The sequence below is a fragment of the Notolabrus celidotus genome, chromosome 1 (assembly GCF_009762535.1).
Source record: "Notolabrus celidotus isolate fNotCel1 chromosome 1, fNotCel1.pri, whole genome shotgun sequence".
Lineage (NCBI taxonomy): Eukaryota > Metazoa > Chordata > Actinopteri > Labriformes > Labridae > Notolabrus > Notolabrus celidotus.
The window spans coordinates 11,766,221-12,342,936 of record NC_048272.1 but is presented as its reverse complement, the minus strand read 5'-3'; the positions used below and the strand labels follow the sequence as shown (position 1 = coordinate 12,342,936).

At 39.4% G+C, this 576,716-nt stretch overlaps 12 protein-coding genes and 2 long non-coding RNA genes across 24 annotated transcripts in view; 9 read left to right on the top strand and 5 right to left on the bottom strand.

Annotated features, from left to right (window-relative positions):
- Positions 1–44,175, bottom strand: part of itga7 (integrin, alpha 7) — a 47,950-nt gene extending 3,775 nt beyond the window's left edge. Inside the window, exons 1-23 of one of the 6 annotated variants that reach the window (XR_004632689.1) lie at positions 44,032–44,159; positions 18,958–19,085; positions 18,418–18,497; positions 18,026–18,281; positions 16,216–16,347; positions 11,473–11,680; positions 10,731–10,927; positions 10,002–10,090; positions 9,731–9,858; positions 9,403–9,498; positions 9,198–9,259; positions 8,780–8,949; positions 8,012–8,161; positions 6,228–6,343; positions 5,714–5,900; positions 5,530–5,604; positions 5,329–5,408; positions 5,123–5,200; positions 4,435–4,537; positions 4,071–4,289; positions 2,922–3,038; positions 2,575–2,688; positions 827–925 (exon numbers count right to left, since the gene is read on the bottom strand). Coding sequence is in view for 4 of the 6 variants with exons in the window: in XM_034693728.1 (XP_034549619.1) it covers positions 827–925; positions 2,575–2,688; positions 2,922–3,038; positions 4,071–4,289; positions 4,435–4,537; positions 5,123–5,200; positions 5,329–5,408; positions 5,530–5,604; positions 5,714–5,900; positions 6,228–6,343; positions 8,012–8,161; positions 8,780–8,949; positions 9,198–9,259; positions 9,403–9,498; positions 9,731–9,858; positions 10,002–10,090; positions 10,731–10,927; positions 11,473–11,680; positions 16,216–16,347; positions 18,026–18,281; positions 18,418–18,497; positions 18,958–19,085; positions 40,702–40,919 (3,102 nt within the window). In the remaining 2 variants the exon portion in view is untranslated. Of the gene's footprint in view, positions 1–826; positions 926–2,574; positions 2,689–2,921; positions 3,039–4,070; positions 4,290–4,434; positions 4,538–5,122; positions 5,201–5,328; positions 5,409–5,529; positions 5,605–5,713; positions 5,901–6,227; positions 6,344–8,011; positions 8,162–8,779; positions 8,950–9,197; positions 9,260–9,402; positions 9,499–9,730; positions 9,859–10,001; positions 10,091–10,730; positions 10,928–11,472; positions 11,681–16,215; positions 16,348–18,025; positions 18,282–18,417; positions 18,498–18,957; positions 19,086–40,701; positions 41,295–44,031 lie in introns of those variants that run through there. The other 5 variants (XR_004632686.1, XM_034693748.1, XM_034693728.1 and 2 more) reach the window with 5 other exon arrangements.
- Positions 44,176–47,594: 3,419 nt separating this feature from the next.
- On the bottom strand, positions 47,595–52,146 carry LOC117818243 (cuticle collagen 2C-like). The gene is made up of 4 exons (XM_034691012.1): positions 52,055–52,146; positions 51,783–51,934; positions 50,372–50,509; positions 47,595–48,802 (listed from the first exon to the last, which is right to left on the bottom strand). Exons 1-4 carry the CDS (start codon positions 52,144–52,146, stop codon positions 48,684–48,686), a joined length of 501 nt encoding a protein of 166 aa, XP_034546903.1. The 3' UTR covers positions 47,595–48,683.
- Positions 52,147–54,216: 2,070 nt separating this feature from the next.
- LOC117820256 (protein shisa-5-like) lies at positions 54,217–73,793 on the bottom strand. The gene is made up of 5 exons (XM_034693980.1): positions 73,525–73,793; positions 70,547–70,700; positions 69,884–70,023; positions 61,254–61,496; positions 54,217–56,583 (listed from the first exon to the last, which is right to left on the bottom strand). Exons 1-5 carry the CDS (start codon positions 73,589–73,591, stop codon positions 56,405–56,407), a joined length of 783 nt encoding a protein of 260 aa, XP_034549871.1. The 5' UTR covers positions 73,592–73,793; the 3' UTR covers positions 54,217–56,404.
- Positions 73,794–80,990: 7,197 nt separating this feature from the next.
- On the top strand, positions 80,991–86,974 carry alas1 (aminolevulinate, delta-, synthase 1). Its single transcript, XM_034693971.1, has 11 exons — positions 80,991–81,173; positions 82,729–82,967; positions 83,143–83,319; positions 83,412–83,558; positions 83,781–84,000; positions 84,486–84,670; positions 84,790–84,969; positions 85,142–85,306; positions 85,878–86,146; positions 86,275–86,437; positions 86,636–86,974. The coding sequence occupies exons 2-11, from the start codon at positions 82,754–82,756 to the stop codon at positions 86,794–86,796; spliced, it is 1,881 nt and encodes a 626-aa protein (XP_034549862.1). The 5' UTR covers positions 80,991–81,173; positions 82,729–82,753; the 3' UTR covers positions 86,797–86,974.
- Positions 86,975–103,766: 16,792 nt separating this feature from the next.
- poc1a (POC1 centriolar protein A) lies at positions 103,767–172,010 on the top strand. Of its 4 annotated transcripts, none has more exons than XR_004631558.1 (12): positions 103,767–104,240; positions 109,230–109,314; positions 109,448–109,619; positions 109,862–110,041; positions 110,159–110,266; positions 110,913–111,028; positions 112,959–113,092; positions 126,172–126,240; positions 127,343–127,492; positions 148,993–149,271; positions 157,472–157,580; positions 169,808–169,917. XR_004631558.1 is itself a non-coding variant. In XM_034685580.1 (12 exons), the coding sequence occupies exons 1-11, from the start codon at positions 104,226–104,228 to the stop codon at positions 169,916–169,918; spliced, it is 1,419 nt and encodes a 472-aa protein (XP_034541471.1). In that variant the 5' UTR covers positions 103,771–104,225; the 3' UTR covers positions 169,919–169,947; positions 171,695–172,010. The 4 variants fall into 4 exon arrangements, 3 of the variants coding, with proteins under 3 accessions (XP_034541471.1, XP_034541462.1, XP_034541478.1); XM_034685580.1 differs by lacking the exon at positions 157,472–157,580 and adding an exon at positions 171,695–172,010 and having other exon boundaries at positions 103,771–104,240; positions 169,808–169,947; XM_034685571.1 differs by lacking the exon at positions 157,472–157,580 and having other exon boundaries at positions 103,772–104,240; positions 169,808–171,995.
- On the bottom strand, positions 106,735–107,561 carry b9d2 (B9 domain containing 2). The gene has a single exon (XM_034685604.1). It carries the CDS (start codon positions 107,384–107,386, stop codon positions 106,859–106,861), a length of 528 nt encoding a protein of 175 aa, XP_034541495.1. The 5' UTR covers positions 107,387–107,561; the 3' UTR covers positions 106,735–106,858.
- A 19,456-nt stretch (positions 172,011–191,466) lies between the features above and the next one.
- Positions 191,467–203,392, top strand: dusp7 (dual specificity phosphatase 7). The gene is made up of 3 exons (XM_034679804.1): positions 191,467–192,487; positions 194,143–194,571; positions 197,956–203,392. Exons 1-3 carry the CDS (start codon positions 192,079–192,081, stop codon positions 198,270–198,272), a joined length of 1,155 nt encoding a protein of 384 aa, XP_034535695.1. The 5' UTR covers positions 191,467–192,078; the 3' UTR covers positions 198,273–203,392.
- Positions 203,393–275,729: 72,337 nt separating this feature from the next.
- Positions 275,730–278,360, top strand: rpl29 (ribosomal protein L29). Of its 2 annotated transcripts, none has more exons than XM_034694849.1 (4): positions 275,730–275,821; positions 276,280–276,332; positions 276,569–276,633; positions 278,189–278,360. In XM_034694849.1, exons 2-4 carry the CDS (start codon positions 276,296–276,298, stop codon positions 278,285–278,287), a joined length of 201 nt encoding a protein of 66 aa, XP_034550740.1. In that variant the 5' UTR covers positions 275,730–275,821; positions 276,280–276,295; the 3' UTR covers positions 278,288–278,360. The 2 variants fall into 2 exon arrangements, with proteins under 2 accessions (XP_034550740.1, XP_034550746.1); XM_034694855.1 differs by having other exon boundaries at positions 275,764–275,842.
- Positions 278,361–280,383: 2,023 nt separating this feature from the next.
- iars1 (isoleucyl-tRNA synthetase 1) lies at positions 280,384–350,912 on the top strand. Of its 2 annotated transcripts, none has more exons than XM_034680664.1 (34): positions 280,384–280,486; positions 281,214–281,339; positions 282,285–282,441; positions 282,547–282,666; positions 283,837–283,919; positions 285,679–285,796; positions 285,886–286,033; positions 291,757–291,844; positions 293,698–293,758; positions 293,995–294,090; positions 297,726–297,848; positions 305,158–305,249; positions 306,747–306,845; positions 313,016–313,142; positions 315,786–315,859; positions 317,123–317,317; positions 317,457–317,543; positions 318,146–318,229; positions 321,023–321,167; positions 322,226–322,346; positions 323,517–323,608; positions 323,984–324,061; positions 324,750–324,871; positions 328,220–328,322; positions 330,692–330,775; positions 334,300–334,474; positions 336,699–336,811; positions 342,056–342,151; positions 345,590–345,766; positions 345,978–346,098; positions 346,904–347,029; positions 347,723–347,869; positions 349,140–349,292; positions 349,822–350,912. In XM_034680664.1, exons 2-34 carry the CDS (start codon positions 281,221–281,223, stop codon positions 349,902–349,904), a joined length of 3,807 nt encoding a protein of 1,268 aa, XP_034536555.1. In that variant the 5' UTR covers positions 280,384–280,486; positions 281,214–281,220; the 3' UTR covers positions 349,905–350,912. The 2 variants fall into 2 exon arrangements, with proteins under 2 accessions (XP_034536555.1, XP_034536548.1); XM_034680657.1 differs by having other exon boundaries at positions 345,978–346,113.
- LOC117810735 (desmin-like) lies at positions 298,093–301,445 on the top strand. Its single transcript, XM_034680672.1, has one exon. It carries the CDS (start codon positions 299,407–299,409, stop codon positions 300,541–300,543), a length of 1,137 nt encoding a protein of 378 aa, XP_034536563.1. The 5' UTR covers positions 298,093–299,406; the 3' UTR covers positions 300,544–301,445.
- Positions 350,913–356,020: 5,108 nt separating the features above from the next.
- Positions 356,021–357,194, top strand: LOC117820643. The gene is made up of 3 exons (XR_004632808.1): positions 356,021–356,170; positions 356,682–356,822; positions 356,894–357,194. It is a non-coding gene; the product is annotated as an uncharacterized LOC117820643 (long non-coding RNA).
- A 3,409-nt stretch (positions 357,195–360,603) lies between these two features.
- atp2b2 (ATPase plasma membrane Ca2+ transporting 2) lies at positions 360,604–526,064 on the top strand. Its single transcript, XM_034694487.1, has 24 exons — positions 360,604–360,781; positions 447,354–448,099; positions 482,104–482,307; positions 486,180–486,437; positions 487,120–487,245; positions 489,511–489,636; positions 490,080–490,112; positions 492,044–492,136; positions 494,564–494,605; positions 497,121–497,285; positions 498,328–498,542; positions 499,012–499,254; positions 510,580–510,821; positions 512,046–512,280; positions 516,897–517,076; positions 517,312–517,399; positions 517,622–517,728; positions 518,739–518,930; positions 519,149–519,362; positions 519,456–519,667; positions 519,788–519,895; positions 520,041–520,223; positions 521,917–522,009; positions 525,105–526,064. Exons 2-24 carry the CDS (start codon positions 447,901–447,903, stop codon positions 525,414–525,416), a joined length of 3,870 nt encoding a protein of 1,289 aa, XP_034550378.1. The 5' UTR covers positions 360,604–360,781; positions 447,354–447,900; the 3' UTR covers positions 525,417–526,064.
- Positions 526,065–529,093: 3,029 nt separating this feature from the next.
- Positions 529,094–531,117, bottom strand: LOC117820647. Its single transcript, XR_004632811.1, has 3 exons — positions 531,035–531,117; positions 530,045–530,219; positions 529,094–529,663 (listed from the first exon to the last, which is right to left on the bottom strand). It is a non-coding gene; the product is annotated as an uncharacterized LOC117820647 (long non-coding RNA).
- A 14,199-nt stretch (positions 531,118–545,316) lies between these two features.
- On the top strand, positions 545,317–573,142 carry slc6a11b (solute carrier family 6 member 11b). Its single transcript, XM_034694128.1, has 15 exons — positions 545,317–545,620; positions 546,310–546,537; positions 546,999–547,133; positions 547,436–547,576; positions 547,735–547,816; positions 551,776–551,908; positions 556,488–556,622; positions 562,785–562,888; positions 563,089–563,213; positions 564,132–564,244; positions 564,507–564,644; positions 566,520–566,622; positions 567,290–567,390; positions 568,522–568,692; positions 570,708–573,142. The coding sequence occupies exons 2-15, from the start codon at positions 546,327–546,329 to the stop codon at positions 570,849–570,851; spliced, it is 1,836 nt and encodes a 611-aa protein (XP_034550019.1). The 5' UTR covers positions 545,317–545,620; positions 546,310–546,326; the 3' UTR covers positions 570,852–573,142.
- Positions 573,143–576,716: the final 3,574 nt, after the last annotated feature.

The following is a 576,716-nucleotide window of genomic DNA, read 5'->3' as shown; positions in this document are numbered from 1 at the left end:
TGCATCAACATTCGGTTTCTAGTGATTGGGACTTAATTGGGGTTTCAAATGGTTGTTACTGTTGATACTGGGAGAGTGGATGGTCCTTAATGTAGTCCAGAACATATGAGTGTACACACTACCAGACACTAGACTAGACAAATGCCTCCTAGACCACCTTCATATATGGACTGAGTGATCTGATCTCTGTGTGCACTGATGAGCCATCGCATCTGGAGTTAAAGCTCATCCTCTGCAATAAAAAATCATCCAGATCTGATGATAATGCTAGGTGTAAACAGGGTCTAGGACGAAGTCTGTTTTGGGGGACTTACCAGAGGGAATAAGGATTAAACTGTTCCTGCGTTTCATTCAACAATGTGTAGCTCTTTCTTGTTTCATCTGCTATTGCCACCATGTCAGCTACCTGAACAGCAGTTGAGCTCAGCCTACAGTGGCATTGATAGTTTCTATGTATGGACGAACCTACTGCCCAAGACCGATTTGCAGAGACTCACACCAGGTGGTCACTTATTGTCTTAAGAAATCTTTTCAATCAAACAAGCATCAAACAAAATCTATTTTATATTATACCATTGTTTTATTTTAATGCAAGATTGTTACCTAATGAGAGTTAAAGCGGTAAAAAGTGGCACTGCTGGACTAGACTACTTGCTATGTTTCCAGCATGCTTTGTGCAGCAAAGCAGATATTTGAGTCTTACTTTATGGGATAAAAATATAAGTATTAAAAAGACATTTGAGTAGCCACAAAAACAATCACCTAGTGGATAAAATTTCTCTGCAATACTTGTTTGCAATACATGTTGTATAAAGTGTGCACAAACCTGCGCAGAAGCATCCTTGAGGACCAGGTGTTTGATGCTGGACTTGACAGTGATGTTGGCTCTGACCAGCAGCTCCAGAGCACTGACTGTTGAAAACTCCTGATAGGCAGAGAGAGAAACAATGAAGAGCACTTGATATCTAATGGCTGACAAGTTACATTACAACTGCTTGAAGTACTACTGTGCCTTTTTATTTAGATAAAGATCTTAATTCATTTTGCAAAGACACTTTTCTCTTGAAATCATTCCTGCTACCAGAGCTAATGCAGACTGCACTCTGAGACCTGCTTTGTTCAAAACTTAGTCAATGAGCTATGATTATAAATTTTGGGTGAACCCATCACAGCTCATGACACTGCTGATTCTGGTCTCATTTGCATTGTCACCCTGATTTGGCTAAGATCTACCAATCATAACATGTAGTTTTATGGCAGTGATGACTAGATTATGATAATACAACTAATTTAAAATAACTAACTTAAGCATTTGATGGAAACGTGAATGGGTATACCAGAGGCATTAAAGAAAGGCACCAGTCATTGAAAACTTAGGTACCTTGAGTGTATAATTGCAAAGATTTGTAGATTTCATCTTTCAAAGTACATGATATCATTAAAAGATTCATAAAATCTGAAAACCAATACTGTAGGGTCGTATTCTCTGGGCACTCAGGCAGCACTGCGTTGAAAACAGACATGACTCTGAAGTGGAATGCACTGCATGGGCTCAAAATTGCTGCATCCATAAATGCAGCTTAAAACTGTAAATTGCAAAGAAGAAACATATATAAATTGCTTCATATATAAACATGATCCAGAAACTCTGGCACCTTCTCTGGGCCCCGCCCCATATAAGACTAACTGAGGCAAAGTACAAAACTGTCCTATGGTCTGACTTATTAAAATTTGACATTCTTTCTGGAGATCAGAGATCCCAGGTTTTGGAGCAACACATGCTGCCATCCAGATAACACCTTTTTCAGGACAGAGCATCCATATTTCAGCTAGACAATGCAACACAACATTCTGCATATATTACAATAACATGGCCCTATAGTAAAAAAAGGGTGCTAAACTGGCCTGTCTGCCGTCCTAACTTGTCATCCATTGAAAACATTTGGTGCATCATGAAATGAAAAATACGACATAGGAGACCCTGAGCTGTTGAGGAGCTGAGATCCTTTATCTGGCAAGGATGTAGGGATGTTTAACTTTCAAATCTCGTCTCATCAGTAATTTGCAAACCATCAAATTCTGCTTTTACTAACAGTTCACACAGCCACCCTACTTTTTGGAATTGAGGTGGTAAATATAAAGTAATACATGCTCTGCATAGACAATTTTATACATTCATATGTTAATCAGCAAAACCCCAAAAGAAAAAGACGGATCTCAAAAACACTTAATTGGATGTTCATGAGGGGAGCATACCCCGTGTTAGCTGTAATATTTCTTGTTCCTCTTGGACCTCCAGCTGAATATTAAACCTTTAGCTGCAGGCGATTCAGTGTCAGAGCTGACAGCTGTATTCAAGGTTTGCTGACTGTCTGAACTTCAAAGTCTTCAAACATCCCTCATTAATTATTCTGTTACCACACTTGCTGCAGTTATTATTCATTGAATTGCATTAGATTAGTGTGAGTGCCAGCAGCGGCTCTAACAGCTGGACTAAGGCTGAGATGATCTGAGTAATGATCTGATTGCTGCTGATGTAATGATTGCAGGGTGTTTTTCTTTCTTTATTTGTACCTCTATGAAGCTGCTGTTCCACAGGCGGGCGTGGATTTTGAGGACAGCCTGACCAGAAAAGCTGTGGAGCGGACACTGAAACACCACACAGCGTGCTGACCCCAAAAGACAATCCTAGGAAAAAGGGAAACCGAGTATTCAGTGAGTTGTTTTTTTCAGAATGATTTAGAGACAGGTATAGACGACTTAAAAGTATGTATAAACAAAATTGACAAAAAAAGGCTACGATATTTCACACGTGTTAAGTAGCCTGTGTTTGCAACAGAAGAAAATCTGTGCAGCACAGATTTGTATTATTTTCTTCTTCTTCTCTCTTCTCCTTATGTCTCAATCTTTCTCTCTCTTACCAATTTGAGCGACTTGCGTCTCTCTGAAGCTGCCACAGCTGGGGTGGTTCGTCCAGCGCTGCCTTTTGTCATCACTTGACCTTCCTCCTCTGGGTGGGAGCGCCGTCTTCGCCCACCCTGGTATTAGAGACACATTCATATATGCAGGATTAGATCCTCTTCTGAAAATGGCTGAATTCTGCTTCATTTCACTGTCAAGGGGGCATAATATTTTATTGCAAAAATGTATCCAGTACTGGTCCAGTACCATAAACTAAAAATATCCCATGAATAATGCACTCTCTTCTGCTGTTTATATCTACTTTATAGCTGTACCTTAACACATTAAATAACAGAAAGTTATCTCCCTGTTCATTCATTTGTTTTGTAGTTTTGCAATGTGAATTCTGTCTTGCTTCTAGATTTCCTTGTCCTGTTAAGTAATCTTTCCCTGTCTCTCTTGTGAATTCCCGTGGTCTTGAGTTGGTTCTTAGTGTTTCTTGTTTTATTTTGTAGTATATTCTCCCAGTGTATAAAGTCTAGTTTTACTTCCTGTGTTTTCTGCCTCTTTGATTGTGTGCCCTGCCTTGATTAGTTTCACCTGTGTCTCGTTTGTCACACCTGTGTCTTGATTAGGCTTAGTGTATTTAGTGTCTGTGTACCTTCCCTTCTTAGTCAGATTGCTGTCAACCTTTCTCCTCGTTTATAAGTATGTTTTCTTTATTTTGTCTTTGTTAATTAAATCTTCTATTGTCTACATGTGGGTCCTTCTTCTTTGTTTTATCATCACATGTGACAAAGGTAGATTAAATTAAGACTTTTGTTATAGGACAGCAATAACCCATATCAACTTAAAAAAGTAGATAAGGCTAAAATTTGATTTGAACTTAGTTGTTAAAAAAACATTATGAGCTATTAACAGCTTATGTGTGAAATTCACTAATGATCGACCCGCGATTCAAAGGCAGAACTAGAGGAAAATCTCAAGCTGCACGTCTTCACCTTAAAAGATTATGACATTCCCCTATTTTGGCTGCCAAGTTCAAGAACCTTCCTAGGGAAAAAAAATGACCAGACCATAAAAGTCCATGCAAACTGAGTGGATCTAAAACAAATGTTTAGTTTTACTGATGGTCCTCCACAGTCATACATCAACTTTCATCTGCTTACCACATTATTGACAGTCTGTGGGAGATCTGCAGCTGAGGAGCTCCACTCTAATGCCAAAGGATTCAGTGCTCCTGTTGGTGTGCAGTGCGTGTCTTGATGACCCTCAAACTTCAAACTAGCGGGATACAGCAGCCATTTCTCATTGACCAGCTCGTAAGGCCACATGATGTTGAGAAAGGCTGAGCCGAGTGTCTGCAGAGCTTGTCCTGGATTGGCAACCTGATGGACAAGATACACATGAGGGAATAAATGTGACAGGCTGACTTCTTTCTGTGGAGATGTTTGTTAAATAAGGATAAAGGAAATGGATAGTAGAAATATTTAACAACAGGCAAACACATGAATACACAAACAGCTTCCTCACCACAAACTCAAAATCCACAGGGCTGCCGACGTCGTCCAGACTCTTCATAGCACTCTCCCCCCTCACTGTCCCACTGAAGAACAGCTGATGAGGACGAGCCAGCCTGCAGGGGAAAAAAAGCAGGAACATTAGCGGGTCACACAGCTGCATACACACCGACACTTTCATTTATAGCTTTTTACTAGAACCAGGAGCAACCACAAGCAAATCAGGGGTTAAAGCAGGTGTTTCGTTATCTAATGAAATGTATTTTCACATCCAGTTGAAGAAATATCTGTTCCAGTAGAACAACAAAAACCCACATGCACCCCTAGTCTCTAGAAACTGCAGTTTCTCAGTGATAAAATTAAACTCATCTTCACAAACAACAGCCCAAAAATGATCTGACAACTTTTTTTGACTTGATTCATTTTAAATTCTTGATAAGATCCCACAGATTACAAAATACCACAGATGAGAGGCCAATTTTTCAGTAAGTTAATATTATTCTAGGTTTTTCAAATGCAATTTTTAAAATTGATGAGAAAACTGTGAAGTTAGTTAAAAGAATGTTTATCTCTAAAGCACTCCAGAAAAAAAATGTTTCTAAATCCAGCTCAAAAACAGGGATAGAGTAAATATATTCAGTGAGGAAAAAATACATGCAAAAGAAGTTATAGCACCAAATGAGGTATAAAGTGTAACTCACCCGCTGACAGACAGGGGGAGCTCTATCACAACTTTAGCAAAAGCTGTGACAGGTTCCAGGTCAGGCTGCTCACTTATACTGAGGACAAAGTTATGAACAGTTACTAAGAGTTATTGTGGTCTGAACATGTTGATAAAATGAAATGATAAAAACTGGATGTGAGTGAAATATCACGGTAGTGTTTGGCTTTGGTTTAAAGAGCTTACGTCGTCAACAAGAGATCTGCTGTCAGCTCAGTCGTCTCAATGGTGATGTTCGATGTGCTCAAATTGATGGAGAACTTCAGCTGAAAAGCAGCACAAACATTTATATCAAGGTAAAGTAAAAATGAGCAAACAGCTGCACCTTATTTTACTATAAAGCCACTCGCATCTTCTATTGATGGCAGTGCAGCATTGTTTTCTTACCTTAGTATCCCGTTTCACAGGGTTTCCCAGGTCGCACTCAACTTGGGAGCCGTTCTGGTTTGCTTGACACCTCATCTACAGTAAGTCAGGAAAACAAAAATATATACAACAACATTGTGTCAGGTAAATTACTCCACTTCAAAGTGACTTAGTAAAAAGAGATATCTCTCGTCAGAGTGGGTACCTGTGGTGGGACCCTGGAGCCGGAGTACGACAAAGTGTCAGGAAGAGTGATGAGCAGTTGAGCAGCGTGGGCGTCGTCTCCGTCTTCCTCAGGGTACAAGGGGTTGGAGGGCATGTTGGTGACGGTGATCTCCAGCACGACCAGTCGCTGGTCCGACAGAGAGAACACCTGCACATCATCCTCGTCTCTGCAATAAGGGGAAGGAGGTAGCAGGGAAATGATTAGAAAACACACATTGACAGTTTAAGAAAATACTCAAAGATATTAAAGTAATCACCGATAAAGCCGGTCAATTTATAAATCCTTTGAAATGGCAGCTTTTAATCAAGTGATACCAAATGAACATAAAAAGAACGTAACATAAGAAGCAGTTGTGTGTTGGAAATGGAAACTATGCAGAAGAGTAACAGCACTGCATACACATAACTGTGTTTGTAATAACTTTCACTGGAGTATAGCTTGCCAGGTAACAGCTTTTAAGATTGTCAAAGCCAACAGCTCTGCAGATACTAACTTTGGCAGAGGGGTGAAGAGGTCAGAGGTCATGGGTCGTGTTCCAAACTGGTAGCTCAGCTTCAGGTTGCTCTGGCAGATTTTATCGGTGCCACATCCTTCTCGCAGGAAGTTCACCTTCAGAGGGAAAATGAGACCCACAGGAAGTCTTCAATTAAATCTCAAAGCACATAGTATACTTGTCTCTGGGTTCAAAATATGATGCACCAACATCAATGCTGGAGTACAATCATTTTACATTTAGTGTTAAAAGAAGAAGCTGAGCCTACCTAGGGAATGCAGATGGAATCAAGCTAATCAGCTAAATCGGGTGTGATCTCCTGCTAAACAGGGTCCCTAATATAAATATAAATATAAATACAAATCTATCTATCTATCTATCTATCTATCTATCTATCTATCTATCTATCTATCTATCTATCTATCTATCTATCTATCTATCTATCTATCTATCTATCTATCTATCTATCTATCTATCTAACAAACTAAACAAAAAACTAAACAAAAAACTAAACTAAGTTAATCATCAAATATGTAAATTTAGTAGCAAATAGCCTGGTCCCAGGCAAACCAGTCACTAATCAAATCTTTAGAGAGCCTTTACACCTGGGCGTTAAAAATCCTGGACACAAAAAAATTAGACACCATTGTTGCGTTTTAAGTAAATAAAAGTTTGAAGTTTTAAGCATTTTAATGATTTCCATTATGTAAAGTTTGTGTTCAAATGCTTAAATGGACTTGCCCTTCTACCTTTCAGCAAACATAGAGACTACAGAGCTCCAGCAGATCCTGCAGAGCAGCTTTAAGGGGTGACTGTAAAGTCTCATTTTGCAAAACATATTTTGCTCAATCAGCTTTCTCTGTAAAAGGAGTAAAGTCCTGGAACTTTCTACCTGATCACTTGAACCTCATTACAAACTTGTTTACAGAGAGTCAAATCCTGGTTAATTCAGCAACAAACCTACACTCATGTCTGATCTTCTGCATGTTCCGCCAAATGTGTTTTATTGTATCTTACAGTGCTTATCATACCGTTTCCTTTTTATTTTAATGTATTGTTTTAATACTTGACTCTCTCAAAAGCCCTTCTTGGGACGGGTGTTGCAAATTAGCATTTGCTACAAACACAATGACACCTGCATGGGATGGCTTTTCTCTTGTTTGTCTATGTATACTGTATCTGTCCCTAACAAATAAATAAATGAATAAATAAATAAATGAGCCAAAAGTTACAGCTTTCCAAATTCCTCTTTTCTTTGTCTTGATAAAAAAGTAATAATTTCCTGCCAGAGCTAATTATTATTTAGCATAAATAATAAAACATCCAGTAAAATAAATGTAGTACACTTTTCAACAACAAAAAGTTTCAACATTTTTTAAGTAATATAAATTTCAGACACCAGGAGGACAAACTGCAGAGAATAATAAACTGTCAATGCAGCAGGTGGATGTGTATGTTAGACAGTAAGAGGATGAATCAGCAAAGGCTCAAAGAAAATATGCTAACTCAAAAACATCTCAGTTATTAGTGCTTTATATGTGAAGGATCTTTAGTGCAGTTGATCTGTATTTAGTTGAAGTGAGGGGTTCTAACTATCTGCTAATAACAGAATCAAACACTCATTGTGTCTCTTTATTAAGTTGATTTTTTCTCGCCTGAATTACTGCTGTCGATGTGAAGTGTCTCATAAAGCCTGACTTGTTAAACAGTAATCTGCAGGCAAGTGTAGTTCATTAAAATGAATCCCAACCATTAAACACTCATGCTTCCTTTTTGTTACAGACCTCAGAGTGCAGCGTGTTGGAGGGAGAAACACTCAGCACCGGCTCCAGCTTCTCCAGCCTTCTGACACCTGAGTGTCTGCGCGGTGGCACGGGTTTGATTGTGTGAGTTATCGCTAGCGAGATGGGGCGCAGTTTGTCACGGATGTTCTCCTGCAGGGACAGAAATTATGAAAATGGTTAGTGGACTACAGTGGTTCTAGTTAAAGAGTTAGTTTATGGAGACAAAGAGTAGGTTTTTGGCAGCCATTTAATGTGTACTAATCAAAATGTCGATCTTCTTACTGCTCTACAGCTTAGACCAAATGGCATATTGTCACACCCTAATGCTGTTTGTATTGTTTTTCATCATTTGGTGCTCTAAGAATAAAATGTCAATCAATCAATCAATCAATCTTTTTTTATATAGCGCCAAATTATAACAAATGTTATCTCAAGACTACAAACTTAGCAGGTCTAGACCGTGCTCTATATTAAATTATTAACAAAGACCCAACATCAAGACAGGATAAGATCCAGTCTCATCTTACAGACAGTCTGATCTCATCTTAATCCTCAATGAGCAGAGCACTTTGCAGCATTTAGCAAGTTACAGCGACAAGGACAAACTTCCTTTTAACAGGCAGAAACCTCCAGCAGGACCAGACTCATGTTAGACAGCCATCTGCCTAGACCGATATATATATAATACCAAGAACCATATACACAGTTTTAACACCTCAATAAATAACTACAGTTTATAATTCTCATACACAAATCTGTGTTACTGACATGCAGTTGGAAGACAGCAGTTGTGCACGCAGGGTGATGCTGCCGGTGCATCTCCAATTCCTCTGTCTGAGTGTACTCTGGCTCGAGAGAACTGCGGCCCAAGAAGTGAACGCGGTGCGGGAGCCCCAACTTCCTGCGCTTGGTGTCTGCTTCAAAGTGCACCACCAGAGCTTGAAAGGAGGAAAACAGGAGCGATACATGAAGAGAGGCAGAGGGATTGAAATGTCAGGACACACACAGAAAGCACTTAAACGGCCCACCAGGGGCTGAACATATATGAAATGTCCATCTGAGGGAGTGCAGTATTACACAGCTGTGATTTAATCAAAATAAAGTGTAATGTCACCACACGGATAAGGTTACTCTCCACTGTAAATAGAACTCCTCAAGACCCACGTGAGAGCCGGTTGTGACTTACTGATGTGTGGAGAGTAGTGCTCTGGGTGGGCCTTGAAGACGAAGCAGGCCTTGACCTCTATGCTAAAAAAGGCAGATGGTGGAGAGTGAAGAAATGATCTGTGTTAGCGTTATCACAACAAAAACAAAAAGACACACACAGTTAAACACTTTTGCAGCTGCTGGTTTCTGTTATTCTGTGTGTTTGTCACATTATTGGCACTCACCAGACTCCTTCTCTACCCTTGCAGTTGTGCTGCTCCAGATCAATGTTAAAAGGGCTAAGTGATATCTCTCTGATCACATGGATGACTGGACGGGACCTTTGGGACACAAAAATACACAGAGATGTAAAAGCAGAACCAACTCTGACTAAATCATTGTAAAAACAGATCCGTAACAGAGAAGTAGGATTAAAACTAATGAAGTATATTTTAACATTCTTGAAATGTATGAACAATAAACTCTGACTCATAGTTACACAGCAAAAAGTTTGATCTTTAAGTTTTATGTGGAAAGCGAATCATTGGTCGTAGTGAATCAACCGTTCCTCACCTGAAGAGAACCACAGAGTTGTTGAGAGAACCCACTGCAAGATCTGGGTAATGATTATTATCAATATCTAAACCGCCTGAGAAGGAGTATCCAAAACGTCTCACATCAAAGTCTCGGCCGTCCAACACCTGATCCAAAAAAAAGATCATTAGAGCGACACTCTTGTGTTTTTTATTCTTAATTTCTCTATTCGTTTTTATGTTTCTTTTCACTCTCTCTTCTTTCTATTTGCCAACTGCAAAACTGTTAAATGACACTTCTCGTGACTCACCTGAGCAGGCTTTGTTTCAATCCCAGCACCTGATCCTCTGTAGATAAAAACTTTGCCATCTCCATCAAATGGTGCCCCCACAGCAATATCTGAACACATACATATGAATATCATCAGAAACATACTTTCAGGAGTTCCGTTGTCGTGGGCTTGACTTGGGAACCAGGAGGTTTGAGCTAAGCCCAAAAAGCTTCGTTATTTACATAAACAACGGAAACAGCAGAATGATGCATTTCAGAAACATGCAGCTGCTCAATAAGTGTCCCTTTGAAATTCAGAGTTACATTGTTGCTGGTCTAAATCCATTGATGTCTTCAGGATGTTTTACAAAAGCAGCTGTAAAAAGGCAATGTAAGAGAGACTGCGTTCAAAGAGGGGGTATTAAGGATGATGGATATAAAATTACAATAGTGGATGTCCATACTAAACGTGTGCAAATTTTTAATAAGGGAGGTATATGTGTGCCATAGTAATCCCAGAATCTGTCTGTAAACCACTTAAAATACCACAATATCTTCACAGGATTGTCACAAGACTTGCTGAAATTTCGAGGTCATCGCATATCCACTGTATACTCATCTGGCTTCTACAGCATGTCTCTAAGGAAGTGTTGTGTGTGTCCACGGCACTTTAAGGAGGACTCCATAGGCCTGTGTTTAACAGCATTTGGCTAACGCGAAATGTGCATGGCAGTAATACAAAATGTAAAAAAAAGAACATGGTTCTAACCCCCGTATCCGTCCTGGTCCAGATCTCCTATGCTGCCGACTGTCATTCCAAACATGGAGTCGTAGGTCCCGTTGAGACGAATCGGCCGAGCCTGATCGTCCCAGTGACCAAAAGGGTTCAGGTACACGTACACAGCTCCGCCAATCTCTGCTTTACGGTCGAAGAAATTAGGAGCTCCGACAATCAGATCGGTCCAGCTAGAGACAGAAAAAGTCAAGTAAACTAATGCACCAGTCTCATCAAGGTCTGTCTTTCCTTTTTCAGTCTTTCAGTCAGTAGAAGAAACATGCAAAGCTCATTAACTCATGTACAGTTTTGCACTTAACAGCTTGAGATATCATAAAAATACAATTTCTGAACAAGATTTGAAAACTTGTAAAATATGATGAACTGTTGAAATTTACAATTTCAGAAAGTAAAAAGTTGTTTAGTGGCTCCATCCCAACCAGCTACAGCTACAAGTACTGTTTATGCTGGACTGCTCTGTTAATTCAACCATCAAATGTCTTTGGTAAAACAGAAATAAAGGGAGAACGTTAATGCTTATCCTCTAAATATGAGCACATTTTGCTGAAAATGCTAACTTTTTTCTTTACACACTCCTTAGTCGATGTGAGGATTTAACTCATAAATAAGCATCTCCATTGCAGTGTTAAAACTTCTACTGAAATATGTAAATTATTTGAATTCTTTCTTCCCCAATGGTCACCCCTTTGTATCCTGCCCTCCAGTATCTCCTCACCCGTCTCTGTTCAGATCCGCCGTAGCCACCGAGTACCCAAATGAAGACGCCAGCTCCTCCCCCCAGAGGATGTGCTGCGGCACCAGCCGATACACGTTATCCTTCCTCAGCAGCACCACCGCTCCTGTGTGATTGGCCCGAGGTGCACCCGCCACGAAGGTCAGCTCCCCCAGGCTCATGATCCCCATGGCGGAGTCCACAGAAAACCCTGCAAGGAAGAGAGAGAGGAAGAGAGAGAGAGAGAGGAGGTGGAAGACAGAACAGAGGAGAGGGTCAGGGGTTAGTATTGACAATGGGGCTCAGAGGCTCATCCTCCTCTCAGTGTAGCAAAGTCTGCTCATCTTCTTACTAATGAAATGTGTGCCTTAAGTGAGTATTGATTTAATGCCAAGCTCATGATGGGTGTAAATGTCCTGTGTGCTGTGTTTGCTGTCATGGAATGGTTGTGTTTCCAGTGGTAGGAGCAAAAAATGTTGGCTGTGACGTTAACAAGAGGAGATGCAGGGGGCTTCTCCTAACATCTCATGAGATTCATGATGCTGCTGCATTGTATCAGCTTCCTCAAGTGAGGGCAGTATGTAAACATGGTGGGTGGACGTTAATCAGATTTATATCCTGAAGCTATTCCTCTTCGATGTGTGTTTGTGTGTGTGTGTGTGTGTGTGTGTGTGTGAAGGAATGTGAGGATGCATATAAATCAGGTAAAGAGAATGAGTGGAAAGGGCAGGGTCTGTTTAGGTCTGTGTGTCTGTAAGTGTGTGTGTGTGTTTGCTTCATAACAAGATTATGCCAAAATGTTCAAATGTAGCTGTGAAAAATCTCACATCATATCAAACATTTCACCTGGACAGAAGCAACCGCATGCATTTGCTTCCCAAGTTTAGAATCATGCAGTGGGTGTGAAAAGGGAGGAGGATCTATCAGGACATGGAGTCCAGTCGGGGTTAGTGGGTTGGGGGTGTTTTGTAGCCCTGAGTAAACATGCAGGGGGTGTGTGTGTGAGTGGGGGGACATAACAGAGACAAACAGTGAGCAGCTCCAGGGTGGCAGGTGTGGAATGCAACAGTCCGCATGGCAGCTCCTGTAAAAGCTGATGGACGGAGACAAAGGTGCTACTTTTTCCAAGCAGGGTGGCTTTTAACACACAGGGTCGCTTCAAGGTCGTCTCTATAAAGTGAGATGGAATCTGAAAGCTCAAAGCAGATAAAGGTTTTCTAAAGAAGCCCTGCATCTGTCCTCATCCACATTATCTCAAGTTTTCACTGTGACTTCAGAGTACACCCACATGGCACATATTAGAGTTTTATATCCATTTATTATAAGATTTTATTTGTATTAATAAGGACATAATGTTTTAATGTGAAATTTAAAGGTTCAATAAAATATTTGTATTTTAGAATCTTTAATATTCTACATAAATGTTTGCTTTATTGTGATGCAACTTCTGCTTAAGAATTTCTCTTGGTCTCAACAAAAGTCTTAACCAACTTCATTACCTGTATTTCACAAGTACTCCTAATACAAGTTATATCGTAAATACAGGCATGGGTTTTTAACTGAAGATAATGGATTTAAATGAAGATTTGTTTTTCTTCTGTCAATTAAATTGTTTTTATTCTTTCATGCACTGCTCAGTTTGTTCAATGTTGTTTTATACTATATTTTAAAGCTCCTGTAAGGAACTTCCCTCTTTTCTGATCTTTTTCTAGACATTCTAACGCACTGTAAATCTTTGCTTCAGGATAAAGAAAGCTTGTTTCAGCAGCATGCTGTACTTGCTGTATCCAGATTGCCTACATAAAAATATGATGTTTTATTGCAGATGATCTTTTGGCTTTTGTAGGTCAATCAGAGGCACCACTATTAATTTCAGTCTGCTTCATAACCAGTTATTTTAAATGAGCTTTACAATATTTGACCTCTTAAATCATGTGTTGTGTGTGAAGTAAGGAGCAGTGATATTTTCTAAGACATCAATAAAGATAAATATTTAAACTGACTGTCTGGTTTCACCTCACTGATATGGCTCTGAAATGTGAATTTCCAATCTATGGATACATTTTATTTCATGTCAGGTACTTGGTTTAATATATTCATTTTACATAAGCCAAAATGCAACATAACTGTGTCCATTTTTTTTTGTTTTGTTGTTGTCTTCTCTTTGGTTTGTTTATGATCCCAAACAAAATATTCATTAATTGTTATTTCCCTAATTACAAGGAGCAATAAAAATAAAGAATGCTGTTTTGTTGTTTTGCAATTAATTCCTGAATTCAGCAGAATAAAAATGGAAAATGAGAGACAGATGCTACTATACAACTTTTGCTGTGGCTGTTGTATGTGGATGTGGCCTTCAAAAGCCTGGCATTCAGCCAAACACCCCTCAATAAAGACAGTCTTTTTTCTCTATGGTGGGATTTGATTTGGCCTTGATAGGGTAAAAGGCATGGCCCTGATTCTTGGAATATAATTGATGTATTTAACCATAAAAAAAAAAACACGAAAACAAGATAGATTCAATTTAGTGTTCACAAAAAAAAAGAGAAATAGCTGGAACACTGGTTTTAGTTAGCATGCAAAGGTGTGCCATATCAACTGGTTAGGATCAATGGAGGCATGTGAGTAATAAATGAAGGCTAAAAGGTCATGTGGGAATTAGTGTTGTCAAGGAGACAGCTCAATATGGAGAGCAGGAGGGTAAACAGGCTTGGAGGTATGTGAATAAAGAGATTTATGGCAGATCCACACACTCAGTGAAAAGTAATAACTGAAGCCCACAATGGATATACATTAATCGTGCTGAGCACACAAAGCATTGCAACACATTATACCATGGCATCTTGGGATAATTAGCTTTAGTCTCGACAGGAACGTCGCAACAGCTGTTCAATGGAAAACCAACACAATTGGTTCATTCGAAGTCCCCTGAGGCTGAATCCAAATCGACATTGAGATTCACAAACTTAATTCTAACTGCAGGTCAGGGTTTGCACTGATAAATGAAAATTTCTGCAAATCCACAAAATGGATTAAACCTTAATTTGTATTAGGCATTCATGGTTCCCAGAGGATGAATCCTTATGACAAAGTTACTCCTCTGATCTTAGGTTTACAATTGTGATTTTAGCTAAAAAGAGTAAACAACTTTTTCATTTACCCTGAAACTTTCTGCATTTATTCATGATCCCTTCAGGATAAACCAAAATATCTAATCTAGCACCATCATATGGTCAACTTTCAACTGTTGTAGCTCAGCTGTTGTCTGATTTTTTTTATTCATGACCTAATACCGGACGTAAAAAATGGCATTCACACCAACCTCAACAAAACACTGTGTTAAGTACTAATTACTAAGTGTTAGCATGCTAATATTAGCACGTAGCTAAAAGAAGACTCTTAGTTTTGCTTGTTAGACAAACCCTGTTGTCAGTGAAACTTCTTAGATAAACTACAACAACTGACCAGAAAACCGCCACCAACTGGAATGCTACGTACCAACACACACATGCAGACTGACCCGACACACTACAAGAAACAGATATCTACAGACAGAACAAACACCCTGCTGCTACTCAGAGACAACCATCTCCTTTAAATTTCCAAATCAGTATCAAGTGGAGGATATGAAAAAAAAGTAAATAAAATATTTGATAAAGTAAAATTAAATTAAATTAAATCAATGAGAAATCAAATAAAGATTTGATGGTTGTCTCTTTGCAACAGCAAAGGTGATAAATCCCAGGAAGTACATAGATGACGCACTCAATCTATAAACAAAGACACATGTTGGAGATAGCGGAAAGTTAGGAGAGTTAAGACGGAGAGAAGGGTGGGACTACTTCCACTACAAGCCCACTCCGGTCCAAACAAAAACACCTCACGCCTACAAACCTAAGTAGCTATTATGAGCTACATCCTCAAACGGGGTGGGCCGGCTGGAGGGCTCCAGAGTTTTGTACAGCAGTGCATCTTCAATGGGGCTAGCCATGAACAAGAGCCCTACGGCCCGAGACAAAGAAAAATAGATACAGAAAGAGGGAGAGAGACAGAGGGAGGTGTGTAGGAGGGGAGTGATTGGGTGGTGAAATGGTGAGGGGAGAAATAAAGAGTGAAAAGAGAGAGAAAAGAGGAGAGGGAAGTGCAGGTGAGACAGACTGTGATTGATTGTTTTTTTGTCTTTGTGGTGCTGCAGTGGTTTTCTCCTGCAAAACCACCTGGTACTTGGAGGAGGGATGACATTTCAGGCTCAGATTGTACCCTAATGCTGTTCACCATCCTGTTCTAACATGTTGGTCTTTTCGTACTCAGTGAAGGGCGGAGGTTAGAATCAGAATAGCGTCATTTTTTTCGGGTAGATTTCCCTTTTGGTAAATATTTCCCCTTGTTTTTGCCCAAGAAAGGGGGAGCGGCACACTTCTAACTAGTATGGCATCATGAGAATTCAAGTTGGGCCACATTAAGCTCTGTACATTTTTCACATGTCCACCCACATTCACTTGGGAAAATGATAAACAAAAAAAAGGCGGGGTCGGATTTAGGGCCGTGTGAGAGTGAGTCACACAGATTTGCTCATCCAGAAATACTCTTGACCAAACAGAGGCAGTCTGCTACTGCTACTCGCTCCTGTGGGTTTGCAGCTGCCTTGTTGGGGTACAGTCTGAGCCCTAGTGTCACCCCCTCCCCCCAGGCCCTCTCTTTCTCTTCTGTGCACAGGCAGCAGTGAGCAGGGAGGGCAGATCCTACCCAGGTAACTGTGGGAAGGCACAGGGATGAATGAGGCATTAAGCTGGCTCTGATCTGCCACCTCGTAGGGTCCGTCATCATAGAGACCGAGGTCAAGCAGAGTCTGGTTTAGGAGCTGGGCGCGCATCTCGCCTGGAATGGAAAAGGTGAGGGCCACAGCAAAGTAACAACAACACATTGGGACATCTTCACTTTTCAAAAATTTCACACACGGCACATCAAACAACAGGACTACAAAATTACTTGTACTTTTTAAAGCAGTTAGAATACAACAAAATCAACTTACTTTAACATTGAAGACAAACAGGAGTGTATACATGCAATGTCTGATGTCACTGAAGTATGATTTTTCTCTGAGGATGCACTATTAAAATTCACTGAGAGAAATATTTTTTAAGATTTTAAAATTTGGGGGGTGCCAAGATTTTCCGAGATTTCCAGTTTTTTTTTCCAGTGCTTTTCTCGTTGACAGCACCAACATCTTCAGTTTCAGTGCGCTTCTCACTGATGCTTACTTTTGCTAGGTTACAAAAAACACTGGAATCCAGTTTTGTCCATAAGAGGAGCATAAATATCTATCCGTCTCATCACTATCATCGCTCTCTCTCTCTCTTTTTCTCCTCTATCCCTCTTTCCAACCCGAACTTGGGCGAGGCAGATGGCTATCTAACATGAGTCTGGTTCTGCTTGAGGTTTCTGCCTGTTAAAAGGAAGTTTTACCTTGCCGCTGTAACTAGCTAAATACTGCAAGGTGCAATGCTCATTGTGGATTAAGATCAGATGAGGTCGAGTCCTGTCAGTAATAGGGGACTAGATCTTTGTTAATAATTTAACATAAAGTATGGTCTAGACCTGCTCTGTTTGTAAAAGCGCCTTGAGATAACGTTTCTTGTGATTTGGCGCTATACAAATAAAGATTGATTGATTGGTTGATTGATACATAAGCCCTTAGTGGACACAGGCCCTTACTTCTCTATTATAAAGGCTCTACAAACCCACAACCTTCTAAGAGCATGTGTGTTCTGAGTAGTAGCTGGGACAGAAAAAATCCCTTAAACAGTCTGACACCAGGCTCTATTCAAAAAAGTATTGGGTAAAACCAGAAACATGAACAGCATCTACAACAATGTGGCAGTGCAAGATAAATCCCTCCAGTAACTGACTCCTGCATCAGATAAATCTCAGAGCTCTCTGTGGTTAAGTGCACGCTGCTGCTCTGCATAATTTCTCTGTCCAATTACCAGATTGCTTTATAAATCAATTGGCTTTCTTTTAATCCCTGGCTGTATTGGCCTGTTAATGGTACTGTTTATATTTGACAGCTAACATGGGCCAGCTCTATTTTCCAGCTTGTAGCTATTATAACAGTATTTCTTCTTTTTTTAATTATTCTGTATCCATTGTAACATGCTCCATAAATCTACCATAATCCTTACATAATCCAACATTAAATGCATTTTGTTAAATGTAATAATGGCATTACACACATGAAGACAAATGAGCCGTAACAGACACAAAATGAGGCAACTCATTAAAAATCTGTCCTTTAAAGATGTATTTAATCTTCCGTTTGCTTAAGAGAAAAATATTTAGTAGAGTTTAGGTCTAGTCAGTCTTATTTATAGAATTAAAACTTGTTTGCCCTCAGTCAAAAAAAAAAAAAGCCTTGATTCAGACAATAAAACAATTGCATGTCTTCTTATCTCTGAAAACTAGTGCAGTGAAAAATAATGCTTCTAGTGAATCTCCAAAAACCTGCAAGGGTGAAAATCTCTTCATTGGCAAGCAACTGGATAATCAGACTCCTTACCTTTCCAGTTGTACGTTCCTGGAGCCCCAAACAGAATAAAGTTGTTGTCTGGGGTGAAACTGACAGACAGGCCCTGCTGACAGAAGCCAAACTGCTCGTGTCCCTGCGGCCGGCCCTCACAGAACTTCCACTCTCCTCCATCCAGGTCATCTCGCTCCGTCAGGTCCTCACTCAGGACGTAGCAGCGGCCAATCGGGTCGCGAGTTTCTGAGGGTTGTCTCACACGCTGTCTGAGCTCATAGAGGTGAGCGCAGGTCTAACAAGAGACAGGAAATGGCATTAAAGTTTTCATTTTAGGGCCTGTTAAGATGAGAAACATTTTTTTCCTGAGTGAATATCAGAAATAGAACCTTCTTTCCTGCACTGATGCTTTAACAGTTGTCTTTACTTACCACCACCTTCCCTCCAATCCCCTGACTCTTTACTGTGACTCCAAGCCACTGGTTGTCTTTGCTCTCTTTGTCCAAGTTCACTGAGGAAAAAAATACAGATAACAACCATTAAGGTTTCTATATTATGAGCCGATTAAAACAGCCAACAAAAGCTACTTTGTTATTTTGTGAATTAATTCAACTTAAAATGTATTTGTATTTTTCTCAAAATACTTGTGTTCATCCTGCCGTGCTTGCATGCACAATATCACAATGAAGAATTTCTTCAAGCAACAGTTCAATCAAGGTGCAACACAGGAAGACACTATCTTTTTGCCCTCAGTCAATAGGGTAGCTGATGGTCTCTCTTGCTTTTGTAGCTCAAACAGATGTATCAATATTAATATCAGTCTGTTTCATAACCAGCTGAAAACTCCTCACAGGAGCCTCAAGAAGTAACTGGTAGATCATCATCATCATCATCGTCATCATCATCATCATCATCATCAACTTTCTAATCAAATCTGTTAACTGGTGAATCTTTTGGGTCAACCCACTTACCATCTCCATCAATATCCACCCTCTCACAGTCGTATTCCTCAGGTGTGATTGGACACCTAAATAAAGCTCCTGGCCGTCTGCCCTGCAACAGGCCCTGCCCTGCTGCCTGTGGCGCACCAACAAGGATCCTGTAAGAACATCACAGACAGTTAATTGTTTCGCCTCGTGTGAAAGATTAATTTATGATTTCCCTGGGGGCATGTATCACAGGTTCATGACAGAACATAAACAACAATCTTAGTGATAATTTCACAGAATTTGAAGTGTCAGAAAACACTAGAAGAAGTTTTCATAATGACAACTACACATGGCCTGCTGTGGTGATGCGGTCCTTGTACATTTCACATGTGACTGGTGGCACGTTTCACACAATGCCTCTGCTGACCTGAGCTGCCATTACTGTTGAGCACTAACACCTGCAGCTAAATCAAGACTATTCAAATCCTGCTGAGACCACAGACAGTGGATCATACTGTCATGTAATCTCCACTCTAAATGGTTTCAGTACAGCTCTGTAGTCGGCATCTACTGTGTCTTATTTGTGCTAACATACTCTAGCTTTCACCTGTCATCGCTCACTATCAAGGATAGCAAAAGTTTTATTCTCAGTGAGATGGTTGCTGATATTTTGGGGCCAGTGTCACTTGCCTCTGCCTTATTAGGAGTGGCTGATTCAAGCTAGGATGCTATTTAAAAACTGAACGTTGAGCCACATTCCACCCAACACCGTCAGCCAGGGGATATGCATGGAAGCGAGACGTGGGGAAACAGAGGCCCGAGAGAATGAGTGCAGAACAGAGAGCAGGTTGTAGGATGGACAGAAGACGAAAATGTGAGAGGGATCAACCTTACACTCAGTGCTACAACAGTAGCAGCTACAAAGTGGCTGTTCTGCTTACATTGAACGATAGGAAAATGTTGGCAGAGAAAGTGTATAGCTTAAAGGTATGAGTAACAACTGGCTCTGATTCCTGTGTGAAAAGTTCCCATCACCTCCCCCCTTTATATCTACCTTGTTATGTCCACACTTAAATTAGAGTTATCTCTGAGGCTGGGAAGCATTTTGCCTATAAATATAGTGTGGCAAACTGATAGCACTGCATGAACCTTGCACAGACAAACAGAGAGGTAGACGTCTGAGTGGTTACAGACAACCAGCCATAACAATACTGTTTGAAGCATAGCATCTCATCAATTATAATAATTGAAATATTTAGTTCAAGCTAGCACACAGTATGACATTTTGGAGGATTTCTTCAAAAGCTGTTCCAGGTCATACATGCTTCATGTGTCTAAGTTTCTCTTTACCTGCATTTCCCTTTTTTTTTTTGTTAGAGGCACAAAGGGAAATGCTATGCTAGCTGGTCAGTCCGGTGAAAAATATCAAATTCAACTCATGCCCAAAAGCATTTGGTATAACCTGAATTTGCTTTATTGTAATGTATTCAATATTAATGTTAAAGCATCAAGTTAATGGTCCAAGATTTACTAGCTGCATGAACAAGAATATGCTAACAGTACTGTAGCCTGCCATTTACACGGTCACATTATAGCTTAAGCATTAGCATTGTTTTTAGCCAATAAACATGTGGCAACAACTTATGTGAGTTTTGCTTAAATGATTTTTGCTAACAGTACAACCACTAAATAGCCAGATAGTAGCCTAAACATTAGCATGTGATAATGTTGCTTCATCTAGTCAAGTGGTTTGATCAAGATCATAGTTCCCTTATCACTACCTGCCCAGGAGCTACAAACTAAAGGTGACAAGCTAACATTGTTTTACTATCTTTATGTTAATATTGTAGCATTAGCACTTAACATAGCTAACAAACATACCAACAAACTATAAGCTTACAAATGAATTTCTATATTGTTTAAATGCTAGCTGTCTGCAGTGCTAGCATAATAGCCATGCGCTAACATCCCTTGTTTTAACAGCCCACAAACTATACACTGAAATCAGCTACTAGCTTAATCGGGTATGTAGGGTTGCAAAGGGGTGGAACATTTCCGGTAAATTTCCATGGTAAGTTAAGCTGAGGAATTTTGAAATATTCTAAATTGGAAACTTTATGAATTATGGGAATTTATAGGAATCAACTGGGAATGTTGGGTAATTTAATGGAAAGGTATCATATCCAAGCATAAATATTTGTTTTGTTATAAGCAGACATCCATCCAAAATAATACAATTAAAACTGATTTATTTGTAAGTAGAACTTTATCAAGTGTTCAATATTTTATTGGACAATCAATTCTTTCATTGAAGAACAAAAACCTGAATGTTGAGTTAAATATTACTCATCCCCCGACCCAACCCATTCAAAAATTAAGAAAAATGCAATCCCAACAAAGTCCCATTCAACATGCAAATAAAAAAGCATCTTCCCTCATGCTTCTGAAGCCTAGCCTCTACAGGATTCTAGAAAGCATCTGTGCATGTGATGGAGGAATGCACAGTGCATGTAAGGGGCATGGTCTCAATAGTCCTGCAGTAAGCAGTGTGTTATGTGCATGTGATTGAGGAATAGTATCTTCAACTCTACTTGCATGAAATCTGGTTGTTTTAGTCAGGATTATGCTCAAATATATTTTCCCCAACTATATTTAAGTTCCCTATTAAGAGCCAACCTTCAATTTAGTAAATTCCGGGTTTATTCCCGTTTATTCCCATGGAAAGTTTCCAACTTTGAAAATTCCCGGAATTTTGCAACCCTACAGGTATGACACGTTTTTTTTTATGTGTGATATTACAGTCAACTACCTTTAAAATTAAACATTGACCAAGACTTAAATCATATTCTGATGGAGCAACAGATTCCATTTTCAACCACACGACTGGATCTAGATAAATGTCTAACAATTTTTTGGGGGCCACTGGTCACAGAAAACTAAATATGAAAGAAAGATTACTTTGAAGGCAATGGGAAAGTTGAACGTAATGGACCTCAGATATCTCAGCCCAACATTTTTACTAATTTTAGGACCAGACAAGATCGTTCACTCTGATTCAGCATTTTTTCTCTAAGTGTTATACTTTGGGGGCCCCATTATTCATTTTAGACATGAAAATACTCACAGAATGTTCTGTTATGCTACCTAGACTGCAGGAAAGCTCTATTCATGCTTTTCTCCTCCTGGCTTCTCTTTCCTGACAAGTGCTTCTGTTGAAGTGCAGCCATGCATGCTTCAGGAATAACTCTCTCCTCACCTTAATGACTAAGCACCCAGAACAGCCACCCAAAGTGAAATAATGAGTGCCACACATCACTGCTGGTCCACATAGGAAACCTGACTAACTCAAGTTAAGCAAATGGCAACACGTCAAACAAGAGGGATCTGAATGGAAAGAAACTCCTGAAACCTGATTATCTGATCCCTCATATAGCTCCACATTCCAGTGAGCCCTGGTTTATGTTTGGTAGTTAAGGTGATACCAACCCTCTCTCTCTCCCACATAATGTGCAGATACAGGTGTCAGGGCGCAAGGTAGGAGGTCTGTGAAGCTGTTGTACTGCCAGTATTTAGAAGAGAGAGTTGGAGGGCTCACAATCTGTCCATGTGCTAAATGTCCTAGACATAATATTCAGCTGGCTTTGGTAGATCCAAATAATTCAGGTGAGTAAGAACAACAGAAGACAGGAGGGTTATGTAGCAAAAGAACTGAGGCTTTAGCCATCCTTCATGAAAATAAATTACTCATACATGAATGTATTAAGATGAATGCACTATTGTTGCGTACTTATAAACAGTTTGGATTTCTTAGCATTGCTTGCATGTTTACATTTTACAGTCGTGACTTTAGTGTGTTCAAGAGAGGGGCTGCGTTAAAGTGATATCACATTATGTTTATTGTAGATGAGTCATGGAGAAACTGGTGACCACATGACATCTTTAAGGTCAAATGAAATTGTATGTCCTGCGACGTGGCTTTTGCACATGCATACAGTGCAACTGCAATGGTCAAACCATATCACTCTGCCCTTTTCCCCACCCCCCTAACCTTTCCCTTTCATATATAGCATCTTTGTATGATATGAGTAGTTGATTAAAAATAGATTTCCAAAACAAGTACACATTATCCATGTCTTCACAATCAACCCAGACCTAGGTGCTTTAAGTGTGACTCTTTAAGTACAAGTTGAGTGACAGAGGGGCACACATGTCTGAAACATAACACATGTTCTGTCATGACTAATGCTTTTTGTTATGTGCTCTTTGCCCACTTCATTGTTCATGCCTGAGTCAGACAGTGTGATCATGATCTCCACTGTTGAGCTCATCTTTCAGTAAACCCAGATTTGACATGGAGTGTGTGTGTGTAATATGAGTGGTTGTGGGTACGGGCCAGGTTGGGAGATATTAGGGTGTTGAGTGACAACGTGACGGTGTCTGGTGAAATACCCACATGAATCCAGACGCAACAGAGCCAGTCCAGCATGACAGAGGTGTGTGTTTGTGTGTTTTTACACTGCTGTGTTGTCTACTCAGATTAGATAATGGACCAGGGCATTAGTGATCCCCCAGACTAACAGATTACAACAAGACTCTACAGACATGCACGGGTCCATGGACAAGCCAGATTCTAACACTATGCTTACATGCTGACAATGAAAACAATCAGATACTGATGTTTAGCTGATTTAATGTTTATGAGTGCCATTTATGTTAAGCTGCTTTTGCTATAAATGAATGTCTTCTTAAAATTTAAAACAATGTTTTGATGTTGAACATTAAAGTATTGACTAAAGTTGCAGTTCTACTTTTAAAAAGACCCACTTACATTACTGCCCATAGAGCACCCTGACAATAATAATAATAATACAAATAATAATACAAATAATAATAATACTAATAATAATAATAATACTAATAATAATAATAATAATAATTATAATAATACATTTTATTTACAAAAGCGCTTTAAATGTTTCTCCAAGACACTTTACAAGAAAATAAATGATACAATTAAAAGTCAAAGGAAAACAGTGCAAAAAAGCAAAGGAAAGTAAAGCAGAAAAACAAAAAAAATAAATAAAACAAAATAAAACAAACAAAAATCAATTAATTAAAGATTTGGATTTGAAATTGGTGAGTGAGGGAGAGAATCTGAGGTGTTGGGGGAGAGAGTTCCAGAGGGTGGAGGCAGCGACAGAGAAGGCCCTGTCTCCCCAGGTTCAGTGCTTGGGTTTGGTGAGTGATAAATGATCTTTGTTTTTGCAGCATCCATCACTAAACACTACTGAACGGATATGGGACTGATCAGACTGGTAGTTCTTGTTCAATCGCATCATTCACTTAATTTATGTCTTGTAGACAACAATGAGATCTGTTTGAAAGCAAAATGAGACTATAGCTTATGTCTCCTGTTTCTCATTCTTGCCTCCAGAAAAAAAGTTGCAAAAAGTCTCAGCTCAGTCTCCCTTTCAGTTCAAAAGGAGATCTCGTCAAAATCTGAAATGATTCTCAGGTATTTCTGAAGTGTTGTGACTCCTTTTGAGCTCAGGTGGAGAAATCAGGGAGCTCTCTCAATTGTCTCAATCTAACCTCATCCATTTGTTTTTGTCAGACTCAGTTTTTGTGTCTCAAGCTGAGCTCAGATGGAGCAAAGAAAGAGCCTGAGCTCATCTTTTCATGAACATTTATAGTGCCCTGCAAAATTAAGATTTCAATGTAATTGTCCACAACCTTACAATTCTCATTAAAACATTTGAACCACTTGCAAGATCAGCTATTTAGATGTCAAATGATCTCTTCTTTGACTTCAAAATATGCTCATTCCTTCACAATTCTGTTTGGAACAAAACAACTTCACAAAGATTTAGTGTATTTGAGAGAAAAGATAGAGATTTCATACCAGGTATGACAGACGATTTATCAAAATATGCGCCGCAAAAGGGCTGACCAGATTTAGCCAGATTATTACAATTAAAGGGGTGGATTCTTTTGGGCGCTGGTGGCCTAGTGGTCTAAGCACCCCACATACAGAGGCTACATCGCAGGGGTCACCGGTTCGATTCCCGGCTGGTCGACCATTTCCTGCATGTCTTCCCACACTCACTATTTCCTTTCTCTCTTCAGCTGTCCTGTCAAATAAAGGCAAAAAGGCCAAAAATATATTTTTAAAAAAGAGAAGAAAATTAGCCATTCATGAGATCTCTCATTTAAGTCTCAAATAAGACTCATGTCATGGTCTCAACTATTTCTCCTAGTGAATTTTAGGAGAAACTAATGAGAAACGAATGGGAACAATTTGAAACTTGAATGAGGCTAAAGTGAGAATCTCAATTTTGTCTCCGGAGACTTAGAAGAGAAAGCCTTGAGCAGTAAAATTTTCCTCTGGGAAGTGCTAAACCAAAGTGGATACTCAGGTGTACACCAGGGTTCAGTTCTTGGGCCACTTTATTTTATCTTTACAATCAAAAAACACAAATTGTCTTTGATGTTTGTTCTATATGAAGCAGCTATCCATACAAAAACACTTAGTGAGTAGATTAGAGTAAAAAAATTAAAATAATTTCTGGTAAAATTAAGTTGTACAATCATGATGATTTTCATAATGTGACATTTTTGGCCAAATTATGTGAAAGAAATTTGTGGTAAGGTCTATTGTATTTTACATTGATGTTTGGTTGCATCTAGGAATAATACAATTTGGCAAACAAATTTTATGTTGTCCAAAACTAGGGATGTTCAGAAGCAAATCATTTAAAAGAAGTTTATACATTTTGATTAACTGCCCATTCTGAAAGTAAGAGAACACTCAGAAAGCAGCACAGATAAACACAGGTTCACAGAGTCTGGAGGGAAATGTTGTTGAATTGGTTTGCCAAGTGTGGTTAAGGTTAGCAGAGCTAGCACCACCAGCTTTCTGGCCTCCTTGCGGGTTAACGTCCATATTCCTGTGCTGGTTACACATTGCTATATCTGCGTGGTCATATACCAGATTGAACCCTAAGAGATGCCATCTGTCAGCTGTGCTTGTTTACATCTGGTAGTAGAGCATTAGAGTATCAGGAACATAATGGAAGTAGCATTTGGCCAGAGCTACAGCCCTGACTAGTGGCAGCATTACAATTCAGACACAACATATGAGCAACATTCTGGGCCTACAATTTAACAAATATTAATTACTTGTTTAACAGACTAGTAATCCTGATGACAACAAGCAAGAGTGATAATATTTGATTGTTCTGTTGGCCAAACACACACATACCGCATCAGACTACTACCAGAATCCCTGTAATCCCTGTAATTCATGTGTTACTGCTGATTAGACTATATTTATAACCCCACCCTCACTGTCACAAAAATCACCATTGTATTTCCAGCTAATCATCACAGACATAAAAGAGTCACACACCAGACCCTCATTACACTACACTTATACCCATGTGCTCATTGAGGGGAGCATGTGCAGTGACCCTAAAAGTCATTCTCTCCACGATCTCATCCACCCCTCCTCCATGTGCAGTCCATACACACACACATACACACACACACACACCAACACAATGTCATCCTCCTTTACTCCTCCCCCACTCCAGGGAGTGACATCTCAGCACGTAGCGACACATTCAGAGTAAGACTGAGTGAAAGACTGGACAATACATCAAACATGCTACCAATGCTCAAACCAGTATCAAGTCCAACATTAACATCCTATCCCTTTATATGTGCAGCTTGTACAATCCCTTTTAGTCGTTTTATGCTTTCTTTTGTAGGTCAACAAATCCTGTTACCAGGATTCTTTTCAAAATCAGTTTTTATATTCCAGTGGAAGCTCATTGACATTAAAACCAAAAACAAGGCTACATATTTTGTGAACTTAAAAAAACAAAGTGTTTACATGTAAACACAAGCATACACTGACAAATAAGGCAAACAAATAAAGCAAACATCTGTGGAGAAGAATTTAGTGATGTTACGAGAACTCCTGATTTCTTTGTTTATCAAAAAAGGGGGGAAGTCCGATATAAATATTTTCACTGAGAGAGAGAGAGAGTGGGGGGTGGGGGGGGACTGGGAAACGCACATTGATTTTTCACATCATCCAGAAAATTTGCTTTTGGGAAATTAAGCTGTTTTTTTTTCTTTCTTGTAACTTCAGAGAAAAGAGCTGATCAAACTCTAAACAGAGATTTTTCTAATACAGACGTTTTTTAGAAACCCAACCCTCCCCTGGAATTTTCCAGGCGTGTGCATTCCCAGGCTAATAGAAATCATGAATTGCTAAATCAAATTTCCCCTGTGAAGTTTCTGATTTTAATTTCTGGACCCTTTTCAGTTGTGCTTCTTAATCTGTGTGCTCACACCCTGTGACATCTGTCCCTCTGGGAGCAGTGTGAGGCTGTTGCTCTATACACAGAGGCTGTACAGGATCAGCATGGGGGACAGGGGCTTTTTAGGCCCTCTGTTACCCTGGGGCGAGACTGTGACCTTTGACCTGGACACACAAACACATGCACACATATATATATACACGCAAAGGACAACATGTGCAAGCATGCAGACATTAACAGAGGATTGAGTGTACAAACGGACCTGAGTATTTGTTCATAAACTCACACACACAGAGACAACAGAAGGCCGTGCAACAACTGTGTAAACTAAGGATCATCAAATCGACTGCAGCCTGTCCAACAACATCCACCGTGACAATCCGGCTCACACAACAGAGATTTAACTGTTTTCAGTTTTCTTGATGACAAAATGACAGCTGAGAATGACATGACCGAGCTGTGAATCATCATGTTTTTAACATCTCAACTCTCAGGGCAGAAGAGCAAGAAAGAGAGGGGGGTCGGCTGATGCACATTAAAGGGCAGAGAGAGACAGAAACAGCTGCCAGGCCATGCAAAAAGGCCCTTTGGGATACTGTGGTTCACTGCCCACGGATGTGACTCAACTTCCGGCTTTAGCAATTTGTTCCAGGTGATCATAAGAGCACTTTGACATCAATTAAAAAACGACAACCCGTTTGAAGTTGCATGAAAACACAGTGAGTGTGTTTCAGGAAGGAGAAGGGTATAAATAGTATGCATTTAGAGGGCCATTGTAACCCCATCCTCACTTCACATGCATCTTTAACAACCCCTCACTCGCTCACCACCTGGCACACTGCTGATCAATAAGTGGACGGCCACTTCCAGACATAGATGGGGTAATGATTGGCCCTCAGGTCCAAAGTGTAAAGAGGACATAACCCTGACACCATCCCTCCTGTTCCCTTTTTATCTCCTCCCTTTCTTCATCCCTCATTATCTACTCATCCATCTATTGATCCATCTATAGATACACTCGAATTCTGCTTCTATTTAAATTGCTCATATTTCCCTTGTCTTAAATTCTGTCTTTTAGTCCATGAGCTGTCCATTTATCATTATCTTTAAGGGTCGGGCCTAGCAGCATGCAAGAGGACGAAAGAGGTTAGGCCTATAGGGCTGCAGACTTCTGAAATGATCAGAGTAAATCAGTTCATTAACAAGAAGAGCAATCACTGTTCAAACAAACGTTGGAGTTGAGTTTGAAGAAATTCACTCATAGAAAGAGACTTGTACTGTAATTCCTTACAATTCTGGTCTAACTACCTTCATCCCCAAAAATGAAAGGCAATAACTCAGTGTCTCAGCATCAGAGAAACTTAATGACCACACATACTAAAGACTGGCAGCAATTCTTTGTTGGTAGGGATGCATCAATTGCAAAAATCTGGACCAGAACCAATGTTCAAAATAAATATTTATTATTCATTATATAATAAGAATTAATCAATTAATCAATCTAGACCAGACTCTATGTTAAATTATTAACAAAGACCCAACATCAAGACAGGATAAGATCCAGTCCCCTCTTACAGACGGATAGTAGTAGATGTAGTCGCCGGAGTCAAAACAGATTGAGGAGCTAATTAATACAATCCTATGGATGTTAAAGATAGGTTCAACTCTGGAATATATTTATGTGCACACGTGTTTCAGATATAGTCATTCATTTTATTTGAGTTGCGAATATGATCTGGTTCAGCTCGTCTATATAAAGTTCCCAAAGTATTGATTTGACTTTCTGAAGAAGCTATGTAACACGTGATGCAACCAAGAGTCAAGTTGAACATTATGTTTATTAGTAACAGTGTCATTGTGAATTGATTTAAAGTTATATTAAAATGCATGTTCTGATGGTGATAGTAATGATTTATTGAACTGTGCTCTAATACTGTACCATACCGCACCGTACCGTACTTTACTTTTCTGAAATCAAACCTTGCTCACGACAGTTGAGAAGTGCTAATATCCGTTGACCTTTTCAGTCTGAAGATTTTTGAGCAAATTAGGAAACATTATCGAGTGAGTCATAAAGCAAAGGGTTTCAAATGATTAAAACGTTCAAGTTATCAGACTTATCTGAAAAATCAATCAGTAAATCTCTTTTCATAAACACAAACAAAAAGCTTTCACACCCCTTGTAATTTCCTGATCTCTTTGCTTCTTTACAGCTCTCTCTGCATTCAGTCTTCTATCAGTTGATCTGCCATCATCTGATTGATTACACTGTATCTTAACCAGTGTCAACACAACTGCCTCTGCACACATACACACAAAACACACACATATTAAATCTAAGAGGAGGCCTGCCATGATTTATTCATCTATCCAGCTTACATCAACCCCTCCCCCATACAAAGATCATGTGAGATCCATAGTCAACTCAAGGTATACTTTAATCATTAAGTTTAACATAGGTTTAGAGTGAAATTAAATGTAAAAGAAGAGTCTTTGTTACAACAGACAACATTTGTTTCTACTGATGATGAAACAAATGTCAGGACTTTTTCTGCCAACTGCCTCTTAGATGCAGAATCAGTTCCTGCTCCTCCTTTTCTGCTAAACTGTGCATGTTTTCTGCACCTCCATCAGATCTAAGTTGTATTTTTCGCCCTGACTCTGCAGATTGTCCCTCGCAGAGCACATGGTCCGCAGAGTAATATTCCTGAAAGCCCTCTGCCGGGCTGCACTGCTTCCCACCGAGCTTTTGTCCAGCCTGGTGTGGAGGAATGGGGAATGCTAAATAGACAGAGAGTAAGTGGAAGCTAGTAAAGAGCATTAATCGTGTGTGTGTGTGTGTGTGTGTGTGTGTGTTTGCGAATGTGTGTGTGTGTGTGTGTGTGTGTGTGTGTGTGTGTGTGTGTGTGTGTGTGTGTGTGTGTGTGTGTGTGTGTGTGTGTGTGTTTGCGTATGTATGTGTGTGTGTGTGTTTGTGCTGTATTGTACAGCTAGTGCCATATACCCTTTGCTCTTTCTGATCTCCCATATAAATAAGCTTTGCAACAGGGTGGGTTCTTACATTTACGAGGCTTTCACATGAATGGTCTCCAAGAGATTTAGCAACAAGAAAGAGACAGAGGGAGGCAGGGAGAGAGAGAGGGAGAAGGAGGGAGCAGGAGAAAAAGATGAATTGAATTGGGGAGGGGAAAGGGGAACAGTTCATTCTCAACTGTGAAGTGAAGGCTAAAAAAGCAGCTTTAATATGGCTATTTGAATGCAAATTAGCCCACAGAAATTTTTCATTGTGTTATGAATGTGTGAAACAGTGATGCTGGGCCCCATTTACACACATTTTTGTATGTCTTACACGAACAAAATTACATTAGAAGATAAAGAAAGTTATTGTGATTGACTCAAAAGGCCAAAAATCCACATTTCATTTTTTTGTTGTTTTCATTTTCTAAAAATGTGCCAAAAAAACAAATGGCCAAACATTAAAAAAAATTGCCACAATGCAAAGTGTTACATTAGAAGACATATACAACCCTTGCGTGTATCTATGCTACTACTAGATGTTTGGGGCTTTTTTTCGCTTAGCAGTTAGACTGGAAACAGGGGAACGCAAACCTGAATTTTGTCCAGAAGATCCTGATGACATCAAATGTTTTTTATCTGTTCACCAAGGATGTTACCACAAGCAGTCAAAAAAATTGTTGGGCATCTAATTTTTTATAATTTTTCTATAACTTCAAAATAAGAAACAACTTGCTCACAGATGGAATTTAGAGACTTGAGCTTGTCTCTCCATAAGTAAAAATCAAGAAAAAGTTCCAATTAGTAAAATAAAATAAGTAAATATAGATAGAATACAATTTAGATATAAACAATGTTACACATTGAATTTAGATAAATACAAATGTTAAAAATTGATTAAATAGCAGTAATTACAAGCAGTATTAAAACTGTTGCAGTAGTGACAGGTTGACATGGTGTGATTATGGTTGGTAATGACAGATTAAGCAATATAATAAATAAATATGGGTATATAATATGACCGTGAGTTGTAGTAAACAATTATAATGTAATATAACATAATATAATATAGCAAGATAATTATATAATATAATGTAATATACATTATAATAAATTAATAATAACAAAATATAATTAAAAGGAAAGTAAAAAAATATTATCTATAAATTGAGTATATACTATATAGTTTCCAAAATATAGCCATCGCTTAACTACAATCAAAAGTCACCCACTGTTATCTAAGGATGTATACGAATAAGCAATCAAATGTTGTCACGTTAGCTAGCCAGTAGCAAAATTAAGGAAATTATGGATCTCATTGAAGGATCGTAATGCTGATCATATGTTGCGTTTAAAGGTGACATATCATGCAAAATCGACTTTTTAACAGTTCTCTGCCTGAAATATGTTTCCCTGGCATGTCTACAAACCCCCCGAGAATGAAAAAAATCCATTCTGCCCCTGTTTTGATTTCTCCACCTTTCTATAAATGTGTGTGAAACGAGCAGTTTCAGACTTCCGTGTTTTTGTTACGTCACAACAATATCCGGTCTGTTACGGAGTCAGAGCTCGGAGCTTGTTCAGCCCATAGACTGTATAAAATACAACTCAACTCCTCCTCTGTTTTTCAATGCCTGCACATGTGTGCTAACAAGGAGCTTAGGAGGGAGGCATGCTAGTTGTAGGCTGTCTTGATAAACACAAAGGTTGGTTTTACTCCCCACGTCTGCAGATTTGAAGATCTAGTGGATGATTTTTATTTGTCATAGAAAAGTGCTAGCGCTAGTTAGCATAGCCACATAGCTACATGTCGTAGCTGTGTACCAAGACACACATCAACATACTGACAAATAAAACAACAAGAAGCACAGAATCTGTGACCAATCCTTCAGAAAGGTCCTGCTGCCTTTCTGGTAGAGGTTGGTTTTACTCCCTACGACTGCAGATTTGAAGATCTAGTGGATGATTTTTATTTATCATGGATAAGTGCTAGCGCTAGTTAGCATAGCCACATAGCTACATGTTCGTCGCTGTGTACCAAGACACACGTTGACATACTGATAAATAAAACAAGAAACACTAAATCTGTGACCAATCCTTCAGAAAGGTCCTGCTACAGGCGCCTCTCCGTCAGGATCAGATTCTGGATCAGATTCAGAGGGTTGAAGTAGCGCAGGTCTGTGAGCAGCCGTGTATATTCAGCCAACATGTAAACATTAGATCAACATGCTGGAGAGCCGAGGGCACATCAACTTCCTGAGGGGGCGTGGTCAGAGAGAAAACAGACTGTTCTGAGGAGGGCTGAAGAAGAGGGCTTTTCAGGCAGGCCAAAATCTGATTTCAAAGTGGTTTTTTCAGCATAAACTTTATGTTTTGGGGACCTCTTAGACCAATATATATTGATGAAAAAAGCGTGATATGTCACCTTTAAGATGTAGTGCAGCCACCAGTCACTAGCTAGAGCTGTAGCTTTGGTTAACGGCTCCTGCCACAATGCTATAACGCTCTACAAGCACAGCACAGATGACTGATGGCGTCTTGTAGTGCAGAATGATTTGGACGTATTCTAATCTAGATAAATTGTATGTAGGCTGTGTCTGGTTCACCTAGCACACTGGCCTACTAATAACCAAAACCTGTACAGTGTTTCTGTTCTTATCTTTTGTACTATACCTCTCTTGAGATCTCTGTAACCCTTTAGAGGTCATCCAAAAAATCCTTGCATGCTCCACTCTTGTTTTTATAAGCTGAGTTATTCAAAGCTCCAGTCCACTGAGAGGATTTGTTCAGCTTCAGAAAGCTCTGTTTTAGATTCTTACTCAGCCAGTGAAACCAAACTCTAGACTAGATGTCTGGGATTATACCTGCTACCTGCGGTCCCACCGGCAGTGAGATGGAGTATCTCTCTTTAGAAAGGCACCAAAGCAGAGACCACAGTAAACATGAACCTCACTGCAACCTGAGACTCTTTACTTTCCCATGACGGCAATACAACACAACCAACTCTACATCTATTGATACCAACAGCCTGGCAGTTGGATAAATCCCAGTATAATGATGTTTTCTGTGATATAATAGAAAACTAATTGAAATGTTTTGAGGGAATAAAACTCATTGTTGAAATTATTAAGTGTCAATAAATTTGTAAATCCAGACAGAGACTGTCAAGATTGAAATAAATAAAGGTGAAGGATTAGGTGAAACTGGAGAAGAAGCACATTTCTTTCTCTTTTAAGGCTTTTGAGAGATCCCTCAGAAACAATAACAAAAGATTTATGGCCCCCATCAGAGCAGCAAAAGAGAACGACCATCCCCCACCTTTATCAGAGCTCTCTAAATCCTTTACATTTAATCATGAGGTTGAGATCAACATACAGAAACACCATAAAAATGAAAGATGAAATACTTTCCAGTGCACACGTTAAGTACAGTATTATTTACAAGCTTTTCTTCTGTGAGATGCTTCTGCTGCTGTGGGGTTGATCTATGGCTTATCTACTATACATCTTACCGTATCTAGAACCATCAAATCCTGACTGTACATTATCAGCACTACAACAGACTGCTTTATCAGCCATACTTGCAACACTGCACTTCAAAGGAAGGATCTGGCAGCCGGTCAACTACTCCCCCAAAGGAGAAATATTTCCAACACTACTGAATGGATTTCTGTAAAACTGTGTTGCTACATTCATGTCCACCAGAGGTTGACGCCTACTGACTTTGGTGATACTTTTTCTGCACCTCGAGCACCACCATGATGTGGACATACTGACATTTCAACTGGCTAAATATCAGCTTGTTAGGACTGTCATTGTAAGCACAATAGCCTGTTGATGCTAGCATTGAACCCACATAAATGCAGTGCTTCTGTATAGCCTTTCAGGGCAGATAGCATGGCCTTAGAGTCACAAGGCAACACCATGCAATTATTTGCCTGATTATAACAGCTATAAATTTATACTTACGCCAATGTAACAGTTCTAGACCATACTCTGTGTTAAATTATTAACAAAGACCCAACATCAAGACAGGATAAGATCCAGTCCCCTCTTACAGACAGAACTCAGTCTGATCTCAACTTAATCCGCCATGAGCAGAGCACTTTGCAGTACAGCGGCAAGAACAAACTTCCTTTTAACAGGCAGAAACCTTGTGCAGAACCAGACTCATGTTAGACAGCCATCTGCCTCGAAACTATGCTTTCTGGCAGTACACATACATTTTAGCTTACAATTCCTAGTACTAATGATAGACTTTATAACATGATGGAGAAGACAACAGCTACCCAGAGGGAAGCCAAAACCTTTACAGCTCCCCCTAGTGACTGGCTGCATTATTGTTCTCAAAGTCTGCCTCTTCCATTATAACAGATAGAACATGGGTCAAACTACAAAATTAAAGTACATGTCAAATAATTATTTTTCAAACATGCTTTCTGCAAAGCAGTTTTCCTATTATTCTGATTTATGTGCAAGTGTTGACAAGGGGGCTGTGGCATCATGATTGGCTCCTGCCAAGTTCTTTACCAGATAAGCAAAGGAAAGAGGAGACAGTGAGTGGAAACATAAACACTAACTCAAGAGTCATTGAACTTTCAATAGCCATGAGTGTCTGCTTCAAATTACAACAAGAATCTGTTCTGCTGTAGACCGTGTGTGAAAATGTGAGTTTCAGTGAGATAGGCTGACGTCAGCCTCACAGTTAAACCAGATTGCTTCTGCACAGCGCAATATGTCAGCTCTAATAGAGGTGATGTTTTGGCTTCACTTTTCACAATGGGAGGAGATGGTGGTACATGGTACATATTAATATAAAGTCAATGGTAGGGAGTCAAAGAGTCAAATTGCTGTTGATGGACAAAGCTGCGTTTAGTCATTATGCACCACATATCTGGAACACACTCCCTGAAAGCTGTAGGTCTGCTCCAACTCTCACCTCTTTTAAATCAAAGACTAAGACTTTTTTATTTGCCACTGCCTTCCTATCTTAGATTATTTTAACCCACTTTAAATTAAAATTTTGATGTAATTTTTAATATATTTCTAATTTTCCTTTTATTTTCTGTTTTATCATATGTCATTTTAATTGTGTTCTTTTATGCCTGTCTGAATGTCTCCAATGCTTTTAATGTTTTAATGTAAAGCACATTGAGTTGCCCTTGTGTATGAAATGCGCTATACAAATAAAGCTGCCTTGCCTTGCCTAGAAAGAAAGGAGATAGTGGCCTAACAAGGATGAATCTGGGGTCACATAAAAGCCTATTGCAAAGTACTACAAAGGTGTATGGGTGCCTGGTTGCAAAAACACTCTTACCTAATGTTACTTCAGAGATTAGCTTGCTTGTTGGATGATACAATTGCTGCAGGTACCACACATTTGTAAATTCATATTAAGGGGGCTTTACTGGATCATATTTTGATATTTTTTCATTAATTTGTCAGGCATGCTCTGTAGCTTGGTAACTAAGAATTTGAAATTATGTCAGTGTTAACGACTGCATATGTGACAGTCAAACTTGATAAGATTTTGTGTTACTACATTTACTGTAACAACATATTTTCCCATTAAAACCCAATAAGACACAGATGTTGCTGTATTTGACTGTTATCTGTTATCCGTACAGTAGCAGAGTTGAGGCAGGTTAGCAGTGGTGGGATTAAGCTCTGGGGGCTTCCTGTCTTCACTAGGCGGTGAACTATTAGCGGAAGCACTTCTCATAGCTGTATAAATAGCAAACGCACACATAACTCAAACTGAAATACCCTCCTGTCTCATCCTGTGTCTGGCATTAGCAGCAGCAGGAGAAGCCCCCTAAGTTCAGCTGCGCCCCTGTGTCGGGTCAAGAGCAACAAAGTCTGATAGTTTCATAGTAACAGAATGCTGAAAAAGCAGATCAAGGCCCCAGTTTCAATCTGAGTGTGGCATACTTCCAAACATGTCGCTGAAAAGGATCTGTTACAGCACATCAGTCAGTATGAGATCATTGTGTCACATGGGGTTGACCTTTGGTGCCATAGTGAAAAGGAGCAGTTTGGGGTAGCCACAAGCCTGGACTGAGGAGACACTGTAAAACTGAACAAAAAGATAATTATGTGGAGCTCAGTGTGCCCCAATATTGTGGAGCCTTCCATGACGAAATACATGAAACCTTTTTTTCCAGGGCCTCCAACAACAAAACCAGAGAAGAAGAAACCCCACAAGAAGCCAGTGTGACTAAGCTGATTTCTATTGGCACTTTAACATTATTGGTTGTATGATATAGCCATGAGTAAGCACAGGACAAAGCATCAAAGCACTGATATCATTTTCACTGTTGAATCTGGTGACAAACACACAATGAAGGCGACACAGAATGACCAGAGGGAACAGTAACCCAAACCTCCTTTATATGAAGAGAAAATGAGTCAACAGCTTCTGATTACAGTATGTTAGGAACATATTATTTGGAGCTGGTACATCAGACGAACAGGAAGGGTAATGGGAGCCCCTTTCGAAAAATAACCTCCCAAATCTGAGTTGCAGAGAGCATGAGCATAGAGCTTAATGGAAATGTATTATTCAGACAGGAGAGATAATTGCTGTGTTGCTATCTGAATAATATATTTCTCTCCGATCAGAGCAATATGAAAACTCCAAGAGTCCAAAGTGGAGATGAAACACCCATTGAGCTTTAATAGCTGTACCATTAAGGACTCTGAGGTCTTACTCCTGAGTTCAAGTTCTCCATTTCTAAAGGGACTTTGGGGGGCTGTAAGGAAGCAGAAAATGCACAATGTACAATCATGTAGGGTTGAAACAACAAATTCACTATTTTTTTCAATGGACTGGTAGCTTTCATCATTTGTCAGGTCAAAATGTCAAACAATTGGTGGTTTGAGATTCCCCCACTTTTGATGGATTCTGCTATTTTGTTGGCGTTTAAGACAGTAAACAAAGAGTGTTGGTGGTTTTTACGTTTAAAAAAAGAAGCAATTGAAAAACGATTACTGAATTAAAACTTATCCTGAACAAGACTATAGCTTGGATGGTGTTAGGAGTAATTTAGCATTTTCTAGATAAACTCAAAACAGCTATAATTGATCATTTGTTTTAAAAAAAAAAATAACAAATGACAATGTGGAAACAAACGGATGAGATCCAAGGTTTCAAAGCTATCTTAAAACCATTCAGCTGTCAGGTCAGTGAATTTGGTATTTTGGTTCTTTCTCAACTCTTCATAGGTTTTCTATGAAAGTCTTTAAAAAGCCTCAGTACACTGTACCAGCTCATCATCAAATGGTGGACAAGTGTAGTAAGCAACTAGCTAAAAGGAATTAGCATTTATTCACTCAATAGCCAAATATGTCCTCCTGCTGTTGGTAGAGACCAAAAACAGAGCTATAAGAGATGGCTGGTACTGGATGTGTAACGTTTTTGGAAACAAATTTGGATTTATATAAAGGTAAATGGAATTAAAGGCAAGAACAAGTCAATTTGCTATGTATTTATGAGTATGAGAAAAGGTGGCATCATCAGATAAATAATTCTCACAACACAATAACCTGTATGTTGGGAAATCAATTCGATAATTCAGGTAGAAAGTGAAATGACATAATGTGACTTATGACCTCATAATCCTTAAAATGCTGACTTTAAGAATAAAAGTGATGTGAAAATAGCTCTATGGTATGAACTCATCATAGAGTCATCTTTGCGTACAGAATAAGATATGATACGTAACAGCATACTGGCAACAGAGTTATTCATCACTCTCTTCCAGTAGATGCATCACATCAGCACATCAGCTTACTTTATTGACTGTCTTCTCCTGGCACTAACTCCACTGGTGCATTATGGGCATTTTCTCAGGAGTCTTTCAAAGTGCTCTGTTTGCACTTTGAAATGGGCCACATCAGTTGGCATACTTTCCACTCATACTTTAAGCTTCAAGTTAGTCATAAAAATAAGTTCCAGGAATGCTGCTGGACAGTGTCAATGTTTCAGAGGGGTGACATGAGTCCCCCTCTGACTGTCTATATGTCTGTGATGCTGATGTCACCGGTCTCACCAGGCGACAGGACGACTCCAGCCAGAGTAAACCGAGGAGCAGACGGATAAATGTGGAGCTCCAAAACGGGAACCTGTAGTAAACGTATTCCTGTATTTACATTTTATACAGCTTTATATTTCAGCTCACCATAATTCAGAAAGGAATACTTCACTTCATTTGTTTTTTTTGGCAAGTTAAATTTCTTCAAAAAAGCACTGGGATACTGCATGATGTTCTAAAATATAACGCATTGTGTAAAATATGATGTACTTAAAGCTCCTGTGAGGAGTTTTTAACTTGTTAGGAAACAGACTGAAATTAATACTGATACTTATTTATGCACTACAAAAAAAACACTCAATCAGAGTAAAAAAAAAACACAATTTCATAATTGTTATTTCTAATGTCTGAAATTGCTGCAAAACGGAAGGTGTCACACTTTAAAGTAGCTCCGCTTCCAACTGATGCAGAAAAAAGGGTGCTGTAATAACAGCACAGAGCATGTATGTGTGATTTCAAACTAATACCTAAAAAAATTACAGCATGACCTTTAAATGGGCCTTTATTTCTGCACAATACAGTTCTATAAGTATGGTTTGAGTATTTTTGTGAAGATTGTTTAAGTTGTACTTTTCATTTACATAGGATATCATTCATTCAACGAAGTGCTGTAAGGTGGGTACAAAATCTGAATATTTCTTTCACATGTGGTTGTATTTATGTTTAACTAACACGCCTATGCATTGCTTTAACACTTGGGATGTGTGCGTTTAGTCGACAACACGATTAAACGTCATCACTAGAATTACTAGTGCCAGTACATTGAGTACCGTTGGCCTAAAATTGGGGCATATGATGTGTCTGAGCTGTTGTGCCACTAGCCGGAGCTGTAGCCCCAGTTGATGATGACCACTACCGGTTGTGAACAATCACAGATGATGGGAGGCATCACGTAGCGTGGCACAGTTTGGCGTTTTTTTCGATTGTACGTAAGCTGTGTCTGGATAACTAGACCAGAGCGATGGGTAACTAACACCGGCATGTGGACGTTGACATGCAGGGAGGATGAAAGCTGGCACCGCTAGCTCTGCTAACATTAGCCACATTCATCAGACCCATTGACATCGTCCAAACGCAGACTCTGCGACCTGTGACTTGTCTTGCTGTGTTGAATAAACTAAGCTAAACTTTGACAACTTTGAGTTCTTTCTTGCTTTTAGATTTGTTGGATATTCAGAATTTTAATTTCCATTTAAACGACTACAAAATGAGTCACTTCAGAGCATCCCTAGCTAACACTGCTGACAATTTTCCTTAAAAAGTTTTAGCCAACACTTTCCAAGTTGTACACAAATGGCAATGTTCAGGAGCTAAATTTGTATGAGAAGACACAGTGTAACCGTCTGGTCTGAGGGCTAGAACACTCTGTAAAATCCAAAGCAACCCAATTGCAACACCGTTTTGACAACTCATGACACGAAAAAATTAACCGCAGAGCTTCGGGGGAGGTGGACTCTTTTCAAAGTCTTGATATTATAGTTACTGGCATAGATTTTCAATAGGACCCATTGTTATAATGTGTTCATGATTTCTGGGGAATCCAGAATTGGAACTTTTGAGTGTTAGATAAGAGGATCAAAGAACAAATGGTGCAATAGTCCAGTAGTTATTTAACTTTTTCATCTAGAGGAAACTGAGGCAAAACTCAGAATTCCCCATCTGATAGGATTATTAAGTCTAGATAGAAAGGGTTTGGAACATCTTAGTTGGTCTTCCATCCTGCTATCATGTTCACTATGAATTAAATGATAGTGAATGCTAGGGACTCCTGAATGTTCCCTGTGTCTCCAGACCCCACTTTAAGAAACACTCTCACAGACAACATGTGCAACTCATCTTTGCACACAACCACACACACATCTCTGCATCTCCATCCCACTAGTATCAAGGAAGAACCAGCTCCAGATCTTAAAATCAATCACTTCAAAACCCTTTTTCTCTTCTATTCAGAAATCACCATTTGCTGAATCAGCAAGCCTGATCTCATCCTCTCTCTCCACTTACTGTAAATCATCCTCTAATCACTCAGAGCTCTGCCCACTCTTTCTGCCCATAAACATGCTAAAACATCCTGCACCCACTTCTGATCAGAGTTATGAGAGAAGCAATGATTAAGCAAATGCAAGGACTGCTGGAGCACAGAAATGCTGACTAAAGTCTCTGCTTTTTACTGCTCTAAAAATGGAAATTCATGCTACACTGGATGTTTTTCACGAGGAGCAGGTGCGACACATTGACGTGTGTGAGCTGCAACAAAAAGTCAAACACACAGACACACACAGACACACACACACACACAAACACACACACAGGACACTGAGGGCAAGCTCAGTGCCGCATTCAGACACTCACCAGCTCTGAGGCTCAGGGGTTAGCTGTTGGTGAAGTGCTAAAGAGAAACCAAAAAAGGTGCCCCGGTCTCCCAACTTATGCAGAGTGTGAGTAGTATCCAGGTTAAACCCCTGCACAAGGCTTACGAGGGTCAATAGAGCCCAGAGGAGGGAAGTCCAAGGATGAGAGGAACCAGATGAGAGGGAGACAGTGTTCCCATGTCCCACCGAGGCTGCCATGGCAGGCTGCAGGTCCTGAAGCGGAGCAAGTTCAGGGGGAAGATTCCTTGTATGGCTCCCTTAGAGCTAAAAGAGGGTGAAAAAAAAGGAGAGAGAAAATCCTCTGTCCCGTCCTCTCCTCTGCCTTGTTCCCAGTCCTCTTTCTAGTCCTCTCGTTGCTCAATCGTGCTGGCTCTCAACTCCGTTTGCTGCTGTCAGTCTGGAGAGCAGGCTGTAGAAATGTGGTCGCCACTAGTATATGTGTGTGTGTGTGAGAGAGAGAGAGAGAGAGAGAGAGAGAGAGAGAGAGAGAGAGAGAGAGAGTGTGTGTGCGTTTCTCTCAATGCATGTGCGCCTCCCCCCTCCTCTAAGCTCAGAGGGAGACAGAGGACAAGTGCCTTGAATAGCCCGCTCACTCCTACCCCCCATCCCCTCTCTCTCTTTATCTTTCTCTCTCTCTCTCTCTCTCTCAGTCCCCCCATGCCCCCCCTCCCCTCTCTCAGCTGACATCAACACTCAAGGGACTGCTGCCAAAATACCAGGCAAGGTTGTCAAGATACTTGAAGGCGATTGAATAGAGAGCGAGGGAGAGGGTGAAAAGACAGCAGACTGTTTTATCTGTCGAGTTCACACGCTCCGAACTGCCTCTTTCTGTGGACGCTCTTTGCTGCAGGTGCTTGTAGATCAGAGGAATGTAAAAAGGAGTTACAATCTGAAAGTTAAAAAGCTACAGAAGTCTTAAAAGGTTTTTTTTTTTTGTACTCAGAGCTTGAAAGCCCTGACGTCTGAAGTCTGGTGGCAGCGATCTGGAATGAATCTGGGAGACAAAAGGAGCCAAAATGTGCACAGTGACCCAGGAAACTTTATTACAGACCTTTAGCTCTTCTCAAAAAGGGAGAGTGCTAGAAGCGGATGAGCTGTGACATAGCAATGTTCACAGAGACATAATCAAGAAAATTGCTCCATCTAAGTGAAGTAAGGGTGACTTTTTTTATTCTCCAAATTTCCACTTTTTTTCCCCCTCTACAAGTCACTGAAACAAAGTTCAGTCCTCTAGCTAACAGCTGTTCTTTAACCTGCTGATTTCCATTTCTGTGTCAATTTGTGTGCAGCTGTCAGTGTGACACCTCAACTGTTCAGCACAATAAACCTCACACACGCACACAGCAAATGCACACCAACAAGAGATTAAATACTTAATTTGAAGTAAAGATTCCCCCTTTTAGTCATTGAATGTAACCCAGACATTTAGGATTGGAAAAATGATAAAATGATAATATTTATGTTAACTTTTAGCTGTAAAACATTTCTTTGAAACTAAAAGTGCAAGGTCTGTGTGAGAAAGTATCCCAAAGGTCCAGGCGCGGAGCCAGGGGATAGTGACTGTGGGGAGGTATGGGGGCTGGGTTGTTTAAAACAGGTGCTTATTATGAGTATTTTGTATCAACAAACAATAAAAAGTGTTACTATCACATGCAAACACAGACAAACCACCATTATGAAACAATGAAAAAGCATACTGTTCAAGGACTATATAATATCACCCAAAAATATTAGGCCAATTCGAGCTCATCCAAACAGCAACCAGGGATTTAAAGAACAGAACATAACAGTTTTTTTTCGACTGAACAAACACTAAAATCAAAAGTATTACACAATTATCAAAACCTTACACTCAAGGAGCAAAACATCGACCCAGATCTGCACCACTTCAAATTTGCAGACGTGGGGAGTAAAACCGACCTTTGTGGTTATTAAGACAGCCTAAAACTAGCATGCCTCCCTCCTAAGCTCCTTGATAGCACACATTTGTGCAGGTAATGAAAAACGGAGGAGGGGTTGAGTTGTATTTTATACAGTCTATGGGCTGAACAAGCTCCGAGCTCTGACTTCCGTTACAGACCGGATGTCGTTGTGACGTATGAAAAACACTGAAAACTGAAACGGCTCGTTTCAGCACACATTTATAGAAAGGTTGAGAAATCAAAACAAGGGCAGAATGGATTTTTTTCATTTTCGGGGGGGTTTGTAGACATGCCAGGGAAACAAATTTCAGGTAGAGAACCATTAAAAAGTCAATTTTGCATGTTATGTCACCTGTAAGGAATAGAGATTGTCAAATCAATACCGGGATCGGATCTGCTAGTATCGATATCGGCAGATACCAAAACCCAGGTATCGATATCGATATCGATATCGATATCGGTATCGGGACCTAAAAAGTAGGATTGGTGCATCCCTAGTACTTCACTTACAGTGCTCTTATCACTGAGAAGTAGAACTGCTATAAGTGTTTTAGGTTAGCAACAGCAGTGTGTAACTGGTTCAAATGGAATGAAGTCATATAAAATATCTGTGTTTCATATGGTAACAAAATATGGTTTTGATAAATTAGTGTAAAGTTTTTACAAGAGTGTTTCATTTTGCAAAGGATCTGAGGTGTTCTACTACTTGTATGTGTGGTTGTGTGAATTGTGTGTAGTGTTTTGACAAAATGGGCCCTGTTTTCAAAATAGTGTTTAAGCAATCGAAAAAATCTGTAAACTGCAGTACAGGTCCATGTTGGGTCCTGGTTGGGTCGAATTCATTCAATGTAAACAAGCTATCAAGGTAGCTGGCATCACCTGTTAGCTGCAGCTGATGCCAGATGCAGAAAACCCGTGACAGAAGTCACTGACTCTGAATCCTAAATCCTCCTTATTTCTCATCACAGTACCACAGAGCAGCTAACAGTTAGCATCCTCATTATCCGCAATTCGAAGTTAAGCACACGTGTTTTTGCATTTGGTATATGATACCAGAAGCACAAAGCAAACAAAACAACAAGCAGTGCTGTACAATGGTCATCATGACTTCATCTTCATTCAGCTTTAATTGAAAATAGTTGATTGATTTTCCTGTTTTCAAAATTATAAACCAGGTGGATGTTGCATATGCTTCCATACTTTCAATCACTTACAGTTTTTATTCTAGGAGTATAAATAAGCTCATTTTTTGCTGGTTTTGTTCTCTTTCAAAGAGCGTCATGTTGACTACACCCATGTTGAGGATTTGGTGGTGGCGTTGATGTAAAGCTGGAGAAGCACTAGAGTTCCTTAACAAAACTTGGACATTAAAAAGGATTAAAACTGACCTGAGATTAATGTCTCCAAGCACTATCATCAGTGTCTCCACTCGTCAGGTTATTGCAAGGATGAGGCTGAAGCTGAATCCTCTCATGTGATTTTACTGGCATGAGGAGGTCGACCCTGGTGTCAATCACTCTCTGCCCCCTGCTGTTCTCATGTGGTATAAAGAAGTGATCATTCAAAAACCACCTCAAGACCTACCTGTTCAAAAAAGCATACAACACATGACCTCTACCCCCGCTCCATTTCTTTCCTTGTTTTGTTTTATTCACCTGTTTTATTCTTACTTTTATTTTATGTACAGTGACTTTGAGTATCAAGAAAAGCGCTATATAAATCCTATGAATTATTATTATTAATTAAGTGATAAGTCCTCACTATACATTCAACTGTTAGTTTATTAGATACATTAACCGCAGCTTAAATTGAATCCTACTTATAATACTTATACCTATTTACTATAACAGGTCTGTAGTATCTCCATGGGGTTTAAAATACTGTGTTTGTGACACCAGAGATGTGCTGATTTAGCTTTACAATATATTTTTGGAGGATGAATTTGAGTTTTGTTGTGTTATTCTGACAAGATTGTATATTATTTTATCCAACCTATGTATTTCTGTCAAAATGATTTGCCAATTCTTGGAAACATTGATTTGTATGGAATGGTATATTTTTACAGCAGCACAACTGATACTCCCATAATAAAAAATTGAATTACACTGTTTGGCTAACATAGCTGAAGTGTTAGCTTAGCTCAGGTCTAATCAATTAAATATTTGGTCAGGCCGGATTTTCAGACTAAGGACATGAGCTGGGCCGGGCATTTTTAGCAAACAGTGACCAAAGTTAAGTTAATATTTTTTTTCGGTCACATCTGAAAGTGCATAAATGATTTTTTGTAAGAACTTGTCAGTGTTAGTAAAAGATGTTTTTCTTGTTGGACCCAAGTCACAATCACTCGGCAGTTGCTTTCGGGCCACTCGAGGGTTGCTTTCGGGCCGCTAATGGAACAGGGCTGGCTTAGCCTATCTTCTAGTTGAGGATAAACTATTTTAGGATTTATGTTTTTTCCCTCTCTTCCTTATACTCAGGAGTGAAATTCAGCCTTGATAACAAAACTAAGAGCAGACAGTAATTCTAGCATCTGTGCTCAGAGCAGTGCTTTGAACTTAACACTAGGGTTAGCAAGTTAACATCATCTCAACAACAATGCTAAAATGCTTATGAAGCAGCCATATAGGCCATTAAAATTAAACAGTTTCATTGTCTTTCTCCAGCTTCTCAGCATGTTGTTTTTTAAAAAACACCTAGAAGAGCTGACACGATGGACATTTCATCAGTTTTGTGGGTATTTGGTCATAAAGAAAACTAAATGGATGACGATTAAAAAAAAAGCTGATTGATGATACAGTTAAGTTATACGTCAAAGATAAAAGTTTATCATCTTGATAAACTCAATTCAACTGTTTTTATGTAGCATCTTTCAGACATACAAGCATGCAGCCCAAAGTGCTTCACAAAAGGTGAAGGTTGGTTCAAAATACTAGTCAAACATTTCACTAAAATGAAAAAAGGGAATCTGCTGGTAATTAACAAAGTTTGTATTCACCACACAGGTACCTTGAATCCTTGTGAATTTTTAAAGCAATCTATCCAGCTAGCTAGTGACACTGTAAAAGCAACAACACAGAGTTCGATTTTAAGTATGTTTGTTGGAAATCCACAACACTCATGGAAAAGATGTAAAAATCCCAAACTTCTTTTTTTTAATCACATGTTCTTGATAATGGGGCTGATTCTACAATATCAAGACATAAATAAGGCTTCACAGTTTGTTGATGTTTCCAAGCATGTGGGAAAGTTCAGCTACTCTGTATCTCTGTGGAGCATCTTGGATAGAGTAAGACATCATTCATTGGGGAGTTGGTGCTTTTGTCAGCATTTGCACCCACACACACAAATGCACACACACACACAGGCTCTTTGCAGACCAGTGAATAATTATCTAAAACTTCATCAAAAAGTTGATTTCTGATATCAAGTATGCATGTGCTCCATGTTCAAGGCAGCTCCCATTTTATACACAAATACCAGAAGTGTTCCCACTGAGTATTAAAAAATGAGAAAGAAGACATTGTGTGCGTGGGATGTCCAGAAAATGCTGAAAACATCCTAATGGCAGCTCGGGCAGAAGGCCAAACAAGAATGCCTTCAGACAGAACAAAGCACAGTCAGATCGAAGGATGGAAGAAATGAGCAGAGAGAAGAAGCAAAGAGATGAGGAGAGCTGTAATGATGGCTGGCTGTAAAGATTATCTGCCACAGTGTTCATGACTCTGGAATCCCTGAACGAGTGCTCATTAGCAGTCTGAGCCACACTTCAAGGAGATATCTTATTTTAGATGGAGCGCAGGGAGCAATACGTACAGGCAGGGTCATCTTTCCTGTTATAGCCCTCCTTTACTTCTATGACTGAGATAGGCACAGTCAGCACTATTACTGTATTGATTGATGGAGAGAGTGGGATGCTTTAAGAGGGAGTGCTGGTTATTATGGGATTAAATGCAAGTCCACCCACTGTGGCTATTAAACTGCATGATCCCACAGGAAGAGGCTAAAGTGAGCACAGTGGTTTGCCTTGACTGTAACATTCAGTTATAACATGATAGATTTTAAAACCAACACTGATTTCCTTGTAAGAGGGTTATAAAAGGAAAGAGAGTCTCTGTTTTGTATCGATGCTGCATTCATGACCAAATCCTTGTTTTGAAACCACCAGAAAAATGGTTTCATGTGCAAAGCTGCAAAGCATCAAAATGTCTTTTGCTCCAAAACTTCCTCATTTGGTCATCATCACCACACATGTTGCTCATACTGCAGCTACAAAAATCTTAATTTTTGGCAGGAGTAGGAAACAGATATCTTTCCCAACATAGTGCACAAAACTGTTAGTTCAAACCAGCCAGCTGCAGAACATATTCAGATGTTTTACCTTGATAAAAGTACAGATACTATACTGTTAAATATTCAAATAACCCTTCTTGTACATGTGTAAGCAGTGTTTTAAACAACCAATGAGAAACTCACTGAGATTCTTAGCTGTGACACCTACCACATGGCAGTTGTTTAAGACATGAAAAATAGTTACATAGATATGATAGCTCTTTGTGCTGATGAACTAGTTTGCTTTTGTATAGCTTATAAAGGGGTATGTACGGTGGCCCCGAAGGGCAAACACAACATTTCAGGAAACAGGACGACATTACAGAAAACACAACAACCTTTCAAAAAACACAACACTTGTTTAACTTCAGTCTTTTTCACAACAAGCTAAAACTCCTCACTGGAGTTTAATAGTAAATGAATAAAATTTGCATTTAAAAGAAGCAAATTGTCACTTGAAGCTGCAACCTTGAAATGTTTTTGATAAATCGATTGAAAAATAAAATGTTTAACTTTGACATGTAGGGAGGTCAGGTTTAAAAAAGCACAAAATGATGATGGTCATGAAAATACTTTAAATGAATAACCTCCCATTAATATTGACTGACTTTGGACTGATTAGTCAAAATGTGTAACCTCTGTTTATTCTTTTCATGCAGAATAGCCAGCTCAGGAAAAAAAATATTTTCCTTTATTATACAAAGAAGACTGACAATATTTTAAACAGAATACATTCAACAATATAACTCTATTAAAGCCATAATATATCAAATGTGAAGAAACTTTAAACCATCCTACAATGTAAATGCTTTGAAATTAGCAAAGGTTACATGATTAGAATTGCAGAAGCACTAGATGTCTAACACAGCAGTTTTCCAAAATCAAGCTAAGTATTGAAACAAAAAGTCCTTCCCACTGCACCCTCTCAAACTATGAACACATACTAATCATAAGAACTTCGACTGAATACAATACTTTATCCCTGAACTCCACAATGTCTGGAGATGATGTGAGTTATTGTTTACTTTGGTGCCATTCATCAGTTACTTCTGACATTAAAACAAGAAAATCATTGCATCCAGTTTTTTCCCTGGATGTAAAAATACAATTTTAAGCCTCTCTAAATCATTATTACAAATAACACAAATAAAAAGATGCTTTGCAACAGCACACATCTTACACACACCCTTCTTTCTTTCCTAAACAAACACTGAGCAGAGGCGACCTCTAGTGGCAGATGAGGTTAATTATGGTAAAGTCATAATTTCTGGTTTTCTACTGTCACCACTGTGCAGGGTGCATTTTGAAGGAGGCTAAACCTACAGCATCCTTCATTGTTTAAGACTAAACCAAGACTGAGTTAACTTTTAGAACACATTTCTGTGTATATAATGTGTTTCATCTTAACTGTTTAAAATCTCGAAACTCTGGGTGCATTTGTTTAGTTTTTTTATTATATATATTTTATTATAATTTATTTATAATATAATTATAATTTTCTCACCACCCTCACCAGGGCTTCAGATGTGTGTTTTTCTACTTGCATGTGAACTATGAAAACATTAACCCAAAAATATCTGTTCCCCATAATATTTTTTTAAATCCCTGTAACTAGGCTTTCCTTTGTTACTATACATTGAGATTCCCAGATTTCATATTCTCTTGTGAATAGAGTGATATCCGGAGTTTTATATCATGCAGCATAATGGTCTCAGGTTAACAGGTTTGGGTAAGCGGGGTTGTAGGCGGGCTGTGACATCCCCCCTGGATTTGCGTACGGCTGGTTTGGGAGCGGGTACATGGGCTGACCCGGAGAGAATGCACCTGGATCTGTGAAAGAAAAGACACAACATAACATCATTTGGGTTTGTTCTTGCTGAGAAGGACATGTTGCTTTTCTTTTTCACTAAATAATCATGGAAGCCATGATGCAGGTGTTCAGTTTTTTTCAGCTGTTTGCAGATCTCAGACCAGAGGCTGTTGTTTCTACTAAAGAGTCTTAATAATTTATCACAAACAAACTTAAAATGTTACTTTTTTCATTTTTTAGCCATAATTATTTCCTGATCCTTATCTGATCTCAGACAAATATTTTAGAACACAAGTCGTAAAATCTGTTGTCACTTTGAGCTCTGTGATTCGATTTTTTTCACCACAATGCATTATGGGAGTTGTAGTTAAGTTTGTCCCTAAATGACTTTGTCCTTTACTTTTCCCTTTTTAACAAAGAGACGTTTATTTTCTGACACAGCAGCAGCTCTGTCGTATGTGAAGAGTTTCATTCTGATCCAAGACAGAGGAGAGCTCTAAGTGTGAGTCACATATTTGACATTGAAGCTCCATGGCACGGATGAAAATGATGTCAAGTAACATGTAAAAAGTTAAGTGAGATCAACTAATTGTTAATATAATTTATTAATTTTTTTGATGAAAAGACAATAAGCTGGAGTCACTCTTTAAAAATGAGCATTGGTGTTTCTAAAAGACATCTCATTTGTTTGTTTATATATCAGCTAGAACTTAATGTCCTCCTGCCTAATATTGTGCATGCCTGCAGCTACTCAGCCCCATGCAACAGATTATGATGCACTTTGTAATCTGATACCTTCTCATCTAAAGATCTAAACCAACATGAACTTTTTCAGCAATTTGCGCTTGAGTAGCTCTTTAGATCGGACCACACGGACCAGACTCTGCTCATCCCGTGCAGTAATGAGTATTAGCTGGTCACACTGCAAAACTGTTACATTTTTCACAGTGGATTTGTTTAATCTTGGTCAAAAAATGAAGTTACACTGAATATGATATCACTTTTTATCTACTATAAACATCAATGTATCATTAGTCAAAAATAAGGACTGTATTGCTTTAGTCAAAAACATCTGACAATGCTGAAAGCAAAATGTTTCTTAAAAGCATCTCCAAATAAATATCTCATATTTTCTCAAGAATCTTATCCTATATCTGGACTTTAAAAGTCAATCTGGCTTATTTTAGGTCTAATGAGAATTTTTTAATGTTTGCAGTGCATGGCCCTATTGCTGTTTCCCTGGTTTTCCTTCCTTGTAGCACTTTTGGTATCGACCACTGCAGACCAGGAACAAGAGCTGCAGTTTCAGAGATGCCTTTGCCTAGTTGTCTAGTCATCACAAATTGGCCCTTGTTAAGTCCACCCAGATACATTTTTTCTACTCCTAACACATGAACACCAAGGACAAGTTGTTACGATATTATCAATGCTGTGCACTTCACCTGTCAGTGCTCACAATGTTATGGCTTATCAATGCAGCATTGAATAATTAATCTGCAAGTCAATATAGGATAGATATAGTATATATCCTCATAAATCAGTGCTGTACAAGGGTTTAAAAAGTTGTTGAAATTTAAAAAATGACTCACTTCCTCCATGGTATGCAGGTGGGCCCGAGGGGCCTCCATACCCAGGCTGAACGGGTACAGGTTGGTAGCCCGGGTTGGTCGGCTGTGCAGGGTTGTGTGGCCTCTGTGGTAAGTTGATTACATTGGGGTGACCTGCATCTGAAAAATAGGTTACAGAGCTTGATGTCAGACAAAAAGAAGCAATAATCTCTCATTGTTTGCAGGAAATGGTGGGAATTTCAAGGAAAGATTTTTGGAAAACAAGCTAATTGATTTCCTCTTCCTTGCTGCTTTTGTAATCTTTTCAGTGAGTTACTGGGCAAATGGTTCTGACCATAGAGATTATATTCAAAGCAAACATAGCCTCTTGTTCCCAACAAAGAAGCTTTAGGGGGCGACTCCATTGGTTGCAAAAATAAATCGGATAGTGCAGATGGTCTAATTCTTTCCTGTTTTTGTTACCTCAGTAAGAATTTTCACAAAGAGTTTACTGTCTGAACCTTATTTTTAACATTGTCATTATCTTGACTTTGTAATTCATGGTCAAAGCCACATAAATAAAAGATAATGCAAGCTATGCTTTAGGGTGTGTTGTTTGTTGTTTTTTCAACAATAGCGTGCGCCACCCTGACCATAAAACCATGGACGAATCGCTGCCGTAGACGTCCTGCTGCAGTGGACGGTCCAGACTCCAGTAGATGTGCCGGACTCCAGCAGACTCCAGCAGCAACAGCTACTACTAATACTGCTACTACTAATAATAATACTAATACTAATACTACCCGTCTCATCACTATCATAGCTCTCTCTCTATGTCCTCTATCCCTCTTTCTAACTCCAACTCGGTTGAGGTAGATGTCTGTCTAACTTGAGTCTGGTTCTGTTCGAGGTTATTGCCTGTTAAAAGAAAGTTTTTCCTTGCTGCTGTAACTTGCTAAATACTGCGAGGTGCAATGCTCATGGTGGAATAAGATGAGATAAGACGAGTCCTGTCAGTAAGAGAGGACCGGATCATATCCTGTCTTGATGTTGAGTCTTTGTTAATAATTTAACATAGAGTACGGTCTTCCCCTGCTATGTTTGTAAAAGCATCTTAAGGCATCATTTGGTGTGATTTAGCGCTATACAAATAAAGATTGAAAATTGAAATTCAACACATAAGAGATGTGATAAGAGGCCCTCAAGTGTTCTTGTTTCTAATATCTACGCTATGCTACATTAACCAACTCCTAGCAAAAAATTGTACATTAATCTTGGTTTGACAGAAATTACATTAAGCTGGAAACCAGATGAATGTTCATTTGCTCTGACAGATATGTATGCCCCCACCTCATGTCAGGTTAGCTCATTCCAAAGCATGGTAAAGGTTGTATAAATACATATATACACAATATATATAACTTGTACAATGTAACAAAGAAATGTGCTTTACTTTGATTGCGTCCTTTTCTGCACTTCTTGTAGAACAAGCAGCAAGGAGCCACACAGCAGATGACAAGACCCACGCAGAGCAAGACAGGTAATACAGACCCTAAGATGCTTCCCAGAAGAGTAGAAAGTTTGTTTCTTTTGTCGCTGGTAGAGCTGGGGGAAAAAACAAACAAACAAATATTGATTATTTTCTTTAAGATATTTCATAATTGTATCAATATTTTTCCTCTTTTTTTCTATGAAGATAGAAACAAGGGGTTAAAACGGGCCCACCCTCCATAACAGGCTTCTTGGTCCTCTTTACTTATGCGATACCTCCTGTCACTGCAGCAGCCCATTTGGGTGCAGGTTCCACAGCAGTACATATTGCTACATTTCTGTGCCTCATGTTGGTATCCATTTTGGTCAACAAAGGTGCTGCAGTATTCAGATGCTGTAACATGTAAACATGATAAGGAGTTATGTTATGACATAAACTGATCAGATTAGCAGGTAAACTGATTGGTCTCACTGGAGTTAGATAAAAGGTGTAGCTGAAAGACTGTGGCACCTCACAACCAACCAGAATAAGGTATCAAAGCTTCACTTCTTAACTGTTTGCATAAGACTAAAGATAAATTGAGAAAAGAAAAAAAAAGAAACTCACCAAATGCAGCCGGTAAAAGGATCATACACAGAATACCCACAAAACATGACATGACATTTGAAATCATTGCTGCTGTGATCTGATTAAGTGAGGAAATGACTTTGACTTTTCAGTGCGACGACTGTTTCAACCTGTCTGACCCACCCTATAGCAAGTAACCCAACAGCATTCCTGACTTTAGGTGACTTTGTGCCACTTGATATTTTTATATCAAGCTAAGATGGTTGACTTTACCTACCAACAACAATAAACACATTTTCAAAAATCTAACTTTTGCAACATTTTTTTTTTAAATCTCTATAGCTGCAATCATCAAGTCAAAATACACACTTAATTTGCATGTTTTACATCAAATACTGGAACATAATACAATCTACATGTTGATAAAAAGTAAAGCCTTGTATCGAAAACAAATAAGGCCACACATTTGTTCAGTACATCTGTTCATTTAATTTTTGTTATGTGCAGTTACGTAGTACAGCGTGTGGATGCAATGAAGTCAACCCCACCCAGCTTTACTGTGAGCCTGTTTTGTTGTTTGCCTCCACCCACACTTTCAACTGTCTTTTGACACTTTAAAAAAAAATTATCCTCAGAACTCCACCACAGTCTGCAAGAAATGTGTAAAAATATAAAATGTGCTTAAAGATAACACTATGTTTGGGGTTATCTCTTTATGGACTTGCAGGCCTGGGAAGTTAACCCACCCCACTGAAATATAAACAGCACTCCTGCACTCCTCCTTCTCCACTTTAGAAGTTAATCTTAATGCAGATCAAATCAATATGGCTTTAATTGTATATAGTATGTGTATAGTCAGCAGAGGGCCAACAGCAACCATGTGCTTTGATCAACGGAGACAGACTTGATGTGTGGGAAAAGTTCAAGTATTTTGGTGTGGTTTTTGACTCCAATCTCACCTTTAAAGAACACATTAAAAAAATCTCAAATTTCATAAAGTTCAACCTCCCAAATTTCCGTCATATGAGACTTTTTCTCACTCCAAGGTCAGCAAAAGCCTATATGCACGCAATTATATTTTCTCATATCACCTATTGTTTTACAACTTGGTCACACACAACAGCCAGCACTTTACAACCCATCAAGTCTCTCTTTAAGAAGACCATCACAATTTTTGACAGGAAATCTCTCAACTTCCATTATTGCAATATAGTCAGGAAGTATAATATTTTAAACATTGAAAATGGTCAAACCTACACTGACATCTGTCTTGTTTTTAAAGTTTTAAATGGGCTTGCCCCTCCATCATTGCTCACATTTATATATAAATCAATATGATAAATACTAGAGCACAAACTAGAGGGGACTCTGATGTACCGAGACGAAAAACCAAATTCAGCCAAATGGTAGTGTCTGTCAGAGGCACACAGTCCTGGAATGAACTACCAGCGCACATTAGGGAGCATGAGAACTACTGTATGGTATCATCAGGACTCAGAGTGGAAGTGACTGAGTCTTGTAAGCGCTTCACTAAGGAACAATAATAATGTCAGCCATAATCAGGTGCCTTGTTGGAATATAACTTACCACAGCAGCAATGGTTCAAGTATTTTTGTTGTGAGCATATTAGCATGCTAATATTGAGATTAAAAGGAAAGTGCTGTTAACATGTCTGATTTCTTCAATAGATAGTATAAAGACAAAATGTATCAGATATTGGACAGGTTTTGAATAAATGCTCTTTAACAGTCTAAAAAATGTGCAATTTAAAAAAATCAAAACAGACTTTAATATCTTCTGTTCTGATAATTCAATAACCAAAGTTGGGGAACATAAAATATATTTTTATTGAACTCTGCAGAAGAAGTGTAGCATTTTTACAAAATAAAAAGCATGTTCAATACAGTATTTCCTTAAAGTAGCATCAACAACATTTATTCTTAGACAAAAAAAAGCACAGGTGGGCAAGAATAAATCTCTGCTGGTATGTTTTTCATAACACCGATGACTACAATCCACACATACACATTTCAGAACACTACAACTAAGGTTAACTTGAAGAATCAAAACTGGCCCAAGGACTGAAGTTACAGGCAAACACATTTATCAGGAAAGATTTCAGACAAAAGCCTAAGATGAGGCTTCATTTAACATTGGGTTGTTTGTTTTCAACGACTTCAAAACTTAAAAAAAAAAAAAAGAGTTTTAACAGTGCAGCTCAAAAGATTAATGTATATCTTGTCACATGAGCTGTGACTATACTTCTCCAAGTTCAGCTTGGGTCATGAAAAAGGTCACTTAAGTAAATTCTTGTCAAGTAATTTCAGTCAACAAAAGGCAGAAGTTGGAGCCTTGCTACAGGAGAACACAGGTGAAAAAAGAAGAGTTAGGAAGGCCTTGGAGTTTTTGGATTAAAAAACAGATAGAAAAAGGAAACAGATATATTAAACCTGACTGTAATGGTGGTACAGGCTACTGAGGGCAATGGTATAAATTCAAAAAAAGTTACAATTTGTAATAAGCATAATTTGGATTGTAACTTAATAAATTAAAGTTGAAAGGCAACAAGATTTAATGGCAGAAATGTTAACAGCACATTACAAAATAACTTGGCCAGTTATGTTGAGTTTAAGCCTTTACGATGAATATTAAGTACAAATAACACTATACATTCATGTGCAACTACAAAGGGTGAATGTGAACTGTTGTAGATGACATACACACGTTAGTTGGGTTAGAGACACAGAAGGCACGGTTGTTTCTTGCATTTTTTTAGAACTTCAGAGGAGAGTCTTTTACTAAGGGCTTTGTGACTGTTCAGATGAAAATAATCGCCTTTGGTTATTTCATTCAAAGCTGCCGATGCGTTTCTGTATAGCGCTCAAAATGAAAACAATGAATGAAAACAACCAGGAGCAGAAGAAAACTAAGAATACGACAAAAACTAAATCTCCCTTTTACATGAATTCTCAGATCCTGAATGTAAACTTTCCCTTTCTTTGCTTTTTTCCCCCCATGATAATAACCTCTCCCATTCCTTGGCTCACTTTTTTCACTGTTACACTTTGTATAGTAGTTAACTGACAATCAGAGGTGCTTACATGAAGGAGCATGGAAATATATCAACATTATTCAGCCAGAAGGATAAAAGTCATCGGTTTGCTGTGACGCTTTTTTAATTCTAAAACAAATTATAGTCCTGGCATGATAGACCCTGATTTAAAGAGCCTGCTCTTTCAGTGTAATATGGCTCATCATATTTTATTTTAACGCTGTTGAGAGCAAACACATCCAACCAACCTGGTTAATAAGGATGAAAGAAGCTAAATTACTATTTTGGATTTTAATTATTTCCCTTTTTACCTTCCCCACTTTTCAACAAAACCAGCAGTCCATGCTGAGAGGGAAACACTTTGAACTCAGTTGTTTGGATGTAACACACAAAGAGCATTATATTTGAAAAAATGGCAGAAAGTAATGATTTTATGGCTGTGCCTGCAACATCTAAGGCTCAAACAAAGACAGCTCAGTGGTTGAATCCTTGTAAATGGTGAATCAGGAGATCAGGCAGGCTCAGCTGAAGAAAAGAATAGACATGTTCTATAAAGGAAATGTTGAGGCATGTTCAGAAGTCCAGAATTGTCAAAAGAGCTTCATCTACTCTAAAACAGGCGCAGTGGTTTCATGTGTTAATATCCAGAATGACTATGATGGAGCCACTAAGCAGTATTAAAAAATAAAAATAAAACCAACTACAGCCTCAACACTATACCATAAGTCCATGCAATACAAGCTAAGAGGTATCAACATTTTCACTTGGCAACTTTTCAACAGAACCAATGCTCTCCAAAAACTGCAAATGAGTCACATTGTTTCCATATTTAATCACAAAAACTTAAATCAAGACAAAGAGTAACCACTCTCGTCTTGATTCATGTGACACATTTCCAGTTCTGCCAAGTTCAAAAATGTTGGAGCACATTTAAAGTGGCTGATAGTTTAAGCACTGTGGGCAGTTATCCATTCTTGGGTGGCGGTGCAACAAAGTCCGGGTTGTATGCTGGCTGGGCGAGGTAGTCTCTGCTTGCAGAAGGAGCGTTAGGCTGGACGGGAGGCTGCATGGGGTACGATGGCTGGTTGGGGCTAAACGCAGCCTGACTGTAAGGCATCGGGTTAGGAGGGTAAGCAGGTCCAGCTGTAACACACAGAGAGAAAACATGTGAAGAGGAGGAGAGGTTAAAAATACTCCACAACGTTATACGAGTCAAACAAAATGACCAAAAATGTACAACTTCCTGTTTCACAAACTTCAGACACAAGGTTATTCCACTCCCACTTCCAGTTTCAACGTCACTGAAGAACCAAAACTGCATTATGTGCTTTTAAAACTACAACTTACTGTGTTATTACCCCATAGCTAAGAGGTTTCATTTATAGCTGCTGAAATTTAAAAATGCACTCCTTCAAATCAGCAACTCTGAATAGTTCACTTTTAAAAAAACATACACATACACAAAAATCTGTCCACTCAAGAAATTCAAATCATCTAAACATTTGTGTGAGGTACACAGACAACATTCATAACATTATATATGTATTACAAATAGCTGTACTGTTATGTAAGGAGATGAATAACGCGTGTTTATCTTCATTCATTGTAGGCATTTCTAAAACTCTTAACTTATCTACAACATCTGAAAGTTTTCTAATCTTAATAAAGCTAAAAATAAATCTGCCCCTTCCTAAAAGCTCATTCCAAAGCCTCTCCTACAAAATTGTGAACCCACGCCTCCTAAAAGTCTTCAAGAGAGCATTAAAGCGCCTCTAAAAACTAACTCGATGTCCTTCTTGCTCACTTTGTGTTATTACGACCATTCCCATGTTGTTTGCACGGTAGTTTTTCATCACTGTTCACTGCTTGTGTGTAGCCATGCTGTGACTGTGTAACGCTTGTGCAGTAATATTCCTCTAGCTCACATTTAAAGGACGGTTTGGATAGTAGGGATGGGCATTATTTTTTGAATATTCTAATATTCTTTCGCTTAGAGAAAAAAGAAGAGTTACTATGAATATTTTTCCATTTAAAAAGTTCAGTTTTTCCTTGTTTTCCCCGCTGCCTGGTTGTAATACGGTATTCTCGCCAGACGGTGGCGGTGGCTTTAGAGAGTCTCAAAGCTGTTTGCCAACCGCAACAGAAGAAGAAGAATGCTGCATTCATTAAATAGCAAAGAACAAGAAAACATTAGCGACAGTCAACGTTCCTGAATGTCACACTACTACACATGTATTCCCAGAGACTGAGCATGGCTGTAAAATGTAAACATATACGCTACACTGCTGCGTCACAGAAAAAACGACGTAAAGAGGGGGGGGGAAGGGTTACGTGAATAATCGTTGAATAGATGGCAATGATTATCAAATAGCATTTTGGCTTGAAATGCCCATCCCTATTGGATAGTTAAACACTGATACTGTACTACTACTGTTCTCATTACATTTACATTTAATGTCTTTGGTAGAGTGCCTAGTTGCCAATGAGAGTGTAAGTGAGTTCATAAATCTGAACTGATTAATGCGCTTTTAAACTTATAGCTGTAAAAGTTAATATAATAATTCTATTACTATGTTGGTTTACATATTAGTTCTTTGTTCTCCAAATTATTTTAGCTTGTGTTCAATAATGACTTTTATTTGCTCTACTTATTATTTAAGTTCTGTAATCTCTCATCCCACACTCAGTGTGTGGGAGGAGAGATAACAGTCCAACCTTTGCTCAAAGCTTGTATACTAGCTCCAGTTCCTCTCAGCTAGATCAGTTTGTAGATGATACTACAGGTTCTCTGCAGGTTACCCTAGACCTAATCGCTCCTCTTAAACAGAAGACTATTAGACGACAGAGGCTAGCTCCGTGGTATAATGCTCAAACCCGTGAACTCAAACAAAACTCTAGAAAACTAGAAAGATTATGGCGCTCCAATAAAACAACTGAAACCTGCTCACTTTGGAAGGATAGTCTTAATAAATATAGGAAGGCCCTGCAGCATGCTCGACCTGCCTATTACTCCTCTCTAATAGAAGAGAATAAAAACAACCCTAGGTTCCTCTTCAGCACTGTAGCCAGGCTGACAGACAGTCATAGTTCCACTGAGCCATGTATTCCTTTAGCCCTCAGCAGCGATGACTTTATGAGCTTCTTTAATGATAAAATCTTAAAGATTAGAGATCACATTAGTAACCTCTTACCTTTAACTAGTGTAGGAACCTTTACCAACAGCGGGATCATTGAAACGGCGTTAAAGCCAGATGTATGCCTAGACTGTTTTTCACCCATTGACCTTCCTGAACTGGTTTCAACAGTTTCTTCAGCTAAACCATCGACCTGTCTTTTAGACCCAATCCCAACTAAGCTGCTAAAAGAAGTAATTCCACTAGTTAGCAGTTCTTTACTAAGTATGATTAATATGTCTTTACTGACAGGCTATGTACCTCAATCATTTTAAGTAGCTGTAATTAAACCTCTCCTTAAAAAGCCCACTCTTGATTCAGGCTCCTTATCTAACTATAGACTGATATCTAACCTCCTCTTTATCTCTAAAATCCTGGAGAAAGTGGTGTCGGTTCAGCTCTGGGACTTTCTTAAGAGCAACAGTTTGTTTGAGGACTTTCAGTCGGGGTTTAGAGCCCACCATAGCACAGAGACTGCACTGTTAAAAGTAACCAATGATCTACTAATGGCCTCAGACAGTGGTCTTCTTTCTGCACTTGTTTTATTAGATCTTAGCGCTGCATTCGATACGATTGACCATCAAATCCTGTTACAGAGATTAGAGCAACTAATTGGCATTACAGGAACTGCGTTAGCTTGGTTTAAATCGTACCTAACAGATCGATCTCAATTTGTTCACGTTAATGAAAAGTCCTCAGTGCAGACCAGGGTTAGTCAGGGAGTTCCACAAGGATCAGTGCTAGGACCAATTCTTTTCACCTTATATATGCTTCCTCTAGGTAACATCATGAGGAAGCACTCTATTAATTTTCATTGTTATGCTGATGACACTCAGCTCTATCTATCAGTGAAGCCAGAAGAAACCAATCAGTTATCTAAATTAGTTGCTTGTCTAAAAGACATAAAGACCTGGATGACCAGAAATTTCTTACTGCTAAACTCAGAAAAAACTGAAGTGATTGTTATTGGCCCCAAACACCTCAGAGAGACTTTTTCTAATAATATAAGTACCTTAGATGGCATTAGTCTGGCATCCAGCACCTCGGCTAGGAATCTAGGAGTCCTATTTGATCAAGATTTATCCTTCAACTCCCAAATTCAGTAAATCTCAAGGTCAGCCTATTTTCACTTGCACAATATTTCTAAAATTAGACACTTCCTATCTCAGAGCGACGCAGAAAAACTAGTCCATGCATTTGTTACCTCCAGGTTAGATTACTGTAACTCCCTCTTATCAGGCTGCCCCAATAAGTCTCTCAAGATTCTTCAGCTAGTTCAAAACGCCGCAGCTCGAGTATTGACTAGAACTAAGAAGAGGGAGCACATTTCTCCAGTGCTAGCTTCTCTACACTGGCTCCCAATAAAATGTAGAATAGAATTTAAAATCCTTCTTTTAACCTACAAAGCCCTTAAAAATCAGGCACCCTTGTATCTTAAAGAGCTCATAGTGCCCTATTACCCCTCTAGAACTCTACGCTCCCAACATGCAGGCTTGCTAGTTGTACCTAAAATCTCTAAAAGTAGTATGGGAGGTAGAACCTTCAGTTATCAGGCCCCTCTCCTTTGGAATCATCGACCAGTCAGGGTCCGGGAGGCAGACACCCTCTCCACTTTTAAGAGTAGACTTAAAACTTTCCTTTTTGACAAAGCTTATAGTTGAGCTGGATCAGGCTTGGACCAGCTTTTGTCATGCTGCTATAGGCCTAGACTGCCGGGGGAACTGGAACACTGACACACTGGGATCCTAGCTCACCCCCTTCCCCCCAACCCCTTAGTCACTTACTTTAACTCTGCCTGTCCCATTTAAGTTACTAACCATAGACCTTTCTGGAGTCCCTGAGCTCCATTGTCTCCTAGATTCCTCTGAGCTGCCGTAGACGTGCTCCTGCTGCGGACGATCAGGACTCTAGCTGATACAGACGTGCTGGACTCCAGCGGCAACAGCTTCTACGACTCGTCTCATCACTATCACTTCTCTCTCTTACTCCCCTCTATCTGTCTTTCCAGACCCAACTCGGTCGAGGCATGATAGCTGTCTAACATGAGTCTGGCTCTGCCTGAGGTTTCTGCCTGTTAAAAGGAAGTTTTTCCTCGCCACTGTAACTAGCTAAATACTGCGATGTGCAATGCTCATGATGGATTAAGGTGGGGTCAGACTGAGTCTTACCCTGTCTTGAAGTTGGGTGTCTGTTCATAATTTGACATAGAGTGGTCTAGACCTCCTATGTTTCTAAAAGCGTCTTGAGATAACGTTTGTTGTGATTTGGCGCTATACAAACAAAGATTGATTGATTGATTGATTGATTGATTGATTGATTGATAACAGAAGTTAAATAATAAGAAGAGCACATACAGGTTCCTTCCTTTTATACACACAGCAATGTATATTTCTTTTGTCTCTATGTGTCTGATCTTTTTGTAATATTCATCAGCTGCCTGCTTTTTAAAGATGCCATAATAACAACCTGCATTTTGAAATCTTTCAGTCAGTTACGTTATCACAACATGTGATCTGTGTATGAATGAGTCATGATGATGACATGAGTGAGTCATGGCTTTTAAAGGACAAATGCACACTTTAAAGCTGACCTCACATTAAAACCGGTTATTTCTAAAAATAGATAAAAATCTACACTCACTTGCTTCCTGATACGTTGGTGGTGGTCCTGCTACAAAAGGCTGTCCATAAGGCACGGGCTGAGCTCCGTAGCCCTGTGGCATGGGCTGGGCTCCGTAACCAGGCTGCACAGGTACGGGTTGGTATGGTGGATACTGGGCGCCCTGGTAGGACTGAGGATGTGTTGGTGCTGCAATTGGCTGCTGGGGGTACGGCTGGGGAGTGGTGGTGACCACTGTGGTGTGAGTGGTGGTGGCGATCACAGCTGTAGGGAAAAACACAAAAACAGGATCACATGAGAAACACAGACACAATGTGAAGGAGGTGGTTGAATTAGTGTTCTTGTTAAAGTGAAGGGGAACAGGACTGAGAGGTGAAACAAACGGAACTTCGATCGCAAAAATCTCATCTTAGCATTAAAAAGCAGCCCAAATTTCACCACCACTAACACAGAAACTATGAATTTAACTTAAACAATGATATTAACAAAGTTTTGCAAAAGTTTCAACAAAAGTGAAGTTCAGATTTCATACAGAGAAGTCTATTTGAATAGTGTGCAACACTTAACTCGGTCACTTCGGCATTTTGCAAACTGTACAAACTGTCGGGCAGTGATGCAAAAGAAAAAGCTGAACTGAGCCTTCAAAGTCAACAAGCCACAAATTGTCCTCATTCTATTTTGTAACACTGCAGGGGGAGACAGGAAATAAAATATGGTTTATGAAAACCAAAGCTTCAGGACGGACCGCTTTTATACTTTTCCTTCAGCTAGTGCACAATAAACTCAAAAGAATACTATTCTGGTTGATAAGCTGCACACAAAAAAACCAGGAGATAATAGAAATGTTAAATAAAGGTCATGCATAACCATGTGCAGTAGATTGATTTGCATGAAACCCCCTATGTGGAGGGCAGCAGTGATCTTTTGTATGGTTTAATAAGTTTTCTAATCCCCCAAATTTAGGATCTTTACCAACACTTTTGGCCAAAGGAGTAAAAAAAAATCTCCCCCAGATAATTAGCCAAGATTAGACAGTCTATATTTGGCAACGACAGACACCATGTAAAATCTGCATGTTAAAGCCAAGCATTTCATGTTGTTACAAATAAACTCCAGGCAGTGTTGTGGATATTTGATACTGTAAAAGTTTTCAGTCCGGCTAATCAGGGAGTTTATTATAGATATTATAAATAATGATATAGAGCATTACAGAGTTTTTGATTTCCCCAGACCTTCATTAAAACTATTCAAGCATTGTAATTATAGCCTAAGAGCAAGACGAAGACTAGCGCCAAACTCATTTGAGAAGAAGGGACCAGACAGAGCTGTCTGTTAAACCTTCTGCTGTTTGCTGTATTTATAGAGATGTCCGAGTCAGGCTTTCTTTGCCCTGAGTTTTGCCTTCCAGATTGCATACTAATACTTTGTGTTTCACATGCCATGAAGGACCTGGTGGTGTATAGAAAGCTGTAGTGTGATTACAAGATGTCTCTGCTTGCTCCAGCCACTATGTGAGACTTTTATGCTTGAAAGCTCCTGATCGAACATTTTCTTTTGGGACCTGGAGGTGCGTCATGGTGCTGGGAACTCCATGCCGTTGAATTAATGTTGGACTAATGTAGTGTTTAGGGACTGTTTTGTTGTTTGTTGTCTCATTTGTTGTACTTTATGGGATGTGTTTTACTCGAGTGGCAAACTCCGGTCTAAAAATATGAGTCCAATGCGGAAGTGCTAAAAACTGCAGTTCATCGAGGATCTGCTTAAGGCTTGCTCCAGAAGTACTAGAAACCACATTTACACCAATTAAAAAAAGACGATCTTTACAGCAGAAATAAACATGTTTACAGCCTGGTACAAAAGACGAGTGTACTCTGGATAGCTCATTTCTCGATCGGCTCACACTGTACGGGGGGTGAATTTTTTTCTAATGCGACAATTTTCGAAGATATTGAGATTACGAGTCTTCCAATGAGAGGCACAGCTGACTTGATTGACAGGCGGGAACACTGTAGCTGTTGGCTAGGAGGCTCAAAGCCCGCCTCTTTACGTCACAATCGCTCGACAGCAGCAAAATAGCTGCTGTCAAGCGATTGGCCTCAAAACAGCGCTTCAGAAACAGATGGGTGACGTCATGGATACTACGTCCATATTTTATACTGTCTATGGTTTTTGCTGGTTATTATTCGTGTTATGTTGGGCCGCCTCACTAAAGCCTTTGGAGGATTATCCAGGTTTCCTTTTCATGCGTCTTTATGTTTCTGCAGTTGATTTTGTGGATTGGTATGAGGGGTTTTTCTTTGACGTAAATCAAATCAAATACTGTCTGCCTAATCTTGGTGCATACTCAAGAACATATACAGCCTGAAAGGAAGACCTGCAGGCAAAACTCAGGATTGTATTAAGCTCAGCTCCTTGTTATGCACAGAAGTTGATCACTATTTCTATTATTAGTAAATATTCTCTTAAAAGGAGGTCGGACCTGAACATGAGATAAGAGAGCAGTGAAAGACAGCACTCTTTTTGGAGAAGACAAAACATCATTAATCTTTAAGTGTCAGGGTTTTATTAGGAAACATGATCCGATATATAGAAGAGACTTTCACAGCTCAGTGAGGATTTGTAACTTGATAGACTTATATATAATTTAAAGCCAGAGTCAGGAGGTTTTAATAGTTCCACTTTATGTATAGACCACCACGTGAAAGTAAAGTCAAACTGAAAGTGTGAGAGTGGAGTCTTTAAAAAAAAAGCACCCTGTGCTTAGAACAAACACATGGGTGTGTGTGAGTGTGTGTCTGTGCCAGTCACCACCCCACACCGTGTGTGTTTTTTTTCCCTAACAGAGTGGGAGTCATCATGACCACTTCCTGTAAATGATGTGGGATAGTCTTCAGTTTTTCCCCACTGTGGTCGTCGTGGAAACAGTGAGTCAGAAGGGGTGGAGCTCTGACATTCCGGGATGTGATCCCAACAAGCAACAGCCCGCGTCGTCGTGGAATCCACATTCTTGCTTGTGTGTTAGTCTTCTGCTCTCGGCCAGAGAAAAGCAGCTGTGAAAAGCTGTGCAAGCTAACAGGAAGTGTGCAAGTGTGCAGTGTTTGTTACAGAGTGTGTAACAGTCAGGTGTCAACACCAGTGAAGTCACAACTCAGGTGATTTCCTACATTGTGGGCACATTTTGAGGAATTGATTTAGAGAAGCAGGCTACAGATCATGTCTGAACACTAAGGGGCAAAACAGAGGAGGAAATCTGGCTGCACAATAATGTCCTGAAGGCACAGAGGAAGGCTGAAGACACAGAGTGGAATCAGACCCACCCTGTTGTTCTGGAGAGAGCAGAGGATGCACAGTTTGTTTTTTATGAGGTTTGTGCAATCAGAGACAAGAAGTAGAGTCATACATGCCAAGTCATTCACTGTGTATGGGCACAATCACTGTTTTTGAAAGCATTGCTACCAAACCGAAAAAAAAATAAAGCTGAAGTCATATTTCAACCTCTTAAAATAAAAAAGTAGGGGAAAAAATAAACGGACCTATAATGCAAGACTCAGACTTCAATTTGTTCTTCATGTTGAATTTGTTGAATGAAAAAAATGTCTCGTACTTTATCCATTAGGTGCAAATAAAACAAAGTCCAAACCAAGATTATTATCATTAGTGAAAACTGACAAAATACTGAGAAACTTAACCATCACAAAAAATTTATTAACCGAAATAAAATAAAAATGAGGCATTACCAAAAAAAACATATTGTATGATTACAAAAATGAAATAAAACGACAGAGAAAATGTCTTTGGTTTTCGTCTTTGACACAAGCACCCTGACCGACACATTTTCTTTATTCTCAGATGCAGTGCTAGGAGATCAACTTCTGCTGGCCCTCTCTACAGCAGAAGTTAAAACCCTTTCCCTCTATTATTTTATATTACAGAGGGTACTTTTAAAAAGCTTGCTTCAAAACTTTCTCTGAAACATTTACCATAACGAGACAGCTTTTTGTTCACTCACTGACTTTTAATATTGTGACTGACAGACACGATGTCCTAATCATCATTTGTTATAGACGGTGAAGAAATATAACTTTTTTTCAGAACACTGTCATTCTACGTCTGTTTAAGAAAATTCCCTTTTTTGATGATCTGGATGGATTACTATTATTTGTTATTGCTTTTTATTGGAGAGAAGCCGTATACTACATGGACTTCCATCCTTCAGAAGTTGGCTTTTATCTGGGTGAAAGTTGAGTCTCTGTCTTTCACTGAAGCCTCGTCTATTCCATTAACAGAACCTCCCACTCCACATGGATCCACTTGTTGCTGAACATGACGTACATGTGGCGAGATACGTGCTCACAAGCAGGGTCGTGTCTAGACTTTTTTGACTGGGTGCCCCAACAGGGGGGGGGCACACATCTAACCACATAAATTGTATTTATTGTTACATTTGTGTTGTAACACCTTTCATACAGTTCATTTAATACAAGTCATTCCAGTCAGAGGGGTGGTTGATAGGCCTACCCTTAACCCTGTGGCCTGTCTTCTGTGAAAAGTTGTGATTGTTCATCTTTTGTTGTTCTTTTTGGTATGATGTTTTGAGTTTTCCACACAGTATCTTTTTGTAGCCCTACCACAAATCATTAAAACCAATACTAGAACTAATACAACTAAACTAAATTTGGGACAAAAAGTCAAAACAAAATGAAAACTAATTAAAATGTCAGAACTGTTAATTTAACCTTGGTTTCAATGCTGTCCAGTGCCACCCTGTGTTCAACCTGATAAAGTAACATCACCTGCAGTAAGCTTTAACACTCTCTTATTAATGATTGACTGCTTAGCATGACTAGGGATCTACTGCTCTACTACAGCTGTCTTATTGTCTCTCTAACAAACTGATTTGGGTCCTTCAACACAACTGCTAACTCAGCTAAGCTTTTTACAACCTTGTCAAATTGTTTCTGCCAGAAGCACCTCATCAAAATCCTTTTTTTCTCAGGCTTTTATAACTTTATTTAAACAGGATAGGAAAGTGGATAGAGTAATGACAAGGGGCTCACAGGTTGGAATCATGTTGTGGCTATGGCCTCTGTACATGGGGGGCATGACTTAGCCACTAAGCTAATTCAGCACCCCTTAAATCTTTTTGGATTATTCAACAACATTTTTGGCAGTGAAACAGGGCCTCAAGCTGGAACCATGCAGCTGCCTCACATGGCTATTTTGAAGTGTTGGCTATGCTGATTAATCAATCAAATGCATGAGACCCTCCTCCTGAACTGGCAGTATTCATCAGGATGAAACCTGAAAAAGTTTGATTACCTTGACAAAGGTCATTATGTTTTGGATCTGGATTTTGAGATGGAGATGACTAGAAATGAAGTTGTTTCTGGAAAGTAGGATTGTAATGAAAATGAGGTCAATATTCAGTGTTATTTTGATGTTCCAGATTCTGTTATTTTCAATAACTCTGTCTGGTTTGCTCAGCTGTGAGAACATAAATTCCTAGTGGCTATTTAAAAAAAAAAACCTATTGAGTTTTTAAAAAAGGGCAACTATTTACTCAAACAGCCTGGCAGCTGTAGTTTCAGTAAACACTGGTGAAACTGGATTAAATAGTGTTTGATGAGGGCTATTATCAGCCCCTGGTTAGCTGTGCTGGAGTGTATTTATGATGACAGAACAAATATGTGTGTGGAGCTAACTAAAATTATCTTCAGAGCCCATATTTCATGTGATGCAAGCAAACTTTTCAGTTTTTTGACAACGAAGGGAGGTGTATTTCACAGAATGTAACCGTTTTTTATCCAACCCCCCAGAAAAATACCGTTACTTCATCCTTTGTTGACCATAACTATTTAACCCTTTACTTAAGACAATAATCAGATGAAAACTATGACTTCCATAAAGCGGTTTGCAGCGTTTCCGAGCAAACATTTCGATGGACCTAGTTTTTCGCAGAAACAGACCACAAAAAAACCCAGCAGCACAAATACAGCAAGCCATAGCTTTCTGTTGATGTTATAATTAGAGTATTCAAGACTGGCATGAACTCTAAACAGGAATAATCACTGATGATTGAACTGAGAACCTGACCTGCAGGATGCACTGCTCACCACAGACACACCACATAAAAAGCCAAATGAAACTCTGCACAGCATGTTGGAAACACAAACATACATCTGACAGAAGTCACTTCACAGCTCGGAGCAGAATAAAGTACCTGTGTTATCAGTAACTGCTAACAGTGTCACATAAACACTTACATCAGGGATTTGGGGAATGTTGAACCAGTTTTTTTTCTGACTGTGTCTCAACCTCTGTGCCGTTAGTAAGACCGAGCCACTGCAGTAATGAAAGTCATGTGGTGGGTGGGCCAACAGACCTAATATAAGTCCCCTGATGTTCTGTTTTAACAGCTCGACAGACAAAAACTCCAACACACTGGAAACCAAGAGTCTGACTTGCTCATTTAAGAACACAAGCTAACTGGTACGTAGGCTGTGAAGTTGTCACAAGCCACTGAGCAGAGTTTTGTTTGCTGGTTGTGTTAAGGAAATGTCACAACTGCAGCTACAGGATGCAGATGCAGCCACACATGGCTACACGCTGTTGTTTTATTAGAAGTGCTAACTGAGTCATATATATATCATCATTGGTATTTTGTACAGGGGTCACTACTTCAAACTCTTGATCAGTCTTAGAGACTAAAAAATAATACCCACATGTATTATATATTAGTTAAAAACACTTATCTACTTCTGTTAAGGGGATTTTCATAATAGTCTGAGAAGGCTTAAACTAATTTATGTTTTAAGCTGCTCAGCCCTGCTCTAAGCAAGGTTGAGTTCAGGCGTACAAATGTTTTATCTGAGCCTTAACCAAAGACACAGATCTGAAAATGTCACTATGATTACAGATAGACACACTTGGTCATTCTAATAGCTAATTGACGACTGGTATTAATTAATGGACAGCTGAATAAGGTGGTCAATATCTGATATTTTAAATACTTAAATTCCTCATTCTCCAAGCATCTTTAAGAATTGAATTCAATGTTCTTTTATTAGTTTTTAAATGTCTTAAAGGTCTTGCTCAAACATACTGATCACACTTTCTTTAATAATCATATCTTATATGACTTTATTTATTGAATTGTATTAAGTTTGAATTTTAAAGTGTTTTAAAGCCTCACAAACTGTCTTAGTTTTTTATATTTAATCACAGGACTTTTTATATACTTCTACTTTTATGTTGTTTTTTTTAAACAGTTTTTTAGGTTTTTTACAGCTTCACATCATTTCTAAATTACTTGCCAAACATATAGGGAAGAAAGAAAAAATAAACAAATAAATAAAGAACAAAAAAAAACATATATATATATAAATTGAATATATATATATAAATGTAAAAAATAATAAACATTATAATTATAATAATTATAATAATAAAATAGTAAAAATGAAAATAAAACATAACCTATTGACAGGCATTTGCAGAAGAGGTCAGGGCCAACCGTAAAACCACTATGCCGAGCTCAGCTACGTCTTACAGGGTTACATATCCAAATACCCAAATAAACTTGAACGCATTTCCTTCTTTTTTGATTTCAATATTGAATTATGTCTTTATTTAACTTTTATCTTATTCTAGTTGATTTTTATGGATTACCTCTTGTGTTTTAATATCTTATTTCTTTTATTTGTGTTACATTACTATTGTATGAAAACTGCTTCACAAATAAAGTCTGGCTGATTGATTGATCAATTATCACAAAAAAACAACAAAAATGTTCAAATGAAGGATGTTTTCAGATTTTTCTGTCAACTCAGTTTAGTCGTTCTTGGCAGACATCCACAGGATTGAACTAATGTTTGTGCATTGGTTCCCAATCACTGGATAAGGTTCTCTTTTAAAGTATTTGTATTCTTTTTTCCTTTTTGGGGGCTTATACACCTTTATTTGAGAGGTGGATAGAGGAGGAATCTAGGAGAGATTGACATGTAGGATGGGATGGGGGGGTGGGGGGGGCGCAGCCTGGAATATAACCCAGACTGCCCACTATATGGGCGAGCGACTAAACCATAAGGTCAAGCCCACACCCTTTATTTTACACTGCTGGAGATCAAGGTACAATGTGGAACTGATGCAGGTATGTTAACTTTCAGTTTCCCTCTGACGTTATTTAAGTATCCGTTTATCTTGAAACCCTACCCTTCTCTGTTCCAGGATGGAAACAGGATTTCACCAGGGACAATACAGTCAGATATTCCAAAAACTCTAAAGCTATAATGCCAACCATGAAACCAGTTATAAATGTTGATCCCCTCATTCTGAAAATAAATACATTTGCAGCCCAATAAATACGTAGAAGCAACCCTAAACTGTCCACACACTGTTAGGTAGCAGCAGAAAAACAGACTATTGAGAGAAGTTCCAAAATATTAATCAAAAGTGGATCACTGATCCGCAAATATTTGCACCCACATCACAGACTCCTTCAGTCAATAAATACAGCCTGTACAGCGCTCCTCACACACTGGCTATTGTAAATATCAAAGCAGTCATTCTCTTAGCCAAAGACTTATCGGCAGGTTTGGTATCTAAAAGTATCGGCTACATACAATAAGAGTTATTAGTGGAGGGCTACTCACGTCTCGGTTTACGACATATCTTGTACAGGCAGCAGCAGGGACAGACACAGCAGCAGATGAAGATGAGCACAGTGACCACTACGCCACAAATACCGATGACCATGGGCATAGGTGAGTCATAGGAATCGAAAAGATTATCACTGAAAAAGAGAGAAAAAGAAAACAGACAGACATTATTGATTTAGCCCTTACATCACAAGTACACAATAGTAGAGAGTAAAAGCTAAATGATAACCCGTACACAGATCTGTATTGAACAAAGAAGACAATATCACACACACTACTGACACATCCAGTTCTATAACCAGTAAGAAATCTCTGGTTCTAACAACCACTTACCTGTATGTATGAGTATACTTATAATTATAATTATAATTATAATAAGAGGAACCCATTTTGCGATCCTGCACCGTGAGAGACGTGTGCTGTCAGTTTCAGATACCAGCTACATGAGGGTGGTCGAGCACAGGAAAACACTGCTTCCTGTGTCTTCGTGTAATCACTATAAAAAAAAGACTTCTGCAAAAGAACTTTGCACTGATTGCACCAGAATGAAGAGAGACAAACACCTCTCATATCACGTGATCATTTATATCTCACACACCAGCCAACGGCAGTGACAGGAAATGTATTAACTATGAATGATTAACATAAATGATATACCATCGTTCTTGTTTCTCCTCAGAAAGCCTCCAGAAGGTGTCAGTACAGCAGTATCTGTTGTTGCAGGTACCACAGCAAAATCCTCTGCTGCACTTCTGGGATGATTGGTACGATTCGTCTATATTTCTGTAGGAGTCACAGTCCTGGCTCCCCGCTGGAACAGAGCAGAGACACAGCATAGAGGTGCATGACAGGTTAGCCACAGTAATGCTACAGGCAAGCTGTGGGGGGGACTTTAACTACAAGAGAAGAGATGGTGATAAAGGAGAGAATACATATGATTTAACCCACTTCAACACAAAAATCTGTGGCATTAAAAAATTGGTAAGTATTGTATTATCACATAGAATTTCACAACTGTTTACCTAATATAGAGAGGGGTATCAGACTTCCACTTCAATGTCAGTATTAATCTGTGTATTATTTTGCATTAGTAGCCATCAAGTGAAGTTGATGTTAGGATTTGCATCAAAGTTGTGTTGCTCTGATTGGTTGCAGAGTCCACAGTCATGCTGCTCTGTGCCTGTTGATTACATAAGGTGGCTACATCCATTTGTTTAATACAGTTTTTCGTAGTCTAAATCCTGGTTTATACTTCTGCGTTTGTCCCTACGCAGCCGTGACCGACACAGACGTGAGCTCAACATATTTTTGCGTCGATTTGTACGCATCACTCTGCGATACTCTGCTGAAACACTTCAGTGCAGTGTGGTCTGTATGAAGGTTGGATCGCCTGTTTCCGGTCCTGTGGCATTTTCTGCTTGCTTTGTCACAGCGATTCAAAGCGGATCATGTTAAATTAGAGTTGACACATGATGCTACATGATGCTGATCATATCAATCAATCAATCAATCAATCTTTATTTGTATAGCACCAAATCACAACAAACGTTATCTCAAGACGCTTTTACAAACATAGGAGGTCTAGACCACACTATGTCAAATATATATAATAATTAATGAAAGGAAGAATAGAGAGGAGACGTCGGAGGAGATGAAATGTACAGCCAATTTTTCGGCAATTCTGGAAGTGCTGTAAATGCATGAAATACGATGCCGCCCAGTGAACCAATCACAGGGTTTTCATTCTGCGTTGTTTTGACGTGTAGTTAAATACAAAACCTACACCATGACCTTATGGGATATGCAGCCTGTAATGTATTTTTTGTAGACAATTGAATCTGTATATTCTATACATTTAACCATTAAAAATGATAATTCACATATTAAATGAATGGTCCAGGTATCATGCAGTCCAATAAAGCTGAAACTGTTATTCTGTTCCGCCCCTGTGGTTAAATGTTCCTCTTTTTCATGAGAAATTTTTAGAGAGGAGCTGATTCAAATCTAATAATTAATAATAAGAGTTAAATAACATTTAACTGAGAGGTGAGTTTACCCATGTTTACATCACTAAAGGTATTTAACGTTGGTGATCATCATGTCATAAAGAAAAACATAGCAATAAAGATCATTAGGATGGGAAAAAAAACGTATTACTTTAAAAAGACAAAAGTGACATCAGCCTCGTGAGCACAGGCCTGAGTGGATGCCGACTATTTCAACATGGTCTGATTACTCATCTATCTCTATCACATGTACAAAATCAAGAAGTCCACCTCAACACATCAGTAAGTTTTTTTCCATTATTTTTAAATACCATCTTATACTAAATTACTGTCTTATACAATTAACACTTCATTTCTGCCTTTGCCTATTGTTTCTCTATATTGTTCAGTCATATATGAGTGTGTATTTCATTGTAGGGTTTCTTTGTTTATTCAAAGCATATTGTAAACGCATCTTGATGAATGCTGTACATTAAACATTTTAACATTTATTATGCACATCGTTATTACTGTTGTTGTTATTCGTGATGTTATCGTGTTTTTCAGGACAGGGGAATTCTTGCAACAACTTTTTTTTTTTAAACCCTCCTATTATCCTTAAGGTCAATTGGATGTTTAACATCTCTAAATTAATGACTAAAATCATTTTTTTGGCTTCATATTTCATGACTTTTCCTAATTTAATGGGTACAACAGGGAAAACATTAAATTAAAATGTTGATATGTTCCAATTTCCTGTAAATAATTACGCATTGGTGTTCCTTGGGGTCAATTTGACCCCAGGCTGTTTTAGCTGTATATAACATAAGAAATATCAACATTTTACACATATTTGTTTTGGTTGTTTTGGACCAAGGACACTTCTGCATGTGACAGCAGGAATCGCCAACTTTTATATTGAGATATAATATTTCCAGCCACCATGTCTCTAAAGACATTCAATGATGAGTCCTGTGTGATATGTTTTCACAACATAGAAACAAGGCAGGGCCGACGAGAGCGTGACAAACTTGCAGCAGTTTGATGTTCTGTTTTACAAATAAAGATCGTCTGAATGCTTTAAATTGTTTTTATACTTGAAATATGTTTTATTTAAAGGGCTATTTAGGTAGTCAACAAAGAAACCGAAAGTACCTGACACATAAACCTGGGTAACAATCAGTTTCTGGAGGTTTAAATTGCTGGGGTCAAATTGACCCCAAGAATAAAAGATGTTAGTACATTTGAGGGTAACAGGAGGGTTAAATAAAAGCTGTAGTAAAACGTGAAAAGTAACAATGACTGAAGTCATGCCCTCAAAGTGGTTATCTGTGTGAATACTGGTGTTGAACGTTACTTTGTTGTGTTGATATTCAATTGAACTGTGTCGAGTTTATGATCCATTGACTAGACTGGTGATTAACTTTAGTTAGTTGAGACATATCAACGTTAAAATACTAAATACAGCGTTCACAAAGCTTCTGTCAAAGACATCGCCCTTAATTTGGTCACTTCGGGCCCCCGTAAACGGCTAATGAAAGCTAACTGTTAACCGCAATCACGCGCAGCGACATGTATGCTACATTAAACAACATTACAAGAAATAAGAGAGAAAATGAAAGTTAGTTGGAGGTTAAAAATAACACTCACCAGATACACCCGCGGAGAGGAAAACACATACAGCCAGCACAACAATACAGGAGAGGCCTGACGCCATGGCTGCCTTTACTCCAGTCCAGATTCAGGCAGGAAACTAGAAGTCCTGTTCTCCAAGGGCTGGGTGGAGGAGGTCTGCTGCAGAGATCGTCTATTCAGTGATGGAAGCCCACTCAAATGAAGTTCCGCCCATCCTTCCACTGTGGTTATCCTCCCCTGACTGTTTTTAGACGTCTGGTCTGAAACATGAAACTACGGTGGCCCTGAAGGACAAAACAAATTTTCAAAAGATGAAACACTTTTACAAAGTTGTAGACAAATTTACAGTTTGGACAACATTTTTACATTTTGTAAAACAAATTTACATTTAAAGCTGCTGTTGGTTGGAATGGTTTAAAAACATTGTGTTTTTTTTTTCTTCTGCTGGGTTTGGAGAAAAGGTCATAATGCCCATCGGTACTCATCGGTAAGTGGAGCAAGTTGAGACTATTGTGAAGTCTCTGCATTTTCCAATGCCTTTGTATCAAGCAATGTTATTATTCCCCTCGTTCTCGTTATGACGGACCAATCAGAGCTAATCTCCAATCCTCCGTCCTGATTGGTTAAGGGGCGGCCCCTACTACGTCCTCCAATTGGTTATGAGTCCGGCACTATCGTGACTGCACCAAGCAGCAACCTCCGGTCTCAAACTATGAAGCCCATGCGGAAGTGTTATAAACTGCAATACATCGAGAATCCACTTGAGGCTGGCTGCAGAAACACCGGAAACCACATAGACATGAATGGGAAAAAGACGATCTTTGCAGCATTAATAAACATGTTAACAGCCTGGTTCAAAAAACGTCTTGGCTCTACGAAGCCAATCTCTCTATCGGCACACACTGTACGGGGGGTGAATTTTTTTCTAACGCGATGGTTCAGAAGATATTAAGATTACAAGTTTTTGCCCAAATAAGGACATGACTGACGTGACTCCCGGTCGGGAACACATAACTGTTGGCTAGGAGGCTCACACTACGTCACACTCTGCCTTGTTGAGTTCCGCATTTCCAATATGGCTGCCGCCGTCGATTGGCTTCAAAACAGCTCTCAGGAACAGATGGGTGACATCACGGATACTACGTCCATATTTTTTACAGTCTATGGACTGCACACACCGATCTGTGTGCAGAGAAAATCTGGTTGGGAGGGACAGTGTTGACATTCGAAGTCCCTCTCTCTGAACAGATGTTTACTCTGTGACGACCAACAGCAGCTTTAAGGAAACAAATTTACAAAAGATGAAACACTTTTACAAAGTTTGAGACAATTTTACAAACCATGGAACATTTTTACCATTTCTGCAACGAAGTAACATTTCATTTTTACGGAAAGGGAATGTACCAAATACCGGAAGTGATCCGGAAGTGATCAAGTGAGGGGTCAATTAGTTTGTTTTGATGGTGAGAAACCAAAGGGAGCGACATGCTGTACATATTAGGACATCCTCAGATCTCAGCGTGAGGTGTTAGACCTCAGATGAAAAAGCATCATGTCTCTGTAAACGCTCTGTCATATCTCCGCAAAACCTTCATCATGTGTCAGAATTCAGACGAAACCATTGTGTCCATGGATTAGATAATCTCAGTGAATTTTAATTATTCTTCGCTGGCTCAATCTGCATCCATACACTACACCAACTCTATGCCAAGTGTAGTAGCTAACAGGGGTGCTAAGTTACAAAGTGCATCCAGTCCAGCACTGTTCCTAATAGGGGAGGGTGAGGAACAATGTGACATACAGTATCTGTTCATCTCCCACATTGAAAAATTGGTGCTACAGTTATTGACAAATAAGGGAAAATTTGAAATATTTTTTACAAGCTGTGGGCATATTTTTCATCTTGTAGGCTGATTCTAAAGTTGTATAAAATACTCAAAGCATAATTTATTTGGTTCCTTTTTTGTGATATGGTTAGTAATGGTCGCTAGTGTTATGGTCTGAGCACAATTTTATCTTGTGGCTTAAAAAAATAATAATAATATATATATATATATATATATTATATTTATATTATATATATATAAATATTATGTATTTTATATAAAAGTTGTTTAAATTGCAATTTGCTCTATTCTTGCTGTCTCACACTAAATGTAGAGACATTCGACAGCCTCTCTTACATCTGTAAATAGACTTTGGGTAAGCCTAAATCCTTTGCATAAAAAATCAAAACTGAAAAAAGACTTTTGAAAACGTTTTCTAAATAAACTAACAATCCTACATAATTATGGCATATTATTCTCAAATTATATTTGAATATTTTGTAAAATAATTCATATTTTAGAGCATTATGAGAGAGACAAATAGGTTGAGGGAATAAGAATGACTGCACATGCTATTCTTAAAATGTTGCAATCATCTCTTGCCATGTTGTAAGTGCCTCAAGGGTTGAGGTCAGTTGCCAAACTGTGATTAATTTGTCACACAAAATCACCTATAAATATAATGGGTATAAACAGAAGTGAAAGTTAAATTTATTTTAAAAAATGCTTGAGTATATTCAAAAATAACGTCGCAACTATCCCCTGTCTCCCCTAATTCTGAGACACAAGCACTTTACTTTGAGTATTTATAACTAATGTTACTTTCTGCTGTACGAAAAGTCAACGACAAATTTTGTACCATTTAATATTATATATATTTTATTGCATAATATTAATAATGTCACTGTATGTGTCACAGAAGAAGTTGCCCAATATGCCCGGGGGTTAATCCATCCCTTCAAACTTCTGTTTTTTCACTAAGCACCACTCCTTTTTTAGAAATACTGTATTCAACCAATGGGTAACTATTTTATTTGGCTTTTGCTTGACTTTTTGTACGTTTTTTATGTTTGGTTACAGACAAATGTCGCCAAAAAATTTCAGACAATTGGCTTATGGTTTCAGTATGATAAGGGGGAAACATCAGAGTCAATCTGATTTTCTGGCAAGAGCAAGCCCCACTGTTCAATGAAACTTGTGCTGACAAGAACTAGTCAGAGTGATACATCCTAATTTTCTTTATCTCTTATAGACTGGCCCACCTTATCTCTTAGCTTGGGTACTTGATGTGAGTTGTACCCCATGATGTTTGTGGTCTGTAGATAGAGTACATACCATAAATAGACCAAAAGTGCATTTATACACTAAAAGGAACGTGAAGCCGTCTGATAGACTGTGGTAAAGAGATAAAAGCAACGCTCTCTTAACAGTACAGCCTAACATGCCTGATCGATTCAGTAGGACCAGTTGTTTCAATCCCACTTCACGCAGCAGGCAGCAGTATGTCTTTCAAGTGAGCAGTGGTTGACAAGTGGGTGTCCTCCTTCGTCAGTATTTAAAAAAAAAAGGCACAACATGACAAAAGCCATGACACAAAAGGTTCAGCAGTGAATTCTCACGTCTCAGTCTCACCCCCAGCTGGTCTAATCTTTACTTTTTCATAAGCCTCTTCCACTGCATCTTACCATGGTACTTAAAGATCAATGATGTAGACAAGCTGGAATGAGGCAGACCACAGCACAAGATCTGGTCTGAAGCTAGTTGCCACAATTTAAAAAGGGAAGCAGCCTAAATCAACCCTCTTCTTCAAGTCACTTTTTTTTTTTTTTTAAGCTATAATTTTGGCCTCTTTGCCTTTATTTTTGACAGCTGAAGAGAGACAGGAAATGTGGGGAGTAGAGAGCAGGGAAAGACATGCAGGAAATGGTCGACCGGCCGGGAATCGAACCGGCGACCCCTGCAACGAGGATTGTAGCCTCTGCATGTGGGGCACTTAGACTGCTAGGCCACCAGCACCCCCAAGTCACATTTTTAAAGTCTTCTTTTCCCAGAGATCTTTCCAGGAGATCTTTCTCTTTTGTACTCCCTACCAACTCATCCACTGCCCTTGCCTTGCCTGTGCCACAGCCTTTGCACACCTGGTTGCCTCCCCCTGCTGGTACCAAGGCTGAACTTGGCCAAAAATGCTTGGTGTTGAAGTGCTCCTTTTTGCCTGGTGTATAGCACCATTTTTGACAACTTGCCAAGGTGGGGGCAGCTTGAACTACGAGTGGGTCTCATGCCATCGTTACATCATCTCCAGTCTGACTTTTGTGCACTTGACCTCCTCTGTCAGACTAGATGGGTAGTTCTAGGATGCCTTTGCCACAGAGCCCAATACTGCTGAGACACCTGGGAAAGCCAAGCCTTTTCCTTATGTGTGAGCTGATCAGCCTCTGAAGCTTTTTCACCTTTGATATCAGGGCTTCATACAAAGTTAGTGGCCACATGACACATGAGCAGAGACTGAACTGCATATACCAAAGCTTCAATTCGTCAGGAAGCATGGTTTTGTTGTTACTCTCCAGGCCACCCACTGCATCCTCCCTAAGTTGTTCTACCTGCTCTGTGTCCTTGAGGGCAGCATTGTACCATCTGCCTTGATTCTTTGCTGGCATCAGAGACTGTTGGTATTTTCTCATTGCCTGGATGCATGTAGAAGAGTTGGTCAGACAGTTTCCCTTTGACAATGGAGATGCTGCTGGACTTACTTAATTTTCATCTTTCAATGCACTACAACAGGTGTATGGTACAGGCCTTGGTTATATGATTGTTGTGAGATCATCTATGTATGCTCTAAAAGGAGACAGCCTCAAGGCCAGGGGTTGTCTCCTGGCCTCCAACTACCTGACCTGATGATCACTCCCATGGCCATGGTAAAGATCTAGGGGTTTCCCACTTCTAGATGTTGCTACGCAGTGGTGTAATCTGCTGTTGTCACACATAGCTGCACACCCTGAAATTACAGGTGCATCTCAATGAATTTTTATATTGTTAAAAAAAAGTGTCATCTTATGCAGACCAGAGGAGAATGTGAGGGACTGTGAGCCGATGGCTTTGGTGAGAACCAGGAAAACCAGGAGGAGGTCTGTACTCTGCTTCTCATGTCTGGATCTGATGCCAGATGGTGCTGGCATATTTCAAATAAAAAAATGTGGAACATAATAGATTAGAATTTTGATATTTAATGCTGGGTGTTTTTATGTGAATACTCTACCTCAAAGAAATTTGTTTCTCTTCACAAGTACTCTTGTAACGTTTTTATGACTGATTGAGGAAATGATGGATAATAATGGTTTCACATTTGGAGCTGCATAATGTCAGACACACAAGTTCTCATTCATCGTGATCATTTGAATGCTCTGGTGGAGAAAATAATCGCTACCTTTGTTACATTTAGGGGAGTTAAAGTTTGCTCATCTATTTTCACATCTCAAATTGAAAATACATTAAAATAAGCCCTCTCAAATTACAAAAGTAAAGATTAATATAAGAATGTATTGATCATTAATTATTAGCTATTATTCAGGTGTCAACATCAATTTTATTCAGAAGCTGGTAAAGGAAAGGATCATTCTGTCTGTATTAAATACTGTGTTTGTTTGTTTCTTTTGTTAACCCTGCAATAATTGACCATAACTGAAAATACCCTTATTATCAATTCTGTATTACTGTCACCTACAATAAAACTTAAGCTGTTGTAAAAATAAGATTGAGTATAAAATATATTGTTTACCTCAGAAATTTAGTGAATTACAGTAATGCATTAAAAAAATCAAGTTAGGCACAAATAACAGAACATTGCTCTCAAGTACAGTACATGAGTAAATATACATTAACGTTGCACTACTGCTAACATGTGGGGTATTACACAAACTCCAATCATGCACTAAAACCCTATAAAAAAATGACAATTTTTTTTCAATTTAGTAATTTTGTAAGATAAGAAAAAAAGTTGTATTGAGCTAAAACTGAGATAGCTGCCAAACTTATGTGTAACAATGTTACTATAGTCTACAATGTTGTAATAAAATAAAATAAAACATTCTTAAATGGTCATTTACTGAACTTAACATCACGTGGTTTAAATATATGTTTAACACTTAGGGAAATAGTAGTGTCAAAAAAACTAGTACAAGACTACATCAACAAACAGTGCCGAAGCCAACAACGACCAGTAGAGGGCAGCAAAACATTAAGTTAGGTAATGATGTGAGGACATCTTGAGTTTCATGTTTTGAATATAGATATATTCTATTGATGACAGGTGCAGCTGTTGTTATTTCATCACTCACTTTAAATGTGTGAAACTGTGTTGTGTTGTGAAACTCTTTGAAGATGTTCAAACGTCTCTAAACTGTTCAGGCAGATGCAATTAAATCACATTTTAAAGAGTGTCAGACGGATACCTAAGATAGAGCTAATTGATGTATTTTTATTACATCTAAAAATAACAAGGCTTAATTAATTATTACATTTTATTTATAAAGGGACCATGTACAATATTGGACATAAATGTTGCCATTTGATGCATTCTACCAGAGTTAGCTTAGAGCTAATTTACATCTGCAGCTCCTTGGCAGGTCACAATTAAAAGGTTAGGTAAGGTAACCGATACTGAGGTACGAGATACTGAAAAAAGCCAATCTTTCTATATTATTCGTTCACAATAGCAATTTGATCAAGTATACACTGAAATAATCTAAGCAATTATAATTTTCTGTTTCTATTTCATGTTTATCCCCCTGCTACGACAATTAACATTCATGAGGGTAGATGTTAAGCCAGACCTTATGAAAATAAAAATATCTTTCAACTAGTTTAACAAAATGTCTGCATTGTGTATGATATTAGAATACCAGTACATCTCTAGGCTGTTGGTAGGGCTTTTCCTGATTAACTTGTAACTTAGGGTATACCATGTGTTACCTGAATTTAACCTCAGCTTTTAGGCTATTGTTAAAATATTCATGCAGACTGGAAAATTCCCAATTTTGAGTCTCATACAGCAAATGTTGTTGAATTTCTATAATACCTAATGCAGAAATAAGACATTCACAGATTAATAAACCTTAGTGGAATATAACAGCTTTTAGCGTATGCATGTTCGGGGACCAGTTTAGGTTTAATGTCTCCTTTTCAACACCAGGGGTCATATGAATACAGGAAATATACCTACTCCACCCATGAATTTCCGCCAACACATCAACAAATCTCAAATATCGTGAGGTGACATTAAAGAATGCATGTCAGCTATGCCAAGAATGAAATCCAAAACACTTGCTTGTGTCAAGGTTAGGTGTAGAGAGATGCCATTTGGGACATAAAGTTGGCAGACATAGCTCAGTGTCCTTGTGCTCACCCCAAACCCTTGAAAGTTACATTATTAATGATAAGCTGATATCAATTTGCATTATACTCATGCAAAATGGGTATTTTCTTCTTAAAATGCATCAGGTATACTTAGAAAACACCCTAATCGAGTTGAGGGTGTCATTACCATAGTCATTAATTGAAAGTCGAAGCCATAAGCTTATTACCTGGACTGACCCTCTGACGTCAATGAAGGAAATATCGCGAGACTTCCGTCCGGTGTAAGCTCTTATAACCAGAGGCACGTCCTCGTCCTTTTCGTTCGTCCTCAGTGCAGGATAACGAAGCAGTCATCTTTATCACCTTCTTCGAAAAAGAGTGTCTCTTATTCAGCGCTCAACATTAGAACATCAAAGCTGCTACTATCCTGACCACAACGAGACACCAGAAGAGCAATCTACCTTGAAGGTTAAAGTGTTTAAGGAGGTAAGTCACTTATTTCGTCATCATCTTCTTCACGCTGGTTGTAGCTTTTTAGCTAATGTTAGCAGCTTAGCTAACGTCGGTCAACCGGCAAATATCACGAGCGAGAAGGCGTACACCAAGTCTGACCTTTTATTACACTTAAGGTGTGTCTGTATCACTGATACCTGATATTTTAGTGTTAATATGAACCGGTTTAGGTTGGAGATATAAAGTCGTGACTTCTGCTCTCTTGTTTAATGACTGTGTTACTCTATGGGAGTCGTCACGTAAGACCACTCGGAGGTGTTTATAAAGGCGCTCCAGCAGGTTAAAGGGTCTTAAATTGACAGTATTTTTTAACTCCAATAGCTGTAAGCATCCGAGTTAATCATCGTTTTGACTTTCTAGTGAGCTCATAAGGTTCAAGCAAGGATACGGGACTCATTTGGTTACAATCCCGTTAGAACCCAGCTGTAAATGCCACTCTCGCTTGTTGACATGTTAAAGAAATCACATCACAAAGTTTAATCAGGGTTGATAAGACAGGAGGTATGAGTACCTTATAGACAGCTGTTGTATTATTACTAGCTCATGCCCCTTTCCTGGAACTGCGGTAGGTAGGGGCGGTGTATGGCAGTGATCTGTCTGTCGAGGAATGTGTAAACTTGGATCAGGAGGAGGAAGAGTAGATCATAGACCGAAACTGTGAGATCTGTATTTCCACCAAATGAGAAATACAGAAAATTACCTCTTGTGTGATTTTTTTTTTTTTTTTATGTCAGACACTATGGTCAGACACCTGTTGCAGTGTCTGCAGCATTTCACCCAACTCAAAAAATGTGAATGTTTCCTCTGAAGTTTAATTACAACACACACTTGAAAAAGTATTGGGTTTTTTTTAGTGAGTATTTATGTAGCTATGCGTTAACACAGTAACAATAACATAGTAATAGAAACAGCACATGTTTTGGACTGAAGGTGATTTATTGATTATCAAAATAGTAGTTTGACCTTTCAACAAAGTCCACTTGTCTGAAATGCTATGTACATTTCTGCCTTCCCTGATCTATATCACATTCACGGGGTAATACACTGAGCAAACTGTCTTAGGTTATAATAGAATTAAACTTATTTTGGTTTGGTAAAAGCACACATTAAACAAATGTTTTATTTTTAAACAATTGCAATTTCCTCCTTTTAAAACATATTTTAACAACAACAAGAGTGCAGTTACATTTTCTCTATGTCTAAAATATACAACCAAACATCTCCTCAGTTTTCAAATGACCATAGTGATATAATCTGCTGTTCTGTACATGAATACTGTACAGTGAAGTATTTAATACAAAGTTCCAGAACTTCCAGTCCTTCATGAGCAGAAATTGGATTGGAAATCTTCTTGGATTTTTCTGCTTTCGCATTTGACCCGAAAGCAATAAAAATGTCTCTTATGTAATGGAGGTGCCTCTAAGCCTTTGTGCTGCAAAACAGGTTTTGCGGCACAGTCAGAGGAGTCGGAATTTTCCGCTACACGAGTCCGTATTAAATCAAATTCTTTTCTCCTTCAAACTTTTAGACAATCATCATCACCGCTGCTGACTATGGATGTGATCGTTCGTCGCTGTCCGTTCCTGGCTCGCGTGCCTCAGGCTTTCTTCCAGCAGACCAAAAAGACTCTGACGGTGTACGCCCAGAAATGCCCCATCATGATGGAGCTTGCCTCAAAACCTATGGCTCCATCAATGGCTCGGGCCCTGTGCTCATCCTCCTCTTCCTCTCACCAGAGGACAGATGACACCGTGTCTGCCAGTGAAGGTGAGGGTGAAAAACAAAGAGCAGCTTTATTTATTTTTTTACCTAATTCAACTTAAGATATATTAAAACAAAATAAATATCTCAGTTGATGTAATAACACATTGAAGGATGCTGGGTGTTGTATGTTTTATATGTTTTTAGAATAAAAAGTCTAAAACCACTTGTCTACTTGCAGGGCCAAAGCAAGAAGGAGTGATGCCCACTGGCCACCCCATGCCACCTTCAGGCCAGGCTATGGCCTCCAAATGCCCCTTCCTGGCTGCCGAGATGGGCCAGAAGAACAGCAGCGTGGTGCGCCAGGTTGGCATGGAGTTCCAAGAGGATGTTCAGGAAGTCCGCACTGTCCAGAAAGGTAAGAGTTGTTGTCAAAAAGAAAGTCAGACTGCTCCGTTTAAACCAGCATTATGCCCTCAATGTGACTCCTCTGTCCTCTCTTGATTGCAGAAATGTCAGCTCCACAGCTGAAGAAGCCTTCTTTGGCCAGCAGCATGAAGGGAAGTGAAGGAGAGCAGAGTAATCTGATGAAGACACTCCTGAAACAACAACCTAAACGGGTGTCTCACTTGCTGCAGGACAACTTGACAGGAAGCAGTAAGTTTTATTTGGGTGTTCTTATAACAGATTTATTCTGAGAATCAAAGCACTGTGGGATGATACTCATTTTACGAGTTTTAGTGGTCATATATCACCTGAAAATACATGTTTTGGTGTGTTTGAGTAAGACAATCTGAGACTTTCATCATGCTAGCTATTGCTTCATCTGCTTCAATGCAACATGCACTTAGGAAACCTTGTTTCCCTCTTCTGTCACAGTGTCCCGCTTCCAATACGATAACTTTTTCGAGAAGAAGATCGTGGAGAAGAAGAGTGACCACACCTACCGTGTGTTCAAGACCGTGAACCGCCTGGCCAACGAGTTCCCCATGGCAGACAACTTCACTGGCTCTTTAGAGGAAAAGAGGGAGGTGTCTGTCTGGTGCAGCAACGACTACTTGGGCATGAGTCGACACCCACGGGTGGTGCAGTCCATAATGTGAGTAACGGAGAAGTTGTTTGTTTCAGGGAAATGTTCACTGATTCAGACCCGTGGGTTGAGGGGTGTTTACATGTAATGGGAGGACTATTTATCTTGGCTCTCCACGTCTCTTGTGTACTGAGTTTCGGGGAAAGAAAGAAACGGAAAAAGATTGAGACAAAGCGCATGATAACTGAAAAGAACCTGACACCCATAGGTGATCTGGTGCACTGTTCGTGTGAGTATAGAGTGTTAGTTGGTCATAGGTAACACCTAAACCTCTGAGGCCCCTTTGAGGTGGGATGTTTGTCTTATTATCTTCCTTCATACATGTTTGAACTTGCCCAGCTATCTTATTCCCTGTGCTGCAGAAAACCTTGAAGTGAAGTAAACCTGTTTTAATGATTCATGTATTTCCTTTTACTCAGTCCTATCTCTCTGTGACTTCATGTCTGCACGAAACGTATCTTTTATCATCTGTCCTTCCTGTCATCCTTTTTCAGGGACACTTTACGAAAGCATGGTTCAGGGGCAGGAGGCACAAGGAATATCTCTGGGACCAGCAAGTTCCATGTGGAACTGGAACAAGAACTGGCTGACCTTCATAATAAGGACGCTGCACTGCTCTTCACCTCCTGCTTTGTGGCAAATGACTCCACCCTCTTCACCCTCGCTAAGATGCTGCCTGGTATGCCATAAGAAAATCAACATGTGCAGTAAATCCAATATTTCTAAGTCTTTCCTGTTGCCCTTAATACCTTTTAACACCTATTATTCTCTCTCCTCTCTCTTTTTCTACTACTTTAGATTGTGAGATCTACTCTGATGCAGGGAACCATGCCTCAATGATTCAGGGTATCCGCAACAGTGGTGTTAAGAAATTCGTTTTCCGCCACAATGACGTCGCCCATCTCCGAGAGATGTTACAAAAGGGGGACCCAACAAAACCCAAGATTGTGGCCTTCGAGACTGTCCACTCCATGGATGGTAAGTGATGGACTGTCCATTCTATCTGTCAGGAAGCACATATCCAACACCCTTGTAACATAAAAAGTGTGACGATTGTAATGCATGTGTTAGGTCAAACCGAGTCCTTTTGTAGAATATTTTTCTTGGCTTATGACTAAACTGTTCTTCTGTCCATTTTTCTTTCACATAGGCGCCGTGTGTCCGCTGGAGGAAATGTGCGACGTTTCCCACGAGTTTGGTGCCATCACCTTTGTAGACGAGGTCCACGCTGTGGGTCTGTATGGCGCCAGAGGAGGTGGCATCGGGGACAGAGATGGTATCATGGACAAGATGGATATCATCTCAGGCACACTAGGTCAGCATGTAACCACTATCAAAAATGGTGACAGGATATGCCAAAGAGTATTGTGACTTTAGAGCCATATCAAAACATTTACAGGACTTATTCCACTCTGCATATGTTTAGCTGTCATTTGATACAGTTTTTATTAATCAAAACAAACACTAGCAGCTGATAGAAATCTCAAAGCGGCCTGTTCTGTTGTCAGGATCAGGATCAGGTCTCCTCTGTGTCAAACAATATGCCAAAGGGCTCTAAGAAGCTAGAGCAGCTCTGCTGTTGCTAGGAGACTGTAGGCTCTTGTTGCGCTCTTATTGAATTACCCTCTGTGTCTGTTTGTCGCTTTCAAGCTGAGGGGACAATTATATCTGACTGAGAGCTCCACATATCCTTTTCTTCTGCAGCTGCCGTTTCACTATGATTTAGATTCTGAGATTTCAGTGGGAGGATTTTGATAAAACCACTCAACATTATGTATGACAGGTTTTTAAACATTAATTTTAAAAGAGACAGAAGTTGTCTCCAGTGCTGAAGCAAAGATTTACATTAAAGAGTAACCATATCTTTTTATCCTGTTTTCTTCCAGGCAAAGCGTTCGGCTGTGTGGGCGGCTACATCGCAAGTACAGCTGGGCTGGTGGACACTGTGCGTAGCTACGCAGCTGGTTTCATCTTTACCACCTCTCTGCCGCCGATGCTCTTAGCCGGAGCCAGACAGTCCATCCAGGTTCTTAAAGGAGAAGAGGGGCGCGCTCTGAGACGTAAACACCAGCGAAATGTCAAGCTTCTCAGACAGATGCTAATGGACTCCGGGCTGCCTGTGGTGCACTGCCCAAGCCACATCATCCCAGTTCGGGTAATTTAAGATTTCAATTTTTACTTAATCACCACTTCTGCCTAATTTTTGAGAAAAATCATCTTCTTAAATCTGTCTCTTCAATGGCTCCATTCTGATCATATTATGTGCCTGATTTTTATTTGTAGGTATCAGACGCTGAGAAAAACACACTGGTGTGCGATCTCATGATGAGTCGCCACAACATCTATGTGCAGGCTATCAACTACCCAACTGTCGCCAGGGGGGAGGAGCTTCTGCGCATTGCACCAACACCTCACCACACTCCTGAGATGATGAAATACTTTGTTGGTAAGAAGATTGAGTCATAAAAACAAACAATTAGTTGTACAATTTAAACATTTCAAAACTTGTAATGGAACTGCTCGTATTAATCCTCATTTAATGAGATTTAATCATAGCAGTTATGCCGCACCATAAAAGTTGTAGCTGACTGTAACTATTCCCTAATGAGTAAAACTTAACCTGACCTCTGTTTCTCCTCCACAGAGAGGCTGGTGGACACCTGGAAGGAGGTGGGTCTGGATCTGAAGCCCCACTCTACAGGGGAGTGCACTTTCTGCCAGCAGCCGCTGCACTTTGAAGTGATGAGCGAGCGAGAAAAGTCATACTTCAGTGGCCTCAGCCACCCGATCTCAGCCTGCGCATAACACTACTCTCTTCAACTGCAGGCTGGAGACGGAACATACACACTCATTACCCATTCCTATGTCACTGTCATAGAATGTATTAATTATCTTTGATAAGTCCTCCCTACACATATTATTTAAAATATTCTATGTTCAGATGTTCTTTATGCTCCAAATAAAAATATAAGATGAAAATAAATGTTGTTTGTCGTTCTTTAGAAAGAAGAGATTGAATTTGCTGAGTTAAAACGGAAACATGACTGCCTTTTATTCAACACTTTCACATATACAATAGTAGTCCATACACTAACCTTACTTCTCTGATGAGTTTGAGCTAATTGAGGTTTCTGCTTCCATAATGGAGCATATTGATTAATTGAATGGCCGACTGCAGGTTAACATTGTATTGCCACAGAAAGCAGATAATGCAGGATGTACGTCACATGCTGCTGATTCGTGGATGTGACTTGCTCATTAAATGCTCTTGTAGGACTCCAAAAATGACAAGTATGTCACAAAATTGGTAGCCATCAGTGAATGTAAAGAAAACATCTTTGTGCTACCAGAGACAGTAACCCAGTTATTCTGATCCACTGACCTACTTGTGCTTGTGAGGAAAGGGGAACAATGAAGATGATTATCTGTTCAGTGCTAATAAACACCTGAAGAGAACAAAGTCAGTACAAAAGCTGACCAATGGTTATGATCTTCAACTCCAAAGATTTTATAAACGCTTCCGTTGTGTGTACAACAAAATAAGGAAGTCCTTTCTTTCTATCTTTTAAGATAGATTATTCATCCCGCAACGGGGAAATTCACGGAGTTACAGCAGCAAACAAAAGGAAACATGTAAGGAATGGACGATTTAATCCACTTATGACTATCTCTGATTATAATAGTGTTATTTAATGACAACAGATGACACACTGTTTCATGTTATCAGGTGAAATCTTTTACCATCTGTGTCTGTGGGGGGACCTACTAACCCACTGTCCTGTAAATACAGGTGGTCAGTGACATAAACTATAATGTGAGACTTCAGGTGACCCAGAATCGAAAATAAAAGAGGTCATGATGGTCAAAACATTGCATTCAGGAGATCCACATAATCCTCAGACCATATCAGACTCGCCCCAGATGTCTGTTTATGCTGTGGTTCTAGATTTGACACAACCCCCAGCCTTCTCCAGCCTTACACACACACAGGCTAGGCTGGCCTTGTTAAATGATTTGGGTCACTCTTTGATTGTGTTAATTTAGACTTAAAGGACAAATGAAGTGTTCATGGCTCTGTGCACAACCTTACATGGACAGTTTTGTTGATCAGTTCCTCAAGTGTTCGGACGTTGTAAAAGGCCACTGTTGCCCCACAGGAGAGACGGCGCCGGCTTCTCTCAAAATGGATGTGAGTAATATTTTAAGTTGTTGCAAAACAAACAGTTTTGCCACTACAGTATGTAAATTAAGATACTTCCACTTTCAAGTGAATAGTACACCAAAGTACAGACCATTAATACAATCACATAATAACATGTTTAAGATGATTTTTAATGTTTAAAAGATTCATTTGGGTTTCAACATCATCATCATTGGGTTTAATTGCCAAAAAGTAATTTATATCTCTGCTGCATTGGTGTCTTTTTATGTTGTATGCAGCCAAATTTTGATCATGACTGCATTTAAGTCTGGAATAATACTCTTTATGATCATTTCTTCTTCAGCTGTCAGAGAGAGTTAATAATGGCAGCAGAAACGGGCCCCTTCACTGCTGTGGCTGTGTCCCGACTGCTGCATGTTTTTGCACAATTTTCTGCCTATTGACATCTGAAAGTTTATAATCCAGCAATTTACAGTTTAAATGACTAAGTAACTATTGATCCTGAGAAAGGAGGAGAGAAATGGTATCATTAGTACCAAATAAGCTGCTTTGGAAACAAAATATTGTGGTGAGGTATTTTGTCTTTTAGATTATTTGTAGTGGTTTCATACACAAGAGTGTAGGTTTAAATACAGCTTGTCTAATACACTATACCTCCAAACTAATTGACCCCACAGTTATTTTTATACCCTCAAATATGTGAGTGTGTGACTCATATCACTCCACCCAACATGCACACACACACACACACACACACACACACACACACACACACTCCAAAATAAACCCATGTGTACACGTGCTCACATTTCAAGATCTGGCACGTGCTCCAATAGTCCGTGCAGTTAAGTGCAGGGTGATGTGCTGTTGAGGCTGTGCTTATAATGAACGTGCAATTATAAAACTAATGAGGGAAAATTATTAAAGAAAATTTACGATATGAGTAATGCTAACCACCACACTGACCTACTGCCTTAAAGTGCTTTCTTGTGCAGGTCTACTTACTTTCCAGTTAGTTATGCCTTAAAAGCATGGTCAAGACTTCAGTGGGACGAAGCCAGATCATTATGGCTCTGCACAGCAATTTAACCCGAGGAATTTAATCCCCAACCTGTGGCCAACACTTCAGTGGGAGAAAACCAGAACACTCCAGGACAGGATGTTGTGGTTATCCAAAAGTATGGCCCAAGACGGGAGCCAGGACATATGAGTTATACGCCAGTGGGCCCAGACTGGGATTTAAACCCTGAACCTTCTCACTGTCGTGCAGCCTTTTTAAGCACCACACTACATTCCACCTTAAGTGCTAAGTCATTCAGGTTTATGTGCAACCATTGTGTTATTATTCTTCAAAGTCATGGACCACACTCCAGTGGAAGGAAGGCCAGAACATTTAGGCATCACACAAAGAGGCCTCAGGTGGGTTTGAAATCCAGAACTGGGTGCCGTCTACCGTCTCAGGCTGGGACATCAGTGCTAACCATCACACTAGCGTGTTGGCTTGGGATGTTTACTTGTTTCATTTATCTATTTTTTCTCTGTAGGCTATGAGTCGTTGCCAGATTTCACACCTTATAACTAATTTAGTGTTCAGTTTACCTTGTCCCCTCAAGCAGGGGAGTTCATCCAAAGATGATTAAGGGCAAATTGGCAGTTGCTCTGGGAACCTTACCACAGTCTTGTTCAAACCCTTGAGTGAAAGTGTGTGTGTTCTTGTCTCTGTGTCTGTGTGTGTATGTGTGTCCATGACAACTGATTCCTGCATGACTGCCAAACTCTCAAAGTCCAGACCTCTATCCCCATCAGGCTTAAAAATGAGGTTAAATGTGTCAGCTACTTCTAACTTTGATGGTTCAGCTTCTCTGCATGGGAACACTTTGGAAACCCCACAACAGCACACCGGACAGCCTTTAACCCAAAGGAACATCCATTGGAAATAATAAAGGATTAGTCACCTAGCCAAAGGAATTCAGCCAACATTTCTAGTGAAACAATAACCTTCTCTGGAAGTTTCTGTCATTCTGTGAAGTTGCAATGACAGCAGGAATGAAATTGGGCTACACCAGTCGCAATTAAATTGAAGCATTTTCAGCACTATAGAGTAACAAATGATGCTTCACAAACCAGTCTGTACACGTAGATTATGTTGTGCTGTTTTCAACGACTACATTATAGGTACAGTGTGTAGAAATGGGAATATTTAGCTATAGCCTATCTAGCTGTCAGATTCTAGAATAAAACACTCCCTTAATCACCCCGCCCATTGATGAATCCACGGTGGCCTTTGAGGTCAAGAAGCTCCTGTGATGTGGGGGAAGTATCACCCTCCATTTGAGTACAAAATCCTGTATGTTTCTAGTTTTTCTGTTCTGTGCTATTGTAGAATCATGGCATTGCAAGATGGAAGCCTCTGTGGAAGGTTACCCACTGCTATGAAGATGTAAAAGGCTTTTTCTAAGTCAACTGTATGCTTATGTATATTATATTCAATTTGTACCAAGTCTGTTCTGCAAAATGTTGCTAACTACTACACACTGTGCCTTTAAATAACTGCAAAGGGCAACTCCTAGCTTAACTGCTAGCTTACCAAACAAAGCTAATGCTGGCATGTTTTATCGTTGGATTGAAATGTAAGACAGGAGGGGAACATCATACCAGACTGGAAACATGATCAAAATTATATTGAAATAGAGTTTAAGAGAGGGTTTGGACTTATTTGCCTCTTAATTATTCATTATCAGTAGTTTTTGTAAGTTATGTTAGCTTGTGATGCTACAGTGACTATCCAAACAAGGGCTGCTGAAAAGATGTACGAGCTAACATCATTCAGTCTTTGAAGCTTCAGTGGTACAGCAAGCTTTTTTTTATCCTCATTTTAAAACAAGCTAGCCACACGAAAGCTACTCTTATAAATAGCTGGTGGAAATTAACTAACTTTCCCAAAGTTTTCCCACGGGTTGGGAGGTGCTAAATTTGCGGTTTTTAATCCGAAATACATAAATCATGACACAAATGTTCTGTTCACACCCACAAAACAGCAGAAACAAGATATCAGGTCTGGTCTTGCAACAACTGACAAAAAAAGCAACTCTTTGTTATCCCAGTTCTTTCCAGATTTTAAAAGCAATGAGACCTTTAGCGACTAAGAGGTTTACCAGACAGCTTGACTGAAGATCAATGACTGTTAAAGCATTATCTCTTTTGTAAAAGGTCTCTCCCTCATTACAGAGTGTGGAGTCAGGTGAGTGCAGACAGCGAAGTGAGAATATACTACTTAAACAGCTGGAGCCTACAGTCTGTCACAAATATGCTTTACGCACTAAGAGACCACAACACATCATAGGCTTTTTTGTGCTTGTGAAATCTCTGTCTCTAACCTTGTCATCATGTGTCTCTGTGGTTGCCTGGTATGAAACTGATTAAAAAAGCATCACATTTCAAAGTTTTTAACATTCCAGGGGAGATGCCAATGTTGCAGCTGGGTTTTTGAAAACAATACAGCCCTTCTCAGGATTGCACTGTCATCATCCAAGATAAACTTTCTTTGAAGTTTCACGTGATCATTTCACACCTGTGTTGGAACAGATAGAGGCGTTACTGTACTGCGGTCACTCTTCTTTGCTCTGCAGAGTTTAAAGACAGCTGCTTCTGTTCTGTTTGCTGAGAGGCAGACAGTCAAAAATGTAATCAAAAAAGTGATGCAGAAGTTCAAACTTGGTATCATTTCTGCTTTCCACAGTTTAATGCCAAACTGAAACTATCAAATTTAATGTGACAGCTACAACACCCACTAAGGGCTCATTGAAATAAGTTAGGAAGTTGGCATGGTCACAAAATGAATACCCATGGTATTCTCTTTGACACTGACCTCATTATCTGCCCGGCTATTGCCATCAGAGTCCAGATAACTGCAGGTCATTGGGGCCTCCTGGAATGTAAGCATGTAACTGATGGTTTCAGTTCGCCAAAATATTACCACGGCATGTGTCTGCATGAAAGGAGTGCTATCACATGCGTGTAAAAAGATGCCTTAAGGACATGTGGCATGTGCTCAGTCACTGAAGGTAGTGGAATTCATGTGAATGCTGTGCAGATGTAATGAGATTATAATGCATCTCTGGAGACCTTTTCTGTCACTTTGTATTTATAGTAAACTTCATTTGTACTTCAAAATGCCTTGTTTCGCACACATAACAGTTCTGCTCTATAATGTAGTAAAGATAGTGGAGGCCCAGCCAGTCCCATGACAGTATTGGGATTGGACTGACAGTGTAAAGGACAACTACCTTTATTTAAATCATTTTAGACATTGTGAGGAGTTTTCATGGTGTGTTGATTCTGGTGACCCATTTGGACAACAGCTGTATTGTTTTTGTGGGATAATGAGATGTTATACCAGTTGTCCAGATATTGTGGAGTCTTGTGTTGTTGCCATATGCCCTAGCACCAGCGTCCCTTCAGCTGATTTTGAATTGAATGGAGGTGGTGAGTAATATTAGCTTGTTGTTATTTTTATGTTAACACTCAGTTCAAAATGGCCTTGTAGCTGTATTACTACATTTATTACTACTAGCCTACTACTTCTAGTGTGATGACCCATCAGCTATTTGTTACTGTTGTTGTGTTGATTGTGTTCTCCCTGCAAAAAGACCACTCTAGCGTTTGACTGGAAGCGAGCAGGCAATCTGGACTCGCTTATTTTGTTCAGCATCAGCGTGCAATTGCTTTGTTCGCCTATGCCCAAACAATCCAAGCCAAGGTGGGAAACACCCTGTTTCAGAAAAACTTCTCCAATTGGTCCAGTGTAAAAGTACCCTAAAATTCAGTATGAAGGTATAACAATCTTGTCAACAATAATGAACAGTCATCAGTATAGGAATGTGTACCTCCCTGTCCTTCCTGTTTCGTTGTTTCTCCCAGGATACTCCCTGCATTTTCACATTTTCACAGCCCAACTAACTATATGAAAAATCCATATCACCTGAACGGATACATATGGTCTGTATTTTTGTCCGCACAAACCAAAATTGCCAGGTAGTCTATGATCCCGATAAATATTCAGCATACACAACTACATAACATTCAACACCTCTCTCCCTGCGAAATGGCAACCCAAAACGTGATTCAACCCACATGTTGGTAGATATAGGAATGACCAAATTTCATAATCATTTAAAAACTTCAGACTGTGCCTTTAAATATTCCATGTTGCACTCTGATCATCTTTACATGAGATTATAATGTGATCAAACAGGTTTAAAGGTTATGAGGAGCATTTAGTCCCATTTATTACCTAACACTTGTAAATGGCACTCATCGTATCTGCAATTCAGAATTTTACGTTTCATACAATCAATCATCAATTGTGAACCATGATGATCTGAAAAATGTTACATTCAAATAATGAATTAAGTTCCACAGATACCCACCGTACCTCAAGTATAACAAAGAACATGTAAACACAGAGTCAATGCATTCCTTGAAAATACTTGGTCCAATATGCTGATCCACCGTGTATAAATTCTCTGACACAGTGACTCTGATGCAGGCATGTGTGCAGGACATACTTATGCCTCACGTGCCATTGACATGTGCTCTACACTTGATGAGTCAATTAAATTGTTTTTAAGCTCTATTAACTTTCATAGCATCAATAAATCAGTCCATTTATCAAGGTGAATTAGACATTACTAATATTATAATTGTTTTGTCTTACTTTTCTCACATGTTCACTACATGTGCTAAAAGGTAAATAGCAATTAAGAAGGTAGTAAAGCTTAGATTTATGAGTGCTTATTTAGGTCATTAAGTAGAACACATACAGGTCTGAGTCACCATGAGATACTCATTGATTCCTTCCTTTATAAACTGACCTTTACAAAGCCATACAGTTACTGAAACGCCTATTACCCAATTACCTTTGTGGTGGTGCAAAAGATAGTGACACATATGCTCTTACAACAACAAGCAAAGGATGACGAAATCAAACACCAGAAATCCCCGGAGAAGTTTACGTAAATATCTCTGTTAAAGTAACCAGACAGACAAGTGGGATGACTCTTTATGGCTTTTCCTCCAGAGTCTGACGCAGGCATGTGTGCAGGATATACTATTACCTTCAGTGTCATGTCCAGAAAGTGGAAAGTCGAAGCATGATGGGCCGTTTCACAAGCAAACAATCAACAAAACTTTGAATTTGAAAGACACTCTACTTAAAATTAATTGTGCAAATTATGCATTGTCTAGAAGGTATCTAAAAGGTTCCACTCATCAACCTATTCTGTTATGACCTCTCATAAAGAAAAATGACTTACTGCAGACTTTAATGGGTGTAATACAAAGGGGAGCATTGTATGCTCACGTGCTCTGTTCATTTACTGTCGCTCTTTTACAACAGAAGAAGTTTCCCCTTCGATTTACTGGAGCATGAGATCAGACAGGAATGTAACTCAGAGGGCTAACAGGCAGGGAAACAATCTCCACCCTGACCGGATTGTTGGAGGAATGAGTAACAATTATCTTTCCAGCAGACTCTCTCTCTCACACACACACACACACACACACACACACACACACACACACACACACACACACACACACACACACACACACACACACACATGCATTGTCTTTGTTTGTAGGGTTGGCTGCCAATTTATGTCAAATCTCCAAGCCTGCAAACAATAATGCTGGGATTGAAGTAAGATGCTTTGATTTAAAAATCATCTTCACTTAGCCTTTTTTGGGGAATCGATCAGGGTAGATGAATAGAGTTGTGTGATTTTAAAACAAAAAAACAAACAAAAATAACAATAATAATAATTTCAAGTACTATTCTGGAAGGAACTTTGTAATTTCAGACTTTTCTAAGTTATTTTTCTGACTGGAATAAATAATGTACACCAATATTAATATTTATTTATTTATGGGGCGCCGTTGGCCTAGCAGTCTTAGCTCGTGCCCCATGTACAGAGGCTATAGTCCTCGTCGTAGAGGTCGTAGGTTCAATTCCAGCCTCGACCATTTACTGCATGTCCTCCCCCACTCTCTGCCCCCCACATTACCTGTCACTCTTCAGCTGTCCTGTCCATTAAAGGCTAAAATGCCTCAAAATATATAACTTTAATATTTATTTATGAGGCATGTATATGTTTGATTTAATGCTTTTATGTTCACGAATGTAACATTTTATCATTATGCATTCTTCTGATTAGTGCTGACTAAGACCAAAATGACAACTAATATCAAGTTATTGGCACAAGCTGAAAATGTCACTATTGTCTCTATTACATTTTACATTACATATTATCAGAGTCAAATGTGATCTTTTTTATTTGACAGGGTGTTTTTTTCAGGAGAAAATATAAGGGACTTCTTTAAAAATCATGGACAGATGGGGTGCAAGTTGAGCTCAGCATGCCCTGTGTTCAGAAGCTGTAGTCCTTGGAGTGGGGGGCCTGGGTTTGACTCCACCCTGCGGCCCTTTTGCCTCATGTCCTTACCCGCTCTCTCTTCACAGTTTCCTTCCCTATCCACTCTCTCATCTCTCTCAGTTAGGGCACAACAGCTCAGAAGTAAGCTTTAAAAAAAGAAATCATGGACAGATAAAAGTATTTAACTTAAGTAACAAGTTATTCCAACAGTTTGCATGCGACTCAGTGGATCAGTGGAGGGTTGGAGTCCTTGGTCAAACTGGCCTTGGTGTTCCTGTTGAGACTGGATGGGGTCCAGGTTCACGAGCTGAGCATTCCTGTCCTCTTCGGCCTTTCACGTCCCCCTGCCCTACAGACACAGTCACGATGGAGTTACAGATAAGGACAAACATGTGACACCACTGACAGGAAATGTATTTTTCATATTGAGTATTAAAGGGAATTTTATCTCCAGTTGCTCAATAACTTTTTATACACTGTTTATGCATATGACTGGTCACTGCAGGTCCAGGAAATACCCGGACTTTCTCACAGACTGGCTGTGGATGTTTCCTGTTGAAGTCTTGATTGTTTTCCAAGAAGCAGCTGTATTAATCCTGTCAAATTATCATCACCATTGTCTCTTTTGTATTTAACATTTGTTTCCTGTTGTAACCTTCACTCAAATAACCAGAGAGTCAAGCTTTGTCCACGCCCTCCTGAGGCCTCACCAGGAACAAGTTTAAAGGTAACATACCACCAGTAAATTTCAGGCTTTCCGTCACAGAGTTCCCAAGATTGACGATAACTGCTTAGTGCTGCTCAAAACTTCCTGGTTCAGTTTTTTCAGTCTGATATTTTTTTAGAGATAGAGTTCCATCTATATCTGGAGTTTTACAGGGAAAGTGAGAAACTGCTTGAGCTTTTATTACAATATATAAACCCCACAGTTCAAAACAACAGCAACCCATGATCACCTGACCACTTGAGCTGTGTTTTAAAGATGTATGACATTACTTTTTAAGTGTATGTAAGAAAGAAAGAGAGGAAGCACTGCTGTGTTTACGATTTGCGTGTGCGTGACACATAACAGCATACAGCTGCAGGGTTGGATGAAGTCAGCTGTTCCTCTTTCTCGCCGCAGGCAAAGCAACATACCTGCATTTATCTCTGTTTTTTACATTAAGCCTGCTAATAAACAAAGTTTTTTAATGCATACAAAAACATCCTGGAAATGTAAGAGAGAGTCATGTCTATTAGTTTGATTTCATGCTTAATAAGAACTTGTTTGTTCATTGGGTGTCATAGGTGAAGAATTGAAACTCTATATGATTAAGTATAACTACTTCACTCTTTATCGTGGGTGTGCTCCAACATGCTGCCAATTTGTTTCTCCCTGTGCAGGTAAAAGGGCATCAAGCAAACAAATGAAAGAGGCACTGAACTCTTACCCTCATAATCCAGAGTAAAGGTGGCATTACACCAGTCTTTTTATTACTTTTCTTCCTTCATTTACAGCCTTAACTGATCATGTGAATTACAGCCTGGATTTCCTTTAAGAGTATACTCATACCTGTTCGAGCAGTTAAGTTTTTATCATTATATGTTGATAAGTAAATTGGAATTTCAAAAAGTGAACTTCCTCTATTCCTTGCTGGAAATCACCACAAAGAGACTAGAAAGCATTGCTCCTGGCTGCAGCAGGAAGAACTCAATAAAGCTGCACGTTTCAGACTTTGTCCTCAAGATTCATCAACGTTTACAGCCTTTCTGCTCTCAATCCTTTACCTGGAAGAGGAACTCATCGACTCCTAAACAGCATCACCACATCAATCGTATTTAATGTTTGTTTGGCACTGTCTTCGAGCATGTGAATCTGACAGTCACTTTGGCACCTTTGTTCCTGTGTCAGAACTCCATTAATCTCAACCAAAGTGTTTCATTAATTCAAGATTAAAGTTTGTGTTTACTGCCTGGAGGGTTTCACACAGTATATTGTATGTGAACTTAGTGAAAAGTTGCTGGGGCTGCTGACCTTTTCTTACTTTGTCCAAAATCCAATAAGATAATCTCCTGATCAAAAGAACAGTTTTAGTTTTCCTAAACTGGAGGCCTTTTTTGTTGTTGGGTTACTCTGCTGTGTTACCTTTGACATTTGGCATGAAACGTCACATTACATAAGATTTCAATGGTCATCTAACGGTACAAGTCCTCGCTGACATGACAAAGGTAAAACCAGAAGCAAACAGAACAGGGGATTCAGGCTGCATATTTTCAGGAAACAGGATGATCAGGCTTCTTCTCCCCTACTCCCCTATAACACTCTGGGCTTTCGCTTTAACCCTACACATTAGGAGCTGTTAAATTACCATTTTTATCTCACCATGTCACCATGACATCCTGTCAATCTTACTTTGTTTCCTCACCTAAGTACAAGCATGTTTCACATACAGTGCACATTAGCAGAGAAAGACCTCATTCTGACTCCTTTCATTTGAAATAAACTGTTCTATCAGCAAGTACAGAGACAGTGCACGAGTCTGTTTCAAGCCAAACATCACTAAAGATGTGTCCAAGCCTTTACTGTGAAAATACATCATAAACTGATATGGGGCTCGCGCCTAGACCGCTAGGCCAACGGTGCCCTGCACATTGTTTTTTAATCACATAACATTGTGTTGCTTTTGGCAAGGCTGCTGCATCTTTTTCCTGGTCTTGTTGCCCTCAAGATTGAAAATGACACCACTGTACTCTTTAAAAAACTCCCTGATGACTCAGTTGACAAGTAGGAAGTAACATGAAATTCAAGTCAAACAGAATTAAAATATCAATAGAGTGCTTCAAGTTTGAGCTAGGAGGCAACTAGGAGCTAGGAGCTCAGAAGGCAACCCCATCATGAAAGCACTATGTTGGAGTGTATAAATCACTGCAGACATGTGGATGAAACTAAATAGAAGAGGTTAAATATAGCACTTTCAAATGGGTGGCAATTGACTGCTGCCAGTCAACATGGTGAAAGATTTGGGTCTGGGGGGATGGCCTCGGGGTGGCATGTTGTGACCAAATTATCTCCAAAAGAATTGCTAATATGGACCCAAAAGCTGTTTTGAAATACAAAATAATTACATTTTAAACTTGGTTAATCAGGATAACCTATTGAAATTATGTGATTAATCAGGATTTCAAAAATTCATAATTTGCCACTTCTACTTTATTGACATCGGTATCATGCAATGAAGACAAAATATGTAAACATGTATGTCATTTAATGTCTTAAAGCAGGAACCCTGATTTCAATATTATCATGCATCATGAGGGTGGAACATGGGAGATAATGTTTTGACAGTCTAATAGTAGCCTTCCAATTTTGGGCGGCAACTACTTTTAGGACACAAGTTATAATGTTGGAAGGCGAGTAGGTCACTGGTGGCAACAAAGAAGGGACCAGCACACCAGTCTAGGATTCAGCACATACCACTTCCCCCCCGTAGTATACTACCAGCAATGTGCCAGTAATTTAGCGGCATTAAGTGTAGCATATCCCCGGCCACTTTTCGATCTCGCCATTGCTCTAAAAAGCTCAGTTGAAAATTTAAAAAAGCAGCATTGCCACCTAGTTCTAATGATATCTGTGTTTTGGCCTCTGCAGGCTCTTCAAAGGTCATGCATTGAGTAAACATTACATAATTCTTGTGTTTTTTCTTCTATGTGGTAATGGGGAACATGCACATGCTTTAAAAAGTTCCCTGTCTTTTGTATAGGCAAGCCTAATGGAAAAAAACAACAATGCAATGATGCAGAACTGCATTCATGCACAGCACAGACCAGTACACCTTCTCATTTCCTCATTCATAAGCTACATACTTGTTTCTCCTTTGTCACCTCAAATACTACGCAGTCAGTGCAGCACTGCTTTGTTAAAGGCTTACCTAACACTCAGGCCTTCTATTGCTGTTGAATAATGAAGCCAAACCCTCATTTGGGTTTATTGACTCTAAACACATTAGGCATGTCTTTGAACCTAACAGGATGTTGATGAATATTTCTCTCTCTGATCTAATCCACTATAAGAAAATCTACTATCAGTTTCAGAAAAGTAACATAAACAGAATTCCTCTTCCCAGACAAACCCAAGCGTTGTCTAAATATTTTGTTGAGTATTTTGTTGTTAAGTTGAAACCTCCATGTATGACCCTGATATTGTCAGGGTGTGTGCTGCATCAGTAGACACTCACATGACAAACATGGTTTCACGCTCATTATTTCACTGTGAGAGGAGTTGTTGTTGGAGAATCATTTTCATTTAGAAACATTAACTTTAAGATAGGGCAATAATAAAAGCAACATTTTTTGGAATAAAATTGTTACATAAAAGGGAAACATAAATCAAGATAAGTTATACACAATTATAAATACTTAACTGCAGTGATATTTTACTTCATGACTTTAGTTTTTCTAGTGAGCTATTATGTAGACTACTTCTTGTAGTAGTCTTTTCAATGTTCATGTGTCCCACACAAGCACTGAAACTTAAGACCTGTCAATCTGGCTTTGGTCTCAGAGTGATTAAAGGGTTTCGTCAACTCTTTTATTGAGGTCGCAATCATTTAATTTTTTGGTATTTAAATTGTTTTATTCAAATCTTATTTATTTTTCTGACTTTGATCTATATAACAGTTTTAATCCATTGGTTTTAACTTTAATTATTGTATTTAAATGCATTCTAATTCTTCTTATTTGTTATTATTTTAACTGTTGCTGTCCATGTATCCTTTTTTATGTGAAGCACTTTTGGATCCATGCTATTGTGTATGAAAGGTGCTATATAAACAAAGTTGAGTTGAGTTGAGTTGAGTTGAGTTGAGTTGAGTTGAGTTGAGTTGAGTTGAGTTGAGTTGAGTTGAGTTGAGTTTTAAATGAATATAGTAGAAGTTAACCCTAACCCTAAGGAAACAGTTGGAGAAGACAAGCGAGCTTGGTCATTCTGTGTTTCCAGTATTTGATTAAGATTAATACATCACATACTGTCGCCTTTGCAGCACTGAGGTGAACTGAATACATTTTAAGAAGCTTTGCAAACAGAACAATACCCTGCTATACAATGACCGTGTCAAGCTCCAGAAAATCGCATTGATCATTGTGAAAGCAGGTTGTAAGGGAGATAAGATAAGAACCCCTTATAGGTCTGTAAAGCAGTCATAAATGTCTCAAGAGCCAGATGATAAAGGAAATATCTTTGAAAACTTCCTCTTTTCCTTAAAAGGAAACACATAAATACAGTATATCCTTCTTCCCTTTAACAATAAGCACAATCTCTCTGGGCCCTTACTCTTTTAACGTGTCCATAAAGTAGTCAGATAAGCTTTGAGTGTTTGATATGAAGGTGTGTAACCTTGGATAAAACACGGCTGAAGGTTGCGAAGCATTCTTAGCACAAAGGACACTCACTCTCCGTGTATGTTTGGGGCATGCATTCATGTGTTAATTACAGTCCTTGTGCTTTTACAGCTTCTGAATGTGAATCATTTGTTGTTGTCCGGAGGATTTTAGGTCATTCACTTGTTTTTCTATCTCCTTCCTTCTCTTAGGCATCATCTGATGGGAACAACTGGTTTGACAGCTAATAAGACACATGAAATGTTCCCATCATTCGACATGGGCTGCATTGCTATAGGACTTACTTTATACTATAAAAAAATACAGGGTGTGTTTAATTAAGGGTCATGAGAATAAGTATGAACCTGCCAGAGGGTGTTATAAGTTCCTCTCTTTATTCTGTGAATCAAAACGTATGAGTGTTTAGAATTAAGAGTTTTAGAATAAGTAGAAAAAACTTGCCAGAAGGCATAATTTGGTTCTGGATTTATTATACTTGATTGGCATCTTAATAAATAATACTTAATCTAAACATTGTTCTTGGCTTGGAAACTTCAGGGTGCAACAAAAATAAAATATGACCCCATAAATAAAGTTTGAAGGAGTAAGCACCTCTAAAATTGAGACATGATACATCTTGACTGAACTCATGGCCAACAAATTGTATACATGCTTTTGAAGAACAGGCTTGAGACCTTACACGAACCCCAAAGAAAACACCTTTCCTGTTTTTCTCTTTCAAGCTATGTCCTATCTTTTTCGATAACCATCTACTTGGTTACAGAGTGAATCACAGCAGGTCTTGATGTGAAAACTATATCCTAAAACAGAGACATGACTTCATAGTGTGAAAATATCATGAAAACATCATAATTACAGTCAGTCATAATACTTTGGGTTAAGAACAGAATATTAAGTCAGTATTTGTGGCATAGATTTTCAGCTAAGCGACTCAGCAACCACCCAGCTTTATCAGCCCACAGAGGATTCTGGTTAAAGGCAGGGCGCATTAGCCATGATGAGTCCAACACAATAGAAACATCACCTCAGCCTCACAAGGCTGTAATAATGGCAGCCTTCTGGTTTGATGAAACATATTTCATCAATCTGTCATACAACAAACTAGAACATCTACGATGCAGTTGAACAGGGAGGATGGGAAATCTGTGCCATGTTTGGTTATATAATCGTCAATATCTTGTTATGAAATTTCTTTGCTACAATAAGCCTTTTACATGCTGATGTCTTTAGCTAGTTACCTGTAATTTATTAGCTTACAAGAAAAAGATTACCCTCCACCAGGTGAGGTTTGCAGCGTATAATGCATTGCTCCATGACTTTGCAGGTTTTTTCCTTCTCTTGATCAACTTCACTTATTGATAAGCGAGTATTTGTTTTAGTAGTGTTTGTTTTTTTTCTTTCTGCCTGTACAAACCCAAGCATACTGCATGCTTGTTCTGTTCCAAATCAATCTTTTCTTATTTGTTTTAACCTCTCATGCTGGCAGCATGCCAAGCCATATCTAAAACAAACAATACTACTCTTGTAGTAAAATAGCCTTATATGACCTTTCTGTAGAAGATGTATTAAGTTCAGTACAACGTTTCTGATGGATAATTGTTGTAGCTATATGGTGCATTCCCTAAATTAGTGTATTCAATGAAGTAGCAACCATGTAAATCCATGCACTTTCACAAATATTGAGAATCAAAGAATGACCACTTTCAGTGTTGTGTTATCAAATGATTGTATTTTCAATGATTAAAAGATAAGCAGCATGTTAATGATGATGATTGGTCACCATCTCAATTAGAAGTGCTTGCAAGGATTTTAAAACATCATTGTTACAAAGAAACAATGTGTTACAATCATCAGAAACATAAGGGAGTAAAGGGTGCAGTGTGTAGTTTTTAAGAAATGTACTGGGATAAGATTTGAAGTAGAAGGAAATGGAGCTTCCCAAGCAAAGCCACAGTTCTTTGAATCCCTTCTTAACATTTCTGTTCTGTCTTGTCACACATTGCTTATTTTTTTTGCTTTTTTAATGAGAATATGTCCCCTGCTAACATGCAGAGCAAGATATAAAACAGTAGTCTGTAACTGCAAATGGAAAGTTGAATGAATGTGATATTCTAGAGGAGGAAGTCCATCAATTTGATTAAAAAAGTGCCTCCGGTTATTCATCTACACCCACTGCAGCGTCCATAGCTGTTATGATTTCTGACAATGGTACACTGCTGACACTTAGTGGTGTAGCTATGACACTGCATTATAAAATAAAAGTCCATACAATTAAAAGTTGACTGTTCGTTAATTGCTGCACTGCTTCTACTTTCATCATACCAGCACATATTGTGATTGTGTTTGTCAATTTTATTTATAAAGTACATTTCATTACACGTAAGTTCAATGTGCTTTACATTGATAATTAAAAAAATAAAAAATATATTCCAAATAGAATAAATAAAAACAGAAAAACAATTGATACACCCAACATACATCAGATACAGCAATCAAACAAACAGCAAGTGTTGCTGCACAGACATCCAGTCACAACAGTCATTATATCATTCATACGCTTGAGAAAATAAATATATTTTTGGAGACCGTTGTTATGGGCCAGAGGTCAGCAGGCAGTTTGTTCCAAAAATATGGACTACAGTAACTAAAGCCCCCTTCACCAGACTTTGACTGAAATCTGGGTACATTTAAATGACTTCCACCTGCTGACCTAAGGATCCTGGTAGGGTTATACACGGTGGGCAAGTCAGAGATGTACTGGGGAGCTGAACCATTGAGTGCTTTATGGACTAATAAAATGATTTTGAAATGGATTATGTATTGAGCGGGGAGCCAGTGAAGTGTTTTGAGAACCGGGATGATATGGTCATGTTTTCATGTGTCAGGATTCTAGCTGCTGTGTTCTGGATGAGTTGGAGCCGTCCTATGGATTGTTTGGATAGACCTGTGTACAGTGCGTTGCAGTAATCTAACCAGGTTGATATGAATGAGTGGAATAATTTATCGGCATGGGTTTGGGACATGAATGATCGGAGTTTAAATTGCACTACTGTTCCTTTAAGAAACCGGTACTGACGCTCAGCGCCCAACGCGGCGCGTAAACTGAACTTTGTTGTTGTCAGCAACTAGCAGCTAAGCTAGTTGTAAGCTAGCAACCGGTGAGCGTTAAACATTTGTTCTATTACCGGTGATAGAAAACAACGACACAGTAACGACTGTAACGACCAGCAGGCTCTCTTCACTGAACACCGGCTTCAGGAAAGATGACTTCTACACAGGTGAGTGTATCAGATAGTTGTGTGGAAGTTGTAGGTTTTCTTAGACCTCACAGCTGAGGTCGGTTTCTGGTGGTCCTCTACTTTGCATCTCATAAGGGAAAGTAGGAACTTGTGTAACCCCTGTTGAGTGTGAGCAGGGTTAAATGTCTGGTTAACTCATTTTTGGCCAGGTGGGATGCTAACCTAGCTACTAAAACAAAGTCCCAGCTGTATTTGTTTAAGTGTCAGGAACAAAATGGTAAGATAAGTAAGATACAGTGGAGGAAATATCTTCTGTTTAAGTCAGGGGCGTCAACCTCATTTCAGTTCAGGGGCCACATACAGCCCAAGTTGATCTGAAGTGGGCCGGACCAGCAAAATCATAACATAATAACTATAAGATGATCCACTAACTACTAACACTAGCACTGCACCCCAGCATACAACACTGTCCAGCAAGCACACTGTTCATGCTGGAGCCGAGGGGTCCAAAATAATCAACTTTATCTTCTTCATTATTATAATCTCTGTTATTTTGCAGTAAACATTACACTCTGTGTCAGGTGAATGGGAAACCTGTGTGTTTGGTGTGTTCGCAGCAGGTTTCAGGGCTTATAGAGTAAAATATTCAGCCCCACTATGAGACTCATCATGGCAAAATATACAACAGCTGTTTTTGTAGAAAGATAGTTCATTAAATGTAAATGTAAACATTTTCAGAATGTACTTTTTTGCCCACAAAAAAATATTAGAGTTGTTTTTATTTATAGTGCTCTAAAAAGTATTTTTGAATCGCAACCGGATTATGCAAACAGCAAGTAATCTATTTTCTCATTTTGAGAAAAAAATCTCGAAAAAAACAGCACCGTTCAGGTGCGCTCTGTCAACACTATGATTTTATGCAACCCCAAGAGGACACATTTGAAATAGTAGTTACTTTTATTGAAAAATTGCAGTTAATGTCTTCTCTGTAATATTTTCACTTTGCAAAGTCGTACCGTTGGCCGGTTTTGACCCACGGGCCGCATCTTTGACACCCCTGGTTTAAGTAAAAAAAAACTAAAAGTGCATGACTAAAACAATCCTTGAAGGAAATCAGTGCACTGTAAGATGAAATGCAGAGTTATTATTCTGTCTACAATGCTATTACTGCAGATGACATTTTGACACTTATAATAAACACAGCTTATGTTTAAAAATTATATAATATTAGCATTCAAATCTGATTGTTGTCATACTTTTTGCCACAGACAAGCACCCACAACATGAATGTCTGTCTTGTTTGGGAGGCAGGATGGGGTGGAAGTCTGGCATGGTTGAAGCTGAATAAAGAAGTGAAGATGGAGTTTGACAATATGTAGGAACTTGTCAGTAAGGCATATTACTGCTGTTTCAATGACTGCTCATGAGAGTATCCCCCATTCCTGAATATACATACACATTTTCTAATTAGAGCAGTAACAATTGAATTGTTAATGCAATATGATAATTTGCAATAATTAAATCTGAATTAATTGTAATGAATCAGACAAATATTTAATGTTAACAAATAATTTCTCACTCAGCATGTGTATACCTAACAGTTACCTGTAAACCTAACGAGCGCCGCTGACTTGCGACCATATGATGGTGACTGATTCAAAACTGGTCCTCACCAAAACATTATCATAGTTAAAGTTAAAAACACAAATAAATATGGCTGCTGTTAGTACTCACAACTGTCATTCTAGCATTATCCAGTTGTCACGGTGACTAGATATCAGGAGAAAAGTTATAACACATATAATACTGTAACAACTCTACTGTTTGTTAAACGTGTTCAGTGTAGATGTTCTTAATTCCTACAGTGTTGACGGTTAGTGAAGGCATCAGGAGAGGTGTAGAGTGTGTGAGCTGGAGAGAGGAGAGACAAGAGAAGTTTTTCATTCATTCAAACATTGATTGTTGCTTTGTTGGTTGGTGTGATCAAGGCCGACAGTGACCAGTTATTAAAACTCAACGTGTTCACGAATCGGCTCTTCATCCCTACAGCGTCCGGACGGACGCTACGATACATATACATTTTCTGTAGGACTTACTAAATGTCATTCATTCTTCTGCTTGTCAGAGCCCCCGTGGTGAGAGCTTTTTAGACTCTGATCCGGACTACAGTCCTGAGCAAAGCACTTCATCGGGTCAGAGGGGACAGGCCCGAGGTCGAGCGAGAGGGGCAGTAAATAGAGTCAGGGGAAGCAGAGGCAAGGTTCGAGTTTAGATTACCACTGCAATGATGAGAATACTTCCCTCATATTTTTTTTTATAAATGTTGGTTGAATGTATGTTTTGCCCACAATTTAAGAACTCTCTAAATATACAGGATTAAGATAAACATGGAGCAGTCTTAAAATAGTTAATATGATTTCTAACCATGTATTAGTTTTAGCCGCTCATCCTGGAGTGGCAGCAAGCGCTAATCCCAGTTGACACCTGTTACAATGGTTTGCAATGTAAAAATGACATAAAAACAACAAGCCGCTTCGTTAAGACGATATTGTCTTTATTAAAAAATATATAAAAACGGGAACATGAAAAATAAAAAACTTTTCCAGGGGTTAGACTCCACCAACACGAAGAAAATGGTCTTTTTTTCTTTGTTTGTGTTAACTCTCGACGCCATATTTGTCAAAGTGTCTCATGATGATGCCCAGCTCCAGCTCCACGGTCCCCATGGCTTCGGTGTGCAGTCTGTATCTATCCGCCCCGCTGTACACAAGGTCCGGGCTGCGGAGCTGTGGACCTCCGCCCACAAACATCTGCGATAACTGCTCCTGCCATGAACCGAGCGGCCTCCAAGTCACACAGTTTACCCGGTGGTGTCCGGGACTGGACGGGACGTGGCAGTAACCGTACCCGTACAGTTGGCAGCGACCGAAAGAGTCCTGGTGCCACACTTGGAGGTGAAGTTTTGGCCAGCCCTGCAGTCCCTTGGTGGCGAAGTGTAGATCGATAGGGTGACTCCAGTACGCCATGTCCCCTACCTGGGGGATATCCACCTGGGTCTGACCCTCCTTAAGCCCAGAGAGAAGACGCCATGCTCCTCCTGTATGAACTCCCCATTTGCAGTAAAGGCTGCTCTGCGGAAAGCCTGTAGCCCCGACGATCTGGCCTATAATGTGCAGCTCCGCCATGTTGTTAATGATTTCTTACACACACTCATGCGCCGTTGCCTTCTCTCACTCTTTGCCCCTCTCACTCTTTGTGTTTCCACGGCTAATTCAACAGCTACGAGCTAGCACCATAGCTCACGTCTCCTTGGCAACACCAACACCCTGCAACGACAGCGGCCATTTTTTTTTACCCTGAGCGCCGCTTCTCAGGCAGCACTTTTCATCGTGGCAGCAACATATCTTGCATTTCTTGCATTGTGATTAGAAGGTATGAAATCTAAAATAATATATTTTTTTAAGCCAAGCTATCTGTCATCGTTTCTGGAGTTACTCCTTCAAAATAGCGAATTTGACTGGCACAAGTGTAATGCTGCCTGACAGGCAACACGCAGGGAACACATCATCTTGATCACTGCGTTGACGTGTTTCCTCCTATGCCATTTCAAAAATATATTTTTTTTATGGCAGATGGAAATGTTTGAGTACATGCCTGTATCGTTTGTAAATGTATTATAAAATGTAAAAAATAAATAATTAAATAACAATAATAAGTAAAGTTATGAAGATTTTTCATCAGTTGTCCCCGGTTGTCCCTACATGTAGCTCTTCTTGATAAACCTGTCATGCATACTAAATTCAGCGAATCTTTCAGCGTTAAAGCTGCAGTTGTAGTCCTGGAATATACATCAGTTCAGGGAAAGATTTTGAATGTCAACACTACCCCTCCACACCAGATTTCCCTCTCACTACACCCCTCTCTGCTCCTGTAAGCCCTGCTCACAAACAAGTTGTAGTGCACGCTTAATCAGGACGATGCAGGAGGACCAATCAGGAGATTGGCTCTGATTGGTCAGAGCTGACGGGAGCGATTGGAATTTATAGATTGCAGGATAGAGAGGCCTAGAAAAATACATAGATCTCGCCATAATCTCAAAATACCTAATTTATTGATGGCTGTTGATGAGTGTTATGCCTTTTTTTTTACCAAACACATCACAAAATAAGTACTGTTTTATACCCCAATCCTACCAACTGCAGCTTTAAGTCGAGAACTTTAATTTGTGTTTTTATTCTGGAATTCACTTTGTAGTCACCAGTGCAATGTGAAACAGCGCCACTCACTGGCGGTTGTGTTTTCAACGTAAATCATGGTCATGCAGAACAAGATGCTCTAATCTAGAAGCTCTGAATGTTTTCTGATCAATTTTCAATGAAATACTCAAGTTTAAAATCCTATGATACCCTCTCTCAAGGGACCAACGTTTACAAAGTTCACACATGGTGGCCCAGCTTTATTTTACATGCCATCAAAGGAAAAGTGCAGGTTTCACAAGGTTGAACAAACATGACCGCCTGTGTTTGAGGGAACAAACATATTTTCCAGGGTCATAAAACGTTTTGGCAATAGTCTCAGTAGCATTTAATTGTCAGTATTTAAAGTTGAAGTGGCTTGCCAGTTTTACATTAGCTGCACATACTTTCTTTTCCATGTGTGTGTTTTGAAGGTGTTTTATATGACGTTTTAAATGGTTCTAATTTCATAGTCTTAAATAATGAAAGTCACTTCACACTTGTACTGCTATTTCCTATCTAACTGACCTTATTTGGTAACTCATAACCATTACTGCATATTAGCACATAGTAACTTACCTTTATTACTTACTGTTAGCATTTATTTATAGGGTAGCCTGTTTTTCCCTCTGTGGAAGGAAAAGCAAGAACTTGACAATAACTTCATATGCTGTAGTGTTTCACTTTATGATAGTAAAGAACTTTAAATTGAAGTAGCTGAAATAGGACATACGTTTTAAGGGCTGTTTTATTTGTCTGCTCAACCTGACTCTCTTTCTCTTTCTCCATTCAGTCTGATCCCACTCTGGAGAGACATTTTAAGGGTCACAGGGAGACTGTGATGAGTGTGGACTTCAGCAGCAACATGAAACAGATCGGTAACTGATACATTAGTGTACTCTGTGTCTTTGTTGAGTATTTCTCTGCACCAGTTTATTGTTTTCTTTCTATATTTCCTACAGTCACACTCTGTGGTTTTAATTTAGTCACCTGTGCTTCCTCCTTTTCCAGCCACAGGCTCAATGGACTCCTGTGTGATGATCTGGAACATGAAACCTCAGATGCGAGCGTATCGTTTTGATGGGCACAAAGACGCTGTCATGTCTGTGCAGTTTTCTCCCTCAGGGCACCTGGTGGCTTCCGCCTCGAGAGACAAAACAGTACGTCTTTGGATTCCCAGCATGTAAGTTTTAAAGTACTCTGCCTTTGTTTTGCACTGTACCTCTATTATCTTATTATTACTATTGTTTTCATCTTGACAGCTCTTACCAAAGAAAAAGCCAGTGACTCATAAAAACAAAACCAGACAGTTGTTCTGAACTTCCTGCTCCTGCCAGCAAGGAAGAAGCCACACGTTTCTCAGCACCCACTGTTTTTTTGGTTATTTGTGTTTTAACTTGTTGTTGTCTTGGTGTCTGTGTGCAGGAAGGCTGAGTCAACATCTTTCAGAGCTCACACTGCCACCGTGCGCAGTGTTAACTTTTCTGGTGATGGACAGACTCTGGTCACGGCCTCTGACGACAAGACCATCAAAGTTTGGAACGTACACAGACAGAAGTTCATCTTCTCTCTCAACAAGCACATCAACTGGGTCCGCTGTGCAAAGTATGATGCAAGGACACACACATACTGACAAGTTTTCACACTTACACATCACTGGCTGCTGCACATTTTTTTATATATTTTGTTTTTTACCTGAGATGTCTGATTTCTTTCTTTCAGGTTTTCTCCCGACAATCGATTGATTTTGTCATCCAGCGATGATAAGACTATAAAGCTGTGGGACAAGAATAGCAGAGAGTGTATCCATTCATTCTATGAACATGCTGGGTGAGCACTCGACACAAAAGAGGGAGCACAGGAAAACTATTGATAATTGATGATCTGATTTGTGTTGGCTTGAGAAAAGAAACACAACACAGACTTGTTTTGACAGTTTATATAGTTTATTAACTTTCTCTTCATTTAGAGATCGCTATGTACCCTTTCACCCTATGGCCTTTGGGCTGTTTCCTTTTCTGTAAAAGCTGCAACTCAGCAGCCTCAAGCCATTCCACAGGTTAGGAGCAGCTGCTGAAAAGGCCTTATCATCCCTGGTTTTCAGCTAAGTTTTAGACTTGTCCAGGAGCAGTTGATTGGTTGACCTCAGTGCTTTAGGTGGAGTATGGACATAGAGAAGTTCAGCTCAGTAGGGCAGTGCCAATTCATCAATCAAGAGCCTTAAAGGTCAACTACAAAATCTTACAGGAAGTCAGTGGAGAGGGCAACAAGTGCTGCATGTCTGCCTAGTTTACTCTCTAAGAATAACAGACTTAAATCCACCCTGATGTTTCAGCAAGGCAAAAGATGACAAGTCAGATTCAAGCTGAACAATGAACACCTTTTGAATTAATTTGCTGGAACTGCACATTCAAAGTTCTGTAAAAGCTCCACCAGAGACCTGTCTCTTTAAACATCATCTTTTATGTCTTCCCAGTTATGCAAACCAGGTGGACTTCCATCCCAGTGGAACCTGCATCGCAGCAGCCAGCACTGACAACTCTGTGAAGGTGTGGGATATCAGATCACACAAGATACTGCAGCACTACCAAGGTAACTGCACCTCAAACATTATATAACAAAAATAGTCAGTTCATTTGAGGATCATGGTCAAGTGGTTCATCAAAACCAGAACGTGTATTCAGTCACAAAACATTCAAAGTTTTCAAACCAAGGATATCAACGACAGACGTGTCAGGTTTGGCAATCTTGAATTGTTATATTAATGCTTTAGCTGCTTTATGACTGTCTGTGTTAAAAATACATAGAAAGGAATCAAGTCACAGAAGATTGATTACTTCAATAGGAGCCTGGACACAGTAAATCGAACCCACCTTGAGGGAGGACATCTTGAGCTTGTACTAAGGTTTGGATCGGCTTCACTGACCAAATATGTGAAAGAATACACAAGATCTGAGTCAGATTTTTGTTAGCTGTAAATTTAATAACACCTCTCTTAATCCAAGAACAATTTGATAAGAGGCCGAACAAAGTCACCCACTCCCACCAGACTCTATAAAACAATGAAGCCTCATCCTTAAACACATTCAAAAATACTGCTTAGGCTTATTATAAGTTACTGAAATAAGATCAAATCAAGCTTTTGATCTAATGATTAAAGAGGAAATCAAGACTTACAAATTTGCATATAGTAAGTAAAATGCCTTCTATCAGCCTTCTCATTTCTACATGGCTTCGCCAAACAAATTATATCTGTTTGCCGATCCAGCCAGAAAAACGCTCCAAATTCTGGTTCAATATAGGGTAGATAGCCATAATAGTTTTCTTATCATGATTACTTGTCTTGAAGGTTTAATCATATAGTTTTCTGTTTATTTAGGTGAAAGCTTTCTCACTCTCATATTATGAATTAAACCCTACCAAAAAATATATGCCTTCTTCTTTTAGTTTAGCTGGATGCAGCATTTCATTATCTTCAACTCACTGAGTTAGAGGTGTAAGTATTTCTATTCTATAGAGGTGTAAGTAGTTCTATTTGTGTCATAGCATCTCTCTGCCAGCAGAGGGAGCATGCCACTCATCAAATGTATACTCTCTCATTCTTATTTCAGTGATGAACCCAGCCACCTCATAGAGGAAGAGTTTCAGATTTAGGTTAGTTAGTTTTTAGTTGATTAGTTACTATACACCTTATACTAAAGCAAGGATTTCTATATACAGGTATAAACCCAAGCCCCACTCAAGTTTCACAGAAACCAAGGCGTTGTGATTTACAGCAGCAGCGCTCTTCAGTGGGATCCAGGCAACCATGTTTGTAAACGTCTACCCAGCTGAAGTGTCCACAAGCAGAGGGTTGAACCTTTTATTGCTCTTCAGGTGCTGGTTTATGACTAAACTAGTCCTCTGACATCTAGAAAAAATGGAGAATGTTTTCCAAACATGAAGGATTGTCTCTTTTCATCAATCTGATATTTCTAGATCAACATAGTGTTTTACCTCTGCCTCAAAAAACAGCATCTCTTAAAAAAAATCTAATTCCACCATAGTTCTGATATTTAAGTGTTTATTTTTATATGTAAAGTGACCAGGTACAATATTAGAAAAACTGTAAGGTTGCTAGATGCTGCATTGCACCAAAGCTAGCTTAAAGTAATTGTTATCCAAGTTCATTGACAAGCATTCACTTTGTCTGATTGTAAGTAAGGGATGATGGATAGTGAACAGGTGGTTATGCATATTAGAATCTCAACAAGGTGAGCAAGAAAGACCGTGATTGTTAAGGGGTTCTGACCAATCAGAACCAAGTATTTAATACACCCAGGTCACAAGTCAGAAGGCCGAGTTATAGCAATGTTTTATGATTGCATGTCATCTAAGTTGCAAAAAACTGAGCATATAAATTGAATATTACAGGATGAATAACAATGTGGTTTCTACTTTTTAAGTTTTTTAAGGTCACACTTCATTTTACCTTTCAGGGTAAATACATTTTGGTTTTTTTGTGTGTGTGTGTGTTTTTCAGTCCACAGTGGTGTGGTGAACAGCTTGTCTTTCCACCCGGCTGGTAATTTCCTCATCACTGCGTCCAGCGATTCCACTATGAAAATATTGGACCTTGTAGAGGGCAAGCTACTGTACACATTGCACGGACACCAGGTAGACACACTCACGCACACTCACACACACACGTGTCATATAAATATCATTTCAATATCCAACAGGCCGAACTGTGCAGGTTGTCTTGTCGTGATCACAATAGGTCGTGTCTGTTTTAGTGTTTGTATTCCTGTGTGTGTGTGTGTGTGTGTGTGTGTGTGTGTGTGTGTGTGTGTGTGTGTGTGTGTGTGTGTGTGTGTGTGTGTGTGTGTGTGTGTGTGTGTGTGTGTGTGTGTGTGTGTGTGTGTGTGTTTGGAATGTTTGGTGTGAGTGTGTTTGACATCTCCTTTGTGCCTGTTTGATTGTCTGAAGTGTGTGTGTGTGTGTTTGTGTGTGCGCGTATGATGCCTTTTTTGTACATGGTGTATTTTAGTACTTGCCAGGCGAGCGGGCAGCCCACTCATAATGACTCATCTCAGGGTTGTTGGAAGGAAGCAGAACAGTGTTTCTGCCTCCATTCCTCTGGATCCTCTCCTCCTCTTCTTCTCTACCTACTCCTCTCTGTTTCCGTCCCGTCCTTTTTCTACAACTTTAACCCTCCTCTTTGCTGTGTTTTTTCAAGGGATGTTTCGGCATCACTACTGTAATTATCATCCTCATTTTCCTCCTCCTCCTCCGCCCTGTGTGTGTGTGTTTTTTTTTTTCCACCTCTCTTTTCATGCACTCACATTTTGGCTGGCTGGACGAGCTGGCTGGACCGCTCTCTGACTGTATCTGTTTGTTTGAACAGCTGATGGACTGGCTTGCTGGCTAGTTGTGGAAATCAGTGGCTTGCCAGTACCACATGTGGTCCGTCTGTTTATCTATCCCTCTGTACACGTAGCCCGTCTCTTCTTTTCTTCTTGTCCCTGGTACCTGTGCTTCTTTTGGAGTTATTGCCAAGACTCTTCCATTTGTCAAGATAAAAAAAATCTAATTCTCTTGTCTCTCTTCACACCTCCAAATTTGTCATCTCCCGCACCCGGTCTTTTTTTTGGTTGTTGTTCTTTTTGGCTCAGTGGTGACTCCACCAATCTGTCAGTGCTGAGAGCGTTCAGGGTGTTAATTGTCTCTCCAGTTGCATAGTTAGATGTGGGAGAGACCCCCATCTGTTCGTTGTGGGTGTGTAGGTGTCTGTGTGTTTACGTCTGCTTGTCTATGTTCACGTACAGTACGTGAAAACACATGAGGGCTCTGAGGGAGTTTTTCTTCTGTTGGATGTGACAAACGTGTTGTTTACCTCGCCTCGAGGGGAACCATACCTGGCTGGGTTGAATCAGTCTAATTCAGGTTAATTTGTCTCTCTGCTCCAATGTCTGACAACTGATTTACACATTGTGATTCAAAAGTTTTTATGCAGAAACTTTCCAGCTTAGTGGAAAAAAATAGCTTTGAAGACCCAAAATACATGCTGAGACAATCCTTTTTGAACCTTCATAATATGAAATTAGGCGAGGTTTCAGAAATCATAAAAGAGGATAAATATGGGCTTTGATAGCCTTTATTTATCTTAGAGATGCACCGAAAGGAAAATTCTTGACCGAAATGGAAAAACCAAAAATGAGGAAACCAAACCCGAAAACTGAAACACCAAAATAAATTATTATGCCAATTGTTAGTACCATTGCATTTCTGGCTATGACTGTGTAGTAACTTCACTAAAATCAAGGATCTCATTGATCATACCAGACAAAGAGGGTGCATGCCCCTCATCTGGTTCAGAGAGACGAGTCCTTTTTTCTGCACTCTGTTCTTCTCCTGCGCTGTGCGCTTCTCCGTCTCCAAGCAGGTTCTCCGCATCCATCGCGCCCTCGATCATTTCTCGTGCGCACTGCTTTATTCACACATCCAAGTAATGATCTTTATAACGCGGCTTACAGTCGCGATGAAGTGCAGAGGATCCGAACAGATCTCAGTGAAACGTGCTGACAGACTCTAAGAGTGTACTTTTCATTCAGGGTTCCCACGCATCCTGGAAAACCTGGAAAACCTGGAAAACCTGGAAAACAGTTGACCAGTTTTCTAGTACTGGAAAACACCTGGAAAATGGGAGAAAAAGTAAAATGTCCTGGAAAATCACATATAGTCCTGGAAAATTATTCCAACATGGCTGCGTGCGACCTGACCCGATTAACAAAACACATCCCCATTCATTGAAAGTTGAGTGCACTCTGTGCTAGAAAAGACAGCGACACTGCGCAACTTTTTTCACATCTTTTCTCTTTCACTTCATAATCATGCATTCACAGAAAACGGGGGTATATTGTCTAGTGTTATGGTACATTAACCTTGTAGAGTGCTCTTTTGATTCAAAGAGTCTTATATTTAAGTTATAGTGTGACCAGTGGAGTCGGGCAGAGAGCTTGGGGGTCTGTGCCTCACAACTTTCTCTGCAGGCTGAGACCTCAATTACCGTACTCTAGCTCAGTTGTTCTCAAAGTGGGGTCCTGGGACCCCTGGGGGTCCACGAACCATAGCATGGGGTCCGTGAATTTATTTGAATAAATTTCTAATAAATTATAAAATTGAAAACAGCAAAACAGCAAAAACACCATTGTTATGATACCATTTGGTGGCTTGAAGGGATATGTAAGTCTTGCTACTGTTCATTTTCTGAAAGCGTTTAAGATCAATTACTTGAAAAGTATAAATGCAGTCATGTTGAGTCCACAAGGAATGAAATGACCCTTTGTTTTAAAGTATACAAGTGGTATTTACTTGATTCAAATTGAAGTGTTATCAGTTTATCACTATGGTACAGGTCTGAAGTATTTACATTGATACGTTTTACAATACAAATAGTTCCAAGGGAAACTAAGAGTGCAAATGGTAGTAAGCATGTTCTTTAGTGATGGGAAGTTCGGCTCTTTTCAGAGAGCAGGCTCTTTTAACTCGGCTCCCAAAGAAGAGCCAGCTCTTTCGACTCCCAAACGGCTCTAAATTTAGGATCTTTTGTAGCCGTATAGTTTACCTTAACTTTGCAAAATATAATTGTTTGTGTTGAAAACCTTTTACGTACTGTGTTTTTATGAGAAGACTTATAATTGACAAATTTTGTGCATTTATTCTGTTACAAAACCATTCTCAACCTGATCCTAGGGTTAGGATATGATTAGGGTTAGGATTAGGATTAGGGTTGTGATTAGGATTAGGGTTAGGGTTAGGGTTATGATTAGGATTAGGGTTGTGAGTAGGATTAGGGTTAGGGTTGGGATTAGAGTTAGGGTTAGGGTTGTGATTAGGGTTAGGGTTAAAGTTAGGATTAGGGTTAGGGTTAGGGCTGTGATTAGGATTAGGGTTAGGGTTGGGATTAGAGTTAGGGTTAGGGTTAGGATTAGGTTTAGCGTTAGGATTAGGGTTAGGGTTGGGATTAGAGTTAGGGTTAGGGTTAGGATTAGGTTTAGCGTTAGGATTAGGGTTAGGATTAGGATAAGGGTTAGGATTAGGGTTAGCGTTAGGATTAGGGTTAGGATTAGGATAAGGGTTAGGGTTGTGATTAGGGTTAATGTTAGGATTAGGGTTGTGATTAGTGTTAGGATTAGGGTTAGGATTAGGGTTAGGGATAGGATTAGGGTTAGGATTAGAGTTAGGGTGAGGGTTGTGATTTGGGTTAGGGTTAGGATTGGGGTTAGGGTTAGGGTTATGATTAGGGTTAGGATTGGGGTTAGGGTTAGGGTTATGATTAGGCTTAGGGTTGGGATTAGGGTTGTGATTAGGGTTAGGGTTAGGATTGGGGTTAGGGTTAGGGTTATGATTAGGGTTAGGGTTAGGATTAGGGTTAGGGTTAGGATTAGGGTTGGGATTAGGGTTAGGGTTGTGATTAGGGTTAGGGTTAGGATTGGGGTTAGGGTTAGGGTAATGATTAGGGTTAGGGTTAGGATTAGGGTTAGGATTAGGGTTAGGATTAGGGTTAGGGTTGGGGTTAGGGTTGGGATTAGGGTTGTGATTAGGGTTAGGGTTAGGATTAGGGTTAGGATTAGGGTTAGGGTTAGGATTAGGGTTAGGATTAGGGTTAGGGTTAGGATTAGGGTTAGGGTTATGATTAGGGTTAGGATTACGTTTAGGGTAAGGATTAGGATTAGGGTTAGGGTTGTGATTAGGGTTAGGGTTAGGATTAGGGTTAGGGTTAGGATTAGGGTTAGGGTTAGGGTTGTGATTAGGGTTAGGGTTAGGATTGGGGTTAGGGTTAGGGTCAGGATTAGGGTTAGGGTTAGGATTAGGGTTAGGGTTAGGATTAGGGTTAGGATTAGGGTTAGGGTTAGGATTAGGGTTAGGGTTAGGATTAGGGTTAGGATTATGATTAGGGTTAGGGTTTGAGTTAGGGTTAGGGTTAGGATTGGGGTTAGGGTTGTGATTAGGGTAAGGGTTAGGATTGGGGTTAGGGTTAGAATTAGGGTTAGGATTAGGGCTAGGATTAGGATTAGGTTTAGGGTAAGGATTAGGATTAGGGTTAGGGTTGTGATTAGGGTTAGGGTTAGGATTAGGGTTAGGGTTAGGATTAGGGTTAGGGTTAGGGTTGTGATTAGGGTTAGGATTGGGGTTAGGGTTAGGGTTAGGATTAGGGTTAGGGTTAGGATTAGGGTTAGGATTAGGGTTAGGGTTAGGGTTAGGATTAGGGTTAGGATTAGGGTTAGGGTTAGGATTGGGGTTAGGGTTAGGGTAATGATTAGGGTTAGGGTTAGGATTAGGGTTAGGATTAGGGTTAGGATTAGGGTTAGGGTTGGGGTTAGGGTTGGGATTAGGGTTGTGATTAGGGTTAGGGTTAGGATTAGGGTTAGGATTAGGGTTAGGGTTAGGATTAGGGTTAGGATTAGGGTTAGGGTTAGGATTAGGGTTAGGGTTATGATTAGGGTTAGGATTACGTTTAGGGTAAGGATTAGGATTAGGGTTAGGGTTGTGATTAGGGTTAGGGTTAGGATTAGGGTTAGGGTTAGGATTAGGGTTAGGGTTAGGGTTGTGATTAGGGTTAGGGTTAGGATTGGGGTTAGGGTCAGGATTAGGGTTAGGGTTAGGATTAGGGTTAGGGTTAGGATTAGGGTTAGGATTAGGGTTAGGGTTAGGATTAGGGTTAGGGTTAGGATTAGGGTTAGGATTATGATTAGGGTTAGGGTTTGAGTTAGGGTTAGGGTTAGGATTGGGGTTAGGGTTGTGATTAGGGTAAGGGTTAGGATTGGGGTTAGGGTTAGAATTAGGGTTAGGATTAGGGCTAGGATTAGGATTAGGTTTAGGGTAAGGATTAGGATTAGGGTTAGGGTTGTGATTAGGGTTAGGGTTAGGATTAGGGTTAGGGTTAGGATTAGGGTTAGGGTTAGGGTTGTGATTAGGGTTAGGATTGGGGTTAGGGTTAGGGTTAGGATTAGGGTTAGGGTTAGGATTAGGGTTAGGATTAGGGTTAGGGTTAGGGTTAGGATTAGGGTTAGGATTAGGGTTAGGGTTAGGATTAGGGTTAGGGTTATGATTAGGGTTAGGATTAGGTTTAGGGTAAGGATTAGGATTAGGGTTAGGGTTGTGATTAGGGTTAGGGTTAGGATTAGGGTTAGGGTTAGGATTAGGGTTAGGGTTAGGGTTGTGATTAGGGTTAGGGTCAGGATTGGGGTTAGGGTTAGGGTTAGGATTAGGGTTAGGGTTAGGATTAGGGTTAGGGTTAGGATTAGGGTTAGGATTAGGGTTAGGGTTGTGATTAGGGTTAGGATTAGGGTCGGGATTAGGTTTAGGGTTTAGGGTTGTGATTAGGGTTAGGGTTAGGATTGGGGTTAGGATTATGATTAGGGTTAGGGTTTGAGTTAGGGTTAGGGTTAGGATTGGGGTTAGGGTTGTGATTAGGGTAAGGGTTAGGATTGGGGTTAGGGTTAGAATTAGGGTTAGGATTAGGGCTAGGATTAGGATTAGGTTTAGGGTAAGGATTAGGATTAGGGTTAGGGTTGTGATTAGGGTTAGGGTTAGGATTAGGGTTAGGGTTAGGATTAGGGTTAGGGTTAGGGTTGTGATTAGGGTTAGGATTGGGGTTAGGGTTAGGGTTAGGATTAGGGTTAGGGTTAGGATTAGGGTTAGGATTAGGGTTAGGGTTAGGGTTAGGATTAGGGTTAGGATTAGGGTTAGGGTTAGGATTAGGGTTAGGGTTATGATTAGGGTTAGGATTAGGTTTAGGGTAAGGATTAGGATTAGGGTTAGGGTTGTGATTAGGGTTAGGGTTAGGATTAGGGTTAGGGTTAGGATTAGGGTTAGGGTTAGGGTTGTGATTAGGGTTAGGGTCAGGATTGGGGTTAGGGTTAGGGTTAGGATTAGGGTTAGGGTTAGGATTAGGGTTAGGGTTAGGATTAGGGTTAGGATTAGGGTTAGGGTTGTGATTAGGGTTAGGATTAGGGTCGGGATTAGGTTTAGGGTTTAGGGTTGTGATTAGGGTTAGGGTTAGGATTGGGGTTAGGGTTAGGGTTAGGATTAGGGTTAGGGTTAGGATTAGGGTTAGGACTAGGGTTAGGGTTAGGATTAGGGTTAGTGTTATGATTAGGTCTAGGATTAGGGTTAGGGTTAGGGTTGTGATTAGGGTTAGGATTGGGGTTAGGGTTATGATTAGGGTTATGATTAGGGTTAGGATTAGGGTTAGGGTTGTGATTAGGGTTAGGGTTAGGATTGGGGTTAGGGTTAGGGTTAGGGTTAGGGTTAGGGTTAGGATTGGGGTTAGGGTTAGGGTTAGGGTTAGGGTTAGGGTTATGATTAGGGTTTGGGTTAGGATTAGGGTTAGGGTTAGGATTGGGGTTAGGGTTAGGATTAGGGTTAGGGTTAGGGTTGTGATTAGGGTTAGGATTTGGGTTAGGGTTATGATTAGGGTTAGGGTGAGAACCAGAACTAAACTTAAGCAAACAGAACCAGGACCAAACACAAGCAGACCCAACCCGAACCGTACCAGAACCGAACCAGAACCATACCAGAACCTTATCAGAACCGAATGAAACCTGAATCAGAACCGAACCAGAACCGTACCAGAACCGAACCAGAACCGAACCAGAACCGAACCAGAACCGAACCAGAACCGAACCAAAATTAGAATAGAACCGAACCACAACCGAACCAGAACCGAACCAGAACCGAACCAGAACCGAACTAGAACTGAACCAGAACCGAACCAGAACCGAACCAGAACCAAAATTAGAATAGAACCGGACCACAACCGAACCAGAACCGAACCAGAACCGAACCAGAACCGAACCAGAACTGAACCAGAACCGAACTACAATCAAACCAGAACCGATCCGAACCAGAATAGAACCGAACCAGAACAGAACCAGAACCGTACCAGAACTGAACCAGAACTGAACCAGAACCAAACCAGAACCGAACCAGAACCAGAATAGAACCGAACCAGAACCGTACCAGAACCAAACCAGAACTGAACTAAAGCAAACAGAACCACAACCAAACCAGAACCGATCCGAACCAGAACCAGAATATAACTGAACCAGAACCGAACCAGAACTGAACTAAAGCAAACAGAACCAGAACCAAACTCAAGCAAACCGAACCAGAACCGAACCAGACCTGAACCAGAACCGAACCAGAACTGAACCAGAACCGAACCGGAACCGAACCGGACCCAAACCGAACCGTACCAGAACCCAACTAGAACCGAACCAGAACCAGAACCAGAACCGAACCAGAACCGTACCAGAATCAAACCAGAGCCGAACCGAACCAGAACCAAACTCAAACAAACAGAACCAGAACCAAACTTAATCAAACAGAACCACAACCAAACTTAAGCAAACAGAACCAGAACCAACTGAAGCAAACAGAATCAGAACCAACTCAAACAATCAGAACCAGAACCAAACTGGAGCAAACATTATTAATGTCCTCAGTTTGGCATGTAGAAAAATCAGATGCCTCAGCTAGGATGGGCTGATCCGATTTCTCCTTTCAGTGAGTATTTGCCCTGTCTTCAAGAAGACTCTCTCTGAAGGAACAGATGTAGCCAGGATACACAGCCTCCCCCCCATCACCTGAATCCTATATCCTCACATGTGCTGTGGCCGCATGGCCGCCATGCTGACCACAGCACAGCGACACATCTGCACAGAAACTCCATGATGTAGACATCACTGATCATAATAGACATCGCCATGCAGGAAGACAGTTTACATTTTTTTAAATCTCTGAGAGATCTTCAAATACAGAGTGCATCTTTACACTGGTGCGATTTTTTAAGAGTTTACGGTGACTCAAATAAAAAAACGTAAAATTTGCTTTGTTTTATAGCGACCACTTAGCAGGATGAATATCACGATTAAGCAGGTATATTTGAGTTGTTTGAGTTGAGTTGAGAAACATTTGTGGCCATTTTTGTCATTCAGTTCTATTTAGGTCATTATTGCACTGATCCTCTGATCATTATTATTATTTAATTATTTCAGTAAGGCAGCTTCCTGATTCCTTTGCTGGTTCTTGATGATTTAATTGATAGCCATAGACTACATGTCTTTCAATGTAGACTTCCACTGAGAGGAACATATTAGACTATTTAGGAACTAAATTAGGAACTAAATTTAGACTGTCATACCAGCTTGATCATCAATGAAAATGTCCTGGAAATGTCCTGGAAAATGATCTCTGGAAAAGAGTGGGAACCCTGTTCATTTTTTTCCCGCTTTAGTGCTGCAATTAAAGGAATAACAGATGCAGACATGTTGGCCCTTATCCAAACAAGCGTGTACTGGCGGCGGTTTTTGCTTGCGTCATCACAACATTCTGTTTCGGCTGTGTTGTTTGGGTGGTATAGATCTTTTGGCTGAAAACCGAAAATGCACTTTTGGGCCATTTTCGAAATCTTCGGTGGCCGAATTTTCGGTGCATCGCTAATTTATTTATCTAAGGCATCAAATTGCTTGAAGCGCCTTTGCCGCTAATGCTCATTCCTAGTGTAATTTAAACAAATCCATTTGCAGTTCCATAACGCATGATAAAAAAACAAGATGAATCACCTCCATTCTAACATGCTAACAATAGTGTCACACATGGCGATGCTGGCCTGTCTGTTGCCTTCTATGGTGTCATCTTTGTTGTATGCCCTATAGGCGTTTTTCAACCAGAGGAACTTTACCCCGGAACTAGGTGCGTTTAATCGGTGGACCCAGGGTCTAAATTTAATTCAGGGGTTGATAATCTCCCCCTGATTTGCACCACCTACCCGGGGCTTCAGCCTGTGGTCCAAACACAGACAACAATGGGGGCACAGAACCTTTTAGTTCAGGGTAAAGTAGTTCTGGGGGCTAAAAGACCCTGGAACTTTTGGTCGAAATGCACCACTTTTTCTTATTTACTGCCTTGTACTGGACTAGCGGTGTAGAGAAGTTACTTTTATCGCCTCTCCATATGCCTGATTTGCCAAATCTTCACAGGACTTAAGGCAGCTGTGGAAATGTAGACAACAAATGAGCAGCAGGAACCATTTAGTTCCTCGAAGAGTAGTTCCTGGTACTTCAAAAAGTACCTTTCATGATGATAGCACCACAGGGAACATAGTAATGCACTATATAGTAATGCTAAACTTCTCCATAAAATGAACGCTTGCAATCACACAAGCATTTTAGAATGAACTGCTATGATAGGATGCATGTGTTGAAAAAAGACCTGTTTAAATAATCTAGTTTGACCCATGTCCTTTCTGTTATTATAGAGTTGCTCTAAAAGTTATTTGCCTAACCTTAGGGGAAGCGTTCTGCTGACCATGTTTTAACATTGTATTTTTGCAACATCTTAATAGGATATGCTTTGCAGGAAATATGCTTTTATTTGAAGTGTGCAAAGCATTTGGAAGCAATGTCACTTAAACACTTATACTAACATGTACTTATACACTTGAGTCTGATGCTGTTGTGTTACACAAAAGGATTTTTTGTTTCCAAAACTCTGGGATGTTATCAAAAATTACATTTTATTCAGTATAAAAACTATCTTTAACCTTGAAAGTTGGGTCTTTTCTACTGAAGTAATGCTTTTTCTCTAAATAAAAAGGACTCTAGTCAGAAAAACAACTTCTTTAGGCACCTGTGTTGTTTGGTCCACAGCACATGTTCCTTTAAAACACTAGGCATGGCCTCATCCATTCTCCCCTCAATACAGTGCAGTGGTCCTGTCCTCTTTGCTGAAAAGCACCCCCAAAGCATAATGTTTCCACCCCCATGCTTCATGGTTGGGATGGTGTTCTTGGGTCTCATCTGACCACATGACCTTCTCAGATGCCTCCTCTGGATCATCCAGATGGTCATTTGCAAACTTCAGACGGGCCTGGACATGTGCTGGCTTGAGCAGGGGGACCTTGTGTGCGCTGCAGGATTTTAATCCATGACAGCGTAGTGTGTTACTCATGGTAACCTTTGAGACTGTGCTCCCAGCTCTATTCAGGTCTATTGACCAGGTCCTCCCGTCTAGTTCTGGGCTGATCCCTCACCTTTCTCATGATCATTGATACTCCAAGAGGCGAGATCTTGCATGCAGCCCCAGACCGAGAGAGGTTGACAGTCATCTTAAGTTTCTTCCATTTTCTAATAATTGCGCCAACAGTTGTTGCCTTCTCACCAAGCTGCTTGCCTATTGTCCTGTAGCCCATCCCAACCTTGTGCAGGTCTACAATTTTGTCCCTGGTGTCATTAGACAGCTCTTTGGTCTTGCCCATGATGGAGAGGTTGGAGTCTGATTGATTGAGTGTGTGGCAGGTGTCTTTTATACAGGTAACAAGTTCAACCAGGTGCAATTAATACAGGTAATGAGGGGAGAATAGGAGGGCTTCTTAACCCTAGAACACTACCACCAGAGTGATTTTAACCCAATATAATATACCCAATAAAAAGTACTTGTCATCAAAATATGACAATACATGACAAATTAGAGTAGTGTTTTTTTACTGTGCCATGTCTAACAAAATGAAAAAATGTATCATGGGGGGACCCTATAAAAATGCTCAAAAATTACTGAAAATTTGGAATTCGGGACCAAAAATTTCTAAAACAAAAAGTGATGAAACTGGAAACTTGGTGTTTGGTCCACCCATTCCTAGGACATTTGAGACTTCCCTGGTGAAGGCACCGTCTCCTTGACACATTAATTATTTAAAAAACATACAATGTGATTTTCTGGATTTTCTTTTTAGATTCTGTCTCTCACAGTTGAAGTGTACCAACAATACAAATCACAGACCTCGCCATTCTTTGTAAGTTGGAAAACTTGCAAAATTGGCGGTGTATCAAATCCACATTTTCCCCACTGTATATTGGAATAAAATGTAATTGTTTCATTGTCATTGTAATATTAAAAACTATATAATTTTTTCTTATGTTGCCAAGGCCTAGTACAAGGCTATGAAAGTGTTTTTCTCAATGAAATGTTTACATACTTGTTTTTCCACTCACAACTGTCCATCTTAGGCTTTTAATGACTGTTTAAGTAGCATTACAAGAAACCATAATCACAGTTTTATATCATCACAGTGTAACATGTTTTTAAACGCTCTCGGAGGTGCATTTCAATGATTAACAGAGGACAAATTATGGCCAGAACAAGCATGTAATCATATTTTGTTAGTCATAACTCCACCATGTGGGGCCTGTCTGCCTTCTGTAACCCCACTTCATTTATCAGTGCATAAAATGTGCCAGTTAAGTTCATTGCCCTGTGTGTGTGTGTGTGTGTGTGTGTGTGTGTGTGTGTGTGTGTGTGTGTGTGTGTGTGTGTGTGTGTGTGTGTGTGTGTGTGTGTGTGTGTGTGTGTGTGTGTGTGTGTGTGTGTGTGCGCGCGTGTGTGTGCGTGTGTGTGCGTGTGTGCGTGTGTGTGTGTGTGTGTCTGGTCATGGCAAGTGCCAGCCTGGCAGCAGGCATTAGTCAGAGCCGAGACAGAACATGCTGTCTGTCAGGCCGTCGCGTTGCCATAGTGACACTGTCTGCTTCTCTCAGGTGCTTCTGGGAAACCATTCCTCACCCAAACCAGCCTGTCTGGGTGCCAGCCGCAGGACACAGCAGCTCCTTTCTTTCCTCTTCCAGCAGCCTCCCCGTGTGTTTCTTTTTCCTTTTGGTCTGTTTGTTCTCTCCTTCATCTTCTCTTTGAACACAGTCAGCGGGCTTAGGCTGTAAACGTTGACCCCATTCTACATTGTAAGGTAGAGAAAAGAGTAAACCCAGAGAGAGGGTGATTTCTACATTTTTTAAAAGCTAGGAGTCCGTCTTTGAAGGTTCATGAAAAAGAACAAACTAGCACGAACACACACAGAATACCAAAGCCCAGGCTTCCTCAGGTGATCGTTTTTGGCTCTGACCAGAGGTGACCTCACCCCACCTGCATCTCCGCTTTCTAGTATTGATTGCTCTGCTGGAGCCCCACATACCCACCTCCTCCTCCACAAACATATGAAGGAGATTCTGTGCAGAGTAAAGTTCCCTCAAATGGTTTGAAGAGTTTATTTAAATGTATGAGCTATATACACACGAAAAAACCCTCAGTGCTCTCCAGCTTTTGTCTTGTAGCTGTGATATTTACACTTCTCAAAGTGAGGATGTATTTTTATCCTGCATTCTGTATTTGTTAAACCCTGTAGTTTTTACTTCCTCCCATACTTTATATAACCACCCACATGCTCACTTCTGCTCCAAAAGAAAACAGCTGATTTTTCAGACTATTCAAACTCACCATGTGTAGGATATGGAAATGAAGGCTTATGCTTGAATAACACATAGACAGCACCATCACCACATACAACAGATTGTTTATCTTTACTTAAGGAATGCATCAGATGATTATGTTTTGTGTTAATACATCAGCACCTTTATCCTAACTTAAAAAAAGGTCATTACAGCTTTAAGTTTGTTTTTTTTAACAGTAGTGCTACATGCCCACAGATATATAGTTTAACACATGAAACGTAAGCAGCAAATGTTCAAAACTGAGTGGTGGAACCTTGGAGATGTTAGTCATCATTGTTGGAACTTTTCATCTTGACCTGACAGTTTGCATCTCAAACATGCAGGATGCAGTACTTTGCCAGAACATTTAGGGGAAACTGAAGCTAAGGCAGCCTCCACTCTTAATCTCTCTGTCTCTGTCTGCCCTCTCTCCAGGGTCCAGTGACCTGTGTGGCCTTCTCCAGAACAGGAGAGTACTTTGCCTCTGGCGGTTCAGATGAACAGGTGAGGACATCTCCTTCAAGATATACAGTATGCCATGCATTAGTTTGCTTGTGTTGTTGTAGCCAAAGGTCAGTCCTTACACTACAACCTGAGAACCCAAAAAGTTGGGAGGCTGTGTAAAATGAAAACAAAAACAGAATTTGATGGTTTGCAAATAATTTCAACCAAGTGTTTGAAAATATTACAAAGACAACATATCGGATGTTGAAACAGGAAAATGTTGTTTTATGAAAAAATATATGTTCAACTTAAATTTGATGCCAGCACTACTTTTCAAAAGAGAAGGTGTGTTTACAAATGTGTTGCATCACCTCTTCTTCTAACAACACTGTAAGAATTTGGGACCCAAAGAGACTAGTTTCTGGAGTCTCCCAAACAAAATATCCCCTCATTGTTGCCTGATATTTTAGCTGATTTCAGCTGCTCAGCAGTCCAAGGTCTTCTTTGTTATATTTTCTGTTTCATGATGCATCAAATAATTTAGATGGGTGGCAAGTCAGGACTGCAGGATGGCCAGTTTAGCACCCAGGCTCTTCTACTACAGAGCCATGCCCTAATACAACTTCAATGTGTTCCCTGAAAGAGGCACACTTTCTTTTTTTTGCTGACCTCTGAACTGTGTGCTGATAACAAGCTGACTGGTCTTTCTCCTCTTTAGAGCGGAGGACGTAGTGTCCATGGTTTCCTAAAAGAATGTCAAATTCTAAATTATCAGACCACTGGGATGTTTTCCACTCGCCACTCAGTCCATCTTAAATGGGCTTTGGCCCAAAGAAGTCACTGGCATTTCTGGATCATGTTTATAAATGGTTTCCTCTTTGCACAGTACAGTTTCATGCTGCATTTGTGGATACAGTAATGTACTGTTATAGACAATGGTTTTTTGAGCCCATGCAGTGATTACCACTACAGAGCAAACTTTGTAGGGGTAATCAGTCATCATTGTTCAGTTTTAGCATTTTATATGTTATCTTTGCTCTATTTTCTTTTTTTTCTTTTTTTTTAAACTGTGTTCATTCACATTTCATTCAGTGTTGTTAGTATTTTTATTGTTTTGAATCCATTGTATTGATTTTGAACGCCTCAAACTTTCTCCCTCCAGGTAATGGTGTGGAAGAGCAACTTTGACTGTGCTGAATACAGCAATGGTGTCACACTGCAGTGCAAAAGTACATCTAGCACTAAGACACCACCAACCAGCTCCATGGCTCACCCCAACTCTAACTCACACCTGTCAGTGCTCCACAGCCAGGTATGTTCAGAGTACTAGTCCTATTCAGACTCAATAATTTGATATGTTCCCAAATGGGTAACCTCATATTTCAGTTCATTTTTGTAATGTTCAGAATGAAACTTTGTAATATCCTTGAACCTTCTGATTTCAAAGATTTCTATAACTCAAGCAAAACCAGAACCTGTTTGGACAAAAGTTATGGAAAGCATGACAACAACTGAAGAACAGTTTGGAAGTATTAAACAGGATTTTTATTAAACCCCTAGCATGGCTGAGGAATACAATTTGACAGGTTGTCTCATAAATGAGAATGGGGTATGTATTATCTAATACAGAATAAACACAAACATCCTGCACTCCAGTGTTCACATTAGCACAACAAAGACTAATTGAATCTAATTTGCACACACAATAACATGCATGTGTGCTGCCTGTGCTGAGACATGAACCTAAAGAAACACATGCACTCATGCCCGTCAGTTATTCATGCTGACTTATTTCCTTCCTGCACATCCTTCCTTTGAAGTCTGCAGTGTGGCCCAGAGCTACATCCATATCTCACATGAAGGAGAGGAATACCTACTTACTCCTGCAAATACACTTTGATACGCAGGAAAGGTTTTTCTATCTCTTATCACTCAAAAACGATTAAATGTGAATCTGTTCTCAGCGTATGAAAACAATGCACAAGGATATTTTCACAATCTACAGGTGTGTTTGTTTTTGAGGATGGCATTTAGATATCTTCAGTCGTAACTTTTTGTATTTAATGTCATTGCAGCACACGTGACACTGCACTTCCCTGTTACAACTTGTTTTATTCACTTTGACAACAAAGATATTTCAGATAATGTTAAGACATAATAAATGCCAAAATCAGTTATACTGAAAAATATTCAGATAACAATCAACCCTCGCAGACTGGAGAAGCCCGATTTGTGGCCGCATCTTCTCCATTTTCATGACAGTAATTTAATAAAATATCATTCTCTGTTTCTGAGTAGTCTGAAGTGTCCTCATCCGGCCAGGGTTCGATGACTAACGATTACTGCAATGTCATAAAGTAACTGTTCTCTGAATACGTTAAAGAGACCATTCGGTTTTCTTTTTTTATCTACACAAAATGGAATGATATGAAAATATCTGTATCTGATTGAATTGTTGCTTAGTTGCAGAAATAGAGGGCTCCCATCCAGACAAAGCTGTCGCACACTCACTGCTGTCCCAGTCGATTACGAGGAGGATGCTGTTGGTACATCACAGTTTCCAGGAACCCAAGGTTGCTTTTTCAGAATTTGTAAAAATTCTAAATAAAATATTTAGTTCACACTTATCTTAGCAACAAGAACTTGCAAATCCACCAAGCTGTAACCCAAAAACATTTTGAATAATTGCTTGATAATGACTTAAACAATGACTTCGCGAGTGAGAGAGATCAGACCATCAGACTTGAAAAGATCCATGTTTAGAGACAAACTTAAAGTGAGAAAGTATGGCAGCCATTAGTGATGTTTAAATATTAAAAGGCCTTGTCAGATGTCACTCATTCTCACACACACACACACACACACACGCACACACGCACACGCACACGCACACACACACACACACACACACACACACACACACACACACACACACACACACACACGCAAAGGACAGGGTGTCACAGTCTGGCTCGACCTCAGGGAATGGTTTGGATTTCAACCTCTTTGGATGCTACAGTGTTACTTACACAAACAAGGGCACAGCCAAGGTCCTCTCTCTTTAATTAGCTCTCTCTTTTACTCTCTCCATCTCTGTCCCTTTTTTTCTGTCTCTCTCACACACACACACACACACACACACACACACACACACACACACACACACACACACACACACACACACACACACACACACACACTCACTCTTTGCTTTCTGTAACTGATTTCCCTGTTAGAAGTTAAGATCTACCTACAGTGATGCCTTCATCCCTTTACACTCTATGGAAATCAAGACTAGTGTCATACTTTAAATACTTTGTTTACTACCCGCTGTACTAAATACTTGATTCTGATTGGTCAAAATCCCATGATGAAAGTTAATAATTCTTGACAGGAAAATCAATGCAAGAGACAACCTGATCACACACATCAAATCAATTGATGGAAAGGAGTCCATTACATTTAACCTCTGCCTGTTGACACTGTGGCAAAAATGTTAGGATCCGTTAGTGTTCTGAATGGATGGGCTTCACACCATGGAAAACATTACATGGATATTTCTAATACAAGAGGCAACAAGATGTGACATTTGTCTCATTTATATTTTAATTAGGGATGGGCAATGATTTTTGAATATTAAAATATTTGTTCACTTATTAAAAATTGAAGAATTACTTCTAATATTTTCTCATTTTAAAAGTACAATTTTTCATAGTTTTTACCGGGGCCTGGTTGTAATACGTTATTCCCGCCAGATGGTGGCTATAGAGTTTCTTAAAGCTGTTTGCAAACCGCACTAGCAAACAGAAGAAGAAGAATGCTACCGGCGTTAAATAGCTAAATAGATTATTCGAATAATTGTCAAATAGCTGCCAATGATTATCTCATTGTATTTTGGCTTGAAATGCCCATTCCTAATTTTAATGTGTCACCTACAAAGCCTTTTGAAGGAGATGAGCTGAATGAGTACAGAAATGTCAACATAAGTGCCTTGTCTAACGTTACCTTCATTAGAAATTCAGTTTAATGTTGTTGATAACAAACAAGGAGACCATTGTTTTAAATTTACCATGGATTGAAATGTTCCGTGTGATGTTAACTCGAAAAAGAGGCAGATAGGCGTGTTGCCATTGAGCACCACTGACTATGGAATTTCAATCAGGAGAGACACAATTTGAATATTAAAGGTTATTTATTACAACTGAATGAATGATGAAACTTGACAGAAATCTTTGGCTTAAGAACTCTATGCGGGTAATGTTGTGAGCGTAGGATGCGTGAATTTGGCAGCTGAAGAAATCCCCCTAGAGTCCAGACACTGGTGGTGGTGGTTGATGATGATCCTAGGAATTGAAGACTTGCAGAGACCAGGTGGAGATGGGGAGGTGGAGGGGTGCGCACCATCAATGCAAGAAGGAACAAGCAGGAGAGAGAGACACATTTAAAAAGACAGCAGAGAGTTGATAGGCTGACGATAAGGGCATGCCACTGAGCTATTGGATGACAGCCGCCACTGATTAACCAATGACAGCTCTGGAGCATGCATCTGGAAGCGGGTGAGCTATTGATCGAGGGAGAGGAGAGTTAAACATCTGCTGTGATTGCTTTTATAGTCTTCCTATCTGAACTTTCGCTACATCGGAGGGACTATTTTTTTGTGTTGTATAACGGATCATTTCTAAATGAACAAAATCATCTTCAATTCAACATTTGGTGTCAACTTCTTGTCTTTGGTTGGTAGACAGGTAATAGCCTGGATATTTTATAGTGACCAGGTGCTTATGCAAATTAGAACCCCAACAGGGTGAGCAAGACCCTGATGCCAAGCACCTGTTACCTTTACGGTATCCTTTACAAGACAAGTGAAAACTAGCTGCTGTGTGTGATATCAAACCAGTACTGATAATACTAAGTTAAACAAACCTTATTAAATGTAGATTTTAGTAGAGCATAACATTAGTAGATGTAAGTGTTAGGAGAAGCAGTTTTAAGCAGAAACTGATATGTAGATGGGGTTGTTTTTAACATCTACTTTACATTTGCTTGAGTGGTGCAGCTATGAATCTTTTAACTTCTTTTAGACACCAGCTCCTTTGTGCCATCCATCGACCCCTTCAGGCTCTTTCTTCTCCTTCGTCTCTGTCTCACTGTGTCTGTCTCGCCCGCTGCTGTGATACAGGACTGTAAATGGATTTTAATAGCTCTTCCACTAGACAGCCGTTATTACAGATGTGCCCCAAAGGGTGATTAGAAAATGGGCAATTGGGCCGTGCGGAGGGGTGTGATTAGTGCGATGTATGAAATGCATTCTCCTCTTCTGAGAACTGCTCTTCTTGTAAAAACCCATTTCGCTTGGAATAATGGTTTTTCCAATACAGCACTATACTTCACATCTCCTTAGTTAAACAACAAGGCACTAGACTATTCTGATCAAGTGTTTGTGGTGGCTCTCTTTGGGCTCCAGAAAAACACGACGAGATGAAGTTTTAATCAAGAGTAGATGCATATGTGCTTTATTTGAATGTGTCTATTCTATTTGTTCTTATTCTATTCCATTCTACTCTATTTGTTCTTATTCTATTCTATTCTGTTCTGTTCTATTTGTTCTTAATCTATTCTACTCTGTTCTGTTCTATTCTATTCTATTCTATTTGTTCTTAATCTATTCTATTCTGTTCTATTCTATTCTATTGTATTCTATTCTATTCTTACTGTCTTTTATTGATCTTATTATATTTTGTTCTATTCAGTGCTACTCTATTCTATTCCAATCTATCTTATTGTTACGTTTGATTCCTCTTATTCTATTCTATATTTACATTTGCTGAGAATCACATCATGAGTTCAAGATGCATAGGATAATGACCTTCCTCTTCATTGTAATGTGGTTCATGCCGTACAGTAGATTCTCTTTGGTTTAGTTTTGGCTCCAAACTGAAAACATAACAATAGTCCCAAGAATATATGTATAAGAATGTAAGAAAAAAACATTTTTGTACAAGACACATATGAAATAATAGTATGTATTGTTTTTCTCACTATTGTTGCTTTTTGGGAAATTTTAAATTGTAGAACATATTGTATTATTTAAAGCAGCACTGGCATCCCAACACTTTCAAAATCTTTTTTTTTTTTTGCTAAATCATCTCTGACAGTTTGTCAATGAATCCAACCAACATTAGACCAGCAAAGTAAAAAAATATTTGGAATTATCAGAGTTTTAGTACATTTAACTTGCAGCCGGAAAGCCATATAAAAAAATATGAGAATAAGAGCCAAGCTTTTTTTTTGTTGTTTTAAAGTGTCATAGTCCTATCTATAGAAGATGCTTCTATCACAGGGTATTTATGTTGTTAGATATGAAAGTTAATCACTTGATAGTTTTCTTCAAAAAGGAAACCTGTACTGAAGGGTGAAACTATTTTCCATTTTTTAAGGATATGAATTTTAAAAAGAGAAAAAAGAGCATGTTAATATGGACTATTATTTTTTCTCTGAGTTTTAAATATGATAGTTAAATGCAGTATTCTGTGTATAATGTTAATTTTACCAGGAACTGTCTATAGTCACTGACACTGGCATGTATCAGAATGACATACTCATAAGAGACATTGTAAAGAGATGCCAGTCATGATAATAAGGCAGGCTTTTGATTTGCATGCAGAGCGGTCCATTGGCTGATTACATTCAAAACACAAAGCGATGAATGCATAATGTGGACAAACTGAATGTAGTGTTTAATTCAAAGATTTCTATTTAGTATATTTTCAAAATTTTACACAGGCTGAGTGCAGCTTGTTTTGATAATCGGGTTTTCAAAATGTTGGATTTGACTAAAAAGGGAAAAAGGGACATGAAAGAACAAACGCTGATTAAGTTTGACTTTTTTTAAATTTTCAAGCTTTTGTTCATCGCCTCATATTAAACATTTTACTGATGTTGCTGAAAGCTTCCTCGTCAGTGGCAGGCCTTAAATCCACAGGGATCACTCTGCTGTAAGAAAAATATGAAGTCATAAAACATGCAGGGAAAAATGACTAAAGCAATTATAACAGACATTGCTTAGCTTTTCGTTGTCACACGCTAATTAATTCTTCCTTCTACCTAATAAATATTTTGACTGGTACAAACCACATTCAGATAATATGTTCGTGTAATTCTTACTTATGATACCGTTTATCGCTTTAACATACAAACACTCACTGACCCCATTCACCTCTTCTAACTTTCCCTGAAATGAATTGTTCTCTCAGTTGTTACACTTTAAGTAATGGTAGTAACTGCACCTGGAAGCAGTAGCTTCCTAAATTTTTCTCTTTCATGTATAATTTAGTCATTCATAATTCATTATTAATACAGGCCCTTTCATCTCTCATAAACTGCCGAGAGTCTCGCACACGTGTTGCCAGAGGAGGCAGAGAGAAAAAATCTGCCACCAACTCACATAACTGTGTTCGTTTTCTTCTCCCCTGGAAAGATGATTCTCAAGCGTCGTGGGTTAGAAAGGAGAGTCTAAAACAGAGAGAGGGACAGATGGAAGACAGGATAAGTGGATCTGATATGCTGTTATAAATTGATTTATTTTAAGAGAGGCAGAATGTATCTAACAGGATGTTCTTTCTAAAAGCAGCCATGGAGGGAGTAGAGGGGCACTACTGTTGCTCTTATGTCTTAATACGAAACTTTAAAGAAAAACACAAAGTCTGACTATTATCCTTTAAAGATCTCCCAAAATTTAAAAGAAATGATGACGAGATGAATTGTGTTAGAGGAAGATAACCGTTGAAAAATAATTATACAGTCTAATAGAATTTGTTCATGGCTCTTAGGACAAACTTTTACTGCATAAAACTATGACTGGTCACTCTGACAAAAAGTGCTGTATATTGAACAGTACCTGTAACAGCTTATAAGATAGTAATGCCTGAGAGATATTCTGAATGAAAGGACCCACCTTCAACCACTTGGTGTTCACGTGTATAATACACTGAGCATAATTACTTTTTATACCAGGACTTACCAGTGGTGCTTGGGTCGGGATTGAGGACTATATAGCCTCTGTACATGGGGCTCTTGCGTTAACAATTAGGCCAAACTGGTGCTCTGAATACTGGTTTCTTTAATGCCATTATGGGGGTAGGTACTCGTAAAACGTTAAGTGCCATCAGAAAAAACTTAAATGAGCTTTTTATCGAGACAAATCTAAGAATCTCTATAAAATACTTTCTGGGCTTGAAGGTGAGAAAATAAAGGACTTCATTGGCATCACTATAGACAAATCTCCAAATAAGTCAACTCAGTTGAATTTTCATGAAAGGGTTAAAGCATTAATATCCTCGAGTGTAGGCCGAAATGAAGTTTCAAGCTTGCAAATATACATTCTTATGTTCATTTGTCTCTGTATCTTTTTTAAATGTTTCTTTTTTGGGCTTTGATGGAGTTTGAAGCAACTCTGCAGCTGGGGGGATGAGAGAGTGGGGCATGATATGCAGCGAAAGGCTGCAAGTCAGACTTGAGGCAGATCTTAGATTTAGCCTTCCAGGAGTATAGCCTCTGTACATTGGGCACATAGTTTTACCTCCAAGCTACACCTATGCTCTGTCGACGTATCTTTAATTCATGCAGGGGGGTCTTATGATTTAGTTTTTTTTTTTTTTTGAAGATGGATTAGAATGGACTGAAATCAATGCTTTAAGTGGAAACAGTGATTGTACTCTTATTAGCTTATTGTCATTTATAACGTGCAGCCAGTATTAAAATAAAGTAACTAAATCTTAAATATTACGTTCTAAATTTCGACATGTCTGTGTCTCATCCAGCTCTGCTTCAGTTTATATCCTATTTTTGCCCTTCTGAAGCTAGGCCAACATTGCTGTCTTCTTTGTCCTCATTTATCTAACACTGCAGAGACCTGCAAGTTCTTGTTAATTTGACTTGCTCTGCATCATGGGTAATGTATTTTAGGTGCTATCATGAATTGTCAGAAGAAACTGTAATATGAGGAGGACAGGAGAGGGTACTGGCAGCTGGCAAGACGAACCAGTACCCTGAAAAACTCTCAACGGTTAAATTTAAAAGTGGCGGTACTGCATACAGAAGCGCACCAGCCCCCTTAAAGATTTGACTGAAAAGGATGTTTAACATGAAATGATGTGTCCTATTTAGGATGCAGTGGATACATTTGCATCTAAGCAAAATGCATGATAAAGCTACTGCAGTATCTTTTGCCATTATAAGAGGTAGTTATTGATTTTCCAGGTATTCAATTTCTATATTGTAGTTATCTTGGTGAGTGATTGCGACACGGAATATTAATATGTTTTTAATCTAGGTGGTGAAGTTTGGTGAACAGAGGATGGCTTGAAAGCGACAGGTGTAGCCCTCTGGTCATCGCTTAGACCGTCTGACATGACCAAAGTGTTAAAACCATCCTTCCTAGCTGTGTCAAACATCCAGTATTACACACAGCTGCCCGTGGCTATACTTCATTCCAACAGGAAGAAATTTGCCTAATGAGACAGTAATGCTGTGTTTATTCATACAGAGGCAAAGGCCACCCATTGCCCCTGCCCTCTCAGAATCAAATCCACAGGGATTTCATAAGCAGCTAATTTGATATGCTGATCCTTTAATGGACTTGGATGTGAAGCTCTATGATAATTTGCCAGCGATAGGCGCTATACCAGGAACATGTGGGCCTATTTGTTAAACACAATAAGCCAGCTTCAGAACGAAGTCTCTGCAGCTAAAGACAGAGAGAGTGTGCGCAGTTCAGTCAGCCTGAGTCTGTGTCTGAGCTCAACACAGCTGAGCAAATCTATATGTGTGTAGGAATAGATGCAGCCATGTGTGTTTTTGTTTGTGTTTGTGTTTGTGTTTGCATGTGTGTGCGTGAGTGCCAACCATTGCTGACAAGCAGATCAGCTCTCTCTGATCACATCCGCTATAATCCCTACATCCATCCCCCCTCTTCTCTGCTCTCCCCCCCCTCCTTCCTGTCTCTAGCTTCACATCTGGGTCTCTCTCCCACTCACGTGTGCAGACAGACGAGCCGCACACTCACAGCAGGCTTCCCCTCACAGCTCGACTCACACACACACACACACACACGAACACACACACACACAGATCACTGCACCGCTCGGTTCAGCTTTAGGATGTGGATCGGAGAGCAAGGAGGGGGTTCTCTGACTGCAGTCGCTGTTTGAACTTTTATCTCCTTCACTGCTGTTACAGACAAAATAAGATGCTTTGACGGTGCGATAGCAGACCAAACTTTACAGGCTCTCCAGTTAGAAAAAAGGTGTGTTGCATCAGTGTTTGTGCATCTCTGAGGTGCGGGCACAGGAAGACAGGTGGTTTTGTTCTGACAGAAGGAGTTAAATTAATTTGACAGCAGGAGGATAGAGAGCGAGGGAGAAAGGGAAATGCAAAGGAGCGCAACGAGGGAGTGTTGAAGAAGACAAGATAGCAATGGAGTTAAAGAGAGCCTAATGGTCTACTGGAGCGAGAGAACATCCCCGAGAAACAGGGGAGGGAGGGAGGGAGGGAGGGAGAGAGAGAGAGGGAGGGAGAAAGGTAGCAATGTGAGAAAACAGGGTGAGCATGTGAGGGAGCGAGGCAACACGAGGACACAGGAGATGAGAAAAAAAACGAACATTTGAGAGGCATTAGCAGATACCTGTGCATGCTTGTTTCACAGGAGAAGACAGAGATTTAAAGATATGGGGATCAGGAGAAAAACAGAGGCAGACAAGAAGAAGAATGAATGAGAGAGCGGTGAGAGGGAAAATGAGAGTGAGGAGTTGACTAAGTAGCATTAATAAAAGGCTTTAGTGAGAAACACCCTCCCCTATAGCCGAGTCAAGAGGCATAACTCAGAGCTGACTCACATCAGAGGCTTCATTCATCAAGAGGCATCGCTCGCAGTTTGTCATTGAATGTTTGCTCCACTGTAATTAACTGATTTGTCAGCTGACAGCGGAAAGATTTATCTGTCATCTCATGTTTATACGATGACACACACACACAAACACACACGCACACACGCACAGACACACACGCACACACACTCCATCCTTACCTGTTTAATGAAAGAAAGAGATGTTTCATAATGTTTAAATTCATCATTCTTATCAAGCCTCAGTAGGCGAGGATGATGGATCGTCTTTCCTTACAAGTTCTCCGGTCTTCGGAGGATTTCTTTACATTGTATAAAAATGTAGGGCTGAATAATTATCACCAGCTTTGCCATCTGTGCTGAGAGTAATGTAAAGGAAAGGGCAAGCCTGTATCGTTGGCATAAATTAAGCTTAAACACAGACATTATTCTCAGACAGTTAATTAACACTCCAGAGCCTGTTGAATGGCAACAGCTGGTGTCAACACACATTGTACTCTCTGGGTCTATAATGCTGTTACTTATGTATTTTTCATACAGAAGAGGAGGCGGGCCACGAAATGTTTACAGGGATGCTGTGATGGAGTTTGATATTTGTGCCCCCTCCCTTCCCCTTTATCTGCTCAGACCGGTTATGACTTTTGACTGTCTTTTTAAGACTGATTTTCATCTGACCTTATTTTGGACAGGCTAGTCACAAACATTATTCAGTCTCGAGGCTGATTTATACTTCTGCGTCAAATCAACGGCGGAGCCCACACCGGGGGTCCGCGTAGCTCCCGTACCTACGCAGAGGCCTACGCACGTAGCTATATGTGCACCTCCTCCAAAATGTAACTACGTGTAGAATCGACGCGGACGGCAAGCCCTGTGATTGGTCAGCTCGGCGGCATTGTGTTTCCAGCATTTACAGCACTTCCGGGATCCCGGACATCAGCCGCACATCAGCCGTGTATTTCATCTCCTCCTCTCTATTCTTCATGTAATCATGTCTGTATGATAAACAGCAACATGTATCAGCTGTAGTTTAACATAACACGCTCTGAATCGATGTGGAAAAGTAAACAGAGATCGTAGCGCGGCCGGAAGGAGGCGACCGGCTATCAGAGAGACCACACTGCCCTCAAGCGTTTCGGCGGAGAATTGCTGCGTGACACGGACACATCGACGCACAAGTATGTGGGGCTCATGTCCACGTCAGCCCCTGCTGTGTAGGGGTGACGCAGAATTATAAATCAGCCTTATTACATGTTTAAAACAAGACTCGTTTTCACACCTGGATCGTATGGAAATGTTCCGAAACAACTCCTTGGCTTGGATTGTTCAGACATATATGACCCCAGCAATCGCACTGTGAAGCAGAACAAAACAAGCAAGCTGATATCGCCTAGAAGAGGTGGTTTAGGTTTGCCTCCAATCGAATTCCTTGAAGCTGGTGTTTTGGTGGAAATTGTGGCCCTGTTAACTGGCGACTATCAGCTGAATGGATCTCTCCCATTTCCTTTAGTTTTTCATTAAAGACATTCCCGGAGCGGTTCGTAAGCATCTTGAAGCCGTTGTTTTGGTAGAAATGGTGACCCTGTTAACCGGGGACTATCAGCCAAATGGGTCTCTCACAAATGCCATTAGATTTTCTTAAAGACATATCTGATGAGTAGATTTTGACATTACAATAAGAAGATAAACTATGATGCATCTGTGATTCAACAGCTGTTACAAAAACCATGACAACCACTGACACATTCAGATGAAAGTCGCCAGATTACAGGGTCACTCTTTCAACCGATACACTGGCTTCCAACTATGTAAAGTGTGGACATTTCACTGTTTTTTTTTTTTTTTCCCTACGCAGGGGAAAATAAGTCTATGAGGTTATGTCGTAAGGATGGCCCTGCTGGTGTTTGCTTTGGCCCGCTTTACAATATTGCAATGTGAACACAAAACAACCCAACAGAAAAATGCGACAATGTTTAATTTTTTTTCATCAGGTTCTGAACATAGCAAATGAGCCATAGGTGTGAAAAAAAATCCTTCAGACTGTATTTCACATTACAAACAAGTGTTAAGTGTTGGCTCGTGATTCATATCGTTGCCAATGTGCTGTGTTGAATTATGGGCCATAAAACTGGATGAATTACATAAATAGCCCACTGCTATGTTTCACATTTTGTTGCTTCATTCAGTTGTTGCCTTCAGAGGCAATGGAAAGGAGAGATAAAGAAAGAGGTTCTGGACTAGTTTCTATTCCCCAATCCATCCTTCTTTTTTTTTTTTTACTTCTCCAGTACAAGCAGCTAAGGCTAACCCAACCAACCCTCTCCCAACATTTTCCAGCTCCTCCTGGGGGATTCCAAGGCATGCCCAGGCCACATGGGATGAATAAATCCCTCCAGTGAGCTCTGAATCTAGCCAAAGATCTCCTCCCAGTTGGATGTGCCCGTAAAAAATTTCAAAGAGAGGCATCTGAATCAGATATCGGAACCACCTCACCTGGCTTCTTTCGATGTGCAGGATCGGCTTTACTCCGAGGTCTACATCTGAGTTCCTCACCTTATCTTTAAGGCTTAGCTCATTCATCCTGTGGAGGAAGCTCATGTCAGCCGCTTGTATCTGCAGTCTTTCAGTCACTGCCTAAAGCTCACTACGACAGTCTGATAAAATGCCCAGCTTATTGCTAGTGCTACATTCATGCAGAAATCCATCCAACCTTCTTTGGGCTGAGCCAATCACAAACATTTATTCAATATTAGGCATGTTTTAGTTGCATCGTTGAATCAGATGGCAGTGCAGCTTGACACTGGAACTGAATGCAGCATTGGGTGCTATGCCTAGCCAATCATGACACACGAAAGTTGTTTATTTATGTGAAATATTCATGAATCTTTCGGCTGTACAGATTAGTTTAACAGTCATATTATCTTGAGTGGTAAATTAAAGCCACTGTTGATGGATCACCGCTCTTAAACCTTGAGTTTAAGCTGACTCAGCTCCTGACTGACAGGTCTAACTACATCATAGAGTCTCAGAGGTCTCCATTTAGATGATAAGCTTTAAACTGTGGTGCTTAAGAGTTGGAGTGTCTGACAGCTGTCCATTTTTTACATTTGAAACCTGCCGAGCTACCTGTTTGTGGTACAGCAAATGATAGGACACTTAAATTGTTGTTGCAGTGTTAAACATTGTGCTGTTACATTTATTTAAACCAAAAAATCAATCAAATGTGCAGAAAATTGGTGGCAAACCATAGGCTACAACAAAAGCTTCATGCTGAAAGGCATTGGCATTTCAGTAAGGGTTTGTAACAATGCTGAAAACACAAGAGAGAAAAAATCCTTCCAATGTTCCAGTTCCTCAGTAAACTCCATCCTCAAAAGACCTGTTCAGTCTCTTGAGGGTGGAGACATTCAACAGACATTTTGACGGTTGTACTTGTCGGTGGGTGACAGGTAATGATGACCCCATCCATCATACCATTGTGCCAGGCTGTATCATTCCAGAGCTCTGGCACCAGTAGAGGTATATGGGATGTAGCCATGATTAGTGTTATTAGTCGCACCTGTGTTTGTCAGACAAATTGTAACTGGGAGGTCTGTTGTCCATCATCCAGCAGAGCAGGAGAAAAGGTATAGCAAAAACAGTGTGACTCCTGCTCTTTCTACTCTGTAAAATCTCACTGTCTTTGTTCATACATATAACTCTTAATGCAGTTAAAGTCATACAGGGTCAGACTGCGACAGCACCCCTGCAGTGATAATAGTTTCAATATTTGAGCACATAACTCACGAATGACAAGGTTTCATTGGTTATTCATTCATCAGTACAGCACTTTGTGTTTCCTATTTAATGATACTTTAGAATCAGAGATCCTTCTTGTGAGTAGTTTTTTAACTGCTTACTGGTTGGAGTTTTTTTGTATTCTTAATCAGTTTTTGAATATGTATTTATTCTTAATTTTTAGTAAATTTTCACCAGCATTGGCAAAGAATTGGACATACCAAATTTTAACTTTGTACAACTTAAACTTTTTTTTTAACGATACAGTTTAAGTCACTGAAAATTGAGGAGCACTAAAGCATGTTTAGTGAGTTAGAAAACAGACCTATTAACTTTAGTCTTAGGATTACCTCTGTGTATTAACATTATAATGACGGCTGATGAAACCTTTTCAAATATTCAAGCTGAATAGAGTTAAATTGCCTTTAAAATGCCTTTGTTTTATTTAATGGTTTGCTGTTGCTTCTTAGACACAGAAGACTTGATTAAATCCTGACATAAGAGCTTGTTTATAAGAAATAGGGAACTGATTATGAATCGAGAATTGAGTCTAAACTGAGAATCCATTTTTGATATACTTTTTGAGCCTATTATGACCCCAAGAATCACAATCAAATCGTACTTTTTCACTGTTGTCATTTAATAGTTATTATTTGACATAACCACAATTTGATAAATCACTGCATCTTGCAAACAGAGAATAAGGACCACATTATTGATAAAACAGTTGAGATTTTAAGAATAATTGTATGTGAATAAATTCATAAATCCACAAGAATAATATATTTAAAGTACATTTACAAGATTAAAGTTGATAATATACAAGAACAAATTTATTCATGTAAATTAATGAGAATACATTTGTAAGTTTATGAGAAAAAAGTTGGAAATTTACTAGAACATTTTCAAAAAGTTGGAAATTTACTAGAACAAAATAGCTCACATTAGATGGGGCGACAGTCACTTGCACTAAAATGAGAACCCTGAATCGTCTTGTACAGATGTACTAAACAGCTATTCTCTACAGCCGGAAAGACAGACGGAAAGGCAGCCATTGTAGATGCGTGGGCAGGTTACCTTTTCAAGGTTCAAGGTTCCTTCATTTGTACCCACTGATAGATTTGCTTTACAGCGAGCGAGTCAGCTTCCTTCAAGTTCCTCATTTTTGGGCCGGCGACTGCTGATCTTCTGACCTTCCCCTTTAAATATCAAACAGACTGACAGTAGACTATAATTATGACTTTTTCTCTCTCATGGATTTAAAACGTTATTCTTCCAATATTATGACTTTAGTCGCATAAATTTAGTACTTAATTCTCGTAAAATGATGTCCTTATTCTCCAAATCCCACACGGGTGAAATTTTTTTTATGTTTCTTTGGGTTTTATTTTGGCCCATCTAACCCATAAATCACCCCCTCAAGTTTAAAGGTTGTCCTGTCTTTTTAAACGCCCGTTTCCTGTATCTTGCTCTTGTCTTTGAAAGTTTCAGGTGGAGAACCTGCTGTGTATGAAATAAATGGTTCTTCATACAGGTTGCAGGCTGTATTGATGGCTCGCTGTGTCAGACTAAGAGTTTAATTTGGGCCTCAGGAAATTTTCCACTGTTGGTTTTTCCACTCCAGGTGATTCATTAGGAGGGTGGTTACTGTGTGTGCTGTACGTGTGTGTACACTGCTGCAGATCGGGGGTTTTCCCTTCGCCCCCCGTAAGGTTACGGCAGTACAAGACGTGTTGAGTTTCCAGACAATATCGTGTTTTAGCATCAACATCACTATGTACACATGTCACATTGCAAAGGACAGTATGTAATAAGGTAAATAAATCTCACAACGGTGCGCTGTAATACTATATAAACCTTTTTGCTGCTCGATTGCAAATGAAAACTCCAGATGTTTGCTTTTTTGACTAACTCAGAGCTCACACACCCTTCTTAATTTGAACAGCACCTTTTTTTCTATTTAAAGATGATTTTTTTCATCAAACTTTTTCTGGTCATTGAGAGAAACATGAGGCTTTCTGCATATCTGCATACACATCTAAGACTGCTTTTCTATGTGAGCATGTGTGTGTTTATGAAGGAAGCAGGGCTCTGTGTGTGTTTAAGCAGCTGTTTTAATACAAAGCTATAAGTCGTACATTCAACAAGAGTTAATCCAGACTTGGTGCAGATTGTAGGCTCAGCAGAACTGCTCTATTGTCTCCTCTCATACCCTCTCTCTCACTCTCTCTTTTCCTCCTATCTTTGTACGGCCATACCAGAAAAATCACAGCAGGGCATAAGTGCACAAGGGGGGAGTAAAAGACCAAACCTTGTTTTTTCATCAGAATGAAAATATATGATGGTTTAGGGCCTCTATGATGCTACAAATCAGGCTGGAATAGTTCACTCTTCAGTATATTTAACCTAACAAAGCTAACCATGACATAATTTTATTTCTTCATCATATTATTTCTGTAATGATATGTACATTTTTTACCCTATGTTTAGAAAGCATCAACACAAATATTTAAAATCATTCAGTTGAGCTCCCCAGTGGCAAAACACATCATGTTACTTTGCGTCCCCAATTCTCTGTTATGTCATCCTCTGCATAACCATGAACTCTGCAAAGAAGTCATCACTACAGCACAGACTTTCCTTGTCTGGTATACTTTACCTTTTCACCTTTTTGAGTAAAATTGTAACCAGTTTTTTTTATTGTTTATCCTGCTTTATTGAAGTACTCATGGAAGTAGATGACCATCTTTTCAGCTCTGAATTTGCGTCATCAGCACTAACAGAATAGCTGAAGTAAAATGTATCTATATAATCACTTAAAAGCACAGACAAAAGTATCAAAGTGCTTTATGTGCTTTACACAACTTATAGAAAATAAAATAAAAGAAATAGGCAACAGAAGAGCTGAGGGAGGAACATGAGCCACATAAGTTTGTGTAAATTTAAGAAACACAGTTGCCGGATACAATAAACAATCAATAAGTTGCACATAAAACCAACTTCTCTTGTTTAGGATGTCTATTAATTGCTTGTTGATCATCATATTTTTTTCTTTCAAAATGACTCTGCTTTATGGCCTTTATGACCTCCTATTATGTTGAGGGTCAAATTGACCCTTTTTAAAGCCTATTTTAGGCAATATTTGCCTTCCAAACTAGTTAAATGCAGCATGAAAATTTGGGCAGCATGTGGCAGAAGAGGGGTCATGTTAATTTATCAGCATCACTTCATAAAAAATTTAAAATTTAAAATATATATCCCCCCCACTCGGAGAAACTGGTTGGACATTGTTGAAAAACTACACGATATGGAGAACTTCACACACAATTTAAGACTTCAACAATCTGCCTGCCAAGAAAAATGGAAAAAATGGACAAACTTTATAACCCATCAAAAAGTTTGAAGAGAATCTTATCAAGAAAAGCAAATAAAATATAAGTTTAAAAAAAAAAAAATCTATGTCATGTAAAACTATTGTATTTATATGTAGGGCTTTCCAATGTACATTAAAAAAGTTTTAACATTAATTTTAATGAAAAACGAGTGAGTTATCCTCATTGAACCATGATCTGTGAGGATTAAAGAACACCAATGGACTAAATCTTGGTTAAGTGGTTAGTAATGGAGTTAAAAATTAGATTTAAAAAAATGTGTTTGTGGGTTTTTTGGGGTTCTGACACTTTTGGATAATTGAATATTCCCTAGGTCAAATTGACCCAGGAACATTATTGCTGATCCAGAAAAACGAACATAACCGGAGAGTTAAGCATGAAACATAATTTAAAGGAAGGCTAGAAAAGGCCTAAAGTTATACCAGTTTTATTCCCCAAACAATGATGATTGGCCTAGCTCATACTCCACACTCGCGTAATCACTGACATTTATGCCCCTTTATCGCTGAGTGAGAGTCTTTACTGCTGGCAATTATGTGAGGTCTCCGATGTGGCCTTTATGCCAAGTTACACACTTCCTGCAAATCTGCAATCCTACTGACTATACTGTTGGACTTACCTTCCTGCTAATGGCAAACACATGTTTGTATATTAAAGCAGTATCTAATACATTCTGAGAACAAAAAAAATAATTAAATCATGAAATATGTGATTTTTTAAGTAACCACATGAAGCTTATTCACGATTGTTGTTATTCATTTTGAACTTGTAGATTTTTAAAAATGTTTTAAGTTAAATCTTCATAAAAGATCGATGTCATGGAAGTGTGACCCAGTTTCCAATTTTTATACCATCTCTAGAGCCTTCACTCACCCGCACACTGCACCCTTGACATCATTAAAGTGTGTGAGGGTCCAGTGCTCAGACTTAAGGGTGGACACTGAGATTGGGCCAATTTCAGAGGACAGTTTTGGATTTAGTGTTAATATTTGAGAAGCCATCTTTCTTAGTGCTCATGCAATTTCCTGTAGTATATAATATTGGGCGTCTTGGTGACCAGCTGGGACTTCGTTGATAAGAAGTAATATAGCTCATGTGCAGATGTTTGCAATATCACTGGTAAATATTGATTGCAAGCAAAAACATGCTAATCAAGTTTCTTTCCTCTGTGTTGAATATAACTCGTCTGTGGCTCAGTCCAGACATGCTCAGTGTTATGTATTGAGTATACATTGAGTTCTGCACCAGCTGTAAGTTGGTGGGAAAATGATCCTTCAGGGCATTGAGTGCCTCTTTTGCCATATTCCTCCTCAGTGTGCTATTGATTCTGACTGTGGGATCTCATTTTCACATATCACACTGTCCTGCAGAGCTGGAAGAAAAGCCTTTCCTAAGATCATTGTGACTTTACGACATAATTAGAAGCCTACAACTTTACTTTTCATATTGTCATTTCTACAGTTTCAGCCAGGGATGTCACATGACGTGGAATGTCTTTCCACTAAGCTTGGGTTATATGTTTACTGTTTGCCAGAAGTGACACAGAAACAGATACAACATCATATTGAGGAACACCAGCAGAAGACTGCAGTGAGTCACTGCCCAAATGTGGTGTGTCACCATGTATTACCCTCGTCTGTGTTAAATACGCCGAGCCAGGTGACCGCTGACAGCTCTGCTCATCTGACTTCATTTAGGAACAACACACTCTGACACTGTGGTCCCAAACATGTTCAGCTGAGTGTAAATAGATTTACTATTGTGTGGTGATGAGTAAAACAGCTGTCGTCTCCATTCTGTGATGGAGAATAGATAGTTTTGGGTCTCACAAACACACACACACTCGTAGACACACTTTTTTCCTCACAAGCAGACAGAGGTCTGCAGAGACAGACAGGAATATGGAGACACCTATAGATGAGTGCACACACATTTTAGTCATATAGGCATGGTGAGGAAGAGATGTGGTCACTGACCTACATGTGTGTATGTCTCGTTGGGTTAATCACAACACAGGCAGACTGACTGGCAACTTGTGTGGGTATGAGTGTGTTTGTCTAAAAGATAAGGTCAGCAGTTTCCCTCTTCAACCCCAAACCCCTCTGAACTTCTTGTAACAATCTTCTTTACTCAGACAAAGTTAATGCAAGCAAACTTTCCTATATTTTCCTTTTTGTGCATTCAATTATTTTTTGCTGGAAAAAAATAGATTTAAAATTTGGTAAGGTAATTGATAAGTTGATGAATAAAAATAATTTAAAAAAGTTAATAATACTCAAATCTGTCCCTTTTCTAGAACGTCAGGTTTTAGGGTTAATGTTTAATTATCAAAGTTTGTTGAATGTTTTTTTTTGGCTCTGTTTAGAGCTGCACAATATATCACAGCTTTGTTGTAAACACAATACAAACTGGACTGGACGTTTTCAATGTGTTTGCAACAAACACACAAACACATTGAAAGTCCAGATGTATCACAACAAATTATAAAAATATAATAAAATATATATAATGAATAAATACATAATAACAAATATACTGTGTAATAAATATATAGGTAGCTCGTAAATAAAAATAAAAATATATAATGATAAAAACTATAATATTTTTCAATAAACAATTAATGCTTTCTGACTCAGAATGCTATAATGTTAATGTTGGATGGAGGCCTCGGCATAGTGTAAAAATGTTTATGTGCTGTCAGATGAAGCTCAAGCTAGCTATTAGCTAACATCAGACTAATTACTGCCAATTAAGGGATTGGGGAAAAAAACTTCTTTTTGATTTTTTTTTTTTTCAGGTGCAACTTGTGCAACAAGAGAGAGTTATGACTGATACTTTTATACTAGCCCACACTTGTGCATAGAGAAATGACTTCATTGGATTTATCTGATGTAAATTCTTGTTTTATTTCTTTCATATTACAATATACATCGATAAGGCAGTATAATATTTTCCCAGTATTGTGCAGCCTTACTCGCATATTTGCTTAGAATTACCTCTCAAGCTGAAAGAAGCCCTTTAATCTAATAGTTTAAATGTGTTTTTTTTGACCAACAGACTCTTGTGGACTTGGCACACAGAGGCTGTTTTTTTCCATTGCATTATTTGGACCCTTGCACTCTGAGTCCAATGCATTTATTTTTGTATTCAGGGCCAATCCCCCCCCGCCCCCCCCAGCCACACACCCCACCCGCCCCCCGCGACCATATTTCCAATATGGCTGCTGCTGTCGATTGGCTTCAAAACAGCGCTCAGTAACAGATGGGTGACGTCACGGATACTACGTCCATTATCTATACAGCCTATGCCTAGTGTACATCCTTTGATTTGCAATCAGTACCTAGCATCATCAATCCCAAGCTGGTGTGCGATAAAGTGCTGTAACTGATCCTTAAAACCAGCATTTCTGTTGTTTTATTTTTGCCATAAAGTGCTTTGTTTTGAGAGACAAAGTAAACAAGACTCTCAGCTGCCATTTTGGTTTTTGACGTCTGCATGTTTGCAGCTCCAAATAATAAAACAAGCCTCTAAAGGATTTCGACAGATGCGAAAAATGTAAGAAAATGAAAGATGTTCCGAAAAAATAATGATGGACAAAAGTTCCAGAATCAGCGTGCAAACGTAATTGACACAACATGAGATTCTATTTATTTTTAAAGGTGGAGCAATTTTGGACAAAAATCTGTCCTGTGTGTAAAGCCTTAAGCTCAGATTCATCAGGAAAAGAACATTTTTATTCAGGCACTCTCTCATAAAGCCAACTTCCTATATTGCATGAGTTTGACATTAAAGATAAAAATGTAAAAAGGTTGATTCACACCTTGTTATATATGCTCACTTCTGACATTTACATTTCTAAAGCTCTGTTCACTTCTATTAAAATTAAGAAAAAATGCGTTCATCAGACATTTTAAAGGAAAAATTAAAAACAATGACCCTCAAGGATTACTCGACTACTTGATCAAAGCCAGTAAGGTCACATTATGGCTACACATCAGTGTCAACATTTAATGACACTACATTCAAGATGATGAAAATGTTTGTCCCTGATGATAGATCAGGCAGAATTGAACCTTTGTGCCTATAAGAGAGTGTATGCATCTACTGTATGCAGTAGATGCATTGTCAAACTGAGCATGAAAATGGTGTGCCGAGGGTTGACAGTTCTGTCTGATGTGAGGCAACTATGGAGCAGGCGTAGGAGGAAACTGCTAGATGAACATCATTGTTGTCAGAAAAACATTTGAGTCACAAATATTTGTGGTATCGGCCACACACTCGGCTCATAAAGGGAGCCTGACAGATCTGAGCAAAACATGTTTCTCATAGCGAGCATCAAAAGGTTTGTCGGGGACATATGCATTTTATGAGCTGAGTAAGACTCAGGAGGTCACAAAAATTACTATTATTGTAACACGGTACAAATACTTTTACTACCCTTCAGAAAGTCAGGTTGTGATTCATGAGTGATGTAATTCAAGACTTTGTTCTGTCAGTATTTAAAAGACCACAGCGAGGATTTTAGTTTTAGGTTTAAATACTTAGAAGAAATACATTTTAAAAGAGTCAGAGTTAAGAGATTAAACAGAGACCCATCTCGTTGTTTCAGCCATTTCAGTATCTCTGCTTTGTGCACTCTGCGAGGATGTTCGTAGGCTTCACATCACTATCATATTGTACTTGAAGCACATCAGAGAGCATCTGATTTTCTAACATCTCCTCACCCTCCTTCCTCTCTGTTTCCAGGCCTCTGAACCATCTGAACATTTAAACGGACTGGACTCCCACACCGCCGCCCACGCTCCGAGCTGCAGTCGCAGCGGCAGCCACGGGAAAACCACTCATTCACACACCTACAGACACCCCAGCTCCACTTCCTCCTCCACCCAGCAGACACAGAGCAAGGCCTCACCTCAGCACCCGCAGCGGGTTCAAGCACAGTCCCAGGCCTCCGACGGCGGAGTCCCCACTGGTCTCGCCGGCACCCTGGAACACATCATAGGTCAACTGGATATTCTCACTCAGGTAAGCAGAGCATGTGTTAATCTTTCATGACAAGCAGCATGCATTGTGCTCTCACTGAGCCTCCCACTCACACTGTTCAGAACAAATGCTTCCTTTACTTTCTACCTGCTCGCCAGAGGTTATTTCAGCAGCACTGGCACGAAAATATTCTGAGAGAAAAACCTCTTCAATGCTGTTTAGTACTGCAGCAGACTGTTGCAGAGACTCAACATACAAGTGTACGTCTGTGGTGGATGGCATTCCTGGCATTCATTGTATCATTCTGATACTTAATTTGAAATGCTTCTCTTCAGGAAACACCCAGGACTTCTTCCTAGCTAAGGATACCTTGCTATTACAATTTTAAAATGTGATTATTATGCTTTATGTAACAGATACAAAATTCCAAACTCAGCTGTGAGCAAATAGTGGAACAAACAGAGGAAAAACTGTCCAAGAAGCAAAATAAGTCTACCTACACCTGCTCTCTTGCAATAGAGAGCATAAATGATCACAATAAACTATTTGTGATCAGTTACCATCTTTGGCATAATACCTTTACATTATGGGGATTGAGCTTCTGGCCCCTTTGCTTTTACAGTTGTTTTTTCAAACTCTAACCAGCAATGGTTGGTCTGCCAGAGAGAGCAGGCAGAAGCAGAGGAGTGTATTCTCAGACCTCTGCTGAGTTTTGAGTAAACAGTCATTATGAGCAAACAAACAAAGAAAAGATCAATGTCTACACGATGATGACAGATCCAAAGAAAATAAACATATTTGTCGTCAGGATGCAGACAAACAGCAAGAACCGTCAGTGGGGATGCTGTTTGGACCCTCTTTAGGGAGTCTAAATATACAGCTGCCGTTTTCTCTTGTTGCCACAGGTGAGGCCAAAGGATATAAAAATGAAATCTTCAACGTTGAGTTTCTAAAGTTTTGGCCAATCATTTTTCTTTACAAAGTTATATTTGCTGTCTGATAGTTCTTCTAAACTTTAAGACATAAAGAGATACTATATTTTTTAAGAGTCGACTGATATCAGTTTTTCAGGGCCGATGCTGATACTGATTATTGGAAGTTCATGTGTCCGGTAACTAATATTTGGAACCGCTATGAATTTTAAGTTTAACTCCAACACAAAACTTTTTTAAATGCCTTTAGAAAAGCTGAAACTATACATATAATATACAGTCATGGCCAAAAGTTTTGAGAATGACACAAACATTACATTTTCACAAAGTCTGCTGCTTCAGGGTTTTTAGCTGTTTTTGTCAGATGTTTCTATCGTATAATGAAATACAATTAGAAGCATTTCATAAGTATCAAAAGCTTTTATTGAGAATTACACAGAATTCATGCAATAAGTCAATATTTGCAGTGTTGACCCTTCTTTTTCGAGACCTCTGCAATTCTCCCTGGCATGCTGTCAATCAACTTCTGGACCAAATCCTGACTGATGGCAGTCCATTCTTGTATAATCAATGCTTGGAGTTTGTCAGAATTTGTGGGTTTTTGATTGTCCACCCGCCTCTTGAGGATTGACCACAAGTTCTCAATGGGATTAAGATCTGGGGAGTTTCCTGGCCAAGGGCCCAAAATCTTAATGTTTTGTTCCCCGAGCCATTTTGTTATGACTTTTGCTTTATGGCAAGGTGCTCCATCATGCTGGAAAAGGCATTCTTCATCACCAAACTGCCCTTGGATGGTTGGGAGAAGTTGCTCTCGGAGGACGTTCTGGTACCATTCTTTATTCATGGCTGTGTTTTTAGGCAAGATTGTGAGAGAGCCCACTCCCTTGACCGAAAAGCAACCCCACACATGAATGGTCTCAGGATGCTTCACTGTTGGCAAGAGACAGGACTGATGGTAGCACTCACCTCGTCTTCTCCGAACAAGCCTTCCTCCGGATGCCCCCAAACAATCACAAAGGGGATTCATCAGAGAAAATGACTTTACCCCAGTCCTCAGAAGTCCAGTCCCTGTACCTTCTGCAGAATATCAGTCTGTCCCTGATGTTTTTACTGGAGAGAAGTGGCTTCTTTGCTGCCCTCCTTGACACCAGGCCTTCCTCCAAAAGTCTTCGCCTCACTGTGCGTGCAGAAGCACTCACACCTGCCTGCTGCCATTCCTGAGCAAGCTCTGTACTGGTGGTGGCCCGATCCCGCAGCTGTAACACCTTCAGGAGACGGTCCTGGCGCTTGCTGGACTTTCTTGGGCGCCCTGGAGCCTGTTTGGCAACAATTGAACCTCTCTCCTTGAAGTTCTTGATAATTCGATAGACGGTTGACTGAGGTGCAATCTTACTCGAGGGACTTTGCAATTAATTGCAGTTGAGCTGATCACTCCTCATAACATTCTGGAGTATATGCAAATTGCCATTCTAAAAACTGAAACAGCAGACATTGGGAAAATTAATAGTTGTGTCATTCTCAAAACTTTTGGCCATGACTGTACAGGAGTTAACAATTAATCACTTGCACTTCCAGTACAGTCACGTCACATGCCTTGCCAATCAGATAGTGTTTTTTGCGGGACATTAGGTGAGACAGAGTGGTGAGTGAAAACAGATCCAGAAAGAAATACACATGCAGAGCCAAACGGTGCTTTTGGACCAGAAATTCAAGGAACTTTTAGATCCCTGAACTACTCTTCAAGGAACTAAATGGTTCCTGTGGTCCATTGTTATCTGCGTTTCAACCGAGACCTGAAGTCCTGTGGAGGTTATTCAAATAAAAAAATTACTGCTTTCAACCACAATGGCTTACACAGTACCCGTGGTTGCGGTACGAGGGGACAGCTATGTTGTGTGTTTATTGTCGACAGTGTGGCCCGTCTGTTTCAGACAACTCTAAACTTGTTACCGGGTCAACACAGTTTCATCTTGAAACAAAGTTACACAATGACAGTAGGAAACATAAAACCTGTCAGGACTCGGGACCAATGCATCACCCTAAATAGCTTAAAAAAAAGCTTTACTTTTATTTGAAAACATTTTTGTTATGTCTCCTTTTAAAATTATATAAAAGGAATTACCTTTTCTGTCAGCCACTGCTTGTTGCAGACAAACTTCATATTCCCAATAAAATATTTTGCAAATATCATAACTCCAGTCACTGTCAATCTTTGCTTCATACGAAACTACAGTATGCCAATTAAGACAACTATTCATCAGCATGCATGGTCATGCTGTACACCCCAAAAAAAGGGTGCGACCAAATTATGTGCTAGTGCGACCGACTGAGAAAGTTGGTAGCACCAGTGCTACCAGTGGAAAAGTTAGGGTAGAGCCCTGAGAAAGAATATTGCTCTACACTGCCAGACCAGTAGAGGGCAGTAAGACAAAGACAAAGGCCATTCGACAAAGATGAAACCATAGAAGGAGACAGACAGGCTGGCATCATTATGAGCAACACAACAATTAGCCTGTTAGCATGGAGGAGATTCAACTTGTGCAGTTTTGATTGTGCTTTAATGCATTGCAAATGGATTCACTGCATCAACACTAAGAAGGTTACAAGCATTTGCGATAGGCTCAGAGAAGACAACTGTTACAAGCAGTGGCTTTTCAGGGGGGAAATTAACTACCCCAGAACCAAATTTAGACCCTGATTCCTGCAGTCAAAGTGCACATAAGGCGTTTTTTGACCGCAGGAACTCTACCCCGGAACTAAGGACTTTACCCCTGAACTACGTGCGTTTCAACTGGAGGAACCAGGGTCTAAATTTAGTTCAGGGGTAGATAATCTCCCCCCTGAAAAGCCCCTGCTTGGGGGTAGTACTTTTCAAAGGTCCTGGGACTTTCGGTTGAATGTTACAGTGTTTGTGGAGTTTACACAGTTATTGAAACACAGAGGGAGTTCCTAGGAATGCATACTAGTTTAGTTTTTAATTAAGATTTCAAAATATTATTTAATATCATTTTTTTTTCTCCATATGTCACTGGCCTGATTTGCACAATCTACCTGGGACTTCGTTCTTCGTTGCCAAAAGCAACGAAGAACTGTTACAAAAGTTATATGATAAGTGGAATGAGGATCTCAACACTGTAGATGCAAAAACAAAATGGAAGGATTGCTTAAAACTAACATATAACATAAGCACTAATGAAAATCTGCGCCTAATCCAGTATAAGTTAATGACAAGAATGTATTATAGTAGAGATAAAATTCATAAATTTGACCCCAGCTGCTCAGATAGATGTTTAAAATGTAACTTCCACAGCGACTCCCTGATACATGCTTTTTGGTATTGTGCCAAAATTAGGAAAACTTGGAATGATATTGAAATATGGATGTCTAATATATATGATAACAAAGTTGAGTGCTCACCCGTTGTTTGTATTTTCCAAAACTGTGACAAAATGAGACACCCGTCTGGATGTCACATTCTGTTTTCATCATTAGTTTTTAAGAAACTTATTTTGAAAAATTGGAAAAATAAGGAAGCACCTACGCTTCAAATGTGGAAAACACTCATGAAATATCATTTGAGTATTGAAAGGACAATATCGGAGGACAGCAATAAAGGAAAACTATTTGACAGTATATGGAGCAAGATTTATGAAGCTCTGTAGACGAGAGAAGCCACAAAGTCACCTGAGTACCATAAACATTAAGGAACCCCCCTCAGACTTGTTGTATTAGCGCACGTGTGTGTGTGTGTGCGTGTGTGCGTGTGTGTGTGTGTGTGTGTGTGTGTGTGTGTGTGTGTGTGTGGGTGGGTGTGTGGGTGGGTGTGTGGGTGGGTGGGTGGGTGGATGTGGGTGTTGGTATTAGTGTTGGTGTGAGTCTATATGTCGGTGAAGGTGTATGGTGGACAAGTGTAAACATGTCAGAGTGGGTGTAAGGGATACCCACTACCTGTGAGATCAAATTAATATAACTGTAATGTGAATGAACAACACAGAATCTATGAAATGAAATTTGATTTCTTTGTTTTGTTTCTGTCTTTTGCTTGTTTGTTGTGTTTTTATTTGTATTTTATTTTTTATTATTTGGAATCAAGACGACTAATTATTTGAATCACAGGATGTACTGATGTATTTGGACCTGTACACTCAATAAAATAAAATAATATAAAAAAAAAAAACAATCTACCTGGGACTTCAGCCCGCGGTCGAAACGCAGACAACTCTAGGGGCACAGGAACCTTTTAGTTCCGGGGAAAGTAGTTCTGGGGGCTAAAAGATCCCAGAACTCTTGGTCAAAATGCACCTATAGTCCCCCAAAAGGTCCCTAGTTCCTGCGGTCAAAAAGCACCTAAAGTAGAGTTATTTTTAATTAACTAGCTTTATTAGCGATGGGTGAAAAAAGAGAGCTAATTCAGATAATCGGCCAAATGCTGAATATTGGCCCAATAATTGGCCATGGCAGATAATCAGTCCACCCTTGCTTCCTCTTTGTGGTTAGGCTCTAGCCTTGGTGTGAGCGCTCACTTAACTGTTCAAGGCCAGGCGCATTTTAAATCCAGACCTCCATACCGGAACCAAAAATAGACTCTTAAACTAAAACAGAGAAGAACAGTGATCCGTTTAAGACCCTCATATCTGCTTCTTATCAATTAATGTCAGATTTTTTACTGGTTTCTTTTTTATTAGATGTGGTCTGTAATGGATATGAAGAGACCTGTGAAAAAAGCTGTTCTTATTTGTACAGTAGCTTTAAGTGATGTAAAAATGAAGGAAATACAGTTAGAACTTAAAAACTGACCAAACTGATCTATAAATGAGACGACAGCAGCTTTTGATGCTGCATCTTGTGAGTGTGTGTTACTGTCTTGGTACATGTCTCATTTTAAGGCGCTCCTTCCTCCTCTTTGGATTTGTATTATATCTTATTTTCTTATTTTCCTCAGTGTTGAGGTGTTAATAAATACTTTCAATAAAAACGAAAAACATAAAAATCTCTTTGCTGCATAGAGGGCTTTAATCTTGAAACATTTGCAGCTGTTGGTGTCAGACGCTGGAAAGAATTTCCCATTACTTTGAAGCTCAGTGCTTTCCCTGGATAATTAATTTAAACCTTTATTTCTTCTGCCAATCCGAATGAGGCTACAGGATGAGGCACGCTCCGTTTTGATTGTTTATTTACATGCATTTTTTTGCTGCACATGCTCTTTGTAGTCTTAGAAGTTGCATCCAAACCATACTTTGTTTTTAGACATCTAAGCTCCCAATTGTCCTCCTTTTGAAATACCAACAAGTCATGTTGGACTATCTCAATTAAAAACAGACTGTCACACCTGAAGGCCAACAAAATATAAACATCACTCTACACTTTTAAAACAATGATGTGTTCATTTGATGCTTCCAAACGTATCATCCCTACTCAGCTTTATAATCTTAAAACGCCACTCTGATGTTCTTAGGGTTGCAAAGGGGTGGAAAATTTCCGGCAAATTTCTGGAAAGTTTCTGATACATTTCCATGGGAAGTTAGGCTGGGGAATTCTGGAAATATTCCAAATTGAAAATTATGGGAATTTATGAGAAAAGAGGGTAGTTTACTGGAAAGGTATCATATCCAAGCATAAATATTTGTTTTGTTATAAGCAGACATCCATCCAAAATAATACAATTAAAACAGATTTATTTGTAAGTAGAACTTACGTGTTAAATATTTTATTGAACAATACATTTTTTCATGGAAGACCAAAAACATGAATTTTGAGTTAAATATTACTCATCCCCCGACCCAACCCATTCAAAAATAAACAAAAATGCAATCCCAAAAAAGTCCCATTCAACATTCAAATAAAAAGTGCATGTAGGGGGCGTGGTCTCTATAGCCCTGCAGTAAGCAGTGTGCTATGTGCATGTGATTGAGGAATAGCATAGATATTCAACTGTACTTGCATGAAATCTGGTTGTTTTAGTCAGGATTGTGCTAAAATATATTTCCCCAACTATATTGAAGTTCCCTATTAAGAGCCAACCTTCAATTTAGTTATTTCTTGGTTTATTCCCATTTATTCCCATTAATTCCCATAAATTCCCATAAAGTCCCGTTAATTCCCTTTAAAGTCCCGTTAATTCCCATGGAAAGTTTCCAAGTTTGAAAATTCTGGGGATTTTCTTGTATTAGACTAAGCCATAATGGATAATGGTTCTGATGCAAAGAACAATGATGGTCTTCACCGGAACTACAGCCACAAAGAAGCAGAAAAGTAAAGACGGTGTTTTGGTTTAAGAGAAGAATTGATTTATACAATGTGATGACTAAACTCAGGAGAATTGCTTTAGATTGGAAAAGAAAGAGTTGAGAGAAACATGAGCACCCTGGGGAGATTGAGAGAAAGGGGAAGAGGAGCAGGGACAGGAGGACAGAGAGGTAGGGGGAGCTGAATGAGAAAGGAGAGCGGGCGAAGGGTTGGTGTGTGTGTTTGTGTGTGTGTGCAGGGTTTTCGCTGGAGGTTGTGAATGTGTCCTGAGGAGAATACATCATTCATATATGAGCGCAGGCAGCACTCTGCCTCACTCGCTGGTAGTAAGTGTAAATGCTTAATGGCTGCGTAGAGAGGCCGAAACACTTCTTGTATGTGTGTGTTCTATATGTGTGTGTGTGTGTTTTCCGAATGTGGCTTTTATCTCTCTTTCTTCCTGCGCTTCCTTTCAAGCTGCACTCCAGCATGTGGGAGAGTTTAGTATTCGCCCATGGCAGTCAGGCAGCTGGCTAACCCCTCCTTAAGGGGGCGTTGCCAACCTCCTCTGTGTTTACCTGAACCCTGATGCCAGATGGATGTGTGTGTAGTTTAGTCCTGAAACTCTTTTTTGTTTGGTTTTGAACTCACCAGATCTTGAAATATGACGGAATCCAAACTAGGTCAAGAAACTGTTGGAAGGTTTTGAGTTTTCTTTACCAGTCGCTATTTAAGACCACCTGCCTGTCCTTGAAAATGCATTGAAGAAGCATTTTTCTTTCCATGTGGCACTGTGACTTCCAGTAGCTTCAGTTTAGTAAGGAACATTGTCAGTTCACCTCATTTGACTTGCATCTTGTGTTTTTAATAAGCCTTTTTACAGAGCTGTTCTATCAAAGACAACTCGTTTGAGACTTGTGTTTACAGCTCCTTTAATGAACTAATAAAACTAAAAAGACATGTCAAATAAATAAGGGATGGATGAAATGAGAGTTCAATTCTAAAAGTTTGTGGAGAGCCTTGATCTTCTGGTGATGGAGCAGTTTTTTATTTATATCTGTGTCTATGTCTCCATTGATCTACAGGTGGTGGTAATGTGTTAAGAAAAGCAACAATGTTCAAGAAAGGCAAAGGAAACATTACAACCTTGACGGACAAATATAGGAGGAGGGACATTCATTTAACAAACCTGTTGTGAGTTATAGCTTGTTACAAAACACAATGAAATTAATCCTGATGTCTGTGACTGATTTACATCACCCAAGACACTGATTATTTCTATATTGATGTTAATGGTTGAATCTAGGGATGCACCAAAAATTCAGCCACCGAAAGACTTTTATCACCGAAACAACATGACCAAAACAGAATGTTGTGATGACGCAGGCCGACATGTCTGCATCCATTATTCCTTTAATAGCAGCACTAAAGCGTCTTCTGAGCAAAGAGGTTGAGACGGACCACGGAGTGAAAACAATGAAAAGGACACTCTTAGAGTCTGTCAGCACACGTTTCACTGAGATCTATTTGGATCCTCTGCACTTCATCGCGACTGTCCTTGATCCGCGTTATAAAGATCATTACTTGGATGTGGGAATAAATCAGCGTACACGAGAAATGATCCAGGCCGCGATGGATACGGAGAATCAAAGTGTTTACAGTGAATTACACAAACTGACCTGTGTAGATGCTTGCATTCAATTCTGTTCCAGTGCTCCAAATAGCAGCGCAGTGCAGGCTTCCACATGTTTTACCCACACAGATGTTTACACATGTTTTCTGTCGCTTTAAATTTTATATAAATAATAATCATGTAGCACTTACTCTCGCTCAGTAACGTCGCCGTTCACTCACAAAATGCATTTGTATTGATTTGAAATATTCAACAAAGTGTGAGCAGAAAAAGTCCAACACACTTGTTGTAATTTCTCTTTAAATCACTGTGACTCATTCACTGGAGATAAACCTGACAAAGCAGCATTATTTATTTCCTCACTATACGCCTGCTCCTTCATACATCTTTCCCTCTGTATTATTTTTCACTATTACAGCTCTTTGTAACTGTAATAGTCGAGGAGACTGAGAGAGAAGATGATGAATAATTCAACATCAGACTGAAGCTTCCAAAGCCACACTTTGCTGTGTTAGCTACTTTCACTTGTCTGCCCCCCCCCTCCTTCCTCCCTCCTCATCCTCAACCCACCCTCCCCCTTTTCTTCCCCTCTCCCTCGGTCCTCTAATTCATCGCTCTTACGTGTCCCCTAACACTTTGTGCCCGCAACACAAACACTCATCCCCTCCTTTCAAACCCCTGCTCTTAATTAGAGCAAATCTTAAAGAAGAATTTTAATTTGAAGTACAGTGCCACTCTTTCTTCCTCAATAGATCATCAGACAGAGACTTGAAACTTTCTCTAAGATGTTCCTCACTGGGGGAATGTTCTGTAACAAAAGTATTTATTCTTCTGAAACAAAACCTTCTATCCGCTGTAATTCCTCTGAACTATCAGTGTACAAGCAACAGTTGCGCCACTTCCTTTTTTGTTTCTTCAGAACTGAGATGCAAAGATACGAGCAGGTTCACTGAATTCAGGTTCCTGTTATAACATCTGCAAGTGGAGCTGCAAGGAACGCAATCAGAAAGTGAAAGAAAACTCCAACCTCACAGTTATTCCTCAGAAAAGATTAGGATTGTGATCAAAGTTGAGGCTCGTCTAAGAAACCACTTCTCTTCTTGCTTATCAATTGGTCTTTAAAAGCTTGTAAAGTTTTCCCTGCAGTGTTTGAGGTATTATGGTGCTTTCACACCAAACGCGAATAAAATCATTCACACGAATGAAGTACATGTATGCAAGTCAATGCATAGATGCAAGTAGACGCGAGTACTGGTCTGGTGGCGCGTATCGCGCAAATTGAGTGACGCGAATGGTGCTGTTCGCGCGAATGACGCGACCTATTCGCGTGAATAGCACGCATTCCCACGTACAGCGCAAATTCATTCACGAGAGTGATTCGCAAGAGTTGACCAGCGTAGATTCCCTCATCTGGAATATATGGGACACTTTGAGTCCTATCACTGTGCAGCTTCCCAAAACCCTGTGACACTACCTGTTTTTATTGGATCAGGAATAAACAGAAGCTCACTGTGAGGACAGAGAGTGAAGAGGATTATGTGGGGAGTTGTGAACATAGACTGTATAAAATATGGACGTAGTATCCGTGATGTCACCCATCTGTTCCTGAGAGCTGTTTTGAAGCAAATCGACGGCAGCAGCCATATTGGAAATGCTGACTCAACCAGGCAGAGTGTGACGTAGTGTGAGCCTCCTAGCTAATAGCTATGTGTTCCCGCCCGGGAGTCACGTCAGTCATGTCCTTATTTGGGCAAAACTGGTAATCTTAATATCTTCTGAACCGTCACGTTAGAAAAAAATTCACCCCCCGTACAGTGTGTGCCATTAGAGAGATTAGCTTCATAGGGCCAAGATGTTTTTTGAACCCGGCTGTAAACATGTTTATTAATGCTGCAAAGATCGTCTTTTTCCCATTCATGTCTATGTGGTTTCCGGTGTTTCTGCAGCCAGCCTCAAGCGGATTTTCGATGTATTGCTGTTTATAGCACTTCTGCATTGGCTTCATCGTTTGAGACCGGAGGTTGCCGCTTGGTTGTGAAAAACTTTGTCTGTCAGCTATTGGTTGTTGTAGTAGGAAGTAAGCTCTGCCCCTTTAGCATAACCGGCTTCCCCATTCAATGTCCCCGAGCTCAACCTTGTTACTGCGGTCAAGCCAGCCTCCACTTCTGAAACGAAAGTCAAGCCGGCCTCCACTGTATTCTGTTTGATGACAACAGACAGCTGTGGCGTGGGAACCCCCCTCCCTCTTGCACTCTGTACAAGCGATTTTGACGCGCGAATAGAGCGAGTAAACACAAAACATTCTCGCGTCTATATTCTCGCGAACAGCGCGATCGTTCGCGTTTGGTGTGAACGCACCATTAGAGAATTAGAAGCAGTCTCTGATTTGTATTCTTTGTCAGAAGAGTTCTGGGAGAATGAAACCATTTCTCTCAAAATGACACCGTTGACAGTCCATTTACTTCTTCTCTTAGTGGAAGTGAAGGCGAAATGAAAAAATCCCCAAGATTAGTAACAATCATTCTGAGAAACATGGCAGCCCAAAGTACAAAAAATCATTTCATTTGTCCTCATTCATTCTGATAAAAAAAGTAGAACAGAGCGTTAGATACACGCTTAAGAAGAAACAAAGACATTTGAAGAACAAATGTATGAGAATAAAGTCGTAAATGTAGTTTGTTTCAAATATGTTAATTTAGTTTTTACAATAGAAAAAAATTGAAAAAAAAATTGAAAAACATCAGGGTCGGGCAGAGACATCCCACATTGCCACAGAGGATACAATAATGTGCAGGACAAGTTGAGATAACCAAAACCCTGTTGCAGTAAAAGTGATACCTGTTAAAGTACAACAGCCCGTCCCACCCTCCCATCCCCACCCTCATTCTCACACCAGCAGCCGTCCTGAAAAAATGTTAAGCACAATATCTAAGAGTTCGTTTGCAGTGTAGCACACAGAGTCAAGGGTGATTTTTTTTGTATCAAGGGCCGGATCAAAGCACATTTCATAATAATAATAATAATTCAATAATGTGTTTGAGCATTATGGAAGTAAATTTAGTTTAAGTTTAGTTTAGACAAGTTAAGTTTATGTTGGTTATTAGATTTATAAAAAGATGTGATGTGATGTCATGATTGACAGCTCTGTTGAAAAAATGCAGGCTTCTGTAGTGTTCTGTACTAGATCAGCAAAGTAGAGGAAGAGCGATGAGAAAATATTAAATTTTCACTAACCTAGGAAGTGCCTTCACAGTTTTTCATCTCCACACCTGTGAACATGTTAACGTTCTTCTCACTGCTTCAATATCAAGGAAGGTATCTGCAATGAAAATTGAGTAACAGTCAGGTATTATTATAAAATGTGTCATGATGCAAAGAGACATGCCATGACTTAGCTTTCCTCTCACTGTACAAATTTAAAGTCCACTGTAGCTGTATTCATTTCACACATGCACAAAACTCCTGAAAACTTCCTCAAATCTTCAGGCTGATCTGCATTTCTGAACACAAACAGCTCTACTCGTACTTCTTGCTTGTAAAAAAGCCATGACTAGGTGTTGGCTACTTCCTGAACTGGAGTGATGTAGTTATTGATTTTTATGTTAAGGAGGGAATCCCCTTTTTGCACCTTCAGGAAGATGTGTGTGTTAAACACTTAACCAAGTTTTAGATATTCAGGGGTCCTACAGACAGATTTTGTAGCAGTGGGAAAGACTCTGTGATGCTTTCTTTTCTTAGCAAACCTCATTAACTGAGTCCTGCACGGATTTTTTTTTTATTACTCCCGGGTACACACTCTATCCTTCCCAAAATGAACTTAGTTCTGATAAACCTGAAAAAAGAAATCTGAGGACAGCAGAAGAAAGAAAGATGCTTTTCTGTGCACAATTTTAAGGAAAATAAACAACAAAGGCCTAAAATCCATCAGCTTTGTTTTTAAGCTTCATGCTATTGTATAGATGTTGTAATAGGAACCTGAATTCAACTTATCTTTATTTAAATAGCACCTTTCATACGTCCAAGCATGCAGCTAAAGTGCTTCACAAAAATAACAGAGCGACAGAAAACAACAGTAATAGGTAAAAGTGGAGAGGAAGGTGATATGAAATACTTAAAATATAATCATTACATCATTACGATCAAATCAATAAAAATCAATAAAATCAGAGAAATATTAGACAAATCAAATCATTACAATAAAATCAATAGAGTAAAATCATGTAAATATTAGAAAAATAAAATAATATATAAATAAAATATATTATAAGAAGATATAATAAAATGAATAAAAATGATGCAAAAACAATGGTAATGGTAATATTAGCATATTTGCACAAGGCTGGAGCTTTTAGCTGATGACTGGTTCATGATAATAAAATAAATGGAGGTTAACATTGTTAATCTGAAACAGCAGCAGTGTTGGCTTCCTTAATCTACTTATTAGCGCTATTGGTAAGTACTGACATTAACCTGAGACATGCCGTCTGTATTAAGTTTCACACAACTTCCCCATCCATTTATTGAATTTCTAACACCAGTCTATTTTTTCCAGCCATCCTTTCTATATGTTGGTTTGGAATTGACGTATTTGATAACACACTTCACCAGGCTACATCGTAAGAAAAGACCTGACTTTGTCTCGCTTTGACTTTCAGGCTACTGTAGCGCGGGTCATACCAGAGCTGTGAGACCAGTTTCGCTCGGGGCGATGCAGAGTATAATGTGTTCTGGAGAGAAAAGAAAAAAAATCAGCTCCCTCTATTTTTAGGAGTTTAAAGATTTGGTTTCTACTCCAGATGAAAACTATATGGCCGTATAATGTTGCTGCTGCCTGGGGACATGTGCAAGATCACACACACACAAACACCAGTGGCTGGTCTGGCTTAGGACCGGGTTGCCGTATCAGGTTGGTAAGATAAACAGACTAGTATTGATCCAGAAAATGGAGACAGGCAGAGAGAGGGAGAGTAGGAGAGAGGGAGAGGAAATACAAGCCTTTTTCTCTCCCATGATGCATGAAGAAGCAGGAGATGTTATCTAGTTTGATGACCCAAAAGAAAACACCACTCGCCCACTCACAGTTGAACTCCATGGCGTGTGTGTGTGTGTGTGTGTGTGTGTGTGTGTGTGTGTTTGTGTGTGTGTGTGTGTGTGTGTGTGTGTGTGTGTGTGTGCGCACATTTTGTGTGTTGGAGTGTGAGATTATCTAAGGGATTTTAACAATCTTTGTGAATTCCTCCATCATTACGTGTTTAATTATTCATGCCTGATTGTGTATGTGTGTGTGTGTGTGTGTGTGTGTGTGTGTGTGTGTGTGTGTGTGTGTGTGTGTGTGTGTGTGTGGCACTGTGGGGTCACACACAGCCAATTACCAAACACAGCTGGACTGCTGGATTGTGTGCGTGCTGCACATGGTGTCTTGGGTTTGAAAATGACTATGTTTACATGTGCAAAACATTGGAGTTGATCTAAAGCCATGTGATGCATTCATGGTGGAAGCTTCACACCATTGGTTTAACATGATAGGGCACCTACTGCTTCATGTTTCCTGCTCTGGGTGGTAGAGTTTGAAAGAAATATCAGTGTGTATGAGTGAAGTGGTATTTTGCTTTTAAATACTCTGTAGTTTGGATGCACAGATTCAGGGGAGGCATTCATTTTTGTCTTCTGTTTTAAACCCCCAAAGAAAGGGCTAACTTAATGCAGCTTCAGGCTTTTGACTCTGCTTCTCCTAACTAACAAAGAGAACTGAGAGAGGAAGAAATCAAAAGGTTTTTGCGAAAAAAAAAAAAAAAAAGTTATTAAAAAAAAGAAAAAATGTAATTCCAACAAGTCCTGAACCTTTTGGGATTTAATGTTATTGAGATAAAAAATGTGATTTTTTTTTAAGAGTCATTCACTTGTGGTTATTTTCAGCAATAAATCAGTTTAATGGAAAAAAAAAACAAAGAAAATAATTCAAATACCTAAAGTGCACTAGAAAAAATGCCTCTCCAAAAACAGGAAAAAAAAACTTCTTCCTTGAAATAAGCAAAAACAAATCTGCCAATAGAACAAGTGAAAATTAGCTTGGTAAGATTTCTTAAAATAAGACATAATATTTAGAAAACTGTGATCTTAAAATTAGCAGGAAAAACTTATTTTAAGCAATATTTTACCAGTATTTCAAAGCTTAGTGTCTCAGAATAAGCAAGGAATTAGTATTTTTTCACTCAAAAAAAGATTTTTGCACTAATACATTACATGTCAACTTCTTCATTTGAGATATATTTACCTTAATTTTAGTTGTATTATAGCGGCAGTTTATTTAGCGGCGTTTAATTTGAGCATATTGAGATATAATGTCTTCTCATAGTTAGCTTGTTATACTAATATTCAGTCATGTTGTTTTTTAGGATAAGCCAGCTATGCTCAAAAGTAGGTGTTTCATTGTGGTCATTTGAGGATGAATATTTTTATCTGATTTAGAGGAAACAGTGCCTGAAAACTGTAACCCACCCTTAAAAAAAAATTTTTTCTTTCTTTCTTTCTTTTATCAATGGAGCTGTTTTCTGATAGATTCTCCAATAAAGTGCATTTACTTAAATCAATTAAAGTGTTTGTCTTTAACCAAGATTATCCGTCTTCTACAAATAAGATCTCAGCTTGAAAAATGTATGAAATGTAAAATAAACCTTGTTTCTTCTAAAGAACAACTCAAAACAAGATCATTTCAAGATTGTTTGACTTAACAAGATAATTAAGATGCGTTGTCTTAAAACAAGTCCCTCTATCTTGCTCAAATGTTACTTGTTAAGTAAATTTATCTTAAATCAAGTGGGATAAGACATTTAGACTAAAAATGAGACAATTTCACTTGGTAACATTTTGAGTTTTTGCAGTGTGACAAAGTGTAAAAGTTTCTGTTTCTTGGGAGCCGTAGGAGCTTTGTCTTTGAGATACATTTCAGGAACATTGATAAAATGTTGGCTTTATTTTCAATAGCAAAGGCTGCAGTGAATGCTGGATGCTGGCTGAACAAAAATACGGCCATACATACCTGCTGAAATGTTCACATCTTTCACATTTCTAGTTTGACAAACGCAGTAGAAGCAAAGCTTTGACTCATAAAATGGCATCTTCTAATGTTAAAAAGAGGGAACACAGTCTGACTGTTTATGTGACTTTTCCTTTATATGTGACATCATACTCAACATACAAATACCAGATTTCTTCAGTTTAACTTTGTTCCTCTTCTCCATTTATTCTCAGTCTTATCTCATAGCTGGGACCCTACAGTCAGCTGGACACATGCATGAAGACATGTATGAAGCTTTAAAACAGCTGCAGTGTGGGGTTCATTTGTAGAGGGAGAATAATAGAGATATAATTACGCACATTTCTTCCATTCAGTCAACCCATCAAGCTTTGTCTCAGTTCTTTAGAGATCCAAAGACAAATTGTGCGTTTTAATGTCTTTTGTTAGTGACATTGTTAATCGTCTTATCCAGATTGTTTGGAGTGATCAGTGGATGAATAGAACTAAAAGATGAAGAGAAGACGTCATTATTCAGATCCAGCATTTGAGATGCACATCATAAAATATATATGATGTATACCTGCTGTCTGGTTTAAATGAGTTAACCCCGCATGATGGTTTTATTTTGATGGAATAATTCAGCCGACCACTTCAGAAGGTAAACCTAATTGTTTTGTTTTTCCGCCGTCTGTCTCTCACACAGCTGGTTATGTTTTGATAAATGATTCATCTCCACTCTGCTTTCTAGCAATTTCAAAATTACACTCACTGGCACAAGAAGAGCAGTCAAATTACAGGTCAAGACATGTTGACATATCTTTTCACTCTCTGCTCCAAATCTAGAGAGCTCTCTCTGTCAGGGGAACCAAACGCTTACCGACTGATTTCTGTTTCTGCACTGAGACGAATTTTTGTTGCCAAGTACTACTGTCCAAAGCTTGGATTGTGATTTTCACCCGGCAACAGTAGCTCAGTAAACAATAACATCAAATATCAAGAGGGAACTGAGGCCACTAAAGTATTTTTGAGGGAGAAATATTCAATAAATCCTGTCACCTTTTATCAAAACTTTTTTTTACCATCATTTTGTTTCCAGCAGATTTAATAGAGGAGCAAAATACCTAGATATCAATCAGCACTTGTTTGTTGTTTCATATGTTAAGCTTAATGTATGATGTACGCAAGCTCAGACAAGTTTGTCTGAAAGCGATGTTTAAACACAAAGGACAATCAAAGTGCTTTTTCATGTTGTTAAAAGAACAAACAAAGCAGAAAGGCAAATAATGTTTCAAAATTAAAGAAAATAGACAAGTTTGCGAAATCAAAGTGCAGTAGAAGAATAGAATAAGTCAAAGGCACGTTTAATTAAGATCTGAAAATACTTGTATTATCAAGAGATCGCTAACAACCTCAGGCAAAATAAAGTAAACAGTCATTTGTGGAACATAGTTTCCTCAGTGTGTCTTCCTTTAAATGTTTGAAAACCCTACACAGACATTTGAATCAACAGACATTTAAAGGCATTCATTTCTCCTGCTTCTACTCTTTAATGAAAAATAGCAACAGTGATGTGTAGCAAAGGAAAGTCGGTGCTTTATATATGAAAAGCTGATATTTTGATGCATTTTTGATTCAGATGGAATAGAAGAAGTCATTGTGAGGCTGTATTAAAAATACTGCAACAATATGACAAACATACACAACCATGTGAGCCGACACCACACAGAGGTTTTACAACCTGTGGCTAAAGTTAAACCTGCGCTTCACAACTTCTTTGTTTGCAAACTGCTGTTTTTTGTGTGCAACCAGCTCTGTGTGAGCACAGAAGATAGCTGAGTCAGTGGCGATCTTCAAGAACGAGGGCATGAAGGAGATGGTCCACACACTGGGAACATGCTACATCCATAAACTGTATAAATAATGGACGTAGTATTCGTGACATAACCCATCTGTTCCCAAACGCTGTTTTGAAGCCAATCGACGCCATATTGGAAATGCGGAACTCAACCAGGCATAGTGTGACGTAAAGAGTTTGGAGTTTGAGCCTCCTAGCCAACAGCTATGTGTTCCCGTCCGGGAGTCAAGTCAGTCATGTCCTTATTTGGGCAAAAACTCGTAATCTTATTATCTTCTGAACCGCCGCATTAGAAAAACAATTCACCCCCCCGTACAGTGTGTTCGGGTAGAGAAATTAGCTACATAGAGCCAAGCTGTTTTTTGAAAAAGGCTGTAAACATGTTTATTAATCCTGCAAAGATCGTCTTTTTTGAATTGGTGTCTATGTGGTTTCGGTGTTTCTGAAGCCAGCCTCAAGCGGATTCTCCATGAATTGCAGTTTATCACACTTCCGCTTGGGCTTCATATGTTGAGACCGGAGGTTGCAGCTAGGCTATGTCATATTAACATGAAAATTTATGTCAGAAGTTGCTGTTCCAAAGCTATACCCGGAGAGAGAGGAAGCAGTAGTGGAGTTGTTAAAGTCAGCGTTGTGCTGATCCAAATAACGCACACAGTATTACTCAACATATATTAGAAGGTACTTTAATGAATGATCTGTGTATTTCTGTCATCAAGTATACATATTATTTGATCAATATCGCAGCATAGTGATCAATATTGAATCAATATCAAATGGTGACCCAAAGAATCAAAATTGAATTGAACTGTGACATTTTTGGCGATACCCAGCCCTTGTGTGTGATCAGGTTGGACCTGGTGTCGCTTTTGCTGTTGATGATTAATCCCTGTTGTCATGGGGTTTTGACCAATCAGAATCAAGTACCTATTTTAAAGCTCCTGTGAGAAACTTTTGATGTGTCTTGATTTTGTTGTCCTCCTGTGGAGAATGCAGTTCATCTTCCTCGTCCTAATTTTGTCCTGTGTATGTGTAAGTAGTGTTTTCTGACTAGAGATATCTCTTCATATTCTTTTTTAATTCATATTTTTATTGAGAAATATGGCAAATGTGCAGTGACAGGTCAAGATTGAGAACCAAAGAAGCATAGAAATGTATAGCGGGTGAAAATATTAACAAACTACTGTACATCTCAAGTAGTCGAAAAAAATAGAATTAATAAAAAAACAAGCCTTAATTTCCTCTTTCACTTTATACAATAAAACATAAAAAAGAACAGGACATATCTCATTAAAAATATAAATATATAAAAAAAAAGTGCAATAAAATGATTTAAAGCTGCTGCTGGTAGGAATGGTGTAAAAAAAAGTTGCTTTTTTTCTGCTGGGTTTGGAGAAAAGGTCATAATACCCATCGGTACTCATCGGTAAATGGAGTCGTTTGAGACTATTGCGAAATCTCTGCGTTTTCGAATGCCTTTGTTATTATTCTCCTCGTTCCCTTTATGTCGGACCAATCATAGCTAATCTCCAATCCTCTGTCCTGATTGGTTAAGGGGCGGCCCTTACTACGTCCTCCGATTGGTTATGAGTTCGGCACTATCATGACTGCACACGCCGATCTGTGTTGGGGTGGTAAGAGGAACTCTGGTTGGGAGGGATAGTGTTGACATTCGAAGTCCCTCACCCTGAAAAGATGTTTACTCTGTGACTAACAACGGCAGCTTTAATAATAACAAAATAAATGTAAATAAATGAAAATATAAAAAAAGAAGACACCCAGACAGACATGGGGGGGTCATTAATTGGGGGGCAAAACTTCACAGTGTGGAAGAAGGGAAGAAAGGATTGCCACCTATGTTAACACTTTCGTGAGTTGTTTCTTACGGAGTATCTCATCTTCTCTTGTTTTAGAAAAGATCATCCTTGAGCGATTGAGTGCTGGAAGGTGCTTTTGATGGACTTCCAGTGAAAATTCCCGTGTCTTGCCAATGACTGTCTAAAACACCCAACAATGGTTTCAGAAATTAAAAATGACCACGTAGAAATAATTTATCATCTTGATTTTGGTCGTGTTTGCTTTTTAGAGGGATTAAAAGGGATTAACTCTAAAATAGTTTAAGAGTATTAACTCTGGTCCATTTCATAACCAGCCTAAAACTCCTTACAGTAGCTTTAAGTAGCAGTAGCACTCTTTTAGCTAGAGTATAAAAATGTGAAATACCAGTACTTTATACTCTCTTTAGAAGTTTTTCGTCCGGACATGTTCCCACTAACGCTCACTCTTTGCTTTATAAGATGAAAGGCAGATACATCTGTCTTGATGTGGCTGCTGAAGCTGAGATTGAATAAAGGACAGAAAATCCAGCTTCATCCTCAGTAATCTGTTGATTTAGAGGGTGACACCCCGGGAAGTTACACCTGGAGGCGCCTTTTATAAACAGGCTCAAAAAACACAGTGATCATTGTACAAGCACTAACAAGCAATACAAATACTGTCACTGTTGGAGGATGCTGGGAGGAAAAGTATGCCGTGCTGTGATCTCACTACCCACACATGGCCATCCTGTTTCGGATAGCAACTTTCTTGTCTTCTCCGTGTGCGTAAGAGTGTTTATGCAACTGTGTGAGAGAGTGCGTGCCAGACACAGAAACTAAGCGCGGGCTGCAGATCTCTCCACGATAATCAGCTGGATTGTCTTGCACGCACAACATCTGTCTCAAACACACAAACTGCCTCTTTCACACACACAAGCACGACCATTATACAGTCATTACTGTCAGGCTGATGCTGTACAGTCCTCTCTAACATGCTCCTTTTCACTTATCCATCTCCTTCCTTCCCCCTTTTCCTTCTTTTCTTTGTCTTATTCCCCTCCTCTTCCTCTCTTCCTCTCTCTCTATGCCTCCATCCAGACGGTTTCGATCTTGGAGCAGCGGCTGACGCTGACAGAGGACAAGCTCAAAGAGTGTTTGGAGAACCAGATGGAGATCGGCCTACATCTCCGGAGACGAGAGGAGGCCTGAAACGACGGCGGTGGCGGCGTCACAGAAAGGTCGATCTGAGTGGTGAAAGGGAAATGGGGTCACATAAACGCCATTAGCAGAAACACTGTCCTTGTAGTGAGATCACACTTTAAATGTGCGATTTTACACACTGTAACACATTCCCAAGTGTTGGCGTGAACTGTTTTCCTGACTGGACATTAAATGCAACCTGAGCCTCTGTGCCGACGCACGCTGTCGGGTTATTTTACAGAGAGATATCAGAAGTGAAGGAGATGAATATTAGAGAAGTTGTTCCTCTATAACAGTGCTGAGAGCACACTCCCTTTTCTGCTGACAAAGGACCTGCTGCTAGCCACTGTGTGTGTGGGTTTCTCTCTGTGTGTGTGTGTGTGTGTGTGTGTGTGTGTGTGTGTGTGTGTGTGTGTGTGTGTGTGTGTGTGTGTGTGTGTGTGTGTGTGTGTGTGTGTGTGTGTGTGTGTGTGTGTGTGTGTGTGTGTGTAGGCAAAAGCAAAGACACATGTGACACACTTTGGTACTTGCCTGTGCACTGCACATGTGGACGTTTTAACTGCATTTGTTCAGCAGACTTGTGCAGAACGGAGGACACATTGACTGTCTTGAACTCCAGCCAGTGAAGGAATTTTATGCTTTTTTAAATTGGATGCTTGTTGAAATGTCGATTAAACTAGAACCTTTGTTATCATCCCTAATGTTATATTAGTTACAACGTTTGTTTGATAGTGTGTAGTAATGTCAGACGGAGATGAAAAATGTTTTAAAACAGAGCAGTTTGGAGTCGTTACATCTCTTACAGCTAAAGCATCCCCACTGTTCCCCTTACAGAGGTGACACCTGGGTGAACATCCAAAGTTTGTTTCATTTCTATCCATAGAAGATTGCCATCTGCTATCTTTAAACTAGTGGACGATCTCTCTCTGTACTCGCCTTACACGTGTCATGAATAGTGCCTCCACACCTGCCCTGCAGGTAACAGAGAGAGAAAGAGAGACATAACAGAGCTTAGGTAATTTAGATTTAATGCTAGTGCATCAAACATCTCCTTTCTGAAGCTTAAACATTAGCTGGGGAGCTAACACCATTCAAAATGTTGGGAGTTGTATCGTATGACTTGAGTCTATTATAACGTCCCTCTATTCCACAGATGGTTACTCTTATTTATTAACCAGCTAGAAGGGCTGATGGTGGAGAGAGCTGAAAAAGCCTTTAAAGAGTCTTACATGAAGAAGGCTTTCTGTCCAGATCAGTACGTTTATGTCATCAAACAATGAGTCTGATTACACTCACACCTAAAAACACCTAAAACTAGCTTTAGCTTAATTTGGTCTTAATTGTCACGTTCAATTTTGTCCAAATACTGCTCTCTTTCTCTCTCTCTCTCTCTCTCTCTCTCTCTCTCTCTCTCTCTCTCTCTCTCTCTCTCTCTCTCTCTCCCCCCCCCCCCTTTAAGCATATTGCCAATACAGTTACATCTATCAGTTTAGATAAGTGCCTGTTGATGTCTGTTTCCGTAGTTCCATGCAATGATGTACGCAGAGTTTAAATTCAGGTCATCGTTGCTCAAACCCACAGGCTACCTTTTGAGCTTCAAAATTTCCAGTTATATTTATTCGTCTTGTTTTTAAAGCTTTGCACTGAATAGAAAACGATTTAACTTTTAAGAAAGTTTTGATAAAATAACTTATGTTTGGCGTATCTCACACGTGTGATCATCTGCTCTTGGACCTAACTATTTAACATGTTTGATACTAAATGAAGGGTTTCTTTTTATTTCAGATTGACTGTCAGACATGATGGGAACACTTTATTTAAGCTCTGGGAACTTTTGGTTATCGTTTGTCCCAGTGCTCTGACATTTGAAATAATAAAATGGATTGTTCTTTATGTAAACAAAAGCAGTTTGATTAATGAGGTTGGAATGATGGTGCTGTGTGTGCCGGTTTTCACATTGTATTTCCTCCTTTGAGAGTGCAGTATGCTGGTTGTAATTACTGCAGTTTGAAAGATCAACTCTGACTGAAACTTTTATACACTGTAAGTATCTCTGAACTTTTTAAATAAATGTTTTTCAGTCATATCTCAGATCTTTAATTCGCTGTTGAACTAATCTCAGTTGTTCTTTTACTACACTCTGTGATAAGTACTTTGTTTTTATAATAGTTGCCAAATGAATGATGTCACCGGGATCTTTTTAGAGAGCACTCTCTGATTGGTCCACAGAGCCCCAGCAGTTACCCGAGAAATCACGACTCTCCTGTCTTTATTGTCCTCAGCAGAGACATTAAGATCAGAAGCCGTGAGCCGTGTCATCCAACCCTGGAGGCCATAAATTTCCAACCCTGTCTTTGCCAGATTTTGAGTGATGATTTATTACAAAAGCATGAGGTTGGCAGCTCCATATGCCTGTTTTGCATGTGTTTAAAATCCTTACGTTTCACCCCCGCAGTAATTTACGTAACCTGACCACTGATGCTGGATCAGGACTTTTTATTTTTAGAAGCTTCAATGAAAATGAGCCTGAGGCAACGTTAAGACGCACTGTGTTTTCCTGGGGAACAGATTCATGAGAAACATAAAGAAGTATTCATTCATTTCATTATTTTATTCAACACACAGGTGATATGTTTACATAGTAGAGCAGTGAATCACACCGAGACTTAATGTGAAAGTCTCAGTGGCTCTCGGGGAACAGTGTGGCGTCATTAAGAGGGGAAAATATTAATGACTGTTTCTTTAAGACTCCGCTCGGGCTACGCACTGATGGAAAAAGAAGAAAAACAAAACCGGAATTCTGGAGCTGTGCTGCCGGGCCCACTCTCTTCCTTCCTGTCTGGGGCCCAGGAACACACACACACACTCACACACACAAACACACACATACACACACTTGAGCACTCATGGCAGAGAAAACGGCTCCCTTTACTATGGGCCTCAACCAGACGGCCTGCCAGGGCTCTAGTGGAGGAGAGGAGGGGGGCTGAAGAGTGGGTTCAATAACTACAAGTCTTGACTTTGCAAGTGTGTGTGTGTGCGTGTGTGTATGTATGTGTGTGTGTGTTTTTTGTGTGTGTGTGTGTTCTTTTGTCTTTGTGGGGACCAAGTTAAGTTTCAAACCTTGGGAGAGGAGGACATTCCTACAAAGTGAGGACATTCCAGGCTTCACATTCAAAGAGTTTGTTTTACCATTGAGATTTGTTTCAAAGTTTAAAGACAAGGAGCAGCAGATGGCTGTTCACCATGAGGCTGGTTCTGCCCGAGGTTTCAGCCCGTTCAAAGGAAGTTTTTCCTGCCACTGTTGCCAAACCTTGCCAAAGGCTTGCTGACTGGATCCCTCTAAATATTATAACAAAGAGTGCTGTCTGGACCTGGTCTGTTTGTAAAGCATGTAAAGATAACTTCAGTCCTGTTTTGGCACTAAACAAATAAAATTTGACTGATTAATGAAAAAAACTCTGAAACAATGCGTTAAATTATTCAATTACTAGATTGACGGAGAATTAAATTACAAGTTTTTTATTAATGTATCAATTGTTCAAGAATACATAAAAGAAGAAACACAGATGATTTATGTTTTATTTTTAATTTAACTCTGAACTAAAGATCTTTGGATTTTTGGTCTCATGACACAACTTGTTCTCAAAAAAATACCACAACAACAATAGACTAAAACGTGATGATACCTTCCAGTTCCAAGTATCAATGTCAATGTTTGTGTTGAGCTTGAACTTTTATAGTTTTTTAGATTGACATGAGCAACATTAGCTGTTTTTATGCACACACTTTAAAGTAGGGTATGATTATGTTAACCGCTTGCTAACATGATAGCAAACGATGCAGCATTAACATTGCTTGGTTTCCGAATGCCTTCGAAACGCATTCTGAAACCAGCTTTGATGTCTCTACGGTCCAGAATCTGGACCATGTATCCCAATTTTAAAAGTCAAAGTTATGTTAGTTAACTGTTATGATAGGACAGTCACTTTTTTCTGACGGCTTTTTTGTCCAATGCCAATCATATCCTTGTCGAATTTTTCCAAGTAGTCCCTCTTAGAATATTACTGGAACATGTCTTACAAACTACTTGGAACAGTGCATCCCTAATTTCAATGGGAAAACTGCTAATAGATTTATTTTAGCAGATTAGTCATCAAAGGAAATAATCCTTAGTTGCAATTTGGCTAATTTCAGGATCATACTCTTTCCAGCCCTTACTTTCGTGTTACTATGGCTGATTTTGCCAACATGTAAAGGTGGATTGACTCCTCTGCATCATACAGGCTGTATTTCTTCTCTTAACCTGTCATTCATTGTGATTGTTGTGCTAAAAGTTAAATTCATTGTCGTTCAGATGGCTTTTTAGCGTATTTAAAACCTCTGTGCTTGGCTTTAGCATCTAACTAGCCTTAAAACTAACAGATCTTTTGTCCACACTGGACTTCCTGGTTCACATTTCAGGTCTCACCGGTACCTGAGGCCGCCCACTTGAGGTTGGAAGTAGAGATTTATTTGTAATGGTTAAGGTTACGGTTTGGGGCTTCGGGGAATGCATTACGTCAAAGATAGTCCTCATAGGTATAGCTGTTCAAGTGTGTGTGTGTGTGTGTGTGTGTGTGTGTGTGTGTGTGTGTGTGTGTGTGTGTGTGTGTGTGTGTGTGTGTGTGTGTGTGTGTGTGTGTGTGTGTGTGTGTGCGTGTGTGTGTGTGTGTGTGCGTGTGTGTGTGTGCGTGTGTGTGTGCGTGTGTGTGTGCGTGTGTGAGTCCGCACATTAGAAGGAAAAAAGGGGAGAAAAAAGTTGGAGCGCAAACCTCTGTAATATGTAGCCCATGTGTGGCCCACAATTGTGTGTGTGTGTGTGTGTGTAAGTGTGTGTGTGTGTGTGTGTGTGTGTGTGGGAGGGGGTTGGTGATCCAATGAGGAGAACATCTGGATATGTTTTTCCTGGTGTGCTGTGGTTGTTGCCACTGCTTGCCTGAGTGTGTGTCAGTGTGTGTTTCAGTGTTTTACTAGTTCAGTGTGTCAGGTTTTTGTTCTCTGCTGCTCCTCTTGGCTCTTTGTTTCCTCACACATTGTGTCTTATTCAGAGAGAACTGTGAAACTGAATAGCACCCGTCCACTTGTTCTACTGTGCCCTGATGTTTCAGCAGGTGGAGGCCGCACTGTCACACATTTTCTACTTTGGCAGCATGATAAAAGAAAACCAAAAGAAAAACAGCCACTTTACCCGAAACATCTATTTCCAGCATGTATTCTTGGAACTACAAGCTGAGCCAGTGTGTGTTATAATTTGTATTTGGTGAAGCAGTGTGGTGGTCAGTGCTCACTGAGTTGTGGGGAAACTGAATGTTTTGTAGTTCTTGGAAAGAACTGAGAGGCGGTTTAAGGATTCAAATTATATCCGCAGAAGAAAAACAAAGACTAACCATGTTCAAGAGTTTCCACTGATTCACAGACGGACAGGTGCACTGTATGTCCACAAGCACAAAAATATGATCATAAATACAGTTAGCTTTAGTAGGTGCCAGCTGGAGTTAGTGTCTTGCTGAGGTTACATTTATGTCATGTTTGCTAAACTTAACTGCCCGGCGTATTAAAACACGGGAATATAAATTTGAACAGTGTATTTGTGTCGTGTTTTTAAAGATGTGCCCTCTAAGCTAGAGTAGAACAGAGTAGCAATAACCCAGCTAGTTTGGATAAATGGAGCGACGGCTGTGAGCTAGTTCAGGTGGGCAACTCAAGCCGCACTCATTTCACATTTTCCATGTGTCATCCTCACAAATGCACCCTCCCAATCAGACGGTCTATTAGCAGCATTTAACCCAACTCATGAATAAATACAGTACGGAAACCAAATACTTATTTTTAAAACTTGAACAATTATTTATACCTTTTACCAAATCCTGTCAGCAGTACAGCAAACGCATCTTTCTTATGAATGAACTCTGTAAGTGCAGTTTTTTGTTCTTGGAAATCATTTAGAATGACAATTGTTCCAGACCCACCTACCACCTGAGTTAGAGCTGGCTGATGGATCTAGTGATACCAGGCTAGTCTTCCTTGCTTTGGATCAATTGGCAACATCAGTCCACAAGAACTGAAGCCAAGGCATTAGTGTTAAAAACTGCAGTTTCTCGACGGTCTGCTTGAGGCTGGCTCCGGAAGTACTGGAAACCACATACACACAAATTCATAAATGCAGATCTTCACAGCAGAAATAAACATGTTGAGATATTACGATTTTGAGTTTTCCATTATGAGAGGCACAGCTGACTTGATTGACAGGCGGGAACACTGTAGCTGTTGGCTAGGAGGCTCAAAGTCTGCCTCTTTACCTCACACTAACTCGACAGCAGTAAGGTTGAGTTCGGTTGAGTTAAGCATTTCCAATATGGTTCCCACCGACAATTGGCTTGATGGGTCTCTGAGCTAAAAAAAAAAAAGTTCCAACTGATGATATGAAACAGTCGTTGTACAGCTTTGTAAGTTCACCAAAGTCCTTACACATAACCGGTGTCATGATTAAAAGAGGAGAAATTTGTTAGAGCCTCATTTCACCATCACTTCGACGACCACTGCTGGATTCGACTAAACTCCCCAGTGCCTCATTTCCTGCTTCACCCCTCCTCCTCCTCCTTCTCTCCTTGCTCCCCCTTTCTCTCTCCTCTCATCACCTCCCACTCCTTCCCCCTTTGAGACTGAGCCCAGCTTGTCGACAGCGGCTGAGGTTTGGCGCTGTGTTCATGCAACCCACGCTTTAGAATGTGCTCCAAAACCTCCGTCTTTTCCATTCAACCCCAATGAGAGTGTTTGGACACAAGCAGCAAGTTTCAGGTTTTTTTTTTTCCTTTTGTTGTTGGAGGACAAAAAAAGGAACACATTTCTGAATCCCATTGACAAACTCTCCAGTTATTGTTGTCTGTCGCCTTCTTATCATCAGTCTATATCTGGATTCACTTCAGTGGATTTGACTATTTTCACATGTGCTCCTATTCAACGATTTCCTTTCTGTAGACATCTATAATAATTCATGTAGACTAATCGTGTAGTTAGTACCACTTCCTCTCTGAGAAAAAAAAGGCCTTCAGTATCATTTGTGTCAGTAGTGTAACCTAAAGGCTCTGCTCTAAATCACACATGACCTGCAATGGCCCTGTTCAGGAAACAGAAATAAAACTAGCTCACACACGCCCACTTATAGGTGTGTAAATGTGAGTGTGTGTGTGTGTGTATGTGCTAAGAGTTTAAAATTGATGACCTACTTTAGGACAGGCCAACCCGTAAAACAAACCTACTGATAACTCAGAGAACACCCGCCCCCTTCACGGCTCACCTCACCTCACACTTACCTGCCTCTCCCGAGGTCAAAACCTCTGAAACACACCCACGATTCAAGGCAGTCGTACGATAGGCGGCTAAAACACACACCAGGTGACAGGATACTGTGTCGTTACAGCTTATGGCACTTTGTCAAAGTTTAGCGCTTTAGGCTTCAGAAGAGGAGCAGTTAATAATTATTTTCATTGTCAATCTGTTTTTCTTTACTTACTTTTAAATAATAAAATGGCTCGCTGATTCCCTGAGTGTCCAACTATTTGTCACAAAAAAAGATTGATTTATCCACAGTGACATGAAAAACAGCTGTCTTACATAGAACACCTGGAACAGCGTCTTAATAAAGAAATAGTTGACAGTTAATTTAATTTTAGCAATAAAAGGAATAATAAATTATTATTTTTTACCTCAAAAAGTATGAAACCACCATCCAACATGTCCATATGGGGATTGAACAAAACTATAACATACTGACATAAATGAAGATCAATGCCTCTGCTGCCAAATGTGTTTCTTGATGCGACAGTTGGCACACTCGTGCACAATCATGTTTTATTGCATCTGACCATATAACTCATTAAATGTGTCATGTTCATGTTGCCATAACAGACATCCGCTAATCAGTGAAAACTTTGCTTCAACATGACTAAAGAAACAATGAAAAGATTAATTCATCATTTGATTGGCGGTAAATAGAGGGTAGGCCTCCTCAGTCTGATCAAGAGGCAAAAAGCATCCTGCAACATAAGGTCTGATGCTTTCACTTAATGGAAAATACACAGACATGGGAATGCTTGGGACATTAGAATTCATGTTAAATTATTAATTATTGACAGATTCTTTTACAGTTGTGTCTTAGTTTTTTTTTTTTTTGCCTTTGTTGATGGGATAGCTTGAAGGTAGACAGGGAATATGGGCAGTGGAGAGTAGAGCAAGATATGCAGCAAAGTGTCGTGGCCGGGATTCAAACCTGGAACCACTGTGAGGAGGACTATAGCCTCTGTATATGGAGTGCATGCTTTAACTCTTTAACCGCTATAGGCCAATGGCACCTGGAGATTAATCATTTGTTATCATTCACAGCAAAACTAATAATCAAAAATAATGCATTTTATTTACATGCACCTCAGAACACTTAAAGTCACCGTACGGGTCAAAGTTTAAAAAAAATAATAATAACATAAAAAGAAGTCTGATAAAATCAACAAGACATGATACAGTGTAAATAATGAAATGAACAGGATAAGATTACAGTGCAGTGAAAAGGACGGTTTAAAAATATGTGATTTGAGACAGGATTTGAGAATGGAAAGAGAGTGGACTAGCCTTAAACAGACTTTGCCTGATATGGTGACTAATCTTAAAAACATAATCCTGTGTTCTTAGATGGTATGAACGTTCTTTTACTGTGCGGATGATCTGCTAACTGTCATGTGTTTGTGTCTTCCTTGTTTTGTGTCTATTGTTCTTCCTTTGTTATTTGTAGTTTTTTTACCTTGTTGGTCATGTCCTTGTTGGTCATGTCCTTGTTGGTGTGTTCTTGAATTCCTTTTCTGTCTATTTTCATTTGGTTAAGTCTTCAGTGTTTCCTGTTTTATTTTGTATTTCTTGCTCTCTATGGCTGGTTTCGAAACCACCCACTATACGCCAGCAGTACGTACTGATTTGGCCAAAATTCAGTATGTAGTAAGTGGTATGTGAACAAGAGCAAAATCTGCAGTATGCCAAAACTCCCCGGATGTCTACTGATTTGGGAAAATTTCACCGTATGCATCGGACCAGTCTGCCTCGCGTACTGTTTCAAACAATGCACAGCGCTCGTTCCGCTTTTTCTTTTCTCTTTTTTTTTGACGGAGGGTACTCAGTTTTTAGATGCTGTGAAAATTATTAAATTTCATGTAAACCACTTCCTAACTTTTAAAATCATAAGTGATTATAAAGAAGCCGTTTCTCTATCAGCTTGGCCGTTGTTTACTTCTGCATTCCGAAACCGGAAATCCAGTGACGTCTGACCCAGCCAAGCGGCAACCTCCGGTCTAAAAATATGAGTCCAATGCGGAAGTGTTAAAAGCTGCAGTTCATCGAGGATCCGCTTGAGGCTGGCTCCGGAAGTATCGGAAGTCACACACATGAATGGGAAAAAGACGATCTTTACAGCGGAAATAAACATATTTACAGCCTGGTACAAAAGACGAGTGTAGTCTGGATAGCTCATTTCTCGATGTGCTCTCACTGTGAGGGGGGTGAATTTGAGAGGCAATGAGAGGCACAGCTGCCTGTGGGAACATTGCAGCTGTTGGCTAGGAGGCTCAAAGCCCACCTCTTTACGTCACACTGGCTCGAAAGAAGTAATATGGCTCCCGCCGACGTTTTATCTCAAAACACGATTCAGAAACAGATGGGTGACGTCACGGATACTACGTCCATATTTTATACAGTCTATGGGCCCAGCGTACTGCAACACAGATCGAACAGAACACTCACACTACATACTAAATTCAAACGCAGTATGTAGTAGGCAGTACCTACCGCCTACTACATTAGTAGGTAGTATGTAGCAGGCCGTTTCGAAAACAGCCTTCATCTGGTTTAGTTTTACCTCCTGCACACGAGTGTACCCCTCCACTTTAATTACTCCTCATTAGTTTCACCTGTGTCTTGTGTCACACCTGTGTCTGATCACCTTGTGTGTATTTGGTCTCTGTTTTTTCTGTCTTCCTACGTCTTTCTTGTGTCAGTCCTTGGGGTCTCTCGTGTTCCTTTTGTGGATTCTGTTGGCTTTTGTTAATGAAACCCTTTTTTTAAGTCTGCATTTTGAGTCACCCTTCTTTATTTTCAGTTTCAGAATGGAAACTTGGACTCTGAAAAATGATGATGGGTATTTTAGGATATCATTGATGAGTTTGGAAAGTAATAAGTTGATTAACTGATAATTCATTTTATCAATTTTTCAAATTTAATTTTGAACATTTGAAAGTAAATGGATTCAGTTTTTAATAGACATAAACACACTTAGACTAAAGATAATTCAACCTCCAATAAAAAAACACTATAATGAAGTAAACATCTAAACAATTGTAAAATCATGACATAAAACCTGACGCACAAGATCTGTCACAACCCTAATAAAAATTGAAATAATTGTTACTTGCTGCTCTTACATCAGTGACCTCATAACATTTAATCACATCACCTGTCATTTGTGAAATTTCATGTATAAACAAACAATTTCCACACAATAGGACCAATACGTTCTACCCTTTATTTGAGTTAAAATATGAGTTAAAACATTTAACATTAGCAGCCTGTTGAGGTGCTGTGACTCCATTTTTCCACTTCATAATGTAGCTGTTATCATTCATGGACAGTGCTTCAGATTCCCATCCAAAGTGATTCACAAACTGATTCTTCACACCCACGTATGACAATTACATCCCTAAATCTTGGCTTTCCTATCTTTTATTTTATTTATGTAACAGCAGCAGTTATGAGGTCACTTGTGTAAGGCTGTAAAATTACCGGACTAATGTTGTGTTCATGCGCTGTGAGTCAGCTCCTCCTGGAACGAGCTGAAACACATAGCAGGGAAAGGGAAACTGAGATGCTAGATAGAACAGATTGTTCAAGTGTTATTTGGACACCTTTGACCATCTGTCTTTTTCAGCAAAGTCGCAGTCATACAATAGGTGAGGCTGAAGGTGTGTGAGTGTAACAGAGAGAGAGGTGAGGAGCGGGATAACACTCAGTGACTCACCTCAGTGTTTTTACAATCTCGCCTACTTAGGTACAGTGTGTTTACTCTGCAGGTAGATAAGATTCAGGAGTCAGGTAGGTGAGGATTAAAGGTGGTTTAAAAAATCTTTAAATGTGGAGTTGGACTGAGTCAATGTTGCTTTTGTTGTATTGGTGCAGTGATGTACTAAATACTCTCTCAAAATGGGAACAACACCAGCTGAACGTTTTTTTTTTAGTTTTTGGAGGGGCTCCAGGTTTGAAGAGGAGCAGAGGGATTTTGAGGACAGGTTGATGACTCAGTTTTAGGATTTCCACTGTTAACTCTTTGAGGAACACTGTGTCCTATTTCACAGAGGATGGTAGACTTATAGTTCACTACTTTGTCCCTACTTAGGTTGTGATTGGAATGACATTTTGCGGGAACTTGAGCACATGGTAAAGATTGGGGAGAACTTGTAGATTTGGTATAATACTGAAAAAACGTACAGTGACTAAAAGTTCTTACACTTCAACAGAACCAACATGGTCCTGGCAAATATAAGCCAAATAAAATGGGCTTTCGAACACCAGTGAAGGTGAAAATCTCAATTCTCAAGGAAGTATAATCAAAACTAATGAAAGCATGACCATTAATTCAGTATATAAAAAATGTTTTTATAACATTCCTGTCTAAAGTAAGTGTCATAAACATAACTATGCATGCTGTTCCCCTTCTTGTATTCTAATAATGCCCTATGACCCCTCCAGAACAGTGTGATCCCAGTATGCAGGCTCATACAGAATGCTGCTGCTCAAGTCCTAACAAGGACCAAAAAAGTAGATCGCATCACTCCAGTTCTTAGATCTCTACACTGGCTTCCTGTTTGTCAGAGAATAGGCTCTAAAATCCTGCTGATGGTTCATAAAGCACTGAATGACTTAGGCCCAAAATACATTGCTGACCTGCTGCTACTGTATGAACCATCTTGACCTCTGAGGTCATCAGGTACTAGTCTGCTTTCAGTCCCTAGAGTCAGAAGGAAACATGGTGAAGCAGCATTTAGTCATTATGCACCACATATCTGGAACACACTCCCTGAAAGCTGTAGTTCCGCTCCAACTCTCACCTCTTTTAAATCAAAGATTAAGACTTTTTTATTTGCCACTGCCTTCCAATTTTAGCTTATTTTAACTCACTTTAAATTGAAATTTTAGATTTACTTTTAATATGTTTCTAATTATTCTTTTATTTTCTGTTTTATTATATTTATCATTTTAACTGTGCTCTTGTATGCCTGTCTGAATGTTTCCAATGCTTTTAATGTTTTAATGTAAAGCACATTGAGTTGCCCTCGTGTATGAAATGCGCTGTCCAAATAAAGTTGCCTTGCCTTGCCTTTCCTTCTCATGGTACCAAATATATTTAAAAGTAATATGGGAGGTAGAGCCCTCAGGTATCCAGCCCCACTTCTTTGGAATCATCTACTAGTCAGGGTCTTGGAGGCAGACACCCTCTCTGCTTTTTTAAGAGTAGGATTCAAACTTTTTGATGAAGCCTATAGTTAGAGCTGGCTCAGGCTTGGACCAGCTCTTTGTTATACTGCTATAGGCTTGGACTGCTGGGGGTACTGGCACACTGAGCTCCTGTCTTTCCCTCTTTCTCCTCTATCAGTTTGATTAATACTAAGTTTAAATCTTCATGTGTGGTTGAAGTTACTTTTCATAGATCTCCTTGGGAATTGTTGAATCCCCTTGTCTCGTAGGCTCCCGACGATCACTGCTAAGATCAGTCTATTACCAAAACTCAGCTGTTTCTGAAAACAGTGCACATACTTTTACCATTTTTATTGCATTACTACCAGTGCTATTACACTGTACTTAAAGCACAGAAGTGAATTGATTTGAAGTTTAGCTGAGGCTGTTGGGTAATTAATTGCTATGCAGGTATGTAGTCTTAAAACAAAGTATAGGAGAAGCTCAAATCTTGACCTGTTCATGTCTGTATATTAGAGTTAATGGAGTACAAAATTTCTTCCAATTCATCCCCTGGGCCAGGGATGACCCAGGGGATGAATACCAATACTTTAACAAATGTAATGAAAATTCATGTTTCAGTCGTTGAGATGTTTCAGTCTCACACAACGTGGCTAAATCACAACTATCTCTAATGTCATCCAAGGCTTTACAGCAACAATACACAACAAAAAAATGGTGTGTGTTAATTTTGGCATCCCATGTGGACATAGAAGTACCTCTTACTTTTGCTGATTTTGCACTGTACATGTGTAAGAAGTGTCCTCTGACAAAAAAAAATCTCATCCCTCATTAGTAGAAGAGATTGGAGGTGAAGGATGGAGAGCAGATCACTCACAATCAAATGTTTTCTGTCAAGATAACTGGGAGTCAGAGATTCATTTCAGGGAACAATTTGTTTGAACTGATTTCCAGCATAGTAACTGAGACAGCTTTTCTTGAAATCCATTCTCTTTAATCTCAACATTTTTGTCTCCGTCGCCGTCTCTCTTTCTTCTCTTCTCTGTGTCATCCCAGCCTCTCCGCTTCTCTCTTTCTTTCTGGTTTGGTCTTTAATAATGAATTCAGCTGAGAGACTTCTCTGTGGCTCAGACTGCACAGCATCAGCACGTGTTCGCTACTCTTTAATACACACACACACACACACACACACACACACACACACACACACACACACACACACACACACACACTGCAGAAAACATACACTTAAACACACACACAGACATGCTTGGACCATCTCTTGGATTCCTGAAAAATTCATAACAGTCAGTGCTTACACAGTTCAGCTGAAGACACTGGAATGAACAACGTCCTTCTTTTTACTCCTGTGAACACAGAGAGCAGAATCAGTTTGCCAAACAATCTTGCCCCAGATGTTTATGGTAGATATGTTTTCAGGATTCAGACACTTCCAAGCCTTTCTTGAAGCATCATCCAGCACTTAAGCTTTTATCTGGATGTTGGGGCAGATGTTTACATGCTTAGTCATTTTCCACAGAAGTGTAACCTTTACAAACACGCTATACGTTGATAGTGTTGTCAACTCTACATTGATGCAGTGCACCATTGTAACATTTCAAAACTATTCAGCTGAAATAATTTTTTCATAGTGAATTTATGTTTAACAATACATTGGGTCCTTGAGGTCTGGGCTGTTCAACTTAGCAGCAACTTTCCACAGTAAATCAAGTAGTGCTCTTCTTCTACATGGACATTCTGAGCAGAAGCCCAGTACTAGACACATCCAAATTGATGCAAGACTACAGTCCTAATGCAAATAGTACCTTCAAAGTACAGAGGAAATTAAGACAGAGGATTAAGGTCACATCAAGGAAGAAAAAAAAAAGATTTTAAGAATAAGGTTGTAATTCTGCAAAAATTAAATCGTATCAGATAAGAAGAAGTACATTTATAAGACTGAAGTTGGAAAATTTTGAAAATAAAGTCATAAATTACCAGGAATAAATTAGTGTTTGTTATATTACAAGAAGTGTGATGTTATGAGAATATATAATTCTTGTCCATGGTTAACTTGTGTATTATTTTGAAGGGGAATATTGCGTTGTTTGGCTTTTACAAAAGATGGTACAGCTACTTAACCTTTGGCACATCAGCGCCACATTCTTGCAGGTATCATTCTTCTGAAAAGAGTGCAATTATATATATATATATATATATATATATATATATATATATATAATTATTGGTGTAACTTGTACTAAAGTTTGACTTCACAAGATGCTTCAGAGTACTCATTTTAGTGCAGGCAGACAGCTGCTCTTCCAAAAGTCCCCTTCAAAATAAAATAAAGCCTAACTTTAGACCAAACTTATGACTTTATTCTCATAAATCTACAATTTTATTTTTTGTTCCTCTTGATTTGCCTTTTTTGTTCTTTTCAAAACTCATATTTTTTGTTGTTTAATGTAGCCCTAATACTCCAACCTCGAAAAGTACCATTGAAGAATATTAAGTGTCAATCTAACAGACACACAAAAAATTAGGAATTGTAAATAAGCACAAAATTGCAAATTAAACCCATAAAATCAGTCACCTGCAAAAGTGTTGATTTTTTTACCCTTAGGGTTACATAAATCAGACTTTTTCCACTACTGTTTATCCAATAAGGTTGTTTCTTAACATGCAATTACACCACTATTGCTGTAGAGTGATAGCTAAGTTATATGGAGAAATAAAACCTTTTTGATAATGTTTTTTGTGGCTTACAGTGAACAACACATACATAAATAATACAAAATAGTGAAACATTGTTGACCTTGTTGTGTAACCCAGTTTAATATAATCCAGCTCAGTATGTGCACTACAATACAACAATTTGAACCTGTGTCATGCTTGTAGTTTGTTTTTTTCCAAAATAGTGCTTACACTTTCAAAGAATAGCTTTACCTTCATCATTTGTATTCTGTTAGCATTTATAGACACATTAACATTTCACTAGTAATCATTAAGACCAATCCATGTGTCTTCATGTATAAGTGAATGATAAACTATGACAGATAGAGAGAACAGAGACCAAATGCCTTGATGCGTTTTCCAGGCCTGTTTTTAATGTGTTGGTGACCTGTGTGTTTGGGGGCAGAGGAAACAGCAGAGGAAATGCCAGCGTTAGCGTGGGAGAGGGGAGGCTACCTCACTCCATCACTGAGGTGAGTGGGTTTAAACTATAGTCTGGCTTAAAGAGGCAAAAACAATACAAAACAGTTGAACATTCAGTAAAAAGGGATTAACATCATTATCACAATGTATCAGACAAATAATAAGATAAGATAAATGAGTTTGATTAATAAGAGAGAAATCAGTTTTGCAGGACAAACTTTTATCAGGACCGAAATAAAACATACCTACCTAATCAGGAAGTGGTTTAGCTAAGAATTTAGTCTAAATAAACAGGTGGAGTTGAGTTTTGTGAACTCAAAGTTAAAACCTCTGTGGTAGCTTGAATGAAAAACATTATAATGTGTAAAAAAATGGCTTTGGATCTGTTCCACTGACAATGAATGGGAGACTTTTCTGGATCCTGGATGCAACCCAGAGTGATTTTCCAGGGATATGGGCTGATTTTCTGGTTCAGAAATGATCAGTTTAATGCTATTCATGGGAAAGAAAGCCCTAACCAGTCCACAAAGATTAGATCAATCTCTCATTGACTGTCAGAAGTGCACTTAGCTTTTTGTAGATATCTATGGAAGCGGAACAAATGTTTCTTTATTGCAGCTCTTATACATATTTTATGTGTTTCTAAAGAAAATACTCTTTTCTCTAATTGTAATGCCCAGCTCAAAATACAAGTGCTCTCGCAAAACTTTTTTCCTTTTGAAACTATTCAACCTAGCATAGCTGCTTAAAATAGTCAGAGTGAAACCTGGCAGGCTAGGCTGTAAAGCGACTTTGGATGCAGTTTAGGAGGATATAGAGGTGAACTGCCCTTTCTTCTCAGGCACAAATACTACTCTCAATCAGATTGTTTGTTTGCTTGCTTTTCATATCACTAACCACTCTGACTTTATGCCTAATCCTAACCCTTGATATTTGTCAATGGACTATATCCCTAACCCTAACTGTAAGTGGACTTTATGCCTAACCCTAACCCTTAGTATTTGTCAGTGGACTATATCCCTAAAACTAACCTTTTGGCTTACTCGCATTATCCCCTCGCCCGAACGCTTGACAAAAGAAGCAAACCTTACAGACTGAAATGCACTTTTGTTTTTGCTTTTGGCCTACAGCATGGATTTGTGTAGCATTTATGCATGTGGCTTTTTCATTCAGAGAATCAACATTTCCTACAGGCAGGGGAGCACAGTTACATCTTTAGCTATACCTTTGGGACTATTATGCTGCGCCGATATTAACACAGTTCTGCAAAAAATTACATTACCATTCTGGACTGTAGATCCACAGTCAAATTAAAGGATCCTCCGACTGCCGCACATTTTTTCCATCAATGAAGGATGACTGTGTCCTCAAAGATTAATTTTCCATAAATTGCTTTTTCAGTTTGAATAGGCAATACTGTACCGTCTTTGCATGAGGGTTCTTCAAACTCCAATATCAGAGATATTTTCAATATGAGAATTAAAAAGCTGATTAGAAACCCCAAGAGCGGAGGTATATGCAGGGGGGTAGTTTTCTCTGGGTGTTGACACAGACATGCACCACCTGAGGTCTCCTGCACTTTCCATACTCGCAAATGAAAGTCTTTTTTTTAACCACAGTTTGAAAAGTACTTTAAGGTAAGGGATTGTTGTCTCAGTTTTGTATGCTTTCTTTGACTTGGCAAGAGATAGTTGGAAAAAAAAAAGGTGATGTCATTCACTCTTAGCACCAAAGCAGGATTGTACAATGAGCCAAAATAACGACTGTTGTGGGGATGTTTGCATATGAAAGTCATACAAATCTGGAAATTTGCCTTTGTTGAAGGAACCAGTTGCTACCTTCCATGTTCACCAATAAAATACTTGATCTCTTTAGCACTTGGCTAATCATATGGATATGGAGCTCTTGCTCTCCCTTGAAACACAATTACAAAGTGAGTTGGAACTTTGACAGGACAGCTCCATATGTCAAGAAGCTCAATTTACTACTTTTGTGTGTTGTTGATTTCTAATCTTTATTTTTCAAACTGTCCCAAAGCTGAAAAAGCCCCATTTATTTCATGCCTATATCCCAATGTAAAGTCAAGCAACATAAGTCAGGTCAGTTTGTTGGAGCTCAAGCAGCTCAACAATCTGCCTGTCAGTCGATTTTGAGATGTGTCATTGGCAAAGTGTCTCTTTAAATTCTCTTCCCTGAGTGAATTTGGGATGTCAGAAACAAAAGTTCACAATATTAAGAGAAAGTAGAAGAGATCTGTGGTTGTCAGTCAAAATCAGTGGTCTTCAAATGGACAGATATCTACTAAATATTGGTTGAAAGTATTTGCAAAAATGGGCAGCTTCAAATGTGATGATGTCATAATTTTAGCATCAACATCCCACAATGTGTTGATGTAATTTGTTTCTACACATTCAGCTAGCAAACTGCTGCTGCTAATAGTAAGTCTGATGATGTTTTGTTTACTACTGGATAGCTGTCGTAGCCAAACGCACACACAGAGCGACTACACACTCTCTAAGAGAGCCTGTTGTTGTTGTCCATGAAGGGAGTGGAGACACAAGAGCCCTAAAGTTTGTGAGTGTGTGTGTCTGTTTGTGTACTTGCGTATGCATGTATGTCTGTGTCTGTGTTTTTGTGAGTGAGTGTGTGTGTCTGTGTGTAAGTCACTGGGGGGATAAAGAGTCATTGTCTGCAGCTGGTGCATCCCCCACTCCTCCTCTGTGCAGCTGTGAGGAAATCAAACGCTCCTCTTTTCCCCCTCTCTGCCTCTGTCACAACCTGCTGATGCCTTATTAGGTCATTCATGGTGAGACGTAGTGATGACCCTCTGATGGGCTGTGTACTGCTGCAGGTTCACCAGCACTGATGAGCTCTTTCAACATAGTATCAGCAGCTTTACGGATAAACTGCATTCGAATATGAGCTTGATAAACACAATTACAAAGTGCAATTTACAATCTTATAAATGTTATCATAAGTTTTCTATAACTTACCCTGAGCTGATTACCTGGATGACACTGTCACAAAAATCTTCTATTCCACCTTGGATAATGGAAAGGCAACAATTGCTTAATCAAATCCATCTGCAGAGTGGGAATCATCACAATATACCAAAAGTGTCTACAGAGAGTTGGATGCTGCCTGAGGAAGAAACACATTTCATCTGCAAGTCTCATTACAGACAGTTATTTACTGCTATTTGTTTAATATGCACATTGTTGATATGTGCGCATCACAAGCCTCAAATTCATGCATGTCATGAAATCAAGGTACTAAAAACAAAATTGCATACACTTGTTGTTTCTACAGTAAATCGTATTTTCCCTTTTCTCAAATGTAAATCTCAAAATTTTTCATGACAGAGTTTGCAAAAAATCTCTACAAACATGTTTTAGGCTATGCACTGTGTGGAGCCACAGCTGTTGTGTCACCCTGAGACAAACATGAATGAACAATAGCAAAGGATGATGACAGAAGTAACACTCTGACGCTTTGGAAATGGGTCACTCGATTAGTGCTGTCGAGATAGTGGCCAAAAGCCAATTTTGAGTGAGCATGTCCAGAGATTGATTGGTGAGCCAATGTGCAGAGATGTGAATAGACTATGAAAGAGTGAATGAGTGAGTGAGAGTGTCAGACTAAGTATAAAAATGTGAGATCAACAAAAAGGAAAAATAAGATTATTTTTATTTTTGTGAGGCCTACATGTACAGTAACACAGAATTTGTTAAAACAGTACATTTCAATTAATCAATGAACAGGATCGTTAAGATTCTACCTGAGTCACAGTTTCATCATGGCTGAGTTAAACTGTTACTGTTGGCATTTCTTGATTATCTGTTTCATCCTATTTTTTGTTTACACATTGTAGATTTAGTTTGATAAGGAAAAAATGCTCAATACCATGTGGAAACTTTCAAGCCTTGATAAATACAACAACACCATTGTGACATTTCAGATTGATGCATTTATTATTACTTAAATTACACAGTTGTTGAACTTTTTCCCAATTAGAAGGAGTGAAAAAGAGAAAAACTAAAGATTTTTTATATATTCTTGGAAAAAAGAGTTGCAAAATTATTGTCTAAAGACAATTTTTGTAAAATGAAAAAAAAAATTGTATTTCATGTTTGCCTTTATTTGATAGGGCAGCTGGATAGAGGAAATGTTGGGAGTAAAGAGTGAGGGATGACATGCAGCAAATAGTAGTGACAAGTAGTCGAACCAGCGCTGCGACGACAACTATAACTTGGCTTTGCACATGAGGTGCTAGCATGAAACGCTAAGCCAACAGTGCCCCACAATGTTTATTGTTGAAAGTTTGAAATTGAAGTAGGAGAAATGAGGGCAGAGATATTAAGTTTGCTATCAGGGAATCTAAGTCTTAAAACCACCTTAACATTAGATTATATATGAAATTAATACTGACAATAACAATCATCCACAGGAATACCAAGCTGGAAAACTAGCCAGTATTCGATACAAATGAGCATGCTTTAAGCCAGTGATTCTCAAATGGGGGTACGCGTACCCCTAGGGGTACGTAGGAGTACTGCAAGGGGTATGTGACAAATGTAAAGAAAAAAAAAGAAAAAATTTGCATCGCAACGAATAGAAAGAAAATCGTATTGAAAACAAGTTTATCAACAGCGTTTAATTTGTATTTCAATGCAACATCAAATAGGGCACTATTTCCTAATTGACCATATTCATTCAAAAAATATATTATATCCTAAAACCGCTTGGCCCAGACGGCCTCCATCTGTTGACGTCAATTGGTCAGCGAGTGATCACGTACATTTGCTAATAAAAGCTTGGCCAGGATGATAACAACAGGTGGTTGAAATGCCTGTTTGACAGAAATAAATCGGTGTGCTCCTTGGGCCAAAGCTCAATCTTTAATTATTCCTGAAAATATTGCCCTAAAAAAGTATAGAATTTGTGTCTTCTTTCATTTCAATGTTATTATGACACTGTAAAACCACATGAATACATCTATTCATGTTATTTTCCCATAGTATTTCCTGAAATTTTTTCTCGGTCGTACGAGGGGGTACATGGCTGAAACTGTTTTTTTACAAAGGGTACACAAGCCAAACAAGATTGAGAACCCCTGCTTTAAGCTAGCGAAATTGGTTAGCTAATGTTAGACAAGGCAAACACTAGCTACAATTAGTTAGTACCAGTTCCCATAAGTGTAACTTAAAGCAAAAAAAGAGAGCTAACGTTAGCATTAATCATGACTTAATATTTTTTAGAAGGTTTAGGTGACTAAAAATTGCAGTCAATATATGTATTTGTATTTAGTTTAGTTTAGTTTAGTTTATTCACACACATCATCACAAATATACAACTATATATATTCAGTGAACATTTCACAATGGTTGGATGTATGGAAAGGGTTGACCCCAAGGAAGTTAAATAAAGCTTTTAATAGGGGGCCCAATTTCCCACAAATAAAGTGGCAATAGACGAGATACAACAACAACATACTAACAGACAAAAAACAAACACACAACAGACAATCCCAATATTGTGTTGACCTACATCAATTAGTGCATTGATATGATCAGTACATTAATCATAAATTGCCAGAAGCTGTAATTTTAGCTTTTTCTTGAAGATGGAGATGGAATGTGACATTTTTAACATTTACTTACAGTTATATTAAGGAATAATGTCAAGAATGTTTGATCTCTAAAGTTTTATGTGAGGTATTAAAAACCATAATGAGGATAGAGAACCAAATTCATCATGTCATTCTCAACATTCTCAACAATGTGGAAATGAAACCTGACTTTCATTTCGACATTACAGGCAGACCAGTTTTCAATGAATGGAAATGGATGTTGTGAACACTGTCTGAGCTCTTGAGTCTGTCGCAGCTCTGCGCCTTTAAATGCACGCGCTCCTCCCTCCTCTCAATGACCAGCCTGCACTGCCTCTTTAACACATCCAGTGGAAATGACAAACCAGAGGCGCTCCTCGGGCCAGCGTGTCAAACACCAACACTAATCATGGGCATTAGCAGCAGCAACTCATCCGAAACCCACAACTCGAGACTCTGAAGAAGCGTCTTTGGGCCTTTTTTGTGGGTCTGCGGACGCGTCAAAACTGAAGCGGGCTCGCCAAATGGACGTCGATGGACTGGAATGAATCCTCCGCTCCTATCGGACTGAAGGAAAGAGGGAAAGAAACCTCTGCATGTTCAAGTTTCCTGCTCAAACCGCAGGGGCATCGCTTCGTGCGTGTTGGATGTGGGTGCGTGTGTGGAAGTGTGTGTTGGGTGCGTGTGTGTGCGCAAACGGAGGACCAGCAGCGGCAGTGGCGGCGGCGGTGGTGGAGGTGGTGGTGGCCGCGGGAAGGGAAGTTTAGCGCCGTGATTTTTCTTTTCCTATACCTTTATTCTGTTGCGTTCATTTCATGCCACACCGGGGGACAGGCGGATTAACGTTTCCCTGATGAAAATTAACCATCTGTGGAGAGGTTCTGTGATCGTGACTATGATGATGATGTCGAGTAAGAGCGTGGAGTGGCTGCAGGAGGAGCTGGAGTCCGGGGCCGGCTCTCTCCTGCTGCTGGACTGCAGACCCCATGAGCTGTACGAGTCCTCGCACATCGAGTCCGCCATCAACCTGGCCATCCCGGGCCTCATGCTGCGGAGGCTGAAGAAGGGAAACCTCCCCATCCGCTCCATCATTCCCAACAACGAGGACAAGGAGAAATTTGTCAAGCGCTGCAAGACGGACGTGGTGGTCCTGTACGACGAGGCGAGTCCGGAGCGGCAGGAGTCCGGGCTGGGGAGCTCCGTGCTGGGGCTGCTGCTGCAGAAACTGCGGGACGACGGCTGCAAGGCTTTCTTTTTGGAGGGTAAGCACACAGGGCTTAATGTAGTCCCTTTATTTCTAACTAAACTCACACTGAAAGAGGACAGATCGTTTCAATTTCATTCTAATTTCCTGATGTGACAAGTTATGGCTGCTTTGCTGTCCAAAGAGATCCAAACAAACAGTGCGGTTAATGCTAAATTAACAGTAAAACCAAGAACTGGGACCACTTAATTATAATAACATTTATACGCATTTAGCCTCTTAGTGTCTATTCCTGCATCAGGACCTAAATTTTATGTTGTAATGTATTGTCTTTAAAAAATACAGCTTCAAATTTGACCAATATTTTAGTTTCTAACATATTTGAACATTAAGAGTTGTTGAAATGTCCCAGTCAGTCTGTAAATAAAAGAAATCCAGGTAGGATCAATGAAAGACGGAAGTTGTCTAACTATCATTTCGGTCGTATAATAAGCATTAGTTTGGTCTGTTAAAAAAAGGCATATTCATTCTCATATTCATGAACACATGAGCTCAGTCTCTGTGAGGAATTATGAACTTTCACTGATTCATTTCCCTGACATATTGCCGCCATTATGTATCGCCATGACTTTAATAGAGTAAGGAGTGACACTCTTCAATAAACAATGAATATCTAAAGCTTAACAAAAAGAGTAGTCTAAATGTGTGTTCTTTTTAAATGAAATGCTTCAGAAATGCCCCCGCCATGTTGTGCTCCTTCAGGAAAACACAGCGGCTTTTTTTCATGAATGAACAAGGAAACGAGGAAACGACGACACGCTCTGAATCATTGAAACGATCTGTTAAATCCACAGCAGTGAATAGCTACATTGTCTCAAACACGCCAGGCTTTAAAATATTGATTTACTTTGATTGCTATATCATTATGGAAATGTTCCAGTGGAGTCAAAACACCGAGCTGCCATTCACAAAAAGTCCACTGAGCAGAGTAGTGAGTGTTGTAAGTGTCCTTCTCTGCTGCTGATTCTCCCCAGGGCTCAGCTTTTCTCAATGGAGCACATCTGTCCAGCATGTTAGCCTATTCATAATGACGTGAATATCACGTTATTCTCCCCTCACCTGTCAACGCCTGATGTAGTGGTTCATAAAAAGACGGTGTGACAACAATCAGTACATTTTTACATCAATGTATTTTTGTTGGTTATTGCTTTGAGAATTAACATTAAAAATGATATTTAAAAAAAATACAGATTTCACACTTAATCGTGATGTGATGCGTTTTAATGCTCTACACATTTACTTGCAGTGTATCAAATTTTTTATTGTAAGAACATTTTAACTAATTGCACTATTTAGACGCATTACTTACCACAACCATTAAAAAAATGCTGCTTTAATTTGTTTGTGATTTTTAATATAGCCTACAGTATATGCTACGTTTTCAATTTGCAAATATATACAACTATTCCATTTAAAAACAGAAATAAAATGTATTGTTTGTGTGTATGTTTTTCTACTCATTATATTTTAGTGCTTTTTTAATTATTTTTTTTACTATTCTGAGTAGATCCGCAATTTTTATTGCACCACTTTAAGGTGAATGCCACAGTTCACCACAGTCTTTGGTTATTTACGGGACACACTTGTTATACCGCCTACTGATTCCATTTTCTGTCTCTTAACACGACATCCTTTACTGTTACTTTCCTCCAGGGGGCTTCAACAAGTTCCAGTCTGAGTATCCCGAGCACTGCGAGACCAATCTGGACTGCTCGTGTCCGAGCAGTTCCCCTCCGTCCTCGGTCCTCGGTCTTGGAGGACTCCGCATTAGCTCCGACTGCTCCGATGGGGAATCAGACAGAGAGCCGGGCAGTGCCACCGAGTCCGAGGGCAGCCCGCTCCCAAACAACCAGCCAGCGTTCCCTGTCCAGATCCTGCCGTATCTTTACCTGGGCTGTGCCAAAGACTCCACAAACTTGGACGTGCTCAGCAAGTACAACATCAAGTACATCCTCAACGTGACGCCCAACCTGCCCAACATGTTCGAACATGAAGGAGACTTCAAGTACAAACAGATCCCCATCTCCGATCACTGGAGCCAGAACCTGTCGCAGTTTTTCCCAGAGGCCATTTCATTCATTGGTGAGTAAAGGGGAAGAATGTACCCAGGTTGTGTCTGTTTGCACAGTGTGTCATGTAAAAGGCAAGGTCATTGCTGGAATCTGTACTCAATAAAATGTCAAATAGGGTCGGCAAAACAGTCGCAGTTTCTCACAACTAAAGTGAAAATTGTCATAGCATTATTCATTTGAAATAAGAGAGTCAGAAAACCCAAAGATATCCAGTGAACTGTGCCACATGTCAAAGAAAAACTGCAAACATTTGAAATTTCTGCTTTTTAAATCTTAAAGGGTTTTCAAAACGTTTCTGATGTCAATGAGCGGAGGTGACAGATTGCATCTTGTAGCACAGTGCTGTTTGGCAGTATTTGGATGAGAAAATGGAGAACAAGTTGTATGGAGGCTGTGTTAGATGAATTATGCAGAGTTTTGACCGTTCTGAGCGTTACCTTTAGACTAAACAGTTTGTCAGAAATTAAGTTGTCTGTTTAAACAATAAGAAAATTAGTCTCTTGGGAACTTGGTAGATTTACAAAAGAGCAACAAATATTCACGTTTGAGAAGTTTTTCTTAAAAACAACTGGAATTACAAATCTGTCTTCTTGTCAAATATGCTGTTCAAATAGTTCTTCACAAAATCACAGGAAACTTTCGAGGATGCTATCAGCTGCCTGTGTCTCTCGCCTCCTGATAAATATGAATTTAAAATTATGAAATAAAAAAGCCATGTTTTGAATAAAACATGGGGGCAGATTCTTTCAGAATGGGGTCAGAAGAATTTCAGCCCTCATCCTGTCCAAGTTTCAGTACTTCCCATCATTCCCGTCATTCCCATGCTCAATGAATTCCCAGAGAGTGAGTAAATTCCCTCAGTGAGTCAGAGCGAGCCAGAGTCTCTACCTCGCTCTTAGACTGTCCAGACCTCCTGACATTTGTCTTTTCTTTTTTTTAAATCTTGGACTAATGTTTCTGCTCAGGTGGGAGGAAGTGTGACATATGCCAGAGCCAGAGGTCGTGGCAGATTTGGGTCATGCTGATGTTAAACGATGCTGTTTGGCTGGCTGTAATGTGCTGGGATTACATCAGGTCTTTTAGCTAACAGCAGGCTAATTATGAGTGAAGGAGACCCAGATGTTACCGTGCACTGCTCTGTTTTAAAAATGTGGATTCTTCAAATATCTAAGATAATTCAATTAACATGTTTTCTTGATTGTGGAGCGTGAGGATTTTTTTTTCTGGCTATGTATGAGCTGCACTAATGAACTCTTGTTGTAGCTGTATTGAAAGTGTAAAAATCCAAGTCCACATCCAAAATCTGAGGATCAGTCCAGAACAGATTAACTGCTGCTAACTTATTCAGCCTCTGAGTCTTGCTTCGTTCGGGGGTCTCCCTGTGAGGATTTTGTTTGGCTCTTTTTATTGTGGAAAGTGAGCACACATTACATTTAAATGTAATTTGGCATCAGCTCTGCAGCCTGAGCTCGTGAGCCATCTGACCCCAATCCTACAACAAGAGTGCGAGGGGAGGAGGCAGAGAGAGAGAGAGAGAGAGAGATAAAGGAGAGGATGAGAGAAAAGAGAAGAAAGGAAAGAAGCACTTAACTCTTGCTCTAATGGCTCGTAGTGATGCAAAGTGCGAGGCCTTGACACTGATAGAAGGTGGAGGATGTAGCCTGTAAATAATGTAAGATGTTTTTTATTCAGATTTTTCTGCAGACTGAGAGCTAGAAAGCAGAATGAAACATGGCTTTCTGCTATCATTGAGGAAGGTCATTCTGAAAAGAAAACACAGCGTAAAACATTTGAATTGAAAGATCTCATTCTTAGCTGCTGCGTTTTTATGTAACTCTGAATACTCCTCCAGACTAGCTTTGATTTATGGCTAGGCGACAGTAAGTAAAATGTTTTGTTATTGTTGTTTGACATGTGAAGTCAGTCCCTGTGTTTTTAGTCATATGAAATTATCTTTTAAGCCATAATCAGAGAATCGACTAAATGAGCAAAGATTGTGTGATTTGGCTTCACGCTTTTACCAACTGGGCTTTGTCAACTTCCAGAAACCAGCGAGGAGCACAGAGACAAAAAGAAATACAGAAATATGGTGTGTGAAACAAAAGCTGTCCAATATTTGGCAGAAAATAATGGCTGTCCAGAAGCTCCTCGCTCATAATCACGAGCTCATGAAACAGCCTATATCTGTTGAACATAGTATATTTATTCACTATTGAGTGATTAAAGTTAATTAATTGATGCAAATGGTACATTTGACTTCTTACAATCAGAAGAAGTCACCCCATTTTCTGCTCTGTACTCCATTAACAAGGTAGAACCTCCGTCCACTTTCCCTTCCCCTGGTAGCTAGATATGTGACACACTCATTGATGTTTCTGGGGAGATTATGAGAAAAATAAACTTGATATCCTGATTGCTTGAAAGGAAAATAAATGTTATTTTTTCCACAAAACTGGACAAGAGAAAAAAAAAGCGTGGTATGGCGACACCAGTCTTAATCAGGGTGTTTCTGCTTGTATGACATTACCGTTTCTGAGCATCAGCCTTTATATCTTCAAGAACCTGCAGACTACAGTCAGAGAAGGGAAAAAGGCACCACAACCCTCTTTTACGCATGAACTCCTGACATTTTCTAGATATTTCTAGGACATTCAGGCCCTAATATTTTCAGGAACTTGCTGTTCACACATGTACCTCTCAATGGGTGATTTTCTCAATCGAAGGTGTTCTCACAGCTCAAAATACTCTGGTTTAGGTGAGGGCTGGTGCATGCAGGAGAAGTTTGAGTCTTCTGTAATTGTGGCTGTTTCTGTATATAGGAATCCTCCACCCAAATACAATCGCAGTAATTTAATACTGACAATTGGAGAGTAGGAAGCAGAGAGATTCAGCTCAGTGTGAATGTCAACATCCTGCCCACTCATAGTGAATTTCCTGACTTTTGCCTGTTGCATTCACACATCGGCTCACCACAACTTCTTGTTGAAGTTTTGCTAGGTGAAGAAAAGGGTCCAGATAAAGTCATGTGGAAAAATGTGGCTGTACAAGTTTACTTCATTCAGCTCACCCAGATAAAGTCAGGGAGTGAAGTGCATGTGTGAAAGGGGCTATATACTCAGCAGTGAAGAAGAAATGTCTGTTTTCATGCAAGAGTTTGTGAGAAAGGAATTAATTAGCCTTGCTTGTAAAAGTGTCCTTGCTGCTAGATTCTTGACATCAAGTTACCACAGGTCCAGAAACCAAAGCATTCATATTCACACTGCAGCACCCAGCTAAATGCAATGTTCCTTTTCACTCTTTTGTCTCTGGCTTGTTGAACATTTGAAGTCATTCCCTGAAAACAAAGGTTTTAACTGTTATCAAACCCTTATCTTTTCCCCCTCCTCTCCCCCAGATGAGGCACGCTCCAAAAAGTGCGGCATCCTGGTGCACTGTCTGGCAGGAATCAGCCGCTCTGTGACCGTCACGGTGGCCTACCTGATGCAGAAGCTCAACCTGTCGCTCAACGACGCGTACGACTTTGTGAAGCGGAAAAAGTCGAACATTTCCCCGAACTTTAACTTCATGGGCCAGCTGCTGGACTTTGAGCGGACGCTGGGCCTCAACAGCCCCTGCGACAACCACTCGACCTCCCCCATGCACGACCAGCTTTTCTTCACCACGCCGACCAATCACAACGTGTTTCAGCTGGACACGCTGGAGTCCACATGAAAAGAAGACACTGGACTGTCCCTTTTTTCCGTAGGGATTACAGTGGTGTGTTTGCCACGGTAACAAGCGACTACACTGGAGTGAAAAAGCAGTTTTAATGAATGTTTTAGCCTCCCAGTGGCTCGTCGTCTCAGAGCCTGGTCACGGAGCTGCGTTGGAGGGACAGAGGAGGCCACAGATGCCACGTAAAAAGAGGGGACAGGAGTTTTACTTCGTCTGAACTGATAGACGGTTTCACAGTGGTGTCCTCCTCAGAGCTTGATTGAATCAAGAGAGGAAGAGCCCTGATCTACTTGTTTTGTAACAAAGAACCGAGGAGATTTATGTGACTGAGAGACTGCAGCTTCATACAAAGATAGAAACATGGAAAAACCTCCAGCGCTCGATTTTCTGAGACGACAACATCCTCTCTGTCTTTTTGTCTCGGCTCTCAAGCTGAGCTGACTGGTGCCAAGTGGAGAATCTGGGATTTACTTGTAGGAAATCTCGCTCTACTGAATGTAGAGTTTTAAAAACCAAGGAATTAACACACACACACACACACACACACACACACACACACACACACACACACACACACACACACACACACACACACACACACACACACACACAAAGTATGTATGTTTGTACTGTATGTATGTTAACGTACATAGCAGCAGCAGTCCTTAACAAATCAGTATGTCTTTATGCATTTTTGTATATTTTTGTGTACATTTACGCACAAATCTATACCTTATATAAATATATACGCATAGAAATTTTATCTATCCAATCCAATAATGGCTGAGGAGAATGTAAAAATGGAGAAGGGGAATGGGTGTGCTCACACCATCAAAGAGGAACGTTTTTGTGATTTTCGTAGTCGTCGTCTTTTCTTTTTTTTTATGTTTCTTTTTTTCTGTTAGGTTTGTAATGACCTAATGCAGTTTGCACAGTGGTGTAGCCATTGACTTGCTGGCACTTGACGCAGGCAGATAAAGAGACATTCAGAGGAGAGAGGCCAGTCCCAGGCTGCGACGAGTCCTGACAGCTGCACAGAGGAGAGGGGAGGGAGCAGGAACCAGGACCCTGTCAAAGGACGAGGTTCAGGGGGTTAGAGGGTTGGGACTCGGGTACATGGGGTGAGAGATTATCAGAGGAAACAAGGTCCCGTGTTGGTGAAGACATTACAGGAGAGTTGACATTTTGCCAACTTTACTCAGAGCAAGTTCCCAGTTTCTACTTCCTTCTTCATATGACTGTTAACCCAGTTGTCTAACAAGAAGTTCCAGTTGTTTCCACCAGCTGTTTGAATTATTGTTTATTTCGGCTAGAAACTCAACTTTTAACTTTTATTAGCTCTACTCCTGATATCTGTAATAGCAGCGGCCCCTGATTCTGCCTAAGAGTAGGTATCAGGTATTGGCCAATACGCCAAAAACCAACATCAACAGTGCAACGGTGCAAGCTGAGCATGTTGTGTTAGTCAAAGCAGCAACTTGTGTTTTTGAACCAGTATTATGTTATGTTATTTTCAGCAGTACCAAAGGAGTGCTCAAGTTTCAGAATTCGTGAGAAAATTAATCAGACATCTCGTTTCATCGTCATACCTGTACGTTTGTCCAAATTGGCGTCTTTGGACTTTTACTTTTGTGCATCAAGGCCAGAGACTTGAACTAAAGGCCAGGGTTGAGGTTGTTGTCGGGGGGCGCCAAGACAGCATTGACACTTCTGAGCAACTTCTTGGTCAAGGAAGTGCCTCAACACTCTTCTATTTCCTTACTTCTCTCCACCTAAAAGGAAGTTGTTCAATTTGTTTCCCTGTCTTTGAGCCACCAGGTAAATTGACCAAAAAAATAACTATGATTGTAATCTGGTCACGGTGTTGGGACATCGTGGCTGGGACTGGCCTCAGCTACAGATTGCACTTAGCTACATGTCTCTTAACTGCATTGGCAAACAAAAGGAAAAGTCTTTTGGTAAAGGGATCGCCCATTTTGTCAAAGAAAAGTTTGTTTGAGTTGATTCACCCTTAAGCCTTGGGTATATAATATAAAAGATATATAAAACGGGAATTGATACATATAAATATTTATATAATAAAGCTTATCGTAAACAGATCTATATTATTTTGTATACCTGAGCATGCTCGTCGTACTGTATGTTCTCTAACAGTAGACGTAACCACGGGTTTGATGTTGCTTTAAGAAGCGGGAAGACGAACGATGGGGACCGTTTTTTTAACTGCTGTTGCTGCTGACCACAGCGGCACACAGCGTGTGGCCAAGGAGTTTTCTGAGACCCTGTTCACATCAGAAACATCTTATCAAGGAGGACTTAAGTTTTCCTTTTATGAATGGGCCACTGCAGCACTCGTCATACATTTCTGTAGGTACACAAGGCATCATGCAAGAACTTTGAATGTTGCTATCGTTGTCTTTCTTTGATGTTTGCTTTTAAGAGTGTTTAAAGTCTTCATACCTGATGTAAGCCCCTTAAACATAAGCGTAATGAACACACCAAAGTTGCTTTAAAAGGTTACCTATTCTGCCCAATCTCTGTGCATGTTAGATCTACCAAAAAATGTCAGTTGTCTGATTAAGGGGACCTTTAAAACCACAGAAAACAATATGTTTTTAATATAGTGGTTTATTCAGACATCTTAGAGCTGTGGTTTGATGTGGAATCAGATGGTAAGAACATCAAGCTAAAGCAAAGCTGTAAATAAATGGGAGACTATCAGGCTGCAGGTACAAGCTTGATAGTGACAAGAATCGGGAGCTGTTAGCGTGTTACTTTCCCCAAAACCTTCATCTTGAATGCCAAATGTGATTCCAATCATACTGATAAGGTTCAGTAAGAGTTAATTTGCCCTTTAATCTGGGAACAAATTTCCAAAAATGTGCAGAACAGAGCTGCAAGAAGTTATAAGTTCTCAAATTGTATTGATTTGAGTAATTGGTATTATTTTAAGAAGTCAATGCTCCTCTCAGTATTATTAGTAAGATAAAACCAACTGCAGGGTTTTCTCACACCTTGTTTCCACTTCTGTGTGTGTAGGAAAGTCAACCAGAAGTCCATTCATTACTATGGAAATCTGTGGCATCTGATGTGCCTCCAAAGCTACTCCCTCTGTAATATTTGGGTTTAGACTTTTCCTCAAGTAAGTTTAATAAATTGAACATTGATTTTGTAGAAACTATATGACAGTGTACAGGCTGCTAACTAGCAGACAGGCTATGCCCTTCAATTTAGTTGCCCATGTTGATTGTTGAGTGAGTTTCTCTGATCAAAAATAACTCATCGATCTGGTTGTAACACACCTTGAATCTGATTAATGTTATCCTGCCAAATATGACTGTACATTATATACAGTCAGATTGTCTTCATCAGTTTTGTGTGATATTTAGTCAGCCTTATACTTTTTTAGACAAAATTAGCCTCTCCCTATGCTACAGGTAGTATCTATCAAGTTTCTATCCACAAAGAGATGCACTTCCTTGCTTTTGGCTCTTGAGGCATCATCTGTTTGTTTTCAAATAAATGGAGACCAGTCACACACGAAAGTGGAAACAAGGCGTCAGCTGTTTGTTGGTTTTAGGAAGTTCTCTCGTTTGTTAAATCATCAACTGGAAATGTTCACAATGAGTTTTTTTGTCTGTATGAGTGGTTCTTGCAAGAGGCCTGTTAATAATATTCATAGCAAACTACAAAAATCTGGTGTCAAACGCCTTGATGTGAAGAGGGTCTACACAGAAACACAGAACTGGGTTTCAGACGGGACAGCAGAAGCTGAACAGGGTTGGTTTAAGCTGGCCTTATATAATCTTTCTAACTTGTTTCTAATGCTGACTGTTCAATACTTTGTATCTCACTTAAAAAAAAAACCTTGTGTAAAAAATGAAACATTTGTTTATTTGTTATTTGAATCAGAACGTGGTAACAACAGACAGCGAGCTGTCTTTGTGCCATGACGGGTCACACAAGGTCCTCTTTGTTACTCTGCAATATATCAAAACACCTTTTTGCAGTATTTTGTAAGATCCAAGACCTCAAAGTTTTTAAAACCTTCTTCTTTTGTACTATATCTATTCTACATAAGTATACAACATTCAGCTCAGTATGGCTTGTGGACTGAAGTAACATTTCACCTGGGGTGTCCAAAATGTTTGACCATTAGGGACCTGAAAGAGGCTGTCACTAACACACAAACACGCACACACACACTGCTTCACACAGCCAGAGCTGTGGTTCAGCATGCCAGTTATGTTTCACAGCAGACGATTACACCACCCGGCTTTAATAATGACAAGGTCTTTCTCCGTCTTGTTTTGATATAATGTGCTCTATGCTATTCCTGTGGCCTTTCAATATGAATATATATCTAAGTATATATATGTTATGAATTTATATGCAAAAGATCCTCTCCTATTATAGCATCAGAGATGAAGACACCACCATGCTTGAATGGACTTCCCTTGTCTGTAGTCATACCCCACTTACAATAAGGAAATTGTTGAGGACTTGATCACTTGCACCCTAGGATTGAAATATATTTCAGTGCAGAGCTTTTTCTATTTCAAAAGAAAAAAACGTTTGATTTCAAGCTGCTTTCTCGTGTTTTTGTGTCTTTGTAACAATGAAAGAGAAATCAAGTCTTTTTCTCTGTTTGTAAATTTGCCAGATCATGGGAACGGCTGTTTCTGTGTCCTTAAAACTTGTAGCTACATCTCGGTAAGAATGTGCTCGGGAGGGAAAGACATGAATGAGTGAGATCAGCAGAAAGAGAGAGAGTGAGAGAGAGAGTGGCAGTGTTAAATACAAAGTGAAAGAAAAAGTGAATGATTTTAAAAATGTTACCTCAGTGAGGAATTTTTCAGGGATTTTTTTGACAATGCATCTTGCATCGTGTTACAGCTTCAAACACACGTTGACTAGCTGTTTTGTATTGTGCTGTAAACAGTTTTTAAAACAGATGCAATCTGTCTGTGTATAAAACAAGGGGCATGTTAACCGGGGCAGTTTCACCTTTCTGTCCACTGAAGGAAAATGATTGACCCGATGTATTGTACAGTATATGGAAACAACACAAGACATGTTTATACTGCAAATAAATATTGAAATATTTTTTTCTTTAACAGGTGTTTCCTTTTTTATTCCCTACCACAAAACTACATTCAAATCACTCTGAGTGGCTTTCACAATAAGAATGTCATCATTATATAAATCTTTATGGTTGATTATTTTTTAGTTTATACTTTAACAAAAGGTTAATAAATCAATATCATAGTTGTGTGCAGCAGAAGAAAGAATATATCAATAGAAATTATGTCGTCATCACAAAGGGGTTGTTGGAATACAGTTACAATTTTTTTCCATGGTACGATGGAATATATTGGCTTATATAAGTAAGATTCAAGATTCAAAGGTTTTTATTGTCAATTTTCACTGTATATACGAGACATACAGCAAATAGCGAGATGCTGTTTCTTTCTTCCAGCTTTTAAATATCAAAAATTTAAATATAAAATACAATAAAATATAATAAAATACAGTTATAAAAAACTGCGTATGTACACAGTGCAGGTAGTGCAGTGACAGTTTAAAGATGGACAATGTAAATAGAGAATAGTGCAAATGGTACATAATACTGCAAATGAATAATAGTAATAAAGTATTCAACAGTTAATATGTAAAAATATGAATTATACTCTTTAATATGGCACTAGCATATATAGAAGGATACTCCCCAGCTTTCTAATCACCCAGCTGTGTTAAATACTTGATTCTGATTTGTCAAAACCCCTTCAGTTATTCATTCTGAGCAAGAGTGAAGTCAGGGACAACCTAATAACACATGAAATAATAATAATTAAATTGATTTTAAGCTGAATAAATATGTCCATTTTGATATTAATTCAACCCATTAGTAGGCTGATAAGAAAGCTATTGCTGTGGAAGTGTGACCAAACATTGTCAATTTGTATCTTTAGCTGGTAGCCAGGTATTAAGCTGGCTATTGTCTTTGCATTGTTTTTTTTGTCTCACCCTGTCAGGATTGTGTTGCAGATAACAACCTGCTCACTATACAATATCCCTTAGATAGAATATAACAAAGGCGTGAAAATATCTAGTCCATACTGCATTAAAGCCAATAACAGTGTTTTTAATTGTACTGAAAGAAGTGTTTTCAATAATGTGTTTGTCAAAAAAAAAAAATCCCTTTGTGGAGATGTTTATATAAGTCAACTTTTTAAATTATTATTTCTAATTACCTGGTCACACAACACCAACGTCCTGTACAAAAATGGCCAAAGTCGTCTGCACCTGCTGAGAAGACTGAGGTCCTTCGGAGTGTGCAGGACTCTGTTACGGACATTTTATGACACTGTGGTAGCGTCTGCATTCTTCTATGCAGTGGTCTGCTGGGGAGCAGGGAGCACAGACAGGGAGGAAAATACTTAACAGACTGGTCAGGAGGGCCAGTTCTGTCCTGGGCTGTCCTCTGGACTCCATAGAGGAGGTGGGTGAGAGGAGGATGTTAGCCAAGCTGACATAACATCAGTGACAATCCCTCTCACCCCCTGCATGAGACTGTGGGGTCCCTGAGCAGCTCCTTCAGCAGCAGACTGAGACTCCCACCCTGCAGGACAGAGCGCTACCGCAGGTCCTTCATCCCATCTGCATTCAGACTGTTTAACACCAGCACTGCTGTGTCCCGTTAATCAGCTGTTCTCATCTTTCATTACACTACATGGAAGTTACTATGTGACATTCACAAATAACTACTGTAATCCATCTGAATCACACTGTTCTTCATACTGTGTATGTTTGTTTTTAAATAACCTGGTGCAATTTTTTATCGTGCAATAACTTACCTTATCTATTATCAGATAGAAGTGTACATAGTGTGTATATATCTGTAATAGTTGCCATATTTTATTTTATTTTACTTTATTTAATTTAATTTAATTATATTTTATTTGTATTTGTATTTATTTTATTTTACCCTTGTCATTGCTATTATTACTGTTATTATATTTTTTAACTATGTTAGTACATTGTTTTATTCCCCTGTCCCGTGTTGTAAGCTGCTGTAACAATAGAAATTTCCCTCAACGGGGGACAAATAAAGTATATCTTATCTTATATTTTATCTTATCTTGAACAACAGATAAACCAATGAGGGACAGCAGGAGTACAAACACTTATGTCTGCACATAACTACAGTGTTTTATAAATCAATTATTCAACGTTTTTTTCCTGCTTACAAGTGAAACTCTTGTCTAGCCATCATAATGAGTAAGTCTATGTCAACAGATTGTGGTTGGAACATTAAGACTTGAGCAATCGGTTCATTTTTGGTTTTTCAAAGCCTAGGACTTCCACAAACTGCTCTTGTACAATCACACACACTTAAAGGGTTTGTCATTCTTTGCTGTGGTTTCTAAGGTTTCTGACAGCTACATATCTGATTCCTTAAACTGAATCCTCCCACTTATGTTCCAATAAAGTGGTGTGTGTTCTTTTTTTTTGTGTGAGAGGTAAAGAAAAAAACCTCAATCTCAACCTGATCTTATCACAGTGTAAATTAGCATATATTAGCATTACACTGTAACATAATTAAAGAAATATTTTGAGGGGCACTGGTGGCCTAGCGGTCTAAGCGCCCCACATATAGAGGCTACAGTTCTCATCGCATAGGCTGCTGGTTCGACTCCCGGCTGGTTGACCATTTGCTGCATGTCCTCCCCCACTCTCTACTCCCCACATTTCCTGTCTCTCTTCAGCTATCCTATCATTAAAGGCAAAAATGTGCAAAAACATAACTTTAAAAATAAACAAATAAATATTTTGAAATGTAGGGAAACATGTACATTTTATTTCATGACAAATTGACTGATACCACTCATATCTGAACAGTGAATATGAAGCTTAAGCTAGCAGCCAGTAAGCTTAACCAGCACTACAGATCGACAGAGTTAGAGTTAGCTTAATTTGAGAGTAACAGAATCCACCTACCAACACTCATAACTGGTTGTTAGCAACTTCTCCTAGCCAAAACGTTGAAAAATATTAAGGCAAACTGACGTTTACTGTTTGTTTTCAGTGAAAAAAAGAAATCGTAAAATTAGTTTAATCAAAGTGCTTTAGAGGTGCTGGAGGGTATTTAATACCTTGGGACAGACACAAGCTAGCCCCCCTGTTTGTGGTCTCTATGCTAAGTCTTTATCCTTCAGATGCTTTTTTTTAATATAAGAAAGTAGCTTGAATAAAAAGTGAATGGTATCAGCACCAGGTTTTAAACACCATATAATGTCAGTATAAATCTAGCTGTATGGCAGAGAAGAGGGGAACTACATCTCTATTTCTCTGAGCTCCATTGTTTGCTACCTGCACGTCCATTATCTGTGCCCCCACATAACCTTTACTGCACTTTCTTTCTCCTCAATTAGCGAGTAATAATGGCACATGTGCACATGAGAACTGACAGCGAGGCAGAGAGCGAGAATCAGCAGATTGAGGAAGCGAGAAGTAGGGTTGGTGGAAGTAAAAAGCGCATTTTAGAGACAGCGCTGTGAGCCGAGCTGAGCCGGCTATAAATATCTCCCCCTCATCTCTCCTCGTCTCCTCCACCATTGCCCTCGCTTCCTCCTCCCTCCTCCTTCCACCGGCTCCACTTCGATATGCTGTGACTTCCTGCACCGCCACACCATCAAGTGAGCCGCTCGCCTCATGGTAATTAAGACAGGATATTACAGTGGCAGCACAGGTGGAATAACGGAAATGAAGACCCTACTGTTTGAAGAGACCGGAGACAGGATGACTGTAACTAACCACTGATTATTTTTTGGTTTCCCGACAGTGTGATGACACTTTCCAACATGTGCCTCATCATCACGATGTTCATGTAATTATTTTTTTTCTTTTTCAGCTGTAATTTGAGGTAATTAAAACTGGAAATGTATCACAAACTGTAAGAAATCATCAACACACTACTGACAGCTCTAGTGTTGTTTTCAACTCTCAACTGAGGCCCTTCTGTGGGCTTGTGAGGCTGAAGACATGTTTCACATTGCAATACAAATGCTTCCTGGTGTCCAGGAAGGTGCAGGTTGTTGCTCAGTAGTTAGCATAATTTTATCCGAAGTTGCACCACGTCAGAAAGTACAACATTTTTGCTTGACTTCCAGTTTGTAATAGTGTTTTTTCAGCTTGTATTTACTTCTCTGTCAGTCAGATCTAATAGGTTAGAGACCCATTACGTTACGCAATGGAAGCTATGTTTCGCTCTATTCATCCAGACTAGTTAGCAAGTTTCAAACATTGAATTTAAACTGTTACTGGCATCAAAATGTCTGGTTGTTGCATGGTGGGTTGTCAGAATGGAAATTACAACTGCAAACTTAAGTCCTGCAGAATTCAGAGTGACCCTGTTAACTGGCGACCTTCAGCTGAATGTGGTGTTGAATACAGAGTCCTCGTGGATGGTTCTAGTTTAGTTATCTATCATAATGCCTTAATACACCCATCAGATATGTCTTTACTGAAAATCTAACAGCGTTCACGAGGCGAAAGCCGCCAGTCAACAGGATCAAAACACCAGAGGCGTCTGTGGCTGCAAAAACTACTAACCGCTGAAATGTTATGATCTTCACACTGCAGAAATGTTGAGCTTGGGTCTCAAAACTTTATCTTCCCATTCTACCCCATCCTCCCATATCCTGTGAACCAGAGCTGTTATGAACTCAATCACCCTGTTGTTTAATGAGTACAAAACCATTTTAGAGAAATTATTAACACTGATGATGATGACCCGGCATAACTGCAGTGACAGTGGGTTCAAGTTCCCCGAGAGAAAGAACCTTGGACAAAGCGTTTATTCATTTCTAAACCAGAAATATTAAATCGATAAATAGATGTCTCTGCAGCAGGGAGAAATTATCCTTTCTGTATCAGTCCATGGTAATCCAGTTCTAAAGAGCTTTGTGCACATTGTGTATCTATATGAAAAGCTGTAAAGCAAGATTCTCCTAATAACATTGCCGATAAAAAACTACAACTAAAATGTGTCTGTTGAGTAAAGTTGAGTTGTGTTAAAACCACACCAAGGTGAACATGGGTCACAGCAGAAGGAGATTTGATCTCAGTGCTTTCTCTTCTAGAGAAACTGCGAGTGCAATCATGCTCAAAATATCTTGAACTTGAGTTAAAATGTGCATGTGCGTGTGCATGCGTGCGTGAGCGTGTGCATGTGTCAGAAACAAATTTGGGTTTTGATTGCATTGTATCACTTTATGTCAGTGTCATCCTTTCTGTCAGTTTACAGTTTTAATGAAAACTTGAATCTCTTTCATTTCAGATTCTGTAATTCACTGCCCTGTTTGAAGCACAGTCTTATTTTGTTAATGGCCTCCATCTTTTTTAATGAGAGTCTCCTCGTTCGGTCTGATTGACAGATCTAGGCTCCTGCAGATAAATAACATCTGACACAGTCCTGACATTGACAAACACAGCAGCTCGGGTCTGACAGCTTTTATGAAAGCCTCCCTCTTGTCGGCTCCTTTAATGGGCTCAAATAATTACAGTAAATAGCTGCTATAACAGCTCCTGCTGCTGCAGTACTTAGACAAGCCCCGTCCTCCCACTGTGAGTGGTACTGTACTGTACTGTGCTGCACTGTACTTGCTCTGCTCTCTGTTACAGTTATATGAAGAACCAGTGCAGTGCTCTCTCCAGTAACGCACCACTTCAAGAGCATAATGAGAGGGGGAACCGGAAAGGGGTCCGAAGTGGAGGGAGGGAGGATGAGAGGAATGAGTTCATGTTTCATCATGTTCAAGCCTGCCTGCATACCTGTAAAGCTGAAACCTTAAAACCAGGAGGAAAGCAGACATGAGATTAGATTCATCAGACATTCTATATTACGCAGCTCTATTAAATTCTCTTTTTTGATCATTTAGGTATGAGAGCCCAGCCAAAACTGAGTAAGATGAGACAGTTAGAGCTAACTGATGGTCTGAAGGTATGGTCACATTACATTCTTGGCTGGAAAACTACACCTCACTCTATGCATCACATTTGACACCCAAAAATGCAGTCGTACTTAATGTCAACATGGCTGTGATTATATTCAGTTATAACTGAAGCAAAGCCGTGCTGATATTCAGTATAACAGCACTCCCTCTTGTCTGATATCGTTAAATAATCAGTAACATTAATAGATTTATCTGAAACGTAATCTCATCAATCAGATCAGTCTGTGCATTTTCATTCATATTCATATTCCACTCACATCTTCAGCCATACAGTGGTTAATCAACTGTTCTGACTGTACCCTCACAGCTCAGAGACACAACTAAGAGTCACGCTATGATAATATGAGTAAAATCCTCCTCTTAGGCATGTGTACCACTTTTATTGAGACCATCATCATCATCTGTGTGCTTTCACCTGTTGTTAATGTGCATGGGCAGCCACACGGGCATTAGTGGATGTTTGACTTTTATCCCCTCCTTGTTGAGCAAACACATTTGGTGTGTTCTTATCTCTTTAACCCCTGAGCCATTACCTTAGAGGCCATTGTCATATTTATTCTTGTGGTGTAGAATGTTTTCCTAAAAGTCCAAACATGTACTTTTTAGACTGTAAAATACAGTTGTTGTTTTTTTTAACTTATGATGAAACCATGTCATATTTGACACAGCAGATGTTCAAGACCTAAACTCTTGTTGTTTATAACTTTTTTTAATATTTTGGTTCCACTCAGGCACACAGCTTTTGTTCTTTTTAATTAATTTCCATGTTCAGGTAAATTGCATACTGCTGTGAGATTGATTGACCCTCCTCCTTCCAATCTTTAAATGACTTGTTTGTTGTTCAACTCTGACAACTGGCTCACAGAATATGTTAACTTCACTGAAACATCTTTCCATATTCAAGCCAGTGAAATATGTGATTTAGTCTGGCACACGGTGTGATCAGGAGGAAGTCACAATGACATTCTTTTCAGGTTCCTTCACTTTGCCTTCTTTTTCTTTTTTTCTACTTTTAACCAACCTCTTTTACTTCTCCTTTCCTCTCTCTATCTCTCATTATAACTGAATCACCTCTCATTTTCTCCATCCTGTCCTTTCCTCTGCCTGTCATCTGATCTTTACATCCCTTCCCCGTAGTGTCCAGGTTTGAATAATAAATCCATGGACATGAGTCCAGACAGGTTAAGGTGCTCACTAGGCCAATAAAGTGTGCCGCACATCTACTGGCGAGTTAAAGAGTAACAAGAACAGATGATTAGCACACCACAGTCTGTCAGGCAAGTACACTGAAGAGGAGGACGACAGGGAAAGTTATTTCTTTTAATCAAACAGCCTGAAAAGAGACTTATTATGCACTTTGGAGTATGCTTACACTGTTTAAAAAAACTAGAACTCCAGAGAAAAAATCTGCTTAATTTAATTTTTAAATACAAATCTTAATACAGTCTCTCAGTGCAGAAGTAGCACCACATAGTTCATGTTCAAACAGATTTAAATGTAGATTTTCTAGTTTAGGAAAGGCAATATGCTGATGATTTACATACTTCAGTGAACTCAACAGGTGGTATGGTATTGTGTTTTTATGTGACTATGAAAGCACATGAACACCTGTGCAATAATATTTAATTCAAGGATGAACCTTTAGAAATAAAACTTTCACCACTACAGGCAAACTCTGAAGACCAAGGAGAAAAAGCTTTTATTAAATCAAAATGCTTCTGGCTTCAACTGAAGTTTAGTTGGTAAAAGAAAAGACTGTGCTTCTTCTGTACTGAATGTAAGTGTGCACAATGTTTATAGGAGACCATACAGTGTGAAAAAAACCTTTAAAGCTGGGGTTGGTAATCAGATTTAGATACACTTTTTGTTGTACTGGTTAAAATGATCTTTATGTCCCGATGGCAATCAGTACATAATGTATTCTTAAAAAAAAGAGTGAAAAAAAGCCGCTATCTACAGCCGGAGTAAACCTAGGAAAACATCAACTAATCCCTGCCATCAGAATCCGAATTATGAAGCCAATCAAATCCCATCCTGCCGTTCTGCCCGCCTCCTGCGTGTACATTTCATGTTTGTTTGTGTTTTTAACTTTCACTATGATACTGTTTTAGTGTTTTCTTACCGCTGAGTGAGACATGAGTTGACGTAGTGCAAAACACAAACAATGTGCTGAGGACCGGTTTTGAATCCATCAAGATCATATGGTCGCGGAGCAGCGGCGCTCGTGCATGTGAACGGGGGCGTCGTTTTGGAGGAGCTCCGAGGGGAGGGGGGGAGGGGTTAGACGCAGTCCTGAGGAAATGCTACATTCAAATTTATGCTACTTTTCCGTGACTTCCAACCCTAGCTTTAAATGCTTAAAAAATATACTTAACATTAATCTTATTTACAACGTATCCACTTATGAGTGTCAAAATGGTTTAGTTTAACTTTGTAGTTGTTCTAGGTATATCAGGAATTATTATGGATGTGCTTAGCTAACATCAATAAACAAAACTGTAACTTACGGCAAAAGTTAGAAACTAGCTTAAGATAGCATTCACCAGGGACTTTACTTGATCTGATTCAGAATGTTTAAAGATAAGAAACTACCAAAAATCTAATTTTTAAGATAGGGTGATCACCAGTGTTAATTTTGGCGGCTTTTTTAGATTTAGTCTTAGTCTTTAGACGTAAATGCCTGTTTTAGTCAAATTTTAGTCTTTTCAGTCCTTTATAGTTTTAGTCTAGTTTTAGTTAGCGGAAACTCAAAAATTTTAGTCTTTGATTTTTGCCAAAACATCTTCACTATAAATAATTCATGTCGTCGATCAGATATTGGTAACATGGTAATACCAAGTGTTAAAATCGTCAACACTCCTTTAACACTTTTGCTTGTGTAATATCTTAAGTTAAATAATTCAGCCTGTCTCTGTTAAAATGTCAAAAGAAAACATTCTTGATGTGACCACTGTGACTGTATTTTGATTCTCTTGACTCAGAAAAATGTCATGAAAGGGCTGTATTGCACATTGACGATGGTCCTTGGCTGTACCTGCAGTGACAGGCGCACAGGACAGACAGTCAGTTCACGGCACTCTGAAATGCATCTGAATCTTTGATGACGAGGAGTTGATGCAAACTTACTAAATGTGTCTGATGTATCACCAAACTGCATTAAATCAAGCTGAAGATGAGGAGCTTTTTACAGTAATAGCGGCAAAACATCAAATTTCAAACAGACGTCCCCTGGTTGTGTCTTTGTTACTAATACACACCGGGGGTAAAAATCCTCAATGAAACTGGAACAGATGCATGGAGGTGAGGAGAGCTGGTTCATGAAGCACACCTGCTGCAGGTAGGTGACCAAGGTGACACTGCGCCCCTCAGATAATAACTCAGCCTGTCACAGGAAGGCATCGCTTTTAATCTTTAAAGATTAGACGCACGGCGGGGAAAAACATGGATTTTGAATGTCCGACGGTCGGCCACTAATGTTTTCGTCTAGTCATCGTCTCGTCAACGAAATCAAAACATATTTTCGTTAGTTTTTATTATCAGTGATGCACTTTAGCTCGTCATAGTCACGTTTTCGTCATGAAAAAATTAGTCATTCACAAACTTTTATCGTAATAATTTTGTTAACGAAATTAACACTGTGATCACATGAGCTTTAACTTCTCCACTGGCTAATACAATACATACTCACATTAACTAAAAAAAAGAAACAACAAATAAAAAATTGGAGTGAGGCAGGGTTAGCTTACCAAAAAGTACTTCTATCTGTTCCACATTAGAACTAGACAAAAACATTTAGCTATGTAACAGTAATTGTCTTTTGTTCTGCATGACTAATGTTAGCTTAAACTAGCAAATGTACAGCTATATTACACTTCTACTGAAGGCAAAATTTGTTAACTAGCTCAGATTACAATTCAGTTTTTAGCTTAATAGCAACTGCTTCTCTTTAGACTCAGCGACGAGTGTGTAAAAGGAGCATGAGTAAGGCAGCCAGATGAGGCATTAAAACACTTTTTAATAACTTTTTATACTATTTCAGAACCGTAACACTGTGCAAAGACTGTGTCTGACAAAGAAAAGATTAATCATTGCTTCAAATCCTTGTTTCTAAAGGTCATACCATATTGCTGGAGTGTTTCACGTTAAGCTGAAAAGATTGACTTGTTAAACGGCGGAAGGTAGTTGGTTCCGACTGAACCACTTAGTCAAAACAAGGAGTATCCAGCCTCTTCAACCATTTTGGACTTTATTCTGGGGTAGCACCAAAACATTGGTAAGCCTTTCCTCTTCTGTTAACCCCCTTTAAATATGTATTATGCATATATCCATCCACATCTATCCACTAATGTAGCTGTAGAATATATCCTGTAATATTTCAGCCAACAGGTACTATGCACCCATGAAATAATCAGTGATCAGACATGATCTCTACTCAGGCATTCATGAATTATGAATGACATGCTGTGGTGTGCTCCCCAGAGTTGGATTAGCACACTATTAGCACATTGACTCCTTTAAATTGCCCAATCATCTGAGGAGGGATCTTACCACCGTTAGACCATTTCTGCGCTCGTCTTTCACCCTGGCAGCTCCTCAGAGACTGATGGTTACATTAGAAATCACTGCTCTATGTGAGAGAGGCACCAGACACTCACAGTTTCTGAGTGAAAATGATATTCACCGCTGAAGTGACAGCTGAATTTGTATGCAGCTTATACATCAGGCCATGATGGCCCATCAGTGTTTGAAGGAGTAGTGTTTTAATCAAAAGACTGTGATCATATAAAACCACTGTGTTTGATACTTCTTTCATTGAGAGAAAATCAATGTACCAGAACTCTTTTACAGTATATCCTCTTCTGATAGTGTTTTTTTTTAATCTGGTTTTGTTTTTCAGAAGAAAAACGTTCAAATTAGGAATAAATACAGACAGATTCCTAAATAACATCAACAGATGTTCCTTATTTTACAAAAAATAAAAATAAAATCCTTATTTACTTTTGTGCATTGCCTTTACACTGCTTGGCAGTACCTGCACCCAAATGGACTTGAAGCACTTTGTTACCCGTTCTGATCTTGTTTCCTCTTGTCTAGATCTTTGCTTGTGTTGTTCTTGTTCTCGTATGTACGTCGCTTTGGATAAAAGCGTCTGCTAAATGACATTGTAACATTGCAACATTGTAACATTGTAACAAAGACCAGGGAAGAGTCTTATAATGAGTCATTTTAAAAATGATCTCAAGTAGGTTTATTAAAATGACCGACTAGCATCTAGCATCCAGCCTTGGAAGTCTGCCCTCACCAATCCAATGAGAGATGCTCTGCAGTTTAATTCAGTTGACTGAATCACCAAGATCTATGGGACCAATAGTGAATAATACAAGAGTAAGGGAATTTTATATTTCTGTTGTTGCTTTAGTGTTTGCACTTGGAAGTTCTTGCTCCTAAAACATCTGCAGACATAAGGATTTTGATTTCATAATATCAGTACAAGAGAAAGTATTTTTGGGCCAGTGTCCATCCCTTGTCGGACAAGCAAGCTATGGTAACAAAGCTTGGCCACAATGTCTGGCTTCAAAGCATGGCACTCTTCATGAGGGACCAAAGACTTCAGAGTATTTTAAGGTTATTTTTCAGGACTTTTTGGCCCTAATTAGACTGGATAGCTGACGGAAGATAGAAAATGTTGGGAGTAGAAAGCAGATGAGACATAAAGCAAAGAGTTAAGGCCAGGAGTTGAGCCAGCGCCCACTGTGCAAAGGACTTTAGCTGCTGTACACTAAGCCAAATCAGCACCCCAAAAAAACTACAAAGTTAACAGTAATTTAAGTTATTTTTCATTTGTTTCTATGTTGCACCATAGGATATGCCCCCTCGAGCAGCATTGTTTGTCATTCAGACACCTCTTCTCGCTTCAGAAGCCAAACTAACAGACCTATACCTCGGCTAACTAGCTTAACTGCTTCCACGCTGGAGCTAGCACCTCCCATGCCAGGTGCTAGTTGCTAAGATATTGGGTCAACTGCCTTCACCGTAGTAAGTTTTGTGCCACAAATAGAATAGAATTGTTACAAAATTATTTTTTTCATAAAAGCAGGACGGTACGTCTCTTATAGACATGATTTCCGTAATTAAAAAGAGACATGTAGAAGGATAAGATCGGAAGAGGATTAGGGCCACTGAAAAATAAAAATAAAAAGGTCAAAAACATTTTTTTATTATTATTCTGAGAAAAAAAGTCAGAATTCTGAGAATAAAGTTTTTTTTCGACACTTAGGGAGAGTGTCACTTTCGCTTTATCGCATGCAGGAGGAGTACAGCAGGCTGACAAAATGACGGATTTAGGAGACTCTTTACGCATCCGAGGGGTTCCAGAGGAAGCCATTTCACTACTGGATGGGCAAAAGGTGAGTGGATGTTATGTTTTGAAACTTGTGTCCGCAGATTTGAAGAAAAAGCCATGATATGGTTTTCCTTCTGTAGAGGGTATGCTCGCTAGCTAATGGGGTTGGATTGCTGCATGCTTTTCTTGCCGTTTTGTTGAGGCATCACCATTATTACATGCGATTTTTGTTCACGTTTTATACTTATTATCAAAAGCTCTGCTATTTAATTAGGATTTATAACTCAGCCGGGTCGGCGGGTTGCGCCGGTGGCCATCGCCACCGCGGGCATTCACGGACCCGTCCGACCACTCCAGAGAGAGCACGTTCGCCCGTTGTTAGTATCACTTAGGCAGACAACGTGTTCATATAACTGTGCTGTCAAGCTAAATGGTAATGTTTCAAGCATATCCCAACCACACCTGACAAATTGACGGTTTGTTTGAAATGCAAGAGGTCCGTGGTTAGAGTATGATGACTGGGAAATGTTGGCTCAATTACCAGCTCGGATAACTGGTTGTAATCATAGACTGTTCTGACCAGTCTGACAGGTTATCAGTTGTAACAGTCGGAGTGTGAATGTTGTTGTACCTGGTAGCGCCAAAAGGTGGCGCCATCTTCTGTGTCAGTCTGCTACATACAGAGAGGTTGCTCCTCCTGAGCCCGCAGAGTTTTTGTACGATAGTCAGACAGAGACGCGCTCTCTGTCTGCTCCTCTAGTGACGAGCTGGTTTAAGCTGTGCCTATCTTTCTGTTTGTAATGTGTGATGGACGAATATAGTGCCGTGGAGACCTGGCTTTGTAAGGTCGACTGTTAGTTTCTGTTTAATAAATTGCCGTGTGGAAATCCCCACTCTGTCCTCTTTCATCTGATGCTACTCGCTATCTTCGGTCAACTGCTACCTGCTACGACCGACCGCTAGCTCTTTCCACCTACATCAGCTAACGTTACACAGTATGGTTGCCAACCTACATTATTGCAGTATTAAGCGTTCCTATTGGCGTGTTCTTCTCTCCAACTGATGATACCCACTACCCAGTCCACGACTTTACGTGCAAAAGTCACTGTGTACTTTTTAAGAAATCCACTGCCTGATTCCACATTAGGATGCCACAATGAGTCAAATTTTTCGAACTGTGTCCTATAAAGTACTTTATAGACTTAATACTTATTAGAATGCACGTGTATTGGAAAGTACCGTACTTTTGCTGTGTATTTTTTGAGTATTTAAAATTCTATGAAACAGTGATATTTTGAGTCTGTTTTTTTCCTGATGCTGATTTCTATTAAAAAAATCTTCCAGAATATTATAACACAAGCTTAAAAATAGCAATCAAAACGAACAATGACTCCATACAGCGTGTCTGGCAAGGTATATGGAGTTATTTTAAAAGACAATATTTAGTCCCTTTTCAAAAGCTAGAAATTACCCTAAGATCATTCCAGCAATGGAATGTTGCAAATCATTTAGCCTAAGGGTTGAATAATTGTTATTTGAAATCCATTTGTGATAATGGTGCATTTGGTGTGTTTTTTTTTTTAAATATGTCATCCGTTAGGTTTTAAAATGTCTGAGTGACTGCTGTAACACTGTTTTATTTGACATTACTGCTTTGTTGAGTAACCTCACCTTTCTATCAGCATGTGGATGATTACTGTATGTCTCAATAATCATTTTTTAGTGAACTGTTCATTTCATGTTTTTTTTATATTGTTTTAGCAATATTCACTGTGATTAGAATTAATGTCTTTTATTTTGTCATTTTTACAGATTGACATGGATGTCATCACAGTAATGGATGATGCAACTCTGGCGAATTACATCCCTTCTTATGGAGATAGGATTGCTCTATTTAATTACTGCAAAAGTAAAAAGCCTATCCCCAAGAGAAAGCAAGGGCTCTTAGAAAGGTTGAGAGAAAATAAAAGTCAGAAAGGATGGGGAAAAAGCCACTGAATCCCCTTCAGATTCAAGACATACACATACAAAGAAATTCAAATCCTCACGAAATGTGGAGATTGGATGGATCCACAGTGATGGAACAATGGTCAAGCAGGTGAGGGCAAAGCAGGGAGGTGGCACCAGAAAAATTTAACTGGCGACTGATGCTGGATTAAAAGAAATCCTGCAAGAAGGAGAGAAGCTGTTCTTTCCAGATGGAGTATCTTCCAAAGGATCAGCAACTGATTTCAAGTTTGAGGTTTGGGACTTTAAACAGAACCTTCTAACGGAGGACACATGCCAGTCCGTTGCCGCTATGTATGAAACTGCAAGGCTGTCAATGTTGCGCTTTTACATTGCCACCAAGCCCAAAGAACATGATGATGATGATGCAACTGAGACACCTGATGTGGTCCTTGTCTCAGCAGTCAGTGTGAATGAAATCAGTGCAGCAGAACAAAATGTAGTAGAAGTTGTGGATGATTTTTCTGGAGACCAGTCTGTATCACAAATGTCTGTTCATTCAGAAATTTCTTTTGGTCCACTGTATGATGTTCCAGAGGACACAGAGGATACATTGATCTATACAGGTTTTCTTATCCCCGCGAGTCCAGCCCATCCAGAGGAAGTGACAACAATCCCTATCCATCATGATAACACACTACAAGACTTGATTACTGCCTTCTCTGATGCAGAGATCTTGAACAAAGCCCTGAATGTGAGACGCATACTTCCAGACAACAAGGAAGAAGCAGGCACTGGAACTGGAGTACTGAGAGATGTTCTTAGCTGCTTCTGGCAGGAATTCTATGACAGATGTACGCTTGGCACCACAGTTAAAGTACCCTTCATCCGCCACGATTTTACAGCGGAAAAATGGAAGGCAATTGGCAGAATCCTTTTGAAAGGTTATCAAGACTATCAGTACTTGCCTAACAGACTTGCTTTGCCCTTCCTTGAGCAGATGCTTTTCCGCAGTGTATACAGTGATCTCAAGGCACATTTTCTGCAGTTTGTGAGCAGCCAAGAAGGGGAGGTTTTGAAGCAAGCAATGAGTGATTTCTCCACAGTTGACCAAGATGATGTTGGGGAAGTTCTGGATTGCTATGGCTGCAGGAGAATCACTGCTGAGAGTGTTTCCACAATACTTGATGAAATAGCCCACAAAGAGCTTGTCCAAAAACCGATGTTTGTCATTGACTGCTGGAGGGAGATTACCCTTCATCAGCTCTTCCTCAGTCCAGAGCAACTGGCTAAGTTGCTCTCTGACCTACAACCAACCCCAAAAAAGGTCTGTCAGCTGCTGAAGTTTGATAGTGATTTAACTGCCAAGCAAAAGGAGGTGGGGAATCATCTAAAAAGATTCATCAGAGAGCTAGACGAAAGTAAACTCCAGAAATTTCTAAGGTTCTGCACTGGATCTGATCTTATAGTTACAGACAGCATCTATGTGGAATTTGAAGTTATGATAACTTTCCAGATTTTCGCTCAGAGTTTAATGCAGTTCTGGAAAGCAATGTCTGGGTAATGGACATTGTTTAGGCTCATACATCCACTGACTTTTATCTGATTGTGCATAATTGCAATGTTAATTGCAATTCAAAAATGAATCCAAGTTCTACAGGTGCACAACACAAACCTTCTGTCTGGACAATTGTTTTATTCATGTATTATTAATGTGTTTTAATATTTTGGGCCTACATTTTAAAAACAGAAGAACAGTGTCATGTTTCATCACTGGGGTGTTCAGAATATACAACTCATTTTGGTCTTGTTTTTGTATGTTTCAAAATTGTGCAGCACCCATGTGAAATATTTTTGTAAGACACCAGTGAATTGCATTAAAGTGTAGTCAGCCCTGAATCAGGAATCTTATGGTGAGAAAAATCAAGTACTTTGTTTAAGTCAGGCTAGTTAAACCAGGACATATTTAAGTCTGAACTAGGTAGAACTGTATTAATAAGATATGCTTGCAGTTTTTTTCAACAGTATTGTTAGTTTGCATTGCATAATATGCAATGGCTGGATTTGCAGGTGACCACTAAAATGTAGTTTCCCAATATATTGTTGTTCTGCAGATCAATGTTCAGTAGCATATAGTTAACAGTTGCCCTATATCTGTCCATTGTTTGTGATCTCATGTTGACTGAGTACTTCCTCCATGTCAGATCCTCACTAGACATTCTACAATTTTTCTCCAAAGTTAGAACACTTTGTACTATCTGTTATGTGCTAACATTGCAAAAATGTCTATTTACTTAAAGCAAGTTCCAAGCGAAGTTAAAGTCACACTAACGTGGCATCGCTAGCATTGTTGTGAGCAGCAAAAGCTGATTCAGTCTCTTTTTGTTGGACACTGTTATTGTTTTAGTACGTCATAGTTCAGTCTGATGATGCAAAGTTCTTTCATTATACAACTTGTAGATTAACCAGGGTGCAATGCGACCAGGGTTTCATCATAGCCGTCCATGTGACAAAGTGCATTTAGCCCTCTGCAGCTGACATCTTCTCCAGCAATGTGCTATAAATTCCACACCCTGTGAATCAACCAACTTGATGATGCATCTCATGGTATCTTGTGACACAACAAATCCCTGTTGAACTGCACAAAGATGTAGCCAAAGATAACCCTAAACAACTGTAATAATTAATTGAACAAAATATTTCTTGTTCTTAGTTATAGTGTTGACTTAAAACCAGGAAGAAGTTCCTTTACAGACAATTTTGATTGTTCACATCACATAAGTGTTCACAATTGTATTAATTTTACTTGAATCTGTCACTTTTGATAGTGAAATGTTACTTTGAAATATTGAGCCATTCTGGCCACATGTAGACTGGCTTATATCATGAGTTATGAGGTGTAAATATGTTGCTTATGTATTACCAGGATTTTTTTTTACTTTAAATGTGAATAAAATGTGACCTTCTTCCACCACATTTGTATATTGGTCTTGCATTGAATGTTGATCTCATACTTAATAAGCGCCCTGTCCATTTGTGTAAAAATTTATGGGATTAACAAAGTTTAAATACAACAGTTTGAGAATGTTATATAGCTTTCTATAGGTAATCATATTGGACAAAAAATGTTAGAAAGTATTGTATAGCTTTGACTTAAACAGTTGTGAAAAAAGTTGACCTGTACATACGTGGAATGTACACTGCTTTGCGTAGGCATTCGGTAATAATGCCCTGAAAAGTCCAATAATATCTGACTTATTAACCGTGCAGTAAATTATTTCATGATTACCTGGTAACAAAAAGCCACTAGTGAGGAGAGCTAAAGACAGAGAGCATAAAGGAAAACTTTAAAGATGAAATGGTTTAACTGAAGCCTTACAGCAAATGTGCAATTGTCATTTGGGCTACTCTAAACAAAAACATAGGGCAGTATTTCAAAAGCCCTCTCTTGAAAAGTGAAAAAGAGAAACAAAAATTGTGTTGCTGAGGGTCAAGGGTCTTTATTGATACATTTATGACAAAGTATTAAATTTCCATGTTTGGTTGCTTTTAAGCATTCAGCATTAGACATAGTTGCTACACATCTTTAGTGACTTTAGAATCCAACATATCCATCAGTACTCATTGGCAGACACATTGTAAAAAATACCAAAAATACGTTCTTATACAGTCTTCATCACAGCAGTAATATATGTCTCGCAGTCTCTGTCAGCAAGATGTAGATCAAGACCAGTACATCTTGTCCATAGAAGTTTCATGTATCCAAGTGTTGAAAACAGGAACAGTAACTATGCTGAATTGTTTACTTGCACAAACCCTCAAAACTATTTTCATTATGACTTTAAACACGTCCCTTAGAAGAGAAACAGGATGGCCAATGCCCTTAGAGAAAAACCATCAGACAATTTAAACATAAAGTTGAGTAACTTAGTTTCTCAGAAGATAAAATTCAACAGTTGCAACAAAAAAACAGAACAAAACTAGTCAAATGATGCTGAGCATACATGCACATGCATGGAAAACAGGAATTACACAGAATAACCGACAACTGTATACTGGCTTACAGTTAATGTTTTCTTTAGTCATTAGAGTCATATCCTTACACTAACTTCAATTACAACATAATACAATTACAATCCAAATATGGAACCAAGGTACACTGCCCATTTTCCTTTGTTTTTAGCAATATTTGATTCATACCTCTCATTAAATATTTTGAAGTATTTCATCTCTCAACATGATGTACAGATCAGCTGCAGCAAGTGGATCTGCTTGGGCCTCCTATTCATTCTCCTCCATCAGTTGACAACACACTTCAAAAACAGTTTCATCGCATGGAAACTGGCCTTCGGGGGTACACTCTTCCATACACAAGGTGACCTCCTCCATGGAAATAGGCTTCAGTCCATCCTCAACACTGTACAGCTCTGGGAATGAGTACATCACAACTGGCCGACCAGATACTGCACCACCACTTGACATTGGTCTGATTTTATGTGCATTCCATGTGTTGACAACTTCATCAAGTTCATCCTGCATAGAAAGAAGCACAGTAAAAGCAGATTACTACAATGTAAAATAGATCTCATACTATGTCACTACTGCCTGTCTAAGTTTAGGCCTATTTTGCTGCAGAGGTTGTATGACCCAATCAGCTTTGTCCAATGTAAACGGACAACAATCATTTTGGTCAATTACCAATAATAAATGTGAAACATAGCAGCATAAGACAACTTCACTTCCACCAAACACCTAAAGAGGTCAGTATTTTTATTGTCATTATGCTGTGACCTTCATTTGCTATTCAATTTATTTGGCATGACAAAGGAATGCAGGCTCAGTCTAGGGCATCAGCCTGCATCAGACCAGTAGCATTAGGGGGTTGCCCTGTCTCACCTTTAGTATGACAACACTAAATATTTTGATATCCTGTAGGTAATCACATAGAGTAAATTACATTGTCAATGGCATTCTTAGAGAAGTACCCACTTTTACTGCTTTTAATGGTGTGTTTCAGAAAGCATGTTAAAAAAATGTGGATTTCTGAGATAAAATAAATAAATTGGTTATTAGGGTTTCAGAGCTGCTGGTCAGTTTGTAAAAAGCAACATGGGCCAGTAAACTCTAAAATTAAGTTTGTGTATCTGGAATTTAGGAAAAACTTATTCAAAGGAGCTGGGAGGCAGCAACGGAAGTTAAGAGGGATCAAACAGATAAAGTATAGTCTACTTACATATTTTTGATTGTAAAGTCACAGCCCTACCTAGTCTGAATTGTTTTGTTCATTTTCATCTAAAGATGGAGACATGTTCAAAACCCTGCATTTTCAAAACTTTATGACTAATGGTCTTTCTTACTACTTACCTGGTAAATTTCAACATCAGTTAATTTAAACAGTCACTGAATGCTGTCAAATATATGACTAAGCATACACATCTCATATTAAAAAAACAACCTTTAACAATGTTTAAGTGTTTAAAATCTTCAGTTCTTGATGGCTGCATCCTAATTCTCTTCACTCAGATATTTACATGATCTTCAAGATTATGCTAATTATGAAAGAAATGTTCCATCAGAACAATCACAAAATGATGAATGGTCTTTTTTACTGATCAGTGTCCAAAGCCTAATATAGATCTATTTTGATTTATCCAGGCATAACTTCATGTAGGTTAATTGGAAAACAAGCAAGATGGAAAATTGGAGAAGAATATTGTCTATAATACTTGTTGTACCATAATAATGACTCACTTTAGATAACGATGAAATATTTTTACCTGAACAAGATTAAGGAAACAGAACTGGACAAGATTTTTGTCCAAAAAGTCCCCTGTGAAGTGACCATCATCCTGCAAAGTTTTAAACAAGTTTATCCAGAACTGTGCACTCTCACCATCCCTCAATGCGCTGATTTGCTGTGCTTCTACCGTAGAGGAAACTTCTCTCCCCTGCAAAACTGTCTGGGTGGTTTCTCCGCAAAAACATCTGCATTTCTTCCACACAACCATTTTCTGTCCCCCTGTCAGCACGAATCCTCTCTGGACAACCACCTATGCATGAAACTGTTTGAATAAAGTAACCTGCAACAACTTTAGGGTCATTGTTCGTTGTATAGGCCTCCATCCATAACACATAGCGGCTGAAACCATCTATACAGCCATTGATCGCAATGCCATAAGGTTTCAACTTATCATAGCCGTCCATGTGCCAAAGTGCATTTGGCCCTCTGCAGCTGTACTGACGTCTTCTTAAGCGACGTGTTCTTCTTAATTCAACACCTTGTGGATCGACCGACTTGATGATGCGTCTTATGGTATCTTGTGACACAACAAATCCTCGCTGCACTGCACGGGGATGGAGCCACAATAACCCTGCATCTGTCCATTGGTCATAATCTCATGCAGAACAAAAGCTAGCACTTCATCCAAGTCCGTTTGGTTCTTCCGTCTGAACAGACCAAGTCTTTTACAAATTCTCTTTAAAGTTCGAATGCTTATTACTATCTGATTGTTCTGTGCTAAAACAGTAAGTATTTCTTTATTACTGAAAGAAAGTCTGAAGTAGAGTTTAATTAAATCATCCAAATCTGGCATTGCAGGCACTGTTGTGAGCAATAGATCCAATGTCTTCTATCTGTTAGAGGAGGAATGCCCGCGGCGATGGCCACCGGCGCAACCCGCCGACCCGGCCGAGTTATAAATCCTAATTAAATAGCAGAGCTTTTGATAATAAGTATAAAACGTGAACAAAAATCGCATGTAATAATGGTGATGCCTCAACAAAACGGCAAGAAAAGCATGCAGCAATCCAACCCCATTAGCTAGCGAGCATACCCTCTACAGAAGGAAAACCATATCATGGCTTTTTCTTCAAATCTGCGGACACAAGTTTCAAAACATAACATCCACTCACCTTTTGCTTATCCAGTAGTGAAATGGCTTCCTCTGGAACCCCTCGGATGCGTAAAAAGTCTCCTAAATCCGTCATTTTGTCAGCCTGCTGTACTCCTCCTGCATGCGATAAAGCGAAAGTGACACTTTCCCTAAGTGTCGAAAAAAAAAGTCAGAATTCTGACTTTAATCTCAGAATTCTGACTTTATTCTCAGAATTCTGACTTTAATCTCAGAATTCTGACTTTGTTCTCAGAATTCTGACTTTATTCTCAGAATTCTGACTTTTTTTCTCAGAATAATAATATTTATAATATAATAATTTTTTTTTTTTTTTTCAGTGGCCCTAATCCTCTTCCGTAGATACACCAGGTTTGTTTGTTTGTAAAAGTTTTTAAGGGGGGGTTGAGCTTGTCATGGGATGTGTTGTTAAATGAGAAACATGTTGGATATTACCAGACTTATCTTTACAGAAAGAGTCTTTTTCAGTTAAAAATATTGTGAGTTATATTAGATATCATTTCCACTGAATTAGCCTCACTCTGGAGTAAGATATGTTTATGGTTCCAACCTCGACTTAGTGGAAAAATCACGATTTCCATTAAAGCCAGAGCTGGATGCCTTTTGAATAGGCCTCCGCATTTTCAATGAAAACGCTTTCACTTGTTTCTTTTGGGGGATATTTTCAGCAAGAGATCCTTTTCATTACATCCTAACATTTTTAAACAAGCAAAATATATCCAATACATCTTTTTAGTAGTTTCTAAAAGTGTTTTTGGTGTCATTATTACACACACTGAAGAAGCTAAGCCGTTCATCCACAAACCACTTTATTGCTTAGATTGGTCCTTTAAACACACCAAGATGCTGTTCTGATGTGTATCCTTTGTTCTGGCAGGGGTGTTTCAGAAACTTACAGTCACTACAGTCATTGCAGTCTTTTCTGATTGTCCTCGGAAGTGGTTGCACACTAAAACCTTAAAGGAGACTCAGTCCTCAGGTTATATGAGGTAGAGTGATGGGGAAGTGGAGATAAAAATAAATTTTTTGAGGCCCGATTCCATCTGATGATTCTCCTTTATTGTTACTATAGCAACCAGGAACAGGAAGGAAGTGGAATTGTTGCACAGCTCAGCAGGACCCGCTGAACCACTCACACAAACCAGAGCAAACCATTACAGCCATGAAAAAGACCTGAGTGTGTGTTTGTGGTTTATTTAAATGCTGCACAACTATTAAAGCCACTACAAGAGCAAAGTCTGTTATTACTAGCTCTTCCTTATTAGCGTAGCATTATGTCATGGTTACTCAGAGCTTATCAACACTCTGTGGACTCTAGCCACAGTTTTATCTGACCCCATTGGATTATCTATCAGCTTGCATAATCAACCGCTGCAACAACTCCCACCGACCTGAACTGACCTCAGCTGAGCCAAACCTGACAGCGTGTGTGAACATCAGACTGAGCGCTGATGATAGAAGAGGCCAGCAGGGTGACACAGTGATTCAGGCCCCCTTCACAAAAATGCGCCCTGCTGAAGGGTCCTTGAGCAAGGAAATTGCTCTATTTTCTGCTCACGTGTTGTGACTGTGTGTCAGAAACTTGATTCTGAGACCACTGATGATGAAGCTGTAGATGAGCTTGAATTAGGCATCAGTTATTTACATGAAAATATATTTATATTGTATTCACATGTTAAGAATACCTGCACACTCACATTTACTTGTGACGCTAATTCAATGTACCCAGTTTCTGTCCTTAAGTAAAATTTTTACATTAAATTTTTCCAACCTTTCAAATCTATTGCACCTTCAAATCTCTGAGTTAATTGTTATCTTCCGTGTATGCTCACGATTCGCTTCTGTGATAAAATGCAGTTTACTGATCTCCTCAGTAATCTACAGTATAACTAACATTTTCTCCACACTGACAGTCTAAAAAATTTAAATACCTTTAAAAGTAAAAGTTAATTACAAAACTAGAATAAAATTATACTTTGGTTTGTGCTTAAAAACTCATTTGTCTTTGAGTCAACCAAAACTTAAAATAATACTTCTTGAGACCGTGCAGTGTTGTGCAATAGCTTCACAGTGCTTTTCCCTTCACACATATTTATGTTGTATATTATCTGAAACATGAGTAAAGTAGGTGTTGTGCAATTAACATCATTTTTGTTGTTGTCACTGGCATGTGTTTCTGTGTTAACATGTTGATTGCTGTTTGCTTTTGAGACAATAATACCGTGGAGGTAGCTAAATGTGTGCAGAAGAATAGAAGGAGATAGACTTTCTTAAAGCTGCAGTTGGTAGTCGTGATATTTAAACATCAGTTCTGAGAGAGATTTCATTGTCAGCACTACCCCTCCCCTCTCTGCTGTCGTAACCCCGCCCTCAAAAGATCGTTGTGTGCGTTCTATGAGGAAGTATTGGCTTCCCAGCCAATCAGGGCGACTTAGTGGGGCCGCCACTCAACCAATCAGGACAGAGGTTTGGGGAGTATCTCTGATTGGTCCGTGATAACGGGGAAGAGGGGAATAATAACATTGCCTGATGCAAAGGCACTGGAACACACAGAGACTTCGCTATGATCTCAAATTACCGATTGATATTATGATCTTTTCTCCATACCCAGCAGAAAAATAGTAAACGTTTTTTACATCATTTCTACCAACAGCAGCTTTAAAGAACAATCAAAGTGTATATATGGTATGGTGTGGTATCATATATTATGTAGCATTAAATCAAATTGCTTAAGATTTTATCATAATGTTCTTTATCATATATTGTATGGTATAGTATTGTATTGTACTGCATTGTATGTGTTGCATTACATCCTATTTTATCGTATCTTATCATACCGTAACGTATCATATTTTATCATACCGTATCGTAACTTGTCATAATGTAGTGTATTTAATCGTATCGTATCACATCGTATCGTATCGTAACATATATCGTATCACACAATACTATTACTAAGGTAAAGTAGTGTATCATATCATATAGTATCGTAACGTATCATATTGTATCATGGCATATTGTTACTTAGGTAAAGTGTTGTATCCTTGTTGTATTGTATCCTAACCTAACATAACGTAACATAGTGTAACGTATCGTATCATACTGTATCGTTACGTATTGTAATGTATCTTATCGTATCGTTTCGTATCATATCGTATCCTGTCTTATTATATTGTAGTATGAATTATATTGTATGGTGCTTACAGGTAGGCTAGGGAATTGACCACTTCTATAACCACTGATAAAGATAAACTCTTTTAGGAAACCCTTTAAAGGTGGTGACTTTTACAGCAGTGTGAGCGTGTGTGGTGCATACTGCCCAGCTGAGGTACTGACCTGTCTGCTCTGTCTCTGCACGTGCTCATTAGAGAAACTGGCCTCACCTGAGGGCTCATGGAGTGGTGAGGTTGTCAGACTTTGGGCAGCAGCTGTTACTGTCAGTTTCGACCTGATTAAAACTTGGCATAGCTGCTGCTGCCCATTAGGCACTGAGTCCCAAACTGTGATACATGTGACTTTAGGGAAACATAAGATTTACTTGGGGACACACAAAAAACATTGCTGAAAGGCTTGTCAATTGCACTCTCCCTGGTGAAATTCCTGAACTCATACCCCAGAAATGGTAATTTATATATTTCACATACAAAGCTTCTAGAGACATTACTATAACATAAAAATAAGATGTTACAATTGTCTAGTTTGTGGCTCAGCTTTACTCGTCTTATCATTTCTTCCTTCGCCTTCCTCTCCTCATTTCTCAATCTCAGATCCAGCCCCTCCCAACTGCCCTGGTGTAACCTCTTACATGCCATTTCTCCAACCAAACCTTCCGCCCACCCACTCACCTGCTTCCAATTCCCCAAAACAGCCTTGCAGTATACCAGCCCATTACTATTCATCCCTTATCAGAGTGTGGAGTTTGCAGCTGTTCCGTTTTCCAGGCTTCGTCTTGCCTGCCTGCCTCTCCTGGCTGACTTTGTGTTTAAACTTCATCTGACAGAGCTGCCCTAGTTTGACTGCCTATCTGCTTCTGAACCTTGCCCGTTTATGACCTTATTAAACGTGAACTTTTATCCTCCTCTGACTCTCTTTTTGTTTCTCTTCTGGGTTCAAGCCCCATGTTTTTTTGAGTGATTACACTAATTAACATGTATATGTGGCTTTAAAGAGAATTTTGTGTAACAGTCACTTAAGGGCTTTCTCATTGACAGTTAAAGAGAGTTTAATAAGCGCTGCTAACTCCAGTTTGTGGGTTAAAAAGAGTTCACAGCCTCTACTCAAGAAGTGAATAAAGATTTAAGGAGCTACTGTTTAATCCTCCCCTAAGCCCTTCATCCTGATGTGCTGAAACTGAGAAAGCATTCCTCCTGTAGCCTAAATTTTAAACTCCCTGCCTAGCTTTTTGCACTGTATGAAGGCTTGAACTACATTGGATTGTGTTACATATTGCTGTGGTATTCCCAGCAGTCGAGACTTATACACATCAGTGTGAAAAAATGCACATTACTATGCTTCAGTTTCCTGATTGTTTTGATTTCATATCCCAATGTTCTCCTCTGTCCCTGTAGATAGAAATGAAACCACATCTAGCTGGTTGACTTTTATGCATTGTACTTCTCTGCTCTACTTCTGTATAAAATTTGCTCCTCAGCTGAGAGTAAAAACTGGGCCATGCCTGTTGCACTCACACCTTCAGCTTTAAAAAATTGTGAGATGAGTAGATTCTGCTTTACAACAGATCTCAGAGTCATGAACGCACTGACAGAAGGGCCGACCTCGAGCTGTGTCCTCCACACACACTCACCGAAGGCTGTTTATTCATAGTCATTTAAAAATAGCAGCTCCAAAGAAAAGAAAGAAACATAATATTGTGTAACCATCACTCTGTCTTTCAGCTCAGCTTGCCAACAGTCATACAGTATGAAGATGGCTGTTAAACCGAGATTTGATTAGATCTATATGAATGACAGAGGATAAAACAATTCAAACAGGATCCCAAACTCCCTGCCATATGAGCAGTCTCTGCCTGGATCCTGTCATGGCGTTCCTGTGCCACTGAATGGATGAAAGAATGTCACATCCAACTCTCTAAGATTGAGCTTCTTGTCATCCCAGCCAGTCCCTTTATGCCCACAAAGTCTGCCCAGAACTTGGGTGTTATGATTGATGGCCAGCTAACCTTTAAGGTACATGTGGCATCAATTTCTCTGTCATGCCTATCTTCCCTGTATAACATCAGGAAGATGAGAGTCTACCTGTCTGAGCATGCGATATTGCTCCACAGGCTCTTGTGATACCGCAACTCCTCTCTGGCAGGCCGCCCTGCATGCACATTCAAACCTCTACAGATGATTCAGAGAGCAGCAGCACGACTGGTCTTCAACCAACCCAAACAAGCACATGTCACTCGACTGTTCATTGCTATCCACTGGATCAGTCGCTGCTAGCATCAAATTAGAAATCCTATTGCTCGCTCACTAACCAGCAATTAAAACAGCTCCCACCTACTTGGACTCCTTCATATAGGATATTTATGCTCCTGATGATTTTGACAATGACATCAATAAGGATCATATTAAGAGTGTTGCTGACATTGATTATGATTTTCATACTAAAGATGATAAAATTAAAAGCACAGAATAAATCTGTTATTATTATTGTTCCTTGTGAAGCAGGAGTGATTTAATTTCCCATTATAAATTATTTATACTATTGTGCAGGGGGGGAACTCCGAGCACAGCCAAAAAAAGGTTCTGCAAGTTGTCACTTACTATTCCTTGGTACTCAATCAGAAATCAAGTAGAAAAAGGAAATACAACAAATGCAGCCATGGCAACAATAGTAAACATGAAGTGTAAAGTTAGATGGACATCAGATATGGAGGACTAACTTGTTGCTTAGTGGCAGTAAAACAAGTGTTTAAACAATGTGTCATGTGAAATGAGTGGCAATCAAGCGGCAACCTCTGGTCTTGAAATATGAAACCAATGTGGGAGTGCAAAATACTGCAGTTCATTTAGAGTGCACTTGAGGCTGCCTCCAGATTGTTGGGAGCCACATACACACCCATTCAAAATGGTCTTACTCTACAGTCTGGTACAACATATGGTTTGATCTGAATGGCTGTCTGAATAGTGTCTGCTACATGAAACTGTGGCACTGTGACATTGTAACCTAACAAAATCGACCTTTGGACAAGACCTCCAAATTTACAGAAGCAGTGGCTTCATTTCATTTCAGCGTGATGAACACTAAGATCCAAAAATTAGTCGGATGATGAGTGGGAATTAATTCCATTGCTGGCATAACAAACTGTGTCTTTCTTGTTTAGTCTAAGGAAACGTGTGCAGACTGCATGTCAAGTGCTTTATTACTGAGGAGAACACGAGTTTTGGTATCAGCGTGGATGAGAGCTCTCTGGAGGATTCAAAATAATCATGAATTTTCTTTCCACAGCGTAATCTCATTATGTGCTCACAGGGTGTTCTTGTATCATTCAGATGCTTTTAATTGTCTCCAGAGCTAATTCAACCAGTGTCGTTTTTTTCTGTCATGCATTTTTTATAGAGCTTTGTCTCCCTCTCTCTCTCTCTTTTCTTCTCATTTGTTCCCCTCTCTGCTCATCTCTCTGACTCTTTGCTTCTGTCAGTCCCACCTCATTAGTGTCCATTATCTGTGGGGAGAGTTAAAGAATCAACAAGTCATTTCCTGCAGGGGACCCAGGAGTGTGTGTGTGTGTGTGTGTGTGTTTATGTGTTTATGTGTGTGTGTGTGTGTGTGTGTGTGTGTGTGTGTGTGTGTGTGTGTGTGTGTGTGTGTGTGTGTGCATCGGGGCTACTAATGAACTACAAATCCCCTGGTCGCGTTGCGGCCTTGGCTCTGTGTCAGTGCTACTTATTGGCAAACATGAATCTGGACTTAACAGCACAGTGGATGAGATGTCTGCATCTGTATGTGTGATTGTGCCACACACACAAACACACACACACACACACACACACACACACACACACACACACACACACACACACACACATACATGCACACAGATTAGTTTCTTTCATCACACTGAGTGGAATCCCTTTAAGTAGATGAGGGATTCCTGCACCAGGCATTAGCTCTGTAAATTACACCTGCTAAATATATCCTGCTGGAAGAAATACTTTTAACAGCCACGACCAAGAGTCTCGAAATGAAGTTAAGAGGCACATGATGCTTTTTCATCTTCATGGAAGAAACACATGATGAAGATTACTGTAAAAACAGGATGACACTGAAATAGTTCTGCACAGAGTTGCTGTTCAGATGTGGTACAGCATTTTGTTATCACCTCATTTTGGTGATTTGATCTACAGTTTTCATTTCCTTTTAATGTCATGACTGAAACCACACTCCATCACAGGGGTTCACTAAGCTGTGTTGAATAATGAGGCAGTGAACATAGACACCAGAGCTTTTCATAGAGCTAGCTATGTGAAAGTTACCTCTTCTAAGTTTGGCGGAAGTTAGCACACAACAAATTTAGTTTCTCAACCTGTTTCAAAAACATTTAACTGGGGAAAAACAGTTCATGGTGCTAATAAACTGTTCCACTGAGCATCCCAAGAGGCCTGAAGCACTTCCACTGTAATGCAGTGTGCAACGTGTTTCTTGTGCACGCTTTCTGTGTTTGTGAGCTTTTGGATTTACCTGGTTTATGTGCATAGCAATTTCTGCAGTTGATTTAGCTTTCTGCAGCACGTATTTTCATTTGCAGTGTGTTCCATTGTTGCATTTGTTTTTGATTTTTGCACGTGCAGCATTTCTGAATTTGCAACGCAGATTGTGTGGGCTGTTGCAGATCAGTTTGCTATGTCAGACATTCTACTTTCAGTTTTACAAACCAACAGTAAACTTAAAAGTTAACCTTAGACAAGGTTGTTTTATCAGTCAAAAGGTGTTTAACAAATTGCGATTTAATTACATTTTTAGCGTTTTATAGTTTATTAAAAGTAATTGCACAACTTGGGGCGCTGGTGGCCTAGCGGACAAAGCATCCCACATATAAAGGCTACAGTCCTCATCACAGAGGTTGCCGGTTCAACTCCTGGCCGGTTGACCATTTACTGCATGTCTTCCCCCACTCTCTACTCCCCACATGTCCTGTCTCTCCTCAGCTATCCTATCCAATAAAGGCGAAAAAGCCAAAAAATATAACCTAAAAAAAAAGTAGTTGCAGAACTCTAATATAATGTGCATTACCGGACTTTTGTCCTTGTTTTCCTAAATGGCTGGACAAATCACGTTGTGCGGCAGATGTTAAGCAGCTCAGTTTTTTGATAACAATCCTGCAAAACACATTAATTCTGTTTTCTCTTTCAGAGGGTTGATGGTTATGATATCTCCTCTGCTGTGTGATAGCAGCAGCATGTGACAGGGTCAGCTCCAGTCTGCCCTGACGCTCTCTCAGCTAACAAGCCACACACTTTTGACAGAGACACATGGTGGGCTGAAAACAGATCATTATCAGAGATTTTTCAGCTGAGAGAGAAGAGGAGAGGAGAGGAGAGGAGAGGAGAGGAGAGGAGAGGAGAGGAGAGGAATAGTTCTGCCATTTTGGTAATTTTTGAGTGTTTTGTGTTTTGCACTTGAATTTGTAGTCTCAGATTATCAAAACCTTTTGAGTTCAAACTGTTTCAGCTTTTCTTCTCTTAATTGAAAAAAAATAATACAAATTTCTTTTTTGGCATTACTGTAATTAATTAACCATTCACAGTCTCACAGCAATCTTCCTTATTGAAGATATTTTGAACTTCTTGGTCTGTCACAGTTATCACCTGCCACACCTGCTCAGCCTCTCAGCCCACTACATTTCCACTCCCCTTCGTTTACCTGAACCACACTCTCCTCATTAAGCCAACACAAATCACCTGTTTCTCATTACCTGCTGCCAGTATTTAAGTCCCGGTTTCAGCTCACTCAGTGCCAGATTGTTCTCTCTGCAAATGCAAGACTCTCCAGCACTTTTCCTCGGACTGATCTCCCGGTTTCGACCCTGCCTGTCCCCGACCTTCCTTCCTCGTTTCTGCCCTGGTAACTACCTCAGCCTTCTGTCCCCGACCAAGAGATTTGCCTGCTCCTCTTCTGTTTCCAGCCTGATCCTCCACACAGCGAAACCAGCTTCTCAACAGACATTGTGTGACCTGGCTAGTAAAGACTGTTACCTGCTGTTTCCTCCGGGCTCCAGTGTGCTGCTTTTGGGTTCACCCTCACACCCGTTACATGGTCAATGTTACCTCAAATGTTGAAGATAAAAGCTTGTTCCCTATTATCTTAACACAATTTTCACATTACATGTTTCAGTGCACCAAATAGCATATTTATTTAGAAATTAAATATTTTACAATAGTTTTCCTTAATTTGTCACTCCTGAGCAGCCTTCCAAAACCAGGACTTAATTGGTGGAAAAACTGATGGTTGACATTTTGCTATTTTTGACTGACATTGTACTCCCTGCTATCACTACACTGCCTTAAACTATTAGTTTTCTGGCGGCTAATTGGTTATGGTTTTGGATAATTGCATTGACTGGCAGCTTGGCGATAGCCCATACCACACTTTAGGCTGCGTCCAGGTCCAAAACCAAAGTACTTAAAATGGAATTCATACGTAGCCAAATCTTTGTAGATCACAGGTCTAGTCCATCTGCTGAAGCACTGTGATGTGATTTTGTTGTTCAAAATAAACTTTCAATGAAAAAGAGGGAAAAAGAGAGGGTAGAAATAGATATATGAGATCAATTAATCAGTTAGCCTTGATTGGTATGGTGCCAATTTATGACTAATGTTGTCTCAGTGACAGTTTACAAAAATACTATTATATATTTTTGCAAAGACCCAATGAATCCACCATAAGCAAAGCACATTGCAGCATTTTGCAAGCCACAGTAACAAGGAGGCAGAAACCTTGAGCCGGACCAGATTTGTGGGGAACAGACATCTGCTAAGACTGTTTTAGTCTTTAAAAGTGGGATAGAAGGGAGATTCAGGAAAGAAGGAATGGTTAAAGATAGACACAGAGAAAGCAGATATGCAAGAGAACTCAACTCCCAGGAAGCCATATGAGTGATAACTTAGATGGGACTTAAAGATTTAGAGTAAGTGACAGAGATACATGCTCTTTGTTGTGAAGTCCTTTGACCCCACTTCTGAACATCTTCTACTTACTACAACATAATTTACCAACCAAACAGACTGGTTAGGATTATAACAGAAAATACATAAGAAGGCAGATTTTCAAGGAGCAGAGTGGACCTTCATGTTGTTGTTTTTCCCTCAGGCCATCACTCTGTTCTTTTTTTGCGATGTTAGGTTTTTCCTCAAGCAAAATATTCAAATCCATTTTGGACAGAGTGTACAGAATTTTTATTATTCAAGTTTTATTTTGGCAAATATCTTTTTTGGCCATCCATCTGTCCGTCTGTCTCTGATTAACCCTCTGACTGTGGGAAAGTCTTGGCCTGTCCTTGGCCTAGTGTGACAGATTCCACCATGTGATCTGAGGTGACAGATTCCCAACATATCAGACGTGGACTCGGGTGTCTACATCCGCTTCCTCCCCTCTCTGACACTCACACACACATACAGAAACACACACAGAGAGGCTGACATCTAAACCCCGGTGTCCGTTCTGCCTTCCTGTCCGGTGTCAGGGCTGGTGGCTCAGCCCAGGTCCACACAGCTGCCATTCGTCTCAGGTTGCAGCCTGAAAATAGCTGCTTTGACCATTAACATCCAACATGCTAACCACCAAACTTCCTGTTACAGCAATGATGGGTGTATACAGTTGCAGGGAGGGCAGAGGAACCACTTGTACATCTTATGGTCAAAGGATGGAAAAGAATAGAAAGATATTCACGTACAAAGAAGATTCTACCCATTGTCATGTCAAGTCAAGCTTTATTTATAAAGCACATTTAAAAACAACCTCAGTTGACCAAAGTGCCATACAGTTATTAAAATACAATACAATCATACACAAATATAATAATAAATAAAAACAATACAAGAATAGTAAGAGCTCAATTTAGGAATAAAAAGAGTAAAAAAGTAAAAAGCCAAGGATTCTCGCTTAGCTGGGACTGAACTCCAAGGAGAATAGATGGGTTTTCAGTAGTGTTTTAAAGTGCTCAACAGACTGTGCAGCTCTAACCTGGAAAGGTAGGCTGTTCCACAGCTTTAGGGACGCCACTGAGAAGGCTCTGTCCCCATGAGTAGAGAATCTGGACAGAGGTACTGCCAGGAGCAGCTGGTTTGATGACCTAAGTGCTCTGGAAGTACAGTGAGGCTGTACAAAATCTGATAAATAAGACGGTGCCAGACCATTTAAACACTTAAAAACAATTAATAAGACCTTAAACTGGATCCTTAAGTTAACAGGCAACCAGTGCAAAGATGCAAGGACAGGACTGATGTGATCCCGCCACTTCCATTGTTATAGTGGTCAGAGTTTTTCGGTTATGCATAAACATGTCTTGTCTTGAATTGTCTTATGTGTTTTTTTAATTTTCATTTCATTTTATGTCTGATCTGTGGGGCACAGTTTTTTGCCTCCATGTATGTACATGCGTGTACTTGGAAGTGACAAACTGACTCTGAAGGTGCTGACATGCAGATCTCTGTGCTGATTGGCCATCATGGCGCAAATGATTCGCTGAAGATAAGTGGATGAAAACGAGTAGTGCAAACACATCTTTATTTCTGAATTTTCTGTTAAGACTGACTTTTTTTACAGTGTATCATACATGTCTTGCTTTATATGTTGTAATACATTGCCTAACACCAAATTAAAGTTAAAAAGCAGACACTCATTTGCAAAAATCCGTCCTTCTCTGTGTGATTCAGGGGGGAGAGGATGAGTACATTTTGAGTCAGAGCGGTCAGAGTGATTTTCAGTCTGGGGCTCTATGGAAAAGAGGCTCTTATCTGGTGAGTAGGTGTTCGTAAGGCCTATTTCTGGTTGGAGTGCCAACAGACAAGCTTGAGTGTTTCCTCTGTTTCCTGTTGCACACACACACACACACACACACACACACACACACACACACACACACACACACAGAGTCACACAGTTAAGTCACACAGAAGCACAGACGCACACTGGGATTGACAGAATCACACACACCCGTGATGTCGCAAAGCACTCCTGAAATCCTCACAAATCAACACTCAACACGATCTGAGAGAGGGTGAAGTGTGACAAAACACACATGCACTCATACACACTCTCACACACACAGAGCTCAATATTCTGTCAACCTGTCACTATGGCAACTGGGGCACAGCAAAAACCAGTGTGCTGAAGTGTGAGTGTGTTTATGTGTGTGAGAATAAGAGCCTGTATGCATGCACACATTTGTTTGTGTATATAAACATGTGTTTAGTCGTGTGTGTGTTTGGCAGCTATGATGGGATAAACCTCTGTGGATATGCGGTGACTTCTCACCTCTTTTTGAGCATGGGAAGGAGATTTTCAAGATGGTTTTGATTAGATATCCCTGCAGGAGTCACTGTGGGAATCTTTTGATCCCACATGGAAAAAGATGAGAGTCTTCAACATCTGCTCTTTCTCACAGGTGAAGCTTTATGGGTACATACTGGTCTGAAATATGAATTCACTTCAGTAGAGCCTTGACTTTTGACTAGCACCGAATACTGTTTGTTATGTCTTGCTTACATTCTTTGTGAGTGAGTCTGTCATGTCGCCGTGTGGGTCAAACTCTAACTCCTTGATTCCATTGCACACGTGTCCGTCACGTTCCATTTCGCCACAGTTTTGCTTTGTCTGACGGTGTGCGCCATACCCTGCTGGAGGAGTTTCTGGAGAGTAGTCACATCCCTACTTATGTACAACTTCCATCCTCAGTGTAAGTAACACCTGTGAGATATTTAAAGTAATAAAACTGCTGTCTATATGTGTAGTTCTTCTGTTAAGTTCAGAAGTTAATACAGAGCTCTATGGGGATTGACCAAGCAGCAACCTCAGGTCTAAAAATATGAGTCAATGTAGAAGTGCTAAAAACTGCAGTTCATCGACGATCCACTTGAGGCTGGCTCTGGAAGCACCGGAAACCACATACACACCAATTAAAAAAAGACGATCTTTACAGCAGAAATAAACATGTTTACAGCCTGGTACAAAAGACGAGTGTAGTCTGGATAGCTCATTTCTCTATCGGTGCACACTGTATGGGGGGGGGGGATTTTTTCGAAGATATTGAGATTACGAGTCTTCCAATGAGAGGCACAGCTGACTTGATTGACAGGCGGGAACACTGTAGCTGTTGGCCAGGAGGCTCAAAGCCCGCCTCTTTACGTCACAATCGCTCGACAGCAGCAATATGGCTGCGGACGAAAGCAGAAACAGTTGGGTGACGTCACGGATACTACGTCCATATTTTATACAGCCTATGGGATTGACACACTTTTGGAGGCAGCCTCCAGTGGCCATTCAAGGAACTGCAGTTTTGGGACTTGTCAAACATGCGGCCCGCCAGAGGTTCCAATCCGGCCCACCAGAGGTTCCAATCCAGCCCACGGAACATCTTTGCAAAGTGAAAAAATTACAGAGAAGACATTAACTACAATATTTCAATAAAAGTAACTACTATTTCAAATTTGTCCTCCGGGGGTCACATACAATCATAGTGCTGACGGAGCACACCTGAACAGAACTTTTTTTCTCAAAGTGAGAAAATAGATTACTTTCTGTTTGCATAATCCGGTTGAGATTCAAAAAGACTTCTTAGAGCACTATAAGATGATCCACTAACTACTAACACTAGCAATACACCCCTGCACACAACACTGTCCAGCAAGCAAACTGTTCCTGCTGAAGCTGGGGGGGTCCACAATAGTCAACTTTACCTTGTGTCAGGTGAATGGGAAACCTGTGTATTTGGTGTGTTTGCAGCAGTTTTCAGTGCTTAAGGAGTAAAATATTCAGCCCAAAAATACAACAGCTGTTTTTGTAAAAAGATAGTTCATTAAATGTGAACATTTATAGAATGTACTTGTACGTTTTTGCACTAAAACAAAGGGAAACATTTAGAGTTGTCGTTATTTATAGGTTATTATGTTATGATTTTACTGGTGCGGCCCACTTAAGATCAACTCGGGCTGTAGTTGGCCCCTGAACTGAAATGAGTTTGACACCTCTGGCTTATAGTGACCCTGAGGTGACCAACAAGACTCTAAAGATAGCAATTTTTGTTTTTGGTCAGTCTGTCCACCACTTTGGTTTTGACTACAATATCTTGTAAAATGTTGTATGAGCTGTCATGAAATTTTGAAAAGAGTGGCCTTGCTTATCCCTTGACTGTTCATCTATTTCCACCAACAGGTCAGAATTTTAAATTAACCAGTAATAGACTAGTTTGTTTTCTATAAATATGCAATGTTTTGTAAGGATGTTTCAAGGTTTCAAGTTTTCTTTGGTTTTCTTTGGTTTTCTTTGGTTTTTGGTGGTTCGAGATTTTTCTAGAAGTGTTAGCACGTAGCAGTATCACTGTCAGCATTCTGGCTTTAGTATAACCCTGCTGCCGCATTGTGCACAGCTAATGTCTCTTGTTCCAATGTCCATGGCTTAATCTTGCATTCATCTTTCCCTTCCTGGATTACTTTATCTTTTGGTTTCCATTAGTAGAACTTCCCAGGATCGTTTAAGAGGAGTCCTGAGTGGACCTGCCAGGCTTTCAATAAGGTGCTCTAAAAGGTCTCAAATTACACCCACTGATATCCTTGGAGCTGCAATGACCATGGAGGGAGTCAGACATGGACCTGTCACTCAGCCCTGCTGCCATTTTGTTTGCCACTTACACAAAAAATCTAGACTTTAAAAGTTTGTCCTCATACTTTATTATAAAACACATCCATAAAAAATATGACAGGACACCTTCAACTGAAATCAAAGCCAGTTGTTCCTCTAGATATCATCAACAGAGGTTCAAATCTGTAGAATTTCCCTAGAGCATACAGATGTGACTTTAATGAGAAAGGTTATTTCAGTGATTTTCGATGGGCTGATTGTTTTAAGCTGAGTAAACTTTTGACTCCGGCACTGGGTAAGAAGTTTCCATAGAGTTGCAGGGCGTTGTCTTCTGATGTGTCCTTGATACTGACTCATGATCAAAATGTAGTTTACTCTGATTGGGAAGCTGTTAATGGATTTTGTTTTATCCCATCTCAGTAACTCAGTTGGTTTTATGTATCTAGACTAGTAGTTTCCCTATCCCAAATCTCAGAAATTAGATTCCTCAAAGAGCAGTGTGAACCTTGCTTTGTTAGCCTAGATTCACTCGCCCCTTTGGTGGTCCCGTAAGGGGATGCATTGGATCTCAGTTTGTTGATAGCAATACAAAATCTATCTTAAATCCAACTCCGCCAAGCTTCATATTGCGCCATAACTTCAGTTTATTGGGACGTCAAGTCTGTCAACTTGATAAATCATGTACAATTTTTTTTCGGATTTTCCAAGCTCCAGTCAAAGACGTATTTTTACAACACCCCCTAAATACACACTTACACCTTGCCAGTCAACCTCTTGTCTGCCTGTCTAGTCAAACTAGTTGGATGAAAAGACGAGTGAGTGGACACCTTTAAAAGCCAATGATCCTCTAACTTTAACTTCCTGTTTTATAGTATTTTATTGTTCAGTATTTATGAACAGTCTTAGTATAATAATAGTAATAAATAGACTTTTCTGATAGAATTATAGACAATACCTTATATATTATTCTCCTGTTGCTGGACTCATAGTCAGTTTGTTTGTCCGTCCGTCTGCTTCCCTCAGACAGTAAGGATATACAGCAGGTCGGATGTGCCTGGATCATTAAAATTAAAATGGGTGAGAGTACTGGGTTACAAGGGGCTCCCCCAGCTTCATTAATAATCCACCAGAGACCAATTCACCTCCAGACAGCAGGAATACTAACTAACGTCTAACTCTGTTCATTCATAGACTCTCCCTTTCTTCATCACTTTGTCTGTGCATGACCTAGTTTCACATATCTTCATGTATGTATGGTATACCTTTTACATCCCTCTGTGTGTCCGTGTGTGTGTGTGTCTGTCTTCCAATGACCTCTAGACAAGATATCCTGTCCTGTCTGGAGGTCAGTGGGTAGTGGCAGATGATGTCTTCTTTTCACCATCTAATGGGTTTGCTAAATTTAGCATGTGGCTGCCATGGTCTCCTGAATGTGTGTTGTTCCATGTCTTAAAAAATGGGGTTTGTATGTATGGTCATTTGTTGGGTAGTCAAAAATAATTTTCAAGTATGTGTTTTAACAAAAAATGGCAGAATGAGTGAAATAACTCCTCATAAATTGAAGAACTCAAAGGTTGAAAAGTATTCTCTGATTGAAACTCAAAAATTAAAGTGTGTATAATTTACAATGACTATGAAACAGCCAAAAAGCATTTGTTTTTGACACCGGGGCTTAGAATATGCCCTAAACCATTAATATATTATCCACACATATTTTTTTTTCTGTCTTTTGGTAGATTAAATGTTTTCAGTGTTAATTTAACACTGTACTGCTCCTAGATTTTTTAGATTATAATAAAATGGTACAAAAAATAAAGGAAGAAAAACTGACAAGAAACATATTAAAAATATATATTATTTGTACCCAGATAAATTACTGCATAAACATTAGCAGCTTTCCAATAACCACACTTCTATACTTGTAACTATGCCAGATAGAGATTAAGATGGATCCAATAACTGTATACCAAAAAACAGCATGACGAAAGCACCAGTATGTTCTTCTTCATCCAATTGCATCTTGCAATCTGAAAGCCAGCATGCTTTTATTGGACCAACAATCTTTGGCCCAGCAGAGGACACATCAAATCAAACTGAGCATCTCTGGACACCTGGAGTAAGACATTTCGTATCTCAACCAAGATCTCAATTAATGTCAACCAAGTGTTCAGCAAAATTCAATTTTGCACTACAGACGTTTACAGATATATGAGCAAGATGCTGACAATTCAAAAAGCAATGCTTTGATGGAGTGATATGTAACAAACGTTTGGATTTAGTTAGTTAAGGGTAGTTGCAGTACGTACTATATTGTAAATATGAAAGAGTAGCAGTTGTAGTAGAAGTAGTAGTAGAATGAGTAGTATTGGTTTGTTGTGCACAGGTGTGTGTTGTTTAGTGTGTTTCACTGAGTTCCTCTTAATGAGGTCCACAGCACCATTTGGAAATCAGTTGTTGACAAACACATTGCTCACTTGAAGGTGCCCCAGCCTGAAACATCAGACTGGACTGAACCAGCAAAGAGGGATGGACGAGCCAATGACATTAATGATTCATAGTCAGGGTCTGGCTGCTGTGGGTTCCTGGCAGAGCGCCTGGTGTCCCTCCAGACCGACTAAACGATGATGTCATGCTTTAGAGTATTGATTAAAACTCTCCCCTCTAACACATCACTCCGTCTCTCTCTTACTCTATTGTTTCTGTGTTTTTCTCCTCCCTTCAACCCCCCCTTCCCTCCCCATACACTGACCTCATCAAGTCCATCATCAGAAACCAGATGCGGCCACTAAAACAATAAAGCTCCCATCCAACGAGTCATAAAACACATCATAATCAGATGATCCATGCCAGGATCAATAATTTCCAGTTAGAAAGGGTACCCTAGACCCAAGAAGGCAGTTTTGGATGCTGCAGCCTCGGGATGCAGAGTGGGGGGGACTGAGAGGATTGATGCGGGCCGAGAGTTGGGTTACATTTAAAGTGCACCAGTGGATCAATAGTTAGTGGAGGCCCCGGCACGCTGTCAGAGTTATGGACCAGTCTCTCGTTGGATCTGAAGCATACAGGCCCACTCTACAAAAACACCAGATTGGATTTTACTTTAAAAAGCATTACAATCATTATCAATTAAATATACAGCAGTACTGTGAGATACAAAAAAATGCACCTGCAGTAAGAAGAAAAAAGAATAAAACTAATGGATCAAGATGCAATGAAGCTTATTGATATGTCTATCACAAGTGGCTCATATTTGTAGTGCCACAGTAGTATCATAAACCAGCACAAACAAGGAAAGCTTTATGGTTCAAACTATATTTTACATAATATAACAAATTCTTTGTTAATACAGGTAAATAATCTTTTAGTTGTGACATTTTTTTATTTGGTAAACAATGACAAACATGTTGGATAAGGGGAATATTAAGGTATATGCTAACAAGCATTTCAATCTTGGCTTTTACCTAGGCTAAAGCCAATCGCAAAATGGTTTCTAATTCAATAGCCTGCCTTTTTTCTGTGTAACACAATGCAAAGTTTTAATCTTAAACAAATATATCATCATAATTAAAGAGATGTATTGAATTATTTATTTTATGTAACCTATCTGAGTACGTAGTAGTTGTAGTTGAAAAATACTCATTTGTATTCAGCAACTACTTTCTGTGCACTGAGGCTAAAATTACTATTGAAAATGTCTTAACCTTGAACTTAAGGTTAAACTTATACAACCAGTTCTCAGAATACATGACATTCAGATTAATAAAAGTGTTAACATTCACTAGAGAGAAAAATAACAGTAAAGCTGTGCACTCCTTCTGCTGCAGCAGGGTTGACCATGAGTTGAACAGAAAGACAGACAGAAATAAAATAATTAAAACAGGGAACTGCATTATGCTGGCTCCGTGTTTTTTCTTCCAGATGGACCATCGCCTCGGGAGAAACTTGTGCCTCCATGCTGTGACTGCCTCCCTCGTGATTTAACCCCCAAATAAACACACACAACTCTCCTCTATCCATGGCTTTATCTAGATTAGACGACGTCAGCTGCCACCATAACAAAAAAAAACAAAAAAACATGGTCACATTCTTTTGCAAGTCACTGTGGAGGAGGCCACAGAGTTCTTATAACACATGGAAAATATTACAGAGACACGTTTTCTTGTTCCAAGGCTTAACGTTATGAGATACTTCATGAGCTCTGTGCCCATTCTGCAGTCACTAGACATGAGGTTAGGATAACTGTCCTGACCTGTCCTTGGACCTCTGTGGATCTTTCTTTGTGGTCCTTATGCATCTTTTCACACAGCAATAGGATGGGATGACACTGATAATACACTGAGGAAAAAAGTGCCAATATTAAGACTAGATTGGTTGTTTGCTGAACATTTAATTTTACCAACCTCATATCTGAGGTTAAAACACAAGAGTTGCAACCTTAAATAGGTCTGTCAGTTAGATACATTTTAGTCTCACAAATAATTGGAAGGCTCACCTGACTGTCTGCATACCTCACTGCCTACAAAGGAGCACCCAGCATTAATCACACTTCGGCTGAGTAGTCAGAAAAAAAGTAGTCAGATACCATAAGTGATGACAACGACTCAATCCTCTCTTAAATTCTCTCTTAAGGACTCGTGTCAGCGCATACTCAGGTGTTAGGTTGGATCGGCTCACTTGTTTATTTAAAAACTAGCATACTCTTACCCTTTTCTCCAAAGTAGCCAACTAGCAAAGTGGACTGGTGGCTGGAGAGGTGCTGGTTCACTTGCCTGGGCACTGCTGAGGTGCCCTTGAGCAAGGCAATGAACCTCCAACTGCTCGGGGTGCGCTGGTTGATGGCAGCATCCTCACTCTGACATCTCTCCCAAAGTGCATGTCCACTGCATGTGTGTGTGCATGATTGTATGTATATATACCAAAAACTGTGCATGTAGCATTACCAAAAAACAACACGAGTGAAAAAAATTGAATTTCCCCCTTGGGGATTAATTAAATTTCTTTTTTAGAAAAAGTAAGTTTCTAGCAGTTTAATAAGCTAACATTATGTGTGCTAGTATTAGGGTATCATGTTCGCTAGCTTGGTTTGTATCAGTCTTGAGATGCTGATGTGACCTGTAAAATTTGAATGGGAGTTGGACAAGTTGACCTTTCAGACGAAACTAGGTGGATCACTAAAGTAATATTGATTACATTTTTGGTTGCTATTAATGGCGATAAATCATATGGGAACTTATCCAGTGAGGGATAATGGGCAGTGAGCAGGCTATCATAGCAGATTGGAACCCTGATGTAGTAAGCAGGACCTTGATCTGCTCCCCTGGAAGGGGTTCCTTCATTAGAACATCCTCTTCACTATACATTATCCCAGCTATAAAACGGACACTGAAAAATCATTATTTTTGATGATGATGTGATTTTAGGAATTTCTAAACAGTTGAAAACAGTCACAATTTGAACTCTATCCGTAGAAACTGTCAACCTTGTAACCATCTTAAGATGAGCAGACCTATCTTTTGTCACTTGGATCATATAAAACATTTAATCTTGGTTAAGTAGAACAATGGGAACAGGACCACATGAAACAGTGCCACACAAATTTTTTTCTGCCTTGTCACTGTCAGAATCTGTGAAACTTTCTCAGTCCTTTAACACCGTCAAATCCCATTTAGTTGTGGGATGAATAAATCTTATCTTATCTTATCTTATCTTCAATTTTGCAGATTTCTCTGTCTTAACCTACAGTTTTTGTCTTTAACCTCTCCGCTGTTTTGTCCCCTTTCTTTTTTTTTTTTACCACTTTAAACAAACCAACGTTAAATGTATGGCTGATTGACATGATAACAGTTAGTTTACCAGAGTCTGTGATCAGAGATGGATCCAAAGCAACACTGAGAAAAAACAGATTGTTGCTATGTGATAATAACCAATCAGAAATAAGTATTTAAAAAAATATATTGAACTAGCTTAACACATTTCTGGAGCCTCACCTCAATAAGAGGCCTGGCATGATGATAATCAATAATTATGAGTAAGGCAGCCTCAGCCAACGCTTTGAGGACACGTTAGCTTAAGTTTGTATTAAATAAGAAAAGCATGTAACAGCTGCCAGGACACGCTTATGACTGAGTGCACAATATAAAGTAAAAGGGTCTGAGTGGTACTGAATAAGTGTGCATGCTATTAAAACACGGCTTTGAAAATATTAAAGCTTCACGAATAAAGTTTTTTCTAACTGCAGACATTGATGAGTTCTTATGTGACTGTTATGTCAATGCAACTTTGCTTATATTTGAAATTATATAAAAACAGCAGCATTTTGGGGTTCAGTGAAGAGAAGATGAAAAGGACAGATCAATATATTGATGAATAAACAGTGGAATACTACTTTATGTGCGCTACAATACTCACTACTTATTTCAAACTGGCTAAAACAAGACTTCATCTTTTACTCTCCTCTTACTCCTCTTTCCCTCCTCTGTTTCATTATTTGAGCACAGCTACTTCTAGGGTACTGACTACAAGAGTGTGTGCTCCACAGAGTAGAACCGATCATGTGACTTTTATGCATCACTGTGTTCCACTCAGGATGTTTGGACACTGCCAGCAATTCTGCTCGGCCACAGCTCTGTGCTCAGTGCACACAATGGAGGTTAGGCCAATTTACAAACATAAACACACAGAGTGACTACCCTGTGTTTGCCTTTGTAAACTGCACAGCACTCAGCTCCATTCATAGTTAATCAATGGAGAGGGATTGTGGATTCTGATTATCCTTTTTCCCTCTCTATCTTGTTTCATCCCTCTCATCCCTCTCCTTCTTTCTTATTCTCTCTCTCATAGCTTTTTTGTCTTGCCTAGTGCATCCTTACTTGATCTCCGTCAGCTCCACTTTTCTGCCTTGATCCCTGAAGTTCTCCTCCCCCCTCCCCTCCCGCCCAGTCTTGCTTTTAGCTGAATGATATATCAAACAGTAGCTAGCTGCTGAATGAAAGGATTTGCTAACACCCCCTCTCTCTTCAGCACTCACTCTCTCTTTCTCACACACACACACAAATGCAAACTCCATAGCACTGAGTGATCTGCAAGACAGGATCAAAGAAGGTACTAATTCCAGTGTACTCAAGACATAAACACATGCATATGAGCGCTAACACTGTGCTGAGAGCTGTTCATTCATTAATGGAGTCACATGCCGCACGCCTCAGTTTCACACATCACTAGCCTTTACTTAGTGGAAGACAGCTCAGAGAGAGGAAGTGAGCAGGCTTGTATGCCTGCATGTGTGTGCAGTCTGTTACTTTTCATTGTGTTGATCTTTTCATGAATGATTTTGTCTGCCCATACATCAGAGGAAAACAGTGTGTATTTGGTTACAAGTATGTGCCAGTGAAGCATGTTCACTCTCACGCATGGAGAGATGCATCAGCATGCGCATGAATGCAGGCGTAATTGTGCGTGCATGCTCCTGTGCATTGTTGTGTGTGTGGTTGCTCTCTGCCGCCTGCTCACTTGGATCTGCTGTCACATGGCCTCTGCTCAGGAAGACACGAGGCAGCAGCAGCAGTCCAGAGGAAAATCATCACATCTCACATTGTCAGGATTTTCTTAACTTCTCCACCTGCACGTGAGAGCATATTTGGGTGAAGAGTGGTACCTCCTATTTATCAGATATGTCTCGACTATGTTAGACTTTAAGACTGCCATGTTCACGGAAGAGTCCAGGGTTTCTGCAATCATTATTTCCATTTTTTTAAATTGATTTGTTATTTTTTTTAAATTTCACACACTCGTGCAGGATTTCCCGTCATCGCAGCTCAAATTCCTGCAGATGCATCATCCCACCCGCTCCCCATTCTACTCCCATGGAGATCAAAACCCCTCCCAGCTACACCAGAGTTTCCTTTTGGAAATCTGACCACCTCACCCTGCAAGGAAATATCCCACATGCTGCCCGTATGGATTAAACTTGAAGCTGTGGGACTTAATAATGGGATAAAAATGTGATGGATCAGTCCCTGTTTCTCTAATAGTTTGTGCTGTCGCCATAGCAGCAGATAGAGAACAGATGCTGGAGAGTCTGATTTCCAAGAAGTGGTGATAAAGTTACTGTTTACGGATAAGATCTGGATAAGCACAGAGGATTTATTTAGTCATTGATGTTTACATGAAATCCATGTTGTTTATTGCTATTATGCGAATGTGTGCTTATCCTTTCAAATATTACATGTTCAATGATTACTGTAGATCCAGATTACCTCCTTGTCCACATAAATGTAAATGCTGTTGGCCTGTGCCTGATGGATTACTGTCAACATTTGGGTTGGCTAGCTTACAGTTACATGTCATAATTATAGACTTTATAAAATATGGACATAGTCTCAGGGACACCACTCATTAGTTTCTGGAGAGACATTCTGAAGCCTCACAATGGTTGGTGCCTTGTTGGAAATGCTGACTAAGCCTAGCTTCAAATCAACCTAGACACAACAAAGAGGTGGAGCTGAGGCAGCCTTTTAGCCTCCTGGCAAGGAGCTACAATGTGCCACCTGTCATCAACTCTGCCGCAACCTAATGATGCAAATTCATGCATAATTTTGAAATTTTAACATGATGTTTTTGCCTTTATTGATAGGACAGCTGATGAGAGACAGGAAATGTGGGTAGTAGAGAGTGGGAAGGCATGCAGCAAAGGGTCTTGGCTGGGAGTCCACCAGCAACTGCTGCAACGAAGACTATAGCCTGTGCTTGGGCCGCAGGCTTAAACCACTAGGCTAGCTGGCACTCCTGGACATTTTAATATGGGACCTCATGGGTATTCCTTGGCTTCTGCCTCTAGGTAAGATGACATTTAAGGAACTACAGTTCTGGGGGGCCGTTTGCCTCAGCGCACATGCACAGAGACTATAGCACTCGTCGCAGAGGTTGCAGGTTCGATTCCAGCCTCGACCATTCACTGCATGTCCTCCCCCACTCTCAACTCACCACATGTCCTGTCTCTCTTCCGCTGTCCTAGCGATTAAAGGCAAAAAGGCCCAAAAATATAACTCTAAAAAAGAAACTTCAGTTCTTTGCACTTGGCATAGGCTTCATTGTTTAAAAAATTGAGGTTGAAGCTTGCTCCAAATATGCTGATAAACCCATGATTGGCAGTGATTGTCTGACTTAATTACCTGTCTTATTTACTAACTCTGTATGTTATGTAGTAACTAGTGGAATTTATTGTCTTTATTTATTGTCTCTCTTGTAAAGCGTCTTTGAGGTCTTGAAAAGCGCTGTATAAAACTTAGGTATTATTATTATTATTATTTATTTATTGTAGGTATCCTGCTTTTTAATAATGCAAATGGCTCATACACATGATAAACGCAGTGATACTAAATGTAATGTTATCATTAAACAACTTGTTGCTGTTTTTATTCCCTCACGTCCTAAGTATTTTTTCAATGTCATGTTTTTTATAGCAAGCTTTGTAAACACAAAGAACAGTGCAAGGATTCCTAAACACCCCATGTGTGAAAATACATTCAAACACAAAGCAAAAATCTGCAGGGAAACAAAACATCTGATCAGCGTTCACACAAAGATTCAGGGCTGACCTGAAAATCCCCTCACATAAAGAAAACCCTCCGGCAGAGAGTCAGCGCTCTTGTTCTCTTTCCAACGTGTTTAATCAACACCTTAATCTCACTGAAACCGCATATGTGTGATTAACAAGATACAAGACCTACTTTTTCCTCATCATACAGACAGCAGCAGAGCTCCAGCTGTAAGCACAGCTCTCCCTCTGCATTGTGTTCCTGTGTGTGTATGTGTGTGTGTGTGTGTGTGTGTGTGTGTGTGTGTGTGTGTGTGTGTGTGTGTGTGTGTGTGTGTGTGTGTGTGCGTGTATTTGTGCGTCATCATATACAGGCCAACTGCTGAAGAGCTTCCACTGTAATTACAAACACCTTAGACATCAGATTAATTCTGGCTATGAATAAAACAAGAGAGCAGAGGGAGCAGAGAAAAGAAGAAAAGAGAAAGGAGGAATCAGGCAAGAAGACTTCCGGTGTTAATGCATCACATTACTGCTACATTTAAAATAATCATTGTGAGCCAAACCTTGGAGCCATTTTTGTTCCTTCAATCTCTCCAAAAGGCCCACAATAACCAACACTTAAGCCCCCTGTCGAGGAATTTTACTAGCAGTGGCACTCTGGAGCAATGTTTAAATACGACGAGTGCCATGTTGTTTGGATCATATACAGTATATGTTACTGCTATGTGTTTATAATCAATCAATCAATCTTTATTTAAATAGCACCAAATCACCACAAACGTTACCTTAAGACGCTTTTTTAATTATTTTTTTTATCTAACCTTTATTTTACCAGGAATAGTCCCATTGAGATACAAAGTCTCTTTTTCAAGGGAGTCCTGGCCAAGACAGCAGCATAAAAAGTTTCACAAATAGAACAGGACAAAACATACAGTGACAAGTAACTATTACATTGATTTATAAATTAGCAGTGTTAAGCTTTAAAACATGTGCACAAGCTGATCAGATCATCCTTTATCCTAGTTTTGAAATCCTCCAATCGAATTAAACAATCCAGTTTCAGGCGACCCTGAAGCTCAAACCAAGAAGACGGAGCAAAGACATTAAAAGCACTTTTACCCAAGACAGAGCGAGTCCGAGGAATGACAAAAAGAATTTGTCCATAGGACCGAAGATGACAGCCACTGACAACTTTAGGAGTCAATAAGGAGCATAAATAAGACGGCAGCTCCTGGAGTATGGCCTTATAAAGAAAGGCATACCAATGCTCCATTCTTCTGTTGTATAAGGAAGACAAGCCTACCTTCTCATACAAGATACAGTGATGTGTGCGGAAACCTAAACCAGAAACAAACCGCAATGCAGCACTGAATCCAACATTTTCAGAGAGGCTGAGGAAACATGCATATAAAGAACATCACCATAGTCAATTACAGATACAAAGGTTGCTAGAATGAGCTTTTTATGCGCAGCAAAGGAAAAACAGCATCTGTTTCTATAAAAGAAACCCAACTTCACCCTCAGTTTTTTTGTAAGACTCTCAATATGACGATTAAAAGAAAGATTTTCATCTAAGAAAAAAACCCAAGTATTTAATGTTAGGACACATTCGATTTCCTCATTTGTGGAGTTGAAAATCTTAGAGTCATTTTTCACCGTCCTCTTGGACTTGGAGAAATACATCACCTTAGTCTTGTCGGCATTTCAAACCAGCCTTAGTTTACAAAGGTTAATTTGTACTGTGTTGAATGCAGCTTGCAGTTTGCTAATTGCACTTGATAAGGACGACGCTGAAGAGTACAAAACGGTGTCATCCGCATAAAAATGTAACTTTGCATCCATTACATTTTTACATAAATTATTGATATAGATGATGAATAAGATAGGACCCAATATGGACCCTTGTGGGACACCATTTGTTACATTCATAAAGTCAGAAGCTAAGCCATCAGCCCTGACACATTGCTTCCTACTGCTCAGGTAGCTTTTAAACCACTGAACAGTTTTCAGCAAGAATCCAATGTTAATTTGTCACAGTTATCACCTGCCACACCTGCTCAGCCTCTCAGCCCACTACATTTCCAATCCCCTTCGTTTACCTGAACCACACTCTACTCATTAAGCCAACACAAATCACCTGTTTCTCATTACCTGCTGCCAGTATTTAAGTCCCGGTTTCAGCTCACTCAGTGCCAGATTGTTCTCACTGCAAATGCAAGACTCTCCAGCACTTTTCCTCGGACTGATCTCCCGGTTTCGACCCTGCCTGTCCCCGACCTTCCTTCCTCGTTTCTGCCCTGGTAACTACCTCAGCCTTCTGTCCCCGACCAAGAGATTTGCCTGCTCCTCGTCTGTTTCCAGCCTGATCCTCCACACAGCGAAACCAGCATCTCAACAGACATTGTGTGACCGGGTTAATAAAGACTGTTACCTGCTGTTTCCTCCGGGCTCCAGTGTGCTGCTTTTGGGTTCACCCTCACACCCGTAACATAATTAATCCCTGTAGAAGAATGGAGTGATCCACTGTGTCAAATGCCTTAGATAGATCCAAGAAAAGGGCAACACAGTGTTCTTTAGAATCAATGGCATTTTTAATATCATTTATCACTTTTACAAACATAGCAAGTCTAGACCGTACTCTATGTTAAATTATTAACAAAGCTCCAACACCAAGACAGGGTGAGATCCAGTACCATCTTATAAACAGGACTTTTTTTCATCTCATCTTAATCCACTATGAACAGAGCACCTTGCAGCATTTAGCAAGTGAGCGGCGAGTAAAAACTTCCTTTTAACAGGCAGACACCTCGAGCAGAACCAGACTCATGTTAGACAGCCATCTGCCTCAACTGAGTTGAGGCTGGAAAGAGGCATAGAGGAGATGAAGAAAGAGTGAGAGCTAATAATGGTGAAATGGATAGAAGTAGTTGTAACCACTGGCGTGTCCGTAGCAGCTGGATTCTGGATAGTCCACAGCAGCAGGTCGTCTATGGAAGCATCTCAGAGGAACCTAGCGTTTGATGACATGTTTGTTGCTTGTATTTTTGGGGTTTTCAGGTAATAAAATATCTTGTGTCTGACAATGCTTTTAAAGCTGATCCCTATTTTTCTTATGCTAAAGCTAAAAAAATACTTGAAGTATCTTAGGTAGGTAAAACATATATATAATAAAAGGTGGATAGCCCACACCAACCCAGTCTGTGAGCACTGTTTCCAACATGAAAAATATTTGGTAGAACCTTGATTTTACTGGCTATGAAAAACAGCGCAGATGAGGTAACATCTGCTGGTGGCCTAAAAGCCATGTTAAATTTGATTAGTCCGCAAAGTGGTTAGAACAAATTAATTACAAAATGGGCCTGTACTCAGGTCCTCAGTGAAAGGGTTTGATAACCCTAAGTACGGGGCAGAACACAGAGTGAGACCGGTGAGTGGTTTTGTGCAAGCCTGAAGAAAAGAAGCAGGATAATAATCAAAAAACCAGTGCCAAACAAACCCATCAATATACATGACTCAACTCTCTGAGGAGCCCGTCCTTGTTAGAGGCACTGTTTTTTTTTTTTTTTTTGAGATTACATACTGTATCTCTTCATGGCCCCAACAAAGAAGACTGAAGGTCAAAAAACACACCCAGGGAGGGCCATTAATGGACTCTTCAGCGTCATGTAACAGTGCTTTCATAAGTTGTTTTTTAGGGCACAAGTATAAGATACAGAGCAGAAACATGTTTCATTTCATTTCATTTCATGCGAAAAGAAAACACAAAACACATTATTGGCAAAAATATCAAATGTGAGAGATATTGAAAAACAGCCAACCACATATATTCACCAGTCTACATCCTGCTCTACCAAATGTACTGTAAGCTGCTGCCACTAAGAACAAACGCAAAAATCTAAGGCAGTCTTTTCTATTTAAAAGCAGCCTAAACCATTTATAATATTTGTGATTTTGATCCACTACTCACTCATGAATCTGATGTGCTATGAGTTTCTTTTTTTGTGAGTTAAACTAAATTACACCCATTTAAAAACATGTTCATGATTCAATCTGATATTGATTGCCTCCTTGAGGTATTGTCTTCGCCATCACTAGAGTTGAATCTGCTGTTACTTTTTCGTAAGTCTATTCTCTGTCCAAGGTAAACTACTGTTACTAATTCCAAATACACACGTATGGTGACTTTGTCATGAGTTGCTTTTGTTTTGTTTTGTATTTTCTTAGTTTTGTGTTTCTTTGTCATTTCCTGTTTTATTTTGTCCTGTGCTCCTGATTCCTTGTGAATGTATTTTTACTTGTGTTTCTTAGTTCAATCTCCAGTGTTCCTGTTTATTTTGAATAACTTGTTCCTTGTGTATCTGGTTTAGTTTCACTTCCTGTCCTTGTGTACTTCCCTCCTGTTTGATTACTCTACTTAGTTTCACCTGTGTCTTTTTGATTACCCTTTGTGTATTTACTTTCTCTGTTTTCAGCTCAGTTCATTGAGTCTTTTTTGCATCTTTTCCTGCATCTGCCAGTGTTCCTCATAATCTCTAGTGTCTTGTGGATTTTGTTTATTTAATCCTTTTTATTTTGTCTGCATTTGGGTCCTTTTCTTTTGTTCTGCTCTCAGTCGTGACAGACTTGTCTCCAAGATTGTTAATGAGTCAGTCATGGAGAAACTGCTTGTGGGTGAGTGCGATCCGTTATTAATTGTTCTTATGTAAACAAAATATGTTCTACTTCAATGTATCTACTATCATCATATGTCAGTGATTGACATCTGCTATCAATGGTATATTTGTGAATTAGATCCGCCAATAACACTTGAGGAAGGGTTGAATCGGCTAATTTTAATGAGTCTGTTTTTCATTGTTTTTTAAAAGTGAGTCACATCTGCCATCATCTGTTTACTTCTGTGTTAAATCTGCTTTTAGTGTTTGTTCTTGAGTCTTATCGAACATTATTGTTTGTTCATGATTTAAATCTGTTATCAAAGGTATATTCGTGAGTTGGAGCAGCAATTACTACTCTGTAGAGAACCTGCTCTTAACAGTGTCTCATGAGTCTCATCTGCTGTTAATTTCTTGATTGAGTCATACTCTCTATTGACTCTTTAAAGTTAAATCTGTTTTTCTACTTGGTTCTTGACTTTATCTGATATTGTTGCTTGTTCGTGATTCCAATCTGCTACCAATGCTGTATTCATGAGTTGGCTAATTACGTTACAGAGATACATTTGCAATTAATACTTATTAGTGTTTTAGATCTTCTTTAAGTTTCTAATTTTTAGCAACATCTGCTGTTATTTTTTAGTTTGCGTGTAAACACTGTTTTGCTATGGTTTTCTTGATTTGGATCTGCAGTTTTTATTTGTTTGTGAGCAAAAACTGAGGTTAATTGCTTATTCATGTTTCCCATTCCAACAAGTTTCTCAAAGATGAATCCAATAAAACGACTACTGAAACTTAACTTTTCTGTCCTTGGATCAATTAAAAACTAAATAAACAATACAATTAATTTTGCCTTCTGGTGAGGTAAGAACTACACTCTCATTCATGCCCACACACCAACATTTTCTGTATAAAATCCATACTTTAAGTGACCTCATTCCACTGCAGCTTTTATCCAATGACAATTTATGGTCAACTTTCCGTGTTACATCATTTTTCAAAAGACCTTTTATAAAGGTGGAAAAATGTGATAATTATAGAAGGAGGTCATGTAAATGTAATGAGAGTTGTCTTTTAGATTAAAAGTCAGTGATAGTTTTGCAGCTGTATAATGTAGCTGTTATGAAGGTGGGCCAAGGTATAAATTGGTGCGTAGTGTCTTTCTGACACATTTATCTTTTTATGAAGTGTTTACTTTTGCTACTGTGTCACTTTGTGCTGTAGCTAACAAACCTATTTTTCATACATCGTTATGATAGGATTGTATAATTCTACAATTGTAACACAATGTACTGCATGTACATTAGGGTCAAGAGGCAATGTTTAAAATAAACTTGTCAACATCATAGCCCACACTACAGATGACAAAATGTACATGTTACCTAAAGAGTGTGGGAAATGATTGTCAGAAGTATCACAGAGAGGTGAAGAGTTAATAAAAAATATGGAAGGATGTTATGTGATAATTCTATATGTATTCTTAGCTCAAGTATTTGTTGTGACTAAAAGATGTTACATCAGTTGATTTATATTAAATTATGGCTGTGGAAACTGAAAGTGTAATTTACTTTGTTCATTAATTGCATTTACTGTATGCCAAAGCAAGGAGCTCAAACACTTTCTGTCCATTTTACATCACTGCTGGAAGAGTTTCATTTCCTTGAGTACGTGACTTGATTATGTCTATATCGAGTAAAAATGAGTTTTCAGAATGACATTAAATGACTTTGTTTGGAGGGTTATGCTCTGTTAACAGGGTGCAGAAAGCAGGGTCTAGTTGAAGCCATGACATCAGCGTTTATAAGTAAAGATTTTAAGATACCTTACTTCAACCTCACAAGTTCAGTTTACCCAAGACCTAACTTGACATGTAACCTATAGGGTAAAACCATAAACTGCATGCAAAGATAGACAACAAAATGGCTCCCCAAAAGTGAAACAAAAGATTTGGAGCTCCCAAAATTGATTTGGTGCAATATTGGTTATAAACCCCACCTCCTCCATGTGAGCAGATGGAGCATGAGTCAAAATTACATTTCAAAGTGTGTGAATCGAACTCTTTAGAGTCTTCCATCTCGTTTGATTTGGCATCCAATGAGTCTCCTCCAAGGATGCATCGAATGCAACCATTTGTGGCCCGATTAAGAAGGACACATTTTTCAACCACATGAAGGAGCCATCAAAATGGGACAGCCTCGACGTGCTGCTGTGGCACATTCAGCTTCAAATGCACCCTTTGAAGGATGCAATCCCTGAATTGGGACACAGCTCTATTCAGACATTATAAACCCCAAATATAATTTTTTTTCAACAAACAGCGAGTAGACTAAAAGTGGGAAGGACAGCCTTACTTACTGGACAGATTGCAAGCTAGATAATTCATTAAAAGTCTGTCTCTAAGCAAGATAATGAGGGACTGGGGAAGATGGGATTACTAGTATTGACAAGAGAGCATCTGAGGTACATCAAGAAAAAAAGCTGTTAGAAATCACTCCTCTACACTTACAACCAGCACTCACCAGTCAGATGTGTTCTTGCCCCCCTGTGAAATCTATGCTCTTTATTGTTGACTCAAAATTGGGGAATAAAATGGCACAACCTGTCTGTGGCACAACGTTGAGTGATGTGAAGATTACAGTCATTCAGACACTCAGAATGAAACCTGCAATACAAACGAAAAGATCTGAAAAAAAAGTTTGAGAATTCAGAATCAAATGTTCGGATTCCTTTATTGTCGATTTCACAGCATGTCAGCATTATCACACTAACTCCAAATGTTATTTGATCTAAAACTTCCTTTCTAAAGCATCAACACATCCAAATTACACTTGCATAACAAATACAACTCACATCAAAACACCCCCACAGTGTTTTCTTTTGCAGAGGCTCATATTGTGTTTGTTTCTACTATCTCAACAGAATAATTCAGTTTAGATGCCCAGCGGCTGAGATAATAAGTTTTAATCCTTACCTCTCTTTTCTCTCTCTCTCTCTCTCTCTCTCTCTCTCTCTCTCTCTCTCTCTCTCTCTCTCTCTCTTTCTCTCTCTCGAGGGACAATAGTGATTTGTGCAATTGATCCCTTTCAACCTTCCAAATGAGACAGAAAACAGGTCAGAGTAAGATTGGTTGTCCCTGAGACACATATTATATAAGAAGCTACCCAAAAATATTGTGCTCAAAAATACCAAATGCTGAGCTGCAATGTCTGTGTGTTTGTGTGTGTGTGTGTGTGTGTGTGTGTGTGTGTGTGTGTGTGTGTGTGTGTGTGTGTGTCTGTGTCTGTGTCTATGTGAGTGTGTGTGCGTGTGTGTGTGTGTGTGTGTGTTTGTGTGCGTAGGTGTGTTGTGAAAACATGCTGCAAATTTTGTGAACTGTATGTGAAATACGTGTGTGTGGCGGTGATACAAGTGAGTCATCAGATCAAGATTTAAAATTTGTTTGCTTCAGCTTTTTTTGACTGTTATTTAACCATTCAGTGGACAGTCATCTGTGTCTTCCGTTAAAAAGAGACTGCCTTCGAACGAAGAGCAACAACAGCATCTCTTGTTTTCAAGCAAGAGCTCCTCAAGGCGACACTTGAAGTGACAAAGCCCTTCAGTGACTGTTGAAGTTAAGTGACACTGGCCTTATCCCAATGTCCACGCTCAAGGACTCAGACTCTGGGGCACTTTCTTGCACAGTCTGTCAAATTATCAAGTTCACAAAGGCTCTCTAAAAGAATGTTTGAGCGCTGTTTGAGTATGTCTGTGTGTATTTCTACTGACTTTGCCTGATAATAAACATTTTGATTTTGAACATGAGCCTATCAAGTGAAGCCCGGGGAAGCTTAACAGTAAGCTCTAGCATCCCAGAACCGCCAACCTCCTAGCTAGCCCACACTGCCCATCATACCCACGAGCAAAACCTCTAATGTAGCTCTAGCGAACGTTCAGACAGGAAGACTATAAAAGCAATCAGAGCAGTTGTTTAACTCTCCTCTCCCTCGTTCAATAGCTCACCCACTCCAGCTGCATGCCCCGGAGCTGTCATTGGTTAATCAGGGCAGGCTGTTGTCCAATAGCTCAGTGGCACGCCCTTATCGTCAGCCTATCAACTTTCTGCTGTCTTTTTAAATGTGTCTCTCTCTCCTGCTAGTTCCTTCTTGCATTGATGGTGTGCACCCCTCCACCTGGTCTCCACAAAGTCTTCAATTCCTAGGATTCATCAACCACCACCACCAGTGTCTGGACTCTTGGGGGATTTCTTCTGCTGCCAAATTCACACATCCTATTCTCAAAAAATTATCCCCATAGAGTCCTTACGCCAAAGATTAAGTTGTAATAAATAACATTTAATCTTCAAATTGTGTCTCTCCTGATTGAAATGGATTTCTGGGGATTATTAACTGAACGAGAACAGGAGGTTGCTTTGAATTGAAAATAATAACCCCAACCCTTGTCATAACCTGAGCCCTAACACTAACAGGAACTCTAAACCTAAAAGTAACCCTAACCCTAACCCTAACCACGACCCTAACGCTAACCACAACTGTAATCATTACCCTACCGGAATCACAACCCAAACCCTTACCCTAAACCCTAACCATAATCCTAACCGCAACCCTGACCCTATTCATAACTCTAACCCTACTAATAACCCCTACCCTTATCTAAACCCTAACCCAAACCCTAAACCTAATCCTAACCCTAAACCCAACAGTAACCCTAACCCTAATCTAAACCCTAACCCTAACCCTAATCACAACCGTAACCCTAACCCTTACCCTAATCACAACCCTGACCCTTATCAAAACCCGAACCCTAATGACAACCCAAGCCCTAACCCTAACCCTACACAACCGTAAGCCTAAGCCTAACCCTAATTACCAGAACAGAACCAGAACAAACTCAAGCATACAGAACCGGAACCAAATTTAAGTAAGACAGAACCAGAATGAACTCAAGCAAAAAAGATTCAGAACCAAACTCAAGCAAACAGAACCAGAACCAAACTCAAGCAAACAGAACCAGAACTAAACTCAAGCAAACATAACTAGAACCAAACTTGAGTAAAAAGAACCAGAACCAAACTCAAGCTCAGGCAAACAGAACCAGAACAAACTCAAGCAACCAGAACTGGAACCAAACTCAAGTAAGACAGAACCAAAACAAACTCGAGCAAACAGAACCGGAACCAAACTCAAGCAAATAGAACCAGAACAAACTCAAGCAAAAATAACCAGAAACAAACTCAAGCAAACAGAACCAGAACCAAACTCAAGCTCAAGCAAACAGAACCAGAACCAAACTCAAGCTCAAGCAAACAAAACCAGGATCCAACTCAAGCAACCAGAACCGGAACCAAACTCAAGCAAACAGAACCAGAACAAACTCAATCAAACAGAACCGGAACCAAACTCAAGTAAGACAGAACCAGAACGAACTCACACAACATAACCTGAACCAAACTCAAGCAAACATAACCAGAACAAACTCAAGCAAAAAATAATCAGAACCAAACTCAAGCAAACAGAACCAGAACAAACTCAAGCAAAAAATAATCAGAACCAAACTCAAGCAAACAGAACCAGAACAAACTCAAGCAAAAATACCCAGAAACAAACTCAAGCAAACAGAACTAGAACCAACCCTAACCCTAATCACAACTCTAACCCTAATCACAACGCTAAACCTAACCCTAATCATAACCCTAACCCTAATCACAACGCTTAACCTAACCCTAATCATAACCCTAACCCTAATCCTAATCACAACCTAACCCTAATCTCAACCTTAACCCTTATCACAACACATTATTACCACAGTCGTACCATAGGATTCAATAATAATCATGGCCGAATGATATAGCTAATGGAACTTTGGCCACCTACAGTGGTTGGATGTAGAAATAAATGTGCAGTCCCTATTTAGCCTCCAAAGCGATTACTATTGATTTGTTTTGTAAACATTTGAATTATTTACCAGTGTACCTTTACGTGAGCATACGTTGAGCATGGTTGTGGTTTGCATGCCTAAGCTTAAAGCATTTCATGGGCCACATAAGATAAATAATCTTGAATGGTCATGCCATATGCATTTTCAGGTGTGTTAGTGTGTATATGGATTTCTGGGGATTATTAACTGAACGACAACGGGAGGTTGCTTCAAATTGAAAATATATGTGTGTGTGTGTGTGTGAATGTTTTTTTAAATACAACACCGACTGTGGACAGGGACAGACATCGGCCGTTCCGATCCTGTCAAAAAAGTAGCTCAGTAGGGGGCCCCTACTGAACGTCGGCCCTGGGTCAGCCGCACCCTCTGGCCCCCCGGTTGCTCCGCTTATTGTTTCAGAGAATAATACAAGGTTGAATCTCGAAAATCACTGAAACTGTCACAGCTGCATGAGAAAAGGTCTCCCCTGAGCTGTCCATTAAAAATTACATCTAACAAGGATCCTGTGAACTGAGCTCAAAGGTAATCTGTGATGTTTTTTTATTGTCGTGTTCAAATGTATTGCTTTGGTGGTTAGAAAAACTACTTTATACTCCATATGTGCATCACAAATGAGCCAGGGAACACAGACAGAAATAATGTAATCAGAGCTACTCACTCACATTCATTTGAGTTTTAAATTAGTTTGACTGAGAGCGGAGTGGGGACACCAGGGACAAGTGCATTACAGTAATTAATACTGGAAGAAATAACAGCATGTCTCACTTTTTCTAGGTCACTTGGTTTGGAAAGAAAATTCAGAGAATAGTCTATTACAGAGTCCAAAGTCTTTTGTCTGTTGTCTGTATCCATGATTAGAGTGAAATGTTTAAAATGTATAGTTTTTATTAATTGAGAATTAAAATTTTGCCCATGAAAATATATAAAGGGTTTGGAACATCATACTATTATCCTATTAAGTGTTATGTTATTGTGTAACTATTACTGAAATTAGAAACCAAACTACTACAACTTTTACCACTCTGACTGTCTCATAAGAAAATACTGTGACAAATGAAGCATAAGGTCAAGCAAGAAGACTGTTCTCATTCATTCATTCATTCATTCATTCATTCATTCATTCATTCATTCATTCATTCATTCATTCACTAATCCATACTTGAGTCATCACCCATTCACGTCAGTTCCTATCTTCATCTCTGTCCTTCTGATGATCAGCTAATTATGGGCACTAGTCAACCACATTTAGCCTCATCCAACCTCCATTGACTATTCATCCTGCGCTGCCATAAAAATTTTAATCTGTTCTGCTCTGTTCCGCTTCCAGTTGATGTTTCAGTTTGAGCGTTGCAAATGCAGCTCGTCCTGCATCCTTCCTTCACCACCACCACCAGTGTTTAGACTCCATAGGGGGTACCCTAGCCTGCTCTCTGCCTCAATACCTCATCGGGTATGTGAAGTCAACATTGTGGAGTCTAATTGCCAAGACATTGCACATTTTTAATATTTTGAAGACATGAAAAATAAACTGAAATAAATAAATCTATTCCAGGTTATGTTTACATCTAAAATTTGTTTTATATGTTGGTTTCCATTTGTGTTTTTTCCACTCCTGGCCGGTCACTTTGTTAACAGTCTGTTTTTGTAGTGGTACCCTTTGGGATTTGATACCACGTATCACTGTATTAAAGAGCCTTTTACATCTGTCTGATGTCCTAACCGACTGGTTAATGCGGCCTGACGTCTGTTGTCGTTTCCATTTGCGGGAAGCTAACGGATGCACAAAGTCAAATATGATGGGAGAAGTCAAACAACAAGATTGATGTTCAAAGTTGGGGCTAAATAACAGTGACTGTAGTTCAAACAAAGGTTAGATTGAAGATCATTGCTTGGTATTCTTCTGTGAATATGAACACTATTGTGTAAATAAATCAGCTTCACAGCAAAGTGTAAAACTTCATAAAAGTTGTTGAAGAGGCCAGGGGGGCTTGGGGTTTACAATCAGGGCTAAATTGAAATGTTTCTGTATCATCCGTCGGTTTCAAATGTCTGTTTTAATTATGAGAGGGAGTGCTGTTGTACTGCATATCAGCATGGCTGTGAATCAGTAATGAAGATAGTCATAGCCATGCTGATATTCTTTGTAACATCACAACTTTAAGTGTGATACTGCTTTTATTCAGCACTGCAACAAGTATGCACCAAAAAGTACACTCCAACTGAGTATTTAATTTGGCTCCAGGAGTATGTAACTTTGCCTGGAAGGGTTAGTGTGACAAGGCATTTCATCATTAGCTCACATTACATACTGTACGTTTATCTTCACTTTTTCATCAGTGAATTAGGAGACTGTTGAGTTGCCTCGATCGCCTGTGTGATTCTGAGAAACCAGCTCAATCAATCTAGACACAAGGGGTGATACATACAGTATAATTTAAAGTCCCAATGCTAGTGTACCCAATATCAGCACTCAGTGGGTCTCATTCATGAAACGGGAGCAGCACGAATTTGTGTGTAAACTGTGTGCAGTGGAAATTTACGCTGATTTCGGAAATCATCAATTTTTTAGTAGCGTTGATCTGTGAGTAACTACTCACAAAATCTACACCTGCTCCCGACTGTGTGTAGTGCTTGTGTAAATGTAGGAATACACATAAATACTGCTTGTCACTGTCGGAAATTACAATTGTAATACGTACTGCTCTCTGTTATGTACACAATACGCAGATGCCTTTGAGACACGTGATTTAAACATGACAAAATATTAAAAATAGATATATAACATATTTTTGCAATTAAAGCATTGAGATATAGATTAGGTTTATTTAGAATGTGAACTACTTGTTAAAAACCACACAGACTAACTGGACGAGGCCAACTAAAAGAAGCCACGCCATACCCGTACCTAAATAGTAGGATGTAATCAAGTGGGTCATATTGACGGGCAAGAGTTTTGTAGACATTTCTCAGCGTGGGTTCTGAGATGTCAACCGGTTTGTGTTTGTACTTCAGGGTGTCTTGAATGCAGTCCCAACTCAACCCCAAGGTGAGTTCTTGGAGAACTATGCTAGTCCGGGACAGCCATAGTTCACTACTCTCAGATTTGGCTGTGGAAGGAAGGTGCTTGATGACATCGGTCACGTTGCTGGCCCACTGCCGGATCTCAAATCCACCTTTCTGTAGCAGCTGGCGCAGACCATTGATCAAGGTTTTGGCTTCATCAGGTGAGTGAGTGCTTTGGAGGCAGTTATCCACATAGAATGACTCTTCAATGCACTTAACGAGGTTGCTGTTCGGTTCAGCGGTATCTTGTACATGCCGCTGTAGGGCATAGATGGCACAGCAAGGGCTGCATGTCATGCCGAACGGCAAGACCTGCCACTCGTAGATCCTTGGCTCCTCCATTCTCTGCATGTGTCGCCAGATGAACCGCAGTATTGGTCTGTCGGAGGGCAAAAGGCGAATCTGGTGAAACATGCCTTTGATGTCACCACTCACTGCAACAGGATACTGACGGAACCGGAGGAGGACACCTAGCAGAGACGGTCCTAGGGTTGGTCCTGGGAGGAGAAGGTCGTTGAGACACTGTCCATTGTACTGGAAGGAACAGTTGAAGACGATCCTGTCTTTGCCATTATGCCTAACCACATGGTGAGGTATATACCAGGATTCAGGAGTTGACTTAGCTACCTCAGATGGGACTACTGCTACATGGCCCATATCCTCTAGCTTCTAGATCTCCTGACAATACACCTTGGCACGATCTGGGTCTTTGGCAAGCTTCCGTTCAGTGTTGCGTAGAGATGGCAATACGGCTTCCATAGGAGCTTGGAGGGTCGTGTCATTGGATCGACGAACCAGTGGTGTAGCGTATCTCTGTGTGCCTTCCACATTGACTCTGACAGTGGATGTCTGCAGTAAGTGTACAGCTTGATGATCCTGCTTGGACCTGGTTGCTTGCTTCTCACTGGTGTAGGGAAGTATGTCAGTCTGCCAAAGGCGCTCTACATTCTTAAGCAGCTCGTTGGTCGGTGAGACTGTTGATGTGAACATCGATGTTCAGTTGCAGGGATGTCAGAACTTGGTTGGAAGTAATTTTTAGTGTTAGATCATATGGTTTCTTGAGAATACAATTTTTTAGTTGAATTAATTTTGAGAAATTCTACAACAGGTCAAGATATATTGAGTGACCATAACAGAATTACAAACTAGCCAGTAACTGTTTTAGATTTGATATGCTGTCATTTAGGAAGGGGAAAAAGGTGTTATCAATTAGAAAAAAAAAGGTGACATCAGCCTCGTGAGCACATGCATCGGTCAATATTGATTATTTCAAAATGTCACTAACTGGCCCAATTAGTCAGTCTACCTCTAGTTTTCACAACTTGTTCTGCTGCCTTCAATTCGTAAACAATCAACTATGGTAGATTTTATATTATATAACTAAGTAGTTTAGTAGAATATAATATTTCATTGTTATTATTTGTCTCTTGCTTTTATTTTAAACACATTTTTCTTGTTCTGTGACTTACATATGTGTGTGGACCAGCAGAGCCATGGATGGATAGTCATATATTGAAGAAAAAGAGGTAAAGAGAATGACTCATACTTCTGTGTCCTCCCTCAGTCTCTCATGCCTTCTCTTGTCATCTCAGTGGTTTCTTATATCCTTATGGCTTTATCCAAATCAGCATACTTTCATTCATCCTTTCCATTAACCAATAGGAAAGCTCATTCTCAACGAAGACCGCCCAGCTGTCCTCTTGCGGCACCAGTACACAAGCTCTGCCCTCCTCCTCCTCCCCTTTCTCATTTGCTCATTCTCTCTTTCATTCTCCCTCCTCCGACCACAATGAATGAAGTCAAATGTGGAGTTAGGAACAGCATATGCAAAGAGATGAATAGACAATGCGGGAGAGAGATCATGTGCTTCAGATTATTGCCCACCATGCAAGCATCAGAAATCTCATTCTGCATATCTGCATTAAATCGTGCAGAACATGAAATACACGTGGGCCCAGCCAGAGTGAGAGTCACTTAGTGAGTTATTGTCAGTTCCAGCTTAGAAAAAAGGATATAAAGAGACTATTCGATATGTGATTCTCCTGACGTGGCACAGTCAGCATTAAGCGGAGCATTGGTCTGCACTGAAAACTATCCAAAAAGGAGGGCAGTGCCACCACAGTCGTTTTTCATTGTTGCCAGGCAGGAAAACATTCATCAAATGTGTAGCATCTGGTGAGGGAGGATCTACACAAGTACACAACACAACTGCTACTGATTCCTCCTGCTGAACAACGACACCTGGGCATCAGTGATTCACCGTGCTGCCTCAGGGCCCTGCTGCAGAGGCTGTTCAGGAGGGTCATGTTGTCACCTCTGAAAGTTTAGATGGCTGTGCTATTTCAAGAGAGAGTCTGTTTTTATTAGCTAGATTTATCTGTTTTCACACATTTGTTGAACCACATTTGATGGTTCTCCCCATCTTCTGTGACAAGAAACCTCCTCCTCCTGAAAAAACAAGTGCTCACCAGCCAAAGCTTAGACTATAATTAGGATCTTTTAGAAGGCATAAAAGCATGAATTTTTAACCAAGGCTAGTTTGTGATAGCCCAAGAGTCACACTACACTAATTTGTGCTTCAATTGAGGACTGCACACAAAACGTAGATGTGGTATGACCTTATCAATTGGTTTGTGAACAAACATTTTGAAGCCTCAAATTACTTATTTTGGAAATCACCATCTTGGATTATTTTATATCTTACATCAAGCTAAATTGAAGAGGACTTCAAACAATCAGCAGTCCATCAGTCATCGTCCAACAGTTATCTAGCTTTTTAGTAGTGTTTCCCGACTACTTGGGAAACAATCTGGCTGCTTTCATTCAACTCTCATCTCAGACTCAATTCTTAATTATTTTAATTAAATTAGAAAAGTGCACATTAATAACCTATAAGCCATATACATAAATGGAAATACAGCATATGGGGGCGTCATTGGCCTAGTGGTCTAAGCACACACCCCATATACAGAGGCCTAGACTGCTGCATTTCTTACCCCACTCTCTACTCCCTACATTTCCTGTCTCTCTCTCAAAAAAAGAAATACATTAAATTGGAATTAACACAACAGCTAAATTTCATCCTGGTTCTAAGGCAGATACCTCAAAAACCTGAAATAAATTTGTGCAACAAACTGTGCATAGAAGAGGAAATATTTGCCTTAAATAAAAGTTGTCACATTCCTGGAGACTGAGACTCATTCACACTGCTGTCATATGTGGTCCTTAATCAGAGGCAGGTCACATCTTCTGCAATGCAAACTCATTCTTATACCCCTGCTCAGAGTGGATATGATATATGTCACTCTTGAGTGACGCTTGTCACTTGCACTTTTAAAAGCCATCATTAAAATTGTGACTCTCTTTCTACCCGTCCTCCTCACTACCCTGTGCTCATAGATTTGGTGACATCCACCTCACATTGAGTATAACACAAAACCATGATGTTAACCATGATAACAACAATGGAAGCCATTTTTGACATCGTTGTTGATGTTTTATGCATTCACATCACTTCAGGACTAGGACTGATACACACAGGGATGTGATATAATTGAAAAACATACACAAATTTGATCTAGGCCACAAATCTGAATTGAGCATTAAGGCATGCTGTGTAAACAGGACTAGCCAGGAGTCAGACGGAGTTTTGGGAATGTAGCATGGTGTGCTTCACAGAAACGTGGCTAGGGATGGGTACCGAATTCAGCACTTTTATAGGTACCGACTGAATTCCGTCGGTACTACCGAGTACCGATTCACGTAAAATCAAACGGTACCATGTTTCATTACCTAAAGGCATCCTTGTGACTGTGAGGGAGTGGAAGAGTAGGCGATTTTCCATACTTTCGCCCTGTAATAAAGTTTGAGGCTGATCGGGTGGACGTCTCTGTTCTCTGCAGCTGACGGGCGCGCGCACTCACCGCGAGGCAGAGCTGCAGGAGGATTCAGTTGAGACCATAGATTGTATAAAATAGGTTGAGACGGACTCTCTCCGTCTACCTGCCCCGTTTATCACCGTTCCTGTGTGCGTGAATGCCCAACAAGTAAGTTGTGTGTCCTGTTATTATAAAGAGAATGAGAACTGACTTTTTCCGTCCGCAGGCATTCACGTGTGTTAACTGATAAACTCCCAAAAGAGCACTTAGACGCCACGAGCACGTGTCAGCTAATATGTCTAATCAACTATATAATCCTATTTCTGTTCATTTCATGTTAAATGAAATAAGTACGTTACATTTTAAAAAAAAAGAGATTTTATTAATAAATAAATTAACATTTATTACCACATAAACACACAAAAGTACCACAAATTGATACCGTTGAGTACCGGTATCGATTCCCAGGTACCAGGTATCGGTACCGTATCGGTTCAAATGTGAAAGGTACCCATCCCTAAACATGGCTGCATCTGGATATTCCCAACCACAACATCTCCATTGATGGCTTCCAGACTGTCCGGGCAGACCGGGATAGCATCGAGAGTGCTGTGGGCCTCCGACCATGTTGTCTGCACAGGGAGACCTCAGATGGTTGATAGCTGTTTACATCCCCCTCTGCCAACCCGACTACGGCATCCAACGCTCTCAAAGCTGCCATAGCCAGACTCCAGACAGACCACCAGAGTACCCTCTTCCTGATCTCCAGGGACTTCAACCATTTATTTTCTACGTAGCTTATACTGCCTTCTGTACATACTATTCCTATAATTATTTTCATTGTATTTGTATTTATATCTTATTAATTACTTCTTCTATTAATATTATTTGATATTCTTAATTATTGTGTATAGGAGCAACTTCAATGACAGAATTCCCCCCTGGGATAAATAAGTATTTCTGATAAACATAGTGTCAGACTGGTGATGAGGTAGCAATTGCTACAACTTCTTTTATTTAGTGTGGTTTCACTCAATTCAGCCTGACATCATGTTGGTGGTTTACCCTGCTAAATCAATAGTGATTAGAGTACCTGTCCTGAAAATGACCTTGTGTTTGTGAACTTTTCAGTTTAATTTCTTGTAGATGTAGCATGGTAGCTAGCTAGCCATAAAGAGATTAAAAAAGAAAATTGCTGTCCATTGGCAGAAATACAAACCTCTAATTCGAGTTAGGTCTTTTAGTGGACTTAAACCCAGCTAAGGTGGGTATAGATATGAGGATAAATTAGGATCTCTTTCACGGGTAACTGTTTCTGTCCATTTGGTAAATGTAAATCAAGTATCCTCTCAGCAAGCCCTATACATTCCAAATGTTTTAGCCAGTAAAATAATGTATCTGCTGTTTTGTGTTGGAAAGATGGTTTATAGTGAATTTAGTAGAAGTCGTGGGTGAGGAAGCTCAAACATTAAGCTAACAGGAGAGATGATATGAATCTTTCTAGAGCTGAGAGGGGATGTGGATGACAGAACTCTTGAAACTATTAACTAACAACTGATTTTATATTATTCATCATCATTTTAATGATTTCAAGATATTGCTGTTCTTTGTAATCAATCTATGTACGGCACGTTAGACAGTCATTTCTGTTATTATAACAGATTTATGTGTACATAATGTGGGAAAAAATCTATCTTTTACAAGTTGTTTATGCAAAGAAAATGTATTCTATCTATTAGGTCTTAATGTGCAAACTAATGTAAAAAAAAAGAGACAACAATCGTTAAGTAAGATTTACTGTAGTCCTCTTACTCAATGTGCTGTATGTATCTCTATGGTAAAAAAAACTCATATATAAAAACGAAATAAATAGCATTTTTTAATGAGGTTGTGGAATTAAATTCATGATTTAAATCCAAACAAAGAACATGTTACATATTCATAACACTGTCACTCCTCAAATCTTGAATACCCTTTTTTCTATTTATTATATTCATATGCACTTATGTGTGCGGCACTTAATGGATCTCCTGTTCTGTTTGGATATGGCAACCTATAATGCCTCCATAATCCAGAGACATAATAAGCAGCCTCTTTCATGTGTTGAGGTGAAGTGAGTCCCTGAGGGATTGACTCTGTGCGGCTCAAAGACGAGATTTCCTCTCACAGATGAAAAGGAAATGAAAGTGGGTGGGGAGCAGTGCAAAAGAGGGAGCAGGAGAGTATGAGAGGGAGTTCAGGGGAAAAACAGAAAGAGAGAGAGAGGTGCAAAAGACTGAGTTAGATTGAGGGGAGAAACAGAGCAGGAGAACGTGGGTGGGACATGAATGAGGGAGACAGACGGAGGAGAGGGGGATTAAGAGAAAGTGAATCCAAGTAAAGCAGGGTGGAGGTAGGAAATATAATTGGTTGGAGATAACAGCAGAGGGGGGAAGAAGTTAAACCAAATTATGAAGCACATGTGAATACATTTTGAGTATACAAAGTATAATCAGCAAAATATGCACGAGTGCAGTATTTATGCAAAATGGCTCTTTACATTACATAAACCATCCATATACTCTTTTCTAATACCTGGTGACGAACTGCACTATTTGTGCCTCTCTCTGCATTTGGGTACATCCCTTCCCATCTACCTATTACTTTGCTTCGATCATTTGTTAGACTCTTAACATAATGGGCAACTGTGATCAGCTTTCAGGGTATGTTTGGACAATTTATTTCTGCCTGCCTGGTATAAGATTGGATTGCCGCTTTGAAATGCCCTCCTGGAGTTGGCCTTTGGCCTTTTCATCATCCTGTAAGCCTTTCACAGGGGTATCTAAAAATTACAATCACTGAACTGAAATAGCATTGTAGCTGTTTTTATTTTGCAACAGGCATCACACTTTCACCATAATGCATAAGTGTAGAAAAGCTTCTGGGCTAGCATGCTTTATTAGCTTCCTTATTTCTGGTATTAGCAGTCTGTCATCCTATGACCAACACCATCCTCACTCTTTTTTTTTTTACATCAGTCACAGGAATAACCCCGTCCACAGTAAATCTTTTAGTAATAGTTACTACGATAAGAGTCCACCAATCAAACTGCACAAGTAGCAAAGGTCAACGATTATCACTCATGTCACTGCACATCATTATGTAAATTTCAAAGATAGTTATATTATATCATATGATTTCATTTCTATAAATGTGAGGTAGATCAATGTCATTAAATATATCTAAGGAGGAGCAGAGGGATTAAGACGCTACTTACCTGCAATGTACATCAAGTTTATACTCAACCTTATATGACCACACCATTACAGTAAGAGCTGTTTGCACCTACCAAGTGACCACTGGGTGAATGATATGTGTGTGTAAAATGAGGAGTAAACAATACAACATGTCCCTTTTCAATATATAATGTGCAAGCATTATGTGCTTGTGAAGCACATGTACTCTAATGCACAGCATGGAACAGAGTGGGAGAGAAAGAATGACACTGACAGATAGTAAAACAAAGCCACACAGAGCCCAGCAGCAGTATGTGATTTTTTCTGTTCTCTCAAAGGTTCATGAGTAGGTAACAGAGCAGTGCAGGTGGTCCCCTATAGACTTATTATAGGTGGAAACAATAATGTACAACATCTCTGTGGATGCTCAGCCAGCAAAACCATCATTATATTATATATAGTGTAGCTATACGATGCTCCTTCCCACTTTAAATCATACTTACGACACATTTGTACACTGAGGGGGGAAAAGCCATTACAACAAATTGATCATGGCTGTAAATTTAATTTTAAAAGTTATTGGATTTTATCTGTACTGTGAAACTGGTGATGGAATATCAGGGATGCAGTATTCCAGAAAGTTTAATAAACATGAAAAGTTACAGATATACATGTGTAGTGGATTTTTTCTCATATGGAAAATCTGTATCATTTAGAACCCCATAAGTCTAATCTCAAAGATCACGTTAATGAGCAAGGTTTTTGTATTGATTAATCGACATAGTGTTCGTGTAAGGATAACTGCGGTGTGTGTTGGTGAGTGTATGTGTTTGTGTACAATGAAGAAAAGTGAGAAGACAGAGACAGTTAAAGAAACAGTAGCTGAAAAAGTGTTTAAGACTCAAAAGAGGGATTTCAAAGACACTGGTCTGAGATAAGTGAAGACACTTTTGAGCCAGTAATCATCTAAACTTCTACTACAAATCTATTATAGGGATAATATAAAGCTTGAAAAATAGCTTATAAATGGGGAATGTTAGCTAGTACGTGGCTGATTGCTAATCTTAGCTTTTGCTTAACAACAGCTTTCAAATTTGTTATTTCATGTCTTATGGAGCTATTTCTTTTACTCCCTTTTTTTAAAGCTTACAATTATTTCGGGATGATAAATAGTGAATGGCCAAATGCTAGTGTTAGCTGTTGCCTAACATTAACAAATATGTTTTTTTAACTTGAATAATGTTTATTTCTCTATCTATCCTTTTTTTCCCCTTTCAGGCTCAAAAGAATAAGTGAAAGATGTGTGCTGATTCAGAGCTTAAACTTTAATTGTCATTCAGGAGCATTATGTTTGTAACATTAGCCATAAGTTATTTATTGTGTCATTCTCACTTTTAGTCTTTAATAATGACCCCTTTGTGCTTTTTAAAAAAAATATTACCTTACATTTATTTTGCTATTGCGCTATTAAGAAGCTAAATGCTCATTTCAGCTGTTGCCCAAATTTCAATGTTTTCTTCATTTCAACTTGTACAATTATTTTGGCATGTTTTCCAGCGAGTGATGCAGCTGTTACCTAACACATATGCTCACAAGTATGCTGATTTAAATAAATAATGACTAAACTTCTCTCTGGATTTTTACTCATCCAAAAAACTGTTCAGTTGCAGATCAGTTAGGAAACGGCAAAATAAAAACTGTCACACTACTGACTGAATACCACTTTTTCATACCAGAATACATCATTACAGAGTAAGCCCTCTGAAAACAGCACTGGAGTTTTCTCAACTTAATGGGTTCTGTGTGTGAATTGTGTGTGGGTGTCTTTTATCAAGTTCAGTTGAGGAATTTTTCTAAGGACGTTTTATCTTCTCATTTTTGAAGTATTGTGATAAGTAGGAATTTCAGTGAATTACTTGAATTATGTTGCCTCATTTACACAATTTCACACAGATAATGCTGTAAAAATATTCAGAGATATGTTCCTTTGTGCAGTAGAGACTCACATTCCCACACCTGCAAAACCACCATGAAAAATATCTCAGGAAATGGAAAACCAGAACTCTCTTGACCGCTATCAGATCAAGGAGAATGTCTGAAAAAACACATGTACCCAAATCTGTAATTTTACTGAGCAGAGCCGAGTGCCGCAGAGTGAAGCGCAGAGGCTCGTATGATCAAACGGGGGTCTAAATATAGGATGCTGCTGCATGATTTCTTCTGCTTGAGCAGGGATTCACCCAGCCTCAGCCCAGGATGAGAGGAGAGATGAAAGAGAGGAGAGAAACTGAGGAAAGGAAAGAAAGAGGGGAAGTTAGGGCCATGTTTAGAAAAATCATTTGGTTTCTCTCTGTGATCCAAAGTGTGTGTGTGTGTGTGTGTGTGTCTGTCTAAAAGTGAGAGAGAGAAAGATAGACAGAGATGTAAGCTCAGTCACATGGCTGTGCATCCTTTCTTGTCCATCACCACATAGAGGGGGGCCAGCAGTTCTATAATCTCTGTGGATCTGTCTATAAATGCTGGCTGCTTTACAATCTGTCCATCATCTCTTCATGCTTCTGCAATGTTGTGACCTCAGTCAGGATTGATGGAAAGAAGCAGACAGTTAGAAGCGTTGAGATTTATCAACTCTGATTGGTGTCAAGAAGTAGGTCTCATACCATCTTCACCAAACTTCATTCAATTCTTTAAAAGTGTATCCAAACTGAACTCCTGCTGTAGTCTTCCATTCTTCTGCAGTTGTGTTTTTTGTCACCCGAAAGGGCTTGCTTTGATGATCAAGTGAAAAGAAACTGCATAAAAACTCAGTTTTAATGAAAAACAGAATAAAATATAAGAGGGAAAAACTGTGGTAAATCCAATTTGTGGACAATGCAGTTAATAATGCAAGATAAAAAGTGAAAGTTAAATTGGAAGTTCAGTTTTTACTTTTACATCCAAATTTTGAATTGGTTACTTGGAAAACAAAGACCTCAGTGATGAACAACAATCAGGTTCTTTGTTTCCTGCAAATCTGCAAGAGCAGTCTTTACTGAAGTCTGGATATTTATCTGTCAAATCTACTGTTGATGTTTGTTTGTGATTGTTGGCTTTATGTTAATTTAGACACTGTGCCTCAATCTCCTTCCACTGTGAAATGTGAAGCCACAATACTGCCTGTATGGGCGCCAACATATTGTGCAGTTGGAGCCGAATCATGCGCACAAGTGATCTGGTTGACGGAGCCACGGGACTGATGTCACACCTCCTCCACTAACCAAAAATGTCGATAGCATGTCTAAGATCCCCCAGGTCGGTACAATCCACAACAGGTTAAAACTAAACTTTTGTCTCCACTACCTCAGAGTGACATTCAAATGGAGTGCTAACAATGGGTGGCTTTAACAGGCTTCTTATTTATGGAGTTTGTGAGAAATTCAAGCTCTTTTTTTGAATTTCCCCCCTGGGATTAATAAAGTAAGTTCTTTCTTTCTTTCTTCTTTCTTTCTTAGACATAGTCACGTATCAACAAAGTTAACTATTCTTCTAAGTTTTGAGGAGGTATAAAAGAGATAAAGGTGTTAGAGAAATACTAATAGTCCCGAGTATTTCTGTGGTGTGTGTGGAAATTTAGGATATTTAATGTATTCTGTAACTGTGATTTTAAAGCAAGAGTTGACTCAAACACTCTGTTCTCTCACTCTGTCAAAGTCTAAGTCCTGCACACATCTCCTACTTATGTCACAGTGCTTAAGACTTATTAGCAATATACTTAAAGTACTCAAACTAGTGGTACTTATTGTGAAAGAAAATGGCTGCTTTATGTACATAGCATGTAGCCTAATACAGTTGTTGGCTGTTCAGTTTATATTCTCATATATATATCTAAATTGGTATTTATATGTGCTTCCTAATGCTTAGATTGGTACTAGGCTAGCACAGGTCAAGGTACACTGATTGAGTAGGAAAACATACGAAGAGGAATTGTTTAATTTTTTTAATTTGTAAAATATACATTTGATCATTTCTGGGTTGTGATATTGTATTACGCTATCTGTAATGTATGTGGGTAACTAAGAAATCTGGATGGAATCTCTTGACCCATAAATGCATTAAAAATAAGAAACTTTGCATATCTTTCATTGTACTCTAAATGCTGCACTTCAGGTAATTCTGCATAATTAATATGCCCCAGCTGCAACAACTAATATTATCCGTCTCATCACTATCATCTCTCTCTCTCTTGATCTCCTCTATCCCGTTTTCCAACCCCAACTCGGTCGAGGCAGATGACTGTCTAACCTGAGTCTGGGTCTTCTCAAGGTTTCTGCCTGTTAAAAGGAAGTTTTTCCTTGCCCAGTAACTTGCTAAATACTGTAAAGTATTCTACTCATATTCGATTAAGATGAGATAAGACTGAGTCGTATTCTGTCTTGATGTTGGGTCTTTGTTAATTATTTAACATAGAGTATGGTCTAGACCTACTATGTTGTAAAAGTGTCTTGAGATAACATTTGTTGTAATTTGGCGCTATACAAAGAAAGATTGATTGATTGATATGTTTAATGTAGCAAGTTAATAATTTAACTGATGCATTTAAATTAGGCGTCTTTCATAAGTTCATAAGCTAAATAAATGCCATAATGCAAAAACTGCAATTACATATCAGAAAAGTAGCAGTGAGCCAAATTAAGCTAGGCACTTTTTGTAAGAGATCACGTCAGAAATCTTCAGAAATAATGATTCAGGGAGCAAAAATGTGTTGCATTTTTTTAACTCAGTTTTTTTTTTTTTTTTTTTATCAACTTAATCCAGCAAGAAACTACTGTAGGTTTTGTTAAAGAAATGCAGTGGACAAATAAAGTACAGTACTTCCTTCGTACTGTATGGTAAGTTAAATATAAATATAAAGCATGACATTTAGATACTAGAGAAGTCAATCATCAAAAAGTCTATGTAGATATGGTATATGAAAAATAGGCCTACATCAAACACATAATTTTGTTGATCACATTCAAATTGACTGGTCAACCAGATACAGGAAGTTAATCTGTTCTCACACTTTATCTTCTAATAAAACACTTCATATGACAACATCAAGAGACAGGGGAAACAGAGTAATTAACACAGGTGTGGAGCACAGGACACAAGTGAAACTAATGAGGTTAATCAACAAGGAGGGAAACACAAGGGCAGAAAGTAACTAACCTGGAAACACAATGGATTCAGAACTACAAAACAGAGAACACAAGACAAGACTAAGAAACACCAGAAATACAAAAAGAGACATGGATCACAAAACACACAAGGGACACAAAGGATAACCAATAACACAGGAGAAACCAAGGCATGAATTCATACACATGGAAAAACTGAAACATCAACTCATAACAGCCACACTGTATGTAGGATGTACTTCCTGCGTCAGCTCAGGAAGTTCAACCTGCCCCAGGAGCTGCTGATCATGTTCTACACCTCCATCATCCAGTCTGTTCTGTGCACCTCCATCACTGTCTGGTTTGGATCTGCAACCAAACTAGACAAACAAACACAGACTGCAACGGACTATAAGGACTGCAGAAAAAATCATCGGTGTCGACCTGCCCCCCATCCAGGACTTGTACCGATCCCGGGACAGGAAACGGGCAGGTAGCATCACCACCGACTCCTCACACCCTGGACACAAATTCTTCAAACTCCTCCCCACTGGCAGGCGCTACAGATCACTGTGCGCCAAAACAACCCGCCATAAGAACAGTTTCTTCCCCCAGGCTGTCACTCTACAGAATTCCATATTTCTATCCATTTTATTATTTAACTACTATTTTTTTAATGTAAAAACTACCTCTGCTACTCACCACTGCACTATTATCATATTATTGTAGCCAGTACATATTAGTCATGTCTATTTGTTGTTCTTTTGTATTTATAGCTGATGTTATTGCTATTACATTTTTATTTTTTTTATTTTTGTAGGTCTTATTCTTATGCCTTGTACAAAGAGAGCACAGTTTACCTAAGTCAAATTCCTTGTGTGTTCAAGCATACCTGGCCAATAAAGCTGATTCTGATTCTGTATGAGCGGAGGGTGACATCGTGTGGCTATTGAGTATTCACCTGTCATATCACACTTCACCTACAGGGGGCAGTGTCTTTAAGCAGAGTAGTCTTCCCCGGTAACGTTTCCTCTTGACCCATCTCTTCTTCTCTGCTGCCGGGGTTGTGTTTCTTTCTCTTCCGGTTGTCGTCTGTTCGTGTGGCAGGTACCCATCTTTCCCATTTAGGTGGACTTACTAAATCTATATCAATCTTTCTTTGTTTTACATTTTCATAAACAACCAGCAGCTTATTTAGATAAACCACTTAACTGGTTATTTTTTCACGGCAGTATGTTATAAATGTGATGCTCATAATAGGTTGAAAATAACATTTGAAAAGTGCTAACGCTACCTGAAGCAAAGCAAGAGCTCCATATAAACTAACAACCAAGCAGAAGTCCCCACACAGAAAGGCTGCATTACTCATTAAAGAGTACAGTTTCTGTATATGTATGCACTTTAACATCAGTGCTTGACTGCAAATCCACTCAGTTCTTCACGAAACCTGTGACTGTTTACAACAGATAGCAGGGCTAGCATCCGGGTAGCGTCTTCCTAGCTTTCAAATGGACTCAAACTAAGAAATACTAATGTCCTTTTTGTGTATGTCTTCCTGTTGGCAGATAAACCAGTGTCGAAATGGCAAAGTCCAAGAATCACACCACCCACAATCAATGTAAGTATACACGCAGCCCTGCTGTTTTTCCTGATGCCTACCCCATGCCTGAGGAATGAGCAAACTCTCATTAGATGAGTTTAATCTAGCATGACACAGCCAAGACTTTGTCAACCTGCCTCATAGTTTTGAAATGTCCCATAGCAATGTAGTTTCAACATCATTTGCTGATGGCATTGTTGCATGGAATTAGGCAGATCATATTGTGGTAACATTTTTTTTCCTTGTTTGCACAGCTCGTAAAGCCCACAGGAATGGCATCAAGAAGCCCAGATCTCAGCGCTATGAGTCTTTGAAGGGGGTATGTATCAGATCTGTTTCCACAGATGTTTGGAGAGATTCCTTACATAAGGATATTGGAAAAGTGCAAAGATGCTTGGGCTTTTCAAACATGCACCCCTGAAAAATGTTATGATTGCCTGCCACCTTAAATCTTCCTGAAGTGCTTTTTTCACGCGTCAGTCACAGCTGGAAATGTTCCTATTGAAAGCAGTATGATGAAGCTTCATAATGTCTAAAACCTCCACTACCATCTCATCCACATTACATTTTCAGAGGATTACCTACTGGGTTCACACCTGCCATGCACATCCTGACTTCTTGTTGAAGTTTTACAAGGGGGCTGGTAGGAAGACATCAAACAAAAAAGCATAGGGAAAAGTAGTTCATTTGCATTACAGTTACCCCCCAAAAATTCAGACCAATAGGTGTATTTCAAGAGTTCAAAATCTTTGCACACGTACACTGTATGCCTGGAAATATCCCTACGTTCTCCAGGTGGGGGTGCATGCAAAACATTTTTTACCTCAAATTAGGGTAGACTTTTCTGCCAGTCCCCCACTTCAGAGGTGAACATAGCAGGTAATAGTTTTTAGCATCCACTGTTGACAGGATGATGATGATGTGGAGTCTTGGTGCTTTATTTTCTGTACTACTTGGCATCACTTGCTGAGTGCAAATATTTGATGGGTAATTCTGCAAATTGTCAGTGCCTGGTTATCCAAATGTGTAAGAAGTTTGTATGTGAAAGCTGCTAAGAGTCACAGGAGTGTTCAATGTAGGCAATTGGACAGATTTTATTTGATTATATACTTTAATTGTCTGAGATGAGTCTTGACTTAATTCATTCTAAGTACAATGCCAGCAATCATTTCTTTGTTGTGTTGCTCTTGATGTCTGTGGCCCTTCTTGATTGTAGACCAGGCCTTTCATATGGTTTTCTTCCATAGGTCACAAGTACAGGGTTTATTAAAATATAGTGAATTGAGCATGAAGGGGTAGCAGGAGGAAGAACTCTTATGTTTAGCCGCTTTTGTGGTGTAGGAGACTGTGTGTCACATCAAGCCTCGACTTAATAATGCAAGTCGTATTATGATGAAAGATTGGCTGCAATATGAAAATGAAGTAATTCTAATGAGTGCTCTTATAGCTGTTTAATCCAAATGATCATCCCCTGGTTTGTATGAACATGTTATGGATCAAGGCAGACTGTTTTGAATTTCTTGCCTAACCGAGAAAATGTAGCAGAATCAGAGTTTTAAGTCCTGATAAAAAGCCCTTTTTTGTATGTTAGGCATTGTGTCGAAGTTGTCTCTTTGACCTGTATAAGCAAGACGTTGTAGTCTAAACTTTGTAAAATGTATGGGGTGCTCTTTATTGTAGCAACTTCTACCAAAGTCGGTGTTTACAACAGAGAGGTAGTAAATTATCTTGAAAGACAAGATATCCAGATGACATGTTAAATCTTTGATGCTGGTTTTTGTCATTGTTCAGCTGTGATGGATCTCATGATCGTGAACCACCTTTTCACTTGTGTTCCATCTGCTTACCTTTCTTGTTTTCTCTCATTCCTTCAGGTGGACCCTAAGTTCCTGAGGAACATGCGCTTTGCCAAGAAGCACAACAGCAAGGGACTGAAGGCAGCAAGGAAGGCAGCAGCAGCTGCACCGAAATAGGCTGTGAACCAGTCACCTTCATGTCTGCCTGTGTTCCATGTTTCCACAATAAAGCTATGCTTTGTTAACAAACCATTGGATTCTCTGCTCATCATTGAACCTACTTTTGTCTGGTCCCCTCTGTATCACTGTCAGTAAAAGCAAATGCAAAACAAATGAATCAACAGGTCACATTTAAAAAATGAAGAATATTGGGAAATCCCTCTAGCTGTGGAGTGGCACTTTGTGGTTAAACACAGCCAGGTAAATCTTAAGTATGATGATTATAGAAATCTCAACATTAGGGTGTACCTCCCTAAAACTGAGAGCTGGGAAAAAATTATGAATAAACATGAAAAAGTAGGTTTATTTCTCACCTTCCTCTTACATCTGTGATATATTCAGGTATTAGGAACTTGACCACAAACCAGAACAGTGAGACAATGTTGGTATGGTTTAATAACCAAAATATTGTGTAAGTCAATACAACAAGCTGTGCAATTAAGGCAAGTGTGGCCTTGTTTTCAATTCTAAATAGATGTAACAGCATCCTGGGTTTCGGATGTATTGTTGCATTGCATACGTGATGACAGAGAGGGAAGATGCCGTGAAGAAAATAAATCTGAAAGCTCCCCAGGCTTGATTTATTTTCATAATTTGTATTTTTGCTTTCCCAATACACTCATACAAAGTTTTCTGAAGTATGTTCACAGATACATGCTTTATGCCGCATTTCACTGAAATCAACCTACATGCTTACGCTAGCAAAATGAGAATAAAATCTCAACAAAAAAAAAAAGAATTTCAAATTTCAAATTGTTTTCTTATGTTGTACCCTACATACTCCTCCCTTTACTGATTTCCTAAAATGTTCTGTAGAATGACAACATAACTGCTCTGTGAAAATGACAGTTTTTGAAGACAGGGAAAGTCGGAGTAGTAGTTAAAAGGTTTGCTGAATTTTATACTATAATTTCAACAATGCAAGCTCATCCTGGACTTCTTCCTTTGTGTCCTTGGACCCTCCCTCAAACCTGTAAACAACAGACTAGACCAGGGGTGTCAAAGATGCGACCCGTGGGCCAAAACCGGACTGCCAGAGGTTCCAATCCAGCCCGCAGAACGACTTTGCAAAGTGAAAAAATTACAGAGAACATATTAGCAGCAATTTTTCAATAAAAGTAATTGCTATTTCAAATTTGTCCTCTGGGGTTTGCATAAAATCATTGTGTTGACGGTGCTTTTTTTCAGGGACTTTTTTCTCAAAGTGAGAAAATAGATTACTTGCTGTTTGCAAAATCCAATTGAGATTCATAAAGAATTTTTAGAGCACTATAAGCTGATCCACTAACTACTAACACTAGCACTTCACCCCTGCATACAACACTGTCCAGCAAGCAAACTGTTCATGCTGGAGCTGAGGGGTCCAAAACAGTCAACTTTACCTTCTTCATTATTATAACCACTGTTCTTTTGCAGTAAATATTACACTCTGTGTCAGCTGAATGGATAACCTGTGTGTTTGGTGTGTTCGCAGCAGGTTTCAATACTTAGAGTAGAATATTCAGCCCCACTATGAGACTCATCATGGCAAAAAATACAACAGCTCTTTTTGTAGAAAGATAGTTCATTAAATGTGAACATTTTCAGAATGTACTTGTACTTTTTTGCACTAAAACAGAGGGAAAAATTAGAGTTGTCGTTATTTATAGGTTATTATCAGATCAACTTGGGCTGTATGTGGCCCCTGAACTGAAATTAGTTTGACACCCCTGGACTAGACCTTTCATCATGAGGCTTTTGCATCTTGGATTAGCAAAGAAACTACAACACATGTCCCTAAAATTAGACAGAACAGGGAAGTAGAAAAACGAAAAATTAGAACTTTAATGCGTTAAGTTTAAAAAATGTTAAAAGGAGTATTTTGGGGTGTGGGATGCTGTCAGCAGCAATGACTGTTACCTAAATGTATGCTCTATCAGACATCATCATGGTAGTAGAACTAACTAAAACGTTTTATGTGAAAATTATGTCTTGGAAATTCTAAAATGTATTTCCTCTTTTAATATGTTGGTCAAGCGAAGCTAAAATCCTGCATTTTATTTAAATCTATGGTTTAAATGCAGCTGCTCAGTGTGCGTGATGTCGTCACTTCCTCTCACGTTGACTCCAGCTTGCATCATTTCTTGTCTCTTGTTGGCAGCCGGGGACAGACAACATGTGAGTACACCCATTCAGATTTTACAACCACATTGTGAAGCTTTGATTAAATTCACTTTTGATAAGCCACCCGCTTCTGTTTGTGAAAATTCTAGCGCTACCTCTAACAAACTTTATTGTCCGTTTAGCTCAATGCTAACTAGTTTATTGAAGCAGGAACATGCGAGCTTAGCCGGCTAGCTATCAACAAGGAGGCGTCATTCTTTTACTGTTATAAAAAAGTGTCTTATTGGACTTTTAAAACTGATTCGGGTAAAGTCTTTGCTGTTGCTTGTTCAACGTGGAAATATTGCACAGGATAAGATATACTTAGGCACCTCGAGTAATAAAATAACTGCATGTTCTGTCAATAAAAATATTGAGCCCTCACAGATTTTGACAAGTAGGCTAACTGTTACTAAGAAGATCCAAAATTAGCCTTAGAGGCAAGAAGACATACTTCGAAGAGGACACCATTTACTCTCACTGACTGACACACAAACTGTGTGTTTCATACTAATTTAACCAAAACGTTTTGTAGCACTGTGGAGAAGACAGTGTTTGCTGATGATGAGATTTCAATAGTCTATTAGTTGTCTGTAAATTACCACTATGGATGGGTAATTCTGTAATGTCAGTAAGGAACCTCAATGAGCAAGCATTTCTGTGACACAAGACTCAACTAATGTATTGTCTCCATGCCCTGCAAGTTCATTGTGTTAAATTATTGTTTTCTATGATTTTGCAGACACACAATGGTTGAGCCAGTCCCAGAGTCGATCAACTTTCCCACTGAGGAAGAGAAGATCCTGCAGCTGTGGAACGACAAGGATTGCTTCCAGGAATGCCTCAAACAGTCCAAGAACAGACCCAAGTAAATCTGCTTCTGGTTCACAAATATCGATTTACTACACAAAATATGACACATTTAAACTCTTTCACTCAAGAAAGCTGATTGTAGTTTTTTTTTCTTAGTGAAGCACGTCTTTCGTTAGCACTTGTACGCTTTATTTAGGGTTTGATACAACAATCTGCAACATAATCATGACCCATTCCCCAAACCCAAATTTGATAGGTGTTCAAAAATGTTTTCAAATGTCTTAAGAAAATGTAATCAGGTTTTGTTATGGTTATTACTTATCCACGTAGTTGGGATAGTAATAGCTATCAAGTTTTCATGTTGCATCATGTGTCATTGGCACAGATGAAGAGTTGTTCATAGTAATTATCATACCTGCTGTTGGGCTGCCAAGTTCAAAAGCTGCGTTACCTGGCTAACCAGTATTTGTTTGACTACATTATAAACGTTGATATTTCAACCTTTGTGTGTGTCTCTGTACCCGTCTGACATGATAAAAGACGATACATTATAAGTGACTAGATGATTCTTTTGATTTTTATATAAATAACTTGAGGGTGTGAAAAAGTAATCTAGTTTGAGGGAATGTGTCTGCTGGTATTAGGTTGTGTTGAAACTACAGAATAGTAAATAATAATCTTAATCAAAACTTCAGCTAACAATAAGTGATGTCATTGTGACATTGGCTGTAGAAATCAGCCGCAACTAAGTGAAATCTTGGCCTCAAGCAAACCTTTTTACAAAAGATTTTACTGTTTATTAATTTAGTTACTTAACTGAAACAACCCCAAACACAAATATATTACTGTCTAGATATTGGCACAGTTTAAACACAAAAACTCACAATTTCTTTCCTATCATACTCCAGAGTTTATTTAGATATACGTGGGTATTAAAAAAAAAGCTTATTTTCTGTGTGAAGTAACCATAAAAACTAATCGCTGCTCATTTCCTGATCAGGTACACCTTCTATGACGGGCCTCCTTTTGCCACGGGTCTTCCTCACTATGGGCACATCCTAGCTGGTACCATCAAGGATGTTGTCACTCGTTTTGCTCACCAAAACGGCTTCCATGTGGACCGGCGCTTTGGATGGGACTGTCACGGCCTACCTGTGGTAAGAATCCGCTGTCCTGGTTATTTGTAAAATCATCATTTACTCAAAGCTCTGCTGTACATTTACAGATGGATCTATTTTTTGTGTCTTGTTATGTTTTTGTAGGAGTATGAGATCGACAAGACTTTAGGGATCAAAGGCCCTGAAGATGTGGCAAAGATGGGCATCGCAGAGTACAACAAGCAGTGCAGAAACATCGTCATGAGATACTCCAATGAGTGGGAGGTGAGCATACATGAAGAACTTATGTACTTAAGTGAAGACCTTAATACTTGAGTTAAGGACGTCTGACTTAAAACAGTGCATTGCATCTGCACTTAAAACACATTGAGGCTATACTACACAGATATCTCACACAGGGAGTAATTCAAATGTAATTGGTAAAGCTTCTGGCAAAGAGAGAATTACAGTGATCCATGAAATATTACACAAGTAGTAAAAACAATAACAACACTAAAATGAACCAACAGCAAAACAACAGTTAACATTTTTATCAAGTGATCAAAACACAATTTTGAAAAGTGAGTCTTAAGCTGCTTTTCAAAGGCTTCAGCAGAAACAGCAAAGCGTATGTGTACAGAAAGAGTTATAACCACAAATTCAAATTCACTATCATGATTCATGATCAAGCAGACTCTGATCAGATGACCTGAGAGATCTACTGGTATAGGGAATGGAACAGGTCAGAGATATACACAGGTTCTTGAACAAGTAGGGCTTTGTAAGTTAGTTACAAGGAAGTTAAAATCAATCCTTTATTTGATTGGAAGCCAGTGCGGAGAGAATAATATGGGTGTGGTGTAAGTTTCCCTGCTTGACTTAGTCAGACTCGGCAGTCTTGCAGCAATGTTTTGGTGGTGATGGTGTAGGGAGGACTCAAGGAAGGAATCAGCTTCTCTCACTTGGCTAGTGAGACAAAAGATTTGATTTGGCAATATGTCTTAAGTGAAACAAATATGAATGGGATAATGATATGATGTGTTGGTGAAGAAGCATTCCTTGATCAAAAAAGACTCCATGATTTCTGAGAAAAGGAAACAAAATACTTTGCAAATTTGGATTTCAAAAGCAAAGATAAGGACCCTAGTCTGATCAGGGTTTAGCAGAAGGAAGTTATCATTCAGTCCTTAATGTCATTAACATTAGACAGTTGTGTAAATTAGTGAGCTTATCGGTGTTATAAGGCTTAAAAGACTAATACAACTGAATCTCATCAGCACAGAAGTGTCCAGAATGTGTTTTTCTTATGAGAATCCAGAAAATCTAAGTAGATTTCCTAAACCATTCAATAAGGACTGACCTACTGACAATATTCCAGTTGAACATCTCTGCATCATTCTGTTATGGATAATTATGGTGTTATTGTTTGCTAAAAGTATGTCTCTTTTTTCCTAGAATTCAGTGAGGCGAATGGGAAGGTGGATTGACTTCAAAAATGACTACAAGACTCTGTACCCTTGGTTCATGGAGACAGTCTGGTAAGAAAGTCAGATTTTAGGTCTTACACGTTTTGTCTGAAAGATATGTGCACCATTTCACATAAATTTCACTAAATTACATTTATTATAAGTTTAAAGCACAAAGTCATGTTCATCAGAGATTTCTATTGATTCCACAAAAAAATTCTTCAACTGAAACTTGATCATCATCTTGAAAGAAATTGTAGCAGTACAAAGATGTCAATGAAAAACCACAATCTACTTGACTACTACCACTAAAAGCACTTCATAAGATGAAATATGATACAACCCAAACTTAATCTGTCTGGAGGCCATCCCTTTGTGTGCAGTCTGCCTCTCCTCTCTTCTTCAAGGTTTTCTTTTGTTAACGTTTTTTATTTCGTCAATTTCTTATACACGCAGAGACAAAGAACACAAATAAACAGATGGGCTGTTGTGATTCGGGTCAGGCTGGTATGGTTTGGTACGTTAGACCCTGATCTTGCTTGCGTTTCCCTAGCCAACTGAACCTTCACAGTTTGTTGGCTGCATGACGGCTCTGGAACAGCCTGATTAACATATCAGCGTGCATGTTAACAAATCAGACCGTTCAGACCACCGGCATGAGCTCTGGGTCAATCCCACGTGCTGAAAATTTAGAGGATAGAGACGTGCCACATTTTTTTTTCTCAAGCCATGGGAGAGTCTCGGTCAAAATACACAGACACATGATACGTTGAGGGCTGTATTGGCTTAGCTGGTGTCTGTGTCAAGCACTTGTTTATGAAAAAGATCGTTTCCTAATAAGACAGACCCCTGACCCCTGATACTTGTGTAACACCCGAAAGCATTCCCAGATATGAAAAAAGGAACATAAAACGGAGTCATAATTCATTAAGGTACATCATTTCACTGATCAAATAACATTTGGTTGGCCGGTACAACCCTGTTCAAGCTCTCCTTCCTCTCTCAATCAATGCATTGCACTATGTATAGCTCTCTTTTAGGGTTTGATAGGTAAACATGGTACCCCAAGAGAAGGTTGCAAAATAGTAGGACGATAGGGATTGGTTATGTACCAAACCAGACTGCTTGGTGGAAACACAGCTGTAGGCATTAAAGAAAAGCTTTTTTAGGGGGCACCTAAACTTAAAAATAATGCACATATATTATCCAAGATTGTCAGTATCTCCCACTTCTTAGCAAAGTTGGCTCCTTTAAGTCGCAGAGAGAAAGTCAACCTTTCCATTATAAAGACTTCCTTAATTATGTCCATCCATTCATACAGGACCTTTACATCATTAAGGACTCTGTATCCAAGAGTCGTACTCAGAGTTAGACAGACGTTCTCCCAGAATGACTACATTGTTGAACATAGCCAAAACATGGGAGAGTGATTAACGACCATGTCCACATTTTCTCCAGCTAAATTCTCTACATTTTTTTAGAGCTTGTAGATGAAAGCTTTGAGCTTCACATTGATTGCCACTCCTCCTGAGATATGTCTATGTTCTGTTTTTTCCCCATTTTAATCTGATGTATTCCCTTTCTGCCTCTGGAAACCCTGGTATATCTGGAAAATTACTTTCTTGCTGTTTTGTTTATATGCTTGAATGGAAACATCCATCAACCAAATTGTCATCCTCCATCAATTCAACTTTTATCTTTTGTCATAATAATCTAAAGATTGTTGCTTTTCTTTTTAAATTCATTTTGTGCAGTCCTCCAAAATGTTTGAATTCTCTACCATGAGTTAAAATGCAATTCTTCAAAGTTTTCATGTCTTTTCTTACCTAAGGTGGGTGTTCAGACAGCTGTATGACAAGGGTCTGGTTTACCGAGGCGTCAAAGTCATGCCTTTCTCCACTGCCTGCAACACCCCGCTGTCCAACTTTGAGTCCCATCAGAACTACAAGGTTTGCACACATAAAAAACCTCTTTGGTCAAGTAATGAAATTATCTGTGTAAGTGTTAAATATCAAACTTGTTTCATTTTTGTCTGCAGGATGTTCAGGACCCATCCGTGATTGTCAACTTCCCATTGGTTGAGAATGAAGAAGTGTCTCTGATCGCCTGGACGACCACTCCCTGGACACTGCCAAGTAACCTGGCTCTTTGTGTTAACCCAGAGTTCATATACGTCAAAGTCAAAGGTGAGAGACACAAACCCTCACCCTCACACAGTTGCATGCTATCGTGTATACAAACTGCATAAAAGTTTCCAACACACAGACTTTCCTTTGGCCATCCTCCCAGGTTCATGAACAGCTTACAAAGTTAATAAGTCAATGTTTTTAGTTTGTCTCCCTCTGAGAGAACAACCCATTCTGCAATCAGTTAACTAATAACTTCTTGTTTATTTATTTTTGATTTGACCTTTATTTAACCTGAAATAAAAATGAATTAAGATTAAATATCTATTTTTCAAGAGCGTCCTGGCCAAGATAGGCAGCAGTACAGTTTACAGTTTCTGACAGAGTAGCCACATATACAAACATTATACAAGAAATTTTGAAGGCATTTAAACACGTCATAAGAGAATACAACAACAAAATGAGTATCCAAAATAAACCATCATCATAAGTACATCAGGCAGAACACCTGCAGCCGAGTGTGTAACTCTGGTTTAGCATCACCTTAAAATCACCCAGGGAGACAGGTTCATTTAGCTCCAGCTCTTTCTTGTGCTCTACCGCTCACATCCTTCTACTTCTGAAACTGAATACTCCGCAAAAGGAAAAGAAACAGACATCCTTCTACTAAGGAGCTACTCAAACTGAATACTCTGCAAAAGAAAAAAAAAACAGACATCCTTCCTGTTGATGCACAGATTGTGGTCCAAACTCTGATGTTTAATTTTAAGGCCTACTAATGTCTTATGGTATGAGGTTGGTTTTGATTGCTGGTAATAAGGGGGCAAGGTGAGTAGATAAAAGTAGTGACTACACACTACAGTACAGTGCAGAATAAAACAAAATAAATAATAACTTACTTTAAATCAGATAGTTGTTTTTTTTTTCAATTATCTTTTTATTTATTTTCAACATTTTATAACATACGAGACGAAAAACAAACACGAGAGGGAAGTCAAAAGAAGAGGGGGAAAAAGAGGAAAAAAAATAAATAAATAAATAAAAACATCTTGTAAAACACAAATACGTACATTATAATAGTACAAATACATAAACCATGGTCATAGATAATGCATTCTTAAGAATTCTCTTAAATATTCTTAATATACACACACTACAGTCATTATGTAATACACACTGCCTCAACAACCTCATCATGCTAGAGGTTACAGCATTTAACTTCAGTGTCCACCAATTACACACTCAAAGATACTGTCTTTTGTTACGTGTTTTCATCAGTAAAACACCTAGCAGGCCCACTTTTAGTTTTACATCCCTTGTCTAATAGCGGAACAACAGTGTCCACTGCAGTGTCAGTGAAAAGAAAGCAGCGTTAACTAGTGGCACCTCAGAGATCCCCTGTTCAAATGTGGAAACGGTTCACTTGTTTTTTTAACATTGCTACTTTTGGGAGCTGTGGGGCAGCTGTGGCTCAGTGGTAGAGTCGGTCGTCTCTCAATCGGGTGGTGGGGGGTTTGATCCTATGTCCACATGCTGAAGTGTTTTTGGGGCAAGACACTTGACCCCAAACTGCCCCCTATGCTGTACCATCAGTATGTTAATGGGATTAGTTAGTAAATTACAAAAGGCATGTTTATAAATGAAATACTTAAAAATAAAATAAAATCAATTCAGTAAAATTAATAAAATAAGTAATAGTGGAAAGAAAAGTTAAAAGATAAGGTAGCATTAACAAGATCAGATGGATACAAGAAATAAATAGATAAATAAACAAGTAAATACGATAAATAAATGTAAAAGAAATGATTAAAATGATAATAAAAATAATAATGCAGTCCAGGGCTAAAAATAAATGACTCCAAATTAAAAGCTAGATTAAAAAGGCAAGTCTTAGATTTGATGGGTGCTTTATAGAGCAGCCACTGCCATCAGTGTATGAATATGGCATGAATCGGTGAATGTGGCATGTAATGTAAAAGCAGTTTGAGTGGTCAGAAGATGAGAGAAAGGGCTATATAAACACAGTCAATTTACCTTTGCATAATCTTTCACATAGAAAAGGCTTAGAATCTGGATGTTTTAGTGTCTACAGTTACTTTGTGTCAAACAATGCTTCGACTTTTGTCCTCACACTCTCATGTACAACATAACATAACACAACATACATGTAACAACAATCAGCAGTTAACATTACTACCGTTTTCCTGTTATCCCAAAGTCTGCAGTTGTCTGGAGCTCTAAACTTGGCCATATAACACAAACACTGTTATGAAGTGTTGTGTTCAGTCCAATAACTGAAGATGTAGTCCCTAAAAGCATGCTTACACAACACGCAGGGCAGGAGCAGCCAGTGCACAGATAGACACACACCCACTGAATGAATGGTGAGCTTCTGTTACGTGTTCAACATTGTATAGTGAAGGAAGTTGAAATGCATGGAAGCTCATTCTGATTCATTATAGCCATGGCTAAGTGAGGACTAGAAACGTTATATTATAAATTACTTTAGTTTTTTTCACTAGATCCGCACTCCTATTGTGAACTTATTGCACACTTTAAAAGTGATGTGTATGAAAGAATAAGAGTGAAGCTTTGGTTGATAAACAACTCTTTGTGTGCTCACTGGGACTGATTGTTTATCTGAAATGTTTTTCCCTCTTGTTTTGTGTTCTCTTGTGGTCAGTTTATTTTAATCTTTATGTCAAGAAACACCATTATTTTTTCGCTGCTGTCTGTACTTTCTTCACGTCCTTGTGGGGTAAAAAGGAAATATCTACTCTAACAACCTGTCTACAAACATGTTTGTGTTGTGGATCGCCTGAATAACCAGGATTGGTTGTTTTGTGGGACAGTGTTGTTTAAATGTTGTAGCCTAAGGCCAAAGTTTTCTGTTGAAAGTCTTGTTTCCCCCTGTGGGTTGAATGTTGTGGTGCATGGTATCAGCTGTGGTGTTTTTATTCAGAGAGAACAAACAGGAACAAATTAACAGAGGAGGAGGAGGAGTGCTGCCTGTGCAATTTGCACCCAGAGGAAGGGATTTCTGTCCTGTAATGTGTTGGTGGACTCTCCAGCCTTTGGCTATGTGTGATGAAATAAGAAAAGGGACTCTCTGTGACTGCAATTTAGTGTTTATCTCCAACAAACCAGGCGCTGTATTTTCATGAGCAGTAACTTCATGCTAAGGCATAACTGATGTTCATGTGGGTTCATTAGAAGTATTATCTGTGCTCACCTAGAAAAGCCTTCACAATTTAAACAAAAGACCAATTAATAAATGTGTGGAACTAATTTTGCAGTTAAAAGCAGGGACTTTGGAATGACACTCCAACATTGATGTTAAAAGTGTACAACCAGTGGATCAGATCTATCCTGAAACCTGTCTGTCTCCAGTGACAAGTCTTCTACTACATGTAAACCACAAACAAAACCAGGTTGTTGTTACAGCAAAGCATGAAAGCATCCTGTGATGTCAAGATTGTTAGAATTCACTTCACTTTATTAAGGTTTAGTGCTTTAGGACCACCCTACTGTTAGACACATTAGAACCCTGCTTTTCAAGTCTATGTGTCAACCACTACTGCAGCTACAATTAGTTAAGCCTTCTACATCAGCCCTACAATAAATCATGCTTTTGCCTTCAGGAATGCACATTTAATTGAGTATTTATCCATCCATCCATCATCTTGACTGCTTATCCCATTCAGGTCGACAGGTCGCCAACCTATCACAGGAGACTGACAACCATTCACGCACACACTCACACCTACGGGCAATTTAGAGTGACCAATTCACCTGGTGATCATGTTTTTGGACTGTTGGAGGAAGCCGGAGTACCCGGAGAGAACCCACACATGTACAGGGAGAACATGCGAACTCCACACTGAAAGGCACCATCGACTGTATAAAGAATATTTACAGTCTATGGAATGGCACCTGCCCGACCAGGAAAATTAAATATCCGTATGCTGAATTCAACTTGCAATCCAGCAGCTATTGCAATTTTCATTTGTCAGTAGCGTTTGCAGTGAAGTACTGCAGGCATGCTCTGAATTGCAAATGTTAGTTATTAGTTTATTATAAATAAGAAAAATGAATGAAGCAGATTTGTCAGTACCACTAAACAGGACCTTATCTCCATTATAACACTGTTTTATATACCATAGTTGCAGTATGATTGATGATTTTTGCAGTCCTCCATACCAGAGGTTGTTGAAAACATTGACATTGACTGTTGTATTCAGGTGGCTTAGTTTGGCATAAATCAACATGCACAGCACCAGGGCCATGAAGCTGTAAAGAAAGTCAGCTTTCCTTTATTCCATTTTTTAAGCCTGTTCTTTTTTAGGGTGGTATGTCAAAATGTCTCCCACAGACACAACAAGGTCACTCCAACCTAAACATACAGTGTTGTTCACGTGTGTCATCCAGACCTGATAAATGTCCATGAACATAAAATCAGGTCACTTTAAAAAAGTGTTGTCCTTGTTGAAACCCATAAAAAAGAGACAGTCCTCCAGAGAGGTGGCTAGTGTTTTTGTGTTACCCTCCTGCTGTAGTTTTTGGTTTCCTGTAATGAGAAAACCGGTAGGTTTTTAAAAGGGTGACCTAGATTCACACTGCTTTGTCATAGCTTCTTTGATCCTGCAGGGGGCACTGTTGAAGCACAGTCTGCCAACCTGACGGCACCGCCTGTGCGGTGCTGCATGGGAGACCGCCTCAGAATACCAATGACTGTTTTTTTTCTATATCAGCTCAGTCTCTCTTTTTTTATCTACTGTCCTCTTTTACTCCTTTCCCCTGTCTCATTTTCATATTGCTCTCTTTACTTCCACATCCACCTGTTTTGTCCTTCGTTGTTCTTATTTTCCCTCAGTCTGTCTCTTTTTGTGTCTGTCTTCATTCCCTCGCCGCCTCTGTCGCTGTTTGAGTGGAAAGCTGTCAGCAGCAGCAGCAGCAGCAGGTCTGAGCTGTGCAGTCATTTGTCACACCACTGAGGGGAAGACAGAAACATCTTTTATTGATGCCCCCTTCTCTCTTTTCTTTTTTGTGTCTCACTGTCACAGGCCATTTGGTTTTTGCCCTCCTCACAACTGTTGTCCCTGCTGCTCTCTTATCTTTTTCTATATTCCCCCTTCGGCTAGTTTTCCAGGAGGGCTCCGTTTCCCAAAAATGTCAGCCAGTTATCCCACATGAGGCTGCAACTATTCAGTGAGCTCTGCTGCTCTCTGCAACATGATTGGATCCTCACCTGGCATTGACTTTCATGGCTCAGTGTATCATTGTGGAGCAGTACTTGACACTGAGGTTTAACAGACTTGCATCCACCTATTAGATGCCTGGGATTACACCATGTTTAATGAGGTGCTGTGTATCAGGCTGATATACAGTCAATACACATAAATCCTGCTGCAGGGGTGGTTTGGATGGCCGAAAAAATCATTTTACATCATATTGATCTGTATTCTTATTCCCACTTAACCTGCTTTCACTCTACTCTTGAAGGCTGGAAAGAAAAAAAGCTGAAATACAAACACCTACTTTTATGATTTCATCTCTTAAACACCCTTTAATTAATCTTCAGGGTTTTGTTTTGACTGTACTTGGCCTTATGTGGGATGTTTTCTTGCTCTGACCCACTCTTTTTAAAACAGTCGTAGGAGCACAAGAAGCTCTAGGTTAATGACATGTCTTCATTTATTCAATACACACGCCCGGTAGCAAAGTGTAAAACAGTTACTCATCCAAAGCATTCTTGTGTGCTTTTTTTCTCATTCATCCATCAGATAATGCAACAAACAAGACCTACATTATGATGGAGGCCAGACTGGGAGCTCTGTTCAAGTCGGAAAGCGAGTACACTCTGCTGGATAAGTAAGTACACAAGTAAGGGATAATGTGAGCAGGTTGGAATCCCGACAGGGCGAGCTACAACAACCTGCTCAATATACATTCTTCCACTTATTACCCAGCTTACAACTTAAGGAATAAACAAGCTGACTCTAAATGTTGATATTAAGATGATTTACTTGATTGAAAAAATAATTTATTCATTCAGCTAAATAAAAAGTCCCTCCGACTCCACAGTTGGTAGCACTTACTAGGGATGGGTCATGATTTTCGAATGCTCAAGAATTCATTCAATTTTTAAAAATCAAAGAGTTAATGTGAATATTATCTCATCTTACAATTACAATTTTCCTTATGCTTTACGAGGTTATAATACGGTACTCCTGCCAGACGCATTTGAAAGTGTTTGCTAATCACATTGAATAGCAAAACAAGAAGAGAACATGTGGGAAAGTTGCTGAAAATACGGTTGTCGTGGTGTGAGATTCAGAAACGGAGGAAATTGCACTGCGCATGGTTGTAAACTGTCATACGCCACCCTGCTGCGTCACGGAGACACCGGCCCAAAGGTTGAGACCCATGCTACCAGTGCCGGCCACCAGCGGTACCTCACCCCAGTTAAAGCCACCCTAGTCCTTATTGTGATTGTATTATGGAATTTTCAATTATTATACATAAAAGCACACTGTATTAAATTCCCCGTCGTTAGTTGCGGCTCTGTGTTTCCTTCTGATTCTGCTGATCCGTACTCACTTTTTGGGTAATTATCATTGCTTGAGTGGCGTTCTGGCACTTTGGGCAGATGAGGACTGATCACTGAAATGTGCTTTCCAAAATTCCCTTCATAGCAGTGATAATCAGCTCACTCACATTCATGACAAACACATGACCGAACATTGTCATAGTGATGCGTTGATTAGGTAACTTCAGAGCTGCACTGTTTTCCGCTTGGTGATTACTTTGGTTGATAAGTTGAAATGAAATTTCATGCGTAGCAACCATACTTCATAAAAGTGACCGTGGCTAACAAATCTAATACAGATGGAAAGATGGTTGAACTCGTTGTTTCTATCCTTAACATTATATCATATTATGAACTCCAAAATTGAGAACACTCAATCCTACCTGTTATCAGTGAGCACAAACTTGTGTCCCCTTTCCTGTGAAAGGTTTACTCACATGATATCCTTCATGGATAAAAGACAAGAAAGTATAAAGGAAAAAATAACAGAGGGTGAAGAAGCACAAACTTTAATTGAGCTCTTGAAGGAATCGAAACCCTGAAGAGATTTAAATTATATAAACACCTTATGCATATCAACCTGAAGAAAAACGCTATCATGACACTTTTTAAAATTGCAGTCTAACAGCAACAACATGAAAAAACCCTTCCTCACTCTCCCTCACTTTCTTACTTCACTTTTTATTAAAATATTTAAGACTCTCTTTTTGCCAAGAGGGAATTCAAATAGTCTTCTCAGAGTGTTTCCTAAATAAATGAGCAAGATCGACACACTAACTGTTTCTATGGTTTGGGTGAAATAGAAAAATATTGTGAGGAAATGCAGAACCTATTTCAAGGTGACGCGAAAGTAGTTTATGAAATAAAATCCTACTGTGACCCCTCAGGGACTCTGTAGAAATTGAAAAGTAGGTGGGGGGAGGAAAATAGGATTTTAAAAAGTGACCCATACATCCTAAGAAAAAAATGACTCCCCTGAAGCGTCATATTAAGCCCCCCTTTCTGTGCAGTGTGTCCTCTATCTAAAAGCAGTGTATTTAAACATGTATGTTGTCAGAAGTTGTGGCTTGTAGAGCTTGTTTTTGCAGGGCAGGTGAATGACAAATACAGAAACAAAGACTTTTCTGTGTTTTAGATTTCCTGGGAAGACACTGAAGGGGAAAAAATACAAGCCTCTGTTCTCGTACTTCTCCCAGGTTGGTTTTCTCTGTGATCTTCTTCCTGTTTAGTCTGTATTTATGTATCTATTGTCTTAAAATGAAGACCGACCCATGTCTTACTTTAGTTACCTGTCGGGCCACAAATTGGCATCTTTGTGCACAGTCCCTAAATCTGTCCCTTAATCTCTCTGTTACCGTTTGTGGCTCTATTTTTTTGCCTCCTCAACACTTCCTCCCTTTATCTAACTCTCCTCTTCCTCGTTTTTCTGCAGTGCGGGGAGAAAGGAGCGTTCCAGGTGGTGATTGATAACTATGTCAAGGAAGAGGAGGGTACAGGAGTGGTCCACCAGGCACCGTACTTTGGAGCTGTAAGTGGTGTCTTACACCGTTTTGCAGCATTTTTTCTTCATGAGTGTGGTTGAAAACCACATATAAGAGAGTTACATAAGGCTCTTACATGTTGCCAATTTAAGGCGGGATGGTAACACCTCATCTGCTGTCTACAACATAAAGGTATAGTGGTGGGGCAAAGCTGTACCTTTGATTCCTGCCACAGAGGTAGTAACAGACGTAATGAGGGGAAGACAGTGGCTTTTTTTTTGCATGATTTCAGTGATGAAAAGTCTAAATAATGCCCTTTATATTCCTCAACATGCACTGAAAACACAAAGTTATATTTAAGTTACAATGAAGGGGATGAAACCAGCAATTAGTAACATCTACAAAGCTCTGACAAGCGAGCATTTTATGAAAAACACACAAGAACTCAAAGTGCTTTCCATAAAGCATGAAAATACATGAAATAAGCTAAATATAACCCAAGAAAATGTATAGAGAGAATTATGATAAAAAATACTAGACGTATTTAAAGTAGGAGTCAATAAAGACAGTGTGGTAGTCAAAAATAACTACATAACTGTATGTTAGTGTCATAACATAAGTATGCCTACTTACAGCTGTTTCTAAACTGGTTGTAAAGATGGACACTAATGAATTTGCCAAATATGAATGTACTAATGATTTATCAGGAACTCAAGACTCGTGGTCTGGACTCTTAAGACCAAGAATCAAACACTCCAAGACTTTCAAACTAAGGATGAGACAAAACAGGGTCCAAGTGCTACATCTCTCTTTCTTTAAATTTAGTATTGCACAGGTTTAAGTGTTCTGTGTTGACTCAGAACATTGTTAAGGGAAGACAGTTGTTGGTTGTTTGCCTTTGCCTATAAGCAGCCCATACCGTTGATCCTGCTCCCTTCTGTCTCTGTCACTTTACCCCACCCGCCTTTCCAGAGCTCTCTACACCCACCCTCCTCTTTTTTTAATTAAAACATTCTTTACTTCTTGGGTGGTTTGAGAATAAGAGAAGTTGGAAATATACTTTTTGAAATGTTGCCCCTGGTAAGCTTGATTCACAGAGCTACAAATGCTCAAATTCCTCAGAGTAAAAACATGGAAGCGTCCGTCAAGTGCGAGTCTACGGATGGCTTTTCAGTCATCCTAGAGTAAAACAGTTACAGAACTTTTAGTCTTTCTTGTTTTTTCCAGAAGAATTGCCTTTTCTGATGCAACTCAATTCAATTATGTTCCTTTTCTGTAATGCTTATGCTGTCTGAATTTGCAGAGGCTCTTTATATTACCAGAGTGATGAACATGTTTCCCACAGTTGCTTGTTTTCTCTTGTGTGGTCCATTTAGTGCCTTAGCCATTGCAAATGCAGGTTCTCTGTACTGACGTTAACACATGCAGATGCATGTTTATGCCTCCCTTTAAAAAGACATAGCACTAAAGTTGCATTAGAGTTGCTCAAACCATTTGACTAAGATGTTAGATGTTTGTTTTAATAAATGGAGAATACTTTTTCTTACATCCAATCATCTGAAACACATTCAGTTTGAATGTGTGCCATGACTTTGGTGTACAAACACTTATATAAGAGAGTTAATTTAGTGTTTTCTTTTCCAAAGCAAGCTGCAGTATCAATATATCCCTACAGTTACAAGGCCAGCATTGCAATGCTATCAGACGTATTGGGTCATTGCTAATGGGCTAGATGCCCTTGTCAAGGGCAGATGGATACCCCTGTGGCTGAAGCCAGCTGTGGATACACACTCAGTCTTCCTCTTTGTCTTAGCTCTCTCAGTTCCTTCAGGGCCCTTAGTAAACCTTTCACATCAATACCTCGCCTATATTCACATTTAAATGTTAGATTCTTTTCTTTGTTTACACTTCAATTATTTCGTGATCACACTGCTTAGTGTGTGAACGTGGGACAAACTCTTCCACTCTGAGGATTTACAGTGAGAAGAAACATGTCGCAGACCCACATTTTTCAAATTTTATGTTGTTATGACTAGATGTGAAATGACCCTGTGAGTCATCCGTCTTGGATCTTGACAGGGTGTTTGAATACAAAATACATTTACAGCTGGACAGCACTCAGATCTTTCATGCATAGCTGCCACATGCCAGCAGTGCTTGTTTCAACACTGCAAAGAGTATCCAGCACAGCATGGAATTTAATATGAAGTCATAACCTATCATTAAACTGGTGACGGTGGATACCAAAGAGGTTGGATAATTAATGATTCTTATTTACATTGTCCTCTGTTTGGAAGATAAATGCATCCATTAATCAGGAAAATGTAAAGATAATGGGACTTAATAAATGAAGACCGATATTGGTTTCTTAACAGCCAATGCTGATAATTAAAGAGCAGGTCTGCTGTTGGATGATATATAATGCAGATATTACCTTGTTGTTGTTGTAGTAGTTGATGTTGTCTTTTGTATCTGATAAAGTGAAACTATCTAATAATTATATCATTCAATATTCCATGCACATTAAAATCTAATATCCCGTTTATATTAGCCAGTCACCATAGACTATAAAAAACGTGAATGTATTCCCAGTGAGGACACCCATTGGTTTCTTTGGAGGTCTTATGAAGCCCAACTATGGCGGTCATCATATTGGAAATGCTGACTCGAACGAGCTAATGGACGACTAAGACAAAGGCCAAGAGGTGGAATTGAGGTGGGCCTTTACCCTCCCAGCAAATAGCTACTGCATGCCGTCAGTCAAATCAGTTGCGTCCCTAATTATGCAAATGTATGCACAACTCTTAGCCTATCATCTATCACCACATATCTCCAGCATACAATGCTGTTTTGAAACACGTTTCTCCAACGTACAATGCTGTTTTGAATTCTGTACACAAGGGATAATGTGACCCCAACTAACCACAGACGACCCATGACCTGAACGACTCTACTAACAACCCCATGTGACTACTATTAGCACGCAAACAACTGTTAGAGGCTTTTATTACATTAATTTTTTTTGAGATGCTTGATTCTGATTGGTCAATACCCCTTGACAGCCCCTTGCCTACAGTTGTTAACTTTCACTAATATGAGCAACAGCAGTGGCAAACTGATCACACGTCATGTCAAATAATTTCGCAGACCAGAGTTCTGGCACATTTTGTCCAGTTGCCTTTTCAGATCAAGCATGAATTACCATGATGTATGACCTCGATGAAGACTGGGAATCTTCACAGAAAACTCTTAGCCTTAAAACAATCAAAATGGAACAAAATAAATGAGATGAGGAACAGGTTTTGAACCATGTTGTTGTAACATGTTTTACTCTGCTATCAAAATTAGCTTTTCAACATGGTTGTTGATGGAGCCTCAAGTGGACACTCAAGGAACTGCAACTGCTACTTAAGAATTGGCTTATTTTTTTCCACACTGTATGTTACTGCTTGAGTTATACCTGAAGTAACATGCTGCCATGCATGGCTTTTAATAATTAGGACTGCAACTGACAATTCATTTCATTTTGATGAGTCAGATATTTATCTTTTTAATTAATCCATTCATTAACAAACAATCCCAATGCTATGATCTGTGTTTTCTTTTGCTCTGAAATGTTTGTGACTCAGTATAAAGTGGATGATATAAAAACCTCTTACTCTGTTTGTTATTTCCTCCGTAGGATGATTACAGGGTGTGCACAGAATTCAACATCATCCAGAGGGACCAGGCTCCTATCTGCCCTGTGGACGCCTCGGGCTGCTTCACTTCAGAGGTCACTGACTTCGCAGGACAGTACGTCAAAGTGAGTGACACATCAAACATTTACATGTAGATTAGGTAAGCAGACATCTCAGGCTTTCTATCCCTGGAAAAGGCCAGTGGCATCATGATACATGAGTAAAATCATCACTGGCGTTAATACATGGTTAATTTCACAACTTCATTTCTCTCTGCCTGTGCTCTCACTCTTATTTGTCCTCCTTTTCCCTCTGTTGATTTATTTTCATTGGGATTTTTGTCTTTTCTTCCTATATATTTGTACTAAAGGGCCAGGAGCAAAAAAAAGACTTATTTTTAATGAAATTAACTCATTTTCTCTACTTTTGTGATTTATTATAAATGTTTCTCTAGTTTCATTAAATACATATAATAATGTCTAGAGACCGTTTTAAGGACTGAGAGATCCATCTTAATGAAAACATTTCTGCAGAACATTTCACTCAAGTAACAGAACAAGGCATTTGTTTGTAATCCCCTTCAGTCTATTTGCTTTTACAAATGATATCCGCTTCATCACACGTGTCAAGTGGCCTATTTCATCAATAGACAAATATGGTTGTCCGTTCTTTGAAAAACCAACCACCTCGATCGGCTTTCGCAAGAAATGTCAGCAAACTGCAAAAACCATACCGCCGATTTTGCGTTTCTCCACTCATGAGATAGCATCTCTTCCTACACCTCTTTTACGGACATTTTTCAAGTGGGCAAACTCTTGCAAGACTACGCTCGTAACATTTTGCCCCTCTTCTCCATGTGTATTTCAGCAAATCAGGGTGCAGTTCATCTATCACGTGTCTTGATGTCATAGACATCTTTTGAAATACGTCTCATATGTCTCAGAGTCTTGTTGGCAGAAGAAGAAAAGTTTCTGATTGTCAGTCACTGGCCTGAGCCAACAAACATAAACTTTTACAGCCCCAGGCCATCGAGCCATCGAGGCATACTAATATCTGAGTACTCAGACTTTTATTTTTACTGTTCTGTATATTCTTGTTTTATAACCTATATCAGAAAAGAAAATAGGATTGAGAAAACACATTTTAGATAATCTCTAATGTGAAATATATTGTGTTACATGTATGATTTATTCCTTGATTAGGGGGAGTTGAGGAAATCAGTGTCAGAGCAGTTTCACAAAGTTGTGTGGCAAACATGCAGCCAAAGCACAACGTCACTGTTTACTAGTGCACTGTGTGCCCTCTTCCTCCCTGTCATACCAAAATTCATTATCATCCTAAGTGGATAGTGAGTGAAAAATAGCAGTCATGCATGATCTGATCACTATTTCACATCCTGGCGTAAAGGCCAGGGAGTGGAGTTGACCCTCCTCTAGCACTGACAGTACAGCGTTAGCTAATAAGGAGCGTGCAGCATCAGGCCGCTGGATGACTGTCATAATCCACTTTTGAAATATGTTAAAACGAGGCGTGAGTTTCTAGACTGTCTGAGACATTCTTTATTGCCGCATAAAAACTCCGATGTGATCTGAGGGCGCGACAGTCGCCACTCGAGCCCCACACAAAGAAGTTGAGCGACCAGCTGTTCCTCCGTAATAGAAAAGACAAATCTATATTCTCAAGATGAGAGCTGCTTCTTACACCCAGAAGAGCCTGCAGGTAAGCGGCTCAAACAGCAGGGTAAGGGTTCAGAGCCCATCGCCCTCCCGGTGCCGTGGATCCTCATACGACAGCCGTGGTCGCTCTGGTTATCGTGGCACTGCTGTTGAGTTGGGCACAGAGATCCACCAGCAACATGCCAATGAGAAAGAGGAGATGCAGGAGCTCAATGTCAAGTTTGCAGGCTACATCGAGAAGGTCCAGGCGCTTGAGCAGAGAAATGCTGCCCTTCAAGCTGAACTGGCTGCACTGCAGGGCCGCTACAAGGGAGGCCCCACAGGCATCGGAGAGGAGTATGAGCTCAAGTTTAAAGAGGTGCGTGAGCTGATTGAGACCCTGACCAATGAGAAGGGAGCTGCTGATATTGAGCGTGGTTACATCGAAGAAGAGGTTGAAGTGTGGAGACTAAAGCTGGAGGAGGAACTGGCTCTCAAAGAAGAGGCTGAAATGATCCTGACGGAGTTCCGCCAGGATGTGGACAATGCCACACTCCAGAAAGCCGAGCTGGAGAAGCGCATAGAGCAACTGGTGGCCGAGATAGAGTTCCTCAAGAAGCTGCATGACGAAGAGGTGGCTGACATCATGAAGCAGATCGAGGACTCAAAGATTACAGCAGAGCTGGACGGCGATCGGCCTGACCTTGCTGCCTATCTACGTAATATGCGCGCAGAAATTGAAGCTGTCGCTGCTCGCAATGTCCAGGAAGCTGAGAAGTGGTACAAGGGCAAGTTTGACACCCTCAAAGAGCACGCAGGCAAACACGAGGAGCATATGAAGACCATGAAAGACGAGATCTCGAGCTTCCACAACCAAGTGACAGATCTGCAGAACCAGATCGATGGGTTGAGAGCTCGTAACGCAGCCCTGGAGCAGCAGCTGGAGGACATGGAGATGTCCCACATGGATAAGGTGGGGACCTTTGAGGGTGTCATTGCTCAGCTGGAGGCCCAGCTCTGCGAAACCAAACTGGAGATGACCAAGTATCTACAAGACTACCAGGAACTACTGCACATTAAGCTCAAGCTGGATGCTGAAATCGCCACCTATAGGAAGCTGCTGGAAGGGGAGGAGGTGAGGCTGGGGATCGCCAAAGATGCCTAAAGGTCTTTGACGGGTGGAGTCAACAACGGCAACGGAAGAGACCTGCAGAACATCGAGGAGAGGAAACATCGGCTAATTCTACTTAAGACTCAAGAATATTCCCCGTCTTTCCTGAATGTACCCTCTTTACTCCAAGGGCTGGGTATTGTTAAACCTTTCAATTGATCAGCGCTGAGATAGAAAATTGTAGTTCTTTGGTGGCTTTTAGAAATGACATCCAGTGAGTCTCACGAGTAAACTTTCCTAAAAGGTTTGATTCAAATCAGAACTTATCTGATCAAAATTTGTTGTCATGATTCTGCATTTCAGAGTCTTAGTTCCTTGGTACTGCAGACACATTTTGCTCAGTACTTAAAAAAAATAAATAAAGGACCACAATACACAGCCCTACTTCCCCATTACTCACCCTACCTGACCCCATTATCCTTACCTCTCTGCTAACAATGCTTGCTTCCAAATTCCTCTTCCTGTTCATTTTTTACATCATTTCAAAACAACCTCCCTTCTCCTTCTTGTGCCTTTCCCTAACCAGTTCAACCCTGTCACTCCCTGTCATCCTCACCCCCCTTCCCTGATCTGGTTTCATCACAGCCCTCAGGTCTCCTCGGTCATACCCTTTTCCTTTCGTCTTTTCTTACGAACTCTTTCACCCCCCCCTTTCCCTGCCAAACCAGACACACTGTTGTCTGTCACTTGCCTTTCTTTGTCATAGTGAGACTGCTTCTTGTGATCCAACTTTAGAATCTCACCTTCTTCTAAAGCAGACAGATATCATCAGTATTGTGACTGGTCTGGATTGCCCTTTGATTATCCCTAACGTTTTGACAAGAGAGACATGTATTGACCAATTCCACTAATGTTGACCAACTGTAACTTAATAAAGATTGAAGTGAGTGCAAACAAAATAATGCATTGATTGTTTTTCTTCAACATTTATGATTTCTCTTTCTCAACAGTCTACTTTTTGTCTCCGTCATATCTTGTTTTCTCTGTCTGCCCCCCATCCACCTCTTTAAACTCATTTAATTTACAAAAACTGCTGAAAACACTCCCTGAATCAGACCCAGAAAATTAGAATTATTTTAGTACTTTGCGTGTTGCAAAGGGGGAGAAACACTAAATGTGCCACTAAGGAATAAAATTGCTCATCCTCAGGGTTCTGTTTTCCCCATCCTCATGCTGGCGTTGTTCAAAATAATTACAGAAAACACATACCAGATTTGGAGACAGTAACTCTGTAGGGTAATTATCCTCAGTGACAGAGATTCAGAAAAGACTCACAAATATGTGTTAGTAACGTTGAAACATGTCAAGTATACCTTGTTTATACTCAATTGGCCAGATGGGGAAATAGGCTTGTTCCATCAATGAGTTAGAGTGGGAGATTCAAAGAGTCTCCACATCACAGGTGTTCTTTTCATGTTTTTAATGAGCTGAGGTCAGAGCGGAACAACATTGACTCTGAGCTCAGAAAGTTAAGAACACTTCTTTCTACAAAGAGATCACAACCAACCGTCTGCCTCCACGCACCTTGCTGAAAAATTATGAGCGCCATGTGAACTGCACCATAATCAGGGTTCAGAGGGAGATGAAATACTGTGATGAGGTGCAGGCGTGATTGCATATAAGATTGTTTGCCATAAACAATAAGCCGAATGACCAAACAGGCTATTTCTCCTGAACTGTGTGATGAAATTTATCACCGCAGTGAGAGCAGATCATGACCTTGGCTGTCACCTTGTTTTTTTCTTAAAGCATCAAACCAGGATGTGTTCAGTGATCCATGCTTTCCTGTTTCAAAGAGAATATCTATTACATTTTTTCATCCTTTTATACTAAAAGAATTACAAATTGATGAAGAAACAATAGGACTATTGATGTTCTGCCATGCTCTAGCCAAAGCTGATACGCTGCAGATGATACAGAAGAGTGTTGCCATAATGATGTAAGCCTGCTTATTCAAAATTTACATCAAATCAAACTGAACATTCCCATTGAAATAACGTTAGATAAGGTGAACAGGACTTCTGAGGAGATATTTATGTTGGTATTTCTATCCTCATTCTCACCTTTTTAAACATACAGTAGATGAGGTGACTTTTAACATTTGAAAGAAGAAAAAGAAGATATACTTTATTAACCCCTAAGGGTAAATTTTTTTGCTCTGGTGTTGAATCATGGTATGCAAACAGGCTGAAATACACACACACATGCACAAACAGGATCCATACAGGCATAAATGGAGTGTGTGAGGGGGCTTGCACAGGGATGAGCGCCCCTAGCAGTTGGGGGGTTCAGTGCCTTTCTCAAGGGCACCTCAGTAGCACCAAGGATGTGAACTGGCACCTCTCCAGCTTACCAGCCCTTTTTCCTAACTTGGTCTGTCACAGGACTTGACCTGGCAACCCTCTGGTTCACTTTCAGGTACTTTAGAATGATTGTAAAGGCATCGTAGAGATACACCCACCAGTTCTTCTGCTGTTGCCTGGATAACAGGACTGGATCTTGGTCCACTTTTCCCTACCAGGCTGTGAAAGCAGCTTGAGTAACTGTCAGTGCTTCCCAACTCACAAGACTAGCCATTTACTAATTTAGTATGCTAACAGAAACTAATGTTTTTGCCTCTTTGGCAACAGGCTTAAAGAAAGTGTACTGGTTTTTGGCGCTGCTATTATTATACACAATAATAAAGGTTTGCAAAATAAACATAATAGATTTGAACTGTAAACTACTCCAGCTACTGCTGTGCTTGTAAATGTTATGAATATTTAGTGTTACAGAATTCTGGGAATTTTCGAAGGAGGAATTGTATTACTATTGAAGGGAAATATTGTGTAGTATCCTAAATGAATCACTCTTAATTGAGATAATTTCAATGATGCATAATATGCTGTGGCATCATCAAAAAGTAATTCATTCCATAGCAGCGCTAAATTTATGGCAGAATGTATAATTAACACGGGGCATGCAGATATGTCCCATACTGTTAGAGATATGAGTTAATATATGCAGGTACTAATTGTAAGTGTAAAACATAATGGGCTATGGAATTAAGAAAACATGAATACTTTAACAAGATTTGCTCCATGAAAGAAGTGTTTCAGTATAGGCCAGAGTAAATAGGGTCACTGGTGGCAAGTACTGTTTTATAATTAACATGATTAAAAGAAATTGATGAAAAAATATTGTGGAATGTGAAACAGCTTCAGGTCATGTGATGTACTGGAATTATAAATAGAAAATGTTGGTGACAAATTTTGCTTTGTATTGGGATGAACTATCCTTTCATACATTTTTTAATTACATTAAAATATTTTTTTATTACATAGGAAAGAAATTCTGAATATGAAATTCTAATGATTTTACACAGACATAAACAAGTCTCCCTCTTTAAAGGTGACATATCACCATTAGGTCCCCAAAACATGTCTTTAAAGTTTATGCTCAAAAAAACACTTTGAAATCAGATTTTGGCATGCCTGAAAAGCCCTCTTCTTCCGCCCTCCTCAGAACAGTCTGTTTTCCCTCTGACCACGCCCCTTCAGGAAGTGGATGTGGCCTCGGCTCTCCAGCACTTTGATCTAATGTTTACATGTTGGCTGAATATACACGGCTGCTCACAGTTAGCGTTACTTCAACCTTCTGAATCTGATCCAGAATCTGATCCTGACGGAGAGGCGCCTGCAGCAGGACCTTTCTGAAGGATTGGTCACAGATTTAGTGTTTCTTGTTGTTTTATTTATCAGTATGTAGACGTGTGTCTTGGTACACAGCTACGAGAATGTAGCTATGTGGCCATGCTAACTAGCGCTAGCACTTATCCATGATAAATAAAAATCATCCACTAGATCTTCAAATCTGCAGATGTGGGGAGTAAAACCGACCTCTGCCAGAAAGGCAGCAGGACCTTTCTGAAGGATTGGTCACAGATTTTGTGTTTCTTGTTGTTTTATTTGTCAGTATGTCGACGTGTGTCTTGGTACACAGCTACAGCTACGACGTGTAGCTATGTAGCTATGCTAACTAGCGCTACCACCTTTCCATGGAAAATAAAAATCATCCACTAGATCTTCAAATCTGCAGACGTGGGGAGTAAAACCGACCTTTGTGTTTATTAAGACAGCCTACAACTAGCATACCTCCCTCCTAAGCTCCTTGTTAGCACACATTTGTGCAGGCATTGAAAAACAGAGGAGGAGTTGAGTTGTATTTTATACAGTCTATGGGCTGAACAAGCTCCGAGCTCTGACTCCATTACAGACCGGATATTGTTGTGACGTAACAAAAACACGGAAGTCTGAAACGGCTCATTTCACACACATTTACAGAAAGGTGTAGAAACAAAACAGGGGCAGAATGGATTTTTTCATTTTCGGGGGGTTTGTAGACATGCCAGGGAAACATATTTCAGGTAGAGAACCATTAAAAAGTCAATTTTGCATGATATGTCACCTTTAAAAGAAACTTAACACCAGCTGATAATCCTGTTCATCCTGTTGTCACAGTTGCAACATTGTGAACAAAGTCTGTAGTAAACAGAAATCTAAGGCTGAGTGTTTCTCTTATAAATCGAGTTTATTAATCGTGTCTGTTGTCATTTTTGTTCTCTTTTAGGATGCTGACAAGAACATCATCAAGTGGATGAAGGAGAATGGCCGACTTGTCAACGCCAGCAGTTTCAAACATAGTTACCCCTTCTGTTGGAGGTGAGATGTGCCAGGATTAAACAGCTTCAACTGTTGTAAAATAAACCCACCTGCCAAAGATCAGGGCTAGAGATTATGGATGTAAGGCCTGTGAAAATTAAATTTTTAAATTTAAATTTTCTCCATCAATACAGACAGCTTTATGCAGTGGTAGAAGAAACATTGTAGCAGAGGTCAAAGAGTAAAGAAGAGTAAAGTGTTTTAAAGCAGATGTCTGATGTCAGTCTGTGTCCGTGCCTCCCTCAGGAGCATCTGTGTAGGGCATCAAATAGAGTTTTTGTGGTCTGCGCTGAATCAATTCACAAGGACAATGTCAGTGTGGTGACATGCACATAACCCGTCAAGGTCCAACAATATCACATCTGAACCGACAGGCACATGGAGACCCACAGACACACACCTACTTTGTAATTCACTCTCTATCTTGTAGCAGCTGCAGGCTGACTTTGGAAGGATTAATTAACCCAGTAAAAATGCAGAGATGTGCTCTTTGAGCCAGAAGAACACATGGAGGTAGAGATGAAACTGTTGTCAGCCATGGTGAAGGCAGCCGTGCTTCAGTTCAGCAAAGTATACTCTTGAAACCACTGGGAGGTGGCTAAAGTACAAAGGTAAAAAGTTCAGGTCTGTTTACAAAAACCTGCTAGCAAAGCTTCCAACCAGTGAATAAGATGATTGTAAATTGTAAAGATGGAGTCAGCAGCCATACGAGCAACCCAGGAGGTTGAACAGTGGCACAGATGGGCATCTTAACATTAACAATCATATGAAGATATGTAGTAGGTTTATGTTAATACAAGGTTGACTGCATATTAGCATGCTAAAAGCAACACATGGCATATACTGATTCATAACAAAATATCTGAAGAAATAATGATACAAAGGAGAAGGTCAGTATAGATTGTTGCCTAATTACATGCCATAACTAATGAATGGGATCAAAAGTTATTATTATGGCTGTCAAACGATACATTTCTAAAAATTGAGATTAATTGCATTTTTAATTGCCTATTTAGAATTCCATTATTTTTGCGTTTCAAAGCAGTTTTTCCGTTATTATTATTAGTTCTTTCAGTTCATAATTTTAAAACTCTTACCAGCCAACTTAAACATGAGCTATGTGTTTGTTGCATCAGATTCAGAAGATGTTTTTACAGTGATTTTTTCTTTTTGCATCAATATTAATGCATTGATGCCATGAATACACTTTCATGGTAATCTATCCAACAGTTAGGGGTATTTTAGCATGAAACCAGAGTTGTAGATAAACAGAGAAACAATCCCCCCCTCCCGGACCCATGTATTCACCACTGGTAAAAAAAACGCCACCATTAAACATGATTGACAGCAGGATAAAATGAATCAAAACACACAGTATATAAAAGGAAACAACAATAAGAAGCTTCAAAGTTAGAAATAAATAACTTGTTCTTTCAGACACTTGATTTTCTGGTGCAGCATCTTGATGTTTTGTGTTGTGTGAAATTGTACTTTTAGGTCAGACACACCCCTGATCTACAAAGCAGTCCCCAGCTGGTTTGTCCGTGTGGAGCACATGGTGGACAAACTTCTGGATAACAACGGCAAGTGCTACTGGTAAGTTCTGAAACAAGTGTGACTTAGCTTAGTGCAAAGTGACAGTGACTTGGTGGCTGCTGCCATCTTGCCAAACAAGTAGCCTAAAATAACTTTCCTGGCACAAGAGATAAGCAGTGGCAGTCCCAGAACAATTACAGCTGCCATCCTGCAGAACCACATTAGGTTACTTGTGGTCTTGTCCCTGCAGGATGGCCATGTATCAGTGGGACATATAAGGAGAAATAGGCTTTAAAATGCAAGTTGCAGGCAGAATTTCCCTAATTTTTCATTAAACAGAGTCAAAGTCCTCATCAAAGCATTGCATTACGATGCACATGGGACATTAGCATGATGCTAATTGTAGTGGCAGAACGTGAAGAAAAAGTAAGCGTCAGCATGATGGCTTTGTTAAGTGGTATTACCCCTGGTGCTCCCAGTGCTCTTTTCTGAGCCACAGTAGCTGCCTCTGGTAATGGGACTGTCAAACTGAGATGAATGACTAGCCGCTAGGAAGGTGAAGACGCAGAGACACACATGTTCAAATGAACCGGCAGGAACACACACATGCACACACATTACTCTAAAGGTTGTATTACTTATCTTAGGAGTACTATTCTTCTATGTTATAGAGCATAGTATGCTTTTTAAAGTCAATTTGAGTATGTGAGGGTCTGTTTTGCATTATTCTGGATAGAAGACGGCATCTTTTTTTTAATTTGTATTTTTTGCAATAATGTGCCTATTACTTGACATGTAAAACACAATTTTATGATTCTTTTATTATTTTAATTATTGTATTATATGTTTTATTGTATAAATTAGCATGAAATAATAAAAAAGAGATATTCACATTTTATAAGCTTTATCAAGTTATATTGCACTTTTTTGTTTATGTTTATCAAGTTGATTTCTGCTGACCTGTTAATCATAGTTTTTTTATTAACTCTTCAGCAGAATGCAAAGAAATATAAGATATTTTTTAGCTAGTGAAACAGCTCAAGGGACTGTGTTTGTAAAAATAGTATAAGATGTTAAATTCCTCATCTTTTAGTTATACGTTGAGTTGTTATGTCTGAAGAAAAAACACATGCATCCATAATTCCTCCCTGTGTCTGTGTGACTGAGCACTGAGGGTGATGATCTTAAGCAGCTTTCTAATTAAGCTTATTCTGCAAACATAATTATTAGATTTTTTTTAAAAGAAGATCCTTTTTCTTTTTTGATTAGGCTCCACTTTCACACTTTGCGTCTTGGTCACTGGAAAATTGTCGCTCTGCCAGTGAGAGTTGCCAGCTCATCAGCAACTTAAAAAAAACGTGAAATCCTTGCAGAGTTCAGTACCTCTATATAGAAGTTCATGTTAGCTGATGAGAGACTTAAGAGAATCCTTCAGAAAGCAAAGTGCTAGTTACCATATTCTCAAAGTGATTTGTTCATTTTATCTCTCTTTACTCTCAGGGTGCAGTGGGTAGACTCAGGCTGAGTATCTATTGAGAGAGCTCAGACTGATTTCTCCAGATGTCTGTCTGCTTGAATAAATTAAGGACAAAATTAATGAGCGTTCTCAAGGGGAGCAGGGTTTTAAAGCCCAAAGTGCAGGAGGCTTGGTCACTGGTGCATGAAGTTTCTTGGTTATAAGTGAGGAGGAAATATGGAGTTGATGGATAGGTCCTGAAATTACTCAGGGTACAATGAGGCAGGAATCTTTTTTTGTCCATCTTTATCTGACTTTTTTGTAAATGCCAAATCTTGATAGAGATTTTTGGTCCTTTAATTCAGAATCCAAATTTCACGGTCAGATTAGAGCTGCAGGGAATAGATTTGATAAGCTGTAGCCATCTAGCTAAAGTTAGCTTCAGCTGAAATTGGTTAACAAACTACTTCCAGTTTTCTTATTTAAGTATTTTAAGCTGGGTCATTTAAATCAGGAACCCTGAATAAAAGTCCTTAAATTGCACTCCGTGGTTGCTTATGTGATGCTGCTAAATGACTGAGGATGAAGCTGAGTATCACAGGCTTCCTCAGTCAATGATCCCTTTTAACAGAAATAGGGATTTCGATATTTAGTGTATATCTAGTTTTATTAGTATGGCATCACTTTTTTATAACATAACTCTTTTTAACTGTTTAGTTTGTTTCACGTTTTGCAATACGAGTAAAGGCTTTAAAGAGTAAAATTACTTAAAAAGTTCAGCTCAGGTTGGCTAACTGTCAGCTAAACAGAATTGAAGAGGTGCTACTGTTTCAGCAACATTTATTAAGGAGCCCTAATGTTAATTTACTTATTATAGCATAGCAGCCACTGTACAGCTCTTCAATTCTTAACAACATGTGCTCTAACAACAGCTAAAAGCTACACCAAGAGAGAGCTAGTTAGCTTAACATTTACAGCTTATGTTGGAGCGGACAACACACTGTTTTAGGCTAGCAGCAAGCTAGTCAGATTAACATTTGTAATGCGACTGACATTGGAGCAGACAAACTCACTATCTAAAGCTAGCAGGCAAGTCAGGTAAGCATTTGTAGCCAATGCTTACACATAGAAGTTCACTTTCAAGCTAGTCAGGTTAATATTTTTAACTGAAGTCAGGTTGGAAAAACAAACTCCTTAAGAAAATTAGGATAAAATTGAGCTAATATATAAATAAAGACTATTTCAAGCTAGTAAGATTAACATAAGCTACTATTCAAGTAGGCGAACACTGTTTGTAGCAAAGAATTTTGATATTTGTTGATAACTTTACAGTAGACAAATACAATTTCAAGCTCGTAAGGTTAACATTATAAGCTCTCTGTAGACAAGCGCTGATTTAAAGCTGCTGTTGGAGTCACAGAGTAAACGTCTGTTCAGATAGAGGGACTTTGAATGTCAACACTATCCCTCCCAACCAGATTTCCTCTTAGCCCCCAAACACAGATCGGTGTGTGCAGACATGATAGTGCCGAAGTCATAACCAATCGGAGGACATAGTAGGGGCCGCCCCTTTACCAACCTTGACAGAGGATTGGAGATTAGCTATGATTGGTCCATAATAATGGGAACAAGGGGAATAATAACATTGCTTGATACAAAGGCATTGGAAAACGCAGAGATTTTGCAATAGTCTCAAATTACTTCACTTACCGATGAGTACCGATGGGTATTATGACCTTTTCTCCAAACCCAGCAGAAAAAAATTTAAAAAATTTACAGCAGCTTTAAGCTAGTAAAGAAAACATTTTTTAGCTAACATCAGAGCGGAGAAAGACTCTTTCAAGCTTATCAGACAGATATATGTTGAAACTGTTAGAGAAAAATAATACACTATTTAAGCTAGTTAGGTTATTTTTTACATGATGTTAATTTCAGACACACTGCCTCAATGAAGTATGAAACAATGCTCTGGTAGATATGGTTCCCAAACCATGATCACCTATTCACTGTTTTTAAAGAAGTGTTTAGTAAATTCAAACAGCTTGGTTGGTTGTCTTTTAATACAATTTCTCATTTCCATCCCTTTATTCTTGCGTCCTCCCATCTCCTCAACCTTATTCCTGTCATGCACATGTTCAGTAGGTCCTCTCCCTGACCACAACCTCTGTCCCCCTGTCTCCCTGTTGTATCCATCCCCAGTGTCTCTTACTTATAATAGAAGCGTGTACATTTTAAATGGCTCCACTGTGCGTCTCCAGCACAAGACAGCACACTTTAAGGTCTACATTTAGCATGAAGCAAGAGAGGGAGGGTGATGGTGGAGGAGTGTTTGAGGGTGGGGTGGTGTGGTGAGCTGCAAAAAATATCATTAAATTGATATATTAGGGGCCTAAATAGAAATGCCTCCCACAAATGGGAATTGATGAACTCGTTGCTTAGCGCGTGGATCCTGCAGACGATTTATACCCCTCCCTGCAATGTTCTCCTGAGCAACACGGCCAGTCACAGCAAGAAAGAGGAGGGGAGAAAAAATGAGAGGAAGAGGAAGTGATCATGAGATAGTGGATAAGAGGCAGAAATCGGTCAAGGCAGAATAGAAAAAGAGGAAGGTGTAACAGGGGTACAAAGGAAGAATATGCCTTGAAGGGAGTGTTAACCTTTGCAGTAGAGCTATATAAAGAGAAAGGTGATGTTTGTTTTTGAGGCTAGAGAAAAAGAACGTAAAATGAGGCCAGCTCAGTAAATTAATAGTTATAGTACACAATGTGATATATGTATGCGTATTAGACCAACATGCTATTTACAGGTTACAAACCTTTAAAAAATTAAATTCTGTTCCTCTAGACAATGTTCCAGAAAGGGTTCAATGATGTAAAATAATTAAAACACATAAAAAGAAACAGTAAGGGATGTTTATTTTAGTGGCTGCTTTGATAGACATTAAGAATAGTTGTATAGAAAATATCAGTGTTGTTGCTGATGGTCTGGTTTGCTTTGCAGGTCATATAGTATGAGTTCAAGCTAAATTAAATTAATAGTGGGGCCTCTGTGTCGATGTTTGTACACTGATTTGAACATCTTAGTTTTATTGTCGTGAATTCTAGACTTGTAATATTGGATTTATTTCATTCTATTCCTGTTGTTTTGTGTCTTTTTCTGCATAAAAAAAATTGGCCTACATATTTATATATACAGGGTGGTATCAGTAATGTTGTGTTAAGTCATGCAGGGCCAGTGTCAGTGTTGTTGTTGTTGTTGAGTCACCAAATCTTGAGTCCGAGTTGAGTCTCAAGTCCCCGGTGTTTACTCCTGAGCCAAGTCAGACTCACCAGAGAAGAAGCTGAGTCAACTTCCCATTACCCGAGGGTTTCTAAAGAAGAGAGCTGTTCCACTTTAAACTACTTCCTGTATGAACCCCCGCGGACTGTGTGGGACCTGTTGGATGAAACACATTTAATGTGTTAACATCAGATTCTGACTAATCCTGCCGGCATGTCTGGAGTTTTAATGATCAATTAAGTAACAGCACTTTGTGTCATATGAAGTGAGCACCACAGTTCTCTTAATGGGGAGATGCGCTCATCAGTTCTGCTGCAGGTGACTTTTCAACACAAATTTCAATAAACAAAACATCGTTGATCATCATCACCTAGCTAACAGTAACAATGTTAGCAGTCCAGGTGACTTCAGGGTCTCACTTACTTCTCTGGGTGCATTCTGGAGAGATGAAATGTTTAATATTTAGGTTGTCCTGGTCTTTTTGCTGATGGTTCTTTTACATATGGAAATTGTTACACCACTCTAGTTTGTGTTTGCATTTGTAAAATCTTTGAAAAGTAGAACATAAATGTCACGGCACCTCTTTAGGCATCCTGGAAGGGAGTGTTGCTGAGCAAGATGGCACATGAGCACACATGTAGATGAACACACGTGCAAATTCTTTGGATCTTAAAAAAAACAAAAAAAAGCAACATAAAAGTATAAAGTATATTAATGAACAAGTCTCTCCATCTTTTGAGTCCAAATCAAGTTAGTGCCTGAGTCGGAGTCATCAGTGCTCGAGTCCAAGTTAAGTCATGAGTTCTGAAAATCAAGACTTGAATCCAGGTCCTGGACTTCAGCACTACAACAATAGGGAGCGTTGCTGGTTAATCCATTTATGAGCCTTTGCCATCGCTGCCCCAACTCTCTAGAACTCCCTCCCTCAAAACATCTGCAAATCTGACTCTCTTCTTTCATTTAAAGATCAACTCAAAACCCACCTCTTCAAAAGAGCCTACAACACTTCACCTCAACTCCCGCCCTATCTCTGTTTTTTTAAAACTATTATTTGCACTTCATGTAAAGCTTCTTTGAGTACCTAGAAAAGCGCTATATAAGTCTTATCAATTATCATTATTGTTATTTATGCTCTGGACCAGGTGTTTTTAAAAATGACATCAGTAGGAAATACAACTTGACACATCTACGAGGAACTGATATGTGGTAGAATAACATTGGTTCAATGCCACACTGATCTTCCTTGTTTAAAAGTTGTCACTTGTGTAAGTTTTGCATTTCGTTCCATGTGTAGCAAAAGGTCTTGTAAAACAAAATCATCCAAAGTGAACCCTGAGATGTAAACATCTGTGTACTGAGAGTTAAACACAAATATGACAGCAATATTCTTGCAGTATGTCTTATCAAGTCAAAGTAGATGTAGCTGCTGGAACCTTTTGTATTTTTTATATATTCATCTGTAACCAGACCACACGTCTCCTCTCTGTCTCCGCAGGGTGCCAGAATTTGTGCGTGAGAAACGTTTCGGGAACTGGCTGAGAGACGCACGAGACTGGGCGATCTCAAGGAACCGCTACTGGGGCACACCGATCCCGCTCTGGGTCAGCGACGACTACGAGGAGGTCAGGAAAACATGGCACACAACAACAACACTCTTGTTATGCTTTAATAGAGTAGTTAATGCGTCTTTGTACTGTGCCGAGATTACACAATTTGTCTGTGTCATGACCAAATACCAAGACAGTTACTCTTTTCTTCGGCGCTGGCAGCCCTCACAAATCAATCTGGGCTGAGCATGAGAGGGCATAATTGAAAAGTTGAACTCTCCATAACTCTCACTTTTATTTACCATAGAAATGAGTTTAGGGAAAAAAAAGTCTTGTGTCTCTCTAAAGGGAGATTAGTCCGCTGCGAGGGTTGAAGAATTTCAGCTCTTTTCACAAATTGGCAGGGTGAAATTTTTTTCTCGCTGACCTCTTTTCGACTCCAACATAATTTAGCATATCTGGCCCTTCTTTTGTGTGTGTGGGGGCTTGTGTAGGAGAGACTTTCTGGCATGGCAGAGTGATGTGACCATGGTGTCAAACAAGAGCGTTGCGTGACTCCTCTCTCTCTCAAAGTCCGCTCCCCTCCGGCATCATTACCAAGTGCCTCCGTAAACGCAACACATGAATGATTCATTAATGTAAACAGCAAATAAACACAAACCAAAAAATGTGTTTGGTTTTCTCTCTCTGGCAGTTAAGGCAACTTCAAAGGTCCTCAAGACAAACAAGTATCTGCAAGTGGAGGGGGGGAAGACACAGAAAATAAGAGGGAGAGGAGGAGCGAGAGAATAAATTAACTTGAGAGGAAAGTGACGAAGGGAAAGGCATGAGAAAGGGGGAAATGAGAGATGAAAAGAGGAAGGGGGAGGAAAGATAAGAGGAAGACGAAAAAGGATCCAGCATTGGAGAGGGGGGAGCCAAACTGTAAATGTTTGTCTGGCTTTTGGGTGAGCTGAGGATGTGAAATCGACTGAACTGAATAGACGTGTCAGAATTAGGTTGTTTGAGCGTTTGAAAAACGAAGCGTCCGTCCCCCGGCTAAAAGAGGGACAGCTAGCGACCTGCTTGCTGGAAATAGCATTGTGACTGTTTCCAGAGCACTCGCGCTCCCTGGTGCCTCCTTCACACACCCCTCAGAGGCAATTCACACACATCCAACACTGAAAGCCACAAGAGTGTGTGTTTGAATGTCTGTCTCTGTACAGCTTATACCTTCATATCTCTTTTTTATGTTATACCTCCATCTATCCTTGTGCTTTTTAAATATGTGTTTCTTTGACTTCTTTATCTTCTGTGTGTGACCGCGGTGTATCAGGCTCTATCTGGGCCATGTTACCTGGTGCTGTGGTAAAACTAGAGCAGAGCTTACAGGTTAACTCTCAGAGGAGACCAGATAACACACTCTTCTAGACTTTTTAAGGTGAGGTTATTTAGGAAGTGTGTAGAAGAGGACCTAGTTATAAGTTGTGTGTTGACATAATTAAATGCATTAAAAGGCAGGAAAATACACCTGAATCAGGAGGTCTCACATTTGTAGTTATTTGCAGGTTTAAAGCAGAGAGCGACAAACTAGGTAAAGAAAATGAGACTTTAATAATAATAATAATACTTATACATTTTATTTTTATATTTTAAGGCACCTTTCTCGGCATTCAAGGACACTGCACAGATAACACAAATTTACATTAAAAGAAACAAAATCAAAATCAAAAGTAAGTAAGTCACATTTTTGATGACATATTGATGCCTCTTTATGGCTTACAATAACAAATTAAACCATTAACATGAAGATTGGCCATGTATATATGATGTAGTTGTTTTTAACATTTGAAACAGCTGTAGGAGGGAAGGTGTCAGACATTTATTACTTGATACTTACCAAAGCCAATAACAGTGATGCAAATTAAATGCTGTTTTTCAATATTGATGATGAATGACAGAATTGGAATTAGGATGTGCCAAGTGGAATAAAGCTACCCGAGGAGATCAGATCAGCACTCTTTAAAAAAACACATTTTCATAGATGTGCTTTTAAAGGAGATGTTATCAGAACGTGTTCAAATCTTCCAGACTCTGCTTTCATTCTGTCTGAGGCAATATCACAGGCAGGATTTTATATCTTTTCTCTTTCAATCTCTTATCTTTGGTTGGTTTTATGCTTCTGAATTCATTTTATGTCTTTAAATTTTTTTTTTATTTAGTTGTAAGTTTTAGCCCTTTTAACTTTTTTTTATTTCCTTTCATCTTTCCTGGTCTCCTTTTTTTTTTAAATCACCTTCAAATTTCTCATGTTTTGTGAGTTATAATACTTTATTCCCTGCTGTTTAAATTTTACATTTCAAATTATTTTTTTTAAATAATTATATATTTCACATTTCTCTTTAATTTTTTTACTTTTTCTTTTGTTTAATTTTCTATTTTATTTGTATTTTTAAAGCACTTTATAATCCTGTTTTTATAAGTGCTATATAAATATACTTTATTATATTATTGATATTATTATAAAACTATTTATTTTGTTTTGCTCGTAGATCAGCAACCAAACAGAGTTCATCCACAAAGATGCAAATCAGAGAAAAGCAGCAAACCCTAAATTTTGAGAAGCTGAAATCAGCAAATGTTGATTATTTTCAACAGTTCATTCCTTTGGTTGGTCTTGTTCCAGTTACCTTCAGCTGTACCCTGTGTGCTTATCTGAGTGTGCGCTTGTTCTTTCAGGTGGTGTGTGTCGGCTCCATGGCTGAACTCGAGGAGCTGACTGGAGTCAAAGTAACCGATCTGCATCGAGAGAAGTAAGTCACTGATACAACACCAAGATTATCAGCCGACAACCTGAACATGAACTCAGCAGTGTGTGTCTGCTGTGATAGTGTGTTGACCTCAAATTTACAGGCTTGTGTTTGATAGTGTTTTTTTATATATGACATCTGCCCTCTGCCTCTTTCATGTGACCTGCCTGCCTGAACCAGCCAGGAGTCACTTCACTCCTCTGCTCTTCATCAGCTCATTAGTTCTAATCACTTTCTTGCATCAGCCCTCTTAAATTGATGGAGAGGAAAATGTTTCCTCTTTTATCAGGAAAGAAATTTGCTTACAAGACACTAAAGATGTTTGCATCTTTAACGACTTTATAGACTGTTTTCCTTATACATTATAAGGCGTATAAGCACAGGGCTCCTTGAGGTGATAATTTCTCCTGCATTGTTGCAGAGAGAACAAGTCTTCTGCATAACTCACAGCAAAAAATACAAATTAAACTACTCCAAATGTGCTCAGCAGTGCACTTCTTTTTCAAAAAATCCTTTCTCTTTCCTCGATAGGCCCAGAAGCAGAGCTCTTAGGAGCAGCAGAGTGCTGCAGCAGAGCAGCTTTAGTGGCTGACAACAGATTATTAAAGGTGTAATCTGTAGTTTATAGGTCAGAGTGTTAATAACTCTGAAAATGTGAATCAGGTTGCAACTGGAGGTGAAAATGCAGTAAATTTCACTTATACATCTCTATATGGTTTTATAACCTCAATGTTTTGTTCTGTTTCTTTTTTTGTTACCCAGAATGGGACCAAGGGAACATATATGGATTTAATCTAGATTTAGAGGGCGCCTCACACAAGCTGACAGTTTCTTACGACTACATAACGCAGGTTCATTTTCTTGTTCAGGTTCTGTTTTCCTCAGCTTAAGTAACTCCACTGAAAAAACAAACTTTGTTCTCAGGCTGAATCTGAGTGAGCCGGTATATGAAGTAAATTAATCTTTATATCCTTGAAGCATAAAGCAATAACCAACTTTATTCTAGTGGGTGTCAGCACAACATGAGTGCTGCTGTTCTTTTCTCAACCTCGTTCCCAGCGGTGAAATATTATAAAATCACTTGTTTTGGGACGCAGCCAGAAAGCATATAGAAGTAAAGAAAAATCCCCACAGCAGTAATAAAACCTAGATTTAAACAGAACCGGTCCAATTATTATTGCTGCCATTTGTCTCAACAGTTAGACCTCCTTTTTTCTAACTTTCTATCTTTCTCTCCCTCCTTCTGTGAACTTTTTCTCTACCCAGCATCGACAGTTTGACCATTCCATCGCGGTGCGGTAAGGGCGTGCTGCGGAGGGTCACGGAGGTGTTCGACTGCTGGTTTGAGAGTGGTAGCATGCCATACGCTCAGGTCCACTACCCGTTTGAAAACAGGAAGGAGTTTGAGGACACGTTCCCTGCAGACTTCATCGCTGAAGGCATTGACCAGACGAGAGGATGGTAAGCTGTGGATGAAATAAAAACACACAGTTCTCTATTTCAGAGCATGACCGAGAGGGATTTTATTGATGCTTTTGTTTTTAAAGGAAGCATTAATATGCCCCTGACCCTGACCCTGTGTTTGTATGTCCTGGTGTAGGTTCTACACCCTGCTGGTGCTCTCCACAGCACTGTTTGGCAAACCTCCCTTCAAGAATGTCATTGTTAACGGACTTGTACTCGCAAGGTAAGTCCATTGACTTTTAAATAAAACGCCCTCTTATTCATCTTTTAATTTGCAAATAAAACTCCCGCTCTCTCAACATTTAAGGCCAGCAGTAAGTGTCTCAAAATACCTTTCAATCCACCCCTCCCTGTCTGTTGCACTCAGCCCAAAGCCCGTAAAGCTGCTATTTATTGGGCTCAGTTGCAGGATCAATTTGGGGGATTTTGACTGCAAGGAAAACAGGATATTGCTAACCTTATCCTGTCAGTCAATTTCAAACGTATTTCTATTTTCCGTGGACATCATTTCCTCTTTGCCCTCCTTTTTCCAAGCATTCATACATTCTGTTTCTCCTCCCTCACCTGCCCATTCACTCATTATTTCTTATACAGCCTCTAATGATCAGTGAGCTATATGTGCTGTAACATTTAGCCCTTAGTGCTGCTCTACAATAGCGCTACTTGGCCCTTCCCTCGGGGGCTACACGCAGCTCTGTGCTTACAGGCCTACTGACCCGGAAGGACTTGAACTAATTTGAATACCATGGTTTCTAACATGCACTTTAGTTGTAATCATGCATGTGTGTGTGTGCATTAATGCCTCTGCCTGTTTCACTCCTGCAGCGATGGACAGAAGATGAGCAAGCGCAAGAAGAACTACCCGGATCCAGGACTCATAGTGCAGAACTATGGAGCTGATGCCCTCAGGTCAGCTCCGTGCTTGAATGCAAACCAGTGTGAGAGTGTATGCGTGTGTGTGTGTTCCTGCAGCATGAATGCACGTGTGCCGGTGGCATGGATCTGTGTGGTAACCTACCTTATGTTATTAGCAGGGAAGTGATATAAAAGGTTTGAATGACTCTCCACGCTTAGCTAGGCAGCTACTTTGTCCTACATACTGTATACACAGAGTCACGCATACTGTACATACACATGCATTAACACGTTTCTCTCTTACATTCACTTCTTTGCCCTGAGCAGTGACAGTACTCTGGCCATATGGTCTAATGAATAAAGCACTATGCAGTTCCTCCATATGCTCAGTATATAGACTGATGAAGAGTGAGCTGTTGAGATAAAGAGATAAAGGTGGTGTCTTTTTTCTGCCAGGCTTTGATTCACAATAGAACATGTGTCTCTTTTGTGTGCTCAAACTTTACCATCAGTGCAGCTCCACTTATGTTTTCACTCTTAGGGTGAAGTAACAACCCTCTGATATCATGTTGGCTCATTTGAAGGTGCCAAAATCTATTTGACTAACTGATGGCTCTGTGTATTTTGCATGTTTTCAAAAATGTATTTTAAGAGTTGCTGCTATTAGAAACACTGATGGCCTGTTACATGAAGTTGCATCATGTAAGCTTGCTTCCAAAATCATCATCAAACCCTCTTTAAAGATGTCTACACTGTGTTCTGTCGCCTGCCACGGGCTATTACACCATGGATTATTCAGATGTTCAGTCTGTCATGTCAGCAGACATTTTATTTGGATTTAATGAAGAAAAAAAAATTAAGCAGACTTCAATTTGCACTGAGATGTTGTTGGTTAAAGTACCAGTTTGTCTATAAACGTTGCAGAACATAATGAAGGTGGACAGTCAGACTAATTAGTAGACCTTATTCATTCCAAATCCACTTGACATCAGTGAAGCCTTGCATTAGGAAACTCGGTTTGTTTCACAGCTTTTCTTTTGATGCTGTCGGATAAGTGTCCTGTAATATGGAATAATACTTGACACGAAGGGATCTGCAGAATAAGCTCCCTCTCTCTGTGGCCAGATACAGAAGTTTTCTTTGGCACCAAACTGCTACAGTTGTGAGTCAGAATGGTATCGTGAAATCTTATTTGAATTGTGATTTATGGTAATGCACTAACATGTAGGCAGAGTATCAATATTGTCCTGTTAACCGATAGAGGAATTGAATGCTGTTAAGCTAGTAAGTCCCATGTTTTAGCTTTCTGTAAGGTTTTAGCTCTGGGAAACAAAAACAAAAACAAAGACAATATTTTTTATGATGAAAACAAAATAACTGAATTATTACTCTATTATGCTTTTCTTAGAATTTATGTGTTAAATGTAATCATAGCTACAATAATTATAATGATAAGAATAATTCTAATAATTAATGTATAATGATAATAATGATAAATACAATAATTATAATAGAATAATTATAATAATGAATGTATAATAATAAGTATTATTATTATTATTGTTATTATTATAATTGAGATATTTTAATAATAGTAATAATAATAATGATAATAATAATGATAATGGTAAATATAATAATAATAATAATAATAATAATAATAATAATAATAATAATAATAATGATAGCTAAGAATGTAATAATGATTTATGTAATAGTAATAATAATAATAATAATAATAAGGATAATGACAAATGTAATAATGATTAATGTAATAATTATAGTAATAATAATGATAGTAATACAAATAATACTAATATGGTAATAAAAACTATAATATCATTATTAAAAATTAATAGTATTTTTTTTTAAATAAAAAATGTAATTATAAAAATAAAGATATAAACAATGAACTTAATTTAGATAGCACTTTCCAAAACAGGGTTACAACGTGCTTTACAAAATAAGAATATAATTGAAATAAAAGGGAAATCAGAGAACAATGACTTAAGTATAAGAATGACTGGATTAAGATGGGAAAATAAGAGCTAAAAGGATAAAAAACCCTCCAAAAAAAGTAAAAAAAAAGAAGGTTTTTATTTTGCTGTGTCAGTACTGAAAGTAACTCACTTAGTTTGTGATTGTAAAGCAGGCTAAAGAGGCATAAAGCAGTTATTTCTCAGACAGAATCTGTGTTTTAAGTAATTAGGTTAGATTAGAGGTTGTTCAGTAATTTTGTGCAATTTGATTTGTGCTTGCTCAAAGATGGAAAAATGAAGAACTTCAACAATACTTCAACAATATTTCTTTTACCACAAAAAATGAGCAAGAACAGTTAATTAACTTCGGCTTAATTTTGGTTTTTGATATATGAATTGGTATCAGACATGATTTTCCCTGCTAATCCCAACTAATGCATCCTCTGTAGGTAAACACAGCATGTGTCAATTTGACTGTTATTTGAGTAAACACATGGGACATTTTCAAATCAGTGTGAAAACTAAAAAATGATTTATGTTCAGAGCCAGGGAATCTAAAGCTGCTTGTTTGTTAATTTTTCCCACAACACTGTTTCGGTTTCCTTTTACTCTCCTGTGTACATCCATTCAAAATGATTTTAGTGTATGTGTTACTGGGGCATCACCACACAGTTATTCTGACTACTGTTTGTGAGTTTAGTTTTCCTCAACACCGACACATACTCGCCTTGACTCGGCCTACTTTCACAAACAGCGTCACTATCACATCTGTGAACACATTTTTGTTGTTACCCCTTTACCCACTTTACAATTTGTCCCTCATTATGAATTCTGCCACACTAACCTAAGCACCTTTCTCTCTGTGTAGACTGTACCTCATCAACTCTCCGGTGGTGAGAGCAGAGAACCTGCGTTTCAAAGAGGACGGGGTGCGGGACGTGTTGAAGGATGTCTTCTTGCCGTGGTATAATGCGTACCGCTTCCTGGTGCAGAATGTACAAAGGCTACAGAAGGTACATGTGTAATGAACAGAATTAAAGGTCATCATTGCACCACTTAGACAGTGCTCTTTTAGCTTTTCCAGTTCTACACAACCCAGCACTGCTTAATAGTACCACAGCTATCTCTAACCAATTATTTAAAGGCACACAGAGAGAATAAATTGTTGCGCTTTCTGTAGCAGCACTAAAACATCCCCCTAATGTCTCCATGTCGTTTTATTGATGGCTGGGGGATTTGGGTTTAATTAAAAAACAAAAGAAAACAAGAAAGAAAAAAAAACTGAAGCAGAGAGCACCTTTTTTTTAATTATTGTGTCTGCTTTGCTTTTGAAATGTTGCTCCCATTTTGCTCTCCCCTTGTTTTTTGTCTTTTATCTGATGTTAAAAATGTTATCATAACCCCCTACAACCAACAAAACAATGCTTTGAAACTAGTAAAACCCTACATGTTTGTAATTATCTTCTTCTTTTTTTTATTTTATACATGCATTACTATTTATATCCTTTTTAAATATATATAAATAGTCTCCGCATCAAACCAGCACAGAGTCCATGTGGCTGCTGTTTGGGTTCACCTTTTTTAAACAGTTGAAACTTTTTTCCAGTTAGCAACAAACTAGCTAAAGAGTTGGATAGATAAAAAAAAAACCCATTAAATTCCAGATATTTCATGCAGCAAAATATTGCCTGCAGCATTATCAGAAAATACTGCAGATCTTACATGGCTCAAGTGTCTAAAATGCTGCAGAAGTAGCTGTTCCAGCCTGTAGATGGCTCACATCAGCAGTCTCAAACTCTTTCTGACCTTTTTTCAGTATCCCTGCTCTGTTCATCAAATCCAGAAGTCAGAGGAGTGAAGAAAAATAACTCATGTTAATTCTTTCCATTAACTGTGTTGTGTGTGTTTGTGTGTGTGTGTGTGTGTGTGTGTGTGTGTGTGTGTGTGTGTGTGTGTGTGTGTGTGTGTGTGTGTGTGTGTGTGTGTGTGTGTGTGTGTGTGTGTGTGTGTGTGTGTGTGTGTGTGTGTGTGTGTGTGTGTGTGTGTGTGTTCTTGTTTGTTTACATGTCAGGAGGATGAAATTAAATTCCTGTACAATGAAAACACAGCCAAGCAGAGCAACAACATCATGGACAGATGGGTTCAGTCCTTCACGCAGTCCCTCATCCAGTTCTTCAGGGCTGAGATGGACGGTGAGACACAGACTCTGCTTCATAACTTCAAATCCATCACATCTGGAAGCCTTATCATGCTCTCTCTGTGTTAGGGATGGGTCATGATTTCGAGTTTTGGAGCAGTCATTCAATTATAAAAAATGAAGAGTAAATGCAACCTTATATCATCTTGGAATACACTTTCCCACTGTTTTACCACAACCCGGTTGTAATGCGGCAGTCCTGCCAGACGGTGGCTGTAATGCATCTGAAAGCTGCTTGCTCACTGCGTTATTTAGCAGAAGAAGATGCTAACTAGACTGCAGAAACACTGGCATAGACGTTGGGACAGATGCTTCAAAACTCAGTATTTAGTATGCAGTATATGAACAAGAGCAGAAATTACAGGATGCCAAAACTACCCGGATGTCGTACTGATTTGGGAAACTTAACTTTTTAAATCATAAGTGGATGCTAAAGAAGCAGTTTTGCTATTAGCTTGGCCGTTGTTTACTTCTTCCGCTTTTTGAAATCGAAAACTCAACAACGTCTGACCCAGTCGACTAAAAAACAGATCCAACAGAACAGTCATACTACAAATTATCTTGAAACGCAGTATGGCAGTAAAGTAAAGGCAATACTGCATACTACATGTGTAGGTAGTGTATAGAAGGTGGTTTCGAAAACAGCCTGTGTTTGCACATTAGGGGAGGTTGGGGAGCTTTGATTAAAAATAATTGTGAAATAGATACCAGTAACTACCTAATGGTGTTTAGACCCAATATGCTCATCCCTATTCTATATCCAGCCAGTGGCGGTTCTAGACCCATTTTACTGGGGGGGCAAGGCTGGGGCCAAGGGTGTTGTCAGGAGGACACATTCAACCCTGACAAAAGAGACTGAGAAGGGGCAAGGACCAACTGAGAACAAACTGGCAAAACATCAGTGCATCCCTATATACTAGACATATATACTACTGTGTACTATGTCAAAACGCAGACTGACAGCAGCTGTTTGGCTGTTTACACTCAACATGAGTCCCTTAGCGCTCAAAGCTTTTTCTATTGTATTATATTTTTTTGATATGGAGGCGGGGGCCACAGGGGGGGTCCAGGTTCAGTTTTACAGGGGCACTGGCCCCTGTTTGCCCCTCCCCAGAACCGCCACTGTATCCAGCTTGAATAAACTGATTGAAATGTCCCTCCACAGCGTACCGTCTGTACACGGTCGTGCCCCGCCTGGTCAAGTTTGTGGACATGCTCACCAACTGGTACGTCAGGACCAACAGACGCCGTCTCAAGGTGAGATAACTTCTCTGAACTAGTGTTTTCAGTGTTTCTTCAAAGTCGATAATGTAACGCTATGTGACAGCCAGTGACCTACATGTAAGGAGTCTCTGGAGTTAAAACTTTGGTGCTGGTAGGTTAAGATGAGTCATATGTGAGAAAAGATAGACACATGATGCCTGTATATTTTCATGTTTGTAAATAGCTAATCTACTTTTCATGAAAACATTTCAGTCTCTTCTTCATCGCTGTTATCAGTTTGTGGATCCCTTTTTCATCATTTGGTTTTCATGGATGTGGTGATAAATACCCAAATGTCTGCGAGGGCACTTTTATCTTTTCACTGTTGCGAAGGGACTGACTGTATTGATGCATGTGTGAACTTTTCAGGGAGAGAGTGGCACTGAGGACTGCCTGTGGGCACTGGAAACCCTCTTCAGTGTTCTGTTTTCCATGTGCAGGCTGATGGTGAGTCATACTGTTTCTCTCTCTCTCTCTCTCTCTCTCTCTCTCTCTCTCTCTCTCTCTCTCTCTCTCTCTCTCTCTCTCTCTCTCTCTCTCTCTCTCTCTCTCTCTCTCTCTCTCTCTCTCTCTCTCTCTCTCTCTCTCTCTTTCTTAGACTTCGTGCAAGTGAGAGAGAGGTGAGATTGTATGGGGGGGAAATTTCTTGTGGTGAGGTTTTTGCTTTTGTATATGCAAGTAACAAAGAAATAACGCTGGTATAGAAGAGGTGAGTGTTTGTGCTCGCATGGCTATGAATAATGCATAAGCAGTAGGAGTTTTTATTTATAACACATTGAAGATGTTTGCATGTGAGGCGAGAGGCACGCTAAGAGCCAGTTATCCTAACCCAGATCAATACAGATCAGCTGTGAGCCATACAAATTAATTAGCCATGGTTGAAATGGATGAGAATCGCATTAGAAGTAACCTCTCTCTGGCACAATTCTGTTTGAACTTTTGCACCATCTGAGTGGGAAAAAAACTCTGCATTGAAAAATGTGTTTTGTATGCTGATTTTATTGCTGCTTCTGACTTTTAGACCTTTTTTTGTCAGAAAATGTAAATGAACCCCTGCACAGAGTATCTAATAATCTTCTGCTCTTCCCTTTTTTTTCTTTCATGTGGACCTGCTCTCTTCCCTCCTTTCCCCCAGGCTCCCTTCACACCTTTCATTACAGAGATGATGTACCAAAATCTGCGTCACCTCATCGACCCCGCCTCTGTGGAGGAGAAGGACAGCGGCAGCATCCACTATCTCATGCTGCCACAAGTCAGGTTAGAAAAATTCTTCAATGTAGCTCAAATTTAGGTGACATCGAAGTTGCAAAAGTGCCAGTAGAGGAGTCTTAATCCATCAGCAGTTGATCTGTTGGCTGTCAGATATCAAATGAATCACCAGCTAATAGATAATGATATGATACCAGAGTTCTGAATTATGAATATTTTCTCTTTCTTTACTCCCATGAGACTAAACTTAATATGTTTGAGCTGTGGACAGAAGAAAGACATTGAGGACGACATCTAATGCTTCAACATCGACTACCTCTGTCTCTATTTTCTTACATTTGAATCCCTAATAACTTATTAAATAATGAAGGAAACAACTGTCAGATCAGCTGCTGTTCATTGCAGCCCTATGATCAGCAACCCTCTTGCATACATGTTTTCTAAGGCTAGCCACACGCTAGACGATTTTAAGCTACATTTAGGGCCCGATTTGCAACCTCCGACGATCTGATGGGGTGTTACCATAGACTGTAAAAAAAAAAAAGGACAGCGTTGCTCCGCCTTTTCCCGTTGTACTGTTTTGAAGCCAAAAAACCCAGTTCGAATGTGCAGCTATTGTGCAGCCACAGTATTTGTTCAAATCACGCATCAAGTGTGTGATGTCAACACAACTACTTTGCTGCTCCTGACCAAGTCAGAACCCCCCCAATCTGGAATCGTAAATATCAGACATGTTTAATATTTTACGATTCCCGGTCAAACTACCTACGATGGAATACCCGCAATAACCAACGAGAAGAGCAGATTGAGAAGCATCATCAACCCGATGTTGCATTCTTTTATAGCTCACAAACCTGGCAGTGAATGTAAATTTACACAAACGTACCCCAAGCCAAGTGGAATATTGAAGGAAAATCCCCAGATTATTTTCCTCGATTTTTGTTACGTCAATCGCCCTCCTTGTTTCTTTATCTTCTGCAGTCACGTTTGATCACACAAGCTTCTGTGAGATCTCATGCCTGAGGAATCTTCACCACAAACGTTAAGTGTGTGGTCCAGCAGTCTTATGGAATCATCCAGTATGTGTGTTCAGAGGATTGTAATTTAAAAAATCAGTCTGATTGTAATTATGAGTGTTGTCTCCCAACGTTTTAAAACCGATTAAGATCTTAAAGTCGTCTAGGTTGTAGCTAGCTCAATGGGCAGTCTCTTCTAGCATTTTCAGATGTTCTGGCTGGAAGAATAAGGCGAGAGATCCAAGGTTTATGAACATGATACAGTCCCCTGCTTCCTGTCATAAAGGAGGGTTGCCTAAAAATGCAAATCACCTTCTCTTATAAAAGGAATTGTTTTCTTTTAAAAGGACATAATTTAAGCTTTAGGGCAAACAAGCAAAGGTGCTAATTTCCACTGTAAAGACTTCATTCTGGACCATGTACCATGTCTCCTTCAGTGACTCATCTGTAGTGCAGATGCTTTCTTAAACCGGCTTTCTAACCAAATAAAAGTAACCGAGGTCATCTTGTGTTAAAACCGCCGCTCTTGCCACATTGTCACCCTGCAGCTTGCACAGAACACCCCCCCTTGTGTTAGCCCTTTCTCCCACAGGATATCCACTGCTGATCCACAGCCTAATCAGTCTCAGCCAGAGAGCGTGGCCTTACTTTACCCTGACCGTATCACACTCTGAACTCCTCAGAGAAGCAGCTTTCGAGGCTCCAGAGTCCACGGCTGTTTCTAGATAACTGTCAGGCTCTGTAGCAGCTCTTCTATTGTAAGCCAGTCTTTCTCTCTTTTATTCCTGCTGTTTTTGCAGCTTCATTTTCCTCTCTGTTATCAGTCTTTGCGTCATCAAACCGATCAAATTTCCATTTCAGTGTGTGATTAGGAGTGTTATTCTTTGGGATTTATTTCTTCTGTGGATAAGATTTGTTTGCGAGTCGTTTCTGAGCAGATTTTCTTTTTTTTCCGCTCGTGTGTCAAATGCAAAGCTCTTTGTTTCTGACTGATAAAAGTGAATCGCAGATGATACATTTTCCACAGCAGTACAAACAACCGACAATCAGGTCATCTGATAGGAAGAAAAAACATTGAAATCCTTGTGCAAGTTGGCTGCTAAGTCAGCCTGAACTAACCCTGTTTGCATTTTTAGGATAAATCTGTTGTTGCTTTCTTGGAGGGAAATCAGAGTTGGTGCACTTTGAGCGGAGACATTAAAATACCCACACACAGAACTGCACCGCGCCTGTCTTCTTATTCAGCCCAGCAAATGGATATTACTCACAATCTACGATCATTTTTATTCCCTTCACTTCAATTATCTCAGTTAAATGTTTGCCTTGGTGGCTGATCAGTTTTGCAATGCCTGGCAGGAATTTCTAATTCACTAAACTTTATTGCATCATCCTTTGGTGTAAAAAAAGTTCTGACGTGATTAAATATCCATTTGATTTAGCAAAAGAAAAATAGTGAGTGTAATGGTTTATATAATCTCCCCTGTCACTTAGGCAGCCCTCAGTGCTGCTGCTTTATTAGCGGCTTGTCCTTCCTGCTGTCGAATGGGACTACTTCAACCGCCTCCCAAAGGTCAGCCACCAATCAGGCATGGGGAACAGCTGCTCCTCAATCAGCTCATTAAATGATTGGCTGTCCCTGGTGTCCTCTTCTCTCTCATTTTGCTCTGCTCTTGTGTGCACACATCCAGGAGTAAACGATCAAGCACAGACAGACACACACACACACTACACACATCCGCAGTGTGTGATTCTGCAGACAGTCAGGGCTAATATCACTATTAAAAATGATTATCAGTAGCTGTGCAGCTCTAATTTGGATTCGGAGGTGGAAGTCTCGACGTACCTTATTAGTGGATGATCCTGAGTTAAACTCCGGCACTGATGGTTCTGAACTCTCTTTACTTCTAAGTGTAGAAATAAACTTGCCACGTTCTATTATTAATTTTCTTCAATATAACAGCAATTTGAATATTTAAACCACCATTAACAAGAAAATACTGCATGTGAGTTATCCCAGAAATGAACTGACGCCCCCTAACTGTGACCTGACATTGTGCAGAATTTTACTGAATACTGAATGACTCCCCAAAGAAGATGAGTTGTTTTGAAAGATGTTCTCTCATCCTCCTACATCCTACTAATATAAAAAGGCAGCTCAGTCAGAGGGCACTCTTTATTCTTTCAAAATTCTAATCAAGCTGAGGAAAAATGGGTGAAAATTTGGAGAAAGCAGTGCATACCATTATTTCCTCATCTCTCCAGTGTGACTCAAAATGCTGCATGTCACATAATCATGCCCTGACATTGTAACTCTACCTTTCATGTTTCGGATGCCCAGATTTTTTTTTTTCACGTGTTTTTGTTTTGTGTCTTTTTGCAGAGAGAGTTTGATTGACAAGCGCATTGAGAGCGCCGTCTCCCAGATGCAGTCTGTGATCGAGCTTGGCAGAGTGATCCGAGACAGGAAGACCCTGCCTGTCAAGGTGAGTCATTACCTCAACCTAATCCATTAATGCACTCCAGTATGAGAGGAACATTGAATTCAAATGATAAGAATAATTCTCCATTTCAGCCGATATTGACTCACTGCAGATGTTGATGTCGGCTAATCCAGTTACAATAAGCTACTGCTCGAAAAAATGCTACAACTTCTACTGCTAGAAAAATGTATGTTATATATGTAAAATGATTATGACATTGATGTCGGTATGTCTGCATACTGTTTGTCTACTGTCTTTCTTTTTTCCCTTTGTTCATAATGAAGAAAGTAAAGTTTATTTATGTAGCACTGTTAGGGCCAAATTCCACCAGATCCATGTCCGCTCCGTCTCCGATCGCTCACGGCCCCGCATCTGATAGGCTTCTATTCTAGTCAATGTGTTAACTCCCATTGGATCCTCTCCATTGCATTCCGTCTGCATCTCTGCTCCAGGAGGTCGGAGCCCTCTGGATCGGATACACAAGACTGCTATTTTTTTGGGATGCAGGAGCATGACGCATCAATCTCAACACAGCAGATGGAGCGAGAAAGGAAGTCAGGCATCAAAACAAAATTCAAACATTCAGTTAATTTTCAGAATAAAACACACTGTGTTATAGTTAGATCGTTTTTCACTTAACTACAACAACAAACAGTCATGATGAGCGGAGCCAGGCCTGGAGTCAACAGGTCAGAGGTTTTCAGAGGCCAATAAGACAATAAGGATAAGGAGAGGAGGAGGATAGTCGTTGATTCAGTGATTACCGCGGGATAACCTCACAACCACCACACAAAAATGCCAATTAAAACCCAAGCTTTATTTTAAGAAAAAGACCCTCCCAAATTGAAGAACCAAGAAAACAAAAATGTGTACAGGAGGATTTTGAAATTAATTCTGAGTTTGACTGGGAGCCAGTGAAGCTGCTGGAGGACGGGGATGAAAGGAGGGGGTTCTGGTAATGATGCGGGCTGCAGAGTTTTGGACCAGCTGAAGTTTATGGAGGGATTTGTGAGGGACACCGAAGAGGAGTGAATTACAATAATCGATACGGGAGGTGACGAGACTGTGGACCAGGATAGCAGTGGTGTGAGGGGTGAGAGAGGGGCGGAGATGTTTTGTTATTGCAGCATATAATTATAACATGTTCTCATAGAAATGAACAAAGATGGAAAGGTGCTGGGCCAGCCATGCAATGGACTGTCATGTCCAGCACCTAACCCTATACTAACCGGTAATAAAACAAATCTAGACATAGGGGAAGAGAAAACCTATAACTACACTACCAGAAGTCTCCAGCCCAAACTACCACAACAAACAAACATAACAAACTCCAACAAATCACACACAGCCGGCACAGGGAGGAGGGACCAGAGAGAGGGAAGAGAGAGAGAAAGCAAGAGTCAGAGGAGCTGTCCATTTCAAGCACCTTTGACGAGTAGAGGTCATAAAGTGTTTTACAATAAAGTTTTTTGTTTTTTTTTTATGATTTGAAATGTATTCGTTTTTACAAACATTCAAATAAAGACACACAAATAATGACAATACAATAAAAATTAAAAAATTAAAATAAAACAAAACAAAAGACAGACCAGAACAAACAACAACAAAAAAACCCAGACAAAACAAATTCAACCAAAAAACATAAATTTGACGGATTATTTACAGCAAAAAACAGTGACCATAACAACTCGTCTAATGAGAGAAACATATACCTTACACATACCGATATACACAAATTCATAATTATGCACATAGGCACATGTATATGTATATGTACACATATTAAAGAAAATTCAAATAAATACATACATAAAAAAATGGGGGTATGGGGGTGGCTGTATTGGTTTTTAACACTATTAAATACAAAGAGAAAGAAGTTAGAAAAGGGGCTACTACGTCCTAATGTTTTCCCTTACAGACTGTAAGGAGACATTTTCCCACTTTGAGTGGTATTTAAGTGGTACAATAAAGTATTCAAAGGCGAAACAGAGATTACATTCAATTCAAATAATTTACATTAAAGTGGACAGACGGATTAAACAAAGGCAAGTCTAAACAGATGGGTCTTCAACATAATGCCACTTGTCATGTTTCAAAAAAGAAAAAGAAAAATGGTTATGACATATCAAAATACAAACTGCTTATGTGTTTATTTATTTCCTCTTATTTGAACTTGTGTTTCTTATTATAGGTATGTTATTTTAAAATCCAGCAGAGTCTGTCTCTGGTATTTTTAATCCCTGTAGGTCTCCCGTCCATCATCTGTTCAGACAGGTCCAGTGTAGACCCAGTTGACTTATTGATTGTGAGGATATTTCTGTCCTTTGGGCTCTGGAGCTCTTGGCTAACTATAATGTTTGGTTGTGTTGCAGTACCCACTGAAGGAGGTGGTAGTTATTCACCAGGACCCAGAGGCTCTCAAAGACATCCAGTCTCTGCAGAAGTACATCCTGGAAGTAAGTAGACTGTTTTTTTAAATTGTTTTTATTTTAAGACAAGATCAGTTGAATTGTATTTGTGGACATTTGTTTGTTATAAGTAGTCATATCTTGGTGCAAGGCCAAAATGACCATCGCCCTTTCTCTTGTTACAGTTGGCCAACCAGGCCTCCATGTTAAATACATCACTGTAAATTGTACGATGTATAGTCTTATTCATTCATACTCACAAAACTCATACCACTTCATGTAAAAGTTAGCTTTAACTTAATATACTAACCCTGGATCATAACAGAGGACATCTGTGATCTGACCCGAGACCCCGCAGAAGCCAGTTTCCTTGTTTTGACCAGTTTTGTGTACTTTCTACAGCATCGTCTGCCATCTTTTATCCGCCCTGATTTCAGTCTGCTTAGTAAGCTCTAATCAGCCCTAGTACACTAATAAGACGGAGAGAAATGTCCCCTAGAACTTTCTCTGACACTCCAAAGCCGGTATGTTCACTTGATACGGAGGATGTCGCTGCTCGTATCATCAGCTGTAATTGAAATTCAGTGCGTGATTAATTTGAATGGGAGGTGGAGCAGATGCCTCGGAAAATAATTTCCCGTTTTTATCTACTAGACACTCAAACTCTTCATCAAATGGAGTGCAGACATGAGTGCTTTGTTTTTGTTTGATTGTTTTCCCTCCCTACATGGAAACATTGTATTACATATAATCTGGTTGTGTTCTCCACATAATGCATCATAACAGTTCATGTGGCTGTAGCCTCACATGCAGACAGGGTGCAACAGTTGAACTTTCCAGGTAAGGTAGATTATTTTAGAACTAATATATCCAGTGATTGCTATGATGAATTTGCTTTTGTGGAGGTAGCATTAATAACGTCTGCGTATGTCCTGAAAAGTACTGATTAATTACAGTAGAATTTAGGTCCCATTCATGTTCTTTCCAAGAGAGTGGGAAAATAACTTCCCAGATGCTAGGCTAATTGTCATATAACGTTATATAACCCTGTAGCGCATTACACTGCCATCGTCCCTTTTTCTTTAGGTTTGATTTTCCACCATCCAAGTTCAAAAAGTCAATGCTGTTCCACATCTGACTCCTATAACCTCTTTACTGCTTTAATAAGAGTGTGTGGTCCCCTTTCTCCCTCAACCCTAGGGAATGCTGCCACTTTTCTCCCACTATAGCCACTCCAAAATATTTTCAAAATGGGTAGAAGGTTACATACTAACAAATTACTGATGCATCACAATTTGAAAATGGATTGGGGCTCTTATTCTCATAAGATGCTGACCCGGAAAATTGACAGAACATTTGCAAACTAAGGTCCTTGTGGAATAGAGGCTTCTGCTGCAGCCGTCTGTTGGATCCTGCAAGCTGTATCTTAGTTAAAACCTCCTCTTATCTCTGTCTCTCTGTTTCATTTCTGGTGGGGAAAACATTTAACCTCGCAGGATTAAAGCTCTCCTCCAGTAAACAAGGTTTATTTGCTCAGAATTGAAAGCAGTCTAAGGTCCCGCTGCTCAGGGAGGAACCTTCAAACTGTCTTACAATGTGTGAGCTGTTAGGATGAGCATTTGAAAGTTAGGTAGATTAATTCTGGATTCACTTCACTCTTTCATTTTCATTCTAATTAAGCCGGAGTTATTACTGTTTTCTGGTAATTCTTTGAAGTTTTTTTCCCCATGACCCACGTGTGATTTGAATGAGTAGCTGCAGAGAGTTACACGATAATTCATTAAGTTCTGACGTTCTGGGATCACGGCCTCTTCACACCTCTGAGCCACGAATAATAACATTATTGTTGTTGTCGACTGGCTTTCTGACTGCTTGATTTCATGGCTGACTTGCTCTCGAGGTGAATTACATTTTATTATTGGCCCTCTACAGTTTTTGATTTGACTTCTACAGGATGTAACAAAGCATTTAGCTTAGTTTGGGACCATAGAATTGCTTTTTCAACATGTAGTTTATTGACGGTACTTTCAACAGTACAGGGAGCAGCATTATTCATGGCTATAACCTCTTTAGTTACAATTTCAAAGACACAGCAAAATATCAAGGGGTTTATTTTTAAAAGGTACAGATAATACCTTTACGGTCTGTTTTAGGGATATTGTGAAGTGACTAATATTCTTGTGGTTTAAGCAGAAATTTTAATTCTGACTAACCAACTTTTTCTAAAGGTAAGAAACCACTCAGAAAACAGCCACAGCTAAACACAGGATCTCAGAATCTGCGTATAAACATTGTAAAATTGGATTGCTGAGTGTGCCTAAAGATAGCAGAGCTAGCACCACCAGCCTTGAGTCCTTGCAGATTAACGTCCACATACTCGTGCTAGTTACACATTGCTCCAGTCAGTCCGTCAGTCAGTCTATCAATCTATCAATCTATCAATCTATCAATCTGTCAATCTACCAATCAATCAATCTATCAATCATTGTATAGCGCCAAAACACAATAAAGGTGATCTCAAGACACTTTTACAAACAGAGCAGGACTAGACTGTACTCTGTGTTAGATTATTACAAAAAAAGCAACACCAAGACAGGATAAGATCCAGTCCCAGGCAGAAATCTTGAGCAGAACCAAACTCGTGTTTAATGGCGATCTGCCTCAACTGAGTTGGGGTTGGAAAGAGGGATAGAGGAGATTCGTAGAGAGAGATGATAGTGATGAAGCAGATAGTCGTACTCAAGTGGTTTTTGCTAGTCTAACTAGGCACAGCCAACATACAACTTCCTCTCCATTTTCTAGGTCAAAATACGGCCAAACCGTGCCACACTGCGAGATGCAATCTGTCATCTGTGCTTGTTTACGTCCGGGTAGTAGAGCTTTTTTAGCATTAAGACAGTTGCCATTAACCAGATTGACATCCGTAGCTGCGGGCGGCTGTGCTACAGATGAAACACAACATAAGACCAGCATTTAATTCCTAGAATAATACAGTTTTTAATGATCTTGTGCCAACCAGGGAGGGTGATGACTTTAATTGCTGAGTCATCTTAACGCGCACATTCCAAGTCTGTTCAATGAAGTAGAGCACAATTAAAAATAATGTCTTATTGGTTTGGAGGAGAAAAATAAAAACAAAACAGGATGATTGCTGATGTTCGGTGGTCTTGGCTCAGCTCTTTATAGATGACAAGCTTTTGATTGACCCCACTTTCAGCTTTGTCTGATGAACACTACAGCAGCCTATCTGTGATCTCTGTCAGCAAGTCAAATATGCCTCCAGAGGTTAAACTACACTAATGTATCTGGGTCACCAAATGTCCACACTGTTGTTTGGAGATGTCCTCCACTGAAGCTTTTTTGTTATTGCAGCATATAATTATAACATGTTCTCATAGAATGTATTTATTAAGTAACCTTGGTTTATTTTCTTTAATCCATATCCTGTGTACATTTTTCCTGATCATTTCTGTCAACAGCAATAACTCTGCTGCTCGTCAATGTAATGTTTTGTTCAAACAACATTTTCACCTGTTCTAAGACATACTGTGTTCCCTATTTTCATTCTCCAGGAGCTCAATGTGCGACAGCTGACCATGTCTACAGACAAGGATAAGTACGGCATCAGCCTGAGAGCCGAGCCCGACCACATGGTGCTGGGCAAGAGACTAAAGGGGGCCTTCAAAGCCATCACTGCTTCCATCAAGGAGCTGACCAGCACGCAGCTTGAGTCCTTCCAGAAAACAGGTATATGCTGTTCTTTTAGGTGTTAGGAAAAAAAAACCCAGTGTGTGTGTTAGGAAAAAAGTGACCACAAATACCACAGAGCTAAATAATAAACACATTTCTCTGTATTTATTGGTAATGAGAAGTATGTTTATAGTCATGTTTACGCACACAACTGCAAAATTGCTGCATAACGTTTCAAAATCCTATTTATTTCACCATACACTCAACTAGAATTTCTTGCAAACGAAATAGAGCACAGACTGACAGACAGTTTATCCTCAGCCTGCAAACCCCAACCCTCCTGAAACTATAATCAGAGCTCGAGTACGGATCAAAGCAGTCCAAGGTATCTTGTCCGTCCAATTATAGAAAGACGAGGAGAGCCCCCAGAGTCTCCGGGGAAGGAGGCAGCGGAGGTCAGCTGGGCTGTGGGAACTTAACATTTCCAATCACTTGGATGTTTGAAGTCTGGCCAATTGGATGGGGGAAAAAAAAAAAAAAAAGGAGGATGAGCGACGGAGGGAAGGAGATAGATGTTGTGGAGGATGGTGAAAAATTGATGGAAGGAGGAAACACACAGATAAAAATATTTACAGCTGAACCGAGCAGCATCCCACTGACTGGTGATCACAGGGGAGATGTGCTTGAGATATTTGTACATTACCTGTTTATCGTGTTCTAAAGTGTAAAATGCTGCACCTATCTGATTAAGGGAACAGATCAACATTGTGAATATGAGGCTTCATGCATGAGCCTGTCAGGTTATTCCTACATGAATACTTGAAAAAGGAGAGAAAAGCTTTCCTGAGTCAGATCAAACTCAAAACAAAATAAGCATTCTTAAATTGTTTAGTTGGTAAAAGCTGCTTCTTTGATGCAGCCGTAGCTAAAACTACACATTCAGTCAAAGTCTTCTTTTAACCTCTTGATCAATTTCCCCCGAAGACTCCCCCGACTCGCAAATCCTTGTTCCAATTTAGACTTTAAGGGCAGCAATTTGGCCGGAAACTGATGGTGGTTTCATGGCCCTTGGTTGAATTACTCATTATTTCTTACCTGCACCTTTGATCCCATCAATTTGACAGGGCTAAAAAAAAAAGTGGAAAAGAGAAGAGAAGTAAGGAGGGACAGAGGAAATCAAAGCATGGAAATCTAGGATTAGAGAGAGATGGAGTGACTATTTCACCCAGCCTCTGGGCATGGAGCAGAGAAGAGGAGAGAATAACACGGTCATGGTTTTTAGTCAGAACACAGACGTGGGTAATTGCTGCCACTGGCAAAAAAAGAAAGAATGAAAGATATAAAAGAGGACTAGAATAGGTTTGCTTAATGTTTCAATGCTCATATCTCTGGTGGTTGAGATTGAAATGTAAGGAATCTCTAAATGCAAGCAAATACGGGTCCAGACCAAAGCTAATTCAAAACAAAGCCCCAGCCTGCCTGCGTGTTAGGAGAGCACTTTATTCAGTGTGGCACAGCGTAATTAAAACCTTTTCAAACACTGCTAAATAAAGACTTATTTTTCACGCTATCTGTTGGCAGTGTATTCAAATTTAATTAGCAGAATAGAGGGGCATAAATAGTTTATCATCACGTTTTCACTAAAGCGTGAAGCCAGATTTGATTTAATCATAATATGCCTCAATATAAGCCGTCACAAACCCATCGACACACTTTCATCCTGCCTGGAATTAATGATGTTCTGTAATCATACTGGTGGCATTTTAGTTTTTTTTATATTTCTCCCTAATAGCACGACCTGATTCGTTTTAGATTTCCAGCATTGCTCTGGTCTAATTGCATTACTCCAAACATTGTCCTCATTATACTGTCCCAAAACTTCTCCCTGACTTTGTATTGTGACATTTTTCACGATTTGAACACGCTTAATTTTGTCCTACATGTTTGTTCCCAAGAAAATCCACAACCCAAGAGGAAAAAATCTCAGTGCTTGTGGTGGCCAGCTCTTTTAATGAGTATATATTATGTATGGTTAGACTCGTTTTCAGGCCCCCTGGTGGTTTCTGTTTTGACTATATAATTTATGGTCGTTCGAAGAGGTGGCCTGATGGTGCAGCGACACAGCAGGGATCATTGTTTTGATTTCTGCATGAACAGCAAATTTACTTTGTCGAAGGCGTACACAGATTTATTGTGAAGTGACTGATGTATGTTATATAACATTATAATGATGTTTGTTTTTTATGGTTGTGAAAATTCTCATGTTGTGTTTGATATCTAGGATCCATCATGGTGGACGGTCATGAGCTTCACGAGGAGGACCTGAGGCTGATGTACACCTTCAACCAGAGCTCTGGTTCAGCTGCACAGTATGAAGCTCACTCTGATGCGCAGGTATACACAGGCTTTGCTGCTTTTGTTTAATTGAACATTTTGCAGGAAAACACAGTAAATATTTCAGTCTTCACTTTATCAAAAAGAATAGAGCGCCCTTTTCTAAAACAAAGAATGAAGTCTGGAGCTATTGCAGGCCAGTATGGGGTTCCCCCACTCATGGCATCTTTAAGGCAGCTCAAAGCTCCTGTGAGGAGTTTTTGAGTGGTCATGAAATGGACTGAAATGAACAGTGATGCCCCTTTATGACATAGAAAAGCAAACAAGATTGTTTGAAAAGGTATTGATCATTTCTGTTTTGTTATTTCAAGCTTGAAATCGCTGTGAGAGGGTAGGTGTCAGATGAGGTGATTGTCAGCACGTTAACCCTTTTTTGAATGCTGCAGAGTTTTAATAAAATGTACGGCTGCAGTAACCAAACATTTTAGAAATCAATTATTCTGGCAATTAATCGAGTAACCCTAATAAGAAATGTTGCATGCTCAGCAATTTTATTTCATTAAATGTATTTGTGCCATTACTGCTGTAACAATGCAAATATTCCTGTTGTATTAATATTTAAGGATTGTCTTATCTTAGCTGCAGGAAAAACACTTCCCCGTCGATTTTGAAAGAACGAAAGGAAACATAGCCCATCTTCATATTCTCATACATGACATGAGTACACAGCCCCGTAACCCTACATGTCTGTTTGAGGTCTCTTCCCCTCTCCGTCGGTGCAGTTGATTCGCATTAGCACTGTCTCTCAGTTCATGATCTATGAATTATGACGTTAATTACTTTAGAAATTTAAATTCAATATGTTGGGTTGTGTTTTATTGCTGATAAATTAAAGTTATTAAGCATGTAAGGCTATTCAGGGCTTATGTCCGATAGTTTGTATAGTTCTATACAAAGTGTGCAGGTCTGCTTTTAAACAAAGCCTTGATTTTAATAATTTACCGCGATGCTTTCTTAAAATCGATTTACTCAAGTAATTAGAATTGTTTCAGCCATAGTGAAATGCGTTTCTCCAGTTTCTGCTTCAGCTGAGATTTGTATTGAATCTGAAAAGGGACTAACCACTATAAACAACAAGTTGGCTAGTGGTAATATTTTTGTTTTTCAAGTGACTCTAGAAACATTATAGTTGATAATTGTTTAGGCGTTTCGTATATCTACAAAGGAAATATTTACCTAATGCCAACAATCATTTAGCAATTAGCTACAAAAAAAAGAAGAATAAAAAGACTGATATAGAAGGAAACAGTTAGCCTGGTTATGAACAGCCAGCACAAAGTTTGTGCATAAATACTTCTAAAGCTCATTAAAGTGTCATAACCTGGAAAGAGAAAGAGAGAAAGAGAAAGAGAAAGAGAAAGAGAAAGAGCAAGAGAGAGAAACACACTTGGGTTGATCTTTTATGCCCTACATGCGCCAAGCCCAGGTGATCTGAATCTGACTGGCTCACACTCGTCAGGCGTTTCTAAGCAAGAGGGAAGAACAGAACAGGTTAACCTAATTCTGCATGGGGGAGTCAGGCAGAGACCATAACAAAATAAAGCCCTTTATCTTTTTATTTTGACTCTTTATTTTAACTGTTCAAAACAAAAAGTGTAGCAATGACAGCATGTTGTTTTAAAGGACTTAGTGTCTATTTTTCTGTTTCTTGAGACGTTTTCGAGCAGAGGAACTTTACCCCGGCACTACGTGCGTTTCGACTGACGGACCCAGGGCAAAAAAGTAGTTCAGGGGTAGAAAATCTCCCCCCTGAAAAGCCCCTGCTAGTGGGGTAGTACTTTTCAAAGGTCCCTGGGCTTTTGGGGGGCATGGCCTGCAATGCTGAACGCGTCTGATTAGTAGATTAACCGCAGTGTTTTTATTCCATCCATCGTCCACAATAACATCACAAAAATCTGTGATTCACTTGATTTCTCTTTTTTTGATTTGTCCTATCTGTTTTGTATGTGTGTGTACTTTTCAAAAGAAGAAGCTGTAATTCACTTGATTTAGCTGCTTGTAGCTGTAGTCTTTTTCTCAGCCCACCGCAAATGCGTCTCTCCTGGTGTTGCGGTTTTAAAAGTGACCCTGTAAACTGGAGACCTTCAGCTAAATGTAACAGTGTTTGTGGAGTTTACACACTTGTTGAAACACAGAGGGAGTTTTAAGATTCAATATCCTCATCAGAATAGTATTTAATGATCGTCTAAAGAAGTTTATGAGGGATGCATCGGGCTGAAAGTCGGCAGTAAACAGGGTCGCAGTTGATACCAAAACACCAGCGATCTCTGTCACAGCTTTTTGAGTTAAAAACGATTTTGGACTGGAGCAACACCTCACTGAAGGGGATGAGAAGAATCAGAGGAAAACCAGTCAAGACTGAAGGCAGTAACCCAGCCTAAATACTCCAGTATTAATGCTATGCTAAGCTAATCAGCTGCTATCTATATGAAAGTAAGCTTAGTTCCTAAACCTATGCTGTGTCTTTGTCCAAGTCAATCTCTCATTTGTTTTTAAAGAGAAACATGACATCACTTTTCATTTTTTAAGCAGCTGTGTTTTTAATGTGCATTTCATTATATCCTTAAATATTTTCTCTTTAACTTGCTGTGTTACTGATTATGAAATGCATCTCACCGATGTGATAACTTATGATATTCAATCAAACCACTTTAGGTGCATAAAGAGCTTTGAATAAATAGCAGGATAACCCTTTAATCAAACACATTAGAAGGTATTGAAATTCCTAAGTCACTGTCTCCCCCTCTCGTGTCAAACTGCTACGTTAGTGACTGTCGTTGTGTAGATTGAGCCACAAAGTGTAATGAAACCAGAGAAAAAAAGCCTCTCTGCAGCCCCCGCACAAAGCTGCCTTATACTGTAAATGCATTTATGTGTCTTTACTGTGAGTGTGATGTATGAAATCATTTCACGGCTAAGTGGAGACCAGCATGTATGCGTTTCCCAGAGGCCTTCTCCAATCAGTGCTCCTCCAACCGTACACACACCACACGGCTGCACCTTAATACCAGTTTACTGAGCTGGCTTTTTAATTCTCTCTGTTACTGTCGCTCGCTCGCACCGACTCTCCGGCACCCATCTGTCCCTCTCTCTCTCTTCCTCTGTTCTCGCTCTGCCTTATTTTTGCTCCCCTGTTTGCTTTGTGCACTTCTCCTCTGTCAGCCTGTCATCTCTTTCTCTCCTTCGTCCCTGGGTAAAGTGTTCAGTGTTGGCCGGAGCTCTGCCGACACTATATGACACTCACTTACTTTGTTTTAGTGACTCACACAGACCACCATATTGTCATTAGAACTGCTCGCTTGCTTGTTTTTTCTTTTTTTTTCTTGACTTTATAAAGGTTGATATTGTCTCTTGATGTTACCCTGTCATTTCAGTTCTGTAGCTTGTAGCATGGAGCTGAAGGTGTGTGGTCACTGGGAGAAGTGACAGTAAACAGGATATAAGATAATGAATACCACCTTGAGGTCTTCATGTCATGTGAAATTCTGTCACTCTGTGCCACAGTGTATCAAATGCATACTGCAATAACTCATGGGTGAACTTGGTGTTGGCCTTTCATCCGTCAATGTGAAAGTGTTGTAACAGTACACTCTGTTGTTTCAGTTACAGGAAGACGTTTTTGATGCTTTAAAGCTGGGGTTGGTAATCAGATTTAGATACACTTTTTGTCATACTGGTTAAAATTATCTTTATGTCCTGATGGCAATCATTACATGATGTGTTCCTAAAAAAGAGTGAAAAAAAACTGCTATCTACAGCCGGAGTAAACCTGGGAAAACACTAACCAATCACCGTTTTTTGGCTCCCCAAATTTTAAACCAATCAAATCCTGTCCAGCCGTTCTGCCCTCCTCCTGCGCGTACATTTCCCCGGCGTTCACTCCTCCGAGTCCTCGTCTCCTGCCTCTACTTCCCCTGACTCTATTTACTGCCCCTCTCGCTCGTCCTCAGGCCTGTCCCCTCTGACCTGATGAGGTGCTTTGCTCAGGACTGTAGTCCGGATCAGAGTCTAAAAAGCTCTCTCCAACAAGCAGAATAATTAATGACGTTCAGTAAGTCCTACAGAAAATATATATTTATTGTAGCGTCCGTCCAGACGCTGTAGTGATGACAAGCAGATTCGTGAACACGTTGAGCTTTAATAACCGGTCACTGTCGGCCGTGATCACGCCAACCAACAAAATAACAATCAATGTTTGAATGAATGAAAAACTTCTCCTCTTGTCTCTCCTCACTCCCACTCGCACACTCTACACCTCTCCTGATGCCTTCACTGACTGTCAACACTGTAGGAATTAAGAACATCTACACTGAACACGTTTAACAAACAGTAGAGCTGTTACAGTATTATATGTATTATAACTTTTCTCCTGATATCGTGTCACTGGTACAACTGGATAATGCTAGCATGATAGTTGTGAGTACTAACAGCAGCCATGTTTGTTTGTGTTTTTAACTTTCACTATGATAATGTTTTGGTGAGGACCGGTTTTGAATCAGTCACCATCACATGGTCGTACATCAGCGGCGCTCTTGCATGTGAGTGGGGGGGGGGCGTCGTTTTGGAGGAGCTCCGAGGGAGGAGGGGAGGGGTTAGACGGAGTCATGAGGAAAAGCTACATTCAAATTCATGCTGGTTTTCCGAGACTACCAACCCTAGCTTTAACTTTGCTACTATAGCTAAAAAGTCAACAAGTGATCTCCTGTCTGGAGTGTTTAAGTGGAATTGGCTGCTGTAACACTGGTGTTGGATTAAAAAGAAAAGGAAAATCATTTTTAAAGTATTTAAAACAAGATCAGAGTAAAAGAGGAATAGAAGTCACTGATTGGTTATCATGGTTCACTATTGTTTTTTGTTTTTGCACAAACGGACAATACGAAAATGTGACAGTCTTGTTCAAATACTCATTTGATTCCATTCATTAGATACCTCTTGTTTTTCAGTGAAACTTACTTCACCTTTGAATATTTTGAATATGATTTATCAATTCCAATTTTGATTTACTTTGCCTTTTAAGCAACTTATAACAGCTTCTGTCAGACGGCTTCTATCAGACCCTTTATATTTCAGAAACTTTATATGTCAGTAAAGAAAATAGGGAAAATTCACATTTAGGCGGACAATGAAAAGTGTTACCAAACCAAGAGTTTACAGTTTTTGGTTCTGTGCTGACTTTTTAAATCAGTTTAATTAGAAGAATACGTATTTAAATGATCCTCTCGTCCTTGTCTCGCTGTTCTTCAGGTCCTGGTGCTGCTGGATGTCTCCCCAGACCAGTCCATGCTGGATGAAGGCGTTGCCCGAGAGGTCATCAACCGCATTCAGAAACTACGCAAGAAGGTGAGACGATTATTTCAGGAGCACTACTACATCGGGGAAACCAGAGTGACACATAACACACTACTAATACATTCTACAATCCAGTGTTTGATGATTAGATCGTGACGTGTTTGAAGCTGTTTGCCAATACAAGTAATCAGAGCTGTGACAGGGTCAGCAAAACATGCTGCTGAGGTAGTCTGAGGATTGCACTGGAAGAAGAAAAAGACTGATACACTGTGCAAAATATGAAGAAACTGACTTAGTTTCTCTTCAGTAACATGGTTCAGCTGACTGAAAATACAACTTTAAATTCTGTTCTCTATTTTAAAGGAAGACTTAAACTATAACAACAAACAGTGACATCCTGGTGGAGTATTGTGCCACTGCAGACCAACCAAAATAGTTCATTTATGATTTGTAGATCAACTGAAACACAACTTTGTATCAAAGCTTCTTCTATTTGACATGCCAATATTTTGTTGTGCAGCTTTGGAAAAAATTTAAGAATCCACTCCAAAATGTTCCTCAAATCATCATCTCTTCATGCCTGGAAACCATTGTATTCCAGAGTCTGTTGAATCCCATCACTAGCACACCTAATTCTATTTAATGAGTTACTAATATAGTGCTCATCTGACAAACCATGGAATTAACTTTTGTGTCAAGAATGGCCTTAAAGTCATTCAACAGTCATGTGAAAGATTGACGGAGAGCATGCCAAGGATATTAGAGCTGTAATTAAAAATCAAGGTTATCCCACCAAACATGACTTCCTGGAGTCACAATATTAGTATTCTGTTTTGAATAAGAATGAAGAAGAAATCCTTTTTCCTTGTATTGTTCACAGTCTGTAGAATACTGCACGTTTTTTTTTTTAATCTAAACTAGTTGTCAGTTTTTGCAAATGAGAGACCAGAACAACATTTTATTTGGTAGTTGAGATATGTTGCATTAGTTCATCAAAAAAAGAAAACAAATGGAATATTGTGAATCTTCTTCTTCTTCTTCTTCTTCTTCTTCTTCTTCTTCTTCTTCTTCTTCTTCTTCTTCTTCTTCTTCTTCTTCTTCTTCTTCTTCTTCTTCTTCTTCTTCTTCTTCTTCTTCTTCTTCTTCTTCTTCTTCTTCTTCTTCTTCTTCTTCTTCTTCTTCTTCTTCTTCTTCTTCTTCTTCTTCTTCTTCTTCTTCTTCTTCTTGCAATGCCTTTAAAACAGTAAAATAACTCAAAATGAAATGTTCCTACATTTTAAAATATGTGTTTTACGGCTGTCAAATGATTTTTTTGTGGCATTTCAATAGTTAATCCCAAGAGGTCTTAGAGAAATGGCTGTAAGATTCTTGGGACAAATAAACAAACAAAAGCAAAAAAAGAAGAGAAAACAAAAAATGTGTCCTTCATTTGTCCATCCTGGGCTACTATAAAATACATTACAGTGCAGCATTGATGTCTCTACAGAAGAGGGCCTGCTCCCTCTGGTGATATAAGGAGCTCATTTTTACATAACACAACTTTTGTTGTTTTCAGGAGATTTAAAAATCATGAAAACTTACTTAGAAACATTTTTGCCACTAGATTTACCTCAATGTTAAAGAATGGTGTTTTAAAATGTAGAAACATAATAATGATGACAATTGAAATTGTTTCATTGAAAATGAGCAACAGATGAGGGATGAAATCCAAATAATTAATAAAAAAGTAAAGGCAGTAAATGAGCCATGAAAGATCGTTAGACAAAAGTTTTAACTGAAGTTATTTAAAGTGTGAGGAAGTACTGTTCTTTTTGTTTCATCATCAAAAATGTAGATTTTTTTATTCAACCATTCATTCATTACTTATTGACATTTATCACTCCTTTGATTGACCACACTAAGTCAGTTTTAGCCACCCTACTGGACCGTTGGTCGCACAGACTGTTAATATACATACATCCTTTTGTGCACCAGGAAACTGTGATGGACTTAAAGAATCCTTTCTGAGAGTTTATAGTCTAATAAAATATGTTGGAATAATTAAGGGTGAAAGTATTACTAAGTTGTGGCCCTAAATCATAGATCAGTCACAGAAAATGTGTTGTATATTTGTTACATTTCCCTCCCGTGGATCACCCTTCCTCCCCCTTCCTCTTTATGTCCCACGCTAACTTTGTGGGGCCAGTTTTGAAATCTTTCCACTGCAGCGTCACAGTTAGAAGTTTCTCCATCATAAGGCAGGCTTAATGGAAGCTTAATTACAGTCTGGCCCCTTTCAGATTCTAATGTTGGAGCTTTGAAGTGGTCTGGGGAGTAAAGACGGATTAGCCAACAGCCTCTTGTTTTCACAAGCAACAAACAGTACTTTCCGTCCGTCTCTAGCAGTGGTGTGCACTGGCTCCCGGCCAGGCTAAATTCCTCCAGTTATTTCAAACTGAGATCTGTCAGGAATTTTCCACCCCGCGGATGTGAATTAATTTTTTAACAATTCTTTGACATGTTTGGTTGTAGTTTGCGGTTGTTGCATGTGTATTTATCAAGGGTCTGCGTGGGTTTTAGTGGTTTGTATTTTGTGCATATGCTGGACTGGGAAACAGAGGTCAGTATTTCTTTGAGTTATTTTTTGTTTGTTGTCGTTGTATTGGACCGCTCACAAACTGGAAATCTCTTTAGCTATATCTGACGTGTTCACACACATACACACAATCACACACACACGCACTGTATCAGCCCCTTCAGGGGAGGGTCACTACCTTGACTTGGCAGGAAAAGCCTATAAACCTTCTTCCATTGATTGACTGCTCCTCTGTATCTAGCTAACGTTATTCCTCTGCCCTTGAGCCACATACTGCAATTGGAGTGTGTATGCGTGTGTGTTTGCAATTGTGTGTGTACTGCACAGTCAATATATATATATATATATATATATATATGTGTGTGGCTGTGCACACGTGTGCGGGGCTGCACACTGCAGATTAGGATGAGATCAATGTGTTTGAATGTGTCAAGGTTAGAGGAAGCTGGCAGAACACAATGCCAAAATAGATGGGCTTTCATCCAATGAAAAACCTCCCCTTGTTCCATCCTGCCTTCATTTTTTCCTCCTATACTGTTTTTAGCTTTTTAAATTCCCTACCCTGTTTTCTTTTGCCTGCCCTTCCATCTTGTTTATCCATCCACTTTTTCCTTCTTGTGAGTCCAAATTTCATTTTCTTACAGAGGAGAAAAAAGAGATACCTGTCACAAGATGGGATTCCTTATGTTTAGGGAAATAACCGCATCATCTTAGCCAAATGTAAGATTATTGTGCATTGTTATGTAAGGGCCATTTATTTAAATGTTTTTAGTATGTATTTATAAAAGTTTTCTGCAGTTTGTGACAACTATGAGTGAAAAAATCATTCTCAGCTACTTTCAAGAAATCACCCTGCTTGGTTTTCTTCCATATATTAACCCCCACTTCCTATCTCTCCACTCTGTGTCCCTCAGGGCCATTTGGTGCCGTCAGATGAGATTTCCGTGTATTACCGCTGCCAGCCACAGGGGGAGTACTTGGACTCAGTGATCCAGGCTCACACAGAGTTCATACTGGCCACCACCAAGGCTCCTCTGCTGCCCTTCCCGGTCCCAAAGACTGCCAGTGTCATCATAGAGGAGAAGACTCAGGTATGAAAGGGGAGGAGCATTGTCATATCATATATGAAACATGCTGGTGACAAGCAGTGTGTGTTATCACAAGACTGAATCATTTTAGTGTTAAGTTTGTCGATTTTTTTTAGGGGGTTGTATTTCAGGGTTATTGTAATAAATAGAGTACAAAAAAATAAGTGTGTGCCTTTCTCATCTCTCCTTCATGTTCTTCCTTTCCATGTCGCAGCTGAAGGGCTCAGACTTGGAGCTAATCATAGTGAAGGGATCTTCAGCGCCTCGGGCTCAGCTCAACGGACCAGCCTGTTCCTATGTAAACCTCAGAGTGATGGTCAACAACAAAGAACAAGGTAGCACACCGGAAGGTAAAAAGTTGTTTGTTTTCTGCCAAAAATACACATATGCAAAAAAAGAGAAAACAGGAAGTGTTGGTAGAGGATGCCCTGAAGGATTCTGCATTTTTGGTGAATACTGAGAATCAATCAATATGAGGTAATGGGATATGTAACAACTAATTTTTGCGCAATATAGGAATAAACTTAAAAGTGCTCTTACATACGAGAGGTTCACTCTCAACCTGTTGCTGTAATTTACTCTCTGAACTGTTTGGCTTCTTTAAGAAGGGGGTATCATGCTTTTTTCAGGCATTAAACTGTCCCTCTGGTACCGCTGTTGTAACTTTATAAGATTTACAGCAGATTGAAATAAAAATCCTTATTTTTCTCACACTAGTGTTCTAAAAAATCCTCATTTCAGCCTCTGTCTGAAACGCTTCAATTTAGCTGCTGTCTCTTAAAGGCCCTCCGCTCCACAAACCCCCTTTCTTCTGATTGGCTAGCCCTCCGAAGGCCTGTCAGGGGCAGAGCAGTCAGTTTCCTTATGTGTTGTCGGGGGCATGCTGTTTAGCTGTACTTAATATACGGCTCTGCTAAATACGATGACCTCATCATTTCAGCAAGATTCTTGAAGATCTCGTGAAGATCTCGCAGCCGTTTTGAGCAGTTTACACATAAATTCAGAGATTCATAGTGTTTTGAAAATGTGCACACGTTCAGTATGGACTTCCAACATTGTTACTTTATATCTATGTTTGAAATATGAGAAAGCATAATACCCCCCTTTTTAACCATCCTGTCCGACTGGTCTTTCTTTCAGAGGGTGTCGTCCTGTTGGAGAACCCTAAAGGGGATAACCGACTCGGCCTGGACCAGCTGAAGAAAGTGTGCAAAAGCATCTTTGGAACCAACAACACCCAGCTCAAAGTTTTCAACGGCGGGGCTGGTAGGAAAAGACAAATGCAGTCTCTTCTCCTCTTTTTCTGAGACAAAAAAATCATTGCTTTAGAAGAAAAAAGCACAAACAGGAAAACTTGAGTGAATGTTGCTCATCCTGAAGCCAATTTCTTGCTTCTACCTCGAGTGAACCCTCGAGCAATTTTAGTTTTGTGAAAAGAAATTTGGCTGGTGCCCTAAAACTGTCAGATCATAGTGTCATCGGAGACAGGCAGTCAAAAATATAACAGAATGCTTGATAGAATAGTACTGTAAGCTTGATAATTAAAGAATATCTAGGTTGTTACTTGTCCTTGATACATTTAGTAAATGTTACACATAAAGCACATCAACATTTTTTGTGTATGAATATTTTATTTTACTCAAATTAGCACATTTCATGACATACCATTGTTTATATTTCATTGTTCCATAATGCCTGTATTAGAACATGTTCACAGCACTGATTGGTGCACGTTTTATGTGTAATTAAACTGTAGCTAGCTAGCTCAGCTAAAAACATCAGGCCATGCAGGTTCAGTTTCACATCCATACACTGCAGACTGGTTATGCATTATTGTATATCATCTTGTCACAGTTTGTAACAGGTTCAGGGGCTCCAAACTAGCTCAGAGAGTTATCTAATCCTCCTCTGTCTGCCTGTGAACACGTGTTTGTGCTTGTATTTGCGTGCTCATGACAGAGTTGACCAGCAAAGTGGACCTTCAGGCTCTCAACGGTAAAACTTTGTCAGTGACCTCAGGCTCTTCCTCTCCTGTCTCCGCCCCCACCACTGACACCCTCCTGTGTCCTTACGTTAACCTCCTGCTCTGCGACGCACAACCAGCCGGTAAGACTCACACACACATACACAAACAGTGTACATACAGCCATGCAATACTGACACTATCTTTAATTATAACCACATCCCCAGAGAGAGTCCAATGACAACAGTTAATGTGCCCTGCTGATGAGATTTGTCTGCGTGTTGAAGCTTCTTTTAATTTTATACTTGTAACATCAATCTTCGCCAAACAAATCTGGCTGTAGTTAATCAACAAAAAGCACAACACAAGTAAATACTTGATTAAGTGTTTGACATTTTGTAGAAGAAAACCTTTTGAATGTGTTTTATTTCTCTGTCATGTTTCTTTATTACTTTTTTTTCTTAATGGTTTAGAGTCAGTTCAAATATCTCCACTACTCCTGTCCATACAGTATAGAAAATAGTAAACTATAGCAACCAATCAATGTAGCTTAGCTTTGCACTAAACAGGAAAAAAGCAGTCAGCCTGCAAGGCTCGGTTTGAAGAAATGGTCCACCGTCCAGCACACAACCCTCTCAAACACACTATATGAAGTTTTCATGCTTTAATTTTTTACAGTTTTAGAAACATATTCTTTGGACCTTTGAAATGAGCCAGGATAGTTTTTGTGTTAAAATAAGATAAGATAAGATAAGATATTACTTTATTGATCCCCGGGGGGAAATTCAGTTGTTGCAGCAACCCAGACATAAGTACAATCAAGAAAAAGTTCCAATTAGTAAAATAAAATAAGTAAAAATAAAATAGATAAAGATAGAACACAATTTAGATATATAAAATGTTACAAATGGAATTAAGATAAACAGTTAGCTAAGTTAGCTAAGCTAACTGGCCACTTCCTTTGTACCGTAAACACAAAAAAATGATTGTATTTATATATACTTCAGAATATTTTAGTGGGTCAGAAACGCCATAAAAATGTTATGCTAACTGGAAAATGTAGGTGCCAAATAAACATGTCACTAACATAAATGTACTGTTGATTGCACCTGAGGAAATGTACAACATTCAACTTCATCCTTCAAGTCATTCTCTCTGAATACTGTTCACCTTCTCCCTCACACCTCTCAATTGATTAGCTGGCCTCACTTTCTCTCTCATCAGCTCTTCTTGATCCATCATTCCTTCCACTTCTGTCTCTTCCCTCTCCCATGGCAGGCCAGAGGCTTGTTTTTTTTTTATTTATCCAGGACTTGTGAACAAGCCTCACTAACGAGCCAATCATTTCTTAATTTATAAGGGAGTAAGTCTGTCTGATCCACTTCTCTTGAACACTCCACCTGTCTCCTCCAGAGTGTCAGTCAGGAGACGCAGGCACCCTCCTGCTGGTGAACCCCGTGGGCAAGAACGGGCTCAACCACTCGGGTCTGCTGTCTGAGGCTGCCAAGGTGTTCGGCCTTCGTAGCCGACGACTCAAACTCTACCTGGACCAGGACCTCACCCAGGGTAAGATGAAGGGATGGAGGGTATCATATCAACTTTTGACTTTGAACAGAAATAGGTTGCGTGACAAATTGAATAGTTTTTTTAACCTTTTTTATGTAATGTGCCACTGATTTAGAGAGTAGTTCCCAGAGCAGGTTTGGATTCTGAGAATTGTATTCTAATCTCTGGCAAGGAGATTAATCTCACTTCTTTGCCTTCAATTTGACATGCACATCAGCCCTGTTGCCTGCTACATGAGTTAAATCTTAAATGTAATGAAATGCTAGCAAAGAGTTAGATGCCTTTTTATCCAGAAGTGAACAGATCAATGAGTAAGTGGCTTTTCTATGATAGCTCACCTTGTGTGCATTAAATGTTGCATTAAGGATAAAAACATTACAGCACTTTTCTTAATACTCCTGAGTGAATTCATGTCTTTATTTTATAAACTTGTCTGACTAAACTCACTCCTGTCAATTTGAACATCTGAAGAGCTTTGGAAACAGTTTCAAAACTTTCTAACTATTTAATGTCGCTGTTTGTTTTTCAGAGCTGCCAGCTGACTCATCAGTAAAATCTCTAGACACCAAAACTCTGTTTGTGAGAGTTCTTCCAACAACCGCCGAAGCATAACTCAAGAAAAGCCATCATTGGATCTTGGTGTCGATACACGCCTCAGATGACTCGCAGCTTCCCTGGAAGAAGAAGATTTTTTTTTTTTTACCATTTAAATCTCAGCTATAGCAACTTCTAAGTACAGTGTATTCTCGGTATTTTCTGGAAGTCCTGATGCAAAGCCGGTTTGTCTGTCAAGTTCACAACTTTAATTTTAAAGTCATTATCATGCATGTCTTGAAGCTTCTTGTGACGACTTCAGGCACAAAATTAGCCTGCCTAAAGACGTCTCGAGATTTTGATGTGTTTGAGCTCATCCCAAGATGTGATGATAGCTCTAATTAATCATCATATTTAAGCCTAGTCATACAACACTTTTCTCTCTGTCACACTTTCTCTGCTTCATCTTTAATTTGTCACTTGTTGAGTGGCAGTTCCATGAAAGCACAATGTGCTTTATTTATTCTGGACAGATAAGATTTCCATCATTTCCTCACTGGATGCACTTCAAAAACAGAAAGATAAATCATATGTAACAGCGAAACAGACTTGCTGGATCTGTATACGACATAGCTGGTTAGGTAAACTAGGAATTGTCTGATGGATGGAAAACCAAACATCAAACTCTTCCTGGAAACACAGATTCGAGGGAACTGTCTAACCTGTCTAGCTGTCAGAATTGCCGATGGGTGATTTTCTTTATTATGCTAATTAGGAAAATTATGCAAGCTACGTCCCTTCAAGGCTTATTTGAGGTGAGCTTTGTCCAAAGTAATTATTGCTACGGCTCATTATTAAGAAACCAATTTGGTCCATTGTGCTTACATTCATTTTGAATTTAACAGATAAACCTATTCTGCTCGTTGCATTGGGAATCCTTTGACAGTTGTAAAGGCATTTAAGAAGGTGAAATGGACTTTGGGGCCGCTGTACCTACAGGACAAAACGTTTCTCTCGTGAAAAGAGCAACACATGAGAATGTTCTATTTTAAGTGTCAAACGGAATAAATCAAAGGTGACTAAGAATCAGCATGTTTTTCTTTCTGCTCACTCCAACATCAAGTCTGTGGGACCCTGCAGGCTGAATTTGCTGCTATTATGGAAAAAATGTTTTCCTTTCTCCTATTTGAGACATTTTGACTGACTCATGGCGCTCTCCTTAATTGGAAAATCAAGGAACCAGAACTATGAAAAGGATTAAAATTCCATCAGCTGCAAAAATTGAATTGAAATGGCCATTTTGACGCATGTTTTTTGACACAAGGTTCATTTGATTCGCCGAGTGTAAAGCCTGGGAACAGGAGAAAAGAGCTAGCAAAATTTAATCAAATCTGCCTATTCTTAAACCACTGTATCTATGGTCCAGTTAGATGAACTGGGCTAAATATGTTATTTATGAGCTTTTTAGATGATTCTAGGTGGATTTTGTGAGGTCTGCTGTTTACGCCTGTTTCCAGTCTTTGTTAAGCTAGGCTAACCAGCTGCTAGCTCAAAGTCGTTACTAGATAGACTTCTGGTTCCCAAATTTCAAACGAATCCTTTAATAGGATCCTTTAATAATATATGCAGTACAATTGAATGGTGCATGAAGGCTCGAGCACATTTTTGATTGCAATTAAATTAACACTTTCAAAATCAATGTTGGAAGAGATGAAACTATGAAAAGGGGAACTATGGATATAAATAAGGCCACTTGACTCTGTCTAGTTTTTCTACAGTTTCTAGCAAATCTTTAATCAGCTTTAATGAAGCAGCTTATCTGTTACTCCATCACTCTAGCAAAGTAAAAATCATGCTTTTCTGGCTAGAAATAAAGCTTTGTTATGGTATTTTTCTCCTTCACCAGAGGCCTCCTTCAATAAATGATTCGAAGGTTGTTGTAAACCACGTTGTTCAGAGCAACTCAATGATTATTTTGTCAAACAGGCTCCATTTATGTTTCCACTTAGTGTTGAACAGTGTCCTGTGTTCTGGCCAATGCTGATCCATTGGCTTGCTGTCCATGGAAGGAGGTGGTAATCGTCCAATGCATCATTGAGAACTTCATTTGTCATTGTGGGTCAAGGTAGACTATATGATTCCTGAGGGGCAGTTTGTTTTACAGCCAGCAGTAAATAAAACAAGGAAGACACTAAGTTTCATTCACAGAACAAGCATTGAGTTTTTATGAGTGAATGTGAAAACACGTACTCAACAGGTTTGATGGCAAAAAAAGTTTGCTAATTAACATGAAAATGCAACAAAAAATCTATTAATCCTTTGACTTTAATGATCAAAGTCAACATTTGCTGTCTGCAGGGTGCTACACCATGAGCATAAGCACAGTTTCTTACAGTATCTATCACAGTATTGACTTGGTTCTCAGCCCCAATAATGGATGGCACAAATAACTGTGAAGACATCAGAAAAGTTGCATTTCATCTTATTCTATTTTCTCAGTGCTATTACTGAAGATTATTAGATATTAGAGAAGCACTCATTGTAAAACAAAATAAAACAACCTAATTTTGATGTTATGAATACCTTACTGACAGAATGTCTTTTTGTCCTGTTACCATGTGAATCCAATATCTGTGCATCAGACACTTTAACACACACATCCACAAACAATTCTACATTGCCATTCTGATTGCGTGCAATTTCCCTATACACCCAGAAATAAATTTGGATTAGTGAGTGCACTACATGGTATAGAATAAAAAAAGCGTGCACACAGAATTGTATCATCTCACATTTGGGCTGAGTGTCATAGGAGCATGAAACCTTGGCTCTTTACTTACAGGAGTTTTCTTGTCAGATCAGCTGATGGGGTAAATGAAGAACAAGAGCAGAAGGTTATACTTTTTTTCACTTTTCCCCTAGGTGCAATATGACACATTGGAAAAATAATGAATAAAAGTGAAAAGTCTCTCCAACACTTAATAAATAGTACCACTTTCAAATTTGAGTAGAATGCTGAAGAATTATACTCTCCATCCATGAATTCCTACATCTCTATTGTTAGTGTCACTTCAGTGTGATGATTTTATCCCCCCCTCCAGGGCGGAGCAGCATGCAGCTCTACTGGTTAAATATTAAGCACACAGCTCTGTCTCATCTTCCTCTCATCCGTCTCGCTCCCATCTGCTCCTGCTGCTTCATTTGTACCTCTGCACACCCTGACCCAGGTAAGGGAGCAGCTTTGTGACCCATCTGCTTAGCGACTTCACAGAAATACAGTATGCAGTGTGTGTAAAGTGAACATGATCCCAGTCATCCAGCCTTATAACGGACAACACAACTCATTACACTGTGCTGCAGTGACAGCCAGCCAAAATAAAGTTCTGCCCCAGTGCAGGATAGAGAGGGGTGTCCTTTTGAGGTATACATTTATTTACCAATAAAGGCTGTTCCCTACTAACTCGGACAACCTGGCAACACATGTATGCTGCGTAATGGAAAAATCTAAATCTCTGCCAGAAAACTAATTTTCAGCACCCTGTGTGTGGCCCAGTGCAGAATGACAGTAGTAAATACTACAACAACCAGCACAACTAGTAAGAGGATGAAGAAAAGCCTGTCTTGTTATTTAGATCAGGGGTTCCCAAACTTTTCAGCCCGCGACCCCCAAAATATTGGTGCCAAGGACTTGCGACCCCCACTGTCCCTCAAAGTGATTTAATGTGGCTTCATTTAGCTTGTCTGCAGAAAATTAGCCAACCTATATGAGCATATGGCTGTGTTTACTGTGCTGTTATGAATTAACCTACTGCTAGTAATGCTTTTGATAATTAACTGTTCACTAACCCTAAACTTAGAAGTCATCTGCCAAAAAGAAAGGCAGAAAACTCATTACATTTTCTATTTTCAAGGTTTTATTTCAAGTTTATATACTATTTTTATCAATATTTTTTACTATAATGAGTAAAATTCACTTTTTTTTAGATATTAATAATAATAAATAAAAAAAATTCTGGAAGACATCTCACGACCAAGCCGCAATCACCGGTCTAAAAATATGAGTCCAGTGTGGAAGTGCTAAAAACTGCAGTTCATCAAGGATCCGCTTGAGGCTGATTCTGGGAGTACCAGAAACCACATACACACAAATTCTAAAAAGCCAATCTTTACAGCAGAAATAAACATGCTTAAATCCTGGTACAAAAGACGAGTGTGAATTTTTTTCTAATGCAGAAATTTCGAAGATATTGAGGTTACGAGTCTTCCAATGAGAGGCACAGCTGATTTGATTGACAATTGGGAACACTGTAGCTGTTGGCTAGGAGGCTCAAAGCCCGCCTCTTTGCGTCACAATTGCTCGACAGCAGCAATATGGCTGCCGCCACCGACTGATGAGATGGTTGACGTCATAGATCCTACGTCCATATTTTATACAGTCTATGTCTCACGACCCCCCATTTGTGTCTCGCGACTCCCCAGGGGGTCTGGACCCACACTTTGGGAACCCTTGATTTAGATTGGCAAAGTAAACACAGTTATGACGATGTTTAATTTACAAGTTTTAGTAAATTATGATACATTTTTATTACATCTGTCAATAGAGGTTTCTGGAGTGCATAGCTGCAAAAATATACAGGACATGACGACTGTGCTCGGTAAGTTAAGAGACTTCCGGCCGCCATCTTTATTTTATAGAAGACCACAGTCGGAAGTCTGAAAATGATTTCCTATCATGATATATATCGATAAAGATATATATCTATTGTCGCTGCTTTTACCTATCTATCTACGATAAGGTGGACGAGCTAACCCAGCACCAGAGGGAATACTGGCAGAGTAGCATCATGCTTACAGAGCTAACACCGGACACAAACGCCACACTGGAAGGATTTCACCTACTGTGAGCGGACAGGATACAGGAGAGCAAGACTCAACTAACTGGTGAAGAAGGCCAGCTCAGTCCTGGACCCTGTGGAGGTGGTGGCTGACAGGAGAATTATGGCCAATCCGTCGTCTCTGATGGACTTTTTTTTTCTATATATATTCTTGTTAAAATTCTTGTACTGTACACCTTTTTTTTGCTGCTGTAACTCCATGAATTTCCCCGTTGTGGGACAAATAAAAGAGTATCTTATCTTATCTTTATTTTGATTCATACAGTGTGAACGGATATATTGGGGCACACAGCAAAAAGTTCAACTCACAGCTAGCAACATTTGTCTTTTGCTTAGCTAGCCGAAGAAACTTCAAAGTAAGCTACTATTTTTATCAATATTTTTTACTATAATGAGTAAAATTCACTATTTTTAGATAATATTATTAATAAAAAACATTCTGGAAGACATCTCGCGACCCCCCATCTGTGTCTCGCGACTCCCCAGGGGGTCCCAACCCACACTTTGGGAAACCCTGTTTTAGGTTGGCAAAGTAAGAACAGTTATGGCAATGTTTAATTTACATGTTTTACATGTCAGTAGATTATGACACATTTTTATTACATCTGTCAATAGAGGTTTCTGGAGTGCATAGCTGCAAAAATATACAGGACATGACGACTGTGCTCCCCAAGTTAAGAGATTTCTGGTCGCCATCTTTATTTCATAGAAGACCACAGTCGGAAGTCTGAAAATGATTTCCTATCATAATATATATTGATAAAGATATATATCTATTGTCGCTGCTTTTATTTTGAATCATACAGTAGGTGTGAACGGATATATTGGGGCACACAGCAAAAAGTTCAACTCACAGCTAGCAACATTTGTCTTTTGCTTCGCTAGCCGAAGAAACTTCAAAGTAAGCTACTATTTTTATCAATATTTTTTACTTTAATGAGTAAAATTCACTATTTTTAGATAATAATATTATTGATAAAAAACATTCTGGAAGACATCTCGCGACCCCCCATCTGTGTCTCGCGACTCCCCAGGGGGTCCCAACCCACACTTTGGGAAACCCTGTTTTAGGTTGGCAAAGTAAGCACAGTTATGGCAATGTTTAATTTACATGTTTTACATGTCAGTAGATTATGACACATTTTTATTACATCTGTCAATAGAGGTTTCTGGAGTGCATAGCTGCAAAAATATACAGGACATGACGACTGTGCTCCCCAAGTTAAGAGATTTCTGGTCGCCATCTTTATTTCATAGAAGACCACAGTCGGAAGTCTGAAAATGATTTCCTATCATAATATATATTGATAAAGATATATATCTATTGTCGCTGCTTTTATTTTGAATCATACAGTAGGTGTGAACGGATATATTGGGGCACACAGCAAAAAGTTCAACTCACAGCTAGCAACATTTGTCTTTTGCTTCGCTAGCCGAAGAAACTTCAAAGTAAGCTACTATTTTTATCAATATTTTTTACTTTAATGAGTAAAATTCACTATTTTTAGATAATAATAATAATAATAATAAACATTCTGGAAGACATCTCGCGACCCCCCCCCCCCCCCCCCCCCCCTCCCCTCCCCATCTGTGTCTCGCGACTCACACTTTGGGAAACCCTGTTTTAGGTTGGCAAAGTAAACACAGTTATGGCAATGTTTAATTTACATGTTTTACATGTTACTGTTACCAGCAGGTGCGAACGGATATATTGGGGCACACAGCAAAAAGTTCAACTCACAGCCAGCAATATTTGTCTGAAACCGATAGCTGAACTATGGGTTAAACCAGGAAATTTACTGTGTAAAACCACTCATATTTAATTTCCCACGTATTTTGAGAGGCAGTTTGGATAATATTCATCACAACGGAGCTCTTCATTTGCTTGTGTATTATAAGAGCTGTGCGCCAAAAGTGCCTGCTCAGCGCAAAGACTCGAGACATGCGTCACTTTTGACAGAGGGGACACCACGACATCCCTGCAGCTGCTCGATCTGCTTCATCTCCTGATCTTCAGAATGCAGCAATTATCTTCATCCTGATGCTCCCGCTCCTCCGCCACCGTCACCCCTTCCTCTTCCTCCTGGAGCAACAGAAACAGGTAGGACACTGTGCTGATTCATACAGTGAGAAATGGTTATTTGCATTGCAGTTCCCGTTTCCTTGTTTTAGTTGGCAGCGCGATTGTAAGGTGCAGAGTCGATGAAAATAGGAGATGCTCTGGAATCTGTCTGCAGGACTGACACACTGTTGCTACCCATGCTGGCTGCTGTGTTTCCACGGAGGCGTGTATTGTGCCGCAGGTATGCAGTGGTACAAAGGCGATGGATGACAGCTTAGTCTACTCTTTTTTATTTTATGGAAATATTCTGCACCTGAATCATGAGGACATCTTTTTAAAATATTGTTTTCAAATGCATAATATTTTCTTGATGATATAAACTGACTCTTTATGTTCTTTATTTCCACTGAGAGCTTGAAAACTTATAGATGCTCTTGCTTCTGAGGTGTAGCCATGTAGCCGACTACTGAGTTAAGCATCCAATCAAAAAACCCTCTCACTGCAGTTTTAAAGTTATCTCCAGAATTCCCACAACTCTTCTGAATATCAAGATGTCCTTTCATATAAACATGCAGCCCAAAGTGCTTCACAAAATAACAGAGACAGAAAACAACAGCAACGGTAAAATTGAAAAGGCATTATTGGAAATAAAATACTTAAAAATAATATAAAATAAAATCAACACAGTAAAATTAATAAAATGAGTAAGAGTGGAAAGAAAAGTTAGGTAAAATAAGGTAGCGTTGACAAGATCAGATGAATACAGGGAATAAAATAGATAAATAAATAATTAAATAAGATAAATAAATGTTAAAGCAATGATTAAGATAATAACAGAATAATAATAATGCACTCCAGGGCTAAAAATAAATGACTCCAAATTAAAATCTAGATTAAAAAGGTAAGTCTTAAGTTTAGTTTTAAAAACACCCAGAGAGCTTGCTGTTTTAATGTCCATAGGCAGAGAGTTCCAAAGCTCAGGGGTGTAAAAACAGAAAGCTCTCTGGGTGGTGCCCGTGTGAGACACACAAGGACCATTTAAAAGGGAAGCATTCGAGGACCTCAGTGATCGAGCTGGAACATAAAATGACAGGAGAACTAAAGAAAGTGGAAAAATATGTATGTATTTCATGCATATTGCCTAGCAGATCAATTGAAAACCTATGAGTGTTTCAGAGATGGCAGGTAATTAATACTTGACAGAGCCCTTTTTATTATTATTTTACTACAGATGTATCTGTTGTTATCTTTTTTTCTGTGGGTGTCCAGGTGACAAGGTGAACTAATGCTAGAGCCTGCACACAAAGAAGAAATATACTTGTTTCATGATATTATTATAATAAAGAATAATCCTTCCTTCATCTCATGTTAATTGGCTCAACAAATATTGCCACTGTGAAGATTGCATTACTTCCAGAGTTTAAAATCTGGGTATTCAGATCTTATAATAGTCTAATGTTCTTATTCCAAAGTCAGAAAAGTGGACAGCCAAGTAGTTTTTAGTGAAGTTTGCAGAAGTTGTGGTAGAACCACCGACCACTCCAGTGTTGTACAGTGGACAGCAAAAGTCTACACACCCCTGTTAAAATGCCAAGTTTTGCGATGTAAAAAAATAAGACCAAGATAAATCATGTCAGAACTTTTTCCACCTTTTAATATTACTTTTAATGTGAAGAATTCAATTGAATAAAGAATTGAAATCTTTTAGGGGGAAGAATAAGAAATAAAAAAAATAAAACAATGTGGTTGCACAAGTGTACACACCCTCTTACAACTGGAGATGTGGCTGTGTTCAGAATTAACCAATCACATTCAAACTCATGACAAATAGTAGTCAGTATACACCTGTCATATTTTAAAGTGACTTTGGTTAATCCCAATAAAGATCAGCAGTTCTAGGAGGATTTCCATGACATTTCCTTAGCTACATCTTACAGCAAAAGCCATGGTCCACAGAGAGCTTCCAAAGCAGCAGAGGGATCTCATTGTTGAAAGGTATCAGTCAGGAGAAGGGTACAAACATGTTCCAAGGCATTAGATATATCATGGACCACAGTGAAGACAGTCATCATCAAGTGGAGAAAATATGACACAACAGTGACATTACCAAGAACTGGACATCCCCTAAAATATATACAGTTGTGCTTATTAGTTTACATACCCTGACAGAATTTGTGATTTTTTTGGCCATTTTTCAGAGAATATGAATGATGAGAGAAAAATGTTTTTTCACTCATGGTCTGCGGTTGGGTGAAGCCATTTATTGTCAAACAACTGTTTTTACTCTTTTTATATCATAATGACAACAGAAACTACCCAAGAAATCATAAATTCTGCCAGGGTATGTAAACTTATGAGCACAACTGTATATATATTTTTTTGATACAATTGAATTGTGCACGTTATAGGTCACATGAAAGTGGAAAAAAGTTCTGACATGATTTATCTTGGTCTCATTTTTTATACCACAAAACCTGGCATTTTAACAGGCGTGTGTAGACTTTTGCTATCCACTGTATGTGACCAAGCCGTCTTCCACAACCCTACTGTAATGTATTGCAGTTACTCCCAGCTACACCCAGCTGCAAAGTGCATGTTGCCGGTGGCCCCATGAAAAGTTTAAAGGCTTACAACAAGCCATTTGTTCGATCACATTGCAGTATTGAAACAGTTGTCTTAAAGTATAAAGAAGGACGCACAGTGTAGTTATGTACTAGACAATTGTCTGACTCAGCGTAATAAATTCATACCCAATTTTACTTTGACTTTCTGCACCTTTTGTGGTGAGCGTCTTTAATATAGAGCGCAGTTATAGGGAACATGTCAGATATTTTGCTTTAAGATTGTTCTCCCAGTTTGTATGTTGGATACATTTCTCAATTTGGTCTGTTGCAAAGCCCTGGCCATCGATTTTGCAGCCCAAAGTTTCAGCTGTTTAATTAGTGAGTAAAATCTGATCATATGCAGCAGGAGACCCGGTTTGTAAGTGAAAGGGATATATATCAAAATGTGAGTTCTAAAGGCAGTCTTTCCTCCTCTCTCCTCTCATTAATCTTCATCACAAGCAGTGGCTCCATTGGTGCTGCTCCTCTGACACTGCCAGTGAGTAATACATAGAGACATTACTAGTTTCTGTTTCTTTGAAGAGTTGTAAAGCTGACATCCTCTTCTGTGTTTAGATGTAAGGTCCTTTGGGAAATAGGAAGTTGTTGCATGTAGGGATACTGTCAAATACATTAGCACAGAGGTGTGTGTGGGGTAGAGGGTGACACGGGAGTGGATTTTCACTCCTGTCCCATCCCACTCCAACAGAAAAAAAAATCTTGTCCCATCACACTCCTGGGCCAGAGTAAAAAAAAAAGAAATTCCTGTTCACTCCCAGTAAAATGACTCCCAGTCCCATCCTGCTCCCATTCAGAATGACTCCCGCTCCTGTACTGTCCCATTTTTTTCTTCTTTTAGTCTTCAGGTAATACATACCTCAATGAACAAAAGTGCATAAAAGCATTACCTTCACAATTTACATACTGTACCTGAGTTTTGGAAAACTAAGACCTGAGCACACATCTCGGTTTAGGTGTATGCTCCACTTGTGATTTTCATCAGCACTTCACTTTCACTTCACATCAGAAAAACAGTTAGTTTTTGCATTATTTGGGGACGCAACACAGACGTGCTCCTCCGCCTGCAGCGCACTGATCAGCTGTTCAGGTCTGCAGGCTTCAAAGTCATAAAAATACAACTAAACTTAATAATGAGTGATTCTGACCGCGCTGATGTCATGCCGTTTACTGCAGACACAAGTGGACACCTTTATGAGCTGGAGTTTACAGAGGAAAAGACGATTCAATGCACCGGAGGAAAAAGAGGAGAAACTTCAGAGCTAAACTGGAGAGCAGGAGAGATTCCCACGTTACACGATGGTGCAGGTGTGTCGACTGTGAGCTGATGTTTACAGTTTACACACAATGAACCAAGAAAACTTCTTGCTGTCACAGGTAAGACTTAACAACAGTCCCTTTAGACCTTCCCACTCCCGTCTGCTCCCATTAACTTTTTTATCCTAGACTGTCCCAATCACATGATCCATCCATCCATCCATTATCTTGACCCGGAGAGAACCCACGCATGCACGGGGAGAACATGCAAACTCCACACAGAAAGGCACCCGCCCGGCCGGGGATCAGAACCAGGAACCTTCTAGCTGTGAGGCAACAGCGCTACCCACTGCACCACCGTGCAGCCCCAATCACATGATTAATAGCAAATTTGACTCCCATCCTGTGACCCGTGGGATTCCCGAAAAAATGTCAGCCTCTAGTGTGGGGTGGTGGTGCGGGTATCCCCCCTTGGCTGTAGTTGTTTGTCTTACGGAGGTAGTGTGGTTCTTGGTTGCATCCACTTGTATACAGATCTTTTTAAAAACAGTTTTTTTTTTTTCCATTAAAACAAATTCTGTCCACACTGAGGGTGTTTATGAATAATTCTATGTCATCACGACAATGCAGAACCTGTTGAAAACACCAGCGTAAACATGACAGACCAGTGGGTGGAGATAATGTGTAATCAGTCAGTCATCTCCAACACCTTAGAAGAACATTGTTTGCATGTTTATTGATCGTCGCCCTGAGCAAGCAGCAAATGTAAACCATCAAGAATGGGGAAATCAAAAAAAGCATGACATATTAATTAGCCCCTGTGACATTGTATTAGGATGAAGAACAGCTAGGTCACCTCGCAAAAATGCTATTAAACCTAACTGTACTGAGCAAACGTAAACAGGTAGCCCACCATCTTGTATTTATGGTGTATTTATGGTGTATTTATGGTGTATTTATGGTGTATTTATGGCGTTTCCAAAACTGCTGATTCATCTGTCCCCATGAATTTTCAGAATCAGAAATTCTTTATTTATCCCATATTTATTCAGTCATTAAAGTTGCTCCTATACACAATAAGTAAGAATATCAAATAATATTAATAGAAGAAGTAATTAATAATATATTTAATACAATGAAAATAATGATAAAAGTATGTACAGAAGACAAAATAAGCTATGTAGAAAATACATGGTTGAAGAGGAGATTTTAAAAATCTCCACCTTGGACGGTGTTCTCCAAAAGAGTGAAAAAAGTCTTCAAAAATATCCACATACTGTACATGTGGATGAAGCCGGAGTAGAAATAAAGACAAAACTGTACATTTGACAGCAGCTGACACTCAAATAAAGGAGTCAACTCAGCATTTAAGTAAAGCTGAAATACACTCTCATTGTTATTCTGTTTACAGCAGCATCCTCACAGAAAATACTTCATTAGCTTATGAAATCATGAATTCTAATGAGCAAATTAGTTTTCTTAATTACTGCTGCAGATTTATTTTACCCCCTGTCTGTAATTTGCATATCATTGAACAGTATTGGAATTAATTTCACCATGACCAATTCTCACTGCAACAATCAAAGACACTCCTGCAGGCTGGAGGAATCTCTGGACAGATGGATGATAAATCAGTCTCTGATTATGCCTCTTATGTGTTTCCTCTCTGTTCTCTCTGTCCTCCTGTTTCCTCTCAACATGTTATTAAGTTCAGTAGCTTGATAAAATGCATGTTTATGGCTTTATTTCACAGTGATAGATAACATTGTTGTGACTGCTGTCCAGATGTGCCATTTAAGACTTCATATCACAGCTGTGTTGACCATTTGCTGTTGGGTCTAGGGCTGGGCGATAACTCGAAATCAATAATTATCGTGCCATTATTTTCTTAATATCCATATATCAAATGTTTGGTAAAAATTTGATATATTTAAACTAGGAATGTAAGGATATATTGCAAATCGGTAAAAAATCGATACAAATAAGGGTGGATTAAAATCGATTCAACAAAATTTGTATTGGGATATTATTTTAAAGGTGACATATCATGCAAAATTGACTTTTTAATGGTTCTCTACCTGAAATATGTTTCCCTGGCATGTCTACAAACCCCCCGAGAATGAAAAAAATCCATTCTGCCCCTGTTCTGATTTCTATACCTTTCTGTAAATGTGTGTGAAACGAGCCGTTTCAGACTTCCGTGTTTTTGTTACGTAACAACAATATCCGGTCTGTCACGGAGTCAGGGCTCGGAGCTTGTTCAGCCCATAGACTGTATAAAATAATACTGAATCCCTCCCCCGTTTTTCATTACCTGCACACATGTGTGCTAACAAGGAGCTTAGGAGGGAGGCATGCTAGTTGTAGGCTGTCTTAATAAACACAAAGGTCGGTTTTACTCCCCACGTCTGCAGATTTGAAGATCTAGTGGATGATTTTTATTTATCATGGATAAGTGCTAGCGCTAATTGGCATAGCCACATAGCTACATGTTCATAGCTGTAGCTGTAGCTGTAGCTGGGTACCAAGACACACGTCGACATACTGACAAATAAAACAACAAGAAACACTAAATCTGTGACCAATCCTTCATAAAGGGTCCTGCTGCCTTTCTGGCAGAGGTCGGTTTTACTCCCCACGTCTGCAGATTTGAAGATCTAGTGGATGATTTTTATTTATCATGGATAAGTGCTAGCGCTAGTTAGCATAGCCACATAGCTACATGTTCGTAGCTGTGTACCAAGACACAAGTCTACATACTGATAAATAAAACAACAAGAAACACTAAATCTGTGACCAATCGTTCAGAAAGGTCCTGCTACAGGCGCCTCTCCGTCAGGATCAGATTCAGAGGGTTGAAGTAACGTGATCTCTGAGCAGCCGTGTATATTCAGCATACATGTAAACATTAGATCAACGTGCTGGAGAGCCGAGGCACATCCACTTCCGGAGGGGGCGTGGTCAGAGGGAAAACGGAGTGTTCTGAGGAGGAATGAAGAAGAGGACTTTTCAGGCAGACCAAAATCTGATTTAAAAGTGTTTTTTTGAGCATAAAATTTAAAGACATGTTTTGGGGACCTCTTAGACCAATATATATTGATGAAAAAAGCGTGATATGTCCCCTTTAAAACAGTAGAAGGCGCTATCTGCATTATACTCCACGTGTTCAACTTCATTAAGTCTCTTGCGCTGCTCTCTCGTCACTCGCTGAGTGGAGGTGTTTTAAGTTTAAAGCATGTCTCAGAATCAGCTGACTGCACACAACGGGGACGCTCAGCTGACTGACAGGTCTCCATGAGCCCTTTTTTTCTCCGCTGCCTAACTGATTCTGACCCGGTTGCACTCCCAGCTGACACCTGACTGTGTTTAAATGCTTAATTTTCTCAATTGTAGACAGAAGACTAGACACTATGAGTTTAAAATATGAGTCAGTTGTCCTGTTGCAGTAAATCCACATGTTGTAGTCTTCACTCTATGACCATGCGTCCACAGAGATTATTTATAAGCCTGCTCCTCACATTGATATTCAGCGCGTTTAACATTTTGAACACCTCAATATGATCCGTAGCTGTTTAATACCGTCAGTTATGTACATTGTGTCATGAAGGAAAATTAGATTTAGGGGGAAGAAACGGATTTGGCATTATTTTTGACATGGAAAACTTTTATGTTTTTTAAATGATTAAACGATAATTGATCGTTAACATTTCCAAAGATCGATCACGGAGAATACTTAAAATTTACATCCCTAATTTAAAGAGATTTACCTTATTTGTTTTAATATTTAAAACTTTCATTTGGGAATTGTTCACTTTCCATTTCTTTATAATTGTTCTAAAATTTTCCTGCAAGGTATTTTTGTGCGCTCATTTTTAGTTATTTTGCAAGGTACTGAAAAAAATGTGCAGTGGTTTTATTTGAGTTACAAGACACCTTAAAAATAAAAAAAGGATTACTTTGTTTACAAAGAAATATAAGAGAAAAAATATATAATGGAACTGTTCATATATGAGAATTGAAATAAAATAATAGTTATTAAAATTTTGAGTTCAATCCAGTTTTCTTGAAAATCGTCAGAGAATTGTGAGTGAGTCGTATCATGAACCAAAAATCGGGATTCAAATCGATTCGTGGGTTGAGTGTATCCTTACATCCCTAATTTAAACCTGTTACAACACCCCCCAACCACCGGAAAGGGAGGGGGCGCTAATGTGCCTTAAACGCTAGTTGCCACCCAACAGACAGAAGAAGGAGACAGCATTGAATAGCCAATCATGTTGCTGGGTAAGAGATAGGTTGGCTTTAAGACGTTTGGAGTGGAATGTAAACACAGCTGAAACAAGGGACAGCAAGACTGAAGAAAACATTAAACCTACCAGCTCAAAGCACAGTCGTTAGTCTGACACTGTGTCGACTCTGGCTTTAACTATTATCGTAATACACTTGATTGAATATACTTACATGATGTGAGTAAAGGAAGAACACAGAGATAACTTCTGCTGTGAATTTCAGACACATTTACTGTCCACTGCCACCGTAGTACACTGAATAACTGTGATGCTTTCACTGCACTGTGGGAAACAGTATCACTCTGCCTGTAACCCTTAGTAATCTTAAAGGGGAGTGCACTACTCAAAACAGTACTCTATAAACTGATACACAGTATACAATTTGATATATCTTTGTTTAAAATTGAAGTCAAATTATCTCAACCAGAGAAAAATAGGAATGTTCAAACTAATACATTACAAAAATCTCATCTCACACTAAAGACCTGCTTCCTGTTAGCACTGTCAAAAATGATGGATTCAAGAATTTTATCAGAGTATTAAATCCAGATCAAAGCTGACAAACCATCTTCAACTTTCACTCAGGAGGAAAACCTCTGCCTTTTAAAATGTAATGAAATATTGATTTGATTATTATTGTGATAATTATCGATATCGACTGATCTAAAGAATTATATTGTGATAACATCTTTTTCAATATTGCCAAGCTTTAGTTGAGACTATACTTAAAAACATGCACCAAACATCAGAGTCCTTTGTGGAAACATCTTTATTGTCTAGGATATAAAATATACTTGTCACAATGAGGCAGCTTCTGTTTGTAATGCTATGTTTTGACAAAAAAGACACTAATCTCCGCTTTTCTTTCTGTGCTGGTAGTGTTCAGGATTTTCCTCAGTGCTTAGTTGATAAATGCCACCATTCTCCACTGAAGGACACATTGTTAAAATTTACAGCACAGCAAAGCCAACTGTCGTGTTCTTGATTCCCATTTCCCGGTTAGTACCACTCATGTCAGCTGGATAAGTATTTGTGTGTGTTAGATGTTTAGATTCTGGCCTTGTTTTTCAATCCACTTATTCAGCTCAGTGCGACTGTTTACCTTGTTATATAAGGAAGGTCTATTTATGGTATACTTTTCGCAATGCTGTATAAACTTGCTGGATTTCTAAACCTTGGCAAAAGTGAACTTTCAGCACTTGTAGTTAAGTAATCTGGACTCCAGAGTAAACTGCACATTAGAGGGCTTACAGTGGGGTTGGTTGTATTGGGTGCATTCAGGTCAAATATTTTGCTCAACAAAGCCTTCAGGACCTAAGAAACTTGCAGGAGCTTTCTTTTGAAGAATGACGCATTTCAACAATGTAAGTGAGAAACTTGTTCATAATGAATTTGTATTATCGAGACATTGTATGCTTTAGGAATCTGTTTGTTTCATACTTACATTGTTTTAGCCTTTTTGTCTTTCATACTCCTTCCTCCCAGGCTTAAAATTCCTGCCATGTATGAGACACAGCAGGTAGCTCCCGAGTGGTCACCTAAGATCCTTCCTGCTGACTTGCTGTTCTGTGTTACACTTGTTCAGATTGCTCTCTGAATGCTGGCGTGGCATTGGAAAAGAGTGGGAGTGTTTTAGTGTGCGAGAGTGTACACGTTTGTGAGGGGAACAGCTAATTGCTAAGTGGCAGGAACGGAAGGAATTGTGTTAAATGAATAATTTGCAAATACAGGGAGGAATAATGGTTTACTTTGGAGTATGATAAACAGATTAATTCTCACCTGATGCTTGTGCTACTGGTTGCATTCTGAAAAGTTGGGAAGCAGATCTGTGAACTTGGGATGACATTTTTCTTCTGGGATTGTTGAATTCAGCAAAATTGTAGAGTCAAATTGAAGCATTATGAATATGTTTAGTTACTGGAAAGCTCATAGCACAAGGAGAAATACAGAAAGCAATAGGTCAAAGGGTAAACAAAATAGCAGTAATAGAAGACCAATGTTTTCTTTCTGTATCCTACTGATAGTCACTGTTTCTTTAAGCTGTGACTCTGATCCTACCCCAACCTTACCTAGGAATTTTGCAACCCTACTCATGATTTAAGTTTCTTTGTATAGATTGGTAACCATAAGTTTCACTCACCTGCTCTGCTCATTGCTAGGATTGTTGGACAGGATTCAATCTGAAAATATCCATATTGTTTGGCCTGCAGAATTAGCATGCTTACCATTATACTAATATGATGCTAACGTTTTTTCCTCACTTAAAAGTCTATGGTGTCAACAAGCAGAAGCAAAATGTCCCAGAACTCTTTTCAAATCCAAATTGATTTGACATGACGTGTGATTAGTTTGCCTCTGGCGTTGCTCATAACAGTCGTCAAGGGGTTTTGACCAATTAGAATCAGGCATCTTACACTGCTGGAAGATCAGTAAGAAAGCCGGGTAATAATACTCTGGAAGAACTCTTGGTAGCGAGGTTGGAGGATTTACTGTTTGTTGTTAGATAGAAGCCATTCATCCTACCTCACCTTCATACATTAGGGGCTGCTGCTGCTGACACTGTTATTGATAGCTGAACATAGACGTCATTTATACCTGCAATATGAACTGGGATGGTGATATGGGATTCCGTGTGGCGTTGGCTCCATCATGTTGGCAATATAGACCTGTATGAAATGATTTTGGTTCTGTGTTATGCTGCAGGTCAAGGGGTTAGCATATTGAAGGTGTTTTGGTGGGAGTGATTGTATGAGGAACCTTGATCCCACAAAATTCTCAGCACTGTACTCTGAGGGTGTGCTTTCATGTTCACAGAAATATAATGTACAGTGTTAAGTTCACTCAGGACTCACTGCCATTTGTCATTGTGTGGATTTGTTATGGCATTGAAGCTGTCCTTGTGTTGTACTGTTCTTCACTCTGGTCCAGAACAAGCTGTTCTGCAGCACACACAATATGGCCATTTTAGCAGGACCGCTTTAAATGTTTTGAGTAGGGATGCATCAAAATGACAATTCTTGGCCGAAACCAAAAAACCAAAAACCAAAAATGAGGAAACCAAGGCTGAAAACCAAAACACAAAAATAAATGATTATGCCAATTATTAGTAGGGAGACCGGGGACAGTTGTAACATTTCAAATAATAATAATAATAATAATAATAATAATAATAATAATAATAATAATAATAATAGTAATAGTAATAGTAATAATAATAATGCATTTTATTTATCACGCACTTTACATTCTAGACAAGTCTCAAAGTGCTACAGGACATGTTAACTTTCACTCCTTGATTTGAGATTAAGCCATGCATTTTCTGTTTGTGTTTCACAGACATTTTCTAGGTCATTTATTAGCAGACACTTGAAGCTAGTTTTTATAGCAGTTTGAACACACTGAGTTAAAAGAGCTCAAAGTTAGTGACAGAAATGTCAAAAATGTTACAACTGTCCCCGGTCTCCCCTACCATTGCATTTATGGCTATGACTGTTTACTGACCTCACTAAAATCAAGGATCTCACTGAACATATCAGACAACGAGGGTGCATGACCCTCATCTGGTTCAGAGAGACGAGTCCTTTTTCTCCGCTGTGCGCTTCTCCCTCTCCAAGCGGGTTCTCTGCATCCATCTCGGCCTGGATAATTTCTCGTGTGCGCTGCTTTATTCACACATTCAAGTAATGATCTTTAATACGCGGATCCCGTACAGTCGCGATGAAGTGCAGAGGATCTGAATAGATCTTGGTGAAACGTGTGCTGACAGACTCTTAGAGTGTACTTTTCATTGTTTTCACTCCGTGGTCCATCTCAACCTCTGTGCTTAGAAGATGCTTTAGTGCTACAATTAAAGGAATAACAAATGCAGACATGTTGGCCCTTATCCAGACAAGCGCGTACTGGTCGCTGTTTTTTCTTGCGTCATCACAACATTCTGTTTCGGCCGTGTTGTTTTGGTAATAAAAGTATTTCGGCCGAAAACCAAAAATGCACTTCTGGGCCATTTTCGGCTGAAAATTCTCGGTGTCCGAATTTTTCGGTGCATCCCTAGTTTTGATTCTTTTTTTTTTTTTAAATAACATGATAAATTGGCAATCAGTGGTGACATTTTTTTGATGCCTGAAGTTTTTCACCTCTACTTAAGATCAATGAAAGAAAACAGAGGCATAAGAGTGGGTCCCATTGTAAGCTGTTTACAATAACATCCATAGAGCCAACAAGTAGTTTTCTCCCCTGCTTATTGATATCCTTTAGAGAACAAGCTGTTACTTCTCACCTGCCTCTGTGTCACTGATGGCTTTTCCTGATAAACTGAAGAGCTAACTGGTTTTGGAGTGCATGTTGTCCACAAGAATCCGATCATACATCAAGTCACCCAAGTGTCTGTGTGAGTTAGTGTGTTTGCATGTGTATAAATCTTTCCACTGTTCCCAGTCTGCAGCCACTGGCAGCAATTACACCCCTGTGAAGAGCTGTTTCCCAGGCTACATTAATTTATTGTGTTTTATCGTAGGTTTCCATGGGGATGTTTTTAAATACAATAATTTACGGTGCTGTCTTTTCAGTGGCTCTCCTCTGACATATAGTTCAATAACACCTTGTTTCTGTGCTGTGTTATGGTTATGTTTCCCCTCCTGACTTATCATAAACTATTACTGTAATGTGCTGGGACATTTACGGTTACAGATGTTCAGTGAGCTAGCACTCGAGGAAGGAAACTTGGCTGCATTGTGGGGAAATCCTCTGTACTAATGTACCTGTTTAGGCCTAAAAAGGAATAGTCTGAAGTTTTCCTTTAAAATATTTCACCAATGCAACCATCATGTACTTACAGGAGTGATGTTGTGTAGTCAAGCTGATGTTCCTCACATCACTGTCTTGAGAGGCAGTTTGAGTATTTGGTGGCAGAACTGAGTAGGCATCTAAGTATAGTTATGTGTGTGTGCATGCATATGTATTTGTATCTGTTTGTGTTTGAGTGTGTGAAGGTTTTGGGGGTACTGTCTATTTACAGCTCAGCCTGTGGGAGATGTCCAAGTCCAACAAGAAAGGGCAGGGGGGGCATGGGAAGACCTCCACTCTGCCTCCAGTGTCTCCTTTTTTGTTACAACTTAAAGCACTCTGTGTGTCTGCGCGCACTGGGTTATGTCAAAGTTGCTTAAAATAGTCTCCGTGCTTCAGTAAAGAATATGACACTGCTGAATGCTCATACACAACAACCACAATTGTTCAGAGGGAATTGTCTGACGAGATTTTCCTTGTGGCTTCCCCCACAGCTGCTTGTTTACAGGGCCAAATACTTTCTCTTCTGCTGATTGTAAGTCATTATTTTCAGAGGGGGTTAGAGGGAGGGCTTGAGAAAAGAAAACAAATGTCGTAAAAAAGTTTTATTTGTCTTTATTTGACTTACTGCTGGATGTTCCCATACCCAGTGATGTGCACAAGAAGATAAACTCATTGGGGTATTTCCAAATTGACAAAATATCAGCTTTCAAATCCTTTGAGCCCCACTTCATAATCTGTCTGGTCAGGTTTCTTTACCCCAGTATCACTTCATGGACTTATGGCATTAAAAACTGAGTGGCAGTACACTCCAACCAAATATTAACTGGTTTGGCACAATTGTTAAGACATTTCCAAAATGACATAAATACAGATTGATCGGCGCATGATATGGAGTTATTTAGAATGTGCTGAAATAATCTGATAGGATGCTGATGAGACTGAACAGCGACAGTGTTTTGTTGTGACGGTGGGTTGTAACAGTGGATTTCTGTAAAAGGTGACTAGCTTGCATCATATTCATTAACAACGAGTAAGAAAACACATTTTAACAGAGACCGGTGTTTCTGCAGCCAGCCTCAAGCGGATTCTCGATGTATTGCAGTTTATAACACTTCCGCATGGGCTTCATAGTTTGAGACCGGAGGTTGCCGCTTGAGTGAGACATGAGTTGACATAGAGCAAAACACAAACGATGTGCTGAGGACCGGTTTTGAATCAGTCACGATCATGGTCGCGAATCAGCGGCGCTCGTGCATGTGAGTGGGGGCATTGTTTAGGAGGAGCTCTGAGGGGAGGGGGGGAGGGGTTAGAGTCCTAAGGACATGCTACATTCAAATGCATGCTAGCTTTCCGTGACTACCAACCCTAGCTTTATTTTTTTAATTGGATCAATTCTCAGGTGTACCAGTCCCCAAACAATGTTGGTTTGGTTTCTCGGTTTGAAAGTCTTGGTTCAGTACAGTAAGAGAAACGAATGCAACACATACGATTTCTTTCCCTTTATTAGGACCTCAAATAACTTTTACTCAGCATCAACAGCTCAGGCTAGTAGGCATGCTCAGATTGCTTTATATTACATTTTAAATAAATAAAAATAAACCGGTAAATAATTGTGCCAAAACAGTCATGCTATTATTAAAATAACTGCTGAATTTTTACAGTGTGCAGCTTATTTCTCTTGCTGCTCTGCTGTCTGCATGTTAGGGTATCATGAGACTGGGCTGACACACAAACACACAAACAAACTTAATGCACGCAAATGCACACAGAGGAATGCCACGCGCCACTGTTAACTACTCTAAGTAGACGTCAACGATACCATGCTGAAACTGTGCTTTTGGGATCAAGCCTTAATAACGGCTACAAACTAGCGTCCCCATTTTAGTTTTGCCCTCTTTGAACCCACAACAGGCTTGATGTGTATTTTCTTTCCCAAAAGAGATGATGCAATCTACGTTCAACGAGTGCACTCTTCGGTTTGAGTTTATAGCACACACTTTATCACAGGGTAAAAAAAGAACTTGAAGTAAAATGGTTGAGTAAGTCACTGTCCTGGACCAGTGTTTCAGTAGCCTACATGATGGGCTACTCATGCTGTGTGTGTGGTGCGATCCTGTTTTCCGGTCCATGTGGTGACCTATAATTTGAATTACGTTTAGTTCTGCACCGAACCGTTTCGTTAAGCACCTGCACCGAATCATCCTATGTATTGGTACATTTGAGGCTGTATAAATCTAAATATAGCATTGAACTAGTTACATATAATTGAGGTAATAACATCAGTATTTCTTATTTTTTTGCAGTTCATGTATTCCTCAGAAAACTCCAGTTTCTAAACTGAATTTATGATTTATGGTAGTGTACATGTTTCAACTTTGTGTTCCATTGAAAGGATATTAGAAATGAGAGAGTGGTAATGTCTGACAGCTTGTTTAACTTGACTGACAGGCCCTTTGTACTATGACATATTGCTGTGGGGGTGACTGTTTAGCTCTTTCAAGACTCCACCCAAACAGTTACATCAGATGTAATAACATTAGGCACAGAGTTTAATCGTGACTGTGGTTTTGATTGTGAGGGCTACAAGTGTAAACGCTTCATGTTGAAGACCCTTTGGGGTTCAAAGTTATTTTCAGGATCAATTCAACAGGGGAATTCTTGACCAGTCAACTAGTTGTGTGGTCCATAAAATGTCAGAAAATCCATGAAAAGTGATAAAAATGTTCTCCAAATGCCCTCATGTTTTGTCCATCACGTATTTATAATATGGTAATACAGAAACAAAAAAACAAGACAATATTTTCATTAAAGAAGCCGATAAACTTGACATACTTTTCTTAGAAAATGTCAGTAATTAGGAAAGTAGTTGACAACTAACCATTAATCATTGTAGCTTTGTTTACCTTAATTGCCTTCGTGCTTTTGTAATCGTTCTTTACAAATTGCTGAGACAAAAACAGAGAATACAAATTGAGTGTACATACTCATCTTCTGCAGAGCAGGAGGAATCCCTCAGGGCGCAAAGTTGACGTCTGTCATTCATCAGCAAAGTTTTTCAAGTTCAACTGAAGACATAGCCTTGTAGCAGTGTGTGCTCCCATTACAAGAGGTCATACTAGCAGGTCCTATATATACACGACACCAGCTCTGTCCCTCCCTGACTCTCTCTCTCTCTCTCTCTCTCTCTCTCTCTCTCTCTCTCTCTCTCTCTCTCTCTCTCTTCATCTCTCCCTCCCTGTCTCCCTCCCTCACTCCCTCCCTCCCTCCTTCCTTTCATTTGTTCTAGGGACAGAGCCCTAGTGTGAAGCTTCTTGTTCTTGTACTTTTCCCGTGCTGTGCAGCTTTCCTGCCGCTCAGAATGACTTTGCGTATCGCAAATACACTGACCATGCGACGTGGGGAAGCTGAATTGGGCCTGCTGTCTACTCAAGCTACAAGCTCTCTTGGTGATATTTAGTATTGGGACAGGCCACCCTGGTACTACAACTATCATCAGCACCAAAAGGGATATCTGAGGAAACTATACCTGGCAGTGCAACCACATTTTCCTCTCCCTGCTCTTTCACTGTAAGTAAATCCTTTTAAAACAATGGCATTTCTGTTGAATTTTGGAAACTGGATTTTGGCACTGTGGAGAGCACAAAGAGATTAGTTGGTAGCAGTTACATTTCACTTTGCACGCAGTGAAGTACTCCAGTTTTTTGGGATCCTTTCATGTGGTTCCAAATGATATTTCCTTTAACTGCTGTGGCAACATTCAGCTTCAGTTTGTCTCCCTGAATCCGGCAGACAGCTTTTGAAACAAGCTCGTAATCAGCTCAGCTGCTGTAGACTGTGATGTCAAAAGAAACATGGGTGAAAAGTTTATTAGTTGTGTATTTGTTTAGAAGCAGTGAAAGGACTAGCGTGTAACTGGCTATGAAGATATGTATAAAAGGAATACTTTGGATGTAAGGAAGGCAATTTAAGTCTGTAAAAGTTTGTATTTGGCAGCTTTTGTTGAAAACACCAGTTTAATGAAGACTGTGGTGTAAAAAACACAAAACAAGACATTCTTAGATCAGTGGCCCTGTCCTTGTAATCTGCATTATCCTCAGCCCTTCTTTTTAAACCTGTCTTTCCAATTTGTTTGAATAGGAAAATTGTACAGTTAGGTACATACTTGTCTGCAGGGAAAACACTCCTCTTGCTCATCAGTTACCATGGTGGGAAGGGGGTGGGGAGCCAGGGGGGCATGGGTGATGGTAATGCTTGCATTTGACAGAGGAAGCAGACAGGAAGACATGGAAAGTTTAAAAGTGTGTTTCTCATCCCTGAATATGGAAAGTCAGAGAGAAGGCAGAGTTAAAAAAAGAAGGAGAGAGAGAGAGAGAGAGAGAGAGAGAGAGAGAGAGAGAGAGAGAGAGAGAGAGAGAGAGAGAGAGAGAGAGAGAGAGAGAGACAGGATGGTGGGAACATCTGGAGAAACAAGACCAGTGCCAAACCCTTTGACAACATGAGGGGACTGGGAAGTCTCCTGAGAGGGGCTTCAACACATTCTGCCACAGCGTACACACATGTGTATGCATGTCTAAGTACACACCAGAAGTGGATGATCAAGTGAATACATTATCTAATGGAGAGGATTTATGCACACTGTTACTTTATTTTTGCCATTTATTGTTATGGAAAGGAGTGTGTCTGAATATATGATGAAGAATTTGTGCAATGTGTTTGAGAATACAGAGCTTTGTTCATTTCCTGTGCCTGTTTTACACAGCTCACCTGCTGTGGTCTGCAGTGGTCTTTTAAGAGACATCATGTGGCTATATGTTCTGCTTTAAGACGTTGTAATCCAGTAGCATAATACAGTAATTAAGCGGTATACTTCAGGGGAGATCCTGAACACCAACAGGAGTTACTTTTATTAAAATGTAATTAACTGCATCTGTAGCAGATCTGTTTATTTTCAGGTTCCCTTTAACTGTTTAGCGTTATTTCTTCTTTTTACAACTTTTCTAGGACCTTTGTGTTACTTGAGCAACTGGCAGGCAGGTTTTAATCTGAGAATTGACAACTCTCCTTATGGAGTGCCATGAAGAGTCAATGGTTGGTTATTGTGCAGCATAATGGCTGAGGAAGCTCAAAAAGTGCAGCACCGACTACACCCTAGGGATGGGGATGGAGGGCAAGAAGATGATGGGGTTGAGGTGCAGGGTCGGGGTGTAGGAGAGAGTACTTTTGGGGTGGATTGACATGCTGGTTTTCATGACATCAATTACAAGTATTGGATAGTGTGTGTATGTGTGAGAATGTGTGTAGAATTACCCCCAAGTAAATCATTCCCTCATCCTTTACTGCAGGGGGAACAAATCTGCTTTATGGACTCCTCCAACCTGGATTTCCTCCATCCTCCTCTCCCTGTTTCTACTATCTCTCTTGCCCTTTTTCCCCCCTTCTCCTCTTCAGCTAACAGTCATTTTCTTAACTTTCCTTCTCCCACGTGTCGAGGATTCAGTTCAGTTTGTCTTACAAATTTAAAGTTGATGTTTAATAGATTCTGTCTCATGGTTCACTTCACGCTGAATAATGTATTCTGCTTATTTTCATTTCTCTGAGATAAGAAAGTGAGGAAGTTATCTGTGTTGATCGACTATGCCTTCATATGTTTTAAGTTTCCAATGGATAAAAGTACATGTACACAAGACTAGTGTTACCTGAGGACAACATGTGATTTAGAAATTGACCCCATCCATGTCTGTGTTTAATGTAGCTTGTTCTCCTGAGATCAGGAGTCTGTAATTTTACTCTAATTTATCAATCTATCAATCCATCAATCAATCTATCTTTATTTGTATAGTGCCAAATCACAACAAACGTTATCTCAAGACACTTTTACAAACATAGTAAGTAAGTAAGTAAGTAAGTAAGTAAGTAAGTAAGTAAGTAAGTAAGTAAGTAAGTAAGTAAGTAAATGTTATTTAGTATAGCACCTTTCACAGAATAAAATCACAAAGTGCTTCACAGGAAAATATCCATCACATTAAAAGAAACAGACCATAGCATAAATAAAACATTAGTCTGAACACGGTGAGTCGAAGGCCTGTTTAAATAAATGTGTCTTCACAAGTTTTTTAGGAAGAGCGTTCCACAATGTTGGTGCCACAACTTCAAAATAGGAGATCTAGACCACTCTATGTCACTAATAATCACTAGGGTTGTGTGCGTTAAGTCGACTAAACAATTAGATATCATTACTCTTGCTAGTTGGTTAAACAACTTAATAATGTTTTATTACTGGAGGCCCAAAATGACGGTTGTATGTTGTGTCTAAGCTGTCGCAAAGTCCCCCACGACTAGCAGGAGCTACTTCCATAATGCTACAACGCTCTAATCAGATGTAAACAAACACAGGTTATAGATACTATCTCGTTGCGTGTCGCATAGGATGTATTTTGGTCTTGAAAATAGAGGTAACATATGTCCATCTGTGTAAACTGTCATACAAGCCACACTCAGCAAACCACTTCACATTGTTTACCTGCGGACTCTGTGATCCAGGGTTGAGTTTTGGAGTTTAATAAATTGTGCTAATTTTTAACAGTTTCTCTTGGTGTTTCCTTTAGACTAGTCAGTCATTTGGAATTTCCATTTCTGGAAAATTTGTTGCCTCGGATCATCCCTACTAATAACTGTTGATCTAGTTAAAAGAACACAACGTATGTCACTGTGCGCTCTCATTAATCAGTCCCTCCAGGATTTTGCGGGATTTTTTTGTGATTGTTGCGGCCCAAAAAGCCTGAATTTGCGACAGCTTTTTGAAAAAATTGCGGTGAAAGTTGTGATTATTTTTTTTTGCTTTTTTCCTCCAATAACATCTCAGGGGCAAGTAAATACGCTAAATTACAGTTGTTTTTAGAAAACATTCTTGATGTGGCCACTGACTGTATTTTGATTCTGTGGATTCACAGAAAAATGCCATGAAAGGACTGTATTGCACATTTACGACGGTCCCTGAATGCACCTCACAGCGACTGAGGCACAGACAGTCAGTTCACGGCACTCTGAAATGAATCTGCATCTTTGATGACCAGGAGTTGATCAAAACTTACTAAATGTGTCTGATGTTTCACCAAACTGGGTTAAATCAAGCTGTTGACGTAGAGCTTTTTACGGTAATGGTGGCAACAACGTCAAACATCAAATAGTAAACAGACGTCCCCCGGTTGTGTCTTTGTCACTAACGCACACCGGGGGGTTAAAAATCCTCAATGAGGATGAGACAGATGTATGGAGGTGAGGAGAGCTGGTTCATAAAGCACATCTGCTGCAGGTAGAGAGCAAGCTAACACTGAGCCCCTCAGATAATAACTCTAGTATCTATAAATAACAATGTTGTCATGGTCACTCGTCCTAGTGTCCCCTCTTTTCACCCGTTCTCTGTGCGTGTTTTGCTGTTGAAAAGTGCCGATGAAGTAAGGACTTACGTTTATGTTCCAAGGAAGTCAAATTGATGACAAAAACAATGACGTACAGGGGCTGAGATTAAGGTAATTGGTCAAATTTGCGGGAAAGTTGCGGTGATTGTATAAAATTGCAAGGCCGCGAAAAAATCGCGCTGATTGGTTGAATTTGCGTTGATAGTTTTGATCGCGAAATCGCAACTTCTAGGAGGGACTGATTAATGCCATCCCTCTAATGATTGTTCGACCCCTTCTCTGTGATTGTTTGATTTTCCATGTTCATCCTAATCCAAGCTGTGTGGCAGTTAAACCTCTTGAATTTGAACCCAAAATGCTTAAAAATTAGGGATGCACCGAAATGAAAATTCTTGGCTGAAACTGAAAATCGAAAATGAGGAGGCCGTAAACCGAAACACCAAAATAAATTATTATACCAATTATTATTAGGGAGTAGGCTATGCATTTTCTGTTTGTGTCGCACAGGCATTTTCTAGGCCATTTATTAGCAGGGACTTGAAGCTAGTTTGTATAGCAGTTTGAACACACTGGGTTAAAAGAGCTCAAAGTTATAGACAGAAATTTCTAAAATGTTACAACTGTCCCTGGTCTCCCCTACCACTGCATTTATGGCTCTGACTGTGTACTAACCTCACTAAAATCAAGGATCTCATTGAACATATCAGACAACGAGGGTGCATGACCCTCATCTGGTTCAGAGAGACGAGTCCTTTTTCCTGCACTCTGTTCTCCTTCTCCTTCCTGTGGTGTGCACTTCTCCGTCTCCAACCAGGTTCTCTGCATCCATCTCGGCCTGGATCATTTCTTGTGTGCTGCTTTATTCCCACATCCAAGTAATGATCTTTATAACGCGGATCAAGAACAGTCGCGAGGAAGTGCAGAGGATCCAAATAGATCTCAGTGAAACGTGTGCTGACAGACTCTCAGAGTGTACTTTTTTTTATTGTTTTCACTCCGTGGTCCGTCTCAACCTCTTTGATTAGAAGACTCTTTATTGCTGCAATTAAATGAATAACAGATGCAGACATGTTGGCCCTTATCCAAACTGAAAATGCACTTTTAGGCCATTTTTGGACGGAAATTTTTTGGTGGCCAAATTATCGGTGCATCCCTATTGAAAACGCTAATTATTTAATCACTAATGCAGCCTCCATAAATCATGAACAGGAAGCACCCTGAAACAGAAAACTTTGTCCCTAAAAAAATACAACTCTTAACCACACAGATGCTGATTCAAACATAAATACATGATCTTCAATACTATGGGAGGTTATTTGGTAGGTATTTTGTGGTTGGACTTCTTACAGTCATGATGGTTTCACATTAGATTTAGGTCAATAGTATACCAGATTTTTTACAATTTGCAATAGGTGATGCTAGTTCCTTGCAAATAGTAGTTACTCAATGTTAAGGGCATTATTGCACTTACTAGAATTTTCCAAAGGGTGAAAATATAAAGAGATGTGCCTGAACTTTTACTAAATATCATTTACTGCAGGTTGACTTTTTACCATAAGTGTGTTTGTCACATTGTGAAGGTCCCCTGGGGAATCTCTTATACAGTACATCTATTGTAGCAAAAATCTATTTCTGCTTGGCTGAATGAGTCACTGAACAATTGGGTCGAACTCTCAGTGATGTCTCAAAGAGCAGTCCGCAAAAGATGGGTTAATTGAGGCATTTAGGGAGAGGCTTGTATCTAAACTGACTTGCCAATTTACAGTGAGAAACATACTGTAGACTGTGTGTTAACAACAGTGGTATCAGTGTTAACAGCTTATCTTGTGAAAGAAATAGATCAAAGCACAGTCACTTCTTGCTCCCTGTATCATCAGGCAGTGTGTAGGAAATAATGGAAAAACACAGCTTGCCATTTTCTTACACAAGTTTGAAGGAGTGAACGGAAAAATCTTGTTCAGTCAGTGGAAATAGCCCCTGAGAGGAAATAACTTGACCATGCTAATGCTGGGTCCAGAGACGAGTGTACCACGACCATTAAAGTGCCAGGAGAGAGATACAATCAATGAACCCACTCAGTGCACTCAGTGCACCAGAGAACAGCGCAGGACGGAGCATAGTGAGGAGCTACCTGTATGCCCTCCTCACACAGAATCCCTGCTCTACAGAAAGAAAGGCTCACAGATATCCCTTCCTGCCAGCTTTGCTGATGTCTGATGGGACTGAAAGATTGTCAATTCTAAGCACAATATCTCTATACTGCCTTAGACAGCAAACTTCTGCTGAGATAGCCAGCTTCCCCAGCTCACTTGTGGGGTTACTCAGTTCAGTCACAGGTCTGAAGTAATTAGCTTCTTGTAATGATGGCAGCTAGAAGAGAAGAATGAGTGCTCTGAGGGCTGGCTGGAGCAAAAAGATAAGGTTAGAGAGAGGAGGATCAGGGATGGAAGCTTCTTGAAGGCACATTTCCACAATCAGGGCAATTCATATCAAAACCTCTTTCATTTAACATGATGTAATTCTTCCTTCACAGAAAGGCATTGTTGTCCTTTACTGTTATGTTTCAAAAGACTTCTTTGCACAAAAGTAGCCCATAAATTAGGATTTTGAACTCCTCTTTTCACTTTTTTTTGTACTTTAGACATCCAGTCCTGTTGATTTTCTATGTGGAAAAATAGGCTTAGGTTTTCTATTTCAACTAGAGCTGCAGTAATCTATTATTTTAGTGATTGAGTATTTTATTGGTCAATCTGGTGATTAATTAGGTAATCTAAAGGTGGATTTCGACCAAGAGTTCCAGGATCTTTTAGCCCCTAGAACTACTTTACCCTGAACTAAAAGGTTCCTGTGCCCCACATTGTTGTCTGCGTTTTGACCGCGTGCTGAAGTCCCAGTGACGTATGGAGAAAAAAATTATATTAAATAACATGCTGAAATCTTTTTTTTTTTTTTTGTTATGTTTTTGGCCTTTTTGCCTTTATTTGATAGGACAGCTGAAGAGAGACAGGAAATGTGGGGAGTAGAGTGGGGAAGACATGCAGGAAATGGTCAACCGGCTGGGAATCGAACCGTTGACACCTGCGACCAGGACTGTACCCTCTGTATGTGGAGCACTTAGACCGCTAGGCCACCAGTGCCCCATATTTTGAAATCTTAATAAAAAACGAAACTAGTATGCATTCCCAGGAACTCCCCCGTGTTTCAACAGCTGTGTAAACATCATAAACACCGTTACGTTCAACCAAAAGTCCCAGGACCTTTGAAAAGTACTACCCACCAGGGGGGAGATTATCTACCCCTAAACTAAATTTAGACCCTGGTTCCCTCAGTCGAAATGAACATAGTTCAGGGGTAAAGTCCCTAGTTCCGGGATAGTGTTCCTGCGGTCGAAAAACGCCTTAACAAGAAATGTTGCATGCTCAGCAGTTTGTCACCCCTACCTATGACAGTGCCACAGTTGTGCCATCCCAGTCAAAAAGTTGTGGACAGGCCCCTGCATAGAGGTACTTAGAAAACGGAAGGACCTGAATGCTGTCCGGCTGTCAAGTTGCAGGAAAGCCCAGAATGAGAGGAAACATAGCCAAACTTCAACTTTGGTAGGAGAAACATGGCAAAGAGGTGACTGTGTACTGTTGAGAGGAGGAGGATTAACGTTCAGTCACTGAGTGACAGGAGTGACAGGGATGACTCCTGTGCTTGTGCTGGCTTTATAGATGGATATAAGATTGAAACACCACTGAAAATTAGCATATTTTTCTTTGTCACTCACAGGGTTATACAGGGTTCATAGGGTAGGGTATGGGTAAACATACAGTGCAATGTATTGATAGGTCCATAGCCCTACATATCTGGAAACTCTCATAGATGGCACACAGCAGAAATGGAAGGCACCAGTAAGGGAACCATTAAGCATTACGGCAGCTGATAACTTAACGCACAGCTGAGCTCTTGCCTTTGACAACAGCCTGAGGTCCAAACTGTTACCCAGTAAGGACGAATGCTGCTCAAACAAACCTGTTTAAACACTACAGTTGTCTCGACACACATTGTCTCTCACCCTCATGACTTGAATGTGAGAATTTCCTACATCTGCTTGCACACGTGCATTTCAGTTGTCGGTATTTAAATGACATTTTGCTTCATAGATTGCACTTTAAATTACACAATAATGTTCCTCTCAGTTTTCTCAGTGTAGCTTCAGTACAGTTTAAACATGTACCTTTTATGAGGTGGGACCACAATCACATACTTTTTTAACAACAGCTTACTGTGTAGTTTTTTGTTAGTCTGTTGGAGAGGAAATACTGTCCATTTTGTTTGGGTGGTGGTTTAGGAGTGCGTACCATATCAGTATGTTAACCATGCAGGTTGATTAAAGTTTTCCTTTTGGCCAGTTGTGATCGGCCTTCCTGAATTAGGCTGACTGGAAATCTGTCTGAAAGAGAGATGGACTGGACACGTCCGGTTGCTCAGCTACAAACCTGTGAAGTCTATCCAACACAAAGCAAACTGGTGTCAACTTAAAGTAGCCCTAGCTAAACTAGCTTTTGCTAGCCCTGTTAGCAAACGTCGTTGTGACGAAACCAAAGCGGAGAAGACTAGCTTGCTAATAACCAAAATGGACTTTTATTTATTTCTTTTTGTTTACGGTTAAAAAATAATAATAATTGCGAGTACTTGAGTAGTCGTTCATTAGGTAATTTGAGTAATCGAGTACAAGGATTACAAGGATTACTGTAAATTTCCATTCCTACTAAACAGCAGATTCACCAAGGATTTGCTAAGGCTAATTTGTAAGGTTACCTCAAGTCAGATAAGTGTAAAGGTTGGCATTTGTTTGCTAACATGTCAGTCAGTGGATCTGGCTTATCCTCAATCCAGTGAAAATGCCACAGTTTGAGCTCTAACACAGGATCTGATGTCAGCAGAGACCAACAAATGGATAACAGACTGCCAACCTGTTAATAATGTTCTTCCTTTCTTTGCACCTAATAACCTCCTTTATAGTATAAACAAAAAAAACAAAACAACAAATAACCAACATGTGCAAGATTATGCTAGTTAGAGATTCTGGATGTCCGTTTTGATGACTTCCGATCAGTTGCCCAGCCCTAGTTTCATGTGTACATGTGTTTGAGAGAGGGAGAGAGCATTACAGAGAGTTATGTATCACCCTACTCTGCTGCAGAGGTAATACTGGATGCCTGCCCAGTTTCTCCATGCACCATTGTTTAAACTCTGAGATGCAGGGGTTATAACTTCAACACAGACCCTCGCTCTGGTAAATCCTGCTTCATTTCAGGGACTGTTTTTCTTTGTTAGACTCTGTTGGCTTTGTTAATAATTGAAAAGTTTAGATACATTTTTCCATGGGTAGTTACACTTAGCTTAATCACAGTAGCTTTGTTTACATGCAGTCCAATATTAGGATGATGTCTGTTTCAAAGCACACACAACCAAAAAGCTTCCAGAAACATCTTCTGAATTATTGATCCATGTTTCATGGACAGATCATAGAAAATGAAACACTTGAGACTAGAGATTTACACAATTAATCGATGATCGATTTATTGATTGTTAAGAAATCACTCGAAACATGCATTTTTGTTTTCACTTTTCCATCACGTGGAACAAACATCATGTGGTCTCATATTACATTCAGCTATAAGGGAGGTGTTTTAAGTTTAAAGCATGTTTTAATGTGAATCAGCTGATTAAAGGTGTTGCACACAGTGTAGGCGCTCAGCTGGCGGTTGTGCTTCAGGTCTCCACGTACGCTTTCCCAACAACGACACGGACACGAAGGTCAACAACTTTAAACAGGACATTTCTCACCTTTGGTTACAAAGCTAACAGACTGGTGGGGGAATAACTAGCACGCTATGTTTGCAGACCAGCAACATCAGAGCCATCTGGGCTTTTCTGCCGCTGATTATGACCCAGTTGCGCTCCTGGCTGACACCTGACCGAATGCACTTTTATTTTTCTCAATAAGAACGAGTAGACTGAAAACTGGACACTGTGAGTCTGAAGTACATTTCTGTTAGTATTATGAGCCTTCACTTTATAAGACTATGTCCGCGGAGAATATTTTTATGAGCCTGATCATTGATAATCAGTGTTAAACATGTACATGTATTCAATACCATCAGTTATATGCATGTTGTTGCTGTAGAAAATATAATTTAGGGGGCAAAAACCTATTTGGCCTTGTTTTTCACATAAGAATAATGTTTTTTTTCTATTGATTAATCGATAATTGATCGTTAACATTTCCAAAAATCGATCACGGAAAATACTTAAAATGTACATCCCTACTTTAGACAGCTTACTTCAACATAAAAAGTTGATAGACATTCATTTTGAACTAGCTAAAAGAACCACTGCAAACTTTAAAAAGCTATTGAAGTCCTATTATTTAATAGTTAAAATTTTTGCCATCTTAGGGATAGGTCAATTTTTTGGTGGGTGGGGCTGTAAGAGGTACTTGGCAATAGTAATTGTATCACCCACAGGGGATGCTAGTCAGCTCATCCCTTTGCTGAGAAACCAGATGGAGATCCAGCACAGAAGCTAGGCTATCAACTAAAATACAACTCAACTCCTCCTCCGTTTTTCATTACCTGCACACGTGTGTGCTAACAAGGAGCTTAGGAGGGAGGCATGCTAGTTGTAGGCTGTCTTAATAAACACAAAGGTGGGTTTTCTCCCCACGTCTGCAGATTTGAAGATCTAGTGAATGATTTTTATTTTTCACGGAAAAGTGCTAACGCTAGTTAGCATAGCCACATAGCTACATGTTCGTCGCTGTGTACCAAGACACACGTCGACATACTGACACACGTTGACATACTGACAGCTAAAACAACAAGAAACACAAAATCTGTGACCAATGGTTCAGAAAGGTCCTGCTGCAGGCGCCTCTCCGTCAGGATCAGATTCTGGATCAAATTCAGAGGGTTGAAGTAACGCGGGTCTGTGAGCAGCCGTGTATATTCAGCCAACATGTAAACATTAGATCAACGTGCTGGAGAGCCGAGGCCACATCCACTTCCTGAGGGGGCGTGGTCAGAGAGCTCATTCTCATTTAAAGGCACAGACACAGAAAACAGCCTAGTTCTGAGCAGGGCTGAAAAAGAGGGGTTTACAGGCAAATCAAAATCTGATTTCAATGTGTTTTTTGAGCAATAAACTTTAAAGACATGTTTTGGGGACTTAGACCAATATATTTTGATGAAAAAGAGCATAATATGTCACCTTTAACTAGCTTTAAGAAACGCCAACCCAAACACTATTGTCACTGTTAGTGTACGCTCCATTTGGGATCCCTTCAGTGCCTTACTTCTCATTAGAAAGCCCATTTGATTTTACCCTACTCACATCTGACATGTGCTCCTCCGTCTACAGTGTACTGATCAGCTGTTCAGGTCTATGATGTATTAGTCACAGATGTATTGCAAATGGTTATATTTTAGCATCTCAGTTTTACATAATCTGTAGCAACAAATGCTTATCATTATTCATCTGACAAAGTAATGGCTGTAGAGTTTGGTGTGTCAGCTAAGTCTTCCCTTCATTAGCATGGATTGTACCATTACGCAATAAAAAACAATGAGAGCTGACCTCTAATTTTGAAAATGCACTTCCATCCAGCTTTTCTGATATAACAGCTTAATACTGAAAAAAGTCTTTAACAAACAGCAGTGTTTACGACAGCAGGGAACTCTATTGGTGTGTGATTCAGACTGCAGCCGCAATGGCAACTTTCAGGACGTGATGTTTCTGACTTGTGCGTTGTAAAACAGGTTTACTCACAAATTAAATTGATGCTGTATAAAATTAAACAAACTAAGAATGTATTAAAAATATAGACAAACAAAATTACTAATCTCGTCGCTATTAACTTATATTTCCACAAAAGCGACAAAAATATAAAAAAACAAACAAAGCTAGGGTTAGAAAATATATTGCTCCTTGTCCTGCTCAGATGAAAGCACACATTGCATCGCACATGCTCAGTTGCTCCCATTTAGCAGCACCAATTACCTACAGCATGACAATTAAAGGCACATACACTCAAATAACTCTATGGCTCTAACACCAATGTTATTAAGTCCCACTCCTAAGTAGCTCATAGACCAGGTACTTAGGAATATATCTGCTCTCTAGTTAGCACAGAAATGTCTCTAGCTCTCTATTTAGGTCTGTTGAGTCTATTTCTTCCTCTAGATAGATAGATAGATAGATAGATAGATAGATAGATAGATAGATAGATAGATAGATAGATAGATAGATAGATAGATAAATTATAGTCCGTGCTCTGCGTATGATGGCTCTGGATAGTAAAGGTGTCCTCTTTTGTCCACAGTCACTGGCACGTCATCTTCGCTGAACTCAAATGTGTCGTGTCCAAAAACAGTGCTAAAACAAAGTGGCTTTCTAACGGAAAAGTAAAGTGCTGAAAAATTTCCATATAGAGCAAATCTGATCCAAAAATCTTAATGGCAATCCTCCAGCTAACTGTATGCCTGTCCTCACTCTCTCTTCTTGGCTAATATTTGTTCATACTCATTCATTAATTTTTTTATTTGAATATCTCTATTTCAACCTCAGTGCCTGGCACCACCTTCTTCCTCTTTCTTTGTGTTTGGGTAAAGTAGTATGATCTCTATTTGTGTCACTGGTAACTTCTATAAGAACACATTTCCACCCACCTTGTGGTTTCTATACTTAAGAACACATCAGCCATCAACACATCAGACATTCAAGCAAGGTGGGCAGACGGCACAAACAAAACCCCTTTTGTTTGAAAGCTTCCAGAAGCAATGACAAATTATTTCAACATCCTCACTTTCAGGATGAGCAAGCATCGCTCTCGCATTCAGTATTTAGAAGGTTTTCAGTCGACTTTGAAACTCTGTCCCTCTGGTGCTGTCACAGAATGGTGAATTCATCTTATCCTCTTTAGTTTTCACATTAAGATCTAAGTGATGTTTTGCTTCTAGTACATTTTTAAGATCTGTGTAGTCTCATTGATGATGGTCATGCTCCCTGTATGACCCCGGCTAAACTGCGGTCATTTTTGCTTTTACTTTTTACAAAAAAAGGGATTAAATAATGTCCTCTGAAGTAAGATAGCTGCCATATTTTCTTCACCTCGACTCACCCTGTGTAAGAGCAGCATTTAACATATAAAAGAAACCTTATAGCCAAAGGCATATTCAGATGTTAGTCATTCATGTTTCATGTGAAAGGTTCATACCACAAAGACTTTCCTCCTTATGTAACAGATAAAATGCTTTGAATGAAAAGCCTGACTTGCTCCCAGCCAGTCCCACATCCTTCACACTACATGCTAAATGTGCTTCATATCTGCTGCACTGTACTTACTCCTGGTGCTAAAGATAGACTTGATGTTAAAGGCTTGCTGGTGTGCATTCATTCTGAGTGTTGGCGTTACGAGGGAGCAGCTCATTGGGGTATTAGATGATGTCATGCTTTCATGAGGTCACGGAAGATGTCACGCAATGGGACTCTAGTGGTATTTAAATAATTGATCATTTTCACAGCACTGCTTTATGCTGTGGTTTCACACTTTCCAAGGAAAACAGCTTTAGAACAAAATGCATGAAGGTACCTAGCATTATGTAGAAAAATGTACACTTAGGACACTCAACGATGTGTCATAAGGTCTTTTGAAAATCTCTGCCTTTGGACCTTAAAACAGCAAGCATTTTTAAAAGTAAACTGAGAGCTACCTTTTTAATCTGACCTTTTAACATGGAGTCATTTCCTTTTAACCCTGGACTGCAGTATGTCGGACTTTTGGACTTGAACTTATATAGCACTATTCTAGTCTTTCTGACCATTATTACTGTTATTACCATTTTTATAACATTATATTTTTATTCCATTTATTGTGTGGTATTTCATTTTATTTTTCTGGTATTTATCAGATAATGTTTCATTGATTTTATTTCAATTATTTAATTTTAATGATTTTATCTTATTGATTTTATTTTAATTATTTCATTTTAGGCATTTTTTAAAAATGACTATATTTTAGTAATTTTATTTTAATGATTTTATTTTAGTGATTTTATTTTAAAGATTTTGTTTGAAGGTTTTTATTTTATTGATATTTTTTTCAATGATTTTGTTTTGGTGATTTAATTTTAATGATAACATTTTATTTATTTTATATCAACGATTTTTAAAAAATGTATTTTATTGAAATGAAATGAAAAATTGAAATTTTGAAATATTTCATTTTTCTATCAATTTTTTAAAGTCTTGCATAATTTTACTTATCACTGTTATGTTCTGTCCCTGTCTTCTTTTGTGAAGAAGTTCTTTTGTCTGCATGCTTGAATGCATGAAAGGGGCTGTATAAATTAAGTTGAGTTGAATTATATTAAAGTTGTGATTTTTTAAGATGGCCAGCACTAATGCAGCATTATAAAACCACCTTTACAGAAGTAGCTGTAGAGCTTTCCTAACAAAGAAGATGGTTGAGTTAGACATATGTGCGGTATTTTGATTGTATGGATATACATTTTCACAGTGGAGTAATTCTCAGATTACCCATATTGCTGAGTGACAGATATATTGACCCAACTGTGGTACACAGTGATGTTTGTGAGTGTTTATATTCTAGTTTCAGTTCATAAAATGTTAATACATTGACTTTTTCAATACACAGAGTAATATGAATTTACTGAATATACTGCAAAAATTGAAATCTAAGTAAGATTGAATATCTCTTATTTTAAGCCTGATAAGATTTTTTTTCTCATTAAGCAGTTTTTATGTTAGAGTGTTTCACTTGTTTTGAGTGTTTTGGTCCTAAATGATCTCAGTAAGATTGTTAGCTTGTTATTGAGATTTGATAACCTATATTGAGTAACACATGCTTGAAACTAGACTATCAACTGTTACAAAGCTGTTTCATCAACACTCACAAGTATAAAGTAAAAATTTCTTATTCCAAGAATGAAATAAGAAATTATTAATTTGACACAATTGTATCTCTTCACACAATTAAAACAAATGACAGCCAACTGTAATCCACTGTTTTATTTTCAATAAAATTTTAAAAAATATGTACTACTATATATTAGTTCATTTGGCACAGTACTGTAAACTGACACTTAATATTTAAACATTTAACATTTCAAACCGTTTCAAACAGAAATAATTACATTCAGATAAATTCTTCCAAATTACAAAGCAGAAAATGATTCTACATAATGAGAAATATATTCTTAACTTTTGTCTTTCCATCAAGGAAAGTAGATTAGTTTTCAGTATAACTTTGCTGGTATCCAGAAATGTAATGCCTAGTTCATGTCATTAAGTCAAGATAATGGTTAAGTTGCGCGTCCATGAAGTGGTTGGCCCCGGTTTGAATCCAGCCAGTGGCTTCTTTCCCGCATGTCATTCCCCCCACTCTGTCCCGCTCTCCTGCACTATCCAATGTCCTCTCCTCTACAAATAAAAAGTGTAGAAGCCCAAAAAAGTTAAAAATAAAAGATAATGGCATTAGCATTTATTTAATTTAAGAATATTTTTCAACATATTGAGAAAATAAGTCTCATATTTTTTTATTTCTATCAAGAAAAATGCACTTGGCATCAGTGAAAATGTACAAATTTTAAGGGATTTGTGGGTTCATTGAGGTTAGATATTTTTACTTGTTTTGGAAAGTCTTGACAAGCCAAATGTTCTTGTTCTGTTGGCAGATAATTTTGCTTAATTTAAGTACCCCAATTTTTGTCTATTTGTTCTTGTTTTTGAAGGCTGGCTTTTTGCAGTGTAGTCAGAGGGCAAGCCTGCATGCTGACAAGATGTGCAGCAGTTCATGACGCTGTGTTGCGCTATTTGAGTAATCTATGTGTCTTGACAAGCTATGGTTAGCATTTACTATACTGCATGTCTGAGTCAGTGCTAAGCTACAAGTCACATGGTTGAGCTTTGGGGTGCAACCACTTGTAAGATGACTTGCTGCTTTGAGGGTGCAGTAGTCGTTAAACTGTGCATGTTCTTCGGGGGTGTTAAATTAAGTGGCACAAAAATTCAACAGATACATATGTGACTACCTCGCGTTTTCAAACCAGTTCAAATACATCCAGAGGCTACAGATAATAGGCTGTATTCCAGTGATGTGTGACTTTAAATTTGCTGTGTTTGGAAGTATACTGCTGGCCTTGAAATCCCATTCTAATTGCATCATTATAGATTCATCAGAGACATCAGTAGCAGTTTATTCAAGCATCATCTTGCTGCATCATCAGCCCTATCAAAGTTCAGATCTCAACATCTCCTCTTCCCTCCTCCTGCCTATTTCCCCCCTTCCTTTGTAATACTTATCTCCTCATTCTCCTTTCTTTTTTCCCTCAATCCCTCTTCTTTTCTTTCACTTCCCTCTTCCCTCTCATCTACCCTTCCTGTACCACTTCTTCTACTACTTCTCTTTCTTGCCTCAGTTTGCTGCAGTGCATCACTTGCAGGGACATTAACATCTCATCTCCATTAGCCAGCAACAGCCTGCCCTCTCTCTCTCTCTGCTTTTAACCACCTTCTGTTTTCTCCTCTTTTCCCTCTCTTCACCTGCACCAGAACTGCCACTCTCCCCTTTAATTACCATAACATTTTCAGTCCTTTCTTTTCGCATCTTTCTTTATTGCATTGTTCATATTTTACCCACCTGCCATTCCCCCCTGTCTTTTTATAGTGCTCATTCTTTTCTCGATGCATGTAATCATCGTCATTAAAAGGACCACCTCCTCTCTTCCTCCTCCTCTTTCCTCTCTCTCCCTCTCCTCTCTTGTGAGCGGTGCTGTACTGTTTCAAGGGAGTGGATGCCCTTGGTGTGACCGTGAAAAAGAAAGATGGGCTAGAGCTCTGCAGTGGCAAGCTAGTGAGTGAGCAGCTTGCTTTCACTGTGAGTGTGTGAGTGTGTGTGTGTGTGTGTGTGTGTGTGTGTGTGTGTGTGTGTGTGTGTGTGTGTGTGTGTGTGTGTGTGTGTGTGTGTGTGAATGTGTGCACTCTGATAATAAGAGCTGGAGAGTGAAAGAAGCACAGCTCGTGTATGTTTGTGTGTGAGACCTGGAAAGCATCAGTCAGTGTTATTTGAATAATGTAACTCAACCAGGCAGGTCTGGTTAACATGCAGCCCGGGTTGCTCGTCCTCTGAAGCTCAGCATTCCCAAATTAGACCTGTCTCTCCTCTTCCCTCCACCACTCTTCATCACTCTTCATCACATGCTTCCTAGTCACCTAATCTGACTCCTTTCTTCCCCCTTGCAGGGAGTTAAAAGCTAATCTTGCTTCACAGGCAACATTTAATTATTTTTTTTCTCATCTACTGGCACGTTATTGTGTTGCCCACTAGCATAGCTTCACTCTGTTTGAGCCAAGTCCACCAGAAAGGATTTACAGTGAGGCCATTTTTAACTCTTAAAGCAAGGCAGTGTCAAATAGGCAGAATGTAGGAGTCAACGAATATAACAAAAGAGGATAACTGTCACTGAAAAGGGAATATAGGTTGTGTGAGAAAAAGTATATCGGAGTAGGAAAAAGTACAGTATATAGCAGATGCAGATGTCCTCAGCTGCATTATTATTTTGTCCAATGTATTGAGGTCTGAATTTAAAGACCTTAATGTAAATAGAATAAAAGTGATGTGACAAAATTTTATCTTGTATTAGAGGCATTTTTTCCTCTGTTTTTACAATTGCCTGGTTTTTAATGTGGTAATCCAGTCAGATGATGGTTCTAGTTAGGGTTGCAAAATTCAGATAATTTTCAAAGTTGAAAACTTTCCATGGGAATAAATAGGAATAAACCAGGAATTTATCAAATTGAAGGCTGGCTCTTAATAGGGAATTTAAATATAGTTGTGGAAAATATATTTTAACATAATCCTGACTAAAACAACCAGATTTCATGCAAGTACAGTTGAGTATTTATACTATTCCTCAATCACATAGACATAGCACACTGCTTACTGCAGGGCTATTGAGACCACGCCCCCTACATGCACTTTTTATTTGCATGTTGAATGGGACTTTTTGGGAGGGAGAGGGGCTCTTTCAATTTAACATTTTGAATGGGACTTTGGTGGGATTGCATTTTTGTTAATTGTTGAATGGGTTGGGTCAGGGGGATGAGTAATATATAACTCAACATTCATTGTTCTTCAATAAAATATTTAACACTTGATAAAGTTCTCACAAATAAATCTGTTTTAATTGTATTATTTTGGATGGATGTCTGCTTATAACAAAAAATATTTATGCTTTGATATGATACCTTTCCATTAAATTACCCTCAATTCCCATAAATTCCCGTAATTTCCAATTTGGAATATTTCCAAAATTCCCCAGCTTTCCGGAAATCTACCGGACATTTTCCACCCCTTTGCAATGCTAGCTCTAGTGCATCTAAAAGCTGTTTGCTAAAAGTGTTAAATAACAGAAGAATAAGAAAATGAATCCATTTTTTTTAGCAACTTAAGAAGAATGCTTATTGCATTTATTGCATTATAAAATCACAGAAGAAGATGCATTAAGATGGCAAGTAATTCCACAAATTATGCCTTTTGATGCCTTCAGTATTAATCTAAAGTGTCGAAAATAATTCAAATAAATAAAAAACATTGAATGAGAAGGTGAGTCCAAACTTTTGAATGGCACTGTGTGCAGCAAAAATGGCGGACACTGGCATTAGTAGCTCAATTTTGATATTGTGGATGCTTCAACAGCTTTCAGATCTGATGTGTGGATGCATTTAAGTTTCCCAGTGTCAAGTTATTAGAAAGGAGAAAAGGTGATGTACAAAATACAAGACACTGTAGACACTGCCAGACTGCGGTGCCACTTGGCATATCGTCACCCGAAAAAATACAAGAAAATGCAAGAAAAAATCCAGCCTTGCCAATAGACTTTAAAGGAAGCATTTACAGCCTCACTTCCCCATAACAGTGAGAGAGCTCAAGCGATCACAAGATGGATCACTGAGTACATAGCCAAAGACCTGCAGACATTTTCTGTGGTTAACAAAAGATTCAGAAGGTTAGTAAACATTCAGGAGCCAAAGTATAAACTTCCATCACGTCCACACTTAAGTCACACACTATCACCAGCTCTCCACAAAGAGACAAAGGCTTAAGTTACACAGAGCCTCAAGAGAGGAGAGAGCATCTGACTCACCATAGATGGATGGGCTTCACCAGCTACTCAGAGCTGTAGACATGCCTTTTTTTAAAGTCTTTATTTGTCTTTTTTTTTTATATATATTGCAATAAATATCTACCATGGACTTGTTATCACAATATTATCGTATAGTGAGATCTTGATATTGTTGCATCCTTAACTTTTAATATCCTTACCTTTTATTGCACACAGTTAAATGTGAGTTGTTGTCTGAAAAAACACCAGTTTTCTTTAATATTGTTCAGCCCTACTCTCTATTTCTCTTCTCTACCTTCTATCCTTTCCTCTGTCCATTTCATCCATGTCAGTATTGACAGCAAAACTGCTAATTGATTCTTACATGTACTCAAACTGTTATTGCCACTTCTCTCCATTGATTTATGCAAAAATAAGGACAGTAAATGAAAAGATGTTAAAAAGCTCCACAACTTAGGGACTCCTTCGCGCCATCCTGCTTCTTATCCCTCATCTTATCCCCCAAAAATGGACAACGTGTGTACTTTGGTTATCTGACTTCAGCTAATGTTACCCATTACAGATACAGCCTGAGCTACTCATTGACTTTCACTGTCTGTTGATTCAAATGGAACAAAATTAAAAGTGCTATAAATCACAGCTAAGTAACAACAGTGACTGAATCACTACAGGCTTATTTAAAATAGCCTTGAGTTTTCCATGCGTGTTTGTTTTGGCTAATCCTATATACAGTATTGTTATTAGAGCCACCTGGATTCTGTGGTTGCACTGGGGACATAGCTAGCATCAGTGTTATCATTAGTCCCTTTGCTAAAGTAGTTCAATATGTTGCACTGCTCCAGATTTATAGAATATTGCACTCATGCTTCATGATGTTGCTGGTGTTACCACTTCAAGATCCAACTACCTTTTTTAAAAAAACATAAATTACATGAAAATACACCTGAGTTAAATTTGGAAAGTGAGCCCAAACTTTAAAATGTTTATAGACCTACTAGACTGTCTCTACAAGAGACCACAACAGTGTTACTTGTTGCCTGACGCTGTCCACTTTTCATCACTAGGGGACAAATACCAACTTTTTTTGAGTGAATCAAATGAAAGAGAACAACATTGAATAAGATGGATTATCAGCTACAAATATGAATAGTTCACCTATAATATAATATGAGATAATATCACCTATCAGTACCAAATAAACATTTTTCTTCACACCCATCCCTACTCTTGATTGTTTTGCTCTAAGGAGTTTGAACGTGCTAATCCATTTTGCTAATCCTGTTATTGTTCAGGATTAAGTGTTTGATTGTCATGTGTAGTAGTCCTCTAAATAAAAGAGCAGTGTCACCTGAGTTAGGACAGTGACAAACAGTTGATACTTATTATGTGAGCACATATCTATATTTGTTTGTAGTTCAGGATTACAAACTGTAACAGGAAATGTGAGTCACTTTATGTTCTTAGTAAGTCACAAACAACACAGGTTTCAAATGTTTTGTTTGTGAGCGCTTACAGTAAGTCTCCAGCAACAAGCACAGGATGTAGGCTAAGAACTGCTTGGTGTGTGTGTGTGTGTGTGTGTGTGTGTGTGTGTGTGTGTGTGTGTGTGTGTGTGTGTGTGTGTGTGTGTGTTTGTGTGTGTTTCAGGTTGTACTGTGTGTAGCCTATGTGAGCTAGCATTTTTCTCAGTGCCAGGCAGATCAGTTGCATAGCAACAAGAACTTTTTGAGCTTTTTGAGGCCAGGAAATCTTTCACCAGTGGAATGTGTCAGGCACAAGAACAGTAAAAATGGAAAGAGAGAGAGATGCGTAGGGAACATACTGAAAAATGTCTGTTTTCAGACTTTGAACAATTACACGACCTTATGGCTCGTTATCAGAAAAAATATCAGAGTTTTGTCAGACTAAACAGCATGATATGCAAACAGTATAATCTACCCTAAACATTGTGACATCTTGAAGAACTCCAAGTCCAGTAGAGGTTAAGAGGTCTATGTGATCAATACCGCAAAAACTTTTGTCTAAATGTCAGTTTCTAACATTCTTTCTGCACTTTAGATAAGTAGGTGATATTTAGCAGCTGGATGCACCACTCTATTGCAGAAATCAATTCTAAGTATATTTTTGATTTGATTTGATGTCTTTATTTCGATCATGTAAAAGTAAAATAGTAAAAAACATACAAGTAGAAAAGAAGAAATAGTTATACAAAAGAAACAAAATCAATCAGTTCCATTAGCAAACACTGAAACATCTTACTTTACATGTGAGAAAATATGTATGTGTATATACTGTATGTCAAAGTTGTTCACATACATAATCATATAACAGAAACACGTAACTTATTCAAGCATATGCTGCACAATTGTTTCCTAGGGACCTTAAAAGTGTTAAGTATTGTTAAGAGCTATCATTTTGAAAGAGAGACAGAAGCTGTGAGAAAGCAGGGAGATGTCAGCTGAAGTGCACTGCACCAGAGGCATTTGAGAAAATAAAGTATTGAAATGTTGATTAAAATGCATCAAACAGTGGGGTAGACTCCATAACTGTGTGCATCCAAACTGAACGAGCAATCAGCAAAATGCTGTCACTAAAGAATGAATGAATTGAAATAAAGTGTCTTATAAATGAAATTCAACATTATTTGTCCATAGACATTATTTTTCTGGCATGTGCACAGTCATGCATTTGAAACGATGCCATCTCATGTTATTATTTTAATACTTGTATACTTGTCTTAGATCGTACCCATTCAGACTGCATTAAAGTGATGTTCTGAGCTGTAAAGCTGCAGAAGTGTCTGCAGTAAGAAGTGCCATTAATGATTCTGCGAAGTGGCTACCCAGCATGACTTGTGTGTAAAGAGAGTGTGTGTATGCCTGTTTGAATGGTGCCAGAGGTCACAACATAATGCAGTTTAACAAGTAGCCCTCCTGTTGGAGACTACCCTCAACCCTCCTAGAGTATTAGCTCTTTTATTGTCATCATTTTGCTCTTTAATGGTGAAATGACCAGCTGGAAGTGACGATATCCCCAATGACATTGCAGTGCTTTTTTCAAACACTGTTTTGTGGCAGTGCTCAGGGTCTTTAGCAGGGTGTAAGAAGAAAACCTTGTTTGCATATTAAGTTAAAACTGAGTTCTCATCACTGTCATCTGGGAATCTCTAAGTAAGGGTTACAGCAAAGTCTGGTTACAACAAAAGGAACTGGTGTCCAGTTCTTAAAATTGTGATATCATAAATCTCATACTATTTATTTTTATTTAGCACACACACTTTAACTTTATTGTACTGTAACAGAATTCAAACCTCACTGAATACACAAGGACCATGAAGACAAAGTGCCAGTGTCAGCCATCTGCATCTCAGTAAACAGTAAAGTGACTTTGTGTGGAATCAAGCTTTGTCATGAAAGCTTTTTGTCACTTGTCTGGCTCTGATACCCAACGATCTCAGCACTATACCCGTGGTGATGCTCATGGACAGGGGGTGTTCAGCAACAACTTTAACTTGTCCACCTTACCTTGTTTTAGTTCTGTTACCCCCACACACTCCTGTCATACACACTTACTGCACTTAGTGCTGAATGCACCAGCTGCACATTCGCCTGGGTGTACTCTTACTGTCTAACTTTGAGCTGAAAGTTACAACCGACCAAAAGTAAAACCCTGTGCACCAGTTAGACTTAAGCCCTGTTTACTCTCGGGTTTATGCAAATGAGGCTGTCTCTCTGAGCTGTCAATGCCATACAGTCCTGTGAAAGTGGGGGAATTCTCTCCCAGTATATCAGAGATCATGCTGCTTTATAATGGATAACGAGTGGATATACAGTATGTGTGTCACTTGGCAATACTCATTTCTCTTTGAATATAACTGATCACAGCTACCCCTAGTCTTACCATGTTCTCGTGAACATTCAGTCTTGGTGCACTCAGTGTAAAAAGTCGTCTGTAGCTTAGTCCAATGCAAACGATATGACCACCTTAGTTTACACCCAGCTGATGCACTCTGCCCCTGCAACTTTCCTCTCTTTATCCTCACAGCATATAGTCCCACCCTACCTCCTGCCTGTGTCTGATCTTTTGACAGTATTCATTAGCAATACATTTTAAGATGCCTAACACAACTGATCAAACAATTGATCGCAGATGGCAATCTTATACTAATACAGAAGGAAGAAGAATGCACAACTGGTTGAATATAATGGGCCGCCCATGTACCATCTATACATCATCTACGTATATATTTTCTTTTGGACCTTGTTTAAAATTCCCATAAATTGAATTGACTAAATGTAAAAAATGAAGTGAATTAGTGAGATGATCTGCATCCAATTGCCATGTGCTTTGTTATGTCATAATCTTTTCAAGGCAATGATGGGACTGCACATTTTTCTTGTACATTATGAAAGGCAGTGATGCATCTCCTCATCTGTCTCATGCACAGCGGATGTTGCCAGCTTTCCTCATTGATTTCAAGTGGCTGTGTCCAATAATTACACGGCCTGTAAAAAATTGCACCCACTTACCAGAATTTAGTACTTACAATCCTATGATAACAAACCCTGTTTTTGGAGATTGGACTTGATCACATTGTAAAACTACACTGATAAACACAAACCTCTTAATATGATGTGTGTGATAATAGGCGTTTTTTCGACCAAAGAAACTTTACCCTGGAACTACGTGCGTTTCGACTGACGGACCCAGGGTAATAAAGTAGTTCAGGGGTAGATAATCTCCCCCCTAAAAAGCCCCTGCTAGGGGGGAAGTACTTTTCAAAGGTCCCGGGGCTTTTGGGGGGCAGGGCCTGCAATGCTGAACGTATCTGATTGGTAGATTACCTGCAGTGTTTTTATTCCGCCCGTCGTCCACAATAACATCACACGTGTGATTCACTTGATTTCTCTTTCTTTCATTAGTTCTATCTTTATTGTATGTGTGTGTACTTTTCAAAAGAAGAAACTGTGATTCACTTGATTTAACAGCTTGTAACAGTAGTCCTCTCTCAGCCCACCGCAAATGCATCTCTCCCGATTTTACGGTTTTAAAAGTGACCCTGTAAACTGGGGACCTTCAGCTGAATGTAACGGTGTTTGTGGAGTTTACACAGTTTTTGAAACACAGAGGTAGTTTTAAGATTCATTGTCCTCATCAGATAAGTATTTAATGATTGTATAAAGACGTTAATGAGAGACGCATCCGACTGAAAGTTGGCAGTTAACAGGGTCGCAGTTTAAACCAAAACACCGGCGATCTCTGCCACGGCTTTTCGAGTTAAAAACAATTTTAAAGCCGTGTTGAAACGTCTTTGCTACTCGCGCTTATCTCCTCTCACATGTTGATTCAGTGAATCCATCTGTGATGAAATACAGCATGATCTAAAACAGCGCAAGCAGAGTCTCTTCCATGCTAACAGGCTAACTGTTCTGTTGCTCACAATGATACCTGCCTGGTCAGATTTTCACAATCTACCAGGGACTTTGGCCACACGGTCAAAACGCAGACAACAATGGGGGGCACAGAACCTTTTAGTTCAGGGTAAAGTAGTTCTGGGAGCTGAAAGACCCCGAAATGCACCTTATGCTATTTTGTCATAGCTGCTATATTGATGTTACGAGTAGTTCTTTGCAATGCCATTAGTGTTGATGTGTAAGTGTTGCCTTTTCTTTATTGTTCCTTTTCCTTCTATTTACAAGCAAATTCTTCATATCTCTAAATCATCTCAAGGCTAGATTTTCAATGGTCAGAGTGGGAACATCTGGCTCATTGATGTCTGTTTGTTATTTCTCAATAATTGCATCAGATTACCTTAAATGAAGACTTTTCAAATGCATTGTGATCACGATTCAGTTTTGGATCCCACCCTGTCTTTTTGCACACCTGTCTGCACCAGGTGTTTGTATGATTTGGTTTCAGATGCCATCTGTAATAAGATATTAAATTTAAATGTCCTAACATTTGCTGAGTACGGAGTGAGGGATGTTGCCACATTGTCAGAGTCTCTCTCGTCAGTGGCTTGTTGCAACACAACAGCCTTAATAGAGCTGTCTCCTGTTTACCCTGCTGCTGCTCCACTAAAGCTTCTGTTGAAAGCCACAAGTCATAAAATTTTATGTAAAATAACTCTTGTTATGGATAAACGTATCGAATGACAATTATGTCTATTTTGAGAAAATGTGTCTGGGGGAATATTGGCTTTTTGTGGAATGGAGATTTAAACAAGAGAAAAGGGAGACTGAGGGAAGAATGAATACCAGGCTTTGTTCATTTATTTATTGTTTATTCATTTTGAGGATTTCTTTTGGTCTTTAGCATAGACTGTATAAATAATGGACGTAGTAGCCATGACGTCACGCATCTGTTTCTGAAGCGCTGTTTTGAAACCAATCATCTGTGGGTGCCATATTGGAAACGCTGAACTCAACCTAACTTCTGTCGAGCCATTGTGATGTAAAGAGGCGGGCTTTGAGCCTCCTAGCCAACAGCTACAGTGTTCCCGCCTGTCAATTTAGTCAACTGTGCTTCTCATGGAAAACTCATAATCTTAATATCTTCAAAATTGCTGTGTTATGAAATAATTAACCCCCTGTACAGTGTGTGCCGATCGAGAAGTTAGCTATCCAGACTACACTTGTCTTTTGTACCAGGCTGTAAACATGTTTATTTCTGCTGTAAAGATCGACTTTTTTGAATTGGTGTGTATGTGGTTTCCGGTACTTCCGGAGCAAGCCCCAAGCGGACACTTGAGAAACTGCAGTTAACACTTCCGCATTGGCTTCAATTCTCGCGAACGAGGTAACTGCTTTGTCTTTAGATAAACGGATATAATGGCAATTGAGACCCACTGTAGGTCTGCCTTAATTGTTACCCGGTCCCTCTAATTGAATCCTGCAGATGAAGATGTTATAACAGTGTGCACACAGTAGACCTTGTGATGGTGTCATACTGTAGATAATGTTGCACAGTCACAAATCTACAAATCCGCCTCACTTTACACTCAGACATTCAAACAGTGTGTGACAGTAGCACTATGCTTAAGTACTTCGTTACAAACTGTTTTATTTGAGTGCCAATTTGCTGTTTGCTTTGGTGTGTGTGTGTGTGTGTGTGTGTGTGTGTCCGTGTGTCTCCGTGTGTCCGTGTGCGTCCATATTTTAATCAACCTCACGTGTCCGACAGCTTTCTAACACATATCTTACCGGTAAACTGCAGTCCACCGACCCTTCTCCCAGTGTGTAAGATGTTAAGCCACTCTGCTGATTCAGCAGTAGCACCTAGTTGACCCTACATTAAAAGTGGGGGAGGAACTATGGATTGACTTGTCCGCCTATAAATCTGTCACACACAAAGCTGAGATGCCGGTAATCAAATTTTAAGACACCTCAGGGGAATAATAGATGTCATTATTCATTTCTGGCATTTGCTGAATTACACTAATGGGCTGCAAGGGGTTAAGGTTTTTTTTCCTTCTTTATGTCTGTGTTCTTCTCAATATGTTAGATGCTGCTGATCAGACCCGAATACATTGTTTGGTGGTCTACCATAGCATTTGCTATATTTTCTTGTGACATGTCTCAATGAATATTTTACCGATTTGAATTTGATAACAAGTCAAATCATTTGTTCATTTCAAATTTACTGTGTGTAAGCAGCGGAGCATTTTCAGTATTGTCATAACAAGGGAGTTTTGGTCCGATCCGATTCTCCGCCTCTATAATAGATACACAAGAGGAGAGGAGAGTTGAGCTGCACAGTTTTTTTCCCTTGAACAAAAATAAATAACTAAAAAAATAAAATATGTTTAAGTTTATTCCATTTAACTTAATCCAGCTAGCATTGTTGTAAAACTCAATCTGTTTCATAAGCACTGCTGTACGAGACCTACGAAACTGGTGTGCATGCATTACAGCACGCTTAAATCCGAGGCGGGTCTGAACACATCTCTCAAGAGACATTGCGTCATTCACAATGGCAGCATCCGGCTTAGAGATGGAGAATTTAAATATTGGGAGTAACAGCGAGATCAAAACACGTACGCTTGCATGCCACTAGCTACAAAGCTACGGAGTGGCATGCCAGTATAGAGAACAGCAGCTGTTGCTAGCCTCAAGGTTGCTAATGCTAATGTGACAGATTGTCCTGTGTTTGGTTATGTCTTCGCCTTTTTTAACCATATGTCCCTGGAGAGTTACCGTAGGGTGCGTAGAGTAGGGATGGGTATTTACAGTAATCCTTGTACTTGATTACTCAAATTGCCTAATGAACGACTACTCGAGTAATTATTATTTTCTTTGAACCGTAAAAAAAATAAAAAAAATTAATGAAAGTCCATTTTGGTTATTAGCAGGCTAATCTGCTCCACTCCAGCGTATGGGCAAATCCATTGCACCATAGTGGAGCAGTGTAACTATGCTTTCATGTTGAAATTGTATACAAGTAGTAGTGACATGTCCAGTATTATCTCAAACTCCTTATCAACTTTTTGATGCTTGAGACTACAAACTTTCAGCATCCCTCTTCCTTTATTGTGACTAATGATGTCACAGTACAGATCCACACAGAGAAGTGGTTGTTTTGCATGCTGAATCTGCCTGTAAACATGCATGCAACATCGCTCCTGCTCTGTTAGTAGAGGCTGTCTTTAAGAGAAGCGGGGCAGCTGCTGAGTGATGTTATTTACGCTCTCAGGGCCACCTTGTCGCAGTGCTGGTGAACTTGTGGCTACGTAATGGGACCGTTTGCAGAGCAGATGTGCTGCAGGATAATTCTTCTAAGTGTGAGGAGTACATTCTTGAGTGCATGTGCCAGTTCATTAACACACTTAAGTGCATGTATGATGTCAGAAAGGTTTGACATACACATGGTCTCCAACCTATAACCTCTAGGAGTCAAACTGTAAGCACCACAGTTATGCTTTGGCTGTGTTGAACTCATCTTCTCCATTCACTCAGATGATCTGTCTGTAGCTTCTTTCTCATTCAAGGTCAGAGACAATCTGTAAGGGAGAGTGTTGGCTCTCTGTCAGCACTCTTCTCTTCTCTTATTTCCCTCCTCATCCACCTCTTCCTCCTTCTCTCGCTCTCTGCTGTCCTGTCCTGCGGTGGAGAGAGCTGGCAATCGTTCAGTGTAACAACTTGGCTCTGTTTAATTGGCTGTTAAAAAGAATAACATGGTCCTTGAAAAGTTCCCCCTCACTTTAAAGCAACTAATTCTGGATGAAGTTTGAAGTGTGAAATTGCATTAGTGTTTATTCCTGGATTGTAAGCACAATGAGCTCTAATGCTAATTGTATTGGACAGGGAGGTTGATGCAATTCCAAAGTGTTGTTCTTTGCCTCTACGAAACATACTTATTAAAACCTCCTTGCCCTAAACTCAGTGTAGCATGAGGACACTCTGGAATAGATTCAGAGAAGAGATTCCTTATTTAAGCGAACGCTAACCACTTTGGTGTTGCTTAAACAAGAATATCTAACCATGCTTTTGGCATTATATTTTATAATGCATCAACTCATCAATAAAGCATGTTTTTACATATTATTTAAAGTTATCCTCTCAGTTTTAATATATTGAATTAAATGAAAAAAAAGCACACATGCTAATGTTGAGCACCTGTGGCTCAGTGGTAGAGTGGGTTGTCTCTCAATTGGAAGGTTGGTGGTTTGATTCAAGTATTCGCTGTCAATGCTATCCAGTCCTGAAGAAGTGGAGAAATTCTCTCCCATAGAAGAACATGCAGAAGTGTCCAAATTTTTCTTGGTGACATAGTCAGTGGTGTTTGTGTTAGCTTATACCCATGTTTCTCTATTATAGAAACCTCTGCCATCAGCGTATGAATGTGATGTGAGTGGCAGAACATGACAATTCGTATAAAAATGCTTTGAATGGTCGGAAAGACAAGTCCATTTACCTTTCACTATATCCATGTTATACTAACAGTTAACAGCCATGCTAACAACAGTGAGGCTTTAAAGTAAGCTAACATTAGCTAATTTGAACTAAACAGTAAGCCTGGACCATGATTATCACTTATATTATGGGGTGGCTGTGGCTTAGTGGGTAGAGTCTGTCGTCTATCAACCGGAAGGTTGACGGTTCAGTCCCAGCTCCTGCTGTCATATGCTGGAGTGACCTTGGGCAAGACATAGAACCCCAAATTGCTGTTGTTCAGCGTTGTGTGAATGTGAATGAATGAGATTAGCTAAAGGCGGGTAAACACTACAAGATAATCGGGCTGATTTTTGTCCCGATCCACCCCTTATGATAAAAGCCAGCAAAGGCCAGATCGTCTGATGTTTGCAAACAACATCGTGTCTGATTTTCCTGTGGTGTGGGGTGTGTTCAGAGGGATTTTATCTGGTCAGAGCCGCTCGGAAGGCCTCAGAAGGAGAGATTGTAAATAATGAACATGTTTAATATTTGCAACTAGATATCCTGTAGTGTGTGGGATGCTCCAAGAGGAGCCAAGCACGCACAGTGTGTAATGTCACGTGTACCGGACCAAAAGCCAATCAAGACGTGAGCTGACTCAGCTGACTGACGGGAGAGGGTCTCCAAGCTATCTGTAATACTTATGACAATTTTTACTCACCTCCAACTCGCGCTGTAATGCAAACAGCCCACATTCCCGCCGTCTCCATTACATTTTCTATAATCGTTTTTATTTTTTGTGTGTTTTCAGAAAGTAAGAGGCTGAAATCAATCATCATTGCGTCTTCCTGTTTGTCCGCCATGTTTGTTTACACCGAAGTCAAGTTTTACTATGCAAGATTTGGAATATTGAGCGTGAAGAACCTGATACTCTGCTGACGAATCGGTTAGTGTGTGGTGTGCTCCGTAGTGTACACCACACACTAACAGATCAGAAGAGAGAGATCTTGTGCGATCTGTCTTTTGTTATCATCAAGTGTGTGGTCTCTAAATGTGTGAAGGTTTGAAGAATCCTGTGAAGTGTGCCAGCTGGTTGTCCCTTTCTACTGTATATAGCAGCCTCTACCATCAGTGAGTGAATGTGGTGTGTATGGGGGAATGCAACCAGTAGTGTAAAAGCTCTTTGATTGGTCAGAAAGACTAGAAAAACTCTATATAACTACAAGTTAATTTACCATTTACTTGCTTGTGTCCACATTTTTACCCACTTATGGAACCAAATACAAATTCCAAATGGCTTAACTTTTGTGTTCCTCAACCACCTGAACAGATTTGGCAATCCATCCTGTTGGGGTATTTCAGTCTGCGCTGGAGTGATATTTTCTACCTGTGTGATGAAGGGGAACTCCCGTGCTATAAGAACATTTATAAAGTGTCCTGAGGTACATTTAATAATGCTAAGTCCAGTCTAAAAAAGTTTAACATTGGGGACAAACAGTTTCTCTTTGATGGACCTAAATGACCACCTGTGGTATTAAATACACAGAAAACCTTAAAACCAAATGGTTCAGGTGTACACATTGAACCTTGGTTTATATTGAATGACAGATAAGCATTCACTAAAGGGATTAGCTCTCAACCTCAAATTCAGAGCACTTTTGACACTGCACTCAGTTTTCTAACAAACTCGTGTTTGCTTTAATCTTCGGCGATGACATTGTCAGAGCGTGGGGTTTATCTTTCCGATGATGAGGAATTTACTTTTATTATATTTGCAAAGCAAATTCTTCGTTTCCTTGCCTGCAGCTATACCAGTATAGCTGTCAGTTGACAGCTCTTTGTAGCAATATTGACTGTTAATCATAGTGTGCTCAGAGTCCACTCACTTCCCATCTAGCCTGGGGCTCAGGAATCATCAGTCATCACTGACTGAACAGAGCTGTGTCTCATAGTCGAGTAGGGACATATCATTTGCCTTTAAGTGACTTGATTGCATTTCTTGTTTGTTTCTCAAGAGAAGCAGTGTGGTGGGTTTTCTAATACCCCCTAAGCCATGGTTACTTTACTGAGCAAACAACTGTGAGTTTCAGTCTTCATCATCTGACAAGAGGTTTTATTATTGAATCTACAAGGAAATGATGTAGTGACTCCTTGTAACTGATTTGCAAATGCACCTTGACAAAAAAGTATTGAAAGCATAATAAATGTTTTCCAGTCTTCTATTATATTCAACTGAGGATGAACTCTTTTCACTCCCCTTTGCCTGTATCTATTCATATGCATGTTCCAGTCTTTTTATAAACTATCTGGAGTTGTCCAGCTAACAGGCGTGCAAGACTGATTAATCCTCCGCCACAGTTTAATCCTCGTACCTCACCTCAACCAGGCATTAATTTCCCCTGGAAATGGGGGAATAAGAACTGAATATATGGCTATTTAGGAGGCAGTGTTAGGAGGTAGTGCATGTGTCGAGAGGGAGAGGAGATAAATGAAAAAGGAAAAAAAAAAGGGGGAGTCTAGAGTAGATTAATGGCTTTGGACACCCAGCTTTTCCCTTCTGTACCTCGCTGAATCCTCCACCAGCCGAACAGACTTCAGAGTCAGCCAGCTTTGTTAGATTATCAGTACAACAATGTGTTAATTTTAAGGAATTAGCTCAGCTCTTGGGGGCTGGTCGGGAACAAAGAACCACAAAAATAACAGTGATGGGTCTGAAAAGAAACTAAAGTAGACTTTGATCCTGTATGTGCTGTACATTACCATAGACCATATGAAAAATTGACTTAGTATCCATGACGTCACCAGTCTGTTCCTGGGCGCTGTTTTGAAGCCGATTGTCAGCAGGTGCCATATTGGAAATGTTTAACACAACCTAATTTCGTCTGAGCTAGTGTGAGGTAAAGAGGTGGGTCTTTAGCCTTTTCGCTAATCATGTCAGCCATGTCCTTATTTGGGTAGAACTCGTAAGTTTAATATCTTCGAAAAAACTTGAAAAAATTCACCCCGGGTGTTTCTGCAGCCAGTCTCAAGTGGACACTCCATGAACTGCAGTTTTTGACACTTCCGCATGAGCTTCATATTTTAAGACCAGATGTTGCTGTACATTACATATGTCATTCCTGTTCTGATTTTCTAAAACACTGCACTTACTTAAATATGCAAAAACAATTGACTTATTAGACTTATATAATTATTAAGCAAGAATATGTGACCAATACGAACAAAAGGAAAAGTTATGTTTAGTATCTACATCAGTCAGTTCTGTTCTTTTACAAATGAATCTCACCTTCCATGGGCATCCAAGAGTTAACAGGGCTCTGAGTACAAAGTCGATTCCGGACTTGAGGAAGAGGAAAAGTAAAAGCTCTGTTTGAGATGGATGTCTTAACAGTAAGCCTTATTCCTCCCCACACACACACACACACACACACACACACACACACACACACACACACACACACACACACACACACACACACACACAATTACTCCTCACCAGACTCTTAACAAGAGCAAATGCAGAGGTTTCAGAAGGTTGTAGTTAGGTGTTAAGTATGGGCCATGTGGTCATTCATTAATATTTCAACACCACCACAAGTGCTAGGCCACCAGCCTCTCTTTTCTCACTGCCATTCAGCCTGTGCCCATTTTGTTCAGAATTAACAAGGGACATACTGGTGAGATAATGTGAGCTGCCCTCATTGAATCTAGTGTAGAGAGGATTAGATAATAATAGCATTTATACATGCTATGCTAGCCTGCTGAATTCTATGTAAGCTGCTACTTTCTATTTGAATAGACAGACCTACATTTTATTTGAACATTTTTGACAGTATTTGAAATAAATAATTGACCTTGAAGTAATGTAGCATGGACTATTATTAAATCTGTAGCATGCTTTTACACCTGAAGCTTGCTTACTTTGTTTAGATTCAGAAGATACAATGATTAAGGTCGAGTGTACCACAGTGTAAAACACCACAATATAAAGATACTCTGATACAAGTATAAGTCTTGTAATCCAAATCTTACTCAATCTAATCTAATTCTGACTGACTATACTTAATGTGGCAAAATAAAAATTGCTTTTGACAATAATATATTGTACTAGTGGATTATAACTACTTATGCATTGATGCATTCATCACTTAAATGTTGCAGATGCTAAAGGTGAAGCTCATTTAGATTGAGTTAATACTGCTGAATAGCTTCCTCATAATAGCACATAAATGTATTAATAGACTCCTATTTTAAATGAACAAACTGACTCAGCAAGATAAGTATTCCAATCCAGTCCAATCCAATCAATCCACTTTATTTAAATAGCACATTTAAAAAAACAATCAAGTTTAGCAAAGTGCTGCACAGTGAGGTAAAATAAGTTAAAACACACAGAAAATAAAACGCTGTCAGAAAATAAAATAGAATAAATAAAAGAATCATGATAAAACAAATAAAACACCAAAAAATTAATGAAATAAAAACACTGTAAGAGAAAATAAAAATCCAATAAAAGAACAGACAGAGACAGAGACCAAACAACTGTCATGCTGGGTTAGCTGGGGGGGGGGGGGGGGGGGGGGGGCAGCTAGTTCCATAATTTTTGGGCCACTGCCAAGTAGGGCTGTCGACGAATATTCTAAATTCGAATATATATTAGAATATTTAAAAAAACGGAGAGTGAGCAAGCGAACAAGAGGTCTACAGTCCTAAAAGTGTTATGGTATAGGCCATTAGGTTATTTACTTGTTTTGTAATGTGTAGGTATGTTTTAGCCATGTTAAATCTGAAATAAAAATACCTATACAAGTAGTTATGTCTCCATGTATTAGTTTGTCCACCTGTTATTGACATTCTGCGAAAATTTAGATATTCGAATGGTTCGAACCTATGGGTTTTTTTTAGAGTGAATATTCGAACATCATTTTGGAGCAATTTTGACAGCCCTACTGCCAAGAAGGCACAGCCACCCCTGGTATTAACTACTTCATCTTTAAGTCAAATACAGTTTCAAGAGTAAAAAGTAATAAGTCTGCCTCATAAAGCTGTAAGCAAGTTGTAAGCAAGTATTTATTGAGTACTAGTCAAGTACCTCAAATCTACTGGGACATTACTTAAATATGCTTTGCTATTCCACCACTTTGATTAACAGAGGCCCTATATACAGTTCTGTTTTATCTAAAGTGTATTACAGCAATTTCCCTCATCTCTATAACGGTACAACAAACAGCACTAGGACATTTCAGCAACGTTGCTATTAATGGGTAACTCAGCTCATCATAGGATGAGTAAGATTATTGAGCTCTTATATATCAAGACATATCGAAATAGCCTTTTTTTCTATTCTCTAGTCATCTGACTAAATAATGGACCAGAAAATAATTACATGGACGTTTGCTAACACATTAAATTGAGCTATAAGAGTCTCAACATTAGCTTACGTTCTTGTTGGCTAAAAACATCCTTGTCATACGGATGAGTAATGTTACATTTGCACATTGGAACCAATGTTATGTAAAGATACAACATTGAGTGTGGCAACATCAGCATCATAATTTTAAATTCCACTAAGGCTAACTCAGCACACTGCAGGCTAATGTGATCACCATGACAAAGTTAATTTATCTGGCATTTTCTGTGGTGTAACTTGGAAACTGGGCGGGCTTGTTCTTATAGAGATGCTGGCAGGATTCGTGGTGTTTTTACAACGTCAGTGTCGAGGCTTGTAATGTTTTTAACGTTGGAAATGTCTACTGCCTTACCCCAAAACGTACTATCCCCTACTCCAACAAAGGCTTTCCCCATGCTCTAAGCTACTCTCCTCTCTGCTTATCAGTGGCACCCAGGCTCTAGTACTTATTGGCTATTACTTGGATGACGTCTAGCCAATAAGATAGTGTTGTGGGCGAGACATTAGATGAGGCACAGTGGTGAGTGAGAACAGACACAGAGATGGAGAGACACACTGGCAGCACTTTTTAATTCATTTTTTTTTTTTTTTTTTTGAAAATATATTTATTGCTTTTATAAACATAGAAAATACAGACTTGACAACACACAAACAAAGCAAAACTTAAAAAATAAAAGCTAACCCCCCCCCTCCCAAAAGGAAAAATAAAAAAAACAACAACAAGAAAGAGCACGTCTGTTGCAATAGCAGCCTTGATCACATTAAAACCTTATCTTAAGCAGTTCTTATTAGGAAAAAAAAGAAAAACTTGAAAAAACAAAGTCACATTTGCAGCAGGATGGTGCAGTTATGACGCAGAATATTAATGTGTGCCACGAAGAAAGTTCAGCAAAGGGTCCCAGATCTTATTGAACACACTTCCTCTGTCTTCTTTGTGGAATCTCAGTCTCTCAAGGTTCAGAGTGTTCGCCATTTCTCCCAGCCACAGATCAAAGGTGGGCACACAGTCCATCTTCCACACTCTTAGTATTAGCTTTTTTGCAACCACCATTCCAAACAAACAGCCTTCTTCTCATAATTATCAGCAAAAGATAAGGAGCTTGTAGCTCCAAGGATGGCCACCAGTGGGTCAGGTTTCCAACATTTTCCAAAAGCCTCAGACAAACAGCAAAAGATGTTTTTCCAGTACACAGATAGTTTACTACATGACCAGAATGAGTGCGTTAAATTACCTATTGAGGATTGACATCTATTACAGAGAGGAGAAACATCAGGGAAAAAACTATGCAGTTTTTCCTTAGAGTAATAAAGTCTGTGAAGTGTTTTAAACTGTATAAGATTGTGTCGTACATTGACTGAACAGTCATGTATATTCTTTAAACATTCATCCCAGGTCTCATCTTTTATCTCCACATTTAACTCTTCAGCCCACGTCTGTTTAAGACCCAACGTATTCTTTTTAATTCATTTTATCGCTGATCAGGATATCGCCCCGATAACCGACCAGGTGGATAATCGGTTGAGCCCTAAACATGATACGAAAGCATCTAATGATAGCCAGTTAACCTACCAACAAAATGAGTCATGGGTTGACTTGTGGCAGTGCGGAGGTGACACAAGCTTGTGAGTCAGCATATGATCAGCAGGGGGTTTCACTGCATGAAGGCAAAGCAGCTCTGATAGATGTAAAGGTGCGACACTAGTTTGGCAAAAGTGGAGCACTCGGTGATGAGAAGGACAAATAACCTTACTTTGATGAGCTGCACAAAATTCTCTTGAGCTCAACCAGTGGTTGAACCAGGAGATGTTGTCGAATGATGTTGCTACTCCTAGCACCAGCTTTTCTGATGATGTTAAACAGGACAGAGGTGGTGGGTAAAGGTAGCCTGTTGGTATTTATGCTTACTGCCTCACCTACTACTGGAGTGTGAAGAGTCAAGCAGCTATTTGTTCCAGTTGCTGGGTTAATTGTGTTGTCGCTACAAACGAACCACTCTAAGATTAAGATCTGAATTGGGAACATCTCCTCTAGGCGATCTTTATTCTACATCGGAGTTTGATTGCTGCGTTCACATATGACCAAACCACCCTGGTCAAGGAGGGAACGCCCCCTAATTTGGATCAACTTCTTCAGATGATCTTGGTGGGAAAGCATCCTAAGAATTGTAAACCAAATACAGTAAATATGATTTAATAATGATGCAGGTTTGTGACAATTTGAAAATAATGCCTCAAGATGTGCCTTAATATTGATTTTTACTGTGGTGCTGAGATCAAATGATTAAAGTGATGATTATGGTTATGATTATGGGATAGTCTTTGAGTTATGTGTGTTTTTAAAAAGCCAGCTTGTACCTGCTAGATATCAGGGAAGTCTCACATTTGTATCATTCAGCACCAGCATATACCATATTTTCTTCTTCTTTCTGGTCTATTAGATCAGCATCTCTCAAAATGGCCAGAATTGTATTCCATGGTGTATGTAATTTGGTATTAGCCAATATCATCAAGCAGTAATTGTTTTGTGAATTCAGAAAATAACTCTTTTAGAATAACACCACACAGCATCACATTTGATAATTTGAACTTAAATTGTTTGGGGAATTAAAAAGGATTTAGCTGTTTCTGAGTTTTATTCCAGTGTGTTTGAGAAAATGAGTTTCCATTCATCTTTCTGACAGAAGTCCTTTATTTGACACCAAGTCCCTCAGTAGACAAAGATGGGGTGAGAGTTGTTTCTGTTTAATGCCTGCCCACACTATCTGTCATTGTGTAATGCCCCCTTCTCCTCTGCCTACCCTTGCCTCTGGGTTTGATATGAAGGACATTTAGCTGAAAAATAATGTGACTCTGGTTCACCTCCACTATCAGACAATGTCTCCCTGTCTGCTGCCTCTGTTTGTGGGGGACTACGTGTGCACATGGATGTAAGTTTTTATGTGGCTGTCAGACTTGTTTGTGTGTGTATTTCTTTATTAGTCTTATAGCTTACAGTTGTCCTTGGGGAGTTACATAAAACTCTCAACCACGATTGAACAAGGACTGAGCAAAGAGAAAAAGGACATAGAAGTGTACTAAGGGTATAAAAGAAGGATGATGAAGCCTACATTGTTGTGTGTTGCCTGTCATGGTGGTTCTAATTGTTTGAGACAGTGTGATTACCCTAATGGTTAACACCCAGTTTGTGGAGTCTGTTATTCATTTCTTGATGCAACTGTACCATCAAATGCAATCATATTGAAAATATGAAAAAAAAGTATTTTTTTTCTTTTTTCTTTTTACAGTCAGCCGAGCTCTCACGCAGCGATTTTCTGACCGAGAGCTATTAATAGTGTTACAGACTTCCCAGAGTAGAGGTATGAATGCAAACTAAAAGCCCTAACATGAAAAGTGATATTAAACGCAAATGAAGGGGATGACTGGTTCTTGGTAAGGGAAACTGGAAAAGGATCAGCTCACCTGCGTGCTGGTCCGACTGTATATACTGGTCGGCTTGGGATGTGTGGGGCGAGCCCCAAACTTTTACAAGGAGTTTAATAGTTATTTTTGGTTGCTTGGGCAATTTTAAAAGTGTTGTTGGTTCTCAAAGGGTTTTCGGTTTACTGTACCCACCACTGGTTATGACACTGCAACAATTCATAGCAGTGGTCTGCTATTTCTTCATAGACAGAAACAGAAACAGATCGTTGCTGATCAAGAACAATAGCATGCTAACCGATCAGAAAGAAGTCTAGCTAATTTGATGTCCGTTTGTCTGCTGTGGATAAACAAGAAAAGAGACAAAAACAGTGAAGAAAATGCAGGAGAAAAACAAAAAAAACCCAACAACAATGGGCTAAAACAGCAAGACAGGGGGCCCACGTAGAAATCACTCCAGTTTAAAAAGGATAAAGTGTTGTTTAGGGTTTGATACATGGAAAAAAAATTCAGACTGACAAAGACAATGCACAAGAACTAAATCAAGTGCAGCACTGATTCATGTGGTCCTGTTCAAGCATCAGTGGGTAAGTTCGGTTCAATGTGAGTAATGATATGATTGAATAGGACATGACAGTCACTTTATTGTCATTATAAAAATATAATAAAAAATATAAATATATGTACTGTACACTTGTAACTAATTAAGACTGAAATACAATTATTGTGCTATGAATTCATATTTAAGTAAATAACAATGTGCAGAAGGATACCTAAGCAGTAGTAACGATGTGCAGACTCTATCAACAGCGATATAGTGTACTGTATATTGGTCAATGAGTGAATAAATAAATAAGCAGTTATTGAATATATAAACTGATAGTTATTGTACAGTGTGAACTAGTAATAAAGTGGCTGGAGAAATGTTCAGTTTAGGGTGAGTAGAAACAGCCTGTAGCCTCTGAAGAAGTCAACCGAGTTTATTGATGTAGCTTTAGCTGTGAGTGTAGTGGACAATCTCAGTAAAAGAAACATAATTGTTTTTAAATCAATGTCCAAATCAATATTTTGTGTAAAGTGAATGATTTTTGCAGTAAGTAGCTACTGCAATTATACAACAGTATTACACAATACTAAAGTGTATCCTATCCCATTGTATAGCTGTGTAGTTGTGTCTTTGTGTAAAGTGATGTCTTATTTTTTTTAGCAACAACCCGAATAACCTGCATTAGATTTCTACTCTCCAGAATGACACTCCTGTTTTATTGGGTCATGATGAAGTTAAACCTAAAATATAAAAGTGTAATTAAATTATCTTCTTCTATAAATTGCATATTGCGTGTTGCAGAGCCTCAGACCTGAAGCACAGGTTGAGAGAGGAGGCTCCTGGCTTTCACTCTTCATAACTGTCTGAGATTATTGCTACAAGGAAGTACAGGCGGGCAGTGTGCAATTAATATATTAGATAAGAAGGAGCGTGCATGGGGTTGACCTCTCATAGAGAAAGGTTAGAGACCTTTGGGAGTCATCTCATTAACTGCATGCTTGTGTGCCAGCATGCCCCCGGTCATGGTGCATGGTCCTATTTTACTACAGCACTCAGGAGATGGTCTGAGGCTTCCGCAATTAATAAGGCTAATGGTTATTGGCTGGTGGCTAGTGACCAGGATATGGGATGTCTGATTGAGCCAGGAAAACAGGGGCTTTATGAGTTAACAGATCCCTTGTTGAAGGAAATGGAGGTTTTATTGGAGGGATGGAAGAGGCCATTTAAAGAGAGAAGGACACAGAGGATGAGGAGACTTAAACTGATGCGTCTAATCAGCTTCTTGAATGACTTCTCATGTAATTAAGATGGATGGCAAACATTTTCTCTTGAGCTAAATGCATGTCTGTGTGTTTTCTTTTGCACAAAGGCGTGCCTGCAGCAGTTATTTAAAATTGGCATACCTGCAGGATTTGGGTGGGGAGAAGCTGACTTTCATGTTAATGAGACCAGCGCTCTGGTGTATTTCCATGTAAACGAGGTGCAGCAATTTCCCTCTGAACATCTGGCTTTACAATTGTCTTTTTTATAAGACTAGAATGTTAATACACACACAAAAATAAATCAAAAATTGGTAGGTGTCATGCTGTGTCATGATTTATGTGGGTGGAGAGCGATGGTGATTGTGCGTGGGTGATCTTGGCTGTGCAGGGCAGGTACCTCCACCTCTGACTTCCTGTGAAGCTATTGTCCTCTCCTGCTCTTTCTCGCCAGGTTTTGGTGCACTGCAGCCCTGAATTCTCCAAGACGTGCTGCATTGATATTCAGGACCTGTGTCTGATCCCCATCACTGCTCTCTCTCCCTCTCTCCCTCTCTTTATTCTCTCTCTCTCTTTCTCTTTCTGCACTGCTCCCTCCTTCAGGAACTCTCTTTCCCTTGCACTGTCCAATTAAAACAGCCCAACAGTTGTTCTAAAATACTTACAAACAACCCACCATGGGTTTCTTCACTGAGCAGAATGTTTGTATAAATTCCACAATAAATAAATAAATATATTAGTTTCTATAAAGTTATCCAGGTAACACCACCTTCATCTGCATTGCTCGTGGCATCTCTCTTAAGCCCCGTCTCCACCTAGCGGCTCAGTTCGGTTCGTCTCGGTACGCCACGCATTTTGTGGAGTTTCCCCTTTTTGGTACTCTTCTGTTGGGGTGCCATACATACCGATCCGACCCCAGAAGGTGGAGCTAGAAAACACTGCAGTCCGTTGATTGGTCGAAAGAATCGTCACTTCCCGTGCGACAGCGGTAATACCTCGTGTCGGACACCAGTTTCTTGTACCTACTCTGCTTTGGTTCCAAGCGAGCTGAGCCGATACTAAAAGGTGACGTTGACGGACTGCCGGCCACTGATTGGTCAGAGAATGTCAATTCAAGTCAAGTCAACTTTATTTATATAGCACAATTAAAAACAACCAGTGTTGGCCAAAGTGCTTTACAAGATAAAAAGCACAAAGTAGAAAGTACATGAAGACAACAATAAACAACCACATATCGGGATATTAATGTCCTCTTCACGAGGAGAAGGCCAAAGAGAAGAGATGTGTCTTCAACAAAGATTTAAAGCATTCAACAGTGGGGGCCGATCTTCATTGGAGTGGCAAGCCATTCCAGAGCTTGGGGGCCGCTGCTGCAGAGGCTCGGCCTCCCCGGGTTTTAAGGCGACTTTTAGGCACATCCAGGAGCAGCTGGTTTGTTGACCTCAGTGCTTGAGCTGGGTTGTGAACATGGAGAAGATCAGCCAAGTAGGATGGTGCCAATCAATTTAGGACCTTGTACGTTAAAAGTGCAATCTTAAAATCAATCCTGTGACAGACTGGGAGCCAGTGGAGAGCATGCAGCACAGGTGTGATGTGCTCCCTCTTTTTCCTGCCAGTCAGGAGGCGAGCAGCCACATTTTGAACAAGCTGCAGGACATGTCTAAGCCCACATACAATTACAATAGTCAAGCCTAGAAGCAATAAAGGCATGTACCACTCTTTCTAAATCTTTGGGAGGGAGATAGGCCTTCACCTTAGCTATGAGTCTCAGCTGCTCACCGATGAGTCATGAGCTCAACACCCAACACAGGAATCAAACCCACCATTTTTAAAAAACTACATCAGTACTGTTCAACGTCTGCACACAAACTTTTGCCGTGGTTTCTCTTCTCTCGCTCAGCCTGCGACAAAAAGCCACATACCGAGCAGCAAGTACACCATTGCCTCCATGTCCTCCATAGTTTGTGATTGTTGTGTTTGTGTCACGTTCAAAATGACCTGAACGCAGTTTTGCGCAACTGTGTTATGACGACCCCGCCCACCGGGAGACGGTACTCGGGCTGGTGGAAAAGGTACCCAAACCGAGTAGAGTCAAGTCGAGTAGAGTAGAGCAGAGTCTAGTTGAGTAGGGCTGGAACTGTGTAGTGGAAAAGGGCCATTTGATTTCACTCAAGGATTGTGATATGTCAGTGGTATTTGGAGGTTGTTTGATCTACACTGTAAGCTTAATGATGCAGTTGTTTTTGATTACATTGGCAGTCCTAAGATACTCTGTCATTCTTTTGCAAACACAAATGGAGGCAAAATCTACCTTCAAGGGTTGGTGGTGGTGTTAATGGTGGAGGTGGGGCTAATGTTAACAGCTGTTGCATGCAGGCAGAAGAAACATTACCATCATTTCCTGGAAGGCCGGCTAAAAGTACATCAAAAGCCCCATGGACTGCTGGGACAGCAACATCATTTTCTACTCATTGTTATTGTTTTCTCTCTATGAGCACCTCCCAACACTGACTGTGAATTCAGTAGTTGAGGACTTTCTACAAGTAAAGATCTTGTAACTTTGGATTGCAATTGCCTCACTTCATTTAATTGTTCATCTAACATCTGCCTTAATCCAGTGAATTGCAGCACAAACCCCAGACATAGAGCACCATCTGTAATCTTGTGAATCGTACAGTGTAATATTGCTGCAATGGTGTTACCACAAGTTTATTACTCACTGGAAAAGTTTCCTCCCAATGGCATTTCTAATTGGGATGTTTGCAGCAGTTGAGGCAGACAAGCCTGATAGTTTGACATTAACTATGACAGAATTCAGTCCGTGTTCACACAGAGGCTGAGCGGAACATTGTGCTGAACACTACACTTTCTGTCTGGAAACTTGTCGGCTGAGGACGCGCTCCTTCTCAAGTGGAACAATTGTGCAGCAGTCGTGCTACTGTACAGCAAAGCGGAAAGTGAGCACTGTATCATTCTGTAGTTTTGACAGAACATGCTGTGTAATGTATCAGCTGTCCCAGTCCAGCCTGGGTGTGCACTTCATGTCTGTGTAACGTGTGTTCATCTAACGGGCACCAACCCAATGTGGGGGGACTCTTATAATGCTGGTTCTGTCCAACATCTGAGGTAAGGTACCTGTGACACAACACGGGTGAGACGTGGAACATACACTAATAAAACAGAGAGAGGAAACGATGAATAATGAAGGGGATAAGAGAATGAAAGAGAGAAAGAGCTTGCCCACATTTTGACACAGTGAGTTGTCCTCCCCCTCCTCCTCCTCCCTGCCTCTCTCCCTCTTTCTCGCTCTCTCTCTCTCTGCATGCTGTGACAGGATGAGATGTTGAATACTGATGTGACGGCAACATGACACGAAGCTGTTATCTGCTCCTGTCAAAGCTGGCTTTCTGGATAGCCAGATGACTGGCTGAGGGGAAACAGGTGTGTTTGTGTGTGTCGTGCAAGAGTCAGAGCCACGTGCACAGGCACAGCATTATGTCCTGCAGCCATTATGTTCACTGGTGGTTTGTGGGTGGTGGTGGTGGGTGGGGGGGGGTGCACAATTGCGGGTGCAGCATGGGTATCCCCATCTGCAGCAGACTAGAGTGAACCTGACAGGGATCCATGTCCTTGAAAGTTACTCTTCCCTCTTACACTTCCTTTTTCTCCTTTTTGCTCCTTCACTAGCTCGCTCGTTCCCTTTAAATATTTCACTACAATTTCTTCCTTTATTGCCCCCCAGTTCCCCCCTTCAATGTCTGTTGATCTTTTCCCCTATTACTTTTCCTGCCCACAGTGCTCCAGTCATTCCCCCCTTTTATTTCCCTGTCACTCCTCTCTCTTCACTCGTTTCTGAAATATGGTTTAATGCATGTCTATAGTGCTCTGCTCTGAGGGCAGAATGTCAGAAGAAGAATAACAAACGCAGGAAAAATCTGCGCCCTCCTTTCTTTTCCTCCTCACTTATGCCAACCTACATCCATCTCCATCCTCATCAATCAAGTCTTCAATTTTATCCTTCCATCCATCTGTCTTGATCCCTCCATCCAGTCAATGAAAATCTTTGTCAAGTGAAGAGCAGCCTCCCTGCTATGCAGCACTGTTCACACACACACACACACACACACACACACACACACACACACACACACACACACACACACACACACACACACACACACACACACACACACACACGCCCACCCCTGCTGCCTGCCGACATGGTACAGGCTGTGCGTTGAGACAGCCCCAGCTGAGGCACTAGCAGTGAGTGTGCAGCTTAGCTAGTCTCCGCACACACCTACACTCACACACACACACACACACACACACATACACACACACTGCACACACACATACTGCACACAGCCCTGGTGGTTAGTCCGCTGCTGCATGTGCCGCGGCAGTATCATTTTTAGGTGGGAGGACTTTCACGTAACGGTGATGGTGGTGATAACCCTGCTGCCATGTAAGTATACATTACACTTGTGGTATGGATGTATTTATAGTGGATTTGCTGGTTTTGTGAGTTATCTTGATTTTGTCAGTGTTCATCATCTTTACGCCGGTAGGCTTTAATGTGTGAAAACGTACCAGTATGTGTCGCTCCCTGAATGCATGTGGTTGGGGTTATGTAGAACATCAATAATGCTGCAGCAAGTACTTCAGAATGTGGTGATGTGTTGGTGAAAGACCAGTAGAAGAGAATGAGAGTGATGTGGTATCTACATCATTCTGCAGAATGGGTTTATATTTGAATATCCTGCATCTATCTCTATCTGCATGATTTAATTAGCGTTATACATTCAAATATATATGATCTATGTTATACAAGTCTCTCCTGTATGTCAATCTCTGTCATTTTTGAGTATTCAGTGCAACATGTCCCGCAAATTCTGGTGAAGAAGATGTGTTATTATTACAGACCTCTTCACTCAATCAAGCCATCTGTTGGTAGCCTGCAGTCTCTCCTCTCTGTCACACTTACTGACTGCTTCTGTCATAGCAGCAGGCTTCACTGCCGTAACTGATCATGTGTGTTTGCCGGCTAGCTGTCTTCACTGCATTAGCTAACTGACTTCTTGGCATGGTGACTGGATTAATAGGGAACATTATCACCTCTCCTCTTTGATCTGTGGGCTGTCTGCTCATCTCGGAAGCGCTGGCTCTGTGGCTGGGAACAGGCAGGGCACTGAATTTTTTGCGTCAGTAGTTAGTGAAATCTCTGGTACTTGTTAAATCAACTGGCGGACAGGGTCGCTGAATTTATGCACTAAAAAAAAAGTCTGGTGTGGGTAGACGGTCATTAATGCATACATTCAGTCAGTCACATTGTTATACAGGCTGTCATAGGGAATAGATTTTGCTTCTGTTGGGGCTGAGGATACTGTGTGACCTCAAGCATCAGCTCCACTGCACCAAGGCAGCCGGGCGGCTATTAGTGTTTATCTTCTCTTGGTCCTTTTACTTTATTACTCCATCACTCACCCTTTTTCTTCAGATGCTGTTCTGTAGCGCATCCATTCATTCATAAGTGTGCACAGAGCACTCTCTTGCTGAATATGAATAAATCAGGAAAATATTTGAAGGAAAAGAAGTATAACAACTGAAATACAGCATGTCTTATAGCACGTCATACAATTCCTAGATATCAAATCCAAACATCTGACGATGTAATATGTCATTGCTGCCTACCAGTGATATTGTTACACTGTAAAAAGTTTTTTTTCAATCCAGAGGCAGCCTTCAACATGTTTCAGTTTCAACCAAGAAGTTAAACTAAGAAGCAATAGAGGGATATCTAATCATTTTCACTTGCACTTGTTTGAAAGTACCATGTTTGCCTTTGAATGCGAAGCCACTTAATGCATACGCCGCAGCATCCCTGCTAAGTATCTCTTCATGCTCCTGAAATGTGTAACTAATTATTGGATTTGACAGTCAAAAAGAAAAAACAATGAGAAAAGGTGGAAGAGGTCTGAAACACACAGGGACAACTCATACCTTGTTCTGCTCCGTCACATCTCATGTAGTCAAGGGAGAATCTGTGAGCGACGCAGTGTATTCAATTTTGCTGTGTCATCATCACCTCTGTGTAGCATAGCGACAAGCACACTGCTGGAGCAGACCTCCCCGTCACTTTTCTACAAAAAAAAAAAAAAAAAGATGAAAAATCTGAAGAGCCAAGGACAGGTACAGCTTTCAGTTTTCATTTACAACACCTTGGCTTGATTAGGATATCAAATGACAGGATATAATTGATGGTGCTTTGTTAAATTGTAAATAGCTGTTTTTCATTTTGTCAGCCTAAGAGGAAAGAAAGGAGGGATGTGGAGATACAGTGGAGGATGAACAGGTAGTGAGGCTATCATGCTTTTTGAGGATGGTTTAGAATTAATTCTTTCTCTTTTTTCAGCCTACCCAAATGCAGAATGGTCGGACTTCATTCTTTTAAAGAAACAAAAAAGCAAAAGATGACAACTTTAAAGGTTTTTCGGAAATTTGAGATTTTGGGTTGATTAAATGACAACAACCTTAAGTTCCCCCAGACTCATGATGCATCATATGCTTAGAGGAACTGTTCTTTGGCAGTGCTGATTATGCTGTCATCTTGTCTTACCTAGTTTTTGTTTTTGTATGAGATGATAGAAGATGATGCAATTTAAGGTCACAATTAACTAAACATAAGATTGGTATAGAAACACACTTTAATACTTTTTTTTTGTCATCTAAAATGCGATCTGCATCCTATGCACCAGTGTGACCAATATACCAGTATAACACTCAGAGAGAGGTATTTTATTATGTTGGTATTTTATCTAGAAGTTGGTGCTCAAAGAGGCAAGCCACCACTTACCTGTGCAGAGCATGCTGGATATAGTGGTGCCACTGTTGAACAACTTTTCTTCCTCATTAGGTTTTAAAGGTGACATATCACGCTTTTTTCCTCAATATATATTGGTCTAAGAGGTCCCCAAAACATGTCTTTAAAGTTTATGCTCAAAAAAACACTTTGAAATCAGATTTTGGCATGCCTGAAAAGCCCTCTTCTTCAGTCCTCCTCAGAACACTCTGTTTTCTCTCTGACCACGCCCCCTCAGGAAGTGGATGTGCCCTCGGCTCTCCAGCACGTTGATCTAATGTTTACATGTTGGCTGAATATACACGGCTGCTCAGAGATCACGTTACTTCAACCCTCTGAATCTGATCCAGAATCTGATCCTGACGGAGCGGCGCCTGTAGCAGGACCTTTCTGAACCATTGGTCACAGATTTAGTGTTTCTTGTTGTTTTATTTATCAGTATGTCGACGTGTGTCTTGGTACACAGCTACGAACATGTAGCTATGTGGCTATGCTAACTAGCGCTAGCACTTATCCATGACAAATAAAAATCATTCACTAGATCTTCAAATCTGCAGGCCTGGGGAGTAAAACCGACCTCTACCAGAAAGGCAGCAGGACCTTTCTGAAGGATTGGTCACAGATTTAGTGTTTCTTGTTGTTTTATTTGTCAGTATGTTGACGTTTGTCTTGGTACACAGCTACAGCTATGAACATGTAGCTATGTAGCTATGCTAATTAGCGCTAGCACTTATCCATGACAAATAAAAATCATCCACTAGATCTTCAAATCTGCAGACGTGTGGAGTAAAACCGACCTCTGCCAGAAAGGCAGCGGGACCTTTTCTGAAGTATTGGTCACAGATTCTGTGTTTCTTGTTGTTTTATTTGTCAGTATGTAGACGTGTGTCTTGGTACACAGCTACAGCTACGACATGTAGCTATGTGGCTATGCTAACTAGCGCTAGCACTTATCCATGATAAATAAAAATCATCCACTAGATCTTCAAATCTGCAGACGTGGGGAGTAAAACCGACCTTTGTGTTTATTAAGACAGCCTACAACTAGCATGCCTCCCTCCTAAACTCCTTGTTACCACACATTTGTGCAGGTAATGAAAAACGGAGGGGGTATTCAGTATTATTTTGTACAGTCTATGGGCTGAACAAGCTCCGAGCTCTGACTCCGTGACAGACCAGATATTGTTGTTACGTAACAAAAACACGGAAGTCTGAAACGGCTCGTTTCACACACATTTACAGAAAGGTGGAGAAATGGATGAAACAGGGGCAGAATGGATTTTTTTCATTCTCGGGGGTTTGTAGACATGCCAGGGAAACATATTTCAGGTAGAGAACCATTAAAAAGTCAATTTTGCACGATATGTCACCTTTAAGGCTGACAGTATTAGGGATGTGCATTTCAAGCTAAAATGCTATTCGATAATCATTGGCATCTATTCCACGATTATTCCAATAATCACCCTCCCCCCAGCACCCTCACACACCTGTCCAGTTAATGGCCCGCTTTTGTGGCAGTCACATTAACCTGCAGCATGACGAGGTGCTGCTAATAGTGTGCCCCGGCAGCGTCTGTCTCGATCTTTATGTCGGTGTTTCTGTGACGCAGCGTGGCGTGTATGTTTACATTTTACAGCCATGCTCAGTCTCTGGAAATACGTGTGTAAAATCCATAGATTGTATAAGTAGTATCCGTGACGTCACCCATCTGTTTCTGAAGCGCTGTTTTGAGGCCAATCGTCGACAGCAGCCATATTGCTCCTGTCGAGCCAGTGTGACGTAAACAGGCGGGCTTTGAGCCTCCTAACCAACAGCTACAGTGTTCCCGCCTGTCAATCAAGAAAGCTGTGCCTCTCATTGGAAGACTCGTAATCTCAATATCTTTGAAATTGCAGTGTTAGAAAAAAATGCACCCCTCATACAATGTGTGCCGATAAAGAAAATAGCTTTCCAGACTACACTTGTCTTTTGTACCAGGCTGTAAACATGTTTATTTCTGCTGTAAAGATCGGCTTTTTTGAATTGGTGTGTATGTGGTTTCCGGTACTTCCGGAGCCGGCCTCAAGGGGATCCTCGATGAACTGCAGCTTTTAAGCACTTCAACATTGGACTAATTTTTAGACGGAGGTTGCCGCTTGGTAGTGGAGTGAGATTCAAAAATGTAAAAAACATTGTGACTGTCGCTAATGTTTTCTTCTTCTTTTGCTATTTAATGCAGTTAGCATTCTTCTTCTTCTGTTACTTAATGCGGGTTAACAAACAGCTTTAAGACGCTCTATAGCCCCTGTCTGGTGGGAATACCGTATGACAACCAGGCACCCGTCTAAACGATGAAAAATTTTACTTTTAAAATGAGCAAATATTCAAAGTAACTTTTCGATTTTTACAAAGTGAACAAATATTTGAATATTAAAAAATCATTGCCCATCCCTAGACAGTATATCCTTTGGGTATCACAACTGCACGTCATTGTGCACATGTGCAGGACATGCAGTGCCAGTTGCACCAATCAGTCATCACCTGTAAGAAGTCATGCTATCACCACTTTGCAAGGCAGTCCCCTCACTTGATCACACAGGGAACTGACTGCTGTGCATGCAGAGTCTGTGTCTGCACAATGTAAACACACAACACTGCTGCCATCACCGATACTCCGGCAAACGCTCAATGAAACGAGACAGATCATTGGAAAGTGTAGTCCTGTTTGTCCCTGGGCTCCCTAATGTTGTGGACGCACATTTGATCGCCAACATTAGACTAGAGTTTTTACTTTTACTGTCTTCACCTGTAGCATGTAAGGTGTTGTGTTTTTAGAATCACATGCAGAAGAAATTTGTAAGTCACTATCACGAGACTGGTGACTCAGATTACACACAATGTATAACATCACCTGAAATGATTACGAGTAAGGTCATTAGTACACATTTATCAAGTAACGTGTCGCTCCACCTGTACCATCTTCTTCTCTCGTGTCCTTATTTCTTCTTCATGTGGGTGTCAGAGCTGCTGTAAGAGGGCTGGACCCAGTGTGGTAAAAGAAGGAGGGGGATCTGATTGTATCATTAAAAATTAAATACTTTATAAATAGAAAAACACACTGCATTTATTGGATATCAATCAATCAATCAATCTTTATTTGTATAGCGCCAAATCACAACAAACATTATCTCAAGACGCTTTTACAAACATAGGAGGTCTAGACCACACTATGTCAAATTATGAACAGAGACCCAACTTCAAGACAGGGAAAGACTCAGTCTGACCCCACCTTAATCCATCATGAGCATTGCACATCGCAGTATTTAGCTAGTTACAGTGGTGAGGAAAAACTTCCTTTTAACAGGCAGAAACCTCAAGCATATATATTCCGGTATTTTTTCGCATCACAATATATAGTGTAGAAAATAAAAATAGCACTATTATTTTTTCCCTCTAGTAAATTAACCTGGAGGAATGCTGAAGTGATTAAAACTACTCCTCAATTTAAGGAAACAAGTGACCAGTCGAGGAGGGTGACACAGGAAGTGGGACATCTTATATTTAGGTGTGACTTATATTCCAGATTTTAAGGTAATAATAAAGTAGAGCTCCTTCTGAAGGAAGCTGGACCAATGCTTGATTTATTGTGACATATGCACTAGGGGTGTGACGATTCTTTTTAACAACGATTCAATTTGACTCACGATTCTTGGTTGCCGATACGATATTGGTTCATTTAGAAAGATACGATCCGAAACCATTCAGTGACTTGAAATTGATTCAGTAACTTTCAGACAAAAATTCAACCAGTGTGACTGTGAAATAAATACCTTGATGCTGGACAATCCTAGATTCCTGTTGTTTCTTGTAAGGGAATCAGGTCTAAATTAATTATGGATATAAACAAACAAGACCTGAGGCTTCTGCAGAGATGATGTTAGCGAGAACGCTGCAAGAGGTGCCTGGGCGGTCGGCGTTGTGTGAAATACCATGGCAACTTAGTAGGTGGTTGAATAGATTTGTTGTGTTGCCGTGGTACTTAACTTGACCTTTACATATCCTACAAACAGCGAGCGACTTATTGAGAACATCTCCGTGTTTGCAAAAACCAAAGTGTTTCCACACACTGGACCGTAATCATTGCGGTCCAGTGTGTGTCCAGTGTGTGTGGCTTGATAATTTCTCGCTCGCCGGCTTCTCCTCTGCTATCCGCCATGCTGTGTTTTGTTGTCTGCTGGCGCATGGCGATGACGTCACAGACAGGCTGCCTGAATTGAGTAACGTTTAACGTCTTTTTCATTAAAAGTGCAAAAAAAAACACCTCCATATAAAGTCTGCTGTGCTTAAATCCAATGCATCATTTCCTAGTACCGATACAATCGATTTATTACCTTTTAAAGCGATGTTAGATGGATAAATGTCGTCCGGTAGGCCTACTTGCCGAGCACAGAGCGATGTAGTCAGATCGTAGGAATATAAATTGATGCATTGATGTAGTGGATGAATCGTTACACCCCTAATATGCACAGTTTAGAAACACCAAATCTACACATAACTTCAGCTTTGAATGATATCTATTTCCTCACAAATCTAGCTCAAGTCAACATAAGCTGGTTAGAAAGGCAGGATGTTTGCTGAATCCTATCTGTTGTAAAGTTATGTCAAATTCCTATTTTTTTTCTAATGAACTTGATCTAGGTGAGAAAACTTTTGCATGTGACGCATTGACTGACAGTGACTAATAGCTTTCATCTTCTCTACTCCGGACCTGTCAGTCATCATATTTTTTGGTGTGATGGTTGGTGATTGGTTGAGGAGTTATTTTTAGAAATGTGACGGAGGGCTGGTTTACTATGTGTGAGGAACTCCTTGACTCGCTTAAGTCATCATTCTGCAAGGTTACATACAATCTCTTTAGTACACGTTGATTTAAAACATAATTTTTACTTGATGAGAAATTAAGACAATATGTGCAGAACTACAGTGGGGCAAAAAAGTATTTAGTCAGCCACTGATTTTGCAAGTTCTCCCACTTAGAAAGATGAGAGAGGTCTGTAATTTTCATCGGAGGTACACTTCAACTATGAGAGACAAAATGAGAAAAATAATCCAGGAAATCACATTGTAGGATTTTTAAAGAATTTATTTGTAAGTTGTAGATCATAGATCCTCTACTCCTCCTGTCATCAGTCTCCTTGTTACACACTAAAACTGTGTTCAATTTAATTAGACCAATAATTCCCTCATGATTTCTTCAGGCTCATCTAGAGCAAGGAGAGGGCTACAGCAGTCTTTTTTTCTTTCTATCTTGCAGTGACCTTGTAGCAAGAAGTTAATGTGTGTGAGTGTGTATGTGTGTGGGCATGCATAGGAATGAGCACACTGCATTTACATATGTACAGCAAAGCATGTGGAGTGTGATTTTATGCAACGAATGCATGAATTTCAATGAATATGTGTGGATATGATGCATTATATAATTTACAGTCTTAAAAACTGGACAGATTGAATTCTAGTGTTTTAAGCACACTGATCTCTGATTCATGATATGGATGATGAATAACTAAGCAACAGTGTGTCGGTTAGTGATGGGCTTATTCATCTGGTTTGAAGCTTCTGAACATTAACACAGAGCAGCTGGTGCTAATTCAGGATGTAAATGGGATAAATGTGTTCTGCTGAACAGAAATGGATACCAGTGAATCTCTGTAATCCCTCTCCCTTGTTCTATTACGAGTTGGAAAGACATGCCTTACTATGCCTCAGCCAATGTTACACCAGTTTAGTTCCTCCTCATCTCTCTCCAGACATTTAAATTCAAAGATAGTCTATCTGTCTAGGCCTCACACTTGCTGCCCTATTTTACAATGAAACCTAAACTACCAGTATTGGTTGTATTTATTCGTATAATAATAATAATAATAATAATAATAATAATAATAATAATAATAATAATAATAATAATAATAACAACAACAACAATAATAACAATAATAATATATATATTAATACTAATAATAAATGATAACAATACATACTTAATAAATACATACTAAATAAATGAAATAAATAAATTATAATAATCTTTATAAGCTCCTAAAAACAAGAAATAAAATAAAAGAGAATAAAAGAGAAATGTGAGGAAGACAATGACTGAAAGTAAAAAAAAAACTGCAGGTTACATGAAAAAGATCCACAAAGTTACAGAAATATAAAGGAATATAAAAAGGTTATGACAACCAAAGATCACAGAAATTTAACATTATTTAGCTATTTAAAAAAACACAGACAGATAAAATGAAATAAAACAATGTTAGAAGAATAAAAACAATGAAAGCTTAAAGGTTAAAAAAAAGATCAGAAATATAAAATATAAAATCCTGCCTGAAGAAGAATAGAAATATCTGCATTTAAACAAGTTCAGGTGACATCTCCTGTAAAAGCACATAGATATAAATGTGTTTTTAAAAGAGATTAAAGAAGATCTTCACTCGTGTTAGTATTCCCAAAATAATGGCGCAAATGCATCACCATGGCCAGGTGTTCTCCAACTACTGTTGTTAGGTCAATCCTGCCTGCTTGACAGTGCTATGAGACATATTGTTCATAGATACTAATATCTCACCTGCACATATCTCCCCTACCCAAGATTGATAAAAAGGCCCCTAATGTCTCCCAGGAGGAAGACTACATTATATCATGAAATTCTTGAAAGCAAGAGGCATGCAGTCATACAGGAGGCAAACAGGCAGCAAACAGGCAGCAGAGGTTTAAAGCAAGGAAAGGTAGACAGACTAATGGAATAGAGTGCCTGGAATAGGAAGCACATGTAGAGTACATTAAGTCTGCCTACAAGTGTGCTCTAATGGGCAACAGCGATTAGGTAAACTTGTGTTCTTTTTTTTCAAAGTCGGATGTCAGCAAATGCCAACGTTGCAGGGATTTGCGTCTCTGTTACAAAGTGTGTTGCAACTGATGACGCTGTTGTCTTAAGTCCAAGATGATTAAAAGAAGCTGGCTGGGGCTATGACAAAGGAGCGACTGTAAACACTGTTGAGTTAAATTGCCGCTAATTGTGCCACCGCTAAAGCTCGGTTAATTTGATGAACACATTTAGTTTCTGACAAATTCTTCACAATAAAAGTCCCCAGATGAAATAACTTCATTATGAAACAGCCAAGTCAGGAAATGGCATGTTTTCAGCAGTAACTTAACATAAAGTAGATTTTTTTTAAAAAGGAAACAGAGATGCAGAATTTCAGAGCACACAGATTCAGTTAGAAGATACAGCTAATTGGGTGCTCAACATGAGGGATCACAGGCTTGTTTAAGGGGAAAGGAGGTTTGTAATGAGTGAACAACATTGACATTATCAGCCCTTTTCATTTTATAAGAATACAATATAAATGATAAATGAACTGTGTTTATGTAGCGCTCTCTGTAGTCTTCTGACCACTCACAGCGCTTTTACATTCCATGTTACATTCACCCATACACACCACATTCATACACTGATGGCAGATGTTGTTATGTAGAGCCGATCAGTCTTGACTAATCCCATTCACACCAATGGCACAGCACTGGGGGGGAAATCTCATGCTCAAGGATACTTAGGACCTGAGATCGAACCCCTGACCTTTCGATTGAGAGATGACCCACCTTACCCCTGAGCCATATAATACTGATATATTACTGTTACTGCAAAAAATGAAAAAAAAACAAAAACAAAACATGATCAAGACTTTAGGTCATATCGCCCAGCCCTAGTTTAAAACAAGCAGTAAACTCTGGTGCTGGAAATTGAATTTACTGTAAAAGCGCAAAAAAAAAAAAAATGCAGTTCCTTTAGTGTCCATTTGTGGCTGGCTTCAAAAGCTGAGGAAACCCTTGACTTTCACAATAAAACTATATATATATATATATATATATATATATATATATATATATATATATATATTTTTTTTTTTTTTTAAGGTTAAATTTTTGGCTATTTTTGCCTTTAATGGATAGGACAGTTGAAGAGAGACATGACATGTGGGGAGCAGAGAGAGGGGGAGGACTTGCAGCAAATGGTCGTGGCTGGACTTGAACCAAGCGGCAACATCTGGTCTCAAACTATGAAGCCTATGCGGAAGTGTTATAAACTGCAATGGATCGAGAATCTGCTTGAGGCTGGCTGCAGAAACACCGGAAACCACATAGACACCAATTCAAAAAAGACGATCTTTGCAGCATTAATAAACATGTTTACAGCCTGGTTCAAAAAAACAGCTTGGCTCTACGTAGCTAATCTCTCTAATGGAACACACTGTATGGGGGGTGAATTTTTTTTCTAACGCAACGGTTCAGAAGATATTAATATAAGAAGTTTTTGCCCATATAAGGACATGACTGACGTGACTCCCAGACGGGAACACATAGCTGTTGGCTAGGAGTCTCAAACTCTGCCTCATTACGTCACAACTCTGCCTGGTTGAGTTCCGCATTTCCAATATGGCTGCCGCCGATGATTGGCTTCAAAACAGCGTTCAGGAACAGATGGATGATGTCACGGATACTACGTCCATTATTTATACAGTCTATGACTCAAACCTGTGACCTCTGCGACATGGGCTGTAGCCTCTGGATATGGGGCATGCGCTTAGACTGCTAGGCCAATGGTGTCCCATAAAAGGTTTATTTTTACAGAAAAATTACACATTTACAACCTGATACTAAAAATGTTTTTGGTCTTTTTACCTTTTTCCTTTTTAATATTATGTATTCATGACATTTGTAGCAGGGGGGTAATTTTTTAAAACCTCATTCATTTTGATTGTATGAAGGCTAACAGTCACGCATAAGGCCTTATCAGGGTAGATTTGACTGTCAGGTGGACGTGTTGTAGGAAAATGCCAGGTGATTAAGGCTATGGTCTTAACTCCACCTCTTTAATGGTTTCTAGATTAGCCAGGAGCTAGTCAGAGTCAACATTTCCAATATGGCGTCATCCATCTTTTGGCTGATAGCGCCTCTTCAGAATCTGATAGTTGATATCACTGAGGCTGAGTCCATGTTTTATACAATCTGTGGTTTATCTCAGCCAGTGTGCAGTCCCCATCTTTATCTTATCCTCACAATGCTCCTGTATGTGTGCTCACGTTTTTTCGGCCAATTGAATTTGTCTGCTCCTCACCTCAGAGCTCAGAAATATCATTGCTGACTGTTAAAAATAGATGCACTGTTCTATACCATGAAATGATAACTGAGCGCGCCTCTGTTTACCTCAGATGATGTTTGACCTGTGCAGGCTTCCTGTAAGAAGCTGTATTATGCTTTTTGATCCCTGCTTGTTTTCCTCGCACAGACTAAGCAGCTTGTTGTGTTCAAAAGCAACAGAGAGCTTCCATGAAAAAGGCTTACAAATCTGAGAACAGATGAGTAATCTGAGTTCACCATCCTGACCCACAGGAAAACGAATGGCAGAGGGAGGGAGGGAGGGAGGGAGGGAGGAGGGAGATGAAGCTCATTTTGTTTTTTGACGACTGAGTTTTGTTTTTGTTGATGCAGATAATTGCTTGTGTTAATTAGTGTACATGATGAAAGGTCATCATGAGCAATCTTGTTTTACCTTTTTGTCTGTGGATAAAAGCCCACCATAGAAAAATGATGGCATCATTATTACGATAAGAATTAATTCACAGGTGCTTGACATGATCAGATGTGGCCTGAAAACACAATATTTTGTTTCGCACATGTGAGGGGAGACAGGTGCGTGCTATCCGTCTACTGTATGACTACGCACTTTTCTTTTTCTGTGACATTTCCAGAGGTGAGAGCTCTGCTGCAGTTCTCCCCTCTCCTCTCATCAATTTGTTGTAGAAAAACTTCTCTGAAATAAGATTTTCCAGCTAAACAACAAAAGCATTAGAGGCAAAGGTAATGGCACTGAAAACATATTAAGCTCGCAAATGCAGAGGCTCATATGGATCACAAGATCACGAGGTATACCATTACCATTATATCATGGATTTAACCCAAGACCTGAACTTAGAGGTTCAATTTCACAGTCTCTGCCTCATTGAACACAAGCTTCAAGCATTCAACCTTGAAAACGATGATGAATTAGTATGTTGTGCCGTGGCCTGCATGTTTAGGAAACCCACTAGCCATGTTAGACCATTACTCCTCTGTGAACCATATTACATGTGGACCTCACCGTGTGTCATACTGTGTGTGGATTAGCAAAATCCCCATGAGCCCATTTGTCATCCACTTGTTTAATGCATTATTCTCTGACGGTAATGAATGTGGTCGGTGAAACAGATTAAAATAGACTCATTTTCAGTGTGACCGGGCTGAAATGGGCAAAGTCATGATATAGGAGCGTGTACACAAAGAACGTCAGAGTTGTAATCCTTACAAAGGGAACAAGTGAAAAGGTACACCTACGGCATTTTCCAGGGTTCTTTGTGCGCAGGATTTTAACAGAGTCCACAGGGCACTTTGTTGATGACATTTTACCAAGATGTTTGCGAGGGAGTTTAATTAAACTGTGCTTGGAAATAAGAACAAGAGCCGACAGCCATTAAAGCATTTTCTTTTAATCATCAAGTCAATCAAGTAAAACTCCATCTGATTGAAATGACATTCATTTGCAGGTATTTGGTTAGGACTAAAATACTACTTTAGATTTTAAACAAATGAAAAAATCGAAGGAAAGTGATAAATAGATGTGAAAAGGATATATATTTTAGTCCAGTGGTCTGAAAAACTACATTTCCATCCCTGACACAGTGCTGCTAGTGTGGCTGACTACATGCAGAACTGATTAATGAATGCTGAATTATTGTTTAATCGTTTGCAGTCTAAGCTTCAGTTACATGACTTATAGGAGATACTACTTCTTACTAGCAGCGCAGTACTATACTGACTACAAGGAATTGAACCAAGCTTCTACCTTGGACGCTTTTTCCCCCCGGAGACACAAGATCAATGTCAGTTCAGTCGTTTAATAGAGATAGATTGATTCTCCTCAACCTGATTTAACTTGAATTCTTCTCTTACTGTAAATCATCCCATTCCCTCTTAATTACAAACCTTATTTTTGGACAGACAAAAACAGAAATAGATTTTTTCATTCATTCTGCTCCCTGCATGGTATAATTTATCCGGGTTCCTGTACAGTTTGATGGACAGCTCGATGCCATGCTCCAGGGGAGCGGGGCCTGGAGTCGAGTCTGATTTGAGAATGTATTGGCAGCCAGTAAAGCTGCTTCTCATTTACAGGATGATATCCAACAGAGACAAAACCACAGCCTGTTAACGCATCGAATGCATCATTATGTTCTGACAACATTTGAATTAGTTTGTTTTTTCTAAAATAATGACTTTTTCATGCTACGTTTGTTTGTTCAATTTCAATCTGCATATATAGTGGCAGTGTTCAATTAATAACATATTTTTAATGGGGCTTTTTGTATTTTTGCTCATATTCTTTTATATCTATTTATAATGTTACACTGCTGGCTGTTCATATTAATGTGGCTTAAAAGTCAAATAATGATGTAAACACGTGTTATAAGTCATCCCTGGAAGGGGAAAGCTCAGGCTCCAGATGGCTATCAATACAAGGTATACAAAATGTTTTCTACGTTAAAAGACACTCAAACTACATGTAATAAGATTTTTGGAATATTTGTACATCTTTTCGCAGCAGTTATTTACGATCCTCTTGAATTATCTGTCATTTGAAGGAAACAGACTTGTTTCTAAATAGATTACCTTTCCTTGTTTAGCCAGAATGCAACTGACACAATAAGGTGCTCTCGTTACAGTCTTACTTTGTGTTAGACCTGATGGAAAGTGACTGTGGTGCCAGCAACACTCACCTTCTCTGAGTTTGTAGAGCTGTTTTAGCAGGCAAATCAGTCTTGTAGCATTTGTGCACCATCATGAAACATTGTTCCTTATAATCCTCCTTCATTATGGCCACTCTTGCATTGCACATAAGATAGATGCACTGCACATTTAAGCTAACAAACAAAAAAAACCCTCCTCCCTCTGAGCGTTAAAATAGTACAGTTTGGGTATTCTAACATCAGCCAAATATTTGCTTTAGAATTGCTGCTAGGTAACTAAATGATTGACAGATTCCACCAACCCTCACACCTACAGACCAACGCTACAGCCCTTTGCAACATGCCCAGAGCGCCGCCCAAGCATTGAAGTGTATCTGACAGGACGTGATCATACGAAAGCAAAGACAGGGAAACGATGATACACAATTAAACAATTAAAAGAAAACAATGAAATGTTCCTGCACTCCTTGCTTCAGGCCGTGGAGATGATTGACACTTGATGTTGACTTGCAGTTGGTGGATGTGGTTTCCACACACTTAGTCAAAATGTCCCTGCGAGCTAATTCTACATAATTTTGAAACCTGATTTTATATACTTGAAAAAAATATGTAATGATTCAAATTTGACTGGGTAGTGGATAACCCATTTTTCGGTGGAATGACAACTTCAGACCGAACATTTTTTTCACCATGTACACAGCCTTTGAGAAAAAAAACTACCAAAGATTCAAGGAATTACTTATCAGTAGTATCATAATGTCTTTGAAATTTGACCTACATCCAGTAAGGATTGTCTTTTTAGCTGCAAAACCTTTACTTTTCTGGACCTCACACCTTTTAAAAATACTCATGATATTTGTACATTTCCAACCAGACACTCAGAAGCAAGGTAGATATTAGAAAAAAATCATATTTATGAATTAAATACCAAATCCACCAACCAAATCCAAGTCACTGATGAAGGAATTTAGCCTCAAATTTATCAAACAATGAAGAATTAGAAATATAGTTTGTTGCTGCATGTAACTGTACAATTTGTCTTTGTATACACAATGGATGAAGTTGTGGGAACATGTGCCTAGCAGAAGATAGTGTGGACTTGGTTCATTTTAAGATACAGGAGCTTATAAGACATTTTAGATGAAGTGAGGAGCTGCATCAGGGCCAGTTTCAGACAAATGAGGATATTTCTGAACACTGAATCATACTGAGCTATTCTAGTGGAGTCCAAGAATAAAAATATACAGCTGGAAATTTGCATAAGAGGTCCCCTTTAATGTGCATCCGCACTGCTGCTTCAGGCAGGATTACACTCCACATCTCCATATCTCACTCCACAGCCCGACAATGTTACAGATGCTGTGTAACGCAATTTTCTCACAAAGTGCAGCCAGGATAGGTGGAAGGTGTTTGAGTGGCCATCAATACAGCAGAACTCCTCTCAGCTGCATCAAGGACGGGACAAATACAGCACTTTAATTTCTGCCAATTAATGAAGAATGAAGCAGCGTTTATGTAAAGATGTCCTACTGCGAAAAGAAGAGGAGGGCTCATTTTAAACATGGACCAAGGAGAAAGGAGAGGTGACATCTGTACTCCAGCCAGACTTAAAGAGTGTGCTGCAGAAGCAGAGAAGCAAAGGAGGCAGAAAAGAGTGAAGGGGACCATGAGAGAGCGATGGGTCACCCACAGTAGCACAACTTACTTTATAATTGAGGCACTGCCTGTCCTCTTTTGGTGGACATTTTCACAGATGTGAGAGAAGGAGTCCATCCAGGCTTCTCTTTTTGCACCAAAGGTTTATATCCCTCAGTTCCTTGTCCTCTGACTAACCCAGTCATCTCACAGCTATAGCATATCATCACCAGCTCCCACTTTCTCGCTTCTCAGTTTCACTCTGCAGTGACACACAGCAGTCCCTGCAGGTACTGAGGTTGCCTGTTTTCTTCAAACACCCCAACCGTCTAATAAGCTGATATGGACTCAGCACCATCATACACATGGATGTATGTATCCGTAAGTGTCTCTTTCTCTCTGTCTGAGTCATCTCTCACTCTCACCCCCCCTGCTCTGCTTTTTCTCCTCTTCTGCCTGGTGCCGCAGTCCTTTTCGAGCTCCTGCATCGGCTTCCAAAATAACCTTTTTCTTAGTCAGACTGTGTCGGCTGCGCTTAGTTAGCATGACAGCTGCTTTCAACCCAATTAGAGAGCACTGATGGTGGCTGAAAGTGGTCTCTCTCTGTGCCGTAGTTATATAACAATTCACCTCAGAGACAATGTCAGTTAACACATTTGTCTCTCTTTCTCGGTGTGCTTGTGTGCACTCAGATATTGCAGTGCAGTGTTGCGCAGCAGCTGCTATCTGATGCATGTGTTTTTGGGGATTCCCTTAAAATAGTCCGACTAACCTCTGCAGCTAAGCAGACATTCATCATTTGATTTCCCATATTTGTTTGCAGCCTAAGACAGATGCATTTCTTAAATGGTTCTTGCAGACATCTGAAGTGACATATAACACAAAATAAAAATATTGTTTTGACCTCATGAGCTAAAGCTACAAAAACATGCAGGAATGGAACCTGAAAGAAGAATCATTTTAAGCTGTCAAAATGAAGATCTTGATTTTTGTAATTTTGGCTTCCATTGTTGTTCCAGAAGAGAAAATCTGCAACAAAAGGAACATACCATCAGCAATTTGCTTTTTTGTTTATTATGAGATATAAGGAGTGGATGCTCTATTGACAGCACATTCACAATCTTATGTTATGACATCTTAAAGCTATTATAAAAATGCTTCCTGTCATTCCCGGGCTGTTTTTGCAACGATGTTGTATCCACTGCATCGCATCAAAAGGTGTTCATGCTGTTTAGCCCCTCCTACATGAACACCTTGTAATAGAGAGAAATAGAAATAGAGAGAATATGATCAGTGATTGGACATGTTTTGAAGTCTTCCATCCTAATACAACCCTGAGTATTTGTAAACCTGTGCTCTACAGTTATAATCTAATCCATGCAGTGCAGGTACCCAGTACACCTCTACCATCATTGAAGTCTCCTGCACTATCTTTAGTCTCAGGCAGGGGGTGCTGTATGCTAGTGCTTCTGCCACTGGTGCAGTGGGCTCAGCTCTGCCTCACTGTGCTCAAGGACATTTTGAGACAGACAAATGGGGGAATGCGCATGGCTTCACTGTGGACAACAACAAACTACTCGTTGCTTCTCAGACAGGGGAACCTCTTATCAAAGAGAACGCTGTAATTAATCTTGAGGATGGCTTCATCAATAACACTTGTTCTTTATAATCACAGAGCAGAACAGAGAGGCCCTGCAGACGAGGCACAATCAGACTGAAAAATGCATGTTAAAGGTTAAATGAACTCTTACATAGCATGCACTCTATTAAAATTCACTTAAATGTGAAGGAGAATATAGACAGAAAGTTACATGAAGCTGCATTCTGGGATATTTCTTGCTCATCACCAGTATAACTTATTGCCTCAAAGTCAATCTTGAGCTCAATGCCATATCATTTACTGAAGCTGCCAGTCTGTGATGCACCATAGATAAATGCTGCGCCTGACAACAACACTGTGAAAGACGAAAAAATTCAGGAATGCTCTTTGACATCGCAGCATATTTTGTTGATGATTAACATGCACTGCTATTCACTGAATATTCCCAGTAAAATGTGACATTTTGACACAAAGTCATCACAAATGCACAAGGCTACCACGCTCCAGAAATGATTAACTACAGCATGTTGTGACCAGAGACTACAACCACACTTACAGTATATATCAGTCAACTGGCTTTATCGATTGGAAAACAGGTATCCATCATTATAGACTGGTCACAGATATAGTTCAGTTTCAGCATATAGGATTTCATAGTCAATATCATGTTTTTTTTTTCCATTATAAAACCCTCTTTTGTCCCCAAAACATATAACACAAAAAAATAATGATAAAGAAATGGTGTCATCATGTTGTCACTCATAATATACTCCATCTCAAGTGTGCATCTAGCAGAGTATCATAGATCATTTTCAACTGTTTTTTCTCCAACAAAAAATGGTCTGCAGTAGTTTCTGTTGACAAATTATAATGTTAAATATTCTAAAATAAGGTTATCTTGGTCATATGCATCGTGAAGTGGTGCACGGATTGTTTGCAGTTGACGAAGAAAGTGTGAAAGATTGGTTGTTATTTCAGCTTGGAAAGTTACAATATTGACTTTCGTATCAGTAAGAGGAATGCTCTTCATCAGGGGTCAGGAAGTGCGTTTGGCCGCGGGCCACTAGATGATGGGCCAGACCATAATCAAGGCTAATTCATGAAGTTGAGTATTTAAAAAGATGCCACTGGAATTTGCAACAGACTGTAAGAGAGCGTCTTTTATAAATACTCATCCAACTGCACCAGCATGTGGTTACATTTTGTAGGACCGGCACAAACAAAGCCACAGGTGTGTGTTTTGGTTTTGCATTGCATTAAGTAATGATACTGTGAGTCTTTAGCCGTCTCTGCACATGTGGTGCATAAATAAGCTCATTAATGGCCAATTTGAGTCATGACATATTCTTTATGGACTGTTTTTTATTTTTCCTCTCCATATTGAAATTAAAGACTACATGGAAATCTTTTTATGTTGATAATAACTGACTGCTTCTTTGTAACGCACTGGAACTTGACATGTTCTCAGAAATGTTTGACAAACTTTTAGTCTGAGACTTATTGCTTTGCAACAGTGACTGCTCCTCCTCATTTACTAGAATACCTATTGAAATTTGCTTAGCATTTAAGCTAACAAGCAAATAAGTCTCTTTCAAAAAAAGTGGAGCTCAAAAGAGAGAAGTTGACTGCAAAAAGTGGGGATACAAAACCTTGCCTTTAACTGGTATATGCAAAGCAGGTGAGCCTTGTAGATGTTTCAAATACATTGTAAGACGACATCATGGCACCGTCAAGTTCAAAGTGTGTTTCCACTCCAGACATACACATCTAAACGCTTAACTACTAGCCCTGTCTTTATGTATCCTGTGGCCGAAGACAAAAGGCCTAAGAGGGGGTGATTCTGGTGGTAATTGTGAAGGCTTTGTTTCAGCACCAGGCGCTGTCCACTGTCTGCAGTACAGCTTTTGCCCTTTTCCGTGTCATTGAGTTGTTAATAAGAAAAAGAAAGACAGAAAAGTCACTTTCAAAATAATCTTGAGGCCAGATATTATTGCTGGCAGGCCAGCTTTGGCCTACAGGCTGACCCCTGCACTAACTAAATAGGTATTTATATTGAGAGCTGCACAGTTACGACGAAAATGATAGAATGTATTATTTGGATTAATATTAGGACCAGGATTAGTAACCACAATATTTTTAAAATGTCTCTAAATGTTTATTTTAAAATTATAAGTCCTACATTTAACCTATAGAAAGGGTTGGACTGGTACAAGAAAAGGAAAATTTAAAATATGTTAAAATAAGATGAGGTTAAAGTGAGCTAAAATGAGCTAAGATAGGAAGGCAGTGGCAAATAAAAAAAGTCTTAGTCTTTGATTCAAAAGAGGTGAGAGTTGGAGTGGACCTGCAGCTTTCAGGGAGTGTTTACAGATATGTGGTCATAATGACTAAACGCTGCTTCACCATGTTTTGTTCTGACTCTCAGGACTGAAAGCAGACCAGTACCTGATGACCTCAGAGGTCGAGGTGGTTCATAAAGTAGCAGCAGATCAACAATGTATTTTGGGCCTATGCCATTCAGTGCTTTATAGACCATCAGCAGGATTTTAAAGTCTATTCTCTGACAGACAGGAAGCCAGTGTAGAGATCTAAGAACTGGAGTGATGTGATCTCCTTTTTTGGTCCTTGTTAGGACTTGAGCAGCAGCATTCTGTATGAGCTGCAGTCGTCTGATGGACTTTCTAGGGAGTCCTGTAAAGAACCCATTACAGTAGTCTAGTCTGCTAAAGATAAATACATGGATGAGTTTTCTGCATCCTGCTGAGACATAAGTCATTTAATCCTTGATATATTCTTAAGGTGATAGTAAGCTGACTTTGTAATGGTCTTAATGTGGCTGCTGAAATTAAGGTCTGAGTCTAAGACGACACCAAGGTTTCTGGCTTGGTTTGAACATTTCATCATTGCAGATTGGAGCTGAGCAGTAACCTTTCAGCTGTGTCTCTCATTGGAAGACTCGTCATCTCAATATCTTCGAAATTGCTGCATTATGAAAAAATTCACCCCACGTACAGTGTGTGCCGATCAAGAAATGAGCTATCCAGACTACACTCGTCTTTTGTACCAGGCTGTAAACATGTTTATTTCTGCTGTAAAGATGAGCTTTTTTGAATTGGTGTGTATGTGGTTTCCGGTACTTCCGGAGCCAGCCTCAAGCGGATCCTGGATGAACTGCAGTTTTTAGTACTTCCGCATTGGACTCATATTTTTAGACCGGAGGATTCTGCTTGGCTGAAACCAGCCCCAAAAAATGTGGTTAAATATGGCAACAAGAAGCATCAAAGCTTTTCTCTTATAAGGAGTATGACTTACTTTGGCTTAATTTTGATGATAATACAGTTGAAATTAGAACTTTTCACTTGTATTGGAGTGCCTTTACAGTGTAGTATTAACAAGTGAATTATCTGAAATTGCTTACATTGTATCACAGTATGCAGTCTTTTGGCTTGCATCTTTTAAATGAGAGGACTTTGGCTTATAGCTTTGTATTCATGTAATAATGATCTGGCCCTAAGTAGCTCTCTGTGTAGCCATGCAGTTGTTAGCTTGTTGATTCTCTGGGCTTACTCTGTCCATCTGCTTTAATGACATTCACCTGATCCTCCTGCTCTCTGCCCGCTTTGCTGCAGATGTTTTTCTGCCCTCTTAGTTTTGATTGTCAAGATCTGCTTCTTCATTAACATATTGATCCCCTGTTGCCATGATGGGATCGTGAGTGAAAGTTGTGTTATTTGAATGACTTAATAAATTAACTGCTGAAGAGTATTATCAACAGAGCAGACATACAGGTAGAACGGTTATACAATGGGTACGAAAAGTATTCAGACCCCTTCACTTTTTCTACATTTTGTTGTGTTACAGCTTTATTCCAAAATGGATTAAATTCATTTTTCCCCTCAACATTCTCCAAACAATACCCGATAATGACAATGTGAAAAATGTTTTGTAGAAATTTTTGCAAATGAATTAAAAATAAAACACTCAAATATTACATGTACAAAAGTATTCAGACCCTTTACTAAATACTTGAAGCACCTTTGGCAGTGATTACAGCCTCCAGTCTTCTCAGGTTTGATGCTACAAGCTTAGCACACCTGGGTTTGGGGAGTTTCTCCCATTCTTCTTTGCATATCCTCTCAAGCTTGATGAAGTTGGATGGGGAGCGTCGGTGCACAGCTATTTTCAGGTCTTTCCAGAGATGTTCAATCAGGTTAAGGTCCGGGCTCTGACTGAGCCACTCAAGGACATTCAAGGAGACTTGTCCTGAAGCCCCTCCTTTGTTATCTTGGCTGTGTGCTGAGGATCGTTGTCCTGTTGGAAGGTGAACCTTTGCTGCAGTTTTAGGTCCAGAGCGCTCTGGAGCAGGTTTTTCCATCAAGAATCTCTCTGTACATTGCTGCGTTCATCCTTCCCTTGATCCCGACAAGTCTCCCAGTTCCCAGCCACCACCATGCTTCACTGTAAAGATGGTATTGGCCAGGTGATGAGCGGTGCCTGGTGTCCTCCAGACATTCAGGCCAAATAGTTCAATCTTGGTTTCATCAGACCAGAGAGTGTTGTTTCTCATGGTCTGAGAGTCTTTTAGGTGCCTATTGGCAAACTTTCATGTGCTTTGTGCCAAGGAGTGACTTCCGTCTGGCCACTCTATCATAAAGGACTGATTTGTGGAGTGCTCCAGAGATTGTTGACCTTCTGGAAGATTCTCCCATCTCCACAGAGGAAAGCTGGAGCTCTGTCAGCGTGACCGTTGGGTTCTTGGTCACCTCCCTGAACATGGCCCTTCTCCCTCGATCGCTTATTTTGGCCAGGCGGCCTGCTCTAGGGAGAGTCCTGGTGATTTCAACTTCTTTCATTTATGTGTGATGGACACCACTGTGCTCTTTGGGACCTTCAATGCAGCAGAATTTTTGCTGTACCCTTCCCCGGATCTGTGCCTCGATACATTCCTGTCTCGGAGGTTTACAGACAATTCTTTTGACTTTATGGCTTGGTTTGTGATCTGACATGCACTGTCAACTGTCAGATCTTATATAGACAGGTGTGTACCTTTCCAAATCATGTCCAATCAATTGAATTTACCACAGGTGAACTCCAATCAAGTTGTAGAAACATTTCAAGGATGGCCAGAGGAAACAGGATGCATCTGAGCTCAATTTTGCGTTTCAAAGCAAAGGGTCTAAATACTTAGGCACATGCAGTATTTGAGTTTTATTTTTAATTAATTTGCAAAAATTTCTCCAAAACTTTTTTCATTTTGTCATTATCGGGTATTGTGTGGAGAATGTTGAGGGAAAAAATGAATTTAATCCATTTTGGAATAAGGCTGTAACATAAGAAAATGTAGAAAACGTTAAGGGTTCTGAATACTTTTCGTACCCACTGTATATATGTTGGTCACACTGTGGTAAAGAAATGAACTGTTCAGTGTTGCTGCATTGTCTAAATGATTATAGCTATTCATGTATTTTAGCTACAGTAGATCCCTCTTTAGTTTCACCATTGGGTAAACACTGTACAGTGTTGGTCAGATGGTCCCAGCATCTGGCCAAAGAGCCTCACATTTTGAACTTGGATTGCTGTATATGCCATATGCTGCTCATGTTCATAAAGTCAAATGAAGTGTTCCTGCACTTGTGATAAAAAGCAGCTAATTATTGCAAATTCTCCACTCTCTCCTTGAGTGTTTGATGATATGTTGCTCATTGCTCACTGTCAAGCCGTGGGGAGCATGCCAACAATGTAGACAGGCTGGCATGTAGGCAGGGAGGTAGACAAAGGAATATCACAGCAGGGGAGTTTTAGTCAGCTGCAGATAGACAGGTGCAACAGAGAAGAACAGAGATTGGTGGGACGGTATAAAGACAGACAGACAGACAGACAGACACGTACTAAGACAAAATTGGGAGTGATGATGAGGACTTTTGCAAGATATTGACTTTTTATGAAGAAGTCCATTCCCCCCCAACACTTTTCATGAGGACAATAACGTCTTCAGCTTTGATGTTCAAATTATTCATCAGTAAGGAAGACCCATTTTGACACACTGCAGTCTTCTTGACTTTACCTGGAAATGAACTATAGTGCTACCTACAGCTGCCTTCCTATTCCTCAGAGGAGAAACCCAGTTTCATGTGTTCATACATTTATTCTAGTGTCTGTTTCTATACGTTTGTTTACATAGTATACAGAGGTGAACATTTGCTTTGAAGCACAGGCTCCAGCAGTGCACTCCACCTCTACCTGTGTTTATTATTTCCCCTCTCACCATAATTCTGTATTATTCTTAAAAACTGGCTTTCATCCCTACCCTTTTCCATCGTTCATCTCATGTCTTATGCTATCAATGTTCTACCTCTACCACTTTCATCTTCTTGTCTCTTTCCTTCTAATTTCCCTCCTTCCTCCTTTTCAATCTCTTCAACTTCTGCACACGTCATCGTAATTTACAGACAGGCTGCTGCACGCCTGCAGAATACATAAAACCACCATGCTATGGTGCTGCTGTTGGTAATTGATGAATGTTATGAAGCTGCAAGATCCTGCATGAAGCAGTTGAGTAGAATTGAGTTAGTTTGGTGGAGAAATTCAGAATTGTATCAACATTTTTTAAGTCATTTATTTTTGATTGAATAATTACAACTTTTGATAGCAGCTACATGCTAGCAAAAGTTGAAATTCTTCAATTACACATTTTGCTTGCATGTAGCTGCTTGAAAATGTCACTTAGGGCCCTATGAAATCCATTTTATTCTTTTCCAAATTCCATTTTTTTTCCAAATTCCATTTTTTCCATTGTAGTTATTTAGACTTCTGTTGTTTTTTTTTTACCATTTTCACTTATTTTACCACCATATAGTGTGTGCTATTGTGACAATTTTTAGCCCTTTTGCGTTAGCTTCATTTGCAGCTTGCGTAATAGTGAAGGCAAAGTGTTTCTTTAACTAATTATGCATATACTGTATCTCATATCTTCCTGGATTTTTTTTCTCATTTTGTCTCTCATAGTTGAGGTGTGCCTCTGATGAAAATTACAGACCTCTCTCATCTTTCTAAGTGGGAGAGCTTGCAAAATCAGTGGCTGACTAAATACTTTTTTGCCCCACTGTATCTCATATCTTCTTGGGGTTTTTTGTTTGTTTCAAGGTCACCAGCATTATTGGTGTTCTTGGTGGTGACAGTCTCTCTCAGTGCTTGTGTGTAATGCAAACCTTTCACAACCACTAATGTCAGTGCTAGTGGGCACTTTCTATCCAGTGTCTATAGAACCAAAAATAGATCTGGTTGCAACAAAACCAGCTTGTAGGAAATAAATCTTCCATTATTCTCATTTCTGAGGAGATGTTCAAGTTCATCTTAATAACTGTTGAGGGTGGCAGTGCCCCTCTGATGTAGTTTAACCCCTAAACCAGCCGCAAACGTTCAGCCACACACACAGCTCACTCGCATGCACTTACCCATCTAATTTCCTGGGAGAGCATTTGTTTGCTTTCATTTAGCATTTTTTTGGAGGATCTGGCAGGCACAGATGTCTGCCTTGGCATGCAAAGAGAACCACCAACATTGATTGGACCTGTTCGGCAGGAAAAGGGGGACAGCATAAAAGGTTGGAGAAAAAACAGAGAGGAAGACGCAGTCTGGGCCCAGGCTGTCAGTTTTAATGTTTAATTAATGGAAAGAACCATCCAAAATCTAACTAAGCTGGAAAATATCAAGTCTTTTATCTAATGAATCATTATTATATTAATCTGTTCTGTAGGTGTTGGGGAAAAAAAACACACACATTGGCCTTAGTTGGAAATGCTCTCCTTGATTCAGTGGTAGAAGTAGTACTCAAATGTTTCTTTATAAAAAAAGGAGTGATAACACAGAGGAACGATACTGTTCTACAAGTAAAGATATGCATTCAAAAGTCTCATTAATATATCAAAAGATAGCTAGATAGCATGGCTTGCAGTCTAAACCAGATGTTTTGTATCATTGCATAGTGACCATTGATGCGTTAGTTTGTAAGCTTGACTTTAAAACTTGGTGAAGGGATACTGATTGTCTCTACTTTATATACTGCTTGGGACTCTAGTCTGCAATAACATATAATCATGAATCATTTTACTTGGTACATTTTGGGTTTTTTTAATTAGAAAATTTTTAAAGGCTTAAAAATAATAAGTTTGTCTTAAAGTTTTTAAAGAGTTACAAAGTTTAGTTAAATTGAATTAATAACCCTCAAATTAGAGTCACTTGCATAAATGTACTAAATGGCTTTCCACCACTGCCTTAATCTGCTCTACAGATATGTTTAGCAGGTTCGTTAGGTTGCACCTGTCCAGGTGACATTGCCAAAGCTGTCTAACTTTGTCGCTTCAGTAAGAGCTGGAGCTCATTAGCAGCCAGGCCCGGATCCTGTGGAGTTACAGATGTGTATTCACATGTTGGCAGGGTCTCTCACCGCCCTGCTGCGACAAGGTCAGTGCTGTTCCTGAGCACTTGATTGTGTCTGGTACAAGTCCCATCTGTACTATATCATCACACTTGATATTTTCTATGCTGCTGACCGTGTAAGTCTGGTTGTTGTAAAAAAAAAACACCTCATTGATTTCAGGCATGCACAAAAAAAGTGCAATTTCATTGTTTTTGCAAAAGAACATTTGCAATAGACACACCGAAAAAGTCTATATTTGAGGCAATTAATAATGAAAATTATTTAATTATAAAAACAAGCAATTTTTTTCTCATTCAGCATTCATAGATTTTACCTATAGACCAGTATACTGGCTAAAAATGAATCAATCTTTATTTGTATTGTGCCAAACCACCACCTTATCTCAAAACGCTTTTACAAACATAGCAGGTCTAGACCATACTCTATGTTGAATTATTAACAAAGACCCAACATCAAGACAGAATAAGAACCAGTCCCCTCTTACAGACAGGACTCGATCTTATCTCATCTTAATCCACCACGAGCAGAGTACCCCACAGTATTTAACAAGTTACAGCAGCAAAGAAAAACTTCCTTTTAACAAAACGGAAACCTCGAGCAGAACCAGACTCATGTTAGACAGCCATCTGCCTTGACAGAGTTGAGGTTGAAAAGAGGGATAGAGGAGAATAAGAGAGTGGGAGAACAATGATAGTGATGCTTTCACTCCACTCTGATGCAGTCAGATGAAGCTCAAGCAATCTGGCATCTACCCTCAGATTATAGGTACCAATTTAATGGTTGAAATTTTTTTGGGGGGGATTTATTTGGGACATGCTGCAAAAACAGCTACTTAGTAAACCATGTTGAACTTCTGATAAACACTGAAACTGAGTTATAGCTTATATAGACTCTTAAATATTGACTTAATGCACCTTTTCTCTTGTTTCTCATATTTTGAAGGCCTAATTCCAAGCGCTAATTCCTCAAAGGCAACAAATGGACAGACAAAGGGCTCCTTGTAATACTCTACTATGTATTATTTATTTAATGTATTGTATATACAGTTGGTATAAAGCAGGATTTTTATATGTATAGAAAGGAATATGGTGCACAATGTAAAGCAAAGGGGGGGCCTTTGAGAACATTCGAATGACCCTTAAGAACATGAGTGTCATGAATGTATTGACCAGCCATCCTATCAGCATACTACTTTTTTGCTGATTTAGTGAATGTTAGCTGAATATTGTGAATAATGAAGCGTCCCTGGGCGGCCCCCACTTTTTTTCACCTTTACTGCAGCATTACGACTCCTTGGGGGACAATATAGAGATGTTATTGGCATTTTTAATACTGTGCATCCAAGATCACAGAGAGACACTACAACCAGACAGTCTTTTCTGCCTGCATGTATGCTTTCTTTAGCGTTAGCATGACACAATACAGCCACACTTTGCCTCTTGGTTCCCCCCTGAGTGGGTGGATGAGATGAAAGGCAGCTGTGAGCCGGATGTTTACTTTGAATAATAAAATAAGAGGCAAACCTTATTTAGATCTACGAGGGGAGGGGGGAGGCAATGTGGGCACACATGTACAGTGTTCATTACAGATCACCGTTTATGAACATTGTGTTGTTGTATTAAATGATTGCTTGAATGTTGATTGTGATAAAGTTGCCAAGAAGAAAACGTTCTCTTTTCAGTGTTTTCAAAAAATCATATGTCAAGACAAATAATGATTTGTCCCTGATAAAAAAAGACGCTGCTTGTGCTGCAAGTTTCCCAGTACCATATTTGAGATGGGCATTTAAAGCAGAAATACTCTTCACTAGACACTGACATCTATCTATTCAGCGAGATGATAAAGAACCCAACGCCAACTATCGCAATATTTTCTTGGTTTCGCTTAATATATTGTTATACAAATATAAACAAAAGTTAGTTCCGGGTCAATGCAATAAGATAAGATAAGATAAGATAAGATATACTTTATTGTCCCCCGTTGGGGGAAATTTCTATTGTTACAGCAGCTTACAACACGGGACAGGGGAATACAACAATGTACTAACATAGTTAAAAAAAATAATAACAGTAATAATAACAATGACAAGGGTAAAATAAAATAAAATAAAAATAAAATAAAATAAAATAAAGTAAAAATTAAATAAAGTATGGCAACTATTACAGAAATATTCACACTATGTACACTTCTATCTGATAAATAGATAGGTAAGTTATTGCACGATAAAAAATTGCACCAGGTTATTTAAAAACAAACATACACAGTATGAAGAACAGTGCGATTCAGATGGATACAGTAGTTATTTGTGAATGTGCCAAGTCACATAGTAACTTCCATGTAGTGTAGTGAAAGATGAGAACAGCTAATTAACGGGACACAGCAGTGCTGGTGTTAAACAATGTTGTAGGTAAACATGTGCTTTTATATGTATGAATGTATATTTATGTATCGTTGGAAAGGCTTTGAGTATTTAAGACCGTCTTTGTTGGGTCCAGCCCTCACCCTGTGCAAGGCAGGTGAAGACAGTTAAATTAAACACTTCACAGGGCACCCGTCCTTTTAACGGCCCATTTGTATGGGCCGCTAGTGGTAGTCACTGGCCGCATCTGTCTCAACCTTTATACTGTTGTTTCCGTGGCGCAGCAGTGTGACATAATTGTGACATAATTCTGTATCTCTCTGCTCAAAACCCACCTCCAGAAACTTTCACTAATGTTTTCTTTTTCTTTTGCAATTTAACACAGTTAGCATTCCTCTTCTTTTGTTATATAGGGTTGCAAAGGGATGGAAGATTTCTGGTAAATTTCCATGGGAAGTTAAGCTGGGGAATTTTGGAAATATTCCAAAATTGTAAACTTTCCATGGGAATTACAGGAATTTATGGGAATTGAGGGTAATTTAATGGAAAGGTATCATATTGAAGCATAACTATTTGTTTTGTTATAAGCAGACATCCATCCAAAATAATACAATTAAAACAGATTTATTTGTAAATATGCAGTCAGCATTCTTCTTCTGTTATTTAATGCCATTAGCATTCTTCTTCTGTTATTCAATGCAGTTAGCAAACAGCTTTCAGATGTGCTACAGCCACCAACTGGCGGGGATACCTTATTACAAGCATGCGCTGGTAAAAACTGTGGAAAATTGTGTTGATAAGATGAGATAATATTTGCATTGACCCATCCAGATACCATGGTCCATGACTGTTTAGAATCTCTAAATAAAACACAACAATAAGTCACGCTACCTTTAATTTCATTGGCCTGAAACCATTGTTATCTGTTTGATATACATACAACTACTGTAGAAACTAATGTTCCCGGGACCAAGTGACACAGGCAGTGTAGATTTGTAATTGGTGTAAACCCTTTACATACTTTGAATTATCTTAATTTGGTAAATTACAACGTAACTCTGCAGCAACACACAACTTGCTTCTCCAAACTGAGTGTAGCTCCAAGATTAGAGGGCAGAAGACATGGAGTGAATTCATTAGTGCGTGGCATTAAAAGGCAACAGGCAGAGAGAAATAGACCACTGAGATGGAGTGACTGTGAAGGAAAGTCACTAACTGTAGAATGAGAGAGAGAGAGCAACAGTGGTGAGAGAGCAGCGGCAGCTCCACAGCTCAGCCCATCCTCCCCGTGACAGCGCAGCGTTACGTGCTGCCTCTCCGCTCTGTCGTCAGAGCAGCCCCAGCCTCCCGCCCGCGCACAACTCCTCTCCGCTCTGCACCAGAAAGGAGCATCCTCTTCTCCCCGCCCTCCCTCTCTTTTTGTATCATTTCTCCCTCTCTCTGTCAGTCGGCGTGTCCTCAGAATGAGGTTAGCAGCAGCAGCAGTAGCAGTAGCGGTAGATAGAGACAGCAGAGCCACAGCTACTGCAGCAGACAGGAGAGGTTGTCCTTCAGCTGTGCATCATCTACCGCTGCATTCTCTCCTGCTCTGAGAACGTGACGCTTATTCTTGTTCTCTCTCTCTCTTTTTTTATCTCCCTCCTCCTCCCTCACCTTCTGTCCTCTTTGAATTCATCTTTCTCTTTCACTCTCTCTTACCCTCCCTCCCTCGCTCGCTCTCTCTTTCACGCTCTCTCTCTCTCTCTCTCTCTCTCTCTCTCTCTCTCTCTCTCTCTGTCTCTCTCTGTAGCAGTGATGGGGAAGACCACCATGTAGAGACGGAGAGGCAGCGGAGGCAACAGCAGAATAGCAGCAATGGGAAGCCACACATGGAGAGGGTCTGGACTGCAGCCGTGGTGAGCCTGAGACCTACAGGACTTGACTCCACCATCATTGCCCTTCTCAGGACCTAACCACTGGGGCTGTCCAACGCTCACCTGGATGCTCCCCATTTGTGTTTCGTCATCCCCTCCTCTCCTTGTTCTCTGCTGCTCTTTCTCCTCTTCTTCTGTTTCTCCTCTTTGATAGTTTTGGTCTACTGATATCTGACAGTCTCCTGAAACAGCGAAGCTGCTCATCGATCAACTCCCCGGATTTTTCTCTTTTTTAATCTCTGTCTGCCGACTTAACCTACAAGTGGCATTCTTTCTCCCCCTTTTTGATTGTTGTTGCCTGCTTGATACCTGTTTTGGATTTTTTGGGGATGAGACTGAGCTCATCCCTCTGCTGTGCAAGCTTTTTGATTGATCTATAAGCAATAAGAAACACTTATCTAACTGACTTGACAAGTTGACATCATGGGGGACATGTCCAACAGCGATTTTTATGCCAAGAACCAAAGAAACGAGGACAACCATGCGGCAGGCTTCGGCTGCTCGGTCATGGAGCTGCGCTCGCTCATGGAGCTGCGTGGCACAGAGGCGGTGGTCAAGCTCCAGGAGGACTGTGGGGGCGTAGAGGGACTGTGCAAACGACTGAAAACCTCACCAACAGAAGGTGAGTCCCGTGCTTGTCTGTGTGGGTGCTTGGATGTGTGTTTGTGAACATCTGTGTTCACTGGTTTGTATCATATGAAAGCTCTCATCTTGAGTAATGTATCCTTCTAAGACTGATGTTACATTTTCAATGTATTCATTGTTGAATTTGATTTGGATCATCATAAACCTGGTACACCTGCTTTGTTTAATGTAAAACATGCACAAACCATGTAAAGCACCTGGAGGAATGCGTAAGCACAGCATCACAGCAGCACACAGGGGAGGGGAGAGGGGGGGGAGTCCTGTTTGAAGCGACTAATGAAAATTCTTCACAGCCAGCTAGTGTGAGACCTGTTTAGTATGCATAGAAATCTCTCTGGACAGTTTAGCCCCCCCCTCTCACCCCCCACCCCCCCAAGCAAGACCCAACCCCTCCCACCTCCGCCCACTATGTCAGTCTCCAATCCTGTCAGCCAATCAGCTATAGCCTTATTAAGGAGCAGGTCTCTGGGGCAACACAGTGGAGGTTTTGGCCACGTGGGCTGTAGAATCTGTAAATAAGGACTGGACATAAGAACTATAAAAAGGCAAAACACACAACATGATACATTAAAGGGAAATGGGATCAATTAATTTTATATTTATAATTTCTGGTTACAGTAAAATACTGAAAACATTTGACTCTGACGTGCCTTCCAGGTGAAGGACACTGTGTTTATATCATAACTCTATTTTTGATTATGGAGGGTGAAAATAAAAAATGAAAGACAAGTGGAGAGATGCATTAAAGCACCACATTTGGTACCCACAGACCCCTTCATTTGTATTTCACTACATACCTACCTTCACTATGTCATAATATCCTCTCAAGGTTAGTCACATATTCATACAGACATCTATATATAATATGACCCAACCCTTTTCTGTATAAACACACTGCATTTAAGTAGGACCATCCCTTGCTACTGTACACCAAGCATACAAAACCAGCCCTCTCTAATGCCTCCATGCCTCCCTATTGAATATTTATAACAGAGTTGAAATTATCCACCTCCGTTGATGTAGGAATCTTTGATCAGTATTCATGTAGTGCCACCTGTGTGACATCAGAGGTAACCTGTAACCCTATAGGCCGATGGTCACAGTAGATTGTGTTCCCCGGTTTCATCCAATAGCACCCCTTCTCAAGCAGCTGGTGTTAATACCTGCTGCAGGAGAGTAAAGTAGATAAATGTGAGAAACCTGCAAGTCACAGTGCTGAAGAAATGCCGAGTCAAAATAAGATTGTAGGGAATGAAAGCACAGAGGAGAGTCAGATGAGAGGGGGTTACCATATTTGCAATTTTAGTGTGAAAAAATGCCTGCAGAGTTAAAGTGATCCCAAAATTAAACAGAATTTAAACTAGCAATAAGATTAACATAATAGTCATAAAATTATAATTTCATTTTCCCCTGTTCTTGAGAATCTTGATTAGATCCACAAAAACAGACTATTTCTGTGCTCTAAACACTAAACCAGAATCACAGCCTTCAGGCTTTGAATAACACTCAAATGAAAGAATTGTGGTTATCAATTTTTTCAGTTACTGGTGATCTGATCCGTGGAACCTAACATTTTGCATTGACGTCATATTGGACATGATGACTCAAAAAAACAAAAACACTGCATAGTACCAGTAGGTGGTAAATGCAACATGAACAATTACCTCAGTCCCTTATAAACCAGCTCACAATAATATGATCAGTCCATTGAAAGCAAACTAAAAATATCATATAAAGAGTCGAAAAGTGCATCATCCTGTTTTTTAGGGACTTATTTAAGTTATTCAGATTCACAGAGCAAAATCAAAATCTGTTAATGTGTTAATCAATCAGATACTAATTAGTGATACAATTCTAGTCATAGAAAGAAGAAATTAAATTAAAAACATGGCTCTAAGGAGCTATACATAATGAATGTAAATGCAGTCTGGTGCCTACTGTATTATTCAAAACACAATCTCTAATGTGTGCATTACTTATTCTGATGTGAATTGCATGAACAAAAATGCATGGAGAATATTGTGCTGTTAGTATAAAAAAAACATCCACAGTTGTTTTTATTCATTAAATCATTTTCACAAGTCCCCAGTGTTTTGGTCAAAACACTGTCCTACTGCCAATAAGCAAGAGGCTCCTATTTATCACCCTTGTTTATAAGTAAAATACATCATATTTAAATATTTCATCCCTCAAGTGAACATTCACTAAGTGGAAACTGACTGATGGTGTCTGTTGCTATTTGTTCGAGAGATCCCAGGTGTTTCCATGTTTATGTCATGTGGATCCTCTTGTGGATGTGTTGTTGCTCCACAGAACATATGTTACCTGAGAAATATGATCATGGTAATTATCCTTGAAGGTATTCTGTATGGCTGGCTGTCATCATGCATGCTGTGTGTAATGTGTACGTGTCCCGGGGGCCTGGGTTTGATGGTAAGAGGCCCTTAGCATGCTTGACCTATTAGCCCCATATACTGTCATATCAGCCCTTTCACATGATACTGACGGATCGTGAATGGCTTTAGTGTACTACACTGCATAAATGTGTAATGGCTCTTTCAGTATAGAAATTTAACCAGTGGGGAATTTGCGTTTGAAACAACATGTTTTTAGATGCAGCAGGCATTAAGCTGCTTAAACACATTAAACGGTAAAAGTAGAGAAAATAAAGGCCCAACAATTAGATACAGGAAATTTGCAATTTCCAAGCTAAATGGTTAAAGAATATTTGCAAGAAAATATACTGTAACAATAGCTTTTACATACACATGATACAATGCAAATAATAGCTTTAAAAAACAGAATACTGCATACATAACAAAATTCATGGTTGGGTGGGACAAATTTTTGTTTGTAACATTACAAACAGACTTAAATAAACCTTGAACCAATATTTCCAACATTATTCTGTTAATTTTATTCTTAAGATTGTATGACCCAATGAAAAAAACATTTATTAAAACCCATAGAGGTGATATGAATTTATGAATTTAGAATTAAACCAAGCGGAAACCTCCTATTCTTAAAAATGCAAAGCCAATGCCAAGTGTGAATAATTGCCGGTCCTTTAGAGTCCGCTTGAGGCAGGCTACAAAAGCCAAAGAACTCCAATAAGGTTCTATATTAAAACGGTTATTTCTACAGCAGGATCACACATTTGTACAGCATAGTACAGTTTCATTACACATCCATTTTGATTACATCAAGGCTCATAATATACATAAACTAGCATAGATGGGTGAAGCCTTGATTCTACATGCCAGGAGGCAAAAGGCTCCACCTTTTCCGTTGCTTAGTGCCGCTCGAGTGGCTGCTTGTTGCAGCAGCTCTCTCTTCGTTGTTCTTTTTGCAACTTTTTTTCATATCTGTTTAATTATCTTTGTATTTGGAGCCTATCTTGACTTTTAGTGACTCATTTGTTGGCCATGGACGCCAGGCTGGCTGCGTTTGCAGTGGTGTTTTTACTATTTTTTATTCTGTGTGTGTCCGGAGATCCTGTGTTACTATGGTAACATTGTTTTACATACGAGATCAGCTGTTAGCATACCGTAGCATTTTGATGCTAAACAATGCTAGGCCCGATGTTCCCTGCAACTGAGGAGAAGGGGGCAAGGACAACGTGCTGGTACTGAGGTGCAAGCTGAAAAAAGATGACACCGACCTGTCCTTCCACCCACCGTTATGCCGAATGTAAGATCTATCTATGATAAGGTGGACGAGCTAACTCAGCACCAGAGGGAATACTGGCAGAGTAGCATCAAGCTTACAGAGCTAACACCGGGCACAAACGCCACATTGGAAGGATTTCACCTGCTGTGGGCGGACAGGATACAGGAGAGCAAGACTGAACACACTGGTGAAGAAGGCCAGCTCAGTCCTGGACCCTGTGGAGGTGGTGGCTGACAGGAGAATTATGGCCAATCTGTCGTCTCTGATGAACATTTCTTTTCTACATATATTCTTGTTGAAATTCTTGTACTGTACACCTTCTTGTTTGCTGCTGTAACCCTTCTTGTTTGCTGCTGAATTTCCCAGTTGTGGGACAAATAAAGGAGTATCTTATCTTATCTTATCTTATCTTAACCATTTGCTAGATTTATCAAAAGTTAGGTTGGGTCAACATTTCCAATATGGCGACCGCCATTCTCTGGCTTCATAATGCCTCTTCAGAAACTGGTGTGTGATGTCACTGGAACTATGTGCATATTTTGTACAGTTTATGGTTAAACTCTCTACATCCAAAATAAGTTAAATTCCATTATGAAAGTTAAAATCCTGTCAGATACTTTGAAACATTATACCTAAGTTGATAATAGTAATGCTGATATGGCTGGTTGATAATTGAGTGGAGCATGTAACTCTTTAACATTCATGGATTAACTGTCTCTTACCGTAAAGTTTTCTCAGAAGCCTGCCACCTTGTACCCTCCACCTTTACCCAGGATGTAGTTACCTGTGTGGTGCCTTGTAGGTGACCGTGGGGTGAAGGAGCTAGCGTTTCCCTCAGGCAGCCAGCAGGTGAACAGCATGAGTCATTCAGGGGCCAGATGGGATGTCAGGCTACAACTAAATTTCCGAGAAGGGACAGCAGGAAATTGCTCCTGGAATGACCCGCTTCTCTTGAGATAGGAGAAAAGGCGATTGCTGGGTGCTTACAGGGCAACTGTTCTGTTGAGGAAATAGTTCGACTGCGAGCAGCTGAGGCTGTAGAAAGCTGCAGCACATTGGCAGGTGCTTCTAGGTAGGGAGCAGAGAATTGTGAGGTAGTGCTCAGGGCAAAGCCAATCCTCAAGACTCAGGAGGATGAAGAGGTGCTCCGGGCATCGATAGTCTTTGATGTTTTGAGAAAGGGAGGGTAGCCGGGTACTTAGCGAGACTGTGCAGGAATGAAGGAGTAAATATAGATATGAGTGGAAACAACATTATACCCGAGGAGCCATTCCAACTCACAAAACTACAGTGGTAAGCTTTTCAGGCAATTAAGACATGACTGAATGTTTGTGTAAAACAACATAATATTTGTGACAGTGAGTGTTTTTAACATAAATCGCTTCAAAGTTCAGATTTTCTTTTAATTCCAATCACCTCTGGTTTGCTTGGTGGTGTTTTCATCCTAAGATGAAAAAAACTAGAAAGATCAGCCTCATAACTGAGTTAGTCACCGTCAGAACGACTCTACACGCCAAGGTGAATGAGTGAAGTGCCATCTAATGCATGATGAAGAGAGACAGCTCTTACTCTGAATAGATAAATAAATAAATAAATAAATATCTTAAATATCTTAAATATATAAATAAATATATAGATAAATAGATAAATAAAGCAATAACTTTGAATCAGCAATATGAAGTCGATCCAATATTAAATATATGCAATTTATTTTAGTTCAACAGCTTATCATTTACCTACTCTGGAAGTAAACTATTTTATTCCCGCCTGTTTTCACCACCATATATTTTACCTCCTGTATCATCATCTTTGAACCTTTGCCTTCTCTTTTGTCTCCATGACATTTCTCCTGCTACTCACAAACACTTAATCCACCATATACAAATCTCCCTAAATATCACTTTACTTCTCTAATGTAATTATTTACACCAGCTGATTTTGATTAGGTCAAACCAGATGTGCCACTTACACCAACGATAGCTACACTGTAATCATCTCCAAATTGATAACTATAAATATGTGTGTATCTGTTTCCTGGCTAAACCAGAAATGGCCATCCTTGTGAAAGTCCTGATCATGTTCTGCTTTTAATCTGGCAAACAGAAAACAGACCAGCAGCATCTGAAATCCCCTACCTTGAATTCTGGACCTGTTTTTTCTCCAGTTAGATGTTTTGTTCCCAGTTGAAACAGCAAAGCATTTTAAATTCACTGCATGATTCACAACTAGCCGACTTCTTCTCCATAGCAACAGCAGCTGAGACTAAAGGATGCTACAATGCTTAGACAGTAGAAAAAGGCAATACATGTTTTTTCACAGAAGTTGAAATCATTAAAACGTAAGGTGTGAACTGTGAAACTGTTGAATTCTATGTAGAATAAATAAGATTTTAGGGAAATTAACTTACTGTGTTTCTTGCAGACAAGAGTCAGACTAGCTGTTCACTACGCTAAACTCCAGTTACTGCACATATTTTCTATGCACAGATGAAACTGAAATCAATAACTTCCTGTTACTCTTGGAAGAGTACCTATGAGATAATCTGTCAAACTCTTTCTTTGAATGCAAAGTTTCAAAAGAAGAAAAGGTTAAAATATTTCCTCTCACTGTAGAACTCAACTATGCATGTCTTCACACTTACTTCCTCCCTTCCTTAGTCCCTTCACACTTCTCCTTACTATTCCCTTCATACCTCCTCCTCATCAACCCTTGCCCCAACTCTCTTTCTCTCTCTCTGTCTCTCTATCTCCCACCCTTTGTCTCACCACACTTCACCTCTCCTCCTTCCTTTCTCTTCTCTGCTCCCATTTCTATTTCGGTGTGCTGGTCGGATGCTGGTTTCCCAGTGGGCCCCTGTACAGCGTAGCCTAAATAGACCTGCTCTACATCTATAACCTTCATCATCTCTCTTTTCTATTCTTACTTTTTATACTAAGTTGGTAACAATGTAATCGTGCTACAAAAGTAGTACACCCTTTCTACACTTGTCCCTTAACAATTACAAATATTGGACATGAATTGTGATGTTTTTCATTTATACTATATCTATAGAGTAGAGACAGCATTGAAGAATGACTGCAACAATGACAACACAGAGGGCCCGATCTACTAAAGGTTTGCGTGTATAAAAACACGTGCAAACTTGATAGCGCGCGCAAAGCAGATGTACTAACCGGGAGCAAATGGGATTGCGTCTGTCAAATGAGCAAAATAGCACTCGCAAATCATTTAGCGTGTTTGCCTTCATGAATATGCAGAATACATGTAGATCATCAGAACGCGCAAAATACTGGGAGGAGGAGATGCAAATGTAATCATTTAGCACACGCAATGTGATCTATCAAACCTGAAGCAGATAGCGCACGCTGTATTTGCGTCTATATTTAGCAAGTTTGAAAGGCAGGTGCAAACTGGCACAGCGTTACGCACACATGGCTGCGGTCACTGTAAAGCTCATCATAACATCGCTTTACAACATGCCCGCAAAAGCTGGGCTTACAAGCATTACTAAATGTTTTAGTCAATCAAACCAAGAGAACAAAATAATAATAATAATAATAATAATAAAACAACACAAATTCAAAGCAGTTCAGCACCACGGATAGCGACCGCATCATTCTGACACCCACTTTAACTTTTTCATATAATGAGGGCACAGTAGGTCACTGTATCAACAGCTATAAAGTTTAGTCAAATTGGCACAGCGGCCCACATGTTCACATACAAACAAAAAAACAATATGAACTAGGCCTACTCACCACTGTTTGGACGAGCCTTAAGCTCCGCGGACTTGCCCACGATGTGCTGTATGTCCATTTTCTTTGATCTGTCATTCTCAATAGATAACATGACATGTCCACTCAGTCTGTTCTGTCCCATCGTGCTCATCAAGGGTTTTTTAGTTCGTTTTAACTTGGAGAATGATTGCTCACTGAGCTGTGCCAGGCAGCTCTGCGTAACTCCTCATCTCGTGCTTGCAGCAGTGTGTTGGGGTGAATTGACTCAAATATGTTCACAGTTCCATTTAAGCTGGTGAATCTTTGGGATAGTTGCTGGATGATGATATCAGGCATTAAAAACGTTCACCCGAAAGTTGCTCCCTGGGACAGTGAGGCGACTGTCTTCATCCAAGTGACGCCTAACTTTTCTAGAGCAAGACTGGCAGACTTAGCCTCATCAAATCGCTCTCTAAACTCCATCAAAACACTGATTGCATTTTGGAGTAGAGTAGATGCGTTTATTTCATCGGCAGATCTTCTGATTTTTTCTCACATCATTCACCTTTTCACAGATGGCCTTCCAAATCGCGTTTCTAACGCTGAGATGTCACTGCTGGAGTTCACAGATGTGTTTATTTCCCTCCGACACAAGGACCTCCAACTCCATGGCTTCAAACTTCATTTATCGCTTAAGACCACTCTGCTCTCTCAAACTCTCCATGGTGACAGCCGATAGCACAAGCAAAATCCTCGTAAAATAGGGCGGTCCGCACCACTTTTGCACTCGTTATCATTTGCGCACGCAGTCTTAGTAGATCACCCGCAACACGCCCAGAAATAGCACGTGCAAAATTATTATTTGCACACGCAAATTAGCGCTCGTTATTTGGGATCTTAGTAGATCAGGCCCAAAGACTAGAAACCTGTAAAGTGGTTACATTTAGGCAAAAGCCAAACATCTACAACACGCCAACCTGGCAGACGCTCAGCCACGCCCCTAATGAAGCCTAAAATTCACCTCACTTGTAGTTATTTAAAAAAAAATAATAATGTATGGAGATAAAAACTGCTTTTGTACCAGGCTGCAACCATGTTTATTATTTCTGATGCAAAAATCAGCATTTAAACAGGGTCTCTAATGAGGTTTTGTTGGCTTTTGGAGCCAGCCTCAAGTGGACACTAGAGGAACTGCAATTGTATGCACTCCCACACTGGCTTCACTTCCACTCCCTGAAGTTGCTGCTTGTCTTTGTCAAGTGGAAAAAAAACATCTTCCTTAAGTGCAGGTGACAATGATGTTAATTTGGGACAGTTGTGGTTATAGCAGATCCCTGTGGGGAGTTCCTCTGCTTTGCTTTTTGGGGCAGTAAAGACAGCAGTGAATCGTGTCCACATGATGCATCATCCACCCTGCCTGTATTCCTCATGGGAGGAGGCTGTTAATGGTTTTGGTGTTAACAGTCCACTCAACAGGATGAACACTTGACTTGATTATCAGAATGTGATTTGACACCACAGCAGAGTTTTTCCTGGATAGAAATGTGCGAGGTGGCCGCCTCAGCCTAATTTTCGTACCGACTCTGGGCCACCATCAGCATTGATGGGTGTTTTCATAAGGAACATAATTTTCCTAGGACTGCATTTGGTCATTGATTCATTTTTTACTGCAATGATGCCAATGTTGAGGCGATGCCTTTTCATTATCAGTCCAGTGCATCAGTAAAGATACTGCTGAGTATATCTGTGTTCTTTCCGCTATAGGCGAGGGCGTTCCTACCAATGATCGTGCCCAAAAATTAAAATGAAATGCACTCGTCTGCACTTGTGTCTATACTCTGTTCTAATAGTTTGTTTGTTGCATTCTCTCTATCGCTCTTTTCCCAATCTGTCACCAGGAATATAATACGTTGAGTGTAATTATTAATTGAATTAATACTGAGCGCCCTCACGTCTTGGTTACAGCATGTTAGCTTGATATTGAATAGCTCCAATATGCGCAAGTATTGTAGAGGAATACATATTGATAAAAATAGGATAATAACAAAGTAAGAAGTAGTTGTAGTTGACATAAATATTCACTGAGGCAGAGAGAGAGAGAGAGAGAGAGAGAGAGAGAGAGAGAGAGAGAGAGAGAGAGAGAGAGAGAGAGAGAGAGAGAGAGAGAGAGAGAGAGAGAGAGAGAGTCATAATACTAGCAGGCCAATCAGCATCAGTCAGGTCATACGAACAGCTTGACATATAAACAATACATCAGATCTGTGGATGATGTTGATAGAATGTTGAAAGGCAAACGTCTATGGTGCATCAACAAACTCCCCTCCAAAAAAAGAGTTTCCAACTGTAATAAGAACATAGAGTGAGAATAATCTGATAATTCGTAACTCTGTAAGAAGAGAGAGAACAGCACACCCGTGAATGATGTCGATTTAAATATTCTAGAATGTGAAATCAGACATTTATTCAGGAAGAACCAGACATTTATGCATTCATGCATTTATTTATTGTATTTAAATGAAACATGTTTTCCTTTACAAATATAATGACACTTTTATGACAGATTAGTGCATAAGAATAAATGAAGTAAAGTGTCTGATGCTCAAACTCGAGACTACCCTAGACCAAATTTTGTATGAAGAATATTGCTTTTTAGTGTATACATTTGCATATAATGATGTATTTTATTTAATAAGAACAATTTATTATTAGATAAATCAGTCTTTAATGTGAGATTTTCTTTTTTCCAATCATACAATAATAAAAAAATGCAACTTGGAAAAAATGTTTAGTTGAACAGGTATTCTGGTGTGTTCACAGTAAGCCATGAGAAAACCCTGCACAAGAACACACAGCAGCAACATACCATACATGTCTCTCCTCAGAAGCACACACACTCATCACAGTCTCACACACAATGCATAAACCTATTGATCCATTTCCAGGGATTTGTATGTTCGTGTCCATTTTTCTTCAGTGACATTGCCTTGACAGCAAGGACACAGATGGAGGGATGTGTGTGTGTGTGTGTGTGTGATTGGCAGACAAAAAAAAATAGACTGAGAACCAAAAGAAAAATGCAGGTGGAGACAGACAGAAAACAAGATGAATGAAAGACGGGCATAAAATGTATTTTCCTGTGGAGTTAGATGCATAGAAATCAATAAACTCACACTCCCATTTTTCTTCTTATCCCTCATTCTCAGTACTGCCGTTTCTTCCTCTTGTCCATCTTGTATCATACATAAAACATTGTAGTTGTCCTCCGTTATATCAAGACTGTGCTACTATTACTCTTCTGCTTCCTCCTACATATCTCTCCACCGCTCCCATGAAGAGGCCTTTATGAGTTCTATACATAACTCAGGAAACAGTTTGCCCCACGCATCTGTCATCCACCTCCATCTTCTCCTCTGCTTCTCCCTCTATCCTCTCTGTGCCTGCAGACTTTGCTTGAAAAAAAAAAAGAACACCTCTCTCGCTCTCTCATTTCATCTCAGCTCTTTCTCATTTTCCTTCATTCACACCCAGCTTCTGCTTGTTTTCCTTCTAATCTTTTTTTATCCCTCCTCTGAAATAAAGTCCACATTTCAGTCTGGTGTCTCCGACATTTTCTGCACATTCTCATCTTCTAATCTCAACCCTGTTCTTACTCTGACACCTCTTCATTTTTCTTGTCTGTTTGTCCCTCATCCCATTTCTCCCTCTTGCTCTCTTTCTTTTCCTCCCTCTATCCCTGCCTCCCCAATGATCATACTTATCGCGTCCTCCAGTCGCAGCACCGCGAGCGCGTTCCCCTCTGACGCAGTCTATTTAATCTCTGTCCCACAAGGGATCTATCACATGGAGCAGTGGTCTCTTTAATAAGGACAATTTCTCCTGCTCTGCAACTCCTCTGCTCCTGCTCCCCCACCCCTCCTTAGTGACTCTGTAAAAGGATAGAGGAGGTAGAAAGAGAGTGAAATAGGATTCAGTGAAGAAGAGAGAGAGAGACATTGCTCTCAGAGGACAGATTATAAATGATACACAGCCATTTTACTCTGTGAGGGAGTCATACCACCACTCACACAGGTGTCCTTCTGCAGTGAAGTAGCAGTGACCTTGAGGCAGGCTTAAGCAGTGTTGTAGCACAGTGGTCAGTCACCCCCCAGCAGCTCTGAATGTGCAATGTTAAGAAGATTTACTCAAGAAAGGAATGTGTTAAAGTCTTAAGGACTGGTTTTGCAAACATGTTATGGTATGTCTTTTAAAAAGCCTGACTAGTGGTAAATACACTTTTACAGGTGCTAATAGATTTCTTATACACACTAATCAAATGGAACAAATACTTTTTCGCACACATTTAAACACACATTTAAATCAAGGATCTCAGGTTTGTGTATTACCTCCGCTTAAGGACCTTGTCTTTTTACTTTAATATTTACATGACATGGTCTACGGTTTTGGTAAGAAAGCAAAGTTGACCGGCTTGAGCTCAGCAAACCTATTCACCATTAAATCTTTGGAGTGTATCTTTCATTCCAGTCCAATATTCAGATTTCAGATAAAGCAATACATTCCCTATACCAATTCCAGAATCTCAATTTGAGAATTGGAAAAGTTTAGGTAACAATATGATCTGAGTGCTTGGAAAAAGAAAAAGGAGAAAATAATTATTAATTTTCTGAAAGTTGTAATATAATTAACATATTATACATAAAATATAACATAAAATCAGGTGTATAATATGAATGTGTTAGATATTCTCCTTTAAGACCTGTGGCCTAGCTCAATGCATTGAATAACTGGAGAACTGGAAGGAAGATAAGCCATTCACTGCTGAAGACGTGGTCTGTTTTATCAAGTAATCTAGCAAATTCTAAGAACATTCTACCCAAACATTTATGTTGGTGTAAGTGAACACTACATCTCAAAAAAAATTCAGCACACTTTTCCATTACACAGTTCCAGCCCTACTTGCCTCGGCTCTACTCGACTCTACTTGGATTAGTTACCTTTTCCACCAGCCAGAGTACCGACTCACGGTGGGCGGGGTCGTCATAACACAGCTGCGCGAAACTGCGTTCACGTCATTTTGAACGCAACACAAACACAACAATCACAAACATTGGAGGCAGAGGTGTACTTGCAAACCCGGACCTTGTCAACTTACCACGGAGAAACTTTGCATGCAGACATTGTACAGTACTGATGTCGTTTTTTAAAAACGGCGGGTTTGATTCCTGTGTTGGGCATCACGCTCATGACTGTTTGGTAAAGACATTCTCTGACCAATCTAATGGCCGGCACTCCGTCGATGTCACCTTTTGGTATCGGCTCAGCACGCTTGGAACCAGAGCAGAGCAGGTACGAAAAACTGGTGAAAACGCGACACAAACCAAGTAGAGTCGAGTCAAGTCCAGTAGAGTAGGGCTAAGATGGGCCGGTGGAAAAGGGCCATTAGTTTGGTGTCAGAGTATTGGTGAAATCAACACATCGATGTTTCTCTGCCTGCAGTGCAGTGATCACCTGTTTTGGTCAGTTAGCTTAGTAAGAGACAAAAAATAAAACCAAACCACAAACTTGCAACAATAATATGTTGTTAACTGGGGACACAAGAGGACACATTTGTGAACCAGAGATAACAGAGGAAGAACAAACTCATTTTCCTACCAGAGAGCAGCAGAGATCCCAAGTTACCTGTAAGTGCAGATGGTTAAACTCTGAGCCCACACCATCAAACTGAGGCAACTACTCGCTGTCATGAGTGGGAATTGGTAACAACAGTACTTCAGCATAACTCTGGATCAGAGGATACAACCTAATTCTTTACAAAATTCCCACTTAAAAAACAAACTACCCATTACATTGTTTGACTTGTTTCACTGTCTTGACTTTACATTTTTCAAAAGATGGCCTTCAAATGAAGTGATGGTAAAACACTTGTTGCAAACATTTTTCTTGGGCTATTGTTATGCTCTCCAATAATCTTGCTTTGCTGGGATTGCTTTTTCGTAAAATAAATGATCTGAAATTAGTTCTTCTTGTTGCTCATAGACAGTACATGTCAGAGTCAGCCATGTTGGAATGGTGTTTCAAGCTTTGTATGCGATGGTTTTGTAGTGGGGGTGAACAGTTGGCTAAATTGTTTATTTTTTCAGCACTTATAAATTATGGCACTGGGACAATACACAGAATGACATGACTAGCCAACACCTGCTCTAATTTCATAGACTATACCAAGACATTTCCAATACTATTATCAATACTGGACAACCTTTCAGTATATTTTTAAATACAAATGTGTATTCCAGCTTTAATTAGTCATTTAGGATCAATCCATCAGACTTTTGATATTTTTTAGCATCTGAAAGAAAACTGGAAAACATCAGGACATTATTTACTTGCTCATGTAACTTGATTTGATGTCCTGATATTAAAAACGGAGGTCTTAAAAGCAGAAAATCCCCAACAGGACAAACCTTAAGGTTCATTTTTTCATGCAGCTTCCATTTTATCTGTCAGGCATTAATAAAACAAAATAATATTAACCATTGATAAAGTTGTTTGTGAAATAGATAGACCCCTTGTATACCTTGTTGCAAACTACTCCAATGTTTTAATGCAGCTCAGTACAAAAAGATGAGCTGGGGTAGGAAAAAATTACTAATGGCTTGTGAACATTTCTGCTGGGACAGCTTTTGAAGTGCAATCACTTCTCAGATGCTTAGGCTTTCATATCAGGGTTTGATTACCATCTCTGGAGAAGAACAATGTGGGCTAGCTTCCCAGACAGGGGTTATAACAAGGTCTTGGACCAAAACAGAACTTGTATCCATTAGATGTCCAGTGAAATACACTGCTAGTCTAGAACAAGCCTCATTTTTGTTGGAGAAAATTGTCCTTAGAGGCACAAATTATTTGTAAGCTGTACCCCTTTTTATCAGTAGTGATGAATATCATCTGAAACCATATTGATTTTCCACTAGAAAAATATTCCACTTATAAAAGAACAAACATCAGATGAGTTAGAGGATTTCTCATGTTTTAAAACAGTTAGCATCAATAAAAAAAGCTGCAGCCATACCAGGAAATTGTGTCTAATATATACTGCAGCACATTAGGTGTAGTGTTGACTAATGTATCATACTGTAAGTAGTGTTCTGTTGCGGAAGTGAAAGCTTCCCTCTATCCCACAACTAGATATGCAGACACACAGACATACACTGATGTCCACACACACTTATAAACACACCAGCCTACAGTCGTGTACATGGCTGGCAGTGAAGTCAGCTGTCCCAAGAGATGCCTGACTGAATTAAGGAGACAGATGCAAAAAACAGACTTCATTGGCCTGTTCCTATGGAGCCTGGTGCTGACTCATAACAGTGTACAGTATGTCTGCCTGGTTGAGTGTACATTACACTGTAATGTTCAGGTTGGTATCCAGAAAATGTGAAATTGCTGAGTTAAGTGTCCCTGTAAAACTACCAGATAGAGAAATACATATGTGACACAAACATTTTTAAAATAAAAAATAAAGACTTGATAATGTTAAATAATCCAGTTATTACTTTACATTGATTGTGCATGAACAGGGTATTTAAGTACTATTGCTTTGTCACATCTGATCTTATTTAGATATGGTCCTCCCTGATTGGTGGTGTTGCCATCTGTGTTTAAGGGGAACACTGATTGACAGTGCTGTCTTTTCTACTACTCTTTCTTTTTTGTGGCCACTCTCTCCTGGCCTTCAAATAAATTCTGACAATTTAGCTTGAATTCAATCAGCTTATTTGCTTCTTTCTCAAAGTATATTGAGTTTCTCCCTCCATTCTTTTAATTTTAAACCATTAACCTTAGCTTTGTGATGCGCAATGACTGAACTGGATAAGGAGTAGTGTCAAATGTCAGATTGAGTTTTCCACTATCAAGCAACAGGAACACCTCATTACTCTGGTTCCATTCTGCCAGGAAAGTCTGTCCTACCATAGGTAAAAAATCTTGGAAATACACTACTGGAAACTGACACCTTCAAGTGCTTCTCTGTCCCAGGTTGCTGTCATATATCTCATTCCTTCATATCCACTTCTTGTCCTCTGAAATGTCCTGAATCTGAACTGGCTTCTTGAGCCAAGAGTATGTATAGTGAGTTGACAGGCGTGGCGATGCTTTTAGCTGAATATGCAGAGTCCCGGGCTATAACCGGCTTGTTTCTCTCCATGTCAGCTCTTTTTCCTGAGTTGACCTCTCTGCTCTCTCTTCTCCCGCTGTGGGGCAGAACAAGGGTGGTACCACTGCTGCCAACACAGACAGGCAGCATTCCTTCTCAAGGGCACGTAAACTGTCTTGGACCAAACCCAGCCACAAGCCTTGCTCGGGGGCACAGAGTAGCTGTCTCTTAACTTCAAGTTTACACAAACTGCAGGGGAGAGTAATCCATAACATCCCAGCAGCAACAGAATGGAGGGAGGAAAACAAACAATTACTGCCTCACTCGAACTTGAATTTGAGCTTTTCTGTACATTTTTAAAATATATCTTTCCGTGCTGTGACCATTTACTTAAAGGAAGAAGATAGTCTGTTGACCCTTGTCCAGGGTATACGAGATACTGCTAGAGAGATGATTACTACTACCCAAGGGTCCATGATCAAAGCACTGAAATCAGGCACTGCGAATCTGATCACGGTTTCACAATTTTCGTGATTATTAGGTTCACAACATTTTGGGGGGAAATTTTGATCCCCAAACTCATTTTTTGTATTCTGTTGTATTTTTATACACCAGTATGTCATGAAACTGTTTTCTAAAGGGGACTTGTTCCATTTCAATGATAAACGCCTGATACTTTCTGGATGAATGTCAAATTTCACATTCTAGAAGATTTAAAGCACCATTATTCACATTTTGGTCTGGTACTTAGGGAAGACAAAAGGGAAGTTTGTTTATTTAGCTGAGCTCTACTCTCATTTCACTGAATCATGAATTATCCAGATTTCAACACAGTAGTCTACTGCATTTGGAAACATTTCATGAGTTTGTTCAGTACAGACATTTGCCTTTTTTGATGCCATTTCAGAGTCTGGAATATAGTTATGGATATGCAAAGCTGTTTGCAAGACCCAACTGTAGCCTACTTAGCTTTTGTGAACTCTCACCTCTGGCTCTGTGAATATTTGTGGCAGTAATAACTTTTTAATTTGTTTTTAACCTTTAATTATTAAAAATGTGCTCTTCTACAACACCCCTGCATGTCAAAGCTTTGTGATAACACGCTAAAACACTGTAACCAAGACATGTGGGTGCTAAATACGTTAAGTACGTTAAATTTGTTAAATTTGTGTTGATTTGATAAATATTTATTACATTGATGATCAAATATATAGTATTTACTCTCTGACAGTTCCAGAGAGAGGGAACTGGATAGACAGACTGACGAAATGAATGTGAATGTGGATGTATGTGCAGAGGTGAAACAAACAGGTAACTTTATATCATGGAGGCTGATTGCTGCTCTTTATAAGTATGAGGCCCATCAGTGTAAGAACTCAACTGCAGTGTGGAGTCTCTGTTAGCAGAGATAGAGAAGGACAGCTGTCTCGTATAAACGATCCCTCCACAGGTCGAATGTGCATCCAGATATCAATGTGTTGATCAAGACACACTCTGCAGGATTTCCTTTTTTTTTTGGTGGGGGGGGGTGTCAACCAATATCACCCCCCCCCCCCAAAAAAAAGAGATTCAAAATTTAAAATTCTATAGACAAAAATCTATGTCATATAAAACTATTGTATTTATATTTACGTCTTTCCAATGTACATAAAAAAAATAATTTAACATGAATTTTTATGAAAATCAAGTGAGTTATCCTCATTGAACCATGATCTGTGAGAATTAAAGAATACTGTTGCACTAAATATTGATTTAAATAGTTAGTAATGGGGTTAATAATTAGGTTAAAAAATGTTTATTGGGATTTTTTTAGGGTTCTGACACTTTTGGATAATTGAATATGCTTAGGGTCAAATTGACCCAGGAACATTATTGCTGTTACTGAGAAACGAACATAACAGGAGGGTTAAGTAACCATGACATTTTAAAGCATGGTTCATAGTGAAACCCATTAATCTCAGCATGCCTGGTCAGCTTGAAAGCCTACCAGCCTACAATATCTCCTGTGCCACAGCTAATTAGATACTGTATTTTGAAAACACATGACTATCCTTATATTGGTGACATGTGGAAAAATCAATTGTGGTGATTACCATGTAAGTATGTCTGTTGGATGTCAGGAATATGAAAGAAGGTGCAGCCTTTTGTGCAGCAGATGCAACTTTTTGGATGGGATTCATGGACTCAGTCACGGTACAGTTCAATCAAAAGCCACTGCAGAGATCAATACTCTCCACTGTAGTCTAATCTATTATTATTATAATTATAAATATATACTGCATTTGGTTATACACAGTCATCAGCATCTCTGGCGCTATGTTTCCTGCTCTTCCAGGCAGACAGACAATAAGGGGCACATTAGAGTGTGTAGATTTCCCTCACCTGTCATGACTATTTCATGACTCTCTCTGGTAGTTTGAATTTTAATAGCTGTCCCTATTGTGTCCAGAGCTTATCTGAGCCCCCGAGGCGAAACCAGAGACTGACGCCCAGATGGGAGACAGCAGATAGACCACTGTCACTCTCCCTTTCAGCCTCCTCGCCCTGGTCGCTCTCCCTTTTCATTCCCGCGGGGAGAAGGGTTGCTGATTTGTGTAAGTGTTTGCCCACTGTGTGCACTGAAAATGTGAGTAGGTATGGGGGAAAATACACCCGCTTCTTATCGGCATGGTTAGCTAAAGCCATAGAGCAGAAATTACAATGTCAGGGTTAAGTGAAATGACATACTTCAAATCTTAATTTTTCCTTGCAATACAATAGAAAACCATTACTGTCCTCCTGGTTAACTGAGGAATTATTCAAAAAGAAGCAATAACTGGGGATTTATTCTCAGATTCTTAAATGGGGAGTTAAATTAATGTATTAGCTTTAAATATTTAGCATTATTAAAGCTGTCAACATGTACTTGGATTACATTTGTACGCATTAGTGTGACCCTGTGACTCCTCATGAAATGAAATTATGTACGTATTACAGTCTTGCACACAGTGGTCTCTCTGTAAATATACAAACAGTCACACATAGTAGATTCAGTAGGGAACAGGTGTGTTTCCTCAATCTATGCATGTATGTGTAAAAGAGAAAGCGGAATTGTAGCATCCATAAGATGATAAAGAAATGGTTTCCAAAAAAACCATAAACAGCATAGATGGACATAATATGAATGAAAGGTAGAACAATGATTATTGAACTGATGGCAGAATGGAGGGATGGATGGATGGTTGATAGAGTGAATGAACGGTTGAACAGTCTGGAATTACAGGGTGAGGTAACTGACCCCATTACACTTTGCACTTACTGCTAAGCAGTTGTTACAATCTCTCTTTTACTTTCTTTGTCACTCGTATAAACAAACACACACACACACGTACACACGCACAAACACACGTACACACGCACACACACACACACACACACACACACACACACACACACACACACACACACACACACACACACAAACACACTGAGGCTGTAAACAGATGTCTCATTAATGTTTTGTCCACATGTAGGGCAGTCAGGCCAGCTTACATTACAGTGTTTGAGACTCAGTTCATGAAACAAATACACTCATTTACAAATAATTTACCCAAAAATAATATTTTGTAGCTACCACTTGCAGTAGATTAAATAAGCACATTGTCCACTCATATTTTTGCCCAATTGTGATCAAAAATATGGATTTTTTTTCCTCTGTACTCTCAACCAAATACATATGCCTGACTTCCAGCAGATCCATGTTTGGTCAGTCTCTGCCCAGTTGTGGTTTGGCTGGTCAACACTCCCAGCACAGAGTAGCACTGCCAAAAAGCGAGAGTCACAAGGCTGAGGATTTCCCATGGTAATCACAGAATCAATGGTTTTCTACCTCCATGATAAGCTTATCTTCATCCATGATGTCACCAATGGCCGCTGAAAACCTCTGATCTGTTGAATCTAGGCATGGTTGTGCTGATTACAGCGCTTTGTTTTTGTAGTTGTAGTAAAATACGATCCAGTGTCAACAGAGTGTTTTATTCTGAACATGAACTGGATGATTTGATGTTTATTTGGTATTTGACTTCCTGTTTCACTCTATCCGCCCTGTGCTGGATTGATGTACTGTGCTATGGTATCTGGCAAAAAAAAGAAGTCGTGTGCATCTGCTGCGAGGGGATACGGATTGCCGGAGCTGAGAAGGAGCAGAAACGCAATACAGTGGAGCCAGTGAAAGCTCACACATTGACTCCACTGCCATGACATGGATCTGGTGGGAGTTCCCATCAGCTCTTTTTTAAGGCACCAACTAAAGATGTGTGATTTGAAAGAAATTTAAGAATTAAGTTTATTTTCTCATAAAACACATGATTGTTTTGGCATGTACATAAACTTTTAATGATTTTTTCATCTCATCAGTCACATTGGACCAATTAACAGTAAAACTTCCAATAGAAGCCAATCCCAATTTAAGGCAGGGTTGCCTTGTAATAGCAGGTTGTGGCTGCCCTCAATTAGCAGCTTGTATACATTAGTCGTTTCACAGGTTGTCTGTGTGATGAAGCGCCTGATTTTTTTACTTTCACTGATACACAACATGTCACATTTACTGATCACCATTGCCGCACAGAGAAAACAGGAGGACCTTATTGCTGTCAGGCTGTCAAGTTTGTGCAAGAAAAGCAGCAGGGAAACTTATTTTCAGTGATTTTTAAGAGAATGGGAGATTCCATTGATTGGCATTACAGGCTTCTACAACAGTGGTTCCCAACCTTTTCATCCGCAGCCCCCAAAATATAGGTGCCAAAGACTTGTGAACCCCACTGTCCCCTCGAAGTGATTAAATCTTGCTTCATACTTCATTTAGGTAGTAGTTTAGCTTTAGTCTATGTGGCTGTGTTTACTGTGCTGCTGAGAATTAACCTACTGCTACTTATGCTTTGGTAATTTTACTGTAACCAACCGAACTCTGACCCCTAACCTGAGGAGTCATTTGGCAACAAAGAAACTAATGAAAAGAAAAAACTGTATTTGCAAGGTTTCATTTCAAATGTAACTACTATTTTGGTTTAATTTTGTATAATAATTGGTAAAAATATCTCATTCTAGATTACTTAAAAAAAAAAAGTTCTGGAAGACATCTTGCGACCCCACCACTAGTGTCTCACAATCCCCCACTTTGGGAACCCCTGTTCTACAAGTTGATCAGACAGAAAGCCGAAGAAATGTGTGCCCCATGTGTGACAAGAGAACAAGGAGGACTTTACTGCTCATGCTGGCTTTACAGATGAAATAGAGGCAGAGAAAAAATGGAAACTCCTTTTTTGGGTAATTAAAGGCCTGCCCCAAATAAAGGCAGGGTGAGTTTAAAGATTGAAGTAAATAAAAGCCTGGTACTATACACACATGTACAAAGATAGACAGGTAGTTTATATTAGGTAGAATTGAGAGTGTGTGTTTTAAAGCAAAGGGTCTTTTAATAAATCATTGTAATCATGTCATAAAAAGGGCATCACATAGACATGTGCGTAACTGTGCAGCTTCTATGCATTTTTTTTTAATGTGGGTCACATGCACCATGCACTGGACCTCACCCCTGCACTGAATTAGAACACAATTGTGAGTGTTTCATAAATTTTGATAAGGACCATATGCACTGCAGCCTTCATCCCATGAGTCACTGTCAGCTTGTGTCTGTTTTTTCCCTTCTGTGCTGCTCTTGGTGTGCTACTTGCCAGGACTCTAAAAAAGATTTCTAAGAGGTGTAAATGAACCTTGGGATACTCACTTTCTTTGATATGAGCTGCACTCACCAACCACATCAATGAGATTTTTTTTTTACTTTAATTGAAGGAGCCTGTTTGTCTTGCATAACATTATATAATCCATTTTTTCTCACAACATTGTAGAATAAACTGCAAGAAATGTCGCCATAGAAACAAAACAGCATGTGTACTTTAGGTCAGAACACAATAGCTTATGAAATGAACGTGGGATGCATGATTCTGTCTTTTAGACCTGAAGACTTAGTTAGAACCATTGTCATCCAGCTTTCATCGTGCAAGACTGCCCACATTATTTTTGCCCATACGTTCTATAAACTAAGTAATAAATGGTTAGCTTGTGGAGTGGCAGGTGTGTTTGTGTGCTTTAAGAGAGAGAGAGAGAGAGAGAGAGAGAGAGAGAGAGAGCTGTGAGCTGTGTTCTCTCACTCCACTCTCTCGCATGAGTCAGACTCATAGAGCACAGTGCGTGACAGCAAAACTCACCCACTTGTACAGCTGCCCCCACAAACACACACACACACACACATACATACGCACACTTACATGCAATTTTATGTTTTATTTTCAGCATTGCAACATACATTTAATTTAGTTTGTTGGGAGGCTGCTAAAATTGCCCTGGCAGTAGACCCTTTATGTAGATGGCACAAGTTATGCAACATTATAGAAGAAGTTGCGTCTTTGATGTGTTTGCTCCTTTGTCTTAATAATGAAACACCTGTGATGATAAAATAGGTGATTCTGTAACATCATGATCAAACATTTTCAGCCCCCACAGATGTATGGCACATCCAAAGAGAATATTTTAAAGCTCACCAATCAGCATGCCATACCTGGAATGGTAAAAACAGAATGTGCTTTTTATTTGGGGTTCATGTGCCAGACCATTTCTTGGCCAAAACCAGGAACTTTCTTAAATATCTCCTGGTTGCCTGGCAACTGGTCCCCACTAAGAAATACTGCCCCCCCCTTTGGTGCAGGCAAGAAGAAAGACCTATAATAATCTCAATAATAAAGTGAGTCTGCATATTTTGCAAAATGTTGAACTACTCCTTTAAGTCATGGCCTGTAAAACCAGCAGCAATGACCAGACCCTCTCTGAGCTAACTGGTCCTCTTCCTGTTTCTCTTTTGTTTCTCTTCTGTACATCTGCAGTATTAGTCTGAACTGTCATTTTGTCGGCACAGGCAGAAACATTCATAAGATGTGGCATGGTGTCACACAATTGAACATATATGCACACACAGCACATGCGTGATGGTAAAGACATGGTGTCAGAAATTGCTCGTTGTCACTTTACAGTCCATTAATTTCAAGAGGGGGCCGTCCGCAGGGGAATGACTGATAGATCAAAGTGTGTTTGTGCGTGTGAGCATTTGTACGCATTAGTGTGACCCTGTGACTCCTCATGAAATGAGAGAATGTATTTCCCCCTGTCATTTGTTTACATCCAGTACAGTATGTCTATTCGCCTGTTTGGCTACGCTGAAGACATGTCACATCCACTCATCCTCACTGAGAGAGCCTGCCTGCCTCCTGCCGTGCCCTCTTGCTCCCTCAGTCGTGATAGGGTGCAGAGCGTGCAGAGAATCAGAACACGCAAAACCACAATGTAAGCTTGGTGTACAGATTAGTCTGAAAAGCAAAGACGACACCACAGAAAAAGAAAACTTCTGTAAACAGTGAAACCTAGTCTTACAAGGCGACAGGATGTGACACCCCTTTCCTGCTGTTTTAAATGTTACACTATTATCAATTCCCTGATGTTTCCCCCAAAACATTCGGCCAAACCGCAATTAAGTGCACAAAAAAAGCGTCATGTTTTTAATTGGGTCTTCATTTAGCAGTGGGTGGGCCTGCTGTGCTGCTGGGTGTGCCCCCTCCCTCAAGAGCTACGTCTTTAATTTAGCAATATTCGCCAATTATGTCTTCAACTAAAGCTCTGTTCAGGTTTTAACTCAACTCAACTCAACTTTATTTATATAGCACTTTTCATACATAGAAACATGTAGCCCAAAGTGCTTCACAGAGTAACAGACAGTAAGAAAACAACAGCAATGGTAGAATTATAGAAGGCATGAAAAAAGAAGAAATACTTTAAAAAAGAAAAGAAACTCAACACAGTAAAATTAATAAAATAAGTAAGAGTGGAAATAAAAGTTAAAAATAAGGTAGAGTTAACGAGATCAGGTGAACACAATAAATAAATAAGATAAATAAATACATGTTAAAACAATGGTTTAGATAATAATGATGAAAATAATAAAAATGATAATAAAATAATAAAATAATAATAAAAATAATAATAATAATGATACTGATAATGCAGTCCAGGGCTAAAATAAATTACTCCAAATTAAAAGCTAGATTAAAAAGGTAAGTCTTAAGTTTACTTTTAAAAACACCCAGAGAGCTCGCCGTTCTCATGTCCAGAGGCAAAGAGTTCCACAGCCTAGGAGCATAAAAACAGAAAGCCCTCTGGCCGGTACCTGTGTGGGACACACGAGGAACATTTAAAAGGGAAGCATTCGAGGACCTCAGTGATCGGGCTGGAACATAAAATGACAGGAGATCAGTGATGTATGGAGGAGCAAGGCTGTTAAGAGCTTTAAAAACAAGTAAAAGGACTTTAAAATCAATTCTAAAAGAAACAGGGAGCCAGTGCAGAGTTTTTAAAAGAGGAGTTATGTGGTCAGTTTTCTTTCTCCTCGTTAAAACTCTAGCTGCAGCGTTCTGAACAAGCTGCAGCTTTCTGAGATATTTTTTGGGCAGGCCTGTAAAAAGGGAGTTACAGTAATCAATGCGGCTTGTAATAAAAGCATGAATTAAAATTTCGGCATCTTTCTGCGTTAAAAAAGGTCTGACTTTTGCAATATTTCTAAGATGATAAAATGAAGTACTTACGACCTTGTTAAAATGAGCATTAAAATTAAAATCTGAATCTAAAACCACTCCCAGGTTTGTGACCTTTGGTTTAATTTGACTGTTAAAATCTCTCAGTGTAGTCTGGAGCTGTTCTCGGGCTGCTTTGGGTCCTATTAAAAGAATTTCAGTTTTGTCTTCGTTTAATTTTAAAAAGTTCTTGCTCATCCATACATTGATGTCAGAAAGGCAGGCGGTGAGGGAGTGAAGAGCATTTGGGTCATTGGGTGAGACAGAGATGTATAGTTGGGTGTCGTCTGCATAGAAATGGTAATTGATGTGATGACTTGAGATAATGTGTCCAAGGGGTAAAATGTATAAGGAGAATAAAATAGGCCCAAGAATGCTTCCTTGAGGAATCCCATAGTTAAAATCGTGTGTCTGAGACACACAGGCACCGAGGCTGGTAAAAAACTGTCTGTTAAAAAGATAAGAACTAAACCAGGATAAAACATGGTCAGAGAGACCAGCCCATTTCTCAAGTCTTTTGATTAAAATGTCGTGGTCGACAGTATCGAACGCAGCACTGAGGTCTAAAAGAATGAGTACTGCCACGTTGTTTTCATCTAAGATCAGTCTGATGTCATTTGTGACTTTAAGGAGGGCAGTCTCTGTGCTGTGGTTCGCTCTGAAGCCTGACTGGAATCTCTCTAAAACGTTATTATTGATTAAATGAACTAAAAGTTGATTAAAAACAATTTTCTCTAAAACTTTGCTTAAAAAGGGGAGGTTAGAAATAGGACGGTAGTTTTTTAACTCTGAGGGATCTAAGTTGGGTTTTTTGAGGGTAGGTTTCACCATGGAGGTCTTAAAAACTGAGGGGAAGATGCCTGAGCTGAGGGAGGAGTTGATGATCTTGGTTGTTTCATGTGAGAGACTAGGGAAGCAGGATTTAAACAGTTTTGTAGGGATGGGATCTAAAACACAAGTGGCAGACTTCATCTTGCTCACTACTTCACCCACAGCCCCCTCTGTCATTAAAACAAAGGATGGCATGGTGACTGGAGGCCCGAAGGCAGGGGAATCCCAGGGGGAGTCGCTAACTACATTTAAAATACTGTTCCTGATTAAAACAATTTTTTCTTTAAAAAAGTGTGCAAAGTCTTCACATCTGAGAGTTGAGTCATTATGAGTACGAATGGGTTGGGGGTTTAAAATTCTGTCGATGGTAGTAAAAAGCACTTTGGGGTTATTTTGGTTTTCTAAAATAATCTTTGAGAAATGGGCTTGTCTCTCTTTCCGGACTGCATTATTATAGATAAAAACTTGTTCTTTAAAAATCTCAAAATGAACATGTAACTTGTCTTTCCTCCATCTCCTCTCTGCTTTCCGACATTGTCTCTTGAGCTGACAAATAGCAGCAGTTTTCCAGGGTGGTCTGCAGTATAACCTCTGATCCACTGACTGACTCACTTTCTTCCATTGAAGTGATTAAACAAAAAGTCATGCATGGACATGCAGAAACTCGATTATATGTATAGGTTATGAGTTAGAATACTCTCTCACTTGCTTTAAAAGCTATCTGGGCTGAATCCCTGTGTGTCCTCTCTGCTGGAGGCTGGAGTGAGCAGACATGAGTCAGCAGCTTTTAACCTTTCCAGTTTGCAAGACTGTGCACAAATCAGGTTTCTACCGACCCCCTTTACCTGCTTCTGTCTCTCAGGTGCAATGATTACACGGATATGTGTGTACTTGTTCTGCTCAGTAGTTGGTATAGTATAATTTACAATGAAAAACTTTGTTTTTTGCCTCTTTTTCAGAAAATCCCTGAAAGTATGTAAGCAGTGAAAAGAATACCCGGGGAACTTTACTTAAAAGGAAAATGTTTTTTCAATTGGAAGTACTATGAATCACATCTTATAAAGAATCACTATTAACTTTGTTGAATTCCCAGATTGGGATCTTTATTGAAATTTATACCACTAACAAGCCTTTTCCATTCCACCATTGATTCTCTTTTTATCATTTGGTGGAAACATATGACAACACTTGATCATCATTTGACAACCTGATCTTGAAAACATCATAATGTAACCTTATACTACTTTTTTAAGTTAGCGAACTAGCTTTAATCCTACCAATTTCAACACAGATTTCAGCATTGGATTATATACAAAGTTTGTGTTTGATTAGCATGGCTGCTTTGAGTGAAGGAGGAGGATGACTGTCCCTCACAATGCTGACGTGCTTGGCTGTGGATGCTCTGTTTCCCTTTGGAAGAAATCATTTTGCATTATGGATTGCATTTTGCTTCAACCTTATTTTTTGCTTTGGTAAAATGTAGAAAAACTTCAGACCTACACTTATTTAGTCAGCATAACAAACAACTGACTTACAGAATTCTTCTTTTGTATTATAGTATCTGTTGGCCGGCAACTAGTGTTATTCAAAGATGTTATAAGATAATGAATGCCTTTTTACTCTTGAATCAAGAAAAGGTGTTACATCATTTAACCTCTGAGATTCAAAGGCAGAATAGATAGGCTGAAATGTTATTCATTTTAGGGTTTTGAAAGATACAGAACAGGGTCCTCATTACAGCTGGGTTTTCATTCTCCATCATAGTCACGCAACTACAAACGTGGACAAAATTGTAGGTTTGTTAAAAACAAAAGAGCCCACAAATGTCACTGAAATAACTTGAAACTGACAAAAGTAATAAAAAAATGTGAAAATTAAATAATGAAAATCAGACATTGCTTTTGAATTTTGGTTCAACAGAATCATTAAAAAAACGAACTAATGGATCTGTATGTACTTGTTCTGCTCTGCTTTAAGTATTTGCTTTTAGTTAATTTTCAGTACCTTTGTATTTTTTTTTTGACTTTTGTCAGTTTCAAGTTATTTCAGTGACATTTGTGGGGTTTTTTTGTCTTTAACGGAAGGGTACCAACAATTTTGTCCACATGTGCTTAAGACAGACAAATTTCAGAAGTCTGTAAAAGCATCCACTTCTTCCCTGTCCTGAACTAGAACCTCATTCACGCCTGAAAGACATAGGAAAATATGTCATGTTTGATCACTTTGTTCCATAATACGATAATGATATAAGAAGACAAATACTGAAGACTGCATGAGTTTACACACACACAGTACCTGATAGCTTTTTTTAGCTTCTTTTTTGCTCAGTGGAAAAGAAGTTGCTCAGTTTTTCTCATTCATTGCGATAAATTCTGAATATTATGGTATGTCTTTCCAACCTCGTCATAAAAAATAAACCCAAGCTCAACACACGTGATGCGTCACCAAAAGGCACAGAAAGAATTTTTGTCATCATGTGATTACATCTGAGTTGTCTTTGTGTGCGCCTTCACATTATTCGCAGCATCTTTACACACTCCTCTCCATCTCTCTCCTTTCTCCTATCTGTGTCATTCACTTCCACACATCAAACTTCATTATCTTTCTAATGTCTGCCCTTTCAAGCTACTCCTTCTTTAGTCTGCCTTTGCACCCACGGTAACAAACCTCTTCTTTTTTTCTTTCATGGCATAAAATGGTGTCATTATGATGGAGGTCATTCTCAAGGACACTGTGACACATTTCTCCATCACTCCATCTTCTAATAAGAGCACAATAATTATCCACCTTTTAGCCGCTGATGGGTTATTATTCATAGTTACTCTACATCTCTCTCTCTCTCTCTTTTTCTGCCTCTCTGAGTCACACTTCAACCCTCTCTCTCTCTCTCTCTCTCTCTCTCTCTCTCTCTCTCTCTCTCTCTCTCTCTCTCTCTCTCTCTCTCTCTCTCCTCCTTGCTTCTTTCAAAATGGTGAAAGCTGAGAATACATGTTGCAGCTATTGATTCACTGCAGAAAAAAAGGCATTAATATTTTGCGTCGTTATAATGATGATGGTGATGATCGTCGTCTAGAACCCTGTTGCCATGGTGACTTGTTTTGGACAATGTGGCACGCCATATTGAAAAAAGTTCCTACCGAAATGGAGACATAAAAGTAAACCCTCTGGAAAGATGACTGCTGTAACCCGGGCAGAATCACTGAAATGTTGACATGGAGATATTTTTCTGTATGTTTATAAATATTCATCAATCTTTTTAGTTTGCTTCTCCATCGTGACGATCCTGCTTTACAAGGACATTTGGAGGTCATCCCATCATTTCATTTTTTTACACTGTCTTCTCTGCTGAAACACACACACATACAGTACGTGTGTATGCATGCTCTTGGACACAAAAGACATGCATACCCACACTTACATATTCATACATTCTCCAGGGTTCAGAGTCGTGGGTATTTCCACTCAACGTGTGGGATGCATAGTGTTTCCATGGAGATCTATTTTTAGCCCCTGACAGAAAAAGGACCAACTGTTAAAATATGCCATCATGCTCCCACCGACAAAAAAAATAAATAATCCCATTTCCTCTCGTGCAGAAATGGAGGTATAAAGTTTCTTTTCTCATCTCTGTGTCTTCTCTGTGCTGGAGCGGGAGGGAAGGCAGGTACCATTTGTCAGTGCAGATTGGAGTCACATATTCCTGCTTTGTGTTAGAGGCTGCTAGCTGAAGATTACAGGATAGCACAGTGACGGAGGAGAAGAGGGTCTGTACATCATTGATTATTAACAAAATAATTCAAATGTAACTCAGAAATGTGTGATTTAACTGAAAATAAATAAAGAAAGAAAATCAGCTTAGTAGTAGTAGTTGTACATTTGAGAATACTGGCACGTTCTGGCTTCTCAGTGTTAGCATTTTTTTTCTTTTGCTGATAGTATATGATCTCATCTTAACTGATTGTTTCTATGTTTTATTGTCCTTCAAAGACAAAAAAAATATGATTTCACAACAAAACCCATCCCCTTAAATGCAGCCAGACATTAACAATTGTGTTTTTGAAGACTTGGGCATTATGGCTATGGTAAACTTTATTGTAAAATGTCTATATTTCAGTACAGAGTCCTATTTACTGAGTCTGTTTGTCTTTTAAATCATACAACAGGTGAGACTATTTTTGGCCTTAAACTGTGATGGTTAAAAGAGCCAATGCTAAGGCACCATCCATTTAGTATCAGAATCAGAATCAGAAAGAACTTAAATCACAATGTATCTCAAGAATACAAAGAATTTGACTCCGGTATTTTTGCGTACTCCCTGTACAAACATAAATAGACAGACACTAGTATACAGTACATACAGACTAGTATTCAGTAACATAGTCACAGTGTGTCTTAATGCAATCGTGCAGTGTTCACTGTCAAAGGTGGTCGAATAGTGTTATTTTATCTTATATCATTTTATTGTATTTTATATATATATATATATATATATATTTTAACTTAATTTATCAGCTACGCCTGCTTTTTGGCTTGTACTCCAAGTAAGGTGTCTGAAAATATGTGAGAGTAGTGCAGTGGCATACAACCAATTTCATAAATAAGATTAAAACACAGGGTACATTCCTGGCACAGTAAACAGCTTTAACTTTATATGCTGAGTCAGCAGGATGCCCAGAGTTTGTTTTAGGTCCATCAGCCTACCATCTTAAAAGGGAACTGCAATTTAACGCTAATGACAGTGCATCATCTCTCATCTCATTTTTTATTATTTATAGGCAGACTCAAATTTCCTTTCCAAAAAGCTTTTAAAGTTAGCTTCTGAAGCTAGATCCTTGTCATAGCTTTTACAGTGACTGTCAATAAAATGAAAAAGGCATCTCAGAGTTCTGGAGGTCTTTGGCTGATCTCATCTTTTGTACTTTTAGTCATTACATGTTCATTATGTGTCTTTTCCAGGCTTTACTACTCGGTAAAACGCTCCAGCACAAAGACTTCTCTGCAATCGCCCCTAATCCTCTGTGAGATTGTTGTGACTCATCTTCATAATGCCACAGTTTCTCTGCCCTCTCACTGCCTCCTCAAAATCCTCTGCCAGAGCAGTTAGGTGGGCTGACAGTATTTAGCCTACAATATTTCATAATCTGGCAAATGAATCTTGAGCAGCGTCGCAATCACTGCTCCAGGAAGGAATGATAATGTAACCCAGGATTTTCCAGGAAGCAATAAGAATTTAATGATTTTAGAGATTGATTACTGCATCACTCACATATCAAGGGCATTAAAGAGAACACTGATCAAACATTCAACAAGGTTAAATGTCATGCTGAACTGCACCAGCTCACCCATCACATGGCAGAAATCACTATCTGCATGTAATATGTTGTATTCTAATGTGAATTTGTGTTGCCCTTGCATAGATGGTGCATTTGCATTCTATAACTAGCTATTCTGCCTCTGCACTGATGGAGAACCAGGATTAGCATATTTACCGGTATTTGCAGTTTGACATATTCTGTGGAAGCAGTATTGAGAAGAAATATCAGTGAATGTCACATTCGACATGCAACTGACCTAGCTTATAAGATGCTCTACACCAGCTGAATGTGGTTATTTATAAAGATGTGCACGTGTATACGTGTGTGTTGTGCGTGTGTATGTGTGTGTGTAACTAACTGGAACTGGCTAAAGCCTGATTATAAGAGCTCTGGTTTTAACGTGTTTTACTGCAAGCAACCGCAGGCATGCTTGGCCCGCCTTTTTACACACACACACTGAGCACGTGCCGGCCGTCACGACTTACAGAACTGAACACACACACATTCTCACACACATGCAATCACATGCAGACATGCTTTTGTGTGATGTGATGCAGGATGCTGTGGAGATCAATGGGAGAGCAGGCAGAGACAATTAAAAGAGAATGGATAATGAGGCTATTTATAGCCTGATCTATTTGTAACCAGGGCATTCTCCTACGTAGGAGCTGGGAATTGTTCTCTTTTCAGCCTGCCCTCCTTCTGTCCTCTTTTTCTTCCTCTCTTCTGCTCGTGCTCTCTTGTACAAGAAAAGGAAGCTGCTTTCTTCTCCCTATCATTCTCTTTGTTCTCCTCTGGCGACATCGGTGGCATGCTGATGATAAGATATTTTCTGCAGATTTTAATAAGCCATCTTACAATTGTATGCATTTGCATTTGATCCAGTGTCATGCAGCAGCAGCGATGTTATCAGGTGTAATTCAGGGCCACTCCTGGGAGACCCAGTGACGCACCATGCATGACATAATGCTGTGGTAATGTCTGCGGTTGTGAGCGAGAGAGAGAGACAGAGAGAGAGATGGTGTATACACAATGTGCTTGTGTGTGTGTGTGTGCTTGGTCTACTGGAAACAGCTAGATAGAAATCAATAATGTGGCTTGATAAAAATCTTTTTTAGTAAATTAAATTGGTGATACAGAGCAGACATCTCCGTGGTTGTTAGTGCAGTGAATGCTATCTCCATCCATGACTTATATAAGACTTGATCTAGAAAGAGTTTGTAGTGCACAGCAGTGTCTGAATTCTAAACGTGGTTGTGATTTGATCCCCTTTAAAATGATTCATATCAAAAATGATATACCTAATAGACCTGATCTATGTAAACATTACATTCTACAACCATGCATTTCCAACATAACAACCATACATCATTAAAGAGACTGAACATTATACAGTGTCAGACTGAGCAATAAGTTATTTATAGCAACAATGCCAAACAATTGCTGGTTATGATTTCTCAATTGTTCAAACTGGCTGCATTGTTCAGTTTCATATTAGAATTGATGGAATATCTTTTGACGTGTTTTTCTCATATTAAAAATGTCATGATGACATCTTAGTTGTGAGGTGAATCTGGAATTGTAGATGTCATCTTTGGTGTTTCTATTTTAAATGTTAATCAGACAGAAAAGTCATATATATATTTTGCTGGTGTTATAAATTGGATTTGATAAACTGTGAGCAAGGCTTAAAAAGCTTGGGCTAGAAATTCAGTTAAGGAGCTTTTTATTATACTTTTGGAACTATCCTCCGATCCTGACAGCAGTGTTGTAATTGAGTCACCAAACCTTGGGTCCAAGCCGAGTCTTGAGTCCCCCAGTGCTTCAATCTGAGTCAAGTAGGAGTCACTAGAGAAGAATCAGAGTCTGAGTCAAGTTTCCATTACTTTAGGATTTATAAAGTGGACCGCTCCAGACTACAATCTGACTGATCCTGTCGATTTGACTAGAGATTTAAATCATCAATGAAATAATGCCCACCACACCTCTCTTGATGGGAAGACGCACTCATTAATGCTGCTGCAGTTAGATCACTTCAGGTACCTGATAAACTCAGAAATTCCTGCAACCCATCTGCTATTCATCAGAATTTAAAAGACCAAACATCATGGACCATCACTGTTAGCTAGCAGCTCGCTAATAGGAAGTAACTTTAGCATCTCACTTACTTTTCTCTATGCATGCTGGACGGATGTCTTGTTTAAGTTTGGGCTTGTCCTGTCCTCTCTTTGATTATTCTTTTACATATCAAACAGGTTGCTCTGTCTCTGCTTATATTTTCTGTAAAATATCTGAAGGTAAAACATTATTTGTAGTGGCTCTGAGGCATCCTGGCAGGATCTGTCGCTGAACAAGACCACACATTAAAGTGCATGCAGAAAGGACGCCATTGGTCTAGCGGTCTAAGCGCTCCCCATGTGCAGAGGCTGTAGTCCTCGTCGCAGCAGTCACTGGTTCCACTGCCATTTGCTGTCTGTCTTCCCCCAGTCTCTACTCCCCACATTCCCTGTCTCCCCCCTAAAACAATAATAAAGATAATAATCAAGCAGGACAACACACATGCCAGTCCTTGTTTGTAATGGAATAAACTTTCACTAAACAGGAATGCTTCAGTCTAAGTTGAGTCGGACTTAAGCCTGACTCCTAGACTCAACTACTAGAACACTGCCTGATAGCAATCAATAAATCAAATGCTCCATCAAAGATATTACACATTTGGAATATTAGCTGACCTAAATATATAAAATATAATGCTCAGAAGGCAAATGTATCTATCTGTCTATCTGACAATCCTACATAGGTTAAAGCTAACACTAAACATACAATAATGGTGGGATAGGATGGATTTACACCAGTATTACAAAGATGCTTTTTCTGTAGTTAATCAGTAGATTACTACTGAACAACCCTTAATGGTTTCCCTAGAGGATGTAAATCTCTCATAATCTAACTGTCCTGATGTGTCTTTAAAGGCAAATGAAACCTTTTTTTTGTAACTTGGACTTAACTTACAAACTTCTGTCATTACTTTTGGGTAAGCGCACCATCTGATGTCACTCACCCTTTTGCCACATTATATGCTTCTTTTGCTCTCTATAAGAATAATTTTCTGGACAGTATTCTAAAAGTAAATTGTGCCTGGAGCCAGTATGAAGTTCTTCAGAGCCAGAGATATTTGTGTACAGTAGTTCATGGCGTATGAGGAGGTGGATGAGGTCAAAGAACAAGGCCCTCATCTCTTGAGCAGAATTATATAAGGAACGCAGTGCCGCGGCCCGCCATGACTCAAACTGGTAATTAGAGCTGGTTCGTGTGGTTTGAGAGTGAGGAAGAAAGAAGAAAGTCAGAGAAGATATTGATTCTGGTGTTTTTGAGAGAAGTAATGTCTTAAAAAAGTGAAAAGATTGCAGGTTATAGCAGAACATTTAGAAAGTTTGTGTGTGTGGGAAAACAACGAAGAGTCAGAAGGATAATATGTGAAAACACAGACTAGTTTTATTCAATTTAATTTTAACCTTTCATGCAAACAATAGAAAACTCTACAGGATATCATGCATGCTGATGAGCATTGCACAGTGATGTAATGTATTATCAAAAAAAATGTATATGATACATTTCTCCAATTTTTTCTGTCCTCTCTTGTCCAGGTCTCGCAGGTGCCCAAACTGACCTGGACAAGAGAAAAGAAGTATATGGTAGTAACCTGATACCTCCAAAGAAGCCAAAAACCTTCCTGCAGTTGGTATGGGAGGCCCTGCAGGACGTCACCCTCATCATCCTGGAGCTCGCCGCCCTGATCTCCCTGGGCCTCTCCTTCTACCACCCTCCTGGAGAGAGCGGCAGCGGAGAGTGTGAGTAAAACAGCTCTCATGACATCACTAGTTAAAGCCACGACTATAGTAACAGTTAACCCTGTAGCCTTCTTTAAATGAGCTAACTTCGCTACTCTTACTCACATTAAACTGAACTAGGGCTGTCCCAATAACCAGTGTTGACAACAACTGTCTTTTAAGGGTTAGAAAAATGAAATGATGATAGCGTGCTAAAAATTAGTAACCAAACTTTTCTTAAGATGAGCTAATTAGCTGCTATTACTCACATTAAAGTAAACATTTCCTAGAGTGAGTTAACCTAGCTTTTTTTTTACTAGCATTAACTATGCATGGATATGATTTCAAGTAGTTTACCAGAGTCTGTAATGTAAGCCACATCCCATGCAACAGTCTGTTCTTCTGCTTTCCAGAAGTATCGGACCGCTGTTCTAAAATGTTACTATGCAATGACCAACCAGAATCAAATACTGAACACAGCTAGGTGATTCGTAAGAAAGCTGGGTCATAAACTGGAATAATTACCTCTGGCGTCTGCTGAATTGCTGAGCACAGCAAAGGGTCATAACCGCATCAGCCTGCTGAGATCACGTTCTCTGACATTACAGGAGCTCACTGATACACCTGCAGTACATCTACATGTGTGCACACAGTTTTAATTGTTGAGGCAGGTCACTTTATTTGTGACCCCCCTCAAGAAATGAAATGACTCATCAGGCATAGGGGTAATATTGTGTGTGTGCGTGCGTGCGTGCGTGCGTGCGTGCGTGCGTGCGTGCGTGCGTGCGAGCGAGCGTGCGTGCGTGTGTGCGTGCATGTGTGCGTGCGTGCATGTGTGTGTGAGCAAATTATGAAGGTGCTTAATATGTGTATAAAAGGTACCAGGAAGGTTAATGAAGTGTTGAGTAGAGAAATAACCTTGAGCTCCCAGTGCCCATACATCAGCCCTGTGAGCCGTGAAACAGGAAATGAAGACACAGACCATAACAAGGTGCTGAGTCAGCAACATCAGTCATCGCTTCCAGCATTATCTCAGTAATGGGATTCAGTTATCCTGCCAGAGGGACCAGTCATCAATTTAAGGGGTTTAAAAAGGTAGAAATACCCGAGAAAGAAGAGGTAGTTAACTCTGTCTTGTCTTCATAGGTAGTTAATCCAAATACATTCTGAGTTATTATTTTTTTTGGCCTGTTAGACCTGGTTAATGAAGAAGCAAATAAAAGATTCACTTAGTCAGCCCAAAAAAGTTAAGTAGTAAAATTATTGGTTAATTGGAATTTGAACAATCAGTTATCGCCAGCACTTTTCTCCTCACAGTTTGTGCCTTTCTTTTCAGCCTTATCGCTTTATGACTGAACTCTCTGCATCAAGTCCAACTAAAGCAGAGGAAGCCAAGAGGCATGATTATGATAATAACTGCGTCCATCTGTAGAGACATAATAGAGCTTCAATGTAACTCAAGGCAGATAAGAGGTGCCACTAAGCAAGTCTCTTCTTATATTATAAGGAAGCAAATGCATATAGATAGAAGGGAAAAAACAAGCAATTCATTGTGAAATAATGTGTATAGACTAATATTAAATAACTGAGAAAAATACCAAATTCATATATATATTTGTATGTGTATTTGTGTTTTTGTATGTCATAGAGATGTGAGAATGTTTATAGATGCAGAGCTTTAAAGGGGCACTTTAGAAATAAAAAAGCCACTTACACTCTTTGATAACACCAAATAAAAAAAAAAAGGGTTAAATGGTAATGTAACAGGATAACAATGACAGAATAACTAAGTCACCTCTCATACAAATACTTAATATTCTCACATTTTTGTTGCACTGATTCCTCAGTATTGAATTTTAAAAAGTTGCTCTAGCATGTAATCGTGTAAGATGTTTTTCAGAAACTTGACTTTCTTAGAACAGCCTTGAAAATTAGGAAGCCCCCATCTCATAAGTTTCCTTCAGGGGTTGCGTGTCCATGTAGTGGGCGGCCTGGGTTTGAATCCAGCTTGTGGCCTCTTTCCCGCATGTTCCTTCAATCTCTCCCTCTCCCTCCACTGTCCTCCCCTTTATAAAATAAAGGTGTAAAAAAGCCCCAAAAATGTAACTTTCAAAAAAGTTTTAAAAGTTTTGTTCATCAATATATGTGCCCAAAGTTGAGGAAACTAACTTTAGATTAAGTTGTTACAAAATATGATTGTAAACACAATGATAATTGAAGACAATGTTGACATTTCATGATGTAGAACTATGTCAATCAAAAGTTTGCACTGAAATTTGTGTTCTGAGTCTGTACTCAATGAAAAATACCCCACCAACTCACACGCATTCACAAATAACTGAACCCTCCTCACTGCTTGTTCACTGTTTAGTTTATTAAAAGGTCAAAATGAGCTAAAAGGTCCAGAAATAGAAAGTTGTGGGATGACTTAATTTTCATTTGCATATGAAACAGCCCCGCCTCAGCAGATGGAGGAGGCTCTTAATTGTGTCCGTATCAAACACACACAACATGCAGTGAAACAAAACCCTGATAATAACCAAGACTTGTAGTCATGCAAATCAACATGCTGTGAAGAAGCCTCCAAAAAAAAGCAAACTTATGCTCTGAAAATCATGTGTGATCAGATATTGTAGTAATGATATTTTGTGCTACAACTTCAGCACCATGGACAGCTACACATATGCCGCTTGATTGTCTTTCTGAGTTTGACCAAATAAGCCCTTCAGAATTTAATCTAGTGAATGAATGTACTCTCTGCAATGTCCTCATAACTTCCACGTAACTTATCTGTTCAGGAGAGAAAGTAAACTGATGTTTTTGTTATTGTTATATTACATATTAAGTGTTTTTTTTATCATTGCTTCTCTTAGCAATCCCATTGCAATCCTTAAAAACTGTTGCATAATCTTATAAAAGGTAGAATAAACCTGAATATCTAAATACCAGGCTGTCAAAAGCAGGAAGTTTTACTAACTTAAACTCACCAACAAATGCATACAATAAAAAACTGCTAAGTACCTTATGTGAAATGTATAATCAATGTTCATATACATGTGGTCTCTTTGTGCTGATATCTACCTGTATCAGTGCAAACTCACTTTTAGTGTACATTGGTTGTGGTAGTCTCACAGATCAAAGAGGGCAACCACTAAATAAACATGGTATTGATCAGAAAACCTCTGTCCTAAGTGCCTCTGAAGTCCAGTTCTTGGTTAAAGCAGACACTGCATATCTATAGTGTAGAATGTGGGGCCTGCACTAGCTCCCTTGTGAGCTGCAAGTGTTTTATAGTCCAAAGCAAATCACCCCACTGAGGGTTTTTGAAGTCAGCTTGCCAGGAGTGTCTGGCACAATGGCTTCCAGAGTATTACATGAAGCAGCACGAGGAGGACTGGGAATAAGCCTTGTTTCATTCCAAAATATATCCCAGTCTGTGAGCGCACCGCCAGTAGACTGCCGGGCATTCATTTGAAGTAGAGCAAATGAATGAAGAGGCGAGGTGAATTCTCTAAAGGTCATTTCAGCCAGAGTAAATTTTGTTTCAGGGTAGCCTTTAATATTGCACAGAAACAGAAAAGAGGTAGCACTTATTCATGTTTTACTATACACACACACAGTCACACACAGTTACAGTTTTCCACAGCTTTTCAGTGCTCAGTCTAAGCTTCAATTCTGTCTTTGTGTGTCCTTTTTTATGAGGTGTTCACACTCCACTTGAGTAAAACGCATATAAGCATCTGTATGAAACCTGTGAGTGTTTCCAGAGTGTAAGTGTGTCTCAACAGAACACTTAAGTCCATATGCATGTGTGAAAACAGAACGCTTTCAAATCTAAGACATCGCTATAATTTCCCTCTTCTCTCCTTCTCCTGCTTGTCACCAAACTGCAGCCTGTGGCTTAGCAGCAGCTGGTGTTGAGGACGAGGGCGAGGCAGATGCCGGCTGGATCGAGGGCGCAGCTATCCTGTTGTCTGTGGTGTGCGTGGTGCTAGTGACAGCCTTCAACGACTGGTCAAAGGAGAAGCAGTTCCGTGGGCTGCAGAGCCGCATCGAGCAGGAGCAGAAGTTCCAGGTGGTCCGCGGAAGCCAAGTCATACAGCTTCCTGTGGCTGACATAGTGGTGGGGGATATCGCACAGATCAAATACGGTAGGTGTGCGGATTCGAAATCTGTGTTTCAGTTTTTCAAGGTCTTATTTTTCAAGTGCAAATGTATGATTTAATAATTTTAAGAAACCGTGACGTGTATGAAAGTTTTCTCTCACTGTCATAACCTCGCCCCCTCCACTGTATTGACACAGTGGCATCCAAAAAAACCAGGCAAATACTATTCAATTATTGTGGAAGGTCATCCTAATAATATAATGAGTATATTTATAGTTATTTAACTTCATTGAAAATGTCTAGTATTTCCTGACCAAAGAAATTTTTACATCACCTGTTTTTCTTTCATTCATCCTTGGCCTCGGTTGGAACTTTCAGGCACATTTTGATAAGTATAATGTGGTAGACGTGCCCACTGGCTGCCTCAATTGGCTTGTCTATTGTTCTGTGTAAAGTAATTTTCATGGTTCAGTAGCTGAAAATGGACTTCCAGCTCATTTCCAGAGGGGGATTAAAGTTATGAAGTCCACGTTAAGCAATTAAGTATATTTAAGATACAGTATGTTAATGTTGAGAAATTAATTAGCTGCTGCATACTGACTCATACATGGAGAAACAAACGCACGTCCTGTACCAAGACCGTCTTATTCTAAAAATATCGTCTGAATCTTTAAAGTTACGAAGGTTCAATTTTTTAAGACGATCTCAATCAGTTTCATTGTTGCAGGTGATCTGCTCCCTGCTGATGGAGTGTTAATCCAGGGCAATGACCTGAAGATTGATGAGTCCTCCTTGACCGGAGAATCCGACCATGTCAGAAAGGCTGCAGACAAGGACCCCATGCTGTTGTCTGGTATGTTCCCGGTTCATGGATCAGTGTGCAATGCATGTCAGAGTTTCATGTGTGTTGTGTGTTTGTATCAGAGAGACTTGATTACCATAGACTCTATATAAGGGACTTGTACTTATATAGCGCTTTTCTGGTCTTTCTGACCACTCAAAGCGCTTTTAAACACTACTTGTCGCATTCACCCATTCACACCCAGTCACTCACTGATGGCAGAGGCTGCTATAATAGGCACCCTCAATATTAATACACGTACACACACCACTGAACAACAGCCGGAGCAATTTGGGGTTCCGTGCAATTTGGGGTTCCGTGTCTTGCTCAAGGACACTTCGGCATGTGACTGCAGGAGCTGAAATTGAACCGCCAACCTTCCGAACCTTCCGATTGAAAGACGACCAACTGTACCCAATGAGCCACAGTCACCCCCAAAACACAGACATAGTCTCAGTGACGTCAGGCATTGGTTTCTTAAACAGAGTTATAACTGTTGCAGTCGCCATGTTGGAAATGCTGACTCAACCTTACTCTTGGTCAACCTGGCAAGAGGCAAAAAGGTGAAATTGAGGCAAGCCTTTAGCCTCCTGGCTAACAACTACAACGTACCTGCCTGTCAGTCAAGTTAGTCATGCCCCTAGTTTTGCAAAACTTTTAACCTGAACATCTTTAAAAATGGAATGAGTTATAAAAAAGTTCACCCCTCGCACAGTTTGTACAAATAGAGGAATGGGCTTCTCAAAATCATTTATTATACCAGGCTTTATGGACATTTTAGCACGCATGTGAATGTGCTCTCCTGGGCTCTTGGAGCAGAACTCAAGCAGACACACACAGGAACTGCAGTTTCTTGCACTGCATTGGCTTAATTTTCAACATCAGAGATTGTCACTTGTCAAAGTTCTCCATTGAGTAAGTTTAGAAACTTTATTAAACTTTTGATATATGTTTCTTGAACAGCAAATAGTTTTATGCATTATTATAAAAAAGAAAATCTGGAATCACTCAATCAAGCCCTCTTTGACATTTTGAAGTATTTTCAACTTGGTGTGCTGCTGCATTTTTGTCTTCCTGCACCAGAAGTATTCTTAGCAAAATGAAGTGCATTGGTTTGTTAAACTTAAAATCCTTAACAAACTCCGATATCATAACCTAATGCTTCAACCAACTGCCCTCGCCTCCTCCACAAAATAATAAGTATAATTACTTACATTGTGAATGTACCATTGTAACATTGAAGGCCAACATAGAGACATCAGAGGCATGATTTAGGTTAGTGTTGAGGTTTGCCTACAGTACTCAGTCAAGGTTTTATCTGCTTAACACTCTACAAATAATCTGTTATGAAAAAAAAAATCAAATGAATCATAGGTCACAGTCACGGCCTTACCTTAGACTGAAAAACAAAGGCTGTTAATTATGATCTAAATACTGATGCAGGAAGAACCAGTGACAGCCTGTAAGACGCTGTTTTCTAATTTCCTTTTCCTTTTATTGCTTCAGTGTTTTCTGCAGAAGAGACAGTTGAATTTTCAGCTTTAGGATTCTTAGAAATGAAGGATACCACTGATAACAGAAAAGTGGGTTAATCTCCTCTCGCATCTTGGTGTTTTTTTCCTTTGGATAATTAGCTGTGTGCCTTTTTGCTGTCTTCTTTAATTAGCCTCATACTCACCCACATCGACTTGCTCTCCCAAAGGTTAATACATTTCTCAGTGTGAAAAGTTAATATATACATGTGGATAAAAGTGTACTGCAATCTGCACTTCTTTTCACACATTGGGATAAATAAAAATAACTGGGAAAAAAGGTATGTATTCTCTACAAGAAGACATGGAGGAATTAAAGTGCTTTCAACAAATGAAGTTGCCCCTAAAGTTTTGGTTGATGCAGTGGGACACTGATCCAAAATATAGAGCCAGAAAGAAAAATGGCAACCAATACATACATTAAATGTTCTCAGTAAAACATGTCAGTCCATTGCGGTTGGAGTGAGCTGATTTATAATACACTCTGAAAGTGGAACTCCCTTCAAGTCAGTAAGTGCTTTCACACTTCACTCACATAGTTACAGGAAAAAAAATTTCTAATAGGGAAATCAACAATCACTGTATACTTCAGCATGATGTACAGACTGTACGGTTCACTAACCTCTGTATTAAATCTGTAGCACGTGAAGTCATATCAGGCTTGTCATCAATACTAAAGACCTTACAGGAATTGAAGATTCCAGTACAAAGTTCTAATAGTGACCCTCTGCTGGCCTTTCTCCAGGGACCCATGTCATGGAGGGCTCAGGGCGCATGGTGGTTACTGCTGTGGGTGTCAACTCTCAGACTGGAATCATCTTCACACTGCTGGGGGCCGGCACAGAGGAAGAAGAGAAAAAAGAAAAGAAAGGTAAGTTCATGATATCCCGTAGTCTCTTAGAAACATGCTTCATAAGATTCTCTCTGCTGTTGCTGCAGCAGTGCAGAGGTAATTTGTCTTTTTCTCAGCGTTGCTCAGCAACATACCCTTGAAAAAGCTTTTGTCATTTCATTACTTTATGTCCTGACAGTCTGTGTACGCTTGTTGCATAATATCAGTGTTTTTAAATGTTCTTGTTAGCAGAAGGGTTATTGAAAAAACTCACAGCTATCGACCTGTTTAACTTGTAGGTAAGCTTTTGTAGGTATTTTTAGAGCAGTACCTGATAATTAACCCATCATCTTTGCTGAATGTGTTTGAATAATGTATAAAATGAGTTTTGGTGGAACACTTGTGAGCTGCAGTGTCCAGGTTTTTTTGGGTTCAGGTTTATTTTATCCTTACTCTCTTATCCTTCCAAATTCTACCCAAAGGAGGGGCAGTGGAAGACGGACACCAGAACACAGGTAGAGTATCACCTTTCTGTGACCCCTGGGAGTGGTACTTGATCCTTTCAAAATTTAACCCCCAGTGCTCCCTGATAAACCACCAACTTTACTCCTCACCCATTTTCTGTATCCAAGCACTCGCCCTACTTTAAATCCCCACTTAAAAAGAGAAGCCTCATCATCGATACTGCATCTTTTTAAGTGCTAACAGATGACACATTTCACAGTGCATAATCCCCTCCCCTGATAAATGGCACTGCACTCATCAAACTAACTAGCAAGCATTCAACATCGGTCCTGTTTCATAGGCGTATTGAATGCCATGAATACAAAAAAGCCTGTCAGACTCATCTCATTTCTGTGTGACAGAACAATGACATGAGAGCAACTGCCTTACAGGTGTACAGCACATGTACCAGCAGTGCAGAGTAGAAAAGATGGTATACGATCTTCCATGTGTACATAAACATAAACAGTAAGGATTTGTTGCTAGTGTTTAACCTGCCTCTTCAGATGGTAGCTTGCATGACTAACATGCTACGTGTTATAAAGCATTTTACCACAACACTGTCAGAATCATCAAGGTAACAGAAAAGCCTGTAATTCCATTGCAGATTATACATTCTCCCTCAGATTTGAACACTACCCAATGCTAAATGTGGTCTTCATTGATTTGTAATTGTTGTACTTCAACATAGCTGGGATCTGGCTGTGGCACGGTTAGAATATGCAGTCATTTCTCAGGTTACATTTAATCAATCAGGTTGATTAAACCTGGAGAAATGTTACCCAGTGTCTAAACAACCAGCCTTAAACTGTACAGTGTGACACATGATCTGGGCAGAGGGTAGTCTATAGCAAACTTTATAAATGTACTATGAACTGTCATTAACTGAAAAGTTTATTAAGCTTATACAACTTAAAATTGCTATGATCTATCTAAAGTTGCAGAAGTGGTCAGAAGTGAAAATGTAATTTTGTTAATTCCCTAGAAAAAAAACATGATCAATAGCTTTACGCTGGAGTCACTGTTTACTTCATAGAAAGCAATCTCTGTCTTTTTAGTGTAACAATGAACCATATGATTGCATTCAAAGTTTCAAACTGCTCAACAAACTCAAGACAAAGACCCCAGAAGGACAAACGAAAAGAAATTATTGATCTTTAACTGAATTTTCTGTTATGGTAATGTTCGTTTCTGTGACTGCCTAAAGACACAAACAAAGACTTGTGAGTAGAAAACCAAAACTACAGGGGAGGCTAAGGCAAGAATTTGGATTAAGTTCACTCACCCACTTACTTAGCTGGTTGGCACATGTGTGTTTCCCCGACTAATACATGAGCTGTTTGAGATTTTGTTTACTTTGCTGTAGAGTTTAATTCAGGATTGGCTCTGCAACACCTTTCAAAGTTTTTCTTTCTTTTCCCTTTTCCTTTATTTTTTTTTTGATGCTAAAAGATATTACATGAATAACATGGTTAAAAAAATTTTTATTGGGATGAATGCACCAATCAAAAAGCAGTGTTATAACAAACAGCATAACAAAGTATGTAAACCACTGTGATTACAGTATATTGACTGAATATGTAAGAAATCAACCAATACTAGTTTGTCTTTTTGTAGTTCTTGTTTCACATTTTGTTATTTCCATACGTTATGATCAGATTTCATGTTTCATGCTCGTCTAATGTTACACTTGTTATTTAACTGACATAACATGAAGTAAATACAGTGTGCAGATGCATTACACATTTTCTACCCCTTACCAAAACACTAGACTTTAGTAAACAGATACACTCTATAAATGCTGAATCTCTTAAATGTGCTATAACCATGTTATTTCTGTTCATTGTCTTGTGTGTGCACGTGCGTGCGTGTGTGTTTGTGCGTGGGGGCGCGCGTGTGTGTTTTTGTTCATTCATGTTCGGCCTTCATTGTTACTGGCTAGACTGCTCCCATCCCCCTATCCACCCCATCGCAACTATAGCCACGGATGGGGCTGCAGGCATTAATGCCCCTGGCAGTGCCAGCCTAATTAATGGTAGGTTGATGAAACCTCTGATCTCTGACCTCTCTCTGTCGTGACTTTTGAGTCCCTTCCTTCTCCATTCTCCAACTGCCCCTGTCACAGTTGCTCACCTCCTGCTCTGTTCTACCTGTGCTCTCAGTTGTGTCAGACCCTTTTGTATCCATACTGTCCAAGCATGTCTTCTTCATCTGTAGAATTTAGTCTTGATGTTTTTCTTCTTCTGATGATACACTTTGTCTCTTAATGCTGTGTCAGTGTGTGGTACACACAGCTCATAACTTCAGCGATCGCAGAGGAAAAATCTGTCTTCTTCTGATATTGGAAAGAGTTGACTTAAAGAAAGTATTCAATGTTTGGGGAACGTTCCCTTTTCTAGTCGTGAATTGTGAAAGCACTGCTCTTGTAGAACGAGTATTTTTATACTTTGTTTTTTGTACAGAGTGAAATAGATAACCAATATGTTTCTTGTGTCACGACCTGTAGAGGTGCAAGCAGTGAGACTTTGTGTCCTTTGGATAGAGCCAGGCTAGCTGTCTCCCCTGTTTCCAGTCTTATTCTAAACTAAGCTGAGCTAAGCTAAGCTAATTGTTCATTGTTAGTAGCCTCTTTTTTACTGGACTAACATCAGGGCAGTTTCCATCTTTTATCCTATGCTTAATAAAAAACGTTGATAAAGGTATGTCCTCCCTAGAAATACTTCTCTAAGGTTTGTGTTGGTTATCTTTGTAGTAATAGAGTTGTTCTATCAAGTCATGTTGGCTATACAAGATGAGAGTGAAGACACGTTGCAAAATCATATAGTAAGGCCCTCTTCTGTAGTCAAGTGTCCTCTGAGATCACTTAGTGCAAATCCTCCATTCTGTGTAGCCTGTACAAGACGCAAAGGATTAACTTCCTTCATTGCTGCATCGCATTCTCTCTCATCTTTGGTCTCCTTGGAGAGCAGCCACAAAATGTTTGTACTCAAGGCTGAAGGGGCGTGCCATTTGCACCGTAGTGATGACCTTGTGCTGTCCTGGGCTGGAACAGAGCAATTTGTCATCTTCAGCTTTATTGTGACTCCAGGGAACCGGCTAATGTGCAAGTGGAGGTGAAACGAGTCATTTATTCTGCACATACAGTACATGCCAAAGATTCTCTGAAAATCTAGTCCTTGAGATCCAAGAGATCCTTGAGCCCTACCTGGGTAATTTCTCTTTGTGGCATTTGAGCACAAACCACTTAAAGACAGATTTTGTTATATGAAGCTTGCGTACCACTGAGGTAAAAGTGCATGCCTGTGTAATTAAAACCCAGGTAGATAATGGAGTCAACAATGAGGTATTTAAGTGCTTTCTTAGTTATAGTGTCTGGTTTTTAACATTGTGCAAATAGGTTGACTGAGACCAAGAGCTGAAGACTCTTGAAACTTTTGCAAAGGATACAGACTTTTTGTGCATTGTTGATCTTACTGTAACAGCTCTACCATCAATCTGGATCTATAATTTAAAAAAGTATTGTTTGATTATTACAGGCATTAAAATGAAGTACAATCCTTGTGTAAGCAGAATGCAACAACATAACAGGTTTGCTGTCCCTGAACTTAAATTTCGATTTTCCTCCAGTTGATCTTATGTAACTTTACCATGTGGGAGGCTTTCCTTCAGGCTTCTCTCTCTCTCTCTCTCTCTCTCTCTCTCTCTCTCTCTCTCTCTCTCTCTCTCTCTCTCTCTCTCTCTCTCTCTCTCTCTCTGTATTGTCCACATCTCCAGTCAACTTCCCTCTAAATGTGTGATCTTGCACGTGCTTTCAGATACTTCCTCTTATGCATGCTGTCCTTCTTTTGTGCGTACTAAATGTGTCAGTGTGTTGTGGTGTACTTTCCCTCAGTGTACTGTCAGTTATAATGTGATGCTTTACAAACTCAATGTATTAATATCTCATTGTTCAACCAAATAACTTGTATACTTCTCGATACTATGTGTGGATTTACATGTGCTGGTAGCGTGAGGTCATTATATGACCATACTTCAACAGTGTTTCACATTTTCTGAATGGTTAGTTACACTTGATATATGTCTCTGAAAGGCTGATCTGGAGTTTTTAATACCTAATTATTTGCTTATGAAGATAATTAAATCTTTAACCCTGTTTTCCTCCCACTTAACAAAAGAAAAATTGCACACTAGAATGTTTGTCTGTGCTTAGTGTTAACTCTCCATCATATTGGGTTTTATTAACCCTCTCCAGTGACTGTAGCTTGTTTTCACATTACATCACTTACATATCACAAGCTTCTCTATGTGACTGTCACAGAGACGTTGTATTAAAAGTCATTTTCCTGTCTCTCTGTCTGTGATTTTGGGTTCTCACTGTGTGTGTTGTCTCTGTGGTGATTATCTGTTTACCCGTCTGCCTTGGTTATTTTTGTTGTTATCGTCCTGTATGTCTCCATCATAGGTAAAATGCAAGATGGCAATATGGAGAGCAACCAGATTAAAGGTAACCAAACCATATATCTCACGTCCTCCTCCTTTGCCTTCTCTCTCTCTCCTCCCCCTTCTACCCCTTCTTCTTTATCTTCTTTTCTTTCTTTCCTCTCCCTCCTTCTTCTTCTTCTTCTTCTTCTTCTTCTTCTTCTTCTTCTTCTTCTTCTTCTTCTTCTTCTACTCCCTCTTCCTCTCCTACTTCATCTTCCTCTCATACTTCCTCTTCTACTTCCTCTTCCCTCTTGTCCTCTCTTACTTCCTCTTCCTCTCTTACTTCCTCTTCTACTTCCTCTTCCTGTCTTACTTCCTTTCCTCCCATCTTTCTCCCCTCTATGGTGTCTGGTGTAAGCTCTGGGTCAAATGCAGATTGAAAAACCTCCACTGCTTCGTTATTTAAACCAAAATTAAACTGCGTGGTTAGATTCCATGAGACTTTGACAAAGTCTGCCACTGACTTAGATAATCTCAGGGAATCTCAGTGTTTGACCCTGGTTTCACCTGCAGCCGTATTCGGGTAGAAATCATTCCTCCTCACTCCGTCTTCCACCAATGTGTTGTCCCTGGTCTGTTGTTGTGTTGATGTTCTTGTTGTGTTGTTAGCTTGTCTTGTTCTGTATGAGACAACAAGAAACCTGTCCCTCAACTACTGTGTCTGCCTCACTCAGCCCTTTTCCACCCAGAATAACCTGAGCTGTCTTTTTTTGGTACTCTTCACAAATGTTATACCTTACCCTGGTTAAGCCTTGTCAGTATTTGATGATTTTTGCTCCACACACAGTATGACATGAATTATCTGGGATCAAAGGGATACCATGTGAAATTCTTCATTTCTGTTATGGTAAATGCAGATTATTAGGTTATCAAATAAATCTGTGGAAAGTAAAAATAAATAAAAATGTAAAAATAATGCATAATATAAAATGCATACCCCAGGTTATTAGTAGCTTATTAACAGCTTAACTTGACTGACCAAACAGAATAGCTAGTAAGTCGTTGCTAATAAAAGATCTTCTGATGCCATTTTTATATTTTATCTGATATTAATTTAACTGATACTTTCCAAAACTAGACTTAATGAGGCTAAAGAGCAAAAAGTACATCAACAAGTGTCAGTAAGGACTGGTCACAGCTCGGTGTGATGATCACAGGCTAAACATTGTTTAATAGAACCCTTTGAAAGAGTGTTTACACATCACGCTTTTGATGTTGGTCCTCTGTTGTGTACGGCCGGTTGGATACAGAAACTTTGTGTATTTTTCTCAAATGGAAGGGGAAAAAAAATGTAGAATCAGAGTTAAATGAATGTCACACAATAAAAGATTTTTCGTAAAAATCAAACATGTGCCTCATTGGGATTGGAAAAATGGGCTGAATTGATTCTTGGCAACAAATTGCATTAAGCCCAGTGCTCTGTGTGTGTGACTGTCAGAGAGATGAGGACAGAGAGAGGTAATGGAGGATTATATTAACAGTGTTAGTTTTAAAGAGATATAGGAAAGACTGGTTTTGTTTCCAGGTTTAACACTTCCTACAGCATATAGTGTGTAAATACTACTCAGACTGTGGGGTTAGATGACCTAAACTAGCATTGAAATGTGACTGTTTATTTTTAGCACATGATGAACAACTGTTTGGGTTAGAAATATATGACTCATTTCATCAGATTGAAATTATATGCAAGACAAAGACACTCATTTTGAAATGCATGTTAAAGTCTGCAGCCTATTGTTGTGTTGTTTGTTTTTCAGCCTCCTCCCTGAGATTTTCTTCTTTTCAGTTAAATGTATGATGTGTTCACATTTATTTTCAAGGTTGTACTGATTGGGTATTTTCCAATGAGAAGTCTCTCTTTATTATGATTAAAGAGACACGCCTCCATGTGCTGCTTTCAATTCATCTATACATCATAATCCAAACTTTACATCAATCAAGTGATTGATGCTAGAAATACATTTGTGGCTTGTTTTTACCATTATGATCCCATACCCTTTAAGGTAATTTCAAACCAGATCCAGAGTAAAAACCAAGAAACTGAAAACTGATGTTAAGAAAATAAACCCAAACAAAAATAATTAAAATATTTTACATTTAAATATTTTGCGGCATTAATTGTTCAAATTATATTGTTTTCTTTTTAAGTTTTTAATTTTTAGTCTGGCTCTTTACTGTTTTTTTTTTTTTTGGTAACCTTGTTTATTATGTTGTGAGGTGCAAAAATTACATACAGTATCTTTAATTTTAAAGTTTTATAAATACAAAAATAAAGAAAGCCATCTTCACAACCCCTTTGATTTTGACATGAAGACAATGCAGGGCAAATATACAATACTTGTCATGGTATGTGAATGCTTTATACATACCAATTATTTTCCATCCTGTCATGGGGTGTCATATGATCTCCTTTGGTTTCAAAATCTAAATAGTATTTGTGGAGCTACTGATTGCTGAAGCGTTGCTCCTTGTTTGCTTCCATGTCTGTCATCTGCATTCCTAACGTTGATGTTTTTGTTTTTTTGTGGTGTTAACAGTAAAGAAGCAGGATGGAGCAGCTGCTATGGAGATGCAGCCTCTGAAGAGTGCTGAAGGCGGAGAGTCCGATGAGAAAGAAAAGAAGAAGGTGTCTGTCCCGAAGAAAGAGAAGTCTGTGCTGCAGGGGAAGCTGACCAAACTGGCTGTCCAGATTGGAAAAGCAGGTACAAATTGCGCATGAACAAGTCCATCACTCAGTCAGGCAGTTAAATCAGGGACAACAAGGCACTGAACCATCATCCTGTCACTCAGAGCAAGGTGTTGCACTGATAAGACTCCCTTCTTGCTTGCTTAAAGCAATCAAAGCAGACTGAATTATGAAATGTAAGGCATTCACTATATTTTTCCATGACGTGTATTATGACCTGTTCTCCACAGACATAAGTCCTCATGTTGTTATCAGTAGTTAGTTTTTTTTGGCATCATGCATTGTTACCTTTAACATTGCAGTAGGTCTTTTCAGTTTTTAGTAACAAATACCTACATGCCAATATGCCCACACTGTGGGTGTCCTCTCAGCGGCAACATAGTGGGATTGCTGTTGAACACTTGATAGCTATGAATATTACTTTCCTAAAATAATTCACACAAAAAATATTAATGTTTCTGGACCAGTCTGAGGGGATCGTTGTAGCCAGAATCTTATGAATCCTTCAAATTAATCTCAGTAGCTTCTTGAGGAGTTAAAAGAGCCTACGTGTGAGGACTTTATTTAAGGGGTTGTTGAGTTTCTTCTTTATTTAATTAGTAATAAGTTAAATTTTTCTCATTTTCTGAACCCCTGGAAGAAGTCCTCTTTTTCTGGTGTGCTGTTTCATCAGTTGTTGTCAGCCTGAGTGATGGAATGAGGACGTGGTGTCAGAACAATTAAACACTGTGCATGGATTAGCATAAAGGCAGCATAAGATCATATGGCCTTCTTGCAGGTCTGGCAGGAAATCTCTGGACTTATAACACTTCTGGGCCTGTCAAGAAGTTTTGCCTGTATTTACATAACTGTGCTTTATCTGCTCTCCATACAGTTTTGATAAGCCACACCTGGTCTGTATCAACCCGATAAAAGATGTGCTTTATCAGCTTTCTGAGGATGTAGATCAGATTTACTTGAACACATGAAGTATTCATGACTGAACAGAATGTCGGCTTTTACATTTCATGGTACATATCTGTTACTAAGCTTGAAAAACCTTTTGTATCATTTTTCAGGTTTGCTTATGTCAGCCGTCACAGTCATCATTCTGGTCCTGTTCTTTGCTATCGACAACTTTGTGATGCAGAAGCGCCCTTGGCTGCCAGAGTGCACTCCAATCTACATCCAGTACTTTGTCAAGTTCTTCATCATCGGTGTGACTGTGTTGGTGGTGGCCGTGCCGGAGGGGTTGCCTCTGGCTGTCACCATCTCTCTGGCCTACTCAGTCAAGGTGAGGGGGGAGGGATGCAGACATTGGGGCACTGCTATACCTCTGCTGTATGGGCTGTAAGTTAAGACATGGTGCACATATAGTAATCTCACTGTGAATGAATGAATTGTGGTCAATTCTCAATCATTACGACTGTACACATTAAAAGATACTGTGAAGGAAGACTTTTTCTTCTCCCTTTTCCTTTTTGATCAGTGTGGTATTGTTTCACATTTGTTGTAAATAGATGTACGTTTGGTTGCGTTCACTGTTTTAATAGCTTTTTGATTCACAGCAGCTGACAGAGTTACCATTCTGATTAAGGCCCAGTCTAGAAAGCACATTAGTTTCTTTGAGTGTTGCTGTGAAAGAGTGAGCATAAGCTTTTTGTGATAAGCAGTCAGGCATCCATAGAAGTTAATAAAATATAAGCTATTTTCACATGAGCACTGAAACACAATGTGACCATCTTGTCTTCTTCCACCACCAGAAAATGATGAAAGACAACAACTTGGTGCGTCACTTGGATGCGTGTGAAACCATGGGCAACGCTACAGCCATCTGCTCTGACAAGACAGGCACGCTAACAACCAACCGCATGACGGCTGTGCAGTGTTATGTCGGAGATGTGCACTACAAAGAAATTCCAGATCCCGGATCTCTGTCACCCAAATCACTGGAATTATTAATCAATGCCATCGCCATCAACAGCGCCTATACCACCAACATACTGGTAAGACATCTTTAATGCCAGTTATTGTAGAGAACGCATCAGCTGCATTTTCTTGAAATATAATGGTACTGCATCTGAACACAAACACCCACACCAAACATCATTTATTTATCTTCTACAAAATGGTAATCAAGTCTTTTATATGGAAATTGCAACACTATGCACCCCTCCATTTTTTATAGTATACGTGCATCAAAAGTAGAACTCTCCATGAACCCTTAATCATAATATTTAAGATAATCTATTATGTCAAAGCCTATTTGGTTAAGACTTAAATATCCCAGGTTAACTGCACAGACATTAGCTGTGAGCACTTTCTGTGTGACTGATGAAAGCATATGACAAAAGCAGCCCTGAAACAGTGAGGCAGCTCTGCAGTGCGTTCTTCTTGGCGGAGCAGGCAGTCCGTGTCCTTGGCTGCTGCTTTAGATTCACCGAGCATTCACTCAACTTGTCACCTTTAGAAGAGTTGTGTAATTTTGTCTTATCTGATATTCAGACCATAGCAGACTGTAATTGAATTCAATCAGTCTAAGTGCTCGAGACGATCTCTTGTTTATATTGAATGCAGCAAAGAGAGATTTTCTCTAAGCCAATTAGAGCTGTATGTAATTATGAATGTACAGATAGAAACAACAGATATATAGACAGCCTTATCACAGTCTGACACCTGAGATATAGTGTTCCTTCATGCTCCAGGTCTGAAACATAATGAACTGTTTGGCAAAAAATAGCCTCTAAGTAAAGATCCAAGACCAGGATGTCTTTAGACTGTCAGCACAGCATTCATGAGTAATAGTTTTCCTGGCATTCCTGTGTGAACTCAACTCCACACACCCACCATTTGTGCATGTATGCGTGTGTGTCACTATTTGAGTAAGCCCCTGGAGAGTCTTTTCATTCATTGATGGCTGACCAGCTGACAAGTGCCCTTATGGAACTTACATGGGGAATGAGCTGAGCAGGCGGGACATCTGCGATAGAAGGATCCCACAGATTTCACTTCCTACCCCTTGAGGCACGATCACAGTCTTGGTGCAAACAAAGTGTTGGTCCTTGTTTGGTTTTTTTATGATGAAGCGCTACATATTTGTGTCTACTCTTGTTGTTACTCTTTAATGACAATTTGGAAATGCAAGAACCAAGGACAAGAAGCCTGTTGTGTGTACTTCTGGCTTTAGACCAGAGCACAGTGTTCTTTCTTCATGCTAAAGGATAAAACTGTCAAACATTTGATTTCACAAATCAAAAATGTACATAGTATATTTTCTTTGTCCAACTCTCTTCTGTATCTCTGAAGTGTAACTGAGACAGGGATCTCTGCAGATAATTTATCTGTTTACATTTGTAGACATGCAGTATATAAATATACGTTTTCTTGCATGTACTCAGTGCGTGTTGGAATTCATGCTTTTCTCCATTTTGAAATTCCCCAAAGCGACTCATCGGCTGACAAGGCCCTTTTGCAACGCAGAGGCCTACCTGTGTAGCCTGGCGTGTATCTCCTCTCAAATGTAACTACGTGTTGAAACCACAAGCCTTGTGATTGGTCCACTGGGCAGCATTGCATTTCCTGCATTTACAACACTTACAGAATTGCTGTACATCAGCTGTACATTTCATCTCCTCCGACGTCTCCTCTCTATACTTCATTTTTAATAATTGCTGTATGATCAACTGCATCATGTATCAGCTCTAAATGAACATAATATGCTCTGAATCGCTGTGTAAAAGAAGGCAGAAAACGTAACAGGATTGGAAATGGGCAACCTTACTATCACAGAGACTAAACCATAGACATATAAAGAGTAGACGCTACTACCTGCTGGCGCTGACGGGCCTTGGGGCTGCCATCTTGGTCCGGTCACCCGCTCCACTCAGTGTAAGTGTAATCTGTTTGGCAGGCGCAATTAAGTGTCTTTTCTGCAAATGTCATACATATAGGTATGATACAGGACATGGTTTGGCGTATTTTAATATTCATAGTGGGCTTAACAGTAATAGAATATTCTGATATAGTAACAAATAACCCCAAGTAACAAATATAGTCTGTCAGTAAAAGAAAAATGCAGCTATACCGTTATAATTACAGTTGTGCTCATAAGTTTACATACCCTGGCAGAATTTATTATTTCTTGGGTAGTTTCTGTTGTCATTATGATATAAAAACAGTAAAAACAGTTGTTTGACAATAAATGGCTTCACCCAACTGCAGACCATGAGTGAAAAAACATTTTTCTCTCATCATTCATATTCTCTGAAAAATGGCCAAAAAAAATCACAAAGTCTGCCAGGGTATGTAAACTAATAAGCACAACTGTATGCCAATGAGAAAAACAAGATGACAAGGTAACGCTGCAGATGTTCAGTTTTCCCTATCCACCCCTCCCCATGATCTGAAATACACATGCAAACAAGACATTTACAGTAATTCTGGAATATAAAAAGACAGCTTAATAAAAAAAATAAAAGAATAAAAAGATTAAATGTATGAATACAATAGTATGGTGAGGAAAAAGGCAATTGCATTAAAGATCTGGCACCGTTGAGCGTCTCCATTCAACCATAACCTGGCCTGCCTGATTCATACTGACAAACCCAGTCACCCAGTCCATATCAGTATTAGAAAAGTTTGAAATGGAATTAAATAGACTCTCACTCATTTCAACTCAGAGTATGAGGTTAAGTGTCATCAGAAGTATAAATGTAAGCATTTAATATGTTAATTTGCTTACATTTTAAAATCATGATTGCAGACATGATACATTAGAAAATTAACTTTAACGCCCATACATTCGTCGTGGTTAATAAGCAAAGAGAAACTTAGGATAACAGGCAAGAATCTGACTCTTTAAATAGAAATGTTTTTTTTAGTGTGTTGATAGCAAGAGAGGTTACCTTAGTTATCCTTTTGCTTCCACATTTCTTTACCCAGATGTTCTACATGAACAAGATGTTACCCCTCACAAAAAGGCTGCAGGAATGTGTTGCAGCATTACATCAGACTATTGTACCTCTGTAGCTGCTTAGCTCAACGTAATTAAGCACCAGCCGTGTGCAGCTTAGACTTGGTGGATTAAATGGCACATTTCATCTGTTTTATAATCTCTTCATTCACAAAAGAGGTAACCTCACGCACCAAAGTACGGCAGAAGTCAAACTTTGAGCAAACTTCAAACAAGATCAGCTAAGATATGTTATTGATTTGTTACTGCGTATCTGCAGCACGTGTGCACTCAAGTACAGTAGGAGAAACTTTTAACTACTCAGCTGCCTGGTAACTTGGTGGCAGTTATTTTTCAGATCATTTCTTCGATAGATGTAGACATAAATTATCAGTCAATTCATGAAAACTATATTATTGAACACAAAAAGCGAGAATGTAGTTTGTACTAACATAGAGGACAATATAAAGTGAAAGGGAGACAGAGGTGGACACATGTAATTAAAACTAAAAAGAACTCAGAAAGTAGGATATAGAAGGGACATTACTGAGGAATACTGCCTCCCTCTCTCCCTCCCTCCCCCAGCCACCCCCACTCCCTCAGCGCCACTCCAGCTCTGCAGTATGCTGGCTGGTGTGTTCTTATATAAGAGGCCAATCCAGTGGGATGCCAGGATGGCTGTGGAAGTCTTTGATGGCCACCACACAAAGGCACAAAGGCAAAGAGGCAGGCTTTGATACCCGTGTCAGTCCCGCTCCTGCCTCTCTGTCTTTATAATACAGCCAGTGGTATAGCTCTTCTGTCAGCACATTGAGACTGCAGAGTGGAGAGGCCTCAATCCTTGAGGGAGAGATTCACACACATTTACACAATGAAACCATGCACGTATACACTATATGCACACTCATACAGTGAATGCACATGCTCATAGATACTGTAACCGTGTGTACACGTAATCTTATTTATATATTCTGAAAAGGATGCTGCATACATGAATACAAATATGCCCACATGTGGATTCTTAACACACCAGTGTGCCTTGAATGTGTCTTGCAGATGAGTCGAGCATGCCATCTAGCAATTTCTGAACTGCCTTCTGTGACGTAAATATACTGACGTCATCACAAAGAAACATATTTGCCGTGTGGCAGGAGCTTCACAGCAACAGTCACTCCACAAGAAAAACAATACTTTTCTTCTTTCACTCTAAGTGCCTTTAAGTTTATTTTTCTCATCATATCTGTGACGTTTGGGTTAAAACGACTCAAATATCACTCATACACACATCTGTCATATCAAGCAAACTCATACAGTAGCAGGTACGTAGATCACAAGTGTATGTTCTTGCAGCACAGTGGCATGTGTTTAGCATGGCTGTGTGAGTGTCCTCGGAGCTCAGTCTCATGTTGCTCCAACCACCTGCTCGGGTCATTATTCCGCTCAGGGACGAGGGAGAAAACGATACACAAACACACCTATACACACACAGATGGCTTTAACTGTGAGAGATAGATGCTTTGGGTAAAGGGAAACACATTTAGAGTAGCACAGTTTGAGGAACAAAAAAAGACTTGACAGTGCCTGATGTTGAAACAATCACATTTGTCGCTCTATGATAGGATATATGTGATTAAACACAAAGCCTATTTCTGTTAAATGTAAGCATTGAGGTCCTTATTTAATGGGCTTTGGCTGCCAGTGTTTTTGTCTTCTGGACATTGCGTGCTTGTTTGCCCAACATGGACATCTTTAGCTCGAAGCAACCACTGTCCCTATGGGATCATTTTGGACTCTGAGCAAGATACATACAATCCGTGGAACATCTTCAGCAGAATGATGTCCTTCTGTTTCCTTGTTCTCTCTTTGTGTGTTCAGCACTTGCTTGAAGACTTGACAGCGTTGCTGAGATGGCAGTGAGAGAGAAGTCCTCATCGCATTAGAATTACAATGCTTTGATGTGTCAGAGGCACAAAGCTTAATGGGTTTCCTGCGTTTCCCCTTGGAAGGACATGATAGATTTCAGGCTTTCCGTGAATGTTTCTAGATTTCTTCTAGACCAGTGTTGATTAAGAACAAAGGATAGAAAATGCAAGAAGAAAATCCACATGGTTTCGAGATGAGCTTTTTAACACGACCTGCAATTTACTGCACTCAGGCCGCCTCACCACCTTCAATTTGACACATTACAGAAAAGAGCTGAACAATGTTTCAGTACACCTTCTGTGTGATACAAATCTACTGTTACAATCTCCATTCTCTCAACTCAAATCAGATTATTATTAGCCTGCCAATCACATATCTGAAGAAAAGCCCAACATTAACAGTTGTCTCTATTTGGAAATGTATGTATGTCTTCAAAACCAGAAACTACTGATGGAATAAACTAAAGTAAAAAGCAGGGAAGCCTAAATGGAGGAAGCAGCAATAACACTAATAATGTCCATATAAGAAAAAATGTGTAGCCTTTTTTTATCTGTAGCATAGACAGGTTGGGGCAAAAGCTGTTCAGTTATGCAGAGGAAGATGTCACTTTTGTTGTGAATTGGTCATGATATAAAGGTAAAGTAGTTGTAGTTCAGTATTGTTACAGATACAATGGAAAAACTCAAACACAAGATTGGATTGTTCACAGTTTAAATTAAGAGCTGGTTGGTTTGAAAATTTGTTTTGTCCTGTTTATGAAAAGGGTAACTGAAACTCATTACGAGAGTGAAGGGAATAAAAGGAAACAGTGGTCAGAGATGGAAGCTGAAAGCAAATAGAAGGAAAATATGCATTGAAGAAGAAAAGGGATAATGAAATCAATCAATCTATCATTATTTATACTTGACAGATCACTGAGGGGCAACCCTCATTCACAATGAAATCAAGTCAATCACAGAGACATTTAAAAGACAAACAACAAAGCAAATAGAGTAACCAGAAGAGAGATTGAATCAAATAATCAAAACAGGATGGATTCTGAAAGTATAAACACATAAAAGATAGAATAAAGGAGGTAAAGAAGATGAGAAAATTATACAACAAGAGAAGAGAGAAACAACACTCGCGTGACAAGTGTCCTCATCATGGACTGGAAAACTGTATTACTGCCCTCCAGCATGCCTCCAGGCCTTAGCCCAGTTGGCTGGCACAGTCATGCGGAGAGCTAGGATCTCATCCACTCCTATATGCGAGGAGGGAAGGAGAAGGCAGGCGGAGGCAGGGGGAAGAACAGGCGCCTTGTAAGAGAGGAAGCTAATAGAAAAGTAAGACGACAAGTCATTCAGAGGAAGGATAAATGGGAGGGAAAGGTATGAGGGAAAGGTGGAATAAAAAGCATAAACTTAGGGACAGAAGAGATGGAAGAGTAAAAGGGTGGAGTAAAAGGGTGGGGTTGAGTGTGAAGTGGACAGGAAGAAAATGGAAGTAAAAGGAAAGGAGCATGAGGGATGGATTAAGGAGAGCCCCAGGTGGAAAAGGAAGTAAAGTTGCCAGCTCTCCCTCTGGCATATGTCCTTGCCTGCGGGAGCACCCAAGGACCAGGGAGAGGGCAGCTGGTCCTTAGCCACATCCAGGCCAGGACTTGCCAACAAAAGCACAGCAATGCCAGCGTTTGGCATCCCGTGCCAGCAAATGTCCTTGTGCGTAGAAACCCACGTCAAGCTAACCCTCTAAGGAATCTCTGAGAATAAAAGGCAGTGGTGTTGCAGTCTGCCTTCTGTTTATTCATCGCTCTTTCTTCTGCCTTGTGTTGTTTTTGCCACAGCCATTGCTCTGTGTGTTTTTGTACAAAGTGGCCGAACTCGTGCCAGTGCCCAGAGGAGTTAAGTGTTGCCTGTTCAAGTCACTCTGACTATGTTCACAAGCCCGCAAGTTTACTGTTCAGATTCAGTGTTTTTGGTCTGGCTCTTCACATTACTTCTAAAAAAGTGGCCTGTGTGAAATGGTCATGGTCCTGAATGCACAGGGGAACAAACAACAATGACATCACATGCAGCATGGGAGGTCACTGAAGTAAGCATGGTTGTCGGTTTCATGCTGATATTGGTTTGCAGTGAAAGCTTGGGATGGTTAGATGATAGAGAGGAGGACGAAGAGAAGAGTCAAATTTTTGTATCATGGCTACCTGAGCACAGGTGACTCCCCGTGTCACATCTAAAAAGTCACATGCAGTCTGACCTTGCTGTTCAGACTGAGGTTGTTATGACCTGTATCTGCTTCAGGACTTCATGTGAAGGTGGCCTGAATCTGATTTAAAAAGATTGGGATTGAAACAACTTGTGATTTCAATGAAAATGCGAATCTGAGTCAAAAATTAGAAGAATAAAATCTGACTTTAGTCACTTTTTCCTTCTGCGTGAACTAAGTCTCTAAGGAGTTGAGGATTCAAGACTTTTGTACCACATATGAAAGATCACCTTGATAATAAAAAGAAGCCTGTGTGCAGAATCTTTACTAAAACTAACTGTTTTTATCAAAGTAAGTAAACACAACTGGCTCTCTATTTTTCTTAATCCATTTTCAGTGATTATCTTGAACTTTCCATTCGTCTTTTATCCTTGACCTCCTTGAAAAATGTAGCTTTGCATTTAGATGACTTCCATTATATCTAACCACTGGTTCTGTCATTCATTATAACAACCAAAGAGCGAGGAGTATTCAGTCAGGAACTGATGAACAGAAAGAGAATGGCGAACACATACAGCATAACTTAAAATTCTACTCGTCCACAAGTTGCCTTACAAATCCAACTTCCAAACACATGTTTGCAATGGTTTTGATGTGAAAGTCAAACTCTTCTGTTGATTGTGGAATAACTAAATCCCTTTAGTAGCAGGAAAGATGAAGTATGCCACCAAAAATCATGCCTAGCATAGTTTGATATGTTTTAAAAAGTGACTGCTCCTCTTTACTGAAGTTTTCATGAGTAGATGTTTCATTCAAACTTTAATCCATCCCATAATGGTCTTTGGGTTTGGTGTTTTGCTGTTGCTGGGAGGCTATTCACCCAAACACTTTGCAGACAGCAAAGATGAGGCCATTTCTTCCATCCTCTCATTAGCCAATGACAGCCAGTGTCTTCCTGATGTAATCACTGGTCATTAGGAAAAGACATTAATTCTGTTATTTACCGCAAACTCTGTATAAAGTATTTATACGCCTGTCTGTGTCTGTGATACACAGCTGAACATTAACCAGATATGTCCAATTACTAGGTGAACATGGGCCAGTGGTCTGATTGGGTTTTAATGATTAATGAGATTTTCGCTGACTTTCTCTTCAGCCCTCTCGGCTGGAACCCTTTGAGCAGCTGCAGCTAAAAGGACAAGAGAAACAAGTCTGAGCCTTAATTTATCAATATTTATTGTTTCTTATGAAAGTATAGTTCTTCAAAATAATGAGCTGCCCAAGCAAACATTGAAAGCACATACATATCTCACTTGAAAGAGTAATTAAACTTTACAGAAATGTGCTTCATTAAATGTAGGATTATTGCAACCAAAACACAGAACAGTGAAGACTGGGAAATGCTGATCGAAACCCAGTTAAGTCCATTTAAAGTTATAATGCCTAAAAGGAAAAATTCCAAGCTTGACCTGAATGACTTTAAAAGCTGTAAAGCATGTTGAACAGGAAGAAGTAAAGACTGATGGACAAATATACATCAGCTCAACATTATTTTCTTACTGCATGGAAATATATTCCAGCCTTTGTCAGGGCATTATAGACACATTAAAACATTTTATTAGCATTCTTCATCAAAACCTCGTTAGCAGGTGGACAGAAGCAGTCATCAGAAGAAGAATGTGAGCGCACCAATTCCAGCAAGCCATTAATGTGATCAAGTGCTCTGCTGATACAGAATATTTCCCAACATGTTTCAACAAGTGCTGAGCAAAACACAACAAGAAAGCATCCAGAATGTCCAAATGTCAATGTTTTTTTATTTAAACATTTATCTCATCTTAGTTGGAGGCTTGTTCAGACACAGAACAGAAACCCTGCAGTGTGCATTCTGTCTATTATGGGAAAAAGAACACAGACTGAAGGTGTCTGCTTAGCAGAAAGTCAGAAGCATTATGTTCACTGTGCTTTTGACATGCTGTGTTTTGTGTGTGTGTGTGTGTGTGTGTGTGTGTGTGTGTGTGTGTGTGTGTGTGTGTGTGTGTGTGTGTGTGTGTGTGTGTGTGCGTGTGTGTGTGTGTTCTTCAGCTGTGTTTGTAGGTGTCAATTGTACTGTTGGCACTATATAGCAGGACCCCAGGGAGACTAGCTTTTAGCTGTGAGCTGAATGAATCAAAAATCAAAAGTAACATGTTGTAAACCCTGGCAGGATTTAGTTTAATATAACTTATTTACCACAAGTTTCACCTCATTCACTTGCTCGAACTTTGAATTTGATTTGAGTTATATTGCCTACTCTGCTAATATCCTGGAGAGCTTAAATGATTTGTCCAATTAATGATCCGTCAAACAACAGAAAATAAAGCTCATGTGGGGAGTTTTTTATGAAACTGTCTGAACTTTATTGATGTCTCTTTATCAGCTTGAAAAGCAGACCAGACCATCAGAACAAAGATGACCACCTTTTGTGTCTAGTTCTTTTTAATGCCTTAAAGCACCTCTGCAGGGTAGGTGTCAAACAAAGCAATTAACTGCACACTACAGACACAGATTTTTCTGTTTTTTCCTTCAAAGATTCTTTATCAATGATACATTCAACTTTTATAAGAGAGCACCTTTTGTTAGTGAGCACTACCTACACATTTATAGGACAAGAAGAACAAAGAAATAGGATGCACTACTTTGTCCACAGGGGGCACCAAAAACAACACACACCTATAGTTTTTATGTCAAAGATTCTGGATAAGTGATACATTTGACCGTCCAGGAATAAATTAAAGAAGAGATGTGAGGTACTAACTAATATTTTTTGTCCAACTCTTTTGTGGAATGTTTAATTGGTTTTAATCAATTTCAGATTTCTAGAGAGTCAAATTAAACCCACATCTTCTCGGCTGTGTTATAAATATTCACAGAAAGGATTGAACACCATCTTGTGACTCCAGACTGTTAGAAAAGGTGTCTCTACAGTGGTCAGTGTGTTTGTGTTAAAGTGTGTTGAGGATTTTCTTCTGTGAAAAGAGCATTTTCCAAGAATTATGGACGAAACAGTCACGCTGTGTGCTTTAGTGCTTGTATTTCTCTGTTATTTCGCAATTTAGAGAGTGTGAGTAGAAAAGGACTGAAGCTGAGGGAATGCTAATGAAGAAGGACTGAGGGAAAGATAAAAAGGGAAACCCAGTAGGACTGGAGGACATGTGTGAACTGAGTTGAGTGAGAACGCTGTCAGAGAATCATAGCCAAAGAGTAAGAAACCCCAAGTGGCAAAGAGAGAGCACCCCCTCCTTTCCTACAAGGCCCTTCCTCAGAGTATGCTTTGCACAGTGTTACCATGGCAACTTGAGTCTTCCACAAGCTGACCACACACCTACACACTCACGTGCTTTCACATACGATAGGTGTGCATGCAATCGAACACATATACTGAAGCACCTGGGCAGAGATGTGCACAGATTTCAAACACGCACACACACAAACACATTAATCTACAGTGAAATGCTCCTTTAATCGACACACAGAGAAACTACTCCTCTGACATCACATGCCACAACTCTTTTCTTAGAGACATTTTATAGATGTTTAGTTTTACAGATTTCACTTTCATAGCTTTGATTTACTTAGTTAATGTTAAATAATCTGTATTTCAATGCATACCAAGAAAAACGTGTCAGGACCATTTGCTGCTAAGAGAAACATGTCATATGCTTTGTCTACCAATCCCACACAGTCCATGTAGTCCTGTGGTAACGTGGCAAACGACATGTTTACTGAACCGCAGAAAAATACAGTTCCAAATGTACAATTACGGATCGCAATGGGCAGAGCTGTATGCCTGAAATAAGAACATCCAAATTTGATTCCATCCATCTCATCTCCTAACCTCCCACACAGAGCAACCCTTTCACCTGCTAGCTGGTTAATTATCGCTGGTGGCTATTTTGAGCAGTACACTGGTCACACTGCAGTGAAGAAAAGAGGATCTCGTTGATTGAATGGATCAGTCAACTCACTGTATAGATTAAAGGCAATATGGAGTGGTTGTTCTTAAAACATTTTACATTAAAAGACTGAAGACTCTCCATAGCAAGGTTGTCTTCATGAACCGTATGAGGAAATACAGCTTTAATTTGATAAAACAGGGACTATGCATGAAAGTATGAAAAACAGCTTTCATCAAAGTCTATACCAAGAAATAATGTAAAATCAAGGGAAGCAATTTTTGGCTGAAAATAGAACCCATCATCCAAAAATCTCTTCCTCTGCTTCTCTCCAGCCCCCAGACAAGGAAGGCGGTCTGCCGAAGCAGGTGGGCAACAAGACAGAATGCGGCCTGCTGGGATTGGTCTTGGATCTGAAGCGGGATTACCAGCCAATAAGAAACCAGATCCCAGAGGAAAAGCTTTACAAAGTCTACACCTTCAACTCTGTCAGGAAGTCCATGAGCACTGTCATCAAATTACCCGACGGGAGCTTCCGCATGTACAGCAAGGGAGCATCTGAGATCGTCCTCAAAAAGTGAGTCTGGGTCTGTAATAAAGATTAAATTATTCTGATGATGATAGCAGCACATAACCTCGTTGTGCTGTATTACGGTATAATCAAGTGATGAATTTCAAGCAGATGTATAGCGTGTCCGTTTTGAGTACACACTGTACTTCAGGGCATAACATATTGTCTATTTTCGAGGCAGTGAGAGTGGGCTGAGTTTCCACTTAAAGGTCACATTGTTGTGACATTTAAACAAGAAGATAAAATGGAAAACTCCAAGAAAAACTGCCTTTTTATGGAAAAGGCTGAATTCACTTTTGACAGTGGATTACATCGTCTTGTAGGTGTCTTGATAACAGAGGTTGTAACACACAGAATCCATAAGGGATGACTTTATACTAACCACTGTTCATTTATAGCTTGACTTACAGCAGGTGGATTCCATCCAGCTCTTTTTATGATTTGCAGGCACACCTGTTCATTTTCCACATGAATGTTTATCTATTAAGCTAATGAGCATTTTGTTAAATGTAGATTAGATATTTTTTGGCTGCAACAGTAATTAAGCTGAAGCCCTTTTGGGGCAGTTTGTCCAACATCATGGACCAGTGGTCATAAGGCACTCCTGGGACATTTCACCACAACATCAATGGAGCCTTAATGACTTGACCTGACACTACATGTTTGTCTCCAGACTTGCAAAAGAATGAAGTGAACTTACTTTTGATACAGCGGTTCTCAAAGCAAGTTCTCCTCAGGACCAATGTGATAGTTTTTTAGTGCTCTTGCTAGTACACTTTAATGTTCTGTAACAGATGGTGATTAAAATTGAATGTAATGCCATTTAAAGTAATAGTTTGACCAACAGGACCAAGAAAAAATCTCACATCTTTCTGTTTAAGATAGCTAGCTTAGCATTTTGTGGTAAACAGAAGATTTTACACTCTTTTTGCAGATTACTAATAATATACAAAGTGCTTATTACTGAGGTTCATATTTCCTTAAAGATAGATTAATGCAAGCTACTGTTGGACAGCTGTTGACACCTGCTTCCAATTGCATTGCCAAGCTTAGCTAAGCAGCCTTTCACTTAGAAAGCAAAAATGAATATTTCCCAAAATGTCATTTTAATGTGAAAATTTAGCCAGAGACTGTATCGTTAAATCTTTTTTTGTTTCAAATGTTGGTTCATTATGGCATGTATGACAAAATAAAAGTTAAAACATCCCCCCTTCCCTTCCTTAATCCCAGATGCAGCCATGTCCTTAATGAAGTAGGTGAGTCAAGAGTCTTCCGTCCGCGTGACAAGGACGAGATGGTGAAGAAGGTGATCGAGCCCATGGCGTGCGATGGCCTAAGGACCATCTGTGTGGGATACCGTGACTTCTCTGCTGATCCTGAGCCTAACTGGGAAGATGAGAACAACATCCTCAATGACCTGACAGCCATCTGTGTGGTTGGGATTGAGGACCCTGTCAGGCCAGAGGTAAGAAAGATAGTTTCAAAGAGTATTGGTTGTTTGGTAAATACTCATGCTTGTGCACCAGTGGTTTGATCAGTGTTGTGGCTCCACCATAACTTTTACCTTAAGGTTCTTCATATTCATGATGTGCCCTCTGTTCCATTAAAGCTTTATTTGAACGGGACAATAAAGCCTCAAGAAGCTGACTGCATTGGCCACAGCGTGTGATGCAGAGACTTATTCATAATGTTAACTTTTATGAACAAGGCAAAAAGAAAAGGTCTCCCTGATCTGAACGAAAAAGAAAGAACCCACATATGAGAAGACTTCCCGTCAACATTGCTCCTGTCGTATGTGTCCTCGTTTCATTTCTGTCTCTGTAATCTTTGCCGTCGGCTACTGGAAGCTTCTAATGATACACACTGCGACACCCGGCTTCACCCGGTATCACCATGTTTCTTCACTTTTCGTTTTGGGCAAGAATCGACAAACAGTCAGGGACCCCTAGCAACACTTCTCAACTCTCAAACTGAAATGTGGATTTCTTTTCAGTAAGATAAGTACAGCAATGAACAAAACAAGGGGAGTGGACAGAGGCTTTGTTAGCTACCAAGGTTGTTTATGTGTTGTTAGGGCAAATAGCAAAATGGGGCAGGACATCCAGCTAGTTACTGAATGTAGCCTCTGAAAGGACTGTTTCTATTTGATATAGGTGAATTAAATCGCGTTTTGGGTCTGTACATCTTAAATTAAAACAGTCTGGCTTAAATCTCTATTCAGTTGGCCAATTCATGCAGTTTGTAGAAATGTCTTTCTCCCATGTCATTTTTAATGCTCTTGCTATCACAAGAAGATTTTTATTTATACTATTTATAGGAAGCCTTTAATCTCAATCACATGTAATTAAATCCAATGTCACATCTTTGGAGGTGGAGCTGTGAGGGTTAAGAGTGAACAAGGCAACAAGAGCTGCAGTCTGCACGTTGAGCTGACGGAGAGGGATCATGTGTCATTGAAAGTCTAGACATTATTGTGTGTCTGTGTGTGTGTGTGTGTGTGTGTGTGCGCACGCGCGTGCGTGTGCATGTGTGATCAATGGCTTCACTGATTGGTGCCTCTCTAAATGATTATTGATGGATGAAATGCACACTTTTTAAACACATTGAAAATATGAGAACCATGCAGATGCTCTGTATGTGTTGCAGTTGTGTCACATTTTGTAAAGACATAATATACTATAAAGAGATATTTGTTATTTAGTTATGTGTGATAATGTGCAGTTTGAATGAGACAGCACTTTGGCCTAACTTTTCATTTACCCATTTAAAAACTGAGCTATATATTAAGATCTGGACCAAAGCTGTACTGTACTTAAGTACTGTTGCAGCTTTTATACGGAAGTATTTGAATTTAATTTCTAAACTCTACTTTAGCATGTTAGTTCAGAAATGAGAATATTATGTTCCACATTACTAAGATGCCAAAATGTCCCTGATTAAAAATCTTTAATGTTCAAACTTTAGATGTTGAAAAATTGAAGAGGGTTAGAAGTAAGATAAAACTCTTAACCCACAGAGGAGAATGTCATCTTGGGGGTTCTTTGTAGATATGAGAAGAGTGGCACAAGAACAAGATGATGCGGATCTAAAACTTAGACCCCAAACTGCTGTTGACTGCAATAGTTCCCCAAGGACTTAGACAATATTAAGAGGTGATTGTTTTTTTTAATGCGTCATTTATTCACCTTGAAAGTTTCTACATTATCTCACATTTTTATAAGTACTTACTTTCCTTCTTTGGTTCTTTCTTCCTTTACTCCTCTTTTACTTTCTTTGGTTTATTCTTTCGTATTGTTCTTTCTTTCTTTCTTTCTTTCTTTCTTTCTTTCTTTCTTTCTTTCTTTCTTTCTTTCTTTCTTTCTTTCTTTCTTTGTTTCTTTCTTTCTTAACTTATTTCTATCTTTGTTTCTTTCTTTCTTCACTTACTTATATAATAACTTACTCCCTTACTTACCTACTTACTTACTCACTTATATAATCACTTACTCCCTTACTCCCTTACTCACTTACTTACTCACTTACTTACTTACTTACTTACTTACTTACTTAATTACTTACTTATTTTTAAATTCCACTGTCATTTAATTGCAGGACTTTTAGTTGGTACTTACTTATGCCATGTCTTATTGCCTATTTTAACTATTTTTAACTTATTAATTTCTAAGAGCTTTTAGTCAAAGGCAACAAAGAAACACTTACAGACATGAGTTATTCACACAGTCATTGATTCGTCAGTCCAGAAGTCTCTTAAAGAAAAGGAGGAATGCATGTAGCAGGAGAGAAGTATCTGTGTACAGTAGGAAAACTGACCTCACTTGACAGCTCTTGTGCAGGTACAGGGAAGCAGGAAGCTAACTGACTCCTGCATTATTCAAATTCCTCCTTTCAGTTTTCCCCCCATCCTCCTCCTCATCCTCTAACAATGTCTCTCATTTAAACCGTCTCCATCATCCTTTCTCTCTATATATTGTAGGGTCTGACTTCTATTTCTCTCTGGTTGCTTTTTCTTCTTACTGTCTGTGCTGCTCTTGCTTTATCTTTCACTATACATTCTCTGTTTGTGTGTCTGAAGCAAAGTTATGTAAGCAAGTGAACAGACCTACATAGAATAAATAGGCACAGAGAAGAAGTGGAAAAGAGTCATTCTCAGTATGGGTATGCAAAGAATGTTTGGAACAACTAGACCAGCTCAAAGGAAAGCTCTTATGTATCACAATTATATTTAAGGTGTTACATTCAAGCAGATTTGTTCTGGTAGAATAATTGGCAACAACTCAGGCAACCTCAAGTGAAATAAAAAACACTAAAGAAAGACAATTATTGCAAATTTCGCACCATTTCATACTCATTAGATTCACACTTTAGGTGCTAATAAAGTCTCCTGTGTTGCTCAAAGCCAAGCAGTTTGCAGCGTTTCCCTTCTCTACTTTACATAAGTCACTTAACATCTGACCTTTTCAATAACTCATGTAGAAGAGCAGTGCGCTGAACACCGCTGCAACCTACTACCATCCCTCCAACTTACTTTGTAAGACTGGCTAATACTGGAGATGAGGCTCTCTGCTCAGCTAAAAAGGTCACACTGAGTGGTAAACATGTTTTTGGTCCGTGTATTAGTCTCCAATTTCTTCCTCCAGAATGCGATGTTCTTTTAATAACTGGCTGCTCTGCCCCCAGAGAGACACAAGAGCAGAGAATAAGACAGAAAAAGGAAAAGAAAAAGAAAAAGAGGAGAGGGAAAGATTTAGATTCATGTCTGAGGGATACCGGGCTGCAGGAGAAGGAAGACGTGTAAGTAGAGAAACGTAGGAAAACGAGAGTGTAACAAGATCACAGAGGCTTGTTTTTCAGTTTCACCTACTAGCCTCCTACCCTCTTCCTCTGTCGGGCCAGATTGTATTTTTAATGAGCCTTCACTCTTCTCCCCTCTTCACTCCACCTCCTCTTTCAGGTGACTAGTCAACTAGGGCAGTGGGAATCTAAAAGGGAGGAGAGCTGAACAGACAACAGGGATGACAGATAGACAGGCGGGAAGTTGATTACTTGATAACGATGACTTTAGTGCTGATAAAGTGTGATGAGGATGCTCCACGGAGATCCTATCACTTTTAGAAGTAGTGGATTCATCCTATGCCGTACTCTGCACGTGTGTACATATGTTTGAGTACAAGCATGCTCCTATGTGTGCAAAATAAGCCCAAGTGTCTGTGCAAAGTGAAAGGTTAGTGTACTTCTGCGTGAGTGTGGTTCAGGGAGAAACAGATATAGTGTAGGCTTGCGTGTATGTGCAAATGTATGCAAGTTACTTTTGCATTATGTGCACATGTTTGTTTATGTGTGGGTTTGGAGAGCAGCACTCGCCCACACTGACCTTTGTCAGGAAGAAGAATGTGTTTCTGAATTAATACTCTGCTGTAGCCTGCAGGTTTATCCACAGATATGTTTCAATACAGTGAGATCTCCCTGTAATTTACCCAGACAGCTATCTAGAAATTATATTTTATATATCTATATAAACTGTATAACTATAATGGAGGGAGATTTGCAAGATTTGAGTGACTTCTTTGATATTTTCATAGTTTTAATGGACCATATGACGACTAGTTTGTGAAGGGGGTTCATCAAAGAGAATTATCACTCAGCCCTGCAGCTCCCTTCAGTTAAAGAGTTTTTAAGTGTTTTTCAGCTCAGTAATGTGGCTCTTCAGCTTCCAAAATTACTGTTCTGGTTCAGCCTCAGTGCACTCTTTCTTAAGCCCCGCTTCTGGCTGCAGAAGACAGCCTCACTACCCATGCAACAAACTCACTGTTGAGTTAAGTGGAGCATTCGGCAGCAAAAAGCCAGAGTTAGGACTTAGTGGAGACCAAAATAAAGCAAATTTTGGACTGAAATTCATCAGATGTCGAAAAAGAACTACAAATAAATGTTTATATTGCTACATTATATTGTTAGTTTGATTTTTTTTTAAAAAGCTGTTCCTGCAGATTGTTTGTTGTCATACAGTTTCTGTGGTACTGTATGTCTTCACCCTTGTACCTTCTGGAAATAGTTATTGACATATGTTCATGTATCGTTATGCAGGTGCCCGATGCTATCCAGAAGTGCCAGCGTGCAGGCATCACAGTGCGTATGGTGACAGGAGACAACATTAACACAGCCAGGGCAATAGCCATCAAGTGTGGCATCATCCACCCTGGAGAGGACTTCATCTGCATCGATGGAAAAGAGTTTAACAGGAGGATCCGCAATGAGAAGGGAGAGGTACAGAACTGCTGTCAGAGTGAATCTGCCAGAGAGTGAGGGAGGCTGAGCTCTGGAGACAGGAATGTATCTTTAAAACCTATATCCTTTCATTTCTGTTTGCTTGTGTGTCTGTGTGTGTGTGGACATACCTGTGCGTGTGTGTGTGTGTGTGTGTGTGTGTGTGTGTGTGTGTGTGTGTGTGTGTGTGTGTGTGTGTGTGTGTGTGTGTGTGTGTGTGTGTGTGTGTGTCCAGGTGGAACAGGAGCGTATCGACAAAGTTTGGCCCAAACTTCGGGTTCTGGCCAGATCTTCCCCAACTGACAAACACACGCTTGTCAAAGGTGACCAAGTTCACATTTGTTACAACTGATGAAATGTAAATTATTCCTGATTAATAGTATTTTCTTAAAGAGACATATTTAGCAAGCATATAATTTTAATAGTATAATAAAAAGGATAAAAAAAAACCACAATAAGAGTTTTGCAAAGGCATTTAATAGCTGATGTTACATGAGCACTGCTGCATGTGCTGTGTTGCTGATGTGTGTATGTATCTTTGACAGGCATTATTGACAGTACTATGGTAGACCAGAGGCAGGTGGTGGCTGTGACAGGTGATGGAACCAATGATGGACCCGCACTAAAGAAAGCTGATGTCGGCTTCGCCATGGTGAGCAAACCTTTCTTTGTTTTGTTCTTTTTTCTGCCTGACCTGTTCTCTTTTGGAATTGATGTCAGTCAACATCCTCAGATGTCTTCTTCACCCTGCAGTATTTAGGGCTTCTCCCGGGCACTCTGCCTCTGGCTGTGAAGATTAGGAGCTCCCCCTTGTGGATTTCTGAGTTTTGACATTTTTTTCTCTGCAGTGCATTTTACCATTCAGGCAACAGAACACTGAAAACAGAACAGTCCTTCTGTTCTTCTGGAAACCCACAGCTTTGTATTTGTTTTTGGCTTTGTTGTTTTATTTAATTGTTCTCTCTTCATAAATTGAATAACGGCTCATCCACTGCAGCATTTCCTCCACAGTCCAATGTGTGCAACAGTCTTTCCTTAAACTTTCTGTAATAGCTTCAGAGTTACCTTATAGTTATGTTATGTTATTTTTTACCTTATATGAAATCTTTCTCCTGGTACTTTATTTAATCACGTTGCTCTGTTTAGTAAATAAAACATCTATTGCATATGTGTCTATCCTACAAGAAGAATCCTTCCACTGTTGCACTTTGTAAGGTTTCTTTCAATTTCCCTGTTGACGGTTTCAGAAGGAGTTTTTTTCCGTATTCCCAGCAGAAGACCTAAAGACAGATGGTGTTGTGTGCTTTATGGACCATCAAGCCCCTCGAGGCAAATTAAAGATATGAAGCTACATAAATAAAATTGAAAACACAGTTGGTAACTTATTTGTAATTAAAACTTCTGATAGGATACCTTTGTGTTTTTTATTTAGTACATGCTACTGTGAAACCCTCTACTTAGTGCATTCATCTTGTAACTCACAAAAAATAACCAACAGAGCTGCAGAGTCGATCAGGATATCTTTCATATTTTCTCCTGCAACATCAGGCTAGTTCTGTGTATTGCAAAGTATATCAAGCAATTTAAGAATCCCCAGAGTTCAGTCCCACTACCAGCAAAAAACAGCCTAAAACTAGTTACCCATTTTCTGCACTTTCTTAGGGAATCGCCGGTACAGATGTGGCCAAGGAGGCGTCAGATATCATTCTGACTGATGATAACTTCAGCAGCATCGTCAAGGCAGTGATGTGGGGCAGGAACGTCTATGACAGCATCTCCAAGTTTCTGCAGTTCCAGCTGACTGTCAATGTCGTGGCCGTCATTGTGGCTTTCACTGGCGCCTGCATCACCCAGGTATGAGAGATGTGTGATGAGTGTGATGATATCATGTAGAAAGTTGAATCTTTAAACTAAAGAATGATATTAACTAAACAAACCAACATGCTTGTTTTAGAAGTATGGATGTATGAATATGTTTTTCTTTTTATTGACGTTTGCGTTGTTTTTATTGGTTCCTCTCCACCAATGGTTGTGTTAAAGTTAAGTCTTTATTTTCTGTTGCGTTCCTCCAGGACTCTCCTCTGAAGGCTGTGCAGATGTTGTGGGTGAACCTGATCATGGATACTTTTGCATCTCTGGCCTTGGCCACAGAGCCTCCCACAGAGTCTCTACTGAGGAGGAGGCCATATGGTCGCAATAAGCCTCTCATCTCCAGCACCATGACAAAGAACATTCTCGGACACGGAGTCTATCAGCTCGTCATCATCTTCACACTTCTCTTTGCTGGTATGGACGCTTACATTTCTCTGTGGTACACCAGGAGTTCCATACCTTGAAGTTAATGAGATCATACTAAAATTTGATGTTTGGTCTCTGCAGGTGAGCAAATCTTTGACATTGACAGTGGCCGCAATGCTCCTCTGCACGCTCCCCCATCTGAGCACTACACCATCATCTTCAACACCTTCGTCATGATGCAGCTCTTTAATGAGATAAATGCTCGTAAGATCCACGGTGAGAGGAATGTCTTCGATGGTATCTTCAGGAACCCTATCTTCTGCTCTATTGTTTTTGGAACCTTTGCTGTTCAGGTAAACACTCATCACATTTAAGATAAGGGATTTAAAGTTGGTGTTTGATTGTTATTATTCTTGAGCTTCTTTTTACTTCTTCTACTCCTAATGTATAGTTATAACTTTTGCTTTGTGCAGATTGTGATTATTCAGTTTGGAGGGAAGCCATTCAGCTGTCAGCCTCTGGACCTAGAGAAGTGGATGTGGTGTGTTTTCCTGGGGCTCGGAGAACTAGTCTGGGGACAGGTAACATGCAAACTCATCTGATTCTCTGTCTACTATTTTCCCGCTGTGCTTGTTCTTTTGCTTTTTATCGTAGCTCACTATGTTTTATTCCTCCTCTGCGTACTTCTGCTGTACTGTAAGCTGTCCATCCCTTTCTGTGTGTTAGGTGATAGCTAGCATACCTAACGCCAGGTTGCGGTTCCTACGGAGGGCAGGCCAATTGACTCAGAAAGACGAGTCACCGGAGGAGGATGTGAATGAGGATAATGAGGAAATTGACCACGCAGAGAGGGAGCTGAGGAGAGGACAGATCCTCTGGTTCAGAGGACTCAACCGCATTCAGACTCAGGTGAGAACGCATGGACTCGAATTCACTCCTTGTGCCGCAAGGTTTTATTTCATTTCACGTTTCTCGATCATTTCTACTTGAAAAAGAAAATATTTTAGCAGCAAGATTAAAAAAACGATGCAACACATTTCACCTGTGATTGTTTGTTTTTGCTGTGTAATCAACTTTCAGTGGGAAGTCGCACCACCTCAAACCCCTCAGAGAGGCTTACTCTAAGAAGAAGAAGACACAGTAGTCTATGTTATCTGTTCTTCATATTAGTCAGTAACAATGTTAAAGTTATTTGTTCTCAAGATGATTCATTCAGGTACAAGAAGATGCAGCTCTCTCACCGGGCTGACACAATCGACAGTGTGCACCTGTGGAAGATCGATGGCCCGATCCTCTGGGGGTTCAATTTGAAATGTTCTTACTGTGACCAGTACCGATATCACTGTGATACTCAAGGCACTTTTTGCCCATGCGTTTGATTGATTTCATCTCACTGGTGTGTCACTGATGGTTCAGGGTAAAGCGATCCCATGACATGATACAGTGGAACAACATTCAGAAACTTAGTATACACACAGATACCAGATAGAGTTATTTAGCTGACTATCATAACCCCCCATAATAATCACTGCTTGTGATACTCTTCAAGTTATTTCCTGGTGTTCCAACTTGCAGGGACATAAAATGGGTCAAACATCGCAACATGCAATTGTATTGCGAAGGGTGTGCCTTAATTTTCAGTGACTTAGAATTGGCATTAAAAACTGGAACAAATAGTATTAAAGTAAAATAGCAGATAGTAAGAAGTATCCAAAACAGAATATCAGAGCACCTTTAAAACTCATCTGAGGAGTTTTAGCAGCTTATGAAACTAACTGAACTTAACCCTGATGTCTCTCCATGACCTTCAAAAGCAAACAATACCATCAGAAACAAGACTGATTATTTCAATGTAATATTTCTTATGCTTGTAGCCACTTTAGATGAAGAAAGTTACAGCCTTTCTTATATTTTCCACAGCAGAAATTCACAACAAGGGATACGTTTGACCGTTAAAAACAGCAGGATGAGCTTTCGGTAAACACTACCTACATATTAACAGGACAAGATCAGCAAAGACATAGGATGTACTACTATGCCCAAAATCAAGACAAACTAAAAGTTCCTCAGCAGCTTTAAAGTCATCAGAAATTGAAGAAATCACAGAAGCTTCAATACTACAACTCAGGTTTTACTCAACTGTTATTTTTATTTGATCCTTTTTGTAAATTGAATGCAAATGCAATCAAAAATAAAACACATTAAATGATGCAAGTTATTGTATTTGTAGCTATTTGTCCACTAGTCTGTAAAAGGGTCTGATCAGCCACATTAGCAAACAAACTTTTTCAGTCTTACCTTTAAATGGTGTAATATTCATGCAGTTAAATTTGATGAAGCTTTAGAGCAGCTATCTTAAAGGTCTTGGAAAAAATCTATTTTTCTGTAGTTCAGGTGTCTGACTCCTCCGGGTCATTGTTTACATTTATTTTGGGATACTGCACCCTGACCTTTAGCTGTCCACCATCATCGAGTCATGATTGAGACATGTTGTGCTCCCTCTACCACCAAAGTCACTCCAGCCAGTCAACCTGTGTTACCATTGGGTCTGTGTCACTCTGAGCAGCCATTTGTCCTCTCCTGTCCTGCTCTCCTCCCACAGATTGAAGTAGTCAACACCTTCAAGAGTGGCACCTCCTTTCAGGGGGCGGGGGCTCTGAGACGCCAATCATCCACCACCAGCCAGACCCAGGATGTAACCAATGTTTCTAGTCCTAGTCACGTGTCCTTGTCCAATGCCCTTTCCTCTCCTACAAGCACTACTGCTGCTACTGCTCCTCCCACTACTGGCCGTGAGTCAGATCTCTGTCAGTCTGCTACTCTGCTCTCTTTTCTTCAGAGGTGCCATCATTTAAAAAAAAAGGCAGTTTGGCTTATTATTCTTAAACGACAGTCGACATTCTGCAGATGGCATCTCTGAATATTTGTTTTTATTTATTCTTCTTTCTTGCTCTCTGCTTTTTTCATTTCTTCTCTCTCTCTCTCTCTTCTGTCTTTTTTCTGTTCATACTGGACTTAAAATTCATCTTGATATCTCCTCCCATGCTTGGGTGTACTGTCCTCTCATCGGTGAATGTGTGTTTGTTTCCTCAGAGTGCTAGGAGCGCAGGACTAAGGGTGATACCCACGGCGTGACATTTCAGGTTGTGAGTTTGTCTCCCTCTGCTCATCTCCCCCATCTATTATCCCATCGCCCCAATCCCTCCATTTTAACGTCTTGACGGACATTAATGTGAACTAATTTCAATCAACTCACCGAGGACTGGGTAAACATTCAAGTATAAGTTTCACTGTTGTCTTGTTAAGTCTGTGAGTTTGCCAGTGATGAGGCAAAACGGTTGAATTGAGCCGAAGCGAATTTGCCTGATATTTCCTGTGCTCTCGAGACGACAAATGATCTGCAATGACAGGAAAACATAAAAAAAAAAGCTCCAGTTAATTGTATGTGTGGCCTGTGATGTGCCACCCTGTCGGTTTTTAATGTTCTAACAAGTTGGGAGTCTAAACAATGCCACTAAAATCTACCCACAAAGGGGGAAACCTCCTTATTGTCTTTCTTTTTCTCTCTTTCACACACACACACACACACACACACGCACGCACGCACGCACGCACGCACGCACGCACGCACGCACGCACGCAAACACACACACACACACACACGCACACACACACACACACACACACACACACACACACACACACACACACACACACACACACACACTTTCTATAATCCTTGTGTTTTAGAGAACAGACCTGATGTCAAACTCTACCGTGGGTGTGTGGACAGGAATGAAGGGGACAGGAGAATCCCCTTTAAGCAGTATTGCTGCGCCTATAATCCATCCCGTCTTGTCGCTCCATTCTGTCGGTGTAGTTGACTGTCGTGTTGCCATAGTTACGGACATAAAACCACCGACGTAAATTCAACACCCCCCCTTGCCTTTTTTTCTGACACCCCATCAGTGTTACCTGTCAGACATCCTGTCACATGCGCCCATCTAGACAGGCTCCTCTTCCTCTTTTCGTTATCTGTTTTGTCTCCTTATACCTTGCTCTGCCACGATTACTACAGCAGCAGCAGCATTCTATACAGTATGATGAGTGCAGCATTACAGTATGTGTGAAAACTGACTCTAAAGCTTTTTTATCCCTCTGGTAACAGATCATAGTATATTATTTAACTTAAAAACAAGGATCATGAGTGGATCTCTTAAAATATTCGCTCAAATCTTTTAATAAAAGAGCAGGGTAGCATTTCTCTTAGCACAGCTCAGCATGCAAAGATAAAACTACACAAATATTTGATATTTGGTTGATTTAAAAATGGTTGATTTAAGCAGAAACATTCAAAACATTTTTGTTTTTTAAATTTCTGCTGAAAGTCAGAATCAGCTGCTTGTTTGTGAGAGTAGGTTTGGGGATTCAAATATATTTAATAGTGTTGTTTTAAGATTGTCCGGTAGTAATGTTAAACATTTTCTTTTTTTTGGTCATTTTATAGACTTCAAATTAAATCACTAATAAGTTTTGGTTAAATGTATTTTTTTTCCTGTTGATATTTGTGCTCTTTGATTTGTGGTACCTTTTTACATACAATAATCATTGATTGATCACATGTCAGGAAGTGATTCTTCAGTGTTTACCTGAGTCGGTGTCCTCTATAAAGCTTTTTGGGCTATCTAGTGAAGCTATGCGTGTACATCAGTCTTGATTATACATGCAGATATTATCTTGATTAAAGCAACACTAATCCACAGATACAAAGGATCATCTACACAGACACTGTAGTCCCTCTGAGAGCCTCACGTAGTGTTTGGAGTCTATACTTGAGTGTTTACTTAGAGGTGCATGGAGTTGAAAATGTGCTTTGACCGTCAGACCTCTGAACTTACATTTCCATCACTCACCTCCATGTGTTTTGTGTGAGCAGTCCGTGTGCCGGTGTCCACCTCTCACCGTCCTGTTGTCTTGTTGCATGTAGTTTGTGTTTACCTCTTGTTTACTTCCTGTGTTCATAATATTTAAACCTGCTGTGTTCGCTCGTTGTCCAAAATGACACGGCTTTGTTTATTTTTCCCTGAATGTGTTTTTCGTTGTGAGTTTTTTACACTGCAATGCTTGTGTTGAACAACCTCCTCATGCAGGCTTGAGTTTGACTCTCTCCATTGCTCTGTTTGGGACCATGCTCTGCCTCACCCTGTGCTTTACTCGTGTGTTTGTGTCCCACTCAGAGTCTGTATGGATATTTTCCCAGACAGTGCTCTGGTACCTCGAGATGTTTTTAAAGCACCTGATTGGATCTCATAGATCTAACCTCCTTCCTTCTTACTGACCTCGTCCACCAGATTTCTTCAAACTTGCATGTGATATTCTCCTTAAATTTTTTTCTGTGAGCATTCCATTTATTAACGTGGCTTGTTTCTAGGTATACAGCACATTGGACTAAAGCGTATACTTACAACGAGCGTTTGTGTTGCTTTGTTTTTCTTGAAATGTATGATTTTGTTGTTTTTTTACGATTGTGTTCCTCACTGCTTTTCTTAGTGCACGCCAAAAATTGAGTGACTTGTGAACTGTAGTCATCTTGTGAAAGCAGAACACAGACTGCAGATGCTACTTTACCTTCTCCTCCTTCCTCTCACCTCTTTATCCTCAACTGAGAGGTCCTCTCCTTCTCCTCCGTCCTCTTTCCTCTCATCCCCGGGGTCCTCCAGCCCTACCCTCATGTTTCTGGCATCGACTCTTACTGTGTTTCTTTTCTTCCCTCCCTTGTTTTTGCGACAGATCCGCGTTGTGAATGCATTCCGTAGCTCCCTCTATGAAGGCCTGGAAAAACCAGACTCCAGATCATCCATCCACAACTTCATGACACACCCTGAGTTTAGGATAGAAGACTCCACGCCCAACATCCCTCTCATCGACGACACAGACGATGATTCCGCTCGGAGGAGGATGAAGTACTCCAGCCAGCCCTCGTCCCCCAACAAGAACAACAACGCCATCGACAGTGGCATCAATCTCACCATCGACACCAGTAAATCAGCCGCTTCCTCCAGCCCCGCCAGCCCTCTTCACAGCCTGGAGACCAGCCTCTAACCCTGATCTTAACCTCACCTCTGACCTCTAATGTCAATTCCTCGCAGTCTGGGGGCACCTTCTCCAACTCCTCCAGAGATTAAACTGCAACCTTTCACCTTGTCTCACCCAGAGTTTCACCGAGTCCTGCTCAATTCTCATCTTCCAGCCCTCACCCCCCTCCCCCTTAAACCCCTCATCTACCACCTACACAGGGCAGGTCCTGTGGCAACATCTTCATTCATTCCCTTAACCTTGAGCTCTTAAAGCTCTCTGCTTCTCTCATTACAGAAAATCTAAAGTAATACAGCAAGGTGAAAAGAAAAACTTAACATACAATCAACAAAAGCGCAACAAAGCCACAAAACCTACACAGCCATCTTGCTTTTGTGGTTGTATGTGTATGGTGGGGGTGGCGGTGGTGTCGACGGCGGCGGTGGTGTGTATGACCATATGCGCGTTAGCATGTACTGAATAAGCGTGCTGCTGACTGCACATATGAATGAACCGTGTCATTAGTGGCACCAGGAGGAGGACGATGAGGAGGGAGACACTGCTGAGGGGTCAAAATCACAAAACAGGACAGACTCTCCTAACGCTCCCTCTCCTCAACAATAACATTGTCGATACGGATAATAGTTTAAATTAAATTGAACAACATTGTTATTATTCTGATTCTCATTCTGATTATTATTGTTATTATTATTGTTGCTCCTGCATGAATGTACATTACCCAAGTTTTATTTAAAAGGGTTTTAATTTTATTGGAGTTCTTTTGTTGTGATGGGCTAGGCTTTGCGGCAGACTACTACTTTAAAGACAGCTTCTCTGAGTTCCTGGCCTGCAAAGTTCCCTCTTCTGTGTGGCATGAACATGTACCCGACTGTAAAAATTTCTTTCATCCATAAACAGAGATGTGTAACGAGGTGGTAGGGCTCAACTTGCACAGTAGTTTTGCACCTGTCAGAAAAGAGGAACACAAAATATTATTGATGATGATAGCATTTATGGGATATATTCTATAAATATAAATACATATAAATATATTTAGAGAGAGTTTATCTTTGTTTGTCGGCATGTTGCCTTGTTCCTGCTTCAATGGCTCAAAAATACTTTGACTTATTTATGTCTTAAAGAGAATGTAATTTGTTTACAACCTCGTAGAGATAAACTTCCTGGTTTGCAGAGGGAGAGAGAGGCGGAGCTAGAGCTCAGAAGGACCAGAGCTGTGTTGGTGTGTTATTACTGAAAAACCATGTGCTGGAATTTGCCTGCTATCTTTTCAATATTGTAGATATTTTTAGAGGATTGACAAACAAAAAGAAACCAAAATATTATGGGAAACGTAGTAAATGTGGAATCTTAGTATTACGCTATATGATTGTTGGGATCAAGTTGGAGTGGCTTGCCTTTCTTAAAGAAGGCCTCCTTTATGTGACAGAGGGGGAATATTTTATTCCTTTTGTTTTTATTTATTGTGGGTTTTTTTTTTCTGTGCTTCAGTGCTGGCCTGGGGTCAGAGCTTGAGTCAAAGGCTGAGTTCAGGACCTTTACAGTGAACTGACTTCTAGATAAACCTGCTTGTTCCAAGGACTTAAGGTTTTAAAACTATGTGTGACCATCAAAACGGCTGCAATCAAGTCATATAAGAAATCTGCAAAGTTATATTTCGCTAATTTGTGCCGCACAGAATCAGACTTTTGTTTTGTTTTTGTTAAAATTTGATGATAGTGTGTTGTTTTTTTATTTAAGTTGATTTATTTTTTTGGTTTAAAAGAATATCCTTTCCTCTCGCAGAGGGACACAAACAGCCCCACAAAGCTGTTGGCATTTTTAACATCTAAAAAAAAGGAAAAACTGAAAAAAGAAAAAAAAGAATTACAACAAAAATGGAATGTTGCTTTGACTCTTTTTCTATATATATATAAAAAAGAAAATCCTTTTCTGCACTATCTGGTTATGAATGAAAACTTCTGTGGTGTAATTCTAGATGTGCTTTTGTGTGTTTTAACCAAGCTTGTCTTCCTGCCGTCACAGAATATACAGTAATCTAGCATCTCAACTGTACTCACTAGTTGTAAACTATTTATTGTGCTTTGACCAATCAGACATGACCAGAGAGACGTGACATACAGAAGGCACATTTACCCTGTCTTATTGCACTCAGAAGGACATGGCCACTTAACTAGCCTGTACTATTGTTATTTCTATTACTAACCCAAGTCATTGGCAAGCATGACGTGATAGGCTCATTATGCAACTTGAAAAAATTGACGGTTTTTCTACTTAAAAGATATTCCTATACACTACTACAGTATATACAATCATTTATCCGAGTATCTTTTTTCTTTTTATATCCTCCTCCTCCTCCTCTGTCATTTCCCAGTCGATCCGTCCATCTGAAGAGGGTGCACAAGCTTTACCAGTCAGCTCAGGCGTGTTGAAAAAGTCACATGGACCACTTGAATAAAATATGTCGTATTTAAGTTGAACTACAACAGTCTGGATTCTGATATTCTGCTTAGAAGCTGTTGATTTATTTTGTTTCCTTTCCAACATTTCAACTTGAAAAATTATTTGTTTATTTGTCTGTACAAAATGAAAACAATAAACATAACAAAAAATACAGCAACAGCAACATCATTTTCAATAAATACAGAAAAAGACTAAAGCCAACATTCTCCAACCACTTTTACATCCAGGAGGACATTCAGCTTTAAGAGGATGCAAAGACGACTATTGAAAAATAATCTTTGTAAATACAGCAATGAGTCCACTGAGGACAGTAACTCCATGCGGACTGATGTGAAAACAGGAACTCTTCCTGACTACATCTCCCATCGTGCACCACAATGAGTCATACTGCCAACACAGCTGTTTGGCTGTATGTATTAATCACCGCTCCTGTCAGAAACACTTCAAAACATGGTGTGATTACATCCAATGATAACACGTGTTGTAACAACCAATAATTATGTTGAAGATGACACCGACAATGATGATGATGATAATGCTGATGATAATGATGATCTCAATGATACTTCTTGCAATATACTCTCACCTGCCTCGATGTACTGTATTTAGCAGCATGCAGTTTGTGGAACAAAGAAAAAGAGAAATGCCAACAGATAACTTTTTGGCATACTTAGCCATTTATGGGTAAGTGATTTAAGTGTTCATCTTGTTTTTATGATATTTTTTTTATCTATACAATAATTGTAAATAAAGAACTCAATGTCTTTGTTCATTTAATACTATGCAAAAAGTCATGCTTTTCTGATTGTTACCCACCCTTAATCCTAGAGTGTGTTGCTGGAATGTTTGTGGTCTCAAAAGTCAGTGAAAACAATGTGATGTAAATTATTTTCTAGCTTGGGGGAAAAAGTTCAATGATGATGAAAATTATTATTATGATACCATGAGGAGGATGCTAATGATGGTGGTGACAGTGATGATGATAATGATGATGATGATGAACTGTGACTCTTGCTGCTTGACTGTCCCATTTACCACACTCCTGACAGGAGCGCAAGTGAAAAAAAAAAAAAACATAATAAAAACAAAAAAACGAAAAATCACTAAATAAATCTCCCAGAGCAGCATGACCCAGCATGGTGTGTCCTGGCCCCGTGTCACATGTCCTGTTCTGATTCGTTGTGCTTCACCTTCCAGTGTGCACTTTGATTTTGACTGTTTTCTGTTGTTATTGATTTGTTGGAAAAAGTGCTGCCTCTAGCAAAGCTTAGTTTTTGAGGTCTCAGTTTGATTGCTAGATGAAGCTTTTAATGCGATAACCCTTAAACCATGTGGTCACTGACCTCCACCTTGTGACCCCTTACAGGGGGGAAATGTTTGGGTATTCTGATGGTCAAGAGGTCCAAAGCAGCCATGTGCAGTAACTGTAGTATCAGTGTTTCAGGTCAGGCTTTCCTGACTCTTTTTACAACACAAACACAGACTCAGCATTTGTGATGAGACAAATGGCCTGATCACACTAATTGTTCTTAAAACTGAGTGTTCTGCCTTGCTAATGGCACAATAGTGATTTGACAGACTGCTAACATGCCAATAGTGATCATGCTAATGTTAAGCAGGTATAATGATAACCATTTACCCATCATACAGCTAATGTTTTTGTGTGTTTATGGGATTATTTTGTAACTTTTGCAGTTATTTGCTTATAAACTGACCTAAACTTAGTCAAGGGATCTTCAAGGCTTGTAGGATTCCTCCTGTTTTTCAACTGTAAGTGAAGGTGGCCTTCAGTCCTAGAGTAGACAAGATATTTCAGTCAGCACCAAAGTTACATTACCAACCCAAAATCTCAGCTGTGTGCTCTGCTAAAAGAAAATACATATATAGATTGGAAGAAAAAGAGAATCTAAAATATATCCACAACCTATTTTTTTGTCTTCATTTCACATTTCCTCAGATTTGTCTTCTATATTTGTTTACACTGCTAGTTGTATCACAGTTGTTTTTCTACATCAGGTACAACCTTTTTTGCATTAACTCTGTTAAAGCAGTTATATAATATTGAAGCTGCTAATTGTAATCTGTTGCCACAGCTACACTTCAGATTTATCCAGCCTCCATTTTGATTATTTTTCAAATGTAGGATCCATCTCCTGAAGATGTTAGATACTCACTCTTCATGTTTGAGAGCTTCTCTCCATTTTCCGAAACCTGTAGTCTGGTGAAAACATCAACACTCCCGCAGTTTTTCCTTCTCCTTCATCCGTGGTGTTATTTGCTGATGCCTGCAGCTTGCTTCTAAAGCAGGATTGAGTTGGTCAGCCTCTGATGTGGGAGGGATGCTGGTGCCTGAAGAAAATCTAAGCATTAACTTAATCTTTTCATTTCAGAATGGGAATGTGCCTGCAATTATCAGTATGATTAAAGACTGTTTTGACAAAGAAAAATGTGCAAATCTGCTAATCATGTTGAGCTGACTATCTTTAAAAAATGATGGCAAGCACAAACCATCTACCTATGAGAGATGGATGGAAACCTAACATCCCTCTGTAGTCAGAAAGATCTGATTTTTGCTTTATCTGAGGGACAGATTGAGCTTGTTTCTTGGAAAGGTCATAGAAGACATTTTCATATTTTTGTCCACTGGAGGACAGTATTTCACCAGAGATAACATGATGTTCAACCTTGAAAAGATCCCTGCAAAGGGTCTCTTTAGCATCAATTATCTTTCATTTAAAGGCAAAGGTTATCATGATTTAGTGTCAAATTTTAAGAGATGGTGCAAGTTTGATTTAAAACAGTGGCACTGGCGGTTATTTAACCCTTATTATTTTAGCTTATTATGAGGATGAATCTTCATTTACAGAGGTAAATGAAAATGTCTTTAGGTTTTTTAAATTTACATAATTCTATAAGATAAGTCTATTGTCTAGTTAAGATTGTAAGCCTAACAAAGGATTAGAAATTGGTTCTAAAATCTAAAACTAATTAGTTGAAATTGACCACGTGTTAGGAAACAGTATCTAAAGAACACATTCAACAGTCATAGAACATTATTACTCATCAAAAGTTGTGCCTCTAAGGAATGGTGTATCGTGAACTGATGGTTATGCAGTTTAGTATCCTGACAGGGTGAGCAGGACTCTGAGGTGAGATGCACTTACCAGCTCTGCTGTCATTGTCTGGGTTGCAGGGCAGGATCTCACTTCACCCCTCTATCAGAGATGGTTTGGGGTGCAGTTGCTCCTCTGACTGCTCTTACATCTGTGCCCTGTAACTAGATTGAAAACAAATGTTTTGGCCTCAGTGTGTACAGATTCAGAATTATATTGGAAAGTAGCAAAGAGTGTCAACAAGCAGAGGCAGAGTCACTAAGATGTGCTCTGTTACACGTATTGATTTGATATGCCATATGAGATCAGGTTGTCCCTGGTGTCACTTTTGTTGTTGAGAATTAATTACCATTGTTGTGGGGTTTTGACCAATCAGAATCATCCAATAATGTATGTATGTTACTTGCCCTCTTTTAAGTTCTCCTTGCTGACTCTCTCTATCCTGTTTTTTTATTGGACAGGTGATGAAGTAAGTTTATTAGGGTTTAAAAACACAATTTTAAACTCCTGGCTACTCCAGTTAATGATACTGAGAATGAACCCAAGAGTTGTGGACCAGAAAACCAAAACAATGGGCTTCAAGATGCAAATAGCTCATTAGAGCTAAGGGGAACTGCAGAGTTGAGTAAAAATTGTGTGACATCTATACAAGTGACCCTTTCCCATAATTATCTACTACTTAATGGTTTCTTAAAAATAAGATACAAAACTTACAAGTAGAACAGCTCTCATGGATGTCAAAATAACAAAAGCATCCCAAAGAAAGAAGAAGCCTTATATTTTTTGCAGAATTTAACCTTTGACCTTATCTATTAAACATTAGATTCAGTGGGATTCTCCAACTAAACCTGTTTCTGCCAACACTATTAAATATCCCAAGTACTGCTAGCAAATTATTAATAATAGCTTACAGTTACAGGTCATATTGATCTTTTTCCAACACTTATGATGAAAATGATTCATTACAGTATATAGAATAAGAGCCTTTTTGCAGTAATGACAAATACATTATCTTTCAAATGAGGGGTGAATAAGGCTGTAACCTGCAGTTTCCCTGATTATGACTCACACTTTAATAGTGCCATCAGTCTGAATTAGATGTGGAATATTAACTGATCACCTGCTAAAGCCAGGCTGAGCTAATATAGATTCAGACTGTGATCATTGTTAATGACACAGAGGGAACTGGGTCAGTGGACGATAAGATGAATCATGTTTGTCTTTAGGACCACATTCAGCCATGACTCACTCGTCATGAGGTTGTGAATCTGTATAATCACCAATTTTATCTTAGCATTCCTCTGTACAGTGGGCCTGTCATGTTTATATTTCTAACTTTTACCTGGTGTACATGAAACTTGGAGAGAGAATACTCAACATTGAATGGTTTGGAGAATGGTGATGCTTTTTCTGCAAAGGCTAAAGAGATCATTATTACTATAATTCATGTTAGAACATCTATCGTTAACTTTTACCCCAGTGTGCAGGTTCTGGATGCTATATTGGAGCTGAAGCTAACAATGTTAGCATTGTTGGTTCTTACTTTATTTGGGCCTTCTTCAAGACCCCCAAGACATGCAGTACAAACAGCAGAGAGAAGAATAACAAATGGCCCAGTATTATTTCCCATTTGTCTGGAGTATCTGGGTACACCTTAAACCATCCGACACAGTGCAACAGAAGCTTGTACACCTGAAGGACAAAACGCAAGCCCAAACAGAGTCGAGAAGTTTATAATACGAAGAGAAATGAAGGGAGCTACACGTTAGGGAAACATAACAACCCCTTCACCAATTTATGACCCAGCACAGGAGAGCCAGCTGCTCAAGCCAGGACTCAGCTGTCCACCAAGACACTACTTTGGAGACAAGTGCACAACCCGGCCAGAGAAGACCTCTGGTTTGAATGAGGTATTGAGGAAGCTATCTACTTGAAAAACAATCCCTCAACAGAGGTGATGGCCTAAGATACCACTGATCTTCAACGAACAACACAGTATTGGATTCTCCGTCTAAACAGCTGAAGTCCTGTGCTCACCCAAGATCAGGTAACCCCATGACAGAGGGTGTGAACGGCCCCAGAAGAAACTATGGTACCAACCAAGGACATTGCTACCCAAGAACTCATCTAGGACAAAAGACCATGACCATACCTGGAGAAATAACCATGTTCACCGTTACCGTTTGACCACTATGATCAGCATCATACTGATGACCCACAGAGACTTATAGTACCTCCAACCACAAGTCAGTTTACATCGGAAGAAGCCATTCAAAGAAGAGGTGAAATGTAAGAACTTAAAGCAAGTTCAGTTTTGTTTTGAATCAAGATTCAGATTTCTGTGACCTGGATGACTTACATTAAACTTAATTTGTTCTAATCGTGTTACATTCCCCAAGAGATGAACTAGTTCAGATTTCAGAGCAGTTTGTAGTGTTAGAAGCTGTATTTACAACCCACATGTGAAGCTAACACATGTAGGTAGTTTTAGCAGTCAGTTACTCTGGTATCTGTGTCTGACATGATCTGCAAGCAACATGCTCGTACAACATGACCAAATTGGCAATTGCTGAAATAAGGAGTTCCTTTTATTAACATAGGTTCCACTGTTTTGAAATATTAAAAATGCTAAAAAAAAAAAAAATCCGCCTCTGATGTCATTTTAGATGAAACTGCACATTTGCAAAAGCTTTGCAAGCATAGCAACAGTTACTAATGAGAAAGGTGTTGAACTGTTTTATGATCTTCTAAGCAAGTCCAAACTGGACCTCATCACAGACAGTACTAGGAAATTGCATACAATTTGTAAAATAAAGTATAACCAACTTGAACCTTCAAACTTATTCTGTAATATTTAACATTTCACTGCTCAATTGAAATTTGAATTATTGTTAAAATGCACACACAACTTAATTAGTTGTCAGATAAAATGCATGTATGATGAGCAATTCACTGTGAGGGGAACACAGAGAGAGGAAACAATCAGTGACACAAATCTGGACATTAGCATTAACCCTGTGTTAACTTTAGCATTAGCCTGGTAGTGAGTGTAGTAGCATCAGCATGCGCGGCCGTGCCTGCTGGGGTGGCACAGCCTGTGAATATAGAGTGGGCTCCCACAGCTCGGAAGATTAGCGTCCGAGTGCATTCAAGTCCATGTGCGAGGGCCGATTTCCAGGAAGAATAGCCCTTTATTGGGCCCCAAGTTGAATCCTGCTGCTTCCCTTTGGCCCAATAGAAGGCTGCAGTAACTGACAGTCCTTTACAATCAGCCAACACTGGTGGAGGTTTTGGGGCTCTCATTCTTCTTTTTCACTCTTTTTCTCCCAAAGGATTGATTTTGAAATTACTCTTTCTCAGCCCAGTGGGTGTATGGGTTGGTATATTTGTGTGCATTCGTCCGTATATGTGGGTTTGTGTGTCTGTTTGCAGCCCCCTCCACACACACACACTCACACACACGCACACGTGCACATTTTTGAATGCCAGTCTTGGCAATTGTCTTAATGGGATAAGGGGTGACTATGGTTCCTGTTTGGGGGGGATGGGAGTGTGGGAATGACATGGGAAAACACACACACGTTGCTTTCATGGCACTTACAGCTATGTTGTCTGATGATTCAAAACAAAGGTGATATGTAGTGGCTTGATACAACCTAAAGACACCTTTGGGCTGTAAATATTCTTCAGACTATCCAAAAAAGAAGTGACACACCTTTGGGCACAACTGAAACATTTTTCCAAACAAGATTCACCCTTTATCAAAAAAGTGATGACTCATTCGTTCCATGTCAGATTTCATGTAAAGTTTTGAACTTTTTTTTAATTTATGTTGATGATTTTACACGATGTAGATCTAAAGGTTGTTTGAGGGGAATGAAAAAAGTGGCGATATATATCCCTGTCAGAGGGGTCAGGTTGGTGGGACTTTATGCAATGAAGAGTACTGGCCAGTAGGGGTCATTTGCGGCATAATATTTATGAAGGCCACCTTGCAATCAAGCCTGCTACCAAGTTTGTCCAAACCTTTTTAGTTTGTGACCTGTAGAAATAACTCATTATCTTGCTCCTTTCTATCTCAAGATATAGTGCCATTGCGCACATTTACACTGGAAGAGATCCATGCTACGTAGTGATTTGCCCTTCTCAGACTGGTTCAGACAAAGAGCTTTAAGAGGCAAAAACTATCAAACTGTGCAATTTTTCACAAATATAATTGATAAAAAAAAATGTAATACAATTTGCTTAATCATCAGAAATTTAGATATGTTTTGATTATTTACCTTTGATTATTGACTGGGCAGAGGTCAAAAGTCATTGATCAAGGATCTACATGCAGGCAATGGAAAAATCTGAGTGGACCTTCATATCTGAAGCCATCCAGGGATTAAAGATAACATAATAATTGTGAAACTTCAACTGCAGGCGAAGGTAGATGAAAGATTGAAGTACATATGGTCGTACATGTGTTCAGTTTTAAGATCACAGACACACTGTGACAAAACCATCAGGCTCTGCAGGTCAAGGTTTTTCACAATGTCTCTGCCAACATTCAACATTCTTTCAACAATGGTCACGGTAGAGCTTTACCTGAACCATTTGTTACCACAGTAATGAAAAATTTCCCCCTTCCATGGAAATCCCCTGATTTGAACTGTTACCTTGGTCTTTTTCTAAACTTAACAAAGACATTGCTATGGCTGTATAAAATAAGACACCTCCAAAACGTCCTCAGAGGCTTATCACAAAAATTGAATCCTGCCAACAGTTACAAGATCAGAAAACACTCAAATGTGTTGCTCTGGAGCAGAATGGTGAACAAGTTCAACAGGGGTGTATCCAGACTTTCTCGGGACTTGGGTCACCCAACTGGGGCACCAACTTTTGCAGGGATGGCATTAAGTGTGTGTGCACACATGAACAAATGAATATCATTTATTGACCCCATCTGTCTCCTCTTATTACATCTTATGTAACTACTAATATTAGAGTATAACACATATGTTATATTCCTGTTTATAGTATTAAACTTTAAAAAGTATGACAGCTAAAAGCAACGAATAAATCTCCTAAGCTTTTTTTTTTTTAAGGGTGAAGAACAAATGCAAGTTTCTTTTGAATGCACAGGATGGCACTTGGGGTGGCCAATCAGATTTCCAGGGGGGTGCCACTGCGCTGGACGTGCCCCTGCATGTGAACTGTGGAGTACTGTGGAGGTGTTGTTGATTTGAGCACTATGTTATTGTCACAAGAAAATGTTTTATCCACTTATAATTGTCCCTCATTATAACCAAAGACTCCAGAGACTTTATGTTTTTCAAGTATTTGTGGTTAAGCTCCTTGATTTATATTCCTTCTGTGAAATAAGATGCATTGCCAGGGAACACACACACACACACACAAAGTTGTACACTATGTACCCACACACAAACAGCCTGGCTTGCTCGCTCTCTTTCTGTCACTAACGCCCAGAGACACAATCACACTCTGTTCTCTGGTGACAGCAGAGGGACAGGTGTGTGATTACTGTCCCACCTCTAAATCCCATAGGTATCATAGCCCCCTACCCCCCATTGTGTCAATACTGAGAATTCAGGAAGCGATAAGTGAAATGACAAATTCAGCGGAGGATGTGGGGGTGTTGTATTTCCCAGACTGATAAACATTTAATCTTGAAGTAAGGATGAGCTGAAGAGGGGGAGGTGCATGGCAGAGAGAGAGAGAGAGAGAGAGAGAGAGAGAGAGAGAGAGAGAGAGAGAGAGAGAGAGAGAGAGAGAGAGAGAGAGAGAGAGAGAGAGAACCACCAGCAGCCACTATTTGTGTGATATCTCCAGTTTGTCTTCATTACCCATGGTCCATTGCACTCCAGGATGTACTGAGGGCTTATGCATCAAAAGGCTGCCTGGCAGGTGAGCAAGGAGAGAGACAGAACTAAGAATAGCTCAATGTATAATTGCACATCAAGCTTAATATGATCGGTCCCCCATGAGAAATATGCAGGGTGAAGGGCTCGAATGAAATTATTACCATGGTGCTCATCAAGTCAGTGACCATGCAAGTGAGAACGACACTTATCAATTCTGACACTTTGGTCCACATTTGGCACGTTTTCAGGAAAAAGGTTCAGTACTTTGTTAAACCTCAAGATCTTACTTGAAAAGAACTACTATATAAATTTAGTGCAACTAAATGTCAACTTGCTGGAGGCACAAAAGAGATGAAGACCTTATATTTACACTCACCCCACTTATCCCGATACCTACTTTTTCCAATGTATTTCTGCCTCCTAAAGTTTCATCTGTCTGATTATCTGCTGGGGAATTTGTCAGCATGGTCTTTTTCTCAAAGTTTTTAGGACTATTTGAAAATGGTATGACTTGTCAAGTGTATTGTCTATTGCTATGATAAAGGCAAAGGTTAAATGAATAATCAGTATTGTATTTTTAGGACCAGAGTGCCTGTCAAATGTTGTGTATAATGTAGCCATCCACCACCAGCCTTGGCAGTAGCTACTACCCAGATGTAAACAAGCACAGATAAAAGATGGCATCAGGACACGTTGTGTGGTTTTGCATTATATTGATCTGGAAAATTGAGATGAAATTGTATGAAGGCCGTGCCAGGTCACGCCCACTCAACCAGAGCAATGTGTAACCAGCACAAGTATGTGGACATTAACCTGCAAGGAGGATCAATGGCTGATGGTGTTAGCTCTGCTAACTATAGCCACAGTTGACAAACCACTTTGGCATTGTTTACCTGCAGACTCTGTGATCTCATTTTAAGCCACTGCATGTTAACTGTACTCTATTTTGACCGTTAGCTTGTTCTTACATTTGGACTAGGTTGTCACATTGAATTCAATTTTAATATAAATAACTAAGGAATGAGTCTCTTCAAAACATCCCTATTTGTGCCTGCTTAAATTGCCTTTTATTCCATTTTTTCAAACAAAAGTGGATTTATGCAAATTAAGTCCATTGCCAGATTGAAACTGCAGGGGTTGTAGATAAATCCGTTTCCATCCTTAAGACACCAGGGGGTGAAAAAAAATCTAATTTGAACAAAATAGAAGAGCTAGATAAAACAATGGTTTACCAAAGTCTTAACAGTTTATCAAGATCGAATTATGATAATCTTCATGTTGTTAAAAAAATGTATCCAAAGGTGTTAAAATAGATCAAAAACAAAGATAATAACCTCATGGGTGACTTCCCCGTTGTTGATAGGGATTGTGGCAAATTTGATGGTAAATCATTGAATAGTGTATCCTAGACAATGTCTTGGGACAACCAACTGGCTGATCAATACATTCAGCAGCATTCTTAATCTCCACTGATACATGAAAGATTCTTTCAAAGGTAGGAGTTGAAGACCTTGAAGACATTCTCAGTCCACCACCAGCCAGGTGGCTCTTGTCCCTCCATTACCTTAGTGCCCGAGACATCAACCACAGAATTGGTGATGTTGCCACAAAGTCTGCCATCCTTGTGGGAGACACTCATGGATCTCCCCTGATCGGCCCAAGGTGTTTGTTTTGGCCAATCCAACTCAGTCCAACTAACTGTCAAACACAGGAGGCCTATAACATAACACCACTTGGGTTCAGATCAAGCAGGCCGTTTCTACCAGTCGATTGCCTCCAAGTTTCTACATCATTGCCCACAGGGGTATTCAAGTTCCCAAGCTGTAATAAAGAGCCCTGAGGTGATAGATTTCCCAGAACTTTGCCCAGGGACTCGATGAAGGCCGCGTACTGTGAACTGCATAAGCACTAACAACAGTCAGAGCCTTGTGGGTAGAACTCGGGCACAGTGGCATTCAGCCTGGGACTCATGAGTATTCCAGGACTTGTTGGATGCCTTTTACACTGGGCAACTTCAACGATGGTAAGATTCAAGCCCTTCCAGGAGTGAGGTCACAGAACTATTACTGTTCTCCAAGGTGAGCCCAACTGTGTGTATTTGGTTAACACCAGGTCCAGTATCTTCTCTGGTAAAAAAGGGCATGCCATGTTCCATCCTACCAAGACCAAGCTGCAGGGGCTCAGCATGCCAAGACACCAGCTCCATGCTATTATTTTGCAAGCTTTGCCTTAACAGGTCTCATGGACAGACCCCGCCACCAGATGCTTGCCAGCTTTGGTAACCCCAGTTTTTTCTTCATGAGCATCTCTAGGTCTCACTCAGCAGGTTCAAATAGGATCCCTTAAACACTCCTACTCTTAACCCTCACCTGGGACTAGTTTTCTTGGAAGACTCTTCCAGTGGCTAATGGCACTGAGAAAATGCAGAGTCACAGGGAAACCAACACCCTTGCACAACTTCAAGGTGGCAATACCAGAGGGTTTTATAAGATATACACCCAAGCACTCATTTCTCAATTTATTCTTGAATAAGATATCAAAACTGCTTCCGGAGGCATTTCACAAATGTTGAGCATTTAACCAAACTGCATATCCATGTTATGTATTAAATTAAACTAAATTATTGTTCATAAACATGAACTGCAGCAAGTTAAATGTTGTTGAGAGGAAAGATTAAACTTTTCAAGTATTGGCTTTGTCTGTATTGTTGCTTTATCCAAATGAAGGCTGTCGCACTAGCACTAGTCTCGAACAGTATTAATATTCAGCATATCAATATCAGCTTTTTGGTATGTCTCCAGGGTTTTTGCTGGCAGGTCTCACTCACTTCTGGGTGGCCTGGTTTGTAGCTTCTCAACGTGCTACTCTTGCCAAGTAGAGGAAGCTATTGGACTCTCAGGGAAACAGAAAGGTGGGGTTGGTGAGTGATTATGTGTGCCTACTCCTATATTTGCAACTAAAGCTTAACCATCACAGCCTTTTACTATCATCTAATACTGTCACACTAACATTGTGAATGTAAACACTACCTTTGTTGAACATCAGACTAATTGTTGCGTCGGGATAAAAGAAGAGCTGAATTCATGTGGACTGAATGGATGCAGTGGATTGGCTGCAGCTAGTTTGTTGAACCTGTGTTTGGGATCTGTTGCACTAGGCTCTTTGTCTTGCATTTCCCCTAGCTTCTTTTCTCTTTACTTCTCTTAGCGGCTTCTTTTTGTTGATGGTGAAAATTGTGCATCAATGCAGTCTAAAGCTTCCTCAGTGAAGTGACCCGTGTTTAAATGTTCTGGGGCTGTCTTGTTGAATTGCTCAAACAAATTGCTGTTGATATGAAGATGTGGGGTGCTGCCTATTGAGCGAGAGGTTTATGCACTTGGCATTGCTTCAGCATTGCACGGCATAGAATTGGCTGACCTGGCTAAAGTTATGACTTTTGTAATATGGATAGCTCCTTTTTTTTTGTGGGTTCAGTCCCAAGCAGGTTAGACTTATCAGATGTATAAAAAAAAAAATCTTATGTAATGAAACTTGGCTAGAGTTCAATCAAAAAACATCTTTGAGGTTATTCAGGCTTTTATGTAGGTTTTCTTTTTCACTTCCAACTCAAACAGCTGACTGTGGGTGTTGTTGCTGACATCTTGTTGCTGTCAAAGATTAAAATCTGTTCCCTTCTTACTTTCAGTATGCAAATAAGGCAACTCTCCTTCATCCCTCCCACTCCAGATCTCTTGAGAACGAGCAGTCTGATGAGCTCCACAGATATCACTGAAATTCCTGTATGGCTAACGGTGCAAAAACTTCCCATACTGTGCCCAGTACCTAAAAGAGATAAATTGCTGTTAAGCTTTTTAAGTTATCACATTTTTTCTTGATTGGGGCACCATTGGATAATCTTTTTAAAATGAAGCTTTATTTTAGATTGATAACCACTTTGCATTGATTTGCCCTCATCACTTGAAAATTTGTAATCATAGTGTGCTGTTGACACTTCAATTTTTGATTTTTGATTTATTTAATTTTTTTTTTAACACAGTTGTTAACTTCCAAAACTGCCTTTAAACTTAAAATTACGCAAAGCTAACACTTACCAAATTTATGTTAAATGAAAATATCATTAACAAACCATGGCAACATACCAACTGGGTTACCCTAAAAACATGATACCCTATGTCAAAGAATGATCACTACTGATTTCTATGTCTACAGATATAATATGTCAGAATAGTGATACATTTTGCATTTGCAGTGCCGCTCTCTTGAAGACAGCCATTTGTCTCAGTTTCGAAGTTAAGTGAGACAGAATTTTTGTGTGCACCATCACAAATGAAACCAAGTGCTTCTAGTATTAAAAAACGTTTTTTTCCTCTGTCTCTCAGTTTTCTGAAAGTTGCCAAGCTTCAATTAGTTGATTATAAATACACTCATGAAGGCAATGCTTCAAACTCATATTAATTAAAACATAAGAAAAAAATGTGATGAAAGTATTTCTACTCTGTGCTTCACACAAAATCTTTCCACTTGCACATTGCCCTTCTCTTGATCTGAATTACTGTAGAACAAGAGTGGACTTTATCGAGGGGTGTGGGGAATAACTCATCTTCTATCTAACAGGTCGAGTCATGCCAATTTCAGAAGTTGCATTCACCCTGTTCAACTTTTGTTCTTATTCCTGAAAGATCCTGTGAGGAGATTTTATCTAGTTATGAAACACACTGAACATACTGATGCCTCCATATGACCTACAAAATCAAATGTGACCATCAGTGGGAAAAAGATGAATTATTTGTATCTAAATATTAAATGTTTTTTACTGCTGCTACAGGATCACTGGTAAAATGGTCTTTCTTTACTTTTTTAACAGAAAAGAATCACAGTAGGGAAATATTAGACTGTTAAAAGAAAGCAAGATGAGTTTTCATAAGAAATCCTAACCCACACAGGACTAGATCAGCAAAGCGACAAGAGGCAAAACTCCACAAGTTGGCAAGTGGTCAAAACAAGAACTCCTCTCTGTCTCTCACTTTTTTTGTTGTCTTGTATTTCGACTTTGACACTATTTCAACTTTTTATAAATGTTTCAACTTCAAAATTTCAGCAGTCATTATGAAAATGATCCTCGAGAAGTTAAAGCTTTATTAATCATCTGAGTTATCTCATGTTGCTTTAAATGATGGCTGTTTTGGATTACAGGTGCAAAGAAGCTGATTTATCCACTTCCTATTCGGCATACTTCTAAAACAGCAGAACATTTGCTCTGATAATTCATACATAATACAAAACCTGGCGTTCAGTCTGTGTTTTTATGGCTGCAAGTTGTCTGGTTAAAGTTTCAAACATTACTTTCGCAGGAGTTCTCATCTGTTTTGTTCTCGTCTACTTTGAAGTCCCTGCTGATTTGAATCAATGAGCACTGAAAAAATAAAAAAAAACTTCAAGGCAACAACTAAAACTGTGTGTTCCAGCAGTGCTGCTACGGTGCTGCACTTTGTTGTAAAACTGAGTGTGAAACAGAATTCGCCTACGAAAAGAGAACACGCAGAAACCTTTTGAATGCACTTTTCACCTCCGAGTAGAAAAGCATTTGCTTGTGAGAGACTCAGTGACAAATGTGCAGCACTTACAAAATGATGGAAAAACAATACAAAAACCCATTGTTACATAACATCATGTGAGAAGAGAGAGGGCGAGATGCCAACAGACAGCTTTATTCAACCTCCTCCGCTCACTGTCCTTCATCTTTCATTCTGCTTTAGTCCGTTCTCGTCTTCTGCTTGTTTGTTTTACCACTTACCCCCTAACAAACTGCTCTCCTTTCATTTAACCTATCTAGCCTCTCAGCCTGGTTCGCCGTAACTCACAGCTTCTCATAAAGGACTGATGATAGGTATCCTAGCAACATGTCTTTTCTTTTCCAGTGTCCTAACTGGACTGCAAAGTGACTCTATTCCTCTCGACTCCAACAACCAATGGAACAACAAGTTTGCAGCCCTTTTATGAGCCATCGGGCCAATTACTTTGGAGCATCTTGTGCTGGAGTCAGTAGGCCAGGAAGATAATGGTTGAAAGGACTGACCTGCAGCCATCGTGTTAACAGACCAGCCACTGCTCGAGTGTGAGGTTTCCCTTTTCCAATAAACATCCTCTTTGTAGTCAACAACCCGCTCTAGGCTTTACAAAAGTCTGACACTACAATTTCCATTGAACTTTAAGGAACGAATCCAATACTTATGATCAACCAAAATAGAGCAAATATACAACCCAAACTAGCATATGAGCATCTGAAGCAGCCCTACACCTGCAAGATATTGTCAACGTTTGATACCCACCAAGCTTTCCCTCTGTGATAATGTTGTACAGGGCAACATAAAAAAGACTTGACTCTGCCTGAAAAGAACACAGTGTTTGCCAGCCGCTTTGGGTGGCCGTACTTTTTATGCAGGGCACTTCCTTTAAGCTTCTAATGACGAGTGACCCTTGCGTGAAGGGATTCTTACAGACTAGGTCAGGCTTTTAGAGTCAGGGGAGTTCCTAGTGCACTAAGTCTATCACGCCTGGAAACCAGGCAATCAACTTGTGGATGAACAAACCCTCCTAACCCCACAAACTCCTTTTAAGTTCATTAAGAATATTGTTTTTCAAGCAGCATGGCTTATTGGGACTTGTTATGATGGGCTGATCATTCATCATCATTTGATGACACAACGATCATGTTTTGTTTTTGTTTTTTAAATAAGGAAACCCATTCATGGTGTATGCTCAGGAGCAAAGTGACTTCTGTAGAGGACAAAGAGGTGTGAGTTGGTATGCTGCAAGCAAAGTCCCAGGAGCAACTGCTTTGACAAAGGGAGCCAGACTGTTGACTTCGATTCATAAATCAAATGGGGTCACTGCCTTTTTGAAGACTGAGACTTGACTTCCCACGAGACTTCAATCAACAAACTCCTCAGGTGAAAGAAACTCAATAATTTAACATTTAAGTTAATGTAGATTTGCAAAATTACTTCTGTGTTGTGGACGTATGTAAGCAGGTTAGGCTAATACTTGTATCAAGATTTTAAGATATAAAACATTAAGTTCATACACATTTTATTTATTTAACAGGATTTTTGATACTTAAGACCCCTTTCCTTTCAGACTTCAAAGAGCTTCTTGGTGCTCAATCAGAAATGTTTGCACCTTTTTACTGCTGTTTTGCATTCTGCTAACTTAAGTAAGAGCAATATAAGCTCATAAGCTAATCTTGCTGTTCTGATAGTGGGAGAGACATAATGACAGGACTCTGATGCATCATTTTGTGACTGAGACTATATTTGGGACTTTTTGGATAAAAACTGCTCTTGTAGTGCTGACCTGCTGACTGCTACACGCTATGCTATCTTGATGTCTTTTCCAAAATTAAAAAGCAAAGTTGAACTTAGCGTCAAACTGTTAAGGACACCTGTTAATTTTGAAATCATGACAGAGATTTCAAGATTTTGTTAACTTTGCTAACTTTTGAATCAGCTAGCTTACTTCAAAAAACAGCAACTTGTCAGCTTACAAAATTAGCTTCCTTTCACCAAACTCACTACAGTTTCATTCTCATAAGGACATTGTGGATTAAGTGTGTGTTACTATCATCTTTACATCCAATGGATGTATGGATGTTAGTGTGAGAATAAGATTCATTCCAATAAATACGTTTTAATTGCATTTGGGTGCCAGTTGCGCTGTCTCGTGAGACTTTGGTGGGGAACTGGAGGGTCACCTGTTGGAAATGTGGCTAGTAGCTAGAGATGGGCCAGTTCAGTTACCCTTAAGCAAAAACCTGAACCCCCAACTTCTAGAGCCACTCCTCCTCATCCATGTGAAACCTATCTCACTCTATCTCTCCATGTTCATAGGGTCCTGTTTATGCCTGAGTGTATTTCGGCCTATGTGTGAATAGGATGTTTCAACTTTGAAATAACTGAATTTCCCTAAGGGATTTATAAAGTACATATAATATAATAAATCTCTGCACGATTTCACTATAAAGTTTCAGTATAAAAGTCAAAATATTTCCAGAAATGTACATTTTTATACTGGATAAATCAGTTTAGACTATCTGGATGCACATTTTATTTACAAGTAGGTTAAAACCTATTTAAAACCTATTTAAAACTAAGTTATGTGTGCTGCATTAAAAACAAGTGTTTTTATGAGCATAAGTAGTCAATATCAGTGCATTCATTTTTTCTCATCCACTATAATTGTTACTTGCATGCCACAAATTACCCTGGAGATGCTACAAAACGGGCAGTTGTTAATATAGTCGCCATTATTATTGTTATATCAGTTAATAAAATCACCAATGCTCTCGTGTTATACACTGATCAAACTTTTTACACTATTTTCCATCTCCCCGCGTCTCCTTGCTCTCTGCGCCCTGGTAACGCTGCTGTGAGGTCTACATTGGTTACCACATGGCTTTAATCCAAGTAGAGGCGCTTGAGAGTGGACCGCTTGGAGAGTAGGAGCGCAGTCGCAGGTTATCCACCGCTTGGTGCACGATCTACCATCACTCTGAGACTTCTTGGATCTTCCTTTATATAAACGAGGGACTCAACAGAATCACATTACTCAACGCGGTTTCAAATTGTTCCTCTTTTTTCCTCTTTTGCCCCCTCTCTCCTTTTTTTTCACCCCCCTGATCAGGATAAACTATCCTGTGTTTTGTAAAGCCAATTGTCAGTGCGCATCATCGCGGGAGTCAAAAGGAGGTTTGCCACTGTTCCATAGGAGACTGGTAAGTAACGACACTCAAAGTTGCACGTCTTATAATTTCTGTTTGCATTAATAATTATCTTTCCTAGACATACGTGGCATTCTAACACCTGTTTTTTTTGTTCTTTTGCTTAAACCGAAAATACATTTAAACTTTGCATGCGCTGCTAACTTGCTGAAAGCAGTAGACTGAGGGCTGGGTTCTGAAGTGCGCTGTAACTATATTCCCACAAGTAGTTGAGCTTTTACGCACAAACGTACCACAATAATAAGATGTTGATCGTGTGCCAGTTCTCATTGAAGTTGAAGCTTTAGTTGCATGTTGCAGACAGCTTAGTTTTTAATCTGCCCTCTCACATGAATACTAATTTTTATATATTCTATGTACAGTGTCATTTTTTCTGCAGCTCTAAATAGTAGTTCACCAGAATGACCACTCCACACTTATCCATTCCATTTTATTTATTTTGATGCTGTTTTGTCTCACTGAGTGAAATGAATGAGACTGCTTTCACTCCATTTGAACATTCACATGCAGAAGTATGGACTATTCAATGGGCGTGGTTTTGCATTAATTGGACCATCTCATTCACATTCAGATGTCTTTGGAAAGATACAAATTCAAGAAAAGAAATCACTGAATCCATCTAAACTTTTGGTTATGAGGTCACCTTTTAAAAGTCATTAGTTTTTTTTCTCCCTCTCTCTCAGCGGGCTGCTGGAGCGTCATGACAGCTGAGAAGAGCGGGCCCATTATAAATGGTAAACCAGAGGATGGCAAAGACCCGGAAGGGTCCAGCTCCAGCCTGGAAAACCTGGGCTACCATGAGAGAGGTCATTGGAACAACAAGATCGAGTTTGTCCTGTCTGTGGCCGGAGAGATCATCGGCCTGGGCAACGTCTGGAGATTTCCTTACCTCTGCTACAAAAATGGAGGAGGTGAGGAAGTTTTTCTTTCCAATATTTGGGGATACAAACTTATCAGAGAGTCAGGAGAAGTTACTGTTTGAAGTAGGACAGGTATAAATGCAGAAGACTGAAGACTACAAGAGAAAAGGAATGATCATTTTTAGTCTGATACATGAGTAGGATCATACTTAAAAAGTAAAAAACCTAACGAGTGAATGAGTATAACAAGACCTCTCAACAAATAATGAAGTCCTCATCATTTAATCCATAATCTGTCATCATATCAAAGATGTCAGTTCCCTCATTAGGCACCTCAGTATGTATCCTCCTTATAGTCTAAAAAGGTCATCTTTCATCTAAATGTTTGTAATAGCTCTCAAATGTTAGAAGAAAAATATTTATACATTTTTTTAAGGTTCATTTTAACTTGCTACCTTTCAAACTTTGTAATTCAGCACTTTTTATGTCTCTGTTCTTTGGTGTGCGTAAAGGTGCATTCTTCGTTCCATATGTCATCTTCTTCATATGCTGTGGTATCCCTGTCTTTTTCCTGGAGACCGCCCTGGGTCAGTTCACCAGCGAGGGAGGTATCACCTGTTGGAGGAAAATCTGCCCGCTATTTGAGGGTGAGAGAAATGCAACCTCATATACTTTATCTAGATTTTAGGACTTTTATCATAATCATAAAATAGAAAAGGAATAACCTCAGATGATTAATGAAACTCAGTTCTTGGACATGCATGCACAAAACATTACAAAAATGTATCTTCTCATGACAACCTTTTTTGGTCTAACACCCATGATTAAATTCTTACGTTATTTTACTGATGAATTTACTGAATTTACTGATGAATTTGCATTGATTTGATAATCAATCTATTTCCCTGCAGCTCTTCATTTTTTCATCTATACCCTCTTGCCTCTTTAGGTATCGGCTACGCAACACAGGTGATTGAAGCTCATCTAAACGTGTACTATATAGTGATCCTTGCTTGGGCCATCTTCTACTTCTTCAACTGCTTCACCACTGAGCTGCCGTGGGCTGGCTGTGGGCACTACTGGAACACAGGTAGGAGGAGGGACCGGTGGATGAGGGAGGTCGTTTTTCTCTTGCAACAGAACAAACTAGTGAGAGTAGTGTTTCTGGAGAAAAGGAAATAGACAACAACACGAAAAGCTGATTAAAAAAGCTACAGTTTTAAGAAGAATCTTATTTTGTTTACACAGACAACTGTGTTGACTACTATGGAGAAAATGCCACCAACATCACAAACCCCAACGCAACTTCTCCAGTCATCGAGTTCTGGGAGTGAGTAAATATTTTACTTCTATTTTTTTCCCCCTCTCACATCATCTTTGTGTTCTGTCATGTTCATTAGTCCTTATGAGCCCTCACGGCTAGTGTGTGTGCAAAATCTCACCAGAGAGCATAGTGGCTGTCATCTCTCTCAGCATGAAGTATTAATGATGTCTTAGTTTGTACTATCAAAACACAAGACACCACTTTGTCAGTTCAGGCAATCTACAGCAACTCAAGTCCTTCTTTGAAGTAATCATCTACAGTCATGTTAAAAATCTGAGCTTCTGACAGCTCCAGACCGTTTTACTGACCCCCCCTAACCATACCCCCAATAATTAGTCAGCCCTTTTCATATTTGTGTGTCAACAGGCCCTGGTAGGCCAGCTGTCTCCCAGCTAGAGCCATGTGTGTGGCAGCGGATCAGGCTTTTTCAGTGTGTATTGCTGACCACACTTCCTGTCTCGCTGCCAGTGGCTATGTTTATACTGATGGGTCAAATCTCTCTTTTTAAACTTGGCGAGGCAGTCAAGTGGTTAAATTTTAATTGTGATACATGTTTTTTGGGTCCAAATCAAAATTAAGCGACAAGATTTGCGTGAAAGTCATTAAGAGAGCAGATTTAAGCAAGCATAATAAATGCAACCCTGGGTAAAGACATGCCCAAAGGAAATAGCCAAGGAGCCAAACACCATGTTGCTGGCATTAATAATAACTGACCAGGCACTGTTTAGTCTGTGCCAAGGCACACTGTCATGTGTTATACTGTACATACAGCACAAACAAACATCAGAGCAGTTGGTCAAACAAGCTGTTTTAAGTCACTTGTATTGATCTTTATGTTGGTGTTGTAAATCATCATCATGTTCTGAAATTCCATCTTAAATAAAGAAGAATTTGAAGAGGACACATAAAAATGTAATTTGCGCTTTGTCATTAACATTGATCATAATGTACATGAAATAATATTATTGTAAACCATAACAGAAGTGATTTAAGGTTAAGTCATTTAACAGACGAGAAAACAAAGATAGTCAAGAGAAGAATGATGAATCTATTGTAGCTGAGATAAAACTACATGCAGTGAGGGAGTGAGACTTCATCCTCGGGGTATGTTATTGAGATGTTACATTAATGTATATATTTTGGATGAAAACATTTCAAATTGAAGCCAAAAAATGTATAAAATTGTGTCTTTGTTAAAACTAACTAAAGCAAAGACCCATAATGTGGTATTCAAGTATCTGGGTGGATAATACCTGACTTTGGTTCAGTTAGCTTCAGTTTGAACCTAAGTCTCAAAACTTTCCATACACGATTGTTAACCTTGGACATTTTTTTGTAAGACTATGCATAAAAGTTCTGCTAAGATATGCAGCAAAGCACAGCCATAAGAAACAACTATTTCAATACATTTTGGAACACGCACGTCTATTTACACACATTGCTCTCACGTCTTGCCCTTTGGGCTGACCAGGGAGGGACAGGGGAGCTGTGTTGGACCTTGCCTGTGGCCTGCCACCAAGAACATGTCACGATGATCAATGGCTGGTCAGGAGCTCCGGGGGTGAACTTAGTGGCAAAGATTTGGCAGGACCATGTAGCTCTGTGGCTCAGAATCTCGCTTCTCATCCTCCATCAATGCTGTTGACTGGCTGTGCTTCAACAAACAGGAAGCAAACTGTTGATTCACCAACGCCGACAAGCTATGATGTCATAATTGCTGACCACATGCCCTGTATCTTGAACCTAAGCTCTTCAACCTGCAGGGATTCAACAGGAGGGCAGTATACCATGCTATCATTACAAGCACTTAACTCTATAGAGTTTCTAACTCTCGAGAAAAGAGAAGCATGCTGAATGAAGACATTTCAACTTTTTCTGAAAGATATTCTTCATTCTTCCTGAATAAAATTCGATTTGGACTGTGAGTTACAGCTACAGAAAGCAAAGATCAATCAAAAGCAGAGGAAAAAAGACGGTCCTGGATCTCGTCTCCGCCTAAGGTCCAACTTCCTAGTTGGACTGTAAACAATAACCACCACACCGTCATGACCTCAGATTTCCCTTTATACTTGTCAGGCTTCCAAAGAACTGGTCATGCCCCTGAGGATTTATTAGTGTGCTGTCATTAGACTATAGCCAATTGGTTCCATGACTAAATCAACAATTTAAAGGATATCTGACCCCACACTTTCTTTTACAGTGATACCTAGTTGCTAATGTGAATGATCACTTGGTTACTTCAAGACTGGCAGGGTATTCTCTGGTGTAAGACTTCAGTTTGCTAAAGGGGTCAATCTGCCAGCAAGTTAGGACCATAGTCTTAGGAACACAGTGCTGACAGCTGTTTGATAGAAGTTATTAAGAACAAGGAGGTGTGGTGGAGTAACAATTCCTTCATTGTGGTTTTTGTGCTCTCACGTTGGGAATTACTGATTCAATACTAGTTAGTGTTCTGTTGGACTAAGCCAAGTCCAACAGTAGGCTGGCTCAAGGAGTCATGGTTAAATTTTCAGGTGCTGGTCTTCCCCTGAAGATTATTTTGGTGAACTCTTTGGTCAACATTGACAAAGAGGACTTTTAGCAGCTTGAGATTCGTCTTGATCTATTGGAAAAAGTTAATGTCAGTAACAGACAAGTCTTCATGCTTGCTAATGTCATCCACCACAGTGTCCACCAGCACATCCTTTAAAGTTATATTTTTTGGGCCTTTTTGCCTTTATTGTATAGGACAGCTGAAGAGAGACAGGAAATGTGGGGAGTAGAGAGCCGGGGAAGACATGCAGGAAATGGTCGACTGGCCGGGAATCGAACCAGCGACCCCTGCGACGAGGACTGTGGCCTCTGCATGTGGGGCACTTCGACCGCTAGGCCACCAGCGCCCCGAGCACGTCCTTGATGCTGAATAGAGACTTTAACTAACCTGTGATCTCCTGTATGATTATGCAACAAACATCGATATCAGAGCCACAAAGCTGCCTCCTGCCTCGGTTGTGGAGATACTACTTCTTCCCATGAGGGCTGCATCTTTTAACAGGTGTTCTTTGAGCCACTCTCCATGAGCTTGTTGGCCAATCTGCCTTTAATAAGACAGATCATGTGTTCTTCCACAGCTTTACTATACCTAAGTATAGGAAAACCACCCTTAATGCAAGCAGAAGAAATTCAGCAGTATGGACAAGATATCATGGTTTAAAAACAGGTACAAAGAGTAATGTAGTTACCAGCAGACAAGTTGAACGTGAATCCTTGAGTAAGACTAGTAGAACCAGATGCCATCCTTGCATTGTCAGAAACTGCATTGTTCTATAAAAGTGCTCCCCTGGTTTTTTCTTGCTTGTCTTATGACCTAGTAGAAGCATCCTAACCTCCCATTATTTAGCAGTAGTGGATGGATGATTGTATTTGTACTACTGGTTAGTCTCTTCAAAGTTTGGTAAGGATGGTACAGTTGGATTCTGCTCCTGAGTGATCCTGTGAATCTGTGCTCTGCAGTGAACCCATAAACTCTCGTACAAAGAGTTATTGAACCAGTGTCGAGTATGGCACAGCTTTGCTTCCCCATTTCATAGAGCACATTTTTATAGTTTTGTGACTCATTTCATCCACTCTATAAATGTGAACTGAACCACTAGTACCCTTTGCTAACTGAGGAGTGCTATGGGAGGTTCGATGGGAGTATGGTTAACCAGCAAAATTTGACATTACTATTTATATTGAGAAATGTCAAACACATATTTATTTTTCATAATGCTCCCTCTGTTTTATAACTTATTGAGCAGAGCCTGCTCTCTGAATAAGAGCATCAATTAATGCCTGAGGACTGATCTTATTCTGCAAAGGTTCTACTTTTTCTGTAAATTCTCACTTCACCTTTTTCAGTGTTGACAGCCTCTTCAACTTGAGTCAAACTAGAGCATTAGCAAAATCAAATCAGTGATCATATGTGTTCTCTGTGTCCAAATCAGACGTAGAGTACTGAAGATATCTGATGGTATTGAGCACATGGGGGGAGTGCGTTGGGAGCTAGCCATGTGTCTGGCCCTGGCCTGGTTCATCTGCTACTTCTGCATCTGGAAGGGACCCAAGTCAACTGGCAAGGTGAGACAGAGTGATGCATATTTCCTTTTATGTGTGCTTATGCTAGTCTGCATAGTTAATGCTTTTTGATTGCAATGCAAAGAGTGTTTACCACATGTAAGACCTGCATGGTGTTCTCACAGGAAGAACAAGCACAGTTTTTTAAGTATTGCTGATATAACATAGTTCAACTCAAGCTGTGGAAATGATTACATTAATATATGCATGTAGCAATACTTTTGCATGCAGCACTCCTGTTGGAATAGCAGCATGATAAGACCCTGTCTGTTCTTGTCCCCAAACAACTCCCTCACAGAAAACCACATGCTGTCCTCAAAGGACAAAAGGGTTGTCTGCACCATCCACTTTTATCTTTCTGCCTATCACCCTTTCCATTTTAATTTTGTCCTCAAAGCTTTTTTTGCAACCTTGACAAGGACAGTGAGGACTCTGCACCTTGCTTTGAGAGCTTAGTATCACTTGAGAGAATCTTCTCAGGTTCAATGAACCAGAGTGAGTGGGGAGGTAGGGATAAAGTGAAGCAGAGTAAAGAGAAAACTGGGAAGGGTGTGTAAGGAAAAATTAATGACTTTGTATTCTATATGATGGGGGAAAACAACTAGGCGGCAATGCCTATATCTCCCTGAAGTGTCTTTTGTGTGGCTGTGAAGTAAGAGGGGAGAAGGCTTCTTCATGGCCAGGCTTTAGCAGCCGGTCCAAGATTGATTCCTGTATTCACTGGAGGAAAGGGGAGCGTTCATGAGGAGCATGCAGAGTGTATCCTCGGCAGAGACGCCTCTGCAGCGTCTCTCTCTCCTGCTATTAACCACAGCTCGCTTGTTGCGAGAGAGAGGCGCTTTCTTCTCACTACAGCCCATTCAGTTCCGACTCTGCTAAGCTGTTTGCTTTTGTTGCTCGTGTTTGCCAGCCATTCTCAGATTTAAGCCCTCCTGTTAAATTTACGACAAGGCAGGGGAAAGTTTGACCAGTAAATTTGTGGTGGCTTAAATGTTTACCCATTGTGAGCTGGAGGGAGCATGTGGAGCATCAAAAGTTCATGGAGAGATTGAATATTGGCCTTTTCATCTCCAGAGAGATGGAGAGAAAGAGAGAAGGTTTAGGATGTTTGATTGTTTTATTTGACAAATTAAAGGAGGGATCTCCTGGGCAGGGGACGACTTTTCCCACACTTTTCTTGTATGCCACTCTAGGATTAACAGAGTATAGAGTGGATAGTCTCATCAAGTCCCATAGATTCTATTTGATGTAGTACTTCTTTGGTTTGGACTGTTTTTCTTCTAAACTTTTGATTGAGGTTTTTATTGTGAAGAATGCTCAGGATATTCAGCAAAGCACGGTCAAGAGTAAAATCAACCTCTTACTCCTAGTCCCACTTGTCCCCACACAGAAACAGATAATCACAGGTTTCTAAACCCCTGGTAAATAAAGTTTCCATTGATGAAACTGCTGCTTGCACTTGTACAGTAATGCGACCTGGAATGTATGGCTAAATGGAGTGTGCATGCATTTAAAACCGTGTTCTTCAGTTGGTGTGCATGAATGGTCTACTTTATCGGTGTCTAGTAGTATGTGCACACCATTTCAATCTTGTGAATGAAGTTGTGTGTGTGTGTGTGTGTGTGTGTGTGTGTGTGTGTGTGTGTGTGTGTGTGTGTGTGTGTGTGTGTGTGTGTGTGTGTGTGTGTGTGTGTGTGTGTGTGTGTACACTCATGCACTCCTGTTGATGCTTCAAAGAGAGGCACATTTTCCCACACTGCCAGCATCACTCCTCTAGGCTTCTCCTGTTTAAGAGACGGGGCCAGAGGAGCCTTCTTTTCTTTTCAGTCTCCTGGCCTGGCTCTGTTCTGTCCTGTTCTGTCCTCAATTGGACTTTGACTGGATGCCAGCAAGCCAGGGGATGTATGTTGCCTGCCTCTGCCTTCCAAGAGGCCAGGGTCTTTGTTCAAGGGGTTTCTAAGAGTCTTGAGATGCAGAGTACAATTCTGCACAACCTGAATAGTTCAATAAAAAGTGGAGTGTTGGTTTGATGGTTTGCAAGTGCTAGCTACTGTACTGAAGGTATGTCATGTTGGATGCAGTGGAGGGAACTGTAGTGATGTGCATGATACTCTAACCAGGTGTTTATACAGTATGTATCTGTGTACATCCTTTTAGTCTTCCAGACTAAAAATCAACAGGTTTACACTAATGTAATTCTTAAGGCTACATGTTATAAATTTAGTGCTGTAAGACTGAGCTCTGATCTTTTATGCTACCTGCTGTATGACTGATGTTAAAAGCTTTATAGATGCAAAAATATATTGTAACACACTCAACATAAACATAAAAGACACTGTTTTAAATAATTAGTCTAAGTCTGTGCTCAAAAAATCAATGCAATAGTATATGGTAATGCACTCATTGCCAATACATGCATCAATGCATGCTACAGAATCGAAACAACAGTATGCAACACACGTCTCAGAGCAAAATAGCATGAAGAAACTGTACCTCTTGCCAACTTAACTGAAAGCAAAGATATGTGAGCTCCAGAAAGTCATGAGTTGGACATTAGACACACAATGTTACTGCAGCAACACAACAATCCCCTGTCTGCACATGACAAGACTTTGTCCTGATCAGCCACTTGCAACAATAGGTATGCCTGCTACACAGAGCCAGTGCGTGCCGTCCCAACAAACATTGAATACAACTGTCAGCTCCAAAATTCCCTCTACATCTGTACAGGCTCAAAAGATCAAAATCACACTTCTATGCTATATTTGTAAATACTTATATAATTCTTTTTTAACAGGGCTCTATTAGGCAACTGCTTAATTAGCATGATTCATACTATGTAATCCCCAAACATTGGTTCTTTATAGAAACTACAGTGTATTAGTTTAATGACCATATCAAGCAAAGACAGTGGACAGTTTATATATTCATGTAGACATGCTCTTCTGTAAAATACACAAACTCACTTCGACGTGCTCACATCCAAACTTGACATGCATTTCAATCAATGCAACATGTCCCATTCAAAGTTGTTTATTCTCCTGTTGCTGTTTAAGTTTGTAAAAAGTTCCAATGTCATTTATATCCTTGTTCTTTTAAGTGTTTTTAAATACTATGTCATTGATTTGACAATAACCTTCCTCCATACGTGACTAACAGACTGTGAAAACTGAATTACAACTGAACAAGGTTACATTTAAATTGAGGAAGTTTGTAACAGCCATCAAGAAACAGGGTTATGCAGTATGTCTACCTGTAATCCAATTCTTCTCACATTATAAATAAATGCAATTAAATATGATTAAGTCACCACAAAACCTTAACATCCATTTTTTTCTAACCCTTCACAACACTAGTTTTTTTTTAAGTTATAGGGTCTTTAAAACTATGCCTTTGCCTGTTATTTACAACAATATAAAGATAAGCTGCTGTAGTAAATTCTATGTAGGACATGGTTTCCTAATCGATGTGGGTCATGATACGTATTGTGGCCTCTGTATTGTGAGACTTATTGTCTTGTGGCCTCTGTATCGTGATACGTGTTGTATCCTGGCCTCTGTATCATTATACACATCACATTGTAGCCTCTGTATCGCGATACATATAATATTGTGGCCTCTGAATCATGATACATATCGTATCATGGCCTCTGTATCATGATACATATCATATTGTTAGGCTCTGGGAATCACCCAGCCCTAGTTCCCATTGTTCCCAATTTTTTCCAAAAAAACCTAATTTTAACTCGCAAACACAAACAAATGTTCTGTAACGCCATCATAAAAGTTAACCTTGAATCAAGGAATAACCTGAAACTTAAAGTTTGATGTAGGCTCAAAGAAGTAAACCAGTAGGTATTGTTTGATTGTTTTATATAATAAAATGTGATTGACTGATACTTAAGTGGGTCTTCTGCTATCAGTGAGTTGGCTATTAATAACTCCTAAATGTTAGGCTAAAGCAAAGATATATACATGGTTAATGACAGGGCACAACCAAGTGTAGGGTTACTTAAAGTTGTTACTAACTGCAAAACCAACATACAGTATTGCTCAGCCATTGGTTCAAGGTTCAAGGTTCAAAGGTTTTATTGTAAATTTTCACTGTATATACGAGACATACAGGAAAAACGAGATGCTGTTTCTCTCTCCCAGCTTTTAAATATCTATGATTCAAATACAAAATACAATAAAATATAATACAATACAGTTTTATAAAAAACAGCCTATGTACACAGTTGACATTGAGTTGTAAGGATAGCACAACTGGAACAACAGGAACAAGAATATATTTTCCCCCTTAGGATTCTGTTACAAGTATGTCCTGTGGCTGTAAAGCATTATTTAAAAGAGGCGGATGGGGAAATTGCTTTGTTGCTTTGAGGCCGGCATTAATCAGCAATGGGTTCATTGTTCGTGACAACTGCAGGGTTTTTGCTTTGCAAAGCTTCAATTTGACTTTATTTTGTATGCATCATATCAGGCTATGTAAGCAACTGCAAGTTCTTACAGTGACTCAGTGTGTGTTGTTCTACTTTATGCATTAATTAGTATTCCACAACTGTGTATGTTTACACCGGCAGGTTGTGTATGTGACGGCGACATTTCCCTATGCCATGTTGTTGGTCCTACTGATCAGAGGTGTGACGCTGCCAGGTGCATTCGATGGCATCAAGTTCTACCTCTACCCGGATATTTCCCGTCTCTCTGACCCTCAGGTAAGCTTTGAGCCTCTTCATATTTGTCAAACTGGTGGCAGGGATAGAAAATCTGCTGTCTTAGAAAAGGGTTAAAAGTCTGAGTGCAAATATAAGATGTTGCCACTCATAGTAAAGAGAAACAAGCATTGCATTTTAAAACATTCAGCTACATTTTACATGTGCACCTGCTGTTGCCATTATGAGTTAGGCTCTCGCTTCATCCATTTTTTTTAAGTCATCAGATTTACACTCATCAATGTCAGAGGACACACACAATGTCTTGCAAATGTGTCCTGTTTGAAGAATCATTTACAGCTCCCCATGATTACAATGAAAGACCTACACTGTGACTGCTTTTAGCCGTCTTGCTCTTTGTTGGGCAGGAACTTCAAGTCCAGAAATATAGGTGTAATACTGACAGGGTGTTTTTAGGGTTACTTCAGGGTTACTTTACTGTACCATGACATTACATAGTACATGGTAAATATGACACATTATTTGTACAGCTTTGAAACCCCTTCTACTGTGTTCACCTCCAAAATTCTATTATTTCCATATTCTAAATTTTTGATTGTGGTACTTACTTACTGCAACTTACACCTTTATTAGATCGTAACTAGTCTAACTCATCAGATGGCACAGTGCTATAACTGAGATTGTTTTTGTCAGCTTATCTATGACAGGCAGACAGTACCAAAGTAAAGCAGGAGGGGTTAAAGATACTGGACTCATGGGAGTGAATTTAAACCCCTGCCTCACACCCACCTGTCTAAAGCTGAATTGCTGCCAGAGGGACAGGTGGTGTTGTTGTAACCATAGTGTGATGGGTAAAATGTCCCTTTTCTATTGCATCTATCACCATTTATGCATTTTGAAAACAAACATGTTTAAGTCGCTACTTGCTTGGCCATTTCAGGAAGAGAGAAGCCATTTGCAAAACTAAATATAGCACCTCTCTTGGGGTTTAAGACAATAAAACAGGAACTATTTCATAAAATTACCAAAACCTGTCGCCAGAGTCGCACTGTGGCGTCAGTGATCCTTTAGTCTGGCTTGATATGGAGCTATGGTTGTTATTGTGTAGCTGGCGTTTCCAGTTAGTGATAAGATGATCAAGGGTCAGGAAAACAGACAGCTTTCAGAAAATTAAGGGGTTAAAAGATCAGGATATGAGGCTAAAAGAGGTGGTGCATTAACATATTACTCATACAGAGAGACACGCACTCACACTGAGCAGACTCCTTGACCTCGCCTGGAAAAGGCAGACAGCTTGGGTCGCTAGGCAACTGTACTAGAAAATCTCAGTGGATGGGGTGTCATGACAACCTGAAATGAGATAGATGAAGAGTTTAAGAGAGAAAAAGAGAAGAGATCTGAGCATGGTGATAAACAGTTAGGGTAGGTCAGTAACTGAAATATGGCACAGCAGACGTGTTTATCTTTGGATTCTGTTGCATGATGAAGTGGTCTACATGGGACTGTAGTCAAAAATAGGTTCAGCATTTCAATAGTCGTTTTTAATTTCTATTTATTACCTTGCCAAAACCAAAAAACTCAAATGCAGAAAAGTTGTATTGAAGGAAGAACAGGTTTTGACTATGGGATGTAAACTGTAATCTGCATTATCCCTACAATGCTTTGTGACCATCAGAACTGACCTTTCATGTCCAAAGTGAGAGTCTTGGACATTTACTGTAGATTTTTTCCCCTCAGCTTTTAAAGGATAACATCTTTGTTGCAACAACCTTTTTGAACACACTTGCCAAGATATTGATCAGATGGAAAGACTACAAAGTCAACTGAAGTTGGACTCTTCAACCAAATTCCTGTGCTTATGATATCAGCTAGCTAGAAAGCCACAGGTGGAAAAATCTGCTGACGTCAGTCAATTCAGCAGGGAAAGCATGGCAAGAAATAAGAACCTGCTTCTGGCTGAAATCAAGAATCTGTTATTTCAAGAATGACAAACTCAACACCCATCATTGAGTTTGTCCTCAAAAATGTGAAGCTCTAAAATATCATCTGGGATGCTTTTTACATGTATGGTCCTAAAATAATGTGTATGTCCAGCAAATTTGGTCATACATGAATTGATGTATGAAGTAATTAACATACCTTAACTAATGATGTATTAAACGCGTTGCCATTACATGAAGTTATGGTGACATTATTTTTAGTTCATGGTGAACAACAGGAATTGATAGTACACCCCTTTAATTCATACAGAAATTCATCATGAGTCATGCATTACTTCAACATGAATTAAGCATTCATTCTCTAAATAAATGTCCCATTATTGTAAAGTGTTACCCAATTATTTTTAGGGGAGAAGAACTCACTATTAGTACCATAAACCTTGCAAAGTAGCAACAGTAACTTTGAGGGACAGGGCTTAGAGGTTGATTTCTGATAAAGAGTCTCCATTGGTGTCTCCTTTGATTTTTCTGCTTCCATGCTTGCAAAATTAAATTATCATTTACAAGTTTCAAATATTTATTACAAGAAAAATATTACACAGTCTGAATCTGTTGCCAATTTTCATGGCAACAGCCTGTACATTGGGTGAGATGCCATGGATGCAATAATAAGGAAATATTTTGTCCTCAGAAATAACTGGATATGTAGTCAGCCTGTAAATGTAATGACGGATAAGCCAGTCTGTTGCATGCAGGTTCTCGGGTGAAGGTGTTTGAAGCAAACAGTTTCTTGGCATAAATCTTGCTTGGATAAAAACAGCAGTTAACAGAGCCTAAAACAGTATTTTTATATAAACTGACCTAGCTAGGACTGATCATTTATATCTGCATTTGTATGTATATATACATAAATACACAAACATATGTTTCCTTATTCCATAGCCCCTCAACTGTTTTCCAGTAAAACAATGGCTGCATCTCTGAATCCAGTAAAATTATAGAAACAATAGAGATACAGAGAGACAGTGAATGAGTGAGTTAAAAAAAATGGATGGCAATCAAAAACAAAGACACAAACAGAGGCTGTGTAAGAGTGAGGGAGGGTGATAAAGCAGCACTGCTGTTTGGCAGAGGAAGACATTACTTCTGACACCAATGTTAAATTAGCTTCCTCAGGGACAATCAAGGCTCTGTTCTGTTCAGCAGGCTATAACAAGTGTGTGTGTAGCTGTCAACCGCTCTTTTGACTTCCCTGAACTTCATCATGCCTCCCTTATTCTACTTTTTCCTATACCTTTCTCTCCCTGGCTGTCTCTCTCCTTCTCACCCTCCACCCTGTGCTGTGCATCACCCCTCCTTTTCACACTTCCCACGTACTCTCATTTCCTTCCCTGTTGTCTTTTTTTGCAACTGAAACATGTTTCTATTTGTCTTTTTCTCCTTCTCTCCAAAGTGATTGTTTTACAAGTCTAACTTACTCTTGGTCTACTGCTAATTTACAGCGTTAGAAAAGGTTTTTTCCTTCAGATGAAAAAATGAGGCCAATGATGCTGATGTGTGGAACTTGTCCTTGTCAAAAACAAAGACCACATCAGATAAACAATAACACAGTATTGGCACACTTATGTGTCCGTCAAAGAGTTTAAGTGTAGGCTCAAATATAAGTCAAAACATAAACTGTACTATAATTTTACCCTTTGAAAGAAGATGACTTATCGACTGAAAAAAGTCGACTTGAATGTGTAAAGTTTCCTATACATCCAGCAGATATTAAAGATCTGTTAAACTTTTGAGTAGAGTAGTTTTAACTCTCTGTTTCCATCTCTCTAAAACCTTGTGAGGAAAAAAAGAGTATCTCTTCAGCCGCTCAATGCTTTTATCCAGCGAATAGTATCCACAGGGTGAAGTTTTGGAACTAAGAGATGTTTAATTGCTCTATATTTGGACTTTTCATTGAAGCAGAAGGAGTAAAAATAATTGTTATATGAGATCTTAGGCAAAACTGAAAAAAAAACATACTAAAAAAATTAACATGAAAGTACAGTATTTGGAGTCATGCCTGGGGGGGACCTCAGAGTTTAAAAAATGTGTCTCAAGAGGATAAAGAAAAAATACATTATTTACCCTGTTATTATAGGTTAGGACTGTAGATCTGACAATCTGACAAATCACAATAATTAAATGATAAAAAAAATATAGAGAAATGCATGGTATGGCCCCAAGGTCACTGCATGAGTCAAATCTGTCATTCAATTCTGGCTAATAGATAAATGATACTCTTCACATTAAAAATGTGTATTATGTATGTTGTTTTTTTTTGTTATAAAAGAGACAGATGTGAGGAGCACCATGACTGGAACATTACTTCACAAGAGCACTATCTTACAGTGAATCTCATTCAGCTTTCACACAGTAGAAATGTGTCCTGGAGCCACAGTCTCAACATAACCAAACACAAGCTGGCCAAATTAGGCACAACATCAACAAGTGATTCTCTCTGAGCCTGGGCCTTTAAGGTTTCCCTGCGCTGTGCGGCCATCAGCCGAGGGTGAACTAAAGGGAACATTAATGAACATTAGGAGAGAAAGGCCTGTTCTTCCACAGGAACAGTCCTGTGTTTGTCAGGTCACAGAAGTTACCCTGGTTACTCCCAGGAGGGAGTGAAGACCGTGCGTTTGTTAATTGTTTCTCGGTGGGGAAATGAGATTAGTAGCTGAATGGTGATGTGAGAGAGTTTTCAAAGAGCCATGCTGCATTAAGTTTGAATTCGCTAGAACTCCATGCTATCCTGCAGGTTCTAGGGTCCTGTGCTAGACTACAAACTAGTTTTACACTGACCATTTTACTGAAGGCTCAGGAAAGAATTCTACAAGTGTAAATGTAGAAGAAGCCTATGAATGAAATACTGAGACTGCACCATTTTCTCTTAAATTTATTAATAAGCAAGATCTTACCTTATACAGTAGCTCACCTGTATAATTGTTGAAGTGTTGTGCATTGAACCAGGGAACTAACAGGACCGTTTAAATTGAGCACAGCGTGTACTTGCACCAGTTACAACTCTTATAGGCATTAAAAAACCAGAACATGATAGAAAGAACTATCTGTCTTAGCCCCTAAACATTTTCTTTGCACACACTCAAAAGTCAGATCATTGACTTTTTAAGAAACTGATGTTTCTTCTATAAGTCTATATCCTGGTTGCCTGCCAAACACTGGAAGCCAAGCACACCCTGCGTTATGAATGACTTTACTCTAAATGGGACCATTATTTAAAACATGAACTCCATGATGTATTAAATAGCACATGAAAATTGGCATTGAGACCAAAAGCCTCACTTTTTTCCTGATTGGCTTCGTACGATGAGAGCCTCTCCCTGCTTGACTTATGGAAGAATGCAGGTTCCGGGCTTTATTTTCACTTGAGGCTAGGTCCACTTCTTCTATAAGGGATATGGGTCAGGTCTTTAAGAGCAGCCCTTCAAAGGACATCCATATACTGACCACTAAATGTATCAGAATGTATTAATTCTTCTCTTAATGTTTGTAGATGACAAAACATATTATTCGTCAATGCCCCGTCAAATATGTAACAGTGAAAAATTACTCATGTGGGTGTTGCATTAAAGAAAACTTGAACACAGAAAATAGTTTGAGCCAAAAAGTTAGACATAATACTTTTAAATAATGATACTTTAAGGAATAAGCAGATTAAATATTATCATATATTGTTGTTTTTCTCTGCCCAACATTAGGCAGGAATGAAGTTAGTGAAGCAAGTATGAATATTTGGTCACTGGTCTGACTGTGTATCTACTTTTAGGATGTTAATCCATGATTCATGATGCTCCACTGAGTGCCTCTTAGAGAGGAAAGAAAACGCTTTAGCTGAGCCATTATTTCATTACAAAGCCACTGAGATGATGAAAATCAGGTGGATGAGGGGTAACAAAAGGACTGTGGGGTTTCATTAGATGATAAAAATTCACCCCTTGACATATCATGGTAATCTCTTGAATTGGTTAAGCCTATCTTCTCCCTGTAAATCATTCATTTAATTAATTTGGGAAATCTTGCCAAGAGTTTTTATTGTCAGTGACAATAAATGGAGAAGCAGTGATTAAGCCGGAAGCTGGATCAAGATCATAAATGCTGACATGGCAAATTATCAGATTTTATTTTTGTGCATAACATATGTGTTTGTGAACAGTGTGTTTTAATCAAGGAAGAACAATCACACACCTGTGTTGATGCTTTGTTTCAGGTATGGGTGGACGCTGGAACCCAAATCTTCTTCTCCTATGCCATCTGCTTGGGCTGTCTCACAGCTCTGGGAAGCTACAATGCCTACGATAACAACTGCTACAGGTAAGTTTAAGATTTGTCTTCTAATCAACAGATTAAGAAGAGTGGATGGCACATTCTGTATGATCTGTTTCTTCTTCTCCTCACACAACTTGTCTGTGCCATTCATGTCATAAGGTGGAAAGCCTGCTTGACCATTAGTGCAAAGTCTTCAAACAGCTCTTACAGTGAGGTTTAAGGTCCTCTCTCTCTCTACTTCTCAGGGACTGCATCATGCTGTGTTGTTTGAACAGTGGCACCAGCTTTGTGGCAGGTTTTGCCATCTTCTCTGTGCTGGGTTTCATGGCCTATGAGCAAAATGTTCCCATCGAGGCAGTGGCAGAATCTGGTAAGAGAACAAAATAAATAAATAAAAACTTTCAGATCTGTAAAGTTGCTTTATGTTTGACCTGTAGTAGATACTGACAACTAGAAAAAGCATGCCTGAGTCTTTGTGCCCCTATTCTCCACATGGCTCTAAAATAGCTAAACATAACCAGTTATATAACTTCACCTAGACTCTTAGACCGCCGCATAATATATTTAAGTCACTATGAATGATTTAGCGAATGAGAGAAAGAGATTTGAAATGTTTGTCTTGGATCATGAGGGAGTAAGAGCTTGATGATTCAAATAAAGTGCCATCAAATGCAGGTGTTGAATAACAAACATTAACTCTTATCTTACGACATTATATTATCTCATCTTGTCTCATCTCATCTCATTCACATCCCCTTAGACTAGACAATGTACCACGCTCTTTTTTCTGGGCTCTTAAAGTTTAATGTCTATTTGGTGTAGTTCATTTGCAGGATGTTTTAGGAGCCAACCATAAAACTGGTGAACTCAATAAACATGAGATAGTTAACCACTCTGCCAGCCTTTGTTGCAGGTTTATCAGCCTTTTCTACTGTTTATATCACCGTGTTGGTGAACAGGTCAATCTTGCTTTTACCACGACCATTTTAACAATAGTTCATAGCTGTCAGTGCCGGGTCTCATCAGTCCTTTCTTACTAAGCAGGCAAGGAAAAAAGAGAATGAATAAAAAACGTTAATGGAAAGAAAAAGAAGAGACATTCAGAAAACCAGACAAAAGCAGACCACCGCTAAAATTAAACAGAATAATATGTAAAAGCAGACAGAGCTCAAAGTCCCTCAGACAGTACACTTGATAGAATCCCTGCTTCTATTTGCTTCTGAAACAGTTTTATCAAAATTTATGTAACTCACTAACGTTCCTGTTTGTGATTCCTTTCATGATGCAGGTCCTGGTCTTGCATTCATTGCTTACCCCAAGGCTGTAACCATGATGCCTTTATCTCCTCTCTGGGCCTGTCTGTTCTTCATGATGCTTATCTTCCTCGGTCTGGACAGTCAGGTAAGAATCCAGAAGTTATATGAAAAAAGTCACTTTATAAAGAAACTTAAAGTTTGGAGGACTGTTTGAAAAGAAACATGCTTAGTGTTCTTGTTCTAATAACTTTTAAATCACTTTGTGTAAATATAACATGAAGCAAATTAATTATTATTATAAACAAATATTAAGCTAGTCAAATTTTATCAATATTTTTTTTGTTATCAGTTTAGAAGAAAGATGTTTTTGCAATCTGTCAGGGGAAATGTTTTCTTTTGTTTTTCAGTTCGTGTGTGTGGAGAGTTTGGTGACGGCTGTGGTGGACATGTACCCAGAAACCTTCAGAAGAGGCTACCGCAGGGAGTGGCTGATTCTGGGCATGTCTATAACCTCCTTTTTCATAGGACTCATCATGTGTACAGAGGTACGCTTAGCTAAGAGTTATGAAATTCTGTTTTTATAGCAAGTGTGGTCAAGACAAAAGTGCACTTACTTGTTGGAACTTGTACATTATTAAAAGAAGACCAGCAGTTCATTGGGCAAACAGTCAATTACTGTTTTTCATCAAATACTTTTTGAGCAATGCCACAAACAAGCAAAGAACAGAAAAACAGTCTAGGGGGAGGCCGGTATGTTTAACTGTCAGGTGCTCTTATGAGTATGTGATAGCTTTAGTTTTGAGACAGATTTGTATAAAATACAATACAATACCTTCCTGAGAGTAAGGGGGAGGAACTGCTCTCTACTATTTACAGCTTTGGGGATGACACTGTTTTGAACTTCACATCTAGTTTGTCTGTTTTGTTTTTATGTAGACACATCATCATGGCTGCCATCATCATCACTGTTCTCATCATCATGACAATCAATCAATTTAGAACTGTGGGCTTCCAGTCAGGTATATCAGCTGCCCAAATGATTAACAAAAGAAAAAAAGTGGACCTTTAACATCATGACTAGTTTAATATTGTGTTTACGTGAGCCACTAATGTGTCTGTGGTTTTATAGAAAACACAGATCTGTCTTGTTAATGGTAAAGCTATCTGATATAGTTACCTGTTCAGAGCTGTATACATGCCACCAGCTCTGCTGCACAGTTGAGACCTTTCTTTTTTGTATTGTAATAATAATGGAGCATCTGGTCCCTCACACTTTCAAGAAGGGCTGTCATCCACTGAAAGCCTTTCATGTCCCCATGTTCACCTTCACTGATAATGTGCTGTATGTACTGCTCAATAGTGGTCCATAATAGCCATGGAAGAGACGTAAGGGGTGCGATTTAATATTAAAGCATGCTACTTTCTCAGTGTTTTCTCTGTTATAGACTGCTACATAGTCCATTGACCTGACCTCTGTTTGTCATTACTCATTCCCATCTGTGTCACCCTGAAAGAAAAACCTGCCAATTTCTCCTCCTGCTTTTACTCTCAACTTCACCTGCACTCTAAACACTTAAGTCCTTTCTGCTGCCTGAGAGCCATCATGAATAAACTAGAGCAGGATTAAATCACAGTTCAAAAGGTCCTCTGGGAGTGTAGTTCAATACCTGGCCTAAGAATGAGTATAAAGGCAGTCACTGAGACATTTTAATGATGTTTGGCTGTTTATGGGTCGTTCAGAGCTGTGATGTAACCCTGCTCACAGACTGATATGAGATTATATTTATGATGAGGCTTTTAGTGGACGCAGGAGGAACAGATTAGTTGTTCTGAGTGGAGATGGTGCAGGTAGAGTGGATGGTAAAATTCAAGCATCACCATCGATATAGAGCAGTTCAATCTTTTGAAGCAGTAGGATTCTAGTTTATCAATATACTTTAGAAACTTACATTTTTGTTTTGGTGCGGATATCAACTGAGAAGCTGCAGCCAGCAACCTAGTTTACCATTAAGAGTGGAAATGGCAAAAACATCTGTTGGCTGAAAATGCTGTTTTGAAGCCTGTCACTTTAAAATGGTCTACATATGCCACAGTCATAATGTACCAAAGAAAGAGTGTGTAGATGAAGCTCAAATAGTCTTCTCAAGAAATAACATGCAATAACAAAATATTAAACATTAAAGTATTGAAACCACATTTGTTGGCAAAAATGTAGTAATTTGAACTCCCTTGGTTGCTGATCCGTGGTCTATTTTTAAAGATATCTAATTTATGGGGAGGTATAAGAAACACCTGGAATGCTGTCAGTCTAAAACAACAGTATCAAACACACCTGATTCACTTCATGTTGAATGTGATCTAACCAAGCCTGATTCTCAAATGTCTATGACAGAAAAATGACACCTGTCTCATCCTATCAGGGAGGAATGTACGTCTTCCAGTTGTTCGACTCGTACGCTGCCAGTGGGATGTGTTTGCTGTTTGTGGCCATATTTGAGTCCATCTGTATCGGCTGGGTGTACGGTAAGATAGCAGTCTACACCTAAAATGTAACCAGAGAGCTCAAAGAAAAATTGCATTTAATTATTCACCCTTCTCGTCACTGATAACACTTTTGAATCTGAACACCTGTCAGACATCTCAGTGCTGAAGTAAAGGTTGTTGCACGAACACTGTGTCATGCTTAAACTCTCTTTGCTGCAATCACATTTCGTTTCTGCCCTCTGCTGGAGGATGGGTTTTAACACAAGCATTATTTAGTTTATGCTTTACAAGTCACACAAATATTAATATGAAGTAAAAAACATTTGTGATCATGGCAGCTTGAATAATTGCAATTTTATTTTTCTGGAACAGAATACCTTTTGTTACTGCAATTTTCTGTAAACTAACATAATGATTCTATGTCTCTTATGTTTGTCTTAAAGCAGTCACATTTACTCAGCTGTCTGACTAATCTAAGCAGAATTTGACAGCAAATCAAATTATATTGATTAAGCATTAGATTAAGAACGTTCCACATGCACCACAGCTGATTGATTTGTCTCTCTTCAGGGGAGGTGTCAAACTACATTTTGTCTGCATAAATTCAGCAGCTTTGTGTCAACATCCAAATACTGTCAAAATACATCAATCATCATATTACTTCAGTGAAACATGAAGAAACTAAGTCTCTGTATTTGCATTTCAGGTAGTGACAGATTCTACCTAAATATTGAGGACATGATCGGCCACAAACCTGTCTTCTTCATCAAATGGTGCTGGATGATCCTGACCCCGGGCATCTGTGCTGTGAGGTTCACTGCACACACAACATCAAGAGGAGTAGTAGCATTACAGACAGCAACCAAGTTTTCATTAGGTTGAGCCCTAAAAAATGAAGGATACATGTCACAGTCACCAAGTCAAATTAAGAATTGTATTTAACTTTGGGATCACAGTACACAATTTGTTTTTGGTTCATCTTAGTTATGTGCACGTTAAGTCAAAACATTTACACTGTCCCTCTTGCTAGTTGGCACCATTACTAGTTGGTTAAATTAATCATGTGTACATTTATTATTGTAAATCTGAGGTGCCATTCTTCATATGTTGTGTCCAAGCTGTAGCACAGCCACCTGCTACTATTCAGGGCTGTAGCTCCGGTTAATGGCTACTGCCGTCATGCTACAATGCTGTACTACCTTGGTGTAAACCAGCACAGGTGACAGATGGCATCCCATTGTGCTGCACAGCCAGGCCATACTTTGATCTAGAGTGGAATGGAAATAAAGTTGTATGTAAGCTGTGTCAAGTTAAAGTAGCATTCAAGCATTTGACCGGAGTAAAGCATGTGGAAATGAACCTGCAAGTAGGGCAGAAGTCTAGTGGTGCTAGCTCTGCTGTCATTAGCCATACTTGGAAAACCAGTTTGACTTACCTGCAGATTCTGTGGTCCCAAGTGTAGTTGTTTTGAATAAATTGTGCTACATTTGGACTGTTTTCTGCTTATCTTCTTACATTCATACTAGTCGGTTAGTTAGAATTAATTTTTCTCTTCAAACATCTTGGAAATTAATTGCTAGGAACATTAGGAACATCCCTAGTTCATCTTTTATGATAATTTCTTACTTTGGATGGATTTAAGATGTATTATGTATCTGTTCCATTTTGCTTTAACTAAAAACTATTTTATGATTAATGTTCAAAGAATTTCTGAAAGCAAGGAAAAATACAATATAAACAATATTGACACTACGTTTTAAAAGAGAGTGTGAACATCTTCCACAGTTATTTGTTTTTATTTGACTTTTCAGATTTACACCAATATTCAGTTCAACAAAACACCCAACTTTGAATTATTTTACTCAAGGAAGGGAGCATTTATTTTTCGCAATGCTGAATAGTACTTACAAATAAGAGTGTCATGTTTTTCTGCTGTAGGGGATTTTCCTATTCTTCCTGATTAAATACAAGCCTCTGAAGTACAACAATGTGTACACCTACCCTGACTGGGGCTATGGAATTGGCTGGTTCATGGCCATGTCCTCGATGGTCTGCATCCCTCTGGGAATGATCTACAAGATCTGGAAGACACCTGGCACCTTCACTGAGGTAAAAACAAAAAATCTTATACTGCAGTATTTTATGGGTTGTCTGTTGGTGAGGTAAAAATGCAACACAGAGATTCCCTTGTTGTTCTGAGCCACTGCATTTGTTCCACTATTGGTTGTAGTGGAATGAAACACAACAATTTTAATGACATATTGCATGTAGCTAAATCTATACTGTAAGTGCATGTAGCTAAATCTATACTGTAACTGTCTAATAAACTGTCTAATAAACTGAATTTTAATAATTACTTGTGCTTAATAAATCCATGTTTGAAAGCGAAAGCGTTTTTATGGTTTTGCACAGAGATGGAGTTTAATACTTCAGATTAGGGCTGTAGCAACATCTCAGTATTGACAATAACTGTCTTTAAAAAAAAATGAAATACTAATATGTGCTAATAATTTGCTTATGGCTGTACTGTGTAACTAACTGGTGCATAGTAAGGGGCGGTGGTGGTTCTTTACGCTGGTTGCCACCTTCCATTGCAGTGTATGGCTACTACTGCAGAGCAAATTATTAAGGAGGGGATGACAGATGAAAACAGGGTGCACTACCTGCACCCAAGAAAAAGCTACCTCTCAGATACAAATTTAACTTCAACCATCATTAGAAATGAATGATGACATCTAAGTCAATTACGTTTATTAAGATAGTTTCTTGAGTTACATGATGCTCCAGCCCTGCTTGCCTTGATTTTGCTAAAAGGGATGGGTTGGTTTGTTTTTTCCAAAGTTTTGCATATATATCAGAAAAATACAACTAAATCACTAAATCAGGAGGCGAAAATCCGGTACCTTGAAAGTCCTATTTAAGTTGTAAAAAAAGCGTATTTCTATCTGCGTTTTTTATACTAATTTCTCTCATTTTGCCCTCTGCTATGAAGAATCTTTAGTCATTTGAGCATCAAAGCAAACATTTCCTTTTTTTTTCAACTAATGTAGCCAATAACCTTATCTATAATACATAAAACATCCCTAGTCCTGTGGCGGTGTGATTGATACTGGCTTTTATGCCAGGAAAAATGAGCTAATCGGCCAATACCTCAAAGTATTAATGAGCAGGTCTTAACTCAGTCAATATAACAATGGGCTGTTTTTCAGATATTTTGTGAGAAATATGTGAGATTAGTGAGATAACCACTGTATTAGTTTAACATCAGTGACTGTTAATCAGGGGAGAGCTGTGGAAACATTGTACCTGTGTCACCTTGTTGTGAAGAAAATGAGTGAAAAGAATCCATCTGTGGTATCTCTCACATCTGACTTTCTCCCGGGAATAATGTCACAGTTTGCTGATTTCCCATCATTGTTTAAGGGGAGGGGGGCGTTAACTAATTGCAGGATTTTTATGTTAAATGATCAGTGGAGTGTTTGGCTCCAGCACCCCCAGCACCCACCATCCCCTCACTACCCTGATGGGATAAGTGTTATTGATAATGGATTGATTGATGGATTGATGGATGAATGGTCGGTAATGTAGCCTCTGGCAAAATGAAACTAAAGGAATGTTATGGTCAATGTTTTGAATTGAATGATGTCCACACTTCTATGTTAGTGCAAAGAGAAATGACATTAAAAGGTAAGAAAGTCTTAGCTGGGTGGTTGATTGTGTTTTAAATTGACAGCATGTTATTTTTAAAGCAATACACATCTTTTATACTGCGTGTTATGAAACAAGCTGTTTTAATGTCTTTTACTAATTCCCTCACTAGACTAAGAAACAAATAACAAAACTAAAAGAAATAACCATTTAGTCTAATGTCTGTACAAATGATGTTATGGTCAATTGATGCAACACTGCCACATAAAGCGGATTTAAGTTATTGTCTAAAACTTAATGGCCTGCGCACACATTTTAGTTTCTTATTTGGGTACACTTTTGTTGAAGCCTTTTTGGTTCCTTCAAAGTCTTTGACTTTATGCATGAGCTGTGTCTGCTAAAAGCTGCTTATAGAAGTAGCATTGTTTTAGAGGAATGAGAAATAACCTTTTCTTCTCTCTCAATCCTCTCTGCAGAGACTGAAGAAGCTGACAACTCCCAGCCCAGACCTGAAAATGAGAGGAAAACATGCCGCTCTCAGTCCTTATGCCGCAAATGATGCCAAACTCAAGGTTGATGGGAAAATATCTACCATCTCAGAGAAGGAGACGCATTTCTAACTGACTTCCCAACTGACCGACCAAGCTGCCTGCCGTCTTTACAATAAGTTCAACAACCTACAGCAAACAAAAACATCATCATACACCACACAAAACAAAAAAAGAAACAAATGACTGGGAGTGTTATTTTTGTTTTTTAAAAAAAAAGGAAAAAAAAGGAAAAGTTGTCACATTCTAGTCTGCTTCTGTTTTGCACAAACTTTGATAACACATTTGTTGTTTTCAGTTAACATCATGACTAAGCAGCTGTTTCTTTCTATCCTAATTATTAATTTTCTAAATCTGTTTGCTGACATATAATATATGGTTAAAACTCGTCCTGATACCTTGTCAGCACTGTTCACACTTGTGTCCCAGCCTTTAGACACTTTGTGTATTGTTGTAAAGGCTTATGGTGTACATTTATTGGCAGAGTGCTGTGCCTTCTCTTTAAGGTACTAGGTACCCAAATGGAACTGAGATGTAGCAGCTTGGGGACCATTCCACACAGTTTTGTGTGTGAAGAGGAAGAGTGCAGTGCATGTTGGTAGACTATAGGAGGGCATACCCTAAATATAATTTGTATATAGAGCTTTTCCATCAAAATTTTGGACGATATCTTTGCCAGTTGTGGCTGTGAGGGCTATGGAGTGTTTCTGGAGTGTTTTGTTATTCTCGTTCACTTGAAATCAATGTTGTCACTAGGCAACATGAGCAAAAAATTACAGCCTCTGGATGTAATTGAAATATATTATGAGGTCGTTGATCATCATGTTAAGATACATTGCATTCTTAAAGGCTTTGGTGATTTCCACAGCACTCCTGCGTGGGATTTAACAGTAATATCAATGGATGTCTAAATAAAAGTCCTGAGTGTAGCTGCTCTCTAAAGCCATTTCCATCAGTTTTGGACATCCTCAATTTCACATCCCCAGTTTTGCGCCACACATGATCACATGTCCGCAAAATAGCAATGACTGACTCGCAGGGCAAGTCTGAAATCACACCTCTCTCCTCTAGCTGCCCTCCTATAAGTCGTGGCTCTCTGTCATTTCACAGTAATTATGCTGAGCCTAACACAGAGTGACAGACAGATGTGCCCCCCCCCCCTCCCCAATCCCCCCACCCCCATTTTTATTTCCAGCTCTGCCTGTAGAAGACAAGATGGACGCCCATTAGATGAGCATTTCAAAATCCATCTGTCTGCTCCTCCTCTCTCTTTCTTTTCTCTACTTTTCCCCATCTCTCCTCTCTCCCACTGTCCTTCCCTCTCAGCTTCAACCTCTGCTTGTCCCCCTCTACAATTTTCCTACACTCTCTTTGACTTTTCTCCGCCACGTTGAGGGTTGAGTAATGTCAAAGGCCTTTTATGGAGCTTCTGTATGTTTTTTTTATTTTGCCACAGACCATATGCATCAGAGATAGCATGTTTGTGTTTCTTTGACCTTTCTCCTGACCTTGTAAATCTCATTGGGGAAAAAAGACAGATCTTTTAATTTTGCTGCCTGAGCCACTCGGGGAGGGGGGCAGCTCAGTTTGTTGCTGTCACCCATTCAATTGTGGTGGGAGTCAATGAGCTGGTCTCATTGTTCAGATCAATCTCAGTCCATTACAGCCGCACCCAATGGGCCCTCCAATGACTCCCAAGTATTCCTACCTCCCTTCCTTGCTTGCTTTGTCTGACTTTCTCACCTCCCTTCCTATTTCTTCCCTTTGTCCTTGTGTCCTGATGAAAATGCAATCAGAGGAATGCATCGGAGGGGATGACACCAGAATTTCTCTCTTTACAGTTTTTCAGGAGGAGGCAAATAGAGCAGGGGAAGAAATAAGGGGTTGATGAGCTGAGGAAGTGCATGATCGAGAAAGTAATGAGGGAAATCGAGGAAGTGATTAATGATCGAAGCCCCTCCTGTCTAAGCTGTTACATCCTCTGAAACATGTGATTGGTCCCTCTGGTTTGATGCATAATGATTTCATCACCTCCTCACTGATGTTTGTGCAAGTTAATAGACATGTGAATCAGAAAATGATAGCCTGCTGTTTAACACTGACCGTGTTGATGTATATTTTTACATCTCTTTTTAGAAATCTGTGGTCTATTTCTCAAGGTTAAAGATGTTTTAAAAAATGTGCTGTATCAAAACAGAATACATCCTTTGTTTTGACTTTTGATATGCCACTCAAAGGATCTTGTTATAGAAATATAGTAAAAGGTGTTTTACTGTTCTGTACTGTTCTACACACATTTTGGTATTCACAGGACACATGAACTGTCTGCTTACTCATTTTTAAGAATAAATATTATAAAGAGGAGAGAAGTGTGGATTGTGTTTTTGTATTACACTTAATCTCGCATTTCAGCTCGGCAGTTATCTTGAAAGAAAGATAAAAGCGCCCATGATTGCTGACATTTTCCCTCTTCATGTCCTTTGAAAGGGTTTTAATACAGTTATGTTTGATGATACTTTGAAGACGAAAGGATAGGACCAAATAAGATAAGATGGCATTTCAGATAGCAAGTCCAGTCCACCAAGTGGATCATAGATATTGTATATCAATCCCAATCAATCAATCTTTATTGCGCCAATTCACAACAAATGTAATCTCAAGATCCTTCACCTTAAGAGCAGGTCCAGACGGTGCTCTTTATTTATATTATTTACAAAGACCGAAAATCAAGATAGGATAAGATTCTATCCCATCATATGAGAACATATTCTGACTGGTGCCAATGCAATATTGTAGATGTCGTAGAATTACAGTGTCCTGTTGGTGTATCCAATCCGGGCTTCACTAACATCTTTTTTCACTCACATCTTAGCTTTGTTAGATCTGCTGGTACGGAACAATTTTCAGAACATAAATTGTTTGTTATGAATCTTACATAGTCCCACCTGATTGAAAGCCTGATCAGCCACAGTCTGTTGTGAAATCAAAGGTTTGAGTGACACAATGAAGATGCTAGTTGTCGTGCTGTGCTTGCTATCTCACTGTCTTGTCTAACAGGGACAACTGAGTAAAATAGGGCCTTTCATATTGTTATTACAACACCTTGTTGTCCAACTACCATAAGTAAAACAATCCTGCTGGACTAAATGCCATTCAAAAAGAGTTAAATGCAGAAATAAGATAGTAATAGAAACTCAAAAATTCCACTCAGTTACAGCAGAACTATCAACAATCAATCTGGCAATCAAGAATGATAGTGTTTGTTGTTCTTAATTGTTTCACTGTAAAACACCAGCACTCAGATCATACTTCTCAATAACAAAAGGAAAAGGAAAAACTCAGGTGTCAACAAACAAATGATTATTATTCTTTTTTCCCCCAATAATCTTATTAGATGATTTGTTTGAGGGACCTCCACATCACTGGAGCCCAGATTTAGAATCCCTTATCAGTGCATTTGTAGGCCTCCGGGAGTTCATTTATCTTGTGTGCGTGTGGAGCATGCTTTGTGTGTTTATGTGCTTGTGTGTGCATGTGTGTGTCTGTCACACTTCAGAAATCAGCTTTACTTCCTTTGATTTGGAGGTGACATCTCGACTTGATCCGGTAGATGGTGTGAAGTTAATCTTCTTTTGTTGTTGTGTCACGTTGCCTCCGCACGAAAACTTCTGAGAACGCTTCATGAGCAGAAAAAAGTTTCTGGACTCTTCAGCCACGCGAACACATTTAGAGAGTAATGTGAAGGTTAAATGGCAGTCAGTGTGAAAATCATTCCTTTCAAATGCAGAAAAATTACTCCTGGATTTTCTTCATTGTTTACTCTTTGGAGATAAGCTTTATCTAAAACTCTTATCAAAAACCATTGCTGTTGGCCGACAGGCAAATGCTGCATACATACTGAATATAATTTCCCTAAACAGGGTTTCTGTGATTACAGTTTTTTAATGATTATAAAGAAAGTAGACAGATCTGTAATTTCAACAAACATTTTGATGGAAGCCAAAGATAGGAAAAGGAACATTAGTCCAGGCTGAGATACGCAGTACCTTTTTATTTTAATCTTTAAAATGCCATAAATTGATTTTGGCCCGCAGAGCAGAAATATATGACTAAGAGCAGACCTTTTCATATACTGTTAAACAGTATATTACATTATGCTCTATGCATCTTCATTTCAGGTCTAATAAGTTTGTTGGCGATCAGTTTACAATTGTTACAGTAGGCGCAGAACATCATCAGCATTATTTTGCTGTAATAAATAATGGAAGTCTTGTATTTTGTGCCATTACATAACCACTCTAGGCAAGGGTCGAGCAAGACTTTGTTAATTCCCAACAAGAGTTTGCTGTATTGAGTAAACAAGCTCTGAGAGTTCATGTTTAAGGTTCATAAATAAAACTTCTCCAAGTAAATCCGCTTTGCATGGCCCCATATATGTGCCTCTGTTACCATGAACACATGAGGCCAGAACTAGCTTCATTTCTGTTTTCTTAGTTACCCAGAAAGCAAATCATGCCCCATCTGATATAAGGTTAGTTGATATCAGCAGCATCTTCCTGAAATGGTCAGATCATGGCTATGTTGCTCACCAGCTAGCAGACTTGCTCACTGAGTCAGGATTGAATAAACACTCAACAAAAACCCACTGATTGTTTCCCTCATTCTATTTAAAACAGATGGTAATATTTATATAACAAACATGCTCTTGTTTTATTGGTTGCTACAATCATAGGGACAAGACAGTATGACGAAGCAACTTTGCAAAACTTGCAATCTACTTGTTTGTCTTTCGTTGCCATTTATTATATAGAGAGTATTGCACAGACATCCAAAGAAATCAACGTAATTGCAGACATCCATCGGTCCAGCCTAGGGATGTTAACATTTTATCGAGCATCGATTCATGACTGCTAAGAAATTACTCGAAACGGCGCATTTTTGTTTCAATTTTCCGCCAAAGGGGACAAACATCATGTGGTCTCATATTACAGTAATCTATCATGGAGGTGTTTCAAGAATAAAGCATGTTTCGATGTGAATCAGCTGGTTAAAGGTGCTGGGCACAGGGGAGACGCTCAACTGGCGGCTGCGGCTGTGCGTCAGGTCTCCACGTGTGCTTTTTAAAGAGGATCAATACGCAACTGCTGTCAAGAACAACACAGACACGAAGGTTGACAACTTTAAACAGGACACTTCCCCACTTTTAGATACAAAGCCAACAGGCTGCAGACCAGCAACATCAGAGGCGTCTGGGCTTTTCTGCAGCTGGACTGATTATGACCTGGTTGCGCTCCCTGCTGACACCTGGCCGTGTACACATGCTAATTTTTCTCAATAAGAACAAGTAGGTAGAATACAAGACACTGTGAGTCTGAAGTACTTTTATGTTAGTAGTATGAGCCTTCACTTTATAAGACTATGTCTGCAGAGAATTTTTTTTTTAGCCTGATCGTTGATATTCAGTGTGTTAAACATGTATCTGTAGTCAATACCGCAGTTATATGCATTTTGTTGCTGTGGAAAAATTAATTAAGGGGGGAAAAACTGATTTGGCATTGTTTTTGACATAAGAATAACAATGTTTTTTGTTAATTAATCGATAATTGATCATTAACGTTTCCAAAATCAATCATGGAAAATACTTAAAATTTACATCCCTAGTCCAGCCGTTATCTACAAGGCTGGAGTCAACCCAATCTGTCATTGCGCAAGAGGTGGGGTAAAACTAGACTGGTTGCTAGTCTTTCTAAGGGCTGACATTGAGAGACAACCAGACATACCTATTCTCCCACAAACGGGCAATTCAGAGTCACCCATCCACCTAGGAAACATGTCTCTGGACTGCAGGAGGAAGCCAGAGTGCCAACAGAACCCATGCAAGCATGGGGAGAATAGGCAAACTCCACTAGGAAGGGCCCCCAGCTGAGTTTCAAACCA

Coding starts and splice junctions, on each gene's coding strand:
- rpl29 (XM_034694849.1), top strand. CDS start 276,296: ATGGCAAAGTCCAAGAATCACACCACCCACAATCAAT. Junction 276,333..276,568: donor TCACACCACCCACAATCAAT/GTAAGTATACAC, acceptor TTGTTTGCACAG/CTCGTAAAGCCCACAGGAAT. Junction 276,634..278,188: donor GCTATGAGTCTTTGAAGGGG/GTATGTATCAGA, acceptor TCATTCCTTCAG/GTGGACCCTAAGTTCCTGAG.
- b9d2 (XM_034685604.1), bottom strand. CDS start 107,386: ATGGCGGAGCTGCACATTATAGGCCAGATCGTCGGGGCTACAGGCTTT.
- LOC117820256 (XM_034693980.1), bottom strand. CDS start 73,591: ATGGCGTCAGGCCTCTCCTGTATTGTTGTGCTGGCTGTATGTGTTTTC. Junction 70,701..73,524: donor CCTCTCCGCGGGTGTATCTG/GTGAGTGTTATT, acceptor GCTCTGTTCCAG/CGGGGAGCCAGGACTGTGAC. Junction 70,024..70,546: donor GAGGAGAAACAAGAACGATG/GTATATCATTTA, acceptor TCTCTTTTTCAG/TGATAATCTTTTCGATTCCT.
- atp2b2 (XM_034694487.1), top strand. CDS start 447,901: ATGGGGGACATGTCCAACAGCGATTTTTATGCCAAGAACCAAAGAAAC. Junction 486,438..487,119: donor TATCGCACAGATCAAATACG/GTAGGTGTGCGG, acceptor TCATTGTTGCAG/GTGATCTGCTCCCTGCTGAT. Junction 494,606..497,120: donor GGAGAGCAACCAGATTAAAG/GTAACCAAACCA, acceptor TGGTGTTAACAG/TAAAGAAGCAGGATGGAGCA.
- LOC117810735 (XM_034680672.1), top strand. CDS start 299,407: ATGAGAGCTGCTTCTTACACCCAGAAGAGCCTGCAGGTAAGCGGCTCA.
- LOC117818243 (XM_034691012.1), bottom strand. CDS start 52,146: ATGTACTGCTGTGGAACCTGCACCCAAATGGGCTGCTGCAGTGACAGG. Junction 51,935..52,054: donor CAAGAAGCCTGTTATGGAGG/GTGGGCCCGTTT, acceptor TTTTTCCCCCAG/CTCTACCAGCGACAAAAGAA. Junction 48,803..50,371: donor ACCTGCATACCATGGAGGAA/GTGAGTCATTTT, acceptor TTTCTTTCACAG/ATCCAGGTGCATTCTCTCCG.
- dusp7 (XM_034679804.1), top strand. CDS start 192,079: ATGAAAATTAACCATCTGTGGAGAGGTTCTGTGATCGTGACTATGATG. Junction 192,488..194,142: donor CAAGGCTTTCTTTTTGGAGG/GTAAGCACACAG, acceptor ACTTTCCTCCAG/GGGGCTTCAACAAGTTCCAG. Junction 194,572..197,955: donor AGAGGCCATTTCATTCATTG/GTGAGTAAAGGG, acceptor CCTCTCCCCCAG/ATGAGGCACGCTCCAAAAAG.
- iars1 (XM_034680657.1), top strand. CDS start 281,221: ATGGTTGAGCCAGTCCCAGAGTCGATCAACTTTCCCACTGAGGAAGAG. Junction 282,442..282,546: donor ACTGTCACGGCCTACCTGTG/GTAAGAATCCGC, acceptor ATGTTTTTGTAG/GAGTATGAGATCGACAAGAC. Junction 324,062..324,749: donor TTTCCATGTGCAGGCTGATG/GTGAGTCATACT, acceptor CCTTTCCCCCAG/GCTCCCTTCACACCTTTCAT.
- alas1 (XM_034693971.1), top strand. CDS start 82,754: ATGGATGTGATCGTTCGTCGCTGTCCGTTCCTGGCTCGCGTGCCTCAG. Junction 83,320..83,411: donor AGTCCGCACTGTCCAGAAAG/GTAAGAGTTGTT, acceptor TCTTGATTGCAG/AAATGTCAGCTCCACAGCTG. Junction 84,671..84,789: donor CCTCGCTAAGATGCTGCCTG/GTATGCCATAAG, acceptor CTACTACTTTAG/ATTGTGAGATCTACTCTGAT.
- poc1a (XM_034685580.1), top strand. Junction 110,042..110,158: donor AACTGGGTCCGCTGTGCAAA/GTATGATGCAAG, acceptor TCTTTCTTTCAG/GTTTTCTCCCGACAATCGAT. Junction 126,241..127,342: donor CTGGCGGTTCAGATGAACAG/GTGAGGACATCT, acceptor TTCTCCCTCCAG/GTAATGGTGTGGAAGAGCAA.
- slc6a11b (XM_034694128.1), top strand. CDS start 546,327: ATGACAGCTGAGAAGAGCGGGCCCATTATAAATGGTAAACCAGAGGAT. Junction 564,645..566,519: donor GACTCATCATGTGTACAGAG/GTACGCTTAGCT, acceptor TCATCCTATCAG/GGAGGAATGTACGTCTTCCA. Junction 567,391..568,521: donor TGACCCCGGGCATCTGTGCT/GTGAGGTTCACT, acceptor TTTCTGCTGTAG/GGGATTTTCCTATTCTTCCT.